Source organism: Mustela putorius, unplaced genomic scaffold (assembly GCF_011764305.1).
Source record: "Mustela putorius furo isolate JIRA1106 unplaced genomic scaffold, ASM1176430v1.1 tig00000450_pilon_pilon_pilon, whole genome shotgun sequence".
Lineage (NCBI taxonomy): Eukaryota > Metazoa > Chordata > Mammalia > Carnivora > Mustelidae > Mustela > Mustela putorius.
In genome coordinates this window covers 24,761,667-25,338,382 of record NW_025421385.1, presented here as the reverse complement: position 1 = coordinate 25,338,382, position 576,716 = coordinate 24,761,667, and the positions used below count along the sequence as shown (strand labels likewise).

General features: G+C 40.6%; 4 protein-coding genes and 1 long non-coding RNA gene across 19 annotated transcripts; 2 read left to right on the top strand and 3 right to left on the bottom strand.

Annotated features, from left to right (window-relative positions):
- Positions 1 to 4,419: 4,419 nt before the first annotated feature.
- Positions 4,420 to 130,673, bottom strand: ATG5 (autophagy related 5). Of its 8 annotated transcripts, none has more exons than XM_004753436.3 (8): positions 130,380 to 130,671; positions 121,964 to 122,129; positions 113,380 to 113,507; positions 105,055 to 105,133; positions 84,811 to 84,973; positions 59,890 to 59,984; positions 23,124 to 23,241; positions 4,420 to 6,629 (listed from the first exon to the last, which is right to left on the bottom strand). In XM_004753436.3, exons 2-8 carry the CDS (start codon positions 122,069 to 122,071, stop codon positions 6,493 to 6,495), a joined length of 828 nt encoding a protein of 275 aa, XP_004753493.1. In that variant the 5' UTR covers positions 122,072 to 122,129; positions 130,380 to 130,671; the 3' UTR covers positions 4,420 to 6,492. The 8 variants fall into 8 exon arrangements, with proteins under 8 accessions (XP_004753493.1, XP_004753494.1, XP_012912104.1 ...); XM_004753437.3 differs by lacking the exon at positions 130,380 to 130,671 and adding an exon at positions 130,009 to 130,033; XM_045080255.1 differs by having other exon boundaries at positions 6,492 to 6,629; positions 59,890 to 59,980; positions 130,380 to 130,672.
- Positions 130,674 to 158,990: 28,317 nt separating this feature from the next.
- CRYBG1 (crystallin beta-gamma domain containing 1) lies at positions 158,991 to 355,745 on the top strand. Its single transcript, XM_004753439.3, has 22 exons — positions 158,991 to 159,316; positions 244,374 to 244,512; positions 307,550 to 309,156; positions 313,580 to 315,902; positions 319,157 to 319,204; positions 319,294 to 319,412; positions 321,203 to 321,368; positions 323,835 to 323,974; positions 330,165 to 330,291; positions 332,847 to 332,882; positions 333,911 to 334,065; positions 335,212 to 335,338; positions 335,428 to 335,573; positions 342,663 to 342,789; positions 342,995 to 343,027; positions 343,934 to 344,046; positions 345,539 to 345,668; positions 348,275 to 348,414; positions 349,383 to 349,506; positions 349,905 to 350,063; positions 351,629 to 351,791; positions 354,303 to 355,745. Exons 1-22 carry the CDS (start codon positions 159,096 to 159,098, stop codon positions 354,389 to 354,391), a joined length of 6,432 nt encoding a protein of 2,143 aa, XP_004753496.1. The 5' UTR covers positions 158,991 to 159,095; the 3' UTR covers positions 354,392 to 355,745.
- A 1,248-nt stretch (positions 355,746 to 356,993) lies between these two features.
- Positions 356,994 to 400,823, bottom strand: RTN4IP1 (reticulon 4 interacting protein 1). Of its 2 annotated transcripts, none has more exons than XM_004753441.3 (9): positions 400,120 to 400,822; positions 393,528 to 393,679; positions 392,720 to 392,788; positions 391,687 to 391,811; positions 380,127 to 380,175; positions 373,673 to 373,809; positions 369,209 to 369,392; positions 365,283 to 365,375; positions 356,994 to 357,121 (listed from the first exon to the last, which is right to left on the bottom strand). In XM_004753441.3, exons 1-9 carry the CDS (start codon positions 400,391 to 400,393, stop codon positions 357,014 to 357,016), a joined length of 1,191 nt encoding a protein of 396 aa, XP_004753498.1. In that variant the 5' UTR covers positions 400,394 to 400,822; the 3' UTR covers positions 356,994 to 357,013. The 2 variants fall into 2 exon arrangements, with proteins under 2 accessions (XP_004753498.1, XP_012912110.1); XM_013056656.2 differs by lacking the exon at positions 356,994 to 357,121 and adding an exon at positions 362,772 to 363,741 and having other exon boundaries at positions 400,120 to 400,823.
- A 75-nt stretch (positions 400,824 to 400,898) lies between these two features.
- QRSL1 (glutaminyl-tRNA amidotransferase subunit QRSL1) lies at positions 400,899 to 434,501 on the top strand. 2 transcript variants are annotated; one of them, XM_045080253.1, is made up of 11 exons: positions 400,899 to 401,041; positions 408,716 to 408,875; positions 409,403 to 409,501; positions 410,728 to 410,824; positions 415,925 to 416,101; positions 419,355 to 419,530; positions 419,620 to 419,732; positions 422,145 to 422,337; positions 422,866 to 422,983; positions 430,032 to 430,237; positions 432,709 to 434,501. In XM_045080253.1, exons 1-11 carry the CDS (start codon positions 401,018 to 401,020, stop codon positions 432,927 to 432,929), a joined length of 1,584 nt encoding a protein of 527 aa, XP_044936188.1. In that variant the 5' UTR covers positions 400,899 to 401,017; the 3' UTR covers positions 432,930 to 434,501. The 2 variants fall into 2 exon arrangements, with proteins under 2 accessions (XP_044936188.1, XP_044936186.1); XM_045080251.1 differs by lacking the exon at positions 400,899 to 401,041 and adding an exon at positions 405,811 to 406,627.
- A 65,160-nt stretch (positions 434,502 to 499,661) lies between these two features.
- On the bottom strand, positions 499,662 to 569,973 carry LOC123392128. 6 transcript variants are annotated; one of them, XR_006606841.1, is made up of 14 exons: positions 569,668 to 569,972; positions 550,365 to 550,420; positions 547,845 to 547,893; positions 538,657 to 538,687; positions 538,179 to 538,347; positions 533,595 to 533,754; positions 531,469 to 531,564; positions 509,548 to 509,747; positions 509,209 to 509,362; positions 506,170 to 508,661; positions 503,999 to 504,207; positions 503,625 to 503,709; positions 501,864 to 502,880; positions 499,662 to 500,342 (listed from the first exon to the last, which is right to left on the bottom strand). It is a non-coding gene; the product is annotated as an uncharacterized LOC123392128 (long non-coding RNA). The 6 variants fall into 6 exon arrangements; XR_006606840.1 differs by lacking the exon at positions 499,662 to 500,342 and adding an exon at positions 500,452 to 500,878; XR_006606837.1 differs by lacking the exon at positions 499,662 to 500,342 and having other exon boundaries at positions 500,452 to 502,880; positions 538,582 to 538,687; positions 569,668 to 569,973.
- Positions 569,974 to 576,716: the final 6,743 nt, after the last annotated feature.

Below are 576,716 nucleotides of genomic sequence, written 5' to 3'. Positions count from 1 at the left end.
TCCAAGTAAATCAGTTTTCTCAGCTCTATTTTCTCATAGTGCTTTATTTGTACCTTTCTCGTTGCAATTTCCAACTATTATGTTCTATTGTTATTTTTGTCTTCTCTTCTCTTAGAGGTTCCTTAAGATCAGACACCATGTCTGATTCCTCCCACAACATTCATGACCTTATTTACTCAGTGTTTGAATAGATGAATGAATTACGTGGAATTCTAGAAAATCTGGGAGAATACACTAATACAGAATTAGCAATTAAAAACTGGTTTTAATGAGATGTCCTAAATGTTCTTAAAAACTACCATGTGAGCTTTGGTCTGCCTAAAATGAAAGATGTCTACCACACATCTGGGTTGGACTATTGCTGATCACAACTTATCTGAGATTTCTATTTTTTTTTTAAACTCTAATGGTACAGCATGGTACAGCCCAAAAGTAACTTAACTTTTTATTTGCTCCACATGATCTTTGTATGTATGTGTATCCACACACACGCGCGCGCGCACACACACACACACACACACACACAAACATTGGCTATCTCTCTGCTAAAGTCGGTTCCAATGGATACCTCAGAGGTCTTTCTCTGTCATACCTGAATATTAGCATCATCACAGTAGATCAGAGATCTCAGGATAAATTGATAATTTATATTACATGATAATTCATTTCAGAACCACGACAAAAGGAGCTAAAGAAATATGGGCACTAGGGATGACCAAGTGCTTAAGGGCGTGTGGTTGAGAAGGCATACCCAGAAAAAGGTCAGCAGTCAGGGGATGAAATTCTTCCCTAGGCCTGCACAAAATCAGTGAATAGGTCACTGATAGGTTACTCTCTCTGGAAAAGAAAGCTAAAAACCAACAGTTCTGAGGAATAAAAATATCAATAGCTAAGTTAATGGACATAAGCTTTCAGCAACTTGTTATTTGGAAAATGTCTCCTAGACAACACAAAAAGACAGTTACCCATCCCACACAAGTACAGTATCCCCCTAGAAATCAGAAGTGCCCTCCACATGCCAGGGCAACGTATCCCTGGAGCCAGCCTTCTCTGCTTGGCCTGAGGCATTCCCTTTGGGACTGGTAGTGATTATTTTCCTAGAAGGCCACATTTCACCTCCATGGCTCTTTTGGCTAGCTTTACAGTGGCTCCTTGAGAGCCATTATTCACCTCTGATTCTGACTTAACTCATACCACTGAGAAGTGAGTCTTCTCCAATCCATTGACCACTTACCTTAGTTTTTATATTTGAACATTTTGTAAAGAGACTTACGGTTCCCAGCCCTTTTACTAAATCGAACTCTGGATGTGTCCTGCCAAATTACAGCACCGATGAGCAGCTGACCATCCACCCAGTCCTGGCACATGAATTCCCAGCTACTGCATTCTCTCCCTGCACATACTTCGGCATGTAGTAGATACTCACGACACACTTGCTGACAATTTTAAGAGCGACACCGACAAAAGGGAGCATATCTGTAGGAAGGAATGAACAGGCTAGCGACATTTTGTTTGTGGTGTCCGAAGCTTCAGAGCTTCTTTCAAACAGAATAGGAGGAATAAGCCTTCTGTTATAAAGTCTAGATAGATCATCATGACCTAATGATTCAACATAGCATTTTCATACTTGCTGGTACTGGGGAAAAGAATTCTATGGTGAAAAAAGTTTGGGAAATGCTGGGTCAGTCAGTCTCATAACCTTACAACTTCCCAGTGCCTTTCGTATGGCAACGTGCTCTGGACTCTGAAAGGGAGATGTGTCACACAGCTTTTTCCTCAACAAGTATTTAGTACAGTCCGTTGTTTCAGGTACAGTGCTGGGTCTTGGGAATACGATACTGGGCCAGATAGACCTGGTCTCTGCTCTTATGGAGTTCATGCTCACTGTGAGAAATAAATTTCACACAGGTATTTATTATAAAGCACAGTAACTGTTATGGGGGGGCAGCATTTTCTAAGTAACACTCTCTAAAGCAGGCAGACATCTTCTTTCACTCAATATGAAAGATAGAAAGCCATATATTTCTCTTAAAGCTTTCCATAAACAGGGTCCTAACAGTCTACCTTGCTCCCAGGTCTAACACATTTTCCTTGCTAAAAATGTATTACATTTTCAGAAGTGAAGAATGGAGGCAAAAGCAAGACGCAAACCACTCAACTATGAAAAGGTCAAAATTAATAAATAGGTCCAGATGCTTGATGAGAATAGCTCCAGCTTTAGGGGCTGCTTAAATTAGAGCGATGTAGAAACAGAAGCTGTGTCCTGTGGTCTACTCTGCAACTAAAATGAATGTGGACTGACGCAAGGATCTGATCCACAGTGGTTCCTACTGAAAGTAGCTGGTTTGAGTCAGCGAGTCTTCACAGTAATGCAAACCCGAACCAACTGTACTTTGTATGTTGATTTCTAAACAACTAGGTTCTTCCTATTTTTATAGTGGGTATTTTTGACAGAAAAACACCATACTGATTTTAAAGTATTATTAAATAATCCCAGTTTTTTCTTCTTTTATGTTCATTTGCAAAGCACAACTATGTATTTATTAGACACTCTGCTAAGAACCAGGGAAAACAAAGAGGAAAACAGCCTGGTTGTGTTTTATTCATCCTTGTGGAGTGGGGGTGGGGATGCTACTGAAGGAAAGCAAGATCCATCACTTTCAAAAAAAAATCAGTGGTTATGTCAAAGTATACGGACATTCCTAAATCTTCAGATCTGTCTTATTCTCACTGTGGATCATTCACACATGTTCTCAGTTAAGAGCAGTTCAGTTAAACTTAAAAACCTAAACAGTTAATGAACACATTAAAGAATCTAAAAATTGAGTCCTTTTACACTCTAAAGATGACTATGCTTACTAGATTCCACAGTAGTATTACTTTTGCTAATAGGTATACAGAATCACGATTTTGTGGGATGCCTGGGTGGCGCAGTCCATTAAGCATCTGACCTGATTTAGCTCAGGTCATGATCTCAGGGTTAGAGAGGAGCCCTGCATTGGGGTCAGCACTCAACGGAGAGTCTGCTTAAGGTTCTCTCTCCCTTTACCCCTTCCCCCTGCTGTGTGTCCCCACACACTCTAAGAAATAAATCTTACCAAAAAAAAAGAGTGAGCCTTGTAATTCACACTTGAGAGAATGTCAAGGGTTCTTCAGTCAAATAAAGCTACACAGTAAATGAATTTTTGTAATTATAAAGTGTCATTCAATCTCAAACTATTTGAAAAGAGGCATGCTTCTCTCCTTCCCAAGACCTCTGTGGGTAATTTTTAATAGTCTCAGACCAGGACGGGGATAAATTTGTTAAACACTTAGGAGGATGACGAACACACGAGAGACAGGTAAGTATTCTGATTTGATTCCATCCCACTGACTATGAATGGGATTGACTACAAATCCCATCACGGTTGACTTTTTCCTATCATATACCAAGAGTCTACACTTCTATTTCAACTATGGTAGCACACACAGTAGGAAACCCAGCTTACCGCAGACCTAAATATCAACAATACGATAAATAAAAAGTGAGACTGTCATTCTTTGGCATGACCCACATAAAGCTAGTTCCTGAAAATGGAAAAAAAAGTTATATAGCCTATAAAAAACAAATACATCCTAGAAAGATTGCTAATTAAAGTTATTGCCATTCAAAATCAAATCTTGTTTGTTGTTTTCTTAGCAAATGACTAATTCCTTTCTAGTATGTATTTGAGGCGGGGGGGGGGGAACTAAGCAGGACTAATGCATTTGTTGGTTCACCTTCGGCTGACATCACGATACTAGAGCCTGGGAGAGCAACTTTGTTTAATTATGAGCAGGCTTGGGGCGCCTGGGTGGCTCAGTGGGTTAAAGCTTCTGCCTTCAGCTCAGGTCATGATCCCAGGGTCCTGGGATCGAGCCCCGCATCGGGCTCTCTGCAAAGCGGGGAGCCTGCTTCCTCCTCTCTGCCTACTTGTGATCTCTGTCTGTCAAATAAATAAATAAATAAAATCGTAAAAAAAAAAAATTATGAGCAGGCCCCTTTGGGTCTCTAGATACATAAAGTGCTTGTCAATTCAACTCTATCCATTGTCAGAATTTAGGTCATCCAAATGAAAGACAACACTATGATGGACAAGCAATTATTTACTTTATTTAGGCTGAATTTTTACCTTCCTAGTTAACAATGCCAATAGTTTTAAAACATATTTTCATTTTCTTAGGGGGAGTCACTACCAAGAGTGAGTTATGAACAGGCATATAGAGATCTGTGGCTCTCTCCAGTTTTCTTTCATATGTTCTTCCTTACACCTCGCATCTTTTACTTGAGAAAATTTTAGACAAGCAAGAGACTAAGGAAAGTTAAATCAATTCCCCAATAGGTAACTGGCTTTATATAAATTTCATTTCCAACTCCTGGAAATAATGACAGACACAAAATTTTATTTAATTTTTTAATAAACCATAAAATTTAAATATTCAAATAAAAAGAAACAAAAATAGATTATTTAAGCCCACACTAAATTCTGTGTTTATTCTTCCTCTGGGGATTGGGGCTTGACTTACCTGGGAAGAGAGCGGAGTAATACAGTTATGATGCTGGCGTAATAATGAACAAGTAACAACGGGCAATGGCTTGAATAAAATTTACTCTCAAATCTGGAAGTAAAGATCAGCAGCTCGCTTGAGCCCACTGCGGAAACCTCAAACTAGTCTTGTCTGTGGAAAACTACTATGCTTACCGTTCTTACCACACTTTCTTCTTCACAGCTTAGCACTCCCTGGCATTTTGATCCTTTTTGTTCACTGAAGCTCACTTCAGTCTGTCAAAACATCAAGGGGGAAAACCCCCAAACTGAATAGACGAATAAACACTTTTAATGTGAACAATCATATTCAGATCAACCTCTTTTGAAAAAATACAAGTCAGTGGGTTTTTTGTCCTTAAGTAACTCAAATATTGTTATTTTTTTTTTTTTTTTGCCTTTACTAAAATGGCACTTTCCATTTTATTGACATTTGCCAATGTTGAATTTTCTCACATGGGTACCTTGTTTTTCTTTTCGATTGAGGTTTAATCATTCCATTCCAGAATATCTGCTCTTTGCCTAACTTTATCTCCTTCTGTGAATAAATGCACTATTATTAATCAGTGGAAATGACAAAAGGAAAAAGGAAGCAGTGAGCACTAGCCGGCTCACGCTTGAACATTCGTACCATTTTTATAAGAAAAACATTCATGTTTATTATGGAATCTAAAACTATTATCGGATACTACTACATCTTTTAGCATATTCAAATGGGCCGACAGTCCATGTGGACAGCAAGCTCACAAGAAACAGTGCGATGCACAAGTAGGTTCAGCTGGTCGAATCCCAGCAGCGTGGTAATAAAGTGCAGCAAAAATTTCCTTACACTGAATAAGAACTCCAGGAACTTCTGAATATTTTTGGTAAAGTTGAGGAAAAGCTACTACAGTCAGGAGATCGATAATCTTTAAACTTCAAAGACCAGCTGCCAGGGGCCACAGTGAAATATTACACCAGAAGCCAATGAAAAACACTAGCTTGGAAAGGACTGGTTTTTTTCCAAAAGAGCGGAATTATCTTATATGGATGGTTAGCATACTATGATTTGACAGGCTTACAGTGATAAAACAGCAAAGATAAAGGATAACATTTAGCATGTAAAGAACATAGATTTAAAAAATCGGCAGCAAGAAATTCAACGATGGCTCCTGAGACAAGTAGTTATTCTACGTCCTCCATCTACTCCATGTCAATGACGACCCGCCTGAATGGTAACACAGAGTAAAAACAGTGATCTACTACTGTACGTGAGTCAGAAAGTACTGGAAAAGTGACAAAATCGTATGTTATTAAATGACAAAACATATTTAGAGGCTTTATTTAAAAATCTCTCACTGTTCATTATCAAAGTTACAAGATTGTTTGCATACCAATAGACAGACTGTAAACATAGGAAATTTTCATTAAGGAAAGATGGGTTTACTGTAATTGGATCTTTTACAAAAAATTACTGCAAGTTATTGATAACAGAATTTCTCTTTTACTTTCTTAAGTCTAATTCTCTAGAAAATTAAACCAATGTTTCCACTCCCTCGAGCTCAAGTTCAATCATGGTCACCTTAGGAAATACCCCTGTTTATTTGTTAATCAGAAATACAAATCGAGTGGCACATATTTCCATTTTCTTCTTAGGCCAAAGGTTTCGGCTTCATTATATTTTACAAGAAAACAGAAGACTTGCAGTGGTCCTGTGAAGTCTTTCATGTCGCAGCTGAGGTTTAATGACGGCAGTGGAGGAAAGCAGTGGTGATGCAGAGTAAGACCAGCCCAAGTGCCCTTATCTGACATGGAATCATCTTCCTGTTTGGCTTGCAGTAGTGTTTCTGGTCAGGTTGCCTCCACCACACCTGATTGAAGCAAAAGGGTGACATGCTCTGGTAAATCCTGTTTAGGGGTGATTCCGCTCAGGCAGAGAGTTGATCCTTCAGTCTGTCGGTTGCGGGATGATACTAATATGAAGAAAATTATCTGGGTAGCTCAGATGTTCACTCAGCCACTGCAGAGGTGTTTCCAACATTGGCTCAATTCCATGAATCATCACCTGATTCTTTTTCTCTCCATCTATTCCAGGAAAGAAATCCAACAATAATCAGGAAGGGTCAAGACAGAAGAAAAAACAATCTGTTGCCTTTTGAGAATCCTTGGTGAGGTAAATGGGCTTAACAGCTTTAACAGGTTAAACCTGGTCTGTCTCCTGAGCAGGAAATGTGGACATGGAGAAAGTTCAAATGTTGCAATATGTATCACCCAAAACAGAAACCTGAGGGTTGCAATGAATTCTGATAAAAATTCTGTTGCTATATGTGAAAGTATTCATTCTTTCTTAATTACTGTGCTTACCTAAGATTGACGTTAATGAAACTATGGTGAAGAAAACAGCCCATTGTACCCACTGACCAAAATTTATTTTAGTTACACATTAAAAACTGTACCATATGGTTATTAAATATGGCAGGTGTATGAAGTAGGTCAATACATATTTAAAATATGTAAAATAGAAACATGACTAGAAATCATCAAGAATAAGATCAGTGTTTGGGAAGATGTTTAACGAAACAGATGGGAGCCCTAGGTTAATTTTCAATCAAATTGTTCAAATATGTATCAAAGTTTTAGAGACAGGGAGTTACCGTTCTAATAAGAAGGAACTAAGAGTCTGACTCAGGATTCCTTATTTAGAGTCATGAAAAGGGATTTCTGTTAACACCCATTTGCTAATTAAAAGGGTGCTGCAATTCACACTCTTCTTTCAAATTCAAAATTTTCCACAGATTTAAGGTGCACTGTGTGTCTTTTATGATTCTGGTATGATGTACTGACAACTTTTATGGTAAACAGCAGTTCCCTCCTAACCATTTCGTTGGTTGTTATAGAAAAACAAAGAAAGCAAAACCAAATTCCCTTTTTGAGAGCAAAGGAAACAGAACCTTCAAGAACTTTGTGTCACTCATCTGGCACACTTCTTGGTTTGTCTCTGTTAATCTCTCCAAAATACAATGTCTAAACCTCTCAGCTTCCTGGAGACAAGAGTCAAGGAAACAAGGAGCTCATGGAACTGTATGAGAGGGAAATACCCTCTTTCCCCCACTTTCTGCTCTGTTCATCCCTAGTGCTCTCACATCCAGGCGAAATGGACTGATGAGGTATGAGGATAATGGCGTGGCAGACACCTGAAACAAGAGACCCTTTTAAAGAAATATTTAAACTCCCCCTTAGAAGTAGCACAGACTGACCATAAGAGAATACATAAAAACACTACAGAGAATTCATAAAATGATGCCAAATATACAAAGCTAAAAAACACACTCTCGACCCCAAACATAGGCGAGCAGAAGTCCCAAAACAAACTCCTGAATCACTGCCATACTTGAAAGCAATTTTGGAAAAAGACATCGCCTCCTAATGCTTCTCATTTAAAAAAATGCTTTCATGTTTTGATTTTTCTGATAATCTTTGTTGAATCCAAACATAGTTTTTACACAGCTGCAATCACTGTTAATACAATGACTAATTTTCATAATGATGGGAATCATCTATAAATAAAAGATTTAGCAATATACAGAAGACTACAGAAAGCATGGTATTAGTACTATGAGAATATTTTAAATTGTTGGTATTCAAATGGACAAACCCTCAGCTATCTGGAATGATTCATTCTTTGTAAGTTCTAGATTGCCAAGGTTTCAGTGCATTAAATCTTTCTTAGAATATTTGAAAACATTTCCGGTATAGTTCTCTTCATATTCTTATGTATATTTCTTTGAAATATTTTAATATTCTCAGAATCTTCCTCCTACTTAGCACTGAGTCAAAAAATGAGAGTTCCTTATCTATAAAATTTTTCCTTAAGCCAGAGCTACTTTTGGATGCCATGAAACAGAGTATGAGAAACAAGTCTCAACTCAAGATCCAAAATGTTGTCCTTAAGCAGTACTTAAATGTCGGAGCAAATACAGTATGGTGTACAATCCACTCATGCACAGTGTGTTTGAAAGGTAAAAGAACAACCCTGTTACGGAAGGATCGCTGGGAGTCTGAGTTGTACAACATAAGGTGGAGAACTTATTCAAATACCTTATCAAACAAGCCTAATAAATCACGTACTCAGAGCCCTAAAAGGCAGCACAGACTCTCTGGTTTAAACTGGGGCCACTTTCAATATATAACATAAAAGTGTCACTAACTAAACCTTGACAACTATGGAAATGCATCTAGGACTATCATATTCCCCAATACAACAGTTTAAGATCTTGAAAATGTATTTTGTCACTGCCTCCATTTATCCAAATACTTCAACTGTATACATTGATCTTTCTTGTTTTCGAACTTCCCCCATCAATACAACTGCCACCAGAGGAATACTCAGAATGGAACAGCAGTTCCCTTGGAACTCGTAACTGAAGTTTCCCTCCCATCACTATAACTCCAGCGCCGAGCACGGTGCCCAACACCTAGTAAATAGTTAATAAATGTTTTTATTGGATAAAACATTTTTGTTAAATGTTTGGATAATCTTGTTGCTGGCAGAAGGCACCACTAGAAGGCACTGCCAAAACTAATGTGTAGAGAACAGTTTCTGATGGTTGGCACTACTAAGTAGAAGAGCTCTACCTATAAAGGCTGTTTTGGTTATTAAAATAATATAAAGTCAAAATGTTTCCAGAGGAATTCCTCTTTCCAAAATGTTTCACTTAAATTTTTAAGCCTAATTATTTTAATTCATCTTGTAAATATAAGGATAGTCATTCATAAATACTTTGGGTTTGTAAATTAAGGATAAGCCAAGAAGCATATATGCTATCACCTGAACTCATGCTACCATAAAGGACAACAGAGCATGACTAGACATTTTGGTAATAACAGAACTAAAGAAACGAAGCAGTGAAAAATTAGCAAGATGTTTCTTGTTTTCCTAACAGTAGAAGGGAAACACTTATGATCTGTTAAAGTAAATTGTGTTTTTGGTAAATATGTTTTCATGTTTCAAAATGGGAATCTAGAATTTAATACTTGGGAACAAGAAATATCTCACTACAAAGCAAATGACTCAGGCGAAAATGTTACACCACAACTCACCCACTCAGATTTTTTTAAAAAGTAGTCTGATGCTTTAAAAGTAGGTAAACATTTGAAACAGTAATCAAGTGAACTAGTTCTATATGAAATTCTCTCATACAGAGCACTTTAGGGGGGTAACTCGATTCTGATATAATTTCTAACTTCTGGAAAAGTTCCAAGAGTAGTACAAGGAATTCCTCTTCACCCAGATTTATCAACTGCTTACATTTTACCCATCTGCCTTATCATTCTGTAGGCATACGATTATTTTCTTAATCACTTGAAAGTAAGTTAGAAATAGTGAGCCCTTTCCCCCTAAATGTTAGTGTGTACTTGCTAATAAAGATATTCGTTTACATAACCATGATATAGTCATCAAAATAAAAAAATTAACTTACATAAAACTGTGTAATCACTTCAAATTTTATCAACTATCCTAATTATTTTACTCACCTATCTAGAATCCAGTCCAGGAATCACACATGCATTTAACAGTGGATAGATTTTGCCTTTTTTAACCTTGACAATTTTTGAAAAGCACGTTCTTTTTTTGTAAAATGTCCATGTAGCAATTTTTAAGCCTAATTATTTTAATTCATCTTGTAAATATAAGGATAGTCATTCATAAATACTTTGGGTTTGTAAATTAAGGAAAAGGACAAAATAAAATCAGAGACACTATTTTCATTAGGTAGAGGAGGAATTCAATTCACTTTAAGAGTTAGATATTAAACCCCAAAAGATCATATATCAACTCAAAGAATATAAAATTTCATTTCTTATATTTATCTTACTTATATATCTAAGGGTTATAAAAGATAAAAATGTAAATATATCATATAATTTTATATTGTCATCAATAGCCTAATAAAAACAAACCCAATTCTTAACTGGCATCTACTTTAAAGTGAACATTTTTAGAGTTGTGTGACATTTTAAGAAAAATATATTTAGACAGATGTTGGTTGAATTATATATGGCAGCAAAAAGAAAATGTGTATTAGCCACACAAGTCATTAATAAAAATTATGAACTTAAAACAATGGTAACTTCTTATGTATATGTAAAAAAATTATACCTATACACAGTGTGTATGTATACCAAATATACACTATGAATATAACGATATACCGAATATAAATGAGACATGAGGGGACCTGGGTGGCTCAGTTGGCTGAGTGTCCAACTCTCGACTTTTGGCTCAGGTCATGATCTCAAGAGTTGTGAGACTGAGCCACAGGGGTCACGCTCCATGCTTGGAGTATGGAGCCTCCTTGGGATTCTCTCTCTCCCCCTCATTGACCCCCAAATAAACAAAATTTTAAAAATAACAAAAAGATTTAAAAAATATATAAATGAGCCTGAAAGGAATGAGGGCCAACACTGCACTGTTGGTTAAGGAGGTGCTACTGGAAGATGACCCTGGAGGCGGCAAGCTGAATTCCTGGTCAGGTCATGAAGGGCTCTGAGCAGGCCTCAGATCTCTTTCCGGGGGTCTTCTTACACATAAAATGAAGGCGTCTCTGTAGATCCACGGTTTGCAACCTGGCTGATGATCAGAATCATATGGGAGATTTAAAAATATATATATAAGCTGGGACCCTCTCCAGACCTTCTGAATCAACCTCTGGGATAAATATTCCCTTAAATAAATCTTATGACAATAAGGGTGTAGAATTTTTCCTTCAACAAAATCTTATGCAGAAAGTCGCCATATAATACAGGGGATGATGGGGTGGCTTTGGTTGATGTGGGATTGCGCGTCTCCCAAGTCCTGCTGCTTGCTGACTTACAACCCATGGTTCATTCCTGATATGACTCCATGGGTCAGTTTGTAAACCATGTTCTAGAATTGAGGATCACGAACAGGTCTTAGAACTCTAGTCTTTTATGCTTAAATAGCAATAGTTCTTTCAGGTTCAAATTAGCATAATTCACTAGTTTTGAATTCTTAGGCAAATCACTTAATCTTCTGAGTCTCAGTTTCCTCCCCTCATTCTGTGAATAAAGAATTCCAGGGATGCCTGGGTGGCTCAGTTGGTTAAGTGTCTGCTTTCCGCTCAGGTCATGATCCCAAGGTCCTGGGTTTCAGTCCCACATTAGGCTCTGTGCTCAGCAGGGAGCCTGCTTCTCCCTCTGCCTGTTGTTCGCTCTCCTTGCACTCTCTCTCTCTCTGAGAAATAAATAAATAAATAAAATCTTAAAAAAAAAAAAAATTAAAAAACAACAAAAAGGGTTCTAATCTCCAGGGTGGCATGGAGATTAAATGGGATACCCAAGGAGAACACTCAGCACACAGCCTAATACAAAGCTTGGACCTAGTAGACACCCAGTGAAATTAGGGACTTTCTTCCCCACTTCTCCTGCTCACTCCCTAAAAACACAAGAATGTTGAAAATTTAAAGCCAGTAAAATCAGTAAAGCCAAAAGACTAGTTTTTAAAAGATCATGGTTTAATAACAAGAAATAAACACTCATTGTAATTCTTTCCTGTATAAAAAGTTATGGTAATAAGGTAATTTTTTCAGTACTAAGATGTACCAAAAGACACATCAAAACCATGAATTCGATTATGTGATTAGCATGCAAAGGGCTGTGAGAATCTGGTCTAATGCAAATATACACTCTGAATTATTCAGTCCCATTATTATGTAGTGTGGCACATAAATTTTACAAATGTGCTAAACAAAAAGAAAAAGAAAAAAATGACAACAAAATGCAAAAACTCAATTATTATGTGAACAACAGAATGAATGACAGTTAAAAAAATTCCTTAAGCACTGTAAACCCTCTGAATTAAATTAGTAGTGCTCTCAAGATATATATTTAGTCAAGATATGTGTGTGTGTATATGTGTGTGTGTATATGTATATATATATCTATAGATATATATCACTGACAAGTCAAATGAGCCCTGCTGTACTACTGTTATGTTATTTAGTGGATTTTAGGTAATGTCCTTATTTTTTCTTTAAAGAGGAGAACATACAAATAAGGGGAAAAGACTTCCAAAATCTTCGTTATACATCTAAAAATATATCATAATTTGAGAACTGACCATATATGAGGAATCTGCCTTTTAGAGATTTCTATGAGCAATGGCTCAAATCCTCCCCATCTCGATCTACATTTTAGTCATTTTTTTGGCTAATTTTCAGTATGGAATATGACCTAAAGGTCTTTAAAAATAGGTTAGCTGAGATTCTAGAGAGATGCATGGGTTTCAATTTTACTTTTAATTAGTAATACTAAATATGTGAAATCTCCTTGAATTTAAAGGAAGCTAAAGAAATGGATGGTGTATCTTCAAAGATAAATGCTTTAATCAGAAAATTTCAGTCTAATTAATCTTTTTAGCGCATACCTGTAAAGATGGAATAGTAGAAATCTAAGGCTAAATGCTGTAACCACTGAGTTTAGCTTTGTGGTTTCACATTTATGTTTTGTAATTCAGCAGAAAATGACCTGATTTGTTATCTTGGAATGTATGATACTGAAGATAAAACTTTGGGAAAACACTTAATACTTCTGAAAAAGTTTTAAACAAATGAAGAGATGAGCTTCTGGATTACCACTAGTCTGAATGATTTTGTTCTGTCTGACAAATTCTTTAACCTCTGATATGTTCATTAGTAAACGCCAACTAATTGAATCCATCGACATGAAAAACCACAGGCAGAAATCTGAAGTGCATACATCATGCTGAAGGATTCTGACTCAGCCTCAGCAGTAACAGTCAGTGAGGTCAGGTCAAAGAGGGTTAAACCAAGCCAGGATATAGCCAAAGGAATACATCAAACGCTGATTTTAAAAGGGCAATTAATCTTAGACAGAAATGCTTCCTGGGGAATGAGATCTCAATCTTAAGAGCACACTACATGATGTAGCAGTAAAAATGAACATATACAAGCTTACAAAGCTTTTATCCTATGATCACAAACAGAAGGAGAGCGCTGTTTATCGGAGAAATACAAACCCATTTAAAAATACTTACATTAACTTCTTCCGGATCTATACTCACTTAGCAGTACAGGTCTTAATGAACATGTAATATCACAGTTAACATATACCACATATCTCTTTCCATGTGTAACTTTTATATTTTATATATCTTAAAAGTTATTTCTTCCCCAAATAGTTCCAGAGCCTTGGCTCTTAACATTCTAAATAAGATTTTCAAAACATGTCCATGTTAGTTCTTTCATGGACTTTTGCTTATAATCTTTACATTTCTTAATGAGGAAGACATAAACCAAACTTCAAACCAAAAAAAAAAAAATCTGCTAAATAATTAAAAGAGAATTGTATTAAATTAAGAGACTGTAAGACTATCTTAATAAGCTGATTAAAAGTCTCCTGGTAATTAGATAAAAATGTGATAAAAGTCAGAAATTTAAACTTATTCTTCTAAACTCAAAAAATAAAATAAACTTTGAAAATATAGATTCAAATGTTTTTGATCTGCTTTCATAAAATGACCCAGTGTAATTCCGGTTGAGTGTAATAGGAACCATTAATATTTGTCAGGTATGAATTACAGGAGAGTTCATTGTTTTATTTAAAATATAAGCAATAATTACAGTTTATATATGGTCAGAATGAGGTCCCACAGAACTGTTTTAATGAAGAGATGACTAGCTTTTAATCACCTTGATGTGTTATTATTTTGTTAAGGGAATTTTATTTTGTAATGTTAAAGATGAAATATTAATTGTGTAAGTGTCTACACCCACTTTTTAAAAAATAAGGTTAATTCATTTAACTTCTTGAGATTTACATAAAGAACAATAATTGAGAGGAAATCAGAGGCATCTTCTGACAGGTACAGTAATCTCATTTCCACTCAGGGAGAATAAGAAAAATTAACAGTTTATTATTTCTTTGACTTCACAAAAGACATATGTCAGTCGACTAAGTCATTAACAGGTTCTGTATCACCAAGATCAGTCCATTCTGTCTATGTGATGGGAAAACACAAAGATGAAAGAAGAGTGAAACAGTCAAGGCAAAGAATTTCACTCATTTTAGTTTAGAATTTGATGGCAGAAAAGAAGGTATTAAAAGTACCAAGATTAAACTAAGCCTAACAAACTGCTTCTGTCCAATCTTAAGCACAGTAGATTTTTACCCATGAGAGTTATATTTAAAAGAGCTTAAAAAAAAAAAGAGCTTTTTGAACTCCCATTGTGAATGACACTATATCATTCTTTCACATAAAATATGCATCCGGTGAGGGAGAGAGAACAATGAGTGTCAGGACGAGACTGAAAGGGCGAGTGACCAGTGACCTAGTGCGGCAGGCCAGACTCACAGTATCTCAGCAGAGCTATGAATGGGCCTTCAATGATTACTTGTGGATTGCCGAAACTTCAATTAAATGTGGGAACTACTGCTCAGGGTCTTCAATGAAAAACTTTCACTAAGAGCACCACTTTCAGACACCTCTGCCTTAAGATTTTTTTCGTCAAATGTATCTTAACAAGTGTATGATAATTGAGCTGGCTACTGAGATTAAGTAGATGCCCTAGCTTCTTTCTTTCTTGCCAGGGTCAGATTTCTGGCATATGCTAATCGTTTACTAAAAAAAAAGTACAAACCAGTGACCCAGAACTCTGGCCATAATCTGATTATATATAAGCAGTTACACTATCAGTTTATATTTTATCATAAATTTATACCTTCTGTGAACACGTCTAGTATCAAGTACCTGTCTGTGTAGAGTGGGATTATCAATAAACAAGAAAATAGTGCTTCTTTCTAACTCTATTTTATAAATTTCCTAAGAGAACAGTTCTTTATTAAAAAAAAAATTAACAAAACTGCAGGAAAAAAATGTTAACTATAAGACCTTGGAAAAATATGATTATGAAATCTCATTTAAACAAATACTTTGTTTAAGCCCTACAACCATCCTATGAGGCTAGTAGCAGGAATTATCCTTATTTTGTAGAATAAGAAAACTGGATCTGTTTAAAAAAAAAAAAAAAGAAAAGAAAAGAAAGAAAAAACAAACAACGAAGCGATCTTCCAAATGAGTATGAAGGTACAAAGGGATACTACAATGAAAATAAACTCTAAATGAGTGAAAAAAGAAGTACTGAAATTGAAAAACCTATTGTTCTTACTCTTAAACCCTCATTCTGATGCAATTTGGGGGTTTGCAGGGTTTAGGTTTCTGTGGCATGAATTTGAGAACTGAAATACCACCCCTTATGGAGGGGGTCAGCGTCAGCATGCCGACAGAAGTGCCCACTTCTGGCTCAAGCCTCAAATCACAAGGTATCAATCCACCAACTTCAATTCTAACACTCAAAGGATCTGCCTCCTATGAATAATATGAGATTTAGATGTTTCTTTCTCTAACTGCTCTATGTCTGGATAAAAATTTTAACATCAAATAGTTAATTCACTTTATAAACAACCTAATCTTATGTTAGAGTGAATGAGAAAAAGGTGAGTGTACCATCTTCTTTTACTTTTTGTAAAAAACGATTCCACTGTTTTTCTCCTACAAATAAAGCATTATAACTGTTTCTAATATTTTATTTCTTTCAGAGAGAGAGAGAAAGAGAATGAGCAGGGGGAGTGGCAGAGGGGGAGAAGCAGACATTTAATCTTACTGACTGAGCCATCCAGACGCCCCTAAAGTAACAAGTTTTTAAGTAAGACGATCCAAATGGGGTATAATTACCCCTAACCCTAGTTGTTGACATTATCTTCCAATGTACTAACCAAGCAAATAGGTCAATCACTTAGCTCCTCAGTGCTTTCTGCACATTTCTGACATCACTGAAAATTTTCTTCATGTGTATGGGAGAGAAGTTGAAAAATCTGGCTAGTCAATCTTTCAGAAAATAGAGTAGGGAAATTTTGGACGATCATTTTAGACCTGGCAACTTGCCCCTGGGTAGCCCCTACACAGAGGGATTCTATTTCTATGGTGCTCAGGCGGTATGTCTGACCTGTTCTCTCCTTTTCATCTAATTTCTGCTCATCTTTTAAGACAGCTTAGTCTTCACTACCTCATCCAGAATAGATAAGAACAATTCCAGGGGCTTCCTAAAATTCTTTGCATATCTTCATTCCTGCACACACCACATGTGGGCATCTTTCTGCCCATTCCAACTGTATCAAAGTTTCATAAAAGCAGGAACTACGTCTCACACCTCTTACTGTGTCCAGCGCCAGAAGTCAGTATGACGCAAAGGAAATGACTGACAAAAAATAAAGTCCACAACATCAAATGGAAACCAAAAGTTAAATGGGAGTTGGGAAGGGTCTGAAGGAGTAAATAAATTCCCAGGAAGCAAAGCAGAAATGGAAATGCAAAGAGCCAAGCGGCCAAAGGGCTGTACTTGTTGGTAAGAAAGATGCGGGAACCTTCACTGATTTGCCATGGCATGTAAGCCTTTCCCTACACATACACTCTATCTGTTCCCCAGCCCAACTGTGACAGTTGTGATCACCCACAACCCTGACATAAACTTACCAAAGTAAAAACAGACATTTTTATTCTCAGAAGCCTAACTTTGAAGGTTCTTATATATTACATTAGAAAACTGGGAAATAAAATGATTGGGCAAAGGTATTTTGTATTCTCTAAAGTAAAAGAATAATAGCTATGTTTTTAAATTTTTGTTGTTACTTTTTTGTAAGTTGTTTTTAATGAACAAAGAAAGAAGTATTTCACTTCAGGTCTGGTACAGAAGCTTAGCTCTGAGTCATTTTAACTACAGCTGACACCATGAAAAAAATTTACCTGAGCTCACCTTTGGTTACTGCCTGTTACCTTTAATTTGGCTAACTCCTCTAGCCACTTACAAAACAAAACAAAAAAGGGAACACACAAAGCAGCTCATCATTAGTTACTCCACAAGAACAATGACCTAAAGCACGTCTTCATAAATATTAGCACATTCTACTTTCATATGATGAAATAAGGCAAAATTCCTTCATGCATGAATCACTAGTTGTAAGGAGTAGTAGACAATAGTGCCACATAACATTTATGAAGTACTTTCTCTTTTTATCATGTGATGACAGCCAGTTCTTATCCACACACACCCAATCTTACAATCTTTCGCTTTCAACTGAAGTCGGGCACAGGTGTTTCAAAATGCTTCACATTTGTCAATACCACAGGTGTAATGAACCAGACAGTAAACAGTTCTTTACTGAAACAGTGACTTTATGTTTTGGACACGCACTCCCCACAGATCCCAAAACGACGGTTATTTTCCAGTATGAGGTTACAAAAGGAGAGGCAAACGCAAGTTTTTCCAAAGATAAGATACTGGTGTTAGAAATGTGGCCTCCTTTGGTATGAAAGGTACTATCAAAAGTACCTCAAAAGTAGAGATGCTATTTATATCATTTCAATGAAGCATGTGTACGTATGTGTGTACTCCAGTAGATGCAAGCGTGCGACAGCTAGGAAGAAGTCGGTCACAAACATACCCTCCTATAGCATCTGAAATTGCCTAAAAGGCAGATTTGTAGATTACAGTTTTGAGTGGCTACCTCACTGGTCCCCTTCAAAAAAAATGTAAGGGAAATCACATTGTCTATTCTCCAGGGATGGATGTACAGGTTGGGCAGCCTACAAATTCAGGAGAGAATAAAGAGCCTTTAAAAGAGTAAAACACTTCACAAATCTGTGTGCCATTATTGTGCAGGGCCACACTAATCTTGTATGTATTGTTGTTATCTGGGTGTAGGAATGGCAAAAGAGCACGAATGTACATTTTGACAAAGTGCGCCAGCTCAAAGCATGTGACTATTTTTTATTTTCATGTCTTATCGTCACAGCCACCATTTTATAAGTTCAACAAGAAAGTGGCCAGAATTATATACAGGAACATTAAAAAGAACAAAATGGGCAAAACAACAAGTGTTCAGTTCAGGTTCCTAAGATCATACCAGTAAATACTGTAGGGGCATGAGGGCAAGATCTGGTACTAAAACATAAATCACAGAATAAAGAGTTAGAAAAAAGCAAACATTTCAAAATGTTATTTTAAACTAAACAAGAAAGTTAAAAAGTTGAAGTGAAAATGAAAACAAATGGAAGCATGCTAAGGCAAACAAACAAACAAACCAGGAGATGGAGATCTGAGTTCTAAACCTAGTTCTAAACCTAGTTCTGCAACTAAGTTAAGAGACCCTTAGCTACTCATCTAAGAAATCAAGAGACTAAACTAAATTAACTTTAAGGTTCTATAATTAAAGATTCTTTAAAGATGTCAAATAATAGAATTAACACCCAACCAATTTCTTCCTATTCTGTAGTAAATCTCCCCTCATCACTCTGTGTTTTTGCTAATTTTGCTGCTGGCTGGGACATACACCATTACAGTACATTCTTCTTCCAAGGGTTTGGGTTTCTTTGTGATGTTCTCACTCAGTAGGCATGGATCTTACTTTATTTTTTTAAGGATTTTATTTATTTGACAAAGAGAGACAGCAGCAAGAGCACATAACAGCAGGGGGAGCAGCAGGGAGAGGGAGAGGGAGAAGCAGGCTGCCTGCTCCCAACTTGGGGCTCAATCCCAGGACCCCAGGACCATGACATAAGCTGAAGGCAGACATTAACCGACTGAGCCACCGAGGTGCCCCAGGCAAGAATCTTATAAAGAAGTAAATTTTAAATGACAGAAATTTTTTAAAGTATATTGTCAAAAATATATATAAGAAAAGAACAATAAAGGGGCACCTGGGTGGGTCAGTTCGTAAACTGACTCTTGATTTCAGCTCAGGTCATGATTTCACGGGTCCTGGGATTGAGCCCTGTGTCAGGCTCCATGCTGGGTGTGGGGCCTGCTTAAGAATCTCTCTCCCTCTCCCCCTGCTTCATGCTCTTAAAAAAAAAAAAAAAAAGAACAGTAACATAGCTATTTCAATATAAACTTAAATTTCAATAGCTCTTTTTTCTTTTTTAACTGAAGTAGAGTTAACATACAATATTCACTGTGTATATTGTGATTCAATATACACAGTGAATTCAACATTTATATACATTAGGAAATGATAACCACGGTAAGTCTAGGTACCATCTGTCACCATATAAAGTAATTTCAATTACTCTTAGTTGATAAAAGCATTTTTTAGTGTTCCTTAAGATACTACAAAGTACCAAAAAAGAATGAAAAATACAGTACAGAGTAATGAGTCACTGAAAGCCAATGCTTGCAGAGGGGACAGGTAGGAAGTGTATGAGTCTCATTTGTGTTAGCAATAAAAATGATTAATATCTTAATTATACTTCAAATGGAAAAACTATATTCCTAAATCCTTAAGAATGGGGTAAAACAGACATTAAACAGACTTAAAAAGAAAAACAAAAAATCAACCCTTACAGGTTGGAGAGAATGAAATAGAATGGTAAGATTATTCCTGAATCAACAGAAGTTACTAGGAGTTTCTCAGTGAAAGTTTCTGTAACCTTTGTTCAAAAATAGAAGTTTACTTAAATAGCTCTATAAGAAAATACAGGAAAATGGCAATACTGTTGTCCCTGGAGAGGGAAACTGAATTAGGGTTTGGTAGATATAGGTAGGCCGAGAGACTTTTCAATAAATTCTTTTATATACTTTCTGGTTTTGGAAAAATATAAAATTTTAAAAATTATTTAACTGAAGATAATACATAAAAAACTTTAACAGGGCCTCATCAAAATTAAATACTTTTACTTTTCAAAAGAAAATTAAGACATGTCATAAACTGGGAGAAAATAATTACAAATCATATGTCTGATAAAGACATATCCTGGGGTGCCTGGCTGGCTTAGTGGAAAAAGCAAGTGAATCTTGATCTCAGGGTTGTGAGTTCAAGCCTCATGTTGGGTATAGAGATTACTTAAATAAATAAAACTTAAAAAAAAAAAAAAAAGACTTGTATCCAGAATACACAAATAACTCTCAAAACTCAGTAATAAGATGAAAACTCCATGAAAAAATGAGAAAGGCATCTGAACAGACGTTTCACCAATATATCCACAAAAAATAAGCACATGAAAACATACCCAACATCATTAGTCATTAGAGAAATAAAAAATAAAACCAAGAGATACCACTGCACAACCAATAGGATGGCTATAATAAAACAAAAAAATGTCAAGGATACAAAGCTGGTAGGACTGTATCAGCCAGCCACTTTGCCAAAGTTTAGCAGTTTCTTAAAAAATTAAACATAAATCTATCGTGCAACTGAGCAATTCCATTCCCAGGAATCTACTCAAGAAACATGTAAATATATGTCCACAAAAAACCTGTATACAAATGTTCTTATCAGCATTACACATAAATGTGAAAATCTGGAAACAATCCAAATACCCAAATACCCAAAATATGATACACATACCTAACTGAATATTCAGTAATAAAAAGGAACAAACTACTGATATATGCTACAATATGGATGAAACCCAGAAACTTTACACTAAGTGAAAAAAAAAAAAAAAACAGTTGCAATCTCACATGACTCACATGATTGCATTTATGCAAAATATCCAAAAGAGGTAAATTACAGAGATAGAAAACAGACCAGTAGTTGTCTACAATGGGCAGTAGGAGCAGAGATTAGCTGCAAACAAGCACAAAGGAATTTTTGAAGTGACAGAAATGTTTAAAACTAGATTATGGTTATAGCTGTACAACTTATAAATTTATTAAGACTAAAATTTGAAGGCACAAACAATTATCTAACTGAAACTCTTACTGAAAACTAAAATTACACAGCAATAAAGATAGACTACGATTCTTCAACAGTATTAAAATCAAGTTAATGTTAACTGTGCTTGCCATGATTTGGTTTCAGGTAATGACACAAAGAAAGAATTCAGTATGTGAAATACTGAGTCAACATTTTTACCCTAGCACGAGAGATAGGAGAATGTGTAAGACACCATTTGTGCACACTAGAACAGCTAGATACAGGAATGTTATGTCCAGGAAAGGCAAGCACGTTTGATTAAGGGAAAAAGTTATAGTCATAGACCAAATGACTTATTTTGAGTTCTATATTCTTTGTTTAATCATTTAGGCTGAAATATCAAATTCCCCTAGTTCCACTAAGTTTCCAATTGGTGGTTGTTAGGCAAACTATTTCCTTAGACACTACATGCTTCTTGAACTGTGTGATATAGTTAATTAGTCACATAAGTAATAATATAGTCACCCAACTTACAATATGTTAATAAGAAACATACCATTATCTACTGAAGTTATACTGTTACAATATTAATATATTTATTAATGCCTTACCTCTTTCCATAAAGGATATAAAGTAGCAAGTTTAAAAATTTCTCTATATAACAAATAAAATCTGTATAACATATTAATAAATATAGTAACAGTCCACTGAAATTTCCCCAATAACCTGGTAATAAATAAAACTATGATTGCAAGTCATTCAGTAATAGGGTGATGATCAAATCACAGTACGTTGATATGAAGGACCATAGTGCTATTTAAAAAACAGCTTTTTAAAAAAAATTTTTTTAAAGATTTTATTTATTTGTTTAAGCAAGAGATTGAGCGAGGAAAAGGTCAGAGGGAGACGCAGACTCCCCATGGAGCTGAGAGCCTGATGTGAGACTTGATCCTGGGACTCCAGGATCATGACCTGAGCTGAAGGCAGTCGCTTAACCAACTGAGCCACGCAGGCGCCCTAAAAAACAGCTTTAAAGTATTCTTACTGACTAAAACTATGCTCATGTTGTGCTAGGTTAAAGATGAGGCAGGAAATACAATTTTACAAACACATACACACCCTTCCCAAATACTCAAGTGTCCATATGCATGTGTGTGTCAGCTGTGGGCTCTGTGAGTTAGGGGATGATAGGATTTTTCTTTTTTTATTGTTTCTGCATTTTCTTTGTGTTCCTTATATTGCAATTAAGAAAAACAGAATTCAGCAATTTTTATGTTTTTCCCTTTGCCTACAGGAAATTAACTTTAACCTAAGCTACAAAACGAGGACTATGAAATAGGTAAGTTCTTAATTGCACATGTGAAATGTCAATGCCTAAGCGAACAATGCTGAAACATTAGGAAGTGGTAGAAAATCCAAACAAAATACTTATTCTGTTATCCAGCATTCTGAACTTTAAAATATTAACCAAAGGTAAGAAATTTTTTTTTTTACTATCTCTTATTCTTTTAAAATGAGGAGACACAATGCAAAATGTAAAATAGTATTTACCAGAACTGAACCCACAAATGAAAGACCCAGGGTACCAGAGTGGTAAGAGAGTAATTAAAAAGTAGTATTATTTTATTTTGCCAGAGAGAGTCAATTCCTTATTTTGTTAGTGTCAGTAATTTATAAAGTATTAAATTAAATATTAAGTGCTTCTGTTTCAAAAGATTGTTTCCTATGAGATAATGAAAATATTTTCCTCAAGTAACCAGTAAATGTTATTTATAAATGCAGAATGCTTATGTTATACCTCAGTAACAAGAAGAAATGAGTAATGTTTTAATGTTGCTGACATATTACCTTCAGGAGCAAGTGCAGAAGGACAAACTTCTTTGAGGAGATCGCCTAGTGTATGCAACTGTCCATCTGCAGCCACAGGACGAAAAAGCTTCTGAATGAAAGGTCGTTCAGTTGTTGTCTATTTGAAAAATGAAAAAAAGAATTCCAACAATTACGTCTTTGTTGCTATGAATTAAAATTAAGAGATCAGAAATTTAAAGCTGCCATCAGATGACTTCTGATACAATGTAATCAGAAGCATATAATATCACAGATGTGGTAATATTATAAAAAATGCTTAACATAAAATCAAGTAAATCTAATCATGAGGAAGCAATCAGACAAATCCAAAATGTGTGACATTCTAAAGATAAGTGGCCAAAAAAGGAAAGAAAAGGAGAGAAAAGAAAACATAAGACAACTGGTTTCAGTTCTTCAAATAATTCAAAGGCAGAACAAAACAATACAAAAAGTTTTAAAAAGACTGGTGAGATATAAAAACTAAATACAAAAATAAATCTTGATTGAATACTGGGTTGGAAGGAAAAATCAGCTATAAAAGATTTTTGGAATAACTGAGGAAATGCAGAATGAGCATTAGATAGTATTACTGAATTAATGTCAAATTCTTAATGGTTGTAAGGATAATGGTTATAAGGACAACATCCTTTAAGAAGTTCATGCTTACATATTTGGGGATGAGGAGCCATGCTGTCTGTCTGAAACATACCTTCAAATGGTTGGGAGAGAGTGCACGTGAGCGGCACATGAGTGCAAATGTGGGAAAATGTTAACTGGTGAATCTAGGTGAATGGTATACAGTTTTAGTTGTTTTATTATTTTTTTCTCTACATTTGAAAATTTTTAAGAAACAGATTCATAAATAAAGAACAAACTGATGGTTGCTTGAGGGGAGTAAATGGAGGAATGGGAAAGTGGATGAAGGGGAGTGGGAGATACAGGCTTCCAGTGATGGAATGAAGTTATAAGATACAAGGTGCAGCACGGGGAACAGAGTCAACGGTACTGTAATAGTGTTATGTGGGAACAAATGGTAACTACATTTGTGGTGAAAATCGCATAATGTATAGAGTTGTGAAATCATTATGTTGTATACTTGAAATTAATGTTAACGGTGTATATCAACTCTACTTCAACTTAAAAAATTAAAAAGAAAAATAAAAAAAATTCAAAATACCAGATATAGTATTTCCTCTGACAACTGTGATTAGCACTATGTCATAACTTACTGCTAATAATCTCAATGTATTGCCCACTTTTAAAATTCAGTTTCATTTATAGGAGCATAACAATGATGAGGAACGCCTCATGACACACAGTGCAGAGGCCCTGGAATCAGCCAGTGTATGAACAGCACTACCACTTATGTACTTTATGATTCTGCATCAAGTTTGTTGTAGAAAAGAGTGATGAACTATGTATGCCAAGCACACAGAAAGAGACACAGAGAAAGAAGATGAATGAATTAATGTTAAAGATAATAAACACCCTGCCCCCAAATGCTATTTCATTTTAAGATGTTAAGTTTTCATATTTTAAGTTTCCAGGGATTATAAAAACCATAAAAACATATAAGAAGAGAGCAGTGCTTTATATAAGTATCCATATCTATAAGTAATTATACTCATATACTCATATTTACATATAGTATTTTAAAAATTTTTTACATTTTTAAAATAAATATTCATATAGTGTTTATGAGAAAATGATTCAAATTCCTAAACATTGAAGACAAGTTTGCTTGTTTTTTTTTTTTAATCACAGAGGTAAAGCTCAATTATAATATGTCACTATTATAGATCTGGTATAAAAAATAATCTGGTTTTAAGTATGGACATAAAATAAAATGTAAGAAAAAGAGACATGATACAAGCTTGTGAGCTACCTTTCCCAGTTTTTTTTTTTTTAAGTAAGCTCCACACCCACAATGGAGCCTAAGGCTGGGCTCAAACTCACTCCCCTGAGATCAAGATCTGAGCAGAGATCAAGAGTTGGAGGACACTTAACCGACTGAGCCACCCAGGCACCCTTACCCTTCCCAGCTTTACACTATGTATTCAGTGGAAACATAAATAAATGTTAAGAACTGTATTCCAATAATAGTTAAGTATCTGTGGTAAGTATGTAAAAAAGCCTTGATACTTGATAAACTCTTGGCAATTAATATGCACTGAATATAAAGCAATTCATTTCACTAACTGAACTCATTATGGGTTTTTAAAAACAGTATGACTGATATCCTTCAATTTGGGAAGTTCATACATTTCACTCAAGATGAAACTGAGAACAATGTGATGAACAATCGAAGATTAACTATGTGAAGATAATAAGGGTTTGGGGAGTTCAGAGAAGAAATAAGTGAACAGAGGAGTGCAGTAGTAATTTAAAATAGCCACCACCCACTTAGGGCTTTCTATCTTGCAGGCAATGAAGAGGCTTTTAAGACTTTTTAGCAAAGGAAGTGACGTGATGAAAGAGGCTTTTTCTGAAGGCTAATGGAAAGCAGCACAGTGTACGATGACTTGGTTAAGAGGTAACATCAGGAAGACGGGTGAGAGGCTGTCTGAATGATGCAAGCATATGTGATGACAACTGGGGCTAAGTCAGAGAAAAAGGAGGGTCAGGACTATAACCCCAATTTAAAAAAAACAAAAAAGTTAAAATGTATCATCCATAGTCAGAGCTGAAAACACTAGGATTTTCAGCAAAGTCAAAAAAACTTTTTAAGATTCATTCCCCTCCCCTACTTAGTGGAAAAAATCGTGAGGTGAATACTTATAATACAACATATTATAACAACCTGAAAACAATAGGCTAAAAAGGCGCTAAGTGGGCTTAGCAAGATATTAAAAAACAGAAAGCGTCTTCCTCTCTTATTGCTAGAAAAATGGCCTACAATCTCCCTGCAGTTCTCTTTTTTCTATTCTCCCAAGTATAGATACTTATAAATGCAAATCTGAGCAGTGATAATAAAGGTGTAACTTCAACAACCTTTATAATGATGTTATTTGCTTGGGTGGAGGAGAAAAGGCTTGTACTATTACACAATCTAAGTCCATTCTGTAGCACAGTAAGCAAGAAAACTCTCATTAAAGTGCTATTTCTCATGTAACAAAAACCTTACTTTAAAAGAACAATTAGGGACACCTGGGTGGCTCAGTCAGTTAAGCTGCTGCCTTCGGTTCAGGTCATGATCTCAGGGTCCTGGGATTGAGTCCTGCATGGGGCTCCTTGCTCGGCATCGAGCCTGCTTCTCCCTCTGCCTGCTTTGCCTGCTGCTCCCCCTGCTTGTGCGTGCGCTCTGTCTCTCTCTGGGACAAATAAATACATAAAATCTTAAAAAAATAAACATCTATTCAATATTTATCTGACTTCCTTTATATTCTTAGTCCTTAAAATTTAGTAACCTAGAAAAGAACAGTTAAATGTCTGAGTAAGTTACACCAAAGATTATGAAAACGACTCAGTTTCGAGAGTTACTGCCCTTAAAACAAAAACCCTCCACAGAGAGATCATACATTCAAGTACTGTACAGAGGTTCGGGAGGGCAATGGGAAGGGAGGGTAGTTTCATGCAAATCTCTTGGCAGATCTCATTAAACCTGAGCTGAAGTTCAGCAGAGAAGACTAAATTATGCTAGAAGTATTTAAAAGCTATCTTCCTCCTGAAATAGCAAGAATTTTAAAGATAGAAAAAACTCCACCAACATGAATTCTGCCAACTTTTATTTAATATACATGAAACTGGACAGTGCTAACAATACCTATGTAATCTGAATCTTAGCCTGACAGACTAGAAAGCTGCACCCACAGTAATATAATTCAATACTCACTTAATCTAGCCATTTATTTGTAAATATGCAAACTATTTTCAGTGGCTTCCAAGAAGCCGTACTGCTCTCTCGTAAGAAATAACAGGACTTCGACACGTCATCTTTGAAACTGCCTTATTACCTTAACGTGCATGTTACTCTTTTAAATACACCAAACAGAATATAAAGTTGGGGTGCTACTGGCTGGCTGCTCCTCCTCCCTCCTCTGCTCATGTACCCTTACCAATGAAACAATAATTTTTCCTGTATGGAAACATTTTATGGTTGATTTGCCCTGGAGATATACTGAGCAGAGGCAAAGGAATCATATTTATAAAAATGATAAACTAAATTTGTAAAAGTTTAATGAATCTTACATATTTTCTTAAAGTGACAATTCAAGAGTTACAGTCAAATTCTTAGCGATAATGTGTGTTACAACTATAGTGTGAACTGTAGGCTAATCAGATTATTAATCTTGTATCTAAGAAATAAGACAGGGAAAAGGCATATTTCCAACACAGCCAAACAGGTTAACCGAACAGGTTAACATTAAAGCTGATAAAACAAGAAATGCTGGTAGGCTTTAAAATAAGACAATGTATGAACTTTAAGAGTACAGGCACAATGGATACATTATTAAGACCAAGTTTGATTCTTATGACTTACATAAAGTACATACTGCAACAAAAATGCAAAGCAGTTGTTGAAGAACACAGGCTTTGGTGCCAGAAAGCACAAGTTTTTAAGCCCAGGTTCTGTCATTTATTACAGACCCACTGGTGCAGTTACCTGATTTTCTTGAGCCCGTTTCCTCAACTGTAAAACAGGAATATTTTTATATATGTACACATATATGCACAGGCATAAATGGAGAGAATATCTACACTGTAGAGTTTTTGAATAAAATACAAGCACAGCACAATCATGGTACATATGATCACCTAAACAGACATCCTAAAATATGATCAACGGTTTTAGTTTCATCCCTATTTAGCAGACTTAAGTTTATTCATATCTTATTTTCTCTTAAGTTCACTTGTCTGGATGCTAAATCAGGAAATTCAGTTTAAAGGAATACTGATACACCAGACCTCATGAAATTAATTAAAAACCAAACAAAACCAAACAAAACCTTTTCGTTCTATAAAAGATCCTATGAAGAAGATGAAAAGACAAGCCATAGACTGGGAGAGAATATCTGTACCCACATTTCCCAAAAAGTTCTTAAAAAAAAGCAAAGAAATCAATTAAAAAATGGGCAAAAGACAGATATTTCACCAAAAAGGATATATAGATGGCCCAAAAAGCACATGAAAAGATGTTTGACACATCATTAGCCATTAAGGAAATATAAATTGCAATACCCCCATGCATTACTACACACCTACAAGAATGTCTAAAATAGAATGCTGGTGGGCATGTGGAGAAACAAGATCACTCATACATTGCTGGTGAAGATGTAAAATTATAAAGGCCCCTCTGGAAAAGAATATGGTAGTTTCTTATAAAACTAAACATGTATTTTATAAACATGTTTATAACACTAAACCATATGACTCAGCAATTGTACACTTGAGTATTCCCAGAGAAATGCAAACTTAGATGCTCTCAAAAAGCTCATAAATAAATGTTCATAGCAACTTTACTCGTAACAGCCCTAAACTGGAAAAAATCCCAATGTCCTTCAGCAGGTGAATGGTTAAATTATCTATGGTATATCTATACTATGGAATTCTATTCAGCAGTACCACTACTACTATACTACTACTACTACTACTACTACACAACCCTATTAATAATATGGAATAACTTGTATGGAACTCAAGGGAGTTATGCTGCATGGAAAGAACCAATGTTAGGCATACATACTGCATGATTCCATTTGTGTAACATCAGTAAAATGGTAAAACTTTAGAAATGAGAACAAATTATAGGTTGTCAGAGGTTAGAGAGAGGAAGAAGTGAGGTAGGTGGCTACGGCTATAAAAGGGGTAGTCTAGGGTACTTGAGTGGCTCAGTCAGTTAAGCAGCTACCTTCAGCTCAGGTCATGATCCAGGGTCCTGGGATCGAACCTCACACTGGGCTCCCTGCTAAGTGGGGAGCTTGCTTCTGCCCCTTCCCCCCTGCTCGTGCAAGTGAGTGTGTGTGCACACGTGTGTGCACGTACTCTCTCTCTCTCATAAATAAATAAAATCTTAAAAAAAAGCATGGGGTAGCCCAAGGAATGTTTTTGTTGGAACAAAATGAATGAAATATGAATAAGGTTTGTGTATTGTATCAATGTCAACTTCCTGGTTATGATATTATACTATATAAAAGATACATATATATATATATATATATATACACACATACATATATATATAAGATGTCAAGAATGAAAGAAACTGGATGAACAGTATAAAGAGCTTTCTGTATTATTTCTTAAAACTGCATGTGAAGATTATACATTTTAAACTGATGTAAAGCACTTAGAACAATGCCCAGCACACAGTATAAGTGCTCAGTAAGTGCTGTTAATGCTCTCATTAAATATGACTTGACACTCAACAGAAATTTACTGAATACAGAAATGTATTTTGTATTGAGTCGTAATATAAAAATGCAGAATTATGTAAGAAGATATACTCATCTCACAGTTATCCTGTCACTACATAGCATTACCAATAATTTTACTCTTTTGGTCATATAGTATTTAACATATAATAGGAATTAGAAATGTTGGTTTTGTCAAAAATGTCAAAAATGTTGGTTTTGTCAACTTACAGCTAGAAGGGGACATATCTGGCTCATTGACCATAGAGCCAATGACCATAAAGAGGAGGAAGAATCTCATCAGATAGTAAAAAGAGATTCTATTCACTGAAACAAAGTGAGATTAAAAGTTATGAAGGAGAAAAACAAAAATTCAGCAAGGATACAACCTAAAAAGATGCTCAGTAGCTGCATGATGATTCTGGGTTGTGAACCTTAAAAATGGCCATTATTAAAAGGAAGGTGGGGGAATATGAGGTTGGGGGTCTCCCTCTGAAACAGCAGGGAGAACCTGATGACAACAACGGACCCAGCTGTTATGAAAGGCTGGACAGAATCAAGGACACCTGTTTGGCTCAGCCGGTTAAGCCTCCGACTCCTGACTATGGCTCAGGTCATGATCTCGGGTACTGAGACTGAGCCCTTTCCTGGGCTCCTTGCTCCACGGAGCATCTGCTTGAGATTCTCTTTCCCTTTCCCTCTGACCCTTCCTCCATGTGCACGCGTGCTCTCTCTCTCTCTCTCTCTCTCAAATAAATAAGTAAATCTTAAAAAAGAAAAAAAAAGTGCTTGGATAGAATCATTCTAGAAGCAGTATCCAGGTTCAGGATCTGCAACCACTGACCTGAATCACTGTAAACTGAGTGAGTCTTAGATGGATATTCTTAAATAAGTGTTTTATTTATAATTTATATATCTTGCATCTCCTGAGGTGTAACAAGTTTATCATCAGCTATACTTTGTGTGTATGCTTTGTAAGTTCTCTGAAACAGGATGATTAATGATTCACTACATGTATTAAGCATAATTATTTGATTTATAAAAGTTCCGTAAGTATAACAGAGGGTTTCATTTGTTAGATTTGTAGATATTTTTTAAAAATCAGCTATATACAAAAAATTAGCAATGTCCATGTATTGATTAATAATGTAATTTGATTTGTTCCATTAACTATGCAAGTAGTTCTAAGTCTTTTAGAAGAACTGAATCTGAAGGGCAAATTAGACAAACAGTAAGAAGTAAAAAAGATTGCTCTCATTTGTATATAAAACTTACTATATTTATAAGAGCATAAATTAAACAGAAAGACATTATAAAAACTAGACTTCACAATTTATAACTCTAATATAATGAAAATAACTGTGTATGTCATCCACGCACAAAAGCTACCTCCAATATCAAAAATCTCACCAACAAAATCAGTGTACTTTCATTTGACACACAAGTTTAAAATACGAACTAAATTTAATAATTTGAAAGCTTTATATGATAAGTAGTGAAATTTTCATTGTTACCAAGATGGTAACAATGATGAAGACCAATATAACTTTTCTTACAGATCCTGTAAAAATGACAACAAAAAACCAAATCCACAATATAATACTTCACAGAATCAGAGTCACTGATACTCCACTAACAGCAGTGACAGGCATTACAAAGGTAAAAAGATAAATAAATTTCAATGAAGAACACTGTATTTCCTGCCTACGTTTTTTTTTTTATTCTATTTTTAAAAATTGTGTTACATTAGTCACCATACAGTACATCATTAGTTTTTGGTGTAGTGTTCCATGATTCACTGTTTGCGTGTAACACCCAGTGCTTCATGCAATCCGTGCCCTCCTTAATACCCATCACCACGCTCAGCCATCCCCTTATCCCCCTCCCCTCTAAAACTCTCAGTTTGTTCCCTGGAGTCCATAGTTTCTTATGGTTCATCACCCACTCCGTTTTCTCTCCCATTTTTCCCTTCCTTCTACAGAATGGGAGAAGATATCTACAAATGACACTACAGAAAAAGGGCTGATATCCAAGATCTATAAGAACTTCTCAAACTCAACTCCCCAAAAGCAGATAATCAAGTCAGAAAATGGGCAAAAGACATGAGCGGACACTTGTCCAAAGATGACATCCAAATGGCTAACAGACACATGAAAAAGTGTTCATCATCATTAGCTATCAGGGAGATTCAAATCAAAACCACATCGAGATATCGTCTTACGCCAGTTAGAATGGCAAAAATCTGAGGCAAGAAACAACAAATGTTGGAGAGGGTGTAGAGAAAGGGAATCCCTCTCACACTGTTGGTGGGAATGCAAATTGGTACAGCAACTTTGGAAAACAGTTTGGAGGTTCCTCAAAAAATTAAAAATAGAGCTATGCTATGATTCCAGCAATTGCACTACTGGGTATTTACCACAAAGTTACAGATGTAGTGAAGAGGCCATACGCACCCCAACGTTCATAGCAGTTATGCCCATAATAACCAAACTGTGGAAAGAGCCAAAATGCCCTTCAACAGAAGAATGGATAAAGAAGATGTGGTCCATATATACAATGGAATATTATTCAGCCATTAGAAAGGATGAATACCCAACTTTTGCATAAAAATGGATGGGAATGAAGGAGATTATGCTAAGTGAAATAAGTCAAACAGAGAAGGTCAATTATCATATGGTTTCACTTATTCCTATGTTTAAAAAATTGTGAATGCTTATAACAAAAGCATGTATACAGTGACAACAAAAGCTATTAACACATAGTTTGAACAAAATTATCCCAATAGCAGTACCCATATACAGGACCTCTGACTAAGGACCAAAGGGCAAGGGGTAAATTACCTCAGAAATCTTTACTCAGTGAATATTTACTGAGTACTTACTAGGGTACTGCTGTTGGTAGAAACAAAATAATTAAGTACACAGAAGTTAACTGTAATACAGTGTTAAGTGATAACAGAAATATGTACAAAGTGCTATGAGAGAAAATTTAAAAGCCTGAACACAGAATTTAACCACAGTTTTCAGGCAGCTAGAGCAAAAACAAAAATAAAAATGAAAAAGCTACTAACTGGTTACAAAATTTCATCTCCTAAGAGTGGAAGATATATATATATATATATATATATATATATACACCAGTAGGTACAAAGAAATATATGCTAAATGTGGTAGGATATTAGGTATGAAAACAGTAGGGAGTTTCAAAAGAGCAAGAAAACAAAGAAGGGAATATAGAAGGTTCTGATGCTTTCAATTTGAAACACATAATATTTTTTTAAATAGAGATAAAGCCATTTCAGGCAGACTGCACTATCAATCCTTTCTCTCACATGTCCCCTCCTCACTAAAGGGTTCAGAGAGCAGCTGCCTTATGATGATACCTGTGAAAAATGAATGAATGGGGGGGGGGGACAAAAGTGGGCTAAGAGCTTAGCATCTAGAGCTTGGAATGCCAAAGGTAGTGAAGTAAGTCAAGCCTTGGTGGAGTCCCAACTCACAACATGACTGACTGCATACCTTGGCAAATCACAACAATCTTTAGGAGTCTGTTTCTGAATTTGAAAAATGGCAATAATATTTATCTTTGAAGGATTGCTGTGATAATTAAATAAGATGAGATACATAAAACACCTACTGCAACAGGTGCTTAACAAGAATTGATTTTCATTCCTCCCTTTTAAACCACACTGGTTAACTGTGGAACCAAAGAATCAGTAACAGAGAAAATGAAAAATAACTGGTATTCAAGCATCAGTTCCCTTTGTAGTCTTGTTAATTAGAATAAACATGTGGCAGAGAGAAAAAGAAAACAGGGGTTTACACAGGATATGCTGCCAGATATTACCAACAATGACACATGATATGTGCTTCAAACTGTCACATGCATATTTGGCCTAAGATATATTCATGCATGTCAAATTTTGTATCACAAGCTTTATAAAAGAAGCCTCATATTAAAATTAGCTTAAGAATATACACAATTATATACCTCATTAAGTACAAACAGACCATTTTCAAATGAATGCTTTTAGACCTTTACAGTAAACAGTCCTTTGGTGGTAGGAAGGCAGGAAGGGGGCAAGGAGAGGAGTTGGTGAGGGGGTGGGGGGTAGTCTGTGCCACTTAATCAGACTACTACATTTATCCTCTATGTAGGGAGGTAGACTTGAAAATAAGCACTTTCTGTAGCCGTGATACCAGAGTCTGAAGTCCACTTTTAATATTCCCAACAACAGTAAAAAATAATAATTAGCATTTGAAAAGCTGTCATTATTATAGTCAGGGACACTTAATCCTCAAAGCAGTAGTATTTTAATCGAGACTATGATTAAATGAAAGCACTCATAAGAATTATATCCACACAACTGGTTTGAAGTTTGTGTTTTCTGTTATTTAAATTGTTATATTTATTATAATTCTGTCTAGACCATGCCAAATATATTTTGTTCCATAAATGGTTAAGGTAAATTTTCCTCAAATACAAGGAATAGTTTGTGTCTTCCTCATATCCATTCGCTGAATAAAATGTGTTATAGGGAAGCACTATTCCCTCCTACTCAAAACTGAGATCAACGGATGCCTGGGTGGCTCAGTGGGTTGGGGCCTCTGCCTTCAGCTCAGGTCATGATCGCAGGGTCCTGGGATCGAGCCCCACGTCAGACTTTCTGCTCAGCAGGGAGCCTACTTCCCTTCCCCTCTCTGCCTGCCTCTCTGCCTACTTGTGATCTCTGTCAAATAAATAAATAAATAAATACATCTTAAAACAAACAAACAAACAAACAAAACAAACAACAGAGATCAATTTAAGGCTACATGAGTCGATTTATAAAACAAGTTATAGCTTTTAAATTTTTCATATGAAATTATCAGTACAGTGGCCAAATGAGAAACTTCTCATGAAAGTGTTAGGATTGATTTTTTTTTTTAAAGATTTTATTTATTTATTTGACAAAGAGAGATCACAAGTAGATGGAGAGGCAGGCAGAAAGAGCGATAGAGGGAAGCAGGCTCCCTGCTGAGCAGAGAGCCCCATGTGGGACTCGATCCCAGGACCCTGAGATCATGACCTGAGCTGAAGGCAGTGGCTTAACCCACTGAGCCACCCAGGTGCCCCTTGGATTCATGTTTTTAGTAATAACTATCTTACTTCTTTTAAGGTTTCTTCCAAAAGATTTAAAAACCATACCAAGGGAATCATAGTTTAAATTTCAAGATTTAAAGAACTTTAAAGTATCTTTGCTAATTTTATCCAAAGCCACACTAAAAAGTTGCATAAAAGAGTGATACAATTAATAAACTGTTTTCTACTGAAGGATACAAGGGCACTTTTGTATATAGATTATTTCTATCTTTACGGTATGCTTATGTAAAATAATTAGGCAGCACTTTTAATTTGTGTAAATAAAGAAATCAAAGTAGCAAGAAAAAAACATCTGAGTAAAAGAGGTTGTACTGACCACAGAACTGAAATTCTGTTTTCCTGATCTCATCCACAGGAAAAGTGCTTCTAACCCTGGGCCAGGAGCTACTGAAGCTCAAAGATCCTAAGACCTCTTGGCATGGTCTGTGGGTTTTACAGTGACTGCTAAATAAAGTTTATAGTATGTGAACATGGATAATTATGTTATTTTAATAATTTATATATATATATTTTTAATTTATTTATTTGTCAGAGAGAGAGCGAGAGCGAGAGCAAGCACAGGCAGACAGAGTGGCAGGCAGAGACAGAGAGAGAAGCAGGCTCCCTGTTGAGCAAGGAGCCTGATGTGGGGCTCGATCCCAGGACCCTGCGATCATGACCCGAGCCGAAGGCAGCCGCTTAACCAGCTGAGCCACCCAGGCGTCCCTATTTTAATAATTTTTAAAATTATTTAAAATTAAAATTATTAAAAATAATTTTAAAAATTCATCTCGCTGAAGTATCATCAAAAGTAAATTTCACAGGAGCACCTGATTGGCTCAATAGAGCATAAGACTCTTGATCTTGGGGTTGTAAATTCGAGCCCCATGTTGGGTACAGAGTTTCTTTAAAAAGAAAAAAAAGCAGATTTCATAAATTCTGGTGATTTTTTTAGAAATAGCAAAGGAAAACAAGTGACAAATATTTCACAGATCTCCCTGACGACGTAATCAGGTAATTAAAAAATTCAAAAAGCATAGTACTTGATTACTCTGAAGAATAAGTTAAAAAAAAGCAATGTAGTAAAGCTATAAAACTCAGAAGAAAACACAAGAGGAAATTTTTATGGCTTTGAATTATGCAACAGTTTCTTAGCTATGACAATCCAACAGCACAAATGACCAACGGAAAAGTAAGCTAGACTTCATCAAAATGAAAAATCTCTGTACTTCAAAGATACCATGAAGAAAATAAGAAAACCACAATATGGAAGAAAATATTTGCAAATCATGTATCTGATAAAGGATTCATAAGAGAAACTCTTCCAATCAACAGCAAAAAGACAACCAAATTTAAAAATGAGCAAAGAATTTAAAGATATTTCTCCTAAGATGACATCCAAATAACCAGTAAGCACATGAAAAGATGTTTAACATCATTAGTAATTATGGAAGTGCAAATCAAAACCAAAAATATATACCCCTGCATACCTGTTAAGGCAGTTATACTTAAAATGGTAAAAAATAACTGGTGTTAGCAAGGATGTGGACACACAAAAATGGGAACCACTGAACACTGTTGATGAGAATCTGAAATGGTTCAGATTCTTCGGAAAACAGTCCGGCAGTTCCTCAAAAGATTACACACAGAATTACCACATAACCCAGCAATTCTACTCCCAAGTATCTACCCAAAAGAAATGAAAATATACGTCCACACAAAAACCTGTTATTCATAACAGAAAGGTAGAAACAATCCAAATGCCCATCAACTGGTGAATGGATTAACAAAATATAATTTTTTCATGTAATGGAATATTAGTTGGCCATAAAAAGGAATGTACTAAAGCATTCAACAACACTGATGAGCCATGGAAATACAATGCAAGTAAAAGAAGCCAGACAGAAAAAGCCATATATTATAAGATCCCATTTATACAAAATGTTCAGAATAGGCAAACAGATACAAAAAGTAGTTTCGTGGTTGCCATGGGCTGGAGGAAAGGGAGAATGAGGAGTGACACTAATGTGGTATACGGTTTCTTTCGGGATGATAAAAATGTTCTGGAATTATAGAGTAGTGTAATGGCTGCACCAACTTTCTGAATATTCTAAAAAATAAAAGGGAAAAAAAACAATGAACTTTTAAAGGGGGAAGTTCATGATATCAAATTTATACCTCAGTAAAGCTATTATGAGAAAGAAAGTAATGTAAAAAGACCTCTCAAATGGACTGTGAGAGGAATCCTTCTGTGGTGATAGTCCAGTTCATAGTTTGGTTTATAAGTGTTCATCATACCATTTATTTCATGATTAAAAAAAAAAGATAATTTTATTTCCTCTCAAAATTAAAAAAAAAAAATTAAAGGACAAGAGCCCCTAAACAGTAAGGATCAGAGAAATATTCCCACCCTCATTAATTTAAAAAAAAATTAGTTTTTAAAGTTGTACAGTGTAATAGCAATTTTAAAGTTGTCCATGAAAATTTAAATAACTTTGCCTTAAATGTTCACCAAAACTCATTTAAAGTTCATGCTCTGATACTTAAGGCCAAAAGGTTCTGAAATTTTAAAATGCTAACTAAAATGGGTTAATTTACTAAAATAGACCCAGAATTTAATAATAAGGGGGTTTATATAATAGAAATAGTCTATCTTAACCAGTGTCTGAATCATAAAAAAATGTCCTTATTGATAAACTGCTACCCAGATTGTAGACTCATATGTCTACTATTTCTGAGCTTTTTCAGAAACGTCTCAAGAGAGCAAAGGATCTTCCTTCGTCCTTCCTTTCTAGCTTGAACCTCTGATTGCCATCCACACTGCTATGACCTGAATGGGGACAAGGGACTCTGCAGGAAGAGGGAACTCTTCCTCTTGCAAATTCTTGATTTAGAATCTAGAATGGTGGGGCACCTGGTTGGCTCAGTCAGTTGAATGTGGGACTCTTGGTTTTGGCTTGGGTCATGATCTCAGAAACATGAAGACAGGGCTCTGTGCTCAGTGGGGAGTCAGCTTGGGATTCCTTCCCTCTTCCTCCCCCATTCCCTGCATACAAGGCCCCACCTGCCAAAAAAATGTAAAATTTTGGGAATACAATATGTACAGATTCTACGGAATCCGAAGCAGGCTGATGTATTCCAAGAGTATTTTATTTCAAGATAGTAATAATCCAATGCCACCAATTCAGCAAATCAAATTACAGGTTTCTTTATCATAATCGAAATTTGAAAATAGCACAAACATGTATTTAGTACATTGAAGCTGTGATTTTTAAGCAGGGTTCTAAAAGGATCATATACATAAAAAATGAATTCTTATGTAATTTAGGTGAGTTTATCTGAGAAATGGAAAGGTGACAGTGGCGAGGGAAGGGAAGAGGCATCCTGCTTCAAATAATTCACTAGCAAAAGAGGGTATACACTGAGTTAATAGCTTCAAGCACTGTACTTACTTTAAAGATCTCTTAGGAATCAGGTCTTAAAAAATGATAAACTTGGTTGGCCTCATGAAGAGGTATTAGCCAAACTACAAAATGAGTGGCAGCACGCTATTCCAACTTAAAAACAGAGTGCTTTATTTAAGGTTTTTTTTTTTTTTTACTCTAACAAAAGCAGCATCATTATTTCCCAGAATTATAATTATAATTAAAGGAAACCTTCCTTATTATACAGAATATGGATTTCAATAATATTTAATATGGGCACTGTTTAAACTCTCCAAAGTAATAAAACTATTCATTTGTATATGATATGATTTAGTAAGTCATGGAAGTCAAAAAATTTTTAAATGTTACAATGATAATGTGTTAGGGGGAAAAGCAAATTTCTTAGTTCTATTCTATTAAGGATTCCTCAAGCAATGTAAAAACTGAGTTCAAGTTACACTTTGATGTGTACATCCTTTTGAAAGCTACTCTACCCTGTTTTATATGAAGCATCTGTAGCTACAATGAACACCTAGTGAAGAGTACAGATGCTGCATTACATAAGCAGACGTCAGAACTGGCCCAAGCTGACTCTAAGTTACTTTAAACATATACACAGAGTCAGAAATTAGCTATGGCTTACTTCTGAGAAGTAAAAGATAATTACCCTCATCATGATGAAAAGGATTTTCAATGTAAGCTAATAGAGGTATTTTTCTTATAGCAAAGCTCTGCTTTTAAAAATAAACTTCAAAACTTTAATTAAAATAGGAAATGCTTTCCTACATAGTGAAAACACTTCCCAATTTAGTGAGGCAGAGAAAAGGAAGGACTCTGTAAAGGAAGGAATGTAGGACAAAAAGATGGAGGAAAAGAAAAGAGAAAGGAAAAGGATAGAAGGAACTTATTGAAATATATTACTTCTCTCAAATTTTAAACTAGCAGGAGAAATGCTTTCCTTTTATACACATGAAGTGCCCCTCTTATACACGCTTTGAAAAATCTAGACAAATAAAATGTTAAAAAGTCTTATTACACTAGATTTCTGAGTCTTTAGTTTTAAAAGCATGCTATTTCTTAATATGGTAATTGTGTACACTGCAAATGGAATTTCCATTAACAATGATTTCTTTTTTAAAGTTTATTTATTTATTTATTTGACAGAGAGAGAGAGAAAGAGAGAGAGAGAGATATCACAAGCAGGCAGAGAGGCAGGCAGAGACAGAGGCAGAAGTAGGCTCCCTGCTAAGCGAGAGCCTGATGCGGGTCTCGATCCCAAGACCCCGAGACCATCACCTGAACCGAAGGCAGGGGCTTAACCCACTGAGACACCCAGGTGCTCTAACAATGTTGTTTTAAATACAAATTTAATTTAGTGTAAAACATGGTTAAATTAAGTTCAGTAAGTAAGTAACATACATTTAGTTTGACTTCTCAAAGTTTTGTGTGCATTAACTTAGCCAAGTATCTAATACACAAATCACTCATTAGTGAACTCAATAATCATGTGAAATCCTCAGCTTACTAATTCATATCATTTCACAACTAGTACAATTTTAATTAATTTATGTTGTGTGCAAAATTGTGTCACCACATACGTGTGTAGATAGCTGACTTTTTAAAAAATATTTTATTGGGGTACCTGGGTGGCTCAGGTCACGATCCCAGGGTCCTGGGATCGAACCTGGCATTGGGCTCTCTGCTCAGCGGGGAGCCTGCTTCCTCCTCTCTCTCTCTCTCTCTCCCCGCCTGCCTCTCCGCCTACCTGTGATCTCTGTCAAATAAATAAAGGCTTTTAAAAAATGTTAATTTATTTATTTGAGAGAGAGAGAGAACGAGTAGGGGAGGGGTAGAGAAAGAGAGAGAGAGAGAGGGAGAAGCAGACTCCTTGCTGAACAGGGAGCCCGATGAAGGACTCATGACTGGGATCATGACCTGAGCCAAAGGCAGATGCTTAATTGACTGAGGCACAAAGGCATCCCAACAGATGACTTTCATGAAAAGATCACAGCCAAGGTAGATCTATGGTCTATCAAATATGGTTTCCAAATGCAGACCCAATTCTGAACTCATGAACAGATACATCATTCTACTACAGAGATCTTTCCCTCCTACCTGCCCCCTACAAACAATGGCTCACTAAACAAGCACTTACTTTCCTTTAAATTTTTAGCCTTTTTGGAAGCAGATCTATGAGAGATACATCTTGTTTAAGGCAAGATATATTCCGTAAAATGCCCCTAAAGCATCAAAGTAAGGTAATACATATAACTGAATGTTTATACTAGATCATATTTCTTAACTGAGAAATAACATTTTAATTTATCACAATCAAACCTTGCCTAAGGATTTGAGGAGTTTCAAATATGTATCCATCAATATCTGTATCTATATAATCAATACATATATCAATATATCTATGTAAGTTTTCTAAATGTATATTATCTCTTTATTACTTCTTACTATAAACAATCCACATGGATAACAAAGATTATATAACCTCCCACAAAACAAAACAAAAGTGTATAAGATATACACCTCTTCAAAGACTATGACACCAGGAAATGAAGTGTCAAACAAAATTTGCCAGGTCCAGGACAAACATAAAGAGGAGGTTAGTCTTGCATTTTCCCTCACTGGTTTTTCCTTCAAATATTCCTAAGTATTCACCCTATTTGTTACCTACTTGAAATTATTAGTAAGTAGTTATTTTAAAAGTATGAGTAATTAAACTAAAAGCAACTGCCATATTTACCCAAAAGAAGGAACCACTACTAAGAATCAAAGCCTAGTAATACTGTTCTTAACAGACAGGTGTTGTGTGTTCTGGCATGTTATATGAAAATCATTTATGAGAAGAACAGAAAAAAAATCAGAAGGTAGTTTTCACTATTGGAATAGATACATGATTAAGCAAATTTTTTTTACACTGAAATTATCAACAGAGTAAATGACTACCCCATGGGGCATCATTTCTGGATGTTGGCATTCTCAAGATGGAAGGAAAAGGGACTGAATAAAAAATGTGACAGTCACACAAAGAAACAAATTTGGATCTAGATTTTTCGAATACTAAGTTAAAGGAACATTATTTGGGACTAAGTTCAGGCTTACAACTGCCAACAGCCTCTTAGGCCAGCAGTAAATTGGGAAGCTAAAACCCATGTCAGGAAAAGTTCGGGAAAGACGGGAAGACAATTCACTTACTAAAGCAGCAGTAAGACTCTGGCTGACCATCCTAAGGTATAGGTTATATCTGGCATATATTACCAAGGTTGACAATTTCTCCAAGAAACCCAAGCATTAACTGTAATCTGAGGTGCCTTAATAAATACATAATAATAATCAAGGAGTTAACTTGATATAAAAGTATTTTCTTTAAAAAGTTTATACAAAGTTCATAGTTTGTGATACAAATACTACTGAACTTAGGTATGAAACTGCTCTATATTCATTTTAGTCAACAGGTGTAACTTTTTATGCCATCTCACATTTAACCCAAGCTTTTGTCAAATTTCAAACTTACCAATTGGTCAAATTTCAAACCCAGTAAACTAACTTATTTTTACTAAATCTACTCACATTCTCAAAGAGGTACTAAGGACAGGTGAAATTATCAAAAGCAGAGAATGAGTTATATACCAATAAGTAACAACAAGGCTAATTTTTACATATGTTAGAATACCATCATAAAAACACTAAGTACTGTATTACAATCAAGAATTTCTTTGTGAAGGAAGCTAAAAAACCATTTTTAGGGAAATATTTAATACCATCTCATCATAATCCATCTCCCTTTTAAAATGAGGTATTTAATATTTTGTCTTTTAAAATTATCCCATACTACCACATGCTTAAGTACAGGGAGTGAAGTTCATTTTATTCCTAAATTTGAGAGGTCAGGTTTTAATGTGATCACTAAAAATTGCTTAATTGGTAATTAGACAAAGAATATTCTATAAATAAAAGAGAAATAAGACCACACAACTTTAGCTATCTGTTTCAATCTCTTCACACTAAAGGATGTTATGTTTTTACTTTCTGTCCATGCATTTTCTCTATTAGAAGAAAAAAAGGACTAAAGGCAGGAAACAACCAAAGGGTGGAGTAATATGAAGCCTGATGTGTGTAAAAACTGGAAAACAGTCTCAAATGGAAAGTTTCACTAGAACAGAGTAAGAAAATAAGAGAAACGAATTTAACATTTATCAAAGGGAACAGTGATTAAGAGTTTGGGATCTGGAGCCGGGCTACCTGAGTTCAAATCCCAGCTCTTTCACTTACTAAGGTGAGTGACCTTAGGCAAGTTTCAATAATTCATCTTTATCTCAATTACCTCTCTACATAATAGGGATAGTACCAGCATGTATCCCAGAGGGCTGTAGTGAGGATTAAATGAATTAAAAATGTAAAATACTTAAAATAGTATTTTAAGCACATAGTACTCAATAAATGTCAGCTTTTACTGTTATATGTCTACAGTTTAATTACTAGCAATATTTTTTAAACTGGAAAATATTAAAGGAAACAATGACCCAGCTCAGTGCCACAAATTAATATTGAGAAAATGCTGATTTTATTTAATAATAGCTTCAGTAGCTTGGGATAACAGCAATTTTGCATATTTTAATTTCTCTAGCAATAAATTAGGGACATTTGCCATCAGATTATCTGTGTAAGAAATTAATAAATAAATCAAAATTTTAAAAAGTTCAAATAACTATCATTTGCTCTCTCATACAATGCTTTAAAAATAAAACAGCAAATTATCTGTATCAGGAAGTCCCCATTCATATAAATGAAGATTGTTTTAAAATATATTCACCAAAAAGCTTATCATTATAGTTGCTTTCAGTTTTCAAAAATCCACATAGAAAGCAATTTAAGTAGAAAACAATCTCATAGTAGCTAGCTTATTTAGCAAGAGCAATCAAAACTTGCTGTGTTGGGCTGCCCCCTACAGGCCTCAATTCACCAATTTCTTTTAAAAGGTGTGAGAGACATGATCCAAGTTTTAACATTAAGAATATTAATACTAAAGGAAAGTATTATGCCTTCATACATTCATTCTTGCAGGAAGTAGTCCCTGAGAAGCATCTGTAAAGATACAGTGAGAAATTAATTCCTTGTCCTTTAAGAATTCACAGGCTACTGCTTACAGAGAAGCTACATAGACTTCAATGGCTCCACAGTGAAATATTGCAAAATGGCTTAAGAAATGTCTATTTTATATCACAATGCTGTGTACAGAAAAATAACTATGTTGTATATCCAAGACTCAAGTCCTATTCCTATCTCAGTCATCAAATATCCATTTGAATTTTGAGTAAGAGTTTTGTGCAAGTTGTTTTATTTCTAAAATTAGAGGTTTAAATTAGATGACTTGTAAGACTTCCTTCAGCTCTAATTTTATAACTGCATTTGTCATAATAAAAAGTAGAAGGAAAAAAATTTTTTAGAAGAAAATGTTTTAAAACAGAGTTGAGAGAAAGAAAAAATAATTTCTGGTATGAAGGGTTAAAGCACATATGGAGAAATCAAAAGACTTCTTTGGGGGAGATGACAGTGAACTGAGTTTAGAAGCATTCTGGGAATAAGGCCTATTCCCAGGAGGAGTGAACAGAGTAACAAAATAAAACATCAAGCATGTTTTGAGGAACAACATGTGATACTATTTGATTGGAGTTTAGCTACATTTTATGAAAATCAAAGTAACAGAAACTAGAAGTTGAGTGAAAACGGCCAGAAGCTGATAAATGCAAATATTACAAATATTACTATGTACAATTCTAAGAAATGGATCAAAAGTGATTCCAAGGCATTGAGTCTAGGACCTTGAAAGTGGTAAAGAAAGAGGGAACCAAAACAAAAAGAGGAGGTTATAGGAGTATTTGGTAGTGAGGAGATTTGAAGGGCCAGGTAGAGCCTCAGAGAAAAGACCATGATGAGACCAGAAATAACTGATAAATGGAATGAACTACTTTTCAGATATGTCACACCAATCGTAAAAATAAGAGAACACAAGAGGCATGGCAAGCCATAATCATTGCTGATAAAATAATTCACAGCAAAACTAATGACTTATATCAACATCTTATAATAACAGCAAATAACAGCAAATTATTTACTATATATCAAGCACAATACTGTATTAAAAGTAATACATTTACTCTTCACAACAACTCTTGAGATTATCTCTATTTTACAGATAATGAAATTGAGGTCCAGAGATGTGAGATGAATGCCCCGAATCACACAGCTGAGATAATAAACTTAATAAAACCGCCTAACTGAAAATTCTCCACCTTAATATTAGATTCAATTCTTTCGAAGTTATTTATCAGAGAAACTATGCGAGAAAAATTTTCCAAAATAAAAAAAAAAACCTACAACTTTACAAAAAGTAACCTATCACTTACAGCAATATTCATGTTCAAGCAATATACTGAGTTAAAATTTTTATATTCAGAAATAATTAGGAAGAACAGATCTCTTAAAAAAAAACCTTAGAAAACTTTTCAGTCTTTATTTTCTTCCCCAAATTTCTACAAAATCCACCTATCTAAATTTAATGGTTAAGAATCACTATGTAGGGGCACCTGGGTGGCTCAGTCGGTTAAGTATCCGACTCTCAATTTTGGCTCAGATCATGATCTCAGGGGATCACGTCCAACATGGGGCTCTGGGATCTGTGCTCAGTGCACAGACTGCTTCATTTCCCTCTCCCTCTGCCACCTACACCCCAAAATTCATTATGAGGTGGTCATGTCCTCAATAATGGAATAAGGATCTCAAATAACATCTTTTCCACTGAGTAATAAGAACAATGGCAAAAACTGTCAAAAAATCCTAACAGATCTATAACAAATAAGAGAATGAATTAGTAATTTAAAAATCTTCCCACAAAGTAACACCCAGGACCATATGGCTTCATGGGTGAATTCCACCAATTATTTAAAGATTTTACATCAATCTTTCATAATATCTTCCAAAAACTTAAAGAGGGAACACTTCCAAACTTATTCTATGAGGCCAGTATTACCCTGATGTCAAAACCAAACTCATTACAAGAATACTAGAGACTAATAATCCCTATGAATATAGAATTCTTAACAAAATTCTCAATGAAAACTAGCAAATCAAATCCAGTTACATGTTATATACCATGACCAAATGGGATCTGTCCCTGGAATATGAGGATGGTTCATCCAGAAACTATATATAGAAAAATATCTTACAATAATCTAATCCTTTAAAGATAAAAATACTCAACAAAATAGTAAAAGTAGGGAACTCAATCTTTTAAAGGGCATCTAAGAGAAACTTACAGGCTAACATCACACTGTAAGTGAAAGATTATAAGCTTTCTGCAATATTAAGAATAAGACAAGGATGTCCAGTTTTTCCATTTTTATTCTGCACTATCCTGGGAATTGTAGTCAGGGAAATTAGGCAAGAAAAATAGAGAGCTTTCAAACTGGAAAGGAAGAAGTAAAAATATCTCTTTCTGTAGTAACATGATCTCTTTTTTTGTTATTATGTTTAGTTTTTGATGTAGTGTTCAATGGTTCATTATAGTGCATAAAATACCCAGTGCTCATTATAACACAAAGTGCCCTCCTTAATACCCACCACCCAGCTACCCAGCCCCTTTCTCCCCCCCGCAGCCCCGCCCTGAAACCCTGTTTGTTTCCTGGAGTCCACAGTCTCTCATGGTTTGTCTCCCTCTCTCATTCCCCCCACTTCAGTTTTTCCTTCTTCCTCTAATGTTCTTCATGCTATTCCTTATGTTCCACACATGAGTGAAACCATATGATAATTCTTTATCTGCTTATTTCACTTAGCATAATCTTCTAACAAAGAACATTCTAAGGAATCAGAAAAAACACCAATACAGGTAATAAACAAGTTCATTGAGGCTGTAGGATACAAGATCAATATAAAAAATCAATATTAATGGGGTACCAGGGTGGCTCAGTCAGTTAAGCACCTGACTCCTGATTTTGGTTCAGGTCATGATCTCCTGGTCATGGGCTCCCCACTCGGCAGGGAGTCTGTTTGTCCCTCTCGCTCTGCTCTTCCCCCTACTTGGAACTCTTTCTCTCTCTGCCTCTCTCCCTCTCTCAAAAAATGAATAAATAAAATCTTTAAAAAATCAGTATTATTTATATACACTAATAATGAATAATCTAAAAATGATAAAAAATGGGATAAAAAAATACACAAGAATAAATAAATTTAACAAAAGTATAAGATCTGTATACTGTAAACTATAAAAGCTTGTTGAAACGAACTGAAGACCTAAATAAATGGAAAAATCCTGTGTTCAAGTATTGAGAGACTTAATATTGTTTGTTAAGATAGCAATACTCCACAAATTTATCTACATATTCCAATACAATTCCTATCAAAATCCCAAATGACTTTCTTGCAGAAAATGATGAGCTGATCCTAGAATTCGGATGGAAATGTAAAAGATCCAGGACAGCCAAAATAATTTTTAAAAAATGAACAAAGATAGAGGACTCCTATTCTCATTTTTAAAACTTACTACAAAACTACAGAATTCAGAATTCAAGACAGTGTGGTAATGGCATAGGTTAGACAGATAATCAGTGAAACAGAAGAGTATACATAAAAAAACCATGCATTTGTGGACAATTTCATTTTCAACGAGAGTGCCAAGACAATCCAATAAAGGAAAGAGAATTATTTTCAACAAATCATGCTGGAAGAACCAGAACATCCACATACAAAAGAATGAAGTTGGACCCTTTATCCTGTACCACATACCAAAATTAATTCAAAATAGATCAAAGATCTAAATGGAAGAACTAAAACTGTAACACTTTAGAAGAAAACATAGTAAGAGAACTATATTTCTATAGAAAATCACCTCGTATTAGTCAATGGTTTCTTAGATACAACAACATAAAAGCATCAGAAAACAAAGAAAAAATGAACTGGATTTCATCAAAATTAAAATCTTTTGTGTTTCGAAGATATTGCCAAGAAAGTTAAAAGACAATCCACAGAATGGAAGAAAATATCCATACAGCACATATCTAGTAAAGGTCTAGTATCCAAAGTATATAAAGAACTCTTATAAATCAGCAATGTTAAAAACAACCTAATTTAAAAATGAGCCAAGGATTTAAAGAAACATTTCAACTAAGAAGATACATAAATGGCCAGTAAGCACATGAAAGGATGCTCAATATGACATTAAGTTATTAGGGAAAAATGGAAATCAAAATCAAAGTAAAATACCCCTTTGTAGCTACTTAAGATGACCATAATTAAAAAAAAAATGAACATGTGTTGGCAGTGATATGAAGAAATGGAAATCCTCATATATTGTTGATGGGAATATAAAATTGTGCAGCCAATTTGGAAAACCGTTTGGCAGTCCTCAAAAGGTTAAACAGAGTTACCACTTGTTCCTGTCATAGGTACATACTCAGGAAAGCCATGTTCACTGAAAAACCTGTACACAAAAGTTCATGAAAGCATTATTCACAATAATCCCAAAGTGGAAACTACCCAAATGTTCACCAACTGATCAATAGATAAACAAAATGTGTTATGTTATATAGTGAAATGTTATTTAGTCATAAAAAGGCACAAGGTACATCCTACAAGATGGGTGAACTTTGAAATATTATATCCTGTGAAAAAAGGACATATTAAGTTATATGTCCATAATAGCACTGCTAATGGGTATATGGTCCCTTTTTGAGGTGCTGCAAATGTTATGAAAATAGACAGTGGTATGGTTGTAAGAATGAATGATATGACCTCAACTTGCAAGTTATTTATTGTTTTATAACTGTTGTCTGGATTAGAAGTTATTTTTAGGAACTGAGAACCCATTCTATATTTTGTCTTTCTTTACATTTTGTCTTTTACAACAGATAGATCCTAACTTCTAAGCACAGATGTTTCAATATATATCTTAGCATGCTACTGCCACACCTAGGATATGAGTTATTAGATACTTCCCCCCAAGGAATACTGTTATAGAATTCTTTTTTTTAAAAATATTTTATTTATTTATTTGACAGACAGAGATCACAAGCAGGCAGAGACGCAGGCAGAGGGAGAGGGAGAAGCAGGCTCCCTGCGGAGCAGAGAGCCCGATGCGGGGCTCAATCCCAGGACCCTGCGATCATGACTTACTTGAGCCGAAGGCAGAGGCTTAACCTGCTGAGCCACCCAGGTGCCCCAAATACTGTTATAGAATTCTTTATATGAAAAATAACATATATAAACAACTATACTTGAAGGGTACTGTGGGAGTGAGGAAGCTTAATGCTTTGCCCTTTCCCTCCTACTCCCAGAGCTAAAGCAGCTGTGGGGGCGAGCAGGCAGGCAGGGACTACATGGTGGGAGCTGTAATTCTTTGCAGTGTTCTCTCTGGATGGACAAAAGACTATGGACCAGCAAGCACATAGACTCCAAAGGCTAAGGAAAAGCTGAATACAGCTGGATCCTTCTCACTCTTGAGGCAGGGATAGAAAGAGAAGACCAGGGAGAGATTCTACCAAAAGCTCTATCAAGAATTGATACCCTGGATATTTACGGAATATCTGGAATACGAAACGTAAATGTTAAACAAGTATTCTTGGAAGAGAAGGCAGAACCTACAATGGAAAATCTGGTAACAGCCGTAAAGTGAAGATATTGAACTGTTCTAGCAAAGGCTACCCATTAAGGAACCCGAAGTAAAAAAGTGGCATACGGCTCTCTATATAGCGGAAGACTAGAGGAGTACAGGGAAGGCGAAGTATTCTAAAGGTTTCATCTTACAGAGAGGAAAAGCAGTAAGAGTGTCTCAGTATGGAAAACGGGTAGGATCTTTCAATAATAAAACTGTGAGCTTCAAGAAAAGGAAGGTCAACATTAAAGGAATGAAAAAATAACAGAAGTACCAAATTAAAAAGGACAAAAAGAGAAAAATAGTAGCTTCATTAAGCTACTCAATGATTTAGCAACCATTTCTTTTTTTTTAAATAAATAAATAAATTCATTTATTTTTAATTAGCATATGTATATTAGTTTCTGGGGCACAGGTCTGTGATTCATCAGTCTTACACAACACCTAGTGCTCACCATTAACACATGCCCTCCCCAGTGTCTATCACTCAGCTATCCCATCCCCCGCCTTCTCCTCCCCCGCAGCAACCCTCAGTTTGTTTCCTAAGATTAAGAGTCTCTTATGGTTAATCTCCCTCTCTGGTTTCATCTTGTTTCATTTTTTCTTCTCTTCCCTTATCATCCTCTACCTTGTTTCTTAAATTTCACTTACCAGTGAGATCATATGATAACTTTCTCTGATCAACTTATTTTGCTTAGCATAACACCCTCTAGTTCCATCCTCATTGTAATAAATGGCAGTATTTCATATTTTTGATGGCTCTATAATATTCCATTGTATATACGTATGTATGTGTATGTATAGATATATGTATCTATATACATGTATCTCACATCTTCTTTATCCATTCGTCTGTCGATGGACATCTGGGCCCTTTCTATAGCTTATCTATTGTGGACACTGCTGGTATAAACATTGGGGTGCATGTACCCCTTCGGATCACTACATTTGTATTGTCATGGTAAATACCCAGTAGTGCAATTGCTGGGTCATAAGATAGGTCTATTTTCCATTTTTTGAGGAACCTACATACAGTTTTCCAGAGTGGCTGAACCAGCTTGCATTCCCACCAACAATGTAGGAGGGCTCCCTTTCTCCACATCCTCACTAATATCTGTTGTTCCCTGACTTGTTAATTTTAGCCATTCTGACTGGTGTGAGGCAGTATCTCACTGTGGTTTTGATTTGTATTTCTCTGGTGCCAAGTGATGTTGAACATTTTTCATGTGTCTGCTGGCCATTTGGATGTCTTCTTTGCAAAAATGTTTGTTCATGTCTTCCACCCATTTCTTGGATGGATGATTTGTTATTTGGGTGTTGAGTTTCATAAGTTTTTTATAGATTTTGAATACTAGCCTTTTAATTGATATGTCATTTGTAAATATCTTCTCCCATTCTGTTGGTTGTCTTTGGTTTTGTCGACTGTTTTCTTTGCTGTACAAAAGCTTTTTATCTTGATGAAGTCCCAATAGTTCAACAATTTTTGCCTTTGTTTCCTTTGCCTTTGGAGACATGTCTAGCAAGAATTTGCTGCAGCTGAGGTCGAAGAGGTTGCTGCCTGTGTTTTCCTCAAGGATTCTGACGGATTCCTATCTCACATTTAGGTCTTTCATCCATTTTGAGTCTATCCATATCTAATTTAAAAATATGAAAGGAAATTCATTTGGTCTGATAAAGGCTATGTATCATTTTAAATGATGAACCTTTTTTTTTTTTTTAAAGATTTTATTGATTTGAGAGATACCGAAAGAGAGAACAAGCGGGAAAGAGAGGGAGAAGCAGGCTCCCCACAAATGGGTAGCCCAACATGGGGCTTGATCCCAGGATCCTGGGATCATGTCTTAAGTTGAAAGTGGACACTTAATTGACAAAGCCACCCAGTCCCATCCAAATGATGAAACAGTAAAACTGTATCAATGAATAGCAGAAACCAAAGAGAAATGTCTGCTAGGACCATTATTGTTCAGTAGTGTCCTAGCGATGTAATACTAGCAATACAATGAATCAAGAAAAACAAACAGTTGATAGGACATAGTGGGAGAGGTGTTTTTTGTTTTTGCTTTTTTTGGCTGATGCCATAAAACAACATGCAGAAATGGAAGTGAAAGAAAGGTAATACCTACAAAACACTTAAATTAAAAAGAAAAGTACAGGGCCTATTTGAAGAGAATTTTAAAATCTAAACAGAACATAAAATCTGAGTAGTAAGAAAGATGTATCATTTTCTTATCTGGGAAGACTTAATAACATAAGAAGGTTAATTCTACTAAAATTAAAAATAGAAATTTAATGTATTTTAACTTATAAATGAACAAAAGGTTATTGGGAGTTGATAAAATTATTTTAAAAATTGTGAAAAAAATTAATGGCAGAATAAACATGAAAGTACTTTAAAAAAAAAAGGAGGGGGGGTGAATTTCCCCAGCAGGTATTAGAGAACTAAATAAAATCAAATAAAAGTAATATGGGCTTAAGAATAAACAAATATACCAACGGAACAAAACAGGAAAACCAAAAATAAATCCCAGTAGTTAAAATATTTTAATGTAAAGCTGACCTCGCATTTTTATCCAGCAGGAAAAGGACAGTTTGTATCAGAAGTCAATACACTATGGCCTGCAAATCAAATTGTGATCTTCACCTGTTTTTGTAAATAAAGTTTAACTGAAACACAGCCATGTCCATCATCTACAAGCTGTCTGTGGCTGCTTTAAGCTACAGAGTTATACAGGTGCAACAGAGACCATCTGGCCTGCAAAGTAGAAAATATATACTATCTGGCTCTTTAAAGAAAAGGTTTACCAGACTCTAGTTTATTTAATAAATGGTCTTATTACAACAAGTCAGCAGATGGAAGGGAAAAAAGATGTATCTCTGTATTTCACACAGCACATAAAAATAAATTCTAGATGAATAAGATATACATATAAAAAATCTATCTTACAAGAAAGGATGGTGAGATAACAATGTACACAACTTGCAGATGTATAGGGAGGGTCTTAATAAAAAAAAACATGTACTACTAATTTTAAAAAAAGATTTAACTACTAATTTAAAAAAAAGATACATCTTCCATCTAAAAACAATATTATCAAAAACAAACAAAAAACAAAATAGTTAAGTGCTGGTGATGATAGAAATTGGAACTCTTGTGTACTATTAGTAGGAATGTAAAATGGTGCAGCTGCTATGTAAAACAGTATGGTAGCTCCTCAAAAATTTAAAAAAGAATTAACCATATAATCCAGCAATTCCACTTCTGAGTATATACCCAAAAGAATGAAAAGCAAAGTCTTAAAGATGCCTATATACCTATTGTGATGGCAAATTTCCTGTGTCAGTTTGGTTGGGCTATCATGCCCAGATAAATACAGTTAAATATATACTACAAATTACTCAGTATTTTTTTTGAAAATGACCAAAAAACAAAATTAAAGGTAGTAATGCTCAGTTTACCACCCAGTAAGTCCCTGCTCTTTTTCTCTGGCCTCTTGTGCTACATGTTATTGCAAGATATCAACTAAAATGGAAAACGGTTAAAGAACAGAATCACAATTTCTCACCCAAACTGTCAAAATCCTGGAGGAGGGGGGATCCTAACAAATACCACCATAATTTGCCACACATTTCTACTGTTCTCACTTCTCAAAATTCATAAATCAGCACTTCTTTTTGTTTTTTTAAAGATTTTATTTATTTAATTAACAGAGAAAGAGAGAGAGAGAGATCACAAGTAGGCAGAGAGAGGCAGGCAGAGAGGGGGGGGAAGCAGGCTCCCCACCGAGCACAGCCCAATGTGGGGCTCAATTCCAGGACCCAAGATCATGACCTGTGCTGAAGGGAGAGGCTTAACCCACTGAGCCACCCAGGTGCCCCAATTTCTGAAACCAACTTAAAATTTTGACTCCTTCTTCAGTATAGGAAGTGACAAGTTAATCTTTGACATCATTTAACTGATGAACAACTTCCAAAAACAATTAAGAATTATGTTAACTTTCTTAGAAAACCAGTACTAAAACTAAAACTAATACCATTAGGTTGTTCCTAAGAGGATTCTCTGAATTTATTTCTAACTCTAGAATAACATACAGAACAAAGGAGGTAATTAAGCAATCTAAATACGAATGGATATTCAGATTACTAAAAATTTTCAGAGGATAAAAAGAAAACTCCTTAATATGGTCTATCCCTTACATTTGCAACCTTATTTTTCCTCAACTCCATGCTCAAGACTTAACAATGTCCCCTCTGCCTACAGAGCTCTTCTCATCACTCTGCCTTCCTCAATTCCGCCCATCTGCCGACTCCTGAAAAGACATAACACTTCAGCAACAAAGCCTCCTCTGCCCTCCAAAACTGGATCAAATTTTCCTTAGAGGATTTAGGCCTTTGTTGTATTATATATCTCTGCTTCACAGCACCAATCATTATAGCTGTAATTTTAAATTGTTTGTATACTTACTTGATTAGCTTCTTCCCCCCTTTGAATTACAAGCTCTATGAAGGATGACATATAATATGAATCAACATTTGTATCCCCCATACACAGCATGGAGCATGGCGTGCAAATTTCTATGAGTCAATGAACTTGCTGAATGAATGAATGAATAAAATAAACCTTTCTTACACAAAGTGTTATTGGCAGTATAGCATTTATGAATCCACTGCTTCTTGAAGGACACAACAAAATGTGTCCAATTTTCACTCTACAATGTAAATACCAATGCCTAAGGCCTTCATGGTCACTTTACAAAACTTTTTAACAGATATCCTCATTAACCACCATCTGTTTACATCTGCTATTCTAAATAACATTTAGGTTACATTTCTGAAACACTTTCTGCTATCAACCTCATCTCTAGAGTACTAGCTAATATGAAGCACCTGGATTTCAGGAACACAGACCCGAAACTCATACACCAAACTAAACTGTTATGTAAATGATAGAAATGACACATTTTTGGTCTAACTGCATCTCTAGATTACTTTTGTACCTATTTTACTTATACCACTAAAAGTTGGTCACTAGATTATACTCATTTTGAGCCCATACAACCAAGCTACAGATGAAAAATAATGAAGTTTTCCAACAATCTGAACACAAGGCAGCCTTTAGAGTCTTGCCAGTTAGATAGAGGTCTTCTACGTTTCTATCAATTTGTCAAGGTGGATTTCACTTTACAGGATAATTACGACCTGAAAATTCTGTAAACTTAGCTATACTTTTTAAATTTCACCTAGGTTTGATTTCTGGTTCTTTCAACATGTCATTTGTGTGCCCCTGAGCCAATAAGTTAAAATCCCTCAGCTTCAGTCTCCTCATAGGTAAAAATCAGACAATGATCCCTACTTCATATGGTGGTTCCGAGGCTTCCAAAGATGAAGTGGGTCTGACTTAAAGAGGCTCAGTGCCCCTTCCTTTTCAAACCCCCTGCTACACAGGAATTTTATTATGATTCCGCAAAGAAAAGTATTTTAGTGAAAGTGATGCCTTTCATTTATCTTAATAGACTTAGATTTTCAGGTTCTGTTTACATTTATTATGAATTTAAGGTCACAAATAGCACAATTTATATCTATTGTGTAAAGAAATGAAAGGTGCAAATTCATCAAAATATTGTGTAAGTAGAAGCTACACTGAATGGAATATCTTTTTTTTTTTTTTTTGGAATATCTTAATCATACAAACTAATCTGCTGTAAAAGAGTCAGCAACAGAAGCCTGCATTACCCATTAGACCATATAATTAGGAAAACAGAAAGCAGAGCCCATCTTCCTATGGTCAAGGCATGAAGAAGATTCAAAAATACACAATAGAGAAGTGGAAAAAGCCAGGAATGGCAAAAGTAAGGAAATGGGCAAAAACTAAGACTCCTAAATTTTTATTTTCACTTACATACCTTACTCCTAAAATTTTAATCAAATTCAATTAAGAACCTAGTTGGAAAGACACAGAGCTAACAGGAAAGCTGGCTCCTCCTGTTTGAGGAAAAACTATCAACTCTTTCGCACAGGAAAGATCGGGCAGCAAGTTATTTCCTAACACAGTCCCCACCTGGCAGCCACGTTTTGTCAAGCAAATTTTAAGAATTCTCTAGCTTCCCACTTTCAGTCTAATTATAGAACTTTATAAAACCATTTTCTCTCTCACACATTCATTCTCTCTTTCTTTTCCCTCCCCCCTCACATTTTCTCTCCCCAAATCCTTCTCTGTTGTGATACCACAATGAGGTCTGAATACATCTGACAATCTTTCCCTGAACATGATAAACATGAAAACGACAACCCCACTCTGTTCATCTGCACCACCATTCTAACAATAATAACCCCTACATAGTAAGTAATGATAGTATAATACACTTTCCCTATAGGAGCTTAAAATATGCACAGTATAGAAACTACAGTGAAGTACATGTGCCAGAACCTACCTATTCAAGTAAGTGCTAGGAGGTATATAGCTCAGAACAGTTTTGAAACTCCTCTTTGGGGAATGTCTTTAGAATTTGTTATATTTTATTTTACTAAATTCCACACATAAGCTACTTTTCTAGGACCTGGGAATGCATTATGGTACGTTACTATGGAGTTCATGGTATAACGGAATAGCCCCAAATCAACTACTGAGGACAGAAGGAATGATTTAATGAATTAACAAATGCTCACAAATGCCTACTACATGTCAGGCACTCTTCCAGACCTTGGACACACCGCATGAACAAAACAATTACCCTGTCTTCATGAAAAAGATAAACTACCTTCAGTTTCAGAAGTGATTCAAAGTCATAAAGCACTGTAAATGAAAGGACTATGTTTGTTGTAAGAAAACAACATCTGCTCTGAAGTAAGGAGTTTAAAATGTTTTAAAAAATAAGAGTGTCACTGATTGAATTATACAAACCTGTTATATGGCTTCTTTGAAGAAAAACTTTAACCAGATGTATAAATTCACTTAGTCATGCCCCTTTCATTTTACGGATGAGGACACAAGGGCTCAGCCAGGCTGAGTAACCTGCTGTGAGCACACAGCCTGTCAGTGTCAGACCCCCACAGAACCGGGGAGGTCCTCCTAGTTCAGTGCTAGTCCTAGTTGAGCGCTCTTTCTAGGAAACCCTTTTTTTTCAAGGACAAGTGCTTTAGCCTTTACGTCTCCAAAATTTTCCAACCTTCTGAGCTCAATGAGGTTAATATGCAGTCACAAACTATCAGACTAGGAAACAGAAGCAGAAAAAGGTCAAAACAATTTTCTAAGTGAATAAAGCAAAACTGTGATCTTGACACTACCATATACTGCTGTTTCAACCCTTCCAACACTTTAGTTCTTTTTCACTTTCTCCTGCTCTACTCCCTTCATTTTAATTTTATTGATTTTTTTTCAAGATTTATTTATTTGAGAGAGAGAGAAAACACACATGCATGTGGGCAGGGAGGGCAGAGGGAGACAGAGAATCTCCAGGAGACTCCCTGCTGAGCAGAGAGCCTGATGCAGGGCTGGATCCCAGGACCCTGAGATCATGAACTGAGCTGAAATCAAGAGTCAGATGCTTAATGGACTGAGCCACCCAGGCGCCCCTTGGTTAATTTTAAAAAGTGTTTTGTCTTCTTAACTACTACAGTAGCACTATCCTTGTTAAAGTCATCATACATTTAAATCCAAGGAAAATTGCTAGCTTTTTCAGTTCAGGATTATTTAACAATAAAGTCTGTTTTTAAGCTTTAACATATGATCTTTGGCAGGTTTTTCTTTTCTTTTAATCTTTGGTGCTTTTAATACCTATTAATTTAATACTTCAAATTAAGTAATTACAAAGCACTCACAGTATATGAAAGACTGTGCTAAACCTACTACACAGATTTTTTTTTTTTAAATCCAGCCTTACCTTCAAAAATACCACTAGCATTCTGAGGGTATCACTTGATCCAAAATGCAGGCTAGATCAAAACTATCTAAGTTAGACAAAGCACCTGAATCTGTCTAGATTGAGAGATAACTTTCAAACTGTCAGGCCCCAAGAGAGGAGTCCAACCACCTGAGCCAACCCCACTTGTCCCCACCTAACCTCCCCTTCCAAGCTTGGCCCTAAAGTGGGCTGCTGTTGAAAAACCATTTCTGAGGGCTGTCTGGCTGGTTCAGTCAGTAGAGCATGCAACTCTTGACTTTAAGGTGGTGAGTTCAAGCCCCACAATGGGCATACAGCTTACTTAAAAAAAATTTTTTTGTTGTTTTTGAAATCCACTCAGAAAACTTAAGGACTACTCTGAAATTCTATGATAACCTGTTATGGTTTTTAGTATGTACTTTAACCACCAATCTCTATGTCAGTGATGGTGAAAAAGTAGACTCTCTCTTTGGGATTTACAGACTACAGGAAGAATCCTATTCACTGTTAAGTATTATACTTAGTCCATGAAATCCAGCAACATTTTTGGCTTTCCTCTGTGAAATAATTAAAAGCTTATCACTAGTGAATCTAGCTCTTTAAAAGCTTCCCTTACAGAATGTGTAGGTGATAATAGAGAGGGATCTAATGTGAGATATTTCTTTTCTAATACAATTAGGTCTTCCTACCATCTTTCCTTCTCATATCATTTTATGCAACTATAGGAACCCTTCTACTTGGCCACTGTCACACAGAAGAGTTTCCAAAACTGCTGCACGCCTCTCTTTCCAGCAGATGGCTTTATTCCTCGATACACAGAAAAGACTGATGCTTTCCCATATGAGTAGCAGTAATTTTCCCCCTCCTAGTCCTTCACAGTTCTCCACAGACCTCTAGTTTGCTGGGTTAACCTTTACTGTTAACTCCGATCCCCAAATGCTCTGCTCCCTCAATTACTCTCCTTCTTATTTGATAAACATTCTTCCATAAAATAACCTAAAAGTCTTTCCAGTACTAGCCGTCCTGTTACTTCATCCAATTTTTTATTATACTGTGGATGATCTAGGGCTTATAATTCATTGTCTTTAGCTACTGTTGAATAACACTTTAGGAAGCAGCTTTATGAAAACTACTATATTTTTACTACAGGTAAGTTATAAAAAATATTGCTCTACTCCCTGTAAATGAAGTCATCTGAGAAATTTCTTCCCTATGGAATGCATGAGAAGCTTTAGCTTTCCCTAATAATCTAGTAGGCTTTCTCCTTATGTATAACAAAAAAAAAAAATGTTACATCATCTCGTTTCCCTTGATCTGGCTATAAGAATACTCAGGGTCAAATGTGCAGGTCAATTTGAATAAATCTGAGTATCTCACTCATTCCGAGCTTATGTAATTTTATGCCAAGTTTCCATTTTTTCATTTTCAGTGGTTTTGATTTTAAATTCTTTTCTATCTTGTGATTATAAATTCTTGTAAATTACCTCAGATTTTTCATGATATATGGCTTTGACTTTAAATTCTTTTATTTTCTGATTATATATTTGTGTAAATTGCCTCAGATTCTTCATAATACAAGATTGTATAAATAAATAAGCTGCGGTATTTCTAAACCCTTCTATAATATCTGTGGTTAACAAAGACTTGTGGAATTAAAAAAAGGAACAGAGAAGCGTGGCTAATTAAATCATCTGGTCTTATTCCAACAGGAATTTTTCTCATTTTATTTCTATTGTACACATTATGAATCCATGATCTAAAAATAGTCTATCTACCATTATGTTAATGAAATCAAAGAAAAGAAGCCTTATTTAAACCAGAAACACTTTTCATTCTTTGACTCTACTGGGATTTTTGTGTACTTGCTTTCAATCAATCTGTTTTCCTCTTTAATATAGTTATGTGACTGATGCCTCACTAAAACATTTAAACAATTACTACAGAGTAGCAGAGTAAAGACTGGCATACTAAAAAAGGTTATAAGGGGAATTTATGAATAGAAGTTCTGTGGGATTAGAGCCTATATCTGTGATACTGTTTCCAATTTCTATTCTCAACTGCTTTTTCAAGATAATAGGTAACTTACTTTCTGGAATACCATTCACTCAACAAATATTTACAAAGAATTTGCTATATGCAAAACTTTTTTACCTAGGAGTTTTAAAGTACTCCAGAGAAATGGGAATTTCTTTACTCCATGAAAGTGTGCCATAAGGAGAGCTCTACTTACCTATTTTGTTCTGCAATACTAAAGACTCACCACTTAAATAATTAATTCCCCTTATTTGTGGTTTTTATAAAGTCACTGTAAACACTGAATTAGTAATTACCAAGCCACCACTGTTACTGGGGGAAATATAGGGCTGGGGTACTGTGTGTCTCTGGTCACAAAATGTTCTTCAACTGACCAATGCATAACCTTGTTTTATGTGTGTTTCCTTTATTCTTTAATAGCACATACATGGCAGCGGGGCAGGAGGAGATGGAGAGAGAATCTCAAGCAGGCTCCATACCCAGCATGGGGCCGGACCAGGGTTTGATCTCACAACCCTGAAATCATAACCTGAGCTGATCAAGGGTCAGACGTTCAACTGAGATAGCCACCCACGCATCCTATCTGTGCATTTCTTTTTATTTATTTATTTTTAAGATTTTATTTATTTATTTGTCAGAGTGAGCACAGGCAGACAGAGTGGCAGGCAGAGGCAGAGGGAGAAGCAGGCTCCCTGCTGAGCAAGGAGCCTGATGTGGGACTCCATCCCAGGATGCTGGGATCATGACCTGAGCCGAAGGCAGCTGCTTAACCAGCTGAGCCACCCAGGCGTCCCTGTGCATTTATTTTTAAAGATGGCACTTCAGTACTACTCTCAGGAGCCATTTTAAACAAAATCCTCAATAAAAAGCACAAAAATGTGAAAAGGATAGCACTAAACAGATAGGGAAAAGTCCCTTGTTTATAGTAGGAAAACAGTAACATGAAAGTACAACATTGCTGAAAATGTGCATGTTGGGTGAATCAAATTTTCTGTAGCTTTGCACATGTCCATGAGAGCGCTGCTAAGTACTGAGACTCTGGGTTACAAATAAATTTTAGAAAGCAAGCAAATCTACAAATAAAGAATCCACAAACAATGAGGATCAACTGCATATGAGTAAAATATTTCAATGTAGTCTCTGACTTGATTGTCACCCAGAGACAGAGCTCTGGAAAGCCCTAGCAAATACCCTTCAGTTACTATGCAAATTTAAAGAGTTTTGGACTACACCACACTACTTCAAGAAGTAAGATGTCTGAGGCATTCGCAAGTTGTTACTGTTAAAAATGTCACTTCCTACCTGATATATTCTAAAAGGGATATAACGAAATCCATTTTCTTCTGCAGGATATTCCATGAGTTTCCGGTTGATGGCCCAAAACTGGTCAAATCTATCTGTAATGATAAATAATCTGTTATTAAAAATGAACATTTTTAATAATTTTTAATAATAACATTTTAATGTTAAAACCTCACATGAAGAAATGAAAGTTGTTAAACATTCTCTTTGAAGTTTTTGAAAAAGCTTCATTTATATATTTTTTCTTAAACTTCTCTTTCCATAACTAAACATAAAGCAAAATATAAAATATATTTTTCTACATTATTGCTTCCTCTTCCTAGGAATCTACATATACATTTCATCTCATAAGAGAAACCCTGAACAGATGACTACTTGTGTCATCAAGGCAAAAAACATCAGCAATGAATGTCTAGATTCCTTATCCTATTCCTACGTCTAAACAAGAAAAAGCTTCAAGTGATCTAAGTTTTAACCAGAACTTACTTAAGGAAACAAAAACACCAAATACAATAAACATTAGACAGTAAAGAGGACAAAATTACAGGAAAAGGTTTGAAGAAAATGTGGAACTGACACTTAAGCAATAACTGTCAATTGTATCTTAAGCTCAGTGATTAAATAACTCCTTTATAAGTTTTTCAGGCTCAGTTTAAGAAAAACCACTTTACTGAGATATAATTCATATACCGTAAAATTAACCCTCTTATTTTTTTTGATTCACCCTTTTAAAAGTGTAAAACTCACTGTTTTTTTTAGTATATTTAGTACTACACAACCACCGGCAGTATCTAATTTTGAATACTTTCATCCTCTCAATTAATAGTTATCCCTTTTTCCTCTCCTCCTATCCCCCAAGAAATCACTAATCTTTATTCCAGATACTTCACATAAATGGAATAATACATTATGTGACTTTTGTACCTAATTTTTTTTTCCTTAGCTTGTTTCCAAGGTCCATTCAAGTTTTAGCATGTCTCAGATTTCATTCATTTTTATGGACAAATAATATTTCTTTGTATGGAGATAAATTTTTTTGTTTTGTTCACTCATACATTAATTCTTGGAGATTCAGGTTGTTTCTAGTTTTTGGCCATTATGAATAATGCTACTATAAATATTCACATATAAACTTCTGTGTTGGATGTGTATCTTCAATTTTCTTGGGAATAAACCTAGGAGTAGAACTACTGATTTATATGATAACTGTTTAACTGCCATATGGTAACTATGTTTTCAGACACTGCCATCTGTTTTCCAAAGAGGCTGCAACCCTTTACATTCCCATGAGCAATGTATGAGGGTTCCAATTTGTCCATATCCATGTCTACGCTTGTTATCGCCCATCTTATCTTTTTTTTTTTTTTTAAAGATTTGCCTATTTAAGAGAAAGAGTGTGCATGAGTGGGGGGCGGGGAGAGCATCCTCAAGCAGACTCCTCACCAAGTGCAGAGACCAAAATGGGGCTTGATCCCAGGACCCCAAGATCAGAACCTGAGCTGAAATCAAGAGTCAGCGGCTTCACCAACTGTGCCACCCATGTGTCTCTTCACCACCCTTTTATTATAGTCACACCAGTGGGTCTGAAATGTTATCTACTTTTTTTTTTTTTTAAGACGTTATGTGTTTGAGAGAGAGCAAGTGAGTGAGTGCTCTAGAGTGGGGGAAGGAGCAGAGAACCTCCAGAAGACTCTGCCCTGAGCATGGAGCCCCAGGTGAGGCTTGACTCAGGACCCTGAGATCCTGACCTGAGCTGAAATCTAAAGCAGCTGGATGCCCAACAGACTGAACCACCCCCCGCCACTTATGGTTTTGACTTGCATTTCTCTAATGAATAATTATGCTGAGCATAATTTCATTTGTTTACTGGCCACTTACATATTTATTTTGGAGACATGCCTATTAAATCCTTTATTCCCTTTCTATGTGGGTTGTTTGTCTTTTTTACTGTTGAGTTGTAAGGTTTTTTTTTTGAAATGTATTCTGGCTACAAGCGCCTTACTGATAAATCTATGCAAATATTTTTTCCCATTCTGTTGTTTTTTCCCTTAAGATTTTATTTATTTATTTGACAGAGAGATCACAGGTAGGCAGAGAGGCAAGCGAAGGGGGGAGGGGGAAGCAGGCTCCCCTCTGAGCAGACAGACTGATGCAGGGCTGGATCCTAGGACCATCGAGAGATCATGACCTGAGCCGAAGGCAGAGGCTTAACCCACTGAGTCACCTTTTGACTTACGCAGAATCCTACTTTAAAATTATTTTTTACAGTCAAAACTTTAGGTCAGAATCAAGTCTCTGTAAAGTACATGAACAGCACCAGAATTTCAGATCAGCCTGGTATTAAAGCACATTCTCTACTACTAGACAGACTCATTTCAATCCAAACTACTACCAGTATGCTGATACTGTTTCAGTCATTGTAATTATATAAAAGAATACAGTTTAGTTGTTTTCTTTTCTTCTATCCCTGTCCTAGAAGACTGTGACGGTCTCTAGAACTTCTCTAGTCTCATTCTCAATTTCAGTCTGGGAGTTCATACTGTAACAGAACTAGTAGGATAGGTAACTCAGAATCCAGTTAGTCTAATGTAATTTCACAGATGACAACAAAGGCCTAGGTTGTTATGTGTTTCATGAAGAAATAAGACCAAACTCTCAGTCTTCTGATTCAAGGCCCACAACCGTTTCAACAGTTGCAACCACAAAATCGCACCTTAATGCTAAGAGTAGCTCCTTTGACCACAGTCCTTTCATATATGAATCAATTATTCTTTCAATGCTTTTTAAAAAAGAATCTATCATCAAATATCAAGCAAGAATGTGATAGCCAAATAAAATGATTCTTCATGATATCTGAAATTTTACTCACTGCCTTATCATCAAATCTCTAGTATCTACCAAAGTGCATGCATAACAACTTTAAACAATTTTTTATTTATTTATTTGACACAGAGACAGAGAGAGAGAGAGAGATCACAAGTAGGCAGAAAGACAGGCAGCAAGAGAAGGAGAAGCAGGCTCCCTGCTGAGCAGAAAGCCCAATGAGGGGCTTGATCCCAAGGCTGAAGCTTAACCCACTGAGCCACCCAGGCAACCCCATAACATACACTCTTAAAGAATGAACAAGAGAATACTACATACATATTTTTTTGGAAAACATTTTGCGTTCTAAATCTAGGTATGCAACTAAATAAGTAGGTGACTAGAAACAAATCAATTGCAAACTGACTAATTCACTTACAGATGAAATAAAGAGGTTCAACTGAAAATACCTATTCCAAAAACAAAACTTTATAATTCTCAAAGAAACCCTCTTTTATTAAAATAGCATTTGCTAAAAACCACATGCCAATCTTTATTACAAGAGTGATTTAGATTGTTTTTAACTGAGTGTTTTTTAAAACCCTGGCTCTTCACCAGGAGAGACTTTTGCTCACCAGTGGGTCTGGAGACATTTTTGGCAGTCACAGCTGTTTATGTGTGATATGAGTATCCAGTGAGTAGAGGCCAGGGATGCTGCTAAACATACTACAATGCACTGGACAGCTCCCCACAGCCAAGACTTAGCTGACCCAAAGTGTCAGTAGGGCTGTCTGAAGGAAGATCCGATCCCTTCCTAAACACTGAATCAAAAACATACTGATTTCTTACACCAAGAATCAAGAATACTCTGAATATGACTATGTTGTTATTATAATTAAGTCATAAAAATTATTTTCATGAAAGCAATACCTACAAGTAAAAGAAGCTAAAAAAAGCATAATCGTCTTTAGCTATTCGTTTTTTAAACTATACTTACATATATATCAATTTCAAGAACTTTCACATTAACTTAGTTCTAAATCTAAAACAGAACTAAGTAGGAGAAAATTAAAATTAGCGGACACTTAGTTTATTTGAAGAATTTAAGAAGGGAAGATAACTTAAATCCTTCTTGCCAGAGCCAAAAATAGTATGACTGATAAGTTGGTTTCTGTTTTTTAAACTTAGCTTATTCATTTAAGAAGGCTACAAAATGAAGAATCACACAACTGAAGGACTCCCTTATAGAAAGTAAAACTATTTTTTTAATAAAGATATTAAAAATAGAATTCCTCAAGATCCTGGTGGCCACCAACTTTTCTTTCTCATTGCCGAATTAAGGTTTTATACTGGTCTTAGAAATTTTTTAAAATTCAGGAAAAAACATTTTTAAAAATCAACTATTTCAAGGCTTTTGGGTGGCTCAGTGGGTTAAGCCTCTGCCTTCAGCACGGGTCGTGATCCCAGGGTCCTGGGATCGAGCCCCACATCGGGCTCTCTGCTCGGCAGGGAGCCTGCTTCCTCCTCTCTCTCTGCCTGCCTCTCTGCCTACTTGTGATCTCTCTCCCTCTGTCAAATCAATAAATAAAAATCTTTAAAAAAAAATCAACTATTTCCCTAAGAAGCTTAAAAAATAAAATTTTCTATTCTTTGTTACTCACATGGGAAAAAATTGCGAGAAAAAGGTTGCAATTTTAAATAATATATCTGTTTTTCCACTTAAGCTTTATGAGTTAAGAACTCAAGGCAAAATAAATTTTAACATTCCAATGTCACAAATAATACGTGTGTCTGAGAGCTCCCTGGGAGACGCGGAGGACATCTAAGGGACTGCAGAGACTGCTGTTTAGCTTCAGTTCGGCAATGTGGCTTTGCCGGCTGGGACCCCCCAGCTGTAGGAAAGGAGGCAGCCTCCACATACACACTCTGTCCACCTCCTAATCTTCTAAGATCTTTGATGTCAAAAAGAACAGATTTACAGCATCCTGAATAAGTATCAGCACACAAAACACAGAATTTAAGCTTTTCTTTGAAGAGAAGAGCAAACAGTTAAAAATCATAGCTTCTGAAAATTTTGCATTTATCAACAATATTATTCGAATCAGTACTACAATCGGTCTTGTAATACATGTAGTGTTTTGGCCAGAGACTTTCAAAATACATAGCAGAAGGTATGTCCAAGTATACACCTATTTGAATTAATTTCTTTATATGTAATATGTAAACATCATTGTAAAGCAAAACAAAAAAAAATAAATTATTTGATAGGCTGCCAAAGGCAGGTGTGTTAAACAGGTAGGGGCCCTGTATCTTCAAACTCACTTGTCTTCTAAGTCAAGTTGTTATTAAGAGAATCCTAGGTTAATAGGGTGTTCAGCTGAACCATGACAGGGAATAAACTCTATGTGGCAACATAGCACTGTGCTTGGATGCTGCCCAACAAACTACACCCACGCATTTCCATGAGGTTTAAAGCACTGAGCTCCATCTGGTGGTGGGGGGGTGCAGACCAAAGCAAAGAAGCCTTGGGGAGGCCTCGGGGCCCCCTGAGAATTCATCATGAAGACAGAAGATGGGAAGACCAGAGGACTGGCCTCTGCATTAAGGCTGAGAGGAGTGCCAGTCTTAAAGAAGGCTAATCCCTAATCCCGCATGTAAACACTCATCTTGGCAGGAGGATTGTACCCTAGGGAATTTGTCCTTTGAATGAATCAAAAGAGTAATAAAACCTGGATCTCAGGCAAATTTCCACCTGGGCTATCAATTGTCTCAATAAACTGAGCGATGACATTTGCTCCTTTGCCCTACAATAGAAGTGCTACTGCCTGGAAAACTAACATCAAGGAAAGTAATCAATACAAATACATATTTGGGGTGTAATTTATTCTCTCTGTATTCACCACCACAACTTCTCATAAGCACCGTCAGCTCTCACTGAACCACTGTGACAGCCTAAATGGACTCTGTCCTTCCACTTGTATCCCTGCAACAGAACATTTAGAATGGTCTTCCAAAACATAAGTCAAATCGTATCATTAGTAATTTTCTACAGGTTTCTAATGGGCCATAAGGAAAAATGCTTTATGATGTACTTTAGCAATATGGTTTCAGAAGTACTGGAGTAGTTACTTAAAAATCCACTGCACTTCCTTACTTCCTGTAACACGGGCAGACTCCCTGCCCAAACTGCGGATGAACAACCAAAATGTCTCTCTCTCACCCTCTGGGAACGCAGGTGCTCCTGAAGTCCTCTGAGATCTCACTGCCCATCAAGCTGTTTACTTACTAAGCTCCAAGTCATATGCTTTCTGTCTTCTCTCCCTAGAAAACACCAAGCTTGTTCTCTTGCTTTGAATCGTTGCTTTTCTTATCTTCCCAGAGCTTCTCCTTTCTCATCATTCAAGTCACAACAGACGTAGCAGCACCTCCTCAGAGAAGATCCCCTTAACTCAAACTGAGGCACTGTTCTATTTTCTATCTAGACATTTTTAGTTATTTGAAATTACCCAATTCACATGTCAAATTATTTCCTGTCTCTCTCCCCCAACTAAACATAGTTTCCATGAGGGCAAGGCCTTTGTCTTCAGTCCTAGAAAGCTCCTGGCACAAAGCAGATGCCCAATCAATGTTTAAATGACTAAATAATGACATGACTGACTAGTTTAGGGAAATGGGGAACAACAAAAAGAAGGAATCCCAAATGTAGCATGGCATGGTGGGAAAAGAAGACACTCTAGAACCATACCGCCTTGGTCTGCTTCCTAGCTTTGCCATTTAATTGCCGCCAGAGTTTGAGCAAGATACTTTTAAACTTTGTGTTCCAATTTCCTATAAATGGAACTGCCTGTAAAATGAAGATATTAATAGTACATATTCACAGTCATTGGAAGAAATAAATTAGTTAATACATGCAAAATACACCAGTATCTGGCACAAAGTAAGTACTACACAAATGATCTTAGGCTGCCTCAGAGTCAACAAGAGAAGACACTGAGCTTCCAGATTCAGCAAATGTAACTGTCAAAACCAGTATGGGAAAGTGGTTCTGCCAAAACCTCATCATCACAAGACTGCTGGAGCATTCAGTCTGGCCAAGGGCCACAGAGCTTGCACCACTCACATGCAATTCTGTGTGAATGCTGCCTCCTGGAGTTATGCAACTGAGTAGCCTTCATTAACCAGGTGGGAAGCTTGAGAGCCATAACACAATCCAGCTGCAACACTTTACCAAATTCTCCTCATGTCCCCTTTAGCTTCCTCCAACCATTTCAACTACCAGAAGCCCTCCCCTCTCATGCTGTGGGAACAGTTTAGTTACATTTACCTTCCATCAATTTTGACTGCATTAACCTCCAGAAAAGAGGAAATGAAATGGTGAAATGGTGGGGGCAGGAATGGTCGTCCAAGAACACCTAGGCCAACATCTGAATCCTCAAGTCTTGGCAGGCTCATCTGAGTTCTACCTCTACTATCTTTAAGGAAGATCTAATAACAATTTCTTCTCAACTCCTCCCTCTCCTAACATGTCTTCAGATATTACAACAGAGGGGATAAGCATGGTGGTGAAAAAAACGAGGTTTCTCGTTGATCTGGGAAGATGAGAGGCTCAGAACGGTTATACTTTAAAGCACAGGTCTATAAACAGAGCCAGTAAAAGCTGGTTACCTTATAAATGGTTTAAAAAGCATTGCTGGAAACTTAAAACTAATCTTAGTAGGAATTTGAAAAAGCAGACTGTAAGTTTTAATTTCAACATCACAATAAACCATAAGCAAGTTACAACATCTCTAATGTCAATCCCAGTAACTGACTTTATTTTTACATAGACACAATAACTGTATCTCAGCCAATTAAGAAAAGTTAATTTCAAATTTATTTTGAAACTGGGCCAATAATTACATAAAAGAGCCTCAAAATTCAAAAATTTCATGATGCTAAAAAAAAACTATTCTATGTGTTCCTGTTAAAATTAAAAAAAAAAAAGATCTTCAATTATAAATCAGTCTTCATTTAATCTAAAAGACGATCTTTAAAGTAGCTTGTTTCCCAAATAGAGATTTACAGATTTATAGCACAGTGGTGGGCCAAGACTAATTAACTGCTTCCCCGTGTAAATTACCTGTAGATTTATAACCAATAATCTGATTTATTACCTTTCAAAGCTACTGTAAATTGAGAAAATGTTTTTCTTCTTAGACTAAATTACAGTTTATCACTTTCCTAAAATCAGAGGGATAGAAACAAATTCAATAAGTAATCAAGCTCATTTTCACTTCAGAAGGCACAACAGAATTCTAAGACCAAAAAAAAATCTATTTTAATTTTTGAAAGAATGACAGAGGAAAAAAAATATACTCCATTATATTCACTGTATCTTTGCAATGTGTACCATGCAGGATATTCTGTCTATTCTAAAAGGAACCCTGCATGCTTTTGATGAGAAAATCCCACTAATACTCACTGACAAATAACAAAAGCTTTAAAAACTGGGGAGTGGGGTGTACTGGGGGAGCCCCAGTGGTCAGGAGACACCATGTACAGTGCAACATTCCTCAGCTTTAGGTGCTCACTTGGATTACCTGAGGAGTTTACAAAAAGACAAACATCAGGGACCCACTTCAGACCAATTATCTCAGCTGCCCTGACAACTGTACTTTTTAGAAATTTCCAGATGATTCTAATATGTAGCCAGAGTTAATAACCCTCGGATGTAATGGGAAAACACAACCATTTTAAAATCAGAGATCTAAGTTCAAATTCGTGTCCCATCTCTTACTAGCTCTGTGAGCTCATTTCCTTGTTTCCAAAGTTGATGATGTTTATCTAATTCATGTGAGACATTACTGAGATAACACATATAAAAATATCCAGGCCTAGGACATCACAAGACTTTAGTAAATGTAATATAATTCCAGATAAATTCGCTTCTATTTCAAACCCATCTAACCTCTCCATGGTAAGTACATGTAAAGTATCCCTTTACAAAAAGTTCCCCCATTTGCAAATGGTTCATACTATGAATCTCCAGTTTCATTCTAAGGAAGGAAGAGGGCAGAAAGGGTAAAAAGAGCTGACAGAATAGTGTGCTCAAACAAGTTTTTACTTTGTAGGATCTGCATAGAGTTAAATCTATCAAACTATTTATTGGCTTTGTTTTACGTACCTAATAAGTACTGGGAGCTGTAGAGAATTAAAAAATAAAAACAAAATAAAACAAGTACATGAGAGGTTCTTTCCCTCACTTAATATATAGTTGGGAGAAGATGAACTGACATACATAAAATTATCACAATTTCTAATAGATCTGATTTGTCCTTGATCTTGCACCGGCAGTGAGTGCTTAATGGTTCAAGCCCTCTCCACCCAACCCCCATCTCTTCAAATGGCAGATAACCAAGCAACAGATGCTTAAGTAAAAAATTAGGCTGGTAAAGAAACGGTATTATACAAAAAAAAAAAATACAAATACACTGAAGTGAAGCTAGAGTGAAAAGTTGCGGGTTCTGATTATAGTAAGACCTCAGAGGTGGGTTTCATTAGTAGTAACATACTTGTACAAAACTTAGCTATTTTTAACATCCTATATGGGTTTCACATTGTTTGATTTTCATAGCAACTTACTAAATAGCTATCCTCATTATACATAGGAGGGAACGGAGGTGCAAAGCAGGTAAAACATGTACCTGACACCACTGGGCCAGTAGACTCTCAGGGATACAATACCATATGTATCACAGGGAACTTTCAGCTGTATTTCTATGAATAAAAACACTGCTTGCTTGGAAAAACTCCAAGTTGAGTCAATTCAGTGACCTATAATTAACAGGAATCTGGGAAACTAATTATGAATGGGATGTTCATATTTTCAAAAACTCCAGAGTTCTGTACTTCAAAATTCATGGTAGTGTCAGGTATAATAGTTGAACAAATCTTGTCTCCTTTCACAGTTGTGGATGACAAAACCGAACACTTAGCAGTGGATGCTGCAAAAACAAATATTATTTGCTTCAACACATTCATCAACACAATTTTTCAATGAGAACAAGGAGAAATGCACTGTGATAACGGATGGAAAACATCACTCAGTTAGGAACTACCTCCTAAAAGAAGACAAGAACAAAAATGACCGAAACTGGAACATCCAATCATAGTTCATTTTTAGCTAAAAGGATTATTCAGGTGGCATTTACTGAAAAATTAATTTATTGTAACTCATTACAAAACAAGGTTGATTCTTAAAATTATATACACACCTCAAAAAATAGGGCCCGTCTAACATTTTATAAATTACATTTTATTATTTCCTATAATGAGTTTATTTTGGACTAAATACTATGATTTTAAACTGTAATCAGTAGCTTTTAGTGATAAGTGATATACACAATGTAACATACAAGGTAAAAAATTTAATCAGGATTTCTAAGAATCCTAAGGGTAAACCTGAAAATATTATTAATATTTGAAATTATTCTACCAGTATTTCTCAACTGCCAATTTATAAATCAAATACCTAAATCTCACAGAATATTCTTTTGAGTGTAGTAACACCTCATAAAATAAGTTATTATGAAAATACTGGTGACAAAACTTCTAAATGTAAAGCCTTTCCCCTTAACTCGGTAAGGCTATGGAAACTATCTTCTCTTCCCACTTCCTAAATATTAGATTTCCACTGACGTCCCCTCTTCCACCCCACCCCTTCCTTATATTTTCAGTGGACAAATATCAATACAATACTTTTTAACTCGCAAAAAAATATGTAGTAGATGTTTTCATAGAGTTTTATAATCCTACATAAAATAATTTCACCTTGAAATACCTGGAAAGTCAATGCAGGTTAATACCATAATACCTGTTGGGGAAAAAATCCAAATAGTATATTTAAAACCAGGAAGCTAGCTTAAGAAAAAGAGCCATAAAACCTTGAAGTTTAGCTTTCAGCGTAGCTTTTAGTAACTTAAAATGAAGTCATTTTTGGCCAAATCTTTTATTAAATTAACTTCAATTAAAAATGCTGTTTCGGATATTTTACTGATATCCTTCTACTGGGAAAGAAATAGTCTAGATGTCAAAAAAAACAAAACACCAAAAAAACCCCAGAAATCAAGGATAGCTTGGATCCTAAAGGCAACCAGTGGCAAGTAATGCTTCTTATTTAAAAAGCCATTTTGAAGGTAATAATCAAAACTTGACTGAACACACTACATGTGTTCATCACTAGATGAACAAATTTATTTATTTTGCACTCATTCTTTCATGAGCAATTTCTTTTCTAGTTTTTGTGTTAAAATCTTGCAACTCTCAATGCTAATTTTTTCACATAAAAGAATTTCTGAATCTTTTACAGTTTCTAATGTGATACAAGAGACGAGACATGCAATGAATAATAAATTAGCAATGCTATAGAGCCATACTCACTTCTTTGGTTCAAGAAAGGACTAAATCATTAATACACAGAATTCTAACATCCAAAACTCATTACCACAGCCACTAATCCAAACAGGTCAGCACAGGCAGAAACAGAGTAAACAGAATGTCATAGGGGATGGGGGTGGGAGTGTGGGGGAGAAGGAGCTTGAAACTCTGAAATCTTCAATAAAGTAATTTCTAGGTCTTTGTTAAAAAGTGCATGGAAGAGGTATTTGGGAATAGGTAACACACTGGTTGGCATTATTTACAAACTGTTCAACAAAAATCTAACTATCTGGCCATTCAGACCCTAAAAAGATAATGAAGGAATGGGTCAGAGATGAGGTCAAATTAAAAGAGAGGTAAGAGAGAGGGAAAGAAGTGCTAAGATATGCAGAATGACATCAAATGCCCCAGAGAACTGGAGAGGAAGATGGAAAGAAACGAAAGAGGGAAAAGGAAAATTATAGAAAACACGTGTCTCTTTAAAAATGTAAGCATAATTAGTCTCACTGAAATGACAGCATGCTATTGATTCGTCATTCAATAATCACTACAGCAAAAGTACAATAATCGCCATCCAGAAACAATTATGGCTAAGTGTTATAATAAGAAGTTCACACGGCTAGGTTTACAGATAAGAAGAGGCTAGGTTTAAATAACTCTTAATTCATTTACATGCCAAACTCATTTTGTTCCAAATACACCCTAAATGAGTCCCTGTAACAACATCCTAGTTCTCAAGGGTAGGACTGATGAAATGGAAGAGAAACTTCGTAAATGGGCTGGCCCAGTCGACAGACTTTCAAACCTATCTTGCAGGGCGGCTCCAGCGACAATGATAACTCATGTGAAGTGCCCAGCACAGAAACTGGGTATTCGATAAGTGATCCCTGCTACTCTAGAGGAGAAGCAGTTTACCCCATTACCTCTGTATCACTTCTCTCGAGAGCAGTGGTTTTCAAATGGGTCAGTTTGTCCCTAGCGGGCTATTTTGCAATGTCTGGAGATATTTTTTAATGTCATGTTAGAGAGTGGGGAGTAGTGTGCTACTGGCATCTAGTGAGTGGGTACAAAGACCAGGAATGCTCCCAAACATCCCACAATGCACAAGGTGCACAATGCTCCCTCCCTGCCACTGCCCCAACACCAAAGAATTACTCACTCCAAAATATCTATATTGCTGAGGTTGAGAAATCCGCTCCAGAGAACTGAAGTTTTCAAACTTTAGTGTATCTCAATCACCTGGAAGGCTTATGGAACCATAAAGTTGCTGGGACATTTTGCTGGGACCTTTTGCTGGGACCCTTTGCTGGGACCCCTGAGTTTGTGATTCAGTTGGTCTAGGGTACACTGCTAATCTGTTCCTACATCATGCTGATACTTCTGACCCAACTGTCTATACTTTGAGAAATGGTACTCTTAAGAAAAGTAATGAGCAAATGGACAAAACAAAACAAAACAAAAATTGGGAAAATAAGTACCTCTGAGGTTTTCTGTTCTCTTAAATCAAGAAATTCTTAAGTTTCAAAACAAAATATTCATTTAAAAACAAATTAAGTTAAAAGAAGATGGGATTGGGAGGGAGACAAACCATAAGTGACTCTTAATCTCACAAAACAAACTGAGGGTTGCTGGGGGGAGGGGGTTTGGGAGAAGGGGGTGGTATTATGGACATTGGGGAGGGTATGTGTTTTGGTGAGTGCTGTGAAGTGTGTAAACCTGGTGATTCACAGACCTGTACCCCTGGGGATAAAAATATATGTTTATAAAGTAAAAAAAAAAAAACAAATTAAGTTAAACTACAAATGCATATATACCTGTAATGTGTAATTTTCTTTTTTTAAAGAGGAACTGTTTTATAAATTTAAATAGTAATGACAGGCCATGACTCCAACAGTGAAAGTCATTTATGAAACAGATATTTGCTTGCATTTCCTCTATAGAGTGGAAGAAAAGCTTCTTAAACTCTCCCACACTGACTTTATGGGGAAAAAATGACAGTATGTTAGGAGGAATAAATTTTAAGAAAGTTTTTTAACTGGATCAAATATAAATAAAAGATATGATGAAGCAGTCATTTTACCATAGATGGTCTGAAATTAAAAGGACATTACAAATCAAATCTTCATGTTCCTATAACACTAAAAATTCACTGAAAGTATTTTCAACTATTAATCCGAGTTTCAGACAATCAACTTAGTTATACAGATGTATACACATATCAACTGCATCTCATATGCAATATATATTCCCTACCACTGGTGAACTCTGGGACATACAACCATTCACTGTTATTAATGGACTCTTTCCAATGAACTTATGTTAGGATAATGTGTAGCATATTATGAAATAACTGTCTAAATGTTTTCACCAAGTTTTACTGTCCATGATGTTCACTGCCACGTCTACCCAAAGAACTGTAAGAGGCTATGATCCAAATTATTACCAAATTTACTTATTCATTTAAATCATGTAATTTCATGAGCAATCTTTCTCCAGAAGTCTAACAAAGTATTTGTATAGCTTTACATTAAAACACAAATACATAAACTATTCAGATTTCCATCATTATTTTTAATTACAGAAAGTAGAACACAGAGACTGATTTAAAAGACGTAATATAGGAGAGTAAAATGCTCGTCTGTTCCACAGTAAAATTCAACCGAATGCTTAAGCAGGTTAATGATTTGCTTTAAGCAACTTTCTTATAAAGTAGTAGATTCCTGGATGCCACACACACAGCTTTAACTCACCTTCTTGTATTGCAGGCAAAATAATGGAAATGACTAAGTTAGCACAGTGGGTATAAAGAACCACCAAACATCAGGAATATATGGAATTGCTCCATATTTCACTGCCTTATATCACTGGGAACATTAACCATCATATCCTTAAAGATGTACTTATAAAATAATATATAAATTATATATTATACATATATATATTATAAATAATATATAATAAAGATGTACTTATAAAAGTAAACCAGTATGAAATTAGAAGCTGCAGCATTCAATTCAAATTTATCAAGCCACCTCCATCTACTGACACACAGTCACAATACTTAACTCTAGCAATCCCTCTCTACCTCGCAACTTTCAGCCTCAAAGTTGACCTTCTCAATGGCTTTCTTCCCCAACCCAAACCTATTCTCCATCTAGTTATTTCATATCACAGTACTAAGCAGCACCATCCATCTAGATGTCCCAGCTGGAATCCAGAAATTATTCTTTCCCCTTTTTTCACCCTAAACTTATAGCCAACCTAGTAATAGATTCTGTCCGTTCTACCTCCAGAACAAACCCCAAATTTAGTGAATTTTCTCCATCTCTAACCATCATCACCCTAGAGGCCACCATCATCTGATACCTGGACCTACTGCTGTGGCCTCTCCAATTCCCTTCGAGGCTCCATTCTCCATTCAGAAAACAATGCTCTTACATCATTTTTGCATCTCATCGCTCTTGCTTAAAAATTCTCCAAAGGCTTCCCATTGCACTTAACATCTGAATTATTTTCATTGGCCTATATCAGCTAGCTCTTTCCCATCTCTCCAATCTCATCTCATGTCACCCTTCCCTCTTGGTCACTATTTTCCAAGACACAGTGGCCTTCTTTTGGTTCCTTAAAACATACCAAACTCTTTGTTGCTTCATGTCCTTGAAGCACGTTATTCCCTTAAATGATTGGTTCTCTCCCATCCTTAAGATTTCAGGTTAAATATTACCTCTTCAAAGAGGTCTTCCTTAACCACCTTAATATAAAAGGTCCAATCCCTCCTTGTAGCTATTCTTAACACTTTGTTTATTATTTTTGAAATAGTGTAAAAGCAACTATTAAAAGGATGCTTTGTGTCCCAGGAGACTTATGAAAAAAACTAGATTTTTTTATATCTAGTGTAATTTTTGCTACAAAGAATGTTAAAAAAAAAGTGAGGCTATAAAGGTAGAGGGAAAATATGACAGGAAGACTAGAGAAGAAGAGGGATCCTAGAAAAATAAAACAAAACAAAAACCTTATGTTATCTTTAACTTCAAAAAGCTGTAAACAGGATTAGATTCTTCGAAACTGCATAGCATTCTCCTACCTCAAGGCTTTGCCCTTATTGTTCCTTCTCCTAGGAAGGTATTAACCCTACATAAACACATAGTGCTACTTCAGATCTATACTTAATGTCACAAAATCAGTGAGACCTTCCATGACCATTCTATTTAAAATAGCAATGCCCTATCCAGTACAGTTCTTTCTCATATTTCCTTGCTTTACTTTTCTCCCACAGCACTTATTATCATGTGACACATAGAAATATTTTATACATATAAATATACAGATATACTAGATACACATATATACAGAGATAGACACACACACACACACACCTCCCACATTTATCTGTTCTCCCTCTCCCCCACAATAATTTTGGTTGCATAAGGGTATGAATTTCAGTCTGTTCCGTTCACTGCTTTAACTCCAGCATAGATTCAGTAATAGTAACTAAATGAATTCAATGAATTAACATTAAAATGACACCCATAAAACACGACCAAGTTTTATCAGGAATGTGATAGTTAATGGGTCAACTTGACTTGTCATGGAATGCCCAGATTAAACATTATTTCTGGGAAAGACTGTAAGAGTGTTTCCAGATGAGATTAGTAACTGAATAGGTGAACCTTCAGTAGACTGTCCACCTTGATGTGGGTGGGCATCACCTAATCAGTTGAGGACCTAAACAGAACAAAAGGCAGGGGAAGGAAGAAGGAATTCAGTCTTTTCCTGCCCACGTATTGAGCTGAGACAACTCATTTCATCTTCTCACGCCATTAGACTAGAATTTATACCACTGGCTCCTCTGGTTTCTCAGGACTTCTATCTCAGATTGAATTACATGACTGGCTTTCTTAGATTTCCAGCTTGTAGAAGGCAAATCATGGTACTTCTAAGCTCCCACAATCATATGAGCCAATTTCCCATAATAAATCTCTTTTTCTGTATATATCTTTTTTTTAAAAAAAAGATTTTATTCATTTGGCAGAGAGAGAGAGAGAGAGAAAGACAGCGAGAGAGGGAACACAGGCAGGGGGAGTGGAAGAGGGAGAAGCAGACTTCCCACCAAGAAGGGAGCCTGATGCAGGGCTCGATCCCAGAACACGGGGATCATGGCCCGAGCCGAAGGCAGATAGATGCCCAATGACTTAGCCACCCAGGCGCCCCTATGTATATATTCTTGAAACTGGTTCTCTGGAGAACCCTAATACAAGGAACATGTTAAGAGTAGCAGGAAGAAAAAAAAAAGAGTAGCAGGAAGGCCAACGCCAACCCCAAGATGAGGCTTATTAAAAAATCAGAAAGGCAAAATGAACTTCCTAAACAATGTTTGGCAAAGAAAGAAAACATGGAAAACATTATTGGGGAAGACAGTATCATAAGAGAGAGAGAAAGCTCAACTACTGGACTTCTGTTTAGCTTCCATCTTCTCCAACACAGAATGATCTTCAAAAAATAAAGTGAAAAAATGCAGCTGAAATAAAAATCCCTCAATAGGCTCAGAAATAACATAGCTACTCTGCTTTTGTAGGTATGCTGCTTTAAGTTAATACATAAAGGGGAATTACTTCTCAAGACATTAAAAGAACTAAAAGGATTATAAAGCCCAAACCAAAAATTTTATGAAACAATGGAGAACGGGAGAGGTGGTTGAGGTAAGGAGACAGGCAAATGTTTCAACTTAAAAGTATGAGTGGATGTTATCAACCAGTAAGCCTGATGTCAACTGTAAGCAAAATTTTGTTTTTCAGCATTCAGAAAGCAAAACAGTATTAGCAGAAATCAGGTGACATTTAAAAAGTATGGCATCAAAGTGACCTACATTCCCTTTTATAACAGCATTAAGGAGGGGTGATGGCTGGCTCAGTTGGTAGAGGGTAAGACTCTTGATCCTCTCGTGATCTTGGGGTTGTAGGCTCAAGCACCACGGTGGGTGTAGAGATTACTTAAAAATAAAATCTTTAAAAAAAATTTTTAATTGTACTAAGGGACTGGGCATTAAAAAGTGGTATCTTAAATGTAACAAAACAGCAAAGATCTACTTTTGGATAATATGTGTAAGCTGCATAAAACTAGTTAGGCGCACTCACTAGTTTCTGCAACATCTGGGAATCAACTTTGACAGTTCTTATTCTATTACTTGTTACAGTCAACCAAATACTCAGTCTTAACAATTCTGTATCTCAAATACTTCTCAAATCCACCTACTCCTCTCTATCCTCAAGGCCATCATTTATAAACAATTGCCATGTCTCACCTAACCACTGGAATGGACTCCTAGTGGTCTTTTAATTCCATGTTTGCTCTCTTTGAATTCACTAACCATACTGCATTCAAAGAGATGCCTTTAAAAAGAAAATCTGACTCTGTCATATTATTGCTTAAAATCTTTCAGTGGTCCCCTATCTATCCCACCTCCATTCCTGGGGATTAAGTTCAATATCATTAAAATAGCCTATAAAGCCCTGGATAGATAGGGTCTCATTCTAATTTGCACCGCCAGGCCTAATTTATACTGTTTGCGACTTTCCACTCTCAATCTTGATCACCATGCTTTAGTGAGAGTGGTCTCCTCTAAGCTCTCAGAAGCTCTTTTCTGCTTCTCTGCCTCACCCAGATCATTCCCTATGCCTGGAACACTTTCATCACAACCACCCTGCTCTCTATCCCTTCTTCCTTCCTCTACAACCCCAGCTATAAATGTAATAATTATTTAGAGGCTATCTGTTTAACGTCTGGTTCCCCTAGTAGACTGTAAACTCTGAAGGAAGGGCTATGCCTGTCACGTGCACCCCAGTGGCCCCTGTGCCTGGCAGATTCTTGCAACTGACTGAACCAAACTACCAGGATCTGGACACAACTCTCCTATAATGAATGTTGTTTCCAAGACTTGATTAAATATCAGAGTATAAAATCTATGAAGGAATAAATCTATAAGCAATACTGGTGGCACTGGATGAAAGAAAATAATTCCCATAAACCCAGAGTGGGGGAGGGGTAAGAAATAATAGATGAAAGATGACTGGCCACATATTGCTAACTGCTGAGACTGGGTGACACATAGTGGGGCTTCATTATACTTTTCTCTCCGCTCTTATTTATACAGTGGAGGCTCAGTGTTCTCATGACTGGTAAAAATCTTCCTTTTCTTTTCTTTCTTTCTTTTTTTTTTTTTTAAAGATTTTAAAGATTTCTCTCTCAGGCAGAGAAAGAGTGTGGGAAGGCTCCCTGCTGAGCAGAGAGCCTGATGCAGGACTCGATCCCAGGACCCTGAGATCATAACCTGAGCTGAAGACAGAGCCACCCAGGTGCCCCTAAAAATCTTTTGGTAAAGACAAACAGGGTGCCTGGGTGGCTCAGTCCTTGAGCATCTGCCTTCAACCCGCATCAGCCTCCCGGCTCATCAGGAAGCCTGCTTCTCCCTCTCTCACTCCCTCTCTTGCGTTCCCTCTCTCACTGTGTCTCTGTCAAATAAACTAATTAATTAATTAATTAAAAAAAAAAGACAAACAGAAAGCTTATCAAATAGTGACCTTTCATACAGAAAAAAGGTTGAAGGTTCTACTTAGGAACCTCCTTCCATACCACCTACATCTAGAACAGTATCTGACACTGTAACAAAATCACAGAAACTGAAGCTTCAAGATACAGAGCTGAGTCTTAAAATCTCTTCTCTCTCTGTTTTAGTACTCCTTCTATGATACCACACTTATTTCTGGAAAGTTATCTTTCACTTAAGTCCTGCTTCAAGGGGACAGGGAGAGGGAGAGCGCAAAGGGGAGAGGGAATAAGGGAACAGGGAAATGGGAAAAGGTAAGAGGAAGGCGGGAAGGGGAAGGAAGAAAGAGGGAGCAAGGGGAGAGAGCGATTATCAACAGTAATTCTTCTTCCAAGAAATCCTTTGGAATCAGTTGAAAACATCTAATCATAAGAATGCAGGTCTATGGGATCACCACTTTATAATCCTTGAATGCAAGTCTGAGGAAGTCTTAGCACATTCATTTATAAGGAACTCCAGCTCACAGAGCAAAGTGATCTGACAGACCACACAACTGATATGAGTTAAATATTAGATCCTTCTTAGACCAACACATTGTCAGTCCAATACTGAATCTACTATATGCAATTGATAAAAACAAAGCAATGCAATTACAACCCTACTGTCTTTATCATACAAGCTTCCAAAGAGATAAAACCATTACGACTATCTTTTATATCACCTAGCAAACAGAAGTATTTTCAAAATATTATGACTTGTTATAAAAAAATCACCCTTCACTTATCACTTTCCTCTTAGAAACCAATTTTATGCTAAAATGGTACACTACCAAATAACTGAGGGACTAGGGATTTATTTAATGCTATCTTTTTTAGTATACTCAAAAAAACCAAGGCTAAAAACTAAGTCATTTATTATGTTAAAAATATTTTTTAGAGATTTCTTTAAATCTCTTGTTTATAAGAAAAACAGCCCATTGACATTTAATAGAAAAGAGCCTGCACGTGTAGTGGTAACAGCCTCAGAAATGATAAAAATGCTACTTTCTTTTCTTTTTTGTGGTCATTAACTTGGTTTCACAGGGAGCTTAAATACTTTTATATCTAAAATGAAAACCCATAAAAAACACTGAAAGGCACAGTATGTCTTAAATGAGTTTTCTTGGTTTCAAAAGTTTTTCTTATTTCTCTTTCACACAGATCTGAAAAATTAAAATTAGCATATGAAAGTATTCAAAAACTGTTTAAATTGTTTAGTTGTTACGATCTACAGGTGCAGTTCTGAATGAAATACATTTACCATCTGCTATGCCTCAACTCTGACCAATTTACAATTAGACAAACCAAAAGGTGAAGTATCTTTGCATTCACAAATTAGTAAGACTTTCCTTTGGGTTTCCATAAATAAATTCAAACAAAACACTTCCTCTATTACTTTAATAAGTAGTATTAAACTACTTATAAAAGGCTGTTAACCTTATTTCCTTACAGTATTAAAAAGGAATAAAATAGTCATTCAGTTAGTATTTGTTTTATCTGCTCTATGCCTAAGACTAGACTTGGTGCTAGGGATTCAAAAATGTATACTACACTCTAACCAGGAGAAATTTACATTCTAGTAGAATTACTATACCAGAGTGTGGTAAAATATGAGAGCAAAAATGCATATAAATGGACAAGGTGGCATGACAGCATGAAAATATGGATAATTCTGCCTCCATGCCACCATAAGCTCCATAAAGAGAGTGCATGTCTATTTTATCACTGCTGATCACGAACTCCTAGCAGAGTGTCAAGGCTCATGTTAGATGTCCTATAAATATTTGTTGCCTAAAAAAAATTTAAAAAGAAAGCTTCACAGAGCAGGTGACAATGAAGATGCACGTTAAAATAGAAGTAGGAATTAGACAAAAAGATGGAAAGGGCATTTTAGGCAGAAGGAATACTACACCCACATTTTACCAATTTACTTTAATGTAGGTGACATTCAGTCTTTTATCCCAAAATATATTCTTTTTAAAAAAGATTTTATTATTTTTGCGTGCACGTGTGAAAGTGTGTGAGTGAGCACACCAGCTTGGGGGCCAGGGGAAGAGAAGCACAGTCCCACTGAGCAGGGACCCCAAAGCAGGGCTCGATTCTGGACTCTGGGATCATGACCTAGGCCAAAGGCAGATGTTTAACCAACTGAGCCACCCAGGTGCCTCTGTTTTTGTTTTCTTTTGTTTTGTTTTAAAGATTTTATTTATTTGACAGAGAGAGAGCACAAGCAGGGGGAACAGCAGGCAGTGGGAGAGGGAGAAGCAAGCTCAATCCCAGGCCCCTGAGATCAAGACCTGAGCCAAAGGCAAACACTTAACTGACTTAGCCACCCAGACGCCCCCAAAATATATCCTCTGGCAACAACATTTACGTAGTTAAAAATTTCCTAAATGAATATTTTAGTTTTTTAAAAGTAGAATAAATAAACTACCAAGGTCTCCAGTACCCACAGGGTACCCTACACAGAAGATTTTGAGTGTAACCTCAATCATTACCAATACAAACAATACTAGCTACGAAAAAAAATGTATAGCTAAAATAAAAATGGAATAAAGTACATTTTAACCACATACCATTTTAAATCAGATTTAATGAAACTCAATTTGAAAAGTAATTTAATAGATTTTTTTAATTTAACAAAATTAAACTTAGCAATGCTAACTTTAAAACAGTTGTATATGCAAGAAATAATAGGCGCTAAGATAAAAACAGGAAAAAAGGAATATTAGGCCAAAAAACAGCAATGCAGTTATTAGACCAAGTCCAATAATTAAGTACTTAGACTAAGTCGTTATACCAAGTTCTGAATGTGACATTTCAACTCGTGCTTTAGGTGAATGATAAATATGAGCTGTTGGTCTGGTCAACCTTCTGTGAGCTGCCAAGTGTTTTCTAAGAGGTCAGAGAGTAAAATTGTAGGTTGTGGGCCACATGGTCTCTGTTAGAACTATTTAGCTCCGCTACTACAGCATGAAAGCAGTCACAGGCAATAAACAAATAAATGGGTGTGGAAGGGTTCTAACAAATATTCATTTATTTACAAAAAAGGTGGCTGGCCCATGATCATAGTTTGCCAACCCCTGTTCTAAGGTCTCCAACATGACTTCTCAACAATTCTTTTTATCAAAACAGCTTTACTTCCTTTTGTGCACTTTCACATAAACTGTAGGAGTGTTTCGTTAAAGCCTCCAGGACACCTATAAAAGAACATAGCAGATCGTCTCTTGTTCCACATATAAAGAAACTGAAGCTTGAAGGGATTGAGTGAGTTGCCCTATGGAGCTGCTAGGAGAGCTGAGACGAAACAACTTTTTTTTTCCCCCTTTCTCAAGATTTATTTATTTGAGAGAGAGAGAGCATGAAAGAGGGCAGAGGGAGACAGAATCTCAAGGAGATCTGCACTGAGAGCGGAGCTGATGCAGGCCTTGATCTAATGAACCTGAGATCATGACCTGAGCTGAAACCAAGTCAAATGTTTAACTGACTGTGCCACCCAGGTGTCCCTAAACATTCTTAACCACCACCCACCATGCCCAAGCCTCCAATGCCCCAAGTGAAATATTTCAAGCATTTTTAGAATCCTCTGCTGAATCCCAAAGCTCTCTATAGCAGACTCACCACACTCACTATAGATTTCAAGAACACCTATTTAAATACCAATTAAAATTATTCACTTCAATTCTGAAGCCAAATTATTCTCATATCCCTGCTTTCTTGACAAGATTTGGCCTTCTTCCTTTTAGGTTATCTTATTCACAAGTCTCCTAAAATTTCAGTTCATCTTCAAATAGCCAGCAAGAAAAAGGAAAAAGTACACTTTCTTAAAGGGCTGTAAGCTCTTTTAATAGGAATTTGTATATTCAGTAAGATAAAAGAGGCAAAGGCCTGTCTTTGCAGGGTTTGTAATCTTATTTAGAATCTAATCTAATCTAATTTAGAAATACTAGACACACAAATATAAAACTAACTCCATGAAACACAAATCTAAAGACCAACTCCATGAAACTCAAATCTAAGAGATTTAAAAGAAATGAGAACATTTAATGTAGAGTACAGAGTGTCATAAAATATGTACCTTTGAATTACTGAAGTCTCAGATAATGCCGTTTTGCATATCGAAACTTTAATACTAAATAATTACAAACACCTCTGTGACATGGTGACAATATAGTCCAAAAGATAAAAATGGTTCACGTTTTTTTAAAATTACGGTTTTTTTCTGGGAGGGGTTGGGGGGGAAGGTGGGTCTTCTATTTTATTCCTAGTTATTGCCATGAAAGTTTACCTTATATTGAACTAATTCCCTATCCAAAAATAACTACAAAAGATGGATAAAACATAGGCAGTTGTTGCTTTACACAACAGTGCAGGCCTGGAAAAGTGACCATGAAACCACATAAAGTGACCTTAATAATCAAATGTGTGATCTTTAAGAATTGTGCAAACATTAAAAACTCAGTTATAAATGTATAAAACTAATGTGTTTAGTACACTGTAATCTAAAACATTAGAAATGCTGAGAATTCAAGCCCTTTATTTACTGCTCTGTAAAAACTTGAAGCACAGTTTGAATAGTGCGCTTGCTTTCTTGACACAAACCCTACAAGGAAGCATCTTTCCTAAACCTTGCCAAGCTGTCATATTCCTTTCTAAGTCTGTATCAATTTCCAAACATGTTACCATTTGCATTTCCAATGTCATGAAATATCTCTGAGAGATCCTTTAATGCTAAGTTTTTTGCCAGCATCACTTTCTCTGGGATAAATTCACCCTTTTTTCACAACCTCTACCTCATTTATGTGGAGAGTTCACCTTCACTAATTTCCTGTGGCTGCATAACTAGTCTTTCAAAAGGCGGTAGTGGTAGTGTCAACATTCCCCCAGTCAGTAGTTTCCTCTATAATTCCACTATTTTAGTAAAATGCTGCTATCAGCATTATCACTTTTTGTTTCTCTGCCATACTTTCATCTTTCTTGGCCAATTACCTCTCTCAATTATGCAATTTTATAAAATGTTATATGGGCTTATCTGGAGACAAGGAGGCAACCCAACTACATGCTTTGCTGTCTGTGGGTAAAATAAATAACAGATGACTAATGATGATTCACTGACAGACACTGAAAGAAGTGATGTGACTGGTCTTTGATCATGATGCATATCTGTTGTTAAATGACTCATGGACTAAAGAGTTAGCAATATAGCTTATACTTCATGTAATTTCAGTTAATACACAGTACCAAGTGAAATTTGAACCATTCTGTTAAGGACCTGGTATTATTTAACTACAGCATGTTAACTGAAATTCATGCATACTGGACCCATGCAAAACAATGGCTACCTGGGGGCGCCTGGGTGGCTCAGTGGGTTAAGCCACTGCCTTCGGCTCAGGTCATGATCCCGGGGTCCTGGGATCAAGTCCCGCATGGGGCTCTCTGCTCAGCAGGGGGCCTGCTTCCCTTCATCTCTCTCTGCCTGCCTCTCTGCCTGCTTGTGATCTCTCTCTGTCAAATAATTAAATAAAATCTTTAAAAAAAAAAAAAAACAAAAAAACAATGGCTACCTGTAAATAAGACAAATGTGTTGAAGGCATTCGAAGACAATCAATGCAGGCAAGATTAAGGAGCTAGGATCTAAAAGATGAAAAATATAGAGGGGAGCTGCAGATTCCTCTCAGCTTTCCCCTTGAATGTATTTTCTAAATCCCAGCCAGGAGAGACAGAATCCAAGTACAAAGCAAGTCTTAGTACTCTGAGAAAGCAGGTGTTGGAGTCTGTGCTCTACCTCAGGGGAGGTACTCTAGCATGCACACAAGGTACTCAGTTGTAATTCTAGAAAGATCATGGCTAGCAATAAGGGCACTTTCTCCAGAAGCTAAATGCAGGAAGTTTATACCATCTGATGTTATGGGCAAAGCAACTCTAATGCTAGAAAATCCATAAAGAGAAGGATATAGTACAATGTAAGGGAATACTACAAGGTAGCTTCTTTGCAAAATTTTGTGTGTAGAGGCTGGAATTTAAACTTGTACCACTAATTCTAAGATGTACAAATTACTCACAGGATTATAGTTATTTCATACTTTATAAAGTGGTAGTCAGAAATTAAACTGCAATATTTACCATTTTGTAATCCCATCCATAGCTGTTTATGATCTTTCTTCTGCATTTCATTGATTACTTGACTTTTATGCTTTAATGCATCAGCTTCCTTCACACAAGACATAAAATGAGCTTCAATTGCATCCTTAGATGGACAGTGCAGAAGGTCCTTTTCTGGAAAACTCTACCAAAGGAAAAAAGCACATACATAAAAAAGGTAACACTTATTAGAAAATTAGCTTTTTAAGGAAGTGTATCTCCCCCAATTAGCCAGTATTTTTAGCAAACCATCTGTTAACTTCCCAGAAAAGAGATTAAAGTATAATTACAAATACTTTTTAAATTTTAAGTTAAAAATCCCTAGCTACCTGGCATATTTTGTGCTTTTTCCAAATAACCTTTCTTATGTAACAATATATAGTCTAAAACAACATAAAAGAAAAAAAACAACATAAAAGAAGGATATTAAAGAGTAATAATTTAAAAAATAGATTTGTGATCAGCCATTTAATACTGACAAGAATGTGGAAGGGAACGTACATATACTGCTAGTGAGGATAGAAAACAGGACAACCACTTTGGAAACAGTTTAGTAGTCTTTTAAAAAAGGTAAACATATACCTATCATCAGAACCAGTCATTCTACAACTAGGTAATTACCTAAGAGAACAAAATCCTCTGTCCACACAAAGACTTGTGAGTGAATATTCACAGTGGCTTTATTTATAACAGCCAAAAACCAGGAAACATCCTAAATGTCAATAGGTAAATGAACACATAAATTGTAGTATAAAATTATCAAAGTGTACATTTTAACATGTATAGTTTGCTGTAGGTCAATTTGACCCTGATTAAGCTTTAAAACGTAGCTTTTAAGATCAAATAGCTAAAGTATTTAAAGCTCAGTATTTAAAGCCTCTGCCTTCGGCTCAGGTCATGATCCCAGGGTCCGGGGGATCAAGCCTCACATCGGGCTCTCTGCTCAGCAGGGGGCCTGCCTCCTCCTCCTCTCTCTCTCTCTCTGCCTACTTGTGATCTGTCTGTCAAATAAATAAAAATCTTTAAAAAAAACACACACACACAAATAGCTAAATTTATACCCTATACCTACATTGAATCTTTTAGGCAGTTGAAGCAATGATCACTGGACAGATAAGTGGTGTAAATGAGAGGACTAATGCTCTTTTCACTGAAAAAAGAAAGATAAGTAATAAGAGCCAACACTAACTGAACACTTACTGTGTGATGGACATTGCACTAATGCTTTTTATATGGACTATATAATTTCATCTTCGTAATGATCCTTGAGGTAAAAAGTACTATTATTGCTATTTCATAGATTAAAAAAAATTAATTAACTAGTTAATTAAAAAGCTCAGAGAGCGGACAAAGTCATATGTGGTCAAGCTAGGATTATTCTGACTCAGGAGTCCCAGTTTTTAAGTACTATGCAATACTACTTTCCTCCAAAAGACCTAAATACTTAAGATAATTATATTTGAACATTATTTTACCAAAAAGTCACGGTTCTGTAAGTCCTTTGATAAAAACTGAGACAAATAATATGGCAGAAAAAAGGCATTTAGTTATAACCTATTTGGACACTATTAACAGAAAACATTAAATTATCCAAGTAATGGAAAGTGCCAGAATGACTAGGAAACTTTAAGTACTTGCCCTTCTACCAAAAGAAAAGGCACTTGACTACCTATTGCTATTTCTAAAGTTTATTTTTGAGATGCAAATGGAATCAGTCATCCCTCCTTCTGTTTAATAGAGTCTCATCTCATAGATCTGCTGAGTAAAAAGGGAAGCCACTATTTACCCACTGGTCACAACTGCCTGGAGGAGAGGGGAACAGCTGAGACAAATTGTCTCTCTAGGTACAAAGGGATTCTAGATTCACTGTGCTCTTGAACTAAAAATCCATAAAGAATGAAGGTAGATGTTTTCAGACACAGACACAAAAGGGTAAAGAATATGAGAAAATATAAAAGTCTGTAAAAATGAAAAGGCAAAAGATGAGTATGAGAGAGAGAAAGGCAAAATTAAACAATGGGAGAGGATATGGATGGCAGAGAGAGGGTCCCCTGCCCTAATCATCTTTAAAATCAGCTGTATTTGCTTTGCTTAGGCTAGACTGAAGGCATTTGTCCTGACTTCCTGACCAGGATAAATAATAAAATGTACATCATATAAATTCTATTATATTCAAATGAATTAGCATTATAACAATTATTTCTGTTTAAGAAAACTTTAACTTTGTTATACTTGATCTCTTAATTTAGAATAGCTTTTTTGGATATTCTACAGTTCTCTATGCTGCTAATTTAATTGTCTATTTTGGTTACGTATGAATGGCAAACAATATGAAAGCTCATATTCCAAAGAAAATATTATTTCCATGTAGTTTGCATTTATGACCTATTTAAGCTTATGTACTGTTAGAATTTCTTAAAAACTGTATACAATCTGATTATGAAAAAAAGGAGTTAGGGTCTCTCAAAACGGTGGTTTGAGAAATCAGGAGGGAAAACCCCACAAATTTCTAGTGTTGCTTCAGTACAGGCTGCTACTCCTTCTCAATCAGAGAAGGTACTGAAGTTTCCCCTTTCCCCGATTTCCACTGTTTTGCAGGTTTCTAAACTTAACCAGTGGGGACACCCATAATTGATAGCTGACAATTCCAAACAATTAGTCTCAACTGCAAATGAGGGGTCTCTCAAGAGAGTGCATGTATTTGTATATGTATGCTTCAACAGAACATTCTACATCTCTATCTAGGAGAAAAGTGAACTACTTAATGAAATTAACTCAAAGGAAATACGAGAGATCAATAACTGAAAGAGGAAACATCTACGTAGTCAGTCACCGCAACTGAATTAATTGTGGCAATGAATAAAGTGACAGATGTCTCAAAGCCCCCTCAGCTCCTACTTAAGAGATGTTCCTCCTTCCATGATTAGGTTGGGGTGGGAGTAGGAAATCCTTTTTTAAAAGCTTCACAGTAAGATTCCAGACAGACTCTTGATTCATTACATTCTTAATATCTTCTTACACACATCAGCAGTTGTGTTTAGGTGCGTATCTTTTCAGCCCAAACAAATTCTTGCAAATAAAGGTGTAAGTCTGACCCACATTTATTTACTTCATGAATCTCCCAAGTCAGAATGCCTAATAAACTAATCTAATTTCACTCTTACAGAAGTAATCTGGAAAGTATCATTTACTTAGATATTATTACCAGTGTCCTTCAATTAAAATATTAATCCAGAGAGTCTGATTATAGATAAATGAAGCTGGAACTACTTAAAAGTGGGGGAAAAAAAAACTTTCAGTTTATTGATAATATTGCAAGCTCAGCACCAAAAGCAAGGGAAACAAAAGCAAAAAACAAACAAACAAACAAAAAAAAACAAACCAAGTAGGACAAGAACTAAAAGGTTTGTATACAGCAAAGAAAACCATCAACAAAATGAAAAGGCAACCTAGCATAGAGCAGAAAATTCTTGTGAATCATATATCTAGTAAAGGGGTAATATCCAAAATATATAATACAAGTCATCAAGAAAAACCAAACCTCCAATTAAAAAATAGGTAGAAGAGGGGCCCCTGGGTGGCTCAGTGGGTTAAGCCTCTGCCTTTGACTCAGGTCATGGTTTCAGGGTCCTGGGATCAAGCCCCGTATTGGGCTCTCTGCTCAGCAGGGAGCCTGCTTCCCCCACCCCCTGCCTGCCTCTCTGCCTACTTATGATCTCTGTTTTCCAAATAAAATATTAAAAAAAAAAAAACAAAACAGGTAGAAGATCTGAACAGAGACTTTTTTTCCAAAGACATACATACAGCAAATAGGCACATGATGCTAAACATCATTGATTCTCAGAGAAACACAAATCAAAACCACAATGAGATATCACTTCACACCTATCAGAATGGCTATTACCAAAAAGATAAATAACAAACATTGAGGATGTAGAGAAAAAGGAACCGTTTGTACTGATGGAATATAAACTGGTGCAGCCACTACAGAAAACAGAATGGAGGCTTCTCAAACACTTAAAAATAAAATACATATAATCCAGCAATTCCACTTCTAAGTATTTATCCAAAGAAAATGAAACTGCTATCTCAGAAAGATACATGCACTCCCATATTCACTGCAGCATTATTTACAACAGCCAGGACATGGAGACAATCTAACTGTCTACTGATGGATGAATGGATAAAGAAGATGTAGTGTATGTACAGAATGGAATACTATTCAACCATTAGAAAGAACAAGATCTCAACATTTGTGACAACATGGATGGACTCTGAGGCATTATCTGATTGAAGCAGGAAACAGAAAGATGCATGCCATAATGACCTCACTTATATGTGGAATCTAAACGGGGAAAAAATAAAGCTCATAGATATAGAGAATAAACTGATAGTTGGCCAGAGGTAGGGGGTGGTGGGTTAGGCAAAAAGGATGAAGGGTATTAAAAGGTACAAACTTCTAGTTATGAAATAAATAAGTCATGGGGATGTAACATATAGCTTGAGGACTACAGTTAATGTAGTAATATTGCATATTTGAAAGTTGCTAAGAGAGTAAATCTTAATTCTTATGACAAAAAAATGTAACTATATATGATGATGGATGTTAACTAGCGATCTTTTTGCAATATATACAAATATCAAATTGTGTTACAAACTTAAAATATAATGCTGTATGTCAACTATACCTCAAGACAAGAGAGCAAAACAAAAAGTTTCCATATGATCCATAAAGAATCTAATACTCCATTAAAAATGCAAGAGTTGCTAATATAGTGTTATGGACCCAATGTTTGTGTCCCTCTAATATTCTCATGTTGAAAAGCCCTAATCCTCAGTGTGGCTGTATCTGGAGATGGAACTCTAAGGAATCAATTAAGGTTAAATGAGTTCATATGGGTGGGGCCCTGATCTAACAAGATTAGTGTCCTTCTATCTCTCTTTCTCTCTCTCTCTCTCATGCGCGCTCTCTCTCTCTCTCTCCCTCTGGCTTTCGGTCTCACTCTTGCTCTCCACACACAAGGAGGAAAGGACATACAAGGACAGAGAGAGAAGGCAAATATCTGCACACCAGGAAGACAATCCTCACCGAAAACTGAACCCTGCTGGACCTTGATCGATTTTCCAGCCTCGTGAACTGTGAGAAGATAAGTTTCTCTTGTTTTTAAGCCATCTAGTCTGTGGCATTTCATTACGGCAAAGTAAGCAAATTAACATACACAGCAACGTTATTTTCATTGCTGAGTCACCTCTAACACTAGACTCAGCATTCTACAGGGAAAGTACAAAGGCATAGTTTACAGGCTTACTTTTATTAAAATCTTAAGATTTCTTTCCAAGATCACTTTGGTGTGTGTGCATGCGGGGATAGGAAGGGAGATTTTTCGAATAATTTTCTAAGATATAATTTTCAAGTTGAGAGAAGAATATGCTATAAAAGTTAATGGGAATTAATGCTAAAATCAACACTAAAATTTGTTAAATTTTCTTGATTCTCTAAAATCTTTTTTTTTTTTTTGGAGATTTTATTTTTAAGTAATCTCCACACTCAAAATGGGTCTCAAACTCACAACTCCAACATTAGCCAGGTGCCCCAATTTTCTTAAATCTTCTAATTTTACCAAGAGCCAATCTACAAACTTACCTTCAGCCAATCATTTGCTTCCCTCCTGGTACAATCTAAGTACTATTTCCCAACCTGTTTGCTAGATCCCATTCTGCGAATCTTTGAAATCCAGTTCAGTTAATTATTCCCATTTTCTTCCATAATTATCTGTAACCATTTTCTTTCTAATCACTGATTCTTATTAGTTGTTTCCAAAATAAAACAAGCACCCAAAGAAAAACAAAAAAAACGTCCTTCAACCTCAGCTTCCTTCTGGCTATAGTCCTCTCTCTTCTCCCCTTCAGAGCCAACCTTTAAGGTGACCAAGCTGGGAGTCAGTTCTTACCCATCCAATCTGTTCACTATCCTCACCACTCTTGCCAACTGTTGTCCTAATGATCAACAATGATACCTCCCAGGCCTTCTTTTAAGTCCTCATCAGACATCTAACACCTCTGAATATACTCCTTGAAGCAGTCATCCAAAAGTCTGTGGCACCACACTTATTTTTCTTAGTTTCTCATTCTCATTTCCAAAAGCCTATTCTGGCACCATTCCTTCTTTCTTTCTTTCTTTTTTTAAGATTTTACTTATTCATTTTATTTGATGGGAGGAGGAGCAGAGAGAGAGGGAGAAAATCTCCAGTAGAAAATCTGTTTCAGGCTCCATCTCACAACCCTGAGATCACAATCTAAGCCAAAACCAAGAGTTGGATCCTTAAATGACTGAGTCACCCAGGTGCCCCAAATGTTGGTATTTTTTAAGTTTCTAGTCTAGCACCTCGTTGCTTTTTTTTCATTCCACATACTCCCCTTCATAAACTTACCTACTTCCTCATCATTTATAGACTAGTACATCTCAATATCTTGTCTCCAGCCAAGATCCTTCCCATGACTAGGACCCATACACTCATTTATCTATGAGACATGGCGTAAGGCATAGGAGACTTCAACAAATTCCAAAGTAAAGAAATAAGTTCCCCCGACTCCTCCTCCCTCATTTCCCATATTCAAGCAAGTTCTATTGAATCCATATCTTAAACAGATCTGAACCCATTCACTTTCAGCATTCCCAGAACTGCTTTCCTAGTATAAACTAACAACTATCTGACATTTCTGAAAAACTTCACAACTGGGTCCAGGCCTCAAATCTTAACCCTTTTAATTCCACTTTCACATTTGGAGTCACAGGGATCTTCCTAAAATGCAAATCAGATCTTCTCACTCAGCTGCTCTGCTCTTTCATGATAAAATCAAACTTCGTCCAAAGCCTTCAAGGTCTAAATGACTTAGATCTTCTGCTAACCTCTTCATCATAATCTCCTGCTCCATTTTCTTTCCTTTCTCTCACACACACATTCTCGGCCCCAATGATCTTGATTATCTGTCATCTGCTCAAACATTCTTTTAGCCATACTCTCTCATTTCTGTGCCTCTGCACAAAGTATCTCCTTTGCCTACAACACTTACTCCTTGCCTATCACTTGACCACTTATACAACTATCCAAAAATATCCTCCTCAATCTTCAGGTTCAGTTTCAACATTACTTCTTCCAAGAAATTTCTTACTTCCCAAGTGTAGGTTAAGTTTACAAAGTTCATATAGTTGATTCTATAATATTTATGTTCTTAGGTCATACTACTCTTAAGCTCCAGAAGGTAGAGACCAGGACTTTTCTCACTTGTGCTTTCTCAATAAACTTTGTAAATTAAGTGAACTTCATTGAGATACAATTCAGAGTGAAATGTAGAAATTTTAAATGTACAGTTAAATAAACTAATACTACCTAAGTGTCAGCCCAAACAAGATATAAAATATTACTATCACACCCAAGATGTTCTTTGGTGCCCTTTGCAATCAGTTCCCTCATTATGACCCAACTAGCTGATCTGATTTGCAGCAAAAGATTAATAGCATTTTTTTACTTATTAGCATAATGTTTTTGAAATTCATCTATGTTACTCTATGTATAAATAGTTGCCTTCTGCTGCTAAGTACTACATCATTGGATTGATAAACCACTCTGTTCACCCAAAAACCTGTTAATACACATTACAATTGTATCCAGAAGGATGCATGGGTGGCTCAGTCAGTCAGGTGTCTGCCTTCAGCTCAGGTCCTGATCCCAAGGTACTAGGATCAAGTCCCACACTGGGCTCCTTACTCAATGGGGAGCTTGCTTCCCCCTCTGCCTGTTGCTCCCCCAGCTTGTGCTAACAAATATATAAAATGCTTAAAAAAAAAAAAAAAAGATTGTATCCAAGTACACAAGTCTTTTGTGAACATGTTATCATTTTTCTTTGTTGTTTTTTTTTAAGATTTTATTTATTTATTTGACACCGAGAAAGAGTACGCACGAGCAGGAGACACGGCAGGTAGAGGGAGACAGAGAAGCACATTCCCTGCTGAGCAGAGAGCTTGACATGGGGCTCAGTCTTATGGCCCTGAGATCATGAACAGAGCCAAAACCAAGTCGGAAGCTTAACCAGCTGAGCCACCAGGTGCCCTGAGCACTCACTGTGATTTAAACATACACCTCCCTGATGAATAAAGGTACTGAACATCTTTTCACATGCTAATTGCTCCTATATAAAGATACACATATTATATGCATGTATATTTATAAATAGTGTGTGTGTATATATATACACACACACACACATTTATGTATATATTTAAACTATTCAAGTTTTTTGGATTTGTTCCAAAGCAAATCATCTATTAGGGAACAATTTCAGCAAATTTTGTATTTACTTCTGTAAATACTGTCCATAAACAATACTAAATGAACGCAAAAATTGCACCCAGCTAACCTGAGCCACAAAATATACAAAACGTAACCTCAGCAATAGACCCGTTACCTCAATTTATGTTACAAACTATACTCATCCACATTCAAAGCTACAATTTTGTCTGATTTGGTAACTTTTCTTCCACCACTTCACTGGCAAGCTGTCATCCCTTCTGATCCTCATCTCTACAAACGTAGTCTTTTTCTCTATAAAGTGCCAAACTTGTGGTAGTATTTATGTATTTAACCATTTAACTCATGTAAAACTTTTACATGTTTTTAGGTTTTATTTTTTATTTTATTTTTATTAGCTTTTATTAGGTTCCTGTCTTTTTTGTCACTAATAGTTTTTGGTTTTGTGCCCTTAATGCATTTTCCCCATAAGTCCTGTGATTTTTAACAGCACCTTGTTTTTTAGGAATGCTTGTTTTGCAGTAAAGTAAAGCTACCCATAGAAGTGGTAGGAACAGACATCCTTTCCCTTTTTCCTGATCTTACGGTGAAACATTCAGTAAGCCACCGTTTAGCATGATTTTAGTTCTAGAGTTTTCATATTTACTCTTTGCCAAATCAAGGGGATTCCCTATTATTCCTAAGTTTGCTAAGAGTTTTGAAGATAAATGGGTACTGAATTTTGTCAAAAGCTTTTTTGGTAAGGATCTATGTGATTGCATGATTTTTTTCTATTTTTCTATAAATGTGCTGAACTTCACTGATTCATTGATATTTGAATCGCCCTTACATTCCTGGGACAATCTCAACCAGATTGTGGTGTACTATCCTTTATTGAAGATTCAGTTTGTTAGTGTTTTCTTAAGAGTGTTTGTATTTATGCTCATGAGGGATATTGGGCTGTATTTTTTTCCCCTTTAATATCCATTACACATTCTTGTATCAGTTACTCTGGCCTGTTAAACAAACTGGGAAATAGTCCCTCCTCTTCTGTTTTCTGAAAAAAGTCTGTGAAGATTAGTACTATTTGTTCCTTAAATATTTGACAGAACTCATCAATGAAACTTTGTGAATTTCACTTTGTAATTTTTAATTACAAATCCAACTTCTTCATATATTTAGACGCTACTCATTTCTATTTATTGTGTCAATTTCAGTAAATTATATTTTTGTTGAGTATGTCCATTTGTCAAATTCACTGGCATAAAGTTGTTCATTATATTTCCTACTATCCTTTTAATGGCTGTAGGATCAGTAGTAATGTCCCATTTTTTGTTCCTGGTATCAATAAGCTGTTTTTTCCTACCAACCCACACCTCTCCCCATGCACTTGAAAATCTGCATATAACTTTTGACTCTCCCCAAATTTAACTAATAATCTGTTGACTGGATGCCTTACCAGTAACATAAACAATCAATCAAATGTTTTGTATGGTGTATGTCTTATACACTGTATTTTATAAGAGAGTAAGCTACAAAATAGAAAATGTTAAGGAAAAGAAAATATTACAGTACTATATTTATCAAAAAAAATTTGGACATGAGTGGACCCACACAGTTCAAATCATGCTGTTCAAGGGCCAACTATATTCTATTATATGGATATACATTTTGTTTACCCACTCATCTGCTGATGAACCCTGGGGTTGCTTCCACTTTTTGGCTATTATGACTAATGTTGCTATGAACATACCAGTACAAGTTTTTAGGGGGACATGTATTTTCAGTCCTCTGGGGTATGTAACTATGACTGGAATTGGTGGCTCATATGGCAAGTCTATGCTTAATGATTTGAGGAAATGCCAGACTACTCTCCAAAGCAGCGTATCATTTTACATTACTATGTAACACAGGAGAGTACCAATTAATCCACACTTTAACACCTGTTATCATCCAACTTTTTGATTATAGCTATCTTAGCAAGTTGAAGAGGTAACTCAATGGTATCTTTCTTTGCCTTTTTTTTAACAAGTATTCTAAGCATCACTGCATATGCTTCTGGCCATTTTTTATCTACTTTGGAGAAATGTCTACTCAAATACTTTGCCCATTTTTAATTGGGTTATTTACCTTTTCCTTATTGAATTCTAGGAGTTCTTTATATACTCTGGACACTGGACCCTTCTTAGACATATGACTTTGCAAATATTTTCTCTTATGGGTTGTCTTTTCACTTCCTTTGAAGCATGAAAGTATTTCATTTTGATCAAGTCCAATTTACCTGTTTTTCTTTTCCTTTGGTTGTTTGTGCTTTAAGTGTTATACCTAAGAAATTACTGCCTAATCAAAATTTATTTTTTCTAAGAGTTTTATAATTTTAGTTCTTACATTTAGATATCTGATCCACTTCTACTTATTTTTTAATAGCAGTCAGTTTCATTCTCTTACATGTGGGTATCCAGTTGTCATAGCACAATCTGTCAAAAAACCACTCTTTCCTTCACTGCACTGTCTCGGCACCCATACAAAAAAATTAACTGTCCACATATGTATGTGTTTTTATTTTGACTTTCACTTCAACTCCATTGATTTATGTTTGTCCTTATGCCAATATCATGGAGTTTGGGTTACTATAGCTTTGAAACCAAAAAATGGGAGTCTAATCATTATTTCTTAAAAACATTTTCCTGAATCACAAAAACATTTTCCTGAATCACTCCCTCTTTCCTCTCCTTCTAGGCCTTTACGTACATGTATGTAAGACTGCTTGACATTATCCTAGAGGCCATCAGGATTGTCTCCCTCCCCCACCAGCACCAGTTTTCTTCTCTCAATTCTTAATACTGCATAATTTCTATGGATCTGACTTCAAGTTCACAGAATCTTTCTTGTGCCATCTCTAATTCACATTAAGCCTATCCAGAGAATTTTTCATTTCATATATTTTTCTTCTTAGTTCTACAATATCATAATATTATTTTAAGTCACTGACTTAATAGTTGGTTTAATTCATTCTTCCTAATTCCAAATGTGAGTTTTCTCAGGGTCAGTTTCTATTAACAGCATTTTCCTCCTTTTGATATGTTTCAAGTTTTATTGATTATTTGCATGTACAGTAAATACTGGTTGCATGCTGGACATTGTAAGTACAGTGTGAGGATTCTTGATTATACTGTCTTTCTTGATGAGTTTTGTTCTGCCTAGTGCCTCTCCCTGATCCCCAAAAGAGCTAATTTTAGGCTTTATTAGAGAAGATCCAGAGCAATCCTTACTCTTAAATAGGAGTTGGCCAACTTTTTCTGTAAAAGGCTAGAGAGTAAATGCATTAGATTCGTGGGCCACGTAGTGTCTATAGCAAATGTGACTTTGTCCTTGTGGCCCCAAAGTAGTAGGTAAATGAATTAGCATGGGTGGTTTCATTTTATATATTTTTTAAAGATTTTATTTATTTATTGGAGAGAGAGTGAGCAAGAGTGAGAGAGAGCATAAGCAGAGGTGGAGCTGCAGAGGGAGTGGGAGAAGCAAACACCCTGCTGAGCAGGGAGCCTGATACAGGTCTCAAACCCAGGACCTCAGGATTATGACCTGAGCTAAAGGCAAACGTTTAACTGACTGAGCCATCCAGGTGCCTCTAGATGGCTGCATTTTTAAACAAATTTATTTATAGTCACTAGAATTTATATTCCACATAATTTTCAAGTTTCACAAAATACTATTCGTTTTTAAAACTCTTTTCTAGGGACACCTGGGTGGCTCAGTCAGTTAAGCATCTGCCTTCAGCCCAGGTCATGTTCCCAGGGTCCTGGGATCAAGCCCCACATTGGGCTCCTTGCTAAGCAGGGAGCCAGTTTCTCCCTCTGCCTCTGCCCTCCCCACCCCCTACTGCTGCTCACTCTCTCTCTCTCACATTCTCTCTCTCTCTCTAATAAATAAGCAAAATCTTAAAAAAAAAAGTGAAATAAAATTCTTTTTCTGCCACTAAAATATAAAAAAACCATCCTTAGATCATAAGCCAAACAAAAACAATCAGTAGGCCAGATATAACACAGACCATAATTTGTTAATCCTGCTCTGAGATATAATAGTTACTCCTACAGCAGGTCTTTCTGGTCTCAGATAAATGTTTAGTACGTTAACTAGGTCTCTCTCCACCCTGGGTGGACTAGAATCCAACATCTCCAGGTGTAATGGGGCTTGTCCCACTCTAACATGCATTCTCTTATCTGACCTTGAGGAGTATTGCCTATGAGTATGCACCACAACTGTCAGAAAAGGACTTTTGGGAAACTCACACTTATACTTTTCTGAAACCCTGCTCAGCAAATTCCAGCTGCTTCAGTAGCCCAGAACTCCAATCTTTGCATCCTTAACTCAGCAGGACTTCCCTGCTCTGCTTGAGTTCCACTCCCCACGACACAGTCAGGAAACTGCCCTGAAACAGAGATGGGCTAAATGTGGTGCTCACCTTGTTTGTTCTCTTTCTCTCTAATGTCCAGTGCCTGAAAAGAGCTCTACTTCATTTATTTTGTCCAGTTTTATAGCTGTTTATGGCTGGAGGAAAAATCCAATCCAATTACTCTGTCATGGCTGAAAAGTAGATGTTAACCTCAATAAATATTTGATGAATAAAATAGTGACTAAACAAACCATATTTCATAAAATTTTAAGTATACCTGATCCTACATCCTCTCTACCTCCTTCACACCTTTCTGTAATCCCTTCCCACGGGCTATAGGCAGGGCCTTAATTTGCACTTAACCAAAAGAATATAGTGAAGGTTACTGGATCTAACTCCTGTGATTTTAAGTGACACTTACATAAAACTCCAATCTTGCTAAAAGACTAGCTCTAGAGACCTTTTGTTGGCTGAAAGAAGTAAGCTGCCTTACTGGGAAAGTCCACATGGCAAGGAACTTTAAGCAGCCTTTAGGTGCTGAGTGCAGCCTCCAGCTGACAGTCAAAAGAAAGGGCCCTCAGTCCTATAATCACATGGCAATGAATTCTGCCAGCAACATGAGTGAGCTTAGAAGAAGTTTCTCAGTCTCCAGGCAAGAATGTAGCTGAGCCAACACCATGATTACAGTGGGGTCCTAAGCAGAAGTTCCACAGAAATGGTGAAGTAATAAATTTGTGTTATTTTAAGCTGCTACATTTGTGGTGATCTGTTACACAGAAACAGATAACTAATGTACTACACTACTGATAGATACTACAAAACAACTACTAATATTCAGAGCTGGCAAGTACATGAAGCAGAAGCATGGGAATGACCATGAAGTACACTCAAGAACAAGGAAAGCTACCTCAGACCTATGTCATCAACACGCAGTGGAAAAGCAGAAATACAGTAAATTACCTCAGGGAGACACAGTGGCTCTTGGCCTAGCAAGAAAGAACGAAACCATCAGAAAAGGGCTGTGGGCAGTCACACAAATATATTTAAAGAACAGTCAAAACCAGTGGTAGTGCCTTCCAACCACTGTAGGAAAGACAGAGAATATCTTGGTCCAAAAACCTAATTTTGTCTAGTCACAATCATTCAGCAGCATTTTACACAGAAGCACTTACCTTAATGCTGACCCTCTTTTACCTAGCAAATGCGAGCTCTTACCAATAATAATCACTATCCAAAATTTAAAATTAAAATCTATGCTCTTACCAAAACCAAAATACACCAATTTAGCACGTTACCAGAAAGAAAGAAAAAAAACACCAAGGTACTGCTGATTTTGTTTACTCATTAAACTTTATTTAGGATATGCAACAGAATCTGGAATTTTAAAGAACCCACTATGTTCACCTGATGCTGAATCATATAACGAATCTCTCTTTTTAAAAATTCCACAGCAACTTTTTAATTTTAATTCAGCTTTGCAAGCAGCATACCCATAGGAATAATATAAATATTAGAGGAAAAAAATAGAGAAGGAGAAAGCCAAAGTAGCAAAATATTGGTAACTGGCAAATCAAGGTAAGAAGTATGTGGATGTTCAACTTTTCAAATACAGATTTAAAATTTTTAAAATAAAAAAGTGAAGAACGAGAAATAAGATAATTTTCTCAGTAAGCTAATGAAGTTTAGGGATCATAAACATTCTTGAAGCTAATTAGAAAAGTCTGAAGAAGTTACTATTTTCACTCGTTTTGATAAATGGAGGAAGAAAGCAAAATAAGTATCTAAATCTACGTTTTAAAGCAGTAAACACATTACAATTATGTAATGTGTCTCTCTCAGAATTCCAAAGATAATATAAAAATTTCTAAAAACATTAATTTTCTGAATCATCCTTACAAATTTTTGGTTCTTTACACAATATTAACTTCTAAATCTGCACTGTTCTCCAAACACTTGTTATTCAAAAAGTGGTCTGCTGAATCAGTAACACTGAATTACCTGTGAACTTGTTAAAAATATAGAACCTCAACAGCCAAACTATGAATGCAGCCCATGTGTCCATCTATAGATGAATGGATAAAGAAATTTTACATGTATCTATATAGACGTATGTATATACATATACATACATATACACACACAAATTTTATATATATACAAATATGTATGTTTATATATATGTGTGTATATATATGTGTGTGTGCATGTGTGTGTGTGTGTGTGTGTGTATATATATATATATATATATATACACATGAATATTATTCAGCCATAGAAAAGAATGAAATCTTGCCATTGGCAACAACATGGATAGAGCTAGAGAATATAATGCTATGGAAAATAAGTCAGAGAAAGACAAATACCATATGATTTCACAGATACGCGGAATTTAAGAAACCAAACAAAGGGGAAAAAAGAGACAAACCAAGAAACAGACTGTTAGTTACAGAGAACAGATGGTCACCAGAGGGGGGGGGGGGATGGGGAAAATAGGGGATAGGTATTAAAGAGTACACTTATCATGATGAACATAATAAATATTTACATAATCATAGCTTCAGGATCACCGACGACCCACAGTCTTTACAGTGAGGGAAGGATTATTAATTTCATCTATTATATAATGAAATTGTAGTGGTAGTAAGACAAGATTAGGATAGTGACTAATAGAACAGTTTAAGCTGTTTCTACTTGTATATCTATTGTACTTGTGTGTTACATTAGCTGTTAACATCAATGAAATAATTTAAATCACTAAGGAGCTAATCAGGACAACAATCATTAATGTATGATCATGAAGTGTAAAAGTTCTTCTACAATAGGTGATGCTGCATCTTGGAAAGGTAGCTGGAATGGATATGTCACCAAGATATAAAGTGTTTGGACTTCTAATTTCACTTAGACAAAGTTATATGATTTTTACTAATACCTCACTAATTGAGAAAGAAACAGAAGTTATGATACTGGCTTGTTACCAGCTGGAGGAGGTTTGATTCCTTTCCTTCCTATTTTACATTTATGTAAGAAGATTCTTCAAAGGTATGATATGGGGAGGCATCCATGCAGTCATTTGAGACAAGCAGTTGTTAATTCCACTACTGCAATTTTGGCTTAGATGCAAATTCCTCTCAAATTATGAAAATAATTAACATTATTGCTATTAATGAAATAAATGAATGAACCTACAGTAGGTGAGATGGTATTTCATGCTGTATACACATGTGGATAATCAGAGTGAGCTGGTGGCATTCTTGAAAAGTCAAGAAAGTGTGATGGTAAGAAAGTTATGTTAACACATTTATTTGTGTTTGTGAAATGAATTTTTGCTCAGGCTGAGCTAAATGTATAGCCTGAAAATAATGGGAGCCAGTGAACAAATCCCCCTATAATGGTAAATAATGCTTCTATTGATAAGATATAATAAAATTATGCTAGCACGTAACACGCATCATGGAGAACAAAGCCCATGGATCAAGTAGCTAGAAGTTAAGTCCTTCCAGGCCTCCTACTATAAATAAGAAAATAAAACATGAGGCTCAGAGTATGGCTGGCGATCATTTAATATTTCCTCCAAGGAGAGTTGTTTCTCAATTAAATACTTTTCCTCTCATAGGAATGGGAATCCTTATGGTAGCTGATATAAAACACACTCATGTGTCAACATCTATGCCAAAGGTGAATATACGATGAACTTGTGCAATGAAGTCTAAAAATCCAATGGAAAAAAAAAATTAATTAAAAAAATAAAAACACAGAACCTTTGCCCTCAGCCCAAACCTACAGAATCAGAATCAAAATCAGTACCTTAACAAGACACAAAGGTAATCTGTATGCACATTAAAGTTTGAAGAACACTACTCTAGACATTAAAATTCATTTACTATATACATTATATACCTATTCAAATGACAAGCAGCAAAGTCCATTAAAAATTAGAGAAAATATCTGAAAGCTATTTAACAGGTATTCTCCCCCAAGAATTCAGTCTGAACCACAAAATGATCAAATGTGTGAGGTAGAGGCAGCCGGGGGTGGGGGTGGGGGGTCTCTTGGGAGAGTTTATCATTGCATAAAACCTAATCAAAATCAATTTATATCTTTGAAAGCAACTGTAAAACAAATAAATTCCAAGCTGTCTGGTTAAAATACAGATATCATTTAACATACTCAATATCAAAAAGATAAAATACACATTGACACATCAACTGACATAAAGTTGTTACTCGATAAATTCAATCAACTGATAAGCTATTAACCAGAAACTAAGGACAAAACGAAACACTGCTTCCTCATACTAAAAGCATCTGCTTTTCTACCTACAAAAGTCTTACTTGATTTCATTATAATGAATCAAAAGCCATAAAGCAGTATAACAGAAATGGGCCTACATTAATCAGTATAACCATAAATTAAACACTTAGGGCCAACTTTTGAAGAAAGCTAAGTCTTATAACCCTAAAAAAAAGGGAACTTAGTATACAGAAAGAAATTCTCCACCAATACGGGCCAGGTGCAGAAAGTGTAAGAAGAGCTAACAGAAATACACTGGTAGCTTGAGCAAATTTATAGCACCCTCTATAATATCCTTATTAGCTCTACAATTCTGCTTTCTATTTAATTTCTCTAATAAACTTCCCATCTGGTAAGAAAATGGTGACCTACCAAAGACCTCAAAGAGTGATTCATTTAAAAACACCAAGAACATACCCATTACATGTAACACAAAAATCATATTTTCTGTGTAAAATAAGTATTTTCTAGAACAACAACAAAAACTGAGGGAGAATACTGGTATTCTTCTACAGTTTTGCAAATATCTTTAATGTTTGGCTTTTTAGAAAACAGAGGAACTATTTGCTTCTACGTTCGGTGCTTTTAATGTTGTTTTGACTAACTTATATAAATATATAGGCTTATAAAAATATGTACCTGGAAAAAGGAGTAGCATTTTAATAGACTTCAGATTTGTGGATATTCTTTTTTGATACTACACCAGATTCAATAAGTATAGTTTATTAGAACATTAATGTGGAATCTGAAAGCTTATCAATAAACATTTTGATTTCTGTTACATTAAAATTCCTAATTCTGACCTTGCATTATGAATGGTTCTTTTTCACATACATTATTTTGTAACATCATGCATTGACCATTTGGAAAATACTTGTTTGCTGAATTAATGTAGATCTCAAAACACTGACACATTTCAATACATAAAATTTCTTAAAAATAAGATCTGTTAAAATGACCAAAAATCTCAACAGAAAACTGTTTTAAGAATAATAAAGCTGTTAAGGTCATGGTAGCAGATATGTTTTCCAAAGTTCCAATTTTCATTTAGAAGTTCACATTTTAACACTGTCAATAAATACTGTTGTCCTTACTCTGAGAGAGTCAATTCGTTTATTTTAAGAAACTATCTTACAAATACCCAAATACACTTTATCAGTTACTCTTTTGAATAAAAAACGGTGTTTTATGAAAAAAGTGGCGTGTTCAGCTTGCCCTCAAACAAGGGCTTCAGTGCTTTTCCTTAAGACAGTCATCGTATGGGCGCCTGGGTGGCTCAGTGGGTTAAGCCGCTGCCTTCGGCTCAGGTCATGATCTCAGGGTCCTGGGATCGAGTCCCGCATCGGGCTCTCTGCTCAGCGGGGAGCCTGCTTCCTCCTCTCACTCTCTGCCTGCCTCTCTGCCTACCTGTGATCTCTCTCTGTCAAATAAATAAATAAAATCTTTAAAAAAAAAAAAAAAAGACAGTCATCGTATTTGGCAAAGAGCAGAAGTGCTTTATGTGCATTCTCATTTTGACACACAGGAGATTAAAAAGACATGTACTTAAGAGTTAAAATGAAGAATAATTGATAATTTGTACTGCTTCATCCAGAATAGTCTTAAGTGAGGCTGATATTCTTTCTACTTCAAGTGTGTGGGAGTGAAGAACGCAATAACCACTTGTACAGAGTGGTGCACTGCCCTGCTCTGTGCTGTGGTGCCCACAGTTTGACCCACCATCTCTTTTGCAGATCAGTACAAATGTAAACACAGAGGCAAGGGCAAATAGAACCTTAATATTATTATGGAAACAGACTGGACCTCATGAATCCATTCCAAGAGCCTTGGGTACCCCTATGGGTCCACAGAGTACTTTGAGAAGCACCGCACTGCACCACTACACTAGAACAATCGAAACAATTCGAAGCCTTTCCTATCATTATTATAGTCCACTGATGCACTCAATCAGTGATTACAGAAGGCTTGGTATGTGGTGCCAGGTGGGCACCATAAAGTGTCCCAGTGTTTGAGTGTCTTTGTGTCATTCACTCATATATCGCAAGCATCTAGAATAGTGCCTGGCTGGCACATAGTAGGCTTCTGGTAGGTGTTGAATGAATAAATAAATGGGTAGCTATGATATATTTTAACCTAGATTCCAAAGTCCTAGAGTGCATCCCTCTCACATGAATAATTATGGGAACTGTTTTTCAACATAATGGGAAAGACTAACATATTAGGCAATACAGAACCTCTACACTCATTATGCTTGGAGTAGCTTTACTTTATACCGTTCTAAACTTAAATTATTATAAATACAGGAAGTCTTCACTTTGCATAATACCATGGTAACTGAAAGTCATGCATATTAAAACCATATCCTACTCTGGTTCTGTGGTAACCAAAATCTGTGGTAACATGGTACTCTGGAAAGCACATTAGTGCAAATGAGAGGGAAATAAATGCCAAAGACCCACACACTCAACTAAATAAAGTGGGAAGGAAAGCATCTTAGGAAGAACAGGTGAGCAGCCTTTGGGCTGTGACTCTGAATGAGAGCCCCTTACAGGAAAGCAAATTAGATATCTAAAATGACTTTTCAAACTCCTAACATGCTTCCCTGCCACAATTCATCGCGCTTTGAGTATCACTGCCTAGTTATCAACTAAAAGAGGTATTTCAATCCTTCAGTGGTATTTGTTTATTGCTTGGGGAGCAGGGGCTGAAGAATCAAGATGGTTAAGGGGAAAGACAGACCACTTTATAAACTATTAGGACAAAATTAAGTTACAATAAATGAACTGATCATAGAAACTACAGGAATTAAAATTTCTCAAAACACACTCAGGTCAATTCTTTGGAGTTCTGTCTCATAACGCTTCTCACAATTCAATCAAAACAGCCTCAGAGATACTCAACACATTAAGTTGTACCCCTTCCCTACTCCCACTTCCAACCCACATCTAAACTCTGGATTTTGTTCTTCTTATTGGAGATTTTTTCTTGATGAATATAAACATTCCAAAATTTACAAATTTTAAAACAGCATATTCAGCTCCAAAAATAGGCATTCATGCATTTAATGTTTAAATGACTCTGCCAAGAGTTAGTAATAAATCAAAAGATATATGGGTAAAAACTAGCGGCAGCTTCACCATTAAAGTGTCATGGAAGAAGCAATAAACAACTTCACTTAAAAAAAATTCTATTCTAAACCTACCTACGAAATACTGTAAGAGGAAGAAATGGGAAATGCTATTTAAACTATACCTTAAAATGTACTATGATGTTCCAAGGAAGAGCTGAACTTGATGCAAGTAGATCAAACAGCAAACCAATTGGATAATGCCTAAAAATGAAAGAGTACGTTTTAAGAAAGAATACTTTAAAGTTATAACTACAACTCCAAAATAAATTTCAGCATATACTGTAACATCAAATATCAGGGGGCTTTAACCACAAATCATAGAATGATAATATATTACTGTTACTTGCCCAAGCTAATATGGTATAGTTTCCAGGTATCAGTTTTCTTCTAAGCATTTCATTCACTGAAGCCCCAATATACATAATGGGATAGTGCTTAAGAATCTTTTATCAGCCATGACCACTGCTGTATCACACTACTGCAGTATCTGACTACCATCCCAGTATTCACATTGGACAAACAGGTTTTTCAAGCTTATATAAACATATTTTTTAATTCTTTAAGTATTAGAAAATTCTAAGAACTAAGAAAATCACCTTAAAAAGCATGCAATCATCTATTTTGTGGTTAATATTAATGCCATAGAAAGTGAGCCTTTCATTTATGCATACATATGTAAATACAGATTAGGCTTATCCTTTATAAAAAACTATTACCTGCTTTTTCTGTATAACAACATATCAACATTTTCCAAAGTCACTGAATATTTTTCTGCAACCTCAGACTGAAGTTTTTTACAAAAATAAATTCAGGACTTCCTAAATAAGAGAACCTTTCCAAATATAAATATTACTTACAGTGAAGCAAACCTTGCAGATTTCAACAAAGAAATCTTATTTTTTAAATCATCCTTTTAAAGAAACTAAAGTGGCTACAATAGTAAAACAATTAAACAATACTTCCAACGAGGCAAAAGAGGCAAAAAGAGGACTGCGTGGTGTCTTGTACAGTCCTGTTTTTCTTATGTTAGTGAGTGATTCCTAGATTCAGAAGCTGCAAAATTTGGAAATACACCTAATTCCCCTCAAAATGAATGACCCAATACACTGCCTAACCAAGATTCAAATATTAATACTAGTCCTGTTTGCTTACATCTACATAATACAATTGGTGAAAACATCAATCACTACAGATCATGTTATTTAGGAAGAATATAGAATGAATGCCCTACTAGTAAAATGAAACAGGGTAGTTTTAGTCATATACATGTTGTATCTTTTAATAATAACCCTTAAACCTCTAAACTTGAAAGTTCACATCTACTATGAATCTTTCATAACCAAATATGAATACTGCAGGAAATTTTGGACTACCTAAATAATATAATTTTTCCTTCAGAACCCAGAAAAAAAAAAACCCTAGTCTGTCAAAATCTAAAACAAAAATAGTAATTTGAAAAACAAAAATACTCCATTAGAGAAAAGTTATAGATTCTATCCAATTCTGATACTTCTCTCTGAACTTCTTAAAATTATACAAGCTCTACGTAATGCTTTGTAATTTTACAAAACAGACTTTTGCTAGTCCTCATTCTATTCCAGGAATTCTATTTCATCATTCTAGGAATGATTTCATCATTATTTATCAATTATTCCCAACTATGCTAAAAAAAAAAAAAAAACACTGAACTAGTAACAATTTGGAAGAATAGTGGCATGCCATTATTCTTCATGCCATAGAAGGATGATATAACAATGCACTCTTCATGTTCTCATTGTTTCACCTAGAATATTACATCAGATTTCAAGGAAGTATAAAGTAAGAATGCAGACACCACTTTTGGAGTCTACTTTTATCTATCATCAATATAGCTAAAAACTCAAAATGTCTAATTTTCAATGCATAATGGGAAGGAGAGGAAAATCGACAAGGGAAGATGTTACACAATTATTACATAAATCAGAAGGTTTTTACACAGACAATAGTACTTTGGATTTTAATGACAGTAGTAAAATTGATTGCTTAAGTGAAATCTCAGACTATGAGTCATTAGATAATATTCTAGGTGAATTTTACACAATTCAAAAACTAATGAATGAACAATATATTTCTAAAGACATGGTATTCTTAATCCACTTAGTCATTCAACAGCAAGAATTTCATCATATGATATTTTATGACAAGAACCTGAGTCATTTTGTTAAAAAGATGTGACAGTATTTTTTCATCTTTTATGCCATTTGTGCACTGCAATTTATCTGACAGTGAGCAAGAGCTAAAGGCAGATTTGTACCAAAGATGACTAGAAGGAATTATATGATGTAGAAATGAACGAGTATTGAACTGATCATTCTTATTGGCATTTACTAATGTAAACAAGTATTTTACAACAAAATCATGATTTGTCAACAGTTTAAAAATTTCTTTAAGCACTGCTGTTAAGCAAGAAAAGCCAGAAGTCACAATAAACTAAAACCTCTTAGAGGTCTATTTGAATTTATGACAACTAATGAGTAGTTAGTTGCATTCAGAAGACATTGCCCATTTCTGGTATCTATACCTTCAAAACCAGGGAACTATGAAGCGTAAATGTGAATTTGCTCTATCTAAATGCTTTTTAAAATTTCTAATAAAGTTGTCATACACTATTCCTGTATTTTTCTCTAAGTTATTTATAAAATAACTTACATATATATATATATATATTTTCAAACTTCCCTGGTCTCATGGTAAATGATGACTCTTTTTCCCAATATACTGAAGATTAGGATGAAATTTAAATATTATGGTTTCTAATACTTACATTTAACTATAAATGTATGTAAAGTAACAACATAAAAGCATTCTAAATAACTAGTAATTATCCTGTAATAATCTTTAAAAATAGAACTGCAGTAGAAAGAGCTATTTACTTCCTTCTATTATCAAAGTCTACATGTTCAGATTATACGTGGCTGAATGCAGATGTTTATGTCAGAATGATTTTGATGCAAGGATACTAACTCCAAAAAAATATACTATCTGAATTAACTGGTTCCAAGACTGCTTATTTCTGATGAGTCTATTAATATGCAAGTAAATCTGTAACAGAAAACAGAACTGGCAAGAATTAAAGGTACTGAATTTCTCTTACACTATAATCTAATTTACATCAAGGGTTTCAAAAGTACTAATTTGTACAATTCCTCTAAACAGATATTCTACATAGTTTTGTCAGGAGGCTCCTAACCCACAACATAGAAACCACATAAGCCATAACTGTAAGTAAATCATAATGTAACCATTTATCTCTATGCCGCTACTCCTGCCAATCTAACCTAAATTTAATAGAAAAGGAAGTCGTAAGGATATGAACCTGGAATATATTCCAGAAAAGGGCCCAACTAGTAAGGGTTCACTCTACTGCCCTATAAAAATTCACCATACCAGAACAGTTAGTGTCAGGTCTATTTTCACACTTTATTCGTTTTCTTTCTCTTTCTTAATTGCTCTAGTCTTTTCTAAAATCAATTCTCAAAATGAGTAATATTTTCATTTTTCTTTGCATAAGGTGTTTTTTCTCTACCTTTTATTACTGCTAAAATACATACACACGTACTGGTCACATGTATCGTTAATAACAGCTATGTTCCTAAATCAGCCAAGGGTGCTCTCAGTAGTCTAAACATCTGCAGTCAGATAGCAAAGCGGTATTCTAACATCAGCATTGAAAGAAAGCTTCCCCAAATACTAGAGAGAACAGAATGATCGTCCTACTCCATTTCATTGAAATAAAGGCATCCTATCTGTAAGTCTCCTAGTGACTTACTGGAAACAGGATTATATTTCATTGAATAAAAAAGGGTACAAACTGGGGCACCTGGGTGGCTCAATTGGTTAAGCATCCAACTTTTTTTTTTTTTAAGAGTTTATTTATTTATTTGACAGAGGGAGACAGAGATCACAAGTAGGCAGAAAGGCAGGCAGAGGGAGAGGGAGAAGAAGCAGGCTCTCCGCTGAGCAGAGAGCCCCATGAGGGGCCTGATCCCAGGACTCAGGGAAGGAAGCCGTTTTACCAAATGAGCCACCCAGACGACCTTAAGCATCCAACTCTTGATCTCAGCTCAGGTTTTGATCTCAGGGTCGCAAGTCCAAGCCCCACTGTTAAAAAAATAAAAAAGAAAAAGGGTACAACTCAAATGTACACCAAGGTAATCTAATGTTTACAATCAATTTTGCCTTGCTTTACCTATGGAACAAACATGAACATCTATAAGTTAGTACAGTTAGTACTATGTTTCACAGCTTTCTAAACCTATTCTTATGCATGAAAAAGTACAAAAACAGCCAAGGGATACTACCTACCTCAAATGCTAAGTAAGTCACATTTCAAAATTCAAGTTTACAGAATTTATAAAATTTTAAAATTCAATCTTAGGAAAAGACAATCAATAAGAGAGAAGAACCTGCACAGTATTTATAATTAAGAGGTAATTTTGCTAAAATTTACTTTTGAAACCAGATAGATACAGTATTAAATTCTGGGTCATTCTGCTATGTCTATGTTTAAGATCATCAATGCTTGCTGTTTTGTTTTGTTTTTTTATTCAAAAAGTAGTTTCAACTTCTTACTTTCCAACCATTCCTGAAAATAAGTCAGTTTACACAAAATAATAATATTCTATTAGAGATACTTGCTTTTATAATTGACAAAAAGAAAAGCTTTTTCTAAAATTTATACCGAAGGCCTAAGAGCTAACCAGTATTAAGGCATACATACAAAGTGTTCTTTAGAAGAACCAGAAACTGTTCTCTTAAAATAATTCTAATATAAAAGTAAAAAATACAAACTTTGACCACTTGATTTACAGTAAAAAGGAACCTTTACCTTTTAAAATGCAATGTTAGAGCACCCTCTGCTGACTAATCAACTCAAATCACTCTTACCAATAATTAAAAAAGAAAGAAAGAAAGAAATCTTTGCATTTGAGTTAGATCAGCACTTTCCATTTACAATGTAATTTTTAAAACTTAAGGAAACAAAGCACTATAGGGGATAAAGTGGTAATCAAATAAAGCCCCCTCAGATTCTCTACAAATCAACAATATACTAAGTACTCATTATGTGTTTGCCACCATTCTTAAATTTTCTATTCTAATATGGATAAATAATGTAAGCAATTTAGAGAGACCATACAGAACCAAAGAAAACGACAACTAACAAATAGAGTATCAGCAAGTATGGTGGGAAGACTAAACTGAGACTTTCAAAATCTGGTCCTACTCACTCATTTGAACAAGTTATTTTGTTTATTTCCGCCTCATTTTCATTCACCCACTGAACAAACATTTACTTAGCACCTCTTATGTAGTACTGCTTAAGGTACAAAAGTCCATGCCCAAGTATCTCATGCAGAAATTTAAACAATTGTAATAATAAATAACAAATAGCAGGAGTTAAAGAGTAAGAAGTAATTACCAGTTTATGCTCTTTCTACTTTCTTTTATGAATTATCTAAACTGGTGTTTGATTTCCTTTCTCACTGGAATGTATTTAAAACTCCAAAGAATCATGTATAAGAAAGATGTTATTACCCTACTCAAATAAATGCTCCTCTACTCTTAAGACACTTGCATGGTCTCAAAAGTCTCAAGCCCTATAAAACTTCAGTGGTAGCTGCTTCTCTATAATGATTATCCTATCATCTGAAGCCCACTGCTTAAATGCCAGGTAGATATTGACAGCCTATGACTTCTTGAACACAGGAAGATGACTCCTTTAACTAGGAGGAAACTACTCTAGTTGGGAACAAAAGGAGGAAAGATGAAGACTTAGCCCAGAGGTCCTGGATTATATTCATACCTCTAGAAGCTATTCCTTCCTCAAATACAAGGAGTAGCTAACAATATGGTCGTTAGTTGCCCCTTATGCAAGCGGAATATGTTCCAAGACCACCCCAAGGATACCTGAAACCACAGACAGTACCCAACTCTACATATGCTACGTTTTCTCCTATACATACAGACTCATGATAAAGTTTCATTTATAAATTAGGCACAGTAAGAGATTAACGACAATAACTTCGAATAGAACAATTATAACAAAAAGTTATAATAACAGTTATGAGTGTGGATGCTCTCTCTCAGAATATCTTACTGTACTGTACTCACCCTTCTTGTGATAATGTGAGATGGTAAAATGCCTACGTGATGAGATGAAGTGAGGTGAATAACATAAGCACGATGACCCAGTGTTAGGCTACTACTGCCAACCTTCTGACAATATGTCAGAGAAGGATCATCTGCTTCCAGACCGTGGCTACTGAGGGTAAATGAAACTACAAAAAGCAAAACCAAAGATAAAGAGGGACTACTGTACTAAAGGAAAGTTTTATCAAAAGCCATGAAATACAATGAGCTTACAGCAAGACATAACCACGAAAGTGACATTATGCATAAAAACTTAACACCCCAAAACCTACAGCAAAGATATGTGAATACAATTACTTTCACATAAACTCTCTAAAAGGAAAAATAATTTTAATTTTTTTACTCCTTAATAAAAGATTCTCAGAAGACATAAATACTAACAAAGAACATGACATATTTAAGCCTGCGGTAACAGAAATGGGTCCAAACATTATTTCTGATATAGAATACAAACTTACAGAATACAAATCTTATCAAATACAAAAAAAAAAACCCACCATACAGGATGGATTAAAACAGCAGCTGAAGGATGGCGACCAAGCAATTATTTACTGAAGAGAGTCTGAGGTTTCCCATCTTTTCCAGAGTTTCTCAATTGGGGGTGGTTTTGTACCCCGTCATCTCAGGACACCTGGCAGCACTTTTTATAACCATGACTAGAGGGAATGCTACTAACTCTAGTAGGCAGAGACCAAGGCTGCTACTAAAAGTCCTACAATGTACAGGGTAGCCTTCCCACAGCAAAGAATTACCTAGGTCAAAATGTCAATAGAGCCCTTGTTAAGAGCCCTACTTTACACTAATAAAACTGAAAAGCCTACTGTCAGTCACATGAATTCTTAACAATAAAGTGTATATAACTGATACACATAGAGCAATACAATTTCAATATTCAACTATATAACAGATCGAACTGTCGAGAATAGATAGATCCTACTGCTACTCACCCACAATCTTTCCCCCTCCTTCCTTTCCCTCTACTCTCCTGATCCTCGCTCCTCTTATACTTCTTTTAAGCCACCTTCCCATTCCAAAACCTCCAATTCTTCTGAGAAATAAAAAGAAACAGAAAACATTGACTTATCTATGCTGCCTGAGGTCTAAAACTATTCAAGCGTCATAATGAATCTGATAAATGATCATGAAACTTGTCAACAGTGGTTATTTAAAAAATGAATACTATAAAGAACTTCGCCATCCTTTCCCAGAAATGCCTCAAAAGGTTAGATATGTGACCTATAACTCAATACAAAATCTCCTTGCTTCCAAAATCAATAAAAAATATCACTTTGTATGTTTCTAAACCATTATGAAAAATCTACTCACTTGTGGGAATGCCACGTGAGGTGAGTTCCAAGAGTTCACCCCTCACTTCTAAGTAATGCTTATATTCAAGTCAGCTGCACTTGTTAAACATCTCCCAGCTTCCTTTTCTGTGAGTCTCTTTTAAAACTCTTCATATTAATACTCCAGATTTAGAATGCAAGCCCACTTTAAACCTACTTATAGTGTTCATATTTAAGTTCTTGACTTTTTCATTCAACTACATTCATATAGCAGCATTTCAATACCTACATCCCAGCATACCTTGAACCATTTTTTATATTCTTCTCTGTAATTTCTCCAGTTTCATTAAATATTTTTGGAAGCGCAATTTATAAAACTCCCAGTAACAGAGGAAGTACAAAAATACATCATCCATACATGGATAAACCCAGATTTAGGATTTACTTTCAATATGTTTCTTACGAATGATAGAATATCAAAATTATTTTTCACATAAAAAAGAAATCAATGTATTTTAAATACTAAGCCAAGGCTAGATAAAATGTGCATATGGCACTGAATGTGGCAATCAGTTTGAAAGATGCCACTTTAGGTAATCATGGGTATACAAAGATCTGTCATAAAAATTCTGGAGATAGAAGCAAAACTGCATAGTGTCACAGACTGACTTATTCATTAGGGAGTCTTAAATATGTCTGGGGAAAAAAACCATAATCAAATACACTATTATTATGTCACTGAAAAATCTGTTGTTGAAAATATATACAAATCTGTCTGGTCTCCCATGCATCCAAAAGAAGGAAGAAATATTTTCAATAAAATATTTGAACAATAGTTTAAAATTCAGTGTATTATATGAGCTAGACTACTGATTTATTTCTTTATAACTTTTTAAAAATTGCTTCAGGGCACTATACCTTCATAAAGCTAGCATATACTCAATGCTTAATAATGCAGAAAAATTCACTCACCATTTCAGTGGTGTGCCTTCATATTCAAACCATATCTCACTAATGTCTTCTTGTCTCATAACCTTCTGAAAGTGCTTTTTCACTTTGTCAGTTACCAACGTCAAATAACTTACTCTTGGCAAAAGCAACTGAAATGAAAATTTGTAAAACCGTATTTATTTACTATTTTTCAAAAAAATATATACTAAATAGGTCTTTGAATTTTAAGGAAAAACAGCCATGTTCTTTGCATTATTTTGAATATTCCACACAAAGTCAACTGCTTTTTAAAGCAAATCAAAGGCTAAAGGTTAAGATGTTTTAAATTTCTTTTGAGGTCATTACTTTAAGTAGAGCTTATAGCATAAGTACCCAGAATAAACAACACAAATCTACGTACAATCTTTCTATAATACTTTTCTCCACATAAAAATACAAATGTAATCAGATGTCATGCTCTTTAGGATACCTATTATGTCTATCAAATTTAACTTAAAAATTGATATGATTCACCTGAATTAATTAAACTATTATGAGAAAATAATCAACTCAGTCCTAAGGTACTTCCTCACTTATCAATCGGGACTTCTCAATCGGTCCATCCTATTTTGATAATATACCATGTATTAGCTTAATTGCGATGAAGAACACCTCTTCTATAAGAGGCTAAAATAAAGGTAAAAATAAATTCATAAAAAGTACTTACAAAAATACTTCAATGCAGCAACAGAAAAGACTTTAAAGTTTAAAGATCAAACAGAAATTTTCATTTGATGAATAGGGGTCCACTACGATACAATGAATAAAAGAATGGCACAGTGAGAAACAGTATTTGAGGAATATTCTAGCCATGGTAGATATAAAGAAGATTATAAACTGGAAATCTGTTAAGGAAATATTACATGAAGGGATGGGCATGAAGGAATGGAAAAATGAGAAAGGTATGGAATCAGTCAGAACAGATTTTGGTTATTACTAACCAAGAAACTGAAGGAAAGAAGTAAGTTTAAGATGAGGTGCCTGGGTGGCTCAGTGAGTTAAGCCGCTGCCTTTGGCTCAGGTCATGATCTCAGGGTCCTGGGATCGAGTCCCGCATCGGGCTCTCTGCTCAGCAGGGAGCCTGCTTCCTCCTCTCTCTCTCTGCCTGCCTCTCTGCCTACTTGTAATCTCTCTCTGTCAAATAAATAAATAAAATCTTAAAAAAAAAAAAAAAGATGACTGACTGTTGAGCCACACATTTAAAGGGCAATAAGGCACAAGTTTAAGGTATAATGCTGGTAGACTGGTCATCTGCCACTGTCCAGCTCCTCCCTTAATCCTGTCTTTATGGAGCCTGGGTCTACTTGGACTTTGGAGAGAAAAGTCTGAGAAGGTATGTTGGACTAGCCTCAACTGGCATAGTTATGAAGGCCACCATTATTTTTCCCCCACCAAAGATATACAGAAAGAAAACATAAGAGAACATTTAAGAAAACTGGTTAGAATTTTATAAAGAACACATGAGTGGACAAAAGGAGGAAAGTGGCAAAAATTTATGTTTTCCCAGGAGATACCCTAGTCATTTCTTGCTTTGCTAAGCTTCTGTCTTTCGCTGGTAAAACTGTTTTATTACTTTCTTCCAGCTGCATTTGAGAGACTAATTCTGCATCATTTTTCATGATGTTTATTCAGCTATTATGTCTTTTGGTCAGTAAATCAAGTAGAATTATGGGGCTGCGGAATACATACAAAGAGAAATATTCTGGGTAAAGGAACTAATATTTAAATACTGAAGATCAAGATTAACAGGCTCCAACTAGGCAAGAGAACATGACAGTGGTCCTGGGGACAACAGGGTACAGGGGGTGGGAGGTAGCTGGCATGCTCCAGTATGGAAGAGAAGGAACTTACTAATACTAGAAACAAGCTTTTGGATAGCAAAGATGATTCAACAAAACGTAAGTTCCTCCTTTATGAAGAAACAACTAGAATGTGGATTAGGAAAGAAGAGAGAAAGGAAACTAATATAGTGTACAAGAAAAAGCACTAGTTGTTTCACAGACAATGGTATCACCTCTAGTTTACATGGCAGTTTAAAAAACTTGTCAAAATCATATTCTATTAAATAAATGGCAAAGAAACGATTCATTAAAATTGGAAATGACAAAATCAAATATAGATGTAACATGGATGTTTCCTAAGAAAGTAAAACAGCATAATCAATCAGCCATTTTTTTTTAAATAAATAAGTACACAGCTGACCCCTGAACAATGTGGTAATTAGGGGCACCAAACCACCACACAGTTCAAAATCTTTATGTGTAACTGCTGACTCTCCAAAAACCTAACTACTAATGGTCTACTGTTGACTAGAAGCCTTACCAATAACAAAGTCAATTAACAGGTATTTTGTATGTATTTTACACTGTAGTCTTATAATAAAAGTAAGAAAATGTTAAGAAATTGTAAGGAAAAGAAAATACATTTAAAGTACTGAACTGTAAAAAAAATCAGCATATAAGTGGACCCACAGAGTTCAAGCCTATGTTAAGAATCAACTGTAATCTGTCAACTGTAAGTTCTATACTAGTAAGTCCAGAACTTTTAACCTCAAATGTCTCTTGGGCATTAAATAGTAATATATCCTATAGAGAATATTAACCTACAAAAATTACAAAAAAAGAGGAAAGACACATCAGAACTGATGAGCATAGATAGCAGCTCCTGATTCTTGGGTGCTGTACTACATGCGTAGGGTTTAAAGTTGCTATAAAGTCCACAAATGATCTTCATGAAATGAAAACTTCTTCACAATAAGGAATGAGGAACCCTAAAATGTAAGCTCCATTAAGACAGGGATTTTTGTTGGTTTCGTTCACTGCTACATTCCAAATGTTCAAGAGTGTCTGCTTTATAGTAGGCACACAATAAATATTTGCTGAATGAATCACAGATCCCAAAGATTAAGTGACATAAAGCCAAAAGTGATAACTAATAAAGAATTTTCATTCTTAAGACAATCTATACTGAAATGTACTTGGAATCTTCTATTCTAAATTAGCCTGTTGGAGTAAATTGTAACTAACATAAATACCTGTAGTAGCATTCAGAAATAACACTAAGATTTAAGAATGACTGTATTAGATATAACTTATCTACTTAATAAGTAAAAATGAAAAAAAAAAAGTAAAATGACATCATCCTACTGTCTATATTCAGATAGTACCACTCACTGATTTTCTTATGTGTATCTCATTGGTTTACTTTCTTTTAATTATGATAAAATTAATTATGGTAAAATATATCTAGCATAAAATCTGCCATTTTTAAGGGTACAGTCATTGACATTAAATACATTCACAGTGTTGTACAACCATCATCACTATCCATCTTCAGAATTTTTCATCAACCCAAACTCAAATTCTGTATCAATTAATCTAGTAAAACTCCCTCAACTCTTCTCCCCAGGACCTTTGGACTATTCTAGATACCTCATATAAGTGGAATAATGAATTATCTGTCTTTTTGTGTCTGGCCTATTTCACTTCCATTAATGTCTCTGAGGTTAAGTTCTCTCAATATGAAAAGGATTATCCCCCTTTGGGCAACTGCCAGCTACTTGCAATCTATTGTTCTCTCATTCTTGATTTAGCAATATCAAGAACTCAGTGAGTACTAACACACAAGATCTTTTTTTTCCCTATACAGCTTGTAAGGAATATATGTTTCATATAGCTGTATACATCACTTTGGTTCTGAAACAGGTAGCTGTAATATTACTTTTTATACCAAATCCTAATTTTTCCAGTAATTTTAAATTCTAAAATTAGGGACTTCTAAACCTAGAATGAATATAGAATTAAAATATATTAGAACTCTGTTCCATGTGTGAGGCATCACACCAGGCAATGAAGACAGAGCACTGAATGAGACAAGAGTTCTTGCTCTCACAGAGCTAACAGGCTAGAGAGGTAGTCAGTAAAAACAAAATTACAAATGTGGTGAGTGAAAGGAGAAATAAAGAATGTTATAAGAGCAAGTAGCAATGGAATTTAACTTCATGTAGGGGCTTAGGAAAAACCTGGACAGGATGTCTACGTTAAGGCAACAGCCAGGAGGTAAAGAGGACTCAAACATGGGTGTTGTGGATGTCTGGTTCTGCTGCAGATTATAGAGGAAGCAGCTATATGTGGGAGATCCTGCTGCTCATTATAGAGGAAACTGCAAGAAGGCATGGAATGAGTCTAGAAAGACAAAGACTGGCACAATGAGGAACCATAAGTTGAAAATGACAGTAGTATAGAGGGTTGAGGTAGAACAGTACTAAAGAAGCAAGTCATGGAGAAAGTTGTTAACTACACGAAGGATCCTAAAGATGACGAAAGGCTACTAAAGGTTTTAAGCAGGCAGATGACAGGACCAGATACGTGTTTTGAAAAGATGACTCTAACTGCAAACTGAAAATGGAAAGAGGGCAAGAATGAAACTAGGGAGATTACTTAATACTATGAAATTCCATCGGTTTTTACATGGTGGTCTAAACTAGGCTGTAGCAATGGGTATGGAAGAAACCGGGTAAGTTTCAAAGATATTTTGACACGTGAAATCAGATGGACTAAGTTATTAACTGAATGCCTGGGATACAGGAGAAGTAAGCAACAAGGATGAGTCCTTTCTTAATTACTGTTAAGAGTTATTAATTAACTAGGTCTACTTGCAAAAAGAGGAAGGAATTATAGCAGATGACCAGTCTGTGTGGAGGTAATGATGATGTGTCCAGTTTCAAAACACTCAGTTTGATATCCAGCAGACATACACATAGGTCTGGAGTTCAGGAGAAAAATCTTGGGTGTTGTCAAGATAAATACAAGGAGTTTTAGCTCAAGAAAGAGATAAAAATGGATGATAACTCCAGAGGGGATAAAGTGAAGGGGGGTGAAAGAAGGCAAGGCCCCAAGGAATGTCAACATTGAGAAACAAGCAAAAAGAAAGAGATCTGGCAAAGGAGTCCAAAAAGCCCTCAGAAATATAGAAGCAAAACCAGAATTAAGAAACATTGCAGAGCAAGAGAGAACAGTGCCACAAAATGGAGAAAACAGACAACAACATTAAAACACCACTGAGAGATCAAGCAAATGAAAAGTCAAAAACAGACTCAAAGTTTGGCAAAAAAGATGTCATTAGTGACTTCAGCAAAGACTGTTCTGTTGGAGTAGAATGAAACTGTGATTCCAGTAAAGTAAGTGGGAGGTGGGAAGGAGACCACCTTTTTAATAAGTCTGGCCAGGAATGGAAAGCAAGAGACTGAAAGAGAGATGGGGTCAACAGAGGATTGTTTTAGGGTACGAAGGATGTAAGATTATATAAATGTTGCAAAAAAGGAGCTGGTAGGTAGAAGATGAAAGGAAAAGAAAGAAGGCAGGGGTGGAGGTAGGAGAATATGAGAAACCACCATCTTCCTGAGGATGGTGGGAAGATGGGATCCAGAGCAGAGAGAGAAGGCGAGGGCTTGCCTTGGAGGAAGGACACCTCTTCCACTATGAGAGCAGTCGTCAATATGTGTGAGTTCAGATGTGTTTAGAAGACTTGGTGCCAGAAGGTTAAGGAAGCAGGAAGTGAGGTTACCTGTTAAGAGTGAAAAATAAGGCCAGGGCTCAGAGAAATAGTTTTGGAGAAGAACAGAGAGAGGTGACTAAGGAAACATAAAAGGACCACTGTGTAATGTTTAGTGTCCACTCAGATTTATGAGTGATTTTCTCTTGTAACAAGTCAAAAATATGAATGCATATTGGTATGTATGCTTTTACATTAGATAATCTAAATGAAAGTCAACAGTTTAAATAAATGTAAGAAAAACAACAGAAACCGAAAGACTGCCTAGTTTCTAACACTTTTTCTTCCTAATATTCCCCGCAAAATAAGACACAATGCTCTGACATAGATATGGGATATAGGCTGAAAGGAGATTATGTAGAGGCAACAAATCAAAATGCAGAAATAGGAATGTATTTAAATTAATATTCTTTTCCATAGGAAAACAGACTCTTTGAATAATAATTTAATTTATAAATTTGGTATGAGTAAATATGTTTAAACCTCGTTTCTAAGAAACAAGGAATAAGCGCTATAAAAAATAAACTACAGGGGCGCCTGGGTGGCTCAGTGGGTTGAGGCCTCTGCCTTCGGCTCGGGTCATGATCCCAGGGTCCTGGGATCGAGCCCCGCATTGGGGTCTCTGCTCGGCGGGGAGCCTGCTTCCTCCTCTCTCTCTGCCTGTCTCTCTGCCTCCTTGTGATCTCTGTCTGTCAAATAAATAAATAAAATCTTTAAAAAAATAAAATAAAATAAAATAAATAAACTACAGAAGCACCTGGCTGGCTCAATCAGAGCCAGGGTCTTGATCTCAACATCATGAGGTCAAGCTCCACACTGGATTTGAGATTGTTTAAAAATAAAATCTTTTAGAAAAAGAAAAAAAAACAACTACATTTCATTCACCTATCCTTTCTACACAACCACCTGAACATGAGTGGACTTTTCAGGCCACAGTGATAATCCTATTAATCACCTCACCTAAGTTTTGAGAATGTCCGGGAAAGAGGTTTACTGCCTCCTAGGTTATGATATTTTTACCTCATTTCATCTGGAATCTTTACAATACTATCATCATTATAAAGTAACACAATTAAAAATACATTTAAGCGTAATTTACAACTAAGACACATGTAAACCAAAACCAGACTGTCACTATCATCCTCATTTATAATTCTAAGACTAACCACTGCTGAGGTTTTCCTGTATTTTCTTCCTGCAAGTAGTAATTTATATTTAATTATGTATGTATGTATATAAAGAGCAAAATACAGGTGATGCCACATGGTTTTAAACTGTAGCTTTTTATTTAGTATTTTTTATATGCCTGTCACCTGATATTTTTCAAAAACATAGTCATAATTACTATATGAAGTTCCTTTGGGTGAAAAATTAGGGGAAACTGTATTTCAAAAAAATTATCAGTTAAACAAAAGAGCTTTCTTCCTCCTATAGATATCCCCAATACTTATTGCCATTTTCAATTCAATTAGAGACAGCTAGAAAACAACTTAACGCTCCACTCTCACAACAAACTTTTTATATTTTACAGATTTCATACATAAAGAAGAAAAAATATATTCTTTACTTGGATTCTTTTTAAACTACAAGAAGCTGTCAAACATTGTATTTTGACTTAAAAGTAAACAGACTTAAATTACATATTTCTCATATTTGCCACTTTGACCAACTAGACACATATATTCTTTTGTTTAGTTATAATTAGAAAGGCATCAGAGGCTAAAGTTTTAATTAAACTAACAGAAACTAGTTTGGAAACAAAACATAAGTGATATCCTAACATATATTATAGAAAGAGAAGGAAAAAAAATATACCTAGCAAGTGAAATTCTTCTAAAAATAAACTGTGACATTTGGTTTTTAACTACGGAAATTTTTCTAAAAGCAGAAAACTGTCGAGATTTCCAAAGTTAAAATGACTCAAAAGTATATATTCAGTTATGATAACCTTAATACTAGTAACAAAAGACTGCCCAATTTCTCTGAAATTATTTTCTGTAAGAAAACCCAAAGAGACAATTTAAAACAAAATGCCAACGTGAATATATGAGACTCTCATGCACTGAGTGCCTACAACTTGCATGACCTATGCCAGATGCTGAGGATACACAGAGAAAAGCGAAAGCGCTCCTATACCCAAAAAGTAAGTGTATGGGGCTCCTTAAGTAGCTTCCTCCATCAGTCTGACTTCCCATGGCTGGAGCAGGCTGAGGAGCAGTGTTACTCCTCAAACAGATAAGGGAGAAAGCAAAGGGCAAGCTTTATTAAAGCAAAACAAGAAAGTCCAACACCACAAATAAATCTTCACTTTTCCAGATATTCCTAGGTAAATAATACTATGTGTACCTGAGACAAAACTAAAATAATGACAACTGAGAATGCCTTTGTCTATTAGGGCCTATTCAGTAAAAAAAGCAAAATACTATCATTTCTGATTGACAGATGCTCAAGTTTGGATTATATGTGCACTTAGAAAAGGAAAATAAGCAGGTTATAATCACAAGATATTTGATATTGTTTTCTAGAACAGATGACACTAGTTCAAACCTACAAGTCTACATACAGTAATTTGTTATTATGTATTTTATATAACACACTTTAGCTTATCAACATATGAAAACACACACATTCACATGTTCATTGAGCTATAAAAAGGAATTTAGTAAATAGTTGCTTGGAACCACTTAAATACAGAAGAACCAAATCTGAGCCTATTACTTTCAAAATTGTTCCTATAACAATATAACTTATAATTGTATATATTCATGAAAAAAGAACGTCAAGGAGGTCCCATAATCAACACATCAACAGCAGTTTTTCCCCTCTGGGTGGTAGGATTAGAGGTAATTTTTATTTCCCTCCTTTTCCTGATATGTGTTCTCTAATTTTTTTCCATAATCAGCAAGTATTAATTGTATATAAAATGTTGGGTTACAGCCTCCAGGTTCTTAGAGCTTCATTTACAAAAACGGACAAAGGCAGATATCCCATTTTCCATCATCAACATACTTACATAATACGGTTCTGCCTCCCGTTCAGTTATCTCATCCTGATACAGGGTGAAGCAAGTTGGAATTCGTCCAAACCAGACATCTCGAAGCACATCTTTGTCATCTGTCATTCTTCCAGTGGTTAAAGCAGTGCATATAGGCTATATTCTTTTTTCACACAAAGCCAAACTGAAAATAAAACAAAGAGCATTAGTTAGATCCTTGCAAGGATAAATGAACATGTTCTAGAACAAAGAAAGATTATAGGAAAAAATGGATGCCATTAACAATCATTCATTTCAAAAAACTGTGTGATCAACATTCTTTAGAATGAACGCAAAGGGGGGTGGAGGGAAAAAAAAAAAGAATGAACGCAAAATCAGCACAAATAAATTATAAATGCAGAGCTATTATTTATTTAAAAGGATCATAGAAGTAATTCAAAATAACGTGTGCTAACTTATGCACCTAATGAACTACAGCCAAAGTGAAACTATACTTGTAACGTTCTCTCAAGCCCCAGGAGAGTCTATTGCTCATCTAAAGTGAAGTTTACCTATATCCTTATGGTCCCTTATAGCCCAATTCCAAACTATTATCCCCACAATTATCCCTGCCCCACCTAATATATTCAACCTCTCCTTCTCCATCTAGATAGTTTGCTTTTGCTGGGGAAAAAAAAATATGCACGTGTGCGCACACACATATATCCTGGAAAAAAACTTTGTATAGACCTATTTTCTTTCTAATTTCATCCTGTCCACGGTTTGGTTCCACCAATATTTCCAATCTTATTTACTATACTTCTTTTTGTAAACTTTCTAGCAGAACTATCCATTTAAATACCTTGCTCTCTGTCTTACCATTCTCCCTAATACGCTCATTTCCCACCTTCAAATCCTACCCACTCTGCAAACCCAGCTCCAATCCTCTACCACCAGGAGTAGTAGTAAATGTTTCTACACTAACTAAAGTATTCTCTATCCCACATATATAGCACTAAATCTGCAAACTGAAATATTTTGGCTATGATGGAAAAATATGGCTTTTGACCTCTGTAATATCCAAGTGTCTTCCAGTACTAATACTTCACAACTAGGTAACAGTGTAATATACAGTATGAGTAAATGCAGAAATAAACACTGTCAGGACCTGGACACTGAGATTCCATATCCTTCTACATATATATGTACAAAGATATAGATATACAGATATATGATATATATCTTACATAAAATATATATAGATATTTAAGATATAGATACACACACACACACATCTCCCATCTTTCATTGACTAGCATATCCTATGGCAATATTTTAAATAACCATATCAGTTTAGCCAAATACCAATTACTAACACTGAATTATTCAAGGAGCTTTTCTCTCTTTTCTCATCCACTGACCAATGCCAAGCACATCAAGATTGCCATTCAAAAAAAAAAAGATTGTCATTCGTTAATTAGTCAAAGATACAAAAACTCAAGAGTTCTGAATTTTGTATCACTATAATTAAGTACACCTTGGAAGTCAACTGGATGCAACATTATCTACAGGTAAATAAACTGAAAGAGGTGAAAAAAATCTGTCCAACATCACAAGAGCACTTAGTTAACAGTTAAACCAGGATAAACATTACAAGACCACTAAAGTAACAGTGAAACCAGGATAACAAATCTGGTCACTGAGTTACTGAACCGAGTCTAGTGCTCTTTCTGGCATAATGCAGTTTTAATTTTTGTTAAAGGACATCCATAAAAGTCACCATTTTAAGCAAGTGATACAAGCGTTCACACTTCATATAACTCCACCCTGATACACTTCAAATTCAAACAACATACTGAGTTTCTCTGCGGAGAATTTCCAAGTTTACATATAACACAAAATATAATACTGAAAGAAAAGACCTCGCTATTTCTAGATTACGTTAATATCTTGTTCTTTATGAATAAATCTACTGATGACAAGGAATAATGAAATCTAAGTTATGGCAAATAAGTAAATCTAATCTAATACAACCGGTGGTAAGCAATGGTTTCTTTAACTATAATACACCCAATTAACCATTAGCTAGAACTAAGATTCCTCTCTAGCTCACAAAGAACAAGAACTTGAGACAAAGAGTTCCTTTCCTAAGAGATTTTAAGAACATTTAAATACAATTTTAAAGCCAAAAGTCTCTAATCAATATTGTCACACTGGATAATTTTTCTGCCTCAGAAAAAAATAGGTAGACAATATAATTCAAAGGAAAATTAAAAATTAAAGTGGGTATGGCCACTTAAAGTTCTTTCCTTCTCCAACCACTATCCTCTCAAGAAGGATTTCAAGACACCATTTGAATCTTGTTTATCAAGATTTGTCAGATTCCAAGACACCATTTGAATCTTGTTTATCAACAGGGAGGGGTTATCATAAATAAAAATATTATAGATTTGGGTATGGCTCCCTCTCTCCCCTCTACTCTGCCCAATGACAACACTTGACCACCCTGCTTTTTCTTTCCATGGCACTGTCTTCTGCTTCTTCCTTTCATGTGTCAGAAACAATAAAAAGAAGTGACCAACGTCTCCCTTTTCTCTTTGTTTCTGGGAGTCTCTCCCCAACAATGATGGAAGTATGGACTTACCTTTTACTGGTTTTATACCTAAAATCCCACTGCAAAACTCTGGTAAACCTAAGACTTTACCAAAGTTCTAAGGTAGGATTTTAGGTACAGAACTCAGTACCTTATTTCCCATATAGCACTGTTTCTTATGTATATATACCTTACAGGACCTCAAGGGAAGATCTGACTGAGCCAAGGCAGCTGAAGGTGCTATGTGATAGTCAATACAAATTTTACAAAACAACAGAAATCTCTAAACAGATTTATGAAAACTTCAAACAATGTCACTGTGTCAAACTACACAGATCCAAATTTATAGCATCATAAAATGTTAGTCTTTCTATATTAATAAATATTCATGTATAATGAATTATGTAAAAAAGCATGCAAATACACTTAACTAAACAACATCCCAAAAAACCAGCTGATACACTGATACAACTAAAGGATATATTAAATCGTATTTTTTAAATCAGAAGCAGAAAAACAGAATTTAACTCTTAAGAGGCACTACAATATGGGGGTTCAAAATATAGAATATGGAGCCAGACTGCCTGGATTCAAAACCTAGCTTTATCACCAACTCTGTGACCTCAAGTAAGTCAATTAACTTCTCTGTGCCTCAGCTTTCTCATCTGTAAAATGTGAATAACAGCACTTACCCCATAAAATACGTAACAAAAATCAAATCAATACATGTAAAGCACTTAGGACAATGCCCATAATACATACTATGAAGTATCTATCATAATTTACAGAACCAACAAGAGCATGTCTCAAAATTAAACATGGTGGGACATCTGGGTGGCGCAGTCAGTTGGGCATCCAACTCTTGGTCTGGCTCAGGACCTGATCCTAAGATTGAGTCCCATGTCCAGCTCCATGTTCAGGGCAGAGCCTGCTTCATATTCTCTCTCCCTCTATGACCCTCCCACTCATACTTGCATGGGCTTGCTCTTTCTAATAAATAAATCTTTTTTTTTTAAAAATTGAACACTTCTATTAACACTCAATATAGAGTCAATCAATATTTGGTCATTTCCTATGCCCAACTGTGTGGCAGATGCTGAGGACATCCAAGATGATGATGGTAGTGACAATAACAACTTTTTTAAAAAACCTCAGGCATTGTCCAGAAGATATTATCTCCTAACCTAGTAAACATACCATAAACTTTCATATCTTTTCTATGGCTTTGTTCATGCTGGTGGCTCCTTACCCTAAAGCAGCCTTCCCTACCCTGTCTTCTGACTTAAACATTCTCTAGGACCCAGCTCAAAATAGCCTTTTTTTTTTTTTGAAGATTTTATTTATTTGACAGAGAGAGAGAGAGAGAGGGAACACAAGCAGGGAGAGTGGGAGAAGGAGAAGCAGGCTTCCAGCCAAGCAGGGAGCCCGATGCAGGGCTTGAGCCCAACACCTGGGCCAAAGGCAGCCGCTTAACAACTGAGCCACCCAGGCACCCCGACAGCCTTTCTTTTATGCATAACTCAAGTGAAACATTTCTTTTCTTTTCTCACTGCACTTTCACTTTTACAACACTTATAAAGTTACAGCAAAGGTTTTTAATCTCTGATTTCCAATCTCATATTCTTTCATTTATGTCATACAAGTTGCCAACAACCTTCCAACTCCAAAATGTCCATGGTTATAATTAAATGCTATTTTATGAAAGCTTTCATAGGGGAATAGGGTGGAAAGGAAGAAGAAAAATATTAATATCCCCTATAGTGTTCAGGGAAGAATTTAAAAGATACGGAACTTAAAGAATGTGTAGAATATTAAAAAAAAGAATGAGCATACGCAGAATGGGTATAATATTCAATAGGTAAAATATGGAATAAAGATACTCCAAGCAGGGCAAAATAGCATCAACAAAGGAAGAAAGCGTGCAGGAGCAATGTACATGACAATTTTTTAGGAAACTGTGTTGGGAGGGGTAGTAGATAATGAAAGAGCTGACACAGTGACATGTTATCACCTGGGATCCCAGGCAAGTCACTTTCCTACAAGGGTTTCCTCACTTTTGAAATTCACCAGTTTGTTCTGGGGGGAAAAAAAATCTAGAGACTCTCTGACATGGTACTGACACATACTAAGAGCTGAGAAATAATAGCAATTATTATTTCTCTACTGTCAAATCCATAAATGTAAAGTGAAACTAGATCATGAAGCATACCAAATAGAAGACTGTGGGTTCTCAATTACATCGAACAAGCCTACAAAGCCTGTAAGGTTTTATAACAGTGAGATTAAAACAACTACCTAGTAACAGTGCACAAAAGGAGATCTCAAGTCAGAGAAAGGGTAGCCAGGAAGCAATTTCAACACTAAGGCATAAAATAATGAGTGCTTGACCTATACTGGTAGCAGTGGATAGATGAAAGACAGATATGAGGTCTTTCCAAGGAAGAATGAATAGAAGTTAATGAAAAACTGGCTGAAGGATAACGAACAAGGACAGGGAAGATTTAAATGCCAACAGCAGGCAATTCAGATAGATAGTTAAGGGGTTTTTAAAATCAGACTGACATGGGTTTAAACCCAGACTTCTACCTGTAAGCTGTGTGTCCTAGTATCCCGACACCTTTGAACCTTATATTTGTAGAAGATAATTCTCATTTCACAGGGCTGTTAGGTGGTTAGCACTAGTGACCACTCAATAAATGACATATGTACTTAATACATGATTTCCTCACGCCTCCATGACCTGTCTCCTTAAACACCCTTGGTCCTCTTCTTTTTGGCCAATTCTTACTCTTCTTTTAAGAGTCAGCGTAACATCAGCTCCTTGGGAAGCTTTCCACTAAGCAATCTCCGATCTAATTACTTCTATAATAGCATGTTATAACCATGCACTGTAGTTATGTTTATCTTATCTCTCTCTTGCCTGTCCTCACATTGAACTGTGAGTTCACTGACAGCAGAAGCAGAGTCATATTTATTTTATATCCTCAATATTAGCATAATTAGCACATAGCAGGCTCTGGAATTTTTGTGAAACAGTTAAAAAATGTATAAAATATATAAATTTTAAAGTTACACTAGCTACTTAAGAAAATTTTCCACCTAAACTCTTCTCCAAATCAGTATAATCATTCTTTAAAATCAGTAAATTTCATTATTTTGCAAGATTATTTCCCCCTCTCATACATACACTACAATTTCATGACCATGCATCCAATTAGAAGGCAATATTTTGGAAGCATAGAAATCACAACCCATGATGCAGTCTACTCGAAGTAAGCTTGTGGAGGACAGGGCCATTTCCTGACTGCAGCATTCTCTGCAACTAACTCAAGGCCTGGAACAAAGCAGGTTGCCAGCCAACAATATTTAGCAAACAGCACAAGAAGTATAATAAAAATATAATGCACAATTACTAGACTCTTTCACACTACAGATCAAGAAAGGCTAACCTATTACTTGAAGCTATTCTGCTGACACAATCTCCAACTACCTAGAAACTACTTAAAATATCAAATAACTACTGGTAGTAAATTTGAAAACATCTAAAAATAATCTATGCTGGCAGGTCTCCTTTTAAATTCATGAACACTAACCTCAAAAGTAGGCCCTGAGTACTGACCAGCATGCCTACATTTTCAGAGTCCATTTATTCTCCTAGATCACTATTTCATTATCATCACATGATCTGTCCTAGATCACCATTTCATTATCTCCTCTAATTTTCGCATCTCCTCTCTCACTTTCTCACAGCTAATGAGCTAGCTTTCTATTTCCTTCTATGCTGTTACTAAGGACAAGTGGTTATCAACAGGGGTTTTAATGAATGGCCCAACCACCATCCTGGGAGAATAGCTCCTAAATCTCTTCCACCTCCTGCCACTGCTGAAGTGCACAAGGACTCAGTCCTTGAGCCACACTTTGGAGATCTCTCGTGACTTTTTAAATATCATTTATACATTAACAATTCCCACATTTATCTCTTCATCCCAGACTTCTCTTATAAACTCCAGTTTTATAGATACTATGCAATATGGACATTTCATTTAAAAATTCAACATGTACAAACAAAAAATGATTTCAGACTTTCCTCCCTCACCTCCCTGTTATTCTGTGGTCTTCCCCAAACCACAAAGTGATAACTATTGCTAAGGCCACCTATTTTGGAGTCATCCTTGACCCTTCTTTATACCTCTTGCTTTAGCTTAGACACAAGTCCAGAACCTGGCCATTTCTCACCATCATCACTATTATCACACTGATCCATGTCACCTTTACCTTAAACCTGGATAAATAGGCTACTAAGGGGTCTCACTATTTCTGCCCTTCCTAAAAGACAGACAACATAGCAATCAGAAAAATCCTTCTAAATCTAAGGCAGATGAGTTTACTCCTTTACTCAAATCCTATCATCCCATTCGACGCAAAAACTAAAGTTCTAACAAAGTCCTACAAGGCTGTATATGACCTGGCCCCATTCTAACCTGATTAGCTACTTCTCCCCTTTTTTGCTCACTCAGTTCCAGCCAAACTAGCTGGTATATTCCTGCCTTAGGGAATTTGTGGTCGGTCTAATGGTTCATTCAACTACATCCACATGAAATCCTTCTTTATCACTTTTAGGTCTCCACTCAAATATCTTTTCTAAAGCCACCGCAGCAATTTCCCATGCAGGCCACCAACATTCCTTGTTAACCTTCACAAATTTATTATTTCTAGCACTTTCACCACCTGATATTTTAAAATTAATTTTTACATTAATATCTTTCCCTCTCACCCTCCAAGTGAACTTCATGATGGTAAGCATTTTTATTGTTTTGTCCACTGCTTACTATTATATTTACTTTTTTTCAGTGTGAGGTACATAACAGGCACTCAGTATTTATTAAATTAATAAAGCAAACCTACACTTGAGAATGTACATTATTCTAAAAACAGTCGTAGTCATATAGTACCATTCCATTCACTTCCCCCAGTTTTAACCAGTATACCTTTGAAGATCAGAACACATACTCAAAATCCAGCATAAAGCTCTAAAATTCACCTCAACTGCTACCCTCAGCCCAACATCTTTACTTTCAAATTCAAAATTCATCCAACAAATCCATCTATGGAAATCACAAACAATTCAGTTCAAATCCAAGAACCCAGCTCAAAAGACTGAAATTTATCACGTGGATTCTGGAAGGCCTTGGAAGTTCAGCGATGTTTGTTGACAGTCCCTTGAGTTCTGGTTGTTGCTGAAGACATGCTGTGCCTCACCACCCTTGAGAAAAATCTAGAACCAATCCAGTTTCTCTACGTTCCTCCAGTTTCAGGTATGATTTGAAAATAATCCAAAGTATAAAGGATGTGAAAGTTCTTTGCCAACAGAAAACGACTTCGTCAGCACTAAATATTATTAGAAAAATGAGAATGAATGCCGTTGAGAAAATAAACTGGAGGAATCACCCACTAAATTTGGATAGAATCGAACTGCCTGTAAAATAATTACAATTTAAATAACTGCTCCACGAAAAATGCACACGTCTTTGAACTAAACTCCAGAGCCTGCGATAAGACGCCACGCTTCCTACTTTCATCAGGAACTGAGATATTCCCAGAAAGATCACACAGGCTACACCCTCCGGCCTGCCCAAGGTCCTCGGGGGCGGCGTCTGGCCAACCCCACCTCCCCTGGAGGAACCACCTTCACCCGCCACCGCCGCCCGGGGGAGCGCTCCTCTAGCCCGCCACTCGCCCCTCCCTCTTACCACACCTACCTGGCACCTCCCCAGCCCTTCTCCTCCGGGCATTTCCCCACACTAGGAAGACGAGGAGACGCACACACACACACACATACACACACAATCACACACACCCTACCAGAAACGCCAGCTCCTTCTCCGGCTTCCCGCACCGGTGAGGACGCTCGGATCCCGGGCTCTGGTAGGGCGCCGGCGCAGGGGGCTTGACACACTGTCCCGCAGAGGCGCGCGAGCCTGGAGTCCCGAGAGCCCGCGCAGCCGCAGAAGGCAGCGCCGCGGAGGTCGGAGCAGAGCCCTACTGCACTTCCGCCCTCCGGTATCCAGCCAATACAACCCGCAGCGCCCCGGGGCCTTGGAAGCCCACAGCAAGTCCAGTCACTCTCGGCGCCCGGAGATGACGTCACTGGATCCCACGTGGCCCGCACTCCACCCTCGGCTTTCCGCCCAACCCCGGGAGGAGGCCCGAGCCGCTCCTGAGCATGCGCAAACAGAGCGGAGCGCTCGAATAGGGGGCATCAAACCACTGGCAAGTTTTCAGCTTAATACCCTTTTAGGGAGTCTCGTGCTTTGGGCATAGTCATTGGTCTTGGAGGCTAATGTAAGTTCTGCAAGAGTAGAGACTTTCAGAACAGCTGAGATGGTGCCTCGCAGAACTTGACTACAGCCTCTCTTTCCTGGCTTCACAGAATAATATTAAAAAATGGTTTTCAAAGTATTTTCTCATTTGGTCTTCTCAACTTTGTCAGACCCACAGCAGGGATTGATAGAGGTATTTAATAAAAGAAGACTATACATGAGTAGTGAAGCCATCTCACCCAACCAATAGGGCATACCTATATCTTTATGTTCATGAAAATAAAAGCAATTAAAAAACTAACTCCTAGGGGCGCCTGGGTGGCTCAGTGGGTTAAAGCCTCAGTCTTCGGCTCAGGTGATGATCTCAGGGTCCTGGGATCCAGCCCTGCATCGGGCTCTCTGCTCAGTGGGGAGCCTGCTTCTCCCTATCTGCCTGCCTCTCTGCATACTTGTGATTTTTCACTCTCTGTGTGTCAAAAAAATAAATAAAATCTTAAAAAAAAAAAAAAACTGACTCCTAAGAGTGTTTAATTTGATCTATCTATAAGTCTTAACTGGGTATTCAACATCTAATCATGCATGCCATACAACATAATTCTATACATGCTAGATAAATATTGTGCTGAGACTCAAAATAGGTTCCTGGTTATTGGGAATTTTAGAGAAATCCTAGTAGTAGCCACAGGATTCTCTTAAAAAGAGGAATCTTCTTGGAGATAACTAGTCCAGTGATTTTCAAATGATGAGTCACAACCTATTGGTGGGTCATCAAATCAAGTTGGTGGATCATGACTGCCATTTTTTTTAATGAAATAAAGTAGAAAATATTGGCATCCTTCACATAGATTACGGGTAAATATTGTTTCCTGAAATTTTTACTTCAGAATATATGTGGTTAAGAATGTGAAATACATTTCTTGGTATAAATAGCAGTCCAAAAAATTTGAAAGCCATAGTTTGGTCCACTCCTCCTTCTTAATGCAGAAATCCCCTCTATAGTGTCCCCAGTAGATGCCATTAGCCTCTGAAAAAAAGCTTTTGGAATTAGGATGCCCCACTGTGTGACAGACTAACCTCCTCTTGGATGAACTGACCATCATGACCACTCTGTGACTTGAAGCCTTCTTGAGCATCCTCCACACATGCATTCTTTGTCTTTGTTTAGCCAGACTATACTCCCCAGCCTTTCGGGTCTTACAAGAAGTGGGATCTTGCAGCCACCCAAGACACACTTCTGTCAGTAAGTCCCCTTAATAAATCATTTCTCATAAAGCTGGACTTACCGCCATTTTCTTTGGGCTTAAGTTTCCTTCAGCCTTTGAAGGTCATCTGCCTATACCTCCCCTTCACAAAACACCAACCTTCCCAATGATAGCCAAAGCTGTATGAAATTTCCTTGGTAATATATCCAAAATATTAGATGGATTTATGGGTAAATAGAGGAATGGGTAGCTGGGTAAATATTTGATAATGCATAAAATGTTAATAATAGAATCTTGGCAGTAAGTATACAGTTATTTGCTGTAAGATTCTTTTAACTTTGCTAAATGTTTGAAAAACATAATAATAATAAAATGTTGAGGGAAAACTATGGAGAACCTAATAGGAAGAAAGTTATTACATTGGCTAAAATCCAGCTTCCTGTGACTTTTAAGAATTGACCATATTTTCTTCCTTTCTTCCCTTGTCCTTTCCCAACCTTGTGACTACAACCTACAATAGAAGTCTCTAACCCCTATTCTAGTAGCACTTCCGGTATGAAAAAATCGCTCTCATGCCCCTCGCTTGGGGCTAACAAATGTCAGTTCTTTCAGCCAATCTTCACATGACAGAACTTCTCCTCTGGACATGGTCCAGTTATTAGTGTCCCTATTAAATAGTTATACTCTTTCTCATCTCATGATTATGCTCCTTGAGCAAAAATTTGGGGAAAAGAGGGCTTCTATATTTGTTCTCTGTCATTTCTATTTGTCAACATTATGTCTTACCTCTCAGTGGCAGTGTATCTTTCAAATTTTTGTTCTACGAAGATAACTCTTAAAAAGCTCTTTTGACTAACCTTACCATTTCCCCCAAGCCTCAACTCATTCTGGGTTACTCTCAGGCAGCTACCTGAATTCTGTGAACTTGCTTCTAAAGTCCTCCAAAATTCTGAATTCAAAGGAGAGACTCCAGACTAGTCTCTGATAATAACGTGCTTTCTTTCCCTCTCGCTATAATTGCCTGCACTTGTAAAGCCTGCTTTTTATTTTTGCATGCCACACAACTTGTAAGACTCAAAACCGTGGGATTACAACTTTCTTTGCTCTAAATTTACTTAAATTTGCCTTCCTAAACTCTACGGTGTCACTACTATCCCTGCAAACTCTAACATGCCATTACTTCCTGACCCAAATGTCCCATCTACTCTCTTTTGTCTCCAACCTGCTAGTTTCAGAGGATGAATTAGTTAAGCCAAATTTAATTCTGCTTCAGCTCTAGCTCCCCTGACTGTGCTCCAACCATTTAACCTGTCTTTCCAATTTCGCTCACTTCTTGTTTCTGTCTTCAGTCTACGGACATACTCAAGTGTGCTCTCATCCTGTTAAAATCCTACCACACTCTTTACTTAAAGTATTAGGATATCCTCCTAACTGGTCTCCCTGGCTCAAGCCTTGCTCCATCTCTATTGGACTTTGATTTCAGCCAGAGTGGATTATGGTCATCGCCACTTGTCCACACTGAATACATTCCAAGACTCCCCACTGTGGATGCCTGAAACCACAGATAGTACCAAACCCCTTTATGTACTATGTTTTTTCCTACACAAACATAATATATAAATTAGGTGTAGTAAGAGATTAACAGCAATAACTAATAATAAAATAGAACAATTATAACAATATACTATAATAAAAGCTTTGTGAATGTGGTCTCTCTTGAAATATTGTAGTGCACTCAACATCTGGTAACAATGTGAAATGATAAAATGCCCACATGATGTGATGAAGGGAGGTGAAGGACACGGGAAATGTGATGTAACATTAGGATATGGTGACCTTCTTCTGACAATATATCAGCAGCAGAACCATCTGCTTCCAGACCTCAACTGACCGCTAGTAACTGGGACTGCGAAAAGTGAAACCATGGATAAGGGAGCACTACCATGCTATATTACACATTCTAACCATGTCACTCTGAGACTTAGAACCTTTTAGCGATTCCTTCTGGGCAAACTCCTAGTTTCCTTGGTTCCTTTCCTCCTTTCCCAGTACTCCCTGTTTTGCACTTCAAACTCTAATGGTGTCAAACATTTTGCAGTTCTGTGCACTGAGGCTATGTCATGCTTCTGGGTCCTTGATGGCTCTGTCCTGCTGCCTGAAATGCTACCCTTCACCAGACGCGTCCTCCCTAAAACGTTATCCCCCCACATCCCTTCTTCCCCATTTGGTCTACACCACTCATTACTTAAGTTCAGGTGTTAGAAAGTTTTCCCTGATCCACCCAGTCTGGGTCAGGCGCTCCTCACGGTTTTCTCAGTCTTTTTTTGAATCCTTATTGCCAACACAATGCCGGCCATTCAGTACATGTTTGTTGAAATAAACTAAGCTAAACATGAGTTTTCTTCCATGATTATCACTCTCACATGATTACCACTCTCACCTTAGGAACTAAATTCTTTCCTCGTGCTTAGAGTGTAAGCAGAGAACAGTGATTTCCATTATTACTTTATCAATTTCAAAATTAACAGCAAGGAAAGTTGAAAGTAGTAAACAAGGTAAACAGTAAGGGTCTCCAACACCCCTGCATCTTGTCTCTGGGCCAGTTTGCTGATCTGTGTGGTAACAGTTTTCATAAAACAATTTGGATTTCTGGAATCTGATGATTGTGGACCCACATGGCCACATGGCAACCATGATCTGGATCTGGGCAGCAGCCACTCCCTTTTAGGCTAGGCATGCCCTCCCCTCTTTGTTATTGCTCCACACTTTCACTGATTTGGATATTAGGTTACCTACCTGGGTACAAGAGGCATCACAGTTTAACACACCTTCATATTTCTAAGACACTGCCTACCTCAGTTTTTTGCACATAGATATTAATTTTGTTGACTAAAAGATCAACCAGTCCAAAATGTGTTATACTGAAGAATTTAACACACATTTAATTGTGATTATGATCATCTTTGTGATTTTTAAGATTTTACTTTTAAATAATTCTAAGGACACATGCTTGAAAGTTGGGAGTATACATATATGTGTGTGTATATATATGTATATATGTGAACGTATATGTATATATATATATATTTTTCCTCTCATGCAGTGAGAGAACATTTGGAGGATCTAAATATTATTTCAAGACTTCCAATGGTCAACAGTCATAGGAATTCCATTTGTATCTACTTAACTGGCATTCTAAAATCTATCCAGGAGCTGGATAGATAGACTCTTTTATCTTTAATGACTGTCCCCATTCAGTCAACTATTTCTTAAGCTTGCATTGTTACATGCTTGATAAAATGAAAAGAACTCCAAAGCAACATCAAAGGAAACCCCCATTTAAATACATGCTGAATATATATTTTAAGATCACAATTTGGGACAGTTTTCTTATGACTTCCATGTCAACTATAAGTACCATATATATAATTCTCTCACCACTACAGATAAAATATAGGTTTCTATTGAAAATACTGTGTTGTAAGACTGTATGATTCTGGTTACTCAGAGCACTCTACCTACTTTTCTATACAGATGGATTCTGTAAGAGTAAATTAAAGCAATATGCCAAATATTCTTTGGAGAATATATATACATATATATTTGTACATATATATGTATATGTATATATACACATATTCATATTCATAATTCTTATATACTTGTGTTCTAATTTTTCATCCCATAAATTAATATTATTCCTTAAAAAAATCTCTGATTTAGACTACTTAGCTCTTCAAAATTTCATATGAAACATTTTTTTAAGACTTATTTATTTCCTTGAGAGAGAGAGCAGCAGGGAGGGGCAGAGAGAGAGGGAGAGAGAAACCTCCAAGCAGATTCTGTGTGGAGCGTGGAGCACCACATGGTGTTTGATTTCAAGACTCTGAGATCACAACCTAAGCCAAAACCAAGAGTCGACGGCCCAGTTGACCATGCGACCTAGGCACCCCCCATGAAATTTTTTGTATAAAAAGCTCTTATTAATAACTGGGACAAATAAATCAAGTGGTTTTTTAAATCTGATTTTTCAATGAGTACAGGGAAAAATAGTCTGGGAAGTGTATAACTTAAGGGAAACAGCAAAAATAAATCCTTGCAATAACACATTATTGTCACCAGGTGTCACAATCAACCTGATATAAGGCTCAGAGCTCCTTAGCCTCCAAGACCAGTCATGTGCATCCTCAATGATGTTACAGTGTTTCTCAATAGGAAACCTCTGGTTAGCACAACAGATCTTGTGAAATCCTAAAAACATTCTCACAGCAAATTTATTTTCATCTGAAAAAAAAACCCCACCTTCTAAACTTTGTCAGTGCTAACAAAATGTCTTTCACATCTGTTCGCTCTCCTTCCAATTCTATTTGTTCTTGGACTGTAAATAGTGTAAAACAGCACAATCATAGACATAAGCTCTTGGATCCCATATCCTACATGTATTGCATGTGTGGCCACAGACAAAATTCTTTAACCAGCACTGGATGCATAATTTTCGAAGTCCGGTGCAAAATGAAAATAAGGGTCCCTTGTTTAAAAAAAAGAATCACAAGATAGCGAGTACTGATGCTTAAACCAAGGGATGTGCACTTGCAGAAGGGACACGCCCAAGAACCTGGCTCTTATGGAACTTCTTCAAGCTTCCACTTCTCCCTTTTCCTTGAGGTAAAATGAGGATAATAATTGCATCCACCTCATAGAGTCATTGTGAAGATTAAGTAGGATGATGCACATAAAGCATTTACTACAGTGCTTGGCACATAGTGAGCTCTCAATAGATGGGAGCTGTTGTTTTTTTGTCCTTTGTGGGACTTCATACCTCCCTTCCTCTTTGGCCAACCCATTTTACAATCTGCTGCCAGAGTCATCTTCTTTGACACTTTTCTAATTATGTCCCTGCCTGGTTGGTTGGTTGGTTTTGTTTTACAAAAAAACAAATCCTTGCTGTTGACAGATTTTTCTCAGTCTAACCCTAATCCGATTTTCCAGCTTCATCACCTGTCTGAATCCCTGGTCTCTCTCTGGCCTACCTGTGACATTGCATACTCAACTTTAAAGAGCAGACAATGTATCTTTAATTAACTGACTTTATTTTTTAGAGGAGCTTTAGGTTCACAGCAAAATTGAGCAGAAAGTTCAGAGAGTTCCTATATATCTGTATATATCCCCTGTCTACACACACACAGACAGACATACACACACACAGACACAAACACAGGCACAACCTCTTCTTTATTGATAGATAGCCTACACTCCAATGATACATTTGTTATAATTGATGAACCTTCATTGACATGTCTTTATCACCTAAAGTCCATAGTTCACATTATGGTGCACTTTTGGTGTTGTTTATCCTATAGGTTTGGCCAAATTTATAATAACAAGTATCTACTGCTACAGTATCATATGGAGTTATTTCAGTGCTCCAAAATCCTCTGTTCTCTTGCTATTCACCCCTCCTGCTTCCCAATTCCTGACACCCACTGATTCTTTGGTCTCCATTATTTTTCCTTTTCCAGAATGTCATATAGTTGAAATCATAAAGCATGTAGTCTTTTCAGATTGGCTTCTTTCACTTAATAATATGCAGGTAAGTTTCCTTTGAGTCTTTTCAGGTACAGTGCTTTTTAAAATAAATTTTTTTAAATTTTTTATTTCTTTTCAGTGTAACAGTATTCATTGTTTTTGCACCACTCCCAGTGCTCCATGCAATCTGTGCCCTCTCTAATACCCACCACCTGGTTCCCCCAACCTCCCACCCCCCTACCCCTTCAAAACCCTCAGATTGTTTTTCAGAGTCCATAGTCTCCCATGGTTCACCTTCCCTTCCGATTTCACTCAACTCCCTTCTCCTTTCCATCTCCCCATGCCCTCCATGTTATTTGTTATCCTCCACAAATAAGTGAGACCATATGATAGCTGAGTCTCTCTGCTTGTCTTATTTCACTCAGTAAAATAAAATTTTAAAATATAAGTCCCATTTAACTACACAGAGCAGAATATTCAGATGATTTCTCCTTTTTACTTTAAAATGTAATTAAAATTTAATGTAGATATATTGGAACTTCATCAAGATAAAAAGCTTTTGCACAGCAAAGGAAACTGTTAACAAAACCAAAGGATAACTGACAGAATGGGAGAAGATATTTGCAAATGACATATCAAATAAAGGGCTAGTATCCAAAATCTATAAAGAACTCATCAAACTCAACACCCAAAGAAAAAATAATCCAACAAGAAATGGGCAGAAGACATGAGCAGACATTTCTGCAAAGTATCCAGATGGTCAACAGACACAGGAAAAATGCTCCACTTGGCATCAGGGAAATACAAATCAAAACCACAATGAGATATCACCTCACACCAGTCAGAATGGCTAAAATTAACAAGTCAGGAAATGACAGATGCTGGTGAGGATGCAGAGAAAGGGGGACCCTGCTACACTGTTGGTGGGAATGCAAGCTAGTGCAACCACTCTGGAAAACAGCATGGAGGTTCCTCAAAATGGAACATTGGGGAGGGTATGTTCTATGGTGAGTGCTGTGAAGTGTGTAAACCTGACGATTCACAGACCTGTACCCCTGAGGCTAATAATACATTATATGTTAATAAAAAATTAATGCAGATATATCAACAACTTTTGTTCTGGGGACCTTTCTGTAGGATCACTTACCCACATACATGAATTGTTAGAATTGTCATGCCAGAAAAGGTATGTTCTTAAAGACTCTCTGAATTTTAGGGACAAGCAGTATGGCTTCAAATAACTAAGTTTTGTTTGTTTGTTTGGTTGGTTGGTTGGTTTTTTACCTTAGTGAAGGTATTCAGGTTTACTTCAAAAAAAAAGTTTGTTGTGGATTAAATACTGAATTTCTTTTTGAAAAGCCCATTTTACAATCAATATCATTTTTTAAGACTTTATTTATTTATCTATTTAAAAGAAAGAGAGAGCACAAGTGGGGGAGCAGCATGCAGAGGCAGAGGGAGAAGCAGGCTCTCTGCTGAGCAGGGAGTCCAATGTGGGGTTTGATTCCAGGACTCTGAGATCATGACCTCAGCCAAAGGCAGACACTTAATGGACTGGGTCACCTAGGAGCCCTTTATTATCATTACTTTTGGCGCTCACCTCCCAGATCTGATGGTACAGCCAGCCCGTACCTTCCTCCTTTATCTTTCTCCATTACCTTTCTCTGTTGGCCATATCACTACCACATACATGCCATGGTTTACTTTTCATATTTTTCTAAATACTACAATGGCAACATTTCATATCCGTTGGAGTTTCTAAGATCTACCTATTACCATGGGATTTAAAGACGGCCATGGTTTAAGAGCCTGAAAGAGAAGAAAAAAATATAGGTATTTCAGGAAAGGAACAAAGAATGATCAAAAGTAGGGACAAACCAATCACGTCATGCTGGAGTGTTATGAGTCTATTTTATTCTGCAAATGTAAGATACTATATGTTAGGAATTTAGAAACATCAGCATACACCCATTATTTGGTTAGTAAGTTGAGACAAATGGAGCATACTATGAGCTGGGCACAATTCTGTAACATTTTTTCTAATATTCTAACCAGAGTCTCAAGTCTCATACAATTTGGTAGTGACTCTATAGAAAGGACACATACTCACAAATAACTTCCAAGTACAAAATCAGATGACTTCCGAAAGGGCTCATCCAAGTGTAGGGCTCTGAGGATTTAGCTTCCCAGTAAATTGTCTATGTGTCTAACCACCAAGAGATGGAAGCTCAGAAGTTGCCTTCAGGGAGCTTGACTCTTCACCTGTCTCAGGTATCCAAGACTGCTTCTGGCTCATGATCTAAACTTCTCCCTAGAAAACCTGTTCATCTTGGTTGGATTGCCATTAGAGCAAAGGGCAAAGTTAAACAGGAATCTTTCACATTCTGCCTGCCACACATTTCCATGCATCCTTTATGCATCCTTATTCTATTCACTGCCTTATCCTAGGCAGATTTTCTAACATTCTTTTCAACAACTAACCATAACATGAAATTCCTATATTCCTGAAAGACGGATTCAAAGGAAGTATCGTTTTCTCTCCCCTTCCAACTCTTTCCCTTAGACATAGTCAACTGACCGTGCCGTTGACTCACATTCTTGAAACATTATTAACATGTATCCCTACTTTGAAGTTACCATAGGTATTAGATGCACTGTAAGACTCTATTATTTATTGAATTAATAAGGAAACATACTATAACAAAAATTCATTTTTTGGGTATTTGGATAAATTTATGTGAATATAATTGGGTCTTTTTGTAATAATATATATGTTTGTGTATTTAAATACACTTTGAGAAAGATTCCATAGACCTCACCAGGACCTACTGCAAAAATAAGAATAAATAAATCAGATTAAAAACCCATGTTCTAAGCAAAGGAAACAATATGCAGCAAGTGTAAATGATGGGGACTTGTTCAAGAATTCTATCACCTGTGCTGTCTTTTCTTCCTCCCAGCTCTAAATTCTTTCCACCTCTCTGCTCTTACTCACTTATTGACACTATCCCAGCTTGGGCTGGCCCTCCTTCAATCCATTTCCCACACTTGTGCCAGAATGTTCTATATCAAATGCTACAGGGAAGGAAGAAGTCTTCCTCTAGCCTTCCAGGTCTTCCAGCTGGACTAACATTTACATGAAGAAAATTAACAGAAGAAAAAAACCCTAAAGTCTTATTATGTATGCATCGAGGCTCAATAATAAAATCGAGACCTAAGGAAATGACCAAGCAGGCAGTTTTTCCTCTTTTTAGGTGAAGAGACAACGAACTCATGAGGAACTGACAGGATAAAGAAAATAGGTGTTTGGGAGCTTAAATTAGTAGGAATTCTAACTAGAGTTTGGGCTGAAGTTGTAGATTAGCAAAAAAGTAATAAGGTTTGTTTCTGTAAATTTCTCCACTTTAAAGCTCCTATCTTTGTTTATTTTTTTTTTCCTATCTTTGTTTATAAAGGTGACTTTTTACGTCTTAGTACAGAGAGCGTATGTTTTATGTGGAAGATTTCCTGCTTTCAAGGAGGCACGGTGGGCAGAGGAGGTTCTGAGTGTATTTGCACTGGTTGCCTCCCAAGTAACTTCAATTCAAAATAATCAATATGCTATTGTGGTCCATTCTGGGTGGCTGGCCCTTGGCCCCTACCATGTTAATATTCTGCCTCTGCTATTCAGGTTGAAGGGGATAGAGAGAGCCCAACCTGCTTGACATTTATCTTGTATCTTTATACAGTCTCCAAGGCACCTGTGGAACCAGTGAGATCTCTGAGACAGATCTGAAAATCCCTGGCCTGAAAGAGCATAGGAGGCTTTCAACATCCTTGATGGTAGGTCAATACCTCTCCATCTTCATCTCCTACCATAAGTTCCTGGGCTCTGTCTTCCAACCTCACTGAAACACTTTCTACTCTTCAAAAATGTCCTGCCCTCTTTCATCTCTGGGGCTACCAGCCAGCTATTTCCTCTGCCTGGGACCCTACTCACAGCTCCCTTTTCTTAGTTAATTCTGACTTAATTTGTTGGGTGTCTCTTCTTCTGGAAAGTCCTCTCCACTCACCCCAGAATGGCCAGAGTACACACCCTGTGTGCTGCGTCAACATTCTGTATTTACCTCTATTTCATCATTAAATATTAGTAAGCTTTTCCGTGGTCTATGTTTCACAAAATACTGCACTCTCTTCTCTGGTTGGCACTGAGCCTTTGCTTGCTGTTCAGTTCTCCACATAGTGCCTGACAGGGAGTGGGCCTTTGAAGGCCCACTATTTACTGATGAATACGTGAATGAAACCAAAACTGTTGTGGGAGGCTTATCAGGGGAAGCTTTGGAAACCAAGATAAGGAATTTGGATTTTATCCTCTTGACCAGGATTTTTTTAATTGTAAGCTACAATCTATTAGTAGATTATGAGGTCAGTTTAGTGGTCTGCTGTACTTGCTTTGTGTGGAATAGATTTTATAGAACAGAATACAATGCACAGTGTAGAAGATATCAGAGTGCATCACAAGTAGCAAGGGTAAAATTTCCTCATAAAACTTCTACTTCAAATATGCATATTATGCATGTACATGCCTCTCCTATAAAAGTATGTGTGCATTCTGCTGTGATGAAGAATTTCTTTCTTCTCATGGGTCACCTCAGGACGGTTATCAAGCTGTTGTTGTCACCTCAGGGGAGCCATTGAAGAGTCCCAATTAAGGACATGATATGATCAGAGTTGTGGTTTTGGAAGCTTCCTCAGACCACAACATGAAGGGTATTTTGACAGAGATGCCTCTGGAGACAATGGGAACAAATGAAAAGCTGCTACAGTCAACTGAGAAATTATAAGAAAGGTAGCAGCGGTAGGATGGGAAGGAGAAATAGTTACTGATTAGATGGAGAGGGTCGTGTGAATGAGGGGGCCTGAGCTATTGTTTAATGTTCACACCAAGGTGGCATACAAGATGGAGCTTGCCTACAAAGAATCTTTGTGGAAATTTCTGGTAACATCTGAAGAGATCTAGAGTTTGAGAAAGAAGTCCAGACTGAAGGCATTTTGTTAGGGAATCATTAACCACTTGTATTAGTCTGGATCCTCCCAGAAGCAGATACCAAAATGGTGTTAGACTTACAAAGATGTTATTAGGAGAAATCCCTGTGATAAAAAATGAGGAGGGCCAGAGGAAGGGGCTGGAAGAGCCAGCAGTCAGCTAGTGCAGCCTAAGGAAAGTGCAGCAAGGAATGTTGAAGAATCCTCAAGCCAAAGTAATCCATCAGAAGAGCAGGTGTCTCCCAGGATTAGGATGGCCATAGAGTTTGGGCCAGCTCCTTCACTCCTTCACAAGTAGAGTGTGGGAAACGTTGATTTCAGAGTCCACCTTGGGCCCTTGGTCAAGTACTTTCCCTCACACCTAAAGGTTTTGAGGAGTATTCTTCTGGCCACTAAACTTTAGTGAATAAATACTGTCTCATGGGTCATGAGATCGAGCCCTGAGTTGGCTCTGTGTTCAGCAGGCAGTCTACCTGAGAGTCTCTCTCTCTCTCTCCCTCTCCTTCTGCTCCTCCTCTTACTCTGTGCAACACACACACTCTCTCAAATAAATAAATAATAAATCCTAAAAAAAAGAAAAAGGAGAAGTTCTGTAGAGCAGTCTGTAGCTTTGCCTCTCCTGATGATGATTTCAGACCCCTCCCCTTCCCTTTTAGATTTCTCTTGCATTCCTGGTACTCATTTACTGGATATTTAGGAATTAACAGTTAAACCTGTTCATCATGAAATTCCTCTTACCTTGCTTTTTGTTGACATTGTTTTGTGAGTTAATGCTTTCTCCTCCATTTGTCTTTGGGCAACTCTCTTCTGCTACTATTCCTTGCCCCTGTATTCCTAGACTAAGTCAAATTCCTATCCTGTCCTTCTGCCTTCGGGCATAATCTTCTCCTCTGGGTATGGAGTTGTGGTGGGAAGAAGGGAAGATTAAGGAGAGGCACAGCATGATGTTAAGAAACACTAACCCGGGGCACCTGGGTGGCTCAGTGGGTTAAGCCGCTGCCCTCGGCTCAGGTCATGATCTCAGGGTCCTGGGATCGAGCCCCACATCGGACTCTCTGCTCAGCGGGGAACCTGCTTCCTCCTCTCTCTGCCTGCTTGTGATCTCTCTCTGTCAAATAAATAAATAAAATCTTTAAAAGAAAGAAAGAAACACCCCCAGCACCTAAAAATGTAACATTATTTGGATATAAGGTCTTTTAAGGAATTACATTAAAATGAGTTCTTTAGGGTGAGCCTTAATACACTATGACTGAATCCTTATGAGTGGAGAAGATTAGGACACAGACACACAGTGACATATGAGGACCCAGTGAGAAGGCAGCTATAAGAGGCCTCAGATGCAACTGACCTGTTGAAGCCTTGATCTTAAAAAAAACCAGCAAACAAAAACTGGAATCCCAGCCCTACCACCAATTAGCTGTGTAACCGAAGGCAAATTACTTAACTTTCCCAAGCTTCATTCCTCTTACCTGTAAAATAACAATAAGGATAACAAATAATCCTACCCTATGGGACTGCTGTAAGTAGTAAGTGGATTATAGATATCATACATATAACACATAGCACAGTACCTGGCATATGGTCAGCACTCAATAAAGATGAACTATAATGATTATTATTAATAATATCATTGCTTTTACCTCCCTGCTATTAGAGTCTCTCACCTGCTTTTAAATTTTTGTTTTTAATTTTTTAAGTAATCTCTACACCCAAGGTGGGACTTGAACTCCTAACTCTGAGATCAAGAGTCACACACTCCACCCACTGAGCCAGATCAGAAAGAGGGTGCCCCTCTTTCACCTGTTTTCATGTCAATTTATTAATTAATTGAAACTTTCCCAAAATAGTTCCTATTTACCAAATCTCACATAGAATAGCTACCATTTCTTGGGCAACCATTTAGGGTACATTTATAGTCTGTGTAATTTGCAAAAACTCAACCAAGACAGAGACGTATCGTTTCTCACATAAGAAACCCAGAGGTAAGTAGCTAGAGCTGGAGTAGTGGTCCACGCAGGATGCTTCTATCTTCCTGCCCTACCCTCCTTGGACCATAAGATGGGTTTGGCTTCTTTGGCATAACATCCATGTCCCAGAAGATGAACAGGATGGAATCCTGAGACCTTTTCCTCTTAAAGGTTTACTATTTTATTTAAGAAGGCCAACCCACCGCAGGGGCATCCACCTATATCCCACCGGCCAAATGGTATCAAATGGATACTCCCAGCTGGAAGAGAGACTGAAATATCAAGTATTTATAGTTGGGTACATTTCTTACCTTAGATTTTATCAAGTTAGTGTTTTAAAGAAGGGGATGTGTATATTGGGGTGGACAACTAGCCATGTGTGCTACATGACCTCAATTCTACTTAAAAAAAAAAAAAAAAATTGACTGATTGATTGATTGATTGAAAGTGAGGGGGGAGGAGCAGAGACAGGGGAAGAGAGACAACCTCAAGCAGACTCCGCACTGAGTGTAGAGCCCAGCACGGGGTTTTGATCTCATGAGCCTGAGATCATGGCCTGAGTTGAACTTGAATCAGATGTTCAACTTAAAAATAAAATCTTTAAAAAGTGACAATCTGTTTCACATTTGACACTATGGGCTTGAATCTAGAATTCAATATTTTCAGTAATGGGTACATTATAGTCAATGTTAATTCAGTGGGAGGAAAATCAATGACACTGACCTTTGCATTGGATTGACTAATTGATCCATTTAGTCAGAACAATTAGCTCACAGTGAAATGGATTGCTCTGGATACTAAACGTAAAAACTCCTGGCTAGCTTGTCTTAAGTATAAATTACCCACACTATCAAGTTAAGCAGTGTTTAAATCTGGTTGCTTAAACATTTAAGCTACATTTATTATGCTATTACTAGAGTGTATAAAATTATAATCTATGTTCTGAGTAGGGAAACAAACCTACACGGCCCGCTGCTTATGTATTATCTACACTTCACTCACCTACCTCAAATCCTTTTTCAGAACATAGCAAATATGAATTAAAAACCCAGAAATATATAGTTCATACAAGTTAGTGAGCATTACAAACGGGAAGAAATATTATTATTTTCATTTCCACATATAATAATTATGTCCTCTCTCGCAATGTCCTCACTCATCTGGAAGAATTATGTAATGATCTCAATTTACTATGGAAGGGCAGTGCTTAACCTTTGTGGTATGTTGATCTATCATATCTTGGCTGCAGGATGGGACCTCATCCAAACAATTTGAATGTTTCAATAAATAAGGGATAGGTGTTGTCCTGACTAGTTATTTAGGCCATGCTAGGAAGAAAAGAGGAGTAATGATGGAGTGAGGTGCAGCCAAAGATAGGACAAAATAAAACGTATTCATTTTGTTCATTAGATTAGTAAGCTAATGATAAAACAATAATTAAAAACTTACATCAAAACAGCAACTTCTTTATTTTGTCCTCAAATCATTGAATATTTATCAGTCTTCTGCCTTAAACTAGGTATTAAACTCCTAAGGGATATATTGGTTCCCACATAGCACCTAACAGCACCCTGAGCCATGCTTATGAATTGACTGAGGATGCATATATTAAGAAATCCCAGTGTTAACTCCCAATTTGCAATAATTCTCTTTATAGTAAAAATGAATAATTTGAATTAAGGCCATTAGATTAAAGGTATAACTATAAGGTTTGGTGACTTTTTAAACAAATGTGATGGAATATAAAATATGTTGTCCTTCCTCAAAGTTGAAACTCCAAAAAGCAACATACTTGTTGAACAATAACGAAATCACTCAGAGCATCAATAAAACTCTTTTGCATTCACCTATAAACCCAGCTAAAGAAATACCCAAGGAAAACACTTCACATTATTTTATAAATACAACTAATTTTTATACCCACCTCTCCCCACCAAAACAAGCTATTTGGCACATCTACTTTATTCACCATTTTTTGGTTTTAGATAACTCTTGTCTGTATTAAAAAAAAAAAATCTCCTTTAAGAATAAATTTGCTGTCATCAAATGCATTGAAATAAACTTGACATGATCATTCTAATACATTAAAACTCCATATTGAGAAATTCTTAACTATACCCAGATTTTATTTATGTAGTGAGGAGTGTCTATAATTAACTAACAAATGATACTCTCTAGGCATTCTTAAGTTTGTTCAAGCATTAATATTAATAATATACTAATGAATGGGAGAATTTTTGACATGTGTCTCCTAGAACTCAAAGTTGGCCAATGGCAGTGATGTTTTTAATAATAGCAGCACCAGACACCATAGAGGTTTGATTGAATGTAGATTGAAAAATAAATTATGTGACTACAAGCAAACGTCTAAGTACAAAGACATGTGTTGAATACAGATATATATAATTAACTCAAAGCAACATATTTGGCTTTAGATTGTGCAATGGAAACATTGGTCCACTCCTAATGTTAAAAGCTTCCTTGATAAAATATAAAATGTTTAAAGGCAATTGCAAAAGAGTTTTGTTGATGCTCTGAGTAATTACATTGTTTTTTGACAAGTGTGCCACCTTCTGGAGTTTAAACTTTGAGGAAGGACAATGTATTTTATATTCCATGTTTTAAGGCTTGTTAGCTTATATATTTCTAAAACAGACTAGGTTTTAGCAGTTAACTAATTAATTCATTGTTTCCAACAGCTTGAGGCTGACTTCATGAAAGAGACTGATAAAGGGGATCTGACCCTCTGGCTGATCTATGGCTACTGTTGCTTTTTCAGTTCTGAAAGTTTTGATAGAGAGGGTTTTGAAAATCTGGAAGACCAGAGCAGAACCAGGGTCGGGCTAGAGCTACCATTGTGTCAGATTCTAAATAAAACCATAATGCAGATAATCATTTTCCTCTGTGAAACTTGATGGTAAATTACATGAGGACAGGAATGATCTGGGTCTGACAGGTCAGGGAGCCACTAACTTCCAATTTTATCCCAGGAAATTTCTAGATACAAGTGACTAATGGAGTCCTCAACTGTGAAGTAGATTTAAAACTCAGACTAAACAAGTATTTATGACCGTATCAATGAACTAAAGATGTACTTGCTTTAATCTTGTGTAAAAAGAAAGTGCAGTTTGACATAACATTTATCTTGTAATTCATTTACTGTATTCTTAGCATTTATCAAAGGTTCATGTTAACTTCCTTTTATTGTCACAGCTCTATGGACATTTCATTGTGTAACAAAAAGGGAAATATAATGCTGAACAAATGGAGTGCCACAAATTAATAATGGCATGCTGAGTACTTGAGTTGTGAGATTCAGAGTTAAAGAGACCTTGGGTGGTATCCAAGCTCTGCCACCCACTGCGTAACCCTGCCTAAATTACTTAGTTGCACTTAGCCTCATTTTTTCTTCCCCCAAAATAGGAATGATAAATATAAATGCCTTAAAAAGTAGTTAAGGGGATGAAATAATATGTGTAAAGGGGACATAAGAAGATTTTTAGGGCAATGGAAATATTCTACATCATGATCGTGATGGTAGTTAATAGAACTGCATGCAGTTGTTAAAATTCATACAACTATACACAAAAAGGTATGACTTTTACTAAACATCAAGTATGATTCCATAAATCTGACTTTAAAAAAATAAAATAATAATACAAAATAAATAAAATAATAAAAATTTAAAATGCATGTATTCAGTACAGTGTTTGACAATGAGGAAGTACGGAGTCAATGATTGTTCTATGAGTTTATCTCAAAATTGTGAAAAACTAATTCTTCCACTGCTTCAGAAATAAGTTCTCTCTACAATTACTAGGTTCTTACATCTTGGTGTACTGAATTGGAGATCAAACCCCTTATTCCCTGTATTCCTCTTTTGCTCTCTAAATGTCAAAGGAAATTACAAAAGGAACAGTGAAATCAAACAATCGAATATTTTCAATTAACAGAGATCTTGTACACTCCACACTAAGAGCCTTCAATGGCATGCAAAGAAGCATAAAAGAGATACAGGTGTTTCCCCGACTTAAACACTTAATTCGTTCCCCAAATATTTGCAGGGGGGATACGTATATGGCTAGATTCTGGGAATACATTTGGGGTTAGCGGGAAACATCTCTACCCCTATGAAACAGTCTCATGGGAGAAGCAGACTTTAACCCAAGAATTACCCAGATAAATATCAAGTCACAGAAATAAATGTAAAAGGACACCTGACTTGGAAACATTCACACAAAAGAATAGCTGACTGAAATTCACAGAGATGAGAGCAAACCAAGAGTTTTCTTTTATGTGGTGCAAGGGATGAGACAGGAACTCAAAAGGTATAATCCAAGGGCTAGGAATCTTCCTTCTAGGAGCGATTCTCAGTTTGGGGTTCAAAACATGTGGTCTACGGACAATTGGGGATATTTAAATGCACTTATCACAGATGATGGTATTATATCAATGTTAAATTTTCTGAGTGTGATAATTATACTGTAGTTATGTAGAAAATCACCCCTGTACCTAGGAGATGTAAGTTGAAGTATTTATGGGTGAAGTACCTTGATGTCAGCATACTATTTTCAAATAATTCTACAAAACTAATGTTGAATTACAAATGAGAGATATAAAGAGAGAGAGGGAGAGAGAAAGAGAGAGAGGAAGTGGCAAATTTTTAATAATTGGCGAGTCAGAGTGAAAGGTATATAGGTGGTCATTGTATTTTTCTTTCTCTCTCTCTCCCTTCTTTCTCTCTTTCTTTTTCTGTACGCTTCCATTTCTCACCTCCATTCCTTTGTACTATTTTTGCCATCTTTTACTTTTAAATATGTCATTAACTTCTTAGTACCTTGCTATTATTTTTACTCTAAACAGTCAACTCTCTTTTAAATTTTTTTTAAATAAGAAAAAAAGTCTTTTGTAGGTACCTATACATTTATCATTTCTAGTATTTTTTCATTTCTTTCTGCAGGCCCAAGTTCGGTCTGATATCATTTTCCTTCAGATGAAGAACTTCTTTTAATATTTTTATTTTTTATACTGCCGGTCTATGGGTGATGCACTCTCTTAGAGTGTGTTTCTCTAAATGTATCTTCAATTTCTTTTTTTTTTTTCAAAAATTTTATTTATTTATTTGACAGAGAGAGAGAGATCACAAGTAGGCAGAGAGGCAGGCAGAGAAAGAGAGGAGGAAGCAGGCTCCCCGCTGAGCAGAGAGCCCGATGCGGGGCTCGATCCTAGGACCCGGAGATCATGACCTGAGCCAAAGGCAGAGGCTTTAACCCACTGAGCCACCCAGGCACCCCTGTATCTTCAATTTCAAAGAATATTTTCACTGGATAAAAATATCATAGGAGGACTTTCTTTTTTTTCTGCACTTTAAAGACATTCTGTTATCTTCTGACTTGCCTGGTTGTCTGCAAACAATTTGTATTCATTTCTATCTTTATTCTCCATGCACAATGTATTGTGTTTTTCTTATTGTTGTTTTCCTGACTGCATTTAAATTTTCCTATTTATCCTGATTTTCAGAAAATTTATTATGATGTGGTTTCTTGGTGCCTATTCCACTTGAGATTCTTTAAGCTTCCTGGATCTGTGGATTTATAATTCATTAAATTTGGAAAAATGTTGTCTTGGTTCTTCAGATTTTTTTCTTAGTCTCCCCCCAGCTCACCCACTCTTCTACAACTCCAATTACACCTTTACAGACCACTTGATATATGTTCCACAGTTCACAAAGGCTCTTTTCCTACTCCTTCTTCTGCCCCTCCGTCCCTCTTCTTCTTTCCTTTTCTTCCTTCCATCCTTCCTTCCTTCTTTTGTCTTTTTTTTTATACAAAAACTATCTGGAGAGTTTCTATTGCTATCTCTTCAGGTTCACTGATTATTTCCTCTTCAGTGAATCATCCGCTGTTAATCACATCCAGTGGGGTTTTTGTTTTTGTTCTTGTTTATTCTTTCATTTTAAATATGACATTTTTTATTCTTGTCTCTATATTCCTTTTTTTTTCCCATTATGTTCATGTTTTCCTTTAAATCTTTGGGCATGTTTACAATAATTGTTTCAAGTTCTTGTCTATTACTTCCATCATCTCTGTCGTTTCTGGATGAGTTTCTACTGACTAAATTTCCCCTATTTCTTGATCTCTCTAGTCATTTTTACTGGATATGGAGCATTGTAAATTGTACTTTGTCGAGTGCTAATTTTTTTCATTGAAGTACAGTTGACATACAATATGATATTAGTCTCAGGTATACAACATAATGATGCAACAATCATTTACATTACAAAATGCTCACCATGATAAATGTAGTTACCACATATCACCATACAAAGTTATTACAATATTACTGACTATATTCCTTATGCTGTACTTTTCATCCCCATGATTTATTTATTCTATAACTTAATCCCATCACCTACTTTGTCCATCCTGCACTTCCCTTTCTCCTATGGCAGCCCTCAGTTTGTTTTCTGTATTTATGAATCTGTTTCTGTTTTGCTTGTTTTTTAAATTGTTTGTTTTGTTTTTTAAATTCCACATATAAGTGAAATCATATGGTATTTGTCTTTCTCTGACTTATTTCACATAGCATAATACCTTCTAGGTCCAGCCATGTTGTCATGAATAGCAAGATTTCATTCCTTTTTATGAGTAAGTAATAGTCCATTGTGTATATATACCACATATTCTTTTTTTTAAATTTTTTTTATAAACATATAATGTATTATTAGCCCCAGGGGTACAAGTCTGTGAATCACCACGTTTACACACTTCACAGCACTCACCATAGCACATACCCTCCCCAATGTCCATAACCCCACCACCCTCTCCTTACCTCCCTCCCCCCGGCAGCCCTCAGTTTGTTTTGTGACATTAAGTGTCTGTTATGGTTTCTCTCCCTCCCGATCCCATCTTGTTTCATTTATCTTTTCTTACCTCCCAAACCCCCCACATTGCATCTCCACTTCCTCACATCAGGGAGATCATATGATAGTTGTCTTTCTTAGATTGACTTATTTTACTAGGCATAATACCCTCTAGTTCCATCCATGTTGTCGCAAATGGCAAGTGTCATTTCTTTTGATGGCTGCATAGTATTCCATTGTATATATATACCACATCTTCTTTATCCATTCTTCTGTTGATGGACATCTAGGTTCTTTCCATAGTTTGGCTATTGTATACCACATATTCTTTATCCATTCATCTATCAATGGAAACTTGGTTGCTTCCATGTCTTGGCCATTGTAAATAGTGCTCCAATAAACATACAGATATATATATATCTTTTCAAACTAGTGTTTTCATTTTTTTTTTCAGGTAAATATCCAAAAATGGAATTGCTGGATTGGATGCTATTTCTATTTTTAATTTTTTTGAGCAATTTCGGTATTGTTTTCTATAGTGGCTATACCAATTTATATTTTTGCCAATAGTGGATGAAGGTTCCTTTTTCTATTGACTGCTAAACTTTGTTTTCTTCCTCCAGAGAGTTTCAGGTTGTTTTTCTGGGATGTGGCTAAGTTACTTATGGATCAGTCTTCCTGCAAAGAGTGTTGGGCTTTGTCTTGTTAAATTACTTACCGGTTAGTGTAATGCTTTTAAGCTTGTTTTTAAGTTTCAATTTTTTTGGAGTGGATTTTGAGTAAACTTTTCTTTGAATGAGGTTAGCCCTTCTACTAAGGTGTAGCCCTGCTACCAGCTCTGTTGAATATGTGGGTATTCAATGAGGACTCATTACTCTGGCTGGTCAGAATTTGAGATCTCCCAGAATTGTGTGAGTTCCGGAAATTATTCAGCTAGTTAACTGGTTGTTATTTGCCTTTAAAAAAAACAAGATTTTATTTATGTATTTGACAGAGAGAAAGAGAGAGAGCATAAGTAGGCAGAGAGGCAGGCAGAGAGAGAGGAGGAAGAAGGCTCCCCACTGAGCAGAGAGCCCGATGCAGGGCTCAATTCCAGGACCCTGAGATCAGGACCTGAGCTGAAGGCAGAGGCTTTAACCCACTGAGCCACCCAGGCGTCCCTGTTATTTGCTTTTTGCCCTCTTTGTGGAGATTCATCTTTTGCATGCATAGCTTGGTTTTCAGCAACAAATCCAAGAAATTCCCTAAGCATATTTCTTTATTTTATTTTTCTGTGTAGCAGCTTCTTCTGCAATTCTCTGCCCCTCCAAAATCAGCCCCTTTACCCTCCTTAAAATTCCACCTCTGCCCCTCAACCAAGTAAAGCTGCTTTGCACCTCTTAGGAATACTCACCTTCTGATGTCTTTCAGAAAGTGCCTCCACACAGAAAGCAAGGCAATTGTGATGCTTACTTCATTTGTTTTCCTCTTGTCATAGATCATCGTCCTGTGCTAACCATTGCCCCAGTACCTGTGAAATATATATATATATATTTTTCATTTATTTTGTTCTGGTTGCTAGTTTTTCATGGTGAAGAGTCATTCCTGTCCAAGCTACTCCATTGTGGTCAGAAGCAGAACTTTCTTCCTTGTTCCATTTTGAGATTTTTCTGTCTGTTTGACATTTTGCAAAATGAAATATTTTGGTGGGGGGCAGGGAGGACAGAGCAAAGGTTGGAGGATCTTAATAGCTAAAATTCTTAGTCGATATCTAGAACTTGGCTGACCTCCGTGTCTGAAGGTCACAAGAAGAGACCCTAGGTTCAAAGGACTGAAAGTAAACTCAGATCCTCCAGGATCTCAGTTTCTCTAGTCACTCAGTTCTTCTGGAACCGAGTGATGGGGAAAAGGCAAGAAGAATTAGGTCCTGGCCTTACTGCATCTCCTGTTTAACCACATGATATATCATTTCATGGCAACAGTTTTACAAATGGGAGTGGCAGCTTCTCAGGCAAGCCCACCCAGTCAGCACTATTAATAACAGAATTGTGTTCTATGGCTTTGCATTGCAAATAAGGTATTTGGGCTCCATCATATGTCAAATTAACTCCTGTGGGCTAGTCTATGAAGTGGTCCTCTAAATAAATCTGTTTCTGAGACAATGTATTCCAAAAGTATAGCTAATTTGTACTTGGAGACTTCAAGAATATGACTTGACCTAAATAGTAGTTGAAGAGAACAGATTTTAATCTTCTAGTATCTGATTCACTTTCTATTATCTATTGCTGCATAACAAACTGCCCCAAAATTTAGTGGCTTAATTGAACACTACCTTTCTAATGTAGTACACTTGTACTATAAAGATGGTTGTGCTGTTAAGGCCAGTTTGAGGATTCCTTGTTCCAACTATTTAAATGATTTTTTAAGTAGATTTTAATTCATGTAATTCAGGTAAACACTTCGCAACTGCTTTGGACTCAGATACATTTTCTTATTAAGTAGTTGGAATAGAATTGAATTTTTAGGTGATAGTTCAGGATTTTTCCATTGCTTCCATTCATTGTACATCTCTGAGGTTAAAATAGAATGATGTTTGCAACTGAGTTGGCTGTTTATTGACCTAATGCCTGGTCGCTGCATTTTTTTGTTTTTTGTTGTTTTTTTTTCCCCCAACAAATATTTTTAGACAAAAACAAAACAAAACAAAACAAAACAACCTAATGGCTTAAAACAACACCTTTTATTTGGCTCATGATTCTCCTGGGTAGTTCTGGTCTGGAACAACATCCACTGATCTCTGATAGACTCTCATCTGTTAGGGACCAGTTGGTGATTTAACTGGGGGTTGGCTAGTCCCAGATTGTCTCCCTCATATTTTTCATGATAACCTATCTATTGACTGGGGCTGATGGGGGTTGGTTGGCCATGTATCTCTCATCATCTAGTCGGCTAATCTAGCCATGTCCATATGGTAGGAAGATTCCAAGAGAAGCACGGAGGAAAGCCCAGTGTGCAAGCTCTTCTCAAGTACTGCTTCCATTACTCGTGCTAATGTTTCATTTGCCAAAGTAAGTCACGGCCAATCCAGATTTAGGGAGTGAGAAAATAGACTCTGCTTCTTTAGGGAAAGAGTGGAGAATTGTGGGCATTTTTACAGTCTACCATAATGTCAACTTAAAATCAGACAGAAAGTATAACAGATGGTTAGATAAAGAAAAAAAAATGTCACTGTAGGTTAGAGGGGGTTAGCCTCTTGGAGGATGGGGAGACATTGGGAATGGACCTCAGACTGTTGGACAGAGGGAAAGGAGTGCAAAGGCCATTATAAGATAGAGGACTCCACCTCTGTCTCTCTGTTAAAATCTCAAAGACAGAAATTACATGACCTTGCCAGGGGAATACACTCTGTACCAGATATCCTCCTACCTCTCAATGTTAGTGTTACTTAAATGTTAGCATTACTCAGAGTTTCGTCCTTGCTCCTCCTTTACCCTTAATCTATACATTTTCCTTGGGTGATCGTATTCAATTTCATGGCATCAACTCCCACCTATTCAATGACATGTAGCTCTGACCTGGAACCTCCAGAACCACGTTTTTCCACGAATTCTTAGAAACTCTGCTTATATCGCCTCCAAGCACTTTAGCTTCAGTATGTTCAAAGCGAAATATCTTTTCATGACCTAATCTTTCTCCTGTTTTGCTGTTTTTAGTTACTGGTTCCACTGCCATCCATTCACCAAACCTGGAAATCTAATTTCATAGTCATCCTTGATGGCTTCTCTTTCTTCCCCACAATTCCTAGTGATTTCATCTCCTACATTATTTTGTATTCATAACCTCCTCTCAGTTCCTAGTCTACTGCTTTGCCTTGGGCTCCCACTGCTCTCCACTAATCTCTTGCAGCAACCTCTTAATGGGTCTTCCTTAAAGAGTTTCACCCTGCTAGTTTCTCCCTACCTACTCCACTCCATTCAGGATACACTTCATAAAACCCCAATTTGTTTATTTCACTCCACTACTTAAAACTGTAACCTCAGCCCTATTGCCTACAAAGCTAATTCCTTAAAAGCATGGCTTACCAAGCATTTAGCAATCTGGCCCCACCTGATTTTACCATCGTCATCTCCTGCCATTCTGCCCCACCCCACCCTCCTTCTCTCCGACCTCACTCAGCTTCTCACTATTCCCCACCAACAATGCATGCCCTTTCACAATCCTGGGACTTGGCCCATGTTGTTTACTCTTCCTGGATTGCCAGCCCTCTCTTCTCCATCTGGCAAATTCTTATTCATCAGCACAGCTCATAACCCTGTCACCTCCTTGCTGATGACTTCCTGGAGACATTCAGAGTTAGTCACTTTTGGGTTCTCGTAGCCTTTTGCTCTTTCCTTTGGCAGCGACCATCTTTCATGCTTTTGGGGGCCTAGACTGTTTTATGTGCTATGGGGTGTGCTATGTTTGGCAAGTTTTGAGCCATGTGAATTCCATCTCTCTCAAGTAAAACCCAGAAAACTTAGATTACTTTTGGAGCTAGGAAGCTGTTAAATAGCCCGGACTCCCCCAATCCGATATGCCTTCATTAAGCTCTTCTTTTAGAAGGGAGCAGTTTGTATGTAAGTAGAGTAAAATGGGGGGGGGGGCTGATCTTCTATCAAGAGTAACTAGAACAAGTCTTTGATTCTTGGGGTGACAGCAGTAGCACAGCCTGTGTGAACCCCTTAGTACTGAGAAGTGAAAGTGATATTGCTTTCTGGGTTGGTTGGGCATATTTGGGTTTCAGAGTCTAGCTCTCTAGCTCTGTGGAATATTCTATGAGCCACCTATATGCTGTGATAAATTAATTCATTGCTCAAACAAGCCTAAGTAGATATGTTTTAGCAATGACTGAAAACCAGTGAAACACCTTGGTTAGAATACTTACCAAATTTTATTGGACAGTTTGTATATTATTTAATCAAGTTTTATTGTATTTAGGTGCCTGTTTCCCTCATTAGATTCATCACAAGTGTTGTATGTTATGCTTCTACGCATAGCTCTGATTTCTTCTATAATTCATCTAAAAATATATATTGAGTGCCTACTCTGTCCCATGCCTCGTGCTAGTCCTTGGGGTTGTAATAGTGAAAAAGACACATATGATCTTTGTAGTTACAAAGCATGCAGTCTAAAAGACCTATGCCTGAAACATTCCAGGCAATTCAATTAAGTTAGTATACCAATTTATTTGATTAATTATTTCAATCAATGAATATTTATGTCCTGAAAATACAAAAATAAATGAGAAATGTCCTTAAGTTCTCTTGGGCTGATATGGGACACAGATAAGTAAATAAGTAACATTCATGGAATGTGAACAGTGTGAAAACTAAAATAAGTTCCAGATTCACTGGTGGTTCAAAGGGGATGGGTGGTTCAAGAGGAATTCTGCTTGGGGGAATCAAAATGTAAGAATGAGTTTCTGAACTTGTAAATATTTGAGTAAATGTGCATAAAACTTCCTCTTTTTCCCTCTTCCCCTTTGTTTCTCCTCTCCTTTCTTCCTCTTCAGTTCTCTTTCCCATTCCTTGCTATTCCATTGCCTTTTAAGGGTCAATTCAAGGGCCATTTTTATAATATGTCTTTATTAACTGTTCCTCTTTCTCCCTCCCAAACTCTCAGGCTGGGGTAGTAATGTTTCCAAACTCCCACAATGCTTTGTACATTCCTCTATTGATTCTCTTCCCTTTTGATGTATATCATCAGTGTTATCTGTCAGTCATGCCCAACCCCTTCCAAGTCAAGGCTGGGCACATAATCAGCAAACAACAAATTCAAAAAATATTTCTTGAGGAAAATATAAATTAAAATTGCAATAAAAAATAGAATTGTAATGAGATATCTCTACATACATCCTCAGCAGAACCGCCAAAATAAAAAGGATTGGTAATATCAAGTGTTGGTGAAGAGGTAGAAAAATTGGAGATTTCAAACATAGCTGACACAACCATTTTTGGGAAATTACTTGGCAAAATATGCTGAAGCTGAACATATGCATAATACCCAGAGATTAAAGTCTTGGGCATATATCCAAAGAAATAAATGCTTGTGTCTAAGAAGGTTCATATCAGCTTGATTCATATAGTCCCAAACTGGAAACAACCTAAATGCCCAACCACAAATTGGATAAATTAATTGTGGTATATTCATATCATAGAATAGCACACAATTTTTTAAATTCAAAACAAAAACTGCTACATGCAACAAGATGGGTGATTCTTACAGACTAATACTGAGCAAAAGAAGCTGGACACAAGAAAAATACATATTGTGATTCCACTTACATGAATTTCCAAAAGAGGCAAATTTAATCTCTGTTGAGAGAGGTCAGAATAATGATTATCTTTTACCAAAAAGAGGATATGGCACTAGAAGGGGACAGAAGAGAGATCTGAAATTTGGGAAATACTCTATATTTTTATAATGGTATATTTAAAAGCCATACACAGAGGATTTTCTGGGACAATGTTAACCGCCCTTCAGTAAAACCATCTTATACCCCGACCACATAAATGTTCAAATATGTAAACATTTGAGTTATACACTTATGATCTGCACATTTGCTTGATTATATGTAGGTTATACCTGCGAACAATATAAATATTTAAAAATTAAACAAAAATAAAAGTTCCTTGAATGGATGAGTGAGTGAATAAATGAGTTGGGTCTTCAAAGAGAAAAGAAGGTATTACAGTGTAAGAGGGACTTGTACTGCATTTACTTTTTAAGCAGCAGTGCTTGGCTCTTGAGCTCTTTATCATCTAATAATGCTCCCAAGTAATTGCTCATGTACTTCTTTTGCTTAAATATTAGTTGCCTTTGCTATTTAATCCAACTCTGAGGTTAAGTAAAGAAAGTCATTAACAGTAAAGCAGATAATGAGAACCTCATGAGACTGGCATTTAATTCATGGTGAGAGATCTATTCAGCCCTTTGGGAACTGGGGAATATACTTAATTCCCTTCTGTTTTTTTATCCTTATGCACTTTATGAGATGCACATACAAATTAATTATTTAGACTCTCGAAGGGAGAGAGGAGTTGGCACACGTGTTTACAGAAAGGAACGGAAGCCACCCAGAGTGTGACATTGCTCAAGCTACCCAAAGGCCAGAGTGGAATAACCCTAATTGCCGGGTGGCCCACGCCACGGGATGCGCCTCTCCCATCTTTCTTCAGGCGGGGCTCCTGGGTAAGTCACTCATTCTGTCAGCCTGACAAAGGCCAACAAGTGGCCAACAATTCCGCAGGCGACGGATGGCACCTTCACCTGAGCCGCTGTCGAAATCCCACCGCGCTCTGACTCCCAGCCCAGAGGCGGCGGTGCAGGGTCCGAAGACGCAGTTCCGAGGGCTTCCAGAAGGTGTCGCTGCCCCGCAGCCGCCGCCCATCGCGGGGCCGGGGCCCTGGGGCCTGTCGGTTCTACCTGTGGCTCCAGGCGCGTGCGCCCCACCTGGGCTTGCACCTGGGGCGGCCCTCGCCGCGTGGAGGCGCTGCGAGGCAGCTGGGCACTCGCCGGCGCCCAGAGGGCTCGGGCTGCTGTGCAGCTCGCGCTCAGCTCGGTCTTGGTCCTCTCACCCTCTGCCGTCCCCCGCACCGGCGACGAGGGGGCGGGGTCCGACGGCGCGCTGGGAAAGGCGGGCGAGCTGGCGCCCAGGTATGTTTTTCCACAAGGGCCGGGCGGCGGAGGAGGAGGCGGACAAGAAGATGCCACTGTCTCCGCCACCTCAGGGCGACCACGCGGAGTCCAGCCCGTCCAGGACCCCCAAGAAGCACACCCCTTTCCATATCTGGCGCTCCAAGAAGAAGCAGCAGCCTCTGCCGTCGGACTGGGGGGTGTTCGTTCCGCACCCGCCCCCGGCGCCCCTCTGCGAGGCCAGGTAAGCTCCTCGAGTCTCACCTCCTCTCCCCTCGTCTCCTCTCAGCTCTGCGGTCCCTGAGCTCTGTCCACCGCCCGCCGCGCTCGACCTCGCTCGGAGGAGGGGAAGGGCCCAGGGTCTGTTTCTCAGGGCAGGCATGTTAACAGGGTCCAGAGGGGGCACAGACGTGGCCTTTGTGCATTCCTTGTGGCCACGAGTTCCTTGTGGCTTCTGGCTCAGGCCAAGCACCAGCGAGAGGAACTCGTGCCCACCCGTGTGGCTTTTACTTTGACTGCCATAGACTTTATGCAAGAGTTCTAGCGACACTAACCTACTAAGAAGAGGAGAGGGATAGTGAAGCATTATTGCCATAATGAGTGATAGGAACTCTACCTAGGAATTACACAATACTTTTGACAATGGGGCCTTTATTGTGAAGATCTCCACTTTTACAGATCTCCGTTGGCCTCATAGGACCCGAAAGGAGGAGGAAGTGGCAGGGATGGTTACCCCCATTTTATGGGTGGAGAACCTGAAACCCAAAAGAGAATGGCTTGTCCCCATTGGAATCAGTGTCAGAATCAGACAGCACTAGGCAGCCCCTAGTTATTAAAAGATATAATTGTCATTGTCCTTTTTGAATTTTTATTAAAACTTCGTATTATTCAATAATACTGTCTGAATAGATAATTCTTTGAACAATAATCAATTTGAAGTACCAATATATTTATGTGGTTTGGGGGTATAAAATATTTTTAGTGAAGGGCAGTTGGCAATATCCAGTAATTCCTGCTATATGTTTTTTTTTTTTGTTGTTGTTGTTGTTAAATGCACCCTTATGAATAAATGGTGCAAAATTTGCATTTTGAATATATTTTCCTTTTATTTCTAAAAGAGTATTGATTCTGCAATATATTTTCATTCACTTAGTAAAATTTTATTGGGCACCTTCATTAAGCACTGGGGTATAAAAAGCAATGAGCTTGGTTCCTGTAATCCAAGAGTTCTCAGTTTCCTGTGGAAATCAGTAAGTAAAGAGTGGGAGGAATCCTACAGTAGATGTTAGCACAGAGGAGGGGATCCAGGAAGGCTTCCTGGAGGTGGAAGACTGAACTAGTTTAGTCAGAAAAGGGGAGGAGCAATGAGTTCAGGTTGAGATTGCACTGTGAGCATCTCACTGAGCACAAGTGGTTCAGCATGGTTAGAGTATGTTTGAGGGGATGGGAGAGGAGTGCTACAAAAGAAGGCATTTTATTTTTTCTCATATTTTTATCATCCATGGTAATAATTGGTTGTAATAGAACATAATTTTATCTATTAAAAGACTTACTGTGCTTAACACCAATTGAAATTTCTTTTCTTTCCTTTTTTTTTTTTTTTTAACCTTTACCCATTTATTTTAGAGAGAAAGCATGAGTGGAGAAAGAGTGGAGGGAGAGGGAGAGAAGCAGACTCCTCACTGAGTGTAGAATCCACCCTCACAGGGCTCCATTCCCAGCACCCTGAGATCATGACCTGAGCCAAAATCTAGTCTGACTCTTAACTGACTGAGCCACCCAGGTGTCCCCAATTCAAATTTCTTTTTTAAAATGTTACTCAATAATGATGTACCCATCATTGAAGTATTTTTCCTATAAATATTTTAGAGACTTCCTTGTTTTTTTTATTATCTGACGCATCACCATCATTTCCTGTCTATCAAAATGTAATCATACACAGTTATAGACAATGTATTCAAATCCAAGTGCATTTTAGACTAAAACTTAAAAAACAGGAGTTTTTGCTTCTCTCCCCAAGTATCTTGTATTGTGGTTCAGTCTTGAACAACAGAACTTTCCTTCCAAACTGTGATGAACTTCATACTAATGAATGTTCTGAAAACTAAACATACTGGTCTGTCTTTGGGATGTTTTCCTAGTTAGATCATCTTCCTAAATATTTTGTTTACTTCTGAGAGAGTGTACCTGTTTCTAGTCGAAAGAGAGTGGCTAAAACACACTTAGGTTTCTGGTTCATCTTTACCAATGTGGCTCTCTTGAGCCATCTGACCATGTCCACTCACTTCTGTCCAGGACTTGAAGTGGTGGAAGGAGGCAAAATGTGCAGATCTTGCTGTGACCTTTGTCTCTGGATGAGGAACAGATAGTCAGATGGCCACATGTTTTTGCTGGGCATATACCATTAATATTATAGGCTTTCAGAGCAAGCAAAAATGAATTTATATCCTGGCTGTGTGACCTTGGGCAAGTTACTGTACTTTTCTGAGTCTCCGTTTCTTCATTTCAAAAATGGGAAAAACAATAATACTGACTCTGTAGAGCTGTTGTGAGTATCAAATGATAGTTTATGCTTTAAAACTTTTATCAGACTTCTGGACACAAAGTTAAAACTCAGTAAGTGTAAAATCATCATCGTCATCATCATCATCATTATAAATGCAAAGATCTAATGGAAGAAATGAAAGAAATAAGGTTGGGTGGGGGGAAAAAAGCTTCTCTTCCTGGAAGAGCTTACCACTCTAATGATGGTTTTTAGTTTATTGAGGTCAGATTTCTGTATTCTGCAAATATTTGCAGATTTCAGCTTAGATGTTCTAAAAATCAATGAGGGTCATTTTCTTTCTCAATGTAAAACTATTTGAACACTGGCTGCCTCACTTCCTAAAATTCAACCTTACGATTTTTTTCAGCTTGGTCTTGGTAAACGTGTTAATATGTTATTTTTCATAGAAAGAGAGCTGTTGTCCTCCTTGGTAGCCAGTCTCCTGTCTAGTCCATTCATCTCTTGCCATCAGGGGATCCAGGGGAGTGGACACGGTTTGGGCTTTGGGAGCTGTGGCCTGACTTTCCTTAGTAGCCATTAGTGGCACTCATTTATGATGTTTTGAATTCTACCCTATTTTTTAAACCGTTTATTCAGAGGGGGGGATTCTCTATCTGGGTTTATATCCCTGTTTATCTACTTACTGTGACAGCCATGTCATCCTGAGCGAGTTATTAACCTTTTTGTGCCTCAGTTTTCTCATCCATAAAGGGGGCTTAATTAGAGTTGTTATAAAAATAAACAAGTTCGTGCATGTCGAGTGCTCAGAACAGTGACTGGCACATTGTCCGCACTAGTAAGTGGGAGGTGGTTTCCCTTTTTTCTCACTAGTATCTTGCCTACGCCTCCTTTTTAGTAGTAATTTTATGTGCTTATTTTCTGCTATCTGATGGAAACGGTGCTTCCTTTTATATATTTCCTTATGTAGCTCTTAGCTGAAGGTCAATGAAGTGACGTGAAGATGATTACCTTCCAGCTACCCTGAACCCTAGACCTAGAAAGCATGCATTAGTGTTCTCTGCCAGAGAGCCAGACTCAAGTGGTGGGGAGCCTCGTAATCCTTGGAAAATCTGCAGACCTCATTTCCTTTGGAGGAAAAATGCAGCCACTGCCAGAGGCCAGAGCCACCTCCCTGGGTGGGCAGAGACCCACATTCAAGTCAGGGTTTGCAGGCTCCGGTTTCTGCCCTGTACACAGCCCCGTTTATCTGTACTGCAATGGACCTTTCCCTCCTCAGAAGGGAGAACAACTTACTCCCTGTTTATATCACTAGAATGTTGTGAGGATAAACTGCTGTTTTATTCCTTCAGAAAGAGAATAGTTGTTTAAAATGCTATTCGAAAGCATTCTGGATATGTAGAATGTTAGTCTTTATGACTTAAAATTGATTCTAGTTTTCAGTCTTTTGTGGCTGGTTTAGTGTTTCTAACATCAAGGACGTAGCTAGAGAAGTCATTTGGTTTTATCTAATGTTACATCTAAGCTGATTAACACTGGATTATTTTTCTTATTTATCTCATGCTCAAGTCAAGAGTTTGAGATTTTAGGTTTTATTTTACCACTGATAAAACGGGAATTTGAACTTGAGCTCTCTCATTTACTAGCTGTGAGCTCCTTGGGAAGGTACTTCAGTTTCATTAAACTGAGACCCACCTCTAAGCACTGTTCTTGAGACTTTAAAATATATATTCAAAATGACTAGCGTCATGCCCAAAAGAGAACAGATGCCCAATAAATAGGAGTTCTGACATCAGGCTGCCGTGAAAAAGGCACAGACGGTAATGTCGGACACAGTTTCAAATCTCCCTCTGCCTTGGATCCATGGCAGGAGCTTGGATCCAAGTTCAGGAAACTTGGATCCAAATGTTTCCTGAAGTCTCAGCTTCCTCCCGGGTAGAATGCAGATGCTGGCACTTCCCTCACTGGGCTCCAGGAGGATTAGCTATCACAGCCGCAAAACACCTGGTGCAGAGCCTCGCCCAAAGCAGGTACTGGACAGATGCAAGGTGAGGGAAGCAGGAGTGACAGGGGCCTTGATAGCTGTGGTTCTTGTCATCATAGCAGTGGCGGCGGCTTGAATACGTATGTTTTCCATTGTAAGTGCAGTCAAGCAACTTCAGGAGCCCAGAAGTTGTAACCAGGTCTCTCAGTCTCTGAAATATCTTTGAGTGTCTGGACGTGCCTGTTCATCTGTAAAAGGGTTAGACCTTTATGCATTCAGTGACTTAAGGGTCTTAATACATAGGACTGAGGAAGTGGAAGGTCAACTTTATACTGGAAGTTAGAGGAGTTTCTTCTGAAGTGATTTTGGAGTCTGAGTTCAGTGTAGGCTAATTCTTTGCTGCTTCTCTCTGTCATTGTGTCGCTCTTCACCCCCTCTTTCTATGCTTTTGGTCATGATCCTCTTAGTCCATATATAAGGGATGTATACACTCTTGGAGACGTTTATAACTGCTGGTCTTGGGTTTACTTCTTTTTTTCTTTCAATTTTTTCTTCTTTTTTAAAAAGAGAGAGAGAGAGAAAGAGAACGAGTGCAAGACCACAGGGTAGGGGGGCAGAGGGAGAGGAATAGAGAGTCCTTGGCCGTCTCCACTCTGAGAGCAGAGCCCACCTTGGGGCTTGATCTCACAACCCTGAGATCATGACCACAAGATCACAACCTGAGCCCAAACCAAGAGTCAGGCCCAAACCTGAGCCTCAGCTGATGGTACCACCCAGGTGCCCCTTCTTTTTTCTTTTTTCTTTCTTGGCTTTTAATTATAAATCTTATTCATAAGGATGAAGCAGTAAATCACTGCTCTGCTATTTTCTCAGGATTAAAGCAATGCAGCAAAAATATTAGATATTGAAATTCACTTTCTAATTCCCAATATTCATTCAAAATGCCAATCTTACTATGAATATTAAGAAGACTTACCTGTCTTAAAGTTTGAGTTCACCTAATGGATCAGTTGGGTTTCAGGAATGTCCATGCCAAAAAAAGAAGTGATTTATTTATTTAAAAAAATTATTTTTGGTAAGACCATTGAATCTTGAATTGCATTTATTTCTGTTTACTTTGAAATTTTTTTAAAAGATTTTAATTATTTATTTGACAGACGGAGATCACAAGTAGGCAGAGAGGCAGGCAGGGGATGAGGGAAGCAGGCTCCCTGCTGAGCAGAGAGCCTGATGTGGGGCTCAATCCCAGGACCCTGGGATCATGATGGAGCCTAAGGCAGAGACTTTAACCCACTGATCCACCCAGGTGCCCCTACCTTGAAAATTTTATCAAATAATTGCTTAATCTCCATTTCATGTTGTTCTTACTGTATAGAAGATTTTAGAGATCTTCATGAAAAACAATGCAATCTGACCTACAGAATCATTTTTCTAGGATTAACGATAGATTATTCTATGGCACAAATTTGTTTTTGTATCTTCTTATTGAAATGTTTATCAGTCCAATTTTAGAGAAGTTTCTTATGATCAACAACACCGAATACTTGTTCTGTATTCGGCACTGGGAAATAGAAAAATGAAGTCAGAGATGATCCCTGCTCCTAAGGAACCTGTACACTAGTGGAATATGGAGCATACAGCTGAAAAGGAAGAAAGCAGCATATGATTCATGACATGCAGAAATAAAAATTTAATCAAATGCACTGAGGTCAGAAGAAGGACTATCTTGAAGAAGCAGAGTTTTTTTCTCTGATGAAGAAGTTTTACTCGTGTTGAGTAATTATTTTTTTTTAAAGATTTTTTAATTTATTTATTTGACAGATCACAAGTAGGCAGAGAGGCAGGCAAAGAGAGAGAGAGGAGGAAGCAGGCTCTCCGCGGAGCAGAGCGCCCGATATGGGGCTCGATCCCAGGACCCTGGGATCATAACCTGAGCCGAAGGCAGAGGCTTTAACCCACTGAGCCACCCAGGTGCCCCTCGTGTTGAGTAATTAATGAGACATTTTTTTTCTCTGATATGAAGGTCATCAAAGGCTCCAAACCTTCTTGAGGGTATAATCAACTTTAGGTATTTCCAGTGATCATGGGAACATTTATCTTCATAGCAGCATCTAAGTCAAAGAGAATCATGTATTTGGGACTATGCCTAAATAATTTTCTCCAGTTCCTTAAAATATCTAGAGCCTGAAATCGTATTATTTCAGCTCTTGTATAATATTTTGATACCTAGGAAGAACGATTGGGCTTAGAATGTGACATATCATTTGAAAACCTTGGCTGAAATCATAAATAAACATGATGTTGACATCCTGAAGTTATAGGCTGAAAATAAGTGGTTCTAACATTCTTTAAACAGATTTACAAATCCAGAAAACTAACTTGGTGTCTACTCAATTCTTGTCAAAAGATTCTGGAGTTTCTTTCAAAGAGAGTCTAGCATTACCTATCTTCTCCAAAGTAAGGTGTTCTTCCTTAAAAACAACCTATCTTTATTTTCATACCAAATTGCTGGGCACATCCCACAGGTCTCTTTCCATACGTTCATTTCAAAAAAATGGATTCTCAGCTTTTACCCAAGATAGAATTGAAATGTGAATTCAATACCTTGTCCCCAAGCAAGTTTTCAAAACAAAGTATGTACAAGTGTCTGACACTTAAGAGGTTTGGTAAGAAAAGCAAGCCTGTTAGTTTCATTAACTCATTTGTAGCTTCCTTAAAATACAGCTGCATTGGGCTGACTCAAATGCCTTATCAAAATCCCTCTAAGAATTCAGATTTATAAGAAGTCTTCATTCTACAGAATGAGAACTTGCTTAGTGCTGTCTTTACAGCACTGAAGATCTCCTGGATGGGCCTGTTCAATGGAAATGAAGCAATGACAAAGAGGCTTCATCACAAGGGAGCATTCTGGCAAAGTGTCAGGAGACCCCAAGGACATACAAGTGACTCAGAGAATCCAAAGTCCATTGTGGTGTCCCCATTTCTCTCATCAACAAGTTATAGAGAAAATGAGTGTAGGCTGAGCCTGTAGCTAATTCAGAAAAATGAAACACAGAATTAACAAGTGCCTTTTGTTTTTACCTTCCCATATTGGCAGTTAAACAAGTAAAAGTAAGTTGTTGTTAAGCTTGGCAAAATATCTTGTGGTGAAGGAATTTGGCTGTTGTCCGTATTTGTTATTGTTAAGTGCCATTTCAAACCAGCAAACTACTGAGTCTCATTTATTAGAAGTCAGGGTTATGGCATCCTGAAGTTAATACCAACAGCTTGTATAAGAGATTTGACCAATAAGTACATAAAGGTACCACATGTAATACACTTTCTAATTTTTTTCAAATTAGTTAATAAAGATTGGCATAAGTTCCTAATGGTTCTCTAGTTGGATAGTTCTTTATCTTGTGTTGAGGTCAAGAGACAAAATACATATGTTAAATAAGGTAAGAAATGAGAGGAAGCATTTAGTTTATAATAACTTAAGACCATGTCTGTGAAAACGTTATCTTCCATTAAGATTTGATGGCAAGATGCAGCTTATTTGATATACACAGTACATATCACACACTGTTCTAAGTGCTTTACAAATATTAACTCACTGCAATTAATTCATAACATCCTTTGGAGGTAGTACTACTGTCATTGTGAAGAAAAATGGGGCACACTAAAGTATGGTAACTTAGTCAATGTCACAGAGCTCAAAAAGTCCGGGGCTGGGATTCTCTATATTGTGGTCTTGAGTCCTGCAGTTAATCACTACAAATTTCAATCATTGTGATTAATGCTGCCTCCTTTATATCCCCACAATGAGTATATTTAGGTCTTCAGTTTCACAATGAGAAATTATAACATATATATAGGAAATCAAGTCAATTTTTGGTACTAGACAATTTTTGTGTTAAGTCATGGAGAGAGAAATATATAAATTCATAGAAATAGAAGTACATTAAAATTTTAGAAGAAAAAACTAAAATAGTTTAGAAATTCTAAAGTCTATGCAATGCAAAAGTAGTGTGTCTAGATCCTGTGTTTGAGGCTTCTGCCCAACCTTTGTCAGGAAACAACATAACCGAGATGTGGGCCTAGTTTAGGCCCAAAGTCTTGGCACAGGCAGTAGAATGGAAGACGGTAGCCCTCAGACTTTGCAGTTGCCACCCAGGCTCAAGGGGATTTCAGAATTCCTCAAGCAGAGCTGCTAGGGGCAGTTCTAACTTGAGGCCTCTAGACATCCTGCTGTGTGAATCATTTGGTTTTACTTCATGATTTATCATTGAGGTGTCCCTGACAGTGAATACACATTTTACTTTATGTTGGCTTTACACTTCAAGAATTATAAACCATTGTTGATATTTTATCCCACTTAAGGCTCATGATGGCTCTGAGCAGTAAACCCATGACCTCATTTTATAAGTTTGAAGAATGCAGTGTGGTTTAAAGAAGTGGGACTAAAACAGATTTTCTGATTTCAGAGCTGCTGCTCTTTTTGGTTCTTTTGGATTGTAGACTGTGCCTCCCTGCCCTTGGCCTAGACACATCTTTGACAGGAGCCCAACTGATTCATTTAACTTCCTAGTGACTATTCTCCTGGAAATCCCCCCGCCCCCCCACCCCCCGTTTCATAAGCAACAACTGTGAGATTGTCTGAATGCAAGATTGTGTTACTAACCACTGTATATACTAGAGTCTGGTTACTGACATATTGAATACTTTCAGACTTTCTGCTATAATTAGTATTTTATCTACTACCAAAAAAAAATAAAAAAGAAAAGAAAAAGAAAAAAACCAAAAAACAAAACAAAACATCCCACTCAGAATAACAGAATTCATGTTTCAAATGTTTTTCAAATGTTTTCAAAATTTTTTTAAATTTAATTTTACTTAAATTCAATCAATTAACATATAGTGTATTAGTTTCAGAGGTCAAAAAATTGTTAAACTTGCACAGCCATATTTTATAATGACAAAATGTCAGTTTGAACAGCTTGGTTATTTTTTGCATCTGCTATTTGGAAAAGATATGACAATCTATGACCATACTACCCTCAACACACCTGATCTCGTCTGAGAAACATATGACAGTTGAAGCAAACTGTTGACATTCATGTGGAAATACAGTGTCTCCTTTATCATGACTGCCATGGGCAAACCTAAGAACTGCCCTGGTGCTTTTCAAGCCCGTGCAGTGGAGGCTCCCCTAGGCATTGCCAGCCATTCTTGGCTCTACTGCCTTGCAAATGTTGGCTTGTTCCTCCACTGTGTAGTTCCCACTAAGAGGTTGTTATTGTCTGCAAAACAAAACAATGTAGTTGCTTCAAAGGTGGGATTACAAAACGATTCTCTTTTAGTGTTGGCTACCCAAAATAATTTTTTTCTGGAAGAGATTCAATTATTGATCAGGAGGCCTTCATTGGAACGTACCTTATATTGAAATGAGTATTTGTATTCATACATATGTCAGTAAACATGTTTAAACAAGCTAGTCTAAAACTAGATTTCATTTTTCAGGATAAAAGTAAAGTACAACTGAATGTCTGGCATTTGCTCAATTTTTGACTTTTACCAATTTGCATTTTGTAGTTGTCCTAATTCCACTGTGTGAGAAGTTTCAAGTACTTTGACCAGGAAACCTTTGTAGCCGGCCCATTGCTGGCATTTAATTGTACCCTTCCTTGTTATTTCACTTTTATTAAAAGCGTTTTTTGATACTCATAAGGGGACAGCCAGCCCCAGATCTAGGTGATGACTGCTGAACATGCCTTGAGGCTTTGGATCCTTTGTCATCATGTGGTTTCTTCCTCCAGAGAAGCCCCTGAGGAATTTATGCATCAACTTCCTTGCTCAGGGCAGGTTTCCTGGTTGCTTTTCTCTGTGTGAAATCAGACCCTCCTTACAAACCCACAAATTTACAAAGCTTGGTATGAAACAAAGAGGAGTACCAATTTTTACCTTAATGTCACTCAATAAATGATCCACAAACACCAAAAGTGACAGCCAGTTGGATTTGGACATGGTCTATTTTTTTCAGGGGCAAAGAGGGGGACATGTTTTCTGAGGAAAATGGGTGTCCATGGGGGAATGGGCAAGGAGAATGCTTTTCAACCTCCTAATTTCCCACCTCTCCTGCCAGTTGAGTAAACACAGGAAAACTTTTGTCAAGAATAAATAGGACAAAGGGCACTAATGAAGAGAGTACCTATTATGTGACAGTTGCTTTCATATTCAATGCATCTTATTTAATCTTCGTAATAGCTCTGCTAGGTAGGTTAATTTCCTCCCATGTTTAGAACTGAGAAAACTGAGGCTGGTAGTGTTAGTAAATGACAGGGCATTATTTGAACCCAGGTCTTTGTAACTCCAATGCTGGTAATATTTTCACTAAACCATGAGAAAACTAAAGCTTACCAAATAAGTAGTTGATAGTGTGTGTGTGTGTGTGTGTGTGTGTGTGTGTACGGCAGGTAGTTAGCTAAAGAATGGAAGTATCCAATACAAATGTAGTTACCCTCTTGCTCTCAGAATTATAATCCTTTCAAACGCCAGGAAAGAGGGGCATCTGGGAGGCTCTTGATTTCAGCTCAGGTCAGTATCTGAGGGTTGTGAGATGGAGCCCTGCATCAGGCTCCACGCCGCTGAGTATGGAGTCTGCTTGGGATTCTCTCTTCCTCTCCCTCTGCCCTTCCTCCCCACTTTCTCTCTTGCACACATAAACACTCTGTCTCAAAAGAAAAACAAACAAACAAAAACAAAAACAAAAAACCAAGAAAGACACATTCTCCTTGAAATGCTTGTCCCACTGCAAAGAAGGGAAATATCTAAGAATGAGGAATTCATATGTGTTGGGAAGTCAATGGGGCACCGTTGACATGAGATAATTGTGCCAAGAATCAGTGACTCAATCCCTGAAGTGTTAACAAACTTGTTGCTCCTGATTTCCAATCTACTCTACAAGCCACAGTTTTACTACCTGTTGCTGGCGTGATTCACAGAGTATGTAAAGAAATCTAAGGTGAAAATGTTGAAGATTTTTTCACTCTTCACAGAAGTTAATCACAGCCCTAAAAGAGGGAAGAAATTGCTGGTGACCCAAACTCCAAATTTATAGGAGATACTGTTGGCTTGAAAGACATAGAGCTAGAAAGTTTGAAGTAAAAGGATTATGAAAATCCTTTAAATACCCTTTGTCTCAATAGGAAATAGTAGGTTTGTTGTTAGTACCCATTTCTCTGAAAATTGAATATTATTTTAACTTCTATGTATTTGAGGGATCTAAAAAATTATGTTTAAGAAAGCTCATTAATTTCTATGAGTATTATTAAATGCACAGAACTAGCTCACAGTAGGTCATAAAAGAGAGTAAGTTTCTTTTTCCATTATGATAGACTTGAAACATGCTGTGGCATAAATTACGAGAGTGAAGAGTACTGCTCAATTTCTAGACTACAACCGAAAATTGACTACTTTATCTTAAACCACAGTTCTGCTTATTGTAGGCTTTCTCTAATTTTAAAAACCATTATTCAATGATCATGACAATTGACGCTTCAGGTTTGCTTCTTTCATTTGTGACTCAAGTAACTTAGCAGATGTTCCCTCTCTCAAAAGCAGTCTTGATGTATGTCCTTAGCAACTCTGTTTTCCACACTCAGGAAGATAAGTAAATGTGAGTGTGGAACTGCACCAGTGTAATTCATTTATTACACAAACACTCTGGACACCTGGTGTGTGGGAGGCCTTGTGGTATGGCCTGGCAAACCCGTTCAGGCTCTCGTTAGGAACTGAGTCTCACTTTCCTGTCTTTTAGAGAAGCTGCAATATTCACCATTAAAATGATAAAAAGTTTCCATACTTACTGTTATAATAAGAAAGAAGAGAAAATATTCAAAGAGGTACAAGAAAGAGGCTGAGAAATACAGGGGGTTCAACTTTACAGGGGTTGGAGAATTTATAATCCTTCAGCTCTCAATACCATGACTGATACATTGGCTAGGATATATAAAATCCCTAAATTGATAGTTATATTTATATTTGCCCCCCCCCACACACATTCTAACACTGAAGTACTTTATTTATACAGATGACCCCCAATTCACAATGATTCACCTATGATTTTCTAACTTACGATTTTCCAATTTTTACTATGGTGTGAAAGTGATACACATTGAGTAGGAACTGTATTTCCAGTTTTGAATTTGGATCTTCTCTGGGCTAGCAGTATGTGGTGTGATCTCATCATCTCTCATGATGCCGGACAGCTATAGTCCCCACTCAGCCACATGCTCACAACCCCTACACTTACAACCGTTCCAGAACCAAAAAGCTCTTGCATTCTGTTTTTCGCTTTCAGTACAGTATTCCATAAAGTACATGACACATTCATCGCTTGATTATAAAATAGGCTTTCTGTTGTTAGATGATTTGGGTTAATGTAAATGTGCTGAGCCTGTTTAAGATAGGCTCGGCTAAGTTATGATGTGGAGTAGGTTAGGTTTATTAAATGCATTTCTGACATGGTATTCTCAGCTTATGATGGGTTTATTAGGGTGTGGCCCCACTAAATTGAGGAAGATCTGAATCTGTATTGTGTGCTAGATTACCTACTTGTTAAATTAAACATGTACTTACAATATCAGCAAAGCAGGGATGAGAGAGAAAAAAAATCTAGAATATGCCTGGAGATTAATGCTATTTTAAGATATTTAAATTTTGTTTCAAGATTTAGAATTGTTCTTATTTTAAATGATATATTAGGGGTGGGGGAGGCATAATCTTTTTAGTGGTTAGAGTGCTTATAATACAGACCTCTCTATCTCTATATACCTCATTTAAAGAGCTTCTAGGGGAAATGAGAAAATATGATGTGAAATATGGAAAGTAATAGAGAAACATACCCAATTTATTCTTGTGTTTCTCATATGAGTTAGATTTCAGGCCCCAAAGTATCATGTAATCTTCCCTGAGGAGGTTTGATTGGTTGATGCCACTTTTATTTTTATGTTATTTCTTTAAATTTTAAAAAATATTTATTTATTTATTTTAAAAAGAGAGAGAGAGTGCCCAATGTGGGGGGGGGGGGAGTTGTGCACAGGGGGATGGTGGGAGGGGCAGAGGGAGAGGGAAAGAATCTCTAGCAGACTCCCCATTGAGTGAGGACACCAATGTGGGGCTGGATCCCACAACCCTGAGATCATGACCTGAGCCAAAGTCAAGAGTCAGACGCTTAATTGGCAGAGCCGCCCAGGCACCCCTGATGCCACTTTTTAAATGTCCTGTCCAGTTCTGTAGAAGTGCTCAGACCAGTGGACACTCTGAGGGGCTGTTCTTTTATAATTGAGATTCTCATTTTATTGATTGATGTAGTAGTCTACAGTTGTCTTAGCTATCTTGGCAGCTTTACCATGTAGTTATAATAATCTATAATCTCACTATCTGTGAATAACATTATTAGCATTCTGTTCTTTTCCTATACATATTTTCATATGAATTAGTACTAAAGATGATATCACAAAGGCAGCAATTTAGATGCCTTTTGTCTCCTGCTTTATTTTTCACTTAGTATTCTCATTAGCATTTTCTCACCTCATTAAAGTATGTAAAATAATTTTTTTTACTCATGCCACTCTTGATGGACATTTAGGTTCTTTTTGACTTTTTACTATTATAAATACTACTTCAGTGAACAGCCCTGTGGGCAACCTCAGCCTCTGGATATTGTTTGCCCTTCCAGATCCCACTCTTCACCCTCCTCTGTGCCCATTAGGACTGTATTTAGAAACTGCACGGACCAAGCTGACTTGCCCTCTGGTTTCTAGTTTGGTTTAGGCAATGGGAAGCTTTAGAGGAGAGGACAGGAGCAGGAGTTTATGTGGTGGAGGTTTCCTTCTGCCATTGCAGGCTACAGCCTCTGCTGGGTGGACCTCTTCTACAGACCAGATCTTGCCAGTTCCAGCCCTCTGACCTTCCCTGGCCTCTGCATTCAGGGGTGGCAGGCTTCCCGCTGTGCTCCACTCTTGCTACCGCTGTCCCCTCACCAGCCCATGTGTGTTAAACTGTCAGTTCTTTAAACACGTCTGGATCATCTCTTTGGTGTGTGCCGTCTCTTCCCTGCTGGGATTCTGCCTAACTGATATCAGCTAAATCTAAGCAGTATGCTCTTTGTATTTTCTTTTGTGTTTGTGTCTTTATACTGCCAGAGTTTAAGGTAAGAGACCATTCAGAATTGGGTAGGGGAGTTAAGTCAGGTCTGAGCTGGTTATTCGTGAATCATGCCCATAGATTGAATTAAAGTACTCTCATAGAGATACACACCAGTTGCCTTTGCGACCAGAGAGAAGGGAGCAAATAAACTCCATGCAGCTGTGCTAGACGCCTGTACTTGAAAGATAAGGAGGATATAGCTGCCAAATGTTTCCAGTTTGGTTTCATTTGGATATCATTGGTTCAGTTGTTTCGTTTCTCTTTTCATTGTGGCTAAACCCTTGTCCTGTTCTTGGCAGTTTGTATATTCATATGTATAGTTTCTACATCCACTCATATATGTTCCTTCATTTACATGTTTGCTAAGAACCTCTTCCTTATAGAAAGCACAGTCAGGATTTTGTGAGCTGAATGGATACTACCATGTTTTGGGCACTCCTCCATAGGTGCATGATAACTTTCTCTTAGTCTTTAAATGAAAAATTGAAAAAACGCATAGCAAACAGTTAACTTCATTCACTTCTGCTTCAGTTCTAGGTATAAAAGTTTATAATTTTCAGAATAAATGCCAAAGCAATCAAAGCAACTAGGGGTTGTTAACACTTTACAGGTCATTTAAATCGAATGATAATGTTTTCTATGTTTACTGTGTCATCACTGACTGGATCTCTGTCTAATAGAGTATTGGGGTTTATCCAAGAATTCACTGGATTGCTCAAAAGGCCTAGCCTTTGTTTTCTTTTTAAATAAATTTTATCTATCTTAGTAAATATTTTTGTTGATCTGATATTCAGATTGTATTTCATGTTCTTAAGATGTGAATTACTGAGTGTATTCTATTGCAGGTATAAAATAAGATTAACTCATTTAAAATTCAACATATAAAATTTTCACCATTTACCAATAACCAGTGATAGCAGAAAAGAAAGAAAAATAAAAACAAAAACATACTGGTAACAAAATGAGAGAGCTTGAATTTTAACTCTGAATTTCTCAGTTACAACATAGGTGACTTTGGGCAAATCATCAAGTTCTCTGTGTCTCAGGGTACTATTCAATAAAATGTGGATGATGCCAACCTGCCTGGTCCCCGACAAATCTATCAAGAGTTTCCTTTGAAAAAATGTGAAAGAACAGTGTGAACTGTGAGTGCATAGGTAGTGTGAGCTCCATCACCCTTTGACTCCTCTCTGGCTTTCACTGCTTCTTTTCTGAAAGCCTGGTACATACTTTTCTCTTTTCTGGTGATCTTTCCAGAAGTGAGTAAATACATGGCAACATTTGCTCTTCCCCATCTTTTCTCCACATTAACCTCCTCTCTGTGGATTCCTCCTTATCTCTGGAGTTCTGGTCTGAAGCTTGTCTGGGGCCCCCTCATCTATGTCCCTGCACAAAGCAGTGGAATGAAAAGTGGGGGACCCTGTGGGTCTTGTTTCTGTTGCTTTGCATTGCTCCTTCTTTCTTGGCTTTCTTCCCCACTTGCCTGAGTCCTCTGCTACATTAATTGCCTGTGGGAATTGTTTAGCTCGATAGACATTTCCTCCCAGCCACTGCCACCAGGTTGCCTTCCACTTACAGATGCAACTTATTTCACAGAAGAAGTTCATGTGGGCTTCCCAGAGAATCTAGGGAGGTAGTTAATTTTGATTGTCTCCATTTTGCAGATTAAGCAATCAAAGCATTACATTGTTTAGTGAGAGTCAGGACAATAGCCCAGGACTCCTGAATTTTAGTCAATGCTCTTTCCATTATAATGCCACAATACAGAATAGCAGAATAGATAGAAATAGAAAAAAAAAAGTTTCGTAGCTTTCCTGGTTTATTGCAATGTCCTTTCTTCTTCTTCCCTTTTTAAATTTAACACAGGTAATGTTAATGAGGTAAAATGGCATTGAAGTAGAAGAGGAAATTGAGAAATATTTATTTGGTTGTAGAGTAAGAAACTGATACATACTAATTAAAAATCACACTACTATGAATATTACAATTTGAATATAACATTTCTAAGAAAATTCTTTATGTAGAAAATAGTGAATTTTTCCTAGTGACAAATGGCTAGCTATTGAATTTTCAAGTTTGACTCTTACCCACTCTATGCTTTTTTGAAAGACAGTTATCTCTAGTGCATTTCAGTGTTTGGAGTTTGATAACCAAAGACACTGTCCTGACTTGTACAACTTTGGTGGAGCAAAGCCCTAGTGTTTATTATCCTCCTAGACACTTTTCCCATCAGAGCTACTCATGTTCAGGTCCTAACATGTACACACCTTTCAGTTTTATTTATGAGGTGGAAATTTGAGTAGCATTGAACACAATGCATTTAGAAAATTTAAATATTGCATGATTTAAAAATATCTCTAGAGTAATTTCCTCTTGGAACTTGTGACTTGAAAAGTCTCCAATTAAATTCCCAAGAGATTCTGGTGCTCCAAAGCCAAGGCTTAGGCATTGGGACAGGAACCCAGAGTAGCTACAATCTAAGCTTCCTGAGGTATCAAAGCTTGATGATGGATCAGAGGGCTGAGGGACTAGCCACCTAAAGGTCTCAGTGGTTTATTAGCACAAAGAAGAGAGTGTGAGCAAATGATAGAGTTATTTCTATCACAGCCTCATAACCTTTGGGATTTTTGTATCAGTAATGTGGATGACTTCAAAAAAGAATATTGATTAAAACCATTTGGGGAAAGAACTAAACCAGAAATCTGAAGACCTGGATCTCTATTTATTGGCTGTGTTAACTCAACTCAGTAAACTCACCTGACCTCCCTTGGGGGTTAGATTCCTCATTCATAGTAGGAAGGGCAAATTTGGACTTCTATCATGAGATCTATTCTTGTTGACATCCTTTGAATCACAAATTCGAGTTTATAAATTTTCTAGCAAGGTTGGTCAAGGTGTAAGTACATACAATAAATAGTAATGTCTGATGCATATGGAAACTGAACTAGTTCTAATGCTAAGTAGTTCTTTCCACCCTTTTCAATGGGAGTATCTGTTGGTGAAAAGTTGAAAGCCATCAAAGTCATGAGGTAGGTTGGCAAAGTTAGAGTTTTTAAACCCCCTCTGAGTAGAAACCCTGTACCACTTGGACAACTGCAAAAAAGAAAAGAAAACTGTAAGAGTTACTTAATTTAGACATGTAGCATGAAGACAGAGACATATAAATGCTGTTTTGAGGAATCTCTTAAGATATATACATCTGTATGTTTGATCATCATTTTATTAATTCAGCATAGGACCATAAAATTTAAACTGAGATATGTGCAGACGCTTCTATTTTGCAGCCTAGAAGACCTTACTAATGAGGAAAATTTGGGGGGACAAAAGATGGAGAAAAAGTTGTTTGCCTTCTATGTAGCCACAGTGTAGCTTCGATTTAATGAAATAGCATATTAGTTTCCTTACAGGTTTGAAGCATAGTGTTTTCAGCCCTGAGCTTGTGGCCAAAATGTCTAAAGTCTGCTCCTGTTTCATCCATTTTCTGATTTTGTTACCTTAGGTGAATCATTTCACCTCCCTGGAGCTCAACCCCCCTCAAATATGAAAAATGAACCAGCAGAAAGGTGAAATGATATTTATCAGTCTCTTTCAAGATTTTATGTTCTATTTCGCTAGAGATTCTAACTTGGTACTGGGGAGATTGAAGGACATTAACAAATGTTATACCCAATGGTTACACATCAGCCAATGCTAAATGTTTAAAACCCCATCCTGTGTGGGACACAGGGCTGGTTCAGTCAATAGAACATGCAACTCTTAATCTCAGGGCTGTGAGTTCAAGCCCCATGTCGGGTGTAGAGTTTACTTTTAAAAAACTAACAAACAAAGCACATCCACTGAAAGATTGTTTTGAGGGAGATGACACCCCATGAGACGGTGTCTTAGGTGGGTTCTCCCAGAAGTAGACTCTGTGACAGGGATTCAAGTACAGATGGAATTCAGGAAATACTTGTAGGAAATGAAGAAGGGACCAGAGAAGGGAAGCCAGGCAATAAAGGAGCTAATTATCAAACCAGTTTCCACTGTCGTTAAATGGAGGTTAGTCCCCATGGAAAATTCTGAACATCTCTGTAGGAGTCAGGGCCATGCTCTGCCTTGGGGAGAGGACTAGAGGTAGTATTAAAACTCTCAGTTTTTTCAGTCATGGGTTGAGGGCTGCTTCTGCAATCCACTTCTTCCCTGGCATTTCCTGCCTTGATAATGTTGGTTCCTACTGGCCAGAAAGTCCCCACGTGGTTGGAAGTTCAGCAGTCCCAGAGGGGCTGGGCATTGCAGCGCTTGCATAATCTGGCTACAGCAGAAGAGCCAAGCAGCTCTGTACGGTGGTGGCACCAACTAAAGGTACATATGCATTCACTTTTAGAAGGCAGCACCACTAAGGGACCTGGAAACAGTGCCCCCAGGAAGCCAGGAGCCATCTTCAGCTCCAACAACTTGCTGTCTATCTCTATACACAGTGGTGTATAGCAGTCAGGGAGGGGCAGGCTCCGGAGTGCCTATTGGCCTTAGCTCTGGGAAGCAGGCCATGGACATTGCAAAAAGGCATGTTGACGGTCCATGTGCAATGAGTGTAGTCAAAATTGTAGACTTAATTAGGCCACATCTAGGGCATAGCACTTTAAAGGGAGTAGCATCCATGAGGACTTTGTGTTTGTGATGCAAGAGTTGACACTCTAGGAGAAGTATGATTGTACTTTATAGAAACTCTTCTTTTTATGGAGAAAACAAATTCTCTAATGTGTTATAGAAACATGTTAGCAGATGCAGAATTTTCTATCACTGTCTCTGTAGAAGCAGACCAGCTGTCCGCAACATCCGGATTTTGAAATGTCTGAGATTTGAAATATAATGTTTGGTGTAAGCCTTGAAATTTTGTTCTTCCAGGATCACCCAAGGTTTTATGCAAACTCTACTGTTTCTAGGTGAAGTTGGCTTCTAAGAAGCAATCTTTCTATGTATTGCTATTTATAGAGTATAGCATATGTATTAGAAAGATAACTATATTTCTGTTAAATATAACTTTATGTTTAATATTTTATGAAAATTTAGACTTTATTTTTAATATTAATGTCATAATTAAAAGCTTAGTATTTAGAAATGGTTGTTGTATTGCTGGTATGCAGAAGCTAGCAGAAGACTTTTGATAATCTGTACACTTGTGATTATTATTAAAAAGGTATTATTAACAATAATATGACCTGATGAATCATTATTTTTGAGTTGGCCATATTGCAAAAAACAATTATGATTCAGGCACCATGACCATATTGCTATTAAGTAATCCACTTACTACAAAATTTTTGATATATAAGAAGGCTAATAGGAAATCCTGTAATCATTTTCTTTTGTCTTCATACTATGAAAGGCAGATGGATTCCTTTTGGGGAGAGGATGTTGAAAATTCAGCTTGACCTAATCATGGAACAAAAATTTTGTGGACCTTTAGAAGAAGAGGTCTAGTGTTTCTCAAAGTATGTTGCTGAGATATCCAAATCAAAATCACCTACAGAAAAAAACAAATTCGTCCCCACCTCCAGAAATGGAAATTTGGTAGGTCTTGTGTAGGGCCTAGGAGTCTGCAGTTTTACCAACCTCTTATTAAAGTCATTCATTGAGAACCATAGGTGTAGCCCAATGGGGATTAGGATTTAGCAATCTCAAGAGGGTCTTCCCAAAAGCATCCAGCTGTCTGGTAGCCAAGCTGGGGTGAAACCCAGGTCTCATGAGTTTAGTTCATTTCTTTATGGAGTGCCTGGGTGGCTCAGTGGATTAAAGCCTCTGCCTTCGGCTCAGGTCATGGTCTCAGGGTCCTGAGATCGAGCCCTACATCGCGCTTTCCGTTCAGCGGGGGAAAGCTTTCTGCTCTGCTTCCTCCTCTCTCCCTGCCTGCCTCTCTCTGACTACTTGTAATCTCTGTCTATCAAATAAATAAATAAAATCTTTTTAAAAAAAGGTTCATTTCTTTACATTATAATTTTTGTAAATATTTGAACCCATTTCCCAAACATATCCTTTGTATAAGTAATGATAAGTAATCATTTACTACAGAACCAAGTATAGCAAATGTGTAAAGTCTTGAACCTTTTGTTTATATAAATATGTAAATGAAATTTGTACAGACTAGAATAATAATAGTTTTGGAAGGCTGAGCATTATGTCCTAAAAAAACACATGTAACACAGCAAATGAAAAGCTCTGGTATGAATGGACTTCTAACAAGTCTCTGCTACAAATGGATCTTACAGTTTGTCACACGTATTTTTCCTCTGAGCACGTCTTCATTTCCGCATCTATTGCTCATATCTGGCAAGTTTGCCACAGATAACTTCCTCCTGCAGTTCTTCATACTCAGACTCCTACGTGTTGCAACCAGTGAAGCCACTGCTTAGAGCCGGGTAGTTGACGACTGTCTGAGCTGGTGAGTTGGCATGATTAGTACTTGGGACTTAGTAAAGCCATAATTGTGGTTCTCATTTCTGCTTGTGGCCGGTCAGCTTTGCGCAGAGTAAAAAAGGTATTTCCTTGTTCATCAACAGCACTTCTAACAAGGCAGGTCTTCCTGAAGACATGGGGTGCTGGCCATGCAGGAACCACGGGAGGGCCAGGGGGTAGCTCAGTTCAGCACGCACACCACTGCTAGGAGGAGGCAACCTACAGGGCACTTACTGCTGATGGGGGGCGGTTAGTGTCACCCTTGTCTAAGAAGGGAAAGAGAAGTTTAAACTCTGTCCCAAAACAAGTCTGCAGAGACTCCTCTCTGACCCATTGCCCTTCAGTAGCTGCCACGGGGCACCTGGGTCCTCCTTAGAGAAGACACTGAGGACAGGTTGACTTTGACCTTGATTAAAGTAAAAATAGAATTTGCAAACTGTAGTTCTACTTTTGTCTCCTCACTTCCTTTCCTTCTTATTCTCATAACTGTATCTTAATCCAGCAAGGATTTCAGGGGGCTTACCAGGGGATGTAAAATATGCCAAAGTAGGGCAATTTGCAAATATAGTGAAACAACCAAGAAAAAAACAAAGTTGGAACCCAAGAAATGAGAGATAAGGCTAAACCTGCTGATCATAATGACCTATCCACTGGTATTACTGCATCTCGAATCTGGCACTAACTATTCTAATGCTCTCAGAAAAACAAGAAATGGTCTAAGTTACTCAGCTCAGTCTAACCTAATCAGACACCCATCCGGAAGGTTATAACATTTCTTTGTACTCAGAACAGAATTTTTTCTGGGGCACCTTTATAAAGAAAGCTCTATGATCTAAGGAACAATGTTTGACAGTTTCTTAAAATAGACTAAACAACAAATTTCTTGGGGGTGTTTTTTATAGCTCCTAATATTGACCTGGGATGTAATTTAGTTACAGCTGTTCTGTAGGGGGCCAATACGATGCAACCTAGAAATTGAATACAAGTTAATAAAATGGCAATATGAAGTTGTAGGGATCTAAAGAACTTGTTGAACTGTCAAAATCTCCACAAACAGGGAGATAAATTATCACAGGAATTGCAAAAACTTTGAACTGCAAATGAAAAAAAAAGATGTTTTGATGTAAATACCAGGGAGCAGTGAGGAAAGAAAAAGGCTGAGGAAGACAAACTTGTAACCTGCCTTTCATGGGCAAGAGAGATGGAAGGGGTTCTCCTTCCTTCATGGGGCCTGGAACAGAAGCTGACTGTACCATCCCCTATTGTAACAGCTGACTTTTACAGGCGCCTTCCCTGGCCTGGCCCTCACTACTATCCTCCCCTTTTACTCTGAAAAGATCCTTGTTTGAATGATAAGCTCTAAAGTCACCCCACCATGAACCTGACTGTTCACTATGAATGCTTTTCCTAAGTTTAAACTCAAGCCCTTGCTGCCATGTTAGTAGAGTGGTAAATTACATGCATTTCTTTCCCGTATATATTGAAAAACTTCCCTAGAAGTCTGAAAATCACTCTGTAGATATTCTTGCTATCTCCAACTTTGCACCTCCAAATATTTCTGGGTCCTGAGCTATCTTGGGGCTAATGCAAGAGCATTATGTGTTCCTGACCTGCACTTAAATGTGAAGAAGGAGAGGGAGATAGAGTGCTTTTTCCACCTGACCCTTTCCTACAGCCCAGCCCAGGACCTAAGTATTCTTCATGAATTTGTGGTGATTGTTTAATCGAATTGCTTCCCTCTAGGGCTGTTATTAGCAATTCAGGAGCAAAGGCTCTTATGGTTTAAAACTATGTTGAATATATAATTTTATATGTATTAAAAAGTTTTATTTTAAGCAGTAGCCTCTTGAAAAGGGGGAATATACTTCAATTCTATAGTAGAATAGTCATTTCTGGTGTCAACCAACAGTGTGCAGAGAAAAGTACCATCTGATATACAGCCTTGTGAATTATGCTTTTCACTTTATAGTTCAGACTGGCAAGTCTATTTCTCAAGTCATTTTTTTAAAATGTATTTCCCTGCCAATCAGAATAAGATGCTACTATATAAGAAACAGTATTTGGGTTATAGGCACCTTGTGAAAATACTAGCTTTATACCGTAGAGGTGGCTAGTTAAGAAGAAAATCAGTAGTCTTGACATGACAATTTTATCCATTCTTAAAAACACAGAATTATTTATTATAATAACTAGGAATATTTAGTACTACTAAACTTTTTTTTTTATAATTAACATACAATGTATTATTAGCCCCAGGTACTACTAAACTTCTAAGAAAAAAAATTTCTAAGCATAAAAGTAAACACTGGCATAAAACTGGAACCAATTTCATCACTTTCTAAATTGCCAGAGTTTGGTTTGTGTTTCTGCTCACCTATTTATCCTGGCTCAGTACTGAAGCTGCGCTTGGAAATGGAATTCCTTTCCCCGCTCTTCCTTCATAGTTTCATCTGTAACTTTTAACATTTTAAAAATCTTTTCTATTTTTTAGGTAAAAATTTGCATTTTTCTGTACAATTCACATGTGTTTGACTACTCTGGAAGGAGAAATGGCCTCATAGGCTTATTGGCTATGTATTTGTGTTTCTTCTTTTGTGGAATGTCCTTTACCCGTTTTAATATCAGTGTGTTTGTGTTTTCTTCTTGAATTATTAGAGCTCTGGCATAAAGTTAAAGTGGGCAGAGGGTATTAATGGGTGATATGATCTTTTCTAAAGAAGGCAAATGGCTCAAAACTCAAAGCATTCTGATAAAACAGAAATCTCTCTCTCTCTATTTTTTTAGTTTCTCTTCTGAAGTCATATTTTAGAAAATAGTAATTTTTTATGTTTTTTTCAGAAGTATGAGTTTTCTTTCTTCTTTTTTAAAATTAATTATTTATTTGAGAGAGTTAGCATGTGGGGAGGGGCAGAGGGAGAGGGAGAGAAGCAGGTTTCCCACTGAACGTGGAGCCAGTTTTGGGGTTAGATCTCAGAAATCTGAGATTCTGACTGGAGCCAAAATCAAGAACCCAGCATGTGCTTAACTGACTGAGCCACCCAGGTGCCCCAGAAGTGAGCTTTGTTTCTTGAGCAGGAATTTGAAATTAAGTTTATGCAACATATGTTAGCTTCATATTTTTGTGTGTGAAAGAGATTGCTGAGATGTTTCTGACAGTTACTTTTTTTTTTAAGATTTTATTTATTTATTTGATAGAGAGAGATCACAAGTAGGCAGAGAGACAGGCAGAGAGGCTCCCTGCTGAGTAGAGAGCCTGATGCAGGACTCGATCCCAGGACCCTGAGATCATGGCCTGAGCTGAAGGCAATGGCTTAACCCACTGAGCCACCCAGGCGCCCCTGACAGTTACTTTTTGAATATATATAACATAGAAGCATCTTTTATCACTTTAATATTCTTACATAATCTTCTAGTCTAATTGATTCCTAATTGAGAGGTAAGTTTCTGTTGTATTGTGATATTTTGGCTTTTTTCACCTGCTATTACTTGCCATTAATGTTAATACTGACTCTATAATTGCTATGAAAATAATTTAGGTGCTCATTCTTTTGGCAGAAGATACATTTTAAAAAAAGATTTTATTTATTTATTTGAGAGAGAGAGATTACATGTAGGCAGAGAGGCAAAGAGAGAGGGGAAGCAGGCTCCCTGCTGAGCAGAGAGCCCGATGCGGGGCTTGATTCCAGGACCTGATCATGACCTGAGCCGAAGGCAGAGGCTTAACCCAATGAACCACCCAGGTGCCCCAGAAGATACATTTTTGAGTAAACCTTTAAGTAAATTATTATTTTATATTGTGTTGATTTTAATTGAAATTAATCCCTGGGTCTAGGTAAATAGTTTAATTAATTTTGTCCATGAACCCATTATTGTTCATAGAATATAGCATTAAGATGAATAACCTGTAGGATAGACCCATAAAGAAAACTACATCTGCTCACACCTACCAAAGAACAAATGTTCTACTGTTTGGAAATGGCTGGGTTTGGGGGACTTGGTAACAAAGCAGAAAATATTCTATCATTATCATAGAAAATCCCATAGTTTCTTTGGCGCCTCCTTATTAAATCAGTCTGATCTTCTCTCCTTTCCCCCACCCTCCCCTTGTCTTTCTTCCTTCACCTTCCTCTCTTCTTCCCTCCCTACATTTCTCATTGTGGTATAGCTTCCACGGAGCAAAGTACAAAAATAATTAAGTGCACAACTCAATTAATTTTTATATATGCATACATGCATGTGACCATAATCCAGATAATATGGAATACTATCGCTCCAGAAAGCTTCCTTGTGCACTGTCCTTACCACCTCCCCATCATAAAAATAACTACTATTCTGAACTGTATTTCATTATGGACTAATTTCACTGTTTAGATCTTCGTATCATTGGAATCATATGATATGCTTCTTTCACACAATATGGTGTCTGTACGAGTCATCCATATTTTGCGAAGCAGTAGTTTATTGTTGTGTAATATTCTATTATGCAACTGTGTCACAGTTTATTCTATACATTGTATTGTCACTGGACCTCTGGATTGTTTCCAGTTTTTCACTATTATGAATAAAGTTTCTCTGAATATCCCTATATGTATCTTTTGGTGAACATAAATATGTTCTCATTTCTATTCTGATTTTGATTTGCTGGGACATATGGCAAGCATAGGCTGCATTTAGTGGAGACTACCAAATTCGTCTCCAAAGTGACCATATCCATTTCCACTTCCATCAGCAGTGTTAAAGTTCCAGTTGCTCATCAGTCCTTGTAATTTTAGCCATTCCTGTACCGTGGTGGTTAATAGTGTATCTCATTGTGGTTTGAATTTATCTCCCCCTAATTACTAATGATGTTGAACAACTTTTCATAAACTTACTGGCTAGTTGATATTCTTTTTTGGTGAAGTGACTGTTTAAATATTTTACCCATATTAGAAAATGGACTTTCTTCTTTACAAATTATTGATTTATATACATTCTTGTATATATAACTATATTCTTTTATAGTATAAATAATGCATATATATAAAGAATGCTTATGCATATATACAAATATGACACATATATATGTGATTTCTCAGTTTGTAGCTTTTCTATTCTCTTGAAAATGTTTTTTCTTTTTTTATTTTTTAGATGCTTTATTTATTTATTTGAGAGAAAGAGTGCGCAGCGGGGTGAGGTGTGGAGAGAGGCAGTGGAGGAGAATCTCAAGCAAACTCCCCGCTGAGCCTGGAGCCCTCCACCGGGCTCCATCTCACCAACAATGAGATCATAACCTTGGCCGAAAATCACAAGTCAGATGCTTAACCTCTTGACTGATGGAGTCACTCGGGTGCTCCTTGATCGTGTCTTTTAAAGTTCAGAATTTCTCAATTTTAATAAGGTCTAATAATTTATCAACCTTTTCTTCTGCAGTTCTTTTATGTTGCTTCTTTGGAAAGCTTTGCCTACAGTGTAATAGTCATGTAATAAATAAACATATATATTTTTTAGAGAGAGGGAGAGGGCGTGAGTGGGGGTGGAGGGGCAGAAGGTGAGGGAGAGATAATCTTAAACAAGCTTCATGCCCAGTGTGGAGGCTGACTTGGGGCTGGATCCCAGGACTCTGAGATCATGACCTGAGCTGAAATCAAGAGTCAGACGCTTAACCAACTGAGCCACCCAGGCACCCCAGACATTTAATAAATATTTAATAGATGAATGAGCTATGGGAACAAGTTGTCCACACTTCACAAGTAGTATTTCCCAGTTCCATTTAGTTCTGTCTGTAGTGTGGCAGCTATGTTATGTGTGTTTTCTCTCCAGTCTTCCTTCATGGAAGGAAACGAAATTCTGTAATGTACTGATTGCATTTCTCTCCAACTCTGTGCCACTGCTGTGTGGGAATGTCTCTTACCTGTGTCAGAAGTTTGGAAAATTGACAAGTCTGGGTAAAGAGCTATGTGCTAACGGGCAGCTGAGAAAGAGCCAGGGTTTCCCTCTGCAGTATTGATGAGTCACCGATTTGTCCCTGGCTCCTGACTGAGCCGCCAGTGCCCCCCACATGTAAGCACTCCATCCTTGGGGGGTGCGAGGGTCTTCTGAAAACGTCATCTCTCTTCTCTTTATTTATCCAGTCTTTCCAGAAACACCTCTACTAGGAACTTCTGTCCCATCTCTGCTGAAATGTTCGGGATGAAATGTTCCCGCACAGTATTGTTGACAAATCAAGACAAAGGACTCCATGGTTGGAGGAGCTGGGTCTAACAGTATCCCCGCTCTGTGGTCTGGGAGAACCAACCAGATGAAAATAATGAGATGTGGGGCGCCTGGGTGGCTCAGTGGGTTAAAGCCTCTGCCTTCAGCTCAGGTCATGATCCCAGGGTCCTGGGATGGAGCCCCGCATCAGGCTCTCTGCTCAGCGGGAAGCCTGCTTCCTCCTCTCTCTTCTGCCTGCCTCTCTGCCTAATTGTGATCTCTCTGTGTCAAATAAATAAATAAAATCTTTAAAAAAAAAAAAAAGAAAAGAAAAGAAAAAAGAAAATAATGAGAGGTGGGGGAACTGGTTGTAAACTGCAAATGAGAAGGGAGCCTGTTGTATTTATCATTCCATCCCCAGTGCTGAGGGTCACAAGATCACCTAAGCCAGCCCAGTTTTGAGAGTGGGGAGCTGGGGACGCCTGGGTGGCTCAGTTGGTTGGACGACTGCCTTCGGCTCAGGTCATGATCCCAGAGTCCCTGATCCCGGAGTCCCAGGATCGAGTCCCACATCGGGCTCCCAGCTCCATGGGGAGTCTGCTTCTCCCTCTGACCTTCTCCTTGCTCATGCTCTCTCTCACTGTCTCTCTCTCTCATATAAATAAATAAAATCTTTAAAAAAGAGAGAGAGAGAGAGAGAGAGTGGGGAGCTGTTTGGACAATTTTGCTAGCACAAGAGGCATAAACTATACTTGCAGGCAAAGGGACATGTGTGGTCACCCCACCCCCATGCAGTCTGTCAGAAAGGGAGTGAGGAGTTCCGAGATGTGGAAGGGGAGAAGAGAATACAGATGAGCGGAGGATATTTGCTCAAAGTCACCCTCTCATTTGTTAAAAACTCCATGTTTGCCTCTGAATTTCTGCTCACATCTGCTGCTCTTGACTTTTTCACTAGTCTCCCCAACATTTCTTTAAGGTAAAAAAAGTTCCACATCCTATTCTTGCTTCTTTTTCCATTTAAAAAAGACAGACCTTGATTAATTGTTTTCTTCATTCCAATATCATCTCCCTTCCGCCCGCCCCGGCCCGATGGGTAAGTAATAAATCTAAAAAGAGATCTTCCAGTCATGAGTGATAGTATAAAGAAAAACAAGTGAATCATAAACACAAAATTCAGTCCCTATGCAGATGGAGGGAGAGAAGGGGACACCATCGGGGATGGGACACAAGGGAGCTTCCAATACTTGGGTAAAATTCTATCAAGCTAAGGTGGTAAGAAGACAGGTGTTGGTTTTACTACGATACTATAAAGTGCATGTGGACATAATGTGGCCTGTTGCATGTATGATATGCTTCATAATATTAGAAAGTGCAAACATTTTAAAAAATTGCTTTGCGTGGGACTGCCCTAGGCTGACTTGGATTCAGATGCTGGGTCGCTATTCAGATGCTGTGACGTTGGGCAAATGACTGAGCATGTGTGACATGAGGACGGAAGGGAAGACTGCAGTGTAGGTCTCCAGTGTAGCGCCTTTCCAGGGAGGAGGCGGCCCCACACAGCCCTTTCCTTTCCTCATCGCTGTCCCTGCTGTCCAGCCATCGCTCACTCTCTTTTCTCTGTCTTCAGATACAAAAATATCCTTTTCTGGAGGCTCCATTTTCTCTCCCATTGCCCTCTGTTTCTAGTTGAAGATAAATTTTGGAGAATGGCGGAGAAATTGGAGGTTTTGCCCCCAATTTTAAAAATGATTAAGACATCTCCCTGATAAAAGATCCGGTTATTTTCACCTCTGTCTCTAGCTTCGCCAACAATCTTTTTATATCACCCACCTCAGAAACGAAACAAAACAAACATCTGTTCATGCAATGGACAGGCAACAGAGTTTTTACAGGGCTGGAGGGGGATACTTTCCCAGAAAGGCCCCCCAAAATAAAAATTTTTAGAATATGAATTTTGTATCTTTGTGCCCAATAATTCTGGAAGAATAGTTTGTATTTATGAGCCATCACAGCCTGGAAGAATTGGCAAAAAAAATCAGCATGGCAAAAATATCTCTTAGGCTATAATTGATATGAAAATAACAAAATGCGGGGCACCTATGTGGCTCTGTCGGTCAGTTAAGGGTCTGCCTTTGGCTCAGATCATGTTCCCAGGGTCCTGGGATTGAGCCCCACATCCGGCTTCCTGCTAGAAGGGAGCCTGCTTCTTCCTCTCCCTCTGCCCTTCCTACTCCCCACTGCTGCTCACTCTTCTATCTCTCACATTCTGTCTCTCTCTCTCTCTCTCTCTCTCAAGTAAATAAATAAAATCTTTTTTTAAAAAAAGAAAAGATGATAACAGAAAGACAAAGCTGCCCATAGCTCCTTGCTACTTGAAGTACAGTCTGCGGTCAGCAGCATCAACATCAGTTTAAAAATGCAGGGTCTTAGGCTTTGCACAGTCTTGCTACTCAGAACCATATATCAAGTAATTTCTCTTGGCACATAATTTCATGGCACAGTGGGTAGGATTGGTAGGTAACTATTATAGCAGAGGAAGCACATCCCTTGGCACTCTCTCCCTCCTAATAGTTTATTTAATTCCACTTCCAACAGTCTGCCTTTCATGGAAGTTTCCCCAAGTGCTGATTAGCTCACCTGTAAGTTGCTATTCCCCAAGCTTGACTGTGATTTTAATGATGGTGGAAATGAAGAAGGGGAGGAGCAGATGGAGGGTCTGTGCACTGCCATCCACGCGCAGCACACCAGCCACCTCCAATCCGGAGAGGGCACCTGGTTCTCTTTATTCCTGCTTTGGAAAATCCAAGGAGGAAGTGAAAGACAGTTTTCCCTTCTTCACTATGGGACTAGAAAGGGAGGGAGGCCTGGTTCATTTTAAAACCAAATTCTATTCTAAAGTCAGTTGAATGCATACACAAAAATGTGTACACCTTCATAGCAGCGTTATTTGTAATTGTGAAAAAGTGGGAAACGCCCCAATGTCCATCAACTGATGCATGGGAAAGTGAAAGGAGACTTATGCGGGCAGCGGAATTGTTACTCAGGGGTAGGAAGGAACGAAGCTCTGATATGTGCTACCACAGGATGAACCTTGAAAATACCACACTGTGAGAGAAAACAGTCAAAGGAAACCACATATTTTATAATTCCGTGTATGTGAAATGTCTAGACAAGGCAACTCTATAGAGCTAGAAACTGGTTTAGTGGTTGCTTAGGGCTGAGGGGAAAAGGAACGGGAGTAAGCGTTCACGGGTATGGAGTTTGTTTTGGGAGTAATGAAAATGTTCTAAAACTCACTGTGGTGATGGTTGTACAACTTGGTGAATATATCCAACCCATTACATGATAACACTTTAAAAAGGTCCATTGTAGGAGCGAGTCCCACCAAAGCTCAGGCTTCAATGTGGCTGCCAGCGTCCGGATGGGGAACGCACTGGGTGCGGGAAACATCCAGCAAGCCAAGAAGTCATCGGCTGTCTCCCTGCTGGTCACAGGACTCTTTGCTGTAACCTTCTGTGTCCTGATGTTAAGCTGTAAGGATCTCGTGGGGTATATTTTCACTACCGACTGATATATTTATTTATTTGAGAGAGAGAGAGAGAAGGAGCGGGAAGGGCAGAGGGAGAGGGAGTGAGACTCTCAAAAAGACTTCACGCTCAGCATGGAGTCCCAACACGGAGCTCGACCTCACAACTCTGAGATCATGACCAGAGCTGAAACAAGAATCGGACTCTTAATTGACTGAGCCATCCAGGCGCCCCTGTCTTTTGCCTTCTGGTCTTGGGTTGTCCTCTTTCAGCCTCAGCCATTTCACTGTGGGGAAATACAGTGTTTAAGTGTGCTTCACTTGAGAGTGAATGGAAAGGCAACCAGAAATCATTCTCGTGATCTTACAAGGGAATCAGAATTAACATCCTCAGATGTGTATCTGTGCTGATGGTTTCAGTAGGCACAGGGCAGACCTTGGATCCTGAGTCTGTCCACTTCTGGAAGCCGTGCAGGGCAGGCAAAAGCATGGAAAACAAAAGGCCCACAAACCATAGCCTTGATGATATTACGAGACAGATAAAACTCAGAAAATCAAATTACTTACGAGCTGGCGGGGATAGCGGGAACTGGCCGCATTGGTGACATAGACTTTTAACAACAATATGGACATTTAACCTAACCAAAGAGGAAAAAGGGAGAGAGCTCGATTCAAAGTAAGAAAGGAGGAAATTACTAAAAGAACTATAATTTTTTTTAAACCATGAGAGACTAGTTTGCATGACTTTTGCAAGTAAACTAAAAAAAAAATCTGGAAGGAATAAATAACGTTCTAGGAAAATAAGTTACCAAAACATACCTTGGAAAACATAGAAGGGCTAACTGGACCGATTTCCTTAGAAGAAATAAGAAAAATTTATTTGAAAAATCTCAAAAAAGCGCTAATCCTTGGATGTTCCAAAGGAGAATTTTATAGAACCTTCAAAATGTAACTCCAATGCTGTCGAACTGTTTCAGAGACCAGAAAACGGAAAATTTCCACACTCTGTTTAGGACTAAGCAAAAGTAGAATATCGGTACCAAAATCTGACAGAGTTTGTACAAGAGCAAAAGAGAGTTGCAGACAAAATCTCATTTATTAACTTCTGTCTTATAATCTAGAAAAATATATTGTGGACCACATTCAGCAGCACATAAAAGATAATACATTTGGTAGACTGTGGAAGTGAATATAATCTATCAGGTAGATAAATCAAGTTGGGGAACACCGTGTAGAGAATGCTAGAACATGAAATGATGGAGGCTAGAGGGGGCAGATAAGAGTGTGCATTTGTATCTGGACAGGGACAAACTGTCCTTGACTGTTGTTGCCTCATCTTGGGGGAGGTGGTGGTAATGGGTGGACTGGGAACAGAGCGGAAGTAAGATTTTTCTCGATATCCTTTTCATATTGTTTGATTTCTCTTAACTGTTGCATATTCAGAAAAAAAAACTCAATTTGAAGAAAATAAAATAAAAAGGTCCATTGTACAATATGGGAATTACATCTCATTAGAACTAGTAGAAAAGATCAATTTCAAGAATTCCGTTTTTGAATTCCACGTCATGATCTTCAAAAGCGACTGCCATTTGGCCACATGAAGTGAGGGGAGAGTGAGGAGAAAGAAATACACGCTGGCTTTGGCCTGATGTGAAGCATGCTGACGCCAACAGGGAGAACCGCCCTGGGCTCTGCCAGGACACTACTGCCCTGCTTCATTCTTCCACACCAAATTCCCAGCATTAGATGCAGTCACACTCTGGACCACGAGGGTAGTTTCCAGAAACTCACTGTTAAAATGTGTATGTTTTACACATTTTTGTGTGTGTAAAAAGCAAAGAAGCTAAGCTTTCAGCAAAGCCTGAGCCGCTGAGTGGGTTCAGACTGGTTGGTCTGACTAGCTGATCACCAGCCTAGAAAGCACAGGGAGGAGTCCCGGTGGAATGGGATTCGGGCCAGGCACATCTCTGTGGCCCTGGGAGCTATGAGGGGGATGGAAATGCCTCAGGAGCCAGAACATACCTGGGTCCTCACCTGTTTGCTCTGTGTATCGTTCTTTCCTTTACTCCTCAAGCCTGTTGTTACTCCCTTCACGAACAGGAAGCAGTGAAAGAAGAAACTTACCTCCTTCCCTGAAAAAGGCAATGCCGTGGAAATGAGGATAGACTGTTCCTTGATATACTCTTTTTCCTTGTCTATTCTCTCTCATCTCAGGATAACACAAGGCAAAGAATTGGAAATCCAGGGGGGAAGGGTGTGGGACACAGGGAAGAAAGGGCCTCGGTAGAGACCACATGGAAGAAATAGTATCTTGAAATTTTGAAAATTAAATCACACCCAATGCACTGAGGTAAGGTTACTTTCCCCCCCTCCCCCGTAAGATAAAGGAGGAAGATGAGGGTGAACGGAGAACGACAGTGAGAGCTTCCACTGATAAATCAGCGTTCACTGTATGGAAAGGGCAACTCTGCTAAGGCTTGTCAGGATTGTTAGTAACTTGAAGGAGAAATCAATTAAGTGCAGTTTGTGTTTGTGTTGTTTTGTTGTTGCTCACCAGGAATGCGTCCTTGTCTTTTAGTGTACACGCATTATTTGAATGATATCCTAATGTCTCTTGGACTATGCTGAATGAGTCTAACATGCACACGTGTTTATGTTGTGCATTTAGTGATTGGAATAATCGTGTAACAATCTGCTTCGTCACTCGTGGGATTCCTATTCTGTCAATTCTTAGGTTCCTCACGGTGGTATTTTATATACAAAAGAAAGAAAAAGATTTTGCTGGTATTACATAGGAAGGATTTCATAGACTTTTTGTTTCATCTTTATTAATTATATTAATGGAAGAGAATTATTGTTCCTCACATTCATAATGATAATCCTGAATTAATTTTTTAAGTTTTTGTTCATTTATTTCTTCATACCCAACATGGGGCTCAAACACATGACCCCAAGAATGAGAGTCACACATTCTGACTGAGCCAGTTGAATTATCTTGATTATCCTGAATTATTGATTATCCTGAATTATTGAGAAAAGCCTACCTTATCCTTTTTGAGAAGGCAATAAAAGTTTACAGGATACTTTCCTATAAAGAAACACTTTCTTTTAAAAGAAAGATTTTCTTTTAAAATATTTACCACACAGGGGCACCACTATGGGTGGCTCAGTTGGTTAAGAGTCCAGCTCTTGTTTTTTTGTTTTGTTTTGTTTTGTTTTTAAAGATTTTATTTATTTATTTGACAGAGGGAGAGATCACAAGTAGGCAGAGAGGCAGGCAGAGAGGGGGGGGCAGGAAGCAGACTCCCCACTCAGCAGAGAGCCTGATGCGGGGCTCGATCCCAGGACCCTGAGATCATGACCTGAGCTGAAGGCAGAGGCTTAACCCATTGAGCCACCCAGGTGCCCCCAGCTCTTGGTTTTGGCTCATGTCACGGTCTCATGACCTCAGGCTCTGCAGGGAGTCTGCTTGTCATTCTCACCCTCTCCCTTTGCCCTTCTCCCTGCTTGAGTGCACTCTCTCTCTAAAAATAAATCTAAAAAAAAATTCACAGTATAAAATAAAATATTGACAGTATAAATATTTTAATACTTACAGAACTGAAAACCTGTTTGTTCTGTTTTTTAAGTTCTTGTTCAAATTCTAGTTGGTTAACATACAATGTAATGTTAGTTTCAGGTGTACAATATAGAGATTCAACATTTCCACACAACACCCCGTGCTCATCTACAGGTGCACTCTGGAATCTCTGTCACCTATTTCACCCATCCCCCTGCCCACCTCCCTCTAGTAAACATCAGTTCATTCTCAATAATTAAGTCTGTTTTTTGGTTCTCTCTCTCTCTTTTTCTTTTGTTTGTTTGTTTTGTTTCTTAAATTCCACATATGAGTTAAATCATATGGCATTTGTCTTGCTCTGGCAGACTTATTTCGCTTAGTAGAATACTCTCTAGGTCCATTCATGTTGTTGCAAATGGCAAGATTTCATTCTTTTTTATGACTGAATAATATTCCATTTTATATATACACCACCTTTTCCTTACCCATTCATCAATCGATGGACATTTAAGCTATTCCATAATTTGGCTTTTGTGGATAATGCTGCTATAAACAGAGGGTTGCATGTATCCTTGAATTAGTATTTTTGTATCCTTTGGGTAAATACCTAGTAGAGCAATTACTGGATCCTAGGATAGTTCTTTTTTTTTCTTTTTAAAGATTTTATTTATTTATTTGACACACACAGAGAGAGAGATCACAAGTAGGCAGAGAGTCAGGCAGAGAGAGAGGAGGAAGCAGGCTCCCCGCTGAGCAGGAAGCCTGATTTGGGGCTCGATCCCAGGACCCTGAGATCATGACCCGAGCTGAAGGCAGAGGCTTAACCCACTGAGCCACCCAGGCGTCCCTAGGGTAGTTCTATTTTTAACTTTTTGAGGAACCTCCATACTGTTCTCCAGAGTGGCTGCACCAGTTTGCATTCCCACCAAGGGTGCAAGAGGGTTCCCCTTTCTCTGCTTCCTCACCAACATCTATTGTTTCTTGTGTTGTTGATTTGAGCCATTCTGACAGGTTAATAACCTGTTTTTTAAATTATTTTAAAAACAGCTATGCAGAATAATTGTAGCCCTGAAAATTCTGACTACCTGAGGTTTCGGTACTATTTATGGAAACCGAGTATTGTAATTGTTGTTCTTTTATATGCTGAGCACTAGTGGACAGTAGTAACCCACCTCTCCATATATATATATATATATATATATATATATAATTTTATTTTTACTTATTTATTTTTTAAATCATTGACTAGCTTGCTTATATTCACTGCTAGAATGTCTATCATGCTATATAATAATCTAGTGACTGAATTTTTTGTTTAAACCACATCTATAATTTTTAGGTTTCAGGGCAGCAAAGTCTCTATACTAGAATCTCATTTATTTACAGGTGTTGTTTTAGTTCTAGAATATGCTGAGAGTTTCTGAATTGTAGAAGTCAGGACAGCTCCTGGGAGCTCTGAGAGAGAGCCCCGGAGAGCTGTGGTCCTTTGTCTAGAAGGCAGGTCTTGTGACACGGAATGGTGCTACCTGGGGTAGCACGCGCCTGTGGGCATCTGTGCAGCCTCACCATTATGATATTGTAACACTAAGACCCTGGTGAGTAAGTAGAAGCTGTCCAGAGTCCTCTGGGTGTTGCTTCTGCAGCCCACTCCTGACCTTCCCTGAACTCGCCTGGCAGTGGAACCTCCAGCATCGGAGCCCCGCAAGGACCTGCAGGGATTGCCTAGAGCTCGGGCCTTCCCCGGGCTAAATGTTTTAAAGTATTGCCATTGCTCACAGACTTTTAGCATTCTCTGCTGACTACCTGCTTACTATATTTGTATATAATAAAGCTGTATCTCTTTACATTGCTCCTCCTTTTCCTCTTTCTTTTTGTCTTTTCTTGCCTATGGGTTATTTGATTACTGATGTATAGCCCTTTTATCAGAAATTGAAGAGAAGGGTAGCTGGTCAATATTGGATTTTAGAACTGCCTGGAATCATCTCTAATCCATACAAATAAAATTCATCCAGCCACAAAGTGTTGGGTACACTTGATTCAGCTTCCCTGATGCCATATTTTGTTGGCATCTCTGAACATAGCCTGCTAATAAGTGTCTCCAAAATTGTTTAACCTTTTCTTTGTTCTCTCTACTGTCATGTTTTCTGCATTTTCTGGAGGCATGGTTCCCATTTTTTTCTACCTTCCTTATACATACAAAGCAGCATCTTACCCTCCTGGGGTTTTGTTACCCATTAAGCATTTACTAAATATTTATGTTTTTTGTGTCATTGTCCATTTTCATTTATCACAGATAATTGAAAACATTTTTTCTTTCAAACTCCAAACTTCCCTTATGTTCTTATAAGATTATCTTAAAGTTGTTATCAAGGAATTGTTTTAGAGGCTAAATTCTAGGAAAACTGGACATCAGAGCCCCTTGATTTTCATTTCTGGCTTTTTTTTTTTTTTTTTAGCTCTCATCCCTTTATTTGACAGACAAAGATCACAAGTAGGCAGAGAAAGACGGGGAAGCAGGCTCCCCGCTGAACAGAGAGCCGCGGGGCTCGATCCCAGGATCCTGAGATCATGACCTGAGCCAAAGGCAGAGGCTAAAACCACTGAGCCACCCAGGCGCCCCCATTTCTGGCATTGTTAAGCACCCTATCTAGCAAAAAGAAGTAGAGTGATTTTAAGTTGTTTCCAAAATATGAGCTTGTTTTTGAAAGCAAAGCAGAGTTAAAGTAAGTTAAGTTTGTTTCCTAATAGTGTATCCAAGTTAAATGAACCATGTAATTTCTGCTTATGGATGTTAAATTTAAAAGCAAACATTGTTTCAAAAAAAACTTGACAGGCTTTATCTTTCAAAGAAACAGAAAATAGAGTATCTCTTAATTGAAAGTACAATGGCTTAGGGAGTTGATAGCCATAGTGTGTTACATACACACAGCAAGAACGGATACCAACCACATTTGAAGTGTTCTTTGTGAAAATATTTACACTTCAAAGAAAAAGTGCAGAACACTTGAGATCTGACTAAAACCTTCACTATAGCTCAATGTATGCCTGATGATTTATAAAGAGCAATTTAGGGGGAAAGGAATTACCTATATCAACTTCTGAAAGAGTGAGCCTGAAAAGTTTCTTTCCTTGAGTTATTCTTGCTACAGATATTAAAAAAATTGACTTATTTCATAGTTTTAAGAGAGCTTTAAGTATGGGATCTCTTTTGAAATTATGGGTATGTTATGAAGTTCCAAAGAGTGCTGATATACATCCATGTCTTTCTTTAAAACTGTTTTCTTTTAAATTATTCAATATACATTTCATACCTACAAAATAGTCAGTTCACAGTTTACTGTGTCTGTCTCCTTTTCTTTTTTTAAAGAAAAAAATTAATCCAGATTTGTTGTGGGGCTTTGTTTTGGTTTAGTTTGGAGGGGGGAGGGGCAGGGAGAGAGGGAGAGAGCCCAGCACGAAGCCTGTTGTGGGCATGGGGCTTGGTCTCATGACCCCGAGATCATGACCTGAGCCAAAACAAGAGTCTAATGCTTAGCTGACTGAGCCACCCAGGTGACCCAATACAGGTATGTTTTAAGACTGCCCCCATCAAGTCCATTTCCCTTCCTCTTTTTCTAGCTATTATTATTAAACTGAAATCAGTGTATATCATTTCTACTCATGTTTTAATGCTTTTGTTGCATGTGTATGTGCACGTAAGTGGCACATATTATTGTTTTAAATTTTTGAAGTTTATATAACTAGTATCATACTGCTTTTATCTATCCTTTTACAACCTGCTTTTAAAAATACTCAATACTGGGGCTCAGTGGGTTAAAGCCTCTGCCTTCGGGTCCTGGGATTGAGGCCCGTGTTGGGCTCTCTGCTCAGCAGGGAGCCTGCTTCCTCCTCTCTCTCTGCCTGCCTCTCTGCCTACTTATGATCTCTGTCTGTCAAATAAATAAGTAAAATCTTTAAAAAAAATACTCAATATTATAGTTTTTGAGATTTATCTCTGATGATATAAGCAGATCTAGTCTATTTAACTATGATAGAGATTTACATTTTATGCAATACCATACTTTATTTATCCAATCCCTTATAGATGTACGTTTCATTTTTTCAGTTTTTGTAATTGTTCATTGTTTGAAAATACCACCCTAGTTGGGGGTGAATCCTGAATGAACTCACACATTCAATGGGAAGTAAAGAGCACATCATAATCCTTCCACATTTAAACATCAAGTAATTCCAATATTAACATCTGTGTGTATTTGACCTAACCAACTTCTGGCAAAGGAGCATTCTACAACTTTGCCAGAATATGTAATTTCAGTTTAAGCTTTTCAAGAAAGACCCGTTTATCCTCTTTGACAACTTTAACACCAAAGTCAGAAAAACCAGCACCTAAAATCTCTGGCATGCCACTCCTTAGCATGGGTCGGAGGAAGGTCAAGTTTAAGAGGTTTGCCTTGACCAAATGTGCAAACAGTGTGGCAATGAGCACCCTTGTCTAGACTTGCTAGGTAATAGAATTTTTAACCTTACTAGAAAGTATGAAAGTCTTCTTCAATGTAGATTTTGCAAAAGTATGAGTTCCTGTCTTTCACATCCTCACCAACATTTGGTACTATCCAACTCTTAAATTTTTGCTGAACCGATGGATACAAAATGTTATCAGAATATAGCTGTTGGGTTTTTTATTTAAAATTTTTTACTTGGGAATATTTTCAAACTTATGGAAAAGTTGGGAAAATAGTACAAAGAACTTTCAGATACCCTTTATCCAGATTCACCAATCATTAATATTTTGCCTCATTTTATTTCTTTCTTATATATTTTTCTGAATCACTTCAGATTAAGCTATGTGCAGAATGCATGCTTTATACCTAACTATTTCAATGTCTATGTTCTAAGAACAAGAACATCTCTTGTATTATGCAAGTCCAATGATCCACCTGAGGAAAATTAACTGGACACACAACACTTTTATCTAATGTACCACCCATAATTTTTTTCCACTGGCTAATCATGTCCTTTATATCATTTCTTTACCCTGTCCAGGATCCATTCCAAGACCATGTGTAGTATTTGGTGGTCACATCTTCAGTCTTCTTTAATGTTGATCAGTTCCTCCACCTTTCTTAATTTTAAAGGATACAGTCCTTATGTTTTAATAGAATGTTCTTCATTTTGAGTTTTAATGTAGTTTGATCTACATTTTTCTGATTGGTAGTCATGTTGAGATCTTTTACTATGTATATTGGTTATATAAACTTCCTCTTCTGTGAATTAACTTTTGCCCATTTTTCTTGTGGTTGTCCTTATTGAGTTCTTTCTAAATTCTGAATACTAATCCTTCACTTGTTAAATATACAGTAAATAAGTCCTCTCTAACTGTGCCATTTTTGTGGTTATTGCTTAACCTCTTTTTGAATTGTTCTTTATTAACTTTTTAATGATTCCTTATGTAATGTAGAAGTTTACAATTTTTTGTTAAAGTATAATTAACATACAGTGTTATATTAATTTCTGATATATGACATAACAATTCAACAATTCTATATACTACTCAGTATTCACTGAAGTTTACATTTTTTAAAAGATTTATTTATTTTAGAGAGAGAGAGTGAGGGGGGAGGGGTAGAAAGAGAGGGAGAGGGAAAGAATCTCAGGCAGACTCCCTGCTGAGCACAGAGCCCATCTTGGGGCTCCATCCTAGGACCCTGAGATCATGACCTGAGCCAAAATCAAGCATTGGACACTTAAACAACTGAGTCACCCGGGCACCCCTGAAATTTACATTTTTAAATGTAATAATATTTATCAATATCTCCCTGAGTGGTTTCTTTTTAGTCTTCCCCAGAATTGCCTGTGCTGTTTTTGGCCTTTTGCTCTTCCATTATAAGTTTAGGATCAGCCTTGTAAGTTTGTTGAAAAGATCTAATGGCATCTTCATTAGAAAAGTAGTGTATATATGGGGCCCCAGAGTGACTCAGTCAGTTAAGGATCTGCCTTCGGCTCAGGTCATGATCCCAGGGACCTGGGTTTGGGCTCCCTACTCAGTGGGGAGCCTGCCTCTCCCTTTTCCTCTGTCTGCTGCCTGCTGCTTCCCCTATTTGTGCTCTCTCTCTGTCAAATAAATATATAAAATCTTTAAAAGAAAAAAAGAAAAGTAGTAGGTCTATAGACTAATTGAAGGAAAATTGACTTCTTTATGAGGTAAATTATTCTCATCCATAATTATATCTCTTCATTATCTTGGGTCTTGACTCATGCCCTTTAGGAAAGAATATAATTTTATTCTTGAAGAACTTGATCATTTGTTCTTTGAATACCATGGTACCTTTAGTTTTTTGTTGTTGTAAATAGGATTTCTATTTATAATTTTTGGTAAATAGAAACACTACTGATTCTTCTACATTGATCTTTAATGTAGTAACCTTGATAAACTCTCTTCTTCTTTTTTTTTTTTTTTAAGATTTTGTTTTTTTATTTGAGAGAGAGAGTGAGAGAAAGAGCATGAGAGGGGAGAGGTCAGAGGGAGAAGCAGATTTCCCACTAAACAGGTAGCCCAAAGCAGAACTCGATCCCGGGACTCCAGGGTCATGACCTGAGCCAAAGGCAGTTGCTTAACCAGTTGAGCACCCAGGCACCCTAACTCTCTTGTTTCTAATAGTTTGTAAATTGCCTTAGATTTTCTTAAATAATCATCTAATCTAAGCATAATGACAATTTTGTTTCTTTCATTCAAGTTTTGCACAGGCTAGAAACTCCTGTTCATTGATAAATAAATACAATGATAGAGGTTATGATTGTCTTTTTCTTAGCTTTAAAGAGACTATTTCTAACATTTCATTATTAATTAATGCATACTGTATGCTTTTTGTAGATATTCTTTTTTCAGAGAAGATCTCCAGCCCTGTCAAGAATTACAAAAATTAATAAGACAGTAAAAGGGACACATGCCAGCCAATTATCTTGCCATAATTCTATAGATGCCAAAAGTAGATAATGAGACTCAATGGATCAGAGCAAGACAGTTTATTATTCCCAGCAGAGCAAACTTCATGGGCATATGGTAACACCAGCTCTCTTGACCCTAAGTCCCATGCTGTGATGTGGTGGTACAGTGTGCCGTAACTAGGGAATCCAAGGCTAGGGATTTAGCACCTTTTATATCAAGCAATAAGCAAGGCAATCCTCCTCCCCTGCAGAATGAGTGGTTACACTGTAGTCATGTTATGATTGCCTTGACCTATGTAATTGTCTGTGTAGCTAGCTACAAAAATGGCTCAAGGACAGGCTGGTTAAGGCTTTCAAGGTTGACATACTCAGAAAGGACACGTAAAGATGTTTAGGACCCATGGCAGACTGCCTTTCCCAAAAAGAATTTCTTTATTTGGTTTGCTAGAGGATTTCGACGTGAATGGCTGTTTAATCTTATCAAGAGATTTTTCTGTATATATTGAGGAAACTGTGTAGTTTTTCTCTTCTAATATGTTACTCTCCTATGTTATATTAATAGTAACATTAATTGTCTAATGTTAAACCAGGTTGGAATTCCTATGATAACTTTTTCTTGATGAAGGTATATATTCTATTTTTTACACATTGAACAATTAATTTTGCCAATATTTTATTTTTATAACTATGCCTTTAGTTGGGATTGGCCCATAGTTTTCCTTTACTTTATGACCCATTTCTGCTCTGGATATCAAGGATATATGAGAATCATAAAGTTAATTGGTGAGCTTTCCTTCTTTCTCCATTCTCTGGAACAGTTTAATATAAGAAGGGTTATATGAAACTATAATGAAGTTTACTTAATGTGAAAATATTAGGGCCTAGCAACTTCTGAGTAATCTTTGGAGTACTGTTTAAATTTCCTTAATTTAGTAGGACTTTAATCAGTGTGTCTGTTTCATCTTGAGTCAATTTCGGTAATTTATATATTTTTAGAACATTTATTTTCCACTCTCTTGAATTTTCCAAATGTATTGGTATAATATTTTCATGGTTTAAAAACCCATTTCTGTTTGTGTAGATAGATTTTGTCTTTATTCCTAATGTTTTTAGTTTTCTTTTTCCTCTCAACTATTTCATTGTATTCTATTTCATTAATATCTGACTTATCTTTTTTTTTTAAGATTTTATTTATTTATTTGACAGACAAATATCACAAGTAGGCAGAGAGGCAGGCAGAGAGAGGAGGAAGCAGGCTCCCTGCTGAGGAGAGAGCCCGATGTGGGTCTTGATCCCAGGACTCTGGGATCATGACCTGAGCCGAAGGCAGGGGCTTTAACCCACTGAGCCACCCAGGCGCCCCCTGACTTATCTTTATAGTCACTTTCTTCCCATTTGTTTGAATTTATGCTATTCTTTTTCTAGCTTCTTGAGTGAATGCTTAGTTAATAAATTTTTGGTCTTTCATTTTTTTTTCTAATATATATTTAAAACTACAAATTATCTTTAGCTTTATACCTTTAATTTGTTAAATAGTTTTTCATTTTTGTTCGATTGTGTCTTACAATTTCAGTTGCAATATCTTCTGGAACCCATGAGTAATATAGAAGTGAGATTATAAATTTTCAAAGATATAGCATTTTTTTTTGTTGTTTCTTTAAGTGGTGGTTTTGCTTTTGCTCTCCCTGAAGGAGTCTTGTCTATTCAAGACTAATTTTCATATTAGTTCCTTAACTTTTGAATATTGCATTACAAAGGTACCGTAATTTCAGACCCCATATCTGTACAGATCATAGGCTTTGGTATTTTGTTTTTCATGGGGGGGTTTGTCCCTATACTGAGCCCTGGACACATGGCAAGCTTCCTCGTTACTTCCCTGGGCCATTGGAGACTGTTGCTGCTTCCATTTTCATGGAGGAGGTATCCCATCCATGAATCCAGCTTTATGACAAGGTCTTGTTCCCAGCTCTTTGCCATGCATGGTCCCATGGCTATGTCTCTTGCCTCCTCAGAGTCCTTAAAGCCCTAGTTTCTAGATATTACTGCTTATTTCTGATCTGCTACCTACTAGGATGCCAGGGTGCCAGCATGGACATTGACTGCTTTTGGTTTGAGTTTTCTCTTTATTTTCGATTTCAAAGTATTTCTTTTTCTTTCTTTTGTGCTCTTTTGCATTTTGGTCTACTGAATTTTATCTCACATTTCTACGAGTTTATAGTGAAAAAGTGTCAATCTTTGCTTACCCCCCCAGCACCCTTTTCAAACAGAATTTGACCCCTCTTTCAGTGCAAGCCTTGAACAAACTCCTAAATTTAATGGAAAGCAAAGAGCACATCACAATTCTTCTATATTTAAAATCAAGTTAGCTTCAGTATTATCATCTATACATATGGCTTTACCACCTCTAGCAAAGGATTCTACAACTTCTGTGGGAATATATAATTTCGTTCCTAGCGTATCTACCAGAACATTTGTCTTCTTTGACAATTTTAGCACCAGGGTCAGAAAAACCAGCACCTAAAATCTCTGACATACTGCTCTTAGCATCGGTAAGTAGAAAGGTCAAGTTTAATGGTATTGCCTCTTGACCAAATGTGTAGATTATGGACTTACTAATACCCTGTTCTGCCAGAAAAACAAGACCTCAGACAAACACCCACTATTTGAACACTGGCATTTTTGACTGATTGCATCATGGTATGCAAAGATATCCACACTAAAGTTGCTGTGGTATTACGTGAAGTCAAAGCATTTAAAAGTTGTGTTTTCCCAAATGACTTTTATCTTGATTCATTTAAATATGCATGTGACTTTATATTCAAAGGAGACTCAGAATCAGTGGTTTAGAAATTGCCTCAAATAAGACAAACATCAAATTAGAGTTTAGGAGCTCTAACTTTTGGGTACTTTAAATGAGTTCAATTCAATTATGCAACATAATCCTTTTATAATGTTCAGCTTTGAGTCCCTCCTTTCTGATAAAGGAGAAGGTGTGACCAAGGAACACAGAGTTTAGGAGTTAGGGCATTATGCCCAGACCTGGATGGTTTGGGGTCAGTGGAAGGCCACAGCCATACCACCTCTATGAAATCAGTGGGGTGTATCACCACTAACTCCTTGACCACCACTAATCTCTATAACTGGAACACTTCTAACAAAGAATTAACTAGAGATAAATTGTAATAGTCACCTACTCCCTGTATAATTCCGAGAAATCCTATGCTTTTAACCCTTTTCTGACAAAAACATGGGAATTTGAGCCACTGTATCTCTGTGTCAGTCTCTGAAGGCTGTAAGTATTGACCATCTTTATATGGTATATGGCCCCATATTCCCTAGCATTTAGCATCATTATGAGAGGAACTTATCTGACAGTTTATCACTAAGTGCCAAAATTCTAAGTCTCATCGAACTACCGTACACAATTGTCTTTCATTTTCTTCTCCAGGAAGTTTTGAAGTACAATACATAGATCAAACCTTTACCCATCTTCCCTACTTTCAAAGGTTGACAGTCATGTGACACTGAGAGAGCAGTATAACAGCAACAACAATCCAACAAACCAACAATGGTGCGCTTGGTGCTGCCTCTTCTAAGAAATCTTCTGGGTTTCCTCCAGGCAAAAGTGACCCCTTCATTCTTGTTTCATATTTTCTGAATCCCTCTGTCACAAATCCTATCATGCTTTTTTGCTTTTGTCTGTTTACATGCCTAGTTCTCTCTGTCAGAGTATAAGCTCCTTAGAGACTAGTGCCACCCATTTTCCTTAGTACCAAGAACGATATGTAGCACGTTGGACATACCCCATAAAGATCTACTGAATGAATAAATGAAGAGTAGGAGTTCATCTTAGTGTTTTTTACCTAGGTTCTACTACGAACTATGGCTCCCCTTTCATTAAACCTGATTCTCAGTGAAGAAGTTCGCCTAGAGAAGCAGTTTATTTTGCATAGTAGAAGCATCCAACAAGTATATTTGCATACATTAAATACCCAATTTCATTCCAAGTGGAGTCTCTGCATTTAAAAAAAATAATCAAAGAAGCCTGATGAGTCACCTTACCACTTCCTGTGAAAATCTTTTCACCTCAGAAAAGCCTTATGGTCAGCACTTTGACAATTTTGTGTGTAGAAAATCCTGACATGAGTCAATAGATCAAACCTCGTAGTCAGTTTTCACAATCTGCTTTAAAGGAATTTCAGGTTTTCACCTTTTGTCTAAGTTGCAATTTGTCACATGCTTTGGTTTCCCCTTCTAATTTTCTAGACCAAAAAATAACTCATCACTCTCTTACAACCTATTTGGTTGAATATCAGTCATTAAATATCATGAACTTAAAAAGGTAAGTTCGTGTCTTTGTTAGAAAGTTTGGAACTTGCTGAGAGCACTCATTTGAATAACTTTTTGGATGTAAAATATAGACATGGTAAAAATTTTAAAGACCATCTGGGCCCAAGGAAGTAAGCTCTAAGTATTCTCTTAGTTTTCTATGTGAAAATTCAGCTTGGGTTTTCACCAGATCTGTCCATTAAGATGCATTATTAATTAAATATGTACCTGCACATTATAACAGCAGGTGTTACCAGATCTTACTTGAGGCAATACCCTTTTTCTTTCATTTTTTATTTTAGTGTAATTGTGCTTGTGTTTTCTTCATCTCTTATTTTCTTTATTGGGTCCCAGCAATGGGTGGGAAGAATATTCCAGAATAAGAATTGAAACAGGTGCAACAGGAGAAGCTTGATCACGAGTGAGGGCAGACTATTTTTAGGTAGTCATGGAAAGATTTGTCTTGGTATTGGAAGAAACTGAATGACTTAGCAGAGCTCTTTATAGTCTTTATAGTCTCTATAAATATGCAATAAATATAGAACAGAGAATAAACCCTGGTAAGTGCCAGGTACTGTGCGAAGAATGAGATGTGGAAATGGAAAAATGAATATGCTGCAATTCCTGCCTTTGTGGAGCTCATAATCTAGTGGGATAGACAGACACTGAGCACCTGTCTGCCGTGCCATGTGAAAATTACAAAACTTGTAGTGTTTATGAGGACACAGGGGACATGATCAGTTTCTTGAAGGAAAATCAAAGGTTTCACAAAACAGATACGTAAGCTAAAATTCAAAGGGAAGCAGATTTTACTGGGCAGAGAAGAGCAAGGGGAAGAGCCTTTGAAGCAGAGAAAATGATGTGACCAGAGCAAACGCATGGTGTTCTGGGAGCTACCTTTCTTGCTAGCTAGTTGAGCTACGGGTCCATGGAGTCTGTTCTGACTCCCAGGTGCTGCCTTTTCTCCTCCAAGCTCCTAGATCATCTCATGACCCTCTGGTTGTAATTAGGTTTTAGGTAAAAAGGGGTGTGAGGATCCTTTTTGCTTTATATGAAATGTAAAATTGTAAGGATCCTCTAGCCTCTTTTCTACCTGCAGAGCAAGAAGTAGAGTTAGATCCATTTGAAACAAGTGACTCTGAAATATGAACTGGTGAATGGCTTGGACTTGACTTCTATTTTATACGTGTTATTGACTGTGAAGAAACTTTAACCTCAGTTTGCTTCCCATTAATAGGAAATTAGATTCTGAGAACTTTTCAGTCCTCTTTTCTATCTCTAATGATATCATTATCCTCTTGTCTTCTGAATTAGTCTTTGAAACTCAGACAGGATCTTTCAATGATCTTTCAAAGGAATGGTAGGGACATGGTAGGGAAGGTGATTCTGATGTCCCTGATCTGGGTCCTGGGGAATAAGTGATCCTTAGCTCAACAGTATGTGGGATGGGAGTGAGCAGGTGGTGTTCGAGTCCTGGCACATAAGCTCTGTGAGGGCGGGAAAGTGCTCTGTGCGATCTCATGTGGCTGGAACGTTGTCTGTCACGTGATGAATTCTGAACTGAAAAATGTTGAGAGAGGGATTGAAAAGATCCCATGGCTGCTGGGGACGGGGCAGCAAGGGATTGCATGGAACAAAGTGATTCTGAGAGATATTGGGACCTGTAGCTCACATTGAAGTTAGTGAGCTTTGTCCCTGGTAGTGGGACACCATGAAAGGATTTTAAGCTTGTTGAATCACTATCATGTACACCTAATCTAACGTTGTATGTCAACTATACTTCAATAATAAAACTTAAAAACAAACAGCTGACAACAGGATTTTATTTTTATTTTGTTTGTTTTATTTATTTGAGAGAGCGGGAGAGAGAACAAGCAGAGGGAGTGGCCAAGAGAAATGGAGAAGTAGGGTCCCTGCAAGATGCGGGGCTCCATCCCAGGACCCTGGGATCATGACCCAAGCCAAAGGCAGATGCCCAACTGACTGAGCCACCAGGTGCCCCCCCAAAAAAAGGATATTTAGCAAGGGGATGACAGGACAGGCTTTGCTCTTCGTAGGACAGTACTTTCCAACTCTGATCATGACTGACAGTGGGAAACACATTTTGCATTGTAGCCTAATAAGACACACATACACATGCACATAAATAATTTTTTTGTGAACAGTGCTTAACCTTATCAATTATAATGTGTTACATTATTTTCTGTTCTATTTTTTTTTTAAGTGGTGGTCAAAAATCAGTGTATGTCATGGGTCGTAAGTACAGTTTGAAAAACTCTCCTATGGGGAATGGCTACTCCGATGATGTTTATGACGGCTATGGGCATAAAATAAAAGATACAGAAAACAACTTCAGGTGATCTAAGAAAGGTTAAAACATGCTAGCTTAAAAACAACATGCAAAACAGAAATCCAGAGAGAGACTAGTTCCAGGGGAAGTCATAAGAGAGTGTCAAATGGGGGAAGGAGATTAGGAGTTAGAGAATCCCAGATGAAAAGCATCAAAGGCCAGTCAGCTTGCTTCAGGGCACATGAGGAGCTATCGGAGGACTAGTGTGGGGTCTCTCCCACATCTGTGATCTTCCCATGATTCCCTTCATCCTCCCCGTCAGGACTTTTCACAACAAGTGTGAGCTACTGGGATGTCATCTCCGGGTCGTAGGTCTGGAAGCAGAAGCATGGGGAAGTTCCGTGACTTGTGGTGAGGTGAGATTCCTGTGGGGAGAACAGTGCAGGGCCGGACTGCAGGCCTCCTTAGGTCTGGCCTCATGATCTTCCCATCACCAGGGCTCCATACATACACAGGAAGGAGGAAGCCGACTTACAAAGTGACAGACCACCTTTTGACAGGCATACATCTCCATGCTGGACGGGAAGAGTTCTGGTGCTGATGCTATCTCATCAGTCTGGATTGAAATGTTAAATAGAGGTGTATGAACGGCTGCCTCAGAAATGCAGGAGCATGATAGTTCACCTGTTTCAGAAAAAGAACGATTACATCTGAACATGCAATTCTTAGTCACATATCTTCACTGATATCTTGGCTCAAAGAATGGGAAAGCAAATCAGGAAACGTATTCATCGTAAAAATGGTCATTGTAGAAAACCCCTGGGAGACTGATTTTAATCTTAAGAACCAGGAAGATGAAAGATAAAATATGGTTAATAAGTAATACATATAAATTAGAAACCATTGGTATATGTGGATATGAAATAATAAAATCAGTTTGGAATACATTTTCTACCACAGCTGCTGTGTTTCTAGAGAAAATTGGCTTTTGGGACCTGTCCCAGGGCGCTTTGGGCCATAACAAAATGTTCCACGACTATTGACGTACTTTGACTGGGGAATAGTTTCTGAAATGAGCTTATCTGGAGCAGGGGTTGATTTCCATGGGAGTCCGTGTGTGCCCAACCTGTGGAAGGTGAACCCAAGAGGCAGTGTAGCATTTGCCTACAGATTTCATTAGGGCTCAGTAATTTTGGTGTTAGTGTAGTTTCTTCACACAAAGCTCCTGTCACCACATTATCTGTATCTACACAGGCCTGGGGTCTTCAGGTATACATTGGTTTTGAATGATTTTTTCACCCTAAGTTTTCTTCACATCTTGTCCCCAGGTAAAATTCTTCTAGTTCTTGTTCACAGATAACTGGTTTTCAGCACTTGCACTGTGTGGGCTCAGTTAACCTTCCTCACTGTGAGCACAGGGGTCTTCAGACCCATCCTGGTGCTGGCATTAAAGACTCAGTCGTAAAGAGAGAATTTTGCCCCTAACACTCCCCCTTCCCTACACCAGGCAGCTTTACACTGCTGAGGCTGATGGTTTGAGTTTCCCCTTCCTTTTATCAAAAGGTATCAACCTTCAAATTCTCTATCTTTTGAGCATAATTGTGTATTTTAAGTAATTTCTTTTAATTTATCCAGACTCTCTGTATTTGGAATAGGAGCAGAGTTGCTTCTTAATCATCTCCACTAAATTCCTATTGCTTTAAAATTTGATTTTGTTAGGAAAAAAAAAAAAAAGATGTTACTAGATTATTGTTTTATCCCACATGTTTATGGATTGCTGTGGATTGTTACCAAAGGGTGTGGTGGTCCTTTTTGCTAGGCTATAGTGTCTAGACTAGTTTGCTACTAAGGAGCTTATACCCTGTTCTTATGATTAGGGATATCTGTCTTTGTTTACATTGGCCTAAATAAGTTGGGAAATGTTAGAGCAAAGACAATAAGACAAACATTACTATCCCCTGATTTCACCTTCAACTCTGAACCTGAGGAGGTTCCAAATCTCAGTACTTCCCATGTGTGGCAGAGTTCTTAGCAGTGGACACGTGATGCCCGCAAAGCTGAAGAAGTGCCTTATATCAGTCCATCTAAGGATATATTGGACCTTTTGTGTCACTCATGACTTTTTCAGTTGCAAGTGTAGTAATCCATCTCAAATTCTTAAAAAAAAGAAAAAGTCAGAAAAACAAAAAAAGAACTTTATTGATTCACACACTTGAAAAGCCCAATGTTCCTTAGGAATGGCTGGGTCCAGAGGCTGCAGTAATACCACCTCCCCTGGCTCTGTTTGCCCCTGGGAGGGCAACATTCACAGGTAACCATGCTCCTGTCCCCTGCTGTGAAGTGGCCTCCCCCCACCCCCACTTGGGCTTATGTTACCTCCCAGAAAAAAGAGAACCCCTTGTCCACTTGTTCCAAGAGAAGATTTGGGCTTGTGTCTTATTGTCCTGGTTTGGGTTATGTATCCATGCTTGTGAAGTCAGTTTGCTCCATCCTCCTGGCCACAAGTGGTCATGCCTATGCCGAGGGCTGGACGTTGGGTCAGCCCCAGCGGAGCCACACAGTCAGAGTGGGGCTGGGGTGATTCCCCCAAGAGTAATCAGTGTGTTGTAACTGGAGAAAGAAAGAAAGAAAGAAAGAAAGAAAGAAAGAAAGAAAGAAAGAAAAGGAAAAGGAGGAAGAACAGAAGAAATTCTGGGCCAGCAAAAATAAACAGATGCCCACTATAGATGGAGCATGGAAAGAATGTGAATTGTTAAAGGATTCAGTTTGATCAAATCTTGGCTTCACTCCATCACAAGAGCCCTGTCTTTAAGCATTGTGAAAGTTCACATGGCAAAAGAAGAAGCCATATTCAATTAGAAAGAGCATGGTGAGGGGCGCCTGGGTGGCTCAGTGGGTTAAAGCCTCTGCCTTCATCTCCGGTCATGATCCCGGGGTTCTGGGATCGAGCCCCATATTGGGTTCTCTGCTCAGCAGGGAGACTGCTTCCCTTCCTCTCCCTCTGCCTGCCTCTTTGCCTACTTGTGATCTCTGTCTGTCAAATAAAATCTTCAAAGAAAGAAAGGAAGACCATGCTGATGTTTTGTGATCATAAAATTTATAGACTGGTTTGGGATATGTTGCAGAGAAAGAGAACTATACTAGAGTCTCTGTCATATTATAAACTCCAGAATTGCTGGCATTTCTTCTAATTTTTTAAAAGCAGATTTGGGAGAAATTGGCAATTATCTCATTTCCTTCAGCATCCAACTGAATGAAATTGTTGATATCTCTTAGTACAACCAGCTTCTGGTTTTCCTCCATCCTGAGTGTATTCTTTTACCTGATAAGAATCTGTTTTGTGTGCCCCTTTTGGATACTTCAAAGACTTACATGGACTTTGGTTTTCTTTTCTTTTTTTTTTTTTTTAAGATTTTATTTATTTATTTGACAGAGAGAGACACAGAGAGAGAGCAAACACAAGGAAGGGGGAGTGGGAGAGGGAGAAGCAGGTTTTCCGCCATGCAGGGATCTGGATGCGGGGCTCGATCCCAAGACCCTGGGATCATGACCTGAGCCTAAGGCAAACTCTCAACTGACTGAGCCACCCAGGTACCCAAAATGTGACTTGTGAAGTGTTGTATAGCAACACTTCAAAGAGAAGCAAATCTTGACCTCATGTGCTTCAGGGGAACTCCTTCAAGGCTTAGCAACATACCTAGTTTTTGCTCCCTTGTTGAGGAAGAAACTGCAAAACAATGATGGCTCTCTGATATCTCCACTGGCATGGACTGCCACCACGGGCCTGGCTGAAGACAGACTTATTGCTGCCACCATTTACTCTCACAGAGCTAGACCCAGAAGGGCCTTCTCTTTGAGAAGTTTTCCCAAGAGAGCAGAATATCAAGTCTTTCTCTACTACCCACTGGCTCTAGAAGCCAAATTTGAAGTGCTTAATTGACTTGCTTCAAAGTTCCACTTTCTTTTGAGAGAACGATAGGGAAAGTCCACTCTCAGAGCAAATTCATTGGGAGCAGTAAAGGTTTGGCTTGGCTTAACTTGATGTGTATCAGTCATGCAAACCTTGTTATTCAAAACCCACAGGCAATGTGACAGACGCTGCTAGCGGAGCAGAGAGAAAGATGGTGAGATTAGGTACCAGTTCCAAACTGCCTTTCTGGAAGAAGACACTGGAGGCATCAACGATATATACTTTCCACGACTAGACATGGAGCTGAGGCAGGCTTTTCCTTTCTCGGCAGGCAAAGATCACCTAGAAACACTACTGAATTCTTGAAGGGTACTTGTCAACCCATATGATTTAAACATTGAAAGTGGGTGTATGGCCTCTTCTTTATAAATGAAGGAACATCAGTGACACAGACCTGGCCAAAGGTGACCTCATCAACTTGAGGATGAAAGCGAGTATGCAAATCCATTTAGCTGGCAGAATTGTGAAGAAATCCTGATCTTTTTCCACGTGAATTTGCCTTTAATCTGGCAAAGTAAAAGATGAGAGCTCTGATTCTATCTCTTCCTCAACCTGTGTGAGTCCAGGCTTTCTGCTGTGGTTAGCATTAATATACAAAGCCAAACTGATAGAATGCCAAAGACCATCTCGTGATTTCAAGTTAAATAACATCTAGCTTCTTGTTAAGGCACTTGTTTATACATCTTAGATGTATTTAATTCCTTCCAAGAAATAGCCATTACTTTTTGGCATAAAAAGCAGATGACATAATTCTGCATAAAAAGTCTATAAAAACCTATTTATATATGAATAATCTCCAGGGCCCTTTCTCCTGCTCTACCCTCAAGGTTGAGGTGTGGGGTGGAGGGGGGTTGAAGGACAACGGGCAAAAATCTTTCTGTTTAGCTTTCTATTTGTCCTCTTCCTGCCTTTGCATATGGCAGGCATTCAGATGCTGGCTGTTTCTCTCTTCCTTGAGGACCCCAACAGGTGTGTTGACTCAGCATCATTCCCTGATATAGTCAATGATGTGGTTCTTCTCTTAGGATCCCTTCTCTGAAACCTGCCCAGAGTTTACCCCATGGCCTTTTATTGCCCGGACAGGCAGACCTCCCATGCTTCCTTCCTTGTCCTCAATGTCAGAGGGGCTCCCGTTTCTCAGTTTTCAGAGCTCTCCCCACAGGAATCCAGCAGTGCCCTCAGGGTCTGTGTACATCCCCAAATTCCAGAGCATACTGGCCAGACCCTCCCAAGAATGCTTCTCCCATAGACCCATGGTAGCTCCAGGGCCCACATTCCAGAAACGGAAAACATTTATCAGAGAAGGAAATACTGTTTTTCCTTCTTGCAAGGCACTTGTAATGTCTGTTTTTGGTTTTCTCCGGGCTTGGGCTTCGCTCACTTGGTTTGCTGCAATAGGGGGAGAAGCCCTCTCTCCCCTTCCTCACACCCGCCCCCCCCCAACCCCATGAGAGACTGGAAGGACACCCAGGCATCAGCTTTACTTTGATGGTATTCTCCAGTCTCCATGCAGATTTCTAGCCCTGTTTTACATAAGCCTGAGGTAAAAGACGGGGGTTGATAGTTGCTAGACGGGTTCTGCTGTGTTTCAGTAAGTCTGGCTCAGGTTCTTCTGACACCATTTCTTCAGAATGTGTTGCCCATTGTTCTCAAATGTGGGACTTCAGCTGGAATTTTGAGAAAAGGAGGAAAATTATAAATATTTGAAATAATTGAATGTTTATCTCAGAGTGATTCAGAAAAGCGAGAGGCTTGAACCATCAAGTAAGTCCTTCAATCAAGGATTTATGAAACAAATTATGATATTCATTAAACATATGAGTTTGTGGACATAGAAGATACTCACGATACACTTACGTGAATTAAAAAGATCTGTATGTGTCGTCTAATCTCAGCTTGGTTGAAAAATACGTTTGGCTGTGTGTGTGTCTGTTTATACGCACGTGCACTGAAAAATCTCAGTGTGGCATGGGAACTTTCATTTCCTACTTATTTCCGTATTTCTTTCTTTCTTTCTTTTTTTCAGTTTTTTTGATGTAACTGACAGAGCACTGTGTAAGTTTACAGTCTATAGCATAATGACGTACAACGTTGTGAAATGATTTCCCCAATGAATTTAGTTGACATTCATCCTCTCATATAGAGGGAAAACAGTGTTTTTTCATTGTGATAAGAACTTTTAGGATCTGCTCTGTTAGTGACTGTCAACTCTGCCATACAGCAGGGTTAACTACTGCCATCATGTTACAGGTTACATCTCCAGTACTTATTTATCTCAGAACTGAAAGCTTGTGCCTTTTGACCATCTGCCTCCAGGTGCCCCTCTCCCCTGCCCTCACCCCCTTACCTCTAGTAACCACAGATCTGATCTCTTTTTCTATGAGTTTGGGTTTTTTTCTGTTTTTAGATTCTATATATACTATGCTTCTTGAACTGTTAAGCACATTTTACTTTAACAGAGGAAAAAAAGCAATGAAATTTACATTTTTTAAAACATGATCCAAAAAATTTTTAATATAAAAGAATATTTTAAGAAAGGACTACAAGCTGACTACTGAGACAGGTGTGAGGAAGAGAATGTGGAACAGAGCAGTGACTGGGGCAAGTCAGGAGAGGCATCTGGGAATAAAACATTCCATTCCCTCTTAGGGTCAGGAAAGTGGCCTTCGAGCAGCTGCTTCCTCTCAGTCTGCAAACAGGTGCCTCTTTTGTCTCACCCTGGTCCCAGCTCTGGATGTTGGAAAGAACTCCCAAAAAGCAAAATGTGGGAAATATTGCTCTATTCCTCAGACCTGCACTTAGGGGCATGTATGTCTCCCAAAGTCTAATTTCTGTAAAGGTAATCAAAGGCTCTTAACTTCTTTCTGCTATGTTGTCCATCAGTGCTGGAGGGATGAAGTGGATGTCTCATCAGTTCTTTACCATTAACAACTCAAATTCAATTCTAAATTCCTTTCCCAAACCCACTTTTGTTTCATCCTGTATGGCCTTACTTCCAATGGGCAGCTAGTTTTCCAACCTGTTAACTGCCATGGGGACAAGATGTTGGTGATGGCCTGGGTCCTTGGTGATAGTTTCAGTAGACATGAATTATATGTATACAGTAAGTACAGGACCATGAGAGAGAGAAAGAACTATGAGAACTAGTATTAGCTCTTCCATGGTTTAAGCTGATAAGATGGTCACACTGAAAATTTCAGCACAGAAATGTTACTCAAAAGCTCAGAAGATGGCTTTTAGCAAGCTCAACTCTGATTTGTTATCAACAATCCCAAGGCAGGAAAAAAAAAATCTCTAAGCAGCAAATATAGCTGTTTTTATGTTTCTAGTCCTTTTTTCTGTACAGGATGCTGAAGCTGTCCTTAAGGACAGACCTTATCAAATTAGCATTGTGTCTACAAAGGTGCTGATCTAAAAAACTTTGCTCTCTGATTTGCCCTGCAGTTCTTTCTAAGTCTAACAGGTCAGAAACCTTTAATGTCAGGTCATAACAAGAGATGGGACCATACAGAAATCTTCCCAGCCAGCTCAAACTGTATAGTATAATGATTTTGCACCTTTCAATATGATTCCAAATACTAAAGGGGAAGATGAATTGCATCCAGCATACTCTGAGGACAAAGAACCACCCACTTGAACTGACGAAAACTGCTGGCAAAAATGGTTATGTTTTGGGTAAGCATCCATTTTCTAGTACTTTTACTTATGGGGAAACCTTCTTTGCTGATAATGCCAAGTACTAGAGGGGTTGGGGTGAGAGTTGGACGTGCTGACAGAGCAGCAAGGAGACTTGGAGCCACAGATGTGTGCAAAAAGGGGAGATCCCTGTGTTGTGGGAAGCCTTCACAGCGGGTGAACCTCTGCTGGAATGGAGGCAGGAAGCCGTCACATCTGGGAAAGCTCAGAAAGTCCACACACCCAGGACAACAGAAGTAAAGTGGGCAGGTGGCCAGGGAAGGTGAGCAGGAGAGATGACTGTCACTATTCAAGCCTCGGGGTATAAGATCTCTGATTTGGGAGGCAACAATGGTGTGGAAACTAAGACTCATAGATCAGCATGCTAACAGAGAGAGAATCGTTACAAGTTGGCAGTTCACTGGGTGTGGGTTGTGGGAGCATAGAGGGGTAGAAAATGATTTCAGGATTTCAAGTTTGAGCAATGACGTTCCCCTTGCCATGTCCTTTATGGAACCTGATTTTGGCCTTTGGAAAGGTGGGTTGGTGGAAGCCGGACTTCATGATCCGTGATGAGTTCTAGAGGGCAGAGGCCCACACCTGTGGCCACACCGTTCCACAGTAGCTGGTCCCTGATTGTGGTTAGGACCACAGGAGCTAAGTTGGAGAGGGTAGGGCCACCAGTCTCCACAGCAGAGGGCTATCCACAAGATGTCATTTGGACTCTACCTCAGATGTGACTCAGCATCTTGGTCTTGTCCTATTTGCCCGTGGACTCGGGCCTCAAAATTCTCTTGGTTTGGGGTCCTGCTTTCACCTTGACACCTTAGATTCAGCTTTCTTTCAGTATTCTGGGGCTTTTGATGGCGCACGCCCCTCAAAATCAATAAGAATAGGCCCACACCCTGTCACCTAATAGTAAAATTTACAAGTCTTAGTGACAAAGAGAAAATCCTGAAAGCAGCCCGGGAAAAGAAGTCTGTAACATACAATGGTAAAAGTATTAGATTGGCAGCTGACTTATCCATAGATACCTGGCAGGCCAGAAAGAGCTGGCATGATATTTTCAGAGCACTAAGCGAGAAAAACATGCAGCCAAGAATACTATATCCTGCTAGGCTATCATTGAAAATAGAAGGAGAGATTAAAAGCTTCCAGGACAAACAAAAACTGAAAGAATTTGCAAACACCAAAACAGTTCTACAGGAAATATTTAAAGGGGTCCTCTAAGCAAAGAGAGAGCCTACAAGTGGTAGATCAGAAAGGAACAGAGACAATGAATGTTAATGGGCTAAATGCCCCAATCAAAAGACACAGAGTATCAGAATGGATAAAAAAACAAAACCCACCTATATGTTGCCTCCAAGAAACTCATTTTAAGCCCGAAGACACCTCCAGATTTAAAGTGAGGGGGTGGAAAAGAATTTACCATGCTAATGGACACCAGAAGAAAGCAGGAGTGGCAATCCTTATATCAGATCAATTAGATTTTAAGCCAAAGACTATAATAAGAGATGAGGAAGGACACTATATCATACTCAAAGGGTCTGTCCAACAAGAAGATCTAACAATTTAAAATATCTATGCCCCAACGTGGGAACAGCCAACTATATAAACCAATTAATAACAAAATCAAAGAAACACATCAACAATAATACAATAATAGTAGGGGACTTTAACACTCCCCTTTATGAAATGGACAGATCATCCAAGCAAAAGATCAACAAGGAAATAAAGGCCTTAAATGACACACTGGACCAGATGGACATCACAAATATATTCAGAACATTTCATCCCAAAGCAACAGAATACACATTCTTCTCTAGTGCACATGGAACATTCTCCAGAATAGATCACATCCTCGGTCCTAAATCAGGACTCAACCGGTATCAAAAGATTGGGATCATTCCCTGCATATTTTCAGACCACAATGCTCTGAAGCTAGAACTCAACCACAAGAGGAAGTTTGGAAAGAACCCAAATACATGGAGACTAAACAGCATCCTTCTAAAGAATGAATGGGTCAACCAGGAAATTAAAGAAGAATTGAAAAAAATCATGGAAACAAATGATAATGAAAATACAACAGTTCAAAATCTGTGGGACACAACAAAGGCAGTCCTGAGAGGAAAATATATAGCGGTACAAGCCTTTCTCAAGAAACGAGAAAGTTCTCAGGTACACAACCTAACCCTACACCTAAAGGAGCTGGAGAAAGAACAAGAAAGAAACGCTAAGCCCAGCAGGAAAAGAGAAATCATAAAGATCAGAACAGAAATCAATAAAATAGAAACCAAAACAACAATAGAACAAATCAATGAAACTAGGAGCTGGTTCTTTGAAAGAATTAATAAAATTGATAAACCCATGGCCCGACTTATCAAAAAGAAAAGAGAAAGGACCCAAATAAATAAAATCATGAATGAAAGAGGAGAGATCACAACTAACACCAAAGAAATACAAACTATTATAAGAACATACTATGAGCAACTCTATGCCAACAAATTTGACAATCTGGAAGAAATGGATGCATTCCTAGAAACATATAAACTACCACAACTGAACCAGGAAGAAATAGAAAGCCTGAACAGACCCCTAACCAGTAAGGAGATTGAAACAGTCATTAAAAATCTCCAAACAAACAAAAGCCCAGGGCCAGACAGCTTCCCGGGGTAATTCTACCAAACATTTAAAGAAGAACTAATTCCTATTCTCCTGAAACTGTTCCAAAAACTTCCAAACTCATTTTATGAGGCCAGCATCACCTTGATCCCAAAACCAGACAAGGATCTCATCAAAAAAGAGAGCTATAGACCAATATCCTTGATGAACACAGATGCGAAAATTCTCACCAAAATACTAGCCAATAAGATTCAACAGTACATTAAAAGGATTATTCACCATGACCAAGTGGGATTTATTCCAGGGCTGCAAGTTGGTTCAACATCCGCAAATCAGTCAATGTGATACAACACATCAATAAAAGAAAGAACAAGAACCATATGATACTCTCAATGGATGCTGAAAAAGCATTTGACAAAGTACAGCATCCCTTCCTGATCAAAACTCTTCAAAGTGTAGGGATAGAGGGCACATACCTCAGTATCATCAAAGCCATCTATGAAAAACCCACTGCAAATATCATTCTCAATGGAGAAAAACTGAAAGCTTTTCCAGTAAGGTCAGGAACACAGCAGGGATGTCCATTATCACCACTGCTATTCAACATAGTACTAGAAGTCCTAGCCGCAGCAATCAGACAACAAAAGAAAATTAAAAGCATCCAAATCGGCAAAGAAGAAGTCAAATTATCACTCTTTGCAGATGATATGATACTATATGTGGAAAACCCAAAAGACTCCACTCCAAAACTGCTAGAACTTGTACAGGACTTCAGTAAAGTGTCAGGATATAAAATCAATGCACAGAAATCAGCTGCATTTCTCTACACCAACAACAAGACAGAAGAAAGAGAAATTAAGGAGTCAATCCCATTCACAATTGCACCCCAAACTGTAAGATACCTAGGAATAAACCTAACCAAAGAGGCAAAGAATCTATACTCAGAAAACTATAAAGTACTCATGAAAGAAATTGAGGAAGACACAAAGAAATGGAAAAATGTTCCATGCTCCTGGTTTGGAAGAATAAATATTGTGAAAATGTCTATGCTACCTAAAGCAATCTACACATTTAATGAAATTCCTATCAAAATGCCATCCATTTTTTTCAAAGAAATGGAACAAATAATCCTAAAATTTATATGGAACCAGAAACGACCTCGAATAGCCAAAGGAATATTGAAAAAGAAAGCCAAAGTTGGTGGCATCACAATTCCGGACTTCAAGCTCTATTACAAAGCTGTCATCATCAAGACAGCATGGTACTGGCACAAAAACAGACACATAGATCAATGGAACAGAATAGAGAGCCCAGAAATAGACCCTCAACTCTATGGTCAACTAATCTTCAACAAAGCAGGAAAGAATGTCCAATGGAAAAAAGACAGCCTCTTCAATAAATGGTGTTGGGAAAATTGGACAGCCACGTGCAGAAAAATGAAATTGGACCATTTCCTTACACCACACACAAAAATAGACTCAAAAGGGATGAAGGACTGCAATGTGAGAAAGGAATCCATCAAAATCCTTGAGGAGAACACAGGCAGCAAGCTCTTCAACCTCAGTTGCAGCAACATCTTCCTAGGAACATCACCAAAGGCAAGGGAAGCCAGGGCAAAAATGAACTATTGGGATTTCATCAAGATCAAAAGCTTTTGCACAGCAAAGGAAACAGTTAACAAAACCAAAAGACAACTGACAGAATGGGAGAAGACATTTGCAAACGACATATCAGATAAAGGGCTAGTGTCCAAAATCTATAAAGAACTTAGCAAACTCAACACCCAAAGAACAAATAATCCAATCAAGAAATGGGCAGAAGACATGAACAGACATTTCTGCAAAGAAGACATCCAGATGGCCAACAGACTCATGAAAAAGAGCTCCATATCACTCTGCATCAGGGAAATACAAATCAAAACCACAATGAGATATCACCTCACACCAGTCAGAATGGCTAAAATTAACAAGTCAGGAAATGACAGATGCTGGCGAGGATGCGGAGAAAGGGGAACCCTCCTACACTGTTTGTGGGAATGCAGGCTGGTGCAACCACTCTGGAAAACAGCATGGAGGTTCCTCAAAATGTTGAAAATAGAACTACCCTATGACCCAGCAATAGCACTACTGGGTATTTACCCTAAAGATACAAACGTAGTGATCCAAAGGGGCACGTGCACCCGAATGTTTATAGCAGCAATGTCTACAATAGCCAAACTATGGAAAGAACCTACATGTCCATCAACAGATGAATGGATAAAGAGGATGTGGTATATATACACAATGGAATACTATGCAGCCATCAAAAGAAATGAAATCTTGCCATTTGCGACAACATGGATGGAACTAGAGCGTATCATGCTTAGCGAAATAAGTCAAGCGGAGAAAAACAACTATCATATGATCTCCCTGATATGAGGAGGTGGTGATGCAACATGAGGGCTTAAGTGGGTAGGAGAAGAATCAATGAAACAAGATGGGATTGGGAGGGAGACAAACCATAAGTGACTCTTAATCTCACAAAACAAACTGAGGGTTGCTGGGGGGAGGGGGGTTGGGAGAAAGGGGGTGGGGTTATGGACATTGGGGCGGGTATGTGCTTTGGTGAGTGCTGTGAAGTGTGTAAACCTGGCGATTCACAGACCTGTACCCCTGGGGATAAAAATATATGTTTATAAAAAATAAAAAATTAAAAATAAAAAATTCTCCTGTAGCCCTACCAAGGAGTTTATACTTCTGTCTTCACTTCCTTTTCTCTCACTTTCTTTCTCTTAAAGCCCACTCCAGTCAGCCTCTTCTGAAACACTGTGAGGCTCTTGGTCTCCAAGAGGAACCTAATTAATACCACATGATTTTCTTGCCTGGATTCTGTATAGATTAGGAGATCTCAGGCCTCTCTCCTTGGGCAGTGGTGGAGAATACTTGCTCCCTGAAAACAAACAGCTCCCAAGAGGAGGAGGGATGAACAAAGCGTGCCCAGTTAACTCTGCCCCAGTTGGAGAGGTGACTCTCTCCACAGAGCTGGAGTGAGGAAGGGAGGCACCAGGAGTCACATTAGCTGAATTCCTTCCACATGGAACGAAACATCAGATTTAGGGGCTATCGCGCTGCCAAATTCAACAGTCAAGTTGTAGACATCCTTTGACTCAAATTATCAACATCCTTTTGCACACCTCCAGGCTTCCTTCCTATTTTCATCAGACTCCTGGGACACTAAACTCTCCTCATTTTTCTCTTTTCTTCATAGAATCTCTTTTCTTCTCTTCAGCTAGTTACTCTTCCTCTTCTAAATGTTGGAGGACCTGAAGGCTCCATGCTTGGAGCCCTTTTTCCTACCTGCATTTACTTTCTAGGTGTTGCTATCTGGTCCCACAGCTGCAAAGCATGTGTATGCTGATGACTCCCACATTTATGTCTCTAATGTCTGCCTCCCTCCTGCATCCCACGCTTGTATTTCCAATACTTCAGCATCTTCTCGTGAATGTCTAATGTGCCATTCTAACATAGCAGGTACAAACCTACCTCTTGTTTAGCTACCTGCCTCCAAAAACCTACCCCTTCCCCAGAGTGCCCCTAAGAACTCTGCACTTAATTCTTCTGCTAACTTTGGATTTAATTTGTTCTTCTTTTCTAGTTCCTTAAGGTGTAAAGTTGCTTATTTGATCTCTATTTTTTATTGTAAACATTTATTGCTATGAACTTACATCTTAGAATGGCTTTTGTTGTGTCCCATAAGTTTTCGTATGTTTGTTTCCATTTTTGTTAGTCTCAAGATACTGGTTGATTTCCCTTTTGATTTCTTCTTTGACCCATTGATTATTTAGGAGTGTGTTGTTCAATTCGCACTTGTGAATTTTTCTGTTTTCCTCCTGTTATTGATTTCTAATTTCATACCATTGTTGACCCAGAGAAGATACTTGGTGTTATTTCAACCTTCTCACATGTGCCAAGGCCTTTTTTGTGACCTAAAATGTTCCATCCTAGAGGATGTTCTGTGCACACTTAAAAATAATGTGTATTCTGAGAAAGACACATATCATTATGATTTCATTTATATGTGGAATTTAAGAAACAAAACAGATGAACATAGGGGAAGGGGAGGGAAAATAAAATAAGATGAAAACAGAGAGGGAGACAAACCATAAGAGACTCTAGGAAAGAAACTGAGGGTTGATGGAGGGGAGGTAGGTGGTGGGGAGAATGGGGTAACTGAGTGATGGGCATTAAGGAGGACACTTGACGTAATGAGCAGTGGGTGTTGTATGCAACTGATGAAACACTCAATTCTACCTATGAAATTAATACAGCATATGTTAGCTAAATTGAATTTAAATAAAAAAAAAATTTTTTAAAGAATGTTTATTCTGCTACTGTTGGGTGGAATGTTCTATGTCTGTCTGTTAGGTCCATTTGGTCTAGGATATAGTTCAAGTCCAATGTTTCCTTATTGATTTTCTTTCTGGATGATCTATCCATTGTTGAAGTAGGATATTAAATTCCCTAACTACTGCTATATTGTTGTATGTTTCTCACTTCAGATCTATTAGTATTTGCTTAATATAATTAGGTACTCTGATGTCATCATTTTATCTTCTTATTCCACTTCATTTTTTTTGTGGAACTCACCAATATTTGGGGTAATAATTGATATCAACTGGTTTTTGTGCTTCTCCTATGCCTCTCTCATCTAAAATGTAAGCTTTCTGAGGCTATTTATTCACTGTGGTACGTCACTCAAAATTATTTTTGCAGACTGAATTAATGAGTATATCTGTTGAATGGCTAATGTATATTATAACTAGATCTGAAAATAAAATGTCTCCACTAGTCTGTTTTTTATTTTTTTTTAAATAAACATATAATATATTTTTATCCCCAGGGGTACAGGTCTGTGAATCGCCAGGTTTACACACTTCACAGCACTCCCCATAGCACATACCCTCCACAATGTCCATAACCCCCTCCCCCAACCTCCCTCCCCGCAGCGACCCTCGGTTTGTTTTGTGAGATTAAGAGTCACTTATGGTTTGTCTCCCTCCCAATCCTACCTTGTTTCATTTATTCTTCTCCTACCCCCTTAACCCCCCATGTTGCTCCTCCACTTCCTCATATCAGGGAGATCATATGATAGTTGTTTTTCTCCGCTTGACTTATTTCGCTAAGCATGATACGCTCTAGTTCCATCCATGTTGTCGCAAATGGCAAGATTTCATTTCTTTTGATGGCTGCATAGTATTCCATTGTGTATATATACCACATCCTCTTTATCCATTCATCTGTTGATGGACATGTAGGTTCTTTCCATAGTTTGGCTATTGTAGACATTGCTGCTATAAACATTCGGGTGCACGTGCCCCTTTGGATCACTACGTTTGTATCTTTAGGGTAAATACCCAGTAGTGCTATTGCTGGGTCATAGGGTAGTTCTATTTTCAACATTTTGAGGAACCTCCATGCTGTTTTCCAGAGTGGTTGCACCAGCCTGCATTCCCACAAACAGTGTAGGAGGGTTCCCCTTTCTCCACATCCTCGCCAGCATCTGTCATTTCCTGACTTGTTAATTTTAGCCATTCTGACTGGTGTGAGGTGATATCTCATTGTGGTTTTGATTTGTATTTCCCTGATGCAGAGTGATATGGAGCTCTTTTTCATGAGTCTGTTGGCCATCTGGATGTCTTCTTTGCAGAAATGTCTGTTCATGTCTTCTGCCCATTTCTTGATTGGATTATTTGTTCTTTGGGTGTTGAGTTTGCTAAGTTCTTTATAGATTTTGGACACTAGCCCTTTATCTGATATGTCGTTTGCAAATATCTTCTCCCATTCTGTCAGTTGTCTTTTGGTTTTGTTAACTGTTTCCTTTGCTGTGCAAAAGCTTTTGATCTTGATAAAATCCCAATAGTTCATTTTTGCCCTGGCTTCCCTTGCCTTTGGTGATGTTCCTAGGAAGATGTTGCTGCAACTGAGGTTGAAGAGCTTGCTGCCTGTGTTCTCCTCAAGGATTTTGATGGATTCCTTTCTCACATTGCAGTCCTTCATCCCTTTTGAGTCTATTTTTGTGTGTGGTGTAAGGAAATGGTCCAATTTCATTTTTCTGCACGTGGCTGTCCAATTTTCCCAACACCATTTATTGAAGAGGCTGTCTTTTTTCCATTGGACATTCTTTCCTGCTTTGTTGAAGATTAGTTGACCATAGAGTTGAGGGTCTATTTCTGGGCTCTCTATTCTGTTCCATTGATCTATGTGTCTGTTTTTGTGCCAGTACCATGCTGTCTTGATGATGACAGCTTTGTAATAGAGCTTGAAGTCCGGAATTGTGATGCCACCAACTTTGGCTTTCTTTTTCAATATTCCTTTGGCTATTCGAGGTCGTTTCTGGTTCCATATAAATTTTAAAAGTATTTGTTCCATTTCTTTGAAAAAGATGTATGGTACTTTGATAGGAATGGCATTAAATGTGTAGATTGCTTTAGGTAGCATAGACATTTTCACAATATTTATTCTTCCAATCCAGGAGCATGGAACATTTTTCCATTTCTTTGTGTCTTCCTCAATTTCTTTCATGAGTACTTTATAGTTTTCTGAGTATAGATTCTTTGCCTCTTTGGTTAGGTTTATTCCTAGGTATCTTACAGTTTGGGGTGCAATTGTGAATGGGATTGACTCCTTAATTTCTCTTTCTTCTGTCTTGTTGTTGGTGTAGAGAAATGCAGCTGATTTCTGTGCATTGATTTTATATCCTGACACTTTACTGAAGTCCTGTACAAGTTCTAGCAGTTTTGGAGTGGAGTCTTTTGGGTTTTCCACATATAGTATCATATCATCTGCAAAGATCCACTAGTCTGGTTTTTGATGTGTCTCTTAAGCAACCAACAAGACATATAATAATATTACAGTATATTTTCTCTGGAAAGCCCAAAGTGGAACACTCATGTAGTATATAGTACAATGTTCTTATAAGATAGGATAACTTATAATAATTAAAATGTGTAATAAGCTTTGCAGTTTACAAAGTGCTTTTGCAAATACCATCTCATTTAAGCCTTGTAACAACTCTGTAACATGTCATATCATTATCCTTACTTTACAGGTCAATAATTTCAATATTCAAGAGATTACGTGTCTTGCCCAAGGTGATACAATTAGATGTGGCCATGATGGCATTTTAATTGAGGTCCTCTGATACCAAATTGGATTTTTCTTTTAGTCTAAATATGCAAGGACACACAAATGTTTGGCATAAAGCAACCCTATCAGTTCTTCAGTTCATTGTCTTTCCCACACATCAAAGCATCATCCTAAATTCTTGTGCAGTTTGGCAGAGCTGAGAGCTGTGAAGATTCTTTGTGGAAGTAACAGGTCAGGTGTTTTGAGGTATTGTGGCTTCTCCAACTTCTTATCAGATAAACAGGAGTATCCTTTTCCTTAGTCTTTTGTAAAAGGAAGTTGCTTATTGAAGCTGTAGAAGCAACCCAACCTAGCCATTCACTGGTTTTAGAACCACTCTTTCGGGGGATTTTTAGAGTGTTTTAGACTTCGAAGTAGAAAACCATTTAGTAGAGCTGGCAGAATTGATTACCTGGAAAATTAACACTTGGACAAAATTACGTTCCCTCCCTTTTCTTCCTATTTTTGGCTCTGTGTGCAATATATCACCATCTCCAGCCCGGCTGATCCAGGGTATTCAGTATGTGCCCTCTCCGAATAATAAAGAATGGCCTGTATTCTTAGGGGAGAGAGTGGGTATGTTTGAAAGAAGGGTAAAGCCAGTAGGGATGGGCAGGGCCAGATAAACTAGAGAGAAACCAAAATGCCAGAATTAAGAGGAGGCCTGGCCAGGATACATCATTTTCAATCAGAGAAGTGTGCCTCAGTTCTCCCTTTTAAATGACAATCTTGTAGGAAATACAAGTAACCTAACAAAAGGAAGGTTGTCCATACTGTATATGAGAAATTTTCCTATATACTCTGAGAATTATTTAGCATGAATCTGACTAAATCCCATCGTTGTAACGCAAATAGATGCTAAACTATGTGCAAAATACTTTGTCACTTATCTAAAACCAAGATATAATTTTATTTTTAGCTGTTATTACTGTGAGACCCATTCATCTTGGAATATAAAAGTATCCAAATAACGAAACTATTTTACAGTTAAAGGTGGAGGCTATTGAGTACAGTAAGCATTAAGTAGTTGAATCACTTTCCAGGCCAGCTGGCCAGGTTCAGAGCCCAGCCCCACAACTTCCCAGCTGTGGCAAATTGCTTAATCTCTTTGAAACTCAGTTTCCTCATCTATATAAAATGTAGTAATAGCACCTTTCCCGCAGGTTTGTTGTAAGGACTAAATGAGAAAATAGACGTAGAGCACTTAGCACAGTGCTTGGAATATAGCAATCACCCAATAAAAAATAGTTATTGTTATTAAACTGTAATTATTTTAAGTGCTTGGTACTACTGGGTTGATTCCCTATTTGTCTTCTCCTGCTGCTCTAGTCATTTAAAATAAGATAAAAATTATTATATATATAATAAATGTATATAATACATACATTCTATAACATACATATTACTGTTAGAAAAAAAGCCCTCCCTAAATCTTTCTATCCTTTCTAAAATGTATCTATTCAAATTTCAGTCTCTGCCTAAAAAATTCTTGGAACAATTGAATTTTCTGTGGATGATTTCTGGAAGAAATGACAAACCATACCATTAGAAAAAAGAATAGATTTTAGCAGAAGGCTATGTGACTTCAGCCTGTTTCGATTATCGACTGCTGCAGAACAGCTATTCTGGCCTAAATTAACAATCATGTTCTTGCTCCTAATGACTGGAATTTGGACCGGACAGGTGGGATCAGCTTGTCTCTGCTCTATGGGATGCCTAGCAAAGCTGGACCTTCTGAGGCGGCTTCTTCAGTTACATGCCCGACAGCTCAGCTGAAACAGCTGGCCACTGGCAGCAAAACTTGTCCTGGGGCCTATGTCCAGGGCCTCAGTTCTTGCTGTTGGTCGGGTTCCAAGGTCGTCCCCTGCACCCCCTCCCTAGGTGGCCTCTCCCCCAGGGTAGCTGCACCTCTTAAGAGGCAGCTCAAAAGGAGAAAAGAACTCCAGTCCTGGACGTGAGGAGAAGCACGTGGTACCAGGAGAAGAGAAACTGCTGGGGCCGCCTTTGGAGACTTGTTACACAGCCCCCTGAGACTGTGTCCGGCCGGCCGTCTGCCAGTTAGTTTCCTACTAATCTCCACTGTGGAATAAACCTCCCCTTGAATAGTCTACAACCTTCTGCAGTGACATATAAACACATTTCTAGGTGGACACTAATTTTTCATTCAATCCAGATATTTTCTCCACAATCTTTTAAAACTGAAAGTACACAGATGCTAAACCATCTTGGAAATTATGTCTGAGGCAGACTCAAAGAGGAGAGGATTATAGACCCAGATGGGCAAACAAATTGCCCGTTTGGGTCAAACAAATACACTAGCCTGGAAAAGGGCACTGAGTTCTCTTTTATGGACTTAATCTTCCCACCTGTGGGTGGGCATAGTATACCAAGATCTGCAGAAACGGCCACACTGCTTTGCGGTTTGTTGTATTTTGGTTTTGATCACAGGACATATTTTGTCATGGGTCTTGACCCTCTGTCATGGGGCTTGTCCAGACTTACTTGGAATGTTTCTATAGCCCTCCCTAGGGCTTGGCTGGTTCCCTGGCCATTCCATCAGGACCCAGAGCTGCTATGGGTCCACTGTGGACTCACAGAACCAAGTATTTTCAGTGGGCACACATGACATGATGAATTTACTGCCTACAAGGTTGTGCTGACATGGAAGGGTTATTTTATATTGTTTGCTGAGGCATCAATTACATCACAAGTGCCCCGGTTTATAGGCAACATTGCAATAAATGCCAATTATGTCCTTAAGAGACCAGAATATTAATTTCAGCATGGCAAAATCCTTGCTGTCTTCTCGATGCCTCTTGTCTCTGAAAGCACTTTAAGAGTGAAATATTCAAATAAGCATAATCTCTTAACTGTGCCTCATTACCTGGACTGTTTAGGAGATGAGTCATAAAAGGGGCAACTCTCCCCTACTTTGTACTTCCATGAATGTTTTTTGTCAGATTTTCTGCCCTTCTATTTTAAATAGAGGGAGGTCCATCGAGAGAAATTACACAACTTTGTTTAAAATACTTTGTAATACCAGGGCACCTGGTGGCTCAGTTGCTCGAGTATACCACTCTTGGTTTTGGCTCAGGTCATGATCTGATGGTTGTAGGATCAAACCCTGCTTCAGGCTTCATGGTCAGCATGGAGTCTGCTTGAGGTTCTCTACCTCTCCCTCTACATCATGACACCCCTGTGTGCGCTCTCTCTCTCTCAAATAAAGAAATCTGAGGGACGCCTCGGGGGCTCAGTTGATTGGGCAGCTGCCTTCAGCTCAGGTCATGATCCCGGGGTCCTGGGATCAAGTCCCACATTGGGCTCCTTGCTTGGGCAGGGAGCCTGCTTCTCCCTCTGCCTCTGCCTGCCACTCTGTCTTCCTGTGCTCACGCTCTCTTTCTCTCTCTCTCTCTAACAAATAAATAAATAAAATCTTAAAAAAAAAAAAAAAAGGAAATCTGAAAAAAAAACCCCAAAACAAAAAAACTTTGTAATATAATAGGTTTTGTAGGTTGAGGAAAAGTATATTGTACTTTAAGCCTCTTCTTTACTCTCTTCCTTTTTTCCTCCCTCCTTTTCTTTCCCACACAAGAATTGAGTGCCTTCTATGTGAATTCAGTATACTACAGGCTATTGGGGTACAAAGATGAAGGATACCCAGCACCTACCCTCAAGGGAGTTAAGTTTTCAGGATAATCAGTGTGTCATTGGAGGGCTTGACCAATTGAGGGTCAAGGGTGTGACCCTCTAATCCCAATACTGAAATTATTCTTATGAGTATACCCTGGATTCTGAACCAGTGGGGGGGGAAATGGAGTTTTCTGGGAAATTTCTGGTAATGGATTCCACGAGGTTCACCTCAGCTGGTCCCCACTTGGCTCACAATTTGGCCTTCGAGGTCCCTCCACTGAACTTCTGGGCTCTGCTCATTCTCCGCAGAACATTCTAATACTTCACAGATATAATTAGATGCTGTTTTCTGTTCTTATACTAGTATTCTCTCTCCTCTTTACAGAAAATAAGATGACTCTTACTTTAAACTTACAAGTCAAGGTTGCTGTGAAAATTAAAAACGCACACCAGAAGCACTACTGTTCAAATGACAAAGTGCGACACAAATGTAAAGATTCTCGATAGCGTTCACCTCTCTGGTAAAAGTAACAGGAGACACAAAGCTGTCTGGAAGCCTAAACAGATCTGAGAAGCTTGAGCTCTGATTCCCCGATGCTTCCGGACTTTGGTTGTTGACAGGTTGTAGTGGGTTTTCAGTGCTCCTGGTGTAAAGGTTCTGTTGTTTCCAGGTTGTAGTGGGTTTTCAGTGCTCCTGGTGTAAAGGTTCTGTTGTTTCCAGGTACCCACGCATGATCTCAGTCACTTCAATCTTTAACTCACGTCACTATGGCCATAGAGTGGAAGGCTCAAGAGCTGCTTTCAGGGCTGACAGTTTTTACAGTTTCGAGAAAAGTCTCTAATGTGTTTGATATTTATTTTGTGTCCTGAGCTAGATCTAATTCGTGGTTCATTTCAAGCACAGATGGCTTTTAAAAACTAGAAACCACAATATGTAAGTGGTGGCAGCAGTAAGCATATTCATTTTCTATGGCTGTGTAATAAAATACCCCCAAATTCAGGCACGTAAAACAATAAACATTTATCCCTTCTCAGCTTGAGCAGGTCAGGAGTTCAGAGGCAGCTTAGCTGGGCGGCCCCAGCGGTTATCAAGCTGTCGACCAGGGCTGCAGTCAGACAAAGGGTTGACTGGGGCTGGAAGAGCCATTTCTTACTCTTGGGGCTGTTGTCAGGATGACACTGAAGATGGCTTCCCCCAGAGCAAGTGATGAGAGGCAGACAGAGAAAGAGAGAAGCTGGAGTTATAACCTGGTCTTGGAAGTGAGATATCATGACCAGAGTGTCAGAGGAAACTATATGAAGATATAAATAGCGGGAGCAAAGGATGATGGGAAATGTCCTGGAAGACGTTCTCTTCATCCTCATCTACTGCTTTTTTTCTTTAAAATAAGATAAGGGATGCCCGGGAGGCTCTGTCGGTTAAGTATCTGCCTTGGGCTCAGGTCATGATCCTGGGGTCCTGGGATCGAGCCCCAAGTTGGGCTCTCTGCTCTCTGCTCTGCTTCTCCCTCTCCCTCTGCCATTCCCCCTTGCTTGCGCTGGCTCTCTCTCTCTTTCAAATACATAAATAAACTCTTTTTTTAAAAAAATTAAATAATTAAATAAGATAAATATAAAAATATATATTTTAGTAATCAAGAAAATTAAATATATCAAAGAATTATTCAGATTTAGACTTATACATAAGGTTGTGGGTGAATTTTTTCTGTCTTTGAATTTATCCAGACTTGGGTAAACCAGAGCTTCTGTTATAATTACCTGATAATATCTATTAGAGTTTTAGGAGTGCTTATTCTTCTTCAGTGATGGTTTTAAGAGTACAAAAAGAAGACACCCTGCCAAGGACGCCTGGGTGGCTCAGTGCATGGGACGTCTGCGTTCGGCTCAGTCTGCTTCTTCTTCTCCCTCCCTCTCTGCCTCTCCCCTCCACACATGCTCTCCCTCTATCTCTCTCTCAAATAAACAAGTAAAATCTTAAAAAGAAGAGGAAGAAGAAGAAGGTGACACCCTGCCAAGCAAGCTTGTAGGAATTTATAATCCAAAATAGATTTCAGCAAATTTTGTCTGTAGAGAGCAATATATTGAGTATTTTAGGCACTGCCAACCATCCAGTCTCTAGTGCAGTGGTTTAGTTCTGTCATTGTAGCACTAAAGCAGCCATAGAGACTAATGTATTATAATTACTATGTGGCTGTACCCATAAAACTTTATTTATAAAAACAAGTTGTGGTCCAGATTTGGCCTAGAGGCCATGGCTTAATAACTTCTGATCTAAAAAGAAAACTATAGGATACTAAATCAGAAGCCTTTATCTAGAATCAGTGTAAAAGATAAAAGCCTTACTTTCCTCTACCAGTTTCATTTTATGGGTTTACTGATTTGTTCTATAAAATGGGTATAGGTAATAAAAAGGAGCTACAGGAGGTGCAAAAAGGTACAGAACACTAAAGAATGAAACAGTGAATGGAATCAGGATACCCTTTAGTTATTTGCACCCTATCCCCCTGTGGAAATGGAATAAATGATTTTGAAATCATGCATAGTAGGAAATAAGACAAAATCATTCTCTTGTCAACTTCTGTGTTCTCCTGTCCCCCAGCCCAATCTAGCTGCCACTTCTGCAAAATTACCTCTCAATGATTGCTTTTTAATTCTGTGGCAGACATCAAAACAAATGTTGATTGCCTTAAACAGAGTGAAGTTCCCTGCAAGTATTTTTTTTCCTTGCAAATTTTTAAAACAAGTGGTGTCTTGGAAAATATCCAAGAAAAAAATTGTGACTCTCATGAGATAATTAACAATAACCTGGGGTGTTCCAAAATCTAGGCTGGGAATTATTGGCCTAAGGAATTGGGAAAAAGAAATTGAAACTGGCAGGTAAAATCTGTGCATTAATATTTTATTAGATTATGTTAAAAGATCTGTTCCATCCTCTAAGTTTTACCTTCTGCTACTGCCACTCAAAGTCCTTATTATTTAGGCTTCCCTGAGGAGCCTATCAGGAATTTTACAACTTTTTTGGTTAATTTTTTTTCATTATATGAAAATGTATAGCAGTTGTGAAAAATAAAGAAAAGAATATAAATTACTCATAATCCAACTAGCCAGAAAAGACCACTATTAAGGTATTAGTATATTTCCTTTCCATATGTTCTTTTTTATTTAACATACTTGATATATAATTTTTTATCCTACTTTTCTTTTTTTAAAGATTTTATTTATTTGAGAGAGAGTAAGGGAAGGAGAGAGAAAGAACAGGAGGAGAGGCCAATGGAGAGAGAGAGAAGCAGATTCCCCACTGAGCAAGGAGTCAATGCGGGTCTTAGTCCCAGGACCCTGAGATCATGACCTGAGCCCAAGACAGACTCTTAACCGTCTGAGCCACCCAGGCGCCCCATCCTACTTTTCAACTTGCCATTACATCACAGGCTTTACTCAATGACCTAAAGGATAAATGGCTGTCTATAATATGGATGTTCTATATCTTAGTAAATCATTACCCAAATTAGCTGAGTTGCTTGAAAATTTATTATCATAAATAACATTGCCATGAACATCTTTGTAAATAACTCTTTGAAGACTTTGATTATTTCCTTATAAACATTTTGTATTAGTAGAATCACAGGATGTAGGTATATTAACATTTTTAAGTCTCTTGATAAGTACTAATAAATTGCTTACCAAAAGGCTGTAACAGTTAATATATCCCCCAGTAATATGTAAAAGCATTGAGCATCATTCACTTTTAAATTGCATCTATTGTTACTTTAATTTGCTTATTTTGGTTACTAATGAGGTTGGGAGAATATATTCATTAACCTTTGCTGTCTTCCTTTAAAAATTATTCATTTTCCTTGCTCATTTTACTAGGTTTGCTAATACTTTTCTTGTATATTTCTATGGTTTCTTTATCCAATGTGTTTTTGTTGAAAATATTTTCTTGACTTGTTACTGCTTTTTATTAAAAACAAGGTATGAAAATTTAAAAAATGTTGCCTAGTAAAATTACCAGTATTTTTCTTTTTTATTTCTTCTACTATTTTTAATCTTGAGAATTTTTTCCCATCCTATATTATCTTCTACCATGCCTTATTAGGCCTTCTAACCTCTTAGTCATTCAAGGTTTTTCCATTTAATTCTTTCAGATTGGAATTAACTTTGATATAACTTTGCCAGGATCTAAGGAATGCATGGGACAGACACATATAGTCCTCTTTAACTCAGAGGTTCCTCCTTACGTCTCCCATTGTTCTTGGCTTTATTTCAGAGTTTCTTATTACCTGAGGCCGCATTTTTCATCTTAGGACTTTTGGTGTCTTTGGAGTTCGCTGGGTGGCAAAGTGCTTGCATTCTTTTCATTTCTCTTTCTTACCTCCACAAAGCTTAGGAAAACTAGCAACTCCGCTCAGGCTAGCCTGGGCCCATACCTCCCTGGAGGAGGCTGGCACATGCTGGGTTTCATTTAGAAAGATACTCATAAGGCTCTTCTCTGAATTTTTGTTGATGCTGGCTCTACCCGCTATTTCTTCTCTCCGCATTAAACACTGCCCTCTCTCAGGAGACTTTTTGAAAAAAATGCACGTTCACCTCCACAGAGTAGCAGAGTGTATTAGTCCCCTGTGGCTGCCACACCAAGTAGCACCACGGTTGTGGCTGGGAACAGCAGAGATGTATTTGGAGACTAGAAGCCCCTCCTCCCTCTGACGGCTCCAGGGAATATCGTTCCCTGCCTCTTCCTAACTTCTGGTTACTGCCAGCAATCCTCTTGTTTGTGGACTGACAACTGTGGCCCTCCAGTCCCTGCCTCCACTGTCCCATAGCCTTCTTCCTGCTGTATCTGCATGTGTCTTGAGTCTTTGTGTCCAGATTTCTCTCTTATAAGCACACCAGTCATTGGATTAGGGCCCACCTGAATCCAGTATAATGTCATCTGAATTTAACTAATGGCATCTACAAAGAGCCTACTTCCAGTAAGGTTACATTCTGAGGCTCTAGGGGAGTATGAATGTTGGGGGGACGTTATTCATCCCAGTACACATATAGGTGAATAGTTCTCTCCCATTATTTAGTTCTATCAGATCACTTTTCTGTTCAACAGTTGATATGGAACCACAGGAAGATCCTGGGATTCGTAGTGAGGTGGCAAAGGGAGAATACAGAGAGAGTCAGGGTGGGGCAGGTGTATGGAAACAATGTCAGATTCCACCCCTTGCATGCGGCTGATCCTATAACCAGATAAAGAATAAATCCGTAGGTGTTTTGCTTTCTCAGGAACTTGTTTGCATTTGAAGTGGAGAATCTGAGAGTTAGGTTGATCAGTATCTCCCTTTTCTATCAGTAACACAGAAAAAACTAGTTGATGGCTAAGTGAAAGGATCAAAGGAGTAATGCAGGGACGTCTGGGTGGCTCAATTGATTAAGCTTCTGACTTTGGCTCAGGTCATGAACAAAGTCCTAGGATTGAGCCCCACATCAGGCTCCTTGCTTAACAGGGAGTCAGCTTCTCCCTCTGCTCTTCCTCCTGCTCATTCTCTCTCTCTCTCTCTCTCTCTCTCTCACACACACACACACACACACGAGTGCGCAAATAAATAAAGTCATTGAAAAAAACAAGTAGTCTATTGGAATGATTCAAGTGATGATTAGATGTCAGATCTTTTTCGGTTTCAAAAAATACATTATTTCAATTACTAGCAATTGCGATTATACGATTTTCTCATATTTGAAATCCAGTGCCATGAGTTGTAACTGCTAAATTTGGGAGGGAGAGAAAATACTTCATTTTAACTATTTCCTAAATAGAGGGAAACCCTAAGATTCTACTATTTTAAAGGGAAGAAAGGATGAGAGATTGGAGAATTAATTTTGCTAGTAACATCATTTTGATTCTTTTTAGTAAAAAGTTATTGTAGAAGTTGGGAAATTTCCAGTTGCCTTTTTCTTCCATTTTAACTAATATGGCAAATAAAAAAATCTTAGTGAAATTTATATATCTACTGTTTAATTTTATGAATTGCCCATTTTTGAGAAATGCATGAAATGTCCCACTATTATTATCTGGTTTATAAAACACAAGTTTATTCCCTTTCTGAAATATTGGCAATATTTAAATTTTTTAATTAAAAGCAGTATGAAAATATTTTTAAAAAAAGAAAATGAAGACAGTTGTTCTTTCTTTCTGCTAACTTGTGCCTGATATCCCTAAATATTGTGAGTTCCTACCTTCATCTTGAGTGCAGAAGTTAAGATCTCCTATGTGCACACAGCCTGTTGAATCACATGTCCTCATTCTACCTGATGAGAGGACACTCCCTACTTTAAAATTCTATTAAATACTTTCTTGGAATAGAATGTTTTGTGGTTTAGTGACTCAACTCTTTCTCAGTGTTAGAAGCCTGGGTCCTCAATCAGTCAGTGCCACAAGAAAAAACTTGTTTTATGTCATCCCTGATCAAAAAAGGGTGGGGGGGGTGCCTGGCTGGCACAGTCAGTTGAGCATCCAACTCTTGCTTTCGACTCCGGTGGTGATCTCAAGATCGTGGGATCAAGCCTGGCATCTGGCTCTTCACTGGGCACAGAGCCTGCTTGAAATTCTCTCTCTCTCCTTTCCTTCCACTGCCTCTCCTATGTGTGCTCTCTCTCAAATAAATAAATCTTTTTTTAAAAGGACATTTATTTTATTTGCACTGAGTAACTGAGTACAGGTTATAGGCCTAGAAGACGATATGGTTTTTAACTCCTAAAAAGCCCATTACTGAAATGAGGGAATAATGTAGGTTCCCAGAAAACCTGATCTGAATACTGAACAAATAATGTGAGGTTGGACCTTATTTGACTGGTTTTGGCCTATAAAAATTTTACTTCATAGCATTCAGCCTCAAAGTTCACAACCAGTTACTGTCACTCACCTGAGCTTTGCAGGTCCTTTAGTCCTTTAAGGATGAAGAGCCGTTGTGCCCGGAGGCCTGTCCTGAGCTTAGGAAGTACGGGTCCAGCGGCATATTTCCCTAGAACTGCACATTTAGGTGCACACGTGCAGCCCCTTTCCTTCTGCCTTCTCCTGTCTCTCCTCAACTACATCACTCCCACATGTGGGAACTGTGTTTCCTCCTAAGCATATCTTCACCTAATTTGGAAGGGAAAATCCCTCCCTTCTCCTCCACTTCCCTTCCTTCCTTTCTTCGTAGTCGGTCTTTCTTTTTCCATTCTACTGTGAATCATGATCACGTAGTCGATGGCTATAAGACCCAAGAGCGAAGTTCGTGATACATTCATAAGAGGAAAAGAGAAAACTACACATTTTGTTGTGAAACAGCGATAGTCTAGATCTGGTAACAGGGAAAGCCCTGTACAGTCACTTTATAATCTCTGAAAGGTTCTCTAAGAATTAACTCTTTTTAATTGAATGTGCTTTTTCTCCATAATCCCTATCCCAAAAAGAAAATAGTCTGTACTTGAAAGAAAAAAAAAATACTATTTCTTTTTTTTTTTTTTTTTAAGATTTTCTTTATTTATTTGAGAGAGAGAGAGCACATGAAAGCATGAACAGGGGGAGAGACAGAGGAAGAAATAGGGGGAGAAGCAGACACACCACTGAGCAGGGAGGGTCCCATGCAGAACTCAATCCCAGGATCACAGGATCATGACCTGAGCCGAAGGCAGATGTTTAACTGACTGAGCCACCCAGACACCACAAGAAATACAATCTGTAAGGCTGTTTTATTGCTTTCTTGAAAATATCAATATTTTCAATATTGAAAATATCGCTAATTCTATAATTCATATTAGCACTCTCTTTCTTTCTTTCTTTGGCCATGGCTACATGGCCATTGACTTTTCATGTGGCTTATCTGGGAATCAAATTACCATTTATAATATTGTACTTATGAGATAATAAGCCAGTTCCCTTAAAAAAAGTTTGGAACGCAACCCTTTGGTCATTTGGGATTTCCTTCAGTATAAACTGGATACTTAAGGGGGGAAAGATTCATTACATTGTAGTGTACTGGAGGAAATGAATTTTGAAATTAGACTGAACAGAATTTGATAGCCAGAGATTGTCAAGAGGAGAGGGGAAAGAATTAATAAGAAACTTAAGCAAAGAATAAATAATGAAACCAGAGCAAACAAATCTCTCTGACCACAAGTGAGGGAAGGATGGGGTTGGAGTGGCAGGGAATTTGGAGCTTGTTACTAGCAACTGTAAGGACAAACTTATTAAGCTAGACGGAGGGTAGTGATAACTTCTTATACCACAGAGGAATTCAATTCACGGGAGCCAAGAGCATACATATCAGTCTGTTCTTAGATTTACCTTCTCATTGTCATCAGTCAATCTGTATTCCTGATGTGTCCGTAATATGTTTTGCATTATTACTTCTTGTTAGAAATGATTTTTTTTAAAGATTTTATTTATTTATTTGACAGAGATCACAAGTAGGCAGAGAGGCAGGCAGAGAGAGAGGAAGGAAAGCAGACCCCCTGCTGAGCAGAGAGCCCGATGCGGGACTTGATTCCAGGACCTTGAGATCATGACCTGAGCCGAAGGCAGCAGCTTAACCCACTGAGCCACCCAGGTGCCCCTAGAAATTATTTTAAATGAGAGTTTTCTTTTGTAACATTAGCACCAGTTAAAGATACTAATTGAACTCATCATTATGTAAATGACAACAATTCTAGGCACTGCCAAAGGACATATCTAGGAGGCCCTTAAGCAACTCTAGTCTCTTATAAAGTTTACCTATCTGATGCAGGTGGATGGGAGAAGCCAAAGATGTAGTTCAGACAACTATGTATTAATTACTGATCATCTTGCATTAATCATTGAACACCTGCCAGGTATTTGGAAATTCAGGAAGTCAAACATGATGAGATTGACAGTTGAAATTGGAAACTAATGTAAAAACTAACATCCATAAGAATTATCTTGAAAAAGTACAAAAAGAAAGACTCATACTTACATTTTAAAATAATTTCTTTAGTTTCATACTATCATCAAAGGGCATTTTCTATGTTTTCTATGTTTTACAAGTAACATTTGAAGACTCAATCCTCACATCTAGGTTTATAAGATTTATAGACCACTGTAAGACTGTATTGAGTAGAGCTTTTAAATCTCTGAATTATAGCTGTGAGAATTTTGAGGGTACCTGAATTGTGAGAAAAGTAGATATTTGTGAGTTCAGGAGCTATAGTAAGTGCTGAAAATCTTTGATACAAGGAACAATTACACAATTTATTTTGAAACCTCTTGCTTCTGAAGTTGCTATAAAGTAGAAACACTTGCAGCAATGCAATTCTTTTCAGAGCTCAAGTTCGGTGAGGATAATCCTCCTAGTGCCCGAAAGGGCTAACTTCGGCAGAAGAGTTTGGTGCCAGGTTCGTTAGGGACCCTAGTTTCATAGACTCTTACTAATTGTGGTTGGCACAGAGTGGCACAGAGTCATTCTGGATTATTGAGCTAAGGTGTGGCAAAGGTAAACAAAGGAAGCAGATGATACACAGTAGAGGTGCTGTAAAGTCAACTTCAAAGTGTGTGACATCACCAGAGGCTTCTGGAAAATAACAACAGATGGACCAGTCTAGCTGCAGCTACAGTGGTTAGGAAGAGGTGCTTTTGATCCAAAGCTTTATACTGACGTTATTTGAAATAGTCATCATGGCACGGGCTCTGCAAGCAGCTGCTGTAGTCGTGAGTCAAACCATCTTTGCAGGAAGGGCTTCGTATTCACTCACCCAGGACACCAGAACTGAACATCTGTCATGTGACAGACGTGTGTATATGCCACGGCAAAAACCGAACGAATCGTACACATGAGCTCTGTAGGGAACTTAAGTCTCGGAGATAAAAGACCTTACTTACCCTGTGAGGGAAACAGCCATCAGTGATTATAATGAAACTACAATAGAGCAAAACTGCCTGTTAACGGAGGGTGTGTGAGGGAGCTTTGTTTGAGAAGTTAGGCTGGATCCAGAGAATGGAAGAGTTTGAATACTGGGTTATTCCTTCCATATCCAGTGCCAAACCATCGAACAGCTTTCAAATAAGAGAATACATTAGAAAGGTCCATCTGTTTATATGGTAGAGCAGGTTAGAGGTTGCGGAAGAGACGAGATGGCAGAGGATAGCTGGAAAACCCTTGAAATGGAAAAGGTAATGAAGTTTGGGACTAGGATAATGGTCAATTGAATGGACAAGGGTTTCCTGTATCTATGCCCCATCACTCCTTCCTCCAAAGGATTTAGTTTACATCCGATTAACAATGTAAAGGTGAAGATCGGAAAACTAAAAGAATAATAATGTAATAAGACCATAAAGACAATTACTTAACAGAATTATACATTCATAAAGTTCTGTATCATTACTAAAATTGATTCAAGATCAGATACACAACCCCCACAGTCTGAAAGACAGCAGGTGAGGAAAAGAAAAGCTTTCTGTGCCATTTAAGAATGAGAGAACTTTCTCCTTTCAGGCACCATAGAGACTCTTAAGTAAGATGATGGCTAACACCCTTCTCAGCTTCCCCACAACGTGTCCCACAAAGAGTTCTTATATGGCTGTGCTTTTAGGGCCTCTCAAGGCAAGCTCAGGTGTGGTGACAAAGGGCCTCTTGATTGGTGATCAGAGGCGGGGTGATGGGAGCAGGAGAGCCGAGGGATGACTCCCCAGGGTTGCCCATGGTGATTTAGGGTTGGTTTTCTACACTTGTATCTATAATCATATTCTGCCAGGCTTCTTGCTACTAGCCTGCCCCCCGGTAACACAATCACTGCTAGCTTTGTTTTGTGTTACAAAGGATAGCAATTTTAAAAACTCTCTTGCATTATTGATTTATTATTTATGAGTTTAGGAAGGTCATTAGACAGTCTTTCTTTGGGGATTAGATATGCCATTGAAAGAAAAGCTACATTTGCTCTTCTCTGCCATTAGGTTATAGGAACTCAAGTAGCCTTCAAAGGAAAATATCAGCGATCAAGAAAATTTTTTATATTTTAATAATAAAATTGTCCAACTTGAATGTTATAAAACAAAGTTGAAAAAAATACCATGGTCTTTGCTTCCTCTGAGTGAGTGAATGTGCAATCATGCATGAAACATAGTCTCTTACCACACACGAGCCCCTCCCTAAGACACAGACCTTGGTTTGTCAGTTCTCCTGGGGTTTGGGACAGTCATTCTGCAGGTTGTTTTGGTCTCCTGTCCTCTTTGTTCTTGTCCGGAATGAGAGCCTTCCTTCCTCTGGGAACACCAATAACAAAGCCAAACTTTGTGGAGCCCAGCCTGGTTCTGGGTGGGCTTCATAGTTTCTCGATTATGGAGAGTGATCCTGGATGACCAAAATTTACATATTGTTGGTTCTGAGATAGCTTGATTGATTTTCACAGACTCTGACATACCCAAAACCTGGATTTCACAAAATGCAATTATTATGGCAAAGGTCCCCAGGCTTTGTTGGAGAGAAGATGATTTGCATTCCCGTGGTCTGATAGGAGGGGAACTTAGACATTCTGCCCTGCACAGCACATTGAGAGATGGCCCCAAGCCTTCAAGCTGCCATTTAAAACATTGAGGGGCTCAGGAGGGTGGAGGGTGGAGGCTGGCTGGACCAGAGAATGTTACTTTTTACAGAAACACTAAAAAAAAAAAAAAAAAAAGATAATAAAAGTAAAAATGAGTAGACTGATGATCTTGTGCAACCAGTAGATGGCAGAGTTTCTGCGTCAAAAGCTATGACTGATCGCTGGTGCTCTTTAGTTCTATTAATGTCAGGGTATTCTTTATGTAGTTAAAATTCCTAGGATGTTTCGGATTTTCAAAACTTGAATGAATATAGAAAGTTATATTTATATCTCCATCCAACTGTGATCATGAAACTCATCTGCAGAGAATCTGAAATTAGTCTCTGAACTGGCTGGCAGTCAGCTGGGTTCTATACTCCCATCTCTGCCACTCTTCTTTCTGTATCATTTCACGGTAGAGCCTGATGAATACGCTAGCTCAAAATAACATCTATATGATACCTAGTAAGCTGTTGGGCAGGACATGTTAACTGACGTTCATATGCATAATTAAAATAACTGGTACTTACTGAGCACCTACTGTGTGCCAGTACTAAGCTAATAAATATTAGCTAATTTTTATGAGCATTAGCTAATTTAATTCTCATGAGAGTCTGATTATTATCCCTATTTGCAGATGAGGGAGCTGAGGCTTAGAGAAGTTATGTAACTCACCAAGATCCCATGCTGATGGCTGGGCTGGTATGACTTGAAATCTGTGTGTTTACCACAGCAATATTTGACCTCTTACTTAGCTGAGAAAGACAGAAGTCTGATTATGACATTGCTTCTGAAAGAAAACTCCATTCTGTAAATCTGAAACCCTTGGTTTCCAAGGTAAATAAATGTGGTTTTTTTGTTTGTTTGTTTTCTGGAGAGAGGACAGCTTTACATGGCCTTATGCTGCCAATATCATTATTTGCCTCTTGGTGAGCCTTGGCATAGAAGTCAGACTTCCGGTCTCATGCACATGAGTAATCAGTAGGTCCCCCAATTCTGCCAGCCTCATGGTTTCTCGGAGTCACTGTGTCTTCAAATCTGCAATGAAGGGACTGCACTTTTCAAGTCTAGAATGTCCTGATGGTGTGACACTGTCCACTTTCTGAGTTGCTCAGGAAGAGGTAGCTCTCTACCATTTAGCAGTTGCAGAAAAATAAAATACTACACATACTATTAGCTTGTTAGTAAATTAAGAGTTTTCTCTCTTTCTTCATGGCCCAGGAAACTCATGTAGCTATACAACCGCTGCCTTGATTCAGAAGAGTGGTCCTAATATCTGGTGTTTTAAGCTCTCAGGAGGAAATAATTCCATGGAAACCCCTTCCGAAACTTTGAAATCCCGGTTCCAAGGCTTACGAGAGCACACGAAGAATTCTTTGAGTAGACCATAGATGGCGGTACAGCATCGCTTTGTACCCTGCAGTTACACCCAAACTGTTACTCCGGTATCACTTTTTATTATTTCACATCTACATTATCTCTGAAGCAAGAATTATTAGATAAAGAGGAGCGCCTGGCTGGCTCGGTTAGTAGAGCATGTGACTCTTCATCTCAGGGTCGTGAGTTCAAGCCCCAGGTTGGGTGTGAAGCCTACTCTTAAAAAGAAAAAAAAAAGGAAGAAGAAGAAAAAGAATTATCAGAGAAAGACACTCATTTGACTTGCTTTATATCAGGCTACATGTATTAAAATGCTTGAGGAACAACTTGATGACGTAAACCAAACTCGGAAAGCCTGAAGCAGATTGATGGAAAGTAAATGAGGCTGATGCTTCAGGGGCCACTCCGAAGGCTTTAGGAGAGATCCTAACATGAAAGGTTTGAAAAAGTAAAATATTTTATTTTCTTTTTCTTAAAGAGGCCCCCTAAATTATATACCCTTCAAGTCACACAAAGTGTGGGTTTGTCTGGAAACAGCCTTGTGGCTTTTAACCTAGGAAAGGGTAGACAATCTTGCCATTATTAATTTTCTACCAACTTAATCTCCAAGGAAAAGGCAATCTGGTTTTTAGAACCAAGCCAAATAAATCAGAGAGAGTGACTGGATGCGCTGGCAAATTTTCCGCTTATTTATGAGTCTGAGTGCAGTGAAGGAGTCAACACTAAAACTTTCATTTCTGGCAGCATATCTGTGCCAAAATAAGGAAAGGACAGATTATAATTAAACAAGTTAATGAATTACCCTCTGCTAAAGCTCCAGACCAGTATGGCAGTGTTTGGGGGACTTTAGTTTATTTTGTTTAGTTTTGTTTTGTTTTTACCCAAGAGATATTGTCCTTAATAAGAGACCAGTAGTGACTATTCTCAGAGGAAACTGTATTTCCATTTACAAATCTTAACTTTCTCACCAGAGAGCCAGCTCAGCCTTTCTTATGACTACCTGTGGCTTACTCAGGAGTTAAACTAAAATTTACCCTTTGAAAAAGAAAAATAGTCAGTCAACTTTCCAATTGGCCTTTTCCTTTACAAACACCACTTACTAAGGTTGGCTTGTAGGGCAAGGAGATTTATCTTGTCTTGTTCCGTGTCTAACTATTACTCGGAATAATAGGGCCCCCCTAAGGAGCCCGTGTGTCCACTAGGCCTTAATACCCTTGAGGGCAAAGGGTGGGTATGTCTGTGTTGTGTACCTTGACCTATGGCACCCAGAGAGAGCTGTAAAAATGCTTGCTGAAAGAATGAAACTAGATGTTCTTAAAAAATTACCACATGGCCTAAGGAGCCTCCAGCACGATTCTGGGTCTATTATTTCTGGGTAATATATTGTGAAGATTGGTTTCAGTAGACCAACTTGTATAATAAGCTTGCTAGAGTACAAGTTCTGTGTCTGACTCTCTAGGGAGGAACTAGAAATGCTCATGGGGTGGCCTGAGCATCTGCGGTTGGGTGAGACGCTGTCCTGAAATTGAGCTCCACTTGTAAAGCCCTCCCAGACCACACATCCCGTGGCCTTCTTTATCTCCCCAACCGAGTCCCGAAGTTTAAAATAATGGCACCTGTGACCAGGTGCACAGACATAATGCCTGTATCCGAGTCAGGGGGAAAGGAGAAGTCAGCCAACACGTCATCAGCCTCCCCCCCTCAAAGGAAGGTGAGAGGTTATTGGCTGAATCACAAACACTCAGAATTTCCTCTTTCAGAATTACGGGCGAAGCAAGCACCATTCCTGGACTACCTGTAATAGTCCTCCCCTTTATCTGGCCATTGAGAAACTAAACCTACTTTCTGTTTCTTCTGCGAATTATTAAAGCCTTGGACTTTTAGTTCTTTTTCCGCTTCATTGGCACTCTTCACTCGAAGACCTTATCCTGCTCTAGTATCTTTATTTCAGCCTTAATTACACAGTTAAGAAATTTATCAACGTTTCTGGTGCACCTGGGTGGCTCCGTCTTTAAACATCTGCCTTTAGCTCAGGTCATGATCCCAGGGTCCTGAGATCTAGCACCGCATCGGGCTCCCTGCTCAGCCGGAAGCCTGCTTCTCCCTCTCTCTCTCTCTCCCTCTCCCTCTGCCTACATCTCTGCCTATTTGTGTTTTCTCTCTGTCAAATAAATAAATAAAATCTTTTTTTAAAAAAAGAAATTTATCAATGGTTCTGTCCCTTAGGATGCTCAATTGCAGATAACAGAGAACACTCCACTCAAAATGGCTTAAACAATAGAGCGTTTATTATGTACCATTGGTTTCCATATGTACCAGAGGATTGGTTAATGCAGTTGCTCAACAATATATTTGAAGACTCAAGCCCTCATATTTCTCTCTGCTTCCTGCTCCATCTGTTTTCCTTTGGCTAATGCCACTCATGGTTTCAGAGAGGCTGTCACATTTGTCATAAGCAGGCATGACACTGGACTACAGGAAAGAACTAGTTTTTTCTGTAAACTTTCTCTTAAGAGAAGGACCTTACACTGATTCCATCAGCAGACTCCCTCACATCTCATTGGCCAGACTTGCACCAGATAAGTCTGACCCATTTAGAGGGTCAGAGAGACATAAATCAATGGGGTAATATCAGCCAGAGAGATGTATGGCATATGTATAAACTCGTTACTGGCGAGGGGAATGGGACACCAGAAATAGGCCAATCACAATGGACTAGCAAGCCAGAAGTGGCTTCCTCTGAGGCACATGGGGGATGGATATCTGAACAAAATCAGGGTTATTAGTAAAGAAAAAGTACATGTGGGGTGGGGGGAGAAAGGGGAGGTGTCTGGGAGTTTGGATAAAGGAAATGGTTTTGGATAGGAAACCACTGGGTTTGACTAGAACACTGAGCCTTCATTGATTTCCATTTCTTTAAACTCTAATAAATATTAATCCTGGGAATGATTCCTTTTCCCTGGCATAGCCTAGATCGTTCTCCTGATGGATTTAGTTCCTACTCTATTTCCAATGTTCAGACAATTACAAATATCTTTTCTTAAGAGCGATGACAGTAGAGCAACCAAGAAATCGTAAAATGAAATTAGATTGTCCGAACCTGTCTATAAGTGCTATTTTTCTACCTATCTAACTCTGATTTATTTTCTGCATAGGGTTTAAAAGAATTATGTTGGCCACATGGCAAAGTCCTCATGGCTTATTCCTAAATGTGCATGAGACAACCAAATTATCTACAATCCTGTGTAGGTTTTGAAGAATGATTCCTCATCTTGGCTTATTGGAAATACACAGATAGAAATGCGCCTTTGGGTTTCTTGAGTTCCCAGAGTTCTTGATGGGTTATTGGCCTCACTATGTTTCCATTCTTTACAGGGCTTTGGAGGTAGAGGATGGAGGCCATGTGGCTCCGGAGTGCCAGAGACTTGCACTGCATGATGGGGAATCCCAGCTCCTTCACACCACCGCTGAAGGACCTGGCCCTTTACCTCTGGAACCAGGAATGTTTAGAAAGGTAATGCTTTGTTTCCAATATTTGGTTTACTCCCAGAATAAACACCTTAGTGAATTAAGAAACATAGCAAAATAACCCTTGTCTGATTGAAAAACACATACTTAAAAGGAATGTAAATTGTAGGAAGGGCGTTATTTATCAAAGCACCATGATAATAAATGATGAGTCTCACGATGAGTGTGAATCTTTGCTCTGTGCTGCTTTCAGATGTTCTTCCTCATTGTCATGAGTGCCTTCTGCCTGCCTTTTTTTCTTTTTGCACAGACTGTGTTGCGGCTCAAAGGCGTACAAAATAAATAGGACATCGATACTTGGAAGGCCCATAAAAAGCATTTATACTCCCTCCTACCACAAGGATTTTAGAGTTGGTATTATATCAGCAGTTACTTCTTAGTATCTAGATGTTTGTATAGAAAGTTCTGACTCAATTGTATTGCCTTTAAAAAAAGAGCTTTCCCCAATGTGGGAGATAGAGAAGCGCATACATGTTAACCGCATTCATTCACTCATAAAAGGATATTACTCACGTACTTGTCCATGGCAGGAAAGCACCATGATGTCTTTAGTCATAGCGTGAGAGCTGGTGGAGCTGCCGGGCTTTAAAGGTTGTACAGTACATTTCTTGTTCTGAACTACTGCAGTAAGATGAGTGAGTGTTAGAAGTGAAAGATATTTTGTCATAAGAGAAATCCTCCTCCCACCAAAAAGAAACTTGCTTTGGAGATGGGATGCACAGCAGTGTGAATATACTTAATGCCATTGAACTGTGTACATACAATGATTAAGATGGTGAATTTTATCTTTCTTACATGTATTTTACCACAATTTAGAATAAAAAATTTTTTAAATTACTTAGTGATGAAAGCAGTAAAAAAAAATGAGATTTAATAATAGTAAAAAACATTTTAAAAATTTATGTTTTATTAGAACATGATAAGGGTAGGGAGGGAGGGGCTCCTGGGTGGCTCAGTGGGTTAAGAACCTGCCTTTGACTCAGGTCTTGACCCCAGGGTCCTGGGTCAAGCTCCAGCTCCCCGAAAGCTCCCCGCTCAGCAGGGAGTCTGCTTCTCCCTGTACCTTTGCCCTTCCCCCAGTTTCATTCTCTCTCTCTCTCTCTGTGTCATATAAATAAATAAAATCTTTAAGAAAAAAAAAAGTAGGTAGGGAAATGCAATAGAGAAGCTTGGTAACTCAAAACAGTGTAATATCATTCAGAGTATCTGAGATATAAAATTAACTTTTATAAAACATTAAAATAAAAAATCAAATTTAAATTTTAAAAATTAACCTGGCTTGCTGTATATTATACTTACATTCAAACTCATTTCACATTTTGTGAAAGAGTTTATAACTGTAAATAAAACCTAATAAAGCTAGTCACTGGCCCCAGTTAGAGCTTCAAGTTGTTTCTTACACATGTCCTTTAATAATTCAAAATAAAACTAATTGTGTAAGTATCATGCCATTCGCTGGCATGTTGTATGGCAGTTTGCTTGATGTTTCCTCAAGTCCAGAAAACGCTAGGTGGCAGCATTCATAGCTGGGGCACAAAACAAATCCCCTGAGGAGGGATGGCTGAGAAGGGTACCTGGGAAGGGCCTTTCTCCCAGGGTTCACCCCCACAAGACAGTCCTGTGGGCGGGGAGCCGGGGGCTTGGGGCAGCCCAGAGGGAGAGGCCCCAATGCCAACCCGGAGCATTCAGTACTGCGAGGGTGGGCAGGGACAGGGAGGCTGGCAGCCAGAGACAGGTGAACTGGGAACCCAGGGTAGCGGCGAGCCAGAGCAGATAGAGAAGGACAAGACAGTGAAGAAGGAAGCAGAAGCAGTCTGCCATTCTGGCTACACTGTCTCTGAGGGTCACCGAGATGGGGTCAGCCGGGGACCGCCTGAACTCTCTACTTATATCACACGTTCTGCCTGAGGGATGGCCTCCAAGGTCCACTTCTGGGGCTGCTGTCTCTTTCTCTCTGTGTCTGTCTCCACTATCCCTCTTCCTTAGTCCTGCACTCTCTGGGCCCTGGCTCTCTTGATCTTTCTCAACTGCGTAGTCTACCAGGCCTGGAGAAAAGGAGAAGTGGTGGAGCGGACTTTCTCTTCCCTCCTGATGTGTTCTCAACTTTGTCTCTGGAGATCATGGCTGACAGAGTCGGGGGATCATTCTCAGAAGTGCAAAGCATCCCCCGGCATGGGTGTAGCCAGGATCATTAGGAAACAGAAGTTAACTCCTCTTAGATTCTGGATGGTTTGTACCTACTGTGAGAGTCAGGGGACCCCCCCCCCCCCCCACCGCACTTCCCAGTACCCTTCTGTTAGTCTGCTCTGCAGTGAGCCTGCTCACTTCCTTGGAGAGTCAGCACATTTATTAGGCTGGTGCAGGAGGACCACCCTTGGCATCTTTCCCTAGTAAAGGACCATAAATTCTTCTTAAGATTCCCGAGTTGATACAGCTCTCTTGCTTGTATGTATTTATTCAGATGAGTGTTTAAATTTGTATTTGCATTAAAGTTAAGCAATTTGCCTTTCCCCAAACAACCAGAATTTATTCATTCTCTGTATTTGTTCTGTGCATTTTGTTATTGCATTTGTTTATTTAACATGCTGTTAAAATTCCTAAGCCATTCCTTAAAGATGACAATACTATATTGGATCCTTCAATTAAAATAAGAAGACATTTACTATACCTGCTTGTGTAAACGGAAATACGGGTTTATAATTACAAAGATAGTATTGCCTCTGAAATGCATATATACATGCATAAGGGAAAAACCCTAACAAAAATCAAAATAGAATATTACTAGAATTCAAATCTTAGATGGGAAAAATCACCAGGGATTTTATATTTATTTGTACAAAACCGTCTTTCCTTTAAATGTGCACATAAATTCTTTAGTCCATTTTACAGCAGAAGATATGTTTATGTAAAGTGTTTATTTCTAAGAGACCACTTTTTCATGTTAGAGAAAAGCAGAGGGAAGTGGTATCACTAAGTGAAAACGTATGTTCTGTATATAAGTGACTATCATGTTGAGTAATTCTTTCTTTGCAGGTAAGAGAGGATTAACATTACAGATGATTATGTGTTTGTTATATTTATGTACTTCTATTTATCATGTTATCGTTCCTGCTTATTTTATTTCATAAGTGAAAATGTCTTAATTCCACTACATGAAGGTATTTCTGTGACATGAAGGAACACTTTTTATTGATTAAAACATTTCTTTAAAAAAATAAAAAGAACAAGATGCTGAGCAAGTATTGTTAATAAAATCAGCCTCTTCAAAGAAAGCAATTACCTTAATGAGAATTTCTATGATTTCTAGAACAAAACCCATTTAATCCCTTTTCAATTGTAATCACTTATTTTGATCTAGAAAATAGTATGTGACTGTAGTGATTTGAATCATTCTGGAGCCAAGTCAAGCAAATAAAATGGAATAAACAGGAACAGCAATTATTTGATTAATTCAAGCAAAAATCTATTTTGCTTCAACCATTTGGATTCTTTCATTCTTGATGACGTGGATAAAGCCTCTATTTCCTATTATCCAAGAGTGTGTGTGCACATGTACTTTTTTAAAAGATAAAATAAGCCCTTGCCCATCCTCAAAAAAAAAGAAAAAAAAAGTCACTCTAATCTATAGAGGAGAAAAAGTCTTGCCAGATCAGTGCTGTTCCTTCAGAAGTCACTTGTATAGATCTTGAGTCCTGTCACCATTTCTGTGCCCTGTCATTCAGGAAACATCCATGCGTCTCTAACCTTACTCTTGGAGATTGGGATGCTCCCGAATCATTGCAACAGTCAGGTACCTGCTTTCGTCTCCGCTCTCTCAGAAACGGTTCTACCACAATCACTTTTGACAGCTTTTTTATTGCCTAATTCATCTTAGAATCGTTAAGGTGGAGCATTTCTAGTTTCCAGTCTAGTTATTCCAGTTTAGTCGAGAAGTATAACAATCCAATTTAACAAACATTGGTTGAGGTGGAGAGAAGAAAAAACTGTTTTCTAACACATTCATTTTCCTTGGTGGTGGACCACTTTGAGAAGGGGATGCCCTATTTCCCTGCCCACCCATGGTTCTCCTCTCTCTTTCTAGCTGCTCCACATGGGTCCACGGATTCTGCTCTGGGTGCTCCATCCCCCGCCTTACTTCATTTCTTAGGCCAGATCAGCTTCAGAATATGAAGGACTTAAGAGGCCTCAGACTTGTTCACTCCACCCCCACCCTGCCTTATCCCACAGAACATCGTACGGTATCTTGTTCGCTGTTGGCTTTGCCTAGGACACTACATGAACATTGATCACTGGGTTCCCACAGTTTGCCTTAAGGCACCCAGGCTACTAATCTCATCAAGGACAGTTCTAAAATCATGATGCAAAAGTAGGACCTCCCAAATTCTGGGAGAGTTAGACCTCCAACCCTCACCCGGAGACAGAGGCATTTACTAAGGTTAGACCATCCTGATCATGACTTAACTTAAAGGACATATGAGTGTCACCCATCCATCCCAATGCTACATTTCACCTTAACTATTGGCATTTTACCCGAAATCACCTGTGCCATCTGGTGTTATAAATAGAGACTGCTGAGCCCTTGGGCCTTCTTGTCCCAAATGTCTCCCTTCATCACCAGCCAGATCTCACTATCACTCCACTACCCCCACCCTGGGACCTGTCCTATCCACGTAGGTAAGTCTATTGCCCAACTTCAATCTCTCAGCCTTATCAGACCAACTTCATGGCAAGAGTTTCTCTGTGTTCTATCAGTACTGATCTAAAAGTCTAGGTGTAATACTGTTAGAAAACAAAATTATAGACAACAGTGCGTATGGCATGCTACATTTTGTGCAAGAGTTAGGGGATTAGGATAACTGTTTTTATTTATAGGTTAAATAAGAAAATATAGAAGTATATGGGGCACCTGGGTGGCTCAGTCAGTTGAGCAGCTGCCTTCAGCTCAGGTCACGATCCCAGGGTCCTGGGATCGAGTACTGCATCAGGCTCCCTGCTCAGCAGGAAGCCTACTTCTCCCTCTCTCTCTGCTTTGCACCCCCCAAATTGTGCTCTCTCTCACTCTCAAGTAAATAAATAAAACATCTTTAAAAATATATAGAAGAATATATGCAAAACTAATTGCCTGTGATAGGGTAGGGGACATGGGCAAGAGAGATTTTATGCTGTATACTTTCTCACATTTTGAATTTTGAGCTATGTGAAGGTATTGCATATTCAAAAAAATTTTAAGATTGAGGAATGAATAGGTACGATTTAAGTTATATTGTGATTAAAATTAAATTAAAATGGTTTATGTATACATGTGTAATTTTTATGATTCTCTGATTTGTTATAATCTATACCAGTCCTGATTGCATTGTCTCAGGGGCTACTGCTCCCAAGTGTCCTCAGTGGACTGTTCTACTGCCTTTGCAAATATTTCTTCCCATGACTACAAGTCTTTCCACGTTTTGTTTACTCGTCCTTTAGGGTCTTGCTCCAACAGCTCTTCCTTCATGATGTCTGCCTCAGAAAAGCCATTTACCTTGGATGAAACCCAAACTCAGCACTTACCACACTGTACCAATTTACAAGTCTCCTTCCACACTGGACTGGGAGCCCCAAGGATCAGGCTGCATTCATGTGGCTGGAACATTAGCTATACATTTTGCATGAATGAAATACTCTACATTCACCATAAAAAATAATAATAATAGAAAACAATGCTATTGCCAAAGTGCAGCATTTTGGTTCCAGTAAAAATTCCATTATTATTTAGGCTTTCAAAAGTAGAGCAGGAAAACTCACCGAATACATGTACACATATGTACAGAAATAAGCCATGTGTGGGATGCAGAAAGACAATGTGGCCATTTCCAGAGCATGCCTCCGCCTTCTCCTCTAGCACTTGCTCTGTTGAGTTGCAGAGATCAAGGGAGAGCTGGGTGGCATAGGAAGTACTCTGTTGTCTCTGAAAAAGCCTGGTATTATCGGGTGCAGCTAGAGCTGCCTTTCCAGCCTAGGTTCCATAGCCTGGGCTCTTTTTCCATAGGATGGAGAATGTTGCTTTAATCTCCTAAGCATGGCATTACAAAGAGCAGGATATGGTATACCAGCTGTTTTTCTCATCAAAGCTAAATGTCTGGCCTTATAAGAAAAAGATTGATTGCCTGTGTATAGCTGGCTTTGGAAAAATCAGGCCATCTCTACCAGTCTGTGATAGCATGCATGTAAAGGTATCATGGAAACCAGGATGCCACAAGGAAATGTTTGTTTTTCTTTCACCCCAAACATATGGTTGTCTTCCTTTGATGTAATAACTGTGGGTGCTGTTTATTTACATATATAAAAATAAACATATAAATATATATTAGCCAGTCCATTTCCTGTATTAATCCAAACTAGATGGCTTTGACTGGGCTAGGGTTTTCAGGTTTTTTTTTTTTTTTAAGTGTGATAATATATTTATTGTTTTTCTTCTAAATATTATATATGCTTGCTTCAAAGACTTCCAATATTCTGAAACATACAAAACAGACAAATTTTCTCATCACCTTTGAAGTTAACTAGCTTGGTGTGTATCCTTTTAGAATGTTTTCTTATGCATTTATGTCGACAGAATGAGTCCATTTGTGCTTTTCCTACAGAAAATGTTCATACGTGGTCCACAGTTCTCTAACTTGTCTTTTTACTTATCAATCTTTAGGATCATCTTTCCAAGTTAATACCTATAAATATGCCTCTTTTGAATTACTATGGAGTATTTCATATATGTAATGTAATGGCTATACTGTTGTGTGGTTTACCAATCTTTATTTATGGATACATAGGTTATTGCCCCCTTTTTCAAAGTGAACTCTATGCCAATGTGGGGCCCAAACTCACAATCCTGAGATCAAGGGTCACCTGTTCCACTGAGTAAGCCAGCCAAGCACCCCAACGTCCACTTTTTTTCTTCTATCAACAATGCTGTCTCTATGGGATTTTTTTTGGTCAGTATTTCTGTGGGGTAAATTCCCCAGAAACAGAATTATTTAATGGAAAAAAGCTGATTTTTAAATGTTATAGATACTACCATATCTATGCCCATAAAGAGTTTTTATCAACCTAAGCTCCTAACCAAAGTGACTGAAAGTACCTATTTTTCTAGGCACTTTATAAATGTTGTATATAATCAGTCTTTTTCTTTTCCAATATGTTGGTAACTCATTTAAATTTGAAGTTCTCCAAATAAAAAAGAGGTTGAACTCTTTTTTTTTTTTTTTTTTTGCTTATTGGCCATTTGTATTTCTTCAGTGAATTATCTTCATGTTCTTTGCTCATTTTTGCATTGGATTGTTTATCTTGCTGAAGATATTGTGCTAAATAGTGATCATTGGTATTCAGTATTGGTAAAAATCATGTTCTTATAGAGGACATTTTAATCTTTGTATATCCTTCTTCTTTTTAAATAATCAAGTGTTCTGTTATCCAGTGAGGGTTTAAGTTTGTTGTGTTTTGGGGGGTGGGGGTTTGTGTGGGAGGAGCTATTAAGTAGTGAAAAAACGGAAATGTTTCTCTGCCCTTACCAGACAGGGGAGTATCGGGAGGGGGGACTCCTGAAATATTTTCTGGTCACACAGACAGGGGAGTTGAATGAAGGTCTCAGAAGAGGAACTGAAATGCTCTTTCCTCTCCTTCATTCCAGTTCTGCTTCTGCCTATCTTTCAATCCTTTTATTCAAAGAAATTTCTTACACTTGCTATTAAAAATATTTACAGCAGTCTTGGACTCCAAGCATCAAGGATTGAAAACATTTAAAGTCTTTGGGATTCTGTTTTCAGCTCCAGTCAAGACAGATCCATTTCCTTCAAGAATACTGGCTGGTGACCATCCTGGTCAGCATGGTCAGTTGGCTGTAAGGAATCACTAGTGATTGTAAAGCCTGGGGTATAGACAAAGCTCTGTACAAGTAGTAATTACTGTTACTGCTCTCTGACATCCTCAAATTTTAAGCTGAACTCCTACCAGCTCATACAGTAGAGGGGGAAATTAAAGCTCTTATGACATCATCCCCATAATAAAGACGAGTCTCCAGCCAGTAATGCTCATTTGTTTTTGTGAGGACATCAAGAGAGGAGCAGATCACCCTTTTGGCTGAAGAGATGAAAAACTGGGGGGTTGTATTCTTTTGAATTGATGCAGAGTTTTTCTGTAATCATAGCAGGTCAGCAATCCCTCATTGGGAATCCCTTCTTTTGCTAAGAACAGAGGCCTCTGGCTGCACTCTGACGACAGCTGGGCCAGCTGGGACCATATGTGGCTGCATATCTAGCTCTGGACTCTACTTCCCCCTCTACTTCTTCCGCAATACTTATCACTTGCTCCTGGGGAGCATCTGAAGACTAGTCCTTTCCAGAACCTCGATGGGGAGCCGGACCTGCTGTGGCTGTGGCTGTGGCAGGTGCCATGCGTGTGCCAATAATCGGAGCAGGAGTGTTGAGTATCGTAATAGGTGTCCTGACTCCTGGAATAGACGTGAAAACTCCAGAAACAGGGTCCATGACCGGGATCTTGAGGTAGGTCCTTGCTGGGATCTTGAGTCACGGATTTGTCCAGTGTCTCTTTTATAATGTTTGAGTATGAGGTTTGTCATTGTGAATTAGTATCTATTACTGTTATGCAGGCTAATGCCATTCTATTCTTGTGTGTTTGCAAGTATCCTGGGCACTATTTATTAGTAGATTCTCTTAGATTCTTTTTATTTTTCTGAGTGTTGAACAGCAATTGCTTCGAGCTTAACCAGTGAAGTAAATGCCTGTGAAGGTAGCTCCTGCTGGGTACTGTTCTCAGAGACTTAGTCCTCTTTACTCTAGCCTTTCCAGAACTTTGGTGTTCAGAACCAACTACCAGTTCTGAAGTTGGTTGAGAACCAAGTTACCTTGTCTTCTCTCAAAAGTGGCTTTCCTTTCGGTTGGGCTCATTTGCAGTAGTCCAAGCTCTTATTTGAATCAGATATTACTAAATCACATAGAATGATTAGCTAAGATTCCATATCAACAGCTCAGAAGTGCTTTTTACGTACCTCTTTTGGCAGAATATGTTGTCTTGAGATTGAAAGGTGAATCAAGGTCAACCCTGATCTTACTCATTATCCCCAGTTCCTGTTTGTAGAAGCCAGTATGTTGTTTTAGTATTAAATCTTTGGTGCTACTTTGTAAAATGTGGGATGGCCATCCCCACCAAGCTGAGCTCTCCTCTGATGCTTATTTACATCCCTCTCTTCTTCACCTATACTGTTACATATTTGCTTTGTTCTCACATGATAGCTTTGAAGCTTTTGGAATGGAATGTGTAGAATGTGTAGGTCAGACCAGTTTTTGTGATGTGCTCTAAGAAAAGCATGCCCTGTACACTTCCGATGTATTGTTTCTCTCTAGGGTACTGATTACAGTATAACCCATAATTTAATGAAATAGGTAATAGATTTAAATATATATATGTGTATGTGTTTGTATAAGATATGTGTGTGTGTGTTACATATACTTTTTTTTAAATAATTTATTTATTTGCCAGAGAGAGAGTACACACAAGCAGGCAGGGAGGCAGGCAGAGGCAGGGAGAGAAGCAGGCTCCCCACCAAGCAAGGAGCCCGATCCCAGGACCCCAGGACCATGACCTGAGCCAAAGGCAGTGGCTTAACCAACTGAGCCACCCAGGCATCCCTATATATACTTTTTTAAAAAGATTTTATTTATTTATTTGACAGAGAGTGAGAGAGGGAATACAAGCAGGGGGATTGGGAGAGCGAGAAGCAGGCTTCTAGCTGAGCAAGGAGCCCAATATGGGGCTCGATACCAGGACCCCAGGATCATGACCAGAGCCAAAGACAGACACTTAACAACTGAGCCATCCAGGCACTTTGAAGAACATCTAATGCTGAAGTGACAGTTGAAAGTAGAGTAAAACATTTGAAGTTGGCCATTCACCGACCGCATCAGTTGGACGGACCCTAGTAGCTTGAAGACAAGTGGCAAGGGACAATATATTAATTGTTCTGTGTTTATTCCCATGACTGTTGATTTTACTGTCATTTTCTCTTAGCAAACTTTGATTTCTCTCTGCCATTGCACCTGAACAGTGTCAGTCAAATACCATGTAGAGATTGATCAGAAATACACTATGCATAGATTTGTGTCCTTTGCTAACTACTGATTCATTATCAGCTTCCAGGGGCTATTTTTAATAACTTCTAACCGGCAACATGGAAGAAAGTGGTCTTGGGAACATGGGGAAAAACAAAGATTTGAGACTGGAGAAAAAACAGATAACGCAAACTTAAATGCTTAGAGCATTGGGGTGCCATGTGGTTTTGAGAGATCTGAGAGGTCTCTGGGATTATGACAAACGCAGCCTAAAAAAAAAAAAAAAACAATCTTTCCAAGGCAACCTGCATCATCCCAGTAAACATTGGGCCATCTAAACTAATTCCCTGCTGACTTTAAATGAGGATCTTATAAACCCAAACATGCTATTCACCATGATAGTCCAAATAAGAATCCTAAATAGTGAGGTATTTTTCACCCCCTCATTCTGTTTTATTAGAATCTTAAAATGAAGAATGGCTAACTTAGAAAATGAGAGAAGTAGGGACTGTTTCTGGTCTGGATGCTGAAACTCCTCATTTAAGCATCTCCTTGTTTGTGATGTTATCGTTCAAACCAGCCCAGAGGACTTTGCCCTTGGACTCCCTCCTAACTTTCACCTAAAATAGGTAGAATATCAAAAAACTTCTAGGAAGTATTAACTTCTATGGGTTTAGCAATTAAGTGAAGCTCTGCCAAAAGGTAAAGGCATTTATTAATCTATTAATTCAAAATTCTGATTTTTTCCCAGGTATTTTATAAAACAACAATATATGTTATAATAATGACAAATGCCCTTTAAAAACCCCTCTTTGATTTTCTATTTTAAACCTGTAATAGTCTGAACAGACTATAGTAATCTATTAAGACTATAGTGAATGCAAAAAATTATGCCTGATCAACATCTATCCATTTCTAAAACTGATTCAATAGTATCTCATTTACGAAGTATCCCTGCATTCTCAGCTGATATTAATCTGACATCTCCCATGGTCTTACGGAATTCTGTATCATCCCATGTAATTTCTTCATATAATTATTCGGAAGCCTCTCTCTTCATTCTTAGCATTCTCTAGGGCAGGATATTCCCATCTCATTTGCACCTCAGGCAGTACCTGGCAAAGAAGACAGTCAATATAGGGAAATGCAATGGCCAGAAAAGTGAACTAGACAGCACTGAATGTAGCCAAAAGACCAGAGCTCTGACGTCAGACCAGCTTTAGACTAGCTGCGTTTCTTTCTTTAGACCAGCTGCGTTATCTTGGGTAGGTTATTTATCCTTTCCGGGCATCAGCTTTCATATTTGCAAATTAGGAGATGGGAGCTGGTTTAGATACCGCTCTGTGGAACCCTAGGAATTCTCTGGGGGGGCCCAGAAGGCTGCAACAGGGAGAAAGGAACGATTGGAGGGTGGATGGGAGAGGAACTCAGGCTTGCAAGCTTCGTGCTGTGTCCTCACGGAGGGAAGTTCACTTCTGTTTTCTACATATGGCTGAATCCCTGTTACAATTTCTTTTGCATAAAATGTTTTACTGCTGAAAAAAATCATGATAATAACTTGACTAGATTACATAATGTTCTTCCACCTCTAGTATCTGTCATTTTATGTAACAATTTTATTAACTCATCTCATTATCACACATGTCATGAGGTTCAAACCCATGACCCTGAGATCAAGAATTGCATGTTCTACTAGCTGAGCCAGTCAGGGACCCCTCTGCTTCATTAAAAAAAAATTTATTTGAGATAGCAAATATTTTCAAGTTCATGAGTAAATATCCATTGACGGGCATCCAAAGTACTAAACAGAGCATCACGTATTTTCCCAGCATTAACAGTAATGAAGGAATTAGTAGGTAGAGCATAGGAGAAAAGAAAACAAGTACTAGAAGGTCAAAGTATACAAAATAAGGAAAGATATTCAATACCCATGTACTCAGCATTCACTCAAAGCTCACTAAAAGTCTCTAGTGCTTCTGCAATTTTAATGTTCACATTCTGCCAGTGGCTTAAGCTTTGTTCCTTTATGTTTAGTACATGTGCTATTTATTTATTCATTCCATGCTTGTTAATGAGGTACCTTGGGAGTTTCTCCTTTCAGTGAACATGGAAGGGAATGAAAAGGGAATTGTTGGGAGTACCCTGACTAACTCAGTCACACAAATTGCCAACAGCCTACCCTAAAATGAGTCTAACAGGAAGGACAAACAAGATTTATTTAGGACTAAAAAATTAAAAAAACAGTATATCAGTTACATCTGATACTGCATTGTTCTATCTTACAATTAAGAAAGGCATCAGAATCAGGGTAGCAGTTGGACTCATGAGAAGATAAATCAAAATACCATGTGTTTGGTTAGAGAGGAAGCTTAGGAAGCTGAACTTTCTTCAGGAATAAATGTGGGATGTGACCCAATCTTTAAATACTGACAGAGAAAGAAGCATTCATGATGAATGAAATATTTCAGAGGTAGTGCCATTGATATTCTTGGTGTGAGGGAAAGGTGGAATTTAGGGAAATAAAAAGCCATGATCATAGATGGGGGCTAGAATTTCAGAAACTGCCCAAGGCTGTTGAACAGTATGGGCTTATATTAAAGTAGAGGCTGTTGAATGGGCTGAGGTCAAGAAATTCGATGATAGATTATATGTAAGAGCAAAAGTGGATGGAATAAGGTTTTTAGTTTAGGAGGCTTTTAAAAAATGATATTTCTGGGGCACCTGGGTGGCTCAGTGGGTTAAGCCGCTGCCTTCGGCTCAGGTCATGATCTCAGGGTCCTGGGATCGAGTCCCGCATCGGGCTCTCTGCTCACCGGGAAGCCTGCTTCCTCCTCTCTCTCTCTGCCTGCCTCTCCATCTACTTGTGAGTTCTCTCTTGTCAAATAAATAAATAAAATCTTTTTTAAAAAATTAAAAAATGGTATTTCTGGTAGCAAGTGAGATTCTTCAGAAAGGAAGACTGCTTGCAAGAAAAATCAATTTGCCCTTTTTAAAAAATGTAGACTTTGAAGTAGTAACTTGAAAAAAGTTAGAGGTAGAAAAAAAGGTAGAAAGTTTTAGTGTAACAGAAAAAAACAGTACAGAGAAATAGACCTGCGATACCATCAGACACCTCCTTTCCTTCCTTCCTCCCTTCCTTTCTTTTGTAAATTGACATCAAAACTCATCTGGCACCAAAATCTGTCCTGAACTCTTATGAGGAAATTTATTGTCTTTAATTATTTCACTTAGCATGAATTGTCATACATTTTTGCAACAGATATTAATGCCTTATGTTATATATGCGTATTATCACTCCAAAATCTGAAGATTTTTGCTTTTAGAATACTTACAGCCCCAATAGGCTTTGCACAAGGGACTGCGGACCTGCAGTAAGTTTGGAGAAAGAATGTCAGGGAGGGACTTCCCAGAATCCTACATAACTGAGAGTCGTCTGTCAGTGCTGAATAAATGATGAGAGATTTAATGAATGCTTAAACTTAGAGAAACATAAAGTTCATATAGGAACAAGTAAAAGAGGGAAGTCAAGAAATAGGTAAGTTGAAGCAGAGAAAGGATTTGGCAAAAAGAAGGATATGGCTGAATCCGTACAGTTCTTGACGGTTATGGGAGTAGAGCGATCGGGACACTAGGAACTGGAGAAGGAGGCTGAGGTTCATTTACAGGTTGAAGGAGAGGCACAGACCCGAAGGGGGGGGGGATGCTAGAGAGTGCCAAAAAGTAGCAGCACGGAGAGCAGAGCTGCCCATTCAGATCGGACAAATCAGGCTCTGGTGTGAGAAGCAGAGAAGAGGACAAAGAGATAACACTTAAAATGCTTCGGAACGAGGGAACCATTTTGGAAACTCAAGCAGGTTAAGACGCAGACCTTCAGACAGGTGGAGGGCAGAAGTTCTGGAGGACGGCAGAGGCACATCTTCCCAAACTAAGGAAGTAACCGAATGTAAAGTTGACACAAAAAAATTCACATTGAAGAGTTTTACTTTTCTTTGTAGAGAAAGGGATAAAATTGTTACCCCTGGGGAAGAACTGATGATTGAGAATAGGGTGGTTTTGGAGCGTGGAGAAGAGTTCGGAGCAGCCAGTGACAAAAGTATGGCAGGAGGTCAATGGGGGAACCGATGGCTGTGGAAAGGGCCAGAGTGAGATAAACACGGTAACTCTGTAATCCACACATGCAAAAAGACCTGTCTGGCTACGGCTGTCTTATTGTGCAATGCAGTCTGAAATTTCCCAAGCCTCAAAAATGGAGTATCTTTTCTTTCTTTTTTTTAGTTAACATATAATGTATTATTTGTTTCAGGAGTACAGTTCTTTGATTCATCAGTCTTACACAATTCCCAGTGCTCACCATAGCACATACCCACCCCAGTGTCCATCACCCCGCCACCCCATCCCTCCCACGCCCCTCCATTCCAGCAACCCTGTTTGTTTCCTGAGATTAAGCATCTTTTGTGGTTTGTCTCCCTCTCTGGTTTCGCCTTGTTTCATTTTTTCCTCTTTTCCTCCGTGATCTTCTGCCTTGTTTTTCAAAGTCCACATATCAGTAAGATCATATGATACTTGTCTTTCTCTGATTGACTTATTTCACTGAGCGCAATACCCTCTAGTTCCATCCGTGTCATGGCAAATGGCAAGATTTCATTTCTTTTGATGGCTGCATAGTATTCTTCTTTATCCATTCATCTGTTGATGGACATCTAGGTTCTTTCCATAGTTTGGCTATCGTGGACATTGCTGCTATAAACATTCGGGTGCACGTGCCCCTTCAGATCACTCCATTTGTATCTTTGGGGTAAATATTCAGTAGTGCAATTTCTGGGTCATGGGGTAGCTCTATTTCCAACTTTTTGAGGACCCTTTATACTGTTTTACAGAGTAGCCGCTCCAACTTACATTCAAAATGGGGTTATCTTATAACTCTCCCAATAGACATGAAGTCGCCAGGACATGATCCTTGGTCATTAGCTTTCCCAAATAAGGAGCAAGTAGCAACCACAGGACTCAGATCATAACTAAGCAGGGTCCCCCTGGCTTTCCTACTCTGACCCCTACACATCTCTGCACGGAGCAGCAGTGAAGTCTTTTAAAGGCACGACTCAGATCCTACCACTTCTTTGCTTCTTCACAACTCTCCAATGGCTTCTCATCACACTTAGAAAAGAAATCTCCAGTTTTCATGGGGGCTCACAGGCCTCTCGTGAGCTGCGTCCCACCCCACCTAACTCGGACTCTCCTCCTTGCTGGGCTCAGCCACTCCGGTGCAGTCACGCCCGCAGGACTCATTCTTGCCTTGAGATTTGACTCTCCCTGTTTGGCCTGGAACACACTTCCCCTCAGTCCTCACAGGATAGATTCCCTCTTCTCCTTTACATCTTAGCTCAATCTTACCTCTGCAGAGAGTCCATTCAGTCATGATCACCCCAACCTACGTGAGTTCTCTGCATAGGGCATAATCCTATGTATTTTCTGCTTGTTTCTTTGCTTGTTGGTTGTCTTTCTCCCTCCTAGTGTAAACTCTGTGAAACAAAGATTTTCGTCTCTCCTTCACCGCAGTATCCCCACTCCTAGCACAATGGCTGGTATAGACGAGGTTCTCGCTATGTGATGAATGAATGAATAAATTTTTCTCTATATATTTTTCAATTTAATTTCCTTAGTTGTTTTATTTCTCATGTCTGCTTAATACTTAGTAGGCATTCAGCAGTCCCGTTTTCTCAGTGTGATTTCTTGTACTAACTTTAGTTGGATACAGGAAGTACAGCATAGGGTTTCCCTTCACTACAGTTCTGTAATTGGGGGGATCGTCATGCCTGGGATGTCCCCTTGGGACAAGCTTCTCATCTACGTTAATGCCCCCAATTAATGGCATTCAAAGGAAAAAGATCTTTCTCTGTAGCTGTTTCATGTACAGAAAGTCCTTTTTTTTTTTTTTTTTTTTTTGGTCAGAAACCAGTTTGCTAACAAACTTTGGCAACTCTGCTTCAAGGCTCCCAGAGTCTACTCGCACAAGGGCAGAAAGCCCCGGCCTGTACTGGGAGGGAGTGTGGGTGCAGCCCCACTGCCAGCTCTCAGGCTGCCAGGCCAATCCTGGACATCTCCTCAGTGACAGGGAGCCTCTCTTTGGTCCCCAAGGTGTTGCCATAGCCTCTCCTCTCCAGTCTGTCCAGCAACAGCCTGGTAAGCGCAATGCTCTGTAACACACCCAGAAAAACTGAGCTGACTGCTAGCTGGCCAGAGGCAAGGAGTTAAATAATAAATAGAAATAAGATAATTCTGCACTATTACAAAGATGAATCTAGGAGCAGGAAACCAAAAAGCAAGTATATCATCCTAAAAATGAAACAAGGTGGACCTACCTAGACCACCTTTCTCAAAATGACCGATGCAGCTTTGCTGGGCTCTCACGCAGTGTAATTAACATGTGTCACTCCTAAAGGGACATATTACCTGCCTGTACCATGAAGCCTCTTTATATTTAGCACTGTGCAATCATTAATTAGCTCATGCCCCAGTCCCAGAGTGGGTGTCATTATCTATGCTTTGCAAACAAGGAAAAGCAAGGGTGTTGGTGCCTAGACTCCAAACGGTGTATTGCTGGACTCAGTCAAGAATACTGAGGGGCGCCCGGATGGCTCAGTTAGTTAAGAGTCGACTTCAGCTCAGGTGTCTCAGGATCCTGAGATCGAGCCCCTCTTCTGGCTCCGGAATCTGCTTGAACCTTTCCCTCTCCCTCCCTTGCCTTACGCTCTCTCTCTATCAAATAAATAAATCTTTTAAAAAGAAAAAAAAAGAATCATGGGATTTCTCATTCTCAGATTGAACTTGGGTTTCCTGCACTGTAACAAAATGTACATAGCCCGATGTAGTATATTACTGAAGAAAGCCAAATAGAAATGTCTCAAATGCATGCTGTTCTTGCAATATTTTGGGGCTACCCTTGTGGTTTTCCACATGAAAGGACACTGCTCTGCTTGGCATCTTTGGAAACTGGTTGTGAGGGACTGGCGAGAAAAGGGGAGTTTGGCGTAATGACGTGGAAGGAAAATATATCACATGATTTCTGGCCTTTAGAGAGAAGTTCCCTGAACTAAGCTTCTTGAGGATGTCCATGAAGTCCGAAAGATATGTTGGTCATCAGGGAGCAGGGCTAATCTAATGCAACTTGGCCTCCCCTTCCAGAACATTTCTGGTAAATCCTATAAGCAGAGAGCAGACAAATCTTATCCTTAGAGGAAGTATCCCAGCATCAGAATGACAGAACATCAATGTGTGGGTCTTCTTTGCAGGCCTTTCATCGGGGCCTGCCTTGTCTGCTGATAGGTAATGCTATCTTGGTTTCTACTTTCATACTTCTACAGGATCATATCTATTTTAGTCTTCTCTATAAATTATTCAAAGGAACCCAGAAGCTCGGGTTAATTTCTGGAACATCACACCCCAACAAGAGTCCTCTTAGAGGAGTGCTGGGCATAATCTCTTCAATGCATGTTACTCTCCCAAACTGTACAGTGCTAACAGCCTGGTCACGTGAGGGTTGTGTGGGGTGTGGCTCAGCAGGAAATGAGGTGGCAGCCCCTGGGCTATTTCAGTTCTCTAAGCCTCCCCCTCCCAACGCATGTTTTGATTTTATTGTGCCCTTCTGATTGGCAGGCACTCAGAAAAGAAAGAGTCCTGTTTATTTGCAGCCCATACCCAAAAAGGGTAGAAACAAAAATAGATAAAAGATGTTAAGACAGATAAAAGAAGAATTTTTCACCCCCTATTTCTGATCTTGGGTCTAATTTAGGGAGAGAAGTTTAATAGTATGTATCAGAACATTTTTTTTTCCAAAACTTTTTTTTTTAATTGAGTAAGCTTTATGCCCAACATGGGGCTTGAACTCATGATCGCAAGATTCAGAGTCCCATACTCTACCAACTGAGCAAGCCAGGCACCCCAAAACTTTCCTTTCAACAGATTGCACTGACCAATAAAAAGCTCACTGATTCAGGATATTTTAAACCAAACATATATACTCTGAGCATAACGCATATCAATATGGCTTTAGCTTCTCTTTTATAGGGAGAGAAAAACAAACATAGTATTCCATGAAAATTTTTGTGACCATAAACTGATACCTGCTTTACATTTTTAACCAGAAATGGAGTTTGAAAAAAAAAAGATCTTTCATGTAATCCTTTTCCTTCACAGAATTATTAGGGTAAGAATAGATTTTGCTGAATTTATGTTTCTTTTTGAGTTAAATCTTAGACTCTCATGAGCACTAAATGTATGCTTTTGTGGAAATATAAAGTACTTAAATATTTTGAGGAACTGGATGTTTAGAGCTGAGTTCCAATACTTAGAACCTTGGAGAATGAGTTGTTCTAGGCAGCTCACTTTTATGATGACTTAGTGCCTATCTATGTAGGCTAGAAACTTAAAAATTTTTACTGATTTGAATAAAACCTAAAGATATGTTTACTTATTTTTGGTTTTTTTCTTAAACAAAACATGCTAAATATTAGATAGCTTTTTTGATAAGGCATGATTATTATGGAGAACAGCTTTTTTATGGAAATATAATAATGTTCTTAGAGCTTACTGTAGGGTGTGTTCTGTAACTGCAGCACATTATAATTTTTATATTATTTTATATAGTTTTTTTGAGAAGTTCCTTTCTTGTCACCTGTAATTTCTTACTTTTGTCACTGCGTACTTTAAAAAAGTCTTTTAAAATGTTTAAAGTGTTTCAATTAGTTATGTGTTTGCAAATTAGCTAGCAATGCTCATTAAAATGTTGTATAAAGGAAGAATAAATGGGCTTGGAGTGAAGCCAAAAGTGCCTTCTTCAACCTTTATTATTCTTATTAACAAAAGTTTTTCTTGTTATGTAAATTTAAAAACATACTCACAAGTAGAGAGAATAGTGTACTAGATCACCACAGCGTCCCACTTCCATTTACATATTGTCCACTTTCAGCAATTACCATCCTCTGGGCAATCTTGTTCTCTCTGTACCTCCCCTACTCTGCACCCCCACAGCTGGGTTAAAAGCCAGTCCAAACATCAGTATGAATCCCAACATCATGTTTAGCTTAATATAGATACAGACGGTTACGTACAGAAATATTTACACACACACACACATATATATACATATATATATATGCCAGTTGGTATACATATTTATTTCCTTGTTCTGTCAGCTCAGAGGCCCTAGAATCAATGATACTCCAGTAGCAACAAGCACACCTAGAAGCCACATCCTGGTTTCTAATACTGCTCTCTGATAACACGTACCAGGATCATTAGAAAAATGGCTGATTGTAGGACTGGATCCCAAAACATACAAGATGAGCCTGGAGTATCTTGTAGTGCCAGAATGTAAAAAGTGCCACACACACACACACACACACACACACGTAGAGATATGTTAAAAAGGACATAAGAACCAGCTGAAAGAGCTCCCTGTAGCCAAAACTGGAACAATTAGAGCAACAAAGTAAATAAGTATTGCATTAGAACACAAAGTATAGAATAAGTATCTTTGAGTCCAGGTTCAAGGATATTAGATAGAAATAAATGATTGGGGGCACCTGGGTGGCTCACTGTCATGATCTCAGGGTAATGGGGATTGAGTCCTGCACTAGGCTCCTTGATCAGTGGGAAGACTTCTCCCTTTCCCTCTCCCTGCCGCTCCCCCTGCTTGTGTTCTCTCTCTCTCTCTGTGTCAAATAAATAAATAAATAAAATATTTTTTTAAAAAAGAAAGAAATGATTGAATAAATAAGTAAATGAGAGAGAAGAGATGAATCTCCCATGTAGAAGATTGGCTTTATCCTCATGGTATCATTTAACACTTTTTTGCATCCCCACTACTTACCAGTAAATAATAAACCAATAGTTAGAACTTGATTTAATTAATTTTGCAGGAATATTTAATAGGTGATGCTTTACATATACTGTGGGGTTGTATCACAAATGGCTCTCTTTTTCCATGATGTAAACATTGGTGTCATCATCCCGATCCATTGCAAAAAGCCTTTTGCCAAACAGTCAGCAGCCGTGGACTAGCGAGATCCATTAACTGTTTTTATTCACATTTATTGGCAGGGATTTTTTTTTTTTTTTAGATTTTATTTATTTATTTGACAGACAGAGATCACAAGTAGGCAGAGCAGCAGGCGGCGATGGGGGGGTGGGGTTGGGGGTTGAAGCAGGCTCCCCGCTGAGCAGAGAGCCCGAGCAGAGAGCCCAATGCGGGGCTCGATGCGGGGCTCGATGCGGGGCTCGATGCGGGGCTCGATGCGGGGCTCGATCCCAGGACCCTGAGATGATGACCTGAGCCAAAGGCAGAGGCTTTAACCCACTGAGCCACCCAGGTGCCCCTGCAGGGATCTTTCTAAAACCACTTTCCCACATCAACTATTTTCTTATTGTGAAAAACAGTTCAAAAGAAAGGCAGGATAAATGCTTGAGTTTTTCCTCCTTTATTTATAGATAATGATTTTAGGTAATGATTTGTTACTTTTTAGAAACTTCCACATGTGGCCAGTTAGTCTGTCTTCTGTGCTGTGATTACAGTTACATAGGGAAAATAAAAGTGAAGGACCCTGACTTACTCAGCTTATAAAACATGGGTAGACTTTTTATCTTGAAAGTTCATATTTGTAATGTTGTTAAGCAAGTCAATTCCAGAAGAGGTAAGTAGCAGGAAGAGAATTCCATTTCCAGCAAGGATGATTGTCACTGGCAGATTTAAGACACAAGCAAGAGAGAAAAAAGAAAGAAAAAAAACTAGGCAGTATATACAGCAGGAGTGAGTAAAAAAGAAGAGGGTTGGAAACAGAAAGAGGGAGGAGATGAACACTGGAGAGATTGTCATTATCAAATCTTCTGGGCTCCGGTGATGTTTAATTGCTGACCTAGACCATCTCTGTTGTGCCAACTCTTTCTTGAACTCCTTATGTAATCCGAAGGCTAACTCCAAATGAGCAGAATAAAATTGAATCCTCTTTCTTGACTTTTTTCTTTTACTTATATGGTACATAAGATGATCTTCTAGACATACAATTTCAAAACATGTGTTGGTCTGTTGTAATCTTGTGCATCAACTATGAAATGGATTTGTCCTACATAAACTGAGATAAACATGTATTTGCTTATTCACTAAGAAATCCAATTCATGAGGAGTTTACATATGATTATATCTTTATAAGAAGAGATTAGAAAAGATAGAGAATATGATTACATTTGCCAAACTTCACCATGACTCAGAAGCTAATTTGGAAGATTGGAAAAAGCAAAAGGAACTCTCTTGCTGTTTGTTAAGTAATATAAATGTGGTCATTTTAGAAAAAAGGATATATTCATATATTACCAATTGTGACTGTTACATCTTTGCCAATGAATTTTTTTTTAAGATTTTATTTATTTATTTGAAAGAGAGAGAGGACACACAAGCAGGGGGAGTGACAGGCAGAGGGAGAGGGAGAAGCAGACTCCCTGCTAAGCAAAGAACCTGATTCAGGGCTCCATGGATCCAGAATCCTGAGATCATGACCTCAACCAAAGGCAGATGCTTAACTGAGGGAGCCACCCAGGAGCCTGAGCTCCTCCGTTCTTAAGTTCTTAATTCTCTTAAGCTATTAATGAATGCTCTAACAGCTCATCTTTGAATTGTAGGTAAAAGGCTCTACTTAAAGATACATTCCATAGCTTTTATGTTTTTAGATAAGTATATAAAATCACCCTAAATGTTTTAAATTGCCAACTCTTCAAGGAGAATATTGGGGGAGGAGCAAGAAAATGGAAAAGCAATTGACTGGAATCAGCTATGGATACTTAGTTCTTTATGTGTTTAAGACATAGAGGAAATGTTTTTAGTCTAAAGAATGTTCCTTGTTCTAAAGGAGCTTATAAACCAGATGGGAAGGCAAGAGAAGCATGCATGGGAAAATTAAAATAAAACAGAACAGCAAATATGAAATCAGTGTTACCAGCCATAAATGCTTTCAGAAAAGGATTTCAGGAAGCTTGGGCTGACAGGGAGGCCTGCAGGCTGGGCCTTGCCTTGTGACTCAGAATTGAATTGGCACAGGCAGATGAGGTGATATCCTGGGAGAGAAAAGCCATGTGGGCAAAGGTATAGAGACAGGTAAGCACCACATATATCTGGGAAACTGGGAACATACTACCTGGGTCAGAGTGGACTGTTCATGAAGGTACACAAAAGCAGATGGATTTGATAGATAAAAAGTGCTATCTCTTTAGGGCTCTGGAAGTTAGGGCTTTACCCTAAAGACAGTAGATAGTCCCTGAAAGTTGAGATACAACTAATGGGATAAAATCTGTCCTTTGGGAAGAATGAACAAATGACAGTGTTCAGTTGAACTAACTGGCAGAAAGGAGCTGAGAGGCAGGCAGACCATAGAAGTCCTAGGCTCATGGACCACAGAAGAGGCCAAGGATCTGGCATTTTGAAAAGAGACAGGTTTTCTTTCACAAAACTGATGGTTTTCAGAGACGTCGTCAACAACTTCCACTGGGAACAAATGATTGGGATGAGATTATAATGGAATAGTACAAAATGAGTACCCATGTAGGTAGGATACTCACCACACTCATATTCCACGTCCTTCTCACGTTTTCTTATGTCTGCTTCTCTAAATGAAAAAAAGGCAAGCACCACCTAATTTGTGTTTGAAGTATATCAATGATATTCCTAAAAGTCAACCAGTGGACGGGCGCCTGGGTGGCTCAGTGGGTTAAAGCCTCTGCCTTCGGCTCACGTCATGATCCCAGGGTCCTGGGATCGAGCCCCACGTTGGTTTCTCTTCTCAGTGGGGAGCCTGCTTCCCTTCCTTTCTCTGCCTGCCTCTCTGCCTACTTAGGATCACTGTCAAATAAATAAATAAATAAATAAAGTCTTTAAAAAAAAAAAAAAGTCAACCAGTGGAATATAACTGTATAAACCTTGTTTGTACAGAGCATAGGAAAGTGACTTTAAGTAATGAGAACATGTTGCTTTTCTTATATAAAAATGTCACAGGGTGCCTCTCTGGCTGTTGGTTAAGCATCTAATTTAGGCTCAGGTCATGATGTCAGGGTCATGGTATTGAGCCCTGCAATGGGCTCAGTGGGGAGTCTGCTTGGAATTCTCTCTCCCTCCGCCTCTGCCCTCCCCCTGAGCTCTCTCACTCTCTCTCAAATAAATAAATAAAATCTTTAAGAAATAAAAAAAAAATTTTTACATGTCACCTGGGGTGGGGTGGGGCAAGCAGCATGTTACAGTGGAGAAAGACATTGGACCCTGGGAAGTCTGTGACCTTGGTCTCATGGTGTTCCTTCCACCAAATGGCTCTAGGCTCTGGGGCAATTCATTTATCTTTCTTGGACAGCCTCACTTAAGGAGATTAAATTCTATAAATCCCAAGGCCCTTTTCGACTCTAATGTTCTCTAATTATGTAAGTTAGATCTAACAAAGAACATTTCATAAAATGGATTTCGAATGCACTTTGAGTTGGACTCTCTGGTTGAGTTTCCTCATGGCCATGACCTAACAAATGACTCAGCTATGGATTTATCTGTGATTAATTTGTGGGAAAATGAGGTGGAGATTTCTTTAAAATGCTGATTGTTATTAGATTTTTCAATATGTAAAATTATATTTCCCCTACTTTACTGAATAACTATTAAAAATGGGTTAGCTTATAAATGCCATAAATGGATAATACTCCTTCTATGACCTCTGTAGGGACTGCCCTGCAGGACAAGAAGCAGGGACAGTTCCCTACATAGAACCACAAGCACGCTTGTAAAGCTGAGAGATAGTGTGGTGAATTGATTCAAAGCACATATTCTGGGGACACCTGAGTGGCTCAGTTAGTTAAGTGTCCAACTCTTGATTTTGGCTCAAGTCATGATCTCAGAAAGGTCATGAGATTGAGCCCTGCATCAGGCTCTGCACTTAGCAGGAACTCTGCCTGAGATTCTCTCTCTCTCTCCCTCTGTCCCTGCCCTGTCTCCCCATGTTCTCTCCCCATCTCTAAAATAAATAAATAAATCTTAAAAAAAAAAAAAGTACATTCTGGCATCAGTTCAACTTGGGTTCAAATCCAAGTTCTGCCACTTCCTAGTTGTATGACCTACAATAGCTTTGTGCTTCAATTTACCCATCTGTCTCATTGGGTTATGGGGATGAAGGGAGGTTGTTACATATAAAGTATTTAAATGCCATCCACCACAAGTAAATTTGGTGAAGTGGTATTATTATGCTTTGTTAAGTATTATTGTAATTATCATTATTATTAGACATGACAATATTTTATTATTTTTTAAGATTTTATTTACTTCAGAGAGAGATCGCATGCACAAGCTGGGGGGAAGGGATGAGGCAGAGGGAGAGCAAGGAGCTCAACATGGGGCTCAACACAGGTCTCAATCCCAGGGCCCCAGGATCATGACCTGAGCTAAGGCAGACACTTTGACTGAGTTACCCAGGTGCCCCAGTATTTTATCTTATTTTTATTTTTCTCTAGTCAAAAACCTCTACTTTTTTTTATATCTTGATAAGTATACTCTTAAACCCTCATCATCCTCTTCATCCATCCTCCTCACCATCTCCCCTGTGGTAACCATCATTTTGTTCTCTGTAGTTAAGAGTCTCTTCCTTGGTTTCTCTCTCTCTCTCTCTTTTTTCCCTGTGCTTATTGTTTTGTTTCTTAAATTCCACATATGGGTGAGATCATATGATATTTGTCTTTTTCTGACTTATTTCACTTAGCATTATATAATCTAGCTCCATCCATGTTGTTGGAAATGGCAAGATTATAATATCATATATATATATACACATTTTCTTTATCCACTCATCTATCAATGGACACTTGGATTGTTTCCATAATTTGACTATTGTTGATAATGCTGCTACAAACATCGGGGTGCATGTGTCATTTGGAATTAGTGTTTTTGTATTCTTTGGGTAAATACACAGTAGTACAATTATGGGATTGAAGGGTAGTTCTATTTTTAATTTTTTGAGGAACGTCCACAGTCTTCCACAGTGGCTATACCTAGTTTGCATTCCCACCAGTGGTGTAAGAGGGCTCCTTTTTCTTCACATCCTCACCAACACTTATCGTTTCTTGAGTTTTTGCTTTTAGCCATTCTGACAGATGTGAGGTGACATCTCTTTGTCATTCTGATTTGCATTTCCCTGATGATGACTGACGTTAAGCATCATTTCATGTGTCTGTTTGTCTCCTAGATGTCTTCTTTGGAGAAATGTCTGTTCATGTCTTCTGTCTAATTTTTAATGGCATTATTTGTTTTATGGGTATCAGTTCTTTATATATTTTGTATACTAACCTTTCTTCAGATATGTCATTTGTAAATTTTCTCCCATTCAGTAGGTTGCCTTTTAATTTTGTTGATTGTTTCCTTTGCTATGTAGAAACTTTTTATTTTTATGTAGTCCCAGTAGTTTATTTTTACTTTTGTTTCCCTCACCTCAGAAGACATATCTAGAAAAATGTTGCTACAGCTGATGTCAGAGAAATTACTGCCTGTTCTCTCTCCAAGGATTTTTATGGTTTCAGATCTCACATTTAGGTCTTTAATTCATTTTGAGTTCATTTTTGTGTATGGTGAAAGAAAGTGGTCCAGATTCATTCTTTTGCATATAGCTGTCCAGTTTTCCCAAGACCATTTGTTGAAGAGACTATCTTTTCCCCATTGGATATGACTTCTTTCTTTTTTGAAGATTAATGGACCATACAGTTGTGAGTTTATTTCTGGGTTTTCTATTCTATTGATTGATGTGTGATCTACTTTTATGATAGTACATACTGTTTTAATTAATACAGCTTTGTAATATAACTTGAAACCTGGAATTGTAATACCTCCAGTTTTGTTTTGCTTTTTCAAGATTGCTTTGGCTATTTGAGGTCTTTCATGATTGTTTTCTTAATTTCATTTCTGCTGCTTCATTATTAGTGTATAGGAATGCAACACATTTCTGTACATTCATTTTGGATCCTGTGATTTTACTGAATTCTTTTATCAGTTTTAGTAATTTTTTGGTGGAGTGTTTGGGTTTTCTCTCTATAGTATCATGTTATCTGCAAATAGAGTTTTATTTCTTCCTTACCAATGTGGAAGGCTTTTATTTCTTTTTGTTGTCTGATTGCTGTGACTAAGACTTCCAGCACTCTGTTGAATAAAAGTGGTGAGACTGGACATCCTTGTCTTGTTCCTGACCTTAGGGGAAAAGCTCAGTTTTTTACCACTGACTATGATGTCAGCTGTAGGTTTTTCATGTAAGCTCTTTGTTATGTTGAGGTATGTTCCCTCTAGACCTACTTTGCAGAGTTTTTATCACGAATGGATATTGTACTTTGTCAAATGCTTTTTCAGCATCTATCGAAATGATTATATGGTTTCTATTTTTTCTCTTATTGATGTGATGTATCACATTGTTTGGTGAATCTCAAACGACCCTTGCACTCCAGGAATAAATCCCACTTGATTGTGGTGTCTGATGTTTTTTAATGTATTGTTGGATTTGGTTTGCTAATATATCGTGACATGCAATATTTTAAAAGATATTTATTAAAGACACCCTGGCATGTACAATTGTAGGCATAATTATGTGGACCTATATATCTTCTTCAAGATCAGTTCAGCCACTTTGGTGATTTTTTGGGGGGGGGAAGGTCTATGACATTGTTCTGATCATTGTTTCATCCTATTTGCATTTTACTAATGATGAATCTGTCTTGTCTGCATGTTTACTTTCAAAGAGGAATGTTTTATAGGACAGAAGGAGAAGGTTTAGAGGCCAGAGTGCAAGAAGGCAGTGAATTTCATGTTCACTTTATGCTTTCAGTAGATGGTGAATATTCATTTAAAATAGGTTTACTCAGAAAAAAATAATAAATAACATGTGTTTACTAGGGGAAAGTTCTTCTGTAGTTCAAGGAACTAAAATTCCAAGTTCAGCTGAAGCAATGAGTCAGGGTTTCAAAGACTAGTCCTATTTAGCCTACTTCATTTTAGATAACCAAATGAGGTAGTCTTCAACTCATAGTGAGTTATCCCTCTGACTCTTGGTCCTTTAGTGAATGGTTTTCTGCCCAAGTTTTCTGGAAGTATCTCTTTGTTCCTGAGCTGAGGAAAAAAACAAAAAACAAAAATTATTTTTTATGGGGCTCATCAGAAATGGGTGTGAAGGTTTTTTGTTTTATTTTTTTTCCTATCTGAAGGATCTCACACCATGAAAAGGTCTATTCATTCGCCCTTCAGTTGATTCAGAATAGGCACTGGACCGTTTGGAAGTAGTGTGCCAAGACACCAGCTCCTTCCCCTTAGGGCAAGAGAAACTCCACAGAGTTCCTGTCCCGGTACAAAGGAGGAGAGCACAGCCATTTTCCCTGGCAGAGAGCCTGACAGTAGCACAAGGGCTAGGCCTGTGCCCCTAAGCTGGGATGCGGCTGTCCACTGTAGGAGGCAAGCTGTTGAGGGACATGGATGGTTTCCACTCCTGCTCCCAGAACTTTAGAAGATTTCAGATAACCCTATATCTGCTGCCCTCCTAGGTGAGATCTGCACACCATGAAAGCGTAACTCTGTAATGAGGGTACACCAAAGTGAAAAAGGAAATAATGAGTGTATATGTGTTTTCCTTTAGGTGAAGATTAGATCTATCTTCTCTCCCCTTCTAAGCCTAAATTCCAATTATGTCTGACACCAAATAAAGCCAGTTAAACTGTGGTTTGGGCTGAGGCTGATGACAGCTACAATCTTGAGACTGATGCACACGCTGTATTGTAAAATCTTGTGCTAAAGTAATTGCCACGTGCGGCAACACCTGAAGATTTTGGTAGTGCCTCTCTGGGCTCTAAGGACAGTCCTGCATTTATTTGGTAGAGCACAAATCAAGAGCCACACCCAATGTACATTCTACCCCAAACCTACAATTTTTACAGGACACATGTAACCTCCACGTACCTTCTGCTTTGAATACTGATCACGGCTTTCCTTTAGAACTGCTGGTGGCTGAGGACACCATGTCTTTGCCAGCTTGCTGTTAAGGGAGGCTTTTTCTAATCAGAATGCACCTCCAATTAGACATTAACACATGACAAGAGAAACCTTGCCTGGTAATACTTGATGCTCAATAAATGTTTGAATGATGGAATGGACACAATTCTCGCGGGCTTTAACATCAAGAGCATACACTTGAATTAAAAGTCATTTCCATCCATTAAACATGGGTGTCCTTCATGATGTTTTATACATATTCTGTGATTGCACATCCACTCTCTTCTTCCTATTTTCAAAAAGCAAGAAGGCAGCATAGCAGTTGCTGTAACACATGGTACAGATTTTACTTTGTTCCATGTGGATCTCATACTTCCTCCGCCTTTAATCTAGAAAGTATTTCTTTCATCACTGGTGCATTTCTCACATCCAGATCACCCCCTCCTGCTGGACCCCCAACTCAGCACAATTTCCTATATTTTGAGGAGGGCTGCTTACCGGAGTGACTTTTGGGTGGAACTCAATATATGAAGGTGGAAAATCATCTTACTTTTTGTCATCACTGTCCCTTCAGACATGTTCCATGGACCTTTTTTTTTTTTTTTTCACCCCTTGGATTTATCATTCTCTCTTAGAAAATTTAAAAAAAAAAAAAAAGGTTATTTCAGTGATTAGAATGTGTAGCCCAAGGTAACTAAAACTCTAAACTACATTCCCATGAAGATGTTCCCCCCTGTCCAGCCCGTGGGTGGGTTTTAGGTGGGGAGCCTGCGGGGAAGGAGAGGCACAGCCATTTCTGTTCTCTTCCTCCCCCTCCCTGGTTCTGCCCTTTTCCTCTTTGCTCCCAGCTCACACCACTCACTCTTTATGGGTTAGGCCCAGAAGGAGTGGGGATTTGAGGGGGATAAAGGCACTTAGGTTGAAGGTGTTCTTTGGATTAAGTATCTACTTATAGCTGCTGCTTTCTCACCAGCTTTTGTGGTTTTCTCTGGGGCTCTTCTGTTGGATATCTACCTTACTTTGGCCTGACCCTCAGGCCTCAGACATTGAGTCTACCCCACAATGACCCTGGTAGAGTCCACTGTCCCTCATCCACAACCCCGTCCTCCTTAGGCAGTCTGTCTTAAAACTTCCCGGTCTGCTTTCTCCAGCAGGGCTCACATCTGTTTCACAGAAAATTCTCTCAATTCTTGGGCCCTCATCATCAGATGAGTATCAATGGCCCCTTCTTTCTCTTCGCTTCAGGCCAACACTCCTAGTTCCTTGCCTTTAGACTTCTCAAGCATGAGTCAGACATTTGTCCTCTGTGTCCCCCAACCTCCAAGGGACACACAGAAAACTACATTTGTCTCCCTAAAGTTCTTTCATGAGGCTTGAGGGAAGGGGAAGCACCTGTGGTCTCTCTTTTGGGGGAGGGTAGTGAGAGTGGGAAAGAAAAATCAGCTTTCTCCAAGTGTAATCTCTTGTACTGCTCCTTTAACTTCCAGGGCTTTTATACTGGCTTGGAGGCACCATCACCCTCTCCAAGCCCTGGCCTAGGTGGTCTAGCGCCTCCCTCTGACATGTGCGTAACTTGACACCTATGGGTTCTCAGATTTGCAGGCTTAGCTGAAACTGAGCAGAAAGCGTTCCATTTTAACATCCTGTTACATATGTATAGTTAGATATTTTTACAACCCTTGCTCATTATCTTCTATTTTTTTGATTTGGGGAAATTGCATAAAACAGTGATAGCAAATTCTTACATAGCATAGCATTTGTTACATGTCAGGCACTGCTCTAATCCAGGCATTGTTTGATCTTTTTTTTTTCCCTTCCATTTTTTTAGCAGTATTCACATCTTTATTGAGAGGTATAAAATATATTGATCAGTGTTTTTATTTTCATTGGGAAATGGAATAATTTGGAAGTAGAAAGTCTTGTATTTGATTTTTTTTTTTTTCAAGATATTCTACTATCAAATTACTCATACCCAGGCCTCTGTGGATCTCAGATTTTCTTCCCACTGGATAGAAGTGGTGGGAATCCCAGTTGATGAAAACGAGTTTATTTTCCAAAAAATCAGCATTGTCAAGTTTCTTAGTCTAAGTTTCTTAAGGATTTCAGATTCCGTTCTTGAGGAGGTCAGGATCTTCCTGAGGTTTGGGTCCTCAAATATTCTCCTACTCAGGGTTGCCTGAGTGGCTCAGTGGGTTAAGCATCTGACTCTTGATCTCAGCTCAGGTCTTGATCTCGGGGTATTGAGTTCAAGCCCTAGATTGGGCTCTATGCTGGGAGTGGAATCTACTTAAAAAAAAAAATTCTTCTAGTTATCAAAAGCGGAATCTTTAATTTTTTCATATTCTGATCCCAATGATAATCTATTCATTTTCAGGAATTTTTTTTTCCAACTGAGGATTGATTAGATTACCAGTTTCTCCTGAAAGGATGTAATTCAAGAATCACCAGATAGAAGCAGTGCACAGGGCAGGGTCTGGGGACAGAGCACAGAGCTTCCAGGCCCTCCCCGAGCTTGCCATTCTCCCAGTCCCCCATGTGTTCACCAACCCAGAAGCTCTCTTTAATCTTTATAACAACTCTCTGAGGTAGACACAGTTCTTATTCCTATTTTTCCAGATGAGAACACTGAAGCATAGAGGTCTCTCAGCTGGCTCGAGGTCTCTCACCAGCAAGTGTCAGAGCTGGGACTTGAACCCATGGAGCAAAGCTACATGTGTGCTCCTGACTACAGTGTTCTGCAACTTCACATCTATGGTCATGGCAGGGGCATCCTCTCTGGAGTCAGGCCTACCTACTTCGAATGTCAGTCAGCTCTACCAGCCATGGGACTTTATCTCTAGTTCATCAGTTTTTCCTACCTCTAGTTTCTTCCTCTGAAAATGAGGTGATGCATTTGGATTTTGCATTCATGTGGCTTGCATCCTGTGCACTTTCTATTTTCTATTCTCTCTCCACTCTCCTTTTTCCATGATGTTAGCTGAAGACAGAGTCTTTTCTCCCAAAATGTTCCAAACCCTATAAGAACTATCCAACTTGAAGGTATTAAGCCCTGCTCGAACCTAGCCCAACAACGTGAAGTGGCATTTCTGCTTTAGTTAATGTGTGGTCCTCTCTGGAAAGCAGCAGAGAAGGTCCTGCAAAGATATTTATGTATTTCTGGTATTTAAGTGTCCGGTATTAAGTTTAAGTTTCTCAGTGGTATCTCCTGCATCATTTGCACGAGCATAAAAGCTTTGGGGAAGGATTTCAGCAGGATACGTAGTTCTGCCTGGACCCTGGTTGTAAGCAACCCTGTACACAGGTGCACCGTGTGGTACTGGGACCTTGGCGTAGGGGGTGCTGTGGTACAGTGTGTGGAGAAAAATCTGCACTTTCACCTTTCGTTTTCTTTAGGATGTAAAAGTGGCACCAGGAGTTTTGGTGTCAAATGGACCTGAATTCAAACCCCATTTACATCACTTAATAACTTCGCAAGACCGGTCAATTAATTGAGCCTTGCTGAGCCTCAGTTTTCTCACCTATTAAATGGGACAATAATATTTACCCCTTAGGGTGGTTGTGGGCATTAAATTTGATCAGGGCTCCAGAGAAATTAAGAGAGGCCTAGATTACTTCCATTTCAGAAACTCCTAGTACATTAAAGCAACAACAACAACAATAAAAATGAACATATATCAAAAATAGGTATTAAAAATAATATGTTCTGAATGTTTACTTTTGACAAGTTAATATTCTTAGCACACCACAAATATAATTACATAATTTACAAGATAAGGACCTGTGCTAAAAAATGTCAGTCTATATTTCACAAGATGTGTTTTTTGTATTTTTTTAAGACATAGTTTTATAAAACACAAAAAGTCCTGCCTTTGTCTCAATGTACCTGAGTCTTTCACATCACTTATAAATACAGTACAAGTTTGTACCTTGAAGCCCTTCAGGAAGGAGAGACCTGGTCTGCATGCTGTCTACTGGCCCCCTGTGGGAGACCTTGGGCTTTGCTATTATAGAGCTCCTGGTTCTTAGGAGGCACCCACGGACCTTAATTCCCATCCTTCCCTCTTTCCATTCCCCTTTCCACAACTGCCACTAGCACAATGGTGAAAAGAACTCCCATGGGACTTTAACTGATAAGGCCTCATTATTGTTCCAGAGCCCCGTAACATTTCTTCTTGCAACTTCAGATTTTTATTATTTTTTTAAGTTTCCCTGGGACGGTGTAATAAGGAGACTAGAAATAGTCCCACTTCATGACCATAAGGATGATCCTTTTAAAGAATTGAGAAATAATCCGCATAATACAAAATTCATACTTTTAAAGTATACGGATGCTTCTGTGGTTTTTAGCGTATTTCCAAGGTTGTACAACCATAGCCACTAATTCCAGAACCTTTCATCACTGCGAAAAGAAACTCCATAGTCACTCCCCATACCCGCTCTCCCCCAGTCCCTGGCAACCATCAATCTATGGATTTGCCCATTCTAGACATATGACATAAATGGAATCATATACTCTGTGTATGACTTCTTTCACTTTGCATAATGTTCTCAAGATTCTTCCATGTTATAGCATGTATCAATACTTCCTTCCCTTCTATTGCCAAATAACATTCTCTTCTATGGATGCCCTATTTTATTTATCCATTTATCAGCTGAGGTACATTTGGTTTGTTTTCATTTTTTTTTTTGATATTATGAAAATAGTGCTGCTTTAACACTGGTGTGCAAGTTTTTGTGTGGATGTGTGTTGTCAGTTCTCTTAGGTGTATACCTCAGAGTGAAATCGCTGGGCCATGTGTTTAACACATTGAGAAACTACCAAACTGCTCTCCAGAGTGGCTACAGTTTTACAATCCCACCAACAGTGTACCAGGGTTCTAATTTATCCATGTCTTCACCAACGCTTATTGTCATATAATGCTTATTATAACCATTGTAGTGGTGGGAAGTGACATCTCCTTATGGTTTTGATTTGCATTTCTCTAATGACTAACAATGTTCAGCATCTTTTCATGTGCTTATTGGCTATTTGCATATCTTTTTTGGATATACAAATGTTTGGCCATTTGTGTATCTTCTTTGGATATACAAATGTCTATTCAATTGTGCTTAGCTCATTTTTAAACTGGGTTATTTGTTTTTTTATTATTAACTTGTAAAAGTTCTGGATATAAGACCCCTGTCAGTTATATGATTTGCAAATATTTTCTCCCATTCTGAGGGAGTTATCTTTTCACTTTCTTGATAGTACTTGATTGTGCTTCTTCTTAGAAGTACAAACATTTTTGTGGTGCCTGGGTGGCTCAGTCGTTAGGTGTCTGCCTTTGGCTCAGGTCATGATCCCAGGATCCTGGGATTGAGTCCTGTACTGGGCTCCCTGCTCAGCAGGGAGCCTGCTCCTCCCTCTCCCTCTCCCCCTGCTTGTGTTCCCTCTCTCGTTGTATCTCTCTGTCAAATAAATAAATAAAATCTTAAAAAAAAAAAAAAAGAAGTACAAACATTTTTTATGAAGTCTGATTTATCTCTTTTAAAAATTTTTTTGGTTGCTTGTGCTTTACACATTATGAGAAACTATTGCCAAATTTAAAGTTACAAAGTTTTATACCAATGTTTTCTCCGAAGTCTTTGCTTTAACTTTTAGGGCTTTGATCCATTTTCAGTTGTATTTTGTATTGGGAGTGAGGTAGGGGTCATCACCCTTCCTTTTTTTGCTAGAAATACAGTCTGTATTCCCAGTAGCATGGTGTTAAAGAAGTCATGACCAGGACTTAAGGGAAGTATAGTGCTCGGAAGGCCTGAGGCCCACTGGTTTTGATTAGGTACAGTAGGGCAGGGGAAGGTGGTGCAAGCTGTAGAAGGGCTTGGCTAACCCTGTGACATAGCTAGGATTGCTCACTGTAACCTGGAGTTATCAAGACAATTTGGGTATCAAAAGAAATATGGCTGCTACAATGGAGCAAAAGCTCAGCTTAGAAGAACTCTGTCACTCCGACAAACTAAATTTATGAAGAGAATAATTAGCAAACCTTACCAGCTGGTAATTCCGCTCACACCAGCCAGTAGAATTGAACCATGACTCGTCTGTCAGCAGTACACCAGGCCGGTGCCCATGATGATGAGGCTTCCAACACTTCCTTTCTCTGATCTCATGTGCATCTCCTTAGGGAACAGCAAGAGGGAGAGGCACAGCTTACTCTTGCCCCTATGGACTCCTTTGCCTTCCCCACTTGAGACCCTCCATAGTCCCTCCAGGTCTCCACCCTGCTCTGTGTCTGACTTTGATCCTCTGGCTTCCCGCTGGGTTCAGTCAAAGGGAGTCCAGACCACTTTCTTATACCATACACAGAAACAAATTCAAAAGGAATGAAAGACCTAAACGTGAAATAGGAAACCATTAAAATCCTCAAGGAGATACAAACAGTAACCCCTTTCACCTCAGCCGCAGCAACTTCTTCCTAGATACAGCACCTAGTATCTGCTCCCTCCTGGCCCTTCAAGCCTGTTCCGAGCCCTGGAGTGGGGGCATTACTCTCCGGGGCTCTCTTCACCCAGTGCACACCTTTGTCCTTTTATTAAATTCATCAAATCATCTCACTTTTCCCATACTTTCCTTCTTGCAGACCTGACTCACACCCCTTCTCTCCCAGTCAGACATTTGTGTGTTGAACAGGCCAGACTTTAAGCCTTTCCCTTTAGAACAAATCTGTGAAGTGTGTTTATTCACTCAACAAATGTCTTTGAAGTACCTATTATGTATGTGGGATGCCTATTATGAGCCGGAGCTTTAGACCCTGGGGGTTTAGAGTGAATGAGATCATTCACCTGCTCTTGGGGAGTTTACATTCTGACAGGGAGACAGACAGTAACCAAATAGCTATACATTACATTGATAGTAGTGATAGGTGCTGGGCAAAAATAATACAGGTGATGGGAGTAGAAATGATGGTAGGGTGCTATTTTAGGGAGTACGTGTGGTCACAGAAAGCCTCTCTGAAAAGACTTGAATTAATGAAGAATGCCTGTGTGGCTATTTGGGAGAAGGGTGATGCCTAAGAACAGCATTCACAAACAAATGAACCCAAGTGATAATTGTCTTTCTCTGCTTGACTTACGTCACTTATCCTAATCCCCTCCAGTTCCAATTATCATATGGTTTCACTTCTATGGATCATAAGCAATAGGTCAGAGGACCATAGGGGAATGGGGAGAAATCAGAGAGAGAGATGACCCATGAGAGACTATGGACCCCCGGAAACAAACTGAGGGTTTCAGGGAAGAGGGGGCTGAGAGGAGGGGGTAACAGGGTGATGGGTATTAAGGAGGGCTGGTGCTGTGATGAGCACTGGGTGTTCTATGTAACTGATGAATCACTGAACACTGCATCAATAGCAAATGATGTACTAAACAGTGGCTAACTGAACATTAAAAAAAGAAGAAAGAAAGAACAGCAGGCACAAAGATCCTTTGTGCCGGACTGTGGAGTGGTAGAGAGACCACAGGGCTGGAGGGAAGTGAAGGAGACAGAGACTAGGCAGAGACAGGGAGAGGCCAGACCTTGAAAGGGATTGGGAGCCATTGTAAGAGCGCTGAATTTCTTTCTCAACATAATGGAAACCATTGGAGGATTTTAAGAGGGGAGTCGGGTAGTGACATGACATTTATTTAAAAGAATCACCATTCAGTGTGACAGGGAGAAAGGATCCCTAGATAGCACTGTCAAATGACAACAAATAATACAATTTAATAACAAGTTTGATATCTTTTATTCAAGAGAAAACGATCCAGGGATTGGAGGAGTACAGTGCCTCACAAGCACTGGAACACTCTTCCCAAGGGATTTTGGGCTAAACCAAGTTGTTTAGAATGAAATACAGAGAGAGGCAACACAGAAACAGGGCACGATTGTATAGGAAGTTGGGATTTCCCTACAAGGCCAGCAGGTCCTATTATCCTGGGTAAGTAAGGTTAATTAGCTAAAGATGAGGTGGAGGATTGTGATTGGCGCATGTTTGCTTTCCTTGACAGGTGTTTCCTGTAAATGCAGGCAGTCTTAGGTTTAGATTTACGATGTGGGTTGCCTCTATTGTGTGGGACCCCATACCACAAATAACCTTTATTGGCAACTAGCCTTCCCTCTTCCTGAGTGGACTCGGCCACATACCCTAATATGTTCCAGGAGGCTGAGAATCTGATCTATACCATCAATGTGACATGGTATCTATGACATGGGAACGTACCAAGGGAGAAGGTGGCTGGGTACCCCCCCCCCACAAGAGAGCAAAAAATTACATTGGGAGTAGAGGTGGAGATTAAAAAAAGGAAGTTGATAAGTAGAAAGGTAAGCAATGAGGGTGTGAGAGAAGACAAGAGGAACTCAGAAAAACAGAGTGCTTCAAGGTAGAGTGATGTGGTGGAAGCTGATGTAAAGAGAGGTGGTTAAGAACATGTGATTCGGGGACGCCTGGGTGGCTCAGTTGTTTAAGCAGCTGCTTTCAGCTCAGGTTGTGATCCCAGCATCCAGGGATCGAGTCCCACATCAGGCTCCTTGCTCAGCGGGGAGCCCACTTCTCCCCCTGCCTCCATCTGCCAGTGCTCCCTCGCGCGCTCTCTCTCTCTCTGACAAAACAAACAAAAAACCCAAAAAACAAATGTGATTCGGAGCCCAGCAGCCCTGGATTTGAAACTGGGCCCTGTTGATTAGTTCCACGCCCCTCGACCAGTTATCTACCCTACCTGCACTTGTTTCCTCATTGGAAAATGGGGACAGTAACAAGTACTTCTTCAGATTCCATGAGATTATGTACATGAAGTGCTTAACAAATTGTAACTGTTAAACAAATAGTTAACTTTATGGTCAAAGCTCATAAAAATATCATACAAATATCGGCTATCCAATATTTGATAGCCCTAGGAGGGCTCCTGTTCTTTAACATTCAAATAAAAAAATGGGAGCCCTATTCCACATGCTAGGCAAAGCCTACATCCTGCCCGCCCTTCCCCATCATTCTGGCCCTGACCCTTCTCTGTGAACACCCTCTCTTTCACCTCTCCTCCCGTGGTTCCTTGTGCATCAGCTCAGCCTATTCATGGAACCCAGGCCCCATCTCCATTTCCCAAGAGCGCCATGGCCTCATGCAATTACCTACAGCAAGCTTTCACTAAGAGCTTGGCACAGTACGGCAAACAATTAAAAATCACATAATGGTCTCCATTGTTAATAAGACTTCCTCAGCCATTTCACATACTGGGGATGTCTCATGGGCCTTTTTTCTTTAAGTCCCAACCTCTCACTATTTCTAGAGGCCAGTCTTAAGTCCCCCAAAATTCCCATTTTTTTTTTTTTTCTATGAAGATCGGTACTTCCCATTCTGAGCCTATTTTTTGATTTTTAAATATTTTTAAATTTCTCTGATAAACCAAGGGTTATCTTATTTTAGATATTTCTCCACTAAAATGCACATATTTTGTAATTATTATCTTCTTTTTTTGCCTCATCAGATTTTTAGGTAACAGTCTCTTAGATGAAGGACAGCAGTACAGATGTATGGATTGTGTTGCTGCACACCACCCCTCCACTCCCTGCAGAAATGGATACAGTTAGTGTTCTGTTGCAAAGAGTGGACATTTTCTATTAGCAGAGAGATTACCTGGGGTGTTATAGCAGAAAACGACCCTAGTGTTGACCTAATAGAAGAAGCAGGCAATAAGGAGATAACAGTGTCAATATCTGGAAAGTGGAGGTGGGAGAAGGAAGCAGAGTCTGTATTGAGAGAGTAATCCACTTTTCAAACCAGAAGGGGAGCCCAACACTTGCTACCTTTGTTAATGTACAGATGTGCTTCTCTTGATCCCTTTGTCAGGGAGGAATAAATATCCTCTGTCCAAGGTTCTTCTAGCTGGACAAAGAATGAAACTTATGTGAGACAGATTAACAGGAGAAAATAAAATTTATTTTTTTATGTACAAGGAATCTACACAAACGTGAAATTCTGAAGATAATAAGACAAAATGAGGCATGTATGTCATTTTGAACTAAGAGAAGGGATAGGGGTTTGGGATTTCTAAGGGAAGGAATGCAATTCATAGGAAGATGAAAAAGAGTAAAATTTTTAAAAAGATTTAATTATTTATTTGAGAGGGAGAGAGAGAGAGTATGTGTGTGTGTGTGCAGGTTGGGGAGAAGAGCAAAGGGAGAGGGAGAGAGAATCTCATGTAAACTCCCCACTGAGCGTGGAACCCCCAAATGGGGCTTGAGCTCATGACCTTGAGCTGAAACCAAGAGCTGACCCTTAACTGACTGAGCTGCCCAGGTGCCCCAAGAGTAAATGTTTAATAAACAAATGTTTGAAAAAACAAACAAACAGATGTTTCATGGGTCACACAGAATCAATGGGACATAGAGAGGAACTTTAACAAATAAACTCTGCCCCCACACCCAAGGTTCATATTAAAATGTGGTTATTTATGTGATTGCTCTCTTTCTGGATCAGGTCCTCTATCTAAATTCTTTTTAGGTAGTTCAGGGGAGGTCAAAGTTTCTCCCTGAGGCTTCTGGGCCTTGATTGTTTTCAGCTCAAAATAATCTACATGCTATTGTGGCCTGTCTTGGGAAACCCTACCTTATGTCTCCACACCTTCACTGACTACCTACTGACTACCAAATAAAGCCCCAGGCAGCCCCTATGGGAACCCTGTGTCTCAGCAGGAGAGCTCCACTGGCACTTCCCACAATAGACACTTTTCCATTTCTGCTTTGCTCATGCTCTTCCTTGTGCCTGTGATGTTGTTCCATTTCTACCTAACAAAACTATTCAAACCCTAGCTTTTGCCACCCCTTTCACAAAGCCTTCCCTGATTGCTCTCTCCCTCCCCATGAAGGAAGGAAAAGAAGATTGCTAACTCTTCATTGCTACAATGAATACAAATATATGCTACTTTATTTTGTCTTCACTTAAATGCCTATGTTATGGTTCCCAGTGGATTAAAATTACTCAAATGCATGAAGTCTTATAATTTTTTTTTCTTCAAATCCATGGCAAAATGTACCTTGGTGCCTAGTGCATGAAAAGTAGCCAATACGTATTTATTGAATATTGAATTAGTTTTCTATTCTGCATAACAAATTATTATAAATTTAGCAGCTGATAGCAATATACATTTTGTTATCTCAGTTTCCAGGGGTCAGTAGTCTGGACAAGCCTTAATTGGAGTTCTCGGCTCAGAGTCTAACAACCTACAATTAAGGTGTTACCTGGGGCTACAGGTTCATCTGAGACTCAGGGTCTTCTTCCAAGCTCCTGTGAGTGTTGAGAGAATCCATTTCCTTGCAGATGCAGAATTCATAGGCAGCTTGCTTTTTTAAGGCTATCAGAGAAGGTCTTTGATACTTCAAGTTTCTAACCTCCAAATGCTCTTTTAAAGGGCTTACCTGATTGGGTCAACTAAAGTCAGCTCATTAGGGAACTTAATTATACCTGCAAAATCTTTTTACCTTTACTTCATTATATAGGTGACATCATATGTGATGAAGTGACAGCTGTCACTCCTGCCCATGCTCAGAGGGAGGGGATTACACAAGGAGTATACACCAGAGGTGGGAATTTAGGGAATCATCTTAGATTCTTCCTACCACAAATATTTTGAAGGCAGTGGTCTTAATAGAGTACTTTTTATTTGATTGTGTCACAAGACATCAGATTTCTTCAAAACAGTAGGAAAACCTTTAATTACTATTTTAGACTTAAAGATCTTTAAGTAATGTCTATGATAGAAGGCAGTTTCCCCATCGGTTTTTTTTTTTGGGGGGGGGGGGAACACATGTAAATGGAAACAATAATTATTTTGAATCATTTTAGTTTGGTTGTAGTTTGTGTTGTTCACACCTGGTTTCAGTTCATGTTGTTCAATCTGTAAACAAGAATACGAAATTACTCTCCAGGGTGACAGAGCTGAATTTCTTAATAGCTGAGCAAACAGAGTAAATGTCTACCTAAAAAATACATAGATCAAGAAACATGTAAAGAACTATAAGAAGGTTCTGTCTGCTGTGGAGAGACTAATTGCTCCAGCAGCGCACAATAAGCCAAGAGCAGGTGAGTCCTTAGTCTAATGAGCTCACATTATAGTGTCATTTTCCAGCCCAGAACCATAGCCAGCTTTCAAATTCAAATATATCCACAAAGTTGCATTTCTTAGTGCAGCTAGGAAAATCCCGAGTTCATTCTGGTGTGAGTGGGAGGAAACTAGCTGTTTCCCCATAAGGATGTGAGTTTGGGGAAGGGGACAACAACTGTGACATGACTATCTTTAAATCATATCTGTGCCTGGCCTGAGATATGCTAAAGGAATAAGGATATAAAAATCTATAGTTCAGTTTATGAGGGGAACACTTCAGCAGTGGGATTATGAAAGTGGAACTAGTCAAAATTGAATACAATATATTGGGGAAATCTAAAAAAAAAAAAAAAAAAGATGTGTTGGGGAGGAAAAGCTTGCTCAGCCTTTCAAGGTCCTTCTAGTTTGAATTAGAACCAACTTGACATGAGACAGATTAACGAGAGAAAATAAAATTTAATAGCGTTCATATGAGGAGTCCACAGGCATGGAATCCAAAGATAGTGAGGCAGTGACATGCTTGTATGAGCTAATGAGAGGTGCTGGGTCTGGGGAGACAAAGGGGAGAAAGGCCATTAGCAGGAAGGTGAAGGGAGAGGTTTGGAAAACAAAGGTTACCCTATTATGCAGATAAATTTCTTAGGTAAAGGGGAGTCTTTGTTAATAGCTCTCTTCCCAGTACAGGCTCTCCTTCCCAATATAAATTTAGTCAATTGGGGACCAAGAAGAGAAGTCTTCCTGAATCTTCCGCATTTTGATTACTTTTAACTCAAAATAATGTTCATGACAAAATGGCTCATCTTGGGGCAGTCTGCCCATGGTCCCTAGAGGTGATCTTTTGGGAAAAATTTCAAAGTCGAAACATTGTATTTTTGCCCTGAGAACGTTTGTTGGGCCATGGGAACGGACATTGTATATTTATTCGTATGCACATCATCTGTGACTAGTAACTGAAATATGTTTATATGAATTTTTTCCAATGTGATATGGAAGGTCAGGGCCAACAAATCAGGGAGGAAAATCAGGCATTGGCAATTTCGCTTTCTTTTGCACCAGGCCCCACCTCTGTGCTCTGCAGAAACCCAGTCATAATGTCAGGCACGGGAATGTTTTTTTTTTTTTTAAACCAATTCCAGCCTTTGTGCTCTAGAATACAGATTCACACAAGCAGGGAAAGAATGAGCATGCGAGGAAAGTCCCGGAAGCTGTAATGACCCCTGGGGAGTTTGGCTGAAGGAAGAGGAGGAGGAAGGGGTGCCAAATTCTCATGCTTTTCCCCACACCCTATGAAAATTCTTGTTGCTAGTGCTGAGCACTGGGCCAGTTTTCAACATGTACTTTTAAAAAGTGTTACTGCGGTGCCTGGTTAGCTCAGTCGGTTAAGCATCTGCCTTCCGCTCAGGTCTTGGGATAGAATCCCGAGTTGGGCTTTCTGCTCAGCGGGGAGCCCGCTTCTCCCTCTCCCTCTGCCTGCTGTTCCCCTTGCTTGTGCTCTCTCTCTCTCTCTCCCTCGTTGCTTGTGCTCTATCTCTCTCTCCCCCTCTCTCTCTGTCAAATAGACAAATGAAATCTTTAAAAAAATAAATAATAAAATAATAAAAACAAAAAAGTGTGTACTAATGAGGGACGCCTGGGTGACTCAGTCAGCTGACCATCCTACTCTTGATTTCAGCTCAAGTCATGATTTCAGGGTGCTGGATCAAACCCTCAGTTGGGCTCTGTGCTCAGAGGGGAGTCTGCTTAAGGATTCTCTCTCTCCCTCTCCCGCTCCCCTCTCTTCCCCCACACCCCCTCCTCCTGCTCGCTCCCTCTCTCTCAAATCTATAAAAAAAGTCTTCAAAAATGTGTACTAATGAAATTGTACAATGCCTTGAGTGAGGCTGGAAAAGTCAGTACAACTGGCAGCTCTTGCTCTTGTCTCTGTATGATGTGAATTTAATGACATCTCCTCTTGCAAGAGGATTTCATTGGTTTGCTTAAAAACAAAACTACAGCCTTGCTATTTTTATTTCATTCATTATGATAATCACAAAGCATAACCCTTTTTCAAACAAAATGATGAAATACCCACAGGTCACAGCAGAGTAGTTATTACTTAGGCTTGTTAACAAACTCCTCACTACAAAGGTGGCTCCCCGTGAGCCACTGTGGAGAGGCCGCATGCGGGGCGCTGACTCCTGATCAAAAACTGTAAAATGCTGATGGTGGCTGACGACGGATAAATGTGGCTTTTGTCTGCTTTACAGACAAATAAATTATGGCCCCATCATAGAGCCAATGATGCCAGTTGTAAACTGTCACTTTAATTTTTCCTACCAATCGTGATCTAGCATGGGATGGATTTAGGGTACAGGCATAAATGCTTTGAGAGTGAAAATGGGTCCTTGGTCTGCTCAACGGGGTTGGTGGGCATTTCCACTTGGAACTATTGATTGACCCCCAGCCCTCGCCCTCCGACGGAGCTCTCCAGTGTTTTCCGAGGCCTTGAGATGGCATCATGGAGCCCTTTGGCCTCATCTCTCACTTTCAGGAACTACCTTCCCCCAGTACTTTCTTTTCTCTCCTCTCTTTCCACAGTTGGTGGTGACTTCAGCCCTGTAGTATTACAGCACTGCTGACCCCGGGTCTGCATACGGTTGGGCCCACCAAAAGCTGCTTTGGATCATGTCATTTCCCTGCTCAGAAACCCATGAAGATCTCCTATTTACCACAACATCACATCCTAACTTGTTTTTCAAGGCCCTCCTCAAACTGGATTAATCTGACTTACTCAACTTTCCACTTACATATTCCACTGACGGTCAGTCATGCCAAGCCTCCTCTGCCCATCATCACGTCCCTACCTTTCTTCAGTCTGTTCCCCTTGCCTGGAATACCATTCCTCGATCCTTGCATACTTAAACTATGTCCTTCCTGCACTTTTCGGGTACACCTCACTGATCTCCTTCTCTTTGAACTCTTCAAGCATTACAAATGTCTCTTGTATGCGTTATAACATTTAATTATATGCCGCCTTCACATTGGTGGTTGTTTTATAGATAAGTCTGTAAGCTTCTAGTCGTCAAAATAAACCTTATATTCCCTATCCTTGGCATAGTTGAGTACATAGTAGGTACTATATTGAAGATATTGTTTCATAGTTTTTCTGTCCTAGTTGAATCAAGTAGAATAATTCTTATTTTCAGTTTATGTTGTCAAGTATATGTATAGCCATAGTATGAGATAAATGTTTTTAATGTAAAAGATTGTTATATAGTTGATTAATATTAAATTATAAGGTTTTTATCTACTACCAGCCGTAATTCTTCTTTAGAAAGACAGAAAGAATTGGTGCACCTGGGTGGCCCAGCTGGTTAAGCGCTGGACTTCAGCTCCAGTCATAAGCTCAAGGTTGTGAGATGGAGCCACGCATCAGGTTCCACTTGGGGTGTGGAGTCTGGTTAAGATTCTCTCTCTCTCTCTCTCGGGTGCCTGGGTGGCTCAGTTGGTTAAGTGACTGCCTTCGGCTCAGGTCATGATCCTGGAGTCCCAGGAGGGAGTCCCACAGTGGGCTCCCTGCTCAGCAGGGAGTTCTGCTTCTCCCTCTGACCTTCCCCATCTCGTGCTCTCTCTCAAATAAATAAATAAAATCTTAAAAAAAAAAAAAAGATTTTCTTTCTCCCTCTTCTTCTACCCCCCTCATTTGCACATGTGTGTGCTCTCTCTCTAAAAAAACAAAAACAAAAACAAACAAACAGGAAGGAAGAAGGAAAACACTCAGTGCTGGAAACATGACTTTTAAGTATTACTCAGCGAAACACTACTTCTACACAGGCCATTCATAATGGCAGCTATTATCATGGGCCCACTGCATCCTATATGAACCATTAAACAATATTGTCTTGTACTGTCTTCCTTCCTTCCCTCATCCCCAAACTGTGAGTTCTGTGATGGCAGAGACTTTGTCTTTTAATTCCTGAATCTGCAGAAACTGACAAAGAGGGGGTAGTCAATAAATGCTTGTTGAATGAGTAAATGAATTATAAGAGCTCTCACGTAGCCATGAGTGGGACATTGTTTAAATACAGTTATGGTTTCCAAATGATTTATGATTTATAAACATATAAATGTTTATTTATGGAAAGATTCAATGGTCATTTGGTAACCATAACTGTATTTAAACAATGTCATACTCATGGTTCTATATACATTTTAAGTTTTAATTTTAAGTTATATACACACACACACACACATATAATTTTAACTTATACATATTTTTTAAGTTTTAATTAATTTATTGATTTTAAGTAATATCTATAGCCAACGTGGGGCTGGTACTTACAACCCCAAGATCAAAGGTTGCATACTTTTCTAACTGAGCCAGCCGAGTGCCCCAAATATTTTTATATTTGTAAGTGATAATTTAGATTAAATTAGTTTTAATTCTTGGAAAATTCTAACTCTCAATCTATTCAAAATTTATCTTTTTACATTAACAATTATACAGGAAATTATAGCTGAGTTTAGATTAAGAGAAAGAGAATTGTTCTTGTCAAGCTTGTAATATATTTTTTAAATAGGTGAAGCTATCCACTTCTTACAAATTTTCTTACAAGTAGCCCTCCTACTCAAAAGGAAAAAAAAAATCATCTGATTTTTAAAATAGGCAAAGGACTCCAGAGAAGAGATACAAATGACCAACAAGCATATGAAAAGATGCTCAATAGCACTTGTCATTAGAGAAGTGCAAGTCAAGACCATAGAGAGACCACCTCACCCATGTTAGGATGGCCCCTATCAAAAAAGCCAAAAAATAACAAGTGTCAGTGAAGATGTGGATTTGTGCACTGTTGGTAGGAGTGTAAAGTGGTGTCGTGCTGTGGAAAATGGAGGTTCCTTAAAAAATTAAAAATTTTAAATAAAAAAAATTACATGAAATTTAAAATATGATCCAGAAATCCCACTTCTGGCATGTATATCCTAGAGAATTGAAGGCAGGATCTTGAAGCAAGATTGGCACATTTATGTTTATTGCTGCAGTATTCATGATAGCCAAGAGGTGGAAAGAATCCTCATATTCATTAATAGATAGAGAACTGGATAAAGAAAATGTGGTACATACATATAATGGACTAGTATGCATCTTTAAAAAGAAGGAAATTAGGTCATAAGCTACAAACATGGGCAAAACCTGAGGACATTATGAGCCAAGTGAGATAAGCCAGTCACACTAAGACAAATACTTTAAGTTTCCCTGATACAAGGTACCTAGAGGAATCTAACTCAAAGAGACAGAAGGGAGAATACCGGTTTCCAGGGGCTGGGGGAGAGGAACCGGGGAGCTGTCCAACAGGTGTAGAGTTTCAATTTTGCGAGATGAAAAAGTTCTAGAGATCTGTGGCACAACAATGTGAATATACTTCACACTACTGAACTGTCCACTTAAAAATGATTAAGAAGGTAATTTTTACATTATGTGCTTTTAATCATAGTTTAAAATAAGATTTAAAATATTAAAATGGCTAGCACCTCAGACACATACACACCATCAGCAGCACATGCTTGCCCATTGACCTAAGCCAGTAGATGCTTAATAAATGTTTACAATACCAATGGTCATGTTGAAAACCATAGGAGAGCATTCTTTTTTCTGATTCATAATACCGAATAATAAAGACTGAAGAGGTCCAATAGTAGCGCAACTACTTTCCATTGAAGGATGGAACTCGTTACCAAGTACTGAAAACTTCTGATAAGACTCATATAAACTAGCAACTGTTGGAACAAATGTATAATAACTTATAAGTATTGAATTATATGTACTGATGAATATAGGTGTCATTATTTGGGTTTTAAGAAAATGGACATAGTTTTGGCCCTTTCTATTATGTTGCATGCTTACTTTTTTTTTTTTTTTTTTTGGTAATGTTATATGGGATATGGCCTATGAGATATAATTTACATCTTTTTAAAAAAGCATAAATAAATACAACCTGTAATTAACATAAGACATAATGAAAACCCAGCATTAGGGAAAATGGACCTTGTTCACCAGAGAAAGAAAACCAAAACTCAGGGATCATTCTTGGTGTCTGCTTCCTATCTCCTGCAGTCAGGTTTTCCATATAACTTAATGCACGCGCAGTTACTTTCCCCAAACTACCTACTACTTCTGTTGTCTTTTCAGCAGTGTGGGTTCAGTGTCACACCCAAAAAAGGGCGCACCTCTTTAACCCTTTCAACTCTTGAATCAAACACACCCTTATTAAATATGCTTTTTGCGTAAACAGTCAGCATCTGTCATTCGGCTCTGACTCTGGGAGAGAGCAGCAGTGCCCGAAAGTGAGCTGGTGAGAATCACCAGGGTAGTCTGGGAGGACTAGGCCAAGCTCCCCTGAGAAGGAAGAAGATTGACAGTGGGAATGCCCATACAAAGACATTTCCTTTCCCACATCCTGTTGGTGGTTCCATAGAAAACAAAAAAGAAGCAACATCATGGTAAGACACTAAGTTTTGTTATCTCTTCATGGACTAAGACTTTGTTTTTAATTTGTATAGCATTATTATTAATGACATCAATTAATTTCACAATGTGTTTATTGCCTAGAGCTGGCAAATTCTCTGGGTTCAAAAATCGCAAGCCATTGTGAGTAGAAGGGATATAGCGGGAGGCTGAGTATCTCAGAGGCTTTGGTGTGAAGTTGAAATGAAAATGCCTCGTATGTGATCTGCTGAATCTGCCTTTTCTAGGTTCTTGAAAATATCGCAGATAATCATTGACAATCTACTCTCATTAAATATACTTGAGTTAGTTCCATCAGCCAATTTTATAGAGCTGTTGTTAGCTCAGTTAATCTCTTCTTTTCCTCTGAGTTCAACACACCCTTTGTCCCCAGCCCCTTTCCCAAATTTCAAAGGGAAACTGATGTCCAGCCCTTCCGAAGAAACTGGTTGGGAAACATGTTGAGAATAAGGACTGACTTATTTTTCTTCGTGGCAGAAGACGGCAGAACTCTATTACACATTCTTTTAAAATGTAGGTTACCTTTCAAATACGTTCTTCAGTGGGCGTGGGCTGCTGCTCTTACCGGCCTGGCCCCATAACAAGCTATTATGTATTGCGCATACTTTCCCCAAACGAGATTTTATTAGGACACAGAAATTTATGGGACAGACTTGGCTTCTTACACCCCTGTCCCTCGAGAAATACTATGGCTTTAAGTAAGTTATGAGAAAAAAGCAATCTTGTAAACTTTTAAGAAAAAAGTTTATGTAATGTCTCTTAGACTTTGCTTCACTGGTTTGATCATGGAGGCATAAATATTAATGCCTAACTGAGTGTTGGGCATTATGGCCATTTTATTTGTTAGTATTTCACACTTGCCCCTATTGCTTGATAGGCTAGGCACAATGGCTTAATAAATGTACGGACAAATGTCTTTGCTCTAAGATATGAGCTCCCAATCTTCCTCTCGAAATCCTAACAGAATAAGTACCCATGTTTGTCTAAGAAATGCTTTTCAAAAATGATTTGCCAAATTAAAAAAAAAACTTAAACTTCTTGACTTAAGAGCAATATGACTCTGAACCTCCCAGAAGCATTTTAAGTTGAGTAAGTGAAACTTCTGCTATTTTGATCAACCACCTTATTAAGATCATTGTAAATGTCTAAAAATGTACTAAGCAGATGAATTTAAGCATAGCCCACGTACCTTGGTAAGGCAGCTTTGGGGTGGGGTGGGGGGAGCTGGGAGAGGAGGGATATCGGCCAGGCTGAGGATCCTGAAGGCTGTTTCTCCCTTGAGTTTCTCTGATATGAGATAAAGGTGCATGGGAGACACTGCAGGTCCTAATGGTGTCCTGGCTAATGAGACCACATTCTAATTTGAATTCAAATGTTGAAATAGGCAGGAACCTGCTGCCTATGTCTGCAGGCATAATCAGGACTAGGGCAGTGCTCAACCTGGGTGCACAGACTTGTCCTCCTCAAGCCTGTACAGGAGTAGTGTTTGCAAAACGCAATCCAAACGTGCAAGCCAAGGCAGAGGGAAGGCATCCGAGGCTCATGCTGCCTGCCAGGAACAGAGTGGTGAGAGGTGATGAAATACGTTCCTTTTCAAACGGAAGGAGCAACACCTTTCTTGCGGACTCCCCATGCCCAGTGCTCACGCAGTCCCAATCCCCCAAGATTGAGTCTAGTGGAGGGAATGAGGAACAAGAGCAAATTCTGTGGGACCAGAAACCAGGGGGATCTTTCTGAGGGTAGAAAAGGAGTGGAAGGACCAGAAGATCCAGAGAGTGAAACAAGAGAGTAGACGCTGAATGAAAACCCGTCATTTGATAGGCCCCGGCGAGTTCAAATATGGACTCCACCCCAACTTGGCAGTTCCAGTGCTGTTTTCTGGGTTCCTCTGGGGCTGCTCCTCCCAGCCCCTACTCCTGGGTCTTCACTGTCCACCGCTCGTCCTTCACCGTCTCCTCCACTCTGCCTTCCTCAGCAGCACAGTTTTCTTCTCAGCTCTTTCTCTGTCGAAAGTGACCTTCCTGGTTTCTCCCAGTTCTTGTTTAGGGGTGTGTGTGTGTGTGTGTGTGTGTATGTGTGTGTGTGTGTGTACGCATGTGCGCACGCAAGCGCCCATGTGAGAGTGGAGAGAGAGACAATGTCAAATGCAGCCAAAAGGAACAGTAGGAAATGGAAGGAGAGAAATGGCACAGACATTATTAAGCATCTTCTGGGTCCACGAGCTACGTGTGACCTTGACAAATCACTTCCCATACCGCAGTTTTCTTAAATGGAAAATACGGATGACAGTTACCTCCTTCCCAGGCTGTTACAAGGTACCTGACACATGGTAGGTTCTTAAGACATATTAGCGGAAAGAAATCACAAAGAAGCAACAATAAAAGAATAAGTATATATGACATGTTCAGCGCCATTAGAAAGCAAAGAAATGTGTGTTTACCTAGTTATTGTAAAATACAGCACACATCAGGAAAATGAATAAAATATAAATGTAGAGTATAATACGATAATTATAAAACAAGCACCTGTAAAACTAAGCACAGGTCAGAAAGTAGCACTTTCCTGCTCTGTCTTAAGTCTCCTGGGGACCTCTCTGGTCAGCTCTCTCTCCACTCCCTCCCCACCAGAACAAGGCTGAGGAGAGTGGGGCACTGGCCTCAGGAGCAAAGTTTCAGGGGTGCCAAGGGACTGAACAGTCAAAGGACACCTAGGTGGTGCAGTCAGTTGAGCGTCTGACTTTTGGTTTCGGCTTAGGATCCAGCCCCTCACTGGGTTCCATGCTCACTGGAGCCTGCTTGGGATTATTGCTCCAGGGGCACCCCCCCACACTGCTCTCTCTCTCTCTCTCTCAAATAAAACTAAACCTTTAAAAAAAAAAACTCAACAGTCAAATATTTTAATGTTATATTTTATTACAATATTTTGAAAAATAATACCAAAAAATCCATGATGAATAAAATATCAAAATTTTAAATATAGGATCTCCGCCGTAAGCAGTAGCCACTAATTTAACTGTTATAAGCATCGCATCTCTGCTTCTCTGTATGCTTTACCACCTATGAATACATCCCAAGACAATGCAAATCAGTTTTCCTATTCTTGACTTGCATATAAATGGAATTATATACTGTGTTCTCATTTGTGTCTGAATTCTTATGATCAACTTATACGTATAAAATTCATCCCCTGGTTGTATGCAACCATGTTTGCTCAGTTATGTCGCTGCAGAGTATTCCATTGTATGAAGGCACGACCATTAACTTACTCATTTTACCATTGTTGGGGTCTGAGTCTGTTTCTTGTTGGGGGCTCTTGCAAGCCATGCTGCTATGTACATTCTTGTGCACTTGTTCGGAACAATGTTCCTGAGCTTCCGGAGAACAGCAGCAGGGTCTCAAAGTAAGGTCTGGGGATCTTTGGGAGTTCCTGAGATCTTCTGAGGGAGACCGTAATATCAAAACTATTTTCATAATAATGCTGGAATTCTATTTGCCCACCACTGCCATGTTCTCACGAGTGTACAGTGGAGATCCAGAAGCAACATGGTGTGCAGGGATGTCTTGTTCTGCTGACTAAGAGAAGGCATCTTGACTCAGCTTTAATTTCTGACCTGATATGTGTTGATAGATAAAACCTACATAAACAAAGCCTCTTGGGGTCCTTAAGTTTTAGGAGGGTCAAGGGGTCCTAAAGCCCAGATTCTGAGAACTGCTGCTCTAGGGAGAGTACTGAGGAGAGGAATTGCTTGCTCATAGGACAATACCTATCTTCAAATCTATCAGATAATGCCACAGTGTTTTCCAAACGAGCAGTACCAATTTACATTCCACAAACCAGTGTAGAAGAGTTCCTATCGCTCTGCGACCTCTCTTATATTTGGAATTATCGTTCTTTGTAATTATTTTCCAATCTGATGGGTATGTCAAGATATTCATTGTGGTTTTTCTTTTCCGTTCCCTTGATTACTAATTAAGAATGTATCCTAGAGAAATAATTAATGTGTAGAGATAAGCAACATATATGCTTTCTGCAGCCTGCAGTGCATTGAAAATGAACAACTAGAAGTTGTAGTACATTAACAGGATGGAGTAAAATGTAACCATACAAATATTACTTTGGAAGTATATTTATTGGCATGAATTCAGTGAAAAAAAATAATATCAAAAAGCTTATGTCAAACAGTATTGTATAATACCCCAAAAATAATAATAATAATAATAAAAAACCCAGGAAGAAAATAAATAACAATAGTGATATCTGGGGATGGAAAAATTAAGGCTACTTTATATTTGCTTCATTGTACTTGTTTTTGTATTCTGACTTTCAAATATGAGTATTTCTTTTTACTTTTTTATTTTTTGAGATTTCCTTTTCCATCCACAGTCTTCCCCAGAGACTGTGCTGATGTTTTACCAACATTTCAGTCGATCCTCAAAAAAATCCAGAGGATGAGTATTTCAGAAACTGGATTTGGGGAGGAACCATTTGAGCAGGTTACTGAGGCTGGAAACGGGACTTTTCTCTCGTCTGATGATGGTTCACTGGGGACTTCAGGAACAATTCACTGCCCCCAAACTCCTTACCTTTCTACTATGCACTGTTTTCTGGCTCATGCTTGTTGATAGGTGGGTGAGTAAGGGAATTCTGGAAAATGGTTGATGTGCTCATTTGGCAAATATTTGAGTGCCTAAGGGTACCATGCATTGAGAAAGGGTTAGGCACACAGTGATAAGCAAAATTACATTCTTGTATTCATGCAGCTTATGTTCCAGAAGAAAAGAGAGTTGACAAAGCACACAAATCAGTACAAAGCATGGTTCAAGCCATGCTGAGTGCTATGAAGGAAAAGAAAGGAGAATAAGTTTGTAGAAAGTGAGTTTCTATTTTACATAGCTTGACCCAATGGTGTCCACCCTACCTACCTGTGTATCTTCTTCTACACATTATGATCTGCGGGGGGTTCTGGAGGGGGAGCTTTAAAAAAGGAAGCGTAGACTTCTGTTTGTTTCCTTTATTCTGGTCATGACCCATCAGAGGTAAGCACTCAGAAGCAATGAATGACATGCCACGTTCTGCAGAGGCACTCTTATCAAAACTGCATCTGACCGGCCTGTTCTCATCTCCACCTCACCGACTGAGAATCGTAAAGTAACCTTATTATTTACATAGTTTCTATAATATAAACTTGGGCCATGAAACATCAGCAAAGTAGCAGACCATCAATTCTGCCAGCCAGCGCTGTCTTAGGACACTTTGTGCTTTTCACAGCAAGTTCATGTATATCGTTTGGGGCGAATTTCTCCATTATCCTGTATGACAGATAAGGAATTTTTTGAGAGGACAAATGATTTGATCCTCATATAGTAATATTCCTGAGTTCTTTTCGTAAAAGCATGCACTCTACTTCTTAGTTTGGAATGCATTACCAGGAAGTCAATAATTCTCCCTAGAAATTATGGAAAACAGAAATTTGGCAGAAATTTATATTAATTGGAAAGATAAGGATTGTTCCATTTTCTAGAAATAAGTCCATTATTTTCTGCCATACTTCTCAATGTGGTTGAAATATCCTCAAGCTTCAAGGTCCCTAGAAGTCTAAGTGAGAACCTAGATTTTACATTGCGGGTTTGGTGAGACTTCATCCTTTTTTTTTGTTTGTTTGTTTTTGTTTTGTTTTGTTTTTTTGTTTTTTGAGACTTCATTCTTGATAGATCTGCCACCACCAAGTTCCTTCTCTCTTCCTGGCCTCTGTCACCTTATAGTGCACTTGACTGCTAGCTGGTGAGGGAAGCCAGGCATGCTGCGGCAGACCTCTCCAGGGCTGCTTCCCCTCCTTCTTCCCAATTTATTCCCCATCTCCCTCATCATGTCCTTTATATATGGATTACCCAACTGGAGGTGATTTCTTAGGATTTGAATACTTAGATACTGAGACCCAATGATAGTTTTCTAGTATTTAAAGGACTTACTTTTTTTAACTGAGGTATAATTAGTATATACTGTGTAAGTTTCAGGTGTACGTTATAATTCCCAATTTGTATGCACTACAAAGTGACTGCCACCATAACTGTAGTTACTGCAAACTCTAGTGACTGCACGACACCATACAGTTGTGACTTTTCACCCAGTTAACTCGCCCTCACTCCTTCTCTTCTGGTAACCACCAAACTGTTTTCTATGCTGAAGTCCTTATTCTTGATCTTTGACATGAGGAATTGGGCAAGTCATCCTTTTAAATAGCACAAAGAACATGTTTTTTTGGTTCCGGATCAATAAAAAAGGAACTAATTTGACTTACTTTACAATGAGCATACTTCCATTTTCCAGTCCAGCTAAGCTTCTTCCCTCCAGTTAGGAACTAACTAGTTGGTGATTTGATTGTGCTCATTGAGAGACACATACCGTCCAGGACATGGTAAGAAATACAGTCCTATAAGATTAAAATTCTTCAGTCTCTTCTTAGTTACCCATTATGCATAGGGAAAAAAATTCACCAAATTAGGATTAAATATATCTACTAGGAAACACATTAATCCAGTGTGATAGTTGGCTTCACCTTTGGGAGAAAAAGAAACAGTTCGTCAAACTCTGTTCAATTTACACTTAGAGAAACACTGTGAGTTACTTGTTACCCATAACTAGACTCACAGTGTCAGCGAGGATGCCAGCCCAGGGAACACAGCACCTGGGGGGAACTGAGGAAAACAGTAAGGGACTATTTACAAATGGTGGGAAAGGTGTTAAGGAAACCAAGAGAAATGAAAGAAGCTTAAGCTTCCCAGTTCTTTGCTCACCCGCCCTCTTTCAAAATCCTGTCCCTAAATCTGTAATCCAGAACTTGGGGTCCTTTTTCTTAAAGAAATCTCTCAAAATTTATCCTGCCCTACAGAAGCTGGCTCTACCCCAAGTGAAGGATGGGGAATCAACCAGCTGAGACCCTTCCGTCCCATCCTAAGCCTGCAGGGGATAGAGGAAGAATCAGTCACTGGGAACTGCAGAGAGGTATGGCTGCCAGATGGAAGCCATGGTCAAGTCTGTCCATACCCACCCCAGAGCACAAGGAGGAGGAGAGGGGGTGGGTAGGAAACACCTGACTTCACCCCAGTCCCTGCTTTGATTTCCCATGAGTGCCTTCCACTGGCTGAACCAAACCAAAGCCAAAGAGTAAGGGAGTCAGTCGGTTTCTATATTCCATGGTGGCCAAGGGCTTGGGGCACAGAGGTGTGAGGAAGGATGAGCAAACAAAAATATCCACTGTTTACAGAGTCCCTCATTCTAAAGGCAGCACCCCCTAATAAGGGAGAGCTTATCTGCTATTGCCTCTATCATGTCCATTTTTGTATTGCAAAGCCTAGAACTAAGCATGTCCCAGAGGCATAATCTACTGTCTGGATGCAGTCAGACTTTCATAAAAATGGTATATAAATTATTCTAGGAAATAAAATCTTATTTTTCTGTGATATGTGATAACCTCAAATGGGAAAAATCACTGAAATTTTGAGAAAGCCTGACTTGTGTCTTAGGAATATTACTTAGACTCTGAGATATGGTATGCTTCTTTAAGATAAGGAGACAATTCTGAAACAAAACAGACTCTTAATAATGATGAGTGAAATAAATGACTTAAATGATCTCACAATTTAAACATTCTATGATTTTATCTTCCTTTCTGATTGTTCCAGTATCTGTGGCTTTGAACAATTAGGCATCGCTCTGCTTCTGTCCAATACTGAATGTCCTAAGGTCAGTTCTTAACTGGAACTGGGAGTCTACTTTTCAAAAGAAACTCTTCTCTTTTTTGTTAAACCCTTTGGAGGAGCAAAAAAATACTTTTGGAATAATGAACATTTAACATTGCATAGTAATGAATATGGTGGCTTTCATATTCTATAATGCCTCTGTTTCAGGGCACTGTTAAACGAAAGTTAGAGCAAGCCAGGCTGTTACTTCATTGACCCAGTAGTATACCCATGATTTTATACAACAGGATGTGATTGTTGTGTGGCTTGAAGCATTAGAAAAAAAGCAAATAGGGACACCTGGGTGGCTCAGTCAGTTGAGTGTCCAGCTCATGATTTTAGCTCAGGTCATGATGTCAGGGTCTAAAGATCAAGCCCTGAGTCAGGCTCCATGCTCTGTAGGGAGTCTGCTTGAGCCTCTCTCTCTCTCCATCTCCCTCTGTCCCTCCCCCCAACTTGTGTGTGCATTCTCGCTCTCTCAGAGAAATAAATAAATCTTAAAAAGGAAAGGAAAGAAAAGAAAAGAAAAATGAAAAGAAAGGAAAAAGACCCAACCTATTGTGGTGGAAAGTAGAGAAGTACGTATCACCTGAATTCCCAGCGTTGGGAATGCTGACAAAAACTGGAAACTGCAGGGCAAGTAAGCCTCCCTCCTGAGAGACGGGGGAGTGGTGACAGCAGAGAGAGGCTCTGAAGGCCTAATGTTTAAAGTATTACTGGTTGCCCCAAATGAAATCGTACTGTAGATCAAAATGGTTGAATACAGGGCACCTGGGTGGCTCAGTTGGTTAAGCAACTGCCTTTGGCTCAGGTCATGATCCTGGAGTCCCAGAATCAAGTCCCACATCGGGATTCCAGCTCCACGGGGAGTCTGTGTCTCCTTCTAACCTTCTCCCCTATCACGCTCTCTCTCTCTCTCACTCTCTTTCCCTCAAATAAATAATTTTTAAAAATTTTTAAAAATGGTTGAATACAGTAATTTCACATGTCTTTTGGCAAAAGGCCTGCTTGTTACTAAATGTGTTACAGTCTCTCTGTCATTTAGTGCAAAACCTTAGTCTTCACTCATTGTACCAACCCTGGAAGAAAGCATTTCAACAGCACAAGTGGAAGCACCGAGGTCCATAGTTCTGGCTCCAGAACCATTAAGAGGTAGTTCATTATATTTAGTATACTCTGAAGGAGGAAACAAGATAAACACATAAAAGAAATATATTTGTTTAAAAAGTTAAAATGAAAAATTTGAGTGCTCAATAGGTCAAAGTTTATTTATGTGAACATTTCTTCTTTGACATTTCGTCTATTTGTGTGTGGGGGCACGTGCGTATTTGGAGTGGGCCGTATTTATTAGCATAAACAATACTGAAAAGAAAAACACAAAATGGAAAGAGAAAGAAGAGAGTAGGTAATTTGACATGCCTGTTCCGATCGAGGTCTGTACTACCAGGGAATCCTTCTCTAGATCCGTCCTTAAATGTGCCTCCCTCTGTCTGAGCTTCTGGGGCTGGGAGAGAGCTGCACACATAACCGGGGCAAAATGATTAATTTAAATTTAATTTTAATTTTAATTTTAATTTTAAAAGTGATTTTAATTTTCATCCTGAAAGTCTTTAGCGTGAACATCCTGGGAAGTTGTTAAGAAAAGGGTAACATCTCCTCATGACAGTCTTTCTTGCTTATTGTGTGTTTCTCTTTCCTGCCTCCCAACTCTCCACACCAGACTGTCCCTCCAACTTTGACTCTTTCTCCCTTTTTTCTCCCCTTTCCCTTCCCCAGTCTCCATCTTTATTCTTTCATTGTCACATATTTTGAAAGTATTTCCAGTTTATCGAGTGGTATTTTCTAACCCTTGCTTTTACTTTTTAAAATTGAAGGGCGGTGCACCTGGCTGGCTCAGTGGGTGGAGTGTGTGACTCTTGATCTCAGTCCCTGAGTTCAAGCTTCGCATTGGGTGTGGAGCCTACTGAAGGGTTTTTGAAAGTTGAAGTAGCTTAAATCCCTATATTTTTAAAGGCAAACAACTAAAATGATTTTTTTTTAAAAAACCTGTGCAGAAAAAATAGCTCCCCCCAATGCAAACACATAAACTCCTATGTTGAGAACCTAAGGTGTTCTCAAAGGAACATGCCATCCTATCATTTACAGTGATGTGCATCAGACTCATTCCTCATCATGGCTGAACTGAAGGAGCTACTTTAATTTAAGGCTTTTTTTCTTTTTTTAAGAAATGGAAGTGAGTGTTTAGGGAATCACAAGTGTGGCAGAAAAAGAGTAACTTTTGCACATCAATGAGCCCTCTTTAATAGGAGGGGCCCAAGAGTACATGTGAAAAGATCTTGACCTGCTTTCTCAAGTCAGCTTTGGGCCCGGAGCCAGCAGGAACCCTGAAGAAGTGGGAGTTTGCGAGCTGGCAGCTCCGGTGCCCAACCACAGCCTCCCATGGGCAGAAGAGAGCTGCAAAGTCTTGACCACGCTAAGTCTTGCGCAAAAAAGATTTTTCCATTCCGTTTTGGTTTTGTGTAGACCTAATCCTGTTTCTGCTTATCTCCAAGAGCATTGGGGCTGTTGCTAATTCAGTGGCAGCAAATACTTAATGTCCACCCCTAACTCGAAGCCCCTGTGCTAAGTGCTGGGAAAGCAGACAGGACATTCTTCCTGCTCTTAAGGGGCTTTTATTCCACGCGGCAACAAAAAGGTGGGAAACAAGTGAAGATCTTGTTTTTTTAAACAGTATGTTTATTACATTTTCATATAATATGCTCAACATATTTATCTTCAACCTCCAAACCTGATTTCAGATAAATTACTTATAAATTTAAAGCAATGACTCCAGGGCGCCTGGGTGGCTCAGTGGGTTAAACGCTGCCTTCAGCTCAGGTCATGATCTCAGGGTCCTGGGATCGAATCCCGCATCGGGCTCTCTGCTCAGCAGGGAGCCTGCTTCCATCTCTCTCTCTCTCTCTGCCTGCCTCTCCATCTACTTGTGATCTCTCTCTATCAAATAAATAAATAAAATCTTAAAAAAAAAAATAAAGCAACGACTCCAATAGGCAAATCTGGCCGTTGTGGGGTGCGGTGAGCGGGAGAGGGGATAAGCACACAATTTTGCTTGTATATCCAGACATTTTTGTAGTTAACAATTTGTAGTATATTAACAATTTATCCTGTATTTCCTGGACTTCTCCTCCCCACCCCCACCCCAGTTGAGAAGATTGCAGAGATCTCTGAAGTTTCATGTAAGTCCAAGGCGACTTTCCCTAAGGGGCCGCTGCTGATAGCAGGCGCTGGGGCGCAAGGGTGGGAATCACGCCCAGCTCTGCAGCCAGTGCTGTGGGTGGTTTTTGGGGGTGGGGGTTGTCTGCTCACCGGTGGCATGCATGCTCGTCCTCGGTGCTTACACACGCCCCGCCTCAACAAGCCACATTTCATATTAGCCTACAAGAGCACTCTGAAACAAGTCCAAGTCCGCAAGCCATGGACCATCTCTACAGCGCAGTGAGATGGGCCGGCTGCCTTAAATAAGGTGCGCCGAGAGTACGCGGGAAAGAGCTCTCTGCAAAGGCGGTCTCGGGGTTGCAGGACTCTGCTGTAGTCTGTGAACACCTGGCCCAAGAACCCTCGGGACCCTGACCCAGCAGGGAGGAGAGCCTGGGGAGGAGCCTAGGAGAGCAGGAAAAAGGCCGATTGGCCCTCATGGCCTCTTCCAAAACACTCCCCTGCCTGACAGATTATGGTGGAAGTTGAGCGGGTCCGTGCTGGGTCCCATCCTGCCTCTAGCACTCCAGGTGCGAAGGCTCCTACTTAACAAGGTCCCTACACTCTGGGCAACTCTCAAGCCGTCTAGTTTTTCATCTTCCATCTGCCATGCTCATTCTTCCTCCATGAACACTGGAAAGAAAAATCCCTGGCTGAAACAACAACAACAACAACAAAAACCAAAACCGTAGGTCCTGTTTGAAGAAGGGGTGTTTCTCAAAGACACCACTGTGAACTTCACTTTGGATGAACAGTGCATCCTGAACTCTGCTCAGAGTACCTTGCGTAGAGATAGGCTGGAGATGTGGGAGATGCCCTGGGACCGGTCTCCTAGGTCCTGTAAATGAGGGCCTCGCTCTTAAAATGACTCAAGGCTCCCATTGACTAGGAACTCTGAAAGAGGCACCTGAGTCAAATGGATAGTTTCTCATGAGAAAGTTTTTTTTAATTTTTAATTTTTTAAATTAACATATAATATATTATTAGCACCAGGGGTATAGGTCTGTGAATCACCAGGTTTACACACTTCATAGCACATACCTTCCCCAATGTACATAACCACACCACCCTTTCCCTACCCCCTTCCCCCAGCAACCCTCAGTTTGTTTTGTGAGATTAAGAGTCTCTTATGGTTTCTCTACCTCCTGATCCCATCTTGTTTCATTTATTCTTTTCCAATCCCCCAAACCCCCCATGTTGCCTCTCAACTTCCTCATATCAGGGAGATCATATTCTAGTTGTCTTTCTCTGATTGACTTATTTCACTAAGCATAATACCCTCTAGTTCTGTCATGAGAAAGTTTTATATTTAAACCAACTTTATTAAGATATAACATATATAGAACACCTGGGTGGCTCAGTGGGTTAAAGCCTCTGCCGTCGGCTCAGGTCATGATCCCAGGGTCCTGGGATCAAGCCACGAATAGGGCTTTCTGCTCAGTGGGGAGTCTGCTTCTCCCTCTCTCTGCCTACCTCTCTGCCTACTTGTGATCTCTGTCAAAAAAAAAAAAAAAAAAGATATAACATATATAAGAGGCCATATCCAATTTAAGTATAGTTTGATGAATTTTGAAAGATTTGTACATGTACATTTGTACATTTGTACATAATTTGTAATTATCACAATTAAGATATAGAACATCGTCACCCCCCCAAGTTCCTTTGTACCTCTTTCCAGTCACACTGCACCCCTCCCCCGCTCCCTGCCCTCAGGCAACCACTGATCTACTTTCTGTGATTATGTATTAGATTTGCATTGTCTAGATAGCACATCGATGGAACCACACAGTATGTAACCTTTGAGTCTGGCTTCTTCTTAGCATTACATTTTTCAGATTTATCTGTGTCATTACATGCTTCAGAAGTTCGGTCCTTTTTATTGAGTAGTGTTCTGTTGTATGGATATACCACAATTTGTTTAGCTGTAACACAATTTGTTTCACCATCCACCATTGATGGGCATTTAAGCTGTTTCCAGTTTTTGACAGTAAAGCTGCTGTGAACATTCATGTATAAACAGACAAAGCTCTACAGTAGTTCTAGGCAGTTCAGGACACTAAGCAGCAACCTGGCAGGTGGGAAGCTGGCTGTCCTTCTGAGGGGAGGAGGAGGCAAGTAGTTGATGAGGCCGAGTTAGAAAGAGCAACCGGTTTTGTAAAAAGCAGCTATAGCCAAAAATGAAAAAACGCCTGCACTGAGCAGAGAGGACTGCTGACCAGGCACCTTTCAACCCCATGGGAAAAAATGGATTGCAACATGATTGGCAGGACAGAATAATACATACCCTTAATGGTTTTCCTTTCACATGGACTAAAAGTGAGCCAACAAACTCAAACCTTGTTTCCTGGGTACCTCTTTAGAATATGTTTGAAGGCCTGACCAGGCAGCAGAGACAATGCTCTAAAGGCAGAGTTAGAAAGCCCACTGGTTGGGTACCTGGGTGGCTCAGTCAGCTCAGTGTCCACCTTCAGCTCAGGTCATGATCCCGGGGTCCTGGGATCAAGACCCCCATGTGGGGCCCACTTCTCTCTTTCCTCCCCACTTGTGCTTTCTCTTGCTATCTCTGTGTCTCTCCCAAATAAATAAATTTTTTTAAAAAATCTTTAAAAAAATAAGGAAGAAAGACTACTGGCTGTGGAACCTTGGACAGGGTTAAGAAACCTTGGCAAATGGGCCTAATAAGAGTACCTACCTCAAGGGTTGTTAGGATGAGTAGATGGATTCTATGTAAATCTCTTTGCAAATGTCTAGCACTTAAGATGGGGCTCAGTAAGCGTGAACTCTGTTTAAAAATCATGTTATACCTTTGACTTAGAGTCAGAATCCAAATATATTCCTTAGGTAGTTGGAATGTTTATTTTTCCTGTATTATTTATATAACCACTGTAGGATTAAATTATTAATCAAAACCTGGGTTAGCTGAATCATATCAGTTCAGTCACAAAAGTTCCCAGTGGCCAGTCTGCTGAGCCCCTGCCTATGGCTCAGGTCCTGATCCCAGGGTCCTAGGATTGAGTCCCGCATAGGGCTCCTTGCTCAGCAGGGAGTCTGCTTCTCCCCCTCTTCCGTCTTGTGCTCTCCTCTCTCGCTATCTCTGTCCCTCTAAAAAAAAAAAAAAAAAAAAAAAAAAAAATTTTTTTTTAAGTTTCTAATGGCTGCCACACGCGGGCCCATCTCCTCATGCTGCAGCTCGCTAGTTCAAAAGTTCCTGCCAGGTGCTTCTCAAACCAAAAGAATCACTCAGGGCTTGTCAGTAAATGCAATTCATGAGACCTTCCTCAGGAGCCAATTCTGGGGGCGTATGGCCTGCATCTCTTCCTCCGGGCTGGCTCTGTCTCAGGGGTGCCCTCTGCATCTCCCTGTCCTCTGAAAGGAGTCCCCGTGGTGGAGCTGAAGGAGCAGGGGTTGGGGAAGCTGAGGAACTGGGTTTGATCCTGACTTTTTTGTCCCCCCCCCCCATCCCCCCACCCCCTTCATCTCTGCCGTGGGATCTAGGCTGTTGCAGAATTACATGTTCCACAGCCGGCCGGGGCGGTCTCAATAAATGCTCGTTGACCATGTTAATTTCCAGGTTTATCTTACAGCCCTTCCTATTTCCCACCAGTTCCAAAGTCCAAGGGTGCATAAAACTCAAAGGAAATGGAGCTGCTTTGCACAGTGATTTAGGAATCTCTCTGTAAACAGTCAATATTATAGAAACTGCCCTGAGTGTTCGCTTTCCAGGAAAGGTGGCGGGGCGGGGTGCTCAAGCTAGCTCCTAGGTTTTAAGTGGAAGAGGTGATTCTTAAGTTACTGTAGCCCCACGCGTGGTCCTGGTTGCAGTGGGTTCGTTGCCCTGAGCACGCCGCCTTCCCTTAGGCTCCGCGAGGCCGGGCGAGGGGCCGAAGCTCCCAGCCTCACCTGGGCCTGCTCCCTCCTCTTCCCGCCAGCCCCCGGCCCTCACCTACCCCTTCCCGCACCCGCAAACCCCGGCGCACCGCGGCGCCCTTGGGCGGGTTTGCTTTTATTGACAAGCTCGGAGCGGCCCCCGCTTCTGGCGCGGGCCCCAGGTGCCGGCCGTTTGGCTCCAGGCTATGCAAGCGGTGCGCGGTTTTCCCCTTCCCGGAACCCGAGCGGAACGACGCGGGCGGCCCAGATCCCTTCCCGCGGGTGGGTCGGCTTCCCGGGCTCGCGCCTGAAGCCCTGCGGGCCGGGGAGGGACGAGGCCGCCGGCTGAGGTCGGCGTGGGCAGAGCCAGGTGCGCTTCCGTCGCGCGGCGCCTCCCGAACCCAGGAGGCGGCTGTACGCACGCGGTCGCCCTCCACCTTCGCCCTCCTTCCTGCAGGCGCTCCCCGTATTTGCACTGCTGGGAACTCCCCGCGGGCGCACGGCCAGTCGGATGAGCCGCAGAGCGGCGGGACCGCCGGAGGAGGATCAGCAGGCAAACGTTTGAAAGCCCGCGTGCTTCTCCCATTGGAGGAGTGCGGGCCCGGCCCTCCCGGGCCACAGGTGTGGCCACCCGCCCGCCCCGGGTCTCTCCAATCCTGGTTTTCTGGAGTTTTCCATTTGCAGTTGTGTTATACCCAGGTGGCTTCTTTCTGTTCTAGAGAAGAGTGCTAGAACTTCCTACTTTTCCTTTCTTCCTACAAAAACAAAGGGCGGTGTTTTAAAACCACAACAAAAAAACCTTTTCTTTACGGTACTTTAGGGGCGCCTGCGTGGCTCAGCCGTTTGAGCATCTGACTTGGGCCCAGGTGGTGAGCTGGGGTCCTGGGATCAGCCCAGGGTGGGCGGGCGGGGAGGGGTTCCCCCACTCCCTGCTCAGCGGGGAGTCTTCTTGTTCCTCTCCCTTGGCCCTTCTCTCCCCCTCCTACTCGTGCCCTCTTTCTCTCAATTAAATAAAACCTTTAAGATATTTTAGTTTGTTTACTGCTGCCTTGTAGTCACACATGACTGTTTGGAAATTCATCTTTATTGAGGAAGAAGGTAAAAAGCAAAAGTTGGATAGACCTGGGAATTGTTGATTTTGTATATATGATTATTTGGACCTTCTGGATTTTCCTTTAAAACACAAGAGTTAAAGAAAATGTTATTCCAAGTAGCGCCTAACATAGATGGGGCTTAAGAAAAATGTGAAAATATAACTTTATTTTGTTGGAATAAATATAACAAAAACACACTCCCTGATTTTCAGTTAGACTGGGTTGCTACTGTTTTGGCTTGTAGGTCTGCAGTGCTCTTACTAAGGAAGGGAAAAACCAGATTCTCACGGTTTCTTTCCCCCAACCCTTTTTGTTTTTCAGTCCAGAGCACAACCTCCAGAAGAAAACAAAAGGAAGCCAGTTTTGGGGAAGCTTGGCAATCTGTTCACGGCTGGAAGGAGAAGGACCAGCAGAAACGGGTTAGAGAGTCCCACCAGCTCCAGTGCCAAATCAGTGTCTCCCAAAGATGTAACCTCTAACAGACCCCCGGAAAGAGAGAATAAGAGTAAACCTCAGGGAGGCCAACCCAAGCAGAAAGACACGTGCGAGGAGGGCTCCCCGCAGGAGCAGCCCCGAGAGTCGGAGGAGCTCCCCGAGACCCGCGTGCAGGCGGCCCCCCCTGACGCCGAGCTGTCACCTTGCACGAGCAGTCGCGCAGCGGCGGCGGCTGTGCAGCAGTGCCATGAACGTGATTCACTCCAATTAGAACCTCTGGAGGCAGAGGGAGAGTCTTTCCCAGGTGCCACCACCGCTGCCAAGCAGCTGCATTCCTCACTTGAGAATTCCTCGGGGCAAGGCAGCGCAGAGACGCTGGCCGGCAGTCCGGGGGAGGACGCTGCACCCGGCGCTGGCTGCGAGCAGGAGACAGTCCGGGGCGCGAGGGCTGAGCCGAGGTCGCCCACCGGGGAGCGGCCCGCGGGGGGGCTAGACGAGGCCTCTGACAGAGCCCCCCGTGTGTGCGCCGGGGCAGATTCTCTGGAGCCCCAAGACGCGTACAACCTGCCCTCGGAGGACGCGTCGGCTCTGCCAGGGGACCCTCCGGCCGAGCGCGAGGGGAACTGTTCGGACGCGGCGCAGGCAGACGGCCAAGCGGGGCCCCGAGGGCGACAGTGCCGGCCCGGCGCCCACCCCGCCACCGTGTTAACTTTGGACATCTACTTGAGCAAGACTGAGGCGGCCCAGGGGGACGAGCCGGGCACGATTCCTCCGGGGCCAGAAGATTGCGGCGATTCTGACGACATGGAGAAGAGGTCGGGCGGCCGCAGGTCCGGCAGGCGGAGAAGGTCGCAGAAGTCCACCGACTCCCCCGGGCCGGACACGGCGCTGCCGGACAGCGCGGGCAGGGACGACGCGGTGTTCGACTACGAGGTGGCGCCAAACGCGGCCACGGAGAACGGCTCCGCGGAAAAGAAAGTGAAATCTCCGCGGGCGGCCCCCGACGGGGGCGTTGCCTCCGCAGCGGGCGCCGAGTCCAAGTCCAGCCCCGGGCCCAGGGGGCCGCTCCGCGGGGAGTCCGAGCGGGGCAAGCCGCCGCCGCCCGCCTCGTCCCCCACCAAGAGGAGGGGCAAGAGCCGCGTCCCCGAGGCCGCGCCCACCTCGCCGGCCGGCGGCCCTCGGGCTCCCGCCAAGGAGTCCCCCCCGAAGAGGGCGCCAGCGCCGGATCCCGCCGCCAAGGGCGCCGCGGGGGACAACGGGGAGGAGGCGGCCCGGGTCATCCCCCGCGAGCTCACCGTCAAGAGCAGCTCGCTGCTGCCGGAGATCAAGCCCGAGCACAAGAGGGGCCCGTTCCCCAACCACTTCGACAGCCGGGGAGAAGGAAGTCGAAGCAAAGAGCCGGGCAGATCGGCCGGTGGTTCGGACGCGGACGGCTTGAAGCCCAGGCACCACTTCGGGGTGGGCAGGTCGACGGTGACCACTAAAGTGACCCTGTAAGTAGCCGCGGACCGGGGCCTGGGCACGCTGTGGGTGTCGGCAGACGTTCTGGGTGGTGTTTCTGGGGGGCTCCGGGGTCTTTGCATCTGTGGCAGAACTAACTGTGCACAGAGTTCCCCCTCAGTGTTGAAACGGAGGTAGCGAAGGGCTGGTTAGCGCAGCTGGAGATGACACTTCGGGAGCCTCGCCGCCGCGTGAATTGCTGTTCTGATAGAATGTTTAAGTTGAATGAATGTAACAATCTCTTGAGGCTCAGTGTTTACATCAGCCACTGAAAGAGGACCGACTGGCCTGACTTGAGCTAATCCTTTATTTAAAACTTAAAACACCAGCATTCCTGGGTAGGGCATTCTGGAAACACCTACGCAGTGAATTTGAAAATATGGAGCAAAACCGCTTAATTTCAGTCTTGACCCAGTAGTAACTTTGACATGGGTGAGTCTTAGAGAATTCACAGAACTTTTTCTGGAACTTAGGCCAACTTAAAGATTGTTTTCTAATTCCCTTCCTTCGAATGTTTGGGAGGTTAGTGACATGTTTGCCCCCAGGTTGAAGAGGAATTCTTTAGTTACAGAAATGAAGAGAGAGTAGTGTGCTTCCTGGGGAACTTTGTTCGATAAAAGAACATTGGAAGAATCAAGCTCAGCAACGGACTAACTACCTGCTGTTAAATTCACTGATTTTTTTTCCCCCAAATATTTACTGAGTGACTTCTGTGCATGGTGTTGTGCCAGGAACTATGCGGAAAAACTCAGACTATGACTCAGTATATTGCCCTTGAGAAGTTTATGGCCCACTCTGGCTTGCAAAAGGAAGAGAAAGAACTGTCTGAGGTGATGATGGCTGAGGGAACTCCTGAGTGGGTTATCAGCTGTAAAGTCTGGGGACGTGCAAAGCAGGAGAAATCGCTGTGGGCTTTTTGGAGCTGGGCTTCTGCCTTGATGCTGAATGCGGTGTGTATAGGAGCATGGCGTAGGGAGGGCTCTCTGGAAAACTCAAGATCCTCTCCCCTTCCCATGCTCTCATTCCCCCACCTCCCAGCTAGCGCCTGTACAAAAGGACTATGGAAACTGCCCGAGTTTTTCCTACATTTGCGCATTTATTAAAAGAGCCAGTATTTTCCCAGCATTTTGATTCTTAAACCGGATGATTTCATCCCATTTGAGTTCTTGGGTAAGTAACCTTTAGAGTAGGAGGTCTGGTAAATACTGGAGGAAGAACCTGCTTAATGAGTAATGTGAACTACCGCCCCAGTTGCCAACCTGGAGACCTTTGATAAAGTCACCTATTTATTCTGCAACGGCAGTGTGAGAGAAGAAACCAGAGTGAATGATGCCCATTATTTGAAGAAGGCCAGTGTGACTGAACATTCAGACCTCGAGTGTGAGCTTAGAGAAACGTTGCTGTGGAGCATTGAGAGGACGCCTTCCCTGCCTTCCAAGCGGAGTGCGCCAGTGGAAAAACCAGAAATGTTGCAAGGAGGAGGGTAAACAAACCTGGGAAGCGATTCTTATAATGAAACTCTTCAGGTGCCCTTTTGGGCCCAAGAACTAAATCAAATGTCTTCTTCTCTGTGCCGATTATTTCCTACCTAAAATTTTCCCTTTGCAAGGCATTTGGCTTAATTGTGTTTTCCACAGGGCCTCGCACTGTGGAAATTGGTGAATTGGCCAGCTCTGGAAATGGGAAATCAGTTCCTTCTAGCTTTTTTCTGTTTGATGGATTTTTTTCCCAGCGTTTTTCCCCCTCTGATTATATTTCAAGAAAAAATGCTATCAGATGACTTTTTAAAAATAATTTGCACCTGATGTTTTAGTTAAACTTAGGTTATAGTCCCTGAAAAAGGACTATATAGCAGAGAGTTTCTTGATGCTGTTAGAAAAATTATGCCTTCAGTTCTGTACCAAGGATTGAATGTTGAGATTCTTAACAATGGTATGTTTAGAATAAGGAGAATTTTCCTCTCCTAGCCATGGCTTTTTAGACACCAGATTATTTTCCCCTCTCACATTATAATAAAGGTATTAAACATGAATTATAGAAGCCTTCCTTTTAATCAGTTTGAGCTAGGTTAATTGTAGTGACTCTTGGTAGCAGAACTTAATAGCACAGAAAGTTTGGTTGTAAAATATATTTTGATCTTGGTGTAAATCTTTAATGTGCAGATGTGTTTCCTGTCCTTAAGGTAGGTTATTGGCTAACCTTTGGTGTTTTCCATTTACATCGCAAGATACACTTTGATGTTTGTTTCTTGAGCTGATTAGTGAGAATTTTTAAAAGGTGTATTTACTGGTACGTGAACATCCTTCATTAGCTGATGGTACTTGTAAGCTCTCCATTTCTACTCCACTGGTTTTAGAAATTAATCTTCAAGGTAGTGCATGTAAATTAATTTTCCTTTTAAATTTAAGCTATGGGCTCACCATGGTGGAACCTATCTATCTTATGGAAATGTTGGGGAAAGCAATGCCTAAGAAAAATTCATGAGAGTATATTAAATTAAGTATTTAAATCAAATTCCAAAAAAAAGTAAAAATCTAAATTCCTAATGCCGTGTTTGGGAAGGACTTCTCAAGTCTTTTCAGTCTACTCATTTTATCCAGAAGAGAAAGGTGTCTCACCCAAAGTCATATTGCCTGTTCCTTCAAAAGGCTCCTCTTTCTTGAAGGTCAATGAATCTCATGCTGGTGGCAGCATGAGATTTCTGTGTGGCTCTCCTTTTCATTATCAAGGTGGCCTCCAAAGTCTGATTGCTTCATCTTACAGATCTCCTGCTAATTCATTGACTTCTTGAATAGGTAAAGCTAGAAAGGACCAGAATTGGTCACTGAGGTCTGGAGACACAGGAGCAGTCAGGAGCATAGCCTCTGAAACCAGGACACCTGATTTCAAACCCTGGCCCTGTCACTCACTGGGTATATGACTTCTGGCAAATTACCTGCCTTTTCTAGGCTTCAGCTTCCTCCTCTTAAACGAGAACATATAAAGTAGTACATTAGGCAAGTGCAGTGTTTGTCAAGCGTGTGTCAGTCCGTGATTGTTAGTGGTTATTATCTCTTCATTTCAGAAACCACTAGGCCTATGGTTTAGACATTTTTGTGTGTGTTTAGCCATGGAGCCCATTCTTCTGGGAAGGCTTATATAAAAGTGATATATGAAACAGAGAACTAGAAGTGCTTCTGCTTTAAAGGAGGGTGGCTGGCCCCAGATCCAAGCCTCTGTCTCTATTGTCTCCACTGCAGCTGAAGAGAATCCCCAGAATTGCTTCAGCCATTCCTTGGGGAAGGTGGGCGGTGGGGAGGGGACCAGCTCTATTCTAAACGATCTACGTTGTTTTTCTAGGCAGAGAAGGTAGCGAGTCCAGTGAGTTAACCTGACCAAGCTCACATAGATAATCAGTGTAAGGACCAGGCCTGGTGAACGTCATACAGAGAACATTTTGTTTCTCAGAAAGAGAACAGTACATACATTCAAAGATTTGTGATTTCCACTGGGAGTAATAACCAAGAAACATTAGAGTTTCTCTCTAGAGTGAGGGGAAACTCCTTTTGCCCCCCAAAAGGTGACAAAACCAACAATTGAGCAACTGTTAAGTAAATTATGGTCCATCTGTATGATGAAAATTTCATGCAGACATTATGAAAAACTTCAAATTTTAGTAACTTGAAACTATGAAAAATGTGACATATAAGATTAAGTAATCTTTTTTTTTTTTAAAGACAAGATCCGAAACTCTGTGAACAGAATAATTCCTCTTCTGTTTAAAGGACTTTACTATGCACACAAGAAGACTGAATTTTACTAAACTATTAACAGGGAGATTATCTGAGTCATAGGAGTATGAGTGATTCTTCATTTTTATATTTTCCAAATGTTCTGTAGTGAAGACACTTACATAATCAGAGTAAAGTTACATAAAGGAAGATGAAGGGGATGAAATACCCAAAGAGGTAAATAACAGATAAATATTTTTTAAATCTAGCCCTTTGAAATAATATTTAAAATTATAAAAATACACAATTGATGTTTGGGGGGATCATTTACATATTTGAAATAAGGGAGTACATTAAATATAAAAATTCAGTCTAATGTTCTTCAAGCCCTAAGATGTCTTCTAATTCTAGTGGCTGAGCACTGTATTCACTTAATTAGGGACTTGGTAAGTTTGCTAACATCCCATCTCTTGATTTTCTTGGCTATATAATTTTCTCATCTATCATACAGAAGCGAAACATTCACTAAAAACAGTTGAAAGTGTATTTAAGATGGTTTTTAAATAGTCTCATAAAAAAAAAAACCCAAATGTTACTTAACAGAAGGCTGTTGGCTTTTCATAGTAATAAGCATTTTGTAATGAATTGGTATGTTCACTTTTTAAAACTAGGTCAATAACTTTATCTCACTGCTCTATTTTTGCAGCCCGGCCAAGCCCAAACATGTGGAACTAAATCTTAAAACTCCCAAGAATCCTGACAGTTTGGGAAATGAACATAATCCATTTAGCCAGCCAGTTCATAAAGGAAACACTGCCAACAAGATCTCCTTGTTCGAAAACAAACGGGCCACCAGTAGCCCAAAATATGCTGACATTCGAAGCACAAGGAACTCTCCTGCCTGTAATAAGACCTTCGTCGGGAGGGCGAAGTTGAATTTAGCCAAAAAAGCCAAAGAGATGGAGCAATCTGAAAAGAAAGGCATAGTAAACAGTCACCAGAATGGTATGCTGGCAAAGGAGAGCTCGCCAGAACCCAAAGTTATGGAGGAGGAGATCCCACCAGCCGCTGGGAGCCCCAGTGCGGGAGGGACGGAGGGCGAGCCTACCGAGGGTCAAGCTCTCAGTGCTCCGCTTACCCAGGGTGATAGAGCAGAAGTGCAGATAGATGCAGGCTGCCCTTCCAAAGTGGTGGGTACTACCCTGATTCCTGCCACGGACCACAAGCCCTTAGGAGAGGGTGACTCAACGGCTGCAGACAGCAAAAGGCTTGCCCTCGAAAATATGACTGATCTGGCACAGGACATTCCCACTGTTCTTGATACCAAAGATTCCCCTCCAACAGCCAGACCAAAGCCACAGGATACATTTTCTGACTCACAGCCCCCAGCGGAGTCATCTAACGGGCCTTCTCGCTCACAGCCCGCACCCGGAGACGCATGTGTTCAAGCTCCCGGAAGCAACGTTCCACGCACCCATGTAGAAGTGTCAGAAAACCATCACGGATGTGTTCTGCCTGTGTCACATAAGAATGAGGAGAGAGTGCTGCCCTCCAGACTTGCAGGGGGAGGAGGAGGAGGGGCCGCAAACCCTGCTCTGTGCACAGAGCACAGCCCGGAAGCTGTGGGAACCAAGCGTCCATCCAAGGTGCTGGTCCAGGTCCGGTCCTTCGTGCTCCCCGTGGAGAGCACCCAGGATGTGGGCTCCCAGGTCATCTCAGAGAGCTCCAAAGTTAGAGAAGCACAGCTGCCAAGCTGTCACAATGATGACCTTGAAGTGGTTTCTGTTGCAAGCTGTGCTCCCCAGAAAGCAGAAGGGCTGGGCGGCGAGAGCACGTCTCCCGAACACATTCATTGCAAAGAGGAACAAGCAGCAAAATCTGGCCCGCAAGTCATGCCACCAGAATCAGAGAAAACTCAGCCTATCCAGGCTCAAAGTCAGGGTGACCGAAAACCCCCGAAGACTGACTCCCCTGGGAGCAGAAACCCTCTAGAAACTCCCCAAAGACCAGATAAAAATGTTGTGAATGGCCAGGCCAGCCCTGCCAGTCTTCTGAATGTGTCTGTGGGTAGTGATGATAGTGTATTTGATTCTTCATCAGATATGGAAAAATTCACTGAAATTATCAAGAACATGGACAGCACCGTCTGTGTGCCTCAGAAGAAAAAGAAGGCCAGGGTGCCCAACTCGCCTGCTCCTCCCTTTGTCATGCCTCCGATTCATGAGGACAATTTAGAAAAAGTGTTAGATCCCAACGTGTTTACCTTTGGTCTGGGGAAGAAGAAGGAAAGCCAGCCAGAAATGTCACCGGCTTTACATCTGATGCAGAACCTTTACACAAAACCCAACCTGAGGCCCAAACGCACATCTACCGAGCAGAGTATCCTCTTCAAGTCCCTGTACACAAATGGGAAAGACGACCCTTCCACGGCTCCGGAGACAAACGACAAAGAGAACAAAGATGTCCCCAATGGCGGAATTAAGAGATCGAGGCTAGAGAAGAGCGCACTCTTCTCCAGCCTGCTGCCTACTTCACCGCAAGACAAGATCTTTTCTCCCTCTGTGACGTCAGTCAGTACCATGACCACGTCTTTCGGCACTCCTCACAACACTTCTCTTTCTCGGGCTTCCGCATTACCGCCCAGGGTGGAGGGGCCCCCCCCCTGCGGTGCAGACCGAGAGCAGCCAAACCTTCCCCCCAGCAACGGAAAGGTCTTCAATTTCGATGCCACAGATGCGGCTCCTTCGGGCTTGAAAAGCACAAGCTACATGGAGAGATACCTGCCCAAAGAGGAAACCAAAGAAGACCTGGGTTCACGAAGCAACCCACACTTGTCAGAAACCCAGCTTTCTGAATTTTCTAAACTGAAGAACAGTGATGATCCAGAAAAGGCTAATCGTGTCGGAAGCGTTCTTAAGCCCAACTTGCCAAACTATGGAAATAGCGACGCAGACTTCATGGGTCTTTTCAAATCCAGCCGGTTTGACCCCAACGTGTCTTTTTCTGCCATGTCCTTATCAGATACGACCGTAAGTAGCAACGTATTTTACCATTTATGGGGGTATTTATAAAATGAGGGGAGAGAGAGAGGTGATGAGCAACTCATGCTCTTTTAAGCGGTTGTGCATGTGAATGATAGTTTTCTGTTCGTTGATCCCATGAAAACCTACAATGTATATAAAGGATTGGAAGCGGCTAAAAAGAAAGGTACTAAGATTTCTGTCTTCAAGGCATTAGTGCTCTAGCAGGGAAAACAAGCTATACATATTTTAAGGCTTATGAATTTATATGTTGTATTCTGAAAGGTGTAGGTTAGGTACCTTGACAGTTCAGAGACAGACGAGTTGTTTTTTCTTACCTAGTTCTGAGTAAAAATGCTCAGTGCTCTGCTTAGAATTTTGAAGGTCTGTAAAGCTGCTTCATTTATTCAGAAAAGCCCCACCAAGAAATCTTACTCCTAACCCTTCTCTTTTGACGTTAAGATTCACACTTTCTTTCTATAAGTAACATTAGATGATTATCCCATGTAATTCAGGAAATCATTTCTCTTTACTTGGAAGTTTCATCAGGGAAACTGTTTTCCTACCAAGCTTTTGGGGCAAAGAATTTTGGTCTACATTGGCTCTTTCCTTTAATATTGTAGAGAGGGCAGCAAAATATGACTTTGAGGAGCAGCTATGATTTCTCCATCCTCTTTCATCCGAATACCAGGAGTTGTTTTCTCTACTGAGTTTTTGGTATGAATTGTGTGTCTTTCTGTTACCAAGCATGATGCTCAAGGGGAGGAAGGATGATGTATGAACCAGGCAGAGTATAAGTTCTAGAGCATAGCTCTGCTGGCCCTGAAACAGGAGTGGGCCTCTGTATTCCTGTTGCCCACGCTGTGAACTAGGCTGTCTGGCCAGTGTAGACCATCTTGTCTCACAGCATAATCTGCCAGAAGATACCGTGCCCTCTTCTTCATTTGAATGGGCACTGTAGCGTGTTTCCATTTGTTGTGTGGGCTTTGGCTCAAGCCTAGCATAGAATACCATTTTGGAAGATCTTTTGAAATGTCCAGAGGAAGTTCAGATCCCCCTTTTCAAAAATGTTCAAACTTTTGGGTCTCAGGACACCTTTATATTTAAAGATTATTGAGGTCCCCAAAGAGCTTTTGTTCACATGAGTTATGCCTGCTGGCACTGATTATAATAGAAACTAACAGTAAAAAAAATGTAAAGCCTGAGAACACACAAGGACACCTTCTGTTAACCATCAGAATGGTGGTGTCATCACACATCCTGGGCTCTCTGGAACATTCTGCTGTACTCCTGTGAAAGAAAGAGACTGAAAAGGGAAAAATACTCTCTTTGTATGAGAAGAGTTTTGACCTCCTTGACTTCCTGAAAGGTTTTGGGGATCTTCCAAGGGCCCCAGAACCACACTTTGAGAACCACTGTGGTAAACAAACAAACCTAAATCAGCCTGTAGCACTCAGAAATCAGAAGATTGTTAGGTATTTCTCTTAAGCACAGAATATTTCCACTGGCCTACTTTCCATTCATTACTGCCTTCTTTTCTCTTTTTACTCATTCTTAGATCACTTCTCTTATCTCATAGCAGTTTGATGAGTCTAACAACAGAATATACAGCTTCCTTATGGAATCTCTTGAAAAATCAAACCAAATGGAGTAAAAAGAAGAAAAAAAGTATTTTCATACTTTATCTAAGTGTTTTTATGGTTAAAAAATTTCATTTTTTGTTTTTCCATAGGTCTTGGGCTTTGTTTACTCTATGACCATTCTGTCTTTATTGTCTTAATGTGAATTTTGTTTTAAATTTCTGGCCTTTTCTTCAGCTTATTTCACTTAAATAAATAAGTAGATGCCATTTTGATTTTTAATAGTGTTCTACTGAGGCCTTCCTGTGGTCTTTGGTATACTCTACTATGGCCTAGTGCAAGAGTGATCAGGTTAAAAGCAGTCCTAAGAATAAGCATCCTGGTCAGCATTGAAAGTAGTCTGTATTGTATATTTTTTCATGTATAATTACTATTATTATTATTATGTAATGTATTTCTGGTTTTACTGGTCTTGTCAGATGTTCTTGAAAATGATTAGTTTTGGAACCATAGAGAAACCTATTTTGTCCTTCAAAAAGGCAGGATTAAGGAAACTATATGCAATATACATTGTGATACATCCCACAAGCTCCTTTTTATTTAGACTAATACTTGTGATATGATGGTAAGTTGATAGAAGACAATATTTGTAGATTCAGATAAGGTGTATGTATGAACACATAACATTGATGTAGCTCCTTCTAGATACATGATTAATACTTATAATTTCTCTGTATTTGATATTATACAGAGATTGAATCATAATTTATTTTTTTAAAGATTTTATTTATTTGAGAGAGAGAGAACATGAGAAGGGGGAGGGTCAGAGGGAGAAGCAGACTCTGTTGAGGAGGGAGCCCAATGCAGGGCTCGATCCCAAGACTCCAGGATCACGACTTCCAGGATCATGACCTGAGCTGAAGGCAGTTGCTTAACCAACTGAGCCACCCAGGTGCCCCTGAATTATAATTTCTTAGCTGAATTCTTATTCTGTGCACTGATGTAAAACATAGGTCTGACTCTTGGGCCTTGAATTTTCTAGATTGTTGGAAAATGAGGAAAAACTGAGGAGCTCCTTGCTGGTCCAGTTGTTTGTCTGACTCTTGATTTGGGGTCAGGTTGTGGGACGAGGCCATGCATCAGGCTCCTAGCTGGATGTGGAACCTGCTTAAGAATCTCCCTCCTGAGGCGCCTGGGTGGCTCAGTGGGTTAAAACCTCTGCCTTCAGCTCAGGTCATGATCGCAGGGTCCTGGGATCGAGTCCCGCATCGGGCTCTCTGCTCAGCAGGGAGCCTGCTTCCTCCTCTCTCTCTGCCTGCCTCTCTGCCTACTTGTGATCTCTGTCAAATAAATAAATAAAATCTTTAAAAAAAAAAAAAAAGATTCTCCCTCCTCCGCCCCTCCCCCTGCTCTCTCTCTCTCTCCTCCTCCCTCCCTGTCTCTCTAAAAACAAACAAACAAATAAATGAGGAGAAATTGAAATAGCACATTTAGCTAGAGGAGAAAAACTGCTCTTAATTTAACAGTGTGGACTCAGAGCTTTAATATAGCTTTGGCACAGATCAAGGTGGATTGTCTCAAAATCAAAGAATTTTGAGGCAAATAAATAGATCGTGGGCAGAGAAACTCTGCAGAGTATTACACAAAGCTTAATTTGTTGTGTTTTTGTTCATCTGATTACAGACCCTCAGAGGAAGTCTTACAAATAAAATCAATCCCCGGCCTGGAAAGGTAAGATGATGGATGCTGTGTTTCTAGTCAGGATTTTATTTTGGTCTGATAACGTCCAACTGTGTGCTGCCACTTTCATTTTCATGTAGGTAGTGATCTTCAGGGACCCAGATGTCTCTGATGAGTGCATTGAGGTTTTCAGTGATGTTGAGGATTGCAGCTCTTGGAGCCTCTCCCCGGTGGTCATCGTCAAGGTCGTTAGAGGATGGTAAGACCAGTGCTTTGGGTTCCAGACTTTTAGAGGGTGTGTGTTTCACATTTCTAGTTACCTTTTTGGTCTTCAGTATTTATTTAAAATTATGCCTTCAGTAATGTAAAGGGCAGAAAATACTAGTCTTAGGGGGTATTGCAAGAAATTCATGTCTAAGAAATTACACTTTTGAATCATGTTTCTGCTTTATAGAGGAGATGCCCATTAATGCTAGAAAAGTCAGTTGTGTGTAGCAGTACAATTTTCTTTTCCCATATACCCCACATCACACTGGCCAGGACTACTGGAACTCCGAGTCCTCAAAAACACTTCTGTTTTATGAATTTTCAGTGAGGTTGGGAAGAATTGCGCTAATCTTGTTGGTAGAATTTTCAGTGTTCTATGAGAAAAGACATTGTGAATGACTAACCTAAAATTTATTTTCCAGCCTCTCAGCAACTGATGGTTTTGATTAAAGAAACTGGTGAAAAAATGATTTACCAGCTTGACAGCTTCTAGGAAATACAAAGGAAGTTGAATTAAGAAAAGCCATTTTAAAAAAATCACTTATCTGGCATAAGCACTTATCCTTGATACTGATCTTGTTTGAGATAAAGAAGGCTGGGCTTTAGACATTTGTGGTTTAAAAAACTAGTAAGGCTTTTTATTGTTGTTTTTGTCTTTTCTATTTGATTATATATGCGGCATCTTTCCTGTTAGGTATTACATATTAATTATAGCATTTTTCTATGTATTTAACATGTTCATCACAAAAATATAATTAGCTTTTGTTCTTAAATTTAAAGACCAAAAATAACACTAAAAACAAATATTATATAAATTTTGTTTTAAATATAATAGGGCTCTTTCTCTTTTTTTTAAGATTTTATTTCTTTATTAGAGAAAGAGAGGGAGAGAAGAGAGCAAGCAGGAGAAGCAGCAGAGGGAGAGGGAGAAACAGCAGAGGGAGAGGGAGAAGCAGCAGAGGGGGAGGGAGAAGCAGGCTTCTTGTTGAGCAGGGAGCCATATGTGGGACTCGATCCCAGAAGCCCAGGATCATGACCTGAGCCAAAGGCAGATGTTTAACTGAGTAAGCCACCCAGGCACCCCAGTGTTCTTTTTTTTTTTTTCTTCAACTTTTGTTGGCTTCTCTCTTGAAAGCATAAGCATCTAAGAGCAGCACTGTCATATATTGACATTAGATTTTCTTTAGTGTTTGGATGTTTGTTGTTGGGAAGGGTATTTTTAAAATGCTCTCCATTAACATGCATATAGGGGTTTTTTTTGGTATCAATATTTTGTACCAATATATCCATTGATACAGTCCTGGAATGTAAGTAAAATCCCTCTAGAAGTGTTTTCTACACATATAGGGAGAAAGAATTCTAGGAAAAGTCCATTTATCCAATGTATTACCATTTGTAACTGTTCACGAACTGACCGTTCCATAGAACATCAGTGACTCTGCGATGTTTATATTGATGCCAAAAGTTTTTTAAGATTCTGGTATGGTTTTTGGATTTTCAGAGGCTTAATTATGCCCAGTAAATTTAGTTTTAGAGAGAGTTTATATATTTTAATTGCTGGATAATTGACCAGTGTATATATTTTAATTGCTGGATAATTGACCAGTGTATATATAGCTGGATAATTGGCCACAATATGTGAGAGAGAAAAAGGGAGAAGAGAAGGGGAGAAGGAAAGGGAAGAAGAGGATGGCGTGGGGGAGGCTATTAGCTAGAACACTTGAGTCATCAAAACCTTTCTCACCGACACCAGCTAATAGTTTTGCTGTGTTTTACTCTTAGTTGGATTCTGTATGAGAAACCCAATTTCGAAGGGCACACCATCCCCTTAGAAGAAGGAGAATTGGAACTCTCTGGTCTCTGGGGCATAGAAGATGTTTTGGAAGGAAATGAGGAGGCAGAGTCTACTAAGCCCGTGGTGATTGGTTCAATCAGACATGTGGTCCAGGTAGGTTATGGGAAAACCAGAGTCTAATGATTCAGTCAGCAAGTATTTATTGAATGCTGGGGATGATTCTTTCTTTGAGAGAAAAGTTCATGTTATGAAATTAGAGACTGGGGGAAAATGTTCGATCGATGCTCTATGAATATATTTTCTATAACTTCAGTGTTCGTACACTTGAATTAGAAAAGAAACACTCTGATTAGTCATTTTTTTCATAATAAATCTTGAAGGTTAATTTCTCACTCCTGTCCCCCATCCCCATCTCCAAAAATGTATTTTACTTATTAACCTGGTTTGGATGAATTCTATATGAACAGATTTTTCTTTCCCTTTGTTTTTTGGTTGCTGTGTGAGTTCCAATTACCTTGAGTGGCTTATAGGAATTCTATTTTGGAAAAATAATCCCCCAAAAATCCAGTTGAAAGTTCAACTCTGGGGTTCCATGTGGGTTGAAAAACAGTAGGTACTCGAGGTCACTTTAAGGATTTGGCTAAAACGTCTTGGCTCCTTATTTGTTGATGAGGAAGTTGTCTTTCTTTGTGCCTGTTGGGATTTGATGCTTCTTTACCTTTAAAAATGTAGTTAATCGTATCTTCCAAGTGGAAGATTAAAATCCCATTCGTGTAACAGAGATGGGTGTTTGAGTGTAATAGGAAGAGAAGGAATGTTATGAAATGAGAGTGAGTAAGAATGAGTAACGGTTTTTGGCAGAGGAAAATGCCACTTGATTCTTAAGTCAACATTTCTGGGTGACTTCAGTGATCACTGGTATTCTAACTGATTTATCTTTTAATAGCTTTAAGTACATAATGTGATAAACCTTACAGAAGACATGAAGAACACCATTTAAAATTGTCATAGTCAGTGGTTTAATTTCCCTGCACTCTTTATTTATTGCTCAACTAATATTGGTAATAGAGTAGGGTTTAAGCCCATCATCCCAATCTGCTATCCTGAGATAGCCTCTCTTAAATTTTCTGAATTCTCTGCTCTGTCTTGGCCATATGTCCGTCTGCTTTTTCTGTAGTTGTAATCATGATGATTGTGATAATCATGATAATCTCAGGGTTGTGAGTTCAAGCCCCACACTGGGCTCTACCACTTAAGGAAAAAAATAAAATAAGACAAAAAACAAACAAAACGCAAAAAACCTGTAGCTCTCAATCCTTTTTCCTTCTCCATGCCCATTTCCCTGAAGATCACACTCCCTTTGGCCAACAACTCTTAGTGACGTGTAACTGTATCAGATTCTGGTGGGTGGGGATTTAAAGGCACTTGGGGGGGGAGGGTAAGGTAAATGAAGCATGTTGGTAAAGAGGGGTCTCCTATTTTGCCTGATAATAGCCATATATTTTTTTTTAATAATAGCCATCTTAATGCAATTCATGCTTTTCATGTCACTACATGGTTTGAGGTTTTCAAGAAATGATGTACTATCACTTATTTTACCTTCTCTGTGGAACCTAAGGCTATTTCTAGATTTGTTACTATTTTAAATAATATTGTACGAACATTTTGGTGCATTTAATTGTTTGTAAATTGCTGATTTACTGGTGTGAATGTTTTCTGAAAGGTGTCATATTAAAGGATCGGGATATATTCCTGGTTCCGGATACATTATGATTTTTTTTTTAACCGATTATGTTTGTGGTTGCTTTGAAACATGAACATAAATCACAACACATTGAAGGGGAGCACCTTTTTAGTTCATTAAATTTGTTTCTTTTGGTAATGGTTAAGAAAGCCTCCCCTGATCTCACCCAAGTGTAATTTCTTCTGTACCTCAGTGGACCTAGCTCAGCAAGATTAAAGTTCAATAAGTGTTTGACTAACACGTAGGGACTCAGCCAGCCAACGCCTCTGATGTGTCTGATAGGCAGGACGAGCACGTCATGGTACACAGCATGGTACACGGAGCACGGTACAGGGATTTGTAACTCACCACAGATGTGTACCATTACTTTCACAACTTAGACCAAACCAATATCTTAGAGATTTGGTTCACAGTCAAGGAGAGTTACCACAGGGGATTTATAGGCACAAAACAGCAGTTGAGGAAGGCCCCAAACGCAGCCCCTCTCTGGACTAGAGAGCCTCTGGACTTGGATGGCCGTGTCTGACTGAAGCAACTCAAACTCTAGTAACCAAGAAAAGCCAAACAGTTTTTTCAGTGAGGATGAGAGAAATAAATATGTTCTAGAACTCTAGTGAAATACACTTCTGGGGATTTTTGCTTGAATGTCACACCGTGCTCGATGGCTAAAGCAACATGGCTACCTCACAAGTCACATATTCCTAAATCGTGGCTGAAGACAGGGTAGGGGTAGATGGCAGGCACTCTGTGAAATGTATGTGTGTATTTAAAATTTGTTGTAATTATTTGAAAAGAAAGGATAATGAGCTTATTGTACAGTTAAATACATGGTGTAATTATTAAATACATGTGCTTTTTTTTCTTTCTTTCTTCAGGATTACAGAGTTAGTCAGATTGACTTATTCACTGAACGGGAAGGGTTAGGACTCCTGAATTCTTACTTCGACGACACTGAAGAGATGCAGGGATTTGGTATAATGCAGAAGACTTGTTCCATTAAAGTACATTGGGGCACGTAAGTATTTTGTTTCAAATACAATTTTTTTTTAAAAATCTAGTTACTTATATGAGAGAGAGAGAGGAAGCACACAAAGGGAGAAGGAAGGAAAGAGCGAGAAGCAGGCTCCCCACTGAGCAGAGAGCGCAGAACCCCCAGATCATGACCTGAGCCAAAGGCAGACGCCCAGCCAACTGAGCCACCCAGGTGGCCCTCAAATATAATTTTAATGAAACTTTTTTGTGAGTGTCCTACTGGAAAGACTTGAGATACTCTGATCTGTGTCCTATAAAGTACCTATTAACTAAAAGGGTTTTGTGTTTTGTTTTCTTTTTTCTCATAAGGCACATAAAATTCTGATTCTTTTGTACCTGAGTTCCTATGATTCAGCTCTCTTAGAAACAATAACATTCTCAGGGGAAGTGCCGGGGAGGAAAAAAACTGCATGTTTAATGTTGGGATTTCCTTATCACAGAGGAACCTGATTCATACCCAGCTGAGTAACAGCTTTTACCTTCATGGTAATCCAATGGAGGTAATCCAAAGCATGTGTTCCTGATATCTCATGGGGGATGGAGGCCAACACACGTGGTACTTTCCTTCCTTGAACATTTTCACACAATGCGATCTAGAGCCCCTAGGACATTGGTTTCAGAAATCACAGGAAACTGCAAAAGTATTTGGAAGGAAGTGGGAATATCTGAGATGGGGGAAATTAGGACAGAAGGTGCAGGTGTCAGTCCTGAGTACGGTGGCCTCTGAAGGGGAGTACCAAGCCCGGCGCAGCAAAAGACAGCCCCGGGGGTGCCAGGAAAAACGCTGAAGCTTCTTCATATTTCACTTAAAATCTCCTCCTTTTATGATTTTATTTTTGTGCAAGGTTTCTGTTAAATTCATAATATATTATGTGATAGTGTATATCCTTTATAAATATTCATATATTCGAGAAGGCTCAAAAGTTTTGTCAGTGGGCTGTGTATAAGATAATACCTGTGTTAATGTGTCAGAGAGAAAATACTACAAGAAATAGGAGTTAGAGAGAGGAATAGTGGTAGTGCCATTTTAGATAGGATGGCAGGAAAGGTCTCTGGTGACATTTTAAGTGGAGGCCGGGAGGAAGTGAGGGAGTCAGCCCTGAAGATGCCCGAGGGGGGATGGGCAGAGGGCAAGTCCCAGGCAGGAAGCAATTGCAAAGCCCTGCTGGGTGTGTTTGGGGAACTGCCAGGAGGTCAAGGTGGCTGGAATGCAGTGAGCTTGAAGAATTGGGATGACAGAGAGGCCTGTTGGCAGGCCTTGGGAGGGATTTTAGACGACTCTGACATGGTGGATCACAGGAGGATTTTGATCTAACTTGTGCTCTGGAAAAATCACTCTCGCTACTCTGTAGAAAATAGACTATAAAGAGGCAAGAGTGGAAACAGAAACCAGTTAGGAGGCAATGAAGTTACAATAGGCAAGAGGTTGCGGTGGCTTAGACAGTGCTAGTGAGAGGTGGTCAGATTCTGGACACATTTTCCTGGTAGAACTGTCAAGTTTGCTGACAGACTGTATGTGAGCGGTGAGGGGCTGAGAAATAGCTAGGGTTTGGGACCCCGGCATTGATTGGGTTGGAGAAAACAGTTTTGTTTTGAGAGGTGGAGTTGGAAGGGTCAACTGTTCATTCAGGTGAGGGGACAGGAAGAGGACTGGCTACGGGGGACTGGGGTTCAGGAGGGAAGCTGGAGGTGGAAATTCAGGAGTAGGTAGCATGGAGAAAGTCTTTAAATCCTGTGCTGGACAGATCTCAAAGGGAGTAGGGAAGCCATCTGAGCCTTGGGCATGTTTATATTTGGTGGTTGAGAAGGAAAGGAGGAATCTAAACAAAGACAAGGGCTTCATCTCCTGCTGCCCTTGGTTGTTTTTTTTGTTGTTGTTGTTTTTTTTTCCACATCAAAGAGATCAGTATATTTTATTTCTTAACATATTAAAGTTAAATTGAGAAGGACCCCTTTCTTTAAAAGAACGAGATGGGCATCTGCTATAATATGTTCATCTCGATGTCTGGAAGGCTTCATGACTCAGGCTTGGGCTCTGTCAAGGCATAAAGAGCTACTCCTAAGTAACATCTCTTACCTTTGCAGTGAGTTTAACTCCTCTCACAGGGGCCAGTCACAAACCTGCCACAGTGTCCAGTTTTTCACGGCCATTCATTTCTGTTGTCATGACGATAATAAGAAGCTGGTTTGGAGGTCAGCTCCAAGTTGGGGTCCTTGAACTTGGTTGGTTGGCTTTGGGAGTAGGTCATTAGTACTTTTATAGATCTTCGAGGGGAGTCTTGATGGGTTAGGAGAATTCAACTGCTAGTAAACACCTGAGTCCATTTTGCTTCTTTGACACATCGGTCCTCTGAACTGGTAGCCGAGAAGTCTTTGCTATGTGAGGGACTCCGCTAGATTCCATTAGATTTATTCCAGGGCCTACTTACGTAACGGGGGTTAAACTCTTCTACACATACACACAAGAAGGGAATTGCTTGTCAAATTCTTTTTGGGGAAAATGAGGAATTTCTAAAATTTTTAATTTAGAAGTCAAGGGACAGTTTTGAATAGCCAAATGTTCTTGTCAATTTTATTGAGACATATTTGATATACACAGAGGATGTTATGTGTGAATTATGAAGCCTGGTACTAAGACAGATCCCCGTGTGCCTGCCCCCTGACTTAGGACCTCACCTTTACCAGCACTGCGAGCGGCACCCAGCGTGGCCCACCCTGGGCCCATCCCCCCGACTTCACACCCATAAACTCTCTCTGGAATTTTGTGGTTTTCCCATACCTTTATTTTACACTTCTGTCCTTGCAAGGTTTTAGGTCAGAGAATATTCCACAACCTGGTTTTGTCTCTGAGCATTTCCTCATATCATTTAACTTGTCCCAGTGTTGCCTGAATTTTCTGTATTGAACGGGTTACATCTAGAGGCGTGATCAGATGCAGGTGTGGAAAGGACCCTTCACACGGGTAGTGCTACATCGTCACGTTGCATCACAAAAGGCGGCATGTGATTCCTATTAACTGTACTGAGTTGGGTTGCTTGTTTAAATTGGGGCCTCCAGCACTTGCTGTGATGAGCCCTGAGTGCCATTCACAACCGAGGAATCCTTGAACACTGCATCTGAAACCAATGATGTACTCGATGTTGACTAACTGAATTTAATCCGAAAAAATTTTTAAAAATTGGTGCCTCCCACAACTCTCCACTGTAAAGGGACATTTTCCCCTCTGAGAGTCATAGCTCGCCCTCTTCAGAGCAACCTCAAATTAGCATATTCATATTTTTTTGCATATCCAGTTGGTTCCTGTAAATAGCCAGCACTCCTAGGGAGCCGTGCCTGGAGAGTAAGACTGAGGGTCCAGCTGGAAATGCTGTTTGAGGATAAGTGAACAAGAAAAGATCAATGTTTCTTATGTGGCTAAAAGGCATTTTTAAAAGAATAATTACAGAATGTTTTTAATCAACATATAGATAGCCATTATAAACATACAAAGGGATGTTGTTGAAATAATATGTATTTTTTATCATTTTTTTTAAAAGCTCACACTTTATAATTATACTATTTATTCATAAGGTAGGTAAGAGTTCATTACCTAAGTGCATGGGAAAATAGGAGGACTTTTAGAACCTGAAATAACACCGCCTGAAGATAGTTTCCCCCTCTCCTGATGGCCTCGTGAATAATGTATCTTGTGGGACTAGAACTTGGGAAAAATGAATCACGCTCAGTGGACGACTTTGGAGATTCCAAAGTCCACCCAACCCTGATAAGTGTGGGTTTGAGTTTCCTTCCTGCTCATCGAGGAACTGTCCTTTCCAGTGTGTCTGTTTGTGTTCAGTCTTTTGACAAATTTCCCTTTGCCCCAGATTACCTCCCTTCTGTAAATGGTACGTGACTAAATCACCTGCTTCGAGAAAACTGAAGTGTTTTGTATCAGGTGAATAAATGCCCTCACCTCAGACTGTAGAAGGGAAGGCCTCCTGAACGCGGTCCTGTGCCCAGCTATCCCCTCAGTTCTCCCCAGCACCTGCCTACGAGCCGTGTGCTGAGTTTACAGAAAGTGCCACCCATTCACTTGTGAGGACTCAGGCTCCATGGCCCTTGGCTCGGTAGACCAGTAGCACCATTGCTGACGAACTGCCATTAGTTGGGGGTGTGAAACCCAGGTGTGGTGTGCCTACGGGAGCTTAGAGCTCTAAGAACTAGGTAATGTATTCCTAATTCTCATGCCTCAAACCTAAGGAGGTCTAAAGGACCCCACTCTTAGCCTTCATTTTCTTGTGTTTTAGGGCACTGTAGTGCTATTTGTTAAAAGATAAGCCTTTTTCCCCTTAATTTTTTACTGACGTGTGTGTGATATTTGTACAAAAAAGTGCACAACAAATCATAAGTGTATCATCTGAGTGAATTTGTGAAGTAAACATCATCGAGATCAAGAAATAGAAGACAGCGGGTATCTCAGAAGTCTCCTTACTTGTGCTTCCTCCTGCCATCCTCTTACCCCCAGCATAACTGGTACCCTGACTTCTAACCACATGGACTAATTTGTTTTGAATTAATCCACATGTATACCACTCAGTCTGTCAACATTTGTGTGTGTGTGTGTGTGTTGACAGGTCTTCAGGAGGATTTTGATTGTAAATCCCTGTATAATTAGGGAGTCCAGAGAAGCTACTGGCTTATCCAAGGGAATCTTTAACGAAACCCATCACCCAAAATGTGCCTTGGGCCAAAATTGGGAAGGAGAAGGCAAAGAGGAGAATCAAACCTATTTTGTTGATAAAAGATTTTATTTATGGCCACCTTCTTCTTCTCCGCACAGTGTTCTGGGGATAATGAGATACCCCAGCTAGGACTCTTTGGCCAGACTAACAAGGAATTGGAGAAGATAAGTGCTCACCAAGAGTTCTGTGTTTGTGTATAAGGGGCTGTTCTACTACCTCCCTTACATGAACATCCCATCTCTACAACCTCTCCTTCCCAGAACTCGCCTGGGGAACTAAGAAAGTGATGAGACTGTGCACAGAGTTTCGAGGCCGTTCTAACAGGCATGGTTTTCTGGTTTTCTGGTTTCTAGCACATGAAGGGAGGGTGGGGCTGCTTGTTCTCTGACCACAGCGGAAGTGACAGCTGACAAGCCTGATAAAAGGGTGTGGTATTGAAAAGCCGTAAAAATCAGATCCAAGAACTCAAAAAGCTTGGGGCCTGGGAGCAAGCAGCCCTACAGTCCTTCAGAGCCCCCAGGACACCACCACACATTGTAATGCTCCCAGTGATGATCCTGAGTCATTGTAAAAAAGTGTAAATTATGTGCACTTTTGGAATGAGAAAAAGTGCTCCCAAAAAATGAGTAGGAGTCTGGCTCTGTAATCAGCTTGGATCAGCCCTGTATCTGGTACTCCCAGCTGCGTGGCCCTGGGCAATTTACTTAACTTCATCTGTAAAATGGGGACAGTAGTGTTCCTTCCTCATAGTTCTGTTGCGTGGACTGGATCAAATTCCGGGTGGCATTCCTCGTAAGTGCTAGGTGGATGTTACCTGTTACTAGTTTTGGGCATGGTGACAAATGAGTAGGTGGAACATCTGATTCTTTGGTTATAAGTGAGAAGTAGCCGTTTTAAAACATTTTAAAAACAAAGCTTGAGGGCGCCTGGGTGGTTCAGTGGGTTAAGTGTCTACCTTTGGCTCAGGTTATGATCCCAGGGTCCTGGGATCGAGACCCACATTAGGCTCCCTGCTGGGCGAGAAGCCTGCTTCTCCCTCTCCCACTCCCCCTGCTTGTGTTCCCTCTCTCCCTGTGTCTCTCTATGTCAAATAAAATCTTTAAAAATAAAATCAAGCTTGAGTTTCCTGGCTATGGCCTCTTTAAATATATAGAGCGCTACAAAGTAACTACTGCTCTGACTTGAAGTGATACAGACATTTAGGCTTTGAAGGGATTCATCATATAAATTAAAATTAACTGGACAAAACCACAAGGGGACAAGTAAAAGCTCAAGAAGAGGAGCATATAATGGCACATTCTCTTTGAATCTAAGGTTGCTCTGATACCTGAGTGTACCCATTCGTGGCCCAGATACACATCGTCCCCCTCCATTCCTTTCTTCTCAGTGGGGTCCTCTGTGCCCTGGAAACAAATGATGAGCCCTCTCTTTTCTTCCTTGGTGCTTACTTAGGTGGCTGATTTATGAAGAGCCTGGATTTCAGGGTATGCCTTTTGTCCTGGAACCTGGTGAATACCCCGACCTGTCCTTCTGGGACACAGAAGAAGCGTACATTGGATCCATGCGACCTCTGAAAATGGTAAAAACGAAATCTAACAAAACGTTCTTGGAGTCTGATTCTTTGTCAGCTTGACGTTGATAGTTCACAGGCTGGGACTTGGAAGCAATAAAACCAGACTTGTAAAAACACAGATCTGTAGCAGATGGAACCTCTTGCTGGAGGAAATAAGAGGGTGACTTGCTGGACGCTCTAGATGGAAAAAAAAAAATGGGGATAAGCCCACGTTGTCTGCCTTCGAGGCATTTTTTCAGCCTTGCAGAGCCGGCACTCAGTGCACAGAGCTGCAGCCCCCGGCAGGTTTAGGAAGGGAAGACAGTGAAGAACTAAACCTGGTGGAAAAACAGGAAGGACGGATGGAGTCCACCTTCAGGTGATGTGAATGATGTGATTAGGAAATCTTCATGCTCAATCAAGTTGGGTCTTAAAAACCACGCAACACTGTGCTAGATGGAGATGTCAGGGAATGTTCTGCGTGAACCCGGGCGGAGCTGGGAAGGCCAGGGCAGGTGGGCACCAGCCCAGCTGTGGCAATCAGAAGTTGGGGGGTGGGGGCAGCTTTGGGAGCCTTGGGACAGGATGTGTGACTATTATCCTCCCCAGCATCGGCCTCTGCTTCCTCTCCATCGTGTCCCTGTCTTTTACGATATTCCTTCTGTCTCTCCTGCTAAACTCAAGACAGTTGCTCCTGTCTTGTCCCCCGTGGGGAGCACAGTGTGTGCGCAGAGTAGCAGGTGTGTGCGCAGGGTAGCAGGTGCTCGCTAAGGACCTGTGGCAAGAGGGAGGCTCTTGTTACAGTTGTGCTTCTGAAATTGCATTTTGTGGCTCTTTTCTAGAGTCAGTTTGAAACAAATTAGAAAGTCATGGAGATAATTTTTATCTTAACTTTACCTCCTTCCAAAGCCTGTGGGTTAATTACCTCCTTCCGTGTTTGCTGGTCTTGATGCAAAACTCATTTGCATTATAAATAACTTTTTCATTATAAATGATTTTTTTCTAAAAAATCACTTGCAAAGAACAAAGTTCAGTTCGTTTTGTGACTATATGAAAGAATTGTCCCAGGTTTTGAAGACTATTTCAAATGATATAAAAGCTGTAATGCTCAGGGCATTGGAAAAAGATACTTGTGAAATGGGTGCTTAGTACACTTAGTTCCCCTCTGCCCCCATCCACAGAGGATATTTTCCAAGACCCTCAATGGGTGCCTGAAATCATGGATGGCACCAAACCCTATATATATACTATGTCTCTTTCCTATATGTATATGATAGATAACGTTTAATTTAGAAATTAAATTATACATTTATTGTAACCTAGTTTATAAATCAGGCACAGTATGAGATGAACAGTAATAATAAAATAGAAGAAGTAAACAATATACTGTAGTTTAAGTCGTGTGAGCTTGGTCCCTCTCTCAGAACATCTTACTGTACTCTAATCGCCCTTCCTGTGATGCAGTGAGATGTAAAGTGCCTGCCTGGCGAGGTGAAGCCAGGTGAGGGGCGTGGGCGTCCTGACGCAGAGTTAGGCGACCCCTGACCTTCTGACTTTGAGTCAGGAGGAGGAGCCTCTGCTTCCAGACTGTGACTGACCGCGGGTAACAACCTGGAAAGTGAAATGCTGATAATGGGGGGAGATACTGCACTTGGTTGTTTCTGCTTTGGTTTGTTGATAAAATCAGCAACCTTCCTTTATAATTACTGTTCATTTGGTGCATGTGAGTACCTTTGGCTGCACTTAAAAAAAAAAAGAAAGAAAGAAAGAAAGAAAGAACGGTTCTAGATTGGTGGAAAATATTCTCTTGACTTTCCCGCTGCCGATTTTAACTCTTACCCGTTTATCATTTCCGTGTAATAATAGCTTTCTCTGTGGCTTCTTCTTCATGAGTTTTTGGGTGATTTACAACAACTTTGTTTTAAAAGTAAAACCAACGCCACAGACCCATCCTTTGGGCTAGTTTAAGTTCTAGCCAGCAGCTCATCTAATTATTACAAGAGTCCTCCAGACCCTAGAGTGAACTTGTGTGAACTCAAAGATGTTGTAAGCCGTGGGTTGCAGAATCCCGTGCCTGCAGAGGCAAGGCAGCAAACAGCCTCGGATGAGGACGGCAGGGAGTTGAACTGAGAGAGGAGTGGAGATTGGCCAGGTTCGTGCAAGTCCCGGCAAGAGCAGGAGCCCAGTGGAGAGCTAGTCCGTCAAGGGGCTGGATGGTGCTGGGGTGGCTGCCACCAAGAACTTGTGTCCAGGGCTGTCTGAACTTAGGACTGCTTTTTAAGGGACATGAGAGAGATGCATGTCCATGAGACATTTTCTGAATGGGAAAACAAAAACAAAAAAACATAGCTTATTGGGTTAAAAAACAAACCCACCAAGCAGATCCAGCTTATAGACCGCCTTGGCTCCACACGGCCTTCCTCAGTCGCCGTCCGCATCGTTGGGACGTCAGAACCGTCGCCCGCTCACTTTTAGCAGAGGCTGGGAGGCCGGCCCGCTGACCCCCGGCTGTCGTGGGTCATACAAAACAGGACTGTCTCCACCAAGAGCTGTGTTTCTGACCATATTATTTTTCTTTTCAGGGTGGACGTAAAGTTGAATTCCCTACAGATCCCAAGGTAAAAATGTTTCTTTTAAAAATTTTATTCTTGGGGCGCCTGGGTAGCTCAGAGGTTTAAAGCCTCTGCCTTCAGCTCAGGTCATGATCTCAGGGTCCTGGGATCAAGCCCCGCATCGGGCTCTCTGCTCGCAGCAAGCCTGCTTCCTCCTCTCTCCCTCTCTTCTGCCTCTCTGCCTACTTGTGATCTCTGTATGTCAAATAAATAAATAAAATCTTTTTTTAAAAATTTTTAAAAATTTAAAAAATAAAAATAAAACATTTATTCCCATTCCATGCCCATGAAGATAATGTGATTTTACACATCAGCAAACGTAACTGCAGCTAAAGGCAGTCATCCCAACTGACACATGCCATCCCTTTGACTGGAAGATGAGGTTAATGGCACTAATAATCCCTCCCAGTATGTGTGGCCATGGCTTAAGAGGTTCATCATTGTATTCGGTTTATAATTTGTGGTTGTATTTACTAATTGCAGGGCCAGTTGCTGCTTGCCAGTTAGCCAGGGAAAAAACTGAGTTCTCAAGACAAGATCTCCCTTTCTGCTATTTCTACTTTGTACGCATTTATTTATGACACATTTATTTTATTTTCTTTTTTTTTAAACAGGCTCCACACCCAATGTGGGGCTTGAACTCATGACCCTGAGGTTAAGAGCTGCATGCTTCTACCAATGAATCCAGTCAGGCACTCCTGTATTTCATTTTTAAAGCAATATAGGATCCTCTGGTTCCTTAGTTTGTCCTAAGCAAAATTCTAACTATCGGTTCTAGCCATCGAACAAAACCAATTTTTTAAAATCAATTATTTATAAACTGCCCTTCGAACCTGGCTTTGGGCTGTACCACATCAGGAAAAAGATTCAGAGTTTTAAAATGATGATACTGCCATTCAGTTATTTTTAAAACTATGATCAGAAAGTTCTGTGTTCTAGGATTTAGTGATATGTTATTAAATGACTGATTTAATATTTAGCTGTTGAAACATTTAACTTGTTACAATTACTGATCTGTCTCATTTCTATTATAGGTAGTTATTTATGAAAAGCCTTTCTTTGAAGGAAAATGTATGGAATTAGAAACAGAAATGTGCAGTTTTATCACGGAAGCAGATGAAACAGAAGAGAAGACAGATGACAGTTTGCCATTTACGTCCGTGGGCTCCATGAAAGTGCTGAGAGGAATGTGAGTAGGGGGGAGTAGCCGGAGGGGTTTCTTTTTTATCCCTTTAGTAAAGTATTACACACGTCTCCCCCCTCCCCCCCCCACACACACACCTCCACCACCGTGAAATGAAAACCATTCCAGATAATTGGTAAAATGAATTTCAAACATATTCTCGGTCAGCTGGGACCGAGAGCTGGTTTGGGGCCAGTCAGCTGAGAAAGACTAATAAGTTGACCCACACTGATCAAATCTATATCTTGTTTATTAATATGATGCTCCAAATAATTGAACTATTAGGGACGCCTGGCTGGCTCAGTTGGTTAAGCAGCTGCCTTCGGCTCAGGTCATGATCCCAGCATCCTGGGATCGAGTCCCACATCAGGCTCCTTGCTCAGCAGGGAGCCTGCTTCTCCCTCTGCCTCTGCCTGCCGTTCTGTCTGCCTGTGCTCGCTCTCTCCCCCTCTCTCTCTCTGATAAATAAATAAAACCTTTAAAAAAAAATAATTGAACTATTAGTTTACTTTCTATTTTTTATGATATTTTACACTTTATCGATCTTACGTATTTCCGTTAGAAGTATACACCGAAAGTGATCTTGTAAATAGGCAAAGAAATTTTAATTAGTCACTGAAGAAAGTTTATCCAGTTTTATTTGCTGAAGTTATTTTTTTAAGATTTACTTATTTATTTGAGAGAGAAAGAGCATGTGAGTGGAGGGGGAGGGGCAAAGGAGGAGAGAGAGAGAGAGAGAGAGAGACTCTCCAACAGACTCTCCATGGAGCACAGAGCTCAATGCAGGGCTTGATCCCCAAACCCTAAGACCAGGACCTGAGTTGAAATCAAGAGTCAGACGCTTAACTGACTGAGCCACTCAGGGGCTCCTGCTGAAGTTCTTTTGAGTCCGTTCTTTTTAAACATACACACATACACATATACACACGTACTCCCTCTACTCCTTTACAGAACATTGATGTATATTCCTTATGTTGTTCTTTAGGGGGCCATTCCATTAGTCTCTTAAATCTTAGAGAATTCCAATAGTCATAGTGCAGGAGTCTCTGTCTAGCTTCATAACTGTTAGTGTCTGTTAATGAAACATAAGTACATGGGGACACTTCTAACACTGATGAAAACTACTACTCCTTAATGTTCTTTCTGTTGCAGTTGGGTTGCTTATGAGAAGCCTGGATTTACAGGTCATCAGTATCTGCTTGAAGAAGGAGAGTACAAGGACTGGAAAGATTGGGGAGGTTACAGTGGAGAACTTCAGTCTTTACGGCCTATATTAGGTGTAAGTTAAAGAAAACCTAATAGAGAATACTTGATCTTTTTTGAATGATAAATGGCTAGCGTTTGAATTTTGAATTTTTTTCTTAACAGGATTTTTCAAATGCTCATATGATAATGTACAGTGAAAAAAACTTTGGATCCAAAGGTTCCAGTATCGACGTATTAGGAATTGTTGCTAACCTAAAGGAGACCGGATATGGATTGAAGACACAATCTATTAATGTACTGAGTGGAGTGTAAGTGAAATGACCCAGTCGGGATTTTAAACACTTTTATCTTGGGTTGTATTAAATTAATTTAATTTAATTTAATTTAATCCCCAAAAATAGTATCTCTGACACAGAACAGGCACTCAGTAAATAAGCATGTCAATAACTACATATGAAATCAGTCATTTAATATGTACTGCTACATATTTTCATAACTGCTTTTTAAGATCTTTCTCATATAGTCTTTTTTTATGTATAATATCACATTGCAGTAGACAGTAGATTTGGGGGTTTCATGATAGAAATCCACAGATCTACTTCTCTTATCATTCTGCATGGAAAGATCTCCTGGATTTCTTATGCAGGAATCAAATAAAAAATAATGATCTGATACTAGAAAATGGAAGTTGGGATAAAGTCCCATTCAATTTTCCTATGTCCTTGCAGGGGAGGAAGAATTTTCTCTTACCCATCAAGATTCTTCTAGCTGGTCTAAGAATTAAATTGACATAAGATAGATGAACAGGAGAAAAATATTAAAAAGCACCAAAGTTAATTACATGCTCATGGAGGTCCGATAATGAAATTGAGACCCAAAGAAATAAACAGGGCAGGCAGTTTTTATATATTTTAGAGAGACAATACATTTGTTAGGAATTGACAGGATAAAACTTGTTTGGAAGCTTTGATTAGAAAGAAATTCTAAACAGAATTTGGGCTAATGTAATAAAGTAGTAAAAAGTAACAGGGTTTGTTCATACAGACTTCTCAGCTCTAAATGTCCTGTCTCTGGTGATGAGACTGTGTTACCAGTTATAAGGAGGGTAACTTTCACATGGGAGATTTTTTCCTGTTTTCTGAAAGGCAGAGGAGGGTCTGATAGTCCTTTTAGCACAAGTTGTTTTTTTTTTTCTTTCTCTTTTTTTTTTTTATTAAATCTTTCTTTTTAAGATTTTATTTATTTATTTGACAAAGATCACAAGTAGGCAAAGACAGGCAGAGAGAGGGGCGGGGGAAGCAGGCTCCCTGCTGAGCAGAGAGCCCGATGTGGGGCTTGATCCCAGGACCCTGGGATCATGACCCAAGCTGAAGGCAGAGGCTCTAACCCACTGAGCCACCCAGGCGTCCCTAGCACAGGTTGCTTCTTAAGTAACTTTACTTTGAAATAATCGATACACCATTGTGGTCATTTTTGGGGTGGCCTGCCCGGAGCCCCTACACCCTACATCTGCTCCATTTTATTTCTTCACTATTATTTTGACATAAAAAATACTGTTTCAGTGTAGCTGGAGTTAGCAATTGAATGCTCTATTATTGCTAAGGTAAGCTTTTATTGGAAGATGATCAGTCAAGATTCTTCAGGATATACATGACTGCAAGCCAACCTAAACTGCTAGAAGTGACGAAAGTGCAGTTTATCCGACTATATAACTTGAAAGTCCTGGAAAAGATTTTTGCTTCAGTTATGGCTGGATGTCAAGTTTAGACACTGTCATTAGAACTTGCTCTCTGTCTCCTGAATGGGCTTTTTTCCCATGCTGGCTTTGTTTTAGGCAGGCCACTTACATCTGGTGGCCTATGGCAGCATCATTGCTTTTTGTTCTTCTCACTGTGTCCAGCAGAAAGAGCGTCTCTTTCCCATGAGAGTTCCAGGTTTGACTTTGATTCTCTCAGCTTGGGTCATGTGTACCTGCCTGAATCAATCTCTGTAGTCAAGAAGACGACTGTGCCTGTGTGATGTGCCCAGTCTCAGAGCAGGGTAGGGCCAGTCCCAGAGGAGCCACTTAATATATGACTGGGGTGAGTTATTTCCCAGGAACATCAGAAAAAATGAGGACAGATACTGGATGGGCAAAATACATGTCTATTAAAAGAAGTTAAACAATTATCCTTATGATCCAGGTTGGTGTCAGTTAGAATTTGTTATAGGTGAGAGTATTCTTATATAATTAGATGAAATTATTTGACACGGGTTCTGTTGAAAGTGTTGGATGCTAGGTTTTTTTAAGAGTAACATAGGCTATTTGGATCATTCTAATCTCAATTCTGTCGTATTTTGTGGAGCCTCCCATAGGATCCCTGGATATCTGAGATGTGTCTACAGTATAATGTTTTACTATTAGTCACATTCGCCAAATCCTTGTGTAGGCTGTTGCTTGTGGTGCCATCTTGACAGAGTGACATCCAGGACTTCTGGGTCTTCATTCCCAGCAGGACATGCCTTCTACCAGGTCCTGCTATGACACCCTAACATTTTACAATCTGCCATAGATGAAAGGTACGGCATGGCAGAAGTCATCTGAAATGTTGCCATGGCTCTTAGTATTTTAGATTGCCTTTAAAGCTAATTACTTACAAGGAAAATAATGACCAGTTCAGTCTGGAAAAACAGTTGTACACTTTGGTACTCACCAGGTGTGTTGGTTCCATTAGTCAGAGTCCAGTCATGCGTCCTAGCAGAGGAAGCAAAGGATCCTGGGTAGAATTCCCTTAGGGCATTTTTGTAGATTTTGCTGTTAGCACTGGTAGAATCATGCCCAGAGCCAGTCTTTTTTTTTTTTTAAACTCAGCCTTTGTTTACTTGAAATTAGCTTCCTTTATAAATGTTGCTTTTATAGGTTTCTATTTTTAGTCATTTCTGTTGTATTTCCTGGCTTAGGCCTTTTTTCTGGTGATAGCAGTTGAGTTGTGGTATTGTGGGAAGTGGAAGGGAGGTGTGCACACATCACCCCCTTCACACCACTTCCTTTTAAATTCTGAGTTATGGAAGGGCTTCTGTATTCACCAGGGCCAGCTGCTTCCTCATAGTTCATTTAGTTGGTTATCTGACAAATATTGATGGAGGTCTGTTACATGCAAAGCATTCTATTAAGTTCTCACAGAAGTCACAGTATCCATATAAAACATAATGACAGCTACAAAAGACCTAGAGATTATACTGAGCAGAGAGAGATTGATTTCCAGATTGTGTGCAGGGAAGACTTCGGCTGAAGAGGTGGCAGTGGACCTGGGCCTCCTGAGGTAGATAGCTTGAGGTGTGCCAACACAAGGGAGGAAGTCCGGCCTGTTTGTTTTTTAATAGTTTCAAAGAAAAGTGACTTTAATGACTTTATTCTTCTTGGCAAATAAGAATTTTAGTTTGGGTCTTCATTTCACAGTATGGAACGCAAACTCTTTTCAGAAAACTTTTTTGAGATTCCTGTTCTGGCTCTCTCCCAGGAGATTCACTATCACATGGGTAACACATTCCCTGGGCGGTAAACTCATTTTTAGCTCAAAAACAGAGCCCAGCCTGCAGGAGGGATGCTCGTGAATCCAGCCACGGAAGCGCCGGGCCCCGCATTCCGTTTCTGACCGCAACATCAGAAGAAACTCCCTCTCGCAGCTCCTACCAAGCCATGTCAAGTTCTGGGTTATGTCCTTGTTCACATGGTGGAAACTGGGCTCGTTTTTTTTTAAAACCAAGAACAAAAGGAATTAGGTCTAGAATCCAGCTAAGAAACTTAGAGTGCCATCATTTTATAATTTCTTTTTCCTTTTCTCTGCCACGGAAGGGCCAGTCTGCCCTGCCACCCGGGAGTTCGGAGCAGTGACTCCGCCAGGCTGGGACCTGCCGGTACACGTACTCGTTCTCAGCCCACCGCCCCCCCCCAGCCTTGTAAACAGGGAAGTGTTGATTCACGTGTACAGAATATGTTGAGGCAAGGACAGTAAGGAATTTTCTTCTTACAAGTCTCAAGTAGAAGTCAGAGATACAAGGGAGAATCTCAAGTCTGAGTTCTGGGGTTTTATTTTTACCCTCCTCTTAATGGGTGATTCATCTGGGGCTACAACTCCGAAGGAAAACAGCATGACCGTGACCATCAATTCAAGTAACATCTTAATAAGTGGTTTTTTTGCTTCAACCTCCATGAATTAGCTAGGTTTATGTGGTGTTGGGTGTTTCCTTAGAAGTGATTTATTTTATTTTATAGGGAAATAGAGTATTCTCACTTGTTAGTTATATGTATATATATATATTTAAAACATGCTAGATAAAGCTTCCTCCAAGACTCACTCAGCTGCCTTCTCTCCTGTGGTCCGTCTCTCCTCATTCACAGCCTTTTCCCCTCCAAACCTTGAAGTCAATCAAGCAAAAAGGCCTTTGAACCCTCTGCTTTCCTTTAACTTGTTTCAGATGCGGAGACTGCTAGGAATACTTTGATATGATATGGCGTAACCTCTTTTTCTTTTCCTTTTCTCTTTCTTTCTTTCCTTTTTCTTAAAGATTTTATTTATTTATTTGACAGACAGAGATCACAAGTAGGCAGAGAGGCAGGCAGAGAGAGAGAGAGTGAGGGAAGCAGGCTCCCTGCTGAGCAGAGAGCCTGATGCGGGGCTCGATCCCAGGACCCTGAGACCATGACCTGAGCTGAAGGCAGAGGCTTAACCCACTGAGCCACCCAGGTGCCCCTTCCTTTTTTTTTTTTAAGTCCTGGTTTTTGTCGGTATTTCGGCTACGCAGAAACTCCTCCCCACACGGTAGGATCCCATGCTCCCATTGGAGTGTCTCTTCTCTTCATATGCCAAAGGCTGAGGCTCCCGGACTCTGTACAGCCCCACACAATGTCAGCGCTGGGATCCTGGCGGACCCCCTTACCTATGATGAAAATACGACCTTTCGCAAAAGTTAAGTGACCCCTTCAAAGTTATCTGGAAACTAATGTCACGACCATAGCTAGAACTAGTCTCCTAATTCCTGACCTCACAGTGTTTAAGAATAGGCTTTTAAAAATTGCTGATGAGGTTCTGAAGTAGCGGAGCAGTGTTTCCTAAAACAGATTGGCTGGCCTACCAGCAGTTACTCTGTTCAGACGGCCAGGAGGGTGCATGCAGACGTTCGCTGTCCTAAGCTCCTTGACGCTGGAGATTTTTGCGGTGTTCTTTTTATCCTTGATTGCTGTTCATTTCCTAATAGTGACTGCGTTTGAGATTTTGTCTGAAGTCCAGCCCTTTCGACAGTCAAGTCATACCCTGTTCGTTATGCAGTGTGTGGACTGTTTTTTTTGTTTTGTTTTGTTTTTAAAGATTTTATTTATTTATTTGTCAGGGATAGAGGGAGAGAGAGCGAGTGAGCACAGGCAGACAGAGAGGCAGGCAGAGGCAGAGGGAGCAGCAGGCTCCCTGCCGAGCAAGGAGCCCGATGTGGGACTCGATCCCAGGACGCTGGGATCATGACCTGAGCCGAAGGCAGCCGCTTAACCCACTGAGCCACCCAGGCATCCCCTGGACTGTTTTAAGTATGGCTTAACACAAGAGGAAATGAAAGGAGACTTGACACGCGGCAGCTTGGGTCATGACACAGAGTGGGGAGCCTCAGGAGACCCAGTCAGGAGTCCAGGCATCCTTGGCCACTAGCTCATCAGTGGTGTCACTCTGTGTCACCCTGAACGGGTCCCTTCCCAGCCAGAACGAACACCAGCAAATAATCCCATGTGCTACTTCTCAGCCATCAGTAAATTCAAGGGCAGGGACTGTCCCTTCCAACCTTGCATGCCTACTGCCCTCTAGTTCCTGGCGCACGATAAATGACCAGTCAATGTTTGTTGAAGAATCAGTGAATTCACTTTTTTGTGTCTTTAGCTTTTCCTTTCTGTAAAATGGGAGGACCTGCTCCTCCCTAGGTTGACTGTGGTCAGAGATGCGAAAGCATTTTGGAAAGTTCTGAGTAAATATACAGGCACATGGTGTTAGTCCTTTTTCAGCTGTGAGCGGATCAGTAAGGCAGTGAATGAACTCAGGAGGAAATGTTGAGTTATCTTTTGAATATAACAGAACTGAAAAACTTTCAAAGGCTATCTTTGGCTGGGAAGCAGCATCAATAAGTTGGTTTGGTTGATTATCTTCTGAATGTAGATCACTTGAAAGGTGAGAGAAAACATCCCAGGAGAGAGTTTAGTATTTCTGACTGATCAGTGTTGCTTATTCTACATAGGTCACGTCAGAAATCCTGTCCCCAATAAAATTTTAATTAATTAGCTGCATTTTTGGTATGTTGTTGGTTTGTTTTTTAAATGGTAAACATGGGGCAATTTTTTATCAAGCAAATGGACATAAATCCACTCAGGATATGGAGAATTTTGTTTTATAGTCAACTTGGCTAAAATCATAACGGTTTGCATAAGAAACAAAACTTATAACCCAAATAATCCTTGAACTGTTGTGACGGCCTTGCAAAAAGGAAAGCAATATATTTATAAAGATATCCAGCTCTTGAACTTTGACCGATGTGTTTACGCATAAAGATCATTACACAGAACATGAAGGTCACATAATTATTAATCACCCTTATCGTTTCAAATAATATTTAAGCTCAGGGGTAGTTCTCTACTTCCCTGGGTTTGAATTTCCTGCACACAGCACGAGAGTTCTCTCTCTGTGTATACCTGCCAACCTGAAGAACATGTTTTTCACCCAAAGAGGAAAATGACTATGATTTGTACAAGAAGTATCACACTTCTGCCTCTACTTCCTCCCTTCCAGCTTCCTTCTCTCCCCCATCGCCAGAGTCTCCTTTTCCCCAGGAATGCCCAGTTTCTCTATAGTTTCCCAGTACACTCGAGTCTGTCCCCTCTCTAGAGCTTAGTATACGCTGTTCTCCCCTAGCGTTATTTTTTTAAAGGACTTCTTCTGTGAGCTTTTTTTTCCCCACTGTGCTTTGTTGTATAATAGAGACATAGTTTCTTGTAATCTTTCTGGAAAAATATTAAGGTCAATAACAAAAAGAACTCTTGCTTGCTTACTAAGAGAATGTTATAAGTACTTCTTGGAAGTCCAGATTATTTCCTCAGAACGGAATTAGAAAGACAAATATACCCACTGGAGCTTTCTTGGGGAATAGGATTTGGTAAGTGAGAACGCTAAAAGGTTCAGGGAAGGATACTTTTCCCTTGTCACTCTGATTTGTCATACAGACAGGTCTCCCAAAAGACTAACAGAGAATCATAAAAATCAAAACTACTGATTATTCAAACAAATGGAAGTGTCTTATTTTACGTATTTTCCTAAGTGGGTTTGATACTTGTATTATACATGTAAACTGTGAACTCTAACAAGTCATTGTTTTTGTTTCTTTAGATGGGTAGCCTATGAGAATCCTGACTTCACAGGAGAGCAGTATATACTGGATAAAGGCTTGTACACCAGTTTTGAAGACTGGGGAGGCAAAAGTTGTAAGATCTCTTCAGTTCAACCCATTTGTTTGGTAAGAAGTTAATACTTTGATATGAGAATATTTAACTGAATTCTAGAGTTCTTTAATGTGTACTCCTGGTTCATGTAATTCATAACACTGTAGAAACTATTCTGAAATTATTTTTAACAGTGATTGCTAATGATCTAGAAGAAAAAACTTTTTCGAGATATCTGCTCTACTCATTTCCTTCTCTCTTCCCTTTAAAAATTTTTAGGATTCTTTCACTGGCCCAAGGAGACAAAATCAGGTAACTTAAAAAATAATCTCCTTTTTTTATAATTAGGGGCTTCCACTGAAAAGCTCATCTTATGTGTAAAATGTGAGACATTTGGGATATTTTGTTAGTTTCACCCATTTTTATACCTGAAAGCACAATTTAAAAATAAGATTTAGGTTTCCTTTACGTGCTTGACAACACATACCCATATCTAAATATTTCTTATAAAATGCTCTTATGATATAAAGTTGAATTTGATATCATTATGCTGGTTCAATTTACATTAATACACTAAGATTAATATCTCAAACAACACATGTAGTTATTCTAAACAGTAAAATGAATTTCCATCTTTGCTGTGTCCGCATTAGACAAACATTTTATATGGCCTCTCACTCAAGCCTTTGAATGCCGACTGCAACTGAGGTGTTACATTTGTTATTGAGGCTTTTTAATGGACGTGTTCAGAGTTCAGACAGCCCTAATTACAGAGGGGCAAGCACCACTGTAGCCTCCTTTATTGGCATACACAAGTTTCTAATAAGTCAGCAAGTATCTCCCATTGAGAGGGAGGAAAACTATACTATGTTTCCAAAATATAATTTCTTGTAAACGTTAGAACTGATGAACAATTACTTTTGGCCACAATAAAGCTTTAAAATGCCTCACAGCTTGTTGCGACAGGGTGTTCTATAGAAACCCGCCTCTATGGTCGGGCTGGCCTTTGAAGTCTCTGAATTAAAGCAGCGTGAATGGGGCAGCCAAAGTATTTCTAATTGATCATTACTGCAGAAGTAGAAAATTAAAGGATTTATGAAATTCCTAGCCGTTTATTGTCACAGGAGCTAACAGCTCACGTTTGCATCGTTTCAAAGGCTGAACGAGTTCATGTGTTTAGGAGAATAATTGGACGTCTTTCTGTTCACTTTTTCAAAGATTCGGTTGTTTTCGGAACCACAGTTTCAAGGTCACAGTCAAGGGTTTGAAGAAACAACCAGCCAAATTGACGATTCATTTTCCACCAAGTCTTGCAGAGTTTTAGGAGGCTGGTAAGTCAAACAGTGGGCTGGCAGAGCCCGATCGTGGAGAGGTGAGAATTCACGTGTCCGCAAGCATTCAGGGACACCTTGGCATTCTGTGAAAGCACCAAACGGGACAGGCCCGTGTCCGTACGAACCTGTACCTTGCTGCATCGGAGCACTGGGCATCGGAGGGCATAGGCTTACCACGCCGCTCTCCGGTGCGATGCAGACCAGGTTCTCTCCTCTCCAGCCTGTCTTGTCACCTGCAGAGGGACTCTAGATAATCTCTAAGGTGCCTTCCAAGGTGCATATTTTTTTCCAGGTAGATCGGAGTAAGACAGGCGCTCTGTCAGGCAGCGCATGGCTGGAGTGGGGCTGGCGTGTGTGGGATCAGGGAGCGCTGCACCCTAGAGCTGGGGGGAGAGAAGGTGGGACCAGGTGCTGAAGGCTCCCCCTGAGCATACGAGTTTAGACGGATGCCATAGAAAATACAAGAAGGGAAAGGCCATGAGCTCGAAGTGTCTTGCTGAAAACGGTTTGACAGAAGCTCTAGAAGGAGAGGAACCCAAAGTCAAGGGAAATTGGTCGGGAAACCCTGCAGGTGAGGAGGAATTATGTCTAATAATAATAATATTAGTAATGGTGCCATTAATCACCTAGTTATTGGTGGTCTCAACACCAGCATCTCGTCACGTTAGCCCCACATAATAGAGCCTGAAGTGGGTTTGCATTCGAGCGCACAGATTTACAGCAAAATTCCAGTGGGTCAGCACACACCGCGATCTCCATGCTGGTTCCCCTTCAGCCCCTGTCCTGCCGCACTTAGCAGGAGCAGAAGCGCCCCCGGCTCTTCATTTATGTCCATCTCAGCTCACTAGGGCGTCAACTTTACGATGGCAGGGACTGAGTTTTGTCCTCGCTTCTGTCGCCAGCAGTGGAAAAGTACCTGATACACAATGAGCTGGATGAACATTTGTTGGATTAAAAGAATGAACAAAAACCCCGCTCATCTGGGGAAGCTGGTAAATCACCACGTCACTGACGATGCCGAGGCCCACAGGGGCTGAATGACTTGTCTAAGTCACTGTGGTATTTCGACTTGCGGCCCGCTACAGAGGTGCCGGAAATGAGGACAAAGGAGAGAAATTCGGGGAGGAAACCTGTAGATCCCGGTGGTGGACTAGCCGTGACAGCTGAAGCATTATACAGAGAGGACTCAGGGCTATGGAATGGTGGCCCCCAGGAGAGGCTCCAGGAATACTGGAAGGTGCACAGGGAAAAACATGAGTAATTTCGTAGAGGAAAAAAGAAATATTTCCCAAATGCAAAACTAACAGCTGACTTCTTAAGAGTATCCATGTGTAGCAAGAGGGAAAGCAGTAAAGTGTAGATATTTTTGAGGGAAGAACTGTTAGCCATATGCATTGTGTTTTCTAGCAGGCCACCTCTCAGAATCAGACTTCTTGAAGAAAATATTCAAAGTACATATTGAACATGTGCATGGTTTTTCCCGTTTTAGCTGGGTTGCATATGATGGAGAAAATTTCTCCGGGAATCAGTACGTGTTGGAGGAAGGCCACTACCCTTGTCTCTCTGCGATGGGATGCCTGCCCGGAGCAACTTTCAAGTCTCTTCGTTTTATAGACGTTGTAAGTATGTCAGCGTGACCACGTGTGACGGGGCTGCGGGGCACGGGTAGCTGATGGAGACCAGCATCTAGACTTCCTCAGGACTTAAAGTCAGAGGAGGAGAAAACAGTTGCTATAGAACTCCATCCTGTAACTTTTTGGTCTCTTTTTAGATCTTTTTTTTTTTTTTAATTTTTATTTTTTCAAGATTTTATCTATTTGAGAGAGAACAAGAGGAGGAGAGAAGGCCCAGAGGCAGAGGGAGAGCAGGGAGGCCGGCGTGGGGCTCGGTCCCAGGACGCTGGGATCATGACCTGAGCCGAAGGCAGACACTCACCGGAGTCCCAGGCATCCCTCTTCTCAGATCTGGTTTGGTTTGCTGTTTTCTCAGACTCCAGATGTAGAGTGTTGAGTCAGCTGTGGTACAGTCATCAGGGGTTAGTTCAAGGCCCCGCTCCTGTCTTGTTTTTCTTCCCTTGCATACTTGATCCCTATTTCTAGTCCTCTCTCCTTTATAAGTACCCATTCTGATGTGCTTGGGATACAGCTTGGATATTCGTATGGATTTTTTAAAAATAAATCTGTATATTGGCTTTTAGTTTACATATGGTGTGGTGCTTATAGTTCTGATCATTATAAGCAACCCAATACTTAACAAATTTTCAGAGTTGTCCATTATCCTGAATGTACCTCTAGTTTATTGATTCTAATCGGTGTAAGTATTCATCACTGTATTTTACATACTTAATCCCCTCACACATATCCCTATTGACCTGTGTGAGAGTCTCTTGGGCGTGTGTATTTAAAAAGAGTGGATTTGCTGGATTTCACGTGCATGAATATGCAGTTTCTCTAAGTCTGGCTGAATCCCACTACTTGAGATCTTTGCTAGCAGAGCTGTGGGTTCCTGTTTTCTACACTGCTGCCATTACTGGGTATTCTCTCATTTCTGTTGGTTTGAAGACAGTGGGCAAAAAGTATCATCTCATTGTGTTGTTTCACTATTAGTAGACCGGCATCTCCTACATTAATTAGTCACTGGGGTTTCTGTTCTGTGAACTGCCTGTTTTACACCATTTGCCAAGCCCTGGTTCAGTCTCCTGTATCTTTTGCTGTCGCTATTGAGTGGCAGAAAGTCCTCGTGGTTTTTAAATCTAGCACTCTGTTGTTTGAGACTTGCAGTCACGTCTTCTCCCAGTTTATCAAGTACGTTGCTGGTTCAGCTGATATTGTCCCTTTTTGAACAGAAATCTTTCATTTTTACGTAGCCAGAGCAATATTTGGTAGAACAAAACATCAAGATAATGCTCAGATGTTCACGGCCGGGTGTGTCTGTTTTTTGGTAGCTGATCTCTCCTAAAAAGCTTTAAACATATGTAGTTGGTGACTTGAGTTTTAAAAGTAGAACATACACGAAATGGCTTGATCTCCTTCCTTCCTGCCTGTTCAGATAACTAAAATGTTGACCTTTCTTGAGATGTGAAAATAGTCCACATGGAATGACGTGTAAGATGCATCAGCTTGTAAATAAGCAAATATTGAAAACTTGGGATATTTAGCATGCCTAGAATTCTAAAAGCTACCTCCAAATATATATTTAAAAGACAACAAAATAAACCCATTTCAGTTGTCAAGTTTTCAAATGCCTGCCTTCCCCTAGTACTTGGCACGCATGCTCAGGCCACTTCTGCTACTCCTGTCGTTTCCTTCTGCGTTTTTATGTAACCCCATTCTTGCCCCGCACAAACCACCTCTGCACCCTCATCTCTCTTTACTGCTCCATGGAATCTCTGGGCACGTCAGGGCACATCCACATAAATGAAGCCGTGAGTTGCCACACCCTGACCTCAAAACTTAAAGCAGGGAGGGGATTTTTGATGTATTATTTATGATCTTAGGATTATTATCATTAGGGCTTAGACTGGGGTCAGAAGGGTCTATAATTTGAAAAACAAGTATGAGCTGCCAGCTTTTCGTTTTCTGAAAATCAGGGGACTTCTGTGCCCTTGTCCTCTTTCAGATGAATGATGGCTTGAACATGGGACTTCCACCCTGGTTTTGGGGTTTTTTTTCCCCCCTCCTCTACTATAATTCCTACAGGAAAGCTTGGGAGCACGAGTACAACACAATCTGTTGTCTTACAATTAAAACAAACAAAAGAGACATTTGAAAAATGCTTACGAGGGGAAGGTTCCTTGATTAGGTAATTACCGCTGTCCCGCTAGACCCCAGACCGCCACCAACCTTAGACCTTACCACTCACTCACATACATGGCTCTCTAGCCCTTCCTTATCCCCCCCACCAAAATGACAAAATTTAAAATAAATTACAAGTGTTGATGACTCAAAGACCCATTCCTTTGTGCCTAGGATATGTCGCCCCTCACCTCCTGCTTTAAAACACCATTGTATTTGCCTCCCTTTCTATGCAGTAGATAACCTTCCTGCCCTCTGTCCTTCCTCTCCTTAGCTGTGGGTTCAGTTACACCCAGACCTCTGGGGAAAGGGACTTCAGGACAGGCTAAGCCTGGTCAGCTCTTGTGATTTTTCCTTAACAAGGTATTTCTGTGTGAGTTTGAATTCTCATCAAAGCTGAGTAACGGAACTCTATTCTTGTTCCTCGACAGGAATTTTCTGAACCAACAATTATTCTTTTTGAAAGAGAAGATTTCAAAGGAAAAAAGATTGAACTTAATGCGGAAGTAGTTAATCTCCGATCCCTAGGATTCAACACACAGATACGCTCTGTTCAGGTGATTGGTGGCATGTAAGTGAGTTACCTACTTTTGATATAATAAAATATTTGATTTTATAAATTAGGTTTGGTTATATTTCTTTCTCTCCTATGCTACCTTAAGCAAACTGAAATCTATCCTCTTATCCCCTTATTTTCTATAAAGGTTAATAATTATGCACCGTCATAGTATAGTTTTCCCATTGGGAAAAGCCACGTGTGAGGTAGTTTTTATCTCTTCATCCAGATTTTTAATTTACTTAAGGCAAGTACTTGTCTTTAGCTCCTGTCAAGTTTCTAGGGGAATCCTCTACAAACCAGTGCTCAGTAAATATATTGAGCACCTTTTTAGCAAGTAAAAAAGGGAGCTGATTTTTCCTATCCCTTTGAAAGACCAAGTCCTTTGGCTTTGGAGTAAGGGCCGGGATTTTCCTTTACGTGGGAATTATTAGCGGCTGCTGTGCACAGTGATTAAAGGTCAGTGTGGAGGGGCACCTGGGTGGCTCAGCTGCTTAAGCAACCACCTTCGGCTCAGGTCAAGATCCTGGGGTCCCAGGATGGGGTCCTGCATCGCTCCCTGCTCAGCAGGGGTCTGCGTCTCCCTCTCCCTTCGCCCGCGTTCCCCTTCGAGTGCTCTCTCAAATAAATACAATCTTGAAAAAAACTACAACTGAAAACGTTTTATGAAAGCCTCACAGGAAGTACAGGGCAGCCTTGTGGAAAGGACCATATTTCATTGCCTTATAAAAGGGGAAAACTTAACCTGTTTCTATTCAGGAATGGATCTTTTTGGCATAAATACTCATGCACCAAGAATTTCCTACTTGCCAAGAAATGGGCGCTTTAAGTGTTTTAGAAAATGAGGTAGTTTTCTTTTCTCCCCCAAGGTATATTTAAGGTAGAAAGCTCGGTGTAAAAATGGGAAGCGCTGTAAACATAATAAAATCAGGGCCAGATGTCAAGTGGATGTTGCCACTTAACACAGTTTTCTTTTTCCCCAGATGGGTCACTTACGAATATGGCAATTACAGGGGTCGGCAGTTCCTACTGTCACCAGCGGAAGTCCCGAATTGGTACGAGTTCAGTGGCTGTCGCCAAATAGGTTCTCTACGACCTTTTGTTCAGGTACGGGTTTTCCCTCTCCAGGTTTCGAGTACTCTGAAATTGTTTTCTTTTTTTGTAAATGTAACTCCGCTTTTTAGTTTCAGTTTTAAGTATGAAATCGATCACCCCTCCCCATCCCCTGAATTTTGGATTTGGGCTCTGTTTCTGGTGCTAAGAGGCGGTGATGGCTTTTGGAAATGCCACCACACCAAGATCAGCCTGTGGGCCCTCCGCACGCTCCCTGGCCCCGGCACTTTGCAGTTTTGACAAATTCCTTGAGAAAATCCTGATGCCTCTGCAGGATGGAGCAGTGCTCCCCAGTCCCGCGTCCCCTCTGATCCGTCCTGCTGTCGGTGCTTACTCTGTGCCCCCGACGGTGCTACCTATATATGACCACACCGCGGTCTTTTGTCTTCCAGAAACGAATTTATTTCCGACTTCGAAACAAAGCAACGGGGCTGTTCATGTCCACCAATGGAAACCTGGAGGATCTGAAGCTTCTGCGAATACAGGTCATGGAGGACGTCGGTGCCGACGATCAGATTTGGATTTATCAAGAAGGGTGCATTAAATGCAGGGTGAGCTTTTAGGATTAGAAAAGGGTTTGCCATGGCCTCTTTCTTCAAGTAGATGCTATTTCGTACTTCCTAGAGCACTTTCGGAAATAAGAGGTTTTCCAGGAAAATATTTTTTAGCTGATAAAACCAATTGAGGAACTTAAAATGGGGGGTAAATCTAGCACTGATCCAGGATATAACATTTACATCCATACCTGATTTTTTTATGTAGTACTAGAAGGAACTGTCTTGTTTTCCCCTTTCTCTTTCATCTACTTATCATGGCTTCTTTCAGTAAGCCCCAGCCCTGTAAATGCAATTCATTCTTGGTTCATTTTGGAAGACCCGCAGACAGACTAGGGCAAAGACCTACAACCCTGTGTACAACACAGCCCAATGGTCGTACCTTGTAAAATGGAAAATGGCTTGTCTCCCTCTTGCATCACTCCTGCCGTGTAAGACCTGGTCAAGTTGAATACGGTATACGACTTTATTAGAGAAGCTCGCGCTTCTGTTGTTGATAGTCTTTTTAACTCCTTCTTGATTTTTATGAGCTTGACTGTTTGCTCCCGGTTTTTTCTTAAAACTGGGTGCCCCATGAGTCAGCAGAAGGCATACAGCCTGTGGAAGGGAGCACAACCTGCTAATTGGGTCTCTTGTGCTTGAGGGAGAATTATCTTATCCTTTCAGCAAACAGAAGTAGTGTTTAGACAGGCAGAGAAGCAAGCACGAGAAGCAGCAGCAGCTGAACTACAGAAGCATAAAAAAAGCCGACTTCTGTCTTTAATTAAACACTTTAAGAAAACAGAGCCTTTCAGCACTTACTTTTAATTACTTCTAATAAACATTTTAGTGGTGTTAACTGTGAATTCGGTAGGTCAGTGAGAAAGTGTCCTAGATTATCACTCTTTTTATCACCTGTATACTTTTCATAAGCACTTTCTGTAGGAGGATGTGTGTTAACGTCATGTGAACGCAGTAGATTTACATCAGAAAAGGACCCTTAAAATCTTTGCATGAAAACACACTCCACTGCATTTGTATTTTATCCTTCCTCTTTTTATAGCTGGATAGCATGCCTTTTTGGAAATTTCTATTAGACATCTCTTACGAAGGGAAGACGAGAGTAGGTGGGATTTCAAGTTTTAAAATAATAAAATGCCCTTTAAGCTAGTTCACTGTTACAACAGCCTTTCAAATTAGAGATGCAGTCATATTCCAGAAGGGTCAGGCTGATGGGGTCAGAGATGGTTATAGGTCAAGAGAGATAAAGCAGTAGACCCCTGCCTCTGATCATGGTCCTTGCTGAAAGGGAGAGCTAATGTTCTGAGGTTTCCCTGACTCCCAAAGGGCAGAAATCTTACAAGGGACAAGAATGGAGAATTTTCCAGCACTCGTGTCACCTGAAACAAAGGTGTAAGTGTTTGTTATTTGATCCCAGTTCTCCGGCTAAAGCTGAAATGCCTCCTGTGGGGCAAATGAAGCAGATAGCAAAGACAACTTTAAAAATCAATTTGTGCCCAGAACTGATCATGATCCCTGAAGGTGTATCTGTCTCTCAGCTACCTTGTTTGTCCCATAAGCAGATAGCGGAAGACTGCTGCCTGACGATCGTGGGGAGCCTCGTGACCTCTGGCTCGAAACTGGGCCTTGCCCTCGACCAGAATGCCGACAGTCAGTTCTGGAGCATGAAGCCAGATGGCAGGATCTACAGCAAGTTGAAACCGAATTTAGTTTTAGATGTCAAAGGTAAGAATCATTTATTTTCTCTGTCGTGTCTATACTTAACTAAAAATACATTTTTTGCTTGTGCAAATGTGCATACTATTAGCAGTAAGCGATCTCTTCCCGTGGGCCAGCCACTGAGAACCCCTCTACACGCCCTCTATCTCACAGCCTCTTCCCAGGGACCCTGGGAGCCCCAGGTTACCCCCTCGTCCCTGGTCCCATTTTATAGCCCAAAGACTAGGCTCAGAGGGCTCAATCATGGACCTGTACCCTGAAGTGCTGAGCTGAAATCTGGACCTAGGCTGATTTCACACCATTTGTTTTATTATAATAGACTAAAAATCACAAAATCTCCAAGCTCAGTGAATATAGTTGAAGAGTCCCATGCATCTGCGTGCATCACCTTGCTGAGCTAGAGCTCCTTGGTCTTACAAGACAGAGTTCCAAAACCAAAGAAATGGGACTACATTGGAAACATAGTTTTTTTAAAAATATGGATTCATGTTTATGTGCTCAGTTTCCTGTGTCAAGGTTAGTCTCCTTGGGTACCCACTATGTGGTAGACGGTTAGCTAGACACTTGGTACCCAAGGAGAAGGGAAATGTTAGCTTGGCTTCAGAGAGTTTATGATATAGAAACTCCAAGCATGTAGGACTTTTTCCCACTTGCTACACTGGCACTTGACAAGAAGTAAGGATACCTAGCTTGGAGTCTTGACTGACAAGAACTGTGGGATCTAGAAGCTTCCTCTTTAGGGTTTTGCTTTAAAGCCCCAAGGTCCGTTCCTAAAATGCACTATAAATATGTCCACTGCTTCTTTTTTTTTTTTTTTTTTTTTTTTAAAGATTTTATTTATTTATTTGACAGAGAGAAATCACAAGTAGATGGAGAGGCAGGCAGAGAGAGAGAGAGGGAAGCAGGCTCCCCGCTGAGCAGAGAGCCCGACGCGGGCCTCGATCCCAGGACCCTGAGATCATGACCTGAGCCGAAGGCAGCGGCTTAACCCACTGAGCCACCCAGGCGCCCTGTCCACTGCTTCTTGAATAAGGATAGGGTTCTATATGTTTGTGAACTCTCAGTACATCTAGGTAGGGTAGCTGCCCTAGTCACTTGTCTTATTAAACGGATTTTCAAGTTCTCAGACTGTGGGAGAGTGGCGCCATCTTGTGGACATGAGGGAGTAGGGCCGCACAGCCCCCATCTGTGCAAGGGAAATACCTCTCTGGTAACACTTACCAGGAGACTAGGATTTTCATCAGCTACAGCTGTTGAAGCCTTTGTTATCTGCTGCCAATGCCCTAAGATTGATCAGCCCAAGAGGCTTTCTTGGAACGTATCTCCTGGTGTCTGGGGAGGGAGTCGTTTGGGTAGATGTCATAGGACAGCAATGGAAGCAGATTTCTTCTCGCTTTAAAAGTTTGGGATGATCTTTCTCCCCAGAGGTAGAATGAAATCAGATGATTTCTCAAGGACTTCCTAGTCTTTGTGATTCTAATTAAAATTATGGTATTTTAACATTCTTTTGTGCCTATTAATGACACTGCGATCCTAATATGTCCCCAGATCTCAGTGGAGTCGTGTGTGTCTCAGCGGGGACAGTGGATTTGCTGGTGGTGGTAACTTTTCCCACGACACACACATCTGGCTCCAGTGTTCTATGCTACGCCTAGATGTGTAGAACCAATAAATCACCAATGATAATAAACTGATTCCTTGTAAGAAGAGCATAAGTTATCAGACCTTTCGGATATTTTATGAATGCTTAAGAGAGTAAGAACATTTCATTCTTCTTGGCTTGAGGACGCAGCAGGATTTCAATACCAGTTGCCCTGCCTCATAGCGAGAGGAGCAGATTTGTATTTCTGGGAGTCCCTGTGATAGAACCTCGATGCAGAGCCTTATGCTAACAAAGGATACGGTAGCTGAAACCGTATTTAGTATGCACTGAAAAAAAAAATCTGATGGCACTTGATGATACTTCTCCACCGAAAGGAAGAGGCTAGGTTTTTTCACACCCACGTGTCTATCTATCTAGTAGGCACCTTGGAAGACATTCTGGTGAAAGGGAATTTAAATAATAATTGTAAAAGTACAGTTAAACTCAGGATCAAGTGCTATGAATTTTTATATACCCAGTGCGTTCCCAGGAGTGGGCGTGCCGCCCAGTCCACATACTGGGCGTCTTTCAAACGTCCCCTTTGCCCTAATACAGCCATTTGTCATTGTTCATGCAAAACCTGTCCCAGCTGCCAACCCTTCCACTACTTTCAGGGCCTGCTATAGCAAATCCATATATTTCACAATCTTTGTTCATTTTCCCTTCTCTAGATTTTTCCACCTCCCCGCCCCTCGCCCCCCAACTTCAGACACCTAAAGTCTTGAGTAGGAAAAGGTGCCCTGGGAGGTGGGACATCCTGTGTGTTGTTGGTGCCCACAGGATGGGATTTTAACACAACCCAGAGCTGAGTCACCTTTCCGCTTTGTTTCCTACAGGCACATTTCCTTTCCTTATTTTCCTTTTCTTTCTTTCAGGGGGGACGCAGTACGACCAAAATCACATTATCCTCAACACTGTCAGCAAAGAGAAGTTAACGCAAGTGTGGGAAGCCATGGTCCTATAACCCTGAAGAACGCAGGAGGAAAGCTTCTGGAGGTCTTCGAGCTGCTTGAACATGGACAGAGCCAAGAGGAAAGGGCACCTGCTCCTTCTTCAGTAGCTCTAGCTCTGCCCCGGAATGACCCTGCCGTGACCAGGACTCGGGTCTCATCTTTGCTAAAGACTGTCATAGTTTTAAACCAACCATTTGTCCTTCCTTCATTTCCTGCCTCTCATCTCCTTTCAGTAGCTGCTTAACAGGTTGCCTCATTAGCAGCTTTTGGGGGTTTTAAAAAATGTTGTATCAAGACTCTGTACATTTTAAATTATTTCCAAAGGTCGTGACAGGAGAGAAGAGGAACAAACTTCCAGTAGACTCTGTGGGCCTACCCATGCCTTACACTTTAAAGGGAAGGATAAAAGCTCGAGTTTTAGCATCTGAGAAGAAATAATGTATCAGGCCACTAATTTTGGTTCCTCTGTTTTCTGGAATCATAAATTACGCTCTATAGCAAAGTGGGGAAAGGCTTATCTATTTGTTAGTATTGAACTCTAGTAAGTTTATAAGATTTCATGTCCTGTCTGCTAATGTGAGCAGGATTTGGATGATTTTAACCCACTCGTGGGCTGCCCTGAAATGTCACAGACAAGTGTCATTTAACGCTTTTCTCACAGATGCCACGGGGCTAGCGTTCCCAGGATCTAGTTTATCACTCCTCTACAGTTCGTTCTGACGCGATGTCCTATGAGCCTTTGCTGAGCTCAGGCCCGTCACCTCAGACCCCGGCAGCGGACACGAGAGACGGAGGAGGCAGCGGGGAATGACTGGCAATTCTCCAGCACATGAAGGGAGGGAGGCCTGGAGCACTGCTTGGTTCAAATCGTAGAACTCGGGAAACCCTAAAATGCAGTATTTCGGGGAAAAATGAAAGAGTTTAACCACGGATAATACACTGGCCCACACGGTGCTATTCAACCAGTGCCTTCTGGTTTTGAACAAAACTGCTTGACCTTCTCCGCATACACTCTTCCTCTTCTTGTCCTTACTTCATTAGCCTCGGTAACGCTGGTGCTCTCGTCCCAGGAGGGACGAATCTCGTTTCCTCTCGAGCTGTTCCAGTGTCTTTCCAGGGCTAACGCTGCTCCTCTCCGCACTGCCCCGCGGTCTTGGGAGGCAGCTGTGGCCAGCGGCTTAGCTTCGGTTTTAAAGTAACGTTTGCACGTGTCCACCCGCTGCCAGCAGGTCTGTCTTGTTCTCAGATGTCCAGCTGGGACTTTCGGCCTTTGTGCGGATCACTACAGTGTGCGGGGGCTCAGACATCCTACAGTCGCCGGGGTTGAATTTCTCTCTTGAATAAACTTGTTTCTGGTTAACCGTACAGAGGAATCCGAGTGCGTCCTTGCCGTGGCGTCACAACGCGTCACAGCGAGTGAGGGGACAGGTTAGAACCTGCTGATGGACGAGGAAGACCCAGGTTTCAGATGCTGGAATGAGGCAGGGGTGAAAGCTCCCCGTTCCGAGAGAGGAACTGGGGCTAAGCGAGCTCTTCCCTCTAGAGTTTTGCCCCCTCCCGGTACCACTCGGGAGCCCGCAGGGGAAGAGCCGAGACTGTTCCGACCAAGTCCACAGTGGCAGGTCCTGACAAGGAGAGTCACGTTTTCTCTCTCGTGAAATACTGACTGGGGTGAGATCAGCGATTCCAGAGAGAAGCCCTCATCCAACGCATTTACCAAATGGGTGTCTGACAGGAATAAACTGAGTAGCAAGTTACTAACCGAGTCTTTATCCAAAGCCTGAGGTGCGGTGAGGAGGAGGAAAACACCAGGAAGAAACACTTACCCCGAATGAGGGTCACAGATTCCAAAGCTGCACTGGGCTTCTCGGTAAACCACTAAGTGCAGGCATTTAAGGTCAGAAACTGGAGGAGGATGTTTCAATGGCTGAGAGAGGCCTAGCCCTTCGGCAAAATGTAAGGGTTTTAAAAAGTTAGAAACTTTAGCCTCTGCTTTCATTTTCTTGAGGGTCAACAACCAAATCATGAGATTCTGTATGTAACCCTAAGAGGAGATTCAGAACTCTGAGAGCAGGTCTGACCCCAGCAGAGCAGAGGAAACCGGGCCCAGCTGGAGTCCTCTAGGAGCACTGGTTTCCAGAAGGAGCTTTACCAAAGCTCTTCGTGCCGCCATCCAGCCCCGCGCCAGAAGTTCTAGCATCTCACCTGAATGGAGTCTGAGCTACACTGGAACAGAAGATGATACAACGATGGGAAAATCCGGTGTGAAAAAACAGCTTGAAGAAAGCTCTGTAGTCTTCCCCGTGCAGCTTACCGGGTAGGCCAAGCACGGACACTTGCAGAGCCTGCGCTGTGCGTCCCCTCGGCTCGGCTCGGAGGACCTCTCGGCAACAGGAACGCGGGGACGCCGGGCAGGTACCAGACAGCACTGTGCACACGGTGGGGCGGGGGTGGGGGGTAGAAAATGCATCTGTCCTCAGTTCAGAAGACAAATTACTGGCAAAAAGGCGTGTTATACTTGAATCATGGGACTTATCGTCTAATCTGGAAAGAAAGCAACAGTTACAAAAACGTCTGGGCCGAGAGGCCATCGCCAAAGAAGAGAGCCAACAATCGCCACACCGAGTGTTTATTTAAACGACATTAATTACGGTCTTTCCCCTTGCATGTCCTCTTTCCACCTTCAGGAAGGCTTCTGGAACTTGAGAAAAAGGAAACGTTTTTTCAATAACGGGCTGAATCTGTAAAACACAAGAAGTTGACCGGTGGGGAGGAAAGATGCAGGTTTTCAAGGTGGATCTGTCCCTGATGTCCTCATTGTCCCTCCAAGCCATGTGCACGTAGGTGAGACGCTGACCACATGCCACGCCCCGCCGCTCCCCCTCCCCCACCGCACCCGCCCTGCCCAACCCGGGGTTTCTTCCCCCGCCTCACTGCGAGTCCTTGAGGTGGCCCTGGCCATCGCTAAAGTCTTTCTGTGCTGGTTGTGTCACTCTCCTACGTAGAGCCCTTCCACAGCTCCCAGACATTCCAAGGCCGCCACCTCCCCACCCTGGCCCTCGTGCAGCCCTCACGCTTTACGAAGCGGCCTACTTGTTGCCTGAACGGGCTGTGTCTGCCGCTCTTCCAACTCCCACCCTTCCGGGCCGGGTCTCTCATGCCCTGTCTGAGCCTCCAGTCTGCAGTGTGTTCTCTCAGGGCTGCTCGGGACCTAGCTGGCCAACGACACACACGGCTTAGCCACCTGTCATGTAGGGTGAACATCAAAAGGGGCCACCGAGCTTTTGCTGGCTGGATCTCTGTAGGCCCCTTGTAGGCCACGTACAGATTCTAAAAAGAATCTGTTAAAAGTCCGGCAGATCTACTCAGCCACAGTCTGAGTACCTGTGGTCCAGGCTGCCTCTCCGGGACCCGCACCCCACCCCCCATGCTCAGCGCAACCTGAGCACAGGACACGAGCTTGAGAGATGTCACTTGATGAAAACCAGTAAGATAACTGGGAAGCAAGTCTTACGTGGTCTCTCTGGGTTTCAGGAGAACCTGTCCCGGGAGGTAGCTGTCCTGGGGGGTTTGCTAACTGGCTGAGCAGCTGGTTAAAATTTACGGGACAGCCACCTCCACCAGCTCAAAGGCTGGAATGCTGCTGGTTCTTGTTCCTGCATCATCAGTGCTGCCTTTTGAACGTGGGTCCCAGTTAGCACCCTCTCCAGATGCAGAAATCCAACAGAACGACTCTTCTTCAAAGCTACAAGCGAACATCTGTAATTGTCCCCTGGGTCCTCCGGCGGCCTGCCTCCCGCAGCTCCACGGACAGGGAGACGTCCTGAGCGGGCCCAAGCTCATGCCTACGTTTCAAGACCCTTCTCCTTTCACAAGAGGAAAATTGTCCTTGGCAGGCTCGGAGGCCCCCAATGTTCCCTCCTCTTGTGTGAATTTCCCAGCCCCGTCACCAGAAGAGCGCCTTTGACTCCAAAAGTTCCCTTCTCCAGAGAGTTCAAAATTCTCTGCCCACAAATCACGGTAAGCTCCAGGGAGCAATAACAACTAACACGCACTGTCCTATGTGCCAGGAGCGCTCCGGACTCTCACTGCCTCTCCCCTCGCTTCATCCCTAGCAGGGAGGGACTCTTACCATTTGCATTTACAGAAGAGGAAATTAGGGCGCAGAGTGAAAAGAGTCACCCAATTTCACACACCCACGCCCCTAGTCTGTGCTCTCACCAACCCCCCCCTGGGTTTGTCAGGTATCTCAGGTTGCTTTCTACATCCAATCCCAAAAATGAAAGGAGGAAAGGCGGCCAAGGCTTGTAATGATTTATCACGGTGTGCCTCTTGGCTGGCCTGCCCTGTGCTGAGACCGTGCCAGAGCACCCAGTCTCCAGGCCCCCGAGACAGCAGGTGCACAGCACACAGGCCCCCGCTCCCATCTGCACCTGGCCTCACCGATTATTAACCACAGTCCTCCCCTCCCCGGCAAGCTAAGCATGACCTTAGAATCTTCCACACCGCAGCTGCTACGAACACATCGGAGCTGACCCGTCCAATGAAACCTACATGCCTTCTCTGGTAAATACAGAATGCACTAAAGCTGTTTTCCGTACATCCTGCAGGAAACTTCCTGAACCCATTACTCCCTTGAAAGCCCCCAGGACATTGTTTTTTTGGATGCTAATTATCTAAGAAGGAATCACCTGAATTTGCATGCTGAAAATGCAGAGTCCTTGGTCCCTGGTTAGAACAACCAGATCAGAATCTCTAGGGGCTGGGGTGGAGACCATGCGTTTTCTGGAAGCCTTCCAGGAGAGTTTACTGTACACTGGCGTGGGCATCACTGCAGCTTTCTGCCTTGATCTTCGGGTCCCTGACTCGTAGCAGACACACATTCATTCATCCCACAAGGACTGACCAGGTGTTGCCTTCTAAGTGCCAAGCACCAACCCAGAGCAGATACATGGCACAGGCCGCCAAGGGTAAACCAAGGCAAGAAAGAGGCAATGACATCCACTTCTCACTGAGCCATGAACACCCATAACGAGAGCATCCCAACCCCGGTGTTAACAGAGGGTCGCGGAGGAAGGACCTGGAGGCCCCCTGCTCCACTGGAGAATGAACATCCCAGGCTGGTCCAGCTCTGCTCACGTTAGAACTCTGACCGCAGCACCGGAGCCTGAACTGATGACACAGCCAGCGTGCGATGACCACACACTTCAATCTGGCCCGTCAGGCCTATTGTGGCGAATAACCCCAGAGGGCTGACGGGCCGGAATGAGTCATTCAGCTCTTCCCGTAAGTGACAATGAAAAAAGAAGGCTTTCTGTTAACAAGCAGGGGGACCCCGCAGCCGGCTGAATAGCGCCAGCAAACGGAGATTAACTGGATAATGAAGCAGTGTCTACACACGGCCTCACCCCAGACCCAGAGTGCTTGTTTGCCACGGACAGAGATCAGAGGTAAAATCCAGCAAGGGGATAGAAAGGTTACTCACAGTGAGGTGGGGACATTATGTGATGACACTGCTAGAGCCCAGCCGGCACAGGGAGCCCCGTTATAAAGCGGGCAGGTTCAGCACGGGGCACTTCCCGCAACGCGGAGGCCTGGGGCCTGTGCGGACTGGGGGACACTCACAACGGCATTCGTCCTGGTCCCGGGCCCCACTCGGGCCCTCCCGGCAGTGCCTTCCTTACCTTCTTAGACAAAGGCTGTGTAACGCCAGGCCCCGGGACTTGGTGCCTGCTGCCAGGCGTCCCTTCTATGAGAACACAGGGACCACAGGCCCCTCAACTTCCCCAGTGCGGCTGTGGACTACTGTTGCTTCCAGCCGCGGGGCGCGCCTTCTCTGCTCAGAGGGAAAAGGGAAGAGAACCCCTCTGCGGAAGAGGGGCAGGACGACACCATCTATGCAGGCAGAGAGATTTCCCCTCAATCCCCATTTGCCCAGCAAGAAAGAGCTTCAAAGAGCCCTAAGTGTCCGCACGAGCCCGCTGGATAGATCAGGAAGCCGAAGTGCAAGTGGCTAACGGCTCCGAGGACGTGCAGGTGAGAGCTTCCGGCCCGGAGGCAAAGCTGGGGTCCAGGACTACTGACTGCACTACTGCAGTCTGGGGACAGAAGCATGAGTCACGGTCTGTCCCCCTCTTCCCCAGACCCTCTACCTCCGTCTCCACTGGGCACAGAAACTGCAGACCCATGAAGGTGAGGTGTGTGAAGGGAGAGGAACAGGTGACAGATGCAAGGCAGACCTGAGGGCTCCTGGCAAAAGGTCAAGTCCACACACGTGTGCCGGGCACCAGGGACCCAGGCCAGGGGTGGCAGAGACATAGCTGTGGCACACCTCCGAGAAAGGCACGCCCCCTGACCTCTGAGATAGGGTCAGTATCCCCAGGCAGAAGGGGGCTTCAACTAAGGAGCTATGAGAAGACAAAAGGAAGAAGTGGGCTTTGCTGGACTTTGCTATTTCTGGGACTTTCTGGCCCCAGAAAACTCAAAGCTGGAAGAGAGGTGGTAAGAAGGGAGTGGGGGTGGGGATAATGGAAGCCACTCCCCAAGGGAGGAAATGTGCCCATTCTGGAAAGCATCCGGGACTTGTCCCTAGGTGCCCCTGAGAAAGGCACTCCTTCCAGCCAGGTGAGAGGAGAAACTTGACCTACATTTCCTCACAGAAACAAGCAGCAACACTAGAGAAAATAGCAGCAGCATCAGGGTGATGGGATCCATGAGGTCCCGGTTGTGTGTCTGAGTCCCAGGCCTTCCATCCCTCATCACTACATCCTCTCTATGGAGGAAAAAAACCCAGTTGCAAAGAAGGAGCTCAAAGTTTGAAAACGTAATTCATTGCTAAAGGGAGGCCTCACATCTCAAGAAGGGCCTGGGAAACTGCGCGCCTCCCAACTTCTGTTTCATGTTTCTCCAGAGCGGCAGCACTCAGAACGGTGACCTCTAGCTGCATGTGGCTATTTCCATTCGCCGAAGGGAAAAAAAAATATGGAAAACTCGGTCTCTCAGTTGGACCAGCCACATTTCACATGTTCAACTGCCACATGTGACCTCTGGCTACCATACTGGACAGTGTAGACAGAGAACATTTCAATTACTGCACGAAGTTCCAGTGGACATCACGGCTCAGAAGGTCACTCAGTGTGGCCAACCCATCTCTCTCCACATCTTTCACCCTACTAGGCAAAGCTCGTGGGCCCTCTGTCAACGTTTTAAATTGAATTCAAAAAAGTTACATAGGAACTATTCTGATGCTGGCTAAAAGAAAGAAACAAACTGAGGTCACCTCTATCATCACTCAACCAAGAAGCTTGGCTGGTCACCTAGGAACTTAAACAGATCTGTGAATGTTACGAACATGACATCAAAGGACTTTCATAATTACATGAAGAACATATGTATACAGATAAACATACTTGAAAAGACAAAAGGGTTTTCCTTGTAGGAAAACTCTCCCTCCCATACTTGATCCCCAGCCATCTAGTTCTCCTCTGGAACAACCAGTATTTCAAGTTTTCTTCTCCCAGAGATGTCCACATTCTAATCTCCCAAACCCGTGAAGATAACATATAGGGCAAAAGGGGCTTCAGAGACATGATTAAGTTCAGGATCTTGCGATGGGCATGGCTATCCAGATGGGCCCAATGTAATCACGAGGGCCATTAGAAGAAGAAGGAGACAGGACAGTTGGAGGGAGGGAGACAGGATGATGGAAGCTAAAGTTAAAGTCATTCAAGACTAAACCCAGAATACAGTTGGTTTCTAGAAGCTGGAGAAGGCCAGGCGACAGGTTCTCCCCTCCAGCCCACCCCCAGAAGAAACACGAGCCTGCTGGCCCCCAGCACCAGAAGACAGTAAGTGTGCACGGTTTCCAGCCAGCACACTGATGGCAGCTGGCTATAGGAGCAAGAGGAAAGGAATGCGTGCACGTGCAAGCACATATGCACGCGTATCTTCCCTCACAGCCTGGTCATTCTTATCAGTAGCTGACTCTAGCCTGAAGAATCTGTCTTCCCGCCTCCTCTCAGGCCTGAAAGACACTGAAAAATACAGGAAGATTATTGTGGATAGAATTCAAACCCCACCTTTCTAAATGTTTAGATGGCTATTTAAGCAAGCAAAAACAATGAAGGTTGTATGAGGGATTTATTTTTTTTAACTATTACTGCCTCACTCTTAAAGATAGAAATGGTGGTTGAAGGAACTATCCTAGAAGTCAAGAGACCTGAGCCCTTGAACTTGTCACTTGATTCATGGGGCTGTCATGAGACGTAAAGGCAGGATGGGGGTGTGCGGAGGTAGCAAAACTAGACATGCGCTAAGTTTTCTGGTTTCTAATCTCTGCACGTGCTAACTCAAAAAAAGTTTGCTACACAGTATGAAAACAAGAAATGTTTATTGTGCCGAGGGACGAAAAATGCAAAAATAACTGTAGGCAATTTTGGTAGCAGGCCATCCAATCAGTGTGATAATTATAAGTCATTCTTCTCTGTCACTGCCCTCTAGATACAAAGACCATCTCTGGAATACCCGAGAAACTGGTTAACAATGATTGTGTCTGACAAGACAAGCTCCGTGACTGAGGGACAGGAGTCAAAGAAAGATTTCAGGAAATAACTCTTCCTACCTTTTCGATTTTGAACCTTAAAGTATTTCAGAAGAGTAGGTTCTTTCGGTTCGTGGCTTCACACTGTCCAGAAATAACCAGAGCTCCTCTCTCAGGTACCCGTTACTCACCAAGTGCTCAGCCAAAGCTTAGAAGAATCTCAATGTCCTCATCCCATTTAACAATCTCTACGCGCCACACACCAGAGAAGCTGACGTGCTTGGTTATCTGCTATAGCTTCCCAGCGCAGACAGCACCTTCCCGCACCCACAATGAGGCAGGACGCACATGAAGACAGCTGGCCTGCTCACGGCACCCAAACACAGCAGCTCCCACAGTTCCAGAGTCCTTCACTGTCAGAGGGGACTCCTGGACCCAAATAACCCTGGCCAGGCCAAAAGAATATTCCCTCGCTCACCCTCGTCTGAGGACACATCAAGGGCATCTTTATCTCCACCTTGTCCTCTTGTAGCCATTCTGCCAGTTATCTGCTGAATTTAATAGTTACATATACACAAGTCTCCTCTCTTCTCTGTTGCGTAAATAGGAACTTCCAGGTCGAGAGCGCGCGAGTCCCAATATTTTGAATACAAGAGAGTCATGGTAAGCCCGTGGACAGCCTGGAGCCGAGATCGGGAAGGGCACGACTGCACAGTGTGCTGCTGGAGGGTGGGGACGGCTCTCACCGCGGGGCTCCAGTCACAGGAAAGAGCATGTGAAACTATGGGCCATGGTACTTAATGAGAGCTCACTTCCTTCTTCCTGGAAATAAAATAAGCATCCTACAGGAATTAAGAAGAACCTTAAAGAGGCTCTTAGAAACAGCCACAATAAGGCCGAGACCGTCTACCTGGGACACATTAAGACTCAGAAGTCTGAGAAAAGGCACCCAAATTTGAAACCACAAAATTTAGGAAATGGTAGCAGGCCATTTTCTATCATATAGTCCGTGGCTATAGTGAATTAAAAAACCTAAACGCACAAAAAGCAGCCAGTAGGTCCTAAAGACATTTCCTTCCAAAATTAGGGTGGAAATAAGAAATGGGCCATAAGGGGCAGGTGCCAGCACGAGGAAGCCCACCTCAGCCCAGCTCTTTCCAAGCGGCCCTGTATGGATCACACGGTGGCAAAGCTAGCCCTACTCCATCCCCTTGCCCTGTTCATCGTAAAATGCCAAGGACAAGACAATTTAAGCTAACGCCGCAGATCAGCCTCCAGCACTAAGGATGCAGCTGAAGGTTGGAGAGGGAAAAGCCCGGGGCTGGGAGTCAGGAAGTACACATCCTGGTCCCACTCCTGCAACTTGAACATGTCCCTTTCTCCCCCTAGCCTGTTTTCTCATCTGTAAAATGAGAATCATTTTACCTACAACCTCAGGCAACCTTCTATGGCCTGTAAGGGTCTCTACCCTATAATTTCATACAGTCTCTTAATAAAATCATAAACATCAGCACCAGACTAGGAGTTTTCCTTCTAGGTTATTCTTCCAGAGAGAGAATGTCAGGGCTATTAAGACCATGAAAAACCAAACTAAACAATGGTCTGAAAGGCCTTCTGACAGCCAAAATGGGACGATCCAACTACAAGCAGCAGTCCTTTCCCCACAGAGTCCGTGCAGGACAGACGTGAGCCGTCAGAAACACTGACCAGTGGGCCCCACCAAGATCTCCAAGAGCCTCTCCGACATCCCATGCAGTGACCCTCTCCGACAGACCTCAGATGTACCATTATCTGCCCTCCAGATGGGTTACACCAGCTGGTGAACAGGAGACCTGGGGACCCAAGTCCTGGTGCGATACTGTGTGAGTTGAGATTCCAGAGTATTTGTTCACTGGGCTCCTCTGGAAATCTGGTTCCCTCCAGAGCAGCTTCACCCTTGAACTCTAGATGCTCCGGAGCAGTTCTGTTAACTCACAAGTGTGTCTGGACCTCTGTGCAGACATTACCTTGGTGGTGCCTTCTTTTCAGGATCATTACCAAAATATCAGCAGCCCAGCAGTAAATGCCAGCTCTGCGAACCATCTAAGTGTGTTTCAGAAAATCACATTAGCTCTCTGGACCTGCCCCTTTGCCTATAAACTAAGAGGGCTGAACCAGATGGTGTGGGCTCTTTTTCAGATGTAGCCGTCTAGGACTAGGATTCCCATGGAGACAGAACCAAAATACAGCACTTAAACTTAGCCATGGACAACAGCATGTGCATGGACCACACCTGCCCCCAGAGAGCTCCCGCAGGCTAGGCTTGGTGGGCGTGTGGCCAAGCCTCCAACGGCTGCTCCAGCAATCCGAGCGCCCGCACTTACCTTTCCCTCATCCACCAGTTTCGCGATGTCGTCTAGATACACGCCGCTGGCCATGAAAAAGGCCCAGCGATAATGGACTCCTTGCCAGAAATGCTAAAAAGAAGAAAAGAAAACACATCAAATACAAAAAAGGATAAAATCTCATGGAATGCAAATTTAGGTGAAAGTATTTTCTGGGTGATTAAGACAGACAAACCAATTTCCTCCTCATTATGAAACAATGAGCTCTATGCCCAATACCTCAGCACGGTGACCGACAGAGGGGACACTCATAAATAAACAAAGATATATTCACGTGAACACAGGCTTTTTTTTTTTTTTTTTTTTTTTACCAAATTGTGAATGACAAGCAAGTCAGCACAGGAAAGCTGTCCTTAAAATGAGTGTCTAAACAGTCTTACACACTCAATTCCTTCCCTCAGAGAAATTAGAGGCTAAGACCTCTCAGCATTCTCTCCTAGGGTTTAAATGAAGCTCGGAGGCACCAGAGAAGAGCTTTTAAACCTACCTCAAGTCTGCTTAGGGGGCAGTAAGGCCCCAAAATAGGATCTTAGACAAGAAATCTGATCACAGATTTTTTTTTTTTTTCTGGAATAGAGTGGCTTTAAGGGTAAAACAAAGTGTAAAATTCCTTTCGCATCATGGTTGGGTCTTCCCCCTACAGGTATAACGAACTCCCACATCACCGAATCTATTATGGGACAAAGGTCTCCAGATAAAAATAAGCAAAAATCTTCTACAAGAGGGCTCATGACCACTTTACTGCCATACCCACTTTCAATTGTTAGTCTTTCTGTAAAAAGTAGGCCAGGCCATTATCAAAGGAACAACTGAACTGAGGTTCTCCAGGATACATACCTCCATGACCTGCCCGACTCACCGTCACCACATGGGGGCTATCCAGAGGCATGGGGTTTGCCAGAACCGCGCGGCCTCCCTCCCTGCACCTGCCTGTCTCACAATCCCTCAGCGTGAGGTGCATTGAGCGCGGTCAAGTGCAAGGGAACTCCCTTGCTACTCTAGTTCGGCGCTCAACAGCTGTGTTTTTAGGTCAAGCCGCCTCTTTCAGCCAGTTTCCTGGCCTAAAGAATGGTGAGACCACTACCTTGCTCACGGGGTTGTTGGAAGGAGTAAATGAGAATGAATGCAAAGTGCCTGATACATAGGAAGGATCACCTGTATAAATATTTATATTTATTATTCAATAAATACTTATCTAGGGGCGCCTGGGTGGCTCAGTGGGTTAAAGCCTCTGCCTTCCGCTCAGGTCGTGATCTCAGGGTCCTGGGATCGAGCTCTGCATCAGGCTCTCTGCTCAGCGGGGAGCCTGCTTCCCTTCCTCTCTCTCTGCCTACTTGTGATCTCTGTCAAATAAATAAATAAAATCTTTAAAAATAAATAAATAAATAAATATCTAGTGCTGGAAACAAACTTTATTGAGGAAAGGCTGGGGCACCAAATCTGAGAGTTTCAGATCATAGGAAGACAGACATAACCAAGCTGCTCTCTGGGCAGAACTTTGCAATGGTTGTACCAGGAATGGCTTACTGGTTTGGATGAGTGACGTGCAATTTATTATCTATCCTGGAATAATTCTGAGAGTTAGAGGAGTCATCATTAATAATTATGCCAGGACCACAGCTGCAAAGAGAGCCAATCGCACCCTAGATTAGGTGTCAGGAGGTTGAGTCCCCTCAGCCCACAGGGTAGCAACACAGAGCCTGGGCTGGCAGAAGTCTCCGGAGATCGCTCTCAGCCCAAAACAGCCTCAACCTCTATTCAAACGTGAACAATTTTCTATGGGTGTCACAGCAAGAAAGAGGTTGGGGAGCACTGCTCTGGGCAAATGAAATTAAAAAACAAAAGGAAAAAAAGTACCATTTGAAGGCAGTGAGGCAACCCAAGCGAACAGCAGGCCCCAATAATTACAATCACAAAAGACCTGTCCGTGTACTTCTCCCTAAGGCCTGGCCTCAGACAATTAAAACATTCTGGTAACTGTTTAGGGTTTTAAAGAAAAGAACAGCAATGGTCAAAAATGCCATGTCTATAATTCTTTATAGCGTGTTGCCCTGTAAAGTGAAACTTTTTGGTCGGCAACTGCAGAATTTTTATACTGTGCTCTAAAGGGCCTGTGTATTTTTTCCAAGCCATTACAGGAGAAAGTAAACCAAAGCAGGCGGGAGTCTGGAGCATTACAATGAGGCTTTAAACTGTGCACATTCTCAGAAAGACATCAGAAACTACTTAAAAGGTTTTCACATGAGATTACCACTATCCTCTTTCAAGTAGGAGGAAAGAGAAGATGCTGTTTTACTCTCAGAGGACAACTCAGAAGGTTAACTTGTAAGAGGTCTCACTGAAGTACAAACTATGAAATCTTAAAGAAAAGTTAAACTTATATTTGGAAGCCTGTGTTTTCTGAAAAGAGAAAGAAGAGACAAAGGGCAGCTAAGCAGCCTTTCTCCGCACCAAAGCGCCCTGTGGCCACTGCTTCCGGTTGCCGCCTAAATCAGATGAAAATCAAGAACCTCGAGTACAGGGCCTGGTTTGTTCACCTCTAGCGACACACACCCTTCCTAAGAATGGCGCGGTGGTCTCCACTGTCACAGCCCTCTAAGTATTTCGTTAGTCCATGCAATTCAAGAGGCCAAAGTCCTAAATTTCACCCTCAAAAAGGTCCCCAAGTTAATTTCTAGAATAAAGAAGACGCTGAAGGTAGTCACCGAGTGGTTCGTTCCAGACATACAGATCAGCAGGTGTTGGTTAGCTTGGCATAATGACTCACAACCTTTTTACCCACTGAGGAAACTTCCAGTCTTTTTCCTGACTCTGAAAAATTTTGTCTAATTTTTTTAAAAATAGAATTTTTTTTTTTTTTTTTGCCTATCACTTACACCGTTTCAACACTAATACACATTTCAAGCCGATGATCTAGAATTGCCAAGAGTGGATAACATGAAACGATCTAAGCCTGTCCCCACCGCAAGGACAACAGGCTCTGGTGTTAGAGCGCGCGCTCAGGCTCTGCTGTGGTCCTTGCGGCCGTGGCTGCTGTGAGCTTGTCCTCCAGGCCCACGACACACTGCCTTTGTCCGGCTGCGGGATGGAGCTCCTTCTAGCTCTGGTAACAGGGGCTGCAGCCAGCAGAGTCAGGCAGACTGACTGAGACTCAGAAACACCCAGAATGCCATCAACAGCTCGAGTGTCTGATTCACAAGGGAAGTCCAGTGTTAGGACAAGTTGATATAATACTAGAAAAAGCATGATGGTTCTATTTGCCTTTGTGGTCTTACTAAAGTAAGAACACAATTTCCTTTCAGTTTCTGAAATTCAAAAAAATGCCCACGGACCTCTACAGGTCTGGAGGACCCGGGCTAGAAATCCCTGGTGCATCCCAATGCGGCTACCACGAACACAGCTGGCTCTACCTGGTCTTGATAAAGCCTCCGCACTCACACACGAGAGCCTGTATGTGTTAAGACTGGTAAAAGAGAGTGAAGACCACCAAGTAGAGGCAAGAAAGAAGCAGAGATGGATCAGATGGAATCAAGACAGGTGACTGCTAATAATAAAGCTGAATATTTAGTAAGTTTTATGCACCAGACAGACTAAATTCTTTACATGGATTACCTCATTTAATCCTACGACACGCAATAAGGAAGATACCCTACCTCCAAGATGACGCCTATTAGTGTCATCTTGGAGGTAAAGACATCAGGGCTTAGTGACACGAAGTAACTTGCAAGTTACACAGCTACTAAATGGAGACCAGAATTTGAATTTGGTCAGTGTGCAACTCCAGAACCCATACTGCAGCCACTGTACCATGCTGCTCCACGACAGAAGAAACTGGCTAGGGGGAAACCAGTTTCCAGAAGCAGGAGGCACCGCTTGCTCTCACCCACCAGGACTCTCCTCCCTACCTTCAATGCCTTAGAACCCACGGTGACTCCTGTCTGCAGCATGCCGTCTGCGATGCCCAGTCGGTCCATGTTCAGGAGAAAAGGGGTCACCAGAGTCACATATGTGGCTCCTGACCATTTCTTGAGAAAATTTAAAGCCCATGTTTCAGTGGATCCACCGACATTATCAAGAATGAAATCAAACCTGGAGATCAAAAGAAAAAAATCAAATCAAAACATCCTCATCCGTCTTTACATACGGTTCTAATGCCCCCCATCCTTTCCATCGCCAGTCAGTGATCGGGTATATTTCAATGACCGCTCACAAACCATGCTGCCCCATGCCATCCAGCGGGGGGCGGGGGTAGGGGGGACACACACGACTTGCGTTGATGAAGGAGAAAAGGGCACCCCCATTCACTCATTCTGGCTTTTCTCCAAACTAAATAAAACGTGACTAATTTTTTTGTCATAAAATTATATCATTTTTCTAGTTCTTTAAGGATGACTTCAACAAGTGGTTCTCAACTGAAGGCAATTCTGGTCCCCAGGGGACATACTAGGCAATGTCCGGAGGCATTTCTAGTTGTCCCAATTGGGGGAGGTGGTGGGAAGGGACTCCTGGCACCCAGAGGCCAGGGATGGTATTTATACACAGAATGCACAGAACAGCTCCTCACAACAAAAATTATCTAATCCACAATGTCCACAGTTCAGAAACCAAGCTTGACAAGGTCGAGAAACCCTGACCTAAGCTTTATGGAAAATTGCAAAGCTATCCATCCAATGCAAGTCAAAGTATACTTTAGTGCACTTGAATACTTGAAATAAAGTATAAAAGCTTTTCACCCACAGAATGATTTGCTTTTATTCCCTCCATAGAAGCATCCTCTTCATCTGGAATTTACTCCTACTTTTTGGCTTCACGTAGGGCATCAGGACAACATAAAGACAAATTAACAATCTGCTCTCAGTCTTCAATTGTGTTCTAACATGCCCTCAAAACCCAGTCCTATGAACTGAGGAACTGAGACACACAACTCCTTAAAGCTAATCTGAACTTGCTGTAATCACTGCATTTCACTTAGAGGGGATAAAAACCAAGAATGCGTTTAAATATTTTTGTAAACAAATATCTACTCAGAAAATGTGTGCTTAGGATGCCTAAATGGCTCAGTCAGTTAAACGTCTGCCTTTGGGTCAGGACATGATCCCAGGGTCCTGGGATTAAGCCCCAATTCGGGATTCCCTGCTCATTGGGGAGTCTGCCTCTCCCTCTGCCTATCCCTCTGCCAAACCCCTGCTTGTGCACTCTCTCTAAAAAAACAGTAAAATCTTAAGGAAAGAAGGAAGGAAGAAAGGAAGGGAGGAAGAAAATGTATGCTTATCAGTTAAGTAAATTAGTACGTGGATTCCGTTCTGGTAAATCCTTTTTCCCTTCCTAATTCATCTGGATGAAGTCAACATCTAAAATCAGCTTCAGCCAAATTTGTGGATCTTGAGCCTGCCTTTCATGGAACAAAAATGAAGAAAAACAAGTAAAAACTGAAGGAAAGGAGAATGACTTTACTCAATGACTACTCTCTTCATTAAAAAAGAACAGAAAATTATTTTCATGAGTTTAAGTTTCCATTTCATTCGCAAGTTTTGAATAAACAAACGTGATGATACTTAATTTATTTCTTTTTTTAAAGATTTTATTTATTTATTTGACAGATAGAGATCACAGGTAGGCAGAGAAGCAGGCAGAGGGAGAGGAGGAAGCAGGCTCCCCGCTGAGCAGAGAGCCCGATGCGGGGCTCGATCCCAGGACCCTGGGATCATGACCTGAGCCGAAGGCAGAGGCTTTAACCCACTGAGCCACCCAGGCGCCCCGATACTTAATTTAAATAAAACGTACAGGCAGCCTGGTATTCTAGAACAGGCACTGATTGAAAGGGAAGTCCAGACACAGGCCGTAGACTCGGCTCTCCCACTGACGCTTAAAAGTGGTGTGACCTTGAGCATGCAGAAACTCCTGAGTCCTCTGTCCCTTAGTGTCTCAGCGATGACATGATTGAGTTGAACCTAAGTGTCTCAGAGCCCTTTCCTGTTGTAACAGTCTAAGATTCAAATCTAAAAAGCTGTTATTTAAAAGGAGAAATGAGTGTATTCTTGGTGGACTCCAAGGCCAAACTTCAGACAAAGGTTACAAATGTCAACTGTAACCAAAGTGGTCAAAACCAAGTAAAAGTTAACAGGCTGGCATCTGCAAGCTAGAGAGATGCCCCTACCAGAACAGAGTGAGCAAAAGCAGCAAGACCACGAGAGAGGCAGAGGGGCAGACCAGAGCCTACTTCTGGGGGCCAGCGTGAGTATGCACCCATTTCCACCGGTCAGGGTCTCCGTTCTCCGGGGACACATTCCAGACACACACAGAACTTAAAGTACACAGAGGGAAATGCGTTGGCCTCTGCCTCAGTCTCATGCTGCTATTCCTAGAAGTAGCAGAAGACAGGAGACGAGCTGAAACTCCACTCTAGAAGGCAGATGGCAGAGGCCCGGAGAGATGGGGTCCCGCACGCACAGGCAGGAAGCAGCTGTAGACATCTCTGTAAGGGATGGAGGATTCCTCAGTCCCTCCGTGTTCCCAGGGGCTTTGTATTTGCTGTTATCTCGACCTGGACAAGTGCTCCTCTCCTAGATTCCCTCAATCATGCATTGAACAAATGCTTACTAAGCACCCAGAATATGTTACTACACTGTTACAGGTGGACGGATACAGTAGGGGATCCCCCCTGAAAAAATCCCATTCTCCTGGCTTGCTCTGCAAACCTTCTGCTCCAATGCCCTAGAGGCCTTCTTAAATGCCCCCCTCTTTTTAAGGATTTTATTTATTTGTCAGAGAGAGAAGGAGAGAGAAAGAGAGAAGGGCAGGCAGAGGAAGAAGCAGGCTCCCACTGAGCCAAGAGCCCCATGCGGGACTCAATCCCAGGACCCTGGGATCATCACCTGAGCCCAAGGCAGATGCTTAACTGAGGCACCCAGGTGCCCCTTAAAGCCCTCTTTTTCAAACATCCTCTCCCAATCATTTTTTTCCACTCTTTTCCCTCTATCAGTGTTCTTGAAAGCACTTACCACTGATACCTCCCTGACTAGAATGGAAGCCCCATGGAAGGGCTGGTTGGGAGCGGGGGCGGGGACGGGGGGGGGGGGGTGTCCTGTCTTGTTCAGCACCGCAGCTGTACGGCATGTTTGGAGCCTGCCTGGCAGAGCTGAAGGGGTTGCAGAGCTGAAGGAACTGGGATTTGCGGCTCCTCGGGGCTGCACGGCCATCCCACTGTTGGGAGTGGGTACTGCTGGCTAAGAAAGGCTAGGTAGTGTCCAAGGAGGGATCCCCTGTTTTCTCTCCTTTTTTTTTAAACCCAGGAAAATACCATTGACCCATTAACAGGTTCGAACTGCACAGGACCACTTATAACCAGAATTTTTTCCAATAAATACAACACATATTGTAAATGTATTTTCTCTTCCTTATGATTTTCTTAGTAACCTTTTCTCTAGCTTACTTTATTCTAACAATGCAGTAGAGAATATATATATATATAGTATATAAAATACGTGTTAATTGACTGATTATGTTATTGGTAAGGTTTCTGGTTAATTTAACACTTAATTTAATAATTAAGTGTTAGGAAAGTCAAAAGTTATATGCAGATTTTCACCTGTGTGGCGGTCAGCGCCTCTAACCCCCATGCTATTCATGGGTCAACTGTAAGCATCTAGTCAAAGTGGACAAGAATAACTGCCTTCTGAAAATGAACAGAGAAAGGGGGAAAACCGTTGAAAAAGCAGCAATCAAACATCTTTGCAAACACTGCTCAGTAGCGTCCTGAGCCGCAGTGCGATCCTGGCTAGACAAAGACAAGATGAACACGCGCCCTCCCTACTTCTGCCCAAAGCACAGTCAGGACCAACAGGGTCTGAATCGCGGAGTCTGCTCCTGTTTGTACAAACCAAACCACAGCCGGGCATTCGGATGCACTGACAACATCTGCAGGGCTCAGATTACCAATATTTCTACTGCCTTGGTTTCTCTGATGCCCTTGTGAAGCCCAAACACGAACAGAAAAATGTTCAGTGCTAATCAAGTATTTTCACGCACTGCTCTCTATTTGCTCCTGTGGTGACAGATGCCACCAAACAGACCACAACTTCCAGTTCTGTCTTCAGACCTCTTACAGGTAAACAGTAAGTTAGCTTAGAAAATAACAAAAGACCATGCAAGCAGCATAGTTTCCTCAGGACACACCACATCATGTCACGGTGCTATATGAACATCTGGAATTCAAACGGAAACCACCCCAAATGACTCTTTTTGGGGTATTTTTATTGATTCTTTTCTAAGATCCCGACATGATTACAAAATCAGCAAACCGTTCAAGGCTTGCATGATCAACTGTCCTTGTTCCTACTTCCCAAGGTGAACACTGTCCTAATACATACGGTTTTAAAGACTTCAACTGCTCTTCCACACTTCCGGATTTGTAATCAACTACATCATCTGCCCCGAGCTTCCTTACAAGTTCACTGGCATCCTGAGAGCAAACTGCTGTCACGTGAGCACCCCATGCTTTCATGACCTGTCCAAAAAAAAGGGAGGGGGTAGAAAAATCAACTATGTGTTTTAAAAAATAGCTGGCACCCATGTGTACGTTTTTCAGACTCATCTCTAGAGAACCCCAAGTGCTTTGTCTTAACAAGAACTACAGCAAGCCACCTGTCAGACCTAGTAAAAATGATTAGACTTTGATTCACCAAGAATAAAAATAAGAGGTCTTTTAAGTTTCTCTTTAAACGGTACGCTCCTCTTCTAGCGCTTTACTTTCCTGTAATTTCATTGTGGAAGAATCCAGGCCATGGAGAGTTTCCCCGAGTCTGGGATTTCCGACTGCGCACTCAGGAGGCAATTCCACAGGTTGCTTTGTTCCCGGTGTTTTCTGTTTCAATTTTTTTACAAGACTATGGATACGGTCCAGCAAAATCGCAGGGGGCTTTAAAGTCTGGTCACTGCTCTTAAGATCTTAGCAGCTGTTTAATGGGGGTTGCAAAACAGTGATAGTCTAATTTTTTTCAATATTTTTATAAAAAAGTATTTTTTCAATATTTTTATAAAAACTCTCCTCATACATTATTTTGCTTATTCAGGTGTACAATTCATATCGAAAGGCAAGATGAATAACTGTTTCCCCTTTACCAATTAATAACATAAATTGGTTCCCTATCATTTTCCAAAAGTGACTTTTTTTTTCGGTTTTTATTTATTTTTCAGAGAAAGTGCATGAGTGGAGGGAGGGACATAGGGATAAGTAGACTCTACGCTGAGCAATGAGCCCAACGTGGGACTCGATCCCAACATGCTGGGATTATGACCTGAGTCAAAGACAGACGCTTAACTGACTGAGCCATCCAGGTGTCCCCAAAAGTAACCTTTTTTTAAAAAAAAAAATATATGAACTCCTAGATTTAAATGTATTGAAGGGCTTTAGTCCTTTGTATTACTACTACTGAAGCTCAAATTGTCACATCTTTGAGAGTTTCTTCAAGTTGGCTCCTAAGTCTCTCCGATATGACTCAAGTTAGTCATTGATAGTTTTCTTCCTACTTAATGTATTCTAGGCTCATTCTTGTACATTTTGTGCCCTAGATCTAGAATCTGCCATTTCTCCAAGAAGTCCTGCATTCTTTTAGTGAGCAATGATCTAACAAGAGATAGCTCTACACAGAGTATCTCGAGTTCATATTGATACTTCCAATTCAAATGTAAGACTACAAAGTTTTTCCTTGACTTCTTTTCTATTACCTCTGTATCTCTTTCCTTCCACACCTAAAATCCTGACTGTCAGAGACACAGGGGACAACAGAATTAAAATATGCTATAAATATCCATCTGTCCTATTGTATATAACACACAGAATAGCCTCTAAGTAATACTAACATCATTATTACTATTAATACAACAGAGCTGATTAATGAAAGCATTAGAACTTTAATACATGCTCTTCCAGTTTTCCTCTGCTTTTAATAAACAGTTGTGCTGTATTTAATCTCATCAGAGAATAGGCTGTTACACAATGTACATTAAGTCCTTGGTTTTAGTTCTACAGAAAAATTTACATTTAACATTTACCACCAGCCCTTAGTGTGATCTCTCTCCAGTCATTTGGGTTGTCAGCTCTAGTACGTTTCTCAGAAAAGGAGAACATATTCCCCGAGTTCTCACAAGTTATTAACAGTGCACCAGTTTTGTTACATATATAAAATTAATATAGTCTTAGTATACTCTTGCTTGAGTGTCTTAAATAGGTTACTCCATTTCCTCCCCAGCCTTACAGCACTGCAGTCAAAAAGTCTGATGCTAATCTAATTTTACTTCTAAGTCACACAATTTTTTTTTTTTAAAGGTGTCCCAAGGATTTTTTTTTCTTTCTTTTTTAAGTAGGCTACACATCCCATGTAGAGCCCAATATGGGACTCGATCTCACGACCCTGAGATCCAAACCTGAGCAGAGATACTCAACCAACTGAGCCACCCAGGAGTCCCTTTTTCTTTTTCTTTGAAAGCCAGTTAATTTTACTAACTAGGGTTTTCTTTGATATTGCTCTATCTAGGTCCATGTTCTTAGATAAGTACTGTGGTCACCTGATATGTAGTTTCAAATCACTTAATTTCAGGAAGATAAGAAATTTTCTTGAATTATAGATTTAGTGTTTATTCTAGTCCCTTGTTTTGGTTTTCCTCTTCAGAGCCTACTACGCATAAATCAACCTTCTTTCCTAACTTCAATATTTGGCACTTCCTCTTGAATTGGTTTTTCCTTGGTTTCTTTTATAATTTAATATTTTTCCTATTTATACATATATTTCTATTTAGGGCAGCATTATGTATCCTGTTAATTTGCTATTGAATTCCTTCTGGTTTAGTCTTCACTGCTAAATATTTTTGTTTACTTTTACCCCCACAAGATTTTTAATTTGTTTTACTTTCTATGTTTTATTTTCTATTATTTGTTTTACTTTTACCCCCCTAAGATTCTCTAAAAGTCTTGTATACTTTTAATTTTTTAACTCGTTTTGAAATTGTAGGTTACATTTGGGGATGCCTGGCTGGCACAGTAAAGGATGCAACTCTCAATCTCAGGGTTGTGAGTTTAAAACCCACACTGGGCATAGAGCCAACTTAAAAAAGGAATTAAAAATTGTGAGTTACATTTGATCTGTCTTATGAGCACGTTTTCTGACTTGCTGCAATCTCTAGATATGTCTTTCTAATCTTCATTCTCATAACTTTTTCTTTTACCGATTTATTTATTGTTGCAAGCACAAGAGAGTGTGACCAAGCACGTGTATGACCAGGAAGGGGGCAGAGAGAGATGCAGACTCCCCGCTGAGCCAGGAGGCCAACGTGGGACTCCATCTGAGGACCCTGGGATCATGACCTGAGCTGAACACAGACGCTTGACCAACTGAGCCACGCAGGCGCCCTCTCATAATAACTTTGTGTTAGATATAACCTTGATATTTTTACTGTATTAAAATATTTTTGTCGTGAAATGTAACGCATACAGAACAGTGCATGGAATATAAATGTTATTACAAAGCAAACAGTATTCTAAGCATCGCTCTAGATTAGGAACTAGACCACACGCCATACTCCTAAGCATCCTTGCTTTCCCCTTCCCAATCATAGTTCCCTCACTCCTTTAGAAGTAATACCACCATCTGGACTATTACATGCCCCTTTTTGCTGTTCCCCCACTTTTTAAAGAGTTTTACCCCCTAGGTAGGCATCTTTAAACCCTATCGTTTAGTTTCACCTGTTCTTGAATGTCATTAAATAGAATCATATAGGCTGTGTGACTTCTTTCACTAATATTCTGCTCATGAGATTCACGTACCTCACTGTGTACCACTATAGTTTTCATGACTGTGTAATAGTCTAGCGTAAGATAGACCACAGTTTACCTGTCCGTTTCACTGTTGATAAACATATGAGCTGTTTCCTCTGGTGGATGAGATCTCTAAATCTGGTACATTTTGGTGAACATGCATGTAACTGTACAAATCATTGTAGGGTATATTCATAAAAGTGGAATTGTTGGGTTGCCCTAGGGCAATTCATATTCAGATTTAGTAGATGATACTAAATAATTTCCCTAAGTGCTTGTACCAATTTACACTCTAACCAACAGTATTTGGTATTTTTTTTTCCTCCCATTCTCCCTCCTTTTCTTTTCTTCCATTTAGTTATTCATTAAACTACATTTGCTCAGTCTCTGGACTAGGCCTGGGTGTCTTAGTCTGGGCCGTTCTAACAAAATACCACAGACTAGGTAGCTTATAAGTAGAAATGTATTTCTCAGTTATAGAGGCTGGAAGTCTGAGATCAAGGCATCAGCATGGTCCCATCCTGTTGACAGCCCTCTTCCTGATATATAGCCAGTGCCTTGTGTGTCCTCAACATGGTGGAAAGGCTATGGAGCTCTGCTGAACCTCTTTTTGGGCATTTTCATCTCCCAAAGGCCCTGCTCCCTACTACCACATTGAGCATCAGGACTTCAACATAGGAATTCAGCAGGGTCACAGACATTTAGACTATAGCAGTATCTAATGAGGAATTAAAAAGAAGTCAAGGTGTGCATGCATCCCCTAGGTGTCCTATCCCCTTACCCCTAATTTAGTTAGCAGGTGACTGGAAAACTCCAGCACTATCTGGGTCTTCAAAAGAGCTGATGTGGGGTCTGGGTGAGAGATCATAGCACCCAAAGTGTCTCCGCTGGAAAGTGGTGTGGCAGAGCTTCTGAGTATGGTCACCAGGCTGCAGCAAGGGCCTCTCCCTGCATATTGAGGGAGGCTTAATCAAGCCCTCTTCCCAGGAAATCAGTGAAATATTTGATCATAACGGTGCCGTCCTGTTCCTGGAAGCTCAGGGCACTGTTTTGTTTTCTTGTTTGAAAATTCATATAGAATTTTATAAAATTCATATAAAAACTTAAAATTCAACACTTCAGCAATTTTAAAGTGTACAACTCATTATGTACATCGCCATGTTGTACAACACCACCACTGTCTAATTCTAGAACGTTTTCTTCAGCTCAAAAATAAACCCCATGCCCATTAAGCAGCCATCCCTTCTTTCTTTCTCCCCCAGCTCCTGGCAACCACTCATCTGCTTTCTGTCTCTACGGATCCTCCTCTACAGAGGATATAAATGGAATCCTACAAAAGGTGACCTTCTGTGTCTGGATTCTTCCACTAAGCATAATGTTTTGCAGGTTTCTCAGTGCTGGATCATGCATAACTTCATTCTTTTTCATGGCTGAGTATGATTTCTCTAATGCGTAAACCACATTTTGTTCATTCATCAGCTGACAGGCATTAGGGCTGCCTGTACTCTCTGGCTGCCAGGAATACGGGTGTCACTATGAACATCTGTGGACCAGTTTCTGTCTGAACAGGTTTTCATTTCTCTCAGGTATATACCTACAAATGGAACTGCCATATCATATGGTAATCCTATGTTTGACATTTTCAGGAACCGCCCAGCTGTTTTCCGTAGCAGCTGCAGCATTTTACACTCCCACCAGTGTGGACAAGAGTTTCTGTTTCTCTACCTCCTGGCCAACATTATCCCCCCCCCCTTTTTTTTTTTAATAGCCCTCCTAGTAGGTGTGAAGGGAGAGCTCACCAAGGTTTCGATTTGCATTTCCCTAATGACTAATGACACTGAATATCTTTCTGTGGGCTTATTGGCCATTCGTATATTTTCTTGGGGAGGTAGTCTATTCAAGTACTTCGCTGAATTTTTAATTGGGTTGTCTTTTGTTGAGTTGTAAGAATTCTTATTTATTCTGGATGCTAGACCCTTATTAGAGAAATGATTTGCAAAGATTTGATCCCTGTAAGTCATCTTTCTCCTTTCCTGATGGTGTCTTTTGATGCACAGAAGCTTTTAATTTTGATAAAGTCCAATTTATCTGATTTTTTTTCTTCTGTTGCTTGTGCTTTTGATGTCATACCTAAAAATCTGTTGCCAAACCCAAGGTCATGAAGATTTACTCTTGTTTTCGTCTAAAAGTTTGACTGTTTTAGCTCTTATATTTAGGTCTTTGACCCAGGGTTATTTTTCACATACAAAGTGAGGTAAGGGTCCAAATTCATTCTTTTGGATGTGGGCATCTAGTTATTTCAGCACCATTAGTTACATTAAAAAGACTATTCTTTTCCCTATTTAATTGTCTTGCCATTCTAGTTAAAAATCAATTGGCCATAGATACAGGTTTTTATTTCTGGATGCTCAATTCTACTTCGTTGATCTATATGTTTATCTTTATGCCAGTATCACATTATTCTGACCACTATAGCTTTGTATTAAGTTTTAAGATCGAGAAATGTGCATCCTCCAACTTTGCCCTTTTTAAAGACTGTCAATTTGGGGTCTTCTTCAATTCCATATGCATTTTAGAATTAGCTCGTTCATTTACGCGAAAAGGGCAATTGTTATTTTCATAAGATTGCACTGAATCTGTAGGTCATTTTGGTGGAACACTGCTATCTTTACAGTATTTTGGCCACTGCATTTCTACATACATTTTAGAATCAGCTTATTCATTTCTACCAAACTGCAAACGTCCCATCCACATGCACTGTCCCCAGCCTTCCTCCCTAAAAGATTTCCTACGTTTGCTAGAGAGGACAGCTACAAACTAACTCCTATATTAAACCACTGGAAAGGTTAATGCTTACTTCTATGTTAGGAAGTTCCCTCCTTAGAAGGGCAAGCTGAAATTATAATGAATTTACTGAACTTTTCATGAAAAAATCATTTCTCATATGTGAATTTATAAACTCATGGAAATACTTTTTCTAGTCATAAGATTAAAAAACAAAACAGTCTTACCTGTATAGCAAAAGTACCAACTCCACCTGAAGCACCCAAGATTAAAACACTGCAATGCAAAAGAAACTACAATTAGGGAAAATATTAGGTCAACATAACTGGATAAACACACAATAGGTTTTCAACATGAGCTGGCTCAAAGGTAAATAATCCCAAAAGCAAATAATCATTCAGCTTCCAAAGATTATATGACAAAAGAACTTTCATTTTAGGTTCACCAAGAATCTATAAGTGCTTAAAGCTAAACATTCTATGAACTCTTTACCAAGAATACCAAATACCAAAAATACCAACATATCACATTCTTTTTTTTAAGCTGTGCAGACGGTTTTTGGTAACATCTGCCTTACAATTTTTCCAGGCTAAAATTACCACATCTTTCTCTATAGGAGGGAGCTCTGGGATCCTTTTTTAGTGTGTTACAGTGGATTCAGTAGCTCTCTAAGAAAAATCACATTCCGAACCACATTCCTGCCAAAGTGGAATAAATGTCTTTGTTCAGACATGTCCCAACAAGCTCATCAACTTTCATAAATGGAAATCAATCTTATCCTCAATTTGGCTTCCTGTTGAAACAGATGAATCTGTCCTATCAGCACAAGCAAAACTGGGTTCCAGGTTTTTACTATGTCTGCTTGTCGTAGGTTTCTTTTCCCTCTAGACCAAGGGTGTTCAGCTTAGAGTTTATGGATGAGTTGGGATGGGGTGCATGGCGCGGGGTATGTATGAACCCTCTGAACTTGTGAACTGAATCTAATAGCATGCAAAATTTGGTGGGATTCTGCAGGCATGCACTGGGGAAGAGAGGGATCTAGCCTAATTTTCCCAAAGAAGTACGGGACCCAAAAGAGAATCACTGCTTTACGTATTCTTACATTTTCTTCTCAAATGAAGCCAGAGCATCAGGGAATTGCCGATTGGAACTGCGCAGTTTCAGGTCCCTAGAAAATCACTTGTATTGAACTGCACTTTGATGTTCTGCTACCCACCCAGAATGAGGGACATTATCAAACGTGTTCGATGTTTGATACCACATTAGCATAGGAGATACTGTTGAGAGAATTCTTCATTTGCTTTGTAAGTACGCACAGAACATTCTTCTAAAGACTACGTGGTGGGAGTAGCTGAGTTTCTGTCACTGTAGCCTTCATAGCTGCTGCCTGTGGGTCCCCCCTCCTCCCTCACTCTTTGCCCCCATCTCCTCAGCTCTGTACCTCAGTCACTCTACTCCAGCCACACCTGCTGCTCCTGGAAGGTGCCCGAGGAGCCTTCCATGTCAGGGCCTTTCAGAAGGATTTCCTTTGTCTGATTTGCTGTTCCTCACATATCCTCAGGGCTCTCTCCCTCACTGCTGTCTGCTTTCTTCATCTTACCTTCTGCTCCATTTTCTTGCCACTGACACCGTCTAACAGCCTACATCATTTCACTATTTTGGGAGTTTGCATTCCATGCCTCTCCCACCACCCTTAACATGCCAGTTCTGGGTTCCTATCAGCTCAGTCCCAACCCAAAATGACTTCCTCTCTCGCAGCTCACTGCCCTCTTTGACTTGGTGGCTAGAAGGTGGAGAGAATTTTGCCACCTATCTCTAGCAAGTGCACAGAACCTCGGGACATGCATTCTGTCTATAATCTTAACCCTAGTTTCATTTCGTGTTCTTCTCTGTTACTCTCAAATCACAGAAGGTTGTTTGTCACCCTTTTAGATCTTGAAAGTTACTAAAATTTCTGAGCCAGTTGTTCCCTTTGAAATTAATACACTAAATGTAATTAAAACAAGTCTCCTTGTGAATTGTGTTCCTTCCAGAAAAAATTACTTTTAATTTTCAAAGAATTATAAATTGCCCAGAATGGGAAAAAAAATATATAACGATGAACCCTTCTAAAATCCTTCGATTCATACATTAATAGCTTGAGTATTTCCTAAATGGGGATAGTGGGTAGGAAGCATTAAAACTGCCTCACAGATATATCCAAAAATTAATTCATCCAGTGGCACCTGCATGGCTCAGTCGATTAAGGGTCTGACCTGAAGCTCAAGTCATGATCTCAGGGTCCCGGGACTGAGACCTGCATAGGCTCTGCAGTGAGCAGGGAATCTGCTTCTCCCTCTGCCCCTCCCCCGTTCCTGTTTTCTCTCTCTCTCTCTCTCTCTCTCTCCCTCCCTCCTTCCCTCCTCCCTCACTTCCTTCTCTCCTTCACTCAAACAAACAAAATCTTTAAAAAAAATTAATTCATCCATGAAATATTCTACTCTTATTCTGGCCCATTCCTACTTACAGAAATGTAACAAGTCAAGTCATTTAAATCCTTCACAATCTAATCCTTATCTCAATTCTGATGTCTCACCATTTTCTGAAAAGAACTCTCCATCTCAGTCACCCTGGCCCCCTCACTCTTATGCCCAAGTCCTGTGCACACTGGCCCGTTTCTCTGGCTCCCAGATGCCTTCACTGCCTGGTGAGGTCTTCGGGCGCTTGAAGCCACGCCCCAGCTTTCCTGCACAGCATCCCTCAGAGCACGCCAAACCAGGTATCGGTGCCACATGTTGTTAACTTTCACCCGTACGCTAGCTTCCCAAGCTATTCTGGAAGGCTTCGAAGGCAGGCCCAGGACTAAATACACTACCCTGGATGTAGCCGATGGCTGATGTTTCTTGACTTTGAAATTCATCTGAATCAGCATTTTCTCCTGCAATCCAGACAACAACTGCGACCACCTCAAGTGAGGGAATCCCCGGGCTGTTTGGAAGACTGCGTTAAAATTTCCTCCAGTGAACAAACATCTGAAATTCATTTCTACCTCTCTCCCTGGGAAGGCTGGATTAAGAGGACAGCAAATACAATGCTGTTTAAGGATCCAACTGCCAGATACATCTCCAACCTTATTATTGTCACTTCCCCTGAACTCTGGATCCAAAGCACCATCACTCCCCCACACAAAAAGCAAACATGTTTTACAGCCGTGCTTGGCAGGAGTGGTTCTACAAGGGCGGCTTCAGTTCCCGTTGGCGCCACTTGATGGCGCCCCCCAGTACAAAACGGGCAAGGAGCAGGCCCTTGAAGGACCACATGAAAGACCTGTGGACGCCTCCTTCTCTGGTCCTGCAAACTCTATGTTTGGGGCAGATTCAACCAGGGCCTGCATTTGTCTTCAAAGAAAGTCCCCAAAAAGGGACAGCAGGCAAAATGAATTTTCAAGCCACAATAGGTGGGTTAGTCCTCTGTGGTCTGAAGTCCTGTGGCTGAACTAGCTGTTCTCGTACTCTTCAAAGCACTTCCAGCACAAAGAGAAAATAGCCGCGCTTGCTTACCCTGCTTACCCCCAGTGGCCCTTCACTGAAGTGCTATACAGTGGAAATGCTTTCTACCCAGCTTGCTAGAACGGTCACCCTGTATATTCATGCCTCACTGAAGTAGAGGTCTAGTCGCTGGAGGGAAGAATACTGCTCATTGTAGACAGCGAGTGCCCAGGAAATACTCTATTTGGAAAAATCACTGTGATTCAAAATTGCCAAGCTTTTAAATACATTCCTCCCTTACTTCCTAAGTTTACATGTGAATCAGTGGGATTTGGACTGTGACAGATATACAAAATATGGAGAAAGTGGGAATAATTATTACACTGCTTATGCATCCTGAAGGTTTAAAATTTGATTTTCTCTGTTACTTCTGCCCAATCTCTCAACTCTACCTAAACATACATTAAGGTATTAACTCAGTGTTGGCTTCTTTTCCATGACTGAGTCACTTTTTATTTAGTATTTGGGCACATAAGTGCCTCTACAATCACACCATCAGTATTCCAGCTGTAAGAGGCAAGGCATCAACACCCTGGCTGCCTTGCAGATAAAAGAGACGAAACCTACTACAAAACAGTCTGAGATCCAGAAGTAAGGAATAATCTTTCAAATTTCTATACCCTGGCCTAGCCCCAGAGGTATCTAGCTAGATACCTAGAGACCTGGGTTCTAGTTCCAACTCTCTTATTGAATCTGCAGGCCTCATATTCATCTCCTATGAAATGAGCATCACCCCAGAAGTTAGTAAAAAAGGAAAGTTGACATTTTCAATCTTATTTAAGTTTATATATACTCTCCCTGTCTTTCTAACACAGAGGTGTATGACCTTTAGGATTCCCCCTAGACCACATACTTGTGGGAGGAAAAAAGTCACATTGCAAGATTAGAGTACCCTCTATTTAAAGTCCTAATGGAAGGGGCGCCTGGGGGGCTCAGTCAGTTAAGCGTCTGCCTTCGCCTCAGATCATGATCCAGGATCCTGGGATTCAGCCCCAGGTCTGGCTCCCTGCTGAGCAGACAGTCTGCTTCTTCCTCTCCCTCTGTCCATCCCCCTACTTTTACACTCTCTCTAATAAGTAAATAAATAAAAATTTTAAAGATTTTTATTTATTTGACAGAGAAAGAGTTCACAAGCAAGGGCCGTGGAAGAGAGAGAAGCAGGCTCCCTGCTGAGCAGGGAGAACTACGTGGGGCTCAATCCCAGGACCTGGGATTATGACCTGAGCCAAAGGTAGCCGCTTAACTGACACCCAGGCGTCCCAATAACAACCTTTTAAAAATAAATGAATAAATAAAGTCCTAATGGCTCAGAAACAAAGAGGAGTTAAACATGGCTAACTCTTCCATAAGTAGAAACAAACGGTCTTTAAAAACTAAAGAGGATGTTAAAAATATATTAATTTCATTTTTAGATTTCTCATACTACTTTTAAATTTGGGGGGAAAAGGAGGGGTGAAAGATAGCAAAGTATAACATAATATGCTAAGTTTACTCCCTAAAGTGAGTGAGAAACTTCATCTGAGCAAGTAGAATAGAACTGCAGAACAAACCAACGGACACTTGGCCGAGATAGCCTGGATTTGTGTGTCCCCTCCTAAGCCTCTGTAATTCATGTACACATTCCCCAATTTGCAGAAGAGTTCATGTGTGAATTAGTGGTTTGGAACTTTAAACACATTTTCCCATGAAAACAAAGCTATTTATGTATGTTGGCTCAGTGCCCAGGGTAGCCATTTATTAAGGTTTAGTAAACCCACAGTGGACCAAGAACCTCATACACAGTACAACAATGATTCTGTGGGAAACAAATTCAGAATTTTAACCAGGAGTACTGGGAACACATCTCCCTGAACAGGACAACCAGCGGGAACCATACCAAATCACTGGTTCCTTCAATCTGGTGTAGAACAGAGAAGAAAGGAAGGCAGAAGGAAGGAATGTTGATGATGGCAATGACAGGAGGGATAAGAGACAGAAGCAGCATAGTCAGATTTGCCACAGAACTGACAGGGTTCGGGACACACCACCTCAAAATACGGCATCTTGGCATACTGAGTATTTTAAGCTAAGGGAAGTTGAGAAACAGGAAGGACTTCTGACCTTCTGCGCTGAAGCAGGTCCTAAGACCTTCATGTGAGAGGGTGGTTCCTATACCTGGAGGACAGGGACATCCTTATCTCCAAGACAGAAGGGTACAGTGAGGAATTGGAATGAACAAGCCTTGCTAAATTTCCCAGTTGACTATGCTTAGCTCAGACCTTCTGATCACCTTTTTTTTCTTTTTTTTTGGGGGGGGGTACATTTCACTCTTCATCAAATATAGCATAAACACAGGCTTAACCACTTCTTCAGATCCTCCTTTCCCTATGAAGGTCTCCCCAGCACATAAAACTCATATTAAATAAATCTGTGTGATTTTGCCTTTTTAATCTGTCTCTTGTTACAGAGGACCCAGGCAAGAACTTAGAAGAGTGGAGGAAAACCATATTTTCCTTCCCTGCTCCAAGCCTTTTACTTACACAAAGCCCTGAGAGGAGCCCTAGCAAAAAACTTGTGTGAACATAGATTTTTGTAAAATTTGCAAAAGATATGCTAATGAAGGATGGCAGAATATGCCATCTTTGGCATAAGGATTATTTTGAGCTGAAGGCAGCTAAGAAGAAGCAGATATAAGAAAGTCCTGGGCCTTACTGTCAGCCTAAAAGCAGGACATCAATTGATAAAAGGTGAACCTCCCCTCCTAGCTACCAGAAGGACAAAGGTTAATCCCTGGAGATAACTTTAGACCCTCATCAGTGGAAAAGGCACCAACTTAAATCTGTATCACAATTCTTACCTTGCATTGCCTGGCAACTTCTTCACAACTGGCCTTCCCTACCTGTGCCTTGTCTTTTGTCTTTAGCTAAAGAAGGTATTTTTGCCTGAACTTCAAGCTACCCATTTGGGGGCCTCATTTTCCCCAGGTAGCTCATGTATCTGAGGTACACATGTTAATAAACTTCTGGTTTTTTTCTCGTTAACCTTTATTACAGAGGTCTCGGTAGAGGGAAAATGATTTTTCTTTCTCTATTAATCACAATCAGTTAACATTTCTGTTTCTTTCCATTTCTATACCCTCCATTACGCTGCCCCTCGTGACAAGTAACAGTAGATTTGGTGGGGGGGCGGGGGAAGCGGATTTGGAAATACAAATGCTTTGGGCTTAGCGGAAAATACTGACGTGGCCCGTGGTCCTTTCTGAATAGAGTTATGTCACCGCAGGCTGCCTGGCTTAAGAATGCCTTCCAGGAATATTCCTGCTTCCCAATGAAGTGACACAACAAAGCATCATGAAGTCATGGTCTTACTAGGAGAAGACTAAGTATCATGGTACCTAGCATTAGATTATACAAGCAGTGAAGGAGGAAAATGGTTAAACAAGGTTTGAGACACATAGAACCTGAAGCTCGTCTCCAGAAAATTCCTCCAATTATGAGACCTGTAAAAACTTAATACGCCACTAATCAAGTTAATTCCTAGATCAGGAGCTACAACATGGAGGCTACCCCAGGGCCTAGCCCACATCATAAATCTCAACTTAAGTCAGTCTGCACTTAACACCCATCACAGTCCTTCAACTCCGCTGTAGCCAGCTTACTTTACCCTAGAAAACAGGCCAGGCTAGCCTTATAAGGAAATCACGGACCTCCTAGACAATCATGCCATTTCCCTGCTGCCTCTTCTAATGCTCTGTAAAACTCGCTCTTGCGCAGAATCCCTCAGGAAGAGTGTTCCACTGCTTGTGAGGCACTGTGCTCCGCAATGCTTTTCTCTAGAGTGAAGGATAAACGCATCGCTACATGGTATTATTTTTGTCATCTGATAGCACCACATGGAAGGCATCAACCACAAACTACTAAATGAGGGTTGGCAATTACAACTTACAAGTATTTTAGGCCTATTCACTGCAGAAGAAAACCTAAAATGCCTTGAAAACTGACAGCCCCCATATTAAAGGAACTTGGAAGACATTTTCCGCCCATTTGACAACCTCCCTAAATTTTACACGATGAGAACAAGGAATTGGTTTGTGGGAGGAGAGGCAGCTGAGTTTGGGAAGCGTCAGGTTTTGGCTGAAGGGAAATGCCACTTAATGGACATTAGCAATCCAGAGGACTCGGTGTGGCAGGCAGGAGGTCTTGTCTTGCCTCAGTGGAGTTTAAAACACAAAGGGGATGTCTAACTGAAACTCAGCAGAGAGGCTAGGGTGAGACACCAATCTGCAAGCTGCCATGGTAGGAACAGGAATCGGGAGCAGGTGAGAGACGTCGGGGAGACAGAGCTGTGGTGGAGCGGACACAAGGGAATGGCAGCGGTTAAAGGCTGGAGAAAAGAGACGGTCCTCTAAAAATTACAAGAGATGGTAAAAAAGGCAGGAAAGCTAAAGGAGTCTGATATCCTGAAACCACGGAAAAAGTGAGTCTTAAGGAAGTGGTCAGCAGTGTCATGTACTTCAAGGAGGTGAAACGCTAAGGGAGAACTGAAAAAGATCATGGGGTTGACCACTTAGCTCTGACCCAGGGGGGCAGGGGCACAGCTGTGGCTTGCTGGCAAGGCTGGAGGTTAGGTTACGGTGCCCCGAAGAGCAGAAGGCTTCTGAGCTTCACAAGGTAGTATCCTAGTCACCCAGAAAGCTCATCTGTAAACCACCAAGTTCCAGGAAAGAGTATCCTACTAGTGCTTTAACTGAGCCCTGGGGGAGGGGGCAGCAAAACAGGTCCAGAAGCCTGAGGCAAGACTCATTTGCATCACACTGGCCAGAGCCTCCACCCTCCCAGTCCGCTTCCTCCTAGCCGGATGATTTTCTTCCTGCAAGTAAACTGTTGAGGCCTCCGGCTCCTTCCCCCACCCCTCTGACCGTACCACCCAGTCAAGTACGAATGAAAACCCACAGTCCACAGAGGCGGTGGGAGCACAGAGTGTGGAGAAACAGGTGGGTGGTGGGGGGCAGAACAGGCAGAAGGCAGCTAAAGGAAGGAAGCTGTATTATAATGATCACGGAAGCCCAGCGGTTGGGGGAGGGCGGTAAACCCAATGGTTTCAAGTTGGAGCCTGTCCAATTCTGTAACAGAATTAATCAGACACCCAATTCATAATAACTTGACAAAATTTTACTGTCATAAAGACTAGTCTCAAATAAGAAACAGTGAAAAGCATTTCTAAATTCACTGCATTGAGTTTCAAGTATACACAATTTAAGAGTCAAATTTATATGGTACAAGAGGAATGGTTCAATTTCCAACACTTTCTAATACTTCTGTCGAACAGAGTGAAGTACAACTTTCCCAGTAAAAGATGAATTTCAGGTAGATCGTGAAATATTCAAGATGTACGACGACACTACCAACAAATATAACCATCACACTAAACTGCTTTCAGAAAGTATCTGGTGTAACCACTTTTTAAAACATTTCTATCATCTTGAGAGACCTAGGTTATCTAGGTTTCCAACTTAATAAATCATGAAGAAACTATGGATGGGCTGGTAAGAAAAAAATCATTGCATCTGACATTTTCTAGTGATATCAAAGTGTGGGCAAAAATGACATATTATGTGACATCAGTATGAAACTATCACCTTGGTTAACGATACTCAGTTATTGCAGAAATACAATTCTATAACAAAAAAGGAAAAAGTAAACATTACCTTAGAAAGTAAACCTTACTTTAGAAAGCTTTGTTTTAATTTGAAAAAGCTGTTTGTTACAAAGAAATCCTGTAAATTCTTCCAAGGTGCTGATGGATGTTGCTTTTTTTTTTTTTTTTTAATTAACTAGTTAGAAAAACAGACTATTAGCCCTTGTTAACAAACACTGACCTGCTTTACTGCAGACTAAAACATGCCTTAATGTCAACAGCTAATAGAAAGAGAATAACTATTCCTTAGAGAAAGCAATATGTTCCACCATTCACCATGAATAGTCAAACTGAAAAAAGCCACTTTGGACACTGGAACTGCTTAGTTTATGTATAATAAAATCCCACTTTAGTCCTAATTTCCTCCTGTAAAATTTTTTTAATAGTATTTTAAGGTGCTCACACCTCTCATTTGATTCCCACAAATAAGGAATTGGGAGAGGTAGACTATTATTATCACCCATAGGCAGTAACTTCAGGAAACAGATTTCCTAGAGCACCACAGGCCAAAGCTCTCACTGCCACTTGGAACAAAGGCATCCTACAGGTCGGGTGAGAATGCAGGAGATTGAGGATATGAGCCAGTGTAAATAGGAGCCATTTACAATGGATCTCCCTTCAGTTTGGTTAATACGTGGCTGAAGAAATGAACACACCCAATTCAAAACACTATGGAACTGACTTACAAAGGATGAAACTTTCCACTTCTCAAAGCTCCCGTAACAACCTACACTGTCCTTCGCTCAGTACCCTGGAGGAAATGGCATAGACCCCAGAAATGGCATAGCCAGGGTCACCTTATGAGTCAGCAGCAGAGAACAGGACCACGTGTTCTAACTCCCTGGTTCCAAGCCATTATTGCTTAAACAGAAGATAACACAATACCAAAGATTGACCCACAAAGCCAACAACAAAACGGGGCACAGATCCACGTGCCTAAGAAAAGATACCTAGAGCGGTTTCTAAATTGTTTTCTTCCAGATACTAGAAATGAATAAGCCTGGAAAGCCCTGAACTGGCAAAAGGAATGAGAGCTGTCTAATAACCACAGCACACAGATGGTCGTGCAGGCGTGGAAAGTCTAATGTTTTAAGGAAAAACAAAATGATAAAGCATCAATGTCAATGCAGAGCCTACCATAATAAAGGTCTGAAAACCCTGAATTCTGCAAGGTTATTAATGAAGACAGACCATTAGAAAAAGCTATGTGGCCAGACTAATTTAATTTAAACAAAGTACTTGACCTAAACCGTAACTTCAGAAGTTTAAAAAATAAACAAGGTTGACCTTTAGAATAAATATTTACCTTGAATTCTACAATAAAGGCTAGCAGCTCATTAGATGAATCATCTTCACACTGCTTTCAGAAATAGTTATTAAGCTTTCATTAAATTGAAGCCTTTGTAGCCCAACACATTAAATGTGAAGTGTAAGGTTTCACAACAGTCTAATTATTTTACCTGAGCTAATTCGTAGTAACCAAAATACTCATCTTATTAAAAATTGACCTATAGATCTCTCTCCTTTATCACAATCATTAAATGGTTCTTGGCACCTTGTTTTCTTGCCAAAAAATAAAATCAGTTTCCCCAATCACGCCAACTCTCTAAAATTCGAAGAACACAGGCTCACCTCTATTGAGTGCCTTCCACGGGCCACAACCTGTGCCACGCCACTAATTTTACTTGTGTTTTCGCATTTACCTTGTAAAACAAAACTCACAGAAGAGAAGTGATGGAGTGGGCCCCTCAGCTAGAAAGCAGCAGAATCTGGATATGGACTCAAGTACACCTAACACATTCCTACTCACTGTGTGTTGCTACTTGAACAGTAAAGACCTTGAAGCAAAAAACTGACCTAAAGGATGCCAAGCAGGAAGCCTAAGAGAACTCAAGGATATTTATCATTGTTTTGCAGTCCTTTTATATCTGGTCTTCACAGAAATCTGTGAGTCAGAGAGCAAATCCTAGCAGAGGGGGAAAAACACCTTACAAAACATATAAGGTGATGACGCTTAAACCTTTTTAAGAATCTAATCAAAGCAACGGATCTTCTTGGCAGAAATTTACATACAGACGTTTGCATTATTTTACCAAGTTCCAACTCCTGGAGTTCCCCTACATGTTTCCATCTAAAAATTCCCATTTGCTTGGGCTTAAAGTCAACACAATGAGGTCAAGAGAGTACTAACTGGGGGCACCTGGGTGGCTCAGTTGGTTAAGCATCTGACTCTTGGTTTCCCCTGAAGTCATAATCCCCGGGTTGTGAGATCGAGCCCCACGTCAGGCTCTGTGTTCAGTGTGGAGTCTGCTTGAAGATGCTTCGCTCTCTCTCTCTTCCCCTCTTCCTCTGCACCCCCACCCCTAATTCAGGCACTCTAAAATAAATAAATCTTTAAAAAGAAAAAAAAGTACAAATTGACACAAATAGGAGTTTTTTTTGGAGATTGTTTTAAATGTTACCACACCTCTGCTCATGCAACTGATCTGAATTTTAATACTCTTCTCACGGATCTACTGCAAAGAAAGAGAATAACTTAACAGAAGAAAAGAAGGGAGGTTCAGAGACAACAATTGATACTTACCGTTTTCCTGTGCAATTCTTGTCATTCAGGCCGCCAACCTTGTTTATAGCAGACCAGGCTGTGAGAGCCACATACGGCAAAGAGGCAGCTTGAGTATGAGTGAGTGATTTGGGCTTGAGAGAGACCTGAATTTGGAGACAACAGTTAAAAATAAGCAATGACAAGCAAACCTATGAAGAAACGCAATTAAGTATATTTATCTGCATAGGAATCCAACTCCTTTCACTGATTTCATAGATATGCCTATAACATTCTGCCAGGTTCAGTATTTACTGCATACTCCAGGATTATCCCTAAGGAATATTCTCCGAATGACTCAACCTGCCTCAGAGAGGTTCAGTAATATTTTATAGGCTACATTATCAGATAAAGCTGCTTAATTCTTCATAAAGAGACCACATTCAATAATCCCATTAGTCCCGACTATACCCAGAAATAAATCCAAATAAACCTTGAGCCCTCATAAACACATTCTAATTTGTTTTTGAGATCCGCTGCTTCCTTCACTCCCATTTAGTGGAAGATAATCTTTCCAGACTTTCTCTAATCTCAGTAATATCCCTTTTTCACTTCCTGCCCTCCCTTCTGTAGCCAATTTCCTCACTGTTAACCCCTTTCTCTCTATTCAAATTGTCAGGCCACCTGACTATACTTGACGAGACTATTTTTTTAAAGTTATTTGAAAAAGCCTGCTACTCTCATGCTTCTGTTGATGATTAACCGGTATGCTCCATTTGGTATATTTGGTTTCAACTGCTTGTTCTGGGTAAAACTGAGAAACACAGCAGGGTTTCTAGATCCCACTCCAAATCCCTGCTCCGGGAGACAAAGAGCCGCTTTGGCAGGCAGTGTTACTAAAGGACATCAAATACTTTTTTTACTCTTACAAAAATTCCTATTCTCTATCTTAGCTCTTTCAAAACTACCCGTAAAACACAAACCTGATGTGAAAAGCAACCAGTTATTTCAGAGATATCTGTCAGTCTTTGTTTATACTTTCTAATGGCATTTCGGCACAGAGTTGGGGAGTTACCTCATTCCCACTGACTACAACAAACTCTGACAGGGTGCCTTGTTTCCAGGGAGGAACTGCAGCCCAGACCTGAAACACACAACTTCATTAGAAACATATTTTCTGACTGAAGCTCAGCATGAGGGCTTTCCCCGACACAGACCCCACCCTGCAAAAAAGCACAAGTCAGCAACAGGCCAGGCCAAAGAGTTATTTTCACTTAATATAAATGTAGTACTTAGCAGGATTTTGAATTTGCCAACTCAAACCACATTGGAAGCAGATGCTAATAAATCCACCGTATTTACGGACAACTTAGAATACTGGTAAGAGCCCAGTCTCTGGGGCTTGAATCCTGGCTCCAACACTTTCTACAGCTTGGCTTCCTCATCTTGTAAACTGTGCCTAACTGTACTTACTTCATAAGCTTTAAATGTGTTCTTTTATGACAAGCAACTAGAACAGTGTTAGCTATCATTATGAGCTCAACTTTAATTTCTTGGTATAAAAGTTCAAAGTGACAAGTGAGAGGTGATTATACCAAACTTTAGCTATTTTAAAACCATCTAACCCATAAGGTAGAAATTGTCGTTTAAAGACTTCAAGGGAAAAAAAAAAAATCCCAGTCCTACATATTTTAAAGTCTTGAAATTCTTAAACACTGGATTTTAAAAAGTTCAAGTATGGTCAAGCTCTTTTGGAATAGTTAGTGAAAATTGTAACAACAGAACAAAGAAAATGAAGGTTCTAGCCTTAAAAGGTCAAGGATACATTTACTTCCAAAAGCAACAAAATGAAATCTGCATATTTGGAAAAGGAGTTAACTCACCTCATCTCCTGGCTTGAAGTACCTCACATCAAGTCCACATTCCATCACCACACCAGAGACATCCCGACCCAGAGTCAGGGGAAATTCTTCTCCTTTGGTTTTAATATGTAAAGGATCACGTTTTATATTTAAAGCCGTAGCCCCATAACCACCTGTGAAATACAATTTATCGGTTTCCTCCAAAACAATGAAATTATTTAAAAACCACTAGAGAGTTACATGCCAGATTCTATCCTCAAGATGTAGATTATAAAATAATCAACCTCACAATTTTTTTTATCATCACACTTGAACCCACAAAAACAAGGGATGTTGTTCTTTCCAAAGAAAATTACTTGGAAGGTTATAACCATTTTCAACTAAAGCTACCACTAATCAAAATGTTTTTGAAATTCCAATTCTGAAGTTGCCTTCAGACCTTTTGGTATTTCCTTATATAATTTTAGTCTTTGAAAATGGTTTCTTTTATTCATTCATGAACTTTTTAAAAAAATCCATTATTTGAATAATTGATTCTTTTTTTTTTTAAGATTTTATTTATTTATTTGACAGAGTTCACAAGTAGGCAGAGAAGCAGGCAGAGAGAGAGAGGGCAGAAAGCAGGCTTCTTGCTGAGCAGAGAGCCCTATGTGGGTCTCTATCCCAGGACCCTGGGATCATGACCTGAGCCGAAGGCAGAGGCTTTAACTCACTGAGCCACCCAGGCGCCCTCATTCATGAACTTTTAAACAACAAAATTGTTTGGTGCCAAGTCTAGTGAAAAAGATAAATGATAAAGCTGTTTGAAGTCAACAAATAGTATCAAATACTATACCCATGCCTAACATCGGTCTAAGAAGAATGTTCCCCATATCTCCCAAAATGCTTCTAGAACATCTCTGAAATAAGTGCATATATTAGTGAGTGGGAGAAAAAAAACAAACCATTTGCTACCTCTATTCTGATATGTCAAGTTAACTGCTTTATTATACATATTTTTAAAAATATTTACATAAATAACAGTTAAGTAGACCTGAAGACAGTCTAATCATAACTTTTTTGTTTCAAATAAAAGTAGTTTATTACAAAGCTTCAACATATAAAAATGACTTTTCTAGGACACAAAATTATCTGCCATAGCCTCTTCCACTTGACATTTCTCTGAGACCATTTCTGCTAGGTGAGACACTCCAAGATAAGCACTCTTTCCACCTTTCTCATGTCATGTACCACAATTTATGTTCTGAAATCACTAAACCACTCCGTGAGTTTCCCCTTTCCCCCCCAACACACCCATAAAGGTAGCACTTTAGATCTTAAAGATAACGAAAAACCAGCAAAGGAAACGGAGGCCTGACCAGTGAAGAGCGGTCCCACAGGCCAAGGGAAGAAGGTCATTTCAAGAAGTCAAATGCTGGGGCACCTGGGTTGGTCTGTTAAGCCTCCAACTCTTGGTTTCTACTCCCAGCCTATCTCAGAGTGGTGAGATGGAGCCCACCTTGGACTCTGCACTCAGCAGGAAGTCTGTGTGAAATTCTCTCTCCCTCTCCCTCTGCCCCTACCCCCTACACCTGCTCATGGACTGTCTCTAAAAATAAACAGATCTTAAGGAAAAAAAAAAAAGTCAAATGCTGACAGGTAGAACAGCTTTTCAGATGAGGTCAAAAGCTGCCGTATGTTTATTAAAAAAACCAAACCAAACATCTGTTCCAACAACACAGAGGTCTTTGGTGACCTTGTGAGCTGTTGCTGTGGCCTGGGGCGCTAGAAAGAGAACGGGAAAGAGAGAACTGGAGACCTGAGACCACTCAACTCTCTCAAGCAGTTTTTGCTATGACGGGAAGCACAGAAATGGAAATAGCAACTGGAGGGGCACAGGTAAGACGGGGAAAGGATTTCTGAGTGTCTCCCCCCGACTCAAGAGGGGAGAAATAACAGCAAGTCTGTGTGCTAATGGGAATGGTCCAGGAGAAAGGAAAGAATGATGATGCAGAAAAGAACTTCTCCAACAGTGCTCCTGAGCTGACGGAAGGGGATGGAATCAGGAACCCACACGGAGGGTTGGCCTTAGGTAGGAACAAGAAAGTTAATCCATATAGCGGGAGGGAAGGGGAGCGGATACAGGGGGAGAGGACAGGTGGGGGGATTGTTAGAAGTTGTTTTTCTAATAAAAAAAAAAAAAATCAAGACACATGGTAGAGAGTGTTTGAAAAGTTGGGATAGTCCCAGAAAATCTAAGCTGATGGCCATCATGCCAATATTACGTATTTGCCATCTGGCTAGTTAGGCGTGCACCTCCCCTTAGCGGGAAGGAAAACAACTTCACATGTAATACTCACCGAAGTCACATTTCACTTTTCCTGTTTTATATTCCTTTTCCATAACTAAAACACGATTACACAATCACTTGCTGAAATTCCTACGTGGTATGAGCAAAAAAGTGGGTATTTAGACATGGCAGAGTGGAGCTACAGAAAAGGCTTCAGTCCTTTCTGAGGTGCAGAGTCTGCAGGACAAGTTTACTCAAGTTTTCCCTGTTAATGGAGTAGCCCTGCCTTACTGGGACCAGCCAAACAAGCCCCAAATCCAGAAAGCAGCTGCTAGCAAGGACCTACTCAGGAACAGAAATAAATGGGGGCTCGTAGGAGCTTCATCCCTTCATTAGAGGTTGCCAGTTTTAACTGGCTCAGAGTTGGGATGATTTGGAAAATCCTAAGGTCATCAATTTCGGAGACTTTAATCCCATCTAAAGAAATCCAACATTGTCGGTAGGATGCTGTTGGCTATGTATTTTTCCTCTTTTAAGATTATTCATTTATTTAGCCATTTACATGATTTATGATTTTACGCCCAATAATAGTGGCTACCTCCAGAAAAACACCCTGGCTTCATAGCTCCTTACGTTTTTGTTAAGAGAAAGAACTGCTTCCTACAGTTTATAATCTTTTTTTCCCTCAAATCTTTTTATTTATTTATTTATTTATTTATTTGACACAGAGAGAAAGAGAGAGAGAGAGAAATCACAAGTAGGCAGACAGGCAGGCAAAGAGAGAGGAGGAAGCAGGCTCCCCGATGAGCAGAGAGCCCGATGCGGGGCTCAATTCCACGACTCTGGGATCATGACCTGAGCCAAAGACAGAGACTTAACCCACTGAGCCACCGAGGTGCCCCAGTTTATAATCTTCTACTCAGTATTTTATCTCTGCAAGCTACCATTTCAGGTATCTTCTGTAACAACAATCACACATCCTCCACAAAAAAGACTCATGAGCAGGAAATATGATAACTTACAAATAATAGAACTCGGTTAAGTTATAAAAAACTAAGATGTCTCAAGAACACCACATGAAAGTAAATGCATCACGATATTACATTGTTAAATAGCAGCCAAGAAAGTCGAGATCCAGGCATCCTACTGAAATGAAAACGTACACCAAACAAATTGTGCCTGTGCATTCAAAGAAATTAAAAGTTAACAGATCTCAAAGAAGACAAAATGTACAAATTACTCAAGGTGAAAACGCCACTAATTTTAGTTTGCAATCTTAAGTTAGAACAAAAATTTTAAAAGGACACAAAAATAAAGACTGAATGACAACTGCATTGTGAAGCACTGAAACGGGTAGTGGTTGGTAGACTGTGGGATCCACCTCCGAAGGATTTACAGTCAAAGGAGATGAAAAAATATACTGATCATTGGGTATAAACCTAATGCTTAAGACATAAGCTATAAAAACTAAATTATCTTCATACCTAATGTAAGTGAATAATGTAAAACACTATACCCAACTAGTAGTAGCACGTCTTACTTCAGAGCAAAGAAAAAGAACATAAATATGGATTTCATGGGACAATAAGAGTAAAGTCATTTCAATTCATCCTTAATAGGGATGTCCTCTCTCTCTCAAATAATTAAATAAATCTCTTTTTTTTAAATGACAGAAAAAGTCCACATTAATGGGGAGTTGTCTAGCTATAAGCCCTTTAAGAATCCAAGTCTTTCCTCAAACTCCTTCCACAAAAAGCTGTGTATAATAGGTATTCCTCACACTGTCTAGACTGGCACAGTCCAACAGAAATATAATGCAAGCCACATATGTCATTTTAACTTTCCTAGTAGCCATTAAAGAAGAATAAAATTTATCTTAATATTTCATTTAATATATTCAAAATAGTATCAGGTCAATGTGTAATCAATATAAATTAATGAGATCTTTTACATTCTTTTTTTTAAAACTAAGTGTTTGAAATCCAGTGTGTATTTTATACTAACATCTCAATTCAAACTAGCCACATTTCAGTTGCTTGACACTCACCTGGGACTAGTGGCTACCATATTGGACAGCCCAGGTCTAGTCACAGTCACTAAGCTAAAAAGAGTAACATTAACAACTGAAGTCAAAAGATCTAAAGACCAAGGGAGTGCCTGGCTGGCTCAGGTGGTAGAGCATGCAACCCTTGATCACCAGGGTCATGAGTTCAAGCCCTGTGTTGGGTGTAGAGATTACTTAAAAATAAAATCTTAAAAAACAAACAGAACAACCTAAAGACCGAGATACTGGACCTAACCCAGCTGTTCTCCTAGTTTTTACATCCCCAATATCTTTCTGAGGAGCCTAAGAGGTTTTTTCTGTTTGTTTAAGATTTTATTTACCTGAGAGAGAGCAAGAGTCAGAGCCAGAGACCACAGAGGGAGAGGAAGAAGCAGACTCCCTGCTGAGCAAGGAGCCCGATTCGGGGGCCAATCCCAGGACCCTGAGATCATGTCCTGAGCCAAAGGCAGTTGCTTAAACAACTGAGCCACCCGGGCACCCTGATGTCCTTTCTTTTCAACAATCTGTACGAGGCTGGATTTTCTTCACTAACTTCAGATAATACATTGCAATAGATTGAACACAGAAGTTCATGGAAATCCATCTGTCTTATAAATCAGAGAGCAAAGAGATATGCAAAAGTATAAAACAATGATACTCTTCTCACTAAACTTTTTTGCTTATTTTGGAACATAGCTATTTTTCATAGTAAGCACTTTGAAGTAGGTCCTATGCTCTACCAACTACTACCTGTTTCAATGCTTCACCTATGTAGTTGCCTCTCATTTTTATGTCATTTTTTAAAAAGAAATTTATTTAATTATTTGAAAGAGAGAGAGAGAGGACATACACACTCAGAGAAGAGGGAAAGGAAGAGAGAGAATCCTTAAGCAGACTACCGGCTGAGCGCAGAACTCCATGTGGGGCCCTGTCCCAGGACTCTGAGATCATGACCTGAGCCGAAATCAAGAGTTGGTTGCCTAACTGGCTGAGCCACCCAGGAGCCCCTTCATATCATTTTATAATTCTATCTAATTTTGTAATGTTAATACCAAAGGAGTTTACTGTATTTTTAAATGAGTAAAAATTTTAAATTTGCTCTTCTAATTTCTAATAAGCCAAATATCGATAGATGTAACTCACACAAACAAAAGCCCATTGTAATTATTAAGAGGTTGAAGAGATCTCATGATCAAAAAATGAGAATTGACATCCTAATCATCATATAGCTCCTGGAAAATAGGAGGAAAAATGAGAAAATGCCAGTCTCAACACTTCTCCATAAATTTCACAAAATGATTCATTCTATCATTAATTCTAATTTTATAATTGCTTTATATAAACCAAGACATTTAATCACACATAGTTCACATACAGTAACTGTTAAAAGGCAATCGGATAAAAACTCTAAGTTACATGCAAGGTCTTCAAAACACAGACCTATGGTTAAACTGCATATGGCAGCTTATTTATTTTTTTTTATAACATGGGAGTTTAACGAATCACTCCAAGAGATTTTTTAAAAATTTTTCAGAAGATATGGGTGAGGAATATTTTTGTCATTATTTTCCCCAAAGTTAAATTCACAAATAGTAATCAATCTTTTCAGCACTATACTAATTACATGGTGTAAAAATTTTTAAGGAATATAGTGCTCTCCAAGCTTTGTCAATATTCCCCAGCAGAAATTAAGAGCCACCCAGGTACCCCTTCATACCATTTTATAATTCTATCCTGATTTAGGGATGGTGACATTCCCATTTAAGATGAAGCACACAGGAAAGGGCATTTTAACTGTGTAAGGCAAAAATGCAACAGCAGGAATGAGGAAAGTACTATGCCCTATCATATCTGGCATCTGTCCTGCTTTGCCCAATGCAGCAATAAATAAAAATGTGAATAGTGGGAGAGCAATTATTCATAAAAAATGCAAATTCTGAACTGATGTGAAAACATAATCGTTAACCTCCAAAACCCGCAATGGCCCCCAGAATACCACCAAGTTCCCAGGAGAACATACAAAAAGTTAGCTGTGGAACCCAAATTAACTCAAATTCCGATTTATATTTTAAGGAAACATTTCCAAAGGTGTATTTGCTTATATTTCGCAAAAGACTAAAGTATACCATGAACACTGCAATTTCAAAAACCTGAGAAGGATTATCTGAGATACTGTCAAACACCTAAACTATAAAGTGCAGTCAGATAACAACTGATTTTTAAAAACTGATCCCTGATGAAACTCTGAATTAAAAAAGAAAAGAAAGAAAGGTAAGGAGAAATGTCTTTCGAAAACTTACTTCTCATATTAACATCTATAGGATTCACACTTGCAGCGTGAACTTTGATAATAACTTCATTTGGATAGTGTATGACCGGTATCATCATGTTCTGAGTAAATCGAAGCACTTCATTCTTCCCGTATTTATCTATCACCCAGGCGGGCATGACAGTACTCCTTGGAGAGGTAGTACTAATCTTTCTAACTGAAAGCTTTTGTACCGCGCGGCTTCTCCAGAAGCAAACCGCGTTACATGCATTTCTTCTAAGCACACAGGTTTTCAGAAATTCCATTGCAAACACCCGTTGAATTGCGTGCCCTAATTAAAATGCATTTAAGTGGGATAGAACTCTAACCCTTGAATTAGGTCAAATTCTGCCAAACACACTGGCCGATTTCAAAGTTGAGAATTCAAAAATGAAGTCAGCCTAACTAATGGAGCAAATGAAGGAAGAAGAATATAGAATTATTCTGCTCTTCCCATCCGAAAAGCCCCAATTAACGTTCCGGTCAATATTCTGTCCATTCTTCTTTCCTTACACCCTCTCCCCTTTGAAAAGCAAGAACAAAACCCCTAGAATCCAGCCCTGTCCGGGAAGCCCCCGGCAGAACAAGCGAACTCCGCTCGCGAACCAGACGCCACAGAATATCAGAACCTCCTTGACTCCCTCCGAGACCCTAGCCGGAGTCTCCTTACGACCCGCTCTCCTTCGCTCCAAGAGTTGCTTTGCGGCGCCAACCAATCGCGAGCAAAGATCATTTCCCCGAGCAACAATTCGACCAATCTAAGTACTTGGTGTTGAAAGGTGCAGGGACGATTCAAGATGGCTGCGCCCATGTAATCCCCGGCGCGGGTGTTGACCTCTTGCTACAATTTGTCACCTGGGCCTTGTGGCAGCAGGCTGGGCACGAGGACCATGCTGGGCCGGACCCTCCGAGAAGTGAGTGGAACTGGCTACTGAGAGCCCAGGGAGGTCAGAAAGATCCTCGGAGTCCGTGGACAAGGAGACCCGGGGTCTGACCTGCATCTTGGTCAGCCTCGCCGTCTCCTTTCCTGGAACTGGGTGGGGGCTTCAGATCTTTGGGGCGTTCAGCTGTCCTCCCTCTACCCATTCTGGAGTTAGGACTTCAGCAAGGGAGCCTGACGCAGAGCGGTGGAAGCGTACACAGGTTTCTATCAATTAGATGTTTGCCAAGGCTGCGGTCAGACCCCTGATGGATGGCCCCTCAGACTGGGCTCCGCCAGTCCACTTCAGTCTCCTTCTGTCCCCTGCATTCATCTGATGCAGTTCTCGCTAAGAAACTCAGCAAATCTGTACTTTGCAAAATACAGACGAGTAATTTTTAGTTTCTCCTGCCTTGATATATTCTCTAAACTTCAACTATACCAAAGATACCAAAGATTCCCTCACCTGTGCCTTCATAGCCTAGATATAATTTTTAAACTCTAGGCTAATATTTGTAAATGCCCTCTGGACATCTCTTCTAAATACCCCATAATCATCTCCACGGAATTTAACCAAAGTTGACTTCAGCATTGTAACAGGACCACTTTCTTATCTCTCAGTTTCCATCTTAACAAACAAAAACCTGATTTCTGAATTCTTAATATTCTCTATTTAGTAGCACAACCCTTATCCCAGTTGCCCTTACGTTCTTTCTCATCTGTCATATCCAGTAAATCATCAAACCCTGTTAATTCTGTTTTGAATTTGTGTCTGTAAATTTTCTTAACTTACTCTGCTGTTAAGGCTTCAGTTCATGTCTCCTTGCTTTCTGGCCCATATCTCTCAATCTGGAGAACTGTCTGCAGGCCCGCTGTTATAAGAATCGCGTCTGGCTCTCGTTAAAACCACAGCTGTGTCCCACTTTGGCAGCTCTGTGATTTGAGGACTGGAGTATATGGTTAACCAGAGTTCCAGGCAATTCTGCTAAGTAGAGGTTGAGGACCTACCCTGCCTTCCATCTTCCTATCTTATCTTCACCTGGGAAATCTTCAACACCCTAACCCTCTTTTGGTATGCTTTTAGAAAACTATAAATTATTATAACTTAAAATTGTCAGGCATTTAATAATAAATAGTATTTAGTTAATACTATTTAACAATACATTAGTATTTTACCATCATAATATGGCTTCTGGCTCTGCTACATATTTATGTACAGTAAAGTCCTCTACTAAAGAATCCAATTTGTTCTTTTAAAAAATTGTTTTAAAGTGAAATGCAACCTATAAAAATACAGTATGTCCTTTTTCTGCCCTTTCCCCCTTCAGCACTCCCTTTTTTGTGCCACCCCTTTCTGATGTTGTTGAGTGAGCTCCTGTGAGAAACAACTTTTGCCTCCAGGGGGAAAAAAAAAATCAGGAGAGCTGACCCAAGGTGCACAAAACATTATTTGGTAGACGTTTTCCCAGCCCAAAAAATATCTTCTCTCCTCTCTGTATTTTTCCCCCACGTCATTGTACCGTTGCTCATATTCTACCAATTAGAGGTTAATTAATTTAGTACACGTTTTCTTTTAAATATATAAAGACGTCTTGGAGGGTCAGTTCATTCCCATTGTTGTGAATTACAGTAGTTTAATAAAAATTTATCTCCATCACACTCTAGTTGATACAGTCAATTTGAAGAAGGGGAGAATTTGCTGGGGAGAAACTGTAGAGTTTTGAGGCAATGTTGGGGACCTACGTGAGCCTAGAGTAGCAGAGGAGGCTGGGAAGGAAGCACTAAAAGGAGGTAACATGCCAAATAGGAGGTAAAAGTCCTATTTCTTGAGTTTTATGCAGGTACATTCAGGAAAGAGGAGGAGTCTCACCTTCACCTTCCTCTTTTATGGCATAACCCCAGTGTTTCCAGGAGCCAGACACCAGGCTAATATTAATCCTTAAGTTATTAATATATATTCAATAGGCTTGGTGGAGGTCTATCTAAGAACACTTAATTATTGTTCTATGGGAAAACAGATTCCAAATTTTAAACAACTCAGTTATTCATTCATTCAACTAACATTTAGTGAGCACCTCTGTGTTCCAGACACAGAATGAACATGAAGACAAACAGAAGTTCCTGTCCTCATGAAGCCTGCATTTTTGTGGGGAAACAGGCATTAAAGAAGTTTTTTTTAAGTAAATAATATAATCACAGGTAATGTAAGTACTGAAGATTGATTAAGCAGGCTACAGTGTGAGAACTAGAGCAGGGAGCCAGGAAAAGTTTTTCTGACAGTATGTTTAAGTGATCTAAAGGATATGAAGGGGAAGGCCTGGGAGAATAGTATTCCAGGCAGAGGGAACAGTAAGTGCAAAGAGTCTGAAGCAAGAGCAAGCTTGACCTATTCAGGAATGGCAAGAAGGCCAGCACACCCGGAGAAAGGAGAATGAAGAGAAGAGTGGAAGATGAGTTCAGAAAGATGAACCGGAGCAGATCATGGAAAACTTGAGGCCGTGCTGAGGAGTGTGGATTTATTCTAAGTGTAATGGGAAGCCTCTGGAAAGTTCTGAGTATGGGGATATGATCTGATTTAAAATTTAAAAAGTTCCTCCAGTTATTCCTAAAAATGTGGTCTATAGGAAAGCAAGTGAGGAAGCAGGAAGGTAAGTTAGAAGGCAAGAGATGATGGTAGCAGAGATGGGATGGCCCTAGAGGTGATGTGAAATTGGATTGTTTTTTTAAGTTAGGGCTTGCTGATGAGGGAAAAAGAAGAATGAAGGAGGATGGTTAGATTTTTGGCCTGGGCAGTTGGAAAAATGGTAACATCAAGATGGGGAAAAGGTTTTTGTCCCCCCACTTTTTTCTTTTAATTAAGATATAATTGACATAGAACATTATATTAGTTGCAGCTGTACAACATAATGTTTTGGTATTTGTATACACTGCAAAATGATCACAATAAGTCTAGCTTTTCCCTGTCACCATATAAAGTTTACATAATGTACGGAACAGTATTATTGACTCTGGTCACCATATTGTACATTATATCCCCATGACATTTCTCTTATGACTGGAAGTCTGTGCCTCTCGTACCTTCTCCCATTTTGTGCATCCATCAATCTGTTCTCAGCATCTATGAGTTTTGTTTTTTAGATTCCACAAATAAGTGAAATCATAAAGTATTTGTCTTTTTCTGACTTGTTCCACTTAGCATTATACTCTCAAGATCCATCATGTTGTCACAAATGGCAAGATTTCATTCTTTTTATGGCTAATATTCCACTATTATATACCACATCTCCCTTAGCCATTCCGTCCATCAATGAACATAAGAGTGCAGTATCTTTTCGAATTAGTGTTTGCATTTCAACTGAAAACACAGACAGAATTGGAATTGCTGGATCATGTGATAGTTCTATTTTTAGTTTTTTGAGGACCCCCATACAGGAGAGGCTCTTAGGAAGCATATTTGGAAAGAGAAGAGTTAATCAAGACTTCTGTTCTGGGCATGTTAATTTGGAGACGCCTACTAGCTATCCAAGCGAAGATGTCAGTTAAGCAGGTGGATATCTAGGAATTTGGAGATCAGAAAAGCAGTGAGATATGAAGATATAAATTGGCCAGAGTATAGACTATAATAAAAGTATGTGGCCAGATAAGAACAGCCAGGGAATTGAGTACAAAAACAGAAGAAGACCTAAAACTTTCCAACATTTAGAGGTCAGCAAGAGGAAGCAGAGCCAGCAAAAGAGAGGTGAAGGAATGATCAGTAAGGCAAGAGGGAAACCAGGTCTTGGTGTCGTGAAACACAAGTGAAAAGCTTCCAGAGGAGAGTGCTCTCTGAAGTTGAATGCTGCAGAGAAGTACTTGTAAGACGAGGACTGAGCAATGACTGCTGGATTTAGGAATGTGGGGTTGCTAGTCATCCTGATGCAATTTCTTGAAACATTGGAGACAAAAGCGAGAATGGAGTGTGTGCACGGGTACCTGTCAGCTGGATACTCAGGCCTCAAGGGCTCTCCTATACCTTCAGCATTTATCAAGACAATTCTTTTTAAAAGATGGTTCTTTAAAAAAAAAGGGGGGGGTGAAGGAAAAGTTTGCCTGAAATGAGGTCAAGAACTGAGAGGCCAGGTGTCTACATTACGTGAAGTCTGAAACCAACCAGAAGAACAACTTCTGATGCTCTCTGTAAACTCAATAGTTTGGAAACAGGAACAGTCCTTGGTTGAATCATAGCAACTTGGCTACTTTCTAGCTTTGTGACCTCATGCAGGAACTTGAGTTTTTATCTATAAAAAGAAAATAATAATACCAACCCCTCCTAGTGGATATAAAGATTAAATGAAATGTAAAGCATCGGTGGGTGGGGGGGATGGTTGAACTAGATGATGGGGATTAAGGAGGGCACTTGCTCTGATGAGCACCAGGTATTGTATGGAATTGTTCAGACACTATATTGTACACTTGAAACTAACAGAACACGATGCTAAATATATTGGAATTAAAATAAAATTTTAAAAATCTTAAAAAAAAAAAAAAAAAAGAAAGAAATATATGGGGCACCTGGGTGCCTCAGTGGGTTAAAGCCTCTGCCTTCAGCTCAGGGCATGATCCCAGGGTCCTGGGATGGAGCCCCACATAGAGCTCTTTGCTCAGCGGGGAGTGTGCTTCTCCGCCACCCCACCCCCACCCTGCCTGCCTCTCTGCCTACTTGTGATCTCTTATCTGTCAAATAAAATCTTAAAAAAAAAAGAAAGAAAGAAATATAAAGCACCTAGGATAGTCTAGGATCATAATTAAGTGCCTTTATTGACATTAATTTTGTTATAGGGACAAATGGACTAAATTATATGTATTTACACTTATCTTTTCCCCTAGTTTCTAAGAAGAGTGGCTCCTGAGGAAGATTTCTTATTTTTTCTAAGAAGCTGTATTATTTTTCCCTTGGTGCCTAACAAATTAATATAAACTTTTTGGCCTAAGATAATCCTATTCTCATCTTACAGTTTTGTGGGTCAGGCGTCCAGAAATGGCATAGCTGGGTTCTCTGCTCACAGGAGTCTCACAAGGCTGAAGTCAAGGGGTCAGCCAAGTCTGTGGTTTCATCTGAAGCTCAGGGTCCCCTTTCAGTCTCATCAGTTGCTGGCAGAGTCTGTTTCTTTGCAGTGGTAGGACTGAGGTCCCCATTTTTTTCTTGGCTGTGTGGGTGGTGGAGCAAATGAGCTGAATGGATAGCAGCTGTGGGATAGCTCAAATGGGTTTTTGGAGGTCATAGAGATACTGTTTATGACACAGTCTGAGCTGAGTTGGTAACTGGGGCAAGGTGAAGGAAAAGTTTGCCCAAAATGACATCAAGAACTGAGAGGCCAGGTGTCAGTGTACATTACCTGAAGTCTGAAATCAACCAGAATAACAGCAGGAGCCACTGTAAAGATCAAAGAGAGCTAAGTGGGAAAATCCTCAATGAATGAAAAGGAGTACTGGGAGACGGTGGATTCACACCCCAGGGAGAGTGATCTAAGCTCCTCCAAGGCCTGTCCTTCAGCTGAGCTGGCGTTTCTGAATGAAGGGGGGAAGAGGAAGGCACTGCGGAGTGAGGAGGATGCACATGCTCCCTTCCCCCACTCAACTCTGCTCCTTGGTGCCTGGAAGCTAAAACAGTCATCGCTTGAGAAAGCTCCCAGAGAAGCAGGGCGCTCAAGGAAAAGCCTACTTTCCATTAGAGAAAAGAAGTCAGGGAGAGCGAGTCTGGTTTAACAAAAACTTTTAGAGTTGATTTCATCTTATATTCAGCTCTGCCACCTTCAGTTTTGCCCCAGGGAAGCTGCACTGTTCAATTTCACACTCCTTATGCTTAGGCCATTCTAGCTAGTTAGCGTCTTTGTTTTCATTTCTCTGCTCCAATTCTCTTACTGACTTTCTCAAATCTGGATTTCCTAAGAATGGTCCTAATGAAGATCAACACCATTTAAAATGAGTGCTCCCGAACAATCTCATTTCTTGCCCTTGTAACCACAACTGTTAATGCCTTTCCCTTGTATTCTTATACCAGCTGGCAAGTCAGAAGGCAGCCTGAGGATAGTAGATATTAGGAAACTTCGGGAGAGGCAAAGAAAGAAAGAGAGGCATAATTTTCTTCATTCCCACAGTTTGGCTGTGGCATCCCTCAGCTGCCCCGTCCCTTCTTGGGTCCCCCCCCCCCCCCCAGCCGCCCCTCAGCCATGCTTTCCTTCTCTTGCACATCAGCCTTAAGGGACCTCTCCGTTCCTGTTCCCGCTGATTTGCTCCTCTAAAACCCTCAGCCTTAAGAATACCGCCGCTTTGATGATTTATTCAACAGCCGAGAGCAGATGACTGGCAGATTTTCCCCTCAAATGCAGACTGCTGTTGCTTGGTGGATGTAGGACACCTGGAGATGCAGTCAGCTCAGAGGAGGAACTGAGCTTGTGCTGGCACAGAGAGGTGGTGAAAGGGCACGTGTTATAACGTTCCCTCTACCCTGTGCTACTGTGTGGCTTCGGACAGATCACTAACCTCTCTGAGCTCCAGTTTCTGCATCTGTAAAGTGAGGGTTAGTAAGATGACAACTTACGTGGTTGTGTTAAGGTTAAGTGAGGTAGTAACGCATGTAAGTAAAGCAACGGTATCTGGCTCTTGGTAAATACTCAGTAAATTGTACTCCACCCCCATCCATCTTCTCCCTGAGCCCTTTATCTCATCCAACTCAGTTTTGGATAATCTGCAAAGCTTGGGTGTCATCTTTGACTTATTATTCATTGCTTTTATCTAATTAGTAAGCACTTACTATTACTTCCTCCAGGAAGTATTAAATAGTCATCACTTCAAGGTTCACTTACTATAAACATATAGACTCTGGCCACTTGTGGTGCAGTTGATCCTAACACTTTCTTTACCAGCCTTTCTAACACATCCAATACAGGATGGCGGAGAAGTTTGGTTTTAGTGTGCTTTTTGAACCCATATTTTATAAGCATTTTTCTCAATCTGTAGTGGCTCTTACTCGAATTCTGCAGTAACATATAAAGATCTTACTTGGAGCCATAACGTCCTGCAGGGTCTTGTCGGGTCTGTTGCTCTCACTCTGTACTGCCTGTGTTCCGGCCAAGCCACCCTCTGCACAATCTACCCCCATTCGTGTCCCACCCGCGCCAAGCCTCTGCTCCTACTAGAGGCCATGGCACCTGAACCCCTGCCCTTGGGGATGCAAACCTGACTTAAAAACAGCACATTCCTGGAATGCCTGGGTGGCTCAGTCGTTAAGCATCTGCCTTCGGCTCAGGTCATGATACCAGGTTCCTGGGATCTAGCACCACCTTGGGCTCCCTGCTCAGTGGGAAGCCTGCTTCTCTCTCCCACTCCTGCTTATGTTCCCTCTCTTCCTGTGTCTCTCTCTGTCAAATAAATAAATCTTTAAAAAAAAAAAAACACATTCCTTCACTCAGGTGAGGAGAACCACCCCAACTGCTGTGCCCCGTACCCCCACTCAAGCTGATGGGTGCTTACCCTCGCTCACCATGCTCCCAAGATATAGGGCTTTCTTGGTTTTGAATCCAAGCATCACTTCAACATTTTACACTTCACCACTCTACCTGCCCACTCAGTATAATACTTGAGACTTCTGCAGCCTCAGTAAAAGGTTTTTGAATTGTATACATTACAGGTTTCTGCAGCACTGAAACAAGGCCAAATTACTCCAACAGAGCTCTGTCAAAAATGTCTCTCTCTTATCAAGAAGACCAAGTTTCTAAACGCTTACATTACTGTATCAGAAGAGGTGGCCTTAAAGCAAGCTGAAGAATCAGAGAAAAGATACAAGAAAGGTAAATTACTGTGAGTTATACTTAATTAGAATATTCTAGAGAAAGAATTTAATTGGATATAGCAGTTTCCATTTGGCAGGTGAGGTTTTTTTTAACATAAAACATAGCCTTATATCAAGAACTTGCCGGGGCGCCTGGGTGGCTCAGTGGGTTAAGCCGCTGCCTTCGGCTCAGGTCATGATCTCAGGGTCTTGGGATCGAGTCCCGCATCGGGCTCTCTGCTCAGCGGAGAGCCTGCTTCCTCCTCTCTCTCTCTCTGCCTGCCTCTCTGCCTACTTGTGATTTCTCTCTGTCAAATAAATAAATAAAATCTTTAAAAAAAAAAAAAAAAGAACTTGCCATGCGGTACAATAAAAATAAGGCTAATGGGTATATGATGTTTTCTGATGTCTAAATGTAATAATTTCTAACATCAACTTGATTTATGAAGTACCTTCGCCAAGAACTAATAGTTACTGCAATAACTAGTATTAATGTGTCTTTGTATTCTGGATATAACTCCTATTCTTTTGGTTTTTTTAACGCAGGTCGCTCACTTGGGGATTTAGATGGAATTCCCATTGCTGTAAAAGACAACTTTAGCACGTCCGGCATTGAGACAACTTGTGCCTCAAACATGCTGAAAGGTAAAGTTTAATCGTCCAGAGCATTAATACTTTTATGAAAATATTTTTTCAGTTTAAATTAAAGATAAGATACTAAAGCACCAGGGTAGTCTCAGGCTAATTATATCTGCAAAAGAAGTACTTGGGCTGGAATATTTTCACTGTCGGCTCTCGGAATGCAGAATTCCTCCTTAGAGGTAAGCCAGCTTAATGGATGTAGCCTATTAGGATGTTTTAGAAATCCTGCTTAGGAAGATTTACTAACTGACCACCACACACACACTCAGTGCCCTCTGACTCCCACTCATCGATACCACAGGACTAGGGAGGAAGTGGCTGTCATCACCCCTCTCTTGAGGGTGGTGTGAGGGTTGGCTACTATTGTCTAGTTGTCTTTTGTTTCCCAATTCCTCCATTTCTTCTATCACTATGTTTATCTGAGTATATAGTGATGCTTAGTTTTATTCTTTATAGTTTAGTGGGTCAGAAACAAGCCAGTTTCTCAAGATTCCTGGATCCTAGAAGGAAAAAGACATGGCAAAATCTTGCTCAGAGTGCTACACACTGAAAGGAAGTCTCTGAGGAGTATGCCCCATGATAGGTGGATTGTTGTTCATTGTCTCGGAGTACACACTAGATGAAATTTCAGTTGAGAATAAAGATCTGTTTCTGACTGGAAACAGATAAAAAAAATTACTGTGGGATATAGCATTTCAAGTACAATGAGCAAAATAATGATGTGCAATTAGTTTCAAATGAATTGGCTACTATACTAGCATTCAGTATTGTGTAGTAGTAACTGTTAAAGTCAGTGTATTTAGATGATAAAAGTAATGAATTTAGGGGCTTTGGGTGGCTCAGTGGGTTAAAGCCTCTGCCTTTGGCTCAGGTCATGTTCTCAGGGTCCTGGGATCGAGCCCCACATTGGGCTCTCTGCTCAGTGGGGAGCCTGCTTCCCCCTCTCTCTCAGTCTGCCTGTCTCTCTGCCTACTGTGATCTCTCTCTGTCAAATAAATAAATAAAATCTTTTTTAAAAAAAATGAATATAACAACTTCCTTTGGAAAACATAGCAGTTAACAGTAGGAAAATTAAAATTAACTAGCTTTTGGAAGCAAGTCCTATCTACTACCCAAATTAGGAATAATGAATACATGTCATAAGACCAGCTTAGTTATAGTTTAAAATCTTGTTTCTTGCATGTTCACTGTTTTCTCTCCTACAATAAAAATAACTGAATTTTTTTCAGGTTACGTACCACCTTATAATGCTACAGTTGTTCAGAAGTTGTTGGATCAGGGAGCTGTCCTGATGGGGAAAACCAATTTAGATGAGTTTGCGATGGGGTAAATAAAATTGAAATTTTCTTCTCTTGTATTTCTTTCTTTCATCTCTGTCTTTAATTTCATTAAACATAGGTAACCCAAAAGCCCTGAGGTGATTTCTTGAGGACCCTAATGCCAGTTTCTCAGTCCCTCTATGAGATTATGTTTTATTGTTTAATAGGTATACTGTCAGACCTCATTTTGGTTTTAGTTTGCATTGTCCTGATGACTAATGGTGTTAAACATCATGTGTTTATTTTGCTACCCATGTATCTTCTTTGGTGAAGTATGTATCCAAATCTTTTACCCTTTTTTTAAAAAACTGGGTTGTTTTTCTTACTGAGTTCTAAGAGTTCTTTTATATATTCTGGATTCAAGTCCATTGTTAGATAGGTAATTTGCAAATAATTTCTCCAAGTCTCTGGCTTGTCTTTTCGTTCTCTGAACATTCCTTTCAAAGTGAAAGTTCCTGGGGCACCTGGGTGGCTCAGTAGGTTAAAGCCTCTGCCTTCGGCTCAGGTCATGGTCTCAGGGTCCTGGGGTTGAGCCCCGCATCCGGCTCTCTGCTCCGCGGGGAGCCTACTTCCCTTCCTCTCTCTCTGCCTGCCGCTCTGCCTACTTGTAATCTGTCTGTCAAATAAATAAATAAAATCTTAAAAAAAATAAAAAATGAGTGAAAGTTCCTAATTTTGATGAAGTCCACTACATCTTTTTTTTCTTTTATGATCAATGCTTTTTGTATCTTTTTTTTAAAAAGATTTTATTTATTTGTTTGACAGAGAGCTATCACAAGCAGGTGGAGAGGCAGGCAAAGAGAGGAGGTGCCCCAATGCTTTTTGTATCTTAACTAAGAAATTTTTACTGACCCACAGTCACATAAGATTTTTCTCCTCTAAGTTGTATAGTTCTTACCTTTAGACTCATAATCCATTTGAGTTAATTTTCTTGTATGTGGTGTGAATAAAGCCAAGGTTCATTTATTTGCGCCTGTCCAATAGTTCTGGCACTATTTGTAAAAAAGAAAAAGAAAGAAAAGAAAAAAAAAGATTATCCTTTCCTCATTAAATTACCTTGGTTCCTTTATCAAAAATCGGTTGGAATATGTAACACACACACACACACACACACACATCTATTTCTGGATTCTGTCCTGTTGATCTGTGTATCTCTGTTTACTTTAATATGATGCTATCTTGATTCCTGTAGCTTTATTTTTTAAAAGATTTTGTTCATTTATTTGCGAGAACAAGAGAGAGTAAGAGAGCATGAGTGGGCAGGGTGAGACGGGGAGGGAGGAGCAGAGGAAGAGTGAAAAGCAGACTCCCCACTGAAGAGGGAGCCTGACATGCTTGGGATCATGACCTGAGCCAAAGGCAGACACTTAACTGAGCCTTCCAGGTGCCCCAATTCCTACAGCTTTATAGCAATAAGCTTTGAAGTTAGGTACTGAGAGCCATTAACTTTGTTTTTCTTTTTCAAAATTATTTTACATATGCTAGGTCCTTTGCATTTCCACAGAAGTTTTAGAATCAGCTTGCTGATTTCTACAAAGAAGCTTAATGAGATTTTGATTATGACTGTGTTGAATTTATAGATCGATCAAGTTGGGGAGATTTGACATCTTAATATATATCTTCTGATCCATGAACACCTTGTATCTGTCCATTTACTTAGATTTTGTTTAATTTTTCTCAGTGGTATTTTTATGATTTTCTGCATATAAATCTTCTATGTAATTTGATTTATTGCTAAGCATTTCAATATTTTTTTTTAGATTTTATTTATTTGAGAGTGAGAGCATGTGCACAAGTAGGGGGGTTGTAAAGGGAGAGGGAGACTTCCTGCTGAGTGGGGAGCCCCACGATGCAGGGCTGTATCCCAGGACCCTGAGATCATGAGCCGAGCCCAAGGCAGATGCTTAACAGACCGAGCCACCCGGGCACAGCCCCCCTCGCAAGTATTTCAAATTTTTAATACTGGGCGCCTGGGAGCCTCAGTAGGTTAAGCTTCTGCTTTCGGTTCAGGTCATGATCTCAGGGTCCTGGGATCAAGCCCCGCATCGGGCTCTCTGCTAAGCAGGGAGCCTGCTTCCCCCCACTTCTCTCCACCTGCCTCTCTGCCTACTTGTGACCTCTCTCTCAAATAAATAAATAAAATCTTTTTAAAAAAGTAATTTTTTAATGCTATATAACATGGTTATCTTTTCAATGTCTAATCGTTTGTTAGTATATAGAAATATAATCGATTTTTGTATATTGACCTTGTATCCCATGCCCTTGCTAAGCTCTCTTACTGGTTCTAGTTGATCTTTGCAAATTCTTTGGTATATTGTATGTAAATGATCATGTAGTCTACAAATAGAGACAATTTTATTTCTTCCATTTCTCTTTCTTATTGTGTTGTTTAGCTTTAGTACAACATGGAGTAGAAGTAATAAGAGCAGATATCCTTGCCTTGTTCCTGATTTGGGGGAGAAAGCATTCAGTGTGTCACCAAAAGCGCTTTCTATTCTCCCTTTTATAACTCTTGTCATATTTGTCATGTTTGCTTGGTCTATGCTCCCTGTTCCATAGAAGTAGAGTCTTTGACTCTGATTTGCTGTGGTATCTCTTGGCACTCAGTAATACATGTTGAATGAATTATCCATGGGAGTAAACTCGAACATAGATTATTAGGACATTGCCTTGAACAGCTGATCAAAATGAACATAATCAGTGAATGTAAGTGGACATCGTGTAACACTAGATGTGATTCCCTGAGGACACACCATAATCTATGCAGTATTCCAGCTGAGAATGTTAAACCTTAAACTAATAACCAGAAAACAAAAGATAAGTCTGAAATGAGAAACATTCTATTGAAATATGAATATCTGGAATGCCTGGGTGGTTCAGTCAGTTAAGTGTTTGCCTTTGGCTCAGGTCTGATCCCAGGGTTCTGGGATCAAGTCCCACGTCTGGCTCTCTGCTCAGTGGGAGCCTGCTTCGCTCCCCCTACTTGTACTCTGATCTCTGTCAAATAAATGAAATATTAAAAAATAACTTCAGGGCACCTGGGTGGCTCAGTGGGTTAAAGCCTCTGCCTTCTGCTCAGGTCATGATCCCAGGGTCTTGGGATCGAGCCCAGCATCGGGTTCTCTGCTCAGTAGGGAGCCTGCTTCCTCCTTTCTCTCTCTGTCTGCCTCTCTGCCTACTTGTGATCTCTGTCTATCAAATAAATAAATAAAATCTTCAAAAAAAACCTTTAAAAAAATAAAATAAAAATAGAATATGAATATCATAAAAAATAAAGGAAGGCCACGAATATATTCCCAGATTAAAAGAGCCCAAGGAAAGTAAAACCTAAAACTCACAGAAGAAAATGTAGGAGAAAATCTTTGTGACATGGAGTTACGCAAAGATTTCTTAGATGAGATGCATGATGTACAAGCCGTAAAATAAAAAACTGATACATTGGATTTCACTAAAATTAAGAACTTCTCTACTCTGAAATACACTACTAAAAAATGAAAAAACAAGCCACAGCCTGAGAGAAAATCTTTACAAAACCTGTATCTGTGAAAGAACTGGCATCCAGTATACATAGAACCTTACCCAACTCAAAAATAACAGCCCAATTAAAAAAAAAACAAAGGGGTAAAATATGGAAGCAGAAATTTCATCAAAGAAGATACATAGTTAGCAATAAACACATGGAAAAAAGCTAACATGGTTAGTCATTGAGGAAATGCAAATTACAACCACAAGGAGATACAGACACCTGTTAGAATGGCTTAAAAATGACAGTATCAAGGGCTGGCAACGGTACAGAGCAATTAGGTTTCTCACACAATGTCGGTAGGAAATGCAAAATGGTATAGCTATTTTGGAAAGTCGTTTGTAAGTTTCTTATATAGGTAAACATCATATGATCCAACATTCTTAGTCCTACATATTTGCTCGAGAGTTATATTTACATAAAAGCAATGGCTAGAGTCTTTCAGTACAGTATTTATTGTGGCTTTATTCATAATTGCTAAAAACTGGAAATAACGCAATGTCTGTTGGCTGGTGAATGACTTAAAAAGTACATAAAGAGGGCGCCTGGGTGGCTCAGTTGGTTGAGCAACTGCCTTCAGTTCAGGTCATGATCCCGGAGTCCTGGGATCAAGTCCCATTGATCCATGGGGAGTGTGCTTCTCCCTCTGACCTTCTCTTTCATGCTCTCTCTCTCAAATAAATAAATATCTTAAAAAAAAAAAAAAAAAAGACAAAAAGAGGCTAAAGAGATGATAATAACCAAATGCAATACCAGACTCGAGACTCCATCCTGTACTGGGAGGGGGTAAAATGCTGTAAAAGACATTCCTGGATCGGCTGACCAAACTGGGGTACGTACCATGGGTTAGATAAAAATATTGTATGGATGTTAATTCTACTGAGATTGATAACTGTACTGCAGCTGCACAAGGGAAGACCTTAGTGTTAGGAAATGCACTTGAATACATACCAAAATATTTAAGGGTAAAGGGCCATGATATACTTAATTTACCCTTATGTGGTTCGGAAACAAAAAGGATTCATGTATGTTTCAGACACACATAAAGCACACAGATGGCAAAGCAAATTGGGTGATTTGTTAATAATGGGTGAATCTGGGTAAAGGGGATAAAGTTCTTTTCATATTTTTTGATTTTTGCAATTTACCTGTAAGATTGAAATTATTTCAAAACTTTTAAAATAAGTTATTAGTCAACTTGTGCTTGTCTTAAAACGTCTGGATAAAAGAGGGACTCCTTCAGAGGATTTCTTGTTAACCCTTGGAATGTCTTGACCTTGTACAACTGGAAGACCATGATATACAAGGGAAATCATCATAAGCTGAATTGGATGATCAACTGGGGTAAAAATCCTCTTTTCTTACCAGACTAGTTTTCTCTGCTTTCTAGCACATGCTCTTACTTCCCATCCTCTACCTCCTCAACCATCTAATGAATGAAGGCTGCATCTAAGCAGGATTCTTGCCTTTTCCCGTTCAAGTTCCAGTGGATTATACAGCGTTAGGCACAGACAATGTAATCAGGAGGCAAAATTTTCATATAAAATGAGTTTCATGAAGATATCTTGCTTCACTTCATCTCAGGTCTGGAAGCACAGATGGTGCATTTGGACCAGTTAAAAACCCCTGGAGTTATTCAAAACAATACAGAGAAAAGAGGAAGCAGAAGCCCCACGGGGAGAACGAGGATTCAGACTGGCTTATAACTGGAGGAAGCTCAGGAGGGAGTGCGGCGGCTGTAGCAGCATTCACATGCTTTGCGTAAGATGCTTTTTTCTGTTTGTACTGTAAAGCCCAGCCAGATACAAATAGTCATAAACCAGCCTCAGAACCCAACAAGAGAGTAGTTCGTACTGTGCTATTTTTATTTGTTTTTAGTGAGTTATTGGTGCTCGATGGTATATCAGAATTATAGCTTATAAATACACTCAGCTGTACAGTATATGTACTATGCATTTTATACATTTAACTTCAAGATAGTATTTTAACTCTTCCTCTATAATACCTGGTTTTCTTTAAAACATGATTTTGTTTATCTTGCAGAATAAACCAGTGAGGATAACTGAAGTTCATTTTTAAAATAATTTATTTGTGTGTCTGCTCACTGATGTTATAAATATTTAGGGACTAAGATACCATGGCTTTAGTTGAGTGCTGTTCAACTGCTAATGATGGTTTATCCTTCACCTAAATGGGGCATCTGGGTGGCTCAGTGGGTTGAGCCTCTGCCTTCAGCTCGGGTCATGATCTCAGGGTCCTGGGATTGAGCCCCGCATCGGGCTCTCTGTTCAGCAGGGATCCTGCTTCCCTCTCTCTCTCTGCCTGCCTCTCTCCCGACTTGTGATCTCTCTGTCAAATAAATAAATAGAATTTTTTAAAAAAGAGAGAGAGAGAGATAGAGAGGCAAGAAATGTTCCTGGTGTGTATCAATAGAATATTTAAAATAGTGTTTTCATAAATCTGCAACTAAAAATGGGTGTCACTGAGTAAAGTTTTCTTCCCATTTGTTAGGAGCTGACTTGTTCAACTGTCCTATTTTGTATTTGGGAAGAATCCATCCATCATGTTTTATGTTTTAAGTTCCCATTTGTAAAGCATTTCTTAACCGCCTAAAGAAGAGTAAATAAATACCACTATTATTTACTTTTCTCGGTTTCAGTATAAAATTGAATGTGTTTCTTTAGCAGTACCGTGTGTATTTTATTTCTCCTTAATTATCCACTGAAACTAAACTCTTTCACAGACATTGCAACCAATAAATTATTTATATTTTTTAGAGCTGTGGAGATTTAGATTCTTCAGGGGGTTTTTTTGGGGTTTTTTTTTTTTTTTTTAGTTTCTCTGAAATCTTATTTACAAGTAAAACCATTTCATTTTATCTCTGTAGAATTTTATAGCATTGCATTAATATTAATGAGAGCTCTGACAAGTTAGGACTGCAAGATTAGGTGCTTTTTTTTTTTTACCCTTATCACCCTACTTAATGTTCATCTTCCTGAATGTGCTTTGAGGAGATGGCATTTTGACACATAATTCCTATGGAAATGCAGGTTTTACTTTTACACAGCCGTCAGTGAATCCTAATAAGAAAATGTGTCCTTTTAGAAATTGTGAAAGCAACAGCCTGATTTTGTAGCTTATGTGGACTTGCTAAGAAAGACAATCTCATTTGCATTTTCTGTAGAGCTCAAGGGCCATGTGACTGGTAGGAGCGTTGTTCAGTCCACAGATTTATTCTGGGTATAGTCAAGAGAAGCACAGACCCAAAGTAACTCCAGTTTGAATGGGTCCCAAAGTATTGAGTGTTCTACTTTGTTTTTTCCCCCCTTTGGATTTGCTGCTTTTATGATAGTTTTAACAACAGGAAGGTTCTTGGAGTATTATGTACCCACTAAAAGGAAGCAGCTAGAAAGCTTTGTAGTGTCAGGGAAAGATATCAAAGGTACACTGTCAAGTGGAAAATAAGTTGCCGAATACTATGTACAAGATGACCTTCTTGCTGTTAAAATAATATATATATAATATATATATATTATATATATATATTAGTTGCACGGAAGTATCTGCGTGTGAGTATATCAAAACATAACAGGATTATTAGGGAGGCAGTGATGATAAGAGAAGTTTCACTTTATACTCCATATACTTATATATAACATTAAATTTTCTAGTTGGCACATACACTTTTCTAATCAGAAAAACTTTTACTCTGAAATAAAGTTTTAAAAAATGTTTAATTATGGTAAAATGTATCTCACTTAAAATTTGCCATATTAACCATTTTTAAGTGCACAGTTCAGTGTTAAATACATTCACATTGTTGTGCAACCAGTTTCCAGCATTTGGTTCATTTGCAGAACTGAAACTCAGTACCCTTTAAAAAACAGCTTCCCATTTGCCTGTCCTAGCCCCTGGCAATCACTCTTTAACCTTCCGTCTCTAGGAAATTAGACTCAAGGTACCTCGAGTGAATATTATTCAACATTTGTGCTTTTAAAACTGACCTATTTCACTTAGCAAAATGTCCTCAAGATTAGTTTTTGGTTTTGTCTTTAATAAGAAAAACATACACTCTCTAGGTAACTGAGCAAAGAAATGGGCACTTCATAGTTGGGTAATGCAAATACAAATAAATGTGAAAAATTATTCACAAATGCACATTAACAAAGATTTTTTGTTATTCAGATTAACCAGCTTTTAGAACTGCTAGTACTCAGTGATGATAATGAAACATGAGCCCAAATCTGATTCACTGCAGTTGGAAATATAAATTGGCAGAGCCTCTGACAAGTCATTTGACAATACAGATTAAGAATTTAGAATAACAGGCAGACCCAATGCCTCATTAACGCTACTTCTTGGAAGCCAGCCTAAAAAATAATCAGACATATGGGCAAAGATTTATGTTCAAAGGTGTTTATTACAAAGTAATTTATTATGCAGTTATTATCCTAGTTGGCAACAACGTATATGTTTAAATAAATTAAAGTACATTTCTATCCGTGATTCTAAATGAGGTAGCGGAAGGTTCTGTGTATGAATTTCTGGGAGAGGTGTGTTTAGTTTGTAAAAACATACTGTAAAACTGCCATTAAAGGAAGGTATAAGGTGTCTGTGTATACACTGATAGGAGAACAGGCTTTAAAATCCTGGGAATCACCAATTGTTATGATGGGATATTGTACATATTTTAAATTTTCAGTAATCTTAATGAGCTAGCGAAAAGCTCATGATAAGAAAAGAAGAGACAGGAAGTTAAAATTACAGAATGACCTGAGCCACGAAAGAAAACTGCATTTTAAGAAAGTCTTGAAGTTAATATGTCAAAATGTCAACAGCGTGTTTGCCTTAGGCAGTAGAATATTTTGTTATCTCTTTACACTTCTGTATTTTAGGAGTTCTCTGAGACAAGCATGTCTGACTTTTGTATAACCTTGGGGAAATAAAGTTTAAAAGTATATACACTTAAAAATAGATTCTAGATATAATTGGAGATCTTCCACTTAAATTCCAGGGCTTTAGGATCAGATACAGGAGGATCAACCAGAAATCCAGCTGCCCACTGTGGGGTTGTTGGTTTCAAACCAAGCTATGGCTTAGTTTCTCGTCATGGCCTCATTCCCCTGGTGAATTCAATGGATGTGCCAGGAATCTTAACCAGATGTGTGGACGACGCAGCAATTGTGCTGGGTATTTATATGATTCCATAGAGTTTCAAAACATTATAAATTTCCCTGTAAAACATTCTGTCTATCATTCCTAAATATTTCTCCTTACAGGTATGCTGGCCGGGCATGACCCCAAAGATTCTACCACAATACAAGACCCTGTCAAACCATTTACACTTCCCACTTTGACAGATGTGAGCGAACTATGTATAGGAATTCCGAAGGTAACTCTTCCCTTTTATTACGTTACAGAAATGCTAGCAAGTCAAACACAGGGAACAGACCTGGGAAACAGACCAGTTGGCTTTGAATCCTGTTGTGCCACTTTAATTAGCTCTGCAGTCCGAGCACATGACTTAATCTAAGCTCAATTTCCCAATCTACAAAATGGGGATAATAACAGTGTTGATCTCAGAGAGCAGTAAGGCTTAAATTTGGTAATCACCATGGGGATGTAATATACAGCATGGTGACCATAGTTGTTAATACCATATTGCATATTTGAAAGCTACTAAGAGAGTAGATCTTAAAGTTTTTTCGATTTTTTTTCTTTTTTTAAAGATTTTATTTATTTGACAGAGCGAGGGAACATGAGCAGAGGGAGCGAGAGAGAGAAGCAGGCTTCCCACCGAGCAGGGACCCCGATGTGGGACTCTTATCCCAGGACCCTGGGATCATGATCTGAGCCGAAGGCAGGCGCTCAACTACTGAGCCACCCAGGCACCTGATCTTAAAGTTCTTATCACAAGGGAAAAGCAAACTCTTATCATTGTGTATGGTAATGGATGTTAACTTAGACTTGTTGTGGTGATCATTTTTTAATATATGCAAATATTGAATCATATATTGAAACTATCATAATGTTGTATGTCAGTTTTATCTCATTAAAAAAAATGAATCATGTTAAGCAGGGGTCTGTAAACATTTTCTGTAAAGGGTCAGTTGGTAAACATTTTAGGCTTTGTGGACCATACAATGTTTAGTGTCACTGTTTAACTCTGCCACTGTCGTGTGAAAGCAGCCACAGACCATATGTAAATGAGAGTGTGGCTGTGCTCTAGTAAAACTTTATTTTCAAAAATAACTGGAAAGGGGCGTCTGGGTGGCTCAGTGGGTTAAGCCTCTGCCTTCAGCTCAGGTCATGATCTCAGAGTCCTGGGATTGAGCCCCCGCATTGGGCTCTCTGCTGAGTGCAGGGCCTGCTTCCGCCTCCCCCTCTGCCTGCTTCTCTGCCTACTTGTGACCTCTCTCCCTCTCTCTCTCTCTGTCAAATCAGTAAATAAAATCTTTAAAAAAAAACGAAAACAAAAAAACTGGCAAGTTATATCTGGTTGGGAGGCTATAATCTGCTAATCTGGGGTGTAAACAACATAGCCCAGAGCCATACCTTGCATAGTAAAGGCTGAATACATGTTACCTTCTTTACTACCGTCATTAGTATTGCTACTGCATTTATTACAGTAGCAACTGAGTAATTCATGGATGAAGGTCAATATGTTAAATTACTGACCTTTAAACGACTTATTGAGTTTTAAGCTTAACAGTTGATTGTTTGAATAACTCTTTGTTGTGGGACACTGCGCTGTGCATTGTAAGATGCTTAGCAGTGTCACTGGCCTTTAGCAGCGGTTCCCCACAAACAGCACAACCCCACAATCAAAAATGTATGCAGACATTACCAAACATCTCCTAATTGAGACAAAGGGGATAAAATTGCCCCCAGTTGAGACCACCGCTGTAGAGAAATACTTTCTTTAAAAATTTCAATTAAGATAATAGCCGTGCCTTCCTTTAAGGATTTAGAGAGCGCATAGGTTGTAGAAAGAGACCGAGTTTAGAATCCTAGATCCTTGGGGCACCTGGACGGTTCAGTGGGTTATGATCTCAGGGTCCTCGGATCAAGCCCCGCTTCGGGCTCTCTGCTCAGCAGGGAGCCTGCTTCCCTTTCTCTCTCTCTCTCTCTGCCTGCCTCTCTGCCTACCTGTAATCTCTGTCTGTCAAATTAATAAATAAAATCTTTTAAAAAAAAAAAAAAGAATCCTAGATCCTCTATTTACCTGCTTTGTAGCTTTAGGAAAGTTACTTGTCCAGTCTCAGTATTTTTCCTTAATAAAATGAAGGATGATAATACTTACATCATGGGATTGTTAAAAGCATTAAATGAAGGGGGCTCAGTCGGGTAAACATCCAGCTCTTGATCTCAGCCCAGGTCTTGATCTCAGGGTCGTGAATTCAAACCCTCTGCAAGCCCACTTAAAAAAAAATGTTCAACCTGAGACTCCTTATACAAAAGTTTCTGCAAAAGCATTAAGTGAGAGAATCTTTGAAAAGCATCTAGCAGAGTATCTGATAATGAACATTTAACACATATGGGGTCTCCAGCCATTTCTCTCATCTTTAATATTGTTAGTATTTAATATTGTTAATATTGATATTATTGTTTAATATCTCTCATAAATAACTAGTATAGAGCTTGTCATGCTGTAAGCACTCTTAAATTCATTCGGTCTCTCTAGCTACCTACTAGCAATTTAATCAGATTTTCTAATATACTGCCAAAGGTCCTAATGTACATATTTGTATAAAACCATCTATACAGATGTTCTAATTTCCATATCTTGACTTTTTCCAATAAGGAATATCTTGCACCAGAATTATCATGTGAAGTGCGATCTTTTTGGTCCAAAGCCGCTAACCTCTTTGAGTCTGAGGGGGCCAAAGTAATTGAAGTGTCCCTGCCTCACACCAGTTATTCAATTGTCTGCTACCATGTATTGTGTACATCGGAAGTGGCATCGAATATGGCAAGATTTGATGGGCTAGAATATGGTAAGATGGCTGCGTTTGGGATTTTTAAGGTAGTTGTGTCCAACATTTGGTAGTTTTACTTATTTGTGACAAAAAAAAAAAATATCCCCAGAGATAAGGTTAATGATTTAGACAAGTAAACCAGTGAATCGTCTTACCTTTGTCATTTAGCCTTCTGCTTACACTGTTCATCATAAATATCTCTGTATGTTTGGCTTCCCTCTCTGAAATGTGAATATTTTACAGGAATAGTGTCATGTCCTTATATTCTCAGTCTGTCAAATGTAGTTCCTGACACATGGTAGGAGTTTGGTAGCTATTTGGATGGAGGGAAGGAATGAGAGCGGGAGGGACGAGGAGGTGAACAAATGAAGTTTCCTTCTTAGTTATTTTCTCCTCTCTCCTTGAGTCTAGGAGATAAAGAAGAGGAGCCACTAAGGACAGTCTCCCAAAATGTTAATATTGGTCAGAAATGTGAATCTGCACTTGCTTTTCAGCCAAAACTTTACTTCCTTTTCAAATAATGTTTATCTCTTTTTTTGTTTTTAGGTCATAGGTGTGACATCAATGTGTCTACTGAAGCCATGTATGCTGCAACCAGGCGAGAAGGGTTTAATGATGTGGTGAGAGGAAGAATTCTCGCAGGAAATTTTTTCTTATTAAAAGAGTAGGTAATGGGGCACCTGGGTGGCTCAGTCGGTTAAGCATCTGTCTTCGAATCCGATCAGGATCCCCTGGGATGGAGTTCTGCATCGGGCTTCTGCTCAGTTGGGATTTTGCTTCTCCCTCAGCCTCTCCCACTGTTTGTGTTCTCTCTCAAATAAGTAAATAAAATCTTAAAAAATAAATAAAATAAAAAATAAAAAGTAAGTAATCAGAAATTTTCTCCATTCTTGAACACTCAAGAGTACATTAGTTGCATATCTATCAGGTCTTATTGAGATATTTGCTAAAGAAGCAAAATCCCTATTTGAATTAGAAATCATAACTAAAGACCTGTTTATAGTACTTTTAGTTTCTGGTTATTCGAATGTAAAAAAAAAAAAAAAAAATTGACACTCTAGCAAAATAATTAGTACAAAACTAAGTAGGAAGCCCTAAAGAATTTTAGCCTCTTTAAATGTCCCCTGACTATTATTGCCACATTGGCTTATTGTTGTTGGAGACTTAAACAGGAAGTTACATTGGTGTATCTTGAAAAATTTAGCAAATCAATTTAATCTTCCCCTACACTAAGTATCTGTTTGCTCCAAGAAAGAATTCTAAATTACTAGGGCTCCTACTTAGATTGTTTTTAGTATAAATATATTCATCATCTTGTGAATAGAATTCATCTTGTGTACCATCAGGTCTGTTTAAGAGGACATGAGAAGTGTGAAAAGGCAAGAATGATTGTGTTAATGAATAGCTTCCTGAGTTTTTCTATATTCCCTCAAGGACAGAAAGCATTTTATTCATCTGTGTATCCTTTCAGGGCTGATACTTAGGATTACTTTTTCCAAAAATACTATTTGAACAGCCGTGATGGAAAACAGCATGGCGGTTCCTCAAAAAATTAAAAATAGAACTACCATATATGATCCAGCAATCCTACTTCTGAGAATGTAGCGAAAGGAAATGAAATCATTATCTCAGAGCATTTTCACAACAGCGAAGACAGGAAGATAGTCTAAGTGTCCGATGGTGGTTGCCTGGGTCTGTGGGTTAGGGGAAACAGGGAGATGCTGTGGGCTAGGGGAAATAGGGGGATGTTGGTCGAAGGGTACAAACTTGTAGTGTAAGATGAATTAGCTCTGGGGGCACTTGGGTGGCTCAGTCAGTTAAGTGTCTGCCTTTGGCTCAGGTCATGATCCTGGGGTCCCAGGTTCAAGCCCCACATCAGGCTTCCTACTCAGCAGGGAGTCTGGTTCTCCTTCTGCCCCTCACCTTGCTAATAATGTTCTCTCTCTTCCTCTTTCTCAAATAAGTAAATAAAATCTTTAAAAAAAAAAAAAGATGAATAAGTTCAGGGGATACAAAGCATGGTTACTATAATTAACAGTACTGTGTTATATATTTGAAAATGCTGAGAGTACATCTTAAATGTTCTCACCTCTCACACTCAAAATTATAATTATACAAGGTGATAAATGTGTTATTAACCCTATTGTGGTAATCATTTCACAATATATACATATATCTACATGTTTTGTACACAATTATTGTACACCTTGAAATCACGCAATTTTAAATGTCAATTATATTTTGGTAAAGCTTGAAAATAAAAACCTAAAAATATTTGATTATGTTCTACAGAACATAAAAGACTCTTTTCCTATAAATCAAAACTATAATGTGATATTACCTCAAACTTATTAGAATGGCTAAAATCAAAAACACAAGAAACAACAGGTGTTGGCGAAGATGTGGAGAAAAAGGAACCCTTCAGCACTATTGGTGGGAACCCAGACTGGTGCAGCCACTCTGGAAAACAGTATGGAGGTTCCTCAAAAAGTTAAAAGTAGAACTATCCAGCAGTCACACTATTGGGTATTTACCCAAAGAATACACAAACACTAATTGAAAAGGATACATGCATCCCTGTGTAGCAGCGTTATTTACAGTAGCCAAGATATGGAAGCAGCCCAAGGGTCCATCAATTGATGAAATGGATGGGGAAGATGTGGGGTATATACACACAATGGACTATTACTCAGCCATAAAAAAGAATGAAATCTTACCATTTGCAATGACACTAATGGAGCTAGAGAGTACAATGCCATGCGAAAGAAGTCATCAGAGAAAGACAAATACCTTATGATCACACTCATGTGGAATTTAAGAAAAAAAAAAATGAGCAAGGGGTGGCTGCTCATTTGATGGCTGCATAGTATTCCATTGTGTATATATACCACATACCAGAGGGGAGAGAGAGCCATACCAAGAAACAGGCTCTTAACTATAGAGAACAAACTGATAGTTACCAGAGGGGAGGAAGATGGGGGGATGGGTTAAATACATGATGGGGATTAAGGAGGGCACTTGTCATGAGGAACACCTGAGCACCAGGGGATGTATGGAACTATTGAATCCCTGTATTGCACACCGTGTGGTAATTAACTGGAATTCAAACAAAAACTTTTAAAAAACAATTTTAAAAAATAAGACTTTTCAATATTGACCAGATGACTAATGATTTTGGAGTAGGAAAAGAAAATGAAATGTTGCTGAGAGGTTTTCTAAGCAAAGACTTTCATTAAGTGGAAAATGCTACATTTGCCAAATATAACTGATTCGAGTCAAATTGTATATCTCAGGGCACAATTTTTAAAAAAATTTTTTATAAACATAATGTATTATTAGCCCCAGGGGTACAGGTCTGTGAACTGCCAGGTTTACACACTTCACAGCACTCACCAAAGCACATACCCTCCCCAATGTCCATAATCCCACCACCTTCTCCTGAACCCCCTCCCCACAGCAACCCTCAGTTTGTTTTGTGAGATTAAGTGTCTCTTATGGTTTGTCTCCCTCCTGATCCCATCTTGTTTCATTTATTCGTTTCCTACCCCCCAAACCCCCCATGTTGCATCTCCACTTCCTCATATCAGGGAGATCATACAATAGTTGTCTTTCTCTGATTGACTTATTTTACTAAGCATAATACCATCTAGTTTCATCCACGTCATAGCAAATGGCAAGATTTCGTTTCTTTTGATGGCTGCATAGTATTCCAATGTGTATATATACCACATCTTCTTTATCCATTCATCTGTTGATGGACATCTAGGTTCTTTCCATAGTTTGGCTACTGTGGACATTGCTGCTATAAACATTCAGGTGCACGTGCCCCTTCGGATCACTATGTTTGTATCTTTCTATCTTTCACTATGTTTGTATCTATCTAACAGCATATAATGAAACTGAAGGAGAGGAGTCTGAAAGCTTTTCCATGGTCATCAGTTGAGGGAATTGACAAAAGGAAGTGAGAATTTCTGCTGGCATTCCTATCTCCTGAGTCAGAGAACTTAAGTCAGCTTTTTTGTTTTGAGGGATTTTGTTTGTTCGCTCACTTGTTTTGTGAGGGGAGGATAGACATGAGTGATAGGAAAAATGGAATTTGGGTATACTTTTTTTTTTTTTTAGTCTTAAAAAGTCAGTTTATGTGCCAGGAACTATAACAACTCATAACATTTTTTTTTCTTCATGTGGTGCCTCAGTTTACAATTTTGTCATTCTTTTACTACCTTTTGTTCAAAAAACAAAACAAATTTATTGAGTTAGGAATCCACAGTTTATTTTTAAAGAACATGAGCCATATTTAAATCTGATTTTTGCTGTTTGTCTTCAGTTTGTCCTATCTGTTCTTTCTTTTAACGTTTTTTCCTGCCTTCTTTTGTCCTTAAATAATTTTAAAGAGATTTAAAACAAGAAAAAAAGTCATTTATATTTGCCTAAATATTTACTATTTCTGGTGCTTTTTTATTCCTTTGTGTAGATCCAAATATCCATCTGGTTTAATTTTTTTCTCCCTAAAGAACTTTAATATTTCTTGTAGTATAATCCTGCTGGCAATTAGTTCTTCCAGCTTTTATTTATATATAAAATTGTTTATTTTAATTTTGACATTTTCTCTCAGTATCAAATTCTAGATTGATAGCTTTCCTTTCAGTACCTTAAAGATCTTGTTGTATTGCCTCCAGACTTGCATAGTTTCTGAGAAATGTTGTCATTCTTGTCTTTGTTCCTCTGTGTGTAACATGTCTTCCCCCACCACACACACACACACACACCACGCACACACCCCTGCTGATTTTAAGACTTTATCACTGGTTTTCAGGAATTTGACTGTGATGTGTCTTGGTGTAGTTTTCTCCTTGGTTTCCTCGTGTTTAGGGGTTTGTTGAGCTTCTTGGATCTGTGGGTTTATTATTTTAATCAAATTGGGAAAAGTTTTGGCCACTGTTTCTTAAAATATTTTTTCTGACCTTCCCCCCTTCTTCTGGGACTCCTTTCAGATATACATTAATCTGCTTGATGTTGTCCCACAGCACACTGATGGCTCCATCCTGGTTTTTTGTTTATTTTTAGTGTTTTTTTTTCTTTTGTAGTCTGTTTCTCTGCTTCCTTGTGGATAGTTCCTATTACTATCTTCAGAATCACTGATCTGCTGTGTCACCTGCTGTCAGCCGTATCAAGGGTCATTTTTCTTTCCTACTTTGCATTTTTCATTCCTAGAACTTCCAAGCAGGTCTTCTTATCTCCTTGGTTTCTTCATGATACATGTTTTCTTCTACCTTTTTTTTTTTTTAAGATTTTATTTATTTATTTGACAGAGATCACAAGTAGGCAGAGAGGCAGGCAGAGAGAGAGAGGAGGAAGCAGGCTCCTTGCTGAGCAGAGCCCAATGCGGGACTCCATCCCAGGACCCTGAGATCATGACCTGAGCCGAAGGCAGCGGCTTAACCCACTGAGCCACCCAGGCGCCCTTTCTTCTACCTTCTTGAACATATGGAACATATTTACAGTAACTGTTTTAATGTTTTTATCTGCTAATTTGCACATTTCTGTTGTTTCTGGATCTCTTTATATTGATTGCTTCTTACCCCCTAGTTATGGGTTATATTTTCTGCTTTTTTGCATGACTGGGCATAGTGACTTTTATGTTATCATTTGCTGAATTTTTGTTGTATTCCTTTAAACCATGTCAGGCTTTGTTCTGAGATGCAGTTAAGTTACTCAGAATCTGGGGCACCTGGGTGGCTCAGTGGGTTAAAGCCTCTACCTTTGGCTCAGGTCATGATTCCAGGGTCCTGGAATCAAGCCCCGACTTGGGCTCACTGCTCAGCAGGGAGCCTGCTTCCCCCACCACCCGCCTCCTCTGCCTGCCTCTCTGCCTACTTGTGATCTCTATCTGTAAAATAAATAAATAAATAGTTTCTCAGAATCTGGTTGGATCCTTTCAAGGCTTCCTTTTAAAAAAGCTTTGCAAGGATGAGTCCAAAATGGCCTTTAGTCTTGGCTAATTTAAACTCTACTTTAGGCAGTACCCTTGAAGAATTCTGCCAGATGCCTAATGTATTATGAAGTCTTTCCACTTTGGCTGTTAGGAACACACCCTGTTTCTAGCCCTATATGAGCTCTTGCAGTTGTTTGACTTTTCAGTGATTCTATCCCCAGCCTTGAGAATTTCTTCTCCCTACATGCACACAGATCAGTACTCAGCCAGAGACTTGAGGGATCACTCTACAGATCTCTTGAGCTCTTTCTGTATGCTATTTTCTCCTCTCTGGTACTCCGTGAGAAAATTCCAGTTTTCTTTACCTCCCTGAACTTCCAGTCCTCGTCCCTAACTTCCTGAAAACTGCCCCCTGAAAACTCTGTGTAGGTTCCTCCTGTCTGGGCTGAGGCCTGGAAACTGCCTCCAGGCATTACACTGGGGAAATTACAGGGCTCACTTACTTGCTTCCCCTCTCTCAGAACTCCCTCTCTTGAATGCCTGCTGTCTAATATCTGAAAATGGTTGCTTTATTTTGCCTAGCTTTCTAGGCAAAATAAAGCAGGGTAAATTACTATGGGTAAATACTAGGGTGTGTTACTATTTACTATGGCAGGTAAATTCCATCCCTCTGTCATTAATGGAAACAAAAGTTCTGGTTTTCAACCATATTTAAAGTAGGAAGAAATTTAATAGAAAAAAACCTGGGCTTGTGTTTGAATAAATTTGAGGTTTGGAAAATGCCATTAATGACATCATTTAAGCCATCAAGTGTTACTGTATTAATTATAGGTAATACCTGCTTTTATCTCTCTAGAGACCTTGGGGTCAAATGATAGTAAAGAGACTTGATACTTCTGTAGGATTCTTTTAGAGTTAGAAAAGAGCACATTTTTATCTGTATTATATTTGGTCCTCAGTAAGACGAGTAGTAATATCCATATTTACAGGTGACAAACTGAAGTTTAAAACCGTACTTTTGCCTGCCATTGTTCTGGTTCAGGAGGATCCAAAGAGTGCCTTCTTTTTCCCTTTATTTGCATCATTGACTTATAGTCATTTTTATAGCTGGCTAATTCCTTAATCTTGTCAGTAAAGTAAATATCTTTTATTGAATTTCACATTCCCATTCCTGGGGCATACCTAGCCATAAAACACAAAATTGCAAACACTGTGTACTTTCTCCAGTCTCTGTTTCCAGAGCCTGTTTCCTAGTGGCTACTTAGGATGGCACATTAGAATTTTACAAAACTTCAGAATCCTTCTAATAATGAATTCTCATTATATTGCAGTTGAAATAAGACATTATAATAGAAGGAGGATTAGAATAAGCCTCCAGAGACCTAAGTTCTAGTCTCTCTTTTACCATTGCCTGTCTTTGTAACCTTTGGAAAGTCATTTAATTGCTATGCACTTCATTTTTTTTTTTCACCTGAAAATAAAAGTTCTAGTTTAATGATATCCCTGAAAGTGGATGATATCCACTTATTTAATGATATCACTATTCTGTGATTATATGTATAGAATTGTGTCTAGCAGTGAATTCTGATTAAACTCCTGATACTCAGATTTTTAGAAATAACAGCACAGTTGAAAAATCATTTATGTGTGTCATTAGGAATCTTCGTGGTACTGCTTATAAAGGTCAGAATCCAGTCATTCCATAACAAGCTTTCTCTGTGAAAATTGATCCAAAGAAATCTAAAAATCCTTAAAATATCATCTTGTTTTTCCACAGAAACTATGAGAATTATTTCATTAAGGCACAGAAAGTGAGACGACTCATTGCTAATGATTTTGTGAAGGTTTTTAACTCTGGAGTGGATGTCTTGCTGACTCCCACCACCTTGCAGGAGGCAGCACCATACCTGGAGTTCATTAAAGAAGACAACAGGACACGAAGCGCCCAGGATGACATTTTTACACAGGCTGTCAATATGGCAGGTAAGGATCCCTTGGGAATGTTCTAGTTTTCTTCAAATTTTTACAGGCACCCTGGTCTTCAACTTGGGTTCCAGCTAGACTGTTCCGTGAAGGCAACAGCTTGTCCTTCTGGAATGCTTAGGAAAGTGTGTACGTGGGGGGGGGGTGGTAATGTGCACACGCATACTTGGAGTCAGTCTACTTAATAGCATAATTTTAACTTTTATTTTGGAAATTTTCAAACCTCCGGAAAAGTTCAAAGAATGGTGTAATGAATACCAATATGCCCTTTTCCTGGATTCATTCATTTTGTCTTATCTGCTTTCTCCTTCCTCTCTTTCTCTGTACACACACACACACACTCACACACTTTTTTTTTGGCCAAATAATTTGAAAGTTGCAACATCATGATACTTCACTCCTAAATACTTTAGCATAAATCTTCTAAAAATGATGACATTCTCCTGCATAACCACAATTCTGTTATCACACCTGGGAAAACTAACATGAATATAATAATATTCCAGATATAGTCCATATTTAAATTCTCAATTGTACCAAAAATGCCTTTTATAAAATTGTTTTTCCCCCGATATATTTGTTTATCTTTTTAAAATTTAGAACAATACCCCAGTTCTCTGCTTTGGGTTTTGGTTTTTGTTTTGTTTTGGGTTTTTTTTTTTTTCCCTTTTGGAACACATCAGACTGTTTTATAATTTGTGTTTCAATCATCAAACAAAATGTAGAAAACTCAAGAGGAGAAGGAAAGCCTATTGTATTTCCCCATACTTTTGCTTACTATGTTCATTTATTCCTGGTATATGAAGATTCTTTATCATATCCTTTCTGTTTAAATTCCTTTAGCCATTCTTTTAGGGTAGGTAAGCTGTTAACCAATTCCCTTAACTTCCTAAGAACGCTTGATTTCCTTTCAAATTTAAAGGTTATGTTCACTGGATACAGGATTTGGGCTTGACATTTCTTTTTCTTTAGCACTTAAGAAATGTTATGCTAATTTCTTCTGGACTTCATAGTTTCTGATGAGAAATCCCCCACCTTTTAAAATTTTTGTTTTAATTGACATTGACTTTTTTGAAGAGCCTAGTGCGCTTGCCCTATAGGATGTCCCATCCATAATCTGGATTTGCTAGATTATTTAGTCATGATTGGGAAACATTTTGGCAGAAATACTGCATACTCTCCATGTTGGGAAACAGTTAATGTCAGTTTGTTCCACTTTCAGAGACTAAGTCGATCCCTTAGTGAAGGAAATAACTGCCAGGTGTTTTGTGTGTAAAGTTACATTTTTCCTTTGATCAATTATAACCGATGGTGAGGTGGTACTCTGAGATTGTGTGACTATCATATTCCCCAAAAATCTTGAACCCAGTTTGAGATCTGCTGATGAATCTTGCCTGAATATCTCCTATAGAATGACAAAAATGCTGATTTTTCTATCATTCTTTGTACATACATTAGCAGTCTTCTCTAAAGACAGCTTTGTTTTTTTTTTTTTGTTTTTTTTTTAATTCAGTGTATTATAAACAATTACTGTCATTATTGGCTTTGATGCTGAAACTGTTTGGCCAACAAGAGCCCTTTCAAGTTGCATGTAGCCTTTAGACTTATCCCCATTAATTTCTAAAAACTTCCTTATTTTATGGCATAACAAGATATCCCAGGACCTTTTGCTTTCTTTGCCCCAAACGTGGAATTAAAAACAAGCTACTATTTCTTATCTATCAAATTGGCAAACATTCAAAAGCTCAACAACATACTCAGTTGGTAACGCTGTAGGGAAAAAGCATTTTGCTCATGGGAGTTGAAAATAGTACAGCTTTTTTGGAGAGGAATTTGGCAACATCTAGTTACATATGCATTTATCTGTTGATGAAGCAATCCCTATTTATCTGAGAGACTTTCAAGAATACCAAAAACCATGGTGCATCTGGGTGGCTCAGTCAGTTAAGCATCCGAATCCTGATTTCAGCTCAGGTCATAATCTCATGGGTGGTGTGACTGAGCCCTGCATCACTGGGCTTCACGCTCAGTGGGGAGTCTGTTTGAGATTCTCTCTCTCTTCCGCTCCCCTTGGGGCTCTCTCTCTCTCAAATAAATAAATAAATCTTAAAGAAACAAAAAGAATACCAAAAAACATGTATACTTGGGCATGGTGTGAAATAGCTCAATACTGAAAACAACCTAAATGCCCAACCATAGAAGCATGGGTGAAAAAATTATGGTACAAACCACATAATGGAGTGCTGTGCAGCTATAAAAAAAGAATGAAGAACATCTCTATGAGTTGATACACAGTGATTTCCAAGATATATTAAGTGAGCAAAGGAAGGAACAAAAGCATGTGCATATTGTATGACTTCTGTCATTTTTTAAACCTTATCTGTCTTACACCTACTAGCACTAGAAAGCAGAACTCTCCCCTTCTTAGGGTGGAGAAGTAATCAGCTAATAGGTTTCTTTCTTGTCTTCAGGATTGCCGGCAGTGAGTGTCCCTGTGGCTCTCTCAAACCAGGGGTTGCCAATAGGACTACAGTTTATTGGACGTGCATTTTGTGACCAGCAGCTCCTTAAAATTGCCAAGTGGTTTGAAAAACAAGTACAGTTTCCTGTTATTCAACTTCAAGAACTAATGAATGATGGTTCATCAGTCTCTGAAATTGAAAAGTTAGCTTCTGTTTCTCTAAAACACTAGTGATAAATATAGCACGCAAATTAAAATAACTTGAAGATTTTATATTCGAGAGAAGTCCAATGATCCTGCTCAATTCCTGTAATTTGGTTCCTTGTCAACACAGTCGTTCGTTGGAATCGCCTTTTAAAACTCTTGTGATACTGTTAATTATAAATCACTATCAGCATCTATGAGGTATCCACTGAGTGTAAAGTACAGAATTTTTACATTAACACAGACACACGTTCGTGGAAAGTGAGGCATTCTGCAAAAATGTTCATTAAGAACAGAGCTTAGAGTACAAGTAAGCTTAGGGATAAGCCTCTCAGAACTTCCACATCTTTGTAACCAAAGTGCTAATAAAAGCTGTAATTTGTGCCTCCAGAGAGAACATGAACAGCCAGGCAGATGGGCAGTTCAAACATAGTGGAAGCTGCCTTGGGGGAGGTTAAAAAAGGCACAAAAACAATAAAATGGGAATATTTGCTTCTGAGTGCTGAACAAAGGAGGTAGAAGAGGCGCTCCGAGCGCTGGAGGAAGTGCGACGTGCTGGGGCCCAGAGTCATGCAAGACTGGGGGTACGCCCCTCTGGGGACGAGCGCAGGTGCAGACGCTCTTGATTGCTCTAAATATAGAGCTGCAGTGACTGAACACTTTGTCCTGTTTTGCTAACGTTGGAAATGTGACTTCTGCCATCGCAGGACCCCATGCCAAGGAACTAGAACAACTCCATGGAACTCATTCTCCTATTTACCAACCACAAAGGAACTCGCTGGTATCACAGAAACATTTGCTGTAACCTAAGAGTCCATACTGGACTTGAAACTTGGGAGGCAGTGGAGCATGATTTTAGTGAGAAAGTTTCAAGATAGACAGGTATACCCAGTATGAAAAACTGGCAGATAATCTGGTGAGGATGCCACAGCCTCCTTCCTCACCCGAGCTTTCTCTGTTACTTACAGTTTCCTTACCCTCTTAGTTTCTTTACAGATGCTCTCTGTTTGGGTCCCTTAAGCCCAAAGGGACAGTAACGAGAATCCATATTCAATTTGAAAGAAAATTTTATGAAAATCATTCATTTCACCACTATAAAGTTTCATTATTAGACTTGTCTTTGCCAGAACACCATTGCCATCTCGCGTTGATCAGGTCTTCAAATTTGGCACTTACATACTACCAATAATTGTAAGTGGGAAGGTGAATTGTTATTTAAAAATTCACTTTGTTTAGTAAGGAAAAAGTCTTTTCTAAATACAAGGTACATGCAGGAGAAGTCTAAGTGGCAGAACCTTCTGCAGGGTCACTGGAATGTTGTATGGTGGGAAGTTAGCTTGCCTGTTACTTTCTCATTAACAGTTTTCTCTCCTCCCAGGATCCTTCCACTCCCAAATGGTCTGACAAAAGTTTATATAAAATCTTTCTGTGCCAGCCCCACCAGTTTTCTTATGAATCATGACTCTGAATCCCTGAAAGAGGAAGACATTCACAAGAGAGAATTGCATTTTTTTGTGACAAGGGAAAACCATCTTAGTTTGAAGGAGCTAATACGATGTAAAAAGCAAACAATAAATCTTTGCCCCAGTCTTTTTTTAATGTGTGTGTACTTTGAACTGAATTTTTTTCAAAGGATATTTATGTAATTTCTCTTATTCCTGGGCCTCTCCTTGAGCTGCACTGATGATCTGAATCTGGAAATAGGAAAGTGAAACATTGACTGTTCTCCCATAATAATACCCAACTAGCATGAAATGATACCTAATTTGTTTCTCTTTCTTCTCCATCTTCACCCTAAATCTAGTAGATCTCATTTTACCAAATCACTGTCGGGGAATTTAAGTGGAAAACAGTTTCTGTATTTCAGCTAATTAAGTCCTGAAATTGTTAGCAATTCTGAAAGGCGAGGTTGGCTACAAGTGTAAGATGAGTTCCCTGATAAGACACAGCAAAACAAAGAGAAGTTAGATTCAACCACAGAAGCATCACTGGAGTGAAAAAAATGTGATGAGATCACAAAACCTGCCATCCCAACACAACCTAGAGCCCAGGGAGCAAGGGGGAAAGTCAGTGTTCTGTGTTGGCCCCCAGCGTTACCAAGAAACTCACTTGAAACCAGGGAGGCAGAATGTTCTCTTTGGCTCTTTGTTACCAGGTCATTAGGAACACAGAGGACCTTGAGCCAGCTAGAAGAGACAGCCTGGTTCCAAAAAGCTTCTAAAAATGACAAGGAACAGTGACCTTATTAGGAACACTATGTTGGAACACAACATAGACAAGAAATACCTTTAGGATTTATTTATTTATTTTTAAAGATTTTTTGCATTTATTTGAGAGAGAATGAGCAAGAGACAGCATGAGCGGTGAGGAGGGGCAGCGGGAGAAAGGGAAGCAGGCTCCCCGCTGAGCAGGGAGCCAGACTTGAGGATGGACTGAGGATCATGACCTGAGAACTTGAAGGCAGATACCCGCCTCTCCCACCCACCTCCCCTCCCAACCCCCCACCCCTGCCTGCCCTTTAGGATCTTGGACTGAAGGACTGAAGAGAACCGTTACAGAGCACCAGTAGGTAGAGGTCAGGGATGCTGCAAACTGTGCCATTCCCTGCTCCAGTCAAGGGAAGGGAGCAAGCTAATGGAATTTTCACAATAGGGATGCTGCAAGAGAGAGCGAGCACAGGCAGACAGAATGGCAGGCATAGGCAGAGGGAGAAGCAGGCTCCCTGCCAAGCAAGGAGCCCGATGTGGGACTCGAGGGAGAGAGAGCGAGCACAGGCAGACAGAATGGCAGGCAGAGGCAGAGGGAGAAGCAGGCTCCCTGCCAAGCAAGGAGCCCGATGTGGGACTCGATCCCAGAACGCTGGGATCATGACCCGAGCCGAAGGCAGCTGCCTAACCAACTGGAATTTTCACAATAGCTTCTATTTTGAATTTTCATTCATTAGCTATTTTTGATCTCCCTCCCTTTCCTCAAGCATGTGATTATTTATACCAAGGTTAAATGCATATTTAACCAAGACTGGGGTGAGATCTGTTCATTGTATTTAAAAGCACCAAAGGACAGTTTAAAGTAGAAGGTCTTGCTCAGTTTTTTCATGACTTAAGCAGTGTGTACACTAGAACATAAACCTGAAGATTTAATAAAGGCAAATGACATGAGAAAAGCCCAGCCAACATTAAATAAAAGTAATTTTTAGAGGTATTCAGAGGGTTTTTAAAATTTTTTTTCTGTATACCTCAATGGACTATAAATCCAGAAGGATTTTAGGCAATTTATTAAAAACATAGTGTTACAGTGATATAAAAGTAAGTAGTTGAGAAAATCAGTAAAGTGATAAAAGTAACAAAAAAGGATAAAACTAGGAATGAAGTTTAAAATAAAAATGGCTTCTCAAGGTATTTATATAGATGCTTAAGGCTGTATAGTATGACACTGTGGGAGATTTCCCAGTATCTTACCAAGTAGATAAGGCCACCAGATTTAAAAATCAAATAAACGTGGGTTTGAACCCTATTATTGGCATTTATGAACTGTGTAACCTGTTTGAGCTTCAGTATCCTGACTTGTAAAACAGAGATAATATTTACTCCAAGGGATGGTTGAGAGGATTAAATTAAAATATGCACACTGAAAGCACCTAACATGATGTCTGATAGACTAAGTGCTTAATAATTTGTAGCTGTAAGTAATGCACACAATTATAAACTTAAGTCACTTTCTTATACAGTTGACCCTTGAACAACACAGGTTTGAACTGCATGGGGTCACTTACATGTGAATCTTTTTATAAGTACAGTATAGTACAGTACTATATATATATATACATATATATATAGTATTTATTCTTATGGTTTTCTTAATAAAATTTTCTCTAGCTTACTATATTATTACAAATAGAGTATATAATACACATAGCTCCCAATGATCTGGCTTCCCCTGAGGATGAAGTTTAAAATATCAGGAAGAACTGATGGCCTGCCTATTTCTAAAGCAATTTCAAAAGGGGGGGGGCTTTTTTTTTTTTTAAATAAAAATTGGCTTATACAGTGTTCAAAGACCTGCAGGTCTTCAAAAGCCCTCTGTGCTCTGCCAATCAAATGAAGAGCAAGACCAACATGCTCCTTTAAAAACAAAGCCTCCTGGGACACCTGGCTGGCTCAGTCGGTTAAGTGACTGCCTTCAGCTGAGATCATGATCCCAGAGTCTTGGGATTGAGCCCCACATGGAGCTTCTTGCTAAGCAGGGAGCCTGCTTCTGCCTGCTGCTCCCCCTGCTATGGTCTCTCTCTCTCTCTCTCTGACAAATAAAATCTTTAAAAAAAAAAGAAACCTCCCAAAATATGACTATCCCGTCCGTATTCCTGGGGGAGAGGGGTGAGGAAAGCTTTTGACAGAACCAAGTTCTTCCTCATGAAACTCAGTTCTGTTCCCATATAGAGAGAGATACACGGATAATCGAAGCCCCAGATTACAACATCTTCACTGCAATTACTTTAACATGGGAAAATTTTAAGATCGATATTACCAATGACCTGCTCGGATAGCCATCAGCGGGGAAAGAAAAAGTCAATAAAATACCCATAGGGCATCTAATGGTATTTTCTAAGATAAATTTTTTTGCAAAATGGACCTGCAGAATGTAGTAGAATTTGTGTCAGATACCTGTCAAGATGGTAACCGACAATTTTAGCAGAGTTCATTTAGCAGGACCGGTTGTCTATAGAGACCACTCATAGCATAGAATTCTTAACTCTGATTTCTGTGTTAGGGATGAGGGGTGTACGCATCTAAATCATCCCAAACTGGTTTCAAGTCATTAACATACAAACTAAAAGGAAGTGAGTCTGGAATTCGGAGTTTTAAGACTCACAATAACAAAGTAAATTCTAATACAGTATTCTCAGAACCATTTTATAGCGTGAATGTAAAACTATATAGAGCATCAAATTACACGCAAATTCTTTTCTTAGCTATGCCAGTCTATTTCTTCGTGGAAATGGCAGGTAATTGGTGGAGAATTAAGGTAGTGGTAACAGGAAAAGAAGTGAGACATCATAAAGTGAAAATTAGAATTTAGAGTTTAACTGGATTATTGGGTATGAAAGGAGGGAAGAAAGAAACACGATTTTTTTATCTTGAGAAATGCTCACAACTAGAAGAATGACGCCATTCTTATTAAAAACAAAGAAAAATAAAATGATTTATAGGGGCTGGAGATGAATTTCACAATCAAGTGGAAAGACCTAATGTTGGGAGAAGACGCAAGTAAAATGGAGTTTGGGGAGTCAAAAAGGTAATAAATTGTAAACTCTTCACATTGAGTGTCTTCTTCCCCCATGTTTTATGATGAAAAATTTCAAATATAAAACAGATCCACCACCCATATCCCACCATTGCAATTTTGCTGTATTTCCTCTATCATATATCTACCCTCTAATGCCTCTATTCATCCATTAATCTACCTTACTTTTAAAAAATATATATCAAAGCGATTTTACCCTACACATTTAAGCATACCAAACACTGACTTGAGTTCAACATTTGCTTACGGGTTTTTTTAAATGTAAAACTTATATACGATCAAATGCATAAATCTTAACTATGTGTCCCTTGAGTTTTGACAAATGCCTTTACCTGTACAACCCAACCTTATCAACATACAGACCACAGTACTGTCATTTCTGTCACTCCAGAAAATGATCTCATGTCCTCCATCAGTCCCTGCTCCCACCCCTCCAGAGGCAACCATTCTTCAGATTTTTCCCCAATACATTTAATCTTGTTTATTCTAGAATTTCAGATGAATGTAACCTGCATTGGTTTACTTCAAAGATTATTCAGGGAATGCAAGTTCTCAGCTTTTGAATCTGATTTGAATAGATTTTAAGAGGTTTGCATTTTTAAGTTACAAAGGTGATGTATATTCTCTGTGGCTGGTGGTGAGAAAGAAAACAGAAGAACATACAAAAAGGAATAAAAATCACTTGTTACCTCACCATCTAGACGTATGTATATGTATAGATGTAGATATATGTATTTTATTAACAAAATTGGTGTCCTATTTCTCACAGCTGTGTAACCATCACCACTAGGCTCCAGAACTTTTTCAATGGCCCCATGTCCATAAGCAGTCCTAACCCATTCCACTCTCTTCTTAGTTCCTGGCAAACACTAATTTGTCTTCTGGTTCTATGTATTTGTCTTTTCTGGACATCTTGTATCCACACAGCATGTCAGTAACCTTTTGTGTCTGGCTTCTTTTACTTAGAAAAATGTTCTCAAGGTTTATGAATGTATCAATGTCTTACTGCTTTTTAGGCCTCAATAATATTCCAATGTGTAGACTTACCACATTTTGTCTATTTATTCATCAGTTGGTGGACTTTTGGATTATTTTCATTTTTGGAATGAATAATGTTGGTATCAACATTCATATACAAATATTGGTGTGGATGTTTTTCATTTTGCTTGAATATATAGCTGGTGTAGAACTATGGTATATGCCATATGGTAACTCTGTAGAACTATGGTATATGCCATATGGTAACTCTGTATTTAACCTTCATTTTTCCCCTGTATTTAACTTTTTGAGGAACTGCCGAACTGTTTCCCAAAGTGGCTGCATCATTTTATATTCCCACCAGCAATATGCAAGGATTCCAGTTTCTCCACATTCTTATCAACACTTGGTATTGCCTGTCTTTCTTATCATCGTCATCCCAGTGAAAGGGAAGCGATATCTCGCTGTAGTTTTGATTTGCATTTCTCTAATGACTAATGTTATTGAGTATTTCATGCGCTTACTTTGCATATAAAACTTTTTTTGGAGAAATATCTATTCAAATCTTTTGCTCATCTTAAAATTGAATTTTTTTATTGCTGAATTTAAAATTTTTTAAAAAATTATTTTGGATAGACATTCCTTATCAGACATATGACTTGTCAATAACAATAAGTTGCCTTTTCATGTTCTTGATGGTTTTCTTAGAAGCAGTAAAGTTTTTTTTATTTTTATTTTTTATTTTTTTTAAAAGATTTTATTTATTTATTTGACAGAGATCACAAGCAGGCGGAGAGGCAGGCAGAGAGAGAGGAGGAAGCAGGTTCCCTGCTGAGCAGAGAGTCCGATGCGGGGCTCGATCCCAGGACCCTGAGATCATGACCTGAGCTGAAGGCAGCGGCTTAACCCACTGAGCCACCCAGGTGCCCCAGGTTTTTTTTTATTTTGATAAAGTCTAACTTATCTATAATGCTTCTGTGGTTTTTACCTTTGGTGTCATATGTCAAATGTAGCTAATATGTTTTAGTAAATAGTATGAAGAAAGCATCTAACTTAACTCAGTGCCTGTTCACACTACTATTATATCTAAAACTTATATATAGTTTGGTCTGATTTTGGCTTGTTGTCAAAGCTTTGTTAGTTTTTCTCAAGGTGACCCCCAGAGTAGCTTGAGTGTAGCATTAAAAAAAAAATGACACCTACAGTTTTATTTCTGCTCACTTTGGTATAACCAGGTATCTCACACTTTGAGGTATTTCTTAAAAGTTTATTGAATTGAATCTAATTGAGTTGAAGTGAATTGAATTGGAAAATGGTTTGAGGAAGGAAGGAGAAGTATGAACAATCCCAGAATAGCCAACACTGTGTCCCAGCACTGTTCACACTGTTTTTTCCATTTCTGCTGAGGTCATCTCTGCTCTTGCCAAAACTGCTCTTTCAACGTTTTTTGTTTTGTTTTTTGTTTTTATTTCAATTCCAGTGAGCCAACATGCAGTGCAATATTAGCTTCCAGTGCTCAACTAAGTAATTCAACACCTTCTCAATACAACTGTGGCAATCACTAATGTTGTGTGCCAAATATTTCTAGTTTTCTTGACTCTCAGACTCTCCTGTAGTGAGGTGGACTCATGTGCCTAATTCCAGTCAATGCATTGTGAGTGAAAGTATCACATGTTTGGGCCAGAGTTTGCCTGGCGGGTCCTCCCTTGAATTATCTTTTCTCTCCAGCAATGTTCAAAATGGTGGCTGCTCTTCTGCTTGAGTCCCTGAGTGACTAAGTTTAGTAGAGATTTTCTGTCAACCCAGTGGATGGGTAGTGTGAGCAAAAAATAAAACTTTTGTTGTTTTAAAAGCCATTAAAATTTTGTTAGAAAGCTCATAAAACATAACAGCCTATCTCAACCAATATCCCAGCCATTGTCCCCCTACCCTTAAGACACTGGTTTACTTTTTTGAATGGGAGCTAAAGGAAGAGCTTCAGATGACGCATGAAGATATTGGACTTGAAGTGATTTCACATTTTCATCCTCATTCACTCTTCTCAGATGAATAACAACTTCAACTACATTTTAGAGTAAGCCCACCATTTGTATGTAGAAGCTGAGTGTTCCAGAACTGTTTCAGTATCCAAAAAAATGAAATGCCTGGTAAATTAGCATTTCCATAAAAAGTAAAGATACATTTACATAGTTACATTAAATAGGTAATAATTTACAGAGGAAAAAAAAACTTAGTTTCCAGTAAGGGCAAAATGTTCAACATGACCCAGAAAGATCACTGTAAAGAAATGTGAGATTAACTCACCAAATCTGATATATATTTACCATTTTTCAATCTATTCCATTGCCTTTTATGCTTCCATTTAGTGGACAGTTACAAATCTCTTAACATTGATGTTGTACCCATTATCCAACTGCATTAGACAGTGAGGTCTCTGCAAAATATAAATTGGTATAAACTATGAGCAATTAGCATAAACAAAATGAATGTATATAATTTGATAAATTGATCACTTGGCAACTTGCTGTGTTAACCTAGAGCTTTTATAATAACAATCCAGGTAATATTAGGAAAAGAGAAAGAAGTAGCATTTTGTATCAAAGAGTTTCAACATACTTTTTCTTCACCCCCCCTTTTTTTTTACTTGACAGTGATTAATTAGAATTTCAACATTTCTAGAAGAAACAATTTAGCTATGAGTTTCAAAGGAACTTAAACTTATTCCTTTGGCTCTGTGTGGGGCATAAAACCCTTGGTATGATAGCACTTCCACTAGGAAAGGACTATACATTTTGAAGTTTAATGAACTGCCAGTATGAAATAATTACTAACAAAGAAACTAGGGCTACTACAGAATTAAGTTGAAATTGGAATTAACTTTGGAATTAGTCCAACAGCTAAACTGTATTGCCACCATTATAGGCAGACAACTTAAACATGTGTTGAAAATAATTATTTTTATTTTTATCATGCATTATTTTTATGAAAACCCTCACACCTGCCTAACACAAATGAAATCCCAAAATATGTTATCAATAGTTTATATACATATTGGAGCAAAGGCCCATAGCCATATCTAAAGAGTAAACATTTAAGTCAAAAGAAAATATTAAAATGTTTACTTTATAGATAAGTTACTGTGTCTCAGTCTGAAAATCCGATCTTCTTTTTTTAGTTGAAGTAGAGTTGACACACAATGTTACATTAGTTCCAGGTGTACAACACAGCCATTCAACAAGTTTATATGTGAGGCTATGCTCACCACAAGTGGAGCTCCGGTCGGCTACCACACAACTGAATTTCAACACCATTGACTCTATTTCCTGTGCTGTACCTTTCATCCCCGTGATTTATTCATTCATAACTGGAGGTCATATCTCCTATTCTCATTCACTCATTTGGCCCATCTTCCACCCCCACTCCCCTCTGGCAACCATCATTTGTTCTCTGTAGTTATAGGTCTATTTGTGCTTTTTGTTTATTTTGTTTTTTAGATTCCACATGTAAGTGAAGTCATATAGTATTCATCTTTGTCTGACTCCTTTCACTCAGCATAATGCCCTCCAAGTCCATCCATGTTGTTGTAAATGGCGAGTTCTCATTCTTTTTTATGACCAAGTAATATTCCTGTGTGTGTGTGTGTGTGTGTGTGTGTCAGTCTATACACCACATGTTCTTTATCCATTCATTTATGGATGGATACTTAGGTTGCTTCCATATCCTGGCTGCAGTAAACATAGGGATGCATATATCTTTTCAAATTAGTGTTTTCATTTTCTTTGGGTAAATACCCAGTAATGGAATTACTGGATTGTATGGTATTTCCATTTTAAATTTTGGGTTTTTTTTTTTAAGGTTTTGGGGTTTTTTTGGTCTATTTGAGACAGTGAGAGAGAGAGCACAAGCAGGGAGGAGGGTCAGAGGGAGAGGGAGAAGCAGACTCCCTACTGAGCAGGGAGCCTCATGCAGCACTAGATCCAAGGACCCTGGGATCATGACCTGAGCCGAAAGCAGACGCTTAACTAAGTGAGCCAGCCAGATGCCCCTCCATTTTTAATATACTGTTTTCCACAGTGGCTGTACCATTTTGCATTCCCACCCAAAGTATATGAGGCTTCCTTTTTCTCCATATCCTCACCAGCACTTGTTATTTCTTGTGTTTTTTTATTGAAGCCATTCTAACTAGCGTGAAGTGATCTCTCGTTGTGTGTGTGTTTTTTTTAAGATTTTATTTATTTGTTTGAGATCAAATCGCAAATCACAGAGATCACAAGTAGGCAGAGGGGCAGGCAGAGAGAGAGAGGAGGAAGCAGGCTCCCTGCTGAGCAGAGAGCCCCAATGCAGGGCTTGATCCCAGGACCCTGGGATCATGACCTGAGCCGAAGGCAGAGGCTTTAACCCACTGAGCCACCCAGGCACCCCCTCTCATTTTGGTTTAGATTTGCAGTAGTAAAGATTAGTGATGTTTAGCACCTTTTCATGTGTCTGCCATTATATGTCTTCTTTGGATCCTCCTCCACCTCTCATCTGATTAATTCCAACTCATTCTTTAAGACTTGGCCTAGGTATGCTCTTTCCAAAAGTCTTCTCTTGCTTGTATGCACATGTACACACACACATACACTGATACACACAAACACACATGCAAAGTGCTTTCACGCCATTATGCCAGTCAAAACTATTGCATACCTATATCATAAGTTTTATTATACTGTATTATGCTTCCCTGTGAGGTAGTCCTATCACCATACTACAAATTCTTGAAGGTAACAAATATGTCTCAATTATTTTATGTTCTTCAATATCCACTATTTAGAAGACAATTAATGTTTGTTTAATTAATTAATTAATATCACAAGGTTGTTGATGTACCACTGTTTCCATAAAACTAAAAGACAAAAGTAAGTAGACATTATATTAACTGGAAGGAAAGATTATAAATTATATAATTTATAGATTATATAACTGCATTTCTTGGAAAACCCAAGAGAATCAACTGGGAAATAATTCTAAATAATAGTAGAAATAAGTGCAGCCAACATGGAAAATGATATGGCAATTCCCCAAAAAATTAAAAACAGAAATACCATACAATCCAGTAATCCCACTAGTGCTTTTTTATCCAAACAAAAAAAACCTCTACTTTGAAGAAATATACGCAGCCCTGTCTATTTCATCATAATTTACAATAGCCAAGATATGGAGGCAACCCAAGAGTCCATCAATAAATGAATGGATAAAGATGTAGTATATATACACAATGGAATATTATTACTTGGTCATAAAAAGGATAAGCCCTTGCCATTTTCAGCAGCACAGATGGAACTAGAAGGTGTTACACTAAGTGAAATAAGTCAGACAAAGACAAATACCATATGACTTCACTTACATAGAGAATTTAAACAAACAAACAAATAAAATAAATAAACAAAAAGCAGAAACAGACCCATAAATGCAGAGAACAAATGATGGTTTCCAGAGGGGAGGAAGGTGGTGTGATGGGCAAAATGAGTGAATGGGAGTGGGAGATCCAGGCTTCCAGTTATGAAATGAGTAAGTCAGAGGGGTGAAAGGTGCAGCATAAGGAATAGAGTCAGTGGTATTATAATAACATTATATGGTGACAGACGGTGGCCACATTGCAGTGAGCATGGCATAATATATAAACTTGTTGAGGGACACCTGGGTGGCTTAGATGGTTAAGCATCTGCCTTCGGCTCAGGTCATGAGTTCAAGCCCCTCATCAGGCTCCCTGCTCAACGGGAAGCCTGCTTCTCCCTCTCCCACTCCCCCTGCTTGTGTTCCTGCTCTCACTGTCTTTCTGTCAAATAAATAAATAAAATATTTTAAAAAATAAAAAATTAAAAAACTCATTGAATTACTATGTCAGACACCTGTAACTAATGTTCACCATTATGCACAAAATATACCTCAATTTAAAAAGGAGAATAAAAGAACTAAGTGAGGTGGCTTGGTAAAAAATTAATGTTCAGATATCAACAATCTTTTTATATACAAGAAGAATCTGCTAGAACTGCACTGTCCAATACAGCACCCACTAGCTATATGTAACTAAGTTTTAATTAACGTTAAAGAAAATAAAACATTTGGCTTCTTAGTGACATTAGCCATGCCCCAAGTCCTCAACAGTTACTTGAAGTTTTAGGGGAAATAGACAATCTGTAACTATTTTCCACAGGTCACATGAAAAAATAAGCAGTAAAGGTCAGGAAAACTCCGAAAAAATAATAACAGGAGCAGTCATAGAGTGATACAAACAAAGCAGAACAGAAATTCCAGAAACTTACTCAAACACCTGTAAAATGTCGTATGTGATGATGGTGGAATTTCAAATCAATGGCAAACATGAATTATTCAACAGATCATGTTAGTACTCGATAACCACCCAGAAAAAAACCAAATTTGTATCCCTACTTCACCCCGTACTCCAAAATAAATTCCAAGTGTGGGTAAAAATGTAAACATAAAGAAAGCGAAATTACAGAATTGCTCATAATGGCAAATGAATTGGAAACAATCTGGTAATACTATTTAAGCATTAGAAAAGAAAATCTGTAGCTCTATTGTGTTCTGATACGGATTGCAGAAAGAGTATGTGTGTAAGAAGCATGCAGTAAGCTACCATTTGTGTACACGTGTGTGTAGAGAGCATCTCTGGAAGGCGGAACACAAGAAATTGGTTTCCTCTGGAGAGGCAAACTAGTAGCTCTAGGACAGGGGTGAGAAGACACTGTTTTCACTGATGCCTCTTTTGTACTACTGAATTTTTTTTTTAAAGATTTTATTGACTTTATGGTCATTGAGAGAGAGAGAGAGGAGAGAGGAGGGAGCACAAGCAGGGGGATCAGCAGGCAGGCTCCTAGCTGAGCAAGGAGCCCAACCCCCAACGGGGGGCTCACTCCCAGGACCCCAGAATCATGACCTGAGCTGAAGGCAGATTGCTTACCCGACTGAGCTACCCAGGTATCTCCTGCAATTTTTTTTTTTTTTTACAATATATATGAGACAACTATTTTAAAGACAAATTGACCAATTTGTTATAAAAACCCAAACCTAAAATTTACAAAATTATTGCATCTCCCCTACCTTCCCCCCCTCTCTCAAATTTATTTTAATTTTTTATGTAAGAGCTACAAAAGGTCTCTGGGCAGTAATTTCAGGTTTCGGTACAGTAAACCCTTGTCTAGAAGGTTAAAATTTAACAAGCTGCTCAATAAGTATTTAGTAAGCAATGAGGACCTTCTATCAATGCACTTAGTAAGTACTTGTTCAGATGGGATTTTATATTATTTAAAGGAGACTTTTTAAAAAGGGGGTACTTTGGATTATAACAAAAGTGAAGAGCCAAAGTATATGGAAAATATAAGTGGACTGAATGATGAGAAGCAGAATGAGTTCAGAGAATCCTAAATAAAAGAGGGCTTTATAGAGTGGAACTAAGATTTTTTTCCAATCCCTCCCCAGCACTCTCGCACATATGCCACTGTACGCAACTCCAAGGTCACCCTTGGGAGCTTCCTCCACCTACCCAAACACTTCTGTCTCGCTTTAAAGTGTCTAAACTTACACCCAGCGATCTTTCACACAAATTAAATCTCTCTTGCCAGTAGGAATGGAATTGTCTATTTCCACCATTTGCTGTTTGACACTTTAGACAGTTTAGATTTCCTAAAAGGCAGGGTGAGTTTTTCTGGGTATTGACATGACAGTCTTCAAGCCTGAAGAAATTATTCTAGAACAAGTTTATCTGTCAAAGAATATCCTAGAAAACCCAGGGTAGAAAAAAAAAAATTCTGCCATGTAACAATTTAACATTTACCAATTTCTTTTTATTAGCAGTTGTTTTAAAATTCAAGACAATCAACTGAGACACAGTAAATCTATTTGTAATTTTATTTATTATCCAGTATTTATACACAGATTTCATTGGTAAAACACAGCTACTCAGAAGCCTCAGTCACTTCGTCCATTAAAGGGGATAATATTATCTGTTCTACTAACACTAGATGATACTTTAAGAACTGGAGAAGTGGAAGCCATCTAAAAGATGTCTAAGAGTTTTCAATTGCCCATTATCTTTCTTTGTTATAAAAGAGGCCAAAATCCCTTCTAAGTATGTGAGATTTAATTTGTTCTATCTTTATTCCCTCTAAGGTTGCCCAGTGTCTAGCTCTGAGTCGGTGATTTGGCTTTTTGCAAAATGAAAATTTGTGAGTTAAATGCAAAGATGCTTTTATCATTAAAAAATTATTGAAAACATTTTTAGAAATATAAACATTTCCCTGGTGGGTAGACAAAGCAGCATCTTCAAGAAGGGGGAGATAGGAATACTTGAGTAAATCACACAATTTCCACAGCCTATTTCATAGATCTTTTTTTGTTTTAATTTTCATTTTATTTATTTTATATTTTTAAAGATTTTATTTATTGAGAGACAGAGAGTGAGCTAGCTCACTCTAGCGAGAGAGAGTATGAGTTGGAGGAGGGGCAGAGGAAGAGGGAGAAGTAGGCCCCTTGCTGAGCAGATTTTTTTTTCCCCCCAACGCAGGGCTCTATCCCAGGACTCCCAGATCATCACCTGAGCTAAAGGCAGATGCCTAACTGACTGGGCCACCCAGGCGTCCCTGTTTTAATTTTTTAAACATTTTGAGGTCTAATCTATTGGCTTCCAAACATGCAAAGAGAAGATTTCCTTTTGACACTCCTCAATCTCACACATACACAAAACCACACACATTTTTCACTTATAGCACAATTTTTAGCTAGATCGAAAGTTAATGTTTCCATGATTACAAGCTACCAAGGACGCTGTGCTGAGTCACCTTCTTCAGAACAGAAGAACTTAGCCTCCAACTGTTGGAAGTGCCCTTGGCAGACCCCTCTCCCCTGGCAGCCTGTTTTGGAATTGGTTCAACTTCCTGGAGCTGCCTTTCCCACAGTCACGACCCCTTCCCAGAGCAGCGTCATTCAATGACTATTCAAGATGGTGATAAAAGCCCTCCCTGCAACTTGGGATGATTCTCAGCTTTTGAGTTCCCTATGGAGTCAGCTGAGGTCTTGGTCATGGCCAGATTCCCCCTCTGTGCCATCCTGCTTCCTTTCTTTTCTTCCTTCTCACAGGTGTTGATCTCAAGAGTACTCCCTATTAAGGCTTCTGCCTGCTGATTTCGGTCTCCAAGTCACCTTCCAAGGAACCCAACCTAGGACAGCTGAAACCAGAAATGGTCTGAGAAAGCAGATGCTAAGACGAGCTATGGGAGCTGGATCACCTGCCATCGGGTTGGCAGGACCACTCCATCGGTAGAAAGGGGAGCACACACAGCACAAGGGAACAAACCAGTTGTGAAATTCTCACTGGTGGTAGCCAACGCTGTATCAGACATTTGAGCAATATGGGGAAAATAGCAACTAGAAGAACAATAGTGGTGGCTGTTACTAAACTCAATGAATGGTCAGGAAAAAGATAATGAAAGACTAAGAGTGACTGATGGACTTCAAAAAGTATAGAAATGTGAAAGTCAAAGGTCTCCCAGATAGCATGCGAAGAATCTCTCTTCTTCTGCAGCAGAAACAGAGAAAGCTGAAGAAGAGGACCTAGCCCACGGCAGTGGCAGGAGCTAGGAAGGAAGCCGTGGGCCAGGACTCAGGTGCTGAACCCAAGCAGGCATTACGTTCCTTTGGAGAAGAAGTGCTTATTTGGAGCTCCTGGAATACAGGGCTTGATACTCTGTCAAGAACTCTAGGAGATGGTACAGGCATGCTCTTAGTATGGTCCCAACAGGCATGGAAGAAGCAATGATCTGCATTGAGTGAGGGTTAAATGCCAGAATTACCCTGGCAGATGGTAGAAGAAAGGTCAATGGCTCAGAAATGTGGGTGTGCAAGGCAGATATACCATCGGAGGCCTCATGATTGTGCTCCATTGGACGGTCCAGAGGACACATGATTTACCAAAGCAATCATGGAATGTGCTAGGGAGAGGGGCACCCAGAGCTCCAAGAGTTCAGGGCTGTCTCTCCTCTGGGGACCAGAGATGAAGTTCTGTCTTCACACAACTGGGCTCATTGACAGAATGAGAATGATAGGACAACTCCCCCCTTTCCTCTATCATCCCCCCAATCCCCCACCCCCATAAGAGGCCAGTTGGTAGCACTTAACCATAAGTCAGGTGGATGCGATTATTGTGATGAATGGTAGGTTTGGAGTGGCAGCAAGATGGCCTGGCCTACATAGAGCTAGGGAGATGGTTAATAAATTCAGTGTTCCTAGGGGCAAACACATGAGTAGCCCACCCCCCCACAAAAGGTACTACTTAACCTGTACGAACAAAAGAAATCAAAGGTGGATGTTGAAGGCAGTCATCCCAGTGAAAAGTCAGGATATCCTGGCCATTTTCCAGAACCAAGCCAGTTTTGGGACCCAGAACCCATCAAGTGAAAGAGACCAGGTGGCCAGGAAGACACAAATACTCACAGTAATGAGTTTCTGGTCCTTCCCCAAAAGAGCCAGGGCCATTTACTTAGGTAACTCTACGCTGAGGAAAGGGGAAGATCCAAACATTTTGAGGACTGTTGGACACAGGGTCCAGGCTGATGTTAATACCCAGAGCCCAGGAATAGCATCATGGTACCCTGTTTGACAAGGCTAATGTCACAGAAGTGTGACCTCTGCAGTCACATAGGATTTCACATCTAGAAGATTCTAACTGTGGTTTAATTCCTGGTTTAAGGCCCAGATGCTGCCCTTTAAACACTCCTAATATTTTCTTGAATAAGGGGCCCTGTACTGTCAGTTTGTGCTGGGTGGCCCCTGTGGGATTGTATGAGGAATGGAGTTCTGGCTCAGGTGTGGCTTACAGTGCATCTGTTGGCTCTGCAGACCCATCTGTAGGATTTCTTGGTCTCTCAAGGTACACTTGGAATACATATGCCCAGTAATTGAATTAGCCCCACACTGCCTCCATGGCCTGTGGGATAAGAGCTATCGTAGTGAAGACAGCCAAATGGAGAGCTCTGAAACTTCCACTCACCTACACACACACACACACACGAGCTATAGTAGTGAAGACAGCCAAATGGAGAGCTCTGAAACTTCCACTCGCCTACACACACACACACACACACACACACAGAGTCAAGATTATAAATCAAAAACAATACTGCATCACAGAGGGTCTAGCAGAAATTAGTGCCACTCCTAAAAATTTAAAAGAATGCAAAGGTAGTAAGTGGATCTCATAAGATTTCCATTTAATTCACCAGTCTGTCTTTTGCCAAAAACAAAAACAAAAACAATTTTAATGGAAACAGTGGACTATTTAAACAAGAAATAGCCCTGAGAACAGCTACTGTGCCAGATGTGGTCTCTTTGCTAGACCTCATATAAATGTTGCCAACTGTCCAAACGATCCCTCTTTTTCTTTTAAGGTCTAGACTCCCCGTGGAACCATACACTGAAATGATTTTTTTAAAAAGATTTATTTATTTATTTTAGAGAGCGAGAGTGAGAGAGAGAGCATGAGTGGGAGCGGCAGAGGCAGAGGGAGAGAGCATCTCAAGCAGACTCTGTGCTGAGTGTGGAAACTGACACAGGGCTCAATCTCACGACCCTGAGATTATGATCTGAGTGGAAACCTACCCAGCAAAGGGCCTACACTCTTAGTGTTAATGACTTGAGGGCACCTAGGTGGCTCACTCAGTTGGGCTGCCAACTCTTTGTGGCTCAGGTCATGATCTCCAGGTCGCAGGATCAAGCCCCTTGTCAGGATCCAAGCTGGGCAGGGAAGTCTGCTTGAGATTCTCTCTCTCCCTCTGCTGCTCTCCACCCCTGTACTAGCTCCCTCTCTCACTCTCTAAAAGAAATGAACTGGGGCGCCTGGGTGGCATCTGCCTTCAGCTCAGGTCATGGGCTGAGCCCCGCATTGGGCTCCCTCCTCAGCAGGAAGCCTGCTTCTCCCTCTCCCACTTCCACTGCTTGTTTTCCTCTCTCACTGTGTCTGTTTCTGTCAAATAAATAAATAAAATCCTAAAAAAAAAAAAAAAAGAAAAGAAAAGAAAAACTAATCTTTAAAAAATAAAATGGAAAACACAATTTCAAAAAAAGAAAAGAGTACAGGCCTTTTATTTTGACCATCAACCTGGGTGTGTCCAGTGTTACCCCATGACCAGACTTGAGCCATGGACTCTTAGAAATACTAAAGAAATGGGGCTCTGCTCTTTCTTGGTGTCTTACATCAGGCACACAACATCAACTCATTCCACTACTGGTAATAGTTCCCATGGTCCCCTGTCATTTGGTGTCGGCCAGTTTCCTCCACTGTAAAGTCCTAAATTCCCTCTCAGTCTTGATTGGCATTTTGTGTGGAGAGAGTCTGAATACATCAATAGCTCTTCTACCACCAGGCTTGGCATCTGTTGATGATCTTGTCTGTATCATCCACCTCCGACTGGGGGGCCAGCCGATGATTATCTATTTCTGTCATTCCTTCTCCATCATTAGCTGATATTCTACTAAAAGGAAGAACTTTCCCTGCCCCTTATTTGCTTGTATCAGTATGGATTCAGGGCCTTCTATTTTAATCACGGGTCATAATCCTATACTTTTGTTACTTATTTTTATGCTCAAACTGTCCCCATTTGGGCTAGAGGACACCATTCAAGATGTCTCCCATTTTCTTTTTCATGTTTTGAGCATTTCTTTATTTTCTGGTATAACAGGATACTGCTCTACACCTAGCCCAATAGAGAATAGTATTTAGAAACCAAGATCTGGGAAGGGAAGGTTCACATACAATGTTCTTGACATTTTTTATGTGTTCCCTACAATATTTCGGTTTTCTCTAAGTTCCTTCTTTCTTCTTCTTCTTCTTTTTCTTTCATACTGGAAGTCTTCTTAAAACACCTAGCCTTCCTTGGCTGTCTGTTTCATGGTAGCAAGGCACTGAAAACATGATTAGAAGCAAACAGATTAGGGGTTGTGGGGAGATGACTGACTGATAGACTTGACTTTAGGGTTTACTGTGGTCTGGCCAGGTCAATTCATTACATCTGAATGACAACAGATTTTTTTCTTTTTTTCTTTTTGTGGTTTGATTAGCTTTTCACCAGATGAATCCTCCAATCTCCTGCCTGGAAAACACATACCTAGATGCCAATGTTCTCTGAGTGGAATTGAGCAAGGGGCTAGAATTCCACTGACTTTATTAGATTTTTACGTAATACCCACATTCAGTATGAAACCTTCATCCTCAACTGTGCCTGTTGTCTCTGAGCCCGGAGTCTCCCAGACTCAGCCTCTTCAAAGAAGGAATCGCTACCAGAGGGAGATAGAGTAGCTAATCTACCTCTTACACAGAGGGTCAGCCAAAATCCTGTCTTCTGCTTGCTACCTCTAGGTCCTGAGTCTTTTGGGTATTCTCTGGCCAGGATAAGCCTGCTTTTGGTATTTCCCTAGAGATAATTTCGGAGTTTTCTCATTCCCTAAATCAGTGGTTATCAATAGGGGACATTTTGTTCCCAGGGGGCATGTGACAATTAAGTGGTAACATTTTTGGTCATCACGGCTGAGGAGCAGACACTCCAGGATTCTAGTGGGTAGAGTCCAGGGTCACTGCTAAATATCTTCCAGTACACAGGACAGCCCTTTACGATAAAATATTGTCTGGACCCCGATGTCAACAGCACTGAGGTTGAAAAATACTACCCTAAATCATTCAGTTCAAATACTGCCAGCACCTAGTTTTTTAAAGCTACTTCATTTTGTTTTTTCTTTCATTCTCTCTGTTTTTGTGCTTTTATGCCTTTTAAAAATCCTTTACTGTCATTTAAAACTTATCTCCAGCAGGAGGGATAGTAAACATAATGGCTTAATTGGCATATTTAACCAGAACTCCATTGGTGGAATTTGAATTTATATTTGTTGAAAATATTTCAATTTCTGTCTCAAGTGTTGATACACAGAGGCATGTTCAGTGTTATGAAGAATGTGTCACCCCAAGAGTGAAACAGAAGGCATGTGGAATCAGGTAGGAATGGACTTTGGGTCTCAGGGAACATTCCATACCATTGGTTTGAAGGTAAGCAGTTGGTTCTTTTTTAAGAAAGAAATGAACAAATAGAAGTTGCAGTCAACCATAATTGCACAGTCTCAGTTGAGATGTATAACTACTTTTTAATCCTTACAGAGGTTGACCAGAACTTTTGTAAAGGACATTTAGCCCGCCCTGCCACTTCATACGTTGTTTTTTAAAACTTAAAATGCTTTCCTAGGAGTTACTGACATTTCTCATCAATAGTTCAGGGCAGTCAAGTTTGCTTACGCTGAAGCTAAATTACACAGAACTTACTGCGTTTACTATGAATCTTAAAACACAAGCCGAGAAGCCAGAAATAAAGATGATTTTAAGGAACTAAGTCTAACCATACAGGATGGGGATTCTGGTTTGTTCTCACGATAGGGATGGACCCTCCATTCTCTAAAAGCTCTGCGTGTCAACAGAAGCTTTCAGACACAGTAGTGCATTTTGGTCTTTTATTCCGCATCCTATTTAAAGGTATATCATTTGCATGAAGTGCCTGATCCATTAATAAACGCATTTACTTATTTACATAGAATCAAAAGTGGGTTTGCAGAGTCTAATTAGAAATGCTCTGGACCAGAAAACAACTTCAAAAACGCATAGTTTTATCATTGTTACTTCTCCAGTAGACTTTGGGAAATTAAGATAAAGGAAGGAAAAAATTCTGTTGAAAAAGTTACAAAGGACATGAGGAGAAGGAAAGGAAAAGTGATGTGGGGGGGAATCAGAGGGGGAGATGAACCACAAGAGACTGTGAACTCTGAGAAAGAGGGTTTCATTGGGGGGATGCAGAAATGCGTGAGCCTGGTGACGGGTATTAAGGAGGGCATGGGCTGCACAGGGTGTTATACGCAACCAATGAATCATGGAACACTACATCAAAAACTAATGATGTACTGTATGGTCACTAACATAACACAGTGAAAAATTTTTTTAAAAAAGAGAAAGTTATGTAAAAAACTCGAAAACTGTGGTAACAAGAATGAATTTTGCACACATGTTACACTATCTTCCTCTACTCTTCACTTCCACAAGCAGAGAAGGCAGTGTGGACAGAACTGTGCCCCCCCCCCACCCTGCCCCCAGAATTCATACGTTCTACCCTAGAATCTTACTGTATTTGGAGACAGCGTCATCTAATTAAGGTCAAATGACATCACGTGGGTGGCCCTAATCCAATGTAACTGGTGTCCTTATAAAAAGGAAGAGCTACCAGGAGAGCACACACAGAGAGATGACCATGTGGGTCCACAGCCAGAGGGCAGCCATGGGCAAACCAGGGAGAGAGGCCACAGAAGCACCTACCTCCACCAGCCCCTTGATCTGAGACTTCCAGCCTCCAGCACTGTGAGGAAAGATATTTCTGTTGTTTCCAGCCACTCAGTCTGTAGTGTTTTGTTACATCGGCCCAAGCAGATTAATATACAAGGCAAAAGAATATCACATACAACATCTCCCTGAAGAATGATCCAGGCCTTCCCCCTTGATGAATCCCCTTTGTTCAGCAATCTTACACAGCACAAGAAGATCTATCTAGAGAAGTTCAGTAACCACTGAATGATTAAACTTAGAGCCTAGCTATTTACAATCAATGCTGTCTTCCCAAAGGTTAAATCTTCAAGGTTCATGTCCAATACACACGTGTTCTCCGTCCCAGTTCTCTGGTAATACTCTCCTGAGTCACTCCACGGCTCCCTAATTGGTTTCTGTTTTCCAAGTGCCAGTTTTCTGATGAAAGCTGTTTACGGCCTCACTGCTTTGGGCAGAGGAGGGGGCGGGAGGGAGACTGACTGTTGACACAAGCTGTTTCTAAGAAACTCCGCTCTTGTTTTCCCTGGGTACAGTCTGTGATGGGAGAAGAATCCAAACGGCAAAACGTAAGAAACAAAATAGAAAATTCCCGGCTGGGTGATATTCACGCATCATCTAGCAACCGTGGCTTGAGCTCCCACTCTGCGCCCTGTTCTGGGCCAAGCCCTGAGGGCAGAGACAAGAAGGAGTTAACATTCGAGTTTGGTGTGATGTCTTAGTGAACCCCGAGGCTAATGCTGCTTTCAAGTGAGGCTGTGTGCATTTCTTAAAAATCTTGAGTTCTGAGGGTACTGTAGAGAGAACCTGGAGATGAGAATGAAGGAAGTGGTGGGGGGGTCAGGTTGAAGAGGCAGAAGCAGGGACAGATGGGGACTAAGGAAGAGGCAACCTCCATGAATGGAAGGGGCCCTGACCTTCTCTCAGCTGTAAACACAGGGCAGGCCCCAGCTCTTCTGTGACAGAAAGCCTTGCTGTTCATGGGCTCCACTGGCCCTCTAGGAAGGAGAGGAATTCAGAAGGCAGACCCAAGCTCTCTGGTTCTGGGGCAAGAGAGGAAAACACTGATCCATAAATTGCAAGCTCCACCTGGGCAACCACAGTAAAGGCCCTCCAGTGGCCCGAGACTAAACCTCAGACTTGCCCCGTGGCAATCCCACCACACCCCCAACAGTGGGGACAGAAAGCATCCCCAAACCATAGCCAGGGTCAACTGAACCAAAAGCTGGTTCTTTGGGAAAATGTCCAGATCTACTCACATGGAAAAATAATTGGCCCACCGAAAATGAAAGGCTTTACTGCTTTAGGAAACAGAGCAATAGATGGAAAAATTAAGAGGAAAAAATGCTAATGGTCAGTGATGAAGAGTGACCATGGAAATAAACTTATTAGAGGTCTGACCCGGAGCCTTTGTCACTGTTGGGTTCTGCCAGCGTGCGTGCTAGTTTGAAAGCCTGATAGTTCAGTGGATCTGACCTGGTGGTGGAAGGAAGAGATTACTCAAATTGTCCAAAAATGACAGCCTCCAGGGATCCTTTTGGGGTAGAGGCCTGTTCTGTTACTTCCTAGTTTGAACCTTTGAACGCTGAACTTCCTGTCAGTGTCTTTCATCTGTCGCCCCAGAGAACCAAGCTTCCTGATATTCATGCCCTTTTGAGTCCCCTCCCCTTAAAGCAGGGCTGGTCCTGGGACGGCTTGGACTGATAAAATATGGTGGAATTGACATTCTGGGACTTGTGAGCCCAGGTACAAGGTCTGGAAGCTTCTACTTTTGCATTTTGGGGAGGCTGGCCACCTGTAAGAAGTCTGACCACTTTGAGTCTATCATGATAGAAACCCAGGTTAGCCACAGGAAGAGGCCACATGGAAAGAGGATGCCTGGCGAGCCCCAGCTGATGTGCCAGGCATATAAGCAGGCCATCTTGGAAGGTTCTGCCATGTTATATCATATGGAGCAATGTGGAGCAGAGATGGGACACTTCTGTCAAGCCCTGCCCAAGTTGCAGAATTATGAGTAAATAAATAATTGTTTAAACCACTAAGTTTTACAGTGGTTTGTTATAGTCACCAAAAACCAAAATATCTCTCTTCACCAAGTCATTTATTTCAGTCACTTCCTTCTAAGACCTAGGTTAGGTCAAGTCATCTGCTCTGAAACTTACCCGACAAACTCAAGACAGTGTTTAAGTCACCTTATTTTAGAACATGATACAGTGTTTAGATTATACAGTCCTATGCCTGCTCTTGGTCGGTTTTATAAATTCACTTCTCCTGAAAATTAATCATGATAATGGCTAATGTTGAGCATCAAGGACCAGGCTCTATGGTTGGGAATAATATTGTCCCCATTTTACAGATGAGGAAACTGAGGCACAGAAGTTAAATACCTTGCCCAGATGTGGTTCTATAAAACATGCTTCCAAATTTGCTTGTCATTTTCTAGCTTGGGGGACATGCACTCAGAGCTTTAGATGCTGAAAAGGAAGCTGATGTAGAGAGAAGAGCATTGCATCTACATTCCAGGCAAGAGGAAGCAAGAAGGAAAGACATTCAACTAAGAGACACAGGAAACTGTGGTGTATTGAATGGGACCAACACAGTCCTATAGATTCGGGGATAATGACTGGGCCAGTTCTGTGATATGTGGGTTTGTGGTGTGTATAAAGGAAAAATAAACCAGGAAGCCATAAAAAAGCAAAAAAGCACCCCATTGACTTTGGAGGGTTCCCAAACCCAGTTGCACATGGGATAACTCTACTTTGATAGGAATGCACACGAGATGGGTTGCTGTTTTTTGCTTTTATTTTTGCAACAAGCTTTTTCTTATTTGAACTGACCTGGGTGGGTGTCTGCCCTATGTAATGGAAAGATCTCTGGCTAAGGCCCCCTCCAAAAGGCCACGTCTAGATGACCAAAGGACATGGACATAAAATAAGACATTTTAAAATATATTTATTGGGTCTGCAAATTTTCTCCTCAGTGAAACATAGGTTTCCTGACAATTTTATATTAGGAGAGAAATGAAAGACCATGCCAGGAAACATGAAGTTCTCGGGAAGTAATTTGGTTATAAACATATTTCCTTAATAAGATACAATTGGATTCTAACTCTCATTACCTTTTGACAAGAACAGTAAGACACTGGTTATTTAGTAAACAATTCATGAAGCATTCTCCAATGTTCACAGCCCAAGAGGGCACACAGCAGATGCCAGCATCCATCCTCATTGTACTGATGGGGCTGAACTCTAAGGGGTTGGAGAATGTCTGAGATTCCAAGGGCAGGAAGTCAGAGAAGCTGGCCTGGTCTCCAGGCTCCCAAGTCCAGTGCTCTTGTACCAATGCGCTTTGCTATGCTGCCCTTTTCACTCATGTAGGCATCAAGGAGACGTCTTTCTGACCACACAGATCTCCAGGTTCCATTAGAGCCTCTCCAGAGGGAAGTGTTTTATAGAGGTCACCATTATATCACAGTCATTTAGGGAACTCTTCAAATATAATGCTTATCATAAAGTCATTTGCTTGCAGATGTTCCCTTCTATGACCAAAAATTTCAGGGCTCTGAGGAGCATTCCAGGGTTGAGCTATTTTATTGAATCTACTTCTATCAAGATTACAAAGATCACTTGAACTCCCATTCTTAAAACAAAGGTGACCAGATAATCAAACTTTTTGGCACGGCATTCAAATGGGACAGCGGGGTCATCTTTATTCACTTCCCATGGACATCAGGAAACATTAATGTGTAAGCTCACACCTGCCTTCTGCTCATAAAGTGGCAAGGTCAGTGTGCCCCTTATGCAGCCATCACCCCCTCACAAAACCAAGAGGCTCATTCAATTTTTGTATCCCTCAGAAATGTTTTCTACTTTAGATAGCTTTTGGAAAACTTGGGACTCTTGGTTAAGCTCCAACAGAAATTTAAATGTGAGAAAATTTCAAGATGATTTCACAAAAGGAATGAGCAAAAATGGCAGTTCCAATGGCACACCGACCTTCCAAGTTTGATGTGGGAAGGTCACGTGCCATTCTGCAGCTGTTTTTCCAACTCTGCTTTCCAGTCAGGTATGCTACCCTTCCAACTCCTCTTCATCAGCCGTACGACTGGATCCTACACAACTCAGGCAAATGCCAAAGAGGCTGTGGCCTGGAGGGCTGCTGGGCCTGCCAGGCCCGCTAACCTGCACCCTACAGGTTCTTTTTATTTGTTTTGTTTTATTTTAATTTTTAAAAGATTTTATTTATTATTTATTTGACAGACAGAGATCACAAGTAGGCAGAAGGCAGGCAGAGAGAGAAGAAAGGAAACAGGCTCGCTGCCGAACGGAGAGCCCGATGTGGGGCTCGATCCCAGGATCCTGAGGTCATGACCTGAGCTGAAGGCAGAGGCTTTAACTCACTGAGCCACCCAGGCAACCCTTATTTCTTTTATTTTAAAGATTTATTTATATTCATTTGAGAGATAGAGAGCACACAAACAACAGCAGGGAAAGGGCATAGGGAGAAGGAGAGAAGCAGGCTCCCTGCTGAGTGCAGAGCCTGATGCAGGACTCCATCTCACAACCCTCAGATCATGACCCTGAGATCATGACCTGAGCTAAAAACCAAGAGTCGGAAGCTCAGCCAACTGAGTCACCCAGGTGCTCTCTCCCTAGAGGTTCTGTTGCTGCCTGGCCCTCTGTCTCTGCTAGATGTGAGCAAGGAGTGGCTCAGAAGCACATAGGTTCCCATCTCTGAGGACAGAACAGTCCACTGTCCATGGAACTCGCACATTGGGAGAAAACAGAGAAGACGGTCACACCTGACAGTCCGTGACACCACATAATGGCAGCTTACTTCTCAGCCTATTTCTCTGCTTTGTCTTTTTAGGTTTTGATCACAAATTAAAAGTAGGATGTTGTTAAGAGTACATTGTCTCCTTTGCGACTATTGTCAACAACCTAGAGAGTCTTTAGATCTTTAGATTTGTGCAAGTTTTGAAGAATCACCCACAATTTAGTGTACCTGTTTGAATAAAAAAAAAAAAAAGCCTTGGAGCACCTGGGTGGCTCAGTTGTTAAGCATCTGCCTTTGGCTCGGGTCATGATCCCGGGGTCCTGGGATCGAGCCCCACATTGGGCACTCTGCTCAGCGGGAAATCTGCTTCTCCTTCTCCTATATCCTCTGCTTGTGTTCCCTCTCTTGCTGTCTCTCTCTCTGTCAAAATAAATAAATAAAATCTTTAAACAAAAAACAAAAACAAACGAATAAACAAAAAGTCTTCCTGGAAAGATCCAATCTGATTTATATTTATTTATTTATTTTTAAGATTTTAGTTATTTTTTTGACAGAGATCAGAAGTAGGCAGAAAAGCAGGCAGAGAGAGAGAGGAGGAAGCAGGGCCCCAGCTGAGCAGAGAGCCCGATGAGGGGCTTGATCCCAGGACCCTGAGATCATGACCTGAGCCGAAGGCAGAGGCTTTAACCCACTGAGCCATCCAGGCGTCCCTATATTTACTTTTAAATAGATGTAGTGAATTATCAATCAAAATAATCCCCTTGGACTCAGAATATCTGTGCTTTAATCTTAAGACCTAACTTAACACCAAGATTTTCTTTTGCCACCAAAGTAAATTCTTCAAAGTGAGTCCATGCTCTCATTTGTCTAACTCTCCCTGTGGGCCCCTGGGCTCCCATCAATTCGCCTTGACACTGAAAGCCAGTAACAGTGGTGAATAAATACCAGGCCTCTTTTTCCAGCTTTAACCGCATTTCCTAATTCTGCCCCAAACTCTGCCAACAGAGTGAGCTCTTAGGGAACGAAGACTTTTCTTTTGTTCTCTTAAGACTCTACTGACAACTCTTCTTAGTAGATCTCAGGGCGGTCGTAAGTTCGAGCCCCACACTGGGTGTGGAGCCTACTAAAAAAATAAAATATATTGGGGCACCTGGGTGGCTAAGTCGTTAAGCATCTGCCTTCAGCTCAGGTTGTGATCCCAGGGTCCTAGGATCAAGCCCTGCATGGAGTCTCTGTTCAGAGGGGAGCCTGCTTCTCCCTCTCCCACTCCCCCTGCTTGCATTCCCTCTCTTGCTGTTTCTCTCTCTTTGTGTCAAATAAATAAATAAAATATTAAAAAATATATATATATATCTATCTATATAGAGATATATATATATATATATATATATCTCCAACTTCAGAATACTCTTGTCATTCACTGTCTCGTTTCCACACAAGCTTCTTCTCAGAGAGTCAGAGAGGACAAAAAAAAAATGACAATAATAATAATAATGATAAATTTTTTAAAAAACACAAATCTGTTCACATACTGATTAATACAACTCTTTTTAGAGCCATGAAGGAAGATACAACCTCTGGGTGTGAAAGGGACTGTGCTAGGTCCGTTTTTGTTATGTTCTGTGAAACCTTGGCACAGTGGCCATTTGGGGCCGGATACTTCTTGGTTATGGAGGCTGCCCTGTGCCCTGCAGATGCTAAGTAGCTTCCCTGCCTTCCACCACTATTAGCCCGTAGCATCTCACACACACGCATCTCAGTATGACAACCAAAAATATCTCCAGGCATTAAAAATGCCCCCTGTGGAACACACTGTTTGCCACTGAAATCTGCTACACTTGGTATATGGAGGACAAGGCCTATGGGACTTCTCTTGCATGGCTTTCCTGGAATTATTCCGAAGACTGAACCCTGGTTTACCTGCAGTAACTCTATTCATGTAGAGTTTCATAATAAAATGCATGCACGTTCCCCATATGACACACCTTTTAGTAAGTGCTCACCACCCGTTACTTCCTTAAATCCTGACAAGCCTGAATGGTAACCCCAATTGTGAATAATCCCCTATTTATAAGATGAGACTTAGACAGTGAAGTGACCTGCCCAAGGTCACACCGAGGCTTGGCGGCGGTTCACCCTCTCAACCCCCACGCTCTGCTGGCTTGTTTTTGCAGACCATAACATCGACAGTTAGGATTCATCATGTTGGCAAACTCAAAACAGATTTGGTGGGGATAATGGTTTCTGAAAACTCTTCAAGTCTGTATGAGTCTGTTTCCTTTCCTTTCATATGTTTTTTATAAACACCAGGGGAGCAATAATCATTCGAGCAGTTAAATTGAGTTAGCAGGGTGAAATCTACTTTTTTTCAGGCTTGAAATTACAGTGAATCATTTGCCATTCTGACTGAACTACAGTTCCTCCCTGCCCCTGCCACCACCTCTCTCCTCTCTTATGGCTCCTCGGGCCCCATAACTGGCACTCTATTTCTCTTTTAATTTTCCAAACAATAAGATTGTATTTTATACTTAAGATATTACTCTAAGGGACAATAACAGGGGTGCTCCACAGCCAAAATGCTCAGAAAAAAAAAATCAAGGAAATCAAGAAGGGAAGAAAGAGAGGGAAAAAAGGAAACTGAGAATACAAATGTTTTCCAGAACCCTCAATATTAAAGCTTGAAAAACCACAGTGCTTTGCAAAATACCACGTTCCATTGTTAGTTTGAAAAAAAGTTGGACACACTCTGGGTGCCCCAACGAGTAGGGAAGAGGTGTTGGCTGGCTTTGGAAACCACACCTAGGGGGTCAGAGCCAAAACCTTGAGGCTCAGACTTTTCTGATATGGGTAGAAAGTAAAAGTGGGGAAGAATCTTTTTTTTTTTTTAAATCAATAATCTTTCTCACCTTTCTCAGGGCACCAGGAAACATTTTGGGTCTGCTATCCCTCAGAGGATAAGCCCTGCCCGGTGTCACGAAGTGACGTTAAGACTCTAATTTGCAAGGGTGGTATGGGTAGGTGATGCTACTACCTTGTGATTACCTGGGAGTCCCCCACCCCCACCCCGCCACATGCCCAGCTGGATCCACATCCTTCTGTTATCTGGGCGCTTACCTGTGATCTCAGCTGAAACAAATAGCTAGCTGTGGATGGTTTACAGAACACGATTAAAATATGAATCACATTTACAACTTGAAAGCACTGTTTTAAAATCAGTTTTAATCACGGCTTTCCCAGTTCCTTTCCAAAAGCAGGGACCTAGCCAAGAGCTTGGAGTGCATGAAGAAGGTGTAAGGCACCACCTTTCCCAAAGGAAAAACCTGGTCCCAAGTCTTCTCCAACTCCTTTTGCCACATGAGACCATGAGCACAGAATTCTCTGAGGGAACAGGCATAAGAATTTTAATCTCCTTCAGTTTAGATAGAACTTAGTATTTTTCAAATTGCAAATTGCAACCTTTTGGAGATTAGTAAAATCAATTCCATAAGCTGCAAAGAGTATTTTTTTTTAAAAAAGCACCTAACTCCATGCCAGGTCTCGTTCCAAGCTTTGCAGTGTGAGAGCATATCCAGTAAAGGAAATCTTGAATTGTCCCGTCTGGAGGAAGGCATTCTCTTCAGGTCATGGTCACAGCCGGGTTTAGAGGCTTGAAGAAGTTTCCTATCCATTTCAAGAACTCACTAATCCAGGGCTGACCAAGTCTTTCCCTATGGATCTAACAGAATCTGCTTATAAACAGTCACACTTAGCCCATCACCTTCTTCCCCACAAGTGTAGAGACACAAATGGGCTTAGAGTAGATTTTTCTAATTGTGGGTTCTTTGAAAAAAAAGGTTTTTTATAGTCAAATATCTGAGAAACACTCTATCCTGAGGTCCTCCCATAGATTCCTAGTGCATATGAGCCCATACAAGAATAAAGGTTAACCGCTGCTTAACCTGATTGAGCCCACACATATCTGATCTTGGGCCCTTTATTAAACAACTTCTACGAACAGTTCCAGGACTCTAGACCAAGGCCTTAGCCTGCCGGCTACTCCCTTTGATGGCACTCCGTTTACTGCCACCTAGCGCTCCATGTGTGGTCACACCTGCCATCTCTTGCAGGTCCTCAACTTGTTCCTAATGGAGACAGAAGTATGGTTTGCCAAATTACCTACTGGAAATTAGGGGGCTCTTAATGGCAAGGGCTTGGTCACGATGACCATATTTCAGTTTTCATCGAGAGGAGGATTTTCCACTCTAGGCAGATTTCTACCATGACTGCTTATGGACTTGAACTGAAGCCAGTTGTTTGTTGCTTGATACTGGTGGGTGAAGTCTGTTTACTGGCTTTGAGATGATCTTCTATTTCTTTTTGTCCTTCTTCACTGGGGTGCTGCTGTGCTAGGAAGCGTGACTGAAGCACCTGCCTGTGTGCGTGGGGCTGTGAACTCAACCGTCCGGGCACTGGCTTTTTTTATGTTCACATCTGAGATGAGCTGCCCTGGCCACAGCCTGTGGACCCTCCCTGTAGTTCATTCATGGACTGGGTTTATACGCTGCTGCAAAGTCATCAACACTGTAGCCTGTCCGTTAGAAACAGGTGCCCAGAGAGGAAATGTTTCATATTTTCCGTGCAGCATGGACTCTACCAGACAGGGTTTCCAATAAAAACAGAGTCTGTTGTACAGTTAAATCATAGGCCAAGTTTCTTCCTTTCCCTTTTGCCTCAGGAGGGTATCTGCTTGCTGGCTCATGGCCAGCTTCTCTTTGGACACCCGCCCCCTAGTATTTTTGGTGCCACCATGCTGCTACTCCCGGGTGACAACCTAGTTCTTGTTCCCCTCCTGTGTCAGCTGGTTTAGGCTATATGAAAGCTAGTCTTTTTTTTTTAAGATTTTATTTCTTTGAGAGAGAGAGGGAGAGCATGAGCAGGGGGAGGGGTAGAGGGAGAAGCAGACTCCCTGCTGAGCAGGGGAGCTGGACAGGAGACCGGATCCCAGGCAGACACCCAACCACGGAGCCACCCAGGCACCCGAAAGCTACTCCTTTTAACTAACACTTCCTTATCATTTCAGAAACCCTGCTTCCCAGCAACTGTTGCTTGCTGACTGTAGTAGCTGTTTTCTGCCCCCAGGAAGAGTTCAGATGACACACCCACCCATTGAGAGCCACTGTTGGCCGGAGACTTGGGGGACAACTACGCACCCCCAGGGCCAGAAGTGAGTGGTGCCACTGCCTCTTCCCTTCCCCCAGCCCCTAGTTCCCATTTTCTCTTTGTTTTCATTTCTATTTGTTTTCTTCCCTCGCATTTCAACGGCTCCAGTGAAATAAGCCGAATGTGAATAACTTTTTTTTTTTTTAAGATTTTATTTATGAGAGAGAGAGAGAGCATGAGTGGGAGGAAGAAGCAGACTTCCCATGGAGCAGGAAGCCTGATGCGGGACTCCACTCCAGAACCCCAAGATCATGACCTGAGCCAAAGTCAGATGCTTAACCAACTGAGCCACCCAGGCATTCTGGATGTGAATACTTTATAAGTTGATAGGCTCTAATCATCATGGTACCAAATTCTGCACGTCCCTGCAAAGTGAGGCTTGGCTCTCTGAAGGTTGCATTTGTTCATTTTACCACTAAGTACAGACTGTTAACTATGTACCAGACAGTTCTAGACTCTCAGGAAATAGCAGTGACGTAAGCCCTGCCCTGTGCTTCCACGCTAATGAGGGAGGCAGGTAATAGACAAAAGAAAATATATAGAATGCTAGTGGTAAGTGTTCAGGAAAGAAAGCCTGAAGGTGGGAATGGAAGTCTGGGGGTTAGAATGGGGGTGGAGATTCAAGGGGGATGGCCAGGGAAAGCTGTTTGACAAGATGGTATCTGTGCAAAGCCTGAGAGTAGAGGAGAGCTTGGGGGTCGGGGTGAACCTTCTGGGCCAAGGGTCCAGCTGGTGCCAAGTCCCTGGGAGGGGATATGCCTGGCAAGGCCTAGAGGGAGTTAGAGGGCTGCCATCAAGTTGGAATGTCTGTGAAATGCCTGGCATACAGATGGCACTTAGTATATGGTAGCTCTAATGATGGCAGTCAGTCGTCAGATGCTTGTGGCTTGAGGAACGTAAGCAGGTGCAATGGCCATCTGGCCCACTAGGCCCAAGTCTCTTGCCTGGCCTCAAGAAGAGAGTTTAATGACAAAGTGTGGCCCAGCACACATCCCACCCTTAGCTTTTCCCCTTCTGTGGAGTCATAAGGCCACCGCCCCCCAGCAAAAAAGATGTTGCTGAGCAGACCTCCCTTGCCAACCACAGGCCAGTAGTCCTCGAAGTGTCCCCAGGGCAGCAGCAGCAACACTAGGAATATGCTAGAAATGCCAAATCTCAAGCTGCACCCAGATCTACTGAATTGGGAGACTCTGGGACAGGGCTCAGCGTTTGATGTCTCACAGGCCCTCCAGATAATTCTGCTGCATGCTGGAGTTTTCCAACCACCACCCAGAGTTTCTGTTCAGAAGGTCTCCCAGGGTAAAGGCTTCACTAGGTCATTCAAGTCACCTCCTCTGCTCTCCATGGAACCGCCTTCTCAGGGGGCTTGTTCTTGTGTTATTTCCATTTCCTGAGAATGTCAGTGTCTCCCCAGGGCTGTTGCCCTCCAGGTCTGGAGAGCCAGCGCCCCTGGAGAGCCAGCGCCCCTCTGCCTCCCTAGACTGATGTCACCAAATTCTGAATGAAAATGGCTCCAGCTGGAATCTGAGGGCATCCCCTGCCCTCGTTACTTCCTCCAGCACTGACCGTTCTGAGCACTATTTCAAGTTTTGTTATTATGGAATCAACAACCACAACAACCGGCGAAACCGGCGAAACCAAGACAGGCCAGCTTCAGATCTGCAGACAAGACACAGCACTTGTTTCTCTCCCCACCCCAGGAAGATGTTTTCTTGCTGTTTGCTGAGAATCAGATATGTTCCAGGAACCAAGGCCACTTTCAGAAACTTTTCCGGCACTGAATGGCAACGTGACCCAACTTTTCCATAGGAAATGGGATGGGTGATTTGGAGGGACAACCCTACTTGTCCTCTAGTGTAATGACGCAGGCATGGGTGGGCCAGAGGAGGAAGAGGAAGAAGAAGAAGGAGCTCTTTGAAACTCTGGTTTGGTTGCTTCTTAGTTTGAACCCTCTGGTACCTTCTGTCAGCCTAAGCTGCAGTTCCCAGAGTTAATCCAAAACGGAATTACCTGGAGCTCTTGCTCAAAATGCAGATTCTGGGGACCCTAAAATAAGTGAAATAAGTGCTTTGAATGTAGGGGGTCCTTTATGTTTTGAAAGCTACAGGGAAGATGTAGATTAAATGTCTTAACTTCACAGGAAAAGTTTCTTTATGATTCGGGAACTGCTATGCCCAAGAACAATCTCCTACCATTTTCCTTTTGCTGTTTAGGATAATAGTTCTTTTATTTTTATAGTCTTTAATATATCTTATCATTTTTATATACTTGATCATTTTTTATTTCTAATTTTCTTAGAAACTTTTGAGGAATGTCTGCTAAATTTTATAAAAATGATTTTTATGGATAGGATCATGCAAAAAAATTCAGTTTGTTCATATATTGTGGTGATAGCTTTTTCTGATATTGACTCCTAGAATTCTGGAATTGAATTTCTGATATTTAATTCCTGGAATAAATCCTGAATTAGTCAAGAATACAGTTCTTTGAATGTATTGCTAGATTCTAGGTAAAATAAAATTTGTCACGTTTTTAAAACTTTACCTTTATTTTTATGAAGGTCAAGAATTTTAAAGAGCTAAATAGTTTTATAACACTTAAAATTCAAAATAGTAGTTTACAACTTTGCCTATCACCTATCAATTCTCACTATCTAGAAGACAACACTTACAACTTTTATATCTGTTCCTTCTGGTATTTGCTTTTCTATTTCTAAATGGCAGGCCTCTATAGCTATTTCTTGTTATTTCAGTTTTTGATTATCATGTGAAGACTCCTAAGACATTATAGGATTTGGCTTCTTTATGCTCACAAACTCTACACTTACACACCCCTGCCATGCTCACACAAACAAGCACAGACTCTTCTCCATACCATGTAGTTATATCATAATTTTGTTAATATGCATTTATACAATTATGACTATGTAAATTATATTCCCAAGTCACGAAATGAACTATAATTGAATTTTTTTCTTGTACAACTTTTGTTTTTTTTCTAGAGTTCATGAGTTACTGACTTTAATTTTCTTATGTCCAGATTACTAATTCACATTCAAGCTCTCTGGCAGAATTAAAATCTCATCTCACTACTTCCAAATATCATATATTCTATAAAATTTATCTTTTTCAAATAGCCCATCTGGAGCCTTCTGTCCTGTCCCAGTAAGGTGTGATCGTTCTCTGGGCATGCTGTAGACTTATCATCCTGAAGTCTCCCCTTTTTTATCATCTCGGGGTTTTCCTGCCTCTTTCTCCTGGGGCCCCTATCTTGTTTCTTGATTAACTCTCACATTTTTTTTTAAAGATTTTATTTATTTATTCGACAGAGAGAGAGATCACAAGTAGGCAGAAAGGCAGGCAGAGAGAGAGAGAGGGAGAGGGAGAGAGAGGAGGAAGCAGGCTCCCTGCAGAGCAGAGAGCTGTATGTGGGGCTCTATCCCAGGACCCTGGGATCATGACCCGAGCCGAAGGCAGCGGCTTTAACCCACTGAGCCACCCAGATGCCCCTAACTCTCACATTTTGATGGAGTACATGCTCCGATAGCTTTCTGAGAAGGATACTTGGAAATTAAGTTCTTAAGATATTGAACGTTCTAGGAAAATTTTTACTCTGCCTCCAGATCTGATGGTCTGTTTAGCTGGGTGTAGAGTTCTAGACTGAAAATCAATTTTCTCTGAGAACCCAGAAGGCATTGCCCCCCTGTTTTCCACAGAAAAATTTTGCCATTCTCACTCCCGATCCTCTGTATATGGCTTGATCTTTCACTGTTTTGTCACTGGTCCTATGTAAGTTTGTAATGATGTGTTTTTCCAGGGACTTTCTGTCCTCTATGCTTGGCTCTGGGTAGACTCTTTCAGTCAGTCATGGGAAATTTCTTCGATAATGTATTTTCTCTTTTTTCTCTGTTCTCCTTTTGAAACTCCTTACCACTCAAATATTAGAGTTCTTCAACAACTCCTGGTGTTTTGTCCTCTCTCTCTCTCACTTTACCTATGTATCCATCTCTCTCTCTTTCTCTGGTTATATTTTCTTGGAGATTTTGTGAACTTTGTCTTCCAGGTAGGGTTACTAGATAAAATACAAGATAGCCAGGTAAATGTTAATTTCAGACAAGCTAAGTATTGTATGGGACATAGTTACACTAACCACCTTTTTGCGCTTATCTGAAATTAAAATTAAACTGCGAGTCCTGTATTTTTATTTGCTAAATTTGGTAACACTTCTTTCAACTTTGAATTGTTCCTTTTGGCTATCCTGTTTTTAATCCCCAAGATCTCTTTAAACTCTTCTCTCAGTATTCCTTTTTTAAAAAATTGTTTTTATTAACATATAAAATATTATTTGCCCCAGGGGTATGGTCTGTGAATCATCAGGCTTATACATTTCACACCACTCACCATAGCACATACCCTCCCCGATGTCCACCACCTTCTTTTGTTTCTTCAATATGATATCTTCTCTTTTTTTTTTGGAGATATTGAGAGGTCTTTTAAGTTTTCTTCTTTATTTCCAAATTTCTTTTCCTTTATAATTTTTATGGTCTCTGCCTTTCATGCTAGATTTTCTTACTGTCTGGTAATCCTTGGTTGTCTTCTCAAATTAAAGAGCAGTGCACTAACTGAACCAGAATTCAGAGGATGTGGGTGGAATCTGTTGATTGGTGGGCTTCCTTCCAGCACTGCCTGCTTCACTGAGGGGTTCTGTCAGTATCTTTAGGTCTTCTAAGTTGGTCAGGTCCCCAAAAAGGAAACCCCAATTCCCATAATGGGAGGAATATGCATAAATACTAACATTCTGGGAGGTGAGGTACAAAAGAAGACCAGAGCTCAGGGATCCCAACTTTCTGTAGCTAATTCTCCTCCCAATGCCCACTTTCCGTGTGGAATCCGTGCCTCAGTGAGCTGGTGTCCTTGAGTCCAGAACCCCTCCAGTTCAACCTCTCGGGGAATTTCCTGTCATGAGGCAGTAGAGTGCCTCTCACCCTGTGTAAGGCAAGACAGAAGACCTGGGAGCCTAACTGCTTCAAATGTAGCTCTTTAACTTTTTTTTTTTTTTCCCTGAAAACAAGATACCATTTTCCTCACAAGTATGCATTGTTTCTCCACAGAAATACTTCAGCCCCCTCCTGATGCTCCCTCTCTCCAATAAAATGAGAGCTTTAGAATCCTTTTTCTTTCACTTCTCCCTTCTGTAAACCTTTGGAGTCTTCTTTATTTCTCCCTCTCTTTCCACCAACAGTTGCCATTTTGTCCTTCAAGCTCCGGTCCTCTCCCCTCCCCCACCAGACACTCCTCTCCCAGCTTCATGTTGCTGGGAATGTGTTTTGTTTTTTCTGATAACCCTTTCTCTGGCACCTGGCCCTGCGTGGGCTTTTTAGGCCTTGGGGTAGGGTGGTTTATATGTCCAAAGTTGTGGGACACTCACAGATGGCGGAAGGTGGAGAAATTTCAGTTCCCACTGGCTGAATTATAGAAACTGCCAGCACTCTGTTAGGCACCTGCAGGAAACCCCCCTCACTACTCCAAGTGAAGGGAAGAGGCCTCAGCCTCATTCAACTCCTCCATGGCCTCTTAGGGAAAGGAAGGCCCAGTGCAGTTACATTGGGCCTATTGAATTTAGCTCTAACAACCCAAGTCTTCCCAGGACTTAACAGCCCTCCATTCTTTACAGCCTTTGACACTATTCTCCAGGACCTGCCCAGCCCACTCATAGAAAGAACCTCACAGTTCTCTCTGCTTGGAATGTGCCAAAGCGGAAGGCCTCACTTGCACCCAGCCACCCACGGAAGAAATTTTGGGTTTGGGAGAAAGACGGAAATTGCATCCGGGTTGTCACATTCCCAGAACCCTCTTTAGGCTCCCATAAATTATTTCCAAGGCCATCAATCACACAGAGGGATCCTGGGTTAAAAGAGCAGTTGGAATGAATAGCTGTGGTGCTGGTTCAGAACCCGAACACAGGCTCATCCCATTCCTGAACTTCAGGCTCGTGTACGTGGGAGACATATGCCATCTCCTGTGGTCCCGCCACCATGGTTTGGGCCCCCCTGCATTCATAGATAAGAGAGAGTTACTGCAGTTTCACTCTGAAAAAAGGCAATCAAAAGGAGCGCTTTATCTGATAGATAGCCACCTGCAATGAGGAATCACTGCCAGTTTCTCCTCAGAAAGTTTAAAGATCAGGCTGGTTCTGGAAAGGAAGATTGAGTGGGCATATTATTAACCTAAACGGAATTAGGTTTCTGTTTCAATAAAGATGCCCATTAAAGTTGAAAGCAATACAGCTAGGGCTGGGCAGCCATAAGCACCCACTGCCTGTAGGAAGATGTGCTTAAATTACACCTGGCTGTGCACCCCATAATCACTTTGCAAAAGGCAGTAACCTGAGGTGGACCTCTGTGGTCACAGTGTCCTTCAGGGGACGGCCTCCAAGGAATCCTAGCTTGGATGCAATCAATACATTAAACATACATTACTCACATTACTCATGTACCAGCACATGATAAGAGGCTAATGGTGATTAATCACCTAATTACGATAGGCTCTTTTTATCCCAGAATATGTAACTTATTAAGTATTTTTGGTTTTGTATTTAGTTGCAATGGGAAGATATGAAAGCAGTATTTTGTTCAAACTGTGTCCTGCTAGAATGGACTGAAGTCCGTTCTTTGCCTTCCTTGGGCAGCCGTCACCAGGGCCTGCCATGCTGGGGCAAGCAGCAATTCAAGAGTCACTGTCTTCTTTGCCTACTTCCAATCTGATGGAAATTTCAATTCTCCTCTTTTAAAAGACTTAGAAAGGAGGTCACATACTGGCAGCCTGTGGGCTGCATCCAGCCCTCAGATGTGTTTTATGTGAGCAACACACAAATTTTAAAAAAAACTTTTTTTTTTTTTTTAAATAGAATGAATTCACTGTCAGCCTTTAAAAGTCACAAAACTTAACATCAGTCTGGACTTCTAGAATTTCTTGGAAAAAAGACTGGCTGGTGTGGGCCCTGACAACTGGCAGGGCTGAGTGGAGACTGCTCTTTCTTGATGGTGCACGTGCTCTCCTGTTGGCCCCAGACCCAACACTTTGTTATGTTATATCCAGCCACTTCACTCACTTCCATCACCTGTTTGGCTGCTGACTTAGGAGTACCGTTCAGTAGGAATAGCCACTGGAATGCCTTGTCTTGTCGCCAGGGCACTAGGAAACACTGGGAGCCTTTCTACATATAAGGGAACAAGGAACTGGTAACAGAGAAGTGATAGAACATTAGTCCAGCATTCTTTCCCACACCTGTGATGAAGACCCTAAATGCAGGGCCCAGACAAAAGTGCTCCTGTGGTTCAGAGGCAAGGAAGGTACCAGAAACTGAAAGGGCAGGTGGCCCAGTAGCAAGCACAACCTGTCACTGAGAGGTTGCCTCTCAGTCAGGGTACATCCTTGAGTTACCAGATGTGTCTAAAGGACAACCCTAACTCCTTTTTGTTCCCTCAATAGAGAAAGGATGTTAATCACTCCACTGCTCATTGTCTCCATTACTTTGGACCCAGGCAAGAAGTTCTAAGAATCCCTCAGAGTCTCCAGCCTATCTGCCTTAGAAAACTCCCTGTCCAGATAAGAGTACCAAGAGAGTGACACATCTTGGATCCTGGGCCCCACCTATTTAGTGGAGAAATCTTTCTGATAAATTCAGAGATAACAAGAGCCCAGGGGTCTTCCTGTTGATATGAATCTGCTCAACCCCTAGCTGATTAAAATAGTATCAACAGATTTAGCAGACATAGTAATCACCTGAGGATCATGTAAAATGTAAATTCTGATTCAAAAGCTCTGGGGAGTAGCCAGACTCATTTCTAACAAATTCCTAGGTGAAGCCAATGCTACTGGCCCAAGGACCACACTTTTGGTAGAGAGGGGTTATGAAACACCTCCTATCAGGGCGCCTGGGTGGCTCAGTGGGTTAAAGCCTCTGCCTTTGGCTTGGGTCATGATCCCAGGGTCCTGGGATAGAGCCCCATGTCAGGCTCTCTGCTCAGCGGGGAGCCTGCTTCTCCCTCTCTCTCTGCCTGCCTGTCTGCCTACTTGTGATCTCTCTCTGTCAAATAAACAAATAAATAATCTTTAAAAAAAAAAAAAAAACCCAAACACCTCCTCCCACTGCTCAAAGCCATTTCTTGCTTTCTGTTCTAGGGATCTTGCCTGGTTTCTCCACCTCATCTTTTTCCTCTCTCCAACCATCCTTCTTCTTAGGCAACCCATTATTCCTACCAGGTATCTGTACCAACTCTCAAACCTCCTCCATCCAAAGGTAAACAAACACTTGCCCTTTTTCCCTTAGACATGCATCTGCCTCCCTCCTCTCCTCCACTGTGCTAGTAGAATAAAGGTCACCATTTGTTGACATTTGTGTGCCAAGCACAGTCCCAAGTGTGTTTTCCATATTATTTAATTCTCACAGCAACTCAACAAAGCATGTATTATTATTGTCATTTCAGAAATGAGAAAATTAATACCTGTGCAGTTAAAGAAACTCTGTCCTCAACTAGGAAATAATGAGTTGAGATTATAATTTGGACCTAATGCCAATCTACAACCTTTATACTACATTATGCTCACATAAGGGGAAATGGTCTAGAAGTCAACTGGCAGAAGTAGAAAAAAGGAATGAAGTTATCACTCCAAATTATGCATACTGTACAATTCTCTGAACCCTTATTAAGCAGATGCTCTATGGGACACCTTGACACATCAATAATAAGAGATGTTTTAGAAAGATGGAAGAGCATTCCATGCTCATGGATCAGAAGAATAAACATTGTTAAAATGTCTATACTGCCTAGAGCAATCTATACTTTCAATGCCATCCCAATCAAAATTCCACAGGGATTTTTCAAAGAGCTGGAACAAATAATGCTAAAATTTGTATAGAACCAGAAGAGACCCCAAATTGCTAAAAAAAAATGTTGAAAAAGAAAAACAAAACTGGGGGCATCACATTGCCTGATTTCAAGCTTTACTACAAAGCTGTCATCACCAAGACAGCATGGTACTACTGGCACAAAAACAGACACACAGACCAGTGGAACAGAGTAGAGAGCCCAGATATGGACCCTCAACTCCATGGTCAAATAATCTTCGACAAAGCAGGAAAAAATATACAGTGGAAAAAAGACAGTCTCTTCAATAAACAGCTATGTACAGAAGAATGAAACTCAACCATTCTCTTACACCATACACAAAGATAAACTCAAAATGGATAAAAGACCTCAACGTGAGTCAGGAATCTATCAAAATCCTAGAGGAAAACCTAGGCAGTAACCTCGTCGACATCGGCCACAGCAACTTCTTTCAAGACATGTCCCCAAAGACAAAGGAAACAAAAGTGAAAATGAACTTTTAGGACTTCATCAAGATCAAAAAGTTTCTGCACAGCAAAGAAAACTGTCAACAAATCAAAGAAACAACCCACAGAATGGGAGAAGATATTCGCAAATGACACTGCAGAAAAAGGGCTGATATCCAAGATCTATAAAGAACTCCTCAAACTCAACACACACAAAACAGATAATCATGTCAAAAAATGGGCAGAAGACATAAACAGACACTTCTCCAAAGAAAACATACAAATGGCTAACAGACACATGAAAAAATGTTCATCATTAGCCATCAGGGAGATTCAAATCAAAACCACATTGAAAAAAAAAAAAAAAACATTGAGATACCACCTTACACCAGTTACAATGGCCAAAATCAACAAGACAGTAAACAACAAGTGTTGGAGAGGATGTGGAGAAAGAGGAGCCCTCTTACACTGCTGGTGGGAATGCAAGTTGGTGCAGCCACTTCAGAAAATAGTGTGGAGATTCCTTAAGAAATTAAAAATAGAGCTATGCTATGACCCTGAAGTTTCACTACCAGGTATTTACCCCAAAGATACAAATGTAGTGAAAAGAAGGGCCATCTGTACCCCAATGTTCATAGCAGCAATGGCCATAGTCTCCAAACTGTGGAAAGAACCAAGATGCCCTTCAACAAATGAATGGATAAAGAAGATATGGTCCATATATACAAAGGACTATTATGTCTCCATCAGAAAGGATGAATACCCAACTTTTTTATCAACAGGATGGGACTGGAGGAGATTATGCAGAGTGAAATAAGTCAAGCAGAGAGAGTGAATAATCATATGGTTTCACTTACTTGTGGAGCATAAGGAATAACACGGAAGACATTGGGAGATGGAGAGAAGTGAGTTGGGGGAAATTGGAGGGGGAGACAAACCAGGAGAGACTGTGGACTCTGAGAAACAAACTGAGGGTTGGGGCGAGGGATGAAGAGTTGGGTGAGCCTGGTGGTGGGTATTAAGGAAGGCACGTATTGCATGGAGCACTGAGTGTGGTGCATAAACAATGAATTTTGGAATACACAAACACAAATTTAATTTTTAAAAATAATTAATTAATTAATAATATAAAAAAAAGAGAGAGAGAGAGAGAGATATGTTTTAGGAATGCCCAGATTAGCTGGGGTGGGACAGGATTCCAAACAGCAGAGTGGTAATATTAAAACCCAAACTTACCAATATGCCCAAATATTTAATGTGACTCTTAAACACGCCCATAGCTGTACACATAGAACCCATTACCAAAAAAGAGATTCCTATCAATAACCAATCACTCAAATATGTAGACTCTAAGGAATGGTGCCACGCCTTCTATCAGTCCACATAAGGTCCTCCTTGGATACATAGCCAATTCCCTTTCTCGCTAGTTCCTGTGTTTATTGTTACATTGCAGTTATGATTCTCTGCTTTGTCCTCAAGATCCCACCTAAGCATTGCAGCTTCCAACCTGGGAGGCTATACCTGATCTTTCAGACTCCTCAAAGTGCAGCATCCAAAAGAGAAACGAGTCCTGCTTGTATTGCCTATCTCCCTGCCATGAATTTTATTAGGTATTACTCTCCCCTGTCCCTGAAATCTTTTAATTCCTCCCAAAGATTCCATGTGGAGGGGGAAAAGGCATGTGGAGAGGGAAAAAAGGCAAGGGTTAAAGACTAGAAAAATTCCATCCTGATACAAAAAACAAATAAACAAATAAAGATCTATATTCACTCAATGGGGAAGAGTCAGAATTTTAAAATATGGAGTGGCCAAGGAAAGTAGGGACAGTATAGTGCAGGGAAAGGAGCCCTGGCCCAGGAGTCATGAGATTTGGTTTCTAAGTGTATCTTTGCCAGTGATCCAGATATACAATCTTGAATAAGTGGTATCATTTTTCTTGACACCAGCTTCTTCTTTAAAGTGAGGGGCCTGGGGGTGCTAGGCTGGCTCAGTCAGTAGAGTATATGACTCTTGACCTCAGGGTTTCGAGTTCAAGCCCTCTGGGGCTTGGCTTCAAGCATGGAGCCTACTTAAAAATAATAATAATGAAATAAATCAAAATTAGCATGAAAGGATTGAATGATTACTAAAATTCCTTTGATCTCTACTTTTTAGTATCTTCCGTAGTACCTGAAACAAAATGAACCAGAACATTTTTATGAAATAACGTTGTAGTATCCAAGCAGAAATTCAAACACAAACTAGGTTGAGTTAATGCATAAAAACAAGGTAGAGAAACAATGTTTAATAATGATAAATTAATAATAATAAAGTAAATGATCAATAAATAAAGACAAAATGACAGATTTTATAGTTTTTATTTTTAAAAAGATCTAAAATTCTCTACTAAGTGGTCACCCACTATCCATAATTACTTGTAAAATGTGTAATTGGGAGAGGCATATTCTCTTCTACAGTATATTGTCATTTAAAAAATTATTTTCCAATAAAAGCACTGAATTATAAAGTCAACCACCAACATTTTTACTCTAAATAATGGTAGGTAGATCAGAAATAAAATTAGGTCAACGTGAATAATTTCCTTCCTGGCAGGTTATAGAATTTAATGTACATGGTATTTTCCATCTTTGAAGTTAACATGTAATTATGTTTGCTTTATGCCAACTCTTCTGCCCTCAAATGTTTCAAGCTGAAAAAGAGAAAAACAAAGTCTTCCTCTAGCTACCTCGCCTTTCATACACTTATCAGGCCAGAAGGCACAATTGCCAGGGCACAGGTCCCACTAGACTCTGAGTGTGCGTTTTGAGGAAGGCCCCTCCCCCAATAAAATAAGGGCAAAGATAATATCTGTGTTTTCCAGTCATCTGGATCTGTAAAAACATATCGATCCTTCTGTGCAGTCATCACCTTCCTAGGCCCATAATCAAGAGTACCCTCTAGTATCTGGCCCTTAGAAACCTGATCTTTCCTAAAGGGTCTTTACTTATCTTCTGGGCATCACCCTTCATCACCCCAAACCATTTGTGTGGAAGGAGCCTCAGCTACACTAGTCAGGGGGTGCTTTGGTTGGGAGGGACACTTCCTGTGATATTGCTGTAGTTTGAAAACTCATCTAATTATCTTCCTCTGTATCCCCATCCTGGCCTCAGGTACCAATGGCCTCTATGCCAAAAATGACATCTGAATATAATATTTTGATTCTTTGCCCTAGGCCTGACTCATTGAGAGAATCCTCCTTTATTCAATAATAGTTATTACCTTGGAAGACTCAAATAAGTCCTACCATTCTGTGTCTACCATATTCCCACATAAAGGAAATAAAATGCACCAATAAGTCTGAAAGTTAGGATCCTTAAGTAGACCAATGGACAAGTCTGAGAGAAAATCTTACCTCTTGTCATCCTCCATTAGCCACTAAGACCTATTTACTTTTTATCTTCATCAAGAACAATTGTAAAATGTGGCTGAAGATGTGGGCTGCAAATTGACCTAAGCCAATTTAACCATTCAGTTATTATTCATTTCCTGTGGTAAATACTGGTAAATACCTGGGGTGAGAGGAAGGCTGAATCTCTATATCCCTTTCTTCTACCACCTACCCCTAGGCAGGTTATTATGATGAAAGCTAGTCTTAGGCCAATTTCTGCCATACATGCAAACCTTCATTAGCAAGCAGACACAAACCCCATCATCGAACCCTTCCTTTAATCTTGGCCAAGTCCCCACACTCAGTTACTGACGGGCATTTTGCAAGGGAAGGAGGCAGACAGACCAACACTGTGACAGCAGCTAAGTTGGGCTTCTGGTAGGATCATGCAGCAGAGCCTGCCCACCTCCCCACGCCCCCTTGCAATGCAAGAAGGCAGGACAAGATGGATTATTTCTGGACCAGGAGTGCTATCTCAATGTGTGAGGCTCATGGGCTTGCTGGAAATGTACACTATTCCCATGCAAGGATAAAGAGACCTAATACAGTTTTTTATCTAAGCTCATAGCTGGAAGGTTACTCATTTAGTTACTAGCAAAGTCTTTCTTACATCACTTATGCTAACTGACACACCATGTGGAATAGATTTCTATGACAATATTTATAATGCTTATATAACCGCTTCCAGATAGTGGCTTCCTGATTGCTTTCCTTCACATGCTATCCATGACTCCCAGAGTGAATATTAAGAGTTAATTTACACATATATACATCATTCTGTTTGTAATGAATTGTTTTAATTTAGCAAAGAGACACCTTTCTGATATAGCCTACCTGCAAATTTGACATCTAAAACCCCTCCACCGCTCCCATCCATCATGTTGCTGCAGAAATTATGGAAATATGCAAATGAAATGATTCCATTCTTTTTGAGTTCACATCCTAGGTCCATGTCCAGCCATTGCAGAGGAGGTATTTGAATAGAGCACAGAGAAAGGACGGCACGTGGAAAAAGGTGAGGGAAAAAAGGACCAGGGGACCTAGGAAGTTGTTTTACCTTAATCTAGTTGTTTCAGCAACAATGTTTGCTCCCCAAAATGGAGACGGATGGGACAAATGAAGAGGTAGGAGAGAGATGAGAGAGGCATCTTCTCTGAAAAAAATCCCAAATTATATCCTAGAGGATAAAAAAAAAATCCCAAATTATATCCTTTCTGAGCTTTGTAAGGTAGACACTGGGTTTGTTAACAGTGGCTCATGAAGCCACCACTCAGGTACAGAACAGAGTGAAAGGGGGCACTGAGTGGATCCTTCCCTTGCCCTATTCATCAAAGGAGCAAACTGAGCTCTTTACCAGAGTCATTTATCTTTGCAGACAACTTAGACCATTGTTCCCTGGGCAGGACAATGACTCACTTGGTCAGTAAGTAGAACTCTATGTATAAAGCAGTTATAACGTGCCTCACCCCCTTCTGCTCACCATTGACATTTGCTTTGGACGCTAAGTTAATAGATTAAAAGAACAGCAGAGTTTTATTTGGCAAAAGCTTTAGGAATATGTTTGGAACTATTCTCTATTATTTTACTTAATTATCAGTTATCAGTGTTGAGCTTCCATCAAAGTAGAAAGTAGTGGAATGGGAAGAACAAACCAGAAAAAGGGAGACTTCGGTTCTTGCCCCAGAGCTACCACTCACTAAATGTGGAGCAGCCTCATGTCTTCTCTGAATTGAGACCAGACCTCTACGGTCTCTTCTGGGGCACAGCATTCTTTCCTTCAACAGTCATTTATTGAGCATCTCCCACATGTGAAGCATTGTTCTAGGCTATATCTAGAGGACACACCAGAGAATAAAAAAGACAAATTTCTTAACCAATGGGACCTACATTTTAGTAGGAGATAAGAAATAATAAATAAATGAGAGAATGTGACACAATATGTCACTCTGTGTGAAAACTGCCATGGATGGAAATGAAATGGAATAAGCAAGACATGGTGTTGTTTTATGTCAAGTGAAAAGGGAAGGCCTCACTCGTAAGGGGGCCATTTAAGCATAGACCAGATGGAGCTGAGGGAGTAAACCATATGCTTATATGAGGGTGAGGAGTATTCTAGTAGAGGGAACTGCAAGTGCAAAACTCCTGAGGAAGGAATGTGCTCAACACAATCAAGGAATAGCACGGCAGCCAGTGCTGCTGGAGAAGACTGAAGAGAAGAGAATGGTGGGGAATGGATCAGGCAGTTTTGGGTTAGGAGCCATGTAGCGCTTGTAGGCATGATGGGTCTTTGACCTGTACTCTGGGGAACTTGGGCAATCACTGGGAGATTTTTGACTTGTGAACTGCCATGTTCTAACTTATATTGAAATGGGATCTCTCTAGCGGCTGAGGTCAAAGTCTGGAAACAGACCAGAGATAATGGTGGCTTGGACCAGGCTGAAAGCTGCAGAAGTAGTAAAAGTGATCAGGTACTACATATAGCTTAAGGAAAGAACCAAGAGAGTTATAACAGAAAGAGAAGAATGAGAACAACTCCAGGATTTTTGTAGTTGGAAAAACACAGGTTTTTCCTATTTGTTACCAGTGGTGTGGAAGAGTAGAAGTTTATCTTGGGACATGTTAAAGACAAGATGCCTATTAGCCATGCAAGAGGAAATATTAAGTAGCCCAATGTATATACATCAGTCTGAAATTCAGGAGAGATTTAGGACAGAGATATTTGGGAGGGCCTGGCAGTGTCTTGCCAATATCTATTTGGCACACTTTGAGGGTCACCTTCAGCTTGGTAGATAGTTCCCATACCTGCTATGGCAGACAGACTTCTAAAGCAGCCCCCATGATTCCCAATCCCGTGGGATGCCTTCCCTGTAAATGTGGGACCTGTGACTTGAACAGAATAGGACAAAGGTGGCAGAATAAATATGATTCTGTGTGCATGATTATGCTGTTTCATAAAACTGCGGTGCCCATCATGCTAAAGCCTTTTCCTCCCTGTGAAAAATCAGGTGGTTGTGTTGGGCAATCGCAAGTAGTAAATAATAGTAGGCATCTTCTAGGAACTGAAGATAGCCTCTGAGCAGCAGCCAACACCAAACTGGAGCTCTCAGTCCCACAGCCACAACGAACTATATGCTGCCAAAAAGTGTGTCAGGAGGGAAGTAGATGGTGAGCTTCTCCTGGTTGTAGAACTGTTCTTGGCTTGCATATGGAGCAGGGCAGGGGTACTGGGGAGTTAATGTCTCTAGGAACAACCCTGTACTAGTGAGTAACAGGAGTTGGTGAACGAAGACCCCAGCTTCCTCAGCCCTTGATGGAACAAATCTGGAAGTTGAACTCAAACTCCAGGAACAGACACACCAAAGGCACAGAAGGGAGAGAATCCAGAAACAAATGCACACTTGAGTGACATCGAATTGTGACAGGGATGGCACTGAAGATTAGGGAAAGAATGGTCATTTCAATAATGCTGTTAGGTCAGTGAGATATTAACATGGAAAAAAGCAAAACTTGATCCCTGTGTCATACCATATTCAAAAATCAATTCTAAGTGGATTGTAGACCTAAATTTGAAAGGTAAAACAATAAAGATTCCATTTGCTAATATAAGAGAATAACTTTATTATTCTCTTTATTTATTATCTCTATTTATTATCCTGGGGGGTAGGCAAAGATTTCTAAATCAGGAATTGTAAAGCACTAACTATAAAATTTTTTTTAAAAAAGATTGACAAATGGACAACCTAAGAGTAAGAATGTCAGTTCATCAGACACCATTAAGAAAAAAACCACCAAGAGGGGAAAAATTATTTGTAACACATATAACAAAAGCTTGTATCCAAGCTATATAAAGACCTACAAATCAATAACAAAAAAATGACAACACAATAGAAAAATGGGCAAAACACTTGAACAAACAATTCACGAAAAGAGGAAATACCTGAAAATATGTGAAAAGGAGATTAACCTCATCAGTCATCAGGGAAACACAAATGAGATGTTACTATACTCACCAAAAGGCTAGTTTAAAAAGATGTAAAATAGTGCATATTAGGGACATATATGGAACAACAGGTACAACCACTTTAGAAAATTGTTTGGCAATAGCTACTAAAGCCAAACAGACAGATATACTGTGACACAGCATTTTCACTCCAAGGTATACATGCCAGAAAAATTAGCGCACTTGGTCACCGAGAAGATATATAAGAATGCTCATAGTAGGATTATTTGCAGTAGCCAAAAAATGAAAATAACTCACATGGCCATCAATAGTAGGATGAATAAAGTGGTTCCCTTTGCACAAGACAACATTGTTCAGCACTGAAAATGAACAAATGACATGAGTCATTGATAAATCCCACAAGTACAGTGCTGAACAAAAGAAGCCTTCAGGGGAGAGGATGAGGAGTGTCTACTCTAAGGAATTTTCTTCATTTTATGTAAAACGATGTCTGAAACAGGGGCACCTGGGTGGCTCAGTCAGTTAAGCGTCTGACTCTTGGTTTTCGCTCAGGTCGTGATCTCAGGGTCCTGGAATCAAGCTCTGCCTTGCGTCGGGCTCCCTGCTCTATTTACTTCTTCCTCTGCCTCATCCCACCTACCACCTCCCCTCCCCCTAGGTTGTGCTCACACATGTGCAGGCTCATGTGCACTCTCCCTCTCTCCCTTGAAAAGAATTAAATAAATAAAAACTTTAAAAAAAGATTCTCTCTCCCTCTGATCCTGGTCCCTCCACCCTCTCTCTCTAATAAATAAGTCAATCTTAAACAAAAAAAAGTCTGAAACAAAAGAGAAAAATTCCAGCATTTTTAAAATTCTGTGAAATGGGAACACAGGTGCTTATGACATTCTCTGCATTTTCTAGAATTTAAAAGATATTTACCCTCCTCAAAGAAACAAAAACAAGGGGTGCCTGGGTGGCTCAGTGGGTTAAAGCCTCTGCTTTCAGCTTAGGTCATGATCTCAGGATCCTGGGATTGAGCCCTGCATCAGGCTCTCTGCTCAGCAGATAGCCTGCTTCCCTTCCTCTCTCTCTGTGGGTCTCTCTGCCTACTTATGATCTCTGTCTGTCAAATAAATAAATAAAATCTTTAAAAACAAGACAACCGGTGGTGCATGAGCAGACATGGTAAGGATGTCTATACTAAAGCCTATTTGTCCTCTCTGCTAAAACCCTTATTTTTTTAGACCACACAGTTTAATAACTAATTATTCATTATTTTATCTCATTGGCCAATTGTTTCACACACGCTATTTCTGCAACTCACACTAGATTGTAAATTCAGGTCACAGATGCAGTTACATTTCTCTAATATTCTCCCATAGTTCTTTGTACCAAGAAAGGTTCATCTTGAAATAAACAATAAACACCTAAGTGCTTTACGGGTTAACTGGCAGAAGTAAATTTGATAACCCCAGGCAAGACATTTACTTCACTTTCTATGCCACGTTTTCCCCTTTCATATGAATTCTTTCCTGTGTACCTGTATATTTGCCCCTCTATTTCCCTAAAAGGCTTTACTGTAATAGGCATGAATAAATATTATTGAACAAATATATTAATTTGAACAAATATATTAATAAGTTCTGGCAGAATTTTATTAACAAACACATATATACAGGGGTGCCTGGGTGGCCCAGTCGGTTAAGCATTGGCCTTGGGCTCAGGTCATGACCCAGGAGTCCTGGGATCCAGCCCAGAGTAGAGCTCCCTGCTCAGTGGGGAGTCTGCTTCTCTTTCTGCCCTTCCCCCTGCTTGTCTGTCTCTCTCTCTCAAGTAAATAAAATATTTTTTTTAAAAATACATACACCCCTTAAAAATAATACATTTTATGTTAATTACTTGAATTTTAATTTAAAAATTATATACATATCAATGCCCACACACAAATGTCCGTGAGCTGACCAAACCAAGGCTTGGGGCCTAACTAATCCTGTTCCCCTGAACTGTCAGGAACTAAGTGTTAGATTCCCAAGAACCCATTCCTTTTGCTTGGAACGTCTGGCTCCTGCCCTGACCCTTCAGCTTCCGCTGGCCCCAGCTAGTTCAGGTTCCTGTGGCTCTTACCTGTTGCTGGCTTCAGGTTCAAGGCGGAAGGCAGTTGACACCGACACGTTTCCTCATCGGTAGACCCCTTGGACGTTGGGAGAAGGCCTAGAAGACCCCCTCCAAGCGACTGCAGGTAAAACTGACTGGACCCAGCGTCCCCCTTGACTCTCACGTTTCACAGTCCACTCCCCACGCTCACTGTCTTTACCGAGGCTCCACCACCGCGTGGACGACCCTCAGGGAGCACTCAGTGGCCCAGGCCCGCCCAGCCCCTTGTTTCCGGGTTTCCCTGCTGCTCTGCTTCCGCTCCCCGCTTCTCCCACCTTAACCCGCTTCACCTGCGCATGCTCAGGCCCTCCGCGCCGCTGGCTCCCTGGCTCACCTGATGAAGAAACTTTAAGGGCCCTCTGCTCCCTCTGGCAAAACGACAATAGACAAAGAAATAACCTTCTAAGGTGTTGTTAGTCCATTACACTTTAGCAGGAACAAAGAAACTGACAGGAGTATTGAGCCCTTGGAGTCTGAAGGAGGACAACTGTGAGGGACCAGAAAATGGAGACGTGAAGACACCAAAAAATAAATAAATAAAAAGAGCTCCTTTGCCATTTTGCCTAAATCTTTGAAATGTTGGTAGGCAAAATAGTCAAGTCTGAGCGACTGAATTCATTCTCACCGTTTGTATGGGCTCACGGCAGTGATCTGAAAACAGCTAGTCAATCATCGCTGACACTCTTTCCCGTCTACAGGTTTCTGGTTGTTTCTACATACTCAGTCTTGACTTTCTCAGAACGTTTATCCTGCACCTCCATGACCACCATAACCGGTGCCTGGCCTTGTTCCCTTCCCTATTCAGCCTTTTAGGGCTGGATCTGGGAGGCACCAGGCAGAAAGAAGACAGAGCCAGAGAGCCCGTCATGTTATGAACTGAACCTGTGCGGAATCCCCCCCTACCCCCGGGAAACTTGCAAGGGAGGTCATGGCAACAGTGGGCCACTTGTCAGCCCCTTGCTGCTGTCACCTGTGTGATATCCTGCCAGCACTGCTTCAGCTCGGCCCCTGGACCCCAGTTTCAGACACTGTCTGGGTTGGGTGGGAGGGTCCAGGGCCTGGAGAAGTGAAGGCCTGTCTTGACACTAGGAGCTTCATTAAGTGGGGCAAGATACACAAAGATAACAATGGCTTTGAAATTGGCATGTAACTGGGAAACTCACTTATAAACCAGATGCCCCTCCCCCCCGCCTTGGGGCGCCTGGGTGGCTCAGTGGGTTGAGCCTTCGGCTGGGGTCATGGTCTCCGGGTCCTGGGATCGAGCCCTGCATCGGCCGCTCTGCTCCACGAGGATCCTGTTTCCCCCTCTCTCTCTGCCTGCCTCTCTCCCTATTTGTGATCTCTGTCTGTCAAATAAATAAATAAAATGAAAAATTTTTTAAAAAGCTTTATAAACCAGATGCCCCCAAGAACATGGATTCCATGGCCCCCTTACACTTTAAAGGATCTAAAGACAATAATACCAATTAATCAAGAACATGGTATCCATATCCCTGCCAAAACTAGTGTATCTTTTGTCTATCACAAGGAAACAGGCAAATCCAAATTGAAGGATATTCCACAGTATAGCTGGCTTGGTTGGAATTTTCAAAAGTGTCATTTTTATGAAGGGCAATAATAATAATAAATATAAGAAGTCTGGGTAACTGTTCTAGATTAAAGAAGGGAGATGTGACAACAAAATGCTATGTGTGACCATTGACTGGATCCTGGCTCAAGAAAAAGAAAAGATACAAAGGACATTATTAAGATGACCGGGGAGATTGGAACTTGAGCCGTATATTACATAATAGCATGTCATCAATGCTAACCTTTCTGAGTTAACACTGTACTGATTGTACCGTTCTTACATAGGAGTGTATGGAGCACAGATCTCTTAGGAGATACACACGGAAGACACAGGCGTTTAGTCTTAGGAGGTCTGTACCTCTCAACCTCTCCGGTCTGTTTCCTGTACCTGCAAAGTGGGGACTATGATGCCCGCTGTGCAGGGCAGAGGTGAGGATGAAATGTGAGGATAGTGTGTCCAAGTCCAAGGTGTGCGGCCCTCTCCCAGGGACCTGTGCTGTCCATAAATGGAAGACAGGCAATGAGAGCTTCTCTTTCACTCTTTTATTTCCTGGAATTCCTAGGGTCCCATGCTCTACTTTTCTAAGTGGAATCTGGCCTTTGATAGTATGTGAAGCTGGACTCTGGACTTGGCCTGGAGGGCCCTAAATCCCCACCCACACCAGTATGACAAGGGGATGTTGGTTTAGGCTCTAAGGAAAACCTCTTTCTCCCCGCCTCCCTGAAATAAGTTTTTGTTTTGCTTTACTTTTTCTTCACATCCTCCTGTTTCTATATCTATAATCTTAAACAAAGTGTGCTCCCTTCGGCAGCACATATACTATATAATCTTAAACACTGGACTTTTGTTCAACTGTAAGTCATTTAGCTCTGGGAAAATTCGTAAGGGCTTTGAGCCTGCAGCTCCAATTAGGGAAAACTAGAATTGTTTGTGGGCTTTGCTGATTTTGCTGATTGATATTACAAAAGACAGCCAGACCCTTCCACACCATGGCTTTCTTAGAGACAAGGGCAAGCCAGCAAACGTTGACTGAGCATCTGTTGTATGACTAGGGCTGTACCAGTACTATTGGGTACAACAAGGAAATGGATGGCAAATTGCCCTCAAAGAGATTATAGGAGCAGCTCTAATTTACAGAAACAATAAAACATGAAGGCATCTCTCATGGGGAGACCAAATACTTTAATATCCTGCCCTGTATAGAATCATTTCCTAAAATGATTGGCACTGCTATATGTGTCTTGATGGGAAAAAAGCCAAAGCCACCTTGAGTCATGGGGAATGCCGTCATAGTCATTCTTTACCAATCTTGTGCCATGGACACTTTAGCAGTCTGGTTAAGCCTGTGGACCCCTCACCAAATAGGGTTTTATTTTGTTTTGTTAGAATAATACTTGAAGTATTATTCTAAGTATAAGTTTTTTAGAATAGTACTTTAAAGGCAGAATATAATCATATATATATATATATAATTATGTATTGTATATCAATTTGGTTGAAATAAAACTATCAAAATAGTTTTTAAGGGATGCCTGGGTGGCTCAGTTGGTTAAGCAGCTGCCTTCGGCTCAGGTCATGATCCCGGCGTCCTGGGATTGAGTCCCACATCGGGCTCCTTGCTCAGCAGGGAGCCTGCTTCTCCCTCAGCCTCTGCCTGCCATTCTGTCTGCCTGTGCTCGCTCTCTCTCCCTCTCTCTCTGAAGAATAAATAAAATCATAAAAAAAAAAAAGTTTTTAAAATTGGAGCACGTGGGTGGCTCAGTTGGCTAAGCGTCTGCCTTCAGCTTAGGTCATGATCCTGGGGTCCTGGGACTGAGCACCACATCAGGAGACCCCCTGCTTGGAGGGAACCTGCTTCTCCCTCTCCCTCTACCCCTCCCCCATGCTTATGAGCTCACACTCTCTCTAAAGTAAATAAATAAAATCTATTAAAAATAGTTTTAAAAAACAAATTTGTAACACAATTAATATGTGCTTCTTAGTTAATTAATTCAGGCTCTAGCAATAGGTCTAATAACTACCAAAATTTTGAAGTGGTGGTGAGCATTAATGATATATGAGAAAATGCTTTCATTTTTTGAAGTCCAAAGAAAATATAAATTTTAGGCTGAAAAAATGTTCTAATATATACTTATACAATTGTCTTTATACTAATGCGGTAGCCAAAGACAATTTTCATGGACCAAGGTGCCCACAAAAGCAAAGGTGCTTCAGGCTCAAGAAAACCATTATGGCGCCCAGTTTAAGACATCTCCAACAACCAAAATGTAGTATGAATATATCCATGATTTCTATTAGGACCGAGCTGCAGGTTCTACGAATATTGCTGAGGCTTGTTGCCTACATTCCTAATTGAAAGAAATACTAAAGTGCACAATTTTCATGGGCCCTTGAATTCTATCCACGGGCCCCCTGGGAATGTGTCCCTCAGGTTAAGAATGCCTCAGCCACTTAGGAAGCTGTTGGCTGTCATTGCCCAAAAACTCCAACTCATGGAGGCTTAAACAGTAAGGAAATGCATTATCTCATCCAGTATTAAGTACAGAGATAGAGCAGGGGGTCAGAATCTCAATACAGGAGATTTCCATCTTTCCACTCAACCATTCTCAGTATAATTGGTAGTTTCCCACCTGAGTGCAAGATGGCGTCCAGTTGAAGCATCCAAACATGGCAATGCCCATTAGTGAAAGAAAGGGGACAGCTTCTTCAGATGAGGAAAACTTCAGATGTGTCTGGGCAGACCTCTTCCCCTACAACTCATAGTTCACCCAACTAGTCATGGTCGAGGGGAAGAGACCACAGTGATTGATTTAGCTGGTCGAGGGGAAGAGACCACAGTGATTGTTTTAGCTGGTTAGAACTTACCTTGAGCTGGGGGCAGGTCACCATCCTCTGAGTGGGGGACAGCTGGACACCTAAACAGGTCTCAGGTCTTCTTTGCCAGGGAGAAGGGAAACATGAATTTGGGGAAGCCACCAGTATGGTCAGCTGTGGGAGGGCTGGGTGCAAATCTGAATCTTGATGTATTTGGGCAGGTAGAGAAAGAGGGAGGTGTTTAGGGAAAGCTGTATAAATAAGAATGCAAAATAAAATGCAAAAACAGAAGTAAGTGTGGGGTCTGGTGTCCAGGGGGATCAGTAAGTTTACAGGATGGGGTAGAATATATGATAGAAGTTTACAGGAGTGGGAGACAAAAATGGAAGAGACTGATCCATATGGAGATTCTTAAAGATCAAAGAGAGTTCTAACCAAATCCAAAGGCTGTAGACAGTTAGCGTGAGTTCCTCAGCAATGAAATGGTGAGTAGAGAGCAGTATGTTAAGAAAGACCCATCTGAGCTGAGCCAGCAATTTCAATGTTTTTGAAAGTTCAAATTCTATCTTAATTTTATTCTTTTTTACAAACCTGAGACATGGAACCTGGAGATGAACTCATTTCTCTTTGAACATAGTATTGCCAAGTGAAGCCTTCCTACCAGAGAACGCAACCTGTGATACTGAAGAAACCAGTTCACACATTCTAGATTATTCCTGTGGAATGTGGAGGCCACTTGAAATTTGCTAAATCAATGCCAGAGTTTTTCTCTTTCAGGGAATTTGAATTTCCTATTGCCTAGAAAAATTGTCTTCTCCTAAGTATACCACCATCACTTCAGGACAAGCTGGAAAGGAGTCTCATTCTGTTCTCTCTCACTTGTCTGCTTCCCCTCCATTTGTTCCCAGCAGAAGCCTTTGCCCTCTGAGCAGCCCAGAGAGAGTTGAGACCCAAGTTGGAGCAGCACTGGGTGTACCTCCTGCAGGAAGGTTCCCGCCTCAGACTTGGTTCTGTGGTCCAACTGGGACTTAGTCCATGGTGGAATTCAACACATCCAGAAACCCTCCAGGGGTGGGGACGGCCAAGGCAGAAAACAAGCTTGAAGGTAATTCTTCTCAAGCAATTTACTCTACAGAGTAGATTAATTTCATACTGGAAAAATCCATATGCTTAATAATGACCTAGACTGGGAGAAAAGTACCAGTTAAATCGATTGCCACATAAAATAGAATTGAAGAACAGACCACAGGGAAAAGAAATCTGTGAGTTTTTCAGCTATTCTAAACCAGTGTTTGCTTGAAATGATCTCCAGTCTGTATCTTCTGCCCCAGCCTGGCTTGGTGACCTGTGTTTCAACCCTGATCTTCAGTGGCTCCTACTTGCCTTCCTTAAGCCTGCGGTGTGGGGGTCCAAGCTCTTTGTAAGCTAGCCTCCCCAAAATTCCCTACTCCCACCCCATACAGCAGCTACACAGGGCAGAATCTTGCAGTTCCCCCAATCTCCAGCCAGTTCACAGTCCATCTCCTTTGACATTGCTGGTCACCACGCACAGTGAGGGGCTTGTCTATGCCTTGCCTTGCCATAGTCTTCGCAGACTGTGTCTGACATTGTATTGATACGTTTTCTCATCTTTCCCACACCAGATTGAGCAGATCTGGGATCTTCAGATCCCCTATACTGCTGGCTCAGGTCCCTGTTATCTCTTCCAGGGACGTGGGCGGGCAGCTTCCTAGAAGGTCTTGCTGCTTCAAAACCCCTCCCCTCCCCCACCCCTCTCTTCCGTGCCTCTAGAGTCTTGTCTCTAAAACACGTAATTTCCCCTTTCTTCTCTTTAAAAAATCTTCCATCACAAAAAAATAAAAATAAAAAAATAAAAATTCTTCCATCACTCCTCGCTGCCTAAACTCGGTGGCCCACAATCATTCAAGGCCCTCGCCAATCGGACCCCAGATTTCTCTTCCACAGTCTCCTTCCACCATTTCAAGCTATATGGCCCGTGCCGTCATCAGGGGTCCCCCAGCTGGCTCGCAAATGTTTCTCCTCTGCCTTGGCTCATGGGGTTGCCTTGGCTCATGGGGTTTCCTCCTCCATACCTGGAAGGCAAATCCTAGGTGAAATGTTACCAGTTAATTCCCTCAATTCCGAAGCCAAGATTGATCCCTTCTCTAGGTATGGTAGCAATCCCGTTCTGTTCAACAGCTCTACCACTACAGGCTGAGCGCCTGACTAGAAGCCTCAGCTGCACCAGCAGGTGGCAGCTGGAATTTGTTGCCTTGTCTTTGACCTTGTGCTCCGGGCCAGAGGTGAGCCTAGGGAGCTGAATCTTTAGTGGCTACCTCCCAACGCACTCTCTCTCTCTCTCTCTCTCTCACACACACACACACACCATTGACTCACAACACACAGTGAGGGTCCTTTAAAAGGGGTGAGCATTCTGTCCCAAGCATCAGCCAACCACTCCCTTCCTCCATGTCGCTGGCCTCTGTGCTGTACGCCCAGCAGCCCCTCCTTCCAACCCTATCACAAACTGCATCAGCCCCAGGGCACGGATCCGCTGTAGGCAGCCTTCACAAATGCTCCTTCCAACAATCTTCGTCTATTTCCCCCCTATAATGAAGTATCATAGACTGGGTGGCTTGTAAACAGCAGAAATTCATTGCTCCTGGTTCTAGAAGCTGGAAGTCCAAGATCAAGGTGCCCACATGGTCAGATTCTGTTGAGAGCCCTCTTCCGGGAGCTCACCAGGTTGCATTGTATCCTCACGTGGCAGAAAGGGCAAGGGAGTTTCTCAGGCCTCTTTTATAAGGGCACTAATCCCATTTATGAGAGCTCCATCCTTATGACCCCGTCACCTCCCAGAGGCCTCACAGTAGCGATCTCTAGATCTAGCTCCATGAAGGAGAGGCTCGTGTTCCTCTAGCTTCTTTCTTTTCTCTGAGCACCTTGCTTCCCAGAACAGCCCAGCGTTTCCAGCTTCCGCTGCCCTTCCGCGCCCAGGGCCATGTCCTGGGCTCTCAGTGTGCAGACTGAAACAAGCCCCAGGATGCCCCAGGGGCTTTCATGAAGCCTCTTTTTTAAAGCACTCTCCTTTGTAACAAGACATTTCCAAAAATAGATAAGCTGGGAAGTATTGCAAAATATTGTCTCTCTGTAAGTACAGCGGACTGTTCCTCCCATGCCAGAGGCACAGGGACTTCCTGACTCTCTCTCTGGGCTCACTTGCGTATTTATACCCAGTGGCCCCCAACTGGAGTGATAGATTATCACAGCTGGTTTAGGGTTCTGATCTCCATCACTGAAAGATTACCTTTTTTTTTTTTTTAAGTTTAGGTGGATGTCTTTCTATTAAAAAGAATGCTGAGCTAGTAATACCCAATATTTCCCCCAAGGAGCCCAATAGGTGTGGTAACCAAATTGGTTTAGAAGCTTTCAACTCCCTGCTCTGCACATGTTGCAATGAACTTCCTCATGGGCAGAGACAAATTCACCGACAGGCTGATAAAGCCCAAACTCGGAGGGTCTCACTTGCCAAAGGCCTTTCCAAAACTCTGTACCCAATTTTATATTCATAATTTGTATTCCTTTTCTTAGCTACATTTCCCTGGATTATATGAACCTCAAGTCCCACAAATCCTGGACTGACCCCTGCTTCTACATTTTCCTTTAATGGGCACGTATGAGAATTTCTAAAAACCTACATAAGTGGAATTGCTGGGTCATTAGGTATCCATACTTAATTTGATTAGCTAGTGCCCAATAATTCTCCAACCGGGGCTCCTACAGAACGGAAGAGGAATCTCCATGCCCACACCCCTGTCAGCACTTGGCATTATCCAGCTTTCTAACTTTACCAAGCTAATAGCTATAAACCTTACAGCTTAACAAACCCTTAGAGTGTGTTATCATTGCTTTAATTTGCATTTCTCTGATAACTAATAAGCAGTTTCTTTCCCGTCCTTTTAAAGCTTTGGGGTTTCCTCTTTTGCAAGTTATCTGTTTACATACTTGATCCAATTTCTCCTTTGGCTTACTCTCCTTCCTTGTTAAATCACATGAGTTCTTTGTATATTTTAGATGCCTTTCCTTTGTCACTTTTAGACATTGTAAATCTCCCCTCCCCATCTGTCATCTGTCTCTTAAATTCAGCTCAGCTGTGGTGTCACTTGTTAAAAGAAACCCTATATTTTTATGTAATCAGATCTATCATTTTGCTTTGTGGTTGGAACTTCTAAAGACTGGTTTAAGAAATTTTTACCCATCTCTTGGGAATCTCTGTATGTGAGGTTAGACGGGGATCTAATTTTATTTCTCTCCATTCTTTCTCTGCCTATTTCCCCACCACCATCTACTAAACAACCCATCCCCCTCGCATTGATCTGTGGCGCCAACTCTGTGTTAGATGAAGTTCCAGGTAAACATACGACCACCTGTGAGCTCTCAATTCCACTCCACTGACACATAAGAACAACATTGTCTCTCACTATCTGTTAGGCCGTTTCTCCCTCTTTACTCTTCTGTTTCAAAATTGATTTTGCTATCTGTGGAACTCCTTTTTCCCTATACATTTTAGAATAAGCATATCAAGTTTCAAAAAGAAAAAAAAAGAATTACAACTAGAATTTTGATTGGGATTCCACTGAAGTTATATATTAATTTGGAGATATTTGACATTTTTATAATTTAAGCCATGCAGTCCAAGACCTAGTATGTCTGAGGGGAAAGAATTGTGAGGAGAAATTAAAACAGATGTGAAAATAAATGTCTTTGAGAGGCCTCCTAACTTGAGCCAGGGGAGTTGGGGCAATAAAAACCCCATGGCGGTCAAGGACAGAGTGGGAACAGAGGGTCCTGTGCTTCACAGGAGTGCCTGGCATGGCACCAACAACGACTATTGACCAGCAATGAGGGGCCAAGGGAGTTTCTCAACAACGCCTACTCCCTGGCAAGGAAAAGAGAAAGCAGCCAGGTGTGCATAACTGAGCAAGCATTACAAGCTTGCAGAGCCCAGCGAAGCAGAGACTGGCATCAAGAGAATGCAAATCCGTGGGCCTGCTGACTGGAGACCAGGGTGGGATTCGGGACATGAATGGTAGATGCCAGCCCACGACTGTGAGGACAAGATGTGACAGCTTCTGGCTAAGTAGATGCCAGTGGAGCGTGGAGGATAGTGGTGAGCCAGAAACTCCTCTCTACAGGGCCTAGGTTCTGCACCGAGCTCTCGCTTCCCACACAGAAACTAAGATGGCCTCCGGGGAGAAGGGGGAGGGGCGGGGAGAGTCCAGAAGAGGACTATTTAGGGAATCTACATCTTAAAGCAAAAGTTATCTTGAATTAGGGGCTCCTGGGTGGCTCAGTCAGTTAAGGGTTTGCCTTCAGCTCAGGTCATGATCTCAGGGTCCCGGAATTGAGCCACACATGGTGCTCCCTGCTCAGCGGGGAGTCTGCTTCCCCCTCTGTGCTCTCTCTGTGTCTCTCAAATAAATAAATAAAATCTTTAGAAAAATTATCTTGAATTTATAAGTTCAGTTCTAGGAAATAAATACTTGCTTTTTTGAATTTTTTAACACCTAAGATTTTGCACTATGGTGGTTCTATAAAGTTCATACCCACTCTACAACTTTTAATCTCTGCAGATTGAATTTCAGCAGTAGAAAAAAAGCTGGGAAGGAGGGGCTGGGAGAATTAAATAAATACGACATAATAACAGTAAGGTGGGTAAAGAAATTGAGGCTCATAGAAAGCAAAGCTTTGCTTCTCATGGAAGTGAATCAAGGGCAGGCAAGTGCGTCACTTCCAGTACTCACTCCAGCTTTGAATATCAACAAGTATCGGGAGGAGATTCCAGAACAATCTCTCTGAGACCGTGGCCCTGCTCACAAGAGCTCTTCAGTCCAGGAGGCTGAACTGCAAAACGGGGAGCTTTTCTGTGAGGCCTCCTATCTCCAGGGTGATGTCACTGCGCCACAGGAAGCCAGCACACTAGGGCTGGTGGGGTTTCCTGCCCCTGTCCGGTGACATCCTCCCTATCCGGCCCCCCCCCATCTCAGAATGTGCAGTCCCTTAGGTGGGGAGGGGCTCAGGTATCCTGCCGCTGGGTCTGAGAAACCCTTCTTGTCCTAGCAAGGGGTGGGTGTGGCTCTTAAATAGTCTTCCTCATTTGTGAACAGCAGTGTTCTCTAAGGAAGGGCAGATGCTGCCACTGGGAAGAGACCCCATGTCTCAGCACTGGCCCTGACGGAGCTCAGTGCACTTTCTGCTGCATCCTCCAGGATGTCTAGTACCGGTGATAGAAGAGAAGAGCCCTTCCTTCTCTTTTCTCCTCCCCAGCTCGAGGAAACCTAAAGGAGGGGAGCAGGCTGCTTCTTCTCTGGGCAGGGCCTTATCCCGTGAGACCTGTGGGCCTCAGCCACCGACTCTGCTGTCCCTACTGAGGAAACCCTGTCCCGTCAGCCCCTGGTTGTAGGCCCAGATAAGTACCTCTTCTCAGGCCAGAGAACTAAATCTGCTGGACACCAGCCAGCCTCCTCCACACTCCCTTCAAACAGGGTCTCCGAAATTTTGACTCCTTGGCCCTCTTGACTCTGGGGCTTGTCACAGAGCCAGCTCCTGGCCTTTCTTTCCAGGTCTCTCCCTTGACCACTGTTATTCTGATGTTCCATGAGATGGGTGGCATTTCCATAGGAGATTCACGTCTTCCCAGGACTCGCCTTCGGTGGGAGGCACAAATCTTCCCAGCCTGGATCCCACCACATTCATCTGAGGCCTCTGTTCTATACCTGGATCCCCCAGGGCTCCAGTGGGTCAGGAAGCAGGGATCTCCAAGCTGCATCCACGTTTATATCCTGTATTGGTTCAACCTGCTCAACAAAGATAGCTCTTAACATTTCTAAGTGGCTTAAAATAAATCAAAAGACGATTAATAGTTTGTGACACCTGAAATGATATAAAAGTCAAATCTCAGTGATCATAAATAAAGTTTTCTTGGAAGACACCGGAACTCACTCATTTACATATCGTCCGTGACTGCTTTTGCACTCTAACAGCGGATTTGAGTCTCGGAGATAGAGACCGTAAGACCCACAAAACTTAAACTGTTCACCACCCGGACTTTGACAGTAAACATTTGTTGACCCTGGTCCAGCATGAGCGGACACCCTGTCACCGCCAGCGGCATGTAGTGAAAGCTACTGTCGCCCTCAGAATGGGCTGGAAAGCAGATGAAACAACTTCCACCGTCAGGCTGCCAGCTGCCAGAGAGGGCCGTGGCTGTCCCCTGTGTGTGAGGGGATCAATGCATGGTCCCCCCATGGTGAATTTTCAATAGCTCCAAGTTAAAAATCTCCCTTCAGAACCAAACTGATGTTTATAAATGCCTTTGGAGGGTGCCTGGGTGGCTCAGTGGGTTAAGCTGCTGCCTTCGGCTCAGGTCATGATCTCAGGGTCCTGGGATCGAGTCCCGCATCGGGCTCTCTGCTCAGCAGGGAGCCTGCTTCCTCCTCTCTCTCTCTCTGCCTGCCTCTCTGCCTACTTGTGATCTCTCTCTGTCAAATAAATAAATAAAATCTTTAAAAAAAAAAATAAATGCCTTTGGAAGAAAAAGTTACTGCTTTCTTATAATAGATTAACTTTTCTTCAAAGCAGAAGAAGCTTGAACTGATTAATAACTTCCAAGCAGGAAGATGATCTCAAACCAGTTCTGGTTAATTTTTAGATGAATCGATTAGAACCACAAACTTGGGTCCTTAAAATATTAAGGACTGCCCCAAATAAAAAATGATGAATTCCTGTGTGCGTGTGTGTGTTGATCCATTCAGCAAACTGGACAGGAGTAGAATTTACCTGCCTGAGGGAGATTTTGAATCTGAGGAAGGATTTGCATTTTCAAAAATCAGCGGTGTGTCTAGAATCTCATGGAATAAGAAAGGCTGAAGAGGTGGGATGCTAGGAAATGTGGCCACATCCTTTGTTCAACTTAGAGCGCCAAACTGAAGATACTGCAAGGTAAGACAGTAATTGCCTGAACCTGACTGTTGATTGGGGCTTTCAAAATCTCTTTTATTCAGTCTCCATTTACTGAGAACCCATTCATATGTACCATATTTTGTGCTGAGTGCAAAGCTGGGTGCAAAGCTACGAAGATACACCCCACTGTCTTTGCACACATAGAGAATACAGAAAAACTGGATGGTTTTCCTGGCGGTGAGTTGATTCAGACAGGCTAGCTCAGAAGGCGGATTTTTTTTTTTTTTTTTTTTTTTTTTTTTTTGGAGCACTAATGGAGTTGGTCTTCCACAGACCAGCCAGGAGCAGGCATGGGGAAGCAGGGAGGCTCACAGCATCGTGGCACTGGGACTGGGGAGCTACTCCAGTTTGGGGAGATTCTAGGGCTCTGTGGCAGGCGTCGAGGGTCACGGCCATTGCCCCAGATCGATTTTCTTTGAGCTGCTGCTTTCTCTTGGCTTGAAACTCTTCTCTCCACCACTTTTGCTTGCCCATAGTTTCAGTATTTGGTACTCTGAGCTCACTGGGATCCCCTTGTGGCCTCGCTTTTCTCGTTTCTAAGCACCTTACCGAGTCATTTTTTTTTCTTGACAGTTTTCTATTCAAATTTCCAAGAAAGAAATGGGGACTACCCCAGTTTTTCTGTGTGTGCTCCAGGTTATGAAATGAGTAGCTGACCAACGTTTTGATTGGACGCCTGTGGGTTCGCGGTCCCCCCCGAACCAATCAGCTCTAGGAGCAGGGTCCTATGGGGCAAAGCACAACCCCTTAAACTGCTCCTTTGGGTTTTCCCCCAGTAGGGTTAGTGGGAACAACCGATAATGTGATTAACTTGCTTCCCCTGGAGACACATAAAAAATTAACCCTATACTCTGATAACATTACAAGCCAAATACACTGGACAAGCTTGGCAGGATACATTGTGGGAAAAGAAAAGAACCTACAACCAGGTAGAATCAGGGCTAAGGGAGCCTCCTGCCAGTAGGGTAGCCAGGAGGATAAAATATCCCCAAGAGTTAGCAGCCTCAAGCTGTGTATTGTGTCCATCGAGATTCATGACAGCCAGTGGGACGGGTTGGCATGGCTCTGGGCGGTGGGTCTGCTGAGAGCCAGCAATGCTTTGTACTGGGCTTGGGGTAGATTCTAGTTCTATACGGAGGAGAAACAAGAGCTAGGCTGGATCTCCATGTTGTCCAAAATTCAGAACAGACACCGGAGACAGAGTGCCACACTATGGAATGTGTGGGCACATGCATGTTTGTAGGGGAGAACATTGCTACAACTCTGGGACCCATTTCAGCCACACTAACACAGAGGGTCAGTGTGGCACAAATAACTTCCAACCTTCCCCTATGACATGGCTTAGGCTCCTGACCATTCCGGAGTGGGTCAGCAGTGCAGCGCATCCACATCCAGAGCTGAGAGGCTGGAGAAGGTGAGAGCCAAGAGGAGTTTGTGAGGAATCAAGGCAGCCATTACGGTGACGTTTCAAGAACAGAAAGAAAGCGGGGGAAACTTCCTTGGTCAGTAGAACCAAAAGGTTCTTGGGCCCACTGATAACTTCCCTTGGGACCCACAATTACCTACATAGCTAAGGCAGTTTTAAGAGAACCCAGAAGTAAATTATACTCTGTTACAAGCCACAGGTTGAGGTCCACCTGGGGAAGCTGGCCAGTAGACCAAATCCCCCCGAGGGTTAGAAAGAACACAAGAGGAGGAAAGCCCTCTGGGGCTAGACTACTCTTCATTTTTCAGAAGCATGGCCTCATGCGCCTTTTTAATTGCTTTTTAAAAGTCTGAGTGGCTTCTACAGCTCCCATTAGTTCGTCTTGACAGAACCGTTCAGGTGGTTGCCCCAAGTGCTCTACCCATCTTTATCTGGAGCCAAGAGCAGACATTGGGCTAATGAGCAAAATGAAGGATAGCAATGACTTCTGTTGGCAAAATTAGCAATCTGTTCATTAATATCAAGGAGGTTAGAGCTGGGCTTTTACTGCTGAACCAAACTGTATTCAAAACAGGTGGACTGGCTAAAACATTAGTGGCTCTCTCTACTCTTAGGACCGCTGAATCTAACATTCTAGGCAGCTTTTCCCTGGTCACCTTTCAGAAATCAGAGGCGTGATCCGGAACTTGTCCTGTGTTCAGCCGTGAATTGAGATAACTCTGGATGCCTACTATTAACTAAATCTGATCTTTAGAATACTGCCCTGTCACTGTCAAGAGAATTTTTCATGTCAAGGGTGGACAGAGCACCTAAAAGTTCAGAGGGCTAGGACTTCGCTGAGCTTACAGAACCAAGTGCTTGAATATTGGGGGGGTCTTCTAACGGATAACTATGTACAAGTGACAGCATTTGGTCTGAGACGCGCTTCCATTATCATTCCATAGTGCGGCTCAGGGCTCTGAAGAGCTAGGGATAATCCAATCCCACTATGTTCTTAGCTGGCAATAGGCAGCCTCAGTGATACAGAAATGTGATATTGCTGAGGCCAGACAGCAATCCTTCATTCATCCATTCATTTGTCAAATATATCTGGTATACCTTCTATTTGCCAGGCATGTCCTCCCCACACACGGTACAGTGTTGCACGAGGCAGACAGGTCCCCTCCCTTGAGACGTTTCCAGGGCAGTGAGGTCAAACGAATAACATCAGTCAATGGTGAGTATCCCAACAGGGGAAGTACAAAGGCATATGGGATATGGAGCAGATAGAATATACAAGGCTGGGTGGTTAATGCAGTGTCTTCTTTTATTTTTGGAAAAATCCAAGTGGCAGAATTGACCCCCACAGGCAACTGGACCAAGGCCCGAGGCCTGACCCTGTTACAGAGTTTGCAGCTCAAGGACAGCTTTGAGGTCCCATGGTCCTCCTCATTCCATCAGTTTGGGGCCACATGGACACCTGGCCCCTTCCTATTTTTATCCCAGAGGGCACTAAGGTTCAAATTCATATGATGCAGTTGGCAGATTTCATACCCAGAGACCGCAGCATGAAAAGGCTCAATGACTTGCCCAAGGACATTGATTGAGTCAACAGTAGAAACGGGAGCAAAACTCAGTCACCTGACGCTGGGGCCAGCTCCCCTTCCCTTGACACGTCACCTAACAAGGAAAATAATCTTCTGAAGTATCGAATAGCACGAGCCTTCTGATGAGTGAGCAAGCCGGGGAGCCGATCGTGAGGAAAGTGGGTGTTGAATTTCCTTTGACACAACCCCTTCGGGAAATACAGCAGCGGATGCAAGAAGAATGTGACTTAGATTTTAAATGAAAGCAGAAATCTTTTAAAATAGGCTTGGAGAACTGATAAACAACTATGAGGACTGGCTATGCATGTCAGTCCAAGGGAGAGCAGAGAAAAAAGAATCAAATAAGCAAATGTGTAAGCATTCTCAAGCAGGCAGGCAAGAGTGCTGGTGACTCCTGGTCTTTACGCAGGTGGCAGAGAGGTCCTTTCCATGCTCTTGGCTAGGGGGCTGGGGGTGAGGTAGATCTTTTTTTTTTTTTTTTAAGATTTTATTTATTTACTTGACAGACAGAGATCACAAGTAGGCAGAGAGGCAGGTAGAGAGAGAGAGGAGGAAGCAGGCTTCCTGCTGAGGAGAGAGCCCGATGCAGGGCTCGATCCCAGGACCCTGGGATCGTGACCTGAGCCAAAGGCAGAGGCTTTAACCCACCGAGCCACCCAGGTGCCCCGGTGAGGTAGTTTTTGTTTTGTTTTTTTAAAGATTTTATTTATTTATTTGACAGAGAGAGAGAGAGGTCACAAGTAGGCAGAGAGGCAGGCAGAGAGAGAGAGGGAGAAGCAGGCTCCTTGCCGAGCAGAGAGCATGATGTGGGGCTCGATCCCAGGACCCTGAGATCATGACCTGAGCCGAAGGTTTAACCCACTGAGCCACCCAGGTGCCCCAGTGAGGTAGTTTTTAAGCACAGATCACTTCAGAGTAGTCCCACTTGAGCCTTTGATAAGCTAATGACATATGCCCGATGAAATCAAGGTTGCCTGAATTCTTCTTGGGATGAGAGGAAACAGTATCCACACCTGGGAGCAGGGGATCTGTGATTCACTTCCATCTGTGGCAAGGACAGGAACCCAGGACAAGCCTGGTCTGCATGCTACAGATCTCCAGCTCACTCACACCAAACCTCTAGAAGAACAGCCAAAGAATGGGCTTTTACTTTTTTTTTTTTTCAGATTTTATTTTTAAGTAATCGCTTCAGCCAGCATAGGGCTTGAACTCCATCCTGAGATCAAGAGTGGCGGTCTCCCCCTACAGAGCCAGCCAGGTGCCCTGGGCTCTTGCATTTTAGATTGTGAATTCTAAGAAAGGAAGGAAATTGCTTACAGAATTCCATACTAATTTTCTCTCAGTTGGAATTTCTATGAGTTTCTTAAAAGATCATGGCTTCCCTGGGCCTCAAATGGGGACAAAATGGTGTTCCCTCGAAGAGCTCCGCCGCCCACCAGCAGAGCGCTGTGTCCGTTTCCAGCCCCCACGGCAGCGCCTGCGATTAGGTTCTTCCCATTTTTCTTTGACAAAGCAAAGCAAAACAAAACAAACAACAAAATTGAAATGAGTTTTCTTAATATGGCTCAGTTTGAAAAAAAGGAAAGGAGTTTGGAAAAGAAAAGGTTTTCATTGACAGTTTAACCCACTTGTAGATTCTATTTATTGAAACGTGTCTATGGGCTTCATTTTAGCGATGCCACCAAATATAACCTCTCGGCACCATGTCCTGGAACGGATAACATCCAGGCTCCTGAGGGATTTGGGATTAGAAAGCTTAGGTCTGAGCCGTCCTAGTGTGCTCACTTCCCTCCATTTCTCTTTCTCCACCTAAAAGATACTCCAGTGCTGCCTGAGGGGTTGTACTGGGAAAGAGGAGAGAAGAAAACTCGCTGAAAGTTACTTTCCAGTTTTCCCCGGTTTTTCCAAGGTTTATCACATAGGAACAAATCTCCCTATACCTAACTACACAAGAAACAAATCCTATTCTTACAAAGAAAGTGTTCTGCTTGACAGGATAAATCCTTTAGTCTTCAGTAGGTCAACTCAATGGAAGAACCTAGAAGCCAGATTACAGAGAGTGGAGAAGAGTGGGCTCAGTGTGGGTCTCCGAGCTCTAGACTCACAACTCTGACTGCTGATGCCATCTTCCAGGATGCCCCCACCTTCTCCCGCCCGCCAACAAGATGTATCCAAAGTGGAGTACGCTGTCTCCTCCGCCCACCCCTCCACCCCTGCCCCCCCACAGGGTTCTCTGTCTCAGTGAATGCCCCCGTCTTCCTCACAGGCCCCCGATTTGAAACCGAGGAATTCTCCTCAATGCCTTTCTCACTCACTGTCTCTGCTTCCAATGAGTCATTCATTCCCTTCATTTCCGCCTCCCAGATCTCTCCCGTATTTATCTATTTCTCTCCGTTCCCACCACCTGCCACTTTCCTAGCCCTGCTTGCCAGCACTTCTCATCCAGATCGCTGCACCAGCCTCTTATTCAGGTGCTCCTGCCTGGCCCTTAGTATTTCCCACATGCAGGAAGAGCGATCCTTCTCACAGGCAAATCCGAGGCCCTTGCTTTCCTGTTTAACCTCCTTCCATGGTTCCCCATTGCCTTGGAATAAAGGCAAACCAGGCTTATAAGGACTTTCTTTGCTTGAATGGGTTTATCTCTTAAGATTCTTGACTTGCGGGGGGCACCTGGGTGGCTCAGTGGGTTAAAGCCTCTGCCTTTGGCTCAGGTCATGATCCCAGGGTCCTGGGATCGAGCCCCACATCAGGCTCTCTGCTCAGCAGGGAGCCTGCTTCCTCCTCTCTCTCTGCCTGCTGCTCTGCCTACTTGTGATCTCTGTCTGTCAAATAAATAAATAAATAAAATCTTTAAAAAAAAAAAAAAGATTCTTGACTTGCCACTTGTAACCCCTTCATACTCCATCCCTGAGCTATGGAAACTTTCAGGTCCCAGTAAACTTGTCTGGCACACTCTCTCCTCCTGGCCTTGCTGTATAATGTTCCCACAGCTTGAAACACTCCTTACTCTTACTCCTGCTTACCTGATTCACTGTTATTAGGCCTTCAGACCTCAGCTTCCAAGTCTCCTCACACCACTTATGTGTTCCAGCAGCACAGTCTATGTGTCCCATGTCAAAGCTTCTGCCTTACTCGCTGGGAGTGCAAATGCCTATTTATTTTTTAAGCTGTATTCTCTACTACAAGTTATGTCCCTTATTTGGCTTTCTAGAAAGGCACAAGTAAAATAACAGCATTGGTTTGGCTGGGGTTTGGAGGTTGGAAAGGAGGAGAGAATTGACAGCAAAACAGTCAAAAAAAACTTTCTGGGGGTAATGGAAAGAAGGTTCCATATCTTGACTGTGATTGTCAAAATGCATCAAACTGTACACATAAAATGGGTGCATTTCTTGTATATGAATTACAAAACCTCAATAAAGCAGGTTTTAAGAAAAATAAATGTATACTCTCTGATTTATCTCATAAATACACCTGACTCATAGTAAGTACCTTCCATGAGTAATTGTTAAATGGATGGATGGATGAATGAGTATTCTTCCTTTCCTCTCCTGTTTTATACAATTGGCATAAATTTTTAAAAAAAATACATGTGTTTATAAAAAGGGTTAAGTTATGACCTATGTTGACATCCCATAAATGGGATTCAAATTTCCTTCAGTAAAACATGCAAACCTAAGACTGTGCATGTCCTTTAGAAAAAATGCTTTCAGGATGAATGCAGGGAAAGGAGGAAGCATCACAGTGACATGAGACAGCTGTTTTGCCTACTTGAGGTATGGAGCAGGTGAGAAGTAATAGCTTCCAGGGGACTGCTGCGGGCAGTTCTGAGGCCTGCCTGCCCGGAAGCTGCCTTGCTGGAGCCCAGGCTAATCTGGGTTCTGGGTGCACTGTGTTCTAAAGGCACTGATGAGGGGTGCATCTGTCTTCGGCTCAGGTCATGATCCCAGGATCCTGGGATCAAGCCCATGTCTGGCTCCCTGCTCAGCAGGAGTCTGCTTCTCCATTTCTCTCTTCTGCTCTTCCCTGCTTGTGCTCCACTCCTGTCAAATAAATTAATAAAATATATATTTTTTTAAAAAGCACTGATGATACTCACTTCCATTCTTTAGCTTCATGTTCCATCTTCATTCTTAGACACCAGGCAGCTCAAGAGAAATGGGACAGGGGCTCCTGCCCAGACCTGCCACAGAAGTGCCTGCACACTGACACCAAGAGATGGAAACCAGCACCTGCCTTGGCCTGAGACAACCTTGACCAGAGACAGATATTGTACTTCGTTAACAGCGACCTAGACCCGGGGTTAACCCCAGTTCAGCTGTCCAGTGTTAGGAACCATTTCTATTCACGGAAGCCCACACTTTAGTGTCTATGGAGTGAAAGACTAGTTAGAATTAGCTTACTCCTCCCTTCTCTTTCAGATGAGGAAACTGAGGGCAGAAGGGATGAGCGAGTTGGCTACGCTGTGATAAGACAGTGGGGATCAGCTCCCAGCAGCCTCTTGGCTCCTGGAGTGCTCCCTGCAGGCACCGCCACTCCTTACAGCCCAGCAGTGATCAGCCCAGTTTGCTCTGTCGGCTTTGGAGAACACTTGGTGAATCTAAATCGTGAATCTTGGGATTCAGATTTACTCTCAGATTTTATCACTGCATGAATGAAAAGAGCAAAAAGACAAAAAGAAAGTGACTTGTTTTCTGGAGATCACACAGCTCATTTGGCCAAAAGATGCAAGACCCCCCACCTCTCTTCTAATTACTGCCTTCTCGGAAGGTGCCTGCTTCTCCCACCTGTCGAAGGGCACGCGATGTCCATCAAGGCTGCTCTCCGCGGGGCTCACCCCCACCTCTTCTGCTCTTGCACACCTGGCGGAGACTGTTGAATGAACAAACACACAGCCTTATTTGTAAGTAGGTGGCTTGGAATCCAGAATACACTTTCCAAAGGAAACAACGTCATGAGAGGGTTTGGGTTTCCTGGGCCCGCCCACGAAGCTGAATTCGTCTATCACATGACTGCAAGACTATATATTTTGAGTAGGAAATAAGGGAGAAAAGAAGTACCATTACCATATTAGTCCTAAAATAAACGAGGAAGAAAGAAAGAAATAGAACAAGGAAGGAAGGAAGAAAAGGACAAGAAACGCCCGGGGGGCAGACCTTACCCCCAGGGCCCAGCTCCACTCGGAAAATGAAGGGGGGCCGCCTCTCTCTTAGATGAGTGATTATGCCTCGAAATTAGTGACTTCCTCTGCTAACAGTCGAATCTCTGACAGCTGCTCAGATCAGCCAGGCATACATTACTTTCATCTTTAATAAACAGGCACTCTGAAGTCGGTGGTTGGTCTCCATGGCAACCAGCTCCAGTTTTCCACTGATGCCGGGGCCAGAAAGGAAGAAGAAATAGATCACTTTGGCTGAGGGGCAGAGGAAGGCAGGGGGTGGGACACGATGCACTGCCCTCCATTTCCTACGGGCCCCAGCTCTTCCCCTCCCCACCCCGAGGATGGAGAGGAACTGCGGTGCCATTTTTCTACGCACAGAGGAGGAGGAGTCCTGATCCGTGATACGGAAAAAATCTGGAGGGTGCCTGGGTGGCTCAGTGAGTTGAGCCTCTGCCTTCATTCGGCTGGGGTCATGATCTCAGAGTCCTGGGATCGAGTCCCGCAAGGGGCTCTCTGCTCAGCGGGGAGCCTGCTTCCTTCTCTCTCTCTCTCTCTCTGTCTGCCTCTCCGCCTACTTGTGATCTCACTCTCTGTCAAATAAATAAATAAAATCTTTAAAAAAAAAATCTGGAAAAGGACTGGGCTGGACAGCGTAGTGCAGGCCAAAGCCCGAGCTGCCAATGAGCTAAATGCAATTTGATCCAACCTTATCCTTATGTATTGTGTGTGCCTGGCCCTCTGCTACCTGCTGTGGGGTTATTTCCAGGAGGAGATCACAAAGTAAGGAGCGGTGCCAGCGAACATCACGGTGATGGGGGAAGGAGATCAGAGCATACGTCAGAAGAGGCACAGCCCTTGCCTCCCAGAGCCCGGTGCAGCTGCTGCTCACCACACCCTCTGACCTCAAGCTCAGCCATTCTTGGGCTCTGGTCGGGGTGACTGGCAGCTGGTCAGGTGGGAATTTGTGGTCTGTTGACAGTTCACCGCTGTGGCATCCACCAGGACTCTTAACACCTGAGATCCATAGCATTGCCACCTTCTCTGAGCTCTCCCTGGAGGGTCGACTTGGTCTGCAGGACTGGGCTCTGATCCCCTTGCCCAGACCCCCTGCCTTGCTCACACTTGCCTCTCTTCCCTCTCCCTGAATCACAGTTCCGGATCCCCAGGTGGACGCCTGCTCTAAAGCAACTGGCCAACTGGAACCACCCCGACGAGGAGATCCTTAATTTCAGCTCTGGTCCCCTGCCAGAGCTGTCGGCATCTCTGCCCCAGCAGGTGTCTGGACCCTCAGGGTTACTGACTGATGCCTGCAGAAGCTAAGCCTTTTCACTGGGAGCCCCTAAAGACTGGACCTTGGACCACAAACACCCCACTCACCATCCCAAAGCCTGCCAGCTTCTGGTCCCAAGCTCTTCCCTCTCCCTACAAGCCACACTGCTGCCAAAATATCAGAAAGCCTCATTTCTGAGCCTGAATGGACATGATAGACGTGGTATTTGAGATGACTCTTGAAGAGTAGCCAGGATTTAGACAGCAGAAGAGAGGGCTTTCTCTGCCAGAACCAACGTCCTTGATGAGAGTCATAGGTAATGGGTTACTCCCTTTATTGAAACCTCAATTAGGTGATGCCAACTTCCTGCCCCCATCAACAGGGAAGGGTTAAGGTAGTTGGAGGAATCAAGTCCTGTCTGGGGCCCTGGGGCACCGAGAGGTACTCGCTCACGGAGGTTCTCGCGGAGCTGGCTTGTGAAAATACAATCAGTACCTTCCCTAGGATTCTTAAAGGGCAACTAGACAGCTCTAGCCAGGAAGAGGATTACAGCAGCTCCCCCCTCACCCATGGGGCATACATTCCTGGGTCCCCCATGGATGCCCAAACCTGCAGATAGAACCAAACCCCATCTATGCTGTTTTCTTTATACATACCCACCCCTGATAAAGTTTAATTTCTAAATTAGGCCCAGTAGGAAATTAACACTCACTGCTGATAACATAGCACAATTATAACAATAGGCTGTATTAAGAGTTAGGTGAATATGGTCTCTCTCTCGTAGAGTATCTTATTGTACTGTGGTCACCCTTCTTGCAATCGATGATAAGATGCCTGCATGTTGGGATGAAGGGAAGTGAGAGGTGTAGACACTGGGAGGTAGTGTTAGGCTCCTACTGACCTCGGATCCAGGAGGAGGATCGTCTGCTTCCCAACCTTCATTGACCGCGTGGAACCAAACTCCGAAAGCAACCCATGGAGAACAGGGCCCACGGTATAGATAAAATCCACTGAACACAGTCCCCCGTTATTCACGAAAACAGAGATGATGTTGAGCTATTAAGTAGCTTTAAGCTGAGGAATAATGTGATGAGATGATGTTTTAGGACAACCCCTGGGCTGCTGCAGGCGCAGTGGAGGGGGAGGGGGTGGAAAACTTGGGAAGGGCAAGGGCGGAGCCAGGAGGCCCCTTGCCAGTGCCCCGCTGTTCCGGGAGGGGAGAGGGGACGCGCAGGCTGCAGAGGCCAAGCGGAGAGGGGTCTCCTTCACCTGCACTGTCTCTGTTTTCATTTTACTTTCTGCTGGGCTCCCCTTGTCTCCCCGTGCCCCTGCTGTGTCTGCTGTCTGACCCCAGGGGCACAGCCCACACTCACTCGCCCCTGGGCTTTTCCATGTTCATCCTCGCTTCTGCATCCTCTATCCTAACCTTTCTATTTCCTGCTTTCTGTTCTCTTCTCAGTGTGGAGGAAAAGCTGCCCACAAAATCTCCCCACCCTCAGCTTTGGAGGAAATGACCAGCCCCAGGAGACAAACTCCTCTTATCTGCTGGAAACCAGTAGGCTGATTTTTCCAGCCAAAGATCAGAACACCATAGGCTATTGGCCCCACCGGTGGATCACCAGAAATGTCTATTAGGAGTTTGTTGCTTGTTTCTACCCATTCTTGACCCTCCTTTGACCTGAAATACCTCCTCTATGGATGCCTGAAGGCCCACCATTAAGCCAGTCATTCCTTTGTGTTAATTATTACTTTCTCCCAATGGTTTTCCTTTGAACATAAAAATACTCCTGGAAGGGGAAATACATTAGCTTCCTATTGCCTTGATATAAACAAAGAACGGAGGGGAAAAATACAAAAGTTTTTCAAACCGTTCTCAACATCATATATGGGATTGGGATTTAAATCTAATTTGAGCGCAGAATTCACAAAATATATTTAAATTATAGAACTGTGGATATTTAAATTATAGGATATAATCACATGCTTATTTTATCTTTTCATCTTTTTTATTGAAGTGTAACGTACACACAATGGAGTATACAAATCTTAACTGTATAGTTTAATGAATTTTTATAGATGTATATATCCATGTTTCTGCCTCAGAGATTAAATAAATCCCAGTACTTCAGAAGGCTCCCTGTGCCTCTTACTAGTCAATATTCCTCCAAAGGTAACCACTGCTCTTACTACCATAAATTGTTTCTTCCTGTTTCAAGCTTCATATAAATGGAGTCATGTGGATTCTGGCTTCTTTGGCTCAATCTAATTTTTTTGAGATTCATACCTATTGTCACCCGTATGAGTCATTCTTTTCTACTGGTGCTCAGTATTCTATTGTATGAAGATACTACAATTTCTTTATCCATTTTTCTGTTGATGGACACTTGGCTTGTTTCCAGTTCCTGGCTATTACGAATAAAGTTGCCAAGAACACTCTTGTACAAATTTTTGGGAAGACTAATTTTTTCTTGAATATCTACCTAGAAACGCAACTGCTGGGTCAAAGAATAGGTATGTATTTAACTTTATGAAACATTGTTGAACAGATTTCCCAAGCAATTGTAGCATTCTACACACCCACCAACAAAATGTGTTAGAGTTGGAGTTGCTCCATGTCCTTGCAAACACTGGGTTTGGTCCATCTTTTTAATTTTAGCTATTCTGGTAGAGAAACGGCAATATGTTTGCCTGAAAGAGCTGGATTCCTGAGCGGGTGGTCCTGGGCAGGAGAAGGGAGACCTCACATTAATGACAGCTGTTGGAGAGAAGTTCTGATGAGTTTTGTTTGAATTCTTGTTTTGATAATGAGAAACTGGAAGGACTAGAAATCTAGAAGAATATTTTCTATCAGTACCCACTAAAAGAAATCCAGTCCTGTGGTCTCTAGGCTGTCACCAATGGAGGAAAGAGCTAGTTTAAGCCAATGCTAGAACACTCCAGACAGGATAGACTTAAAGACTGCAGACCCATGTGTGAGGTATGTCAAGAAGGGATCTTATACCAGGATTCTTGGTTGCAAGCAAACCAGTTTGAGCTAATGGAATCAAATGGGAATGTACTGAAAGATAGGGTATTCACTAACCCGAAGAGTCAAGGGCCAGGCCTAGACATGGGCAGGAACTGAGGAGAATCTAGAAGGTCAGGAACAGGCAATTCAGTCTGTTTGGCATGGCTCCCTGGCCTCGGTGTGATTCCTGAGGTCCTTATGTCACTTGTTCAAGGCCCAAAGTTCCAGAAGAGTCTATCTGATTGGCTAAACTTAGACCAAATATCCACCCTCAGGGCTGGTCTCTGCAAGAGCTTCCATGGTGGGGAGCAGGCCCCTGGGTTGATATCCCACTAAGACTGCATACACGAGGAGGAGGTCATTTCCTAAACGAAATCAGGTGTCATCTGGAAGGTGGAACAGAACCAATGTTAAGTAGCCAAAGAAATGCCGCATGTGCACTACAGTCCTGGCTTCAATAGCATTATGTTCACACTATCATGTTAATAATAGAGGAGAGGAAAGAAAACTGGCCTGATCTTTTCGGGTAAGCCAGGTAAAAGTTTTTGGCAGGACTATAAAACCCAGCGGAGTTGTTAATCTGCTTTCAAATGGCTTTGAATAAGAAAAGATCATGTGATTCAAAGTTCCCTAATTTGTCATTTTCAGTCAGTCAGAGTCACTCTCCTTGTAGTGTCACCAAACCTGACAGGGGTCCTGGGTGGGGTGAGGGGACTGTAGAAGCTCAGGAAAGAAGATCCCAGCAGAGGGATGGCACTCTTTTCTGGGTCCTCCATCCCTCGGCCTCTACAAGTTAGGGCCTCGGGCCTAAGCTTCTCACGGACTTAAGAAACTATGTGAGACTTGGGGGGGAAAGTCACAGGCTCCAAAATACCTAAAGAAAATTGCAAGTGTTACAATTTTATATGCTCAGTTAGCATTAGGCACATTTACCTTCTCTTTGGTGATGCTCAGCTCAGAGTTGCCTGGGACTTTGACCCACTGTGCATTGCTCCAAACTACAGAACCACCAGCAAGAGAGAGAGTCAGGGGGAGCAGGAGCAGGGGACCTGGCTTCTCCACAGGGTGGCCACATCTTGATTTTCATCTGAAATGAAGAATCAAAGTCAGCTCTAGAAAAAAAAAAAGAAAGAAAGAAAGAAGAAGACTAAAGCCCTTACCTCCAGTTCAGAACCTAGTTTCTGGATTCCTTCTTTACTTCTCCAATTGTTCAATGGAATTAATTAACTGTAGCTTTATATGTAGGAAAGACTGTGAAAACCTCCAAGTTACCTGGAATTGGGCCAGAGGTCCTCTTGAGCTTAGACTTTTGAAGCGTGCCATTTCCTTCAGTGGAAAGGGGTTTCTGAAGACCCCAGTGCTGTCCAGTTGTGTCACAAACTCACTACATGACTTCAGGGAAGTCACACCCTTTATTCTTCTCTTTCTTTTCCTGGAACACAGCAAGTCCCAAGATCATCTTAAGTAGATTCCTAAATAAAGAAAGGACCCATGTTAGCCTTGCCGACACATCTTCCGTCATGGGCCACAGAAAACCAAATGATACAATGAAAGCATCTCTGTTCCCCCAAACCAGGCTCAATCTCCAAATTAGGCAGCCTGTGATTAGTAGAATCTATTTCACTGTAATCAGGTAGGGTAGTTCTAGGAAAAAATTATACCGAATTTTACTAAATGTGCCTTCATTTGGTTAACCAGACCACTGGGACTGACATACTGTACCGATTACATAATGTGAGTACCTTCAACATCCTTCCATTTCAGTGAATTGGCTTTTTAGCCATCAGAGTAGAGCCCAATAGAATTTATTTTCTTTGTGGTAGTGTCGAACATGACTAAATTAGTTAAACTACTTTAATATGAGGTTGCTTTAAGGATCAAAAATTCTCAACCACTCCTTCCAAGGAAACATCAACCCACAACATGTGGACTGAATCTCCATTTTCATTTACTTTGGTTCATTTTGGGTTCTTCCGAACGGCTTCATTTTTCTTCTTGCTAAACCAGCTTACATTTTGGACCTGACTAAACACTCTTATATTTGTGCTAATCTTTTGACCAAATACTTTCCTTCATTTTACACCCCACCACTAGGCATCATAATTGTGATCAATTACAAATTACTGGGTGGTGAGCTCTTCATTCTGCCCATAGCAAGATAAATTACTTCCTTGCCTAAACAATCTCTCCTAGAATAATATTCTTGACCCCCTCCCATTCTCTGTCCTTCTCCGAGGAGGCCATGCTGCTGATACTCGTGAATGTAATTTGAGCTGTTTGAAAAATGTGCAAACACATTATTAGCAACGTGTTTAAACAGCACCTTTCCCTTAGGTGTTTATAATCCTTTAAAGTTATGATATAATTACTCCTTCCGGCATCCCTTTAAAATATACACAGCACAGCAAGAAAAATACTTGTCAAGAAATATGACGGTTATGAATAGATAAAAAGTAATCTCCCATGTCTCATACAACATTTTCATTTATTTATGGGATCTGTGTATTCCTTGCCTCTTTCAAAAAGGACTTGAGGCTACTTAAAACTCGTATGTATACCATTACTCTAATAAAATAGGAGTAAAAGCAGGGAGGCAGGTAGGAAACCTATTCCAAAACATGACAAAAAACTAGAAAGGTAAATGTGACAGTTTTGATCTTACAGAAATATGAAAGTTCTACATTGCAAAGGTCAGATAAAGCGTTAATACCCACAATATGAACTATATACAACTGCCTAAAAATCAATAAAAGAGCAACACTCAAGTGTTTATTTTGTGCAAAGAACATGATACTTAGACCCAGCATAACAAATACAAATAATAAAAAAATCCTATAAAAAATGCTTACATTCTAATTCCTACAGAAGGTGTTTCGAATTAAAACATAACAGTGTGTGCACAACTCAACAGCAAGAAAATAAAAAGATTTATAATGTACAGCATTATACAGCAATTTTGTTTGTTCTAAATTTTCTCCCAATGCAAACAGTGCCGAAATGAACAGCCTGGTACTTATTATACATTTTAGCAAAAACACAAATATTTCTAGAAGCCAGGTTCCTAGAAGCAGAATTGAGTTAAAATTAATATGCATTTAAAAATGATAAATAGTGCCAATTAACTCTTCTAAAATATTCTTCTATTTTATACTTAAACCCGAAGAATATGAGTGTGCCCATTTTCCTTAAACGTACAATTACCATATGACCCAGTAATTATACTCTTGGGCATTCATCCCAGAGGAATAGAAGCTTATATTTCTGCAAAAACTGTACATGATTGTTGATAACAACTTTATTCATCATAGCTAAAAATTAGAAACAATCCAAATGTCCTTCAATGGTTGAGGGGTTAAACACATCATGACATACCATGCCATTGAATAGTACTCAGCAATAAACAGTTGGTACACAAAACAACTTGGATGAATCCCCAGAGAGTTATGCTGAATGAAAGAGCCAACTCCAAAAGCTTGTAAACCATATGATTGCATAAATACATTTCTGGAATAACGGAAGTATAGAAATGGAGAAAGGATGAGTGGTTGTCGAGAACTAGGGGTGAAGAAGGGGGCAGAGGGAAGTGGGTGTGGGTATAAAGGGCAACACAAGGGATCCTCAAGGTGATGAAACTGTTCTGGGTCTTGACTGCGATGGTACATATGGGGACCTACACAGATAATACAATTGCTTAGAACCAACATACACACACACACACACAGATGCGCACACAGATGAGTTCAAGTTAAAGTGGGGACATCTGAATGAGCCTGATGGATTGTATCAATATTAATACCCTAGTTGGGATACTTACTGAACAACAATTTAGCAAGGTGTTACCAGTGGAGGAAACTAGGTCAAAAGTACATGAGATCTCTATTATTGCTTACAACTGTATGTGAATCTACCATTGTCTCCAAATAGGAAGCTTAATTTTAGGAGATATAAGGCGAATCTGTATGGTATAAGGTCTGTGATTCCTGTGGAGTGAGAAAAGCATGTCCTAAAACAGTAGGTACAGTATTCTGTTCACGATAAACAAAGCCATATATCAGCTTGTGTGTGTATATGAATAAATAGAAAATTTAATACCGGTTACCCCCAAAGAAGAGGAAGGGAAAAGAATTAAGTTTTAGTCTATATGCTCCTGTATTGTCACAGCGCTTTATAACCAACAGTTCTGTAATTTAAGTATTCGGGGTTTTTAAAAAAGATTTATTTATTGGGGTGCCTGGGTGGCTCAGTGGGTTAAACCTCTGCCTTCCGCTCAGGTCATGATCTCAGGGTCCTGGGATCGAGCCCTGCATCGGGCTCTCTGTGGGGGGCCTGCTTATCCTTCTCTCTCTGCCTACTGTGACCTCTCACTCCGTCAAATAAATAAATAAAATATTTTTTAAAGATTTTTAAAAATAAAAGATTTATTTATTTGAGAGAGAAAGAGAACACTTGCGCTTGAGTTAACGTGGTGGGGAGGGACCGAGGGACAGAATCTTCAAGCAGAGTCCCCGCGGAGCACAGAGCCTGACAGCGGGCTCGATCTCACAACCCGGGAGATCATGGCCTGAGCCAACACCAAGAGTTGGACACTTAACTGTGTGAGCCTCCCAGGTGCCCCCAAGTACTTCTTTTTTTTTTTAATTGTAAGAAGAGATTAAATTATGCCGATAATGAGAGTTAACCAACTGTTCTATATATATATAAGCAGTCTCTTTTCAAACAAACTGGGAGCAAAGAAGTGTTCTGGGGAGAGGCAAGTTTCTGAGATCCAGCAAAGCAAAGGCCCCTCTGAGAGGAGTAGAAAGGTTGTAGAAAGGGGAGTGACCCACAGTAGAAGAGGACCCTGAAGGGAGGGGGAGGGAGGGGGAGAGGATCCTGGGAAGAAATGCAAAGACTCAAAAGTAAGAGGGAAACTGGACTAGGGATGCTTTGGGGTTTTCCCAGTGGAAATAGGAATAAAATACTGCTTTGGGTTTGCTATTTGGGGTGATGTACTTATCATTTGTCAGGGAAGTAGCTCATACCAGAAGCTTCCCCTTGGTCCTTCCACCAACATGGGGATTCTACTAGCTACTGAGCGTATCTCCTGGAATTGTACATTCCAGTGTGGAGCATTATATTGGCCTGTGGTCTCACTGGACCTTGTCAGAGGAATTCATGTCAAGGCTTTATCATCTGATTCCCATAGCCCTTACTCAGCCCCATTTCTGGTGTGGGATCAGCATAAACTCAAAAAGCTGGATGGTTTTCTTTTCCCGGTACCCAGTCACCCTAATAAATGTTCACTGGTCCCACTAGGCTAGGGGAAGGAGCAGGGTCCTTTCTAAGAGGGATCTGGGTCTGCCAACTGGCTTAGTTAAGGGAACTAGAGAAGAGGTATGTATTCCCACTATGGGGATGCAACTTAGATCTTTGCCCAGCAAAACCAGACGTTTTCTCCTTATATATGTGAAGAACTGATTTAGTAAACTGCCCTTCCATCTCATTTCTGGTAATCTAGTGACCAATTTGCCATTGCCACAGATGCCTGCAAATGAAACAATCTATCTCTCCATCCCTGTGGTTTATTACGGTAATCACATTTACCTTGTCTCTCATGGTTCCACTGAGACCAGGGTAACCAATTCCATGATGGCATCGGCACTGCCACCTTGGACCTTCAGAGAGATACCTCAGAGCTCTGCAAGGATTCTGATGCCTCCCTTACCAAGGATTTTTTTTTTAAATTTCATTTATTTATTTGACAGACAGAGATCACAAGTAGGCAGAGAGGCAGGCAGAGAGAGATGGAGAAGCAGGCTCCCTGCTGAGCAGAGAGTCCAATGTGGGACTCCATCCCAGGACCCTGGGATCATGACCTGAGCTGAAAGCAGAGGCTCTAACCCACTGAGCCACCCAGGCGCCCCACCAAGGATTTGTTTTACTGCTTTGGTGAAATGCTTTTCACATCCTCACAGAACATTTTGATTAGGCGACAGCTGAACCTGTTGGAGTAATTGATTCATTCCAACATTCCCATCTCCCTGAGCCTCTAGATTCCTTCCACTCTTACAGCCTTGCTTCTCAAAGCGTAATTCGTAGACTAAACAACACCTTTGCATCACCTGCAACCACTTTAGAATCTCATTCCTGTCCTAGACCTGCCAAATCACAACCTGCATCTTAACAAGGTCCCCAGGTGATTCATAAGCACATTAAATTTTGCTTTACAGCAGTGGTTCCCAAACTTTAATGTGCATCAAATTCATTTTCGAAAGCACAAATTCCCAGGGCTCAGCTCCAGTGTCCGATTCTATAAATCTGGGGTGAGATTCAAGAACTGCCATTTCTAACACATTCCCAGTTGACACTGATGGCTCCAGGTGACAGGGTGAGCCATTCTGTATCAACCAGGGTTGTATGTTACACCAGAGAATTTACAGAATTTCAACCTATAACACTGTAGGCCCTCATAGACTGCAGATGACTCCACAATCTTTAAAATCACTACATTTGATAGAACAACTGAATGCCACAGCATCTAGATCTTCCAATGGCTTGTCCTTCACTTAACTTTCATCCCATGCTATGACCATTGATGATCTGAATGATTGAGATACTACTGCATGCATAGACTATCAGTGTCTATTTCCATCTTTTGAACCTCCCCATTCCCCACAAGTTTATCCCTTCAACTCCTCATACGTGATCAACCCAACCCCAGAATCCAATTATGAAGCTCTATTTCCTGGTCCAACTTTAGTATCAACTACTGCATCAGAGTACCAGGAAGAAATGGGTTATATGCTCAGATTAGGATAATTCAAAGTGGGAATTATTTACAGTGGTGTAGATGGGGTATCAGGAAATCACAAGAGAGAAGGCAAAACCTAGAAGTTAGTAGCAGTTAAGTGTTAGTGCCCTAGACTTCAGGAAGAGGGTCATATGAAAAAGGTCCCAATAAGAGAAGCACTGGTCTTCAGTCAAGGAACTCAGACAACCTGTGACAACCTTACAGAGGGAGCTAAGAGAATAAATACCTTGTCCTCCCTCTATCCCGTTTCCAGTCTCTTACCAGGGATCCTCAGTAGTCACACCCAACTGGAAGCCACAGACAAACAAGGCAGAGGTTATAGTCAACGAAGTCAATGAAGAGTGGATCTGGAGAGGAAAATATAAGACCTCTAGCATGGTGGGAAGGGCTGTTGGTTTAGTTTTAAACAAATGTGCTTGTGGCATCTAAGCAGAAGTATTAAGCAGGTAGTTGAGTGGCTCTGGAGATTGGAGAAAAGTCTTTGAGAGCTCTCAGCATAGAGGCGAGGCCATGAAAGGTGGTAAGATGACCTAGGCAGAGTGTAGAGTGAGAAAAGAAGAGAATCTGAGGTTGAACCTAAGTAGTTCCAACATTTAAAAGTCAAGTGGAAGGGGCACCTGGGTGGCTCAGTGGGTTAAAGCCTCTGCCTTCGGCTCAGGTCGTGACCCCAGGGTCCTGGGATTGAGCCCCACATCGGGATCTCTGCTCGGCGGGGAGCCTGCTTCCTCCTCTCTCTCTGCCTGCTTCTCTGCCTACTCGTGATCTCTGTCAAATAAATAAATAAAATCTTTTAAAAAAAAAGTTAAGTGGAAGAGGAAAATATGGCAGAGGGACAGAGAAATATAGGCAGAGAGGTGGGAGAAAAAACAAGAAGAGTGTAGGGGCCTAGATACCAAGGAACCTTGCTAATTTTCCCTAAAAGAAGGAAGGGTCAGCTTTGTTAAAGTCTACAGAAAGGTCACATAATATGAAAACTAAGGAGTGTCCATGAGATTTAGAGGCATGAAGGTCACTAGATACTTTGATAAAAATGGTTTTAATAAAGAAGTAGGGGAGGAAGCCCTTGCAGGAGGCTAATGAGTAAGCAGGTGTTGAATTGGGGCCAATGATGACTATGCAGCACTCGCAGTTTGGGTGAGAATGGGAAGAGAGGGAAAGAGTAGGGCCACAAAGAAAATGTGGGGTCCAGAAATGGGGTGTTTTTTAAAAATAGGAGTGACTAAGACATGTTTAGATGTTGATGAACAGAATATATGAGAGGGGAGCAAACCAAAGACAGAAAGGAAGGATAATTGGTAACATACCTTTTCTGAGAAAGTTGAAATCTGCAGCATGGGGAAGAGAGGTGACCTTTCTAGGAGAAGGGACATTACTTCCATCTTATCAGAAGGAAAGAACAAAGGATGGACACAGGCACAGGTGGCCGGAAGTGAGGTAATTCCCAACCTGAGGGCTTCTATTTCCTCTGGGAAATGGAGTGAGGGATGAATGGGGACTTAAGGCTTTGAGAAGAAAGTTTGAAATGGTTATTTCAGAGAATGAAGGGAAGGTGGACAATGGGGTTCCCGGGGGGTGGGGGGATTGTTGAGAGTCAACAGAGTTAATGACTGAGAAGACCCTGCTAGGCTGGGGTGGTTTTCCCCAACTGTGCGTTGCTGCCTAGGAGGAGATGCGAGGAAGCTGTATTGTTGAGTTTTTTCAGGACTGATTTCTTTTCCAGGTGAGTATGAGGAAAAGACGAAATAGGCCAGAAGGTTTAGGGTACTGGCAAGATAGTGACTGACAGAGTGGACCATGGACTCTAACATGGCTTCAAGGGAAACAAAGAGTAGACTGGTGGATAATGAAAAGGAGAGGGGCCGGCGGCCTAAGGGCCTCAGTAAACTGAGGTGTGGAGCAGGTGAATAAATAGGCTAGAATACCGTGTGAGGGAGTTGTAGTCATGGTGGGAGATTTGAGAGATGAGAAGGTTTAGGAGAAGTAGGTAGTGGAGAAGGTTCAGGAATTGAGAAGCCAAAGTATTTACTAGGTCATTGGTGGATATAGGAACGTCTCCTAGGAGGATGGCAGGGCTAGGGTGTGAGGGAATATCGTGAGCCAGGAGGTATAGTCCTTGGGGAATGAGAGGGAGTGTCTGGGAGGCCAGTGGATGAAAACAACACCAGAACTTCAGAGGAGCGGCCATTTTATAGTAATGTTTGGATGTGGTGCCCAGGAATGAGTCTATACACACCCCTCCTCCTGGGTGTGTAGAGTGCAGAATACTTAAAAGAGTTACAAAGAAGCCACACTCTATGGGTAAAGATGGGTCTCAGTTCAGGCAAGGAGATGGAGGTTCTCCATGGGGCTGAGGCACCAAGAGCCCTGATGAGAGCAGAGGCAGCGGATCGGGATGAAGAGGGATGAAGAGACAAGGCTTCAACTTGATCATGTTTGGGTGTTTGGGTCACAGCTTGTGAAAAAGCTGTCACTAGAAAGATTTCATTCTTATTTATTTAATTATTCACTATTTATTGAGAAAGAGTGAGCAGGGGTGAGGAGAAGCAGAGGGAGAAGGAGAGAGAGAAGATCTCAAGCAGGCTCAATGCTCAACGCAGAGCCCGACACAGGGCTCAGTCTCAGGACCCTGAGATCATGACCTGAGCTGACATCAAGACTCAGATATTTAGCCAACTGAGCCACCCGGGTGCCCCTGTCATTAGAAAGATTTCAAAATCAGTCTCTGTGTTCAGAAAGCATTATTTCTGCTTCTCAAAGACATGCACACATGCCAACTCTAATTGTCCTTCATTTTCAGCGGTGACCCTGTGTGTGTGTGGTCCGGCTCTGAAGAACAATGCCTAACCAGCAGTATTTTCTCCGTGCTCAGGACTGTCCTTGGGCTTCTTTGGTTCCAGCTGCTGTTTGCTTAGTCTGGCATGATTTTTTTTCCTTTGTGTCCTTATTTCCTAATTTGCCAAACCCTATGGTTTCAAAAGGATCCTCCCAGCAAGGATGACTTTAGGCCTCTGTTCTCTGGATGGTTTTCTATGTCAGCCTCTCACCACATCTTTCGATCCGGGCCTTGAGCTTGTCCTCTAGTGATTTCTCTGGGCTGTTCTTTGCTGGCTTCACTTCTTGAATATCCACCCTCTGCCTTTACCCATTCCCAGGGGAATGGATGGGGTTATTGGGCAGCTGTGTGTCTCTAAGATCACCAGGTGGGTGACAGTATCAGCAATATCTATTATTAAGACAGGAGAGGACGTGGAACTAAACATTCCCAATTTTTAGTAATCCCTGGGATGGTTAAGCCAATTCTTCAGGTATCGTTAAGTAAAACAAAAGCCAGTATGTAAACAGTAGAACTGTGTTTGCCAGTGTTCCCTTTCACCTTCCCAGTCTTGTCCCTTTCATCGTGATTTTCCTACTAATTCATAGAATGAAAGGTGTGACCTCATCTTGACAAACATCACAAGTGTGTGTTATTGTTTTTCTCAGTCTCTGTGACTTACAGTCATGCACCATAGTGGACAGGCCAGCTTAGAAGGGAAATCCCCTCACATGTGAAAAACACACTTAGCATACTCATTTCTCTACACAACAGGATGACTGAGAATAATCATATGAGAGCATATTGCCATTTGGATAGCTTCAATCAAAACTCTTCACGTGATTTTCAGTTCAGTGTTCTCTCTTCCATTTTGTTTCGTTATTACTGTTTTGAATTTTGTTGTTGCTGTTGTGTGAGCCCTCCGTATTTTCCAGGAGGTGCTGTGTACGGATTGGCTCTATTATTGTCACTATGGTTATTCCCATCTATCACCTAAAATGCCTATAAACAGTCTCCAACAGCATGGCCCTTGCTGCCTATCAGCCTCTATGTCGAGGCACTAGAGAAATGTCTGCCCCTAGAGAAAGTCCCATGGTGCAGCCCATCAGGCAGAGTTTCAATCAGTTAGCTCATCAGCCTGCTCTTTAGTAACACAAACAAAAATATAATTTACTGTTGTTATGGGCAATTTACTTCTAAATTCTTGAGATTTGTAACTCCAGAACCTCCCTGATATCAGAGGCACCTCTTCAGAGCCTGACTAGAAACTCAGCCTTAAAGGTACCCTCCACATATCTGTTCTAAAAATCTTACTGCAGGAGTTGAAGATAAATACATTTTCCCTTAAAGCTACAACTGAAGCTGGAGGAGTTAGACTTAAGCAAGAGACTTAAATTTCTTGCTTTTGTTTTCTCCCTCTGGATATGAACACCTCTACACACATAGCCTTATGCCGGAGCAGCCTTCTTGAAACCCAAAGGGAACCAACCTTAGGATGAAACCTGTGTGGCAAAGAGCAGAACAAGGAAGGAGAGAACATGCATCCTGGCTGACATCCTTGAGCTGCTGATCTCACCAGCTCTGGAGTCCACCCCACCCCCAGGATCTTGTGAGATAACAAATGTCCTTATATTTAACTCACATTGGTAAGCCAATGTGGGCTTGTGGGAAGTCTCCACATAAGTTTGAAAGCTCTCCCTCTGAGGCTCCCTCCTTTCTGGGATTCCCTCCTTCCCAATTTCAAACGGCTGCAGAAGCCCCAAACCCCTAATTTCTGAGTCTTCTGCTCAGTAGGATCGCCACCTTCTTCTGGAGCTTTGTCTCCAAGCACGATGGGAAGGGCTTCGTACCGTCAGAGGAAAACACCTCCTCAGTACAGATCTTACCCAGTGTGATTCCCTTTGTTCAAGGGTCCTATCTTCTCCAGAGATGGAGAACCAAACCATTTTGTTTGCTCTCCTGGGCCTTAAAATATTTTGTTATTATATTTGTTTAGGGTCCAGAATTTATCATAGTCTTTGGCAGAACGCTTAGTCAGAGATGCTTTACTCTGCCATTGTCAGAAGTTGGAACTGACCAGAAAGGCCAAAACTGGACATTAAAATCCTGAGTTTGGTGGGAAAGCTGGGCTATCCTTTCCTTGTGCCACACTCTCCCGTGTCTCTTCACATCGGAAAGGGATTAATTTTGATGAACCAAGGCTGAAAACTGAAAATTCTCCTGAAGGAACCATACTTCAAAGCATTATCAGTCATTCGTAATTTAGAATGGACAATCCTTTTTGGAGAGCAGGTTTTGATACGGGTTAGTGAGAAAGAATAAGAAGTTCCTGGTCACATCTGTCTCCGGATGGCAAGGGACAGAAAACCTGCCACAGTTTTGACCTAAACAAAAGCATTTATAGACACATATAAGTTAAAACTCCACAGCAGGGCTAGTTCCAGACAGAGCTGGATCTAGGACTCGTAGAGGATCAACAGAACGTGGGTTGTCTGCTTTTGTTTTTTGTTTTTCTTTTGGTTTTGGTTTCTGTTGCCAGCTTTCAGACCTGCCTCCTGCATGGTCAGGATTAATCCCAGCTTCCTGGGACTGCAGGAGCACTCCTCACAGTCCTGCCTCCTCTCAGGTGTATGGTACAGAGGAGAAAGGGAGAGCCTAGTTCCCAGTAGTAGCCACAAAAATCACACTGCCTCTCCCAGGTTCTGCCTGGGTCCCTGGGCCACGGTGCCTATCTCTGGAACAATCGCACGGCCACGAAATAGGATGAAATGACTGGCCTAAGGGTGGCTCACCTGCTCCACCCCACATTCAGAAGGGTGTCAGTTCCACCGGTCCCTCACATACTGAGAATGGGAGAGGGAGAGGGGTAGCCCCCCCATAAATATCGGGGAGTAAGGGGGGGTGGGACAGTCTGCCTGATAAATATCTGGCTTCTTATTCACTGTAAGGGCAGACACATGCTGGTGCAGAAACAACAGACGCGGGGAACCTGGGTGGCTCAGTAGGTTAAGCCTCTGCCTTCGGCTCAAGTCATGATCTCAGGGTCCTGAGATCAAGCACCACATTGGGCTCTCTGCTCAGCAGGGAGTCTGCTTCCCCCCTCTCTCTGCCTGCTTCTCTGCCTACTTGTGATCTCTGTCTGTCAAATAAATAAATAAAATCTTAAAAAAAAAAAAGAAACAACAGACACCCCCACCAAGATGGTTATTGGAAGAGACTGGGACGAGGGTAGGGGTCAGGCGTTTAGAAGGTTATATGCTAGAGAGGTAGGGAGCCGGAAAGAGAAAAGCTGCCTCTTTTCCCTCTTAGCCCATAGGCTCAGGACTGCTGGAAGCAGGTGCTGTGCTGTATCATTGCTTCATGGCTGGCATGCTTGGGGACCTGCCATGAGTGAAGTCCATGAAATTCAGATGCCACAGCAGTATCTTAAAAAGGTATCAGGTGGAGAGTGGCTTTCAATGCGGAATCCAGGCCTCCAATTAGAGGCTTGTTCCACTTGCTAAATTTGGTGTGGGTGAAATGCCCACTGATCTCTTGTCCCTATAGCATTTCATCACTGTGATGAGTGCTCTGGGAGCAAAGCCTTCCGTCCCCACCCTTTCTAATGGTAGGCAATCTCTAGACCCTTAGAATTCTTTCTCCAGATAAATTGCCAGGCCTGCCTTTCAATCTCTTCCACTAGTGAGGGCACAATCCAAGGAAAAAAGAAGATGAACAATCCCAAGCACAGCGATGATCCAAATGTTCACTGGGCTTGGATAGCGCCTGACCAGCCTCCCTCATGGCTCCAACCATCCAGCAGCCTTTGTTATGGGGGCTGGGGGGGGGGGACACGATACTCCCTTTTGTCTTCCCATCTGTCTCTCCTTCCAGAAAAGTTGGGGTATCCCAGGCACCACTGAAAAATACCTTGGGATCTCTCAATCCATTCAGTCCTCATTGGCTGCTCCTAAGCATCTCCTGACGAGAACCTGGTCATTCCAAGCTCATGAAAGACTTCCTCCAGTAATTAAGAGCACTCTCCCTGATTTTCAAAAATGTGTGCACTTTTTAGTACCGAACACTTTTCTACCATAAGCATACCTCATTTTTACCGCACACACAAAAAATTAAAATACATGTGGATATTCAAAGTTTAAAGATTCCCAGCAAGCTGTCTTCCCTTAGAATTTCCAGTGACCGACTTGGAAGTCGCTGTTCACAGCCTTTCGGGCTTCTTCTGTCACTAAAGTTATATATAATAATAAAAAGAAAACATACTTATGACTAATTTTAAAATGCAACATGGCAGACGTGTCTGGAAAGAAGAACTCCCATCAGCTCTTTTCATACCCACGTTCCTCTGTGAGGAATTCCTGGCCTTTTCAGGTAATCAGAGCACCCCTTCCTCCTTCATGAAATAACTCAGCTCACTTCCCTCAGTTTCACCTTCCTGGTGAACTGGTCTTTTGAAGGGTAGAGATATTCTGGTAGATTCTTCCTCCTTCCTGCTCTCCCACCCCCGGTTTCTGCACTTTCTCTGCGCCGCACTGCATTGAGGACACCTGTCGCTGACCTCATTCTCAGCTTTGTTTGTTTCCCTGATAAGATTACTGACCAGGTGCTATAATCTTCTGTTTGCTGAGCAACTGCCTCGGTGCCGTTCCTGTGACCTACACTCTGGACGGAGCCGACTTCATTATTCAGGACAGGCTGCAGGTCCAGTTACCAGCAGTGGCCACCTCTGGGACCAGACAGAAACTCGTTCAGCCAGTTCCCTTCTCTTGCTGAGCAGTTCCAAGACGGACACACACAGATTGACAAAAACACTGAAAGTGTCTGTGTTCCCGGGAATGAGTCCCACCAGAACAAGCCCGGTCTGTTGCCGGACTCCTATTCTCATTTCCTCTTCCCCCACACTCCGCCTTCCATCCCGCCCCCACCTCCCTTTGCTGCGAAGCTCTTGGACCATCAAGTTTGAATGCAGCATTGAGATGGTGATTAAAACAGTGTGTTATTTTCCGAATGTCAAGCAACCTATGACAATAAAGCAGGCGTAAGGTATCAGGAAAACAGACGCGTGCTGCTTCTGCACTGGGTACAAACGCACAAATGGCTGAACTTTGAAGAGCCTCCACGTTCCCAAGAAGTCTTGGAGCATTAAAATTGATGACGGTGATTCAGTTGCCTTTCGGAGCAGCAAAAAGCGTATAACCGAATCCTCCTGGGTTTAGCCGTTTTCAGCCCAGGCATATTAACTTGGCTTAGCTGTGCGTCTGCTTTTGTGTACACACGCACAGTATTTAACCACCAGTGCAGCGGGCTCCAAATTAAAACCATATTTCGTTAGCACCGCATGTTCCAGCCTTGACAGTATTTATCAAAGGGGAAGCTGCTGGATTTATTGAAAGAAATGAACTTCACCAGGGTCTGGCAGGCCCAACCCTGAGAGGGAGTTCTGATTTTTTTTTTCTCCCTGCCCACAGAGCAGTGTTGCCACTGTTGGCTCCAGGCTGTTTTCCTTGCTTTGGTCAGTGCTCGCTACTGTGACCCGTCCAGTGCCTCCCTTCCAGCCACCTGGGGGCCTCATGAGATGTCATCAGCTCCACATCCATTTATCTTTTGAGGCCCTGTTTGTGTTCCCTTCCCTTGTGCGGTCTGTTTTTCCTCTCCTGCTCTCTAGCCTTGCTCTGAGCATCACCTGGGAAATGTAGCATCCCAGGTCCCACCCCTGACACCCAGAATCTGCATTTTAGCACAGATCCCCAGGGGATCTCAGTGCACCCTGAAGTTTGAGAAGCACTGCTCTACCCCCAGTAACTTTTCTACCAGTGGCTCTCACTGGAGGTCAGGTTAGGCGTTTTGGAAATGCCTATAGGATTGGGCGGGGGGATTGTCCCAATGGTGGATGCTGGACGGGAGAACTACTGACAACTGTGGGCTGGGTGGGTCCTGGACAGCCTGCAGGGGAGAGGACAGCCCCGTAGAAGGAAGACTTGGTTCTTATGTTACATGGCTTTCTCAGGTGCTGCGAGGCAGCCGAAGAAGTAAGAAACCTATTTGTCACAATCTGAGTCTAGATCCTAATTCTTCTTTATACAAAGACACCAAGTATTGCTTGCACAGTTTTAATAATACACTGAGTTGTGTAGGAATTCAACTTCTGAGAAAATTCAGGGAAGACTGCCTTTGTTTTGTTAAGAACTTCACCTCTGTTCAAAGCTCTGGAAACACACATGATCCAGGGCAATGCTGCTCACAGAATTTCAGTCTCCAGGGCAGTATCTCCACATCAGTCTGCATTTGTAGCTATCTCAACAGTGGCGATTTTCCATCTGACTACTTCATTACGTTTTTCGGTGTAAATGTGCCTGAGCATTTATATATTAAAATTCATATGATTTTATTACCATTAGTATTTTTTTCTTTCTTTTTTATATCAGAGTTGAGGAATTCATTATACAGTTGCTGAGTCATTTATATTATTCATGGCTTCTATTTCAGGAAAATAAAGGAACCATATAAAACTATTTGTTACAAGAAGAGAATGTTGGGTCTGATCGGGCTGGGAACCTTGGCTGTACCTTCTTCAATTCTTCAACTGGGTCTTAGTACATACTGTCTTGAAATCTCAGCTATATTTTTAGACCATGCACAGGCTCCCCTACTAGATTACAAATATCCTTAGTGTAGGACTCTGTTTTATGATCTTGGTCTTCTAATCACACCCCTTAATACATCTCCTGAGCACCAGGTCATCAGTCACATGGCCTTTGGAGGACGCCCGTTCCCGGCATTCCTTTCTTTATATATTACCGCCTTCCTACTGGGTGCAGAGCACTGGCAGCCTGGAGCATGGTCATTAAAAAAGGGTTTGGGGGCACTTGGCTGGCTCAGGGAGAGGAGCGTGAGACTCTTGATCTCAGGCTTGTAAGTTCAAGGCCCCCCTCCCCACATTAGGTGTAGCGATTATTTACAAATAAAATCTGCGGCACGTGGATGGCTCAACCAGGTAAGTGTTGGACTCTTGGTTTCAGCTAAGGTCGTGATCTCACAGGTGGTGAGATCAAGCCCCATGTCAGGCTCTGTACTCAGCAGGGAGTCTCCTTGTAGATTCTCTCCCCCTGCCCTTCCCCCATTCTCATGCTCTTTCTCACCCTCTAAAATAAATAAATAAATCTTTTAAAAAATAAAATAAAATATGAAAGAAAGTGAAAGGAGGGAAGGAAGGAAGGAACAGAGGGAGGGAAGAAGAAAGGAGGGAGGAGGGGGGAGGGGAGGAGGGGGGAGGGGAGGAAGGAAGATGCATGAGATCACGGGGATTTTCATGGAAGGAGGTTTTCTTAGGAAAGAGTTGGGTTTGGGGGTGGGGGGATAGAGCAGTCAGTGAAAAAGATACTTCAGAAAGGGAAGCCAGGGCTGAAATGAACTTGATCTTCTTCATAACTTTGTCAGAAAGAGGCTGCCACCATTAAAAAAAAAAAACAATCCCACCAAAGTGTCTAAATAGACAAACCCCTGTTCCTTGGACTGCTCCGTTCCTAGGGTCCGATGAGAGGCCCTCGGTTGTCTCTAGCCCAACAGTCCTGCAAAGAGCGCCCTAACATACTCCCAAGAGAGCCTATGCATAGGACTTAGGAGGACATGTGTTGTGATGAAAAATGCTGGTGGGGCCTGAACTGACCTAGGGGCAAGGGGAGGGAGGGAGGGCCAGCCAGAGAGCTGGTGAGCACACTAGAAAAAGAGGAAGGCGGGATGTGGCCCAGAAGGAAAGGGACCCCATGACCTTAGACTCCTCTCCGCCATTGGACAGCAGCTCGGTCTCAACCAATAGGCGACTCAGCTTCTCCTTAATCTCCTGCCACTCACCTGAAGGTCGCAACAGCCAGTTTGAGACACATAAACAAGGCTGCAGAAATTTATCTTTCTGCCAGCAATGAAGACACTCCTTCTCCCCACTGGAAGCCTCAGAACACACTCAAGGAAAGCTGGGTGACCTTTTTGTCTTGCTACTGTGTGGACTGTATTTGCCTCTGGGCTTAGTGGCTGAGTTGGTAAGATCTGGAACAAACTTTAAGAGCCAGGGACAAACTGGGCACCAGACAGAACATCAAAGCTGAGAAGAGAATGCTCCAGCAACTTCCCTCTCAAGGTGTTTTCGTGTACCTCTTAATCCCTTTTCCTGGAAAAGGAGGGAGCTGAAGAGAGGCACAGAGGTCACACTGGAAAGGAGTTCCAGAATCAAATTATATCTATACATCTATAAACCACATGATTCGCTGAGTACCAGCTGACGTGCAAACACAAAAAGCAAAGCTCAATTAAACTAATATGAGGGGGAAGGAAATTGTTCACTGAAGCCTGAGGAGTCCTGCCTGGCTGAGCAGGGCAGTCCAGGCCTGTCACGAAGAGGTAGGCAAAAGGCTCCTCTCCTAGTGACCCAGGGCACATGGATACGGCTCCCTTCCTTGGGCCCCTCCAGGACACAGCTGCCCGTCATGCCTTCAGAATGAACTCCATTCACGCTGAAGGAGAGCAGGGGGATGTTACTCTTGCTTAGAAGTCACCTTAACCAAGGACAGCAAGGTAATCTAAGCGTTCTGGTGCTAGAAAAGACTTTAGATCATCTCCTTCACACTCATCGTCTTCTAGGTAGGGAAATGGAGGCCTAGGAAGGAAAAGAGATTTGGGCAATGTCTGGTACGTTCTCCACAGAGTTGAGTCTAAGACACAGCTGACTCCTAGGCCCACCTTTCTCCCTTCCCCTGTCACCTCCCCAGAGAACATGGTGGCTTTCCAGCTTGTTGCAGTTTTCTGATGGCCCTTGAATTATCAGAGTTCACATTCACCTACCCTGATTTTCAGTGGCCCTTATTGGGGCTGGTTGAGGCTAACATCCATGCTGCTCCGTGAGGCTCAGAGACCAGTGGGAAGGAAGTCCTTGTCCGAGGTCCGTTGTGGACTAGGAGAGATCCAATAGATCCTTTAGATCTATTGATCCCTAAGGGGTCCCTGAAATTCCTTAGATCCAATAACCTATACCACTCCCTGAGAACTCCATTTTCAAGTTTGTGGGGGAGGAATGGAAACTCTTGGTGGACCCAACTAGTCATTCAGCAGAAGCTAAATCCAGCATGGGTGTGAGCAGTTGTGAACAGAACTCTTGGGCCAAGGTTGACTCTGCGTCCAGAAGTTATGATCCAACCATAGGAAATAGCAGTAATTTGAGCACTGGGTGATTAAAATAAAAACTTAAAAAAAAAAAAAAGGAAAGAAAGAAAAAAGGAGAAAGAAAATAGTAATCTGCTAGGGTTGTACACAGGTGAAGGCTGTGTACACCCAGAAATACCCAGAAAAGAGGAGCTGCTGTCTTGGGCCCTATGCTATCCTTAAGGTGTACCTATCTGGCCCCCCTTGGGGGTACCCTTTCTCCCATAGAGTAATGAGTCATGGGGATTAGGATATGTGTCCACCTAAAGCCCTTACCTCACCTTCCAGACCTTTCTTTGATACCCAGGCTCCCAGAATTCCCCAAGGGTCCTGAGCCATCTCCAGATCCTGCACAAGTGTCTCCTTGGGGTCTGAGTACTGAGGATGGAATGTTCCACAACTGTGCTCACCCCTAGGCCCACGGGGACAGCTCCTCATAGAGAATTGAACTTATGGGCTGGATTGTCTTTATGTGTGAGAAAGAGCTGGGGGTGGGCAGAGAAAGGCAACTCCAGGGAGCAGATAGAACTCTGAGGGGTCCAAGAATTCTGTTTTTTAGCTGGATTTTCAGCTTTTAAGTGTTTAGATACATGGTGTGCAAGTCTCCATTTGCACTCTCACCCCAACCTCATATGTTGGAGGCTTTCTGAAGCAACACAGAAACAGGGTTCCTATGATTAGATGGTGGGGAGAGAGGGGGGCGTGGTTTTATCCATTGAGACATCACACCAGTAGGATCTAACCCTCAGCCCTACACTGATGGTGTAATTATCAGGCTGGCTGATTTTTATTCTTTATTCATATAAGACAGTTTGTCCTATTATATTACTCCTAACCAAACACATACCAAGAAATCTGCAGGTACTACCAAATCAAGAATTGTTTCCAATACTTTTTGCAAATAAAGCAACTAAATTGTTGAGACTAAAAGGAGTTTGTTTTACCCATGAAATAAACCACCCTGAAGAGAGAAAATTAGGATTAACTTCTTCGCACACTCATTACACTACTCATGCTAAAGTATTAAAAACTAAATAGCCACAAATACAGCATACCAGCCAGACTCCCAGGGTTCCCGAATGTTCCTTAACTGGGTACACCTAGGATGGCACTATGAGCAGCAGCCCCTGGGTTGAGGAAAAATCCCAGAGTTCTGGAGTGTCTGGGTGGCGCCACTGGTTAAGTGTTCCACTCTTGATCTCAGTTCAGGTCTTAATCTCAAGGTCATTAGTTCAAGCCTCATGTTGGGCTCCCCGCTTGCCATGGAGCCTACTTAGAAAAAATAATCCCAGGGTTCTATCCAAAATCCTCTAGGAAATCAATTAGAATTCCAGATAAATTCACTGGAAGAAAAATCTTTATCATGTAACAATACACAATAGTAGGTACAGATCTTAGTCTATAGATATGTACATTTTTCTTTATTTTTCTATAACACATTCAATTTCTATTTCAGCCTCCATTTCACCAGAGACGTCAAAACCTTATCTCAATCAGTTCAGGGTTTTAGCTTTGTTCTAGTGCACTAAGTGGTGTGTGTGTGTGTGTGTGTGTGTGTGTGTATGCATTTGAAGGCCTCTAGTCTCTTCTTTTTTCTTTCTTTCCTTTTTTTAAGGCATAATTGACATACGACATTATATTAGTTTCACATGTGCGATGTAATGATCATGTGCATTGCGAGATGATCACAATTAATCTAGTTAACCTCCGTCAACACACATAGTTACAGGATTGTTTTCTTGTGATGAGAACTTTTTAAAAGAATTTATTTATTTATTTATTTATTTGAGAGTGAGAACGTGGGCAGGGAAGGGTAGTGGGAGAGGCAGAGAACCTCCTTCAGACTCCATGCTGAGCCCAGAGCCCAACACGGGACTCCATCTCACAACCCTGAGATCATGACCTGAGCCGAAACCAAGAGTCAGATGCTTACGCGACTGAGCCACCCAGGCATCCCATGATAAGAACTTCGAAGATCCATTCTTTCAGTAGCTTTCAAATATGCAATGCAGTATGATTAACTACAGCTGTCAAACTGTACATTACATCCCCGTGACCTCTTTATTTTATAATTGGAGGTCTGGACCACCTTCACCTATTCCAGCCACCACGCCCCATACACACACCTCTGGCGACCACCAATCTAGTCTCTGTATCTATGAAATTAGCCATTATGTTCGTTTTTAGTTCCACCTGTAAATGAGCTCATGTGGTATATGGCTTTCGTTGTCTGATGTTCACTTAGCATTCTATGAGGGCCTTCTGTCCTGTGTCCACATTGGCATCTGCTGAGGCACCATTGTCCATGCCCAGGGCAGCTGAGCTGGCTCTTGCTTCCACCCACTAAGCGCATTAAAAGCCAGCCACTCTTTTCTTTCCCTCTTGGCAGCATGGAAGTTGCTCTGTGGCTCCCAATCCACGCTGTGACCTGGAGAATTCTGGGTGGCTTTCTCTACAGCCCTGCCCGCTTAGGCATACCCCAAATCCACTTCTCTACCATCTTGCCACCTTCCTGGGACTCTACCCTAGAAGTAGGAAACAGGTCCCCCTTTCTCCCTTCTCACTGATTCCATCAATGGGTTCTATTGCCATGCACCTGAGACACAAAATCCCACCTGCAAGAATCCCTTAACAAGTACACAGTTGTACTTATCTTCTAAGCCACCTCCCCCACCAGAGAAACACGGGGTTTGGGGACAAGGACCTTCAAATAAAACACTGTGTATTCCCAAATCTCTGGTATATATAGGGGTCCTTTCTTGACTCTCAGGGCTTAGACTCAAGAAACTCAAAAGCCAGCACAATAGACCTTTATATCTCTGTTCTCTGTTGAGTATCCTTCACTGAGGCCATGAGCACACACTAACCTACTCAAAGCAGCAAGGAGAGGAAAGGTGAGTGAGAGGGTGAGGAAAGAGTATTAGGAAGAGAAAGTTCAAAATTAATACCCGGCCATAATAACAGCAGAGTTTGAAGTGTTTCCAAATTGCCTTTGACAGAATCCTCTTTCTAAAATACAAACAGGATGATCTGACTGTTCTTTTTCCAGCCTCCAGTGGCTCCTCATTGCCCACACAGGCAATACAAGAGCCTCTCCATCTGAAAAGTGAAGGGCCAGAACCATCGAATTATTTGTCTGCGAAATCTATCATTTGCATGTACAGAGAAAGCAAATATTCGTGTGGAATTTCCAACCCCTGAAGCATCAAGGCCTGGGAAGAAAACTGAACAATTTTCCAAACATCTCCAAACCCTGATTCTTTTTTTCTTTTTTTAAGATTTTATTTATTTATTTGACACAGAGAGAGATCACAAGGAGGCAGAGAGGCAGGCAGAGAGAGAGAGAGAGAGAAGCAGCCTCCCTGCTGAGCAGAGAGCCCGATGTAGGACTCGATCCCAGGACCCTGAGATCATGACCTGAGCCGAAGGCAGAGGCTTAACCCACTGAGCCACCCAGGTGCCCTCCAAACCCTGATTCTGACCCTGACTTGAGCAGAACTTCTGACCTAGTTTTGGAAGATCTTGTTTCGTTTCTTAAATCAAATACCCTTATCCCGCTTGTACTATGGTTGCTCTGGGTCACCCCAACAAGGACACGAGCACCATGAAAAATACCACGAGAACAGTTTCAATGTCAGCCTGTTCTCCTCCTTTCTCCCTGCCAGACCCTGGGTTCTCTTCTCCAAACTGCAGCTGGAACTCCCCCTTCAAGAAGCCTTCCTCTGGAAGTGGTGATGCAACATGGGGGCTTAAGTGGGTAGGAGAAGAATCAATGAAACAAAATGGGATTGGGAGGGAGACAAACCATAAGTGACTCTTAATCTTACAAAACAAACTGAGGGTTGCTGGGGGGAGGGGGGTTGGGGGAAGGGGGGTTGGGGTTATGGACATTGGGGAGGGTATGTGCTTTGGTGAGTGCTGTGAAGTGTGTAAACCTGGCGATTCACAGACCTGTACCCCTGGGGATAAAAGTACATGTTTATAAAAAAATAAAAAAATTTAAAAAAAAATAGAGTGTTAAAAAAAAAAAAAAAAGAAGAAGCCTTCCTCTGCAGCTCTGACCCTGTCCTAATCATACCATGGCTTGTGTGAATAACACAGGTCCTGTCTATTACAGTTAAATGTGTTCATGTTGCTTTTTTCCTGTCTTCTTTCTTTTATCACCCTATAAACTCTCATGGAAAAAGCCTGTAGCCCACCCTCAATCTTGGCCACATCCTAACCACTTAGTGCAAAAGTCTGCACAGAGGAAACGTAATCATTTTTGCAGTTTGATTTCTGGGTCTCCACCACAGCTCCTGGGCAATCATTTATCAGCAAACAAATTAGTTATCAGAAAAACAGCCAAGGTTTCCAGACAGGATCATTTGTATTTCCACTGCTGGAAAAAAACAATACCCACCTCTTGACTTGCAAAGAGGAATTTCAATAGAGGCCTGCGGTCACGGCGTCACTGGTAGATTTTGTCTGAGAGTTTTGACACTTGTAACTTTTTGACCTGGAAAGATGAATCAACTTTTATTTCAGAATCATGTGTTCACCTAGGTTCCTTTAGCCTCAAGGTGTAAAAGCCAGACAAACGTGATCCCCAGCAACAATGACAACAACAAAAAGCATATAAACTCTGGTTGATCACCCACAGACACCATTCCTGAAAGCCAAGTCCCACCCCATATCCTACAGCATCCAGGATGGGCTCAGAAGTGGCTAGGAGGCTGTGCCCGCCTTACCCATCCCAGCCATGGCCCCATCTGCTGCCAGAGCTGCTTCTCTCGATGTTTCTACTGATGCCCAGAGCCTGCTTCTTCCGCAGGAACTGCCCCACATCTGACCTGCAGGTTTAGGCCCGAGAGGCAGCTAAGACTGGAGGAAGTGTCTCCCCACCGGCTTCTTCTGTTGCTTACTCCTAGGTGGGCAACTTCACGAGGCACCCCAGACTAGAGAGCTTTTTGAGGGACATTCTGTCACAGGGCCCCCACACCTGGAACTGTACTGCTTCAGGGGATCAGCTGTGCATCAGCTAGAGATAAAGCCAGCTCCATCTCCTGCTGGAGCACAGAAGGGGCCTGTGAGAGCCCCTTCTTCCCACGCCAGCCCAGGCAGGCCCTCCGGACCAGGCATGCTAGGAAACCGTCGTTGGACATGGATAACCAGTGCTCAGACTATACAGTTGCCAGTGGAGCAGACGGGCAGGAACAGGGCAGCCTGACCACTCCCCTGCCCTGGAAGAGGCAACCAAGAGGAAGGGGCCCTAGGAGAGGGTGCCACACCCCAGTGTCAGGGCTGGGGGTGAGTGGGACCCCAGGAGAGTGCCAGACTTCAAGGGGACATACCAGGGCCACCTGGGTGGCTCAGTCATTGAGCGTCTGCCTTTGGCTCAGGCCATCATCCCAGGGTCCTGGGATCGAGCCTGGCACTGGGCTCCCTGCTCCATGAGAAGTCTGCTTCTTCCTCTCCCACTCCCCCTGCTGTGTTCTCTCTCTCTCTGTCTCTCTCTCTGTAAAATAAATAAATACCAACGTGGGGCTGAACTCAGAGGAACCCTCCACAGGTCGCCCTGCCCTTTATCCCGCCTCGGGTACATCAGCCTCATGTCCTCTCTGCCACGCTACTGAGCTTCTCCTTTTCCTCTGTCCATTCTTGCTCATAGAAAGATCTGCGTATCTTTCATCGTAAGCACCAAATCGCATCCGTAACGCTCCTCCATGTTACCTTCACTTTCAATTTTACTGTCAAAATTCTTTTCTCTGCCCTCATTGCCATTTTCCGCTGTCCCTACCCGCTCCCAACCTTTCCCCGAGGAAACCACAAGTCACACATGGGAGCTGCCCTCACCCATCCCGTCTCCAAGTTTCCAGGGCCATGTGACCATCTGTGATCTCCTGCGGGGACATTGTCCAGTTCAAACACTTGACCCACAGTCCGCAACAGCGATGGCTTCCGGTCTCCCCCCTTCATCCCAGGCAAGGGCACACCTGGCTGGTTTCAGAGCCCCGAGATCCTCCCCTGTCATCCACAGTAAGAGAGGACCCGTCCCAGTAGAGGTAAAAGTTCCAGTGCACAGTCCACATCTCCCTCGGGTCAAGAGGGGGTGCCCAGTGGGAACCCATTACCTAGCAGGAGAGGAAACAAGGCTGAATGTGCCCAGAAATTACGAAGTCAAAGAAATAATACTAATGAGCAGGCGCTGAGCTCTAAGCCCTGCGCTAAGTGACCGGGTTCACCGAATCACCACGGTAATCCTGGATGTGAAACGCAGTTACTATCCTCACGGGCTCAGAATGGCTCCATAATTCACCCATGATCACACAGGCCAAAATGGAGAGGAGAATGGCTTCAGGCATCTCCCTTCTGGTTAATTAGGTAGGATGGGCTCCAGGAACTGGACGGAAAAAAGCAAGACCTGCTTGGCATAATAAAATAGAGGAGAGCGGCTCCTCTACAGGCCCGAGAACTCCAAGAAAGAGAACAGTTGTGAAAGAGAGAGGAGGCCTCCCTGGGAAGAGACTTCAGGGATCTGACACTTACCATGACCTGTTAGAAACGTGTCTGGCACAGACTTGCTGGCGTGTTCTTGTGCTGGCTTCGACAGAACCACACTTCCCTTCTGCGACCTCTCAATCTTCAGTGAAAGTCAGCCAGATGTGCGGACACCACCTACTACAGCATGCAGGAACAGATGTAGGAGCTGCTTGGAGAACAAGATAAGGGAGTAAGGTCTGGCATGATAGGAAGCAGGGGAGGAAGACGGTAGAAGCCATGACTGGCAGGACAACACTGGGCCACTGGAGAATTTGACCTTAGCAGGAACTGGAGGGAGAGGGGAGTCATGCAAATGTTAGTGCCCTGGAGAGTCTTTGAACCTGGTTGGCAGGAAGCTTAATTCCCCCTGGAATTTGCAGTGGAGGCTGGAGTCCTTTGATGATGATCTTAAAGAAAAAGTGACATTCCCAGAAAGTTAAAGGATTTGGAAAGCCTCTGTTTTGCCTCACGCAATTCTCCCAATGGAGTAAATTGCTCATTTTCTCCAAGTCATTTAAGAGGTCTGGAAGCAAAAGCCAGGGGCCTGACACGGGGTGTGACTGGCCCTCTCTGCTCCGACAGCTTCTCTTTAATGGGGAAATTCTACCTGCTTTCCAAACCCATCCGTTTACACACAGATCTTGGTCGAAAGCTCTCCTTCATGTGGAACTTCCTGTTCTGTCCCATGCCAGAGCAATCGAAACCTCTTTCCTTAAGAACTGCAGTGTTACAAGTCCTAACTCTGAAGTCAGGCAGCCTAATTGTAGGACCTAAACGTCACTGGGATTCAGTTTCCTTATTTGCAAAATGAGTGATAATAATGCTGATTTCATAGTGCAGGATTACAGGGGGTAAAAATGAAAAGAGAAAAGGTAAAGTATCTAGCATGTAGTTAGCTTGCAAGAAAAACTGTGTTACTTTTATGGTTTTCCTCACTTAAAATGGACACAGATTGCTTGTCTTAAAATCTAGAAACTGAAGGAAATTTTCAAATTAAGTTGCAATGGGCAACACATAAACATTATTAAAGTTATTGAAAGAAAAGCATATATGCATTTAAAGGACCAGTAAATCCAACATGTTATTTTCTTTATTATATCATCTCAATATAGATTTACATTGTTAAGTAGTGTTCCCCAAAACTTTTATAACCTATTAATTAAGTACTCTGATAGTCTCAAGACATAACTTAAGAAAATAACCAACTATAATCTAGCTGTCTGCATATTTTGACACACTATCATTACTTGGTGTATTTTTAAATTAACAATGCTTATTTTATTTCTAATGACAAAAGTCAGCCTGTTTATTGTAGAACATTTTAAAATATAAAATATAAAAGAGAAACTAAAAATTGTCTGTACTTTTGACTATTAACACTTTGATGTGTCTCATCTTTTAAAAATTGCTCATCAAGGGGCACCTGGGGGGCTCAGTTGGTGAAGTGTCTGCCTTCAGTTCAGGTCATAATCCTTGGGTCCTGGGATGAAGCTGTACATCAGGCTCCCTGCTCAGTGGGAAGCCTGCTTCTCCCTCTCCCTCTGTCTGATGCTCCCCCTGCTTGTGCTCTTTCTCTCTCTGGCAAATAAATAAATACAATTTTTTAAAAAATTACTCATCAAAATAAACCCACTTTCACTGAATATTACATAATGAAAATTTTCTATTTCGGGGTGACTGGGTGGCTCAGTGGGTTAAAGCCTCTGCCTTCGGCTCAGGTCATGATCCCAACGTCCTGGGACTGAGCCCGCCATTGGGCTCTCTGCTCAGCAGGGAGCCTGCTTCCCCCTCTCTCTCTGCCTGCCTCTCTGCCTACTTTGATCTCTGTCTGTCAAATAAAATATTTTTAAAAATTTCTATTTCATTATCGCTTTAAAACGCAACGTCCATTCTTGTATAACATTCTACAAAACATCTATAAATCTATAATGTAATTTACGTAACCATTTTCATATCTATCTATGTATCTATAAACACTTACATTTAAGGTATTTTTATTCTATGTACATAGAGCTGGCATTGTTTCTGCGGTAAGGTAATATATTAGAGGATCCATTCAAGGAAGTTCACCTTGTCCAACTAAATGATGGGAACACTGGCGGCACACATGGCTGCTGTATTTCCGGGTCAGACTGTGCCGGTTTGAGCAGACATGGCAAAAAGGAGAATCTTGACTGAATTTTTCTGGATGCTCCTGGTGACCCATTTTGCTTTGTCCAACGTAAAGAAGCAAAAGGCCATACACTTGTATGTTTGGATTGCTTCTAATTGTTTCCAGTTTTCATGTGGACAAACATCTCTCTCTCTAAATCTGTATGTTTCTCTCATTAGTTCCTATATTTCCTCAGATCTCCTAACAACCTACGGAGCGAATAAGAACAATGAACAATTCTGTCCAAATGACAGACGTACAGCTTCTCCACCCCGCGGCCCCTTGCACAGAGGAAAGAACTGGACACTCTCTTCAAAGTCTCCGCCAGTTTCTCTTGTTGCTCTTCTTGTTTATATTACTTGGTGTGAATATTCATACATTTTGATGAAAAAAAAATTAATGTATTTGAATATAGGGTGGTGCCCCAGAACCATCTAGAGATATTCCTTTGTATGTCCTATAGGTACCATATGTCCTTACTAAAATTCCAAAATCAGACCCTCACAGTTTCAGATAAAGCGATCATTCCCAATCCTGGATCAATTATGATGATCTGGCAAATTAAAAACAAAAACAAAACAAAACAAAAAACAGTGCTGTCCAGGCCCAGACCTAAAGATTCCCATTCAAGGATTTCCCCCAGTTTTGTTTTGTTTATTTGTTTTTTTTAATGTGCTTTTTATTTTGAAATAACTATAGATTCATAGGAAGTTGCAAAAAGAGTTCAGAAAGGTCATGTGTTCCCTTAATTTCTCTCACTGGTGACATCTTGTAATAACGAGGACATTGACATTGGTACAATCCCCAGATTTTCCCAGTTTTAAATCTACTCTGTGTGTGTGTGTGTGTCTGTGTTTCTGTGCAACGGTATCACGTATAGATTCATGTAACCACCACCACAATCAAGATGCAGAACTGTTCCATCAGCACAGGGCTCCTGTGCTACCCCATCACCCTCACTGCCCCATCCTCACCCCCTGTCCTCACTTATTGTTGAGTGCCCGAGAGGTATTTCACAGACGAATCTCAGACATGTTTCCCCCCTCCCTCCTGCTGGATGCCCTCACTTCCTTCAGACCCGAAGAAGGCCGGGTGCTTCTCCTTCTGCTATGTCTGTTCCCAGAGATAATGCCCAGAAGGCAGCTTCCAGCAACCCCCCAAAACCCACAGAGCTTAGATATGCCAAACAGGACTGTGATCTACGTCATTGACTCAGGATGCTCTCTATGAAAGAGAAAAGCTACCTAGACTCCAGCTGTCTACCACACTTTGCCGCCTTGGTCCCACCACAGGATGGTATCTCTCAGAAGCAGGCGTCCCCTACCAGTTCTCAATGTCGTTTTCTTATCTTTGGAGGTCAGATCTAAGCCCTGGGGCTGGGCGAGGCAGACACTGTCCTTCCTCTTTTTCTCTCAGCCTCTGTTGTGGGGGGGGGGGGCTGGGGAGGTTGCTCTGATTAAAGCTTCTCCCTCAGAGTTCTCAGTTCCCCTAGGTAAGCAGCCATCTTGGGGGTTAGCTGCACACAAGTTCATCAGATGCTATCAGGCCAGACTACAGAATCCCAGTTCAGGCTTGGCTGGGAGCCTCCCTCCTGTCAGGATAAATGCAACAGAATTAAAAGAAACCAAAACTGCCAACTTGATTTCAGGGACGGTCATTACTTTAGTACATCCACGGTCCCAGTCCAAAGAAAGCTTTTACTGAGTCTAGCTTTGGTCAATGTGTTAGATTGTTTAAAGAGGCTAATTATCCTCTCAGATGAGATGTGCTCCTGGTAATTAATCTCTAGCCCTCAGCATGTAAGTTGCAGACTAGCGATGGGGGCGCAGAACTTAGGTAGGAGAAGAACTGACATCGCCCAAAGCAGACATGGGGACTCTAGAACCTTCCTGCAGGTCAGGGGAGTATGTTTCAGGTAATGTAAGAATTATTCTAAGAGTACAGTGCTGCTATTGTGTGGCTCTGGATGTCAGCCAGCAGTAAAAGAAGGGCGTGTGAGGTGCCTGAGGTGGCTCAGTGGGTTACGCCCCAGACCTTTGATTTCAGTTCAGGTCATGAGGGTTGGGAGATGGAGCCCTGCCTGGGGCCCCCCTGCTTAAGAGTCTCTCTCTCCCTCTGCCCCCCATCCCCCATGAGCTCTCTTTATCGCTCTCTTTCTAAAAAAAAAAAAAGAAGAAGAAGAAGAAAAGAGAAAGAGGAGGAGGAGGAGGAGGAAGAAGGGGAGGAGGAGAAGGGCATGTGAATGTTGAGTTGGCAAGGAATGGACCACAGCGGCTTTTAGACCCTGTGACCTCAGCTAAGCTGGTACTGTGTTTCTAAGAATTCCCTTCCCTGTATAGGTCTGGGTTAGTGTCGGCAACAAGAAATGCTTTGCATCAGATCTAGAAGGAGGAAGTGAACCCCATCGTCTTATTTCCTGAAGGTGGCGGCAAGCATACCAACATGGCTGCCGACGATGGGCTGGGCTGGGGATGGTGAGGCAGCATGGAGACCAGAGCCCTCAGGCTTCCGCCAGATCTCCTTTATCAGTCTCCCAGAGTCTTGAGCCAGGTGCAAGGGCAGCCCCACGTCAAGGAATGTCCGCGACATGCAGGATCAAGGTTGGAGCTGAGGACAGAAAGATGCAGCTTGCAGTTTGTCTACAGGGTCTGTTTGTTTTTGTTTTGACCCACTGGCAGGGGCTCTCCTTGCTAACCCATAGCATCCCGGCTGCCCTTCCCCCACGCCACCCCCCATCCCCGGCCCCAGCAACTTGAGGCTCAACTCTAGATGAAGGGCCAGCAGCACACAGAAATGGCCTCCTCCAGTTCATGCACATGCAAAGGGAGGCCCCCTGGACACCTCGTTCTCTGTCACACACAGCGGTTCTGCATTTTTGATGAAACGCGGATGGATCGCGAATGGTGTGTTGATTACCTCCCAGAGACGCTCTGACTGTACTTGGAATCTGTGGATGGAACAGAAGATCAAGTTTTAACTGTATGTTGATTGGAGTGCTGGAAAAAGCGCAAGAAATGAAAATGCCCCATGGAGCTGCTTGGAAATAGATACCCTCTATTCAGAAAAGCAAATCCTAGGTAACACGGGGGCCCTGCTCCCCTGACACTCAAGTACCCTGCATGTTCTTCAAACAGGAAGCACCTTTATAAATGCTTAATAATTTGTTTATTTGACAAATTCTGTATTGTTTGCCTCTCAGAGAGGTCTGCCCACACATTATACCCCAAAAGGACTCAAACACATAGCAGCTATGATGAAAACAACAACAACAACAACAAAAACAAAAAACAAAAACAAAAACAAAAACAAAACGGACAGTTGCTCAGGTATTTTTTTTTTCCATCATAGCCCTGACCTCAATCTTCTTTCACTTTAATTTCATCCCCCAAACTCCAAACTCTGGGTTCTGAGGCCCTGACTCAGATCCCTGCCTGGGACCTTCTGAATGTCATGTTCATCCACATGCAGCCTGGTATTTGGACCGCAGTCTTCCTATGGACTTTTGCTTGACTTTGTCCTTTAGGCCCCAGCACCACCCATGACCTTGGCAGGAGCTCACAGCTTCCATCTTGACTAACCGGATGGCACTTCCCACTGAGGAGGTGGTTGACATCCCAACACCACCGTCAGGAGCCAACAACCCAGAGGGAGACATAAGCCACACATGGAAATACAAAAGTAAGCATCCAGGGAGGAAAGCACAACCTCATCCATCCAACACGAGGTAATCAGGTGAGTCCTCTTAGATTAGGTGACATTTGTAGGACTGGTAAACAGCATATTTCAAGGTCCAGCAGATGAGCTGAGACGTAGGAAGGGAAACATGCTTCGGACAACAGAGAGAGCCAAAGATCTGGGGTATGAGGGCTTGCATAGATAAAAATCAGGGAAGTGATTAAAATAGTGCAGAGAAAAAAAATAAGAAAATACATCCAAATTTCTATTTTCTAGTCTAAAATGAATGATAAGAATTATGAATGGCAATCATAAGCCTCTGGTTTATTAATCACTTCAGACTTGTCTTTCACAAACCTCTCGCTGGAGCGACAAACACCTGAGGAGTGGGAAAAAAATAAATAAAACCAGGTGAACACAACATGTTAGTTGGTGGCCCCCACACTGAGAGCACACCTGTTGCCACAAGAATGGGAGGAGAAGGTCCCAGCTCTGTAGCTATGGGCAGTTCGGGAAAGCACAGCTCATCTTCTGGACTCTATTAGCACTCTTGACAGGCTGAGCTGGTAAACATTACCCACCAATGCATTTTTGAGGGGTGTCTGGGTGGCTCAGTTGGTTAAGCATCTGTCCTCAGCTCGGGTCATGATCCTGGGGTCCTGGGTTTGAGCCCCATGTCAGGCTGCTGAGTAGACTCAGCAGGGAGTCTGCTTCTCCCTCTCCCTCAGCCTCCATTTCCCTCTACTTGCTTCTCGCCCTGCTTGTGCTCGCTCTCTCTCCCCCTCCCTGTCAAATAAATAAATAAAATCTGTAAAAAACAACAACAAAAGAATGCATTTTTAAACCCTATAAATAATATAAACAGCTTCTCTAGTAAGGCGTACAGGGACAAAAATGGCTGAATACATTTCTATTATACAGAAACACAGCATATCTTTCTGACAGCTTAGGAGAGTGGAGATTTCCCTAATTTAAAAAAAAAAATTTTCTTTTAGGGACACCTGGGTGGCTCAGTTATTGAGCATCTATCTGCCTTCAGCTTAGGTCATGGTCCCAGGGTCCCCTGCTTGTGTTCCCTCTCACTGTCTCTTTCTCTGTCAAAAAATAAACAAAAACTTTTTAAAAATTCTTTTTTTAAAGAACACCGTAAAATCACCATTCCCTCTAGGAAATTATTTTGAATACATTTCTACAAGACAGGTGTGGTCCCTCACAGGATTCTCCAGGTAAAAGGATAGGACAAATCTGAAATATTTGTGGGACGCCTGGGTGGCTCAGTTGGTTAACTGCCTTCGGGTCAGGTCATGATCCCAGGGTCCTGGGATGGAGTCCCACATTGGGCTCCTTGCTCACCAGGGAGCCTGCTTCTCCCTCTGCCTCTGCCTGCCTCTCTGTCTGCCTGTGCTCGCTTGCTCTCTCTCCCTCTGTCTCTGACAAATAAATAAAATCTTTAAAAAAAAAAATCTGAAATATTTGTAAGCTTATCTAATAGATGTTATTCAAGTCAATACATTTGGAGTAAGTTCCCCACTCGCTCACTATTGAAATCAACTCCAGCTAGAAAGCTTCTTATTCATGGTAATGAAATAGTTCCTCTCAGGTTCATCAGATTAAGTAGAAATGAATTATGTCTAGACTTACGGTAGACCCATCCAAAAGAATGTGATTTACCGCAGGAGAGCCAAAACGTGACACTGTGATCATAATATCATGCTTCCGAATTGATGGGAGCAAAGTAATGGGAAACCCTGGGGCCCCTGGGTGACTCAGTGACTTAAGCATCCACCTCTTGATCTCAGCTCAGGTCTTGACATCAGGGTTGTGAGTTCAATCCCCTGGAGCCTACTCCAGGGGGGGAAAAAAAAAGTCATGCAAAGTCCTAAAACTGAAGGAGATGTGGGAATATTTCTTACATATGACCAGTATAAACCCAGGACCCACATGATTCAGTCTGTTAGTGGTATGGTGGTGAAAGACACACAGCCCAGCGGAAGAAAAGAATTTCAAAGACTCAAATTCTTTTTTGGGAAACCATGAAGAGAAGGCCCGTACATGGTACACAGCAACGTTCCTGAATTCTCCTACCCTCTCCGCCCATGTTGCCCCAAACGGCTCTTCTCAAGCATCTCTCTCCGACTCAGCCTCACAGGGTGTCTTTCCTTGCCTTCCTCTCTTCTTTCTAACTCCTGATTCTATGCATTCGTACAACCCTTCTCCCAGTGATTCAAAAAGGAATAAAACCCCTTGCTCTTTAGGAGGTTTCGGAAAGGAGGGAGGACACTGGGCAGACCATTTTGGCTTTATTTCCAGCTCTCTGGGGAAAGGAGGAAAGCTGCAGACATTCCCACAAGAGAATGTTTACTCTGTGGAGCACCCTCCCTGCCAGAGAGAGATAAGAGAACTTAATTTCTACCGAGACCAGGGCTAGGGAACCCAATTCTGAGACAGAAATGAATCCAGGACCACACGCTGATAAAAACGTTATCTTTCAACCATCTTTTTTGGGCTGATCTATTTCTTTATTATGAGAGATTAAATAGAAGATTATAAAATAGTTTATAGGAGACAGTAAATAGCTTTGAAAATTAAGAGAAGGCAACATAAAGCCAGATTTCATAAATGCAACAAGTAAAGATAATATCCTGATGTGTATCCAATTATATTTCCTCATTTGGACAGTGTGAGTAATAGAGATTTCATGTTAGGTCAACTACAGGCGGGTCAGATGAAACAATGTTCTCGTTCATGTAAAGGTTACACCCTGACTCCAGGAAAACACACAGAGTTCATCCCTCACAAACCCCAGGTCCTCTGCCCGCTCTTCGGGTCACATCAGTGTTCCAATATCTGTGAAGTCAGCTTTGTCATTTTTAAAGCAAAATTGTAAGCAAAATGTCGTTCTTATACATGCAGTCCAGGGTGCCAGGTGGGGACTGGGATGGGGCAGAGCCCCAAGAGGAATGAGCGTGCTGGGCTTGTCTGCTCAGCCTGGCAGGAGCTCCAGAACTGGCTGAAGAGGGAGCCCCAGTCACCAAGCAGGGGTTGGAACCCCGGGGGCAAATGACTAGAAGCCAAAAAAGTGTGGCGAGAGGGAACCACAGGACCCTCCCGGCCTGAGGTGGCATTTCCGGCGTGCGCTCAGGCAGCTTTTCTCATCTGTGCCCTGTTGACGTGATCCCAAGAGCAGGCCCCGGACCTAGGGCTTGTGAGGGATGAATTGTCCAGTGTTTTCCATGCTGGAGTCAGGGTGTAGCCTTCAGGGGAGGGAGAATATGGTTTCATCTGACCCGCCTGCAAATTATCTAACATTGTCTCTATTACTCACACTGTTCAAATGAAGAAATATAATTGGATAATTTCATCTGTGAAGGCCTCCCTGACTCTCCCAGGGAGTTCACACATCCCTCTGTGAAGTGGGGAAGCCAGAGCAGGACGGGGAGAAATGCAGGAGCACACTGGACCTTCCCTACCACCGATCCCCCAGAACAATTCAGAACAGCACTATCTCCGCCGGCCTACAGCTCTGCCCAGAGAATAAGCGGACAGAGCTCGCAGCCCATAGTGACAGACTCAGCCATAAGCCAACAAGGCCTTCATCCTGGAGGGACTGTGATGCTGCTGCTGTAGAGAGATAAACAGAGTTTTCATCTACTCGGAGATGCTGCATTACCATAGACTAGGTGATTGAAACAATAGAAACCTTAATTTCTCACAGTTCTGGAGGCTGGAAGTTCAAGACCAAGATGCCAGCATAGCCAAGTTCTGGTAAGAATCCTCCTTCTGGGGGCACCTGGGTGGCTCAGTTGGTTAAGCGACTGCCTTCCGCTCAGGTCATGATCCTGGAGTCCTGGGATCGAGTCCCACATCAGACTCCCTGCTCAAGTCTGCTTCTCCCGCTGATCTCTCTCCTCTCATGCTCGCTCTCTCTCTCCCTCAAATAAATAAATAAAATCATTTTTTAAAAAATTTAAAAAAAAAGAAAAAGAAAAAGAATCCTCCTTCTGGTTTCTAGCCACCCTGTCCCTGGGTCCTCACATGGCTGGAGAAAGAGAAAGAAAAAAGCTCTCTCAGCGGGGCGCCTTAGTGGCTCAGTGGGTTAAAGCCTCAGCTTTCAGCTCGGGTCATGATCCCGGACTCCTGGGATCAAGCCCCGCATCGGGCTCTCCCCCTCTCTCTCTGCCTGTCTCTCCACCTACTTGTGATCTCTGTCTGTCAAATAAATAAATAAAATCTTAAAGAAAGAAAGAAAGAAAGAGAAAGCTCTCTCAGCTCTCGAGGATTCCCAAGGCTCCACCTCCCTAAAACCATCATGTTGCAGGTTAGGATTTCAACATATGGATTTGAAGGGGACATAATCAGTCCAACACACACACCCCATCCAGGCAGACTCTAAAATCACACAGTGCAACAGTCAGCAACTTTCCACAGTGGTGGTTGCCCCTTTGTCTAAGCAGCCTTCCAGATGAAGGTCAAGAGTTCTGGTTTTGTTTTTAATCACAAGATACTGTGCTTTGATAAAGAGGTATTGCAGACTGAAGAGAGCCTGGTGATACTACTAATTACGTAAATCGGAGAAAGCCATTGATCTGCTCAGACTTTCAGTTTCCTCGTCTGAAAACCCACCTTGTAGGGTTTTCATGAAAGTTAAGTGAATGAATTAATATATGAAAAACAACCGGCCAGAAGTGGTACCAAGTGAGAGTAGAGCTGAGAAAAAGGATTTGCTTGGCTTTAACAGATGTTCTCCACAGGTGAAAACTCAGGTTAGTGAGAAAGGTAGTGTCGTTGGTTGATACAAAGTAGCCCTCTGCTGCTTGCTGACAAATTTTGACTTTGCAACCTCGGGCCCTTAGAAGCATCCAGAAGAGGAGAGGCAGTCACAGGGCATCTTGCAGTGTAGCCTGCAAGGATGCTTGTAAAACACTCAAAGCTTGTTAAAAAGTCCACAGCCAATCTCTTCTGGATTTCTCCACCCAGCGACTGTACACCTGAGCGACTGTACTTCTGAGGGAAACAGAGGCAATTTTAAAGCACAAGGAGCTGCCCAAGGATTCTAGTGGTTTTCGGGGAGCAGGGAGCGGGAATGGGATGTGCTTCCACACGAGCTTGGCGGGAACTGACTGGGAACCAGACGGTGTGCCCTGAACAAGTTGAGAACGATTTGTCTCTAGCTTTGGTAAATAGCGACGTCATCTTTTGGCCTTTTTAAATATTCTATTGTTTACAAAGACTCTTGCCATTCATTTCTTTTCCAGGTTTGAGAAAACAGGCCTATTTCCAGCCTGTATTAATCCAAACTCTTGAGTAAAAGAGGCTTATAGAACCTCTCGGAGAAAAACAATTCATGGCAGGAGGGAAAGAGAGCCCCGGCCGGGGAAGACGGCAGAACCAGGCTCCAGGTGGCCCACGCACAAGTGGGGACCAGGGTCAACCCCTGAACATATTCTAGTCTCCGCTTCCTCACCCGTGAGACGAACTGAGGCATCTTGGAGGTTCCTTTCAGCCCAGAACACTAAGGAACATGAGGACACATGAAGCAAACAGCTGATTCTACCCAGGGCTTGAACCTCCTCTGTGGTTTCTGCTCCTTCAAGGGAGAAGGGATTAGCTGCCATTTAGACACTGGAATGCAGCACTTTGATTATTTTGGTGTCTGTTTTCACAGCCATTGAAGCTGAACCTTGCAGCCAGCCAGTGAGACCTGACCGGACCTCCCCTCTCACTGGAAAAGAAGCAGGCCTGGCTGATACCCGACACCACAGGGGTGCCAGCCCCCACCACCAGACACCCCTACAATTAAACCTCATCTTGTTGCTTACAGGATGTGTGGCCTTGGTTAACCACAACCCTGACTGAACGCCCCACTGGCAGGCCAGCTGAGAGCTGTTGCTTCCCATCTAGCCCCTAAGAGGCAGGATTAGAGAAGTTACTTAAAATGTTACAATGTTACATTCCTAAAGCCTCGGCTGTCACCCAGAGGGACTCCGGGCAAGATGGCTGCTGGCTGCGCCCAGCTCCTTCACTCCTCGCCGAAACTAAAGTTACCTGTGTCCTTGGGGCGGCATGGTGTGGAGAAAGGGGAGTGAAACGAAAGCTTTTTTGGCAGTTAACTTGGGTTCTCTGAGCAGGTGGCAAAGGAAGAAAGCATTAGCTTTATTTAAAAGGGCAGCTGAAGTTCAGGGAGAAGAGGAAGTGTTGTTATTCTTAATTTTTCACACTCTCCCTGACCCCAGACTCCATTCTGTAAATAGCCCAGGGTACCATTTGCTGCCAGCAGAAGTATATGGATACCTCTGGAAAGCTATGAATGATTTACAAGCTGGGTCAATAATTAAGTTGCTGGGGAATGAGTTCAATATACAACCAGCCTTAACTCTTTGAATTTCAGAAAACATGCTCCTGGGACTGGCAAGAGAATAACGGTGGGAAAGAAAACACAATTCACACAGATTTTAAATGCCTTGAGACTGTAAAATGTGTCAATCTGTTATTTGAGAAAAGATGATGGTGTTGCCCATCTTGGTCTGTGAGGACCTCCAGGACAAAGGAAACCTGGTTTATTGGTGAAAGTACCCAAACCCACAGCTTCTGTTCGAGCTCTGCTCTGGGGGCCGAATGAGTTCGGTGGACCCTCTCCTCAGGGACCTCTGCAACAGAGCTTTTAGTCATGGTGGATCCAGCTCATTCCTGAGGGGAAATCACCAACACGTTTGTCTGGTGGAAGGGAGTGTGTTTTAGGGACAGCTTCTTTTTTGTGCCTAGTCTACAGGTAGGTAGCACAGCCCCAGTTGTGCACTCTAGCTAAGGGGTCAGGCTAACAATCCTGAAGGAGTCAGCATGTGTGTGTGCATAAGTATAGGCTAGAGAAGTTCAAAGAAGGAAGTCAGCCAGGCTTGGGAAGTCTTCCCAGGTGGGGCGGGGCTAGACAGGGCCTCAAATGGTTGGAGGGATGAGGGACAGGACACTTGAGAGACAGACAATAGCTTCTTTCACACAATCCTTTCAGCCACACACCTATCCTGAGGCCTGCCTTCCATGAGCCAGACACGGGGGCCAGGGGGCCAGCGGCTGGGGATACACCAGTGAGAGGGAAGGAGAGTGCCAGTTACGGGCTTAGCTGTTTCCCCCAAAATTCAGACACTGAAGCCCAACCCACAGTTCCTCAGAATATGACTATATTTGGAGATACAACCTTTAAAGAGGTGATTACATTAAAATGAGGCCACTAAGACAAGCTGACTGATGTCCTTATAAGAGGAAATTTGGACAGGAAGACATCAGGGATGCACGCATACAGAGGCATGACCATGTCCTCATCTGCGAGGCAAAGAGAGAGGCCTCAGCAGAAGCCAAACCGGAACCTACCAACACCTTCATCTTGGACTTCTAGGCTCCAGAGCTGTAGGAAAATGCCTGTTGTCCCACCTGGTCTGTGGCACTTTGTTAAGGCAGCCCTAGCAGCCTAACATGGTGGCCCTGCTCTCTTAGGGTCTGAGTGTATAGAGGAAGACAAACAGTCATGCAGTCAAGACATTAGTGACAAGGGCACCAGGAACCAGAAAGGAGAAGGACAAGGCACTTTGGGAACACCGGAAGAAGGAAACTGGGCAGAAGGGACGCCCCTGAGTCCCAAAGCCCAGCCCCAGGAGGCAGAGCACTGGGAGACAAGCCCGAGCCACCTGTGGAGTGGTGGGAAATGTGGCCTATGAACCAGAGGATGCCACGTGGCACGGTCCTTGACATGGGTGGACATATTCATGCTCCATCCCCCAGTATGGCGCCATTTTGGGTTTCTCAGGGGAAGAACAGGACAAGGAGAATAGTACTTTAGGGAGATTTTCCTTTGCAGCATGTGTTGAGGGGAGAGCAGGCCTCCAGCACAGGGGTGGGGGGAGGTGGTGCAGGGGGGAGGAGGGCTGAACCGAGGTGGCACGAATGGCGGGGAGAGACTGTTCACGGACAGCATTCTGAAAGTAACAGGTCTTAGTGGTTGATAGGAAGCTCTTTTAATCATCTTGTCCCTGGCGTGGTCCCTTGGTGACATTGCTGACCTACAGAAAGTCCTTTCAGGGACCTGTCTACAGGGACAAGTGGGGCCACAGCACCAAGTTTTGTGCAAGAGACATGGAGCCCAAATGGGGAATTCATCTCTCGCCTTCCTTCTCCATCCCCGTGCTATACACTACTGAGACCCACACGGCTTCTCGAATCTGCATAATGGATATCATAGTGGTGGGAAGGCATTTGCTTACTGGGAGACTCAGTAAGAAAGTAAGACCTGGAGAGTGAGCCATTATGCACAAAGCCAAGTGATTCCTCTCTGAGGGCCTTCCAGCCTCTTGCGGCGTTTTCAGCCATTCACAGCTGGGGTGGGCGGAGAGGGGATGTGGGTAAAGAAATTATGAAGTAACCAAATGTTCCATACTTACCCCCTGAAGGAATCGTCATGGCTGATGGACGGAAGCAGGCCAGCACTTGCTGGGAAGGAAATGAAAATATGAAAATCACCAAGGTTAAAAGTCCAGACAGCCTTCTGGCTGTCAAAGTCCATGGGCTTGCAGAAACTTCCAGATAGAGATCCAGGACTGTCGAGTGCTGGACGAAGCTTATCAGTGGTGTTAAGAAGAGGGACGCCGAGCCCACAGTCAGGAAATCAGGGTGCCATGAGCCAAGCCTCACAACCCACAGACAGGGGCCAAGGCCAGAGCTTACGATACAGAAGGCACAGACCAGAGAACGTCGGCCCTCATTCGCCATCTGTCAGCAGCCCAAGGTTAATTTGGAGATCAAATTAGAGGCACTGCACTCTGAGAGACCCACATTTGAAGTACTAAGTAAAAGCTGGTATTAACACATGTAGAAATAAAACACGGGACAGGAGAGTCCAGCAAAAAAATCTTGGCAGGGCCCCTGACTCTAAATGCATTCTTGGGATACTGGAGGGGTGCAGGGGAGAGTATTTTTAAAGAGGAGACCATGTGAGTCAACTATTTTGTGCATAGTCAGCAGAGTTTATTATTATTATTTATTATCATCATTATCATCATCATCATTATTATTATTAAAATCTCTTTTAGCCATATGGCTTCAAGATGCTTCCTTTTGTACCAATTTAAAATATCAGTAGAGACTTCTGCAGTCAAAGGTAGTAAGACCAGAAAAACCGGTCTATTTTATTTGTAATCAGTGTGGTCAGCTGCATGGGCACCTCCCAGGAGCCTGAGGAGACCAGAGAGTCTCAGACCCCAGCCCACACCTACTGAACCAGAATATGCAAAGAACAAGATTCCCAGAAGCCTGTGTGCCCAGTGTTTAGTTTAAAACGCACAGCTTTAGAGCATGTTAGGCAAAAAGAAAAGTTGGGAAGGTTTGGGTAGCTAAGCACTGGCTTGCTTTAAATAGGAAGTCACCTTGTAGCCAGCTCAGTGCCCGCCCCCACTCACAGGGTGAGAGAACAAGCAGCTCCTGGGCCACAGCAAGATGGCGTCGGCAGTAACGGAAGACAGAAGAAAAGGACCTGGTTTCAGCTTCACCCCCAAAAGGACCATACAGGTGCTTCTCCTTCTGAGGGTAGTTATACATTCTGTTTTGTCCATAAAAGTCCAGGGCCCATATGATTATAGATGATGCAAAGGAAGCCTAAGCCATGTAAAAGAAAAATTATTTTTCCTTAACATGGGGTAACAATCATCTTCTAAAAATTGTTCTTGGTAGGATATGCCCCATTAGTCATTCTCTCACTTACTTTTCCAAAGAGACTGTGCCAAGATCATCCATGATCATTCCTCTGCTTTCAGTCTGGCTGAAGAGGAAATGTTCATAGTATCTATGATTTCTACCTGCCGGCGACTTGTATCAACCCAAGAAAGAGATGGTGTTCATTCAAAGACCTGCTTAAATTCTGGCACTTCTAGTTACCATGTGACCCTGGGCAAGTCCCTTGATTTCCTAAAGTGAAGAAACTATAAAATGCCAAGTGTTAATTATAATTAATTACTCAGCACAGCAGCAGAGCTTAGCCTGCCCTAATAAAAGCACCACCATGACCTCTGTGTGACAGACAAGGAGCCTAAGCCTTGAGCTGTATGGCCCTACGTCCCTCAGCTAGAAAGTGGCCGAGCCCAGACTGGGAAAGGCCAAGTCTGCCTCTCAAGAGCTCAGAGAATGGTTGCACCTGATGCCAGCACCTAGACACCCAAAAGGCATTCTCTCCTTCCCAGCTCTGGCCACTCTGCCCTGTAACCGACACCCCTGCCCTTGAAGTTGGAACAAGTGAGGCAGATTTGCAGAGAGTCCTCGTGGACAATTTATGTTAGGAGAGTAATCAGTGTTCCCGTAACTTGTCTTACTACCTTTGACTGCGGAAGTCTCTACTGATATTTTAAATTGGTACCTGCTCAATCTTCTCTCCTTTGCTTCTGAATCATTTGATTTTTCTTCCTGAAAAATCCAACCCTTTGTGTCAACAACAAAAATCTCGAAATGAGATGGTAAAACAAACGACCCATTGACTCTCTGACCATAAAATAATGAACTTTCTCCCTCTCTCATCCCAGTCGGATTTCCTCATCACCCTGCTTCTTTTACTTTTTCTTTCTTTCTTTCTTTCTTTCTTTCTTTTTTTTTTTTTTTTTTTTTGTGCAAATGAAACTGACCTTCGGGCTCCCTCCCAGGCTAGAGAATAAGGATGCCCTTAGGTTGAGTGAAACAGAGAAGGTTGAAACCGAAAGACAGAATAGATTTGAATTAAAACAACTTTCTCTCAAAAGCATTTAAGAGAGTTCAGCGAAGGTGAGGCATGCTGAGAATGCTGTATTTCTTGGTATCTTCTGATTTGCTTTTAAGATCATTAGTGGAGATGGCAGTATTGCTTGAACAGCAACCACATTCCTGGAGAGAACCAGGAAGGCGATTGCTGAGAATCCCAAGCAGTAACCCCACGGGCTTACCGGCTTCTTTAGTTTCTGTTCCCTCGCTCAGTGGCTTCAGTGACATCTCAGTGACCCTAGGGGCAAGATTTTGAGGTATGATTTCGGTGGCACTCCAACTCTGGACACTTTGCATGCATTACCCTTAACTATTCCTCACCCATCACATATTTCCTGGGGGAGAAATTTGCTATCCCCACTGCAGGAAGCACAGAATGGCTGCACGCACACACAGAGTCCTCACGATAATCCAGCAATGGCGCCTTCTATTATTACCCCATCTCGCATATGAAGAAACTGAGGTCTAGACAGATTTAGCAATTTCCCTAATACCATTCAATAAATGCTGGAACTGGAATCAAACCCAAATCTGTCTGACTTCTGAGCCTGGGTTAAAACAAGAGGTAACATTTCTGTTTTATTTTAATTCCTTGTTTTACGTCTACATTTCCATGATTGCAAGATAGCAGAGAGAAGCGAAAATCAACCCAACAAGAATGTTGTATGGGTTCTTTTTTTTTTTCTTTTTTTTTTTTAAAGATTTTATTTATTTATTTGACAGACAGAGATTACAAGTAGACAGAGAGGCAGACAGAGAGAGGAAGGGAAGCAGGCTCCCCACTAAGCTGAGAGCCCGATATGGGGCTTGATCCCAGGACCCTGGGATCATGACCCGAGCCAAAGGCAGAGGCTTTAACCCACTGAGCCACCCAGGCGCCCCTTTATTTTTTTCTTTTAAGATTATATTTATTTATTTGAGAGAGAGAGAGAAAGCACAACTAGAGGGGAAGGTCAGAGGGAGAGGGAGAAGCAGGCTCCCCGCCAAGCAGGGAGTGCAAGGGGTGAGGGGCTCGATCCTAGGACCCTGGAATCATGACCCCAGGCGCTCTGTGTGGGTTTTTAACAACCACTAGTCTTCCTTATTACCATCTGGCTGGCCAAGCGGCAGCCAAAGCAGGTACCACCAGAATTAATATTCAACTAACTCTGTTTCTGTCTGTCTTTTCTCAGAGGTGAACTACCTCGGAGTAATGATGGTAATTTTTCTTTGCTTTTTTTTTTTTTTTAAATCTCCCCCCAACAGTGCCACATTGTAAGAAAGAAAAATTGGCAATTGCTGAGTATTTAGTATGGACTAGGTCAGCACACAGACTGCCACTCTATCCCTCCCAAACCTCATCAGACATCGTTAATCAATCACACTACTCTTCCCTAGAAAGACGGAAGAGCGTCTCAGGATCCTTCTCAACACCATGCTTCAGGCAATACTAGCCATCAGTTGGATCTGGTACACTGGGTGATAGCTGTCTGCTTCTGTTTGCCTGTGTTGCGGCTGTGGCTGGATACCGTCTTCCCAAGCCCGTTATGGGAACACTGACTACCCAAGTTCCAGTTAGAAGTTAAGCAAGGAAAGCCAAAGTCATCATAACACAAAAAAATTCACTAAAAGAACGTACCATTCTTCGATTTTATACCTCCTGAGCCATCCCTCTCCTTTTCACCGTAGCCAGTTCCCCTGAGGGGAGAATGTTATGTTCTTCGCAGACTGTTTCATAAGGAATACATGCAGAAATGCAAAGAGACGGCAGATGTGGAGAAATACGAACTTTTCTGTGAAGTGGGTGAAGGTGTTATTGGCCAGCTGCTCAAATCAGACACGTGAAGCCCTATTAGCAAATGAAAATCTGGGAAAGCTACACCAGCCAACAACTGAAGAAGAGAAAATCTGAGGGTGATGACAGGATAGGGGCTTCAAAAGAGATCATTTAAATATCAAAGGACTGAGGTGAAACTCGGGGGAAAACTGATAAAGCCTTGGAATATTTTTGCCCCCCCCCCCAAAAAAAGACACTGTTTATGCATGTACTGTGAAAACCAAACATAAAATGAAGGATTATGCCATCCCCCTGCACAAGTCTGTCAGGAAACAATTATGCCAAGAAAAAGAATCAGCATCTCGATAGTCAACCTTGAATTCGTGATGATCTTTTTTTGCAGGTAATTCTAGACAAAATAAATTAAATCCAATGTTACCACTCATACTAAGTTTGGAATTTTTTTTTAAGATTTTATTTATTTATTTGACAGACAGAGATCACAAGTAGGCAGAGAGGCAGACAGAGAGAGAGGAGGAAGCAGGCTCCCCGCTGAGCAGAGACCCTGATTCAGGACTCCATCCCAGGACCCTGGGATCATGACCTGAGCTGAAGGCAGAGGCCTTAACCCAGTGAGCCACCCAGGTACCCCTAAGTTTGGAATTAAGGCGGGGGGGGGGGGATTTTTTTTTTTTTTTTTTTTTTTTTTTGGTTCTGTTTAAGGAGAAACAAACTTTTAGTCCAAACTTTTTTATGAATGAACTAAGGTCACAGAGTCAATGATTTGCTGAGGTCACAGAACAACTAAGACATGGTCCCAAGGATCCAGAGGAGAGGTCGATTTCACTTTTTCTCAGTCATGTTCCTGACCTGAATCTAAATTCCTCAGTTCCCCAGACATGATAATGGAAGTGGTGAGACTGGGTCTGATTCATTTTGTCTCGAATTCCCTGAAAATAAAACTTCATCAGGAATTCAAAGAAAGGCACAGTTCCCATCTCCTGCCTCACCTGTCATATCTCCCAAGAGATAAGGTGTTTCCGGATGGTTCTTTCCAAAATTGGGTAAGGCAAGGAAGAGAAACTGAAACACAGCCTTCGAGGTAAGGGCTTCTGGGCAGTGTTTCTACGGGGTTGAGACCGTGGACGCTAAGTCAGACCGAGGAGAATGTGGCTCCACAGAACACACCAGGGCGTGACCATGGGCATGAAACAGCCTCTCTGAGATGATTGTACCTGCAAAGCGCAGATGATAGTAGCCACCTCAGGGTGCAGTTTCAAGGTTTAAGTCAATGATTGTGTGTAAAGTACCCAGAGTAAGTCAGATTCCTATTCCACCATGCGTGGGGTCTCCTTCCTCCAAGTCTTGGTTCAGATCATTAGAGACGACCTCCTCCTCCCCTACTCTGTTGCTGCCAACCTGAGGCAGAACGGCAATGCTGAAGCCAGGTGAGGAGTGAGGCGCTGAAGGAGCGTGGCTCGGTTCCCACTGACCCCACCCCCCCCAACAGACGTCATAATGGGCAGTGGCTGAGTCCTCTGTCAACCATGCAAGACACTTTTCCTGGGCTCAGCTACTGTCTAGGCTGAAGAGCAGAATCTCTCAAAAGTCTTTTGCCCCAAATCCCATTTCCAAATGGCCTCTGCTCTGGAGCCAACCCCGCAGGTTTTGTCAGCAAGGTCTTCAAGAGAAGCCAGGTCTGGGCTCCCAGACCAGGTGGTCACACGCCTGTCTCTAAAGCCAGGAAGTAAGGTGCCTGGGTGAAGCCCCATTCCAAGGCTACTATACACAGTTACACACAATCATGACCCAAAGGAGGAGGTAGGTGAGGGGGTCAGGAGTGCCCGTCGTTCTTTGTCATCGGCTGAGGGGAAGGGGAGCCACTGGGCTAAAACATTTCATGGGGACACCAGCCTTGTCCTGGTGTCAAGAGCCCTGGTATGTGTGCTTGGTTTTGGTACCATCTCCCAGTGTCTGTTCCATTCTCGGTAATAGTGGTTCCCGAAAAAGAGTGGTTCCAGGGACCCCTGGGGATGGGTTTCATGAAGTCAGAACTATTTTCACCAGAACACTAAACTGTTATTTATTCTTTTCAATCTTCATCCCTCAACTGGTATAGAGAGGAGTTTTTCAGAGTTTTTATATGATTGTCTGAGGTCCTCAGTGCTCTGATGATGGAATATGTGTATTTTCTCATGTTTTAAAAATTTCTCAGCTTTAGGTTTTTTAAATAATTTTTTAAATTTTTTAATAAACATATAATGTATTATTAGCCCCAGAGGTATAGGTCTGTGAATTGCCAGGTTTACACACTTCACAGCACTCACCATAGCACATACCTTCCCCAATGTCCATAACCCCCCTCCCCCTGGCCACCCTCAGTTTGTTTTGTGAGATTAAGAGCCTTTTATGGTTTGTCTCTCTCCCAATCCCATGTTGTTTTATTTATTCTTTTCCTACCCCCCAAACCCTACACGTTGCATCTCCACTTCCTCATATCAGGGAGATCACATGATAGTTGTCTTTCTCTAATTGACTTATTTCCCTCAGCATAATACCCTCTAGTTCCATCCATGTTGTTGCAAATGGCAAGCTTTCATTTCTTTTGATGGCTGCATAGTATTCCATTGTGTATATATACCACATCTTCTTGATCCACTCATCTGTTGATGGATATCTAGGTTCTTTCCATAGTTTGGCTATTGTGGACATTGCTGCTATAAACATTCGGGTGCACATGCCCCTTCGGATCACTACGTTTGTATCTTTAGGGTAAATACCCAGTAGTGTGATTGCTGGGTCATAGGGTAGCTCTATTTTCAACTTTTTGAGGAACCTCCATGCTGTTTTCTAGAGTGGTTGCACTAGCTTGCATTCCCACCAGCAGTGTAGGAGAGTTCCCCTTTCTCCTCGTCCTCACCAGCATCTGTCATTTCCTGACTTATTAATTTTAGCCATTCTGACTTGTGTGAGGGGTATCTCATTATGGTTTTGATTTGTATTTCCCTGATGTCAAGTGATGTGGAGCACTTTTTCATGTGTCCATTGGCCATCTGGATGTGTTCTTTGCAGAAATGTTTGTTCATGTCCTCTGCCCATTTCTTGATTGGATTATTTGTTCTTTGGGTGTTGAGTTTGCTAAGTTCTTTATAGATTTTGGATACTAGCCCTTTATCTGATATGTCATTTGCAAATATCTTCTCCCATTCTGTCAGTTATCTTTTGGTTTTGTTAACTGTTTCCTTTGCTGTGCAAAAGTTTTTGATCTTCATGAAGTCCCAATAGTTCATTTTTGCCCTTGCTTCCCTTGCCTTTGGCGACATTCCTAGGAAGAAGTTGCTACTGCTGAAGTCGAAGAGGTTGCTGCCTGTGTTCTCCTTAAGGATTTTGATGGATTCCTCTCTCACATTGAGGTCCTTCATCCATTTTAAGTCTATTTTCGTGTGTGGTGTAAGGAAATGATCCAGTTTCATTTTTCTGCATGTGGCTGTCCAATTTCCCCAATACCATTTGTTGAAGAGGCTGTCTTTTTTCCATTGGACATTTTTTCCTGCTTTGTCAAAGATTAGTTGACCATAGAGCTGAGGGTCTATTTCTGGGTTATCTATTCTGTTCCATTGTTCTATGTGTCTGTTTTTGTGCCAGTATAGTAGTCTTGATGATGGCAGCTTGTAATAGAGCTTGAAGTCTGGAATTGTGATGCCACCAACTTTGGCTTTCTTTTTCAACCTCTGGCTATTCGAGGTCTTTTCTGGTTCCATATAAATTTTAGGATTATTTGTTCCATTTCCTTGGGAAAAAATGGGTGGGATTTTGGTAGGGATTGCATTAAATGTGTAGATTGCTTTGGGTAGCATAGGCATTTTCACAATATTTGTTCTTCCAAGCCATGAGCATGGAAAATTTTTCCATTTCTTTGTGTCTTCCTCAATTTCTTTCATGATTACTTTGTAGTTTTCTGAATATAGATTCTTTGCCTTTTTGGTTAGGTTTATTCCTAGGTATCTTATGGTTTGGGGTGCAATTGTAAATGGCATTGACTCCTTAATTTCTCTTTCTTCTGTCTTGCTGTTGGTGTAAAGAAATGCAACTGATTTTCTGTGCATTGATTTTATATCCTGACACTACTGAATTCCTGTACAAGTTCTAGCAGATTTGGAGTGGAGACTTTTGGGTTTTCCACATATAGTATCCTATCATCTGCAAAGAATGAGAATTTGACTACTTCTTTGCCGATTTGGATGCCTTTAATTGCTTTTTGTTGTCTGATTCTCAGCTTTAGTTTTAATATGCTAAACATCAATGAAGGGAACCTATATGGATGAAAATTCATGGGAGATCAGCAATAACTTTTAAGTATAACATCCAGGTCCCAGGTACAAACAAGTAGACAATGAAAAGCATGTCTCCCTTTTCTACCCCGTTCCCCAGACCCCACGGTCCTCTCCCCAGAGGCAGACGCATCCTCCCCTCCCTGTGATGTCTTCCCCAGGTGGTCAAAGCACGTACAAATATGTGTGTCCCCGAGATCACCCCATGAACAGCACAGCGCTGTACACCTACTCTCGTCTCTCTGGCGATGGCTTCCCAGTGCAGACCCATACTGCCATCTACTCAATCAGGTCCTTGCTGAAGGACACCTGGCCTGTCCCTTCCCTCTTCTGCAACTTATCATGTTGCAATGACTGTGCCCATGCAAATGTTCTCTCACCTATGGGGCAGTCTCCGTCCACATCCCACACGGCAGCATTTAGTTAGCCAACCTGCTACTAAAAATCATGTAGGTGATTTTGTGTCCCGCACAGGGCTGGAACAAACATCCTTTCACATACATCTGTTAACATAATGTCTTACAAAGAAATTGCTAGGTCAAAATGTATTTGAATTTTAAATTTTCATTGACCGTGTCAATTTTCCCTCCAAAGAAGATGCACCAATCGACGTGTCTCCCAACTGTCTCTGAGCACCTCTTTCCCAACTGCCTTCCCTATGCTGTTTATTATAAAAAATTTCTGATCTGTGACAATCTAATAGGTAAAAAATATTATCTTGTTGTTTTAGTTAGCACTTAATTATTCATGTGTTCAGCCCTTTTTCTCTGTTTATAAATCATTTGGATTTCTTTTGTCAGCTTCTAGCTGTCCTTTGCTCCTTTTTCCTGTAGAGTTGCAGATCCTTTTCTTCCTGAGTGGTAAAACTGTTTAAAATGACATTCAGTAAATTAGCTCTTTGCCTCTGAGATAAATAGATAGATAGATATCAAATATTTTTCTAAGTCTTATTTGTATTTTGATTTTCTTTATGGTAATTCTTTGCTCTGCAAAAATTTAAATTATTTATGTAGTCAAACTTACTAGTCTTTTCTTTTATGGCTTCCAGGTCTTGCGTCTCAGGCTTGGAAATTCTGGCCCCAGTGAGAGATGATTAAATTTTAAAATTCTTTCATGTTTAAAAAGAAAATTCTTTCGTGTTTATTTCCAACACTCTTACCATTCCACTTTCTCACCCCTAAGTTTATGATCCATCTGGAATGTATCTTGGTATAAGGCATAAGAAAGCGGCAATGCATTTCTTTTTTTAACTGAATGGTTAGTTATTCAACCTGAGGCCATTTGTTGAATAAGCCATCTCTCCCTACTGACTTGAAGCAAGTCTTCATAGGAGCTTCTCTTGTTCCCAAACATCATCAACACAGGGCCTAGAACTTGAGAAGCAGCACCTGTTGCAGTGGGGGGCATTGGTCTGGACAGGAAACCGCCCTCCTAGGCAGGGCATGTTCATGTTTAGCCCTCTTTGTGCTGAAGGGGAGGTGCCTCTGGCCATCCAGTGCCCTCCTTACCATGTGGGCTCCTCACCACCAACCAAAAGTGGCTCCCAGTGCTTTATGGCAGCCAGAAATAAAACTCTCTACAAAGACATCATTTCGAAAATGAGCACAGTGAATGATGTAGTAATATACAAACTTCATTTATAATTATGAACCCAAAACTTGGAATTCAGGGAGGGTCATCAACAGAGAGGCAACTGGATATACTCAAAGGGGCCCTGGGTCAAGAGCTAGGGATCTGCCCTCTTGCTTGAGCTGTGGGGTGGTGGACAAGTCCTCTCTCCTCTTCTGTGCCCTCCTCTTTCTTATTTATAAAATATGGAGATTATGCTAGAAACACCTGAGCTTCCTTCATTGTGCTTCTTTCCAAAGTTTTTTCCCAACATGGGGCTTGAACTCACAACCCAGAGATCAAGAGTTACACATTCCACCAAGTGAGCCAGCCAGGTGCTACCACCACCACCACCCCCAAGGTTTTTTCTTGGTGAGATTCCCCTGAGCCCACAGGCATGCTCAAGGATTCCTTGACTTCCCTTTGCCCTGGAGGCCACAGATTACAACTCTAGGATGAAATTTCTCCTTTGTGTTATTATTATTCGAAAGCCTTTTCAAAAATTTCTCATGAAATGAGCAGTCTTCCACCTTCTTGGCCCTTCCTTCTTGGGCAACCTCTCCAACCTTACCAAGCTTCTCTTTTTAGTCAAAAGGCTAGACCAGAGGGACTCAAGCTTGCATGGTCCCCGGAGATCACTTGATCCTTGGGAAAAAGGAAATGCTAGGTCTGTCTTCGTAAGGAAAAGAGGCCCCTTCTGGGGGACATTCGATGCAGGCTGCATGACCCAGTAAAGGTTTCCGAATGTAGAGAATTCAGGTTACGGTTGTTTTCATCCTGAAGCAACCAAATCAGGAAGTTCTCAAAGCAATCATTTCACAAGAAGTTTTAGAGATTTAGGGTGTGGGAAAGATTGCTGCTTCCCTGCCCCCCCCCCAAAAATTAGGATTGTTTTCTAGATGTCCAGAAATACACATTTAACGCACAAGGCAGGCTGAAATCAGAAGCCTGGAGCCTTTCTTTCACAAGCCTCGCTAAGAGTTTATTTCAACAGCGGGCTGCACAGATACAGATGGGATTGCAGAGGAGGAGTGGACAGTGTTAAATACTATGAATTTTGATGTGGGTGAGCTGCTGAGCAAGTGAAGATTCTCTTTAGACATATTCCTTAAGACTTCATTTTTTTTTTAATTGAGGTATAATAATATACAGCCTTAGTAGGACTTCACATTCTTAGATAGGATACAGAAGTAAAAGAAGACAAAATGAAAAGAATCACGGTATGCCTATAGGTCTTGGTATTAATAACCTGGTATTCTGGTTACCCCAGAAGCTTCCGGTTTCCATGTTTGTGGACATAACAATTCCGCATTCAAAGGCTTAATTGCTATTCATTCAGATTAAAGGCCAGCAGTGTTTCCATCGGGGGAGGAGATGGGGAGGGGAGACAACAGTGAATGGAAACTTCCACATTTTACTTTGCTCATGTGTCTTATTTTTTATAACGGATATTTATTTCCTTTAATATTTCAAAGAAATAAATTGTTAAAGAGCTCATCGAGACATGTGCCTCCGTGAAGCAAACAGGTTCGAGGACACCATCTTGGTAAGGAGGGTTTGGCCCGGTTCGCTAAACTCTGGGGTCTGCTGAAGCCACCCTGTGCCTTTGTGTCATCTGCTCTTCTCCCCTTATCCACAGAGATGACTTGTGAATGCAGCTCCTTTGCCACCCACCCCTGGGGCTGAAGTGGGAATGGGAGGCCGGAAGGGCAAGTGTGGAAGGCGGGCCTTCTGGGGGTGAGAGACCCAACCAGGTCAGCGAGGTCAGAGCTGGAGACACCTTTGTGGGATTCTCTGCTTCTGTCTTAGACCAGACTCTGCAACAGGAAGCTCTTTCAAGGCAGAAAACCATACCCTGTAGAACAAGGCAGGTCCTAAGCACCCCTGCCTGCCAGGTGGGCCCTGGGAGGTGGCTCTGAGCCAGTGAGAAGCCACAGGGCTGGGAGAAGAGCTGGAGGAACAGGAGGGCTGCCCCCACCAGGAGGCCCAAGAAGCTCACCACGCAGCATATCTCTGGCTGAGAAAGAGAACTGATGAGTTTTACCAAGGGCCCTTGCACAGAGCATTGAGAACCAGACAAATCTGACTCCAGTGACTGGAAGGCTGAGCTGTATTCTCAAGAGCCCTGCTGCTCAGCTAATGGGTGTTAGGGTTGTTTAGTTTGGTTTTTCAGTTCATTAAAACTCTTCTCAAAACTCTGGGTTAAAGTGCACTCTTCACTCACTTCCTGGGGTGGTGGGGGGGTGATGGAGGGGGGTTGGATTTATTGAATAACCAGTGCCTTTCTCTCCTGTGTGTGTGCATACATTTTGCACACACACAGAATTCTCTGAGGTAAACTTTCCAACATTTTCTGCTGCCTTGACAACCTTGCTGCCAGTGCGAGTCCATCTCCGATTCCTTTCTGCTGCTTCCACCAGCTTCAACCTTAAATCTCATCAGCAGATCCCGAGCCCAGATATTTTAGATAGCTCTGTAACTTGATACCCAGTCCCTCAGTGTCATTTTGAAACTTGAACCTGAGGTCACAACACTTCTACTTCAACAGTCCACTCTGAAACAAAGACCTGGAACAGTGAGCACATGGCTGTTGACCAAATCAGTGCCATCGGATTGATGACTGACCATCTTTCTACATGGTTTAGGTGGCCTGTGGACTCTTAGATGGTCTCTGATAAGATTCATAGCCTCCTTCCTGACTTCCGCTGCTTACAGGAGAAAAGCAAAAATCAGACTCATGTTTTACACCCCACAGCACCCCCAAGGAACTCAGCCAAGTCTACAGGATCCTGAGTACCAACACCCAGACCTAGACACCCTAGGGACAAGGGAAGGGATTCAACCTTAAAGAAAGACTGAATAGTTGCTGCTCAGATCTATTCCAGTCTACCAAGTTCCAGGTCTGCTTGTCTCGATCGGCCACACCCTATATAAGCAACACTTTAATCATAAGCAAACTTGAAAATTAATTAAAACTTAAATAAATTAAATAAATTAAGACTTTAAATAAATTAAAACTTCTGAATCAGCAACAGCCTTAGTTCCCCAAACCAGCATCATCGTAGCATCTTATCCTGGACAAACAGATGATAAAGATTTACTTACTTACTTATCTGTTTATTGCAACTCTCTGAGGAAACTTGAGTTGATTAAAAAATAAAAGTTACCAGATGGTAGAGATCTTAGATGTGCACTTTGAGGCTGAGGTAATAAGCCTTTTGAACAAACTGCGAAATAAAAGACAAGGGGAAAATTCAAGGGGACTTTGGCACAGATTCTTTCTTATCGTTTCCTGATATGGTTTTCACATCAGATATTTAACAGCCCATCAATCTGATTATGGTACAATTAGTCCCAGTTCCAAACCTGATTAGCCACTCTGGTCTTGTTTCTTACAAAGATTAATTTTAGATCTTTCTCAATTAGGATGAAATGTCAACCAAAATGTAGTACATAAAAAGTGTTATTAACATTATCATAATAACAGCTTATGCTCCCTCCACTCGAAAGCATAGAACACATTTGCCTACAATGAGTGGTGGAAACTCTTCTCTTCGCAACTTTAAAGAAAAGCGCAAGATGCTGGAAGGGAATGTGAATGAAATATTCTGCTGAGAGCCTTTTGCAAATGCTGCTCTAATTCATGCAAAATCAAATTTATCTCCACTAGATGAAGTTTAACTGGTTGAGGCCCACAGACGTGACAAAGATGAGGTATTAAACTCTTCTAAAAACTGATAACTATGGAAACATCCATTGGATTCCATACTCTTCGATTTGCACAGCCAAATGCCCTTTATGAATTAACAATGAGATTTGACAGAACTGATTTTCCTTGGGAATTCTAGGAGATATTCTATTTTTAACCAGAAGATTAGAAAGTGTAGTGAAATCACTGCTTTACAGAAAGTCTACATAAGACCTCAGGAAAAGTTCTCATCCAGGGAACAAATAAAATTGCAAAGATGAAGAGCGCATTGAGGAAATCATGCCTAAATTTCTTGACAGACAACAGTTGCCATCATTCCTCTATGCCATGAACATCCGTGCCTGTATGATGGCTTCAGAAAAGAAATGAGAAACATAGCTTCTACACGATCAGCCAGAGACTCGAGAAAATCCCCAGTCACTGACACAAAGGCCAACCCTAGCATTTACATTCTGAACCAGTTCTAGGAATGAAATCTCAAATGCAAAGCCGGTGGTTTTATCTGATGGAAAAATGAATTAGAAACATCTTCAATTTACATTTTGGAAAATGAGAAGCATCAAGAAAAAGATTAAAACCATGTTTTATCTAACAACCCAGGAGCCTAAAAGTAATAACTGCTAATATTTCAGGCATTTAACCAATATTTTGAGAAAGAGAACTAGAACCACACACATACACACACACGTGTGTGTGTGTGTGTGTGTGTGTGTGTGATCTTCTTTAAACAATACTAGGACCTACCAGATATAAATGTACAATTAAAGGGCTATCCCTACAAGGCCAGCTGGAAGAGGCTGTTCCTTCTCTCTAACATTGATAGATGCAGGAACCATCATAATGGTACAAGTGTAAAAATGGCCTCTACTTTTTTCTTCACAGCACAAAGGCTGTTAAGATGAAGTGATTGCAAGAGTTCATGTCCAGAGGTGGAAATTCAAGGTGCATGGAACCCATCATCTCACAATAGGGAGTCATCATGTTTGCTATGTTCAATTAAGCAAATCCTACCATTAAAAAAGGATGGCAAGGTCTTAGCCCCAGGGGGATGCCAAGCTTTCAGAAACCTCTGCAACTGATGCAGGAGGAAATGACCACACAGAGGAAAGACTTCCTGTCTCTACTGTGAGTTTCAGGGCCATGAATGGAGAGAAAGGAAAACCAGACAGAGCACCACTCACCAGGCTTTGTGCCAGCCATGCTATCAACATTGCCCTGCAGCCCTACAGCAACAGTATTTATTTTGCAGTTGATGAAACTGAGGTTCAGAGCCCAAAGTCACCAGCTCTCAAGCAGCAAAGCCAGGATATAAATCCAGATCTCCCCATCCCTGACCTTTGCCATGACTCAAAGTTCTGTATCACCAGAACAGGGATCCTTCTGTCTCCCCAGTTACACACAGGATGAAAAGGTCACTCCGAGTGCCTGCCAAGCCTCAGAATCCAACATCTCATTCCATCCATTCCTTCAAAATCCACTAAGCACCTGCTCCGCACCAAGGACTATTCTAGATGCTGGTGATAGGATGGTGAACAAAAACAAAGCACTCGCATTCAAAATAGAGAATAAAGAAATTACAAGTGTGTGTGTATCTGTGTGTGTGTGTGTGTGTTTGGATGAATGGATGGATGCATGGATGGACAGAAAATGTCAGATACCAAGAACAAAGAGTAAGCATAAGGAGAGTGGCAGAGTGGCAGGGGTGGTATTGTACCTCCGTTTTCTGTGGCTGCCATCACAAGTTATCACAAACTCGAAGGCTTACAATAACAGAAACTCGTTCTTTCGGTCTGGATGAGAGAGTCCAAAATCAACACGATTGGTAGGGCCTCCCTTCTTCCAGCAACCATCAGGGACATTCCCTCACTTGCCCTGCAGCTCCTGGTGGCTGCCAGCATTCCGCGGGACTACATCACACCAACCTCTGCCTACGTGTGCACACCACGTCCTCTCCTGTCCGTCCCGACTCACCCTCCGACTTTCTCTGCTAAGGACACATGTCATTAGCTTTAGGGCCCACCCAGATCATCCAGCTTCATTTAAAAATCCTTCATTTCATTACATCATCATGGACCCATTTTCCAAACAAGGTCACATTCATATGTTCCAGGGATCGGGATGGAGAGCTGTCCTTTTGAGAGGCCACGATTCAAAATGGGTTGCTGCCACTGCTTCTCATGGACATGGTCAGGAAAGCCAAGTGGTCCCTATTGAAAGGACATGGGGGCAGAGACCTGGATACAGTGAGGAGCACACAGAGACACCTGGGCAAGGGACAGAGGGAGGAACGATCCAGGGACCCTGAGGTAAGAGCGTGCTGGGCGTGTCTGAGTCACAGCAAAGAGACTGTGTGGTTGGAACAGCATGAACCTGGGGAGAATGACGTAAGAAATAAACCGTGGTGGACAACCTGGGCCCCATATGACGGCAAAACGGCTGATGGCTGTGAGTTTTCACCATTGTGTGGCCTGCAAGAGGCCAAAAAATCTAACACTTGGATGATAGGACACGTACAAGGACAACACACTGCCTAGTGTCTGCAAATATTTTAAGAACTCTGGTGGAGAGAACGTTAATTATCAAAAGTTTCATTCTAGCCTACCAACCATATCTCTCTACTCTATAAAATGACACCTCTGCAAGAATTTCCCTGACCTCACCCCTGTCTGAGCTACACAGCCTCCTTTTGTGTTTCCCTGGAACCCTGCGCATGGCTGTCCTGCAAACATCCTGATGTGCTGTGATGGGTCTCTACCAACCCTATCAAGCCGGGGGTATCTTCTACTCTGATCTACACACCTCTTGAGGACCGAAAACAGCTCATCTCCATATTCCCTCCACCTACACAGTGTCTGGTCTGCAACAGACGAGCAATTAACATGCGTCCAAGAACTAGATGAATGAGCCAAGAGTGAAGATCTCATTTCTCCATTCTTGGAATGCCCCCAATCCAACTCCAAAGAAACTTCTAGCCCTGGAGGGCTTATGTTAACCTGGGAGTAAATGGAGCTAAGAATACATTTATCTTCAATCCTAGAGATTAGTAAAATAAGAGACAGAGCTTTGTTTCCTATTATCACAATTAAGACGTTAGGACGCAGGAGTCCTTGGTTCTTTTTCCATCTTTGCCAATGATTCTGTGACCTCAGGCAAATGACTACCGTTCTCTGGGCTATGGGGCTTCCCCAAAAGGAAGAAGGGGCTGGACCTGATAGAACATAAAGCCTATTCTCAACAGAAGAGCTCCAGGCCTCCTGTGAAGTCCTCAAAGGTAAACCAGCATTATAATTACTCGTTGAATTTCCAAGCTCCCTCTTGTCAATGTTCTCAGCCGGCTGTTGCCAACAACCCAGACCCTTTCTGGACAACGTACCTCAGTCTGAGAACTTCTTTCTCTGTGATTCTCACTGCCTCGTCTTCTCATTTAGTTCTACTAAAGCCTATTTCTCAAACTTTTCTGCTGAAATACCCCCCGAAAGCAGAAGAGAGTAAAGGAATTACTAGTATAAGAAATCCTGGGAGAAGTGCTAGGGGCTACTCTCTAGAGGCTAAGGAATTTTTTAAATTTTTTATTCTTTTTTATTTAAGAAATTTATTTTTAGGGGTGCCTACGTGGCTCAGTTGGTTAAGCATCTGATTTGTCCTCTGTTCCCTTGCTGTCCCCATGACCCTGTCTTCCCTCAATGCCCTCCGTTCCTTATTGCTCTGGTAGGCTGAAACCGGGTGGGACTTGGGCAAAGCTTGACTTAATATCAGAGAGAGCAAAAGGGCAAAAACACAGAGAACAAGAAGTTCAGATGGACTTGGGAGGTGCTGGGCCCCCCTGCCCACAGCTGGCTCCTTTTCAGGCCTTGGTCTGGTCCATTCTCAGTGGAAATGCACGGTCAGCCTCAACCAGACCTCCACCTCACCCACACCTTCCCGTCTTCCACAGGGAAGCCAACCCGTGAGCATCCGAGCAGGCCCAGCCTTGCAGCCTTCCTGGCCTCTCCTCGTTTCCCAGCTCCAGGCTCAGGCAGGCCCTGGGCAAAACCACAGTCCACTCAAGCTGCCCTACAGGGCCCTCATCTCCTGGTGCTGCCCAGCCCTCGCCCAAAGTCTATGCACGGACGGATCCCGAAACTGAGATGGAAGCGATTGGCAGCCTCAGGATGAACCTCTCTTCTAAACGGGGATCCACCCCGGAGACTGTAGCTGTGAATCTGGAAGGCCTGAGGAAAGTTGTCCCTCTGAAGAACACTGCGGCCCACCAGCCCCAACCTCCGCCTGCCACACGGTTCTCCTCACAATGTATCTGCCACACCAGCCTGCCTGCACTGGAGCCGCTTTCTGGAGATGACCCTTCCCTTATGGACCTTCAAGAATCGGGTGCTTCTAGAAAAAGACACCTCTGTGGACACACACAAACTCTCCCTGCAAAGATTCCCTCCCTCCCGCTAGAGAAGGCAGCCCTTTGGGCAGGCTGGGGTTCTGCCCCAATTTTGCCAACAATTTGTGACTATAATTTATTATTATAGGTTGCAGCCAAAAGGTCCAGAATGCATTGCTGTGTCATAAAAATTATTTTGAGCAGAAGGCATTTGAGTTCTTGAAACCTCTTATCTGCCTAAAAACAGAGCCTCCTCAAAAAATTCAAAACACATCAGTTATCATAAACCCATTCCTTAGGACAGCTAGAGGTGAGAAGTCTCCATAACACCTAAACAGACATTGTCACAAAGCCCTCATCTCTGCCCCATGCCTTTGTGCTGGTCACAGAGAACAGTGGAGGCATGGGGTGGGGGTGTGGGGTGGCAAGGAGCTTCCCCCATAGCTCTGAAATCCTCCCACAGAACCCCAGGTGTCTTGTCTTGTCACCTGCAGCAGACCCTGTCTTAGGCAAGCCTGGACGACATTTGGATGACCCTTGGGTTTTCCCTCATTGTTACAAAAAACCTCATCTTAGAAATGAGGGATCTTTTTGCCCAGCTGGTTTTAGCCCTGCCCTAAAGCCAGCTTGCTTTTATTTCTTTCACTTCTCACCATGTTGGCAGAAAATGCTTTTCCCCTTTGCCTCTTATCTGAAGACTTTCATCCTCTCACTGTTCCCCTTACATTCTTTTCTTCCTAGAAACTTCTTATCTTCTGCCATCCCCCAATGCCTCCTCCAAGGGAAGAAAGCCAACTTTCCCCTTTGAGCATTTTACCAAAGAGTTTCAGGGTCACAGATGAGCCTCCTTGGGGAGGTGCTCGCTCCTTGGGGTGTGGAAGCCTTGGGCTGTTCCCTGGGCAAAGGGGACAGGTTCCTGGAGAAAGCCTTGAGACCCTAGATAGTCTTTCTAGACAGTTCCCCCTCCCCACTGTTGCCATAGAAATCAGACCTAATTTCTTCAGTGTTGATCTGCATAAGACTTTGTCAAATGCTGTTTAGAATCACAAATGAAGAAGAGCATTTCCCTATACCTTACCAAACACACATGTTAAAAAGGGCAACGAGTTGAGATAATTTAGAAATTTTTGTGACAATTTTGCCAACAATTTGTGACTATATTACTACAGGTTGCGGCGAAAAGGTCCAGAAAATACTGCTGTGGCGCAAAAATTATTTTGAGCAGAAGGCATTTGAGTTCTTTAAATCTCTTATCTGCCTTAAAAGCAGAACATCCTCAAAGAATTCAAGACACATCAGTTATCATAAATCCGCTCCTCGGGACAGCTAGAGGTGAGAGTCTCTATACCACACCTAAATAGACGTTGCCACAAACCCGTCATACCTCCTGTGAACCTGAGGGCTCATTCATCTCTCCAGAAAGTCCTTTGTTTTCTTTTAAGTGCACTTCTCCCCCTTCCCCCCCCCCCATTAAGACAACATATAAGCCCCAAATTTTAACCACACCTTTGAGTCACATTTTTCTGTGAACACCTGTACATACGTTAATACAAATGCATGATTAAATTGTGTCTTGTCTCTTGCTAACTGTGTCAGTTTGATTTACAGGCCTCAGAGAACAAACTTCAAGAGTTTAGAGGAAAAGCTTTTTTTTTCTTTTCTGGCAAGGGTCTAAGATAGATTAAGAGGAGAGAAAATGCTAACACTGACCTACTCTAAGAATGTACAACACTTCGCAAAGCATAAGCATGTGAAAGTTGAAAGATTGCTTGGTATCCTTAAAATGTAAACTTTATACAAATCATGCAAATCAGTGTTTTTCTACTGCCCTTAAGGCTATTCCTGATGAGTTACATTTTGCATAATATCCCCATTAAGCTTGACTTTTTTTTTTTTTTTTCAGATTTTATTTATTTATTTGACAGAGAGAGAGAGACACAGGGAGAGAGGGAACAGAAGCAGGGGATGTGGGAGAGGGAGTAGCAGGCTTCCTGCTGAGCAGGGAGCCTGATATGGGTGAAGCTCGATCCCAGGACCCTGGGATCATGACCTGAGCTGAAGGCAGATACTTAATGACTGAGCCACCCAGGTGCCCCAAGACTGTAGTGTGTGTCAAGAGGAGGTACAACTCTGTTACTTCCCACTGACAGATTATATCAAATCACTGTTTAATCTGCTAATATACATGATATTCCTTTTGATAGTTATATTTTTTAAAGATTTTATTTATTTCTTTGAGAGAGAGACAGTGAGGGAGAGCATGAGAGGGAAGAAGGTCAGAGGGAGAAGCAGGAGCTTCTTGGAGCTGGGAGCCCGATATAGGACTCGATCCCAGGACTCGAGGATCATGACCTGAGCTGAAGGCAGTTGCTTAACCAACTGAGCCACCCAGGTGCCCTAATTTTTTAAGATTTAAACTAGTTGTTACTGAAAACGTATAAAATATTTAGACAACAAGCGAAATGAACGGACCAAACATTTGGTTGAATCTCAACAATTCAGTAAATAGTAACTGGAAAACATGAGTGCCCAACTTTTACATAAAACGTTCCTCCCTTGTCATAAAATTTAAGACAACTACAATACCCCCCCCCAAAAAAAACCCAAAAACAAAATCCCACAATTCTTGGGAATCTATTTGCTGCAATAAAACTCTCTAAGAAAGAAAGCAGAAGAATGATGAATCTTGGCTAAAGGTGATCGTGACTAGAGAGGTGGCCAAGGGATGACATGGAAGTGAGGAGACCATATACTTAAATAGAAATCATTAGAAAGATCTTAGCTTTTGTTCAGGATGGTGGCTTCCGCAGACACTTATTGCAGTCTTTGACATGACTAAAGAACCAAGGAAATAAAGAAAACAGGAAAAAGAAATTGAAAAGTTCAGAAATATATAAATATATAAAACATATTGGGTTCCTACTTTAATGCCCCCAAAGGGTCCATTGTGCTTATATATCCTTCCAAAATTTGTCATCGTAGTGTTTGAAAGCATATTCTAATTCCCCATTTAGAAGCAACAAAGAGGGGCACCTGGGTGGCTCAGTTGGCCAAGGGTCTGCCTTTGGCTCTGGTCTCCATTCCAGGGTCCTAGGGTGGAGCCCCACAATGGGCTTCCTGCTCAGTAGAGGAGTCTGCTTCTTCCTCTTCCTCTGCCCATCCCCTGCCGCACTCATTCTCTTTCTTTCCCTCTCTCCCTCTCTCCTTCTCATAAATAAAATATTTCAGAAAAGGTGAAGAAGCAGCAGCAGCAGCAGCAACAAAGAGCCTGCAAGTGCCCTCCCAGAGAAAACAAGGGAGGTTTTGAGTCAAGTCGCTGGTGTTTACGGTGATACAAGGAAAGCCTCTTGAGTAATTTGCACAGTACAGCAAAGTCTTTGAAAAGCAGAGTCGAGTCTTAAGCAAAAGGCCTATTACTATTAGTAATGGAAAACCACAGCTTCCTCCTAGCTCAGCCCAGGCTGCTCTTCCCTCAGAGCCGCTAAACAGACAAGTCTGGAAACCCTTTCTCTCTGCCCTGAGCTCCTCAGCTTAGACCAGAATATTCAGACAGGCTGGTGAGGGCAGAGGGCTGTGAACATAGCCTCCCCCTCCTCCCCCTCCTTCCCCTCCTTTCTTTTTTTTTTTTTTTCCTTCATAATAGAAATGAGTATAAAAACTTTCTAGGTCTAGTCCCCAATTGGGAAGAAGAATTTGTTAATTCCTTACTCACAAGCTCTTCCTAAGACAAAGATCCCACTTAGATCTTCCCAATGGAGACTGCAGCACTCCATCGATCTCTCAGCAAGCGACCCCCATAGCTCTTCCAAAGAAAAGATGTCCCCGCCTCTTCCCCGAACAGTCCCCTTCCTCAATGTCACCCTAAGGAAGTTACAAATCTCAAAACCCAACTTGACCTGCATGTGCAGAAAGTAGGCAGGAAATAGAGGTGAAAGAGGAAATTACACGCCTTGCAGTTACTGAGGGGCTTAGATCTCATTGCTTAATTTGGGCTGCTGGAATGCTGTCCCACCCCCACTGCCTCTATCTACCAACTGCCACCATTTCTTCAACGAGCAATTAGATTTGATTAACGTTTCACCTCAAGTTTAGACCAACCAGTAGTGTGCTGGTAAATGTTCAGCAGCTGGCTCTATGGGAAAAAAAATCTGTAACATCTGTGCATTTCCGTGGTGTAAATACTCCCAATACAGCTGATTTTAAGCTACCAAAATGATGTCACAGAATACAGAGTTGGGAAATGATGTGCACAATCAGCTGCTTTGAGCAGGCTTACTCACACCACTAACTATAATACTTTCATAATAATTTATCATTATTTCCATATGTAATTCTACAATGGGCCCATATTTTGCAGCCATGCCTCAATTTCTTCATTTTTATTTATTTACTTACTTGCTTACTTAGTTAAGCCCAACTCCGGACTTGAAATCATGATCCTGGTGAATCTTGGCTTAAGACCTGAGCCAATATCGAGAGAGTCAGATGCTTATGCGACTGAGCCACCCAAGTGCTCCAATTACCTTGTTTTTAAGCATGATAAAACAAGACCCACTTCCCCAGATGATTGTGAGAATCCAAGTGACAGGTACATAAAGTTTTTGATTTGTGTCAGCCCTTCTTCCCTTATCTCTTTTCCTACCTCTCACTTTATACCTTCATTCTTCTTCCTCAATGGAAGGCGTAATCCCATCAAGGACCCAAGCCCAGGAAAGTATTGCTTGGAGCCTTGGAGACAGAGAAGTGCTCCAGTTGGTGGCAAATGGGATTGCCAAGAGGGCATTTTCTTACAGAAAGATATTAGCAGACTCTATGTGACATTGCAGTTTACACAATAAATGGGTCTAACAGCAAATGGCTCTGTGTCTGGTGTTCTCCATGTGGTGCCCTTGGAGAACCTTACAGAAGTAGGCAGCACGTCCTACCTGGGGGATAGAGCCTATGCAACAGTGAGCGGATTCTCTGATGTCACTGACACCGTATAGCACCGTAGATAGAACATGGGTTAAGTAGGTTTCTGTGTGGTTGCCCCATTTCCTGTGGAAGGCATTTCTGTGGGAAAGTGCATTTCCAAATTGAAGCCTATTTAACCCATGTTGAATTCAGCTATTAATATTTGGGGGCCTATAAATATGTAAAAATAAAGCCCCTCTATTAACAAATAGATAATATAGGAGAAAATTCTCTCCCTCAACTATGAAGCTTTACTTCTTTTTTTATAGTCAGGTTTCTAGAAAGAGTGGTATTGACTTCACCTCACTCAGTAGGACACACAGTTTCTCTCTATCCACTTCCCTGACAAGCTCTAGTACAAACCACCCAAGGGTTCTGAAGTAGTTTTGAAGATATATCCATAAATTCTTTGATATTTGATACTTCTCCCCTAAAGGGGTGGAGTGCAATGTCCCTTTTCTTGGTTGTGGGCTATACTTGGTGACATGCTTCAGATAAATAGAATACAGCACAAATGGTTGGTTTTACCACTTTTAAGATTAGGTTATAAAAAGACCTCAGTTCTTGGATCAACTGCTATGGAGAAAACTACATCTTGAACAGTCCCTCAGAGAGGCCCACAAGGGAGGACCTAAAGCCTCCAACCAATAGTCATGTGAGCAGCCATCATGGAAGTTGACCCTCTAGTCCCAGTCAAACCTTCAGAGACTGCAGCTCTGCCTGACAACTTGACCTCAAATTCACAAGAGACCCTGAGCTAGAACCACCCGGTTAAGCTGCTTCTGGATTCCTGACCCTCAGACACTACAAAATAATAAATGTTTGTTGTTTTAAGCTGCTGAATTTTGGGGTGATTCATTATACAGCAATGGTAAACTAATACAGCTCTTTAGAGAACAAATGCCATGACTATGTTTTTATCCTTTACCTGACTCAAATTCTACTATGTATAATGCCAGCTTTTCATTTTTCATATTCCGTTTTGGAACCACGAAGCACTGTTCATCCTTACCTTCTGTGTACACCTACCTCTCATCATCCTCTCCTCTCTGGCCTTCCCAGAGTTCTGCTTTGATTCTTTCCTCATTCTACATGCACTACTTGATCCACTCTCATGACCTTGATGAACAATTATATTCTTTTGAAGACAGGTGGTAACTTACACTCTCAGAAGCAGATGAAGTATTGCTTTAAATAGCTGGAAAGCATACAGCTGGGATAGCTCATAGAATTCCTAGATCTGCAAGAATTTGAGCCCCAGGGACCAGAATCCAAGGCTCAACTCTATCAGGACATTTTATCTCTGACTACTTATTGTATCTGCTTGCTTTGGCTTCTCTTTGAGTGTTTGCTGCATTCTTATCCTGCTACAGATCAGCCATCCCTGCAAGCTGGAGTAGGTGGCCCCAGGATGTCAGTTCCACTGAGACCACATGGAGTAGTGGAGAAGTCTTTCTAAAAAGAAAGGATAACAATCACACGCAAATGTCATGTGTCCACCACACTGGTAGGGAGGGGTGACTGACTCCATCACCAGCCTAACGCTACTCCAAAACTCCAGACCCATACACCAACTGACTCCCAGACATCTCCAGCTAGATAGTCGTTGATTGCTATATTAGTTTCCTAGAGCTGCCATAACAGAATACCCAAAACGGGGTGGCTTAGAACAACAAAATGAACTATCTCAAAAATTCTGGAGGCCAGAAGTCCAAAATCAAAGTGTTGACAGAGCCAAGTTCCCTCTGAAGGAGCTAGGAAAGAATCTGTTCTAGGTCTCCCTTCTAGCTTCTGGAAGTTCCTTGGCTTTTAGAGACACCACCCCAATCTCTGCCATCATCTTCACATGATGTTCTCCTTGGGCACATGTCTGTCTTTGTGTCCAAATTTACCAGGCATATTGCATTAGGGCCTTCCTAATGACCTCATTTTAAATTGACTACATCGGCAGAGACTCTATTTCCAACAAGGATCCCATTATGATGTATTGAAGGTTAGGACTTCAATATATGAATTTCAGGGAAACACAACTGGACACATAGCAGGCACTGTCAGCACTCCAATAAAGAATCCATTGTCTTTGCCTCTTCTCTCCCTCCCTGTTCCCTGAACCAGTTCCCTTCCCCCATACACCTTGTCCTGGTTGTACACATTATCACATGCCTGTGGTCCAAACCAGAAATCTGTAGTCATTTTAGTCTTCCTTTTTTCTTCCATATTTAATCAATCAGTAAGACGTGCCAGGACTACACCTTAAATGTCTCTTAAATAGATCCCCTCTTCGCCAATCCCAGAGACACTTCTTTAGCTCAGCTTCTTAATAGTTCATGTCTGGATGTTACAAACACTTCCTAAATGATCTCTTTACCTCCAGTTTTGATTCTCTGTCCTGCCCCTCCCCTTTCCCCTCCCACCAATCCATCCAAAACCCAGAAACTTGTACAATCTGTCAAAAATATAAAAGTTTTTCATCACATCAGAACTTACTCAATAAGGCCCAGTAATACCAGACAAATCACAAAGTTCTTCGTAAAGCACAGCAGGCCAATACAGTGGTCCCTGCTCAGCCTCGCCTCTGGCCATTCTTCCCTTTCACCTTTACACATAATGAAGTGCTTGGCATTCTCCTAAGATTGGGCCTCTCTTCTCCCCACCATCTGCCTGTCAAAGCCTCCTCATTCTGTAAGGTTCAGCTCAGTCACTTCCTCTGTCTTGGTCTGTGGAGGCTGCTGTAAGAGAAATACCATAGACTGGGTGCCTTCAACACCAAACACTGATTTCTCAACAATTCTGAAGGGTAGCAGTCCAAGATCAAGGAGCCAGCAAATCAGGTGTCTGGTGAGAACCTGTTTCCAGATTGTAGACAGCCGCCTTCCTTCTGTTTGCTCACTTAAAAGACAAAGAGAGAACAATTCCATCGTGAGGGCTCCACCCTCATGGCCTAATTATTTCCCCAAAACCTGTCTTCAAACCCTGTCACACTGGGACTAGGCTTTCCACACATGGACGTTAGGACCACACTTAAGGTCAGGAACTGGTTGCCGGGAGAACCAACCATGTGATTAGAGGCTTGGAACTTTCAGTCCCCACCCACTCCCTTCCTTTCCAGGGAGGGGAGAAGGGCTGGAGGTTGAATCAGTCACCAAAGCCAAGTGATTTAATTTATCACCCATGTTTATGTAATGAAGCCTCCATAAAAACCCATGTGATAGAGCTCAGAGAGCTTCAGGGCCAGTGAGCACATGGAGGTGTGGGGCAGCGGTGTGCCTGGACAAGGCATGGAGGCTCTGTGCACCCTTCCCCACATACCTTTCCCTGTACATCTCTTCTAAATGGCTATTCCTGAGTTGTATGTTTTTATAATAAACTGGTAATCTGGTAAGTAAAATGTTTCTCTGAGTTCTGTGAGCCATACCAGCAAATTAAGCATACCCAAGGAGGGGGAACAGGAGAATCACTGATCCAATTTTCAGTCAGGAGCACAGGTGACCACCTGGGCTTGCACTTGGCATCTGAAGTGGGCGACAGTCATCTTATAGTGTTGGGGCCGATTCCACGTTAAAACCTGTTAAACCCCTAGGGCCTGCCTGGGCCTACTTAGCCATAGTGACTCCATGTTGCCTAGGTAGCCATTTTGTTGTTTAATAAATGCCTCAGCAGTTACTGATACTGGTTCCGGGTAACCATTACTAAAACACACAGGTAGAAGACATGCAATCAGCCAAAGCCACATACGTAGAGGTCTGCGGTTGCACCCTATAAAACTAACCTGTAAGACCAAGGAGGGGGTCGCTCTCTTCAGAGGCGGCCCTGGATGGTCAGTCTAACTTCCAATGCTTGGCATAGAATAAGGCTTTGCATAACTTTCACTTTGTCTCAGTCTCGTTCCTTTGATAATGGAGCCAACAATAGGACTGATCCCTTATCCCATGAGAACTCCATGATGCTATCTCCAGGTAGATGTCTGTTAAACTGTAGGCACCCAGCCAGTGTCCCAAAATTGCTTCTTGTGGTGGGGAGACTATCCCCTTCCCTGCCACCCCCCTCACCCCTCTGGCCCCTAACTTTCAAATTGGAATCAGAATCCTTTTAGGTATCAACCCTCCTGGGAAGCAATGGGTAAGGAGCCAGATACCATCCAAATGAATCCTCTCTGGCACCAGTGCGGTCGACCAGCTGCAGGCAAGGGGAGGCTGGCAACAGGCGGGGAGTGATGACTCAGCTCCCAGGGTGCTCCAGAACCCGGACAGGGCACTAGCTGAGGCCCTTTGCTGGGATCTTTCACCCCAGCTCTTCCCAGCAGGCCCTTGTCCATGGGCAACTCCAAATCGAACCAGCCAATGATGGAAGAGTTAGAATATTCAGTTCCGGGCGCAAGGGTGACTCAGTTGGTTGAGCGACTGCCTTCAGCTCGGTCATGATCCTGGAGTCCCAGGATTGAGTCCTACTTCACGCTCCCCACTCAGTGGGAAGTCTTCTTCTCCCCATGACACTCGCCCATCTCGTGCTCTCTTTCTCAAATAAATAAAATCTTTCAAAAAAGAAAAAAGGAGAAGAAGAAGAAGATCAGTTCCTACCATGTGACTATGGAGCCACAGCCTCTCTCCTTGAGACCTTCAGCCCCAAAGGACAGGGACTGTGTCTTTAACTTTGTAGACCCAGCACTAAGCACAGGGAGGGTCATACAGAAGTGACGGTACCAGTAGCTTCATCTATTGAGCCTTGTCTATGTATCTATGTGCCACACACTCTGGTAGGAGCTTTAGGTGTACTCAGTTTTAACTGTCATGAGGTTTTATGACGTTAGGGGTATTAATATCTCCATTGAATAGATAGGGATACTGAGGCACAGAAATATCAAGAAATTTGCCTGAAATTGCATACCCAGTAAGAGCAGAACAAGGATTTGAACCCAGGCTCTCCAGTTCCACAGTCTATCTTAGGGGGTTTGGGGGAGGTTTGTTTTGTTTTTGTTTTTTGTTTTTTAATATTTATTTATTTATTTGAAGAGAGAGAGAGAGCGCAAGTGGGGGAGGGGTAGGAGAGAGAGAGAATCCTGAAGTTGAGTCCCTGCTGAGCATGGAGCTCAATGTGGGGCTCTATCCCAGGGCCCTGAGATCATAACCTGAGCCAAAATCAAGAGTCAGCAGCTTACCTGACTGAGCCACCCAGGCACCCCCATACCTCTAGCTTTTATACTCTATGGCCTACCAAGTAATACTGATGAATCTTTATAAACAAAATTAAAATGGTAATACCCTCATTTCATTTAAGTATACACAAAATCACTTTGGGGGTATCCAGGAAGGTATTTCAAAGCTAGACGTTTTCATCCTCTAAAGCAGCCAAAACATGAAACCAATGTTGGGGCAGTTCCCAGGCCATGGATGCTAAGAAGCCATAGAGAGAGAAAATTATAGTGTTTTTTTCACCCTTGAACCCCAAACCAAAAACCATGAGGGCAAAGGCTCTGATGCAAATTTGTGATAGAACCAGTTCTCACGTGGGCCACTGTTACGGGTTGATTGTTTCCCCCCAAAGAAGACATGTTGGAGTCCTAACCCCTAGTACCTCAGAATGTGACCTAATTTGGAAATAGGGTCTTTGCAGATGGAATTAATTCAAAATGATGTTGTTAGTGTGGGCTCTACTCCAGTATGACTATGTCCTTATACAAAGGGGAGAGAAAGACACAGTGACAGGCATGCACACAGAGGGAACACAACAAAAAGTGAGCATAAAAGAAGAGACTGGAGCAACTACAAGCAAAGGAACACCACGGATTACCAGCGAGCCACCCAAAGCCAG

What these genes read in the sequence shown, in the direction of transcription:
- ATG5 (XM_004753436.3), bottom strand. Translation starts at nt 122,071, where the DNA reads ATGACAGATGACAAAGATGTGCTTCGAGATGTCTGGTTTGGACGAATT. An exon ending in GAAGGCACACCACTGAAATG is followed by an intron (nt 105,134 to 113,379) that starts GTGAGTGAATTT and finishes TTTCATTTTTAG; the next exon opens with GCATTATCCAATTGGTTTGC. An exon ending in TCCCTTTTAGAATATATCAG is followed by an intron (nt 23,242 to 59,889) that starts GTAGGAAGTGAC and finishes TTTTTCAAATAG; the next exon opens with ACAACAACTGAACGACCTTT.
- CRYBG1 (XM_004753439.3), top strand. Translation starts at nt 159,096, where the DNA reads ATGTTTTTCCACAAGGGCCGGGCGGCGGAGGAGGAGGCGGACAAGAAG. An exon ending in GTGACCACTAAAGTGACCCT is followed by an intron (nt 309,157 to 313,579) that starts GTAAGTAGCCGC and finishes CTATTTTTGCAG; the next exon opens with CCCGGCCAAGCCCAAACATG. An exon ending in CTCTTCGTTTTATAGACGTT is followed by an intron (nt 345,669 to 348,274) that starts GTAAGTATGTCA and finishes GTTCCTCGACAG; the next exon opens with GAATTTTCTGAACCAACAAT.
- RTN4IP1 (XM_004753441.3), bottom strand. Translation starts at nt 400,393, where the DNA reads ATGGAATTTCTGAAAACCTGTGTGCTTAGAAGAAATGCATGTAACGCG. An exon ending in TATAGATGTTAATATGAGAA is followed by an intron (nt 393,680 to 400,119) that starts GTAAGTTTTCGA and finishes TGTATTTCACAG; the next exon opens with GTGGTTATGGGGCTACGGCT. An exon ending in AACTGGTGGATGAGGGAAAG is followed by an intron (nt 357,122 to 365,282) that starts GTAAGTGCGGGC and finishes TGTGTTTTACAG; the next exon opens with ATTCAGCCCGTTATTGAAAA.
- QRSL1 (XM_045080251.1), top strand. Translation starts at nt 406,598, where the DNA reads ATGAAGGGGGGAAGAGGAAGGCACTGCGGA. An exon ending in GCAGCATTCACATGCTTTGC is followed by an intron (nt 416,102 to 419,354) that starts GTAAGATGCTTT and finishes CTTAAATTCCAG; the next exon opens with GGCTTTAGGATCAGATACAG. An exon ending in CGACGCAGCAATTGTGCTGG is followed by an intron (nt 419,531 to 419,619) that starts GTATTTATATGA and finishes TTCTCCTTACAG; the next exon opens with GTATGCTGGCCGGGCATGAC.